The sequence below is a fragment of the Syngnathus typhle genome, linkage group LG9, assembly GCF_033458585.1.
Source record: "Syngnathus typhle isolate RoL2023-S1 ecotype Sweden linkage group LG9, RoL_Styp_1.0, whole genome shotgun sequence".
NCBI classification, from domain to species: domain Eukaryota; kingdom Metazoa; phylum Chordata; class Actinopteri; order Syngnathiformes; family Syngnathidae; genus Syngnathus; species Syngnathus typhle.
This window is the reverse complement of record NC_083746.1, coordinates 9,891,715-10,414,739: the sequence shown is the minus strand read 5'-3', so window position 1 is coordinate 10,414,739 and position 523,025 is coordinate 9,891,715. Positions and strand designations below refer to the sequence as shown.

Here is a 523,025-nt window from a genome sequence, read left to right as displayed (position 1 = left end):
CTTTTTAGACCGGAAATGACCCCTTATAAACCGGAAGTGACCTCAGACGAACCGGAAGTGACCCAAATAAACCGGAAGTGACCCAATCAAACCGGAAGTGACCCCAAATAGACCGGAAGTGACCTCTGGTAAACCGGAAGTGACCCCAAATCAAACCGGAAGTGACCCCAAATGAACCGGAAGTGACCTTTTTAGACCGGAAGTGACCCCAAATAAACCGGAAGTGACCTCAGCTAAACCGGAAGTGACCTGTATTAAACCGGAAGTGTCCCAAATAAACCGGAAGTGGCCCAAATTAGACCGGAAATGACCCGAATCAAGCCGGAAAGGACCTTATTTCAACACTAAGTGCCCCAAATAGCTACATTTGCTCTAATCTCTTCGTTTTTTGTCCGATTTAACCCGTTTCAACATTTTTACCCCAAAAGTGAACCTCCTGAGGCTGTTTTTTTTTGTTTTGTTCCAAATTTAGAAAGATTTTGGCGCAATTGCTTTTTTTTATTTTCCCATTCATTCTCTATGGGGATTCAACATTTGCTCTAACTTCTACATTTTTTAACTGATTCAACCCGTTCCAACTTTCAACTGTACATCTTTTGCCTACCTATTCCACAACTTCCCACTTACCAAAAATTCGAAATTCAACCAATTTCTCCAAAATTTCGTTTTTCTACTCTAATTTCTACATTTTTCAACCGATTCAACCCATTCCAACTTTCAACTGTTCATCTTTTGCCTACCTATTCCACAACTTCCCACTTACCAAATATTCCAAACTTTCAATTTTGAAATTCACTACAAATTCTCCAAATATTCTACATTTCTCAAGTAATTCAACACGTTTCAACATCGTTCGGCAGCATTCCCCGAAAAAGTTATTCATACATTTCGCCTTCACACGCAATTTCTCCAGAAATTGCAAAATTCTAGTTATTGTGTGAAGGCGAAGGCCTTCACACATTGATATTGTACTTTATTATTAAACAACTTATTCCTCCCACTTTTTTGACATCTAACTACTCCCACATGCTTCAACCGATTCACCTCGTTCAACCTTTCACACGTTCCAAAAATTCATGGCACGCTTGCCAGTATTTTTCACGTTCATAACATTTACCGTTTTTAAGTAATTAGCAAATTTGTGCCTTTTATTTCCCCATTCATTCTTAATGGCAATGTCAACCCGAGCCAGTTTCCTGTAGTGGGTTCGATTCCCACATTGGGCGTCATTAATTATTTTACTCTTTATTCTTCCCGCTTATCATTTTCAACGCTTATCATTTGTAACTAACATTCGCATTCAACATTCATTACATTAAGCAATTTCCACCACTTTGATTACGTATTCGCATTCAACAAACACATTCATTACATTAACCAATTGCAACCACGACATAGTAAGGGACTCAATTAGCTCGTGGGAAACACAAGTGATTCCAGTACATGAGCATCATTCCCGAGTGGTATCAAAACCCGCGGCAGTTCGATTCCCACATTGGGCGTCATTATTTATTTTACTCTTTATCCTTCCCGGTTATCATTTTCAACGGTTATCATTTGTAACTTTTGTCATTCGCATCCAACATTCATTACATTAAGCAATTTCCACCACTTTGATTACGCATTCGCATTCAACAAACACATTCATTACATTAACCAAATTCAACCAGCAAGAAGGAAGGATCCTCATTAGCTCAGTCGGAAACACAATGGAAATGTCAACCCGAGCCAGTTTCCTGTAGTGGGTTCGATTCCCACATTGGGAGTCATAAATTATTTTACTCTTTATTCTTCCCCCTTATCATTTTCAACGCTTATCATTTGTACCTTTTTTGTAACATTTGTAACGTTTCATTTTTAACGCTTATCATTTGTACCTTTTTGTAACATGTATTTGTAACATCTTCCCATTTATTTCACAATTATCTATTTTCCCTTTGTATTCTTCCCGCTCATCATTTTTAACGCTTAACGTTTGTAACTTAACATCTGCCTTCGCCTTCACACGCAATTTCTTCCGAAATTGCAATTCTAGTTATTATTCTCTTTTATTCTCCACACTTTTTTGACACGTTTCATCTTCCACATAATTCATCCGATTCACTCCATTCCACTTTTCACGTATTCCAAATATTCACGCGACGAGCGCTTGTATTTTTCTCGTTCCGAAAATTTTCCGATTCCGCAAAATTCCCAAAATTCCGACAAATTTTTCCCCATTCATTCTTAATGGCACATTCGACATTTCACATTTACGTCGTTCCAATTTGAAATTCACATCATTCAGCACATTCTAATCACATTCGGAAGGATTCTCGACATTCCCAAAATTCCCAAATTCGAAAATTTCACGTTTTCACGTTAAAAATTCCGACAAATTTTCACAAAATTTCGTTTTTCACCTCTAACTTCTACATTTTTCAACCGATTCAACTCGTTCCAACTTTCAACTGTTCATCTTTTGCCTACCTATTCCACAACGTCCCACTTACCAAAAGCTTCACATCTTTTATTTTGAAATTCAACCAAAATTCTCTAAAATTTCGTTTTTCTACTCTAATTTCTACATTTTTCAACCGATTCAACCCATTCCAACTTTCAACTGTTCATTATTTTTCTACTGATTCCACAACTTCCCACTTACCAAAAGCTTCACATCTTTTATTTTGAAATTCCCACCCAATTCCTTTTCCCTTCTCATTTCTACATTTTTCAACCGATTCAACCCATTCCAACTTTCAACTGTTCATCATTTTTCTACCTATTCCACAACTTCCCACTTACCAAAAACTTCACATCTTTTATTTTGAAATTCACACCCAATTTCCTTTTCCCTTCTCATTTCTACATTTTTCAACCGATTCAACCCATTCCAACTTTCAACTGTTCACTATTTTTCTACCGATTCCACAACTTCCCACTTACCAAAAGCTTCACGTCTTTTATTTTGAAATTCACACCCAATTCCTTTTCCCTTCTCATTTCTACATTTTTCAACCGATTCAACCCATTCCAACTTTCAACTGTTCATCATTTTTCTACCTATTCCACAACTTCCCACTTACCAAAAACTTCACATCTTTTATTTTGAAATTCACACCCAATTTCCTTTCCCCTTCTCATTTCTACATTTTTCAACCGATTCAACCCATTCCAACTTTCAACTGTTCATTATTTTTCTACCGATTCCACAACTTCCCACTTACCAAAAGCTTCACGTCTTTTATTTTGAAATTCACACCCAATTCCTTTTCCCTTCTCATTTCTACATTTTTCAACCGATTCAACCCATTCGAACTTTCAACTGTTCATCATTTTTCTACCTATTCCACAACTTCCCACTTACCAAAAACTTCACATCTTTTATTTTGAAATTCACACCCAATTTCCTTTTCCCTTCTCATTTCTACATTTTTCAACCGATTCAACCCATTCCAACTTTCAACTGTTCATCATTTTTCTACCTATTCCACAACTTCCCACTTACCAAAAACTTCACATCTTTTATTTTGAAATTCAACCAAAATTCTCTCAAATTCCGTTTTTGTACTCTAATTTCTACATTTTTCAACCGATTCAACCCATTCCAACTTTCAACTGTTCATCATTTTTCTACCTATTCCACAACTTCCCAAATACTTCACATCTTTTATTTTGAAATTCACACCCAATTCCCTTTTCCCTTCTCATTTCTACATTTTTCAACCGATTCAACCCATTCCAACTTTCAACTGTTCATCATTTTTCTACCTATTCCACAACTTCCCACTTACCAAAAACTTCACATCTTTTATTTTGAAATTCACACTCAATTCCCTTTTCCCTTCTCCTTTCTACATTTTTCAACCGATTCAACCCATTCCAACTTTCAACTGTTCATCATTTTTCTACCTATTCCACAACTTCCCACTTACCAAAAACTTCACATCTTTTATTTTGAAATTCACACCCAATTCCCTTTTCCCTTCTCATTTCTACATTTTTCAACCGATTCAACCCATTCCAACTTTCAACTGTTCATCATTTTTCTACCTATTCCACAACTTCCCACTTACCAAAAACTTCACATCTTTTATTTTGAAATTCACACCCAATTCCCTTTTCCCTTCTCATTTCTACATTTTTCAACCGATTCAACCCATTCCAACTTTCAACTGTTCATCATTTTTCGACCTATTCCACAACTTCCCAAAACCTTCACATCTTTTATTTTGAAATTCACACCCAATTCCTTTTTCCCTTCTCATTTCTACATTTTTCAACCGATTCAACCCAATTCCCTTTTCCCTTCTCATTTCTACATTTTTCAACCGATTCAACCCATTCCAACTTTCAACTGTTCATCATTTTTCTACCTATTCCACAACTTCCCACTTACCAAAAACTTCACATCTTTTATTTTGAAATTCACACCCAATTCCCTTTTCCCTTCTCATTTCTACATTTTTCAACCGATTCAACCCATTCCAACTTTCAACTGTTCATCATTTTTCGACCTATTCCACAACTTCCCAAAACCTTCACATCTTTTATTTTGAAATTCACACCCAATTCCTTTTTCCCTTCTCATTTCTACATTTTTCAACCGATTCAACCCATTCCAACTTTCAACTGTTCATCATTTTTCTACCTATTCCACAACTTCCCACTTACCAAAAACTTCACATCTTTTATTTTGAAATTCACCACAAATTCTCCAAATATTCTACATTTCTCAAGTAATTCAACACGTTTCAACATCGTTCGGCAGCATTCCCCGAAGAAGTTATTCATACATTTCGCCTTCACACGCAATTTCTCCAGAAATTGCAAAATTCTAGTTATTATTATTGTGTGAAGGCGAAGGCCTTCACACATATGTTATTCTACACCATTCTCTATTATTGTGTGAAGGCGAAGGCCTTCACACATATGTTATTCTACTCCATTTACTTTATTATTGTGTGAAGGCGAAGGCCTTCACACATATGTTATTCTACACCATTCTCTATTATTGTGTGAAGGCGAAGGCCTTCACACATATGTTATTCTACACCATTCTCTATTATTATTGTGTGAAGGCGAAGGCCTTCACACATATGTTATTCTACACCATTCTCTATTATTATTGTGTGAAGGCGAAGGCCTTCACACATATGTTATTCTACACCATTCTCTATTATTATTATTATTATTATTCTCTACGTTTCTCCACACTTTTTTGACACGTTTCATCTTCCACATAATTCATCCGATTCACTCCATTCCACTTTTCACGTATTCCAAATATTCACGCGACGAGCGCTTGTATTTTGCTCGTTCCGAAAATTTTCCGATTCCGCAAAATTCCCAAAATTCCGACAAATTTTTCCCCATTCATTCTTAATGGCACATTCGACATTTCACATTTACGTCGTTCCAATTTGAAATTCACATCATTCAGCACATTCTAATCACATTCGGAAGGATTCTCGACATTCCCAAAATTCCCAAATTCGAAAATTTCACGTTTTCACGTTAAAAATTCCGACAAATTTTCACAAAATTTCGTTTTTCACCTCTAACTTCTACATTTTTCAACCGATTCAACTCGTTCCAACTTTCAACTGTTCATCTTTTGCCTACCTATTCCACAACGTCCCACTTACCAAAAACTTCACATCTTTTATTTTGAAATTCAACCAAAATTCTCTAAAATTTCGTTTTTCTACTCTAATTTCTACATTTTTCAACCGATTCAACCCATTCCAACTTTCAACTGTTCATTATTTTTCTACTGATTCCACAACTTCCCACTTACCAAAAGCTTCACATCTTTTATTTTGAAATTCACACCCAATTCCTTTTCCCTTCTCATTTCTACATTTTTCAACCGATTCAACCCATTCCAACTTTCAACTGTTCATCATTTTTCTACCTATTCCACAACTTCCCACTTACCAAAAACTTCACATCTTTTATTTTGAAATTCACACCCAATTCTCCAATATTTCCGTTTCTCCTTCTCATTTCTACATTTTTCAACCGATTCAACCCATTCCAACTTTCAACTGTTCATCATTTTTCTACCTATTCCACAACTTCCCACTTACCAAAAACTTCACATCTTTTATTTTGAAATTCACACCCAATTCCTTTTTCCCTTCTCATTTCTACATTTTTCAACAGATTCAACCCATTCCAAATTTATTCACTTAATTCACCTTATTCTTCCCACATTCACTCCCATTCACCCCCACTTCCACTATGCTTACACAATTCAACCCTTGACCCCCAATTCCAGTGTGGCGGCCATCTTGGATGACCCTGAAGTGCCACCAATGAACCCAGAATGAACCGGAAGTGGCCCAAATCAAACCGAAAGTGACCCCAAATAGACCGGAAGTGACCTCAGGTAAACCGGAAGTGACCCCAAATCAAACCGGAAGTGACCCCAAATGTACCGGAAGTGACCTTTTTAGACCGGAAATGACCCCTTATAAACCGGAAGTGACCTCAGACGAACCGGAAGTGACCCAAATAAACCGGAAGTGACCCAATCAAACCGGAAGTGACCCCAAATAGACCGGAAGTGACCTCTGGTAAACCGGAAGTGACCCCAAATCAAACCGGAAGTGACCCCAAATGAACCGGAAGTGACCTTTTTAGACCGGAAGTGACCCCAAATAAACCGGAAGTGACCTCAGCTAAACCGGAAGTGACCTGTATTAAACCGGAAGTGTCCCAAATAAACCGGAAGTGGCCCAAATTAGACCGGAAATGACCCGAATCAAGCCGGAAAGGACCTTATTTCAACACTAAGTGCCCCAAATAGCTACATTTGCTCTAATCTCTTCGTTTTTTGTCCGATTTAACCCGTTTCAACATTTTTACCCCAAAAGTGAACCTCCTGAGGCTGTTTTTTTTTGTTTTGTTCCAAATTTAGAAAGATTTTGGCGCAATTGCTTTTTTTTATTTTCCCATTCATTCTCTATGGGGATTCAACATTTGCTCTAACTTCTACATTTTTTAACTGATTCAACCCGTTCCAACTTTCAACTGTACATCTTTTGCCTACCTATTCCACAACTTCCCACTTACCAAAAATTCGAAATTCAACCAATTTCTCCAAAATTTCGTTTTTCTACTCTAATTTCTACATTTTTCAACCGATTCAACCCATTCCAACTTTCAACTGTTCATCTTTTGCCTACCTATTCCACAACTTCCCACTTACCAAATATTCCAAACTTTCAATTTTGAAATTCACTACAAATTCTCCAAATATTCTACATTTCTCAAGTAATTCAACACGTTTCAACATCGTTCGGCAGCATTCCCCGAAAAAGTTATTCATACATTTCGCCTTCACACGCAATTTCTCCAGAAATTGCAAAATTCTAGTTATTGTGTGAAGGCGAAGGCCTTCACACATTGATATTGTACTTTATTATTAAACAACTTATTCCTCCCACTTTTTTGACATCTAACTACTCCCACATGCTTCAACCGATTCACCTCGTTCAACCTTTCACACGTTCCAAAAATTCATGGCACGCTTGCCAGTATTTTTCACGTTCATAACATTTACCGTTTTTAAGTAATTAGCAAATTTGTGCCTTTTATTTCCCCATTCATTCTTAATGGCAATGTCAACCCGAGCCAGTTTCCTGTAGTGGGTTCGATTCCCACATTGGGCGTCATTAATTATTTTACTCTTTATTCTTCCCGCTTATCATTTTCAACGCTTATCATTTGTAACTAACATTCGCATTCAACATTCATTACATTAAGCAATTTCCACCACTTTGATTACGTATTCGCATTCAACAAACACATTCATTACATTAACCAATTGCAACCACGACATAGTAAGGGACTCAATTAGCTCGTGGGAAACACAAGTGATTCCAGTACATGAGCATCATTCCCGAGTGGTATCAAAACCCGCGGCAGTTCGATTCCCACATTGGGCGTCATTATTTATTTTACTCTTTATCCTTCCCGGTTATCATTTTCAACGGTTATCATTTGTAACTTTTGTCATTCGCATCCAACATTCATTACATTAAGCAATTTCCACCACTTTGATTACGCATTCGCATTCAACAAACACATTCATTACATTAACCAAATTCAACCAGCAAGAAGGAAGGATCCTCATTAGCTCAGTCGGAAACACAATGGAAATGTCAACCCGAGCCAGTTTCCTGTAGTGGGTTCGATTCCCACATTGGGAGTCATAAATTATTTTACTCTTTATTCTTCCCCCTTATCATTTTCAACGCTTATCATTTGTACCTTTTTTGTAACATTTGTAACGTTTCATTTTTAACGCTTATCATTTGTACCTTTTTGTAACATGTATTTGTAACATCTTCCCATTTATTTCACAATTATCTATTTTCCCTTTGTATTCTTCCCGCTCATCATTTTTAACGCTTAACGTTTGTAACTTAACATCTGCCTTCGCCTTCACACGCAATTTCTTCCGAAATTGCAATTCTAGTTATTGTGTGAAGGCGAAGGCCTTCACACATATGTTATTCTACACCATTCTCTATTATTATTATTGTGTGAAGGCGAAGGCCTTCACACATATGTTATTCTACACCATTCTCTATTATTATTATTATTGTGTGAAGGCGGAGGCCTTCACACATATGTTATTCTACTCCATTTACTTTATTATTATTATTATTATTATTATTATTCTATTTTATTCCCGCCACTTTTTTGTCCCGTTTCATCTTCCACAAAATTCATCCGATTCACTCCATTCCACTTTTCACGTATTCCAAATATTCACGACATGAGCGCTTGTATTTTTCTCATTCCGAAAATTTTCAGATTCCGCAAAATTCCCCAAATTCCGACAAATTTTTCCCCATCCATTCTTAATGGCACATTCGACATTTCACAAAATTTCGTGTTTCACCTCTAACTTCTACATTTTTCAACCGATTCAACCCATTCCAACTTTCAACTGTTCATCTTTTGCCTACCTATTCCACAACTTCCCACTTACCAAAAATTCCAAATTTTCAAATTTGAAATTCAACCAAAATTCTCTCAAATTCCGTTATTCCACTCTAATTTCTACATTTTTCAACCGATTCAACCCATTCCAACTTTCAACTGTTCATCTTTTGCCTACCTATTCCACAACTTCCCACTTACCAAAAATTCCAAATTCTCAAATTTGAAATTCAACCAAAATTCTCTAAAATTTCGTTTTTCTACTCTAATTTCTACATTTTTCGACCGATTCAACCCATTCCAAATGCATTCACCTTATGCTTCCCACATTCACTCCCATTCACCCCCACTTCCACTACGCTTACACATTCAACCCTTGACCCCCAATTCCAGTGTGGCGGCCATCTTGGATTGACCCTCAAGTGCCCCCAATGAACCCAAAATGAACCGGAAGTGCCCCAAATCAAACCGAAAGTGACCCCAAATAGACCGGAAGGGACCTCAGGTAAACCGGAAGTGACCCCAAATCAAACCGGAAGTGACCCCAAATGTACCGGAAGTGACCTTTTTAGACCGGAAATGACCCCTAATAAACCGGAAGTGACCTCAGACGAACCGGAAGTGACCCGAATTAAACCGGAAGTGACCCAAATAAACCGGAAGTGACCCCAAATAGACCGGAAGTGACCCCAAATAGACCGGAAGTGACCTCTGGTAAACCGGAAGTGACCCCAAATCAAACCGGAAGTGACCCCAAATGTACCGGAAGTGACCTTTTTAGACCGGAAATGACCCCTAATAAACCGGAAGTGACCTCAGACGAACCGGAAGTGACCCAAATTAAACCGGAAGTGACCCAAATAAACCGGAAGTGACCCCAAATAGACCGGAAGTGACCCCAAATAGACCGGAAGTGACCTCTGGTAAACCGGAAGTGACCCCAAATCAAACCGGAAGTGACCCCAAATAAACCGGAAGTGACCTTTTTAGACCGGAAATGACCCCAAATAAACCGGAAGTGACCTCAGCTAAACCGGAAGTGACCTGTTTTAAACCGGAAGTGACCCAAATAAACCGGAAGTGACCCAAATTAGACCGGAAATGACCCGAATCAAGCCGGAAGTGACCTTATTTCAACACCAAGTGCCCCAAATAGCTACATTTGCGCTAACGTCTTCGTTTTTTGTCCGATTTAACCCGTTTCAACATTTTTACCCCAAAAGTGAACCTCCTGAGGCCGTTTTTTTTGGTTTTGTTCCAAATTTAGAAAGATTTTGGCGCAATTGCTTTTTTTTATTTTCCCATTCATTCTCTATGGGGATTCAACATTTGCTCTAACTTCTACATTTTTTAACTGATTCAACCCGTTCCAACTTTCAACTGTACATCTTTTGCCTACCTATTCCACAACTTCCCACTTACCAAAAATTCCAAATTCGAAATTCAACCATATTATCCAAAATTTCGTTTTTCTACTCTATATTCTACATTTCAACTGTTCATCTTTTGCCTACCTATTCCACAACTTCCCACTTACCAAATATTCCAAACTTTCAATTTTGAAATTCACCACAAATTCACCAAATATTCTACATTTCTCAAGTAATTCAACACGTTTCAACATCGTTCGGCAGCATTCCCCGAAGAAGTTATTCATACATTTCGCCTTCACACGCAATTTCTCCAGAAATTGCAAAATTCTAGTTATTATTCTATTTTATTCCCGCCACTTTTTTGTCCCGCTTCTTCTTCCACAAAATTCATCCGATTCACTCCATTCCACTTTTCACGTATTCCAAATATTCACGACATGAGCGCTTGTATTTTTCTCATTCCGAAAATTTTCCGATTCCGCAAGATTCCCAAAATTCCGACAAATTTTTCCCCATCCATTCTTAATGGCACATTCCACATTTCACAAAATTTCGTGTTTCACCTCTAACTTCTACATTTTTCAACCGATTCAACCCATTCCAACTTTCAACTGTTCATCTTTTGCCTACCTGTTCCACAACTTCCCACTTACCAAAAATTCCAAATTCTCAAATTTGAAATTCAACCAAAATTCTCTCAAATTCCGTTATTCCACTCTAATTTCTACATTTTTCAACCGATTCAACCCATTCCAAATGCATTCACCTTATGCTTCCCACATTCACTCCCATTCACCCCCACTTCCACTACGCCTACACATTCAACCCTTGACCCCCAATTCCAGTGTGGCGGCCATCTTGGATTGACCCTCAAGTGCCCCCAATGAACCCAAAATGAACCGGAAGTGCCCCAGATCAAACCGAAAGTGACCCCAAGTAGACCGGAAGTGACCTCAGGTAAACCGGAAGTGATCCCAAATCAAACCGGAAGTGACCCCAAATGTACCGGAAGTGACCTTTTTAGACCGGAAATGACCCCTAATAAACCGGAAGTGACCTCAGACGAACCGGAAGTGACCCAAATTAAACCGGAAGTGACCCAAATAAACCGGAAGTGACCCCAAATAGACCGGAAGTGACCCCAAATAGACCGGAAGTGACCTCTGGTAAACCGGAAGTGACCCCAAATCAAACCGGAAGTGACCCCAAATGAACCGGAAGTGACCTTTTTAGACCGGAAATGACCCCTAATAAACCGGAAGTGACCTCAGCTAAACCGGAAGTGACCTGTTTTAAACCGGAAGTGACCCAAATAAACCGGAAGTGACCCAAATTAGACCGGAAATGACCCGAGTCAAGCCGGAAGTGACCTTATTTCAACACTAAGTGCCCCAAATAGCTACATTTGCGCTAACGTCTTCGTTTTTTGTCCGATTTAACCCGTTTCAACATTTTTACCCCAAAAAGGAACCTCCTGAGGCCGTTTTTTTTGGTTTTGTTCCAAATTTAGAAAGATTTTGGCGCAATTGCTTTTTTTTATTTTCCCATTCATTCTCTATGGGGATTCAACATTTGCTCTAACTTCTACATTTTTTAACTGATTCAACCCGTTCCAACTTTCAACTGTTCATCTTTTGCCTACCTTTTCCACAACTTCCCACTTACCAACAATTCCAAATTTAAAATTCAACCAAATTCTCCAAAATTTCGTTTTTCTACTCTAACTTCTACATTTTTCTACCGATTCAACCCATTCCAACTTTCAACTGTTCATCTTTTGCCTACCTATTCCACAACTTCCCACTTACCAAATATTCCAAACTTTCAATTTTGAAATTCACCACAAATTCTCCAAATATTCTACATTTCTCAAGTAATTCAACACGTTTCAACATCGTTCGGCAGCATTCCCCGAAAAAGTTATTCATACATTTCGCCTTCACACGCAATTTCTCCAGAAATTGCAAAATTCTAGTTATTATTCTCTTTTATTCTCCACACTTTTTTGTCCACTTTCATCTTCCACATAATTCATCCGATTCACTCCATTCCACTTTCCACGTATTCCAAATATTCACGCGATGAGCGCTTCCATTTTTCTCGTTCCGAAAATTTTCCGATTCCGCAAAATTCCCAAAATTCCGACAAATTTTTCCCCATCCATTCTTAATGGCACATTCGACATTTCACAAAATTTCGTTTTTCACCTCTAACTTCTACATTTTTCAACCGATTCAACCCATTCCAACTTTCAACTGTTCATCTTTTGCCTACCTATTCCACAACTTCCTACTTACCAAAAATTCCAAATTTTCAAATTTGAAATTCAACCAAAATTCTCTCAAATTCCGTTATTCCACTCTAATTTCTACATTTTTCAACCGATTCAACCCATTCCAACTTTCAACTGTTCATCTTTTGCCTACCTATTCCACAACTTCCCACTTACCAAAAATTCCAAATTCTCAAATTTGAAATTCAACCAAAATTCTCTAAAATTTCGTTTTTCTACTCTAATTTCTACATTTTTCGACCGATTCAACCCATTCCAAATGCATTCACCTTATGCTTCCCACATTCACTCCCATTCACCCCCACTTCCACTACGCTTACACATTCAACCCTTGACCCCCAATTCCAGTGTGGCGGCCATCTTGGATTGACCCTCAAGTGCCCCCAATGAACCCAAAATGAACCGGAAGTGCCCCAAATCAAACCGAAAGTGACCCCAAATAGACCGGAAGTGACCTCAGGTAAACCGGAAGTGACCCCAAATCAAACCGGAAGTGACCCCAAATGTACAGGAAGTGACCTTTTTAGACCGGAAATGACCCCTTATAAACCGGAAGTGACCTTAGACGAACCGGAAGTGACCCAAATTAAACCGGAAGTGACCCAAATAAACCGGAAGTGACCCCAAGTAGACCGGAAGTGACCCCAAATAGACCGGAAGTGACCTCTGGTAAACCGGAAGTGACCCCAAATCAAACCGGAAGTGACCCAAAATGAACCGGAAGTGACCTTTTTAGACCGGAAATGACCCCAAATAAACCGGAAGTGACCTCAGCTAAACCGGAAGTGACCTGTTTTAAACCGGAAGTGACCCAAATAAACCGGAAGTGACCCAAATTAGACCGGAAATGACCCGAATCAAGCCAGAAGTGACCTTATTTCAACACTAAGTGCCCCAAATAGCTACATTTGCGCTAACGTCTTCGTTTTTTGTCCGATTTAACCCGTTTCAACATTTTTACCCCAAAAGTGAACCTCCTGAGGCCGTTTTTTTTGGTTTTGTTCCAAATTTAGAAAGATTTTGGCGCAATTGCTTTTTTTTATTTTCCCATTCATTCTCTATGGGGATTCAACATTTGCTCTAACTTCTACATTTTTTAACTGATTCAACCCGTTCCAACTTTCAACTGTTCATCTTTTGCCTACCTATTCCACAACTTCCCACTTACCAACAATTCCAAATTTAAAATTCAACCAAATTCTCCAAAATTTCGTTTTTCTACTCTAACTTCTACATTTTTCTACCGACTCAACCCATTCCAACTTTCAACTGTTCATCTTTTGCCTACCTATTCCACAACTTCCCACTTACCAAATATTCCAAACTTTCAATTTTGAAATTCACCACAAATTCTCCAAATATTCTACATTTCTCAAGTAATTCAACACGTTTCAACATCGTTCGGCAGCATTCCCCGAAAAAGTTATTCATACATTTCGCCTTCACACGCAATTTCTCCAGAAATTGCAAAATTCTAGTTATTATTATTATTCTCTTTTATTCTCCACACTTTTTTGTCCACTTTCATCTTCCACATAATTCATCCGATTCACTCCATTCCACTTTCCACGTATTCCAAATATTCACGCGATGAGCGCTTCCATTTTTCTCGTTCCGAAAATTTTCCGATTCCGCAAAATTCCCAAAATTCCGACAAATTTTTCCCCATCCATTCTTAATGGCACATTCGACATTTCACAAAATTTCGTTTTTCACCTCTAACTTCTACATTTTTCAACCGATTCAACCCATTCCAACTTTCAACTGTTCATCTTTTGCCTACCTATTCCACAACTTCCCACTTACCAAAAATTCCAAATTTTCAAATTTGAAATTCAACCAAAATTCTCTCAAATTCCGTTTTTCTAATCTAATTTCTACATTTTTCAACCGATTCAACCCATTCCAACTTTCAACTGTTCATCTTTTGCCTACCTATTCCACAACTTCCCACTTACCAAAAATTCCAAATTTTCAAATTTGAAATTCAACCAAAATTCTCTCAAATTCCGTTTTTCTAATCTAATTTCTACATTTTTCAACCGATTCAACCCATTCCAACTTTCAACTGTTCATCTTTTGCCTACCTATTCCACAACTTCCCACTTACCAAAAATTCCAAATTTTCAAATTTGAAATTCAACCAAAATTCTCCAAAATTCAGTTTTTCCACTCTAATTTCTACATTTTTCAACCGATTCAACCCATTCCAACTTTCAACTGTTCATCTTTTGCCTACCTATTCCACAACTTCCCACTTACCAAAAATTCCGAACTTTCACATTTGAAATTCAACCAAATTCTCCAAAATTTCGTTTTTCCACTCTAATTTCTACATTTTTCGACCGATTCAACCCATTCCACATTTATTCCCTTTATTCATCTTATGCTTACCACATTCACTCCCATTCACCCCCACTTCCACTACGCTTACACATTCAACCCTTGACCCCCAATTCCAGTGTGGCGGCCATCTTGGATTGACCCTCAAGTGCCCCCAATGAACCCAAAATGAACCGGAAGTGCCCCAAATCAAACCGAAAGTGACCCCAAATAGACCGGAAGTGACCTCAGGTAAACCGGAAGTGACCCCAAATCAAACCGGAAGTGACCCCAAACGTACCGGAAGTGACCTTTTTAGACCGGAAATGACCCCTAATAAACAGGAAGTGACCTCAGACGAACCGGAAGTGACCCAAATTAAACCGGAAGTGACCCAAATAAACCGGAAGTGACCCCAAATAGACCGGAAGTGACCTCTGGTAAACCGGAAGTGACCCTAAATCAAACCGGAAGTGACCCCAAATGAACCGGAAGTGCCCTTTTTAGACCGGAAGTGACCCCAAATAAACCGGAAGTGACCTCAGCTAAACCGGAAGTGACCTGTTTTAAACCGGAAGTGACCCAAATAAACCGGAAGTGACCCAAACTAGACCGGAAGTGACCCGAATCAAACCGGAAGTGACCTTATTTCAACACTGAGTGGCCCAAATAGCTACATTTGCGCTAACTTTTTCGTTTTTTGTCTGATTTAACCCCTTTCAACATTTTTACCCCAAAAGTGAATCTCCTGAGGCCGTTTTTTTTGTTTTGTTCCAAATTTAGAAAGATTTTGGCGCAATTGCTTTTTTTATTTTCCCATTCATTCTCTATGGGGATTCAACATTTGCTCTAACTTCTACATTTTTTAACTGATTCAACCCGTTCCAACTTTCAACTGTACATCTTTTGCCTACCTATTCCACAACTTCCCACTTACCAAAAATTCCAAATTCGAAATTCAACCAAATTCTCCAAAATTTCGTTTTTCTACTCTAAATTCTACATTTTTCAACCGATTCAACCCATTCCAACTTTCAACTGTTCATCTTTTGCCTACCTATTCCACAACTTCCCACTTACCAAATATTCCAAACTTTCAATTTTGAAATTCACCACAAATTCTCCAAATATTCTACATTTCTCAAGTAATTCAACACGTTTCAACATCGTTCGGCAGCATTCCCCGAAAAAGTTATTCATACATTTCGCCTTCACACGCAATTTCTCCAGAAATTGCAAAATTCTAGTTATTATTATTCTTCTATTTTATTCTCCACACTTTTTCGACACGTTTCATCTTCCACATAATTCATCCGATTCACTCCATTCCACTTTTCACGTATTCCAAATATTCACGCGACGAGCGCTTCCATTTTTCTCGTTCCGAAAATTTACCGATTCCGCAAAATTCCCAAAATTCCGACAAATTTTTCCCCATTCATTCTTAATGGCACATTCTACATTTCACATTTACGTCGTTCCAATTTCAAATTCACATCATTCAACACATTCTAATCACATTCGGAAGGATTCTCGACATTCCCAAAATTCCCAAATTCGAAAATTTCACGTTTTCACGTTAAAAATTCCGACAAATTTTCACAAAATTTCGTTTTTCACCTCTAACTTCTACATTTTTCAACCGATTCAACTCGTTCAAACTTTCAACTGTTCATCCTTTGCCTACCTATTCCACAACGTCCCACTTACCAAAAACTTCACATCTTTTATTTTGAAATTCAACCAAAATTCTCTAAAATTTCGTTTTTCTACTCTAATTTCTACATTTTTCAACCGATTCAACCCATTCCAACTTTCAACTGTTCATTATTTTTCTACCGATTCCACAACTTCCCACTTACCAAAAGCTTCACATCTTTTATTTTGAAATTCACACCCAATTCCTTTTCCCTTCTCATTTCTACATTTTTCAACCGATTCAACCCATTCCAACTTTCAACTGTTCATCATTTTTCTACCTATTCCACAACTTCCCACTTACCAAAAACTTCACATCTTTTATTTTGAAATTCACACCCAATTCTCCAATATTTCCGTTTCTCCTTCTCATTTCTACATTTTTCAACCGATTCAACCCATTCCAACTTTCAACTGTTCATCATTTTTCTACCTATTCCACAACTTCCCACTTACCAAAAATTTCACATCTTTTATTTTGAAATTCACACCCAATTCCTTTTTCCCTTCTCATTTCTACATTTTTCAACAGATTCAACCCATTCCAAATTTATTCACTTAATTCACCTTATTCTTCCCACATTCACTCCCATTCACCCCCACTTCCACTATGCTTACACAATTCAACCCTTGACCCCCAATTCCAGTGTGGCGGCCATCTTGGATGACCCTGAAGTGCCACCAATGAACCCAGAATGAACCGGAAGTGGCCCAAATCAAACCGAAAGTGACCCCAAATAGACCGGAAGTGACCTCAGGTAAACCGGAAGTGACCCCAAATCAAACCGGAAGTGACCCCAAATGTACCGGAAGTGACCTTTTTAGACCGGAAATGACCCCTAATAAACCGGAAGTGACCTCAGACGAACCGGAAGTGACCCAAATTAAACCGGAAGTGACCCCAAATAGACCGGAAGTGACCTCAGGTAAACCGGAAGTGACCCCAAATCAAACCGGAAGTGACCCCAAATGTACCGGAAGTGACCTATTTAGACCGGAAATGACCCCTAATAAACCGGAAGTGACCCAAATTAAACCGGAAGTGACCCAAATAAACCGGAAGTGACCCAAATAAACCAGAAGTGACCCCAAATAGACCGGAAGTGACCTCTGGTAAACCGGAAGTGACCCTAAATCAAACCGGAAGTGACCCCAAATGAACCGGAAGTGACCTTTTTAGACCGGAAGTGACCCCAAATAAACCGGAAGTGACCTCAGCTAAACCGGAAGTGACCTGTTTTAAACCGGAAGTGACCCAAATAAACCGGAAGTGACCCAAATTAGACCGGAAATGACCCGAATCAAGCCGGAAGTGACCTTATTTCAACACTAAGTTCCCCAAATAGCTACATTTGCGCTAACGTCTTCGTTTTTTGTCCGATTTAACCCGTTTCAACATTTTTACCCCAAAAGTGAACCTCCTGAGGCCATTTTTTTTTGTTTTGTTCCAAATTTAGAAAGATTTAGCGCAATTGCCTTTTTTATTTTCCCATTCATTCTCTATGGGGATTCAACATTTGCTCTAACTTCTACATTTTTTAACTGATTCAACCCGTTCCAACTTTCAACTGTTCATCTTTTGCCTACCTATTCCACAACTTCCCACTTACCAACAATTCCAAATTTAAAATTCAACCAAATTCTCCAAAATTTCGTTTTTCTACTCTAACTTCTACATTTTTCTACCGATTCAACCCATTCCAACTTTCAACTGTTCATCTTTTGCCTACCTATTCCGCAACTTCCCACTTACCAAATATTCCAAACTTTCAATTTTGAAATTCACCACAAATTCTCCAAATATTCTACATTTCTCAAGTAATTCAACACGTTTCAACATCGTTCGGCAGCATTCCCCGAAAAAGTTATTCATACATTTCGCCTTCACACGCAATTTCTCCAGAAATTGCAAAATTCTAGTTATTATTATTATTCTTCTATTTTATTCTCCACACTTTTTCGACACGTTTCATCTTCCACATAATTCATCCGATTCACTCCATTCCACTTTTCACGTATTCCAAATATTCACGCGACGAGCGCTTCCATTTTTCTCATTCCGAAAATTTACCGATTCCGCAAAATTCCCAAAATTCCGACAAATTTTTCCCCATTCATTCTTAATGGCACATTCTACATTTCACATTTACGTCGTTCCAATTTCAAATTCACATCATTCAACACATTCTAATCACATTCGGAAGGATTCTCGACATTCCCAAAATTCCCAAATTCGAAAATTTCACGTTTTCACGTTAAAAATTCCGACAAATTTTCACAAAATTTCGTTTTTCACCTCTAACTTCTACATTTTTCAACCGATTCAACTCGTTCAAACTTTCAACTGTTCATCCTTTGCCTACCTATTCCACAACGTCCCACTTACCAAAAACTTCACATCTTTTATTTTGAAATTCAACCAAAATTCTCTAAAATTTCGTTTTTCTACTCTAATTTCTACATTTTTCAACCGATTCAACCCATTCCAACTTTCAACTGTTCATTATTTTTCTACCGATTCCACAACTTCCCACTTACCAAAAGCTTCACATCTTTTATTTTGAAATTCACACCCAATTCCCTTTCCCTTCTCATTTCTACATTTTTCAACCGATTCAACCCATTCCAACTTTCAACTGTTCATCATTTTTCGACCTATTCCACAACTTCCCATTTACCAAAAACTTCACATCTTTTATTTTGAAATTCACACCCAATTCCCTTTTCCCTTCTCATTTCTACATTTTTCAACCGATTCAACCCATTCCAACTTTCAACTGTTCATCATTTTTCTACCTATTCCACAACTTCCCACTTACCAAAAACTTCACATCTTTTATTTTGAAATTCACACCCAATTTCCTTTTCCCTTCTCATTTCTACATTTTTCAACCGATTCAACCCATTCCAACTTTCAACTGTTCATCATTTTTCTACCTATTCCACAACTTCCCACTTACCAAAAACTTCACATCTTTTATTTTGAAATTCAACCAAAATTCTCTCAAATTCCGTTTTTGTACTCTAATTTCTACATTTTTCAACCGATTCAACCCATTCCAACTTTCAACTGTTCATCATTTTTCTACCTATTCCACAACTTCCCACTTACCAAAAACTTCACATCTTTTATTTTGAAATTCACACTCAATTTCCTTTTCCCTTCTCATTTCTACATTTTTCAACCGATTCAACCCATTCCAACTTTCAACTGTTCATCATTTTTCTACCTATTCCACAACTTCCCACTTACCAAAAACTTCACATCTTTTATTTTGAAATTCACACCCAATTCACTTTTCCCTTCTCATTTCTACATTTTTCAACCGATTCAACCCATTCCAACTTTCAACTGTTCATCATTTTTCTACCTATTCCACAACTTCCCACTTACCAAAAACTTCACATCTTTTATTTTGAAATTCACACCCAATTCCCTTTTCCCTTCTCATTTCTACATTTTTCAACCGATTCAACCCATTCCAACTTTCAACTGTTCATCATTTTTCGACCTATTCCACAACTTCCCAAAACCTTCACATCTTTTATTTTGAAATTCACACCCAATTCCTTTTTCCCTTCTCATTTCTACATTTTTCAACCGATTCAACCCATTCCAACTTTCAACTGTTCATCATTTTTCGACCTATTCCACAACTTCCCACTTACCAAAAACTTCACATCTTTTATTTTGAAATTCGCCACAAATTCTCCAAATATTCTACATTTCTCAAGTAATTCAACACGTTTCAACATCGTTCGGCAGCATTCCCCGAAGAAGTTATTCATACATTTCGCCTTCACACGCAATTTCTCCAGAAATTGCAAAATTCTAGTTGTGTGAAGGCGAAGGCCTTCACACATTGTTATTCTACTTTATTATTATTTTTATTAAACAACTTATTCCTCCCACTTTTTTGACATCCAACTACTCCCACATGCTTCAACCGATTCACCTCGTTCAAACTTTCACACGTTCCAAAAATTCATGGCAAGCTTGCCACTTTTTTTCTCGTTCATAACATTTACCGTTTTTAAGTAATTAGCAAATGTGTGCCTTTTATTTCCCCATTCATTCTTAATGGCAATGTCAACCCGAGCCAGTTTCCTGTAGTGGGTTCGATTCCCACATTGGGCGTCATTATTTATTTTACTCTTTATTCTTCCCGCTTATCATTTTCAACGCTTATCATTTGTAACTAACATTCGCATTCAACATTCATTACATTAAGCAATTTCCACCACTTTAATTACGTATTCGCATTCAACAAACACATTCATTACATTAACCAATTTCAACCACGGCATAGTAAGGGACTCAATTAGCTCGTGGGAAACACAAGTGATTCCAGTACACGAGCATCATTCCCGAGTGGTATCAAAACCCGCGTCAGTTCGATTCCCACGTTGGGCGTCATTATTTATTTTACTCTTTATCCTTTCCCTTATCATTTTCAACGCTTATCATTTGTACCTTTTTTGTAACATTTGTAACATTTCATTTTTAACGCTTATCATTTGTACCTTTTTGTAACATGTATTTGTAACATTTTCCCATTTATTTCACAATTATTTCTTTCCCTTTTCATTCTTCCCTCTCATCATTTTTAACGCTTAACGTTTCTAAATTAACATCTGCCTTCGCCTTCACACGCAATTTCTTCCGAAATTGCAATTCTAGTTATTATTATTCTTCTATTTTATTCTCCACACTTTTTCGACACGTTTCATCTTCCACATAATTCATCCGATTCACTCCATTCCACTTTTCACGTATTCCAAATATTCACGCGACGAGCGCTTCCATTTTTCTCGTTCCGAAAATTTACCGATTCCGCAAAATTCCCAAAATTCCGACAAATTTTTCCCCATTCATTCTTAATGGCACATTCGACATTTCACATTTACGTCGTTCCAATTTCAAATTCACATCATTCAACACATTCTAATCACATTCGGAAGGATTCTCGACATTCCCAAAATTCCCAAATTCGAAAATTTCACGTTTTCACGTTAAAAATTCCGACAAATTTTCACAAAATTTCGTTTTTCACCTCTAACTTCTACATTTTTCAACCGATTCAACTCGTTCAAACTTTCAACTGTTCATCCTTTGCCTACCTATTCCACAACGTCCCACTTACCAAAAACTTCACATCTTTTATTTTGAAATTCAACCAAAATTCTCTAAAATTTCGTTTTTCTACTCTAATTTCTACATTTTTCAACCGATTCAACCCATTCCAACTTTCAACTGTTCATTATTTTTCTACCGATTCCACAACTTCCCACTTACCAAAAGCTTCACATCTTTTATTTTGAAATTCACACCCAATTCCCTTTCCCTTCTCATTTCTACATTTTTCAACCGATTCAACCCATTCCAACTTTCAACTGTTCATCATTTTTCGACCTATTCCACAACTTCCCATTTACCAAAAACTTCACATCTTTTATTTTGAAATTCACACCCAATTCCCTTTTCCCTTCTCATTTCTACATTTTTCAACCGATTCAACCCATTCCAACTTTCAACTGTTCATCATTTTTCTACCTATTCCACAACTTCCCACTTACCAAAAATTTCACATCTTTTATTTTGAAATTCAACCAAGATTCTCTCAAATTCCGTTTTTGTACTCTAATTTCTACATTTTTCAACCGATTCAACCCATTCCAACTTTCAACTGTTCATCATGTTTCTACCTATTCCACAACTTCCCAAAAACTTCACATCTTTTATTTTGAAATTCACACCCAATTCCTTTTTCCCTTCTCATTTCTACATTTTTCAACCGATTCAACCCATTCCAACTTTCAACTGTTCATCATTTTTCTACCTATTCCACAACTTCCCACTTACCAAAAACTTCAATTCTTTTATTTTGAAATTCACACCTAATTCCCTTTTCCCTTCTCATTTCTACATTTTTCAACCGATTCAACCCATTCCAACTTTCAACTGTTCATCATTTTTCTACCTATTCCACAACTTCCCACTTACCAAAAACTTCACATCTTTTATTTTGAAATTCACACCCAATTCCCTTTTCCCTTCTCATTTCTACATTTTTCAACCGATTCAACCCATTCCAACTTTCAACTGTTCATCATTTTTCGACCTATTCCACAACTTCCCACTTACCAAAAACTTCACATCTTTTATTTTGAAATTCACACCCAATTCCCTTTTCCCTTCTCATTTCTACATTTTTCAACCGATTCAACCCATTCCAACTTTCAACTGTTCATCATTTTTCGACCTATTCCACAACTTCCCAAAACCTTCACATCTTTTATTTTGAAATTCACACCCAATTCCTTTTTCCCTTCTCATTTCTACATTTTTCAACCAATTCAACCCATTCCAACTTTCAACTGTTCATCATTTTTCGACCTATTCTACAACTTCCCACTTACCAAAAACTTCACATCTTTTATTTTGAAATTCGCCACAAATTCTCCAAATATTCTACATTTCTCAAGTAATTCAACACGTTTCAACATCGTTCGGCAGCATTCCCCGAAGAAGTTATTCATACATTTCGCCTTCACACGCAATTTCTCCAGAAATTGCAAAATTCTAGTTATTATTATTCTTCTATTTTATTCTCCACACTTTTTCGACACGTTTCATCTTCCACACAATTCATCCGATTCACTCCATTCCACTTTTCACGTATTCCAAATATTCACGCGATGAGCGCTTGTATTTTTCTCGTTCCGAAAATTTTCCGTTTCCGCAAAATTCCCCAAATTCCGACAAATTTTTCCCCATTCATTCTTAATGGCACATTCGACATTTCACATTTACGTCGTTCCAATTTGAAATTCACATCATTCAGCACATTCTAATCACATTCGGAAGGATTCTCGACATTCCCAAAATTCCCAAATTCGAAAATTTCACGTTTTCACGTTAAAAATTCCGACAAATTTTCACAAAATTTCGTTTTTCACCTCTAACTTCTACATTTTTCAACCGATTCAACTCGTTCCAACTTTCAACTGTTCATCTTTTGCCTACCTATTCCACAACGTCCCACTTACCAAAAACTTCACATCTTTTATTTTGAAATTCAACCAAAATTCTCTAAAATTTCCTTTTTCTACTCTAATTTCTACATTTTTCAACCGATTCAACCCATTCCAACTTTCAACTGTTCATTATTTTTCTACCGATTCCACAACTTCCCACTTACCAAAAGCTTCACATCTTTTATTTTGAAATTCACACCCAATTCCTTTTCCCTTCTCATTTCTACATTTTTCAACCGATTCAACCCATTCCAACTTTCAACTGTTCATTATTTTTCTACCTATTCCACAACTTCCCACTTACCAAAAACTTCACATCTTTTATTTTGAAATTCACAACCAATTTCCTTTTCCCTTCTCATTTCTACATTTTTCAACCGATTCAACCCATTCCAACTTTCAACTGTTCATCATTTTTCTACCTATTCCACAACTTCCCACTTACCAAAAACTTCACATCTTTTATTTTGAAATTCAACCAAAATTCTCTCAAATTCCGTTTTTGTACTCTAATTTCTACATTTTTCAACCGATTCAACCCATTCCAACTTTCAACTGTTCATCATTTTTCTACCTATTCCACAACTTCCCAAATACTTCACATCTTTTATTTTGAAATTCACACCCAATTCCTTTTTCCCTTCTCATTTCTACATTTTTCAACCGATTCAACCCATTCCAACTTTCAACTGTTCATTATTTTTCTACCTATTCCACAACTTCCCACTTACCAAAAACTTCACATCTTTTATTTTGAAATTCACACCCAATTCCCTTTTCCCTTCTCATTTCTACATTTTTCAACCGATTCAACCCATTCCAACTTTCAACTGTTCATCATTTTTCTACCTATTCCACAACTTCCCACTTACCAAAAACTTCACATCTTTTATTTTGAAATTCACACTCAATTCCCTTTTCCCTTCTCATTTCTACATTTTTCAACCGATTCAACCCATTCCAACTTTCAACTGTTCATCATTTTTCTACCTATTCCACAACTTCCCACTTACCAAAAACTTCACATCTTTTATTTTGAAATTCACACCCAATTCCCTTTTCCCTTCTCATTTCTACATTTTTCAACCGATTCAACCCATTCCAACTTTCAACTGTTCATCATTTTTCTACCTATTCCACAACTTCCCACTTACCAAAAACTTCACATCTTTTATTTTGAAATTCACACCCAATTCCTTTTTCCCTTCTCATTTCTACATTTTTCAACCGATTCAACACATTCCAACTTTCAACTGTTCGTCATTTTTCGACCTATTCCACAACTTCCCACTTACCAAAAACTTCACATCTTTTATTTTGAAATTCGCCACAAATTCTCCAAATATTCTACATTTCTCAAGTAATTCAACACGTTTCAACATCGTTCGGCAGCATTCCCCGAAGAAGTTATTCATACATTTCGCCTTCACACGCAATTTCTCCAGAAATTGCAAAATTCTAGTTATTGTGTGAAGGCGAAGGCCTTCACACATATGTTATTCTACACCATTCTCTATTATTATTATTATTATTATTATTATTCTCTTTTATTCTCCACACTTTTTTGACACGTTTCATCTTCCACATAATTCATCCGATTCACTCCATTCCACTTTTCACGTATTCCAAATATTCACGACATGAGCGCTTATATTTTTCTCGTTCCGAAAATTTTCCGATTCCGCAAAATTCCCAAAATTCCGACAAATTTTTCCCCATTCATTCTTAATGGCACATTCGACATTTCACATTTACGTCGTTCCAATTTGAAATTCACATCATTCAGCACATTCTAATCACATTCGGAAGGATTCTCGACATTCCCAAAATTCCCAAATTCGAAAATTTCTCGTTTTCACGTTAAAAATTCCGACAAATTTTCACAAAATTTCGTTTTTCACCTCTAACTTCTACATTTTTCAACCGATTCAACTCGTTCCAACTTTCAACTGTTCATCTTTTGCCTACCTATTCCACAACGTCCCACTTACCAAAAACTTCACATCTTTTATTTTGAAATTCAACCAAAATTCTCTAAAATTTCGTTTTTCTACTCTAATTTCTACATTTTTCAACCGATTCAACCCATTCCAACTTTCAACTGTTCATTATTTTTCTACTGATTCCACAACTTCCCACTTACCAAAAGCTTCACATCTTTTATTTTGAAATTCACACCCAATTCCTTTTCCCTTCTCATTTCTACATTTTTCAACCGATTCAACCCATTCCAACTTTCAACTGTTCATCATTTTTCTACCTATTCCACAACTTCCCACTTACCAAAAACTTCACATCTTTTATTTTGAAATTCACACCCAATTCTCCAATATTTCCTTTTCTCCTTGTCATTTCTACATTTTTCAACCGATTCAACCCATTCCAACTTTCAACTGTTCATCATTTTTCTACCTATTCCACAACTTCCCACGTCCCAAAAACTTCACATCTTTTATTTTGAAATTCCCACCCAATTCCTTTTTCCCTTCTCATTTCTACATTTTTCAACCGATTCAACCCATTCCAACTTTCAACTGTTCATCATTTTTCTACCTATTCCACAACTTCCCACTTACCAAAAACTTCACATCTTTTATTTTGAAATTCACACCCAATTCCTTTTTCCCTTCTCATTTCTACATTTTTCAACCGATTCTTCTCATTTCTACATTTTTCAACCGATTCAACCCATTCCAACTTTCAACTGTTCATCATTTTTCTACCTATTCCACAACTTCCCACGTCCCAAAAACTTCACATCTTTTATTTTGAAATTCCCACCCAATTCCTTTTTCCCTTCTCATTTCTACATTTTTCAACCGATTCAACCCATTCCAACTTTCAACTGTTCATCATTTTTCTACCTATTCCACAACTTCCCACTTACCAAAAACTTCACATCTTTTATTTTGAAATTCACACCCAATTCCTTTTTCCCTTCTCATTTCTACATTTTTCAACCGATTCAACCCATTCCAAATTTATTCACTTAATTCACCTTATTCTTCCCACATTCACTCCCATTCACCCCCACTTCCACTACGCTTACACAATTCAACCCTTGACCCCCAATTCCAGTGTGGCGGCCATCTTGGATGACCCTGAAGTGCCACCAATGAACCCAGAATGAACCGGAAGTGGCCCAAATCAAACCGAAAGTGACCCCAAATAGACCGGAAGTGACCTCAGGTAAACCGGAAGTGACCCCAAATCAAACCGGAAGTGACCCCAAATGTACCGGAAGTGACCTTTTTAGACCGGAAATGACCCCTTATAAACCGGAAGTGACCTCAGACGAACCGGAAGTGACCCAAATTAAACCGGAAGTGACCCAAATAAACCGGAAGTGACCCCAAATAGACCGTAAGTGACCTCTGGTAAACCGGAAGTGACCCCAAATCAAACCGGAAGTGACCCCAAATGAACCGGAAGTGACCTTTTTAGACCGGAAGTGACCCAAAATAAACCGGAAGTGACCTCCGCTAAACCGGAAGTGACCTGTATTAAACCGGAAGTGTCCCAAATAAACCGGAAGTGACCCAAATTAGACCGGAAATGACCCGAATCAAGCCGGAAGTGACCTTATTTCAACACTAAGTTCCCCAAATAGCTACATTTGCGCTAACGTCTTCGTTTTTTGTCCGATTTAACCCGTTTCAACATTTTTACCCCAAAAGTGAACCTCCTGAGGCCGTTTTTTTTGTTTTGTTCCAAATTTAGAAAGATTTTGGCGCAATTGCTTTTTTTTATTTTCCCATTCATTCTCTCTATGGTGATTCAACATTTGCTCTAACTTCTACATTTTTTAACTGATTCAACCCGTTCCAACTTTCAACTGTACATCTTTTGCCTACCTATTCCACAACTTCCCACTTACCAAAAATTCCAAATTCGAAATTCAACCAAATTCTCCAAAATTTCGTTTTTCTACTCTAATTTCTGCATTTTTCAACAGATTCAACCCATTTCAACTTTCAACTGTTCATATTTTGCCTACCTATTCCACAACTTCCCACTTACCAAATATTCCAAACTTCCAATTTTGAAATTCACCACAAATTCTCCAAATATTCTACATTTCTCAAGTAATTCAACACGTTTCAACATCGTTCGGCAGCATTCCCCGAAAAAGTTATTCATACATTTCGCCTTCACACGCAATTTCTCCAGAAATTGCAAAATTCTAGTTATTATTATTCTCTACGTTTCTCCACACTTTTTTGACACGTTTCATCTTCCACATAATTCATCCGATTCACTCCATTCCACTTTTCACGTATTCCAAATATTCACGCGACGAGCGCTTGTATTTTGCTCGTTCCGAAAATTTTCCGATTCCGCAAAATTCCCAAAATTCCGACAAATTTTTCCCCATTCATTCTTAATGGCACATTCGACATTTCACATTTACGTCGTTCCAATTTGAAATTCACATCATTCAGCACATTCTAATCACATTCGGAAGGATTCTCGACATTCCCAAAATTCCCAAATTCGAAAATTTCACGTTTTCACGTTAAAAATTCCGACAAATTTTCACAAAATTTCGTTTTTCACCTCTAACTTCTACATTTTTCAACCGATTCAACTCGTTCCAACTTTCAACTGTTCATCTTTTGCCTACCTATTCCACAACGTCCCACTTACCAAAAACTTCACATCTTTTATTTTGAAATTCAACCAAAATTCTCTAAAATTTCGTTTTTCTACTCTAATTTCTACATTTTTCAACCGATTCAACCCATTCCAACTTTCAACTGTTCATTATTTTTCTACTGATTCCACAACTTCCCACTTACCAAAAGCTTCACATCTTTTATTTTGAAATTCACACCCAATTCCTTTTCCCTTCTCATTTCTACATTTTTCAACCGATTCAACCCATTCCAACTTTCAACTGTTCATCATTTTTCTACCTATTCCACAACTTCCCACTTACCAAAAACTTCACATCTTTTATTTTGAAATTCACACCCAATTTCCTTTTCCCTTCTCATTTCTACATTTTTCAACCGATTCAACCCATTCCAACTTTCAACTGTTCACTATTTTTCTACCGATTCCACAACTTCCCACTTACCAAAAGCTTCACGTCTTTTATTTTGAAATTCACACCCAATTCCTTTTCCCTTCTCATTTCTACATTTTTCAACCGATTCAACCCATTCCAACTTTCAACTGTTCATCATTTTTCTACCTATTCCACAACTTCCCACTTACCAAAAACTTCCCATCTTTTATTTTGAAATTCACACCCAATTTCCTTTCCCCTTCTCATTTCTACATTTTTCAACCGATTCAACCCATTCCAACTTTCAACTGTTCATTATTTTTCTACCGATTCCACAACTTCCCACTTACCAAAAGCTTCACGTCTTTTATTTTGAAATTCACACCCAATTCCTTTTCCCTTCTCATTTCTACATTTTTCAACCGATTCAACCCATTCGAACTTTCAACTGTTCATCATTTTTCTACCTATTCCACAACTTCCCACTTACCAAAAACTTCACATCTTTTATTTTGAAATTCACACCCAATTTCCTTTTCCCTTCTCATTTCTACATTTTTCAACCGATTCAACCCATTCCAACTTTCAACTGTTCATCATTTTTCTACCTATTCCACAACTTCCCACTTACCAAAAACTTCATATCTTTTATTTTGAAATTCAACCAAAATTCTCTCAAATTCCGTTTTTGTACTCTACATTTTTCAACCGATTCAACCCATTCCAACTTTCAACTGTTCATCATTTTTCTACCTATTCCACAACTTCCCAAATACTTCACATCTTTTATTTTGAAATTCACACCCAATTCGAACTTTCAACTGTTCATCATTTTTCTACCTATTCCACAACTTCCCACTTACCAAAAACTTCACATCTTTTATTTTGAAATTCACACCCAATTTCCTTTTCCCTTCTCATTTCTACATTTTTCAACCGATTCAACCCATTCCAACTTTCAACTGTTCATCATTTTTCTACCTATTCCACAACTTCCCACTTACCAAAAACTTCACATCTTTTATTTTGAAATTCAACCAAAATTCTCTCAAATTCCGTTTTTGTACTTCTACATTTTTCAACCGATTCAACCCATTCCAACTTTCAACTGTTCATCATTTTTCTACCTATTCCACAACTTCCCAAATACTTCACATCTTTTATTTTGAAATTCACACCCAATTCCCTTTTCCCTTCTCATTTCTACATTTTTCAACCGATTCAACCCATTCCAACTTTCAACTGTTCATCATTTTTCTACCTATTCCACAACTTCCCACTTACCAAAAACTTCACATCTTTTATTTTGAAATTCACACTCAATTCCCTTTTCCCTTCTCCTTTCTACATTTTTCAACCGATTCAACCCATTCCAACTTTCAACTGTTCATCATTTTTCTACCTATTCCACAACTTCCCACTTACCAAAAACTTCACATCTTTTATTTTGAAATTCACACCCAATTCCCTTTTCCCTTCTCATTTCTACATTTTTCAACCGATTCAACCCATTCCAACTTTCAACTGTTCATCATTTTTCTACCTATTCCACAACTTCCCACTTACCAAAAACTTCACATCTTTTATTTTGAAATTCACACCCAATTCCCTTTTCCCTTCTCATTTCTACATTTTTCAACCGATTCAACCCATTCCAACTTTCAACTGTTCATCATTTTTCGACCTATTCCACAACTTCCCAAAACCTTCACATCTTTTATTTTGAAATTCACACCCAATTCCTTTTTCCCTTCTCATTTCTACATTTTTCAACCGATTCAACCCATTCCAACTTTCAACTGTTCATCATTTTTCTACCTATTCCACAACTTCCCACTTACCAAAAACTTCACATCTTTTATTTTGAAATTCACCACAAATTCTCCAAATATTCTACATTTCTCAAGTAATTCAACACGTTTCAACATCGTTCGGCAGCATTCCCCGAAGAAGTTATTCATACATTTCGCCTTCACACGCAATTTCTCCAGAAATTGCAAAATTCTAGTTATTATTGTGTGAAGGCGAAGGCCTTCACACTTATGTTATTCTACTCCATTCACTTTATTGTGTGAAGGCGAAGGCCTTCACACTTATGTTATTCTACTCCATTAACTTTATTATTATTATATTTTATTCTCCTCACTTTTTTGACACGTTTCATCTTCCACACAATTCATCCGATTCACTCCATTCCACTTTTCACGTATTCCAAATATTCACGCGACGAGCGCTTGTATTTTTCTCGTTCCGAAAATTTACCGATTCCGCAAAATTCCCAAAATTCCGACAAATTTTTCCCCATTCATTCTTAATGGCACATTCGACATTTCACATTTACGTCGTTCCAATTTGAAATTCACATCATTCAACACATTCTAATCGCATTCGGAAGGATTCTCGACATTCCCAAAATTCCCAAATTCAAAAATTTCACGTTTTCACGTTAAAAATTCCGACAAATTTTCGCAAAACTTCGTTTTTCACCTCTAACTTCTACATTTTTCAACCGATTCAACCCATTCCAACTTTCAACTGTTCATCTTTTGCCTACCTATTCCACAACTTCCCACTTACCACAAACTTCACATCTTTTATTTTGAAATTCAACCAAAATTCTCTAAAATTTCGTTTTTCTACTCTAATTTCCACATTTTTCAACCGATTCAACCCATTCCAACTTTCAAGTGTTCATCTTTTGCCTACCTATTCCACAACTTCCCACTTACCAAAAATTCCACATTTTCAAATTTGAAATTCAACCAAAATTCTCTAAAATTTTGTTTTTCTACTCTAATTTCTACATTTTTCGACCGATTCAACCCATTCCAAATGTATTCACCTTATGCTTCCCACATTCACTCCCATTCACCCCCACTTCCACTACGCTTACACATTCAACCCTTGACCCCCAATTCCAGTGTGGCGGCCATCTTGGATTGACCCTAAGGTGCCCCCAATGAACCCAAAATGAACCGGAAGTGCCCCAAATCAAACCGGAAGTGACCCCAAATACACTGGAATTGACCTCAGGTAAACCGGAAGTGACCCCAGATCAAACCGGAAGTGACCCCAAATGTACCAGAAGTGACCTTTTTAGACCGGAAATGACCCCTAATAAACCGGAAGGGACCTCAGACGAACCGGAAGTGACCCAAATTAAACCGGAAGTGACCCAAATAAACCGGAAGTGACCCAAATCAAACCGGAAGTGACCCCTAATAGACCGGAAGTGACCTCAGGTAAACCGGAAGTGACCCCAAATGAACCGGAAGTGACTTTTTTAACCGGAAGTGACCCCAAATAAACCGGAAGTGACCTCAGCTAAACCGGAAGTGACCTATATTAAACCGGAAGTGTCACAAATAAAATAGGAAGTGACCCAAATTAGACCGGAAATGACCCGAATCAAGCCGGAAGTGACCTTATTTCAACACTAAGTGCCCCAAATAGCTACATTTGCGCTAACGTCTTCGTTTTTTGTCCGATTTAACCCGTTTCAACATTTTTACCCCAAAAGTGAACCTCCTGAGGCCGTTTTTTTTGTTTTGTTCCAAATTTAGAAAGATTTTGGCGCAATTGCTTTTTTTATTTTCCCATTCATTCTCTATGGGGATTCAACATTTGTTCTAACTTCTACATTTTTTAACTGATTCAACCCGTTCCAACTTTCAACTGTACATCTACCTATTCTACAACTTCCCACTTACCAAAAATTCCAAATTCGGAATTCAACCAAATTCTCCAAAATTTCGTTTTTCTACTCTAATTTCTACATTTTTCAACCGATTCAACCCATTTCAACTTTCAGCTGTTCATCTTTTGCCTACCTATTCCACAACTTCCCACTTACCAAATATTCCAAACTTTCAATTTGAAATTCACCACAAATTCTCCAAATATTCTACATTTCTCAAGTAATTCAACACGTTTCAACATCGCTCGGCAGCATTCCCCGAAAAAGTTATTCATACATTTCGCCTTCACACGCAATTTCTCCAGAAATTGCAAAATTCTAGTTATTATTATTATTATATTTTATTCTCCTCACTTTTTTGTCCCGCTTCTTCTTTCACAAAATTCACCCGATTCACTCCATTCCACTTTTCACGTATTCCAAATATTCAGGAAAGGGTGGCTTGTATTTTTCTCATTCCGAACATTTTCCGATTCCGCAAAATTCCCCAAATTCCGACAAATTTTTCCCCATTCATTCTTAATGGCACATTCGACATTTCACGTTTACGTCGTTCCAATTTGAAATTCACATCATTCAGCACATTCTAATCACATTCGGAAGGATTCTCGACATTCCCAAAATTCCCAAATTCAGAAATTTCACGTTTTCACGTTAAAAATTCCGACAAATTTTCACAAAATTTCGTTTTTCAGCTCTAACTTCTACATTTTTCAACCGATTCAACTCGTTCCAACTTTCAACTGTTCATCTTTTGCCTACCTATTCCACAACGTCCCACTTCCCAAAAACTTCACATCTTTTATTTTGAAATTCAACCAAAATTCTCTAAAATTTCGTTTTTCCACTCTAATTTCTACATTTTTCAACCGATTCAACCCATTCGAACTTTCAACTGTTCATTATTTTTCTACCGATTCCACAACTTCCCACTTACCAAAAGCTTCACATCTTTTATTTTGAAATTCACACCCAATTCCTTTTCCCTTCTCATTTCTACATTTTTCAACCGATTCAACCCATTCCAACTTTCAACTGTTCATCATTTTTCTACCTATTCCACAACTTCCCACTTACCAAAAACTTCACATCTTTTATTTTGAAATTCACACCCAATTTCCTTTTCCCTTCTCATTTCTACATTTTTCAACCGATTCAACCCATTCCAACTTTCAACTGTTCATCATTTTTCTACCTATTCCACAACTTCCCACTTACCAAAAACTTCACATCTTTTATTTTGAAATTCAACCAAAATTCTCTCAAATTCCGTTTTTGTACTCTAATTTCTACATTTTTCAACCGATTCAACCCATTCCAACTTTCAACTGTTCATCATTTTTCTACCTATTCCACAACTTCCCAAATACTTCACATCTTTTATTTTGAAATTCACACCCAATTCCTTTTTCCCTTCTAATTTCTACATTTTTCAACCGATTCAACCCATTCCAACTTTCAACTGTTCATCATTTTTCTACCCATTCCACAACTTCCCACTAACCAAAAACTTCACATCTTTTATTTTGAAATTCACACCCAATTCCCTTTTCCCTTCTCATTTCTACATTTTTCAACCGATTCAACCCATTCCAACTTTCAACTGTTCATCATTTTTCTACCTATTCCACAACTTCCCACTTACCAAAAACTTCACATCTTTTATTTTGAAATTCACACTCAATTCCCTTTTCCCTTCTCATTTCTACATTTTTCAACCGATTCAACCCATTCCAACTTTCAACTGTTCATCATTTTTCTACCTATTCCACAACTTCCCACTTACCAAAAACTTCACATCTTTTATTTTGAAATTCACACCCAATTCCCTTTTCCCTTCTCATTTCTACATTTTTCAACCGATTCAACCCATTCCAACTTTCAACTGTTCATCATTTTTCTACCTATTCCACAACTTCCCACTTACCAAAAACTTCACATCTTTTATTTTGAAATTCACACCCAATTCCCTTTTCCCTTCTCATTTCTACATTTTTCAGCCGATTCAACCCATTCCAACTTTCAACTGTTCATCATTTTTCGACCTATTCCACAACTTCCCAAAACCTTCACATCTTTTATTTTGAAATTCACACCCAATTCCTTTTTCCCTTCTCATTTCTACATTTTTCAACCGATTCAACACATTCCAACTTTCAACTGTTCATCATTTTTCGACCTTTTCCACAACTTCCCACTTACCAAAAACTTCACATCTTTTATTTTGAAATTCACGCCAAATTCTCCAAATATTCTACATTTCTCAAGTAATTCAACACGTTTCAACATCGTTCGGCAGCATTCCCCGAAGAAGTTATTCATACATTTCGCCTTCACACGCAATTTCTCCAGAAATTGCAAAATTCTAGTTATTATTATTATTCTATTTTATTCCCGCCACTTTTTTGTCCCGCTTCTTCTTCCACAAAATTCATCCGATTCACTCCATTCCACTTTTCACGTATTCCAAATATTCACGACATGAGCGCTTGTATTTTTCTCATTCCGAAAATTTTCCGATTCCGCAAGATTCCCAAAATTCCGACAAATTTTTCCCTATCCATTCTTAATGGCACATTCCACATTTCACAAAATTTTGTGTTTCACCTCTAACTTCTACATTTTTCAACCGATTCAACCCATTCCAACTTTCAACTGTTCATCTTTTGCCTACCTATTCCACAACTTCCCACTTACCAAAAATTCCAAATTCTCAAATTTGAAATTCAACCAAAATTCTCTCAAATTCCGTTATTCCACTCTAATTTCTACATTTTTCAACCGATTCAACCCATTCCAAATGCATTCACCTTATGCTTCCCACATTCACTCCCATTCACCCCCACTTCCACTACGCCTACACATTCAACCCTTGACCCCCAATTCCAGTGTGGCGGCCATCTTGGATTGACCCTCAAGTGCCCCCAATGAACCCAAAATGAACCGGAAGTGCCCCAGATCAAACCGAAAGTGACCCCAAATAGACCGGAAGTGACCTCAGGTAAACCGGAAGTGACCCCAAATCAAACCGGAAGTGACCCCAAATGTACCGGAAGTGACCTTTTTAGACCGGAAATGACCCCTAATAAACCGGAAGTGACCTCAGACGAACCGGAAGTGACCCAAATTAAACCGGAAGTGACCCAAATAAACCGGAAGTGACCCCAAATAGACCGGAAGTGACCCCAAATAGACCGGAAGTGACCTCTGGTAAACCGGAAGTGACCCCAAATCAAACCGGAAGTGACCCAAAATGAACCGGAAGTTATCTTTTTAGACCGGAAATGACCCCTAATAAACCGGAAGTGACCTCAGACGAACCAGAAGTGACCCAAAAATAAACCGGAAGTGACCAAAATAAACCAGAAGTGACCCCAAATAGACCGGAAGTGACCCCAAATAGACCGGAAGTGACCTCTGGTAAACCGGAAGTGACCCTAAATCAAACCGGAAGTGACCCAAAATGAACCGGAAGTTACCTTTTTAGACCGGAAATGACCCCAAATAAACCGGAAGTGACCTCAGCTAAACCGGAAGTGACCCAAATAAACCGGAAGTGACCCCAAATAGACCGGAAGTGACCCCAAATAGACCGGAAGTGACCTCTGGTAAACCGGAAGTGACCCAAAATCAAACCGGAAGTGACCCCAAATGAACCGGAAGTGACCTTTTTAGACCGGAAATGACCCCACATAAACCGGAAGTGACCTCCGCTAAACCGGAAGTGACCTGTTTTAAACCGGAAGTGACCCAAATAAACCGGATGTGACCCAAATTAGACCGGAAATGACCCGAATCAAGCCGGAAGTTACCTTATTTCAACACTAAGTGCCCCAAATAGCTACATTTGCGCTAACGTCTTCGTTTTTTGTCCGATTCAACCCGTTTCAACATTTTTACCCCAAAAGTGAACCTCCTGAGGCCGTTTTTTTTTGTTTTGTTCCAAATTTAGAAAGATTTTAGCGCAATTGCTTTTTTTTATTTTCCCATTCATTCTCTATGGGGATTCAACATTTGCTCTAACTTCTACATTTTTTAACTGATTCAACCCGTTCCAACTTTCAACTGTTCATCTTTTGCCTACCTATTCCACAACTTCCCACTTACCAACAATTCCAAATTTAAAATACAACCAAATTCTCCAAAATTTCGTTTTTCTACTCTAACTTCTACATTTTTCTACCGACTCAACCCATTCCAACTTTCAACTGTTCATCTTTTGCCTACCTGTTCCACAACTTCCCACTTACCAAATATTCCAAACTTTCAATTTTGAAATTCACCACAAATTCTCCAAATATTCTACATTTCTCAAGTAATTCAACACGTTTCAACATCGTTCGGCAGCATTCCCCGAAAAAGTTATTCATACATTTCGCCTTCACACGCAATTTCTCCAGAAATTGCAAAATTCTAGTTATTATTATTATTCTATTTTATTCCCGCCACTTTTTTGTCCCGCTTCTTCTTCCACAAAATTCATCCGATTCACTCCATTCCACTTTTCACGTATTCCAAATATTCACGACATGAGCGCTTGTGTTAGAATAATTAGTTTTGCTGAAGCGCTGGTCGGCCTGAAACCGAAGGTCACATATCTTCGGTCAAGTCAACATATGTGCCTTATGAGCCTTGGGGGAGTCCTTATACTCCCTTCCTTGTCTTATCTGTGAAGAGGCCCTCACTAGTTAGAAACAGAACACCTTTGTTCTTTGTTTCTTGTTAGTTCAAGAGAAGTCCTCTCTCTGTTAATTGTTTTGTCCGAGACAGTGTTTAGTTATCCCATATTTACTCAATGTTTGTTTAAGTAGACTTCATACAAGTTATCTCACATCGTTGTTGGAGTGTATGCACGAGAGAAACACGGCATCCAGTTTTGGAGATTGCAGCCAGGAACGAGGATGCCAACCATCTAAGAACAGACTCTGCATTCCTGGGGTCACTGATCGGCCAAGGCCATGCGGCCTCGCACCACACAACATTATTAGCTAGCTGAAACAGCGTTGCTACAGACACACTCTCCCCTCCCTTTAGTGTAGCAACGCCACTTGTAACCAGGGCAACCCAATATAAAAAGAGGAGATAACGGTAGGGCAGGTCAGAATTGGTGGAGGACTGTGAACTGGGCCCTCTACCTAATTCTCCTCGCGAGCAAAAGAATACTGGTTGTCTTCTCCTCTTTGTTTCCAGCGTGTAAATAAATGTCTGATGGTATTTAGACCTGACATTTTATTGGTCCTTCGAGCCGGATGCCAATACACCCGAGGATTCCAGCGGGCGGCAGCGGAGATCCAGATAGACCGCGCGCGGCAGGACCTCCCTAGGTGAGGTCCTAGAATCCTTTTCAAGGGCTGGCTGTCTGCTCGTCAGCTGGGATCCAGAGGTTGAAGGCGATCCGAAGTGCAGAGGTGAAGAGAACCAGAGGGTGAGTTTGTTTTTGTTTAAAAGTGTGGTGCGGCCGAGGGCTTGTCATGCCCTGTAAAATCCTAGGTGTGTAAGTAGGACAACGGAAGTCCACAGACCCGGCATAACTGAAAATCCGTGTAGGACAGCGATGTCCAAGTAAGTAGGTTGCGGAGCCACAGAAAAGCTGAGAATGAAAATTCCGTTTAAGTAAAAGGACACAGTCGTCCGACGGAGAAATCCGTTCAAAAGGGTTAGCGTAGTCCGCGGGAAGTTAAACCGAAAGTCACGCAAAACTGTGTGAATGAGAGTGTGAATGGGAATACATATCACTAGATATAGTATTCCATATTAAAGCAGTGGGGAACACATAACGTGGTTCTGTGGACGCAGTAGGCAAGGTTTCTCCACCAGCCACCAGAACGCTGGTAGAAGTGAGAATCACCACAGGATCTTTTCGTTATCCCACTGGAAACACCCGACTTTAGAAACCCCTATGGTTTTACAGTTGGGACCAAATTGATTAAAATGGGGAACTTGCAGACCAAAAATAAGATCCGAGATGCACTTAAATGTAAGGATTGGAAAATAATTGAAAGGCAGGATCCTGACCGACTTAAAAATCTTGATAAATGGGTTAAAAAATATAAATTTGAGGGTCAACTTAAAACAACCAAATTGACCGAACTTAGAGGTGCCATAAAAGAAAAGACTAAAAGAAACCCCAAAAAGATGAAGGAGGAGGGGGATGAGGATGTAGTGTTTTGGTTGAAAGTAGCAGGAGAGAGGTTTAGAGAAAGTAGAGAAGCACGTAGAGAAAACACATGCTACAAATTCAAAACTAAAGATCATAGCGGGAGGAATACATAAATCACCCCCTCCATGCAGAAAGAGTAGTAATAGACAAACAAAAACGAAAAAAGATGAAAGCTTCAAAAAACACTTTTTTGGTAGACCAGGATAGTGACACTTTTTACCAAATGCAGGCAGAGGACAGAAAGGCCAGAGAGGGCGAGCAATACCCAACAGAGAAGGCCTTAGAGGCCGAGGAAGAGGAGTTGTGCAACCTCGAATAGAATGCTGGAGTTGCGGAGAAAACGGTCACATGACACGTGACTGCACAAATTAACAAAGACAGTTATGACTAGGCCAAAGTCAAATCAAGTCAGGTTTCCATGTAATGAAGTGGGAACCTAGCTGGCAAAATTAAAGAGAAATTAGCTTAAATATACAGGAGATATTTGTGTTAAAAGGATAAAGTAATATAAAGTAACACTGAAGTTAAAATTTGCAAAATAAATGGAAAGGAATTACAAATAGCTTCTAACAGTAAAATAGAGAATAAATCTGACAAGTAATACGAGCAAAAAATTGTTCTTAGTGCGTTCTATGTGTTCTTATATGTTGTGCGTCATCCTTTTGTGCTGGTGTGTGTGTGCGTGTGCGCGCAGAGGATCCTCATGAATGAGTGTGTGTATGAGTGTGAGTGAGATGTGTGTCCTATGGAAGAAATCAGTAATGGAGAATGTTCTGGAGGCTGTTGAGCAATAATAGGGAAATTGAGAAGTGGAAAATGGTGTGTTTAAGTTGGTTGGAGAAACTAAGATGAGCAGTGTGTGGCAGTAGAGAAAATAAGACATGCGTGGCAGACAGTGGCTTGATAGGACGAGAATAAGAGACAACAAATGTTGTGTAGAAGACTGAAAGATGTTGAAGGTGAACATGATGGGGGAGGGCAACAGCAAAGTTGGCCTGCCCTTTGAGAAGGTGAAACTGATAAGCGTGCCTGCGCTCGCGCGTTGTCGCGGGGCGGGGCTGTCCGCGTGGGCCTTTGCTATGCTCGTGTGGGCGGTGGGCCGGCATCATGGTTGTTGCAGGAAATGGCCAGCCTGTGACCAATCAACATTGATGCTGCGCCCTCCCCTAGCACGAGGGGTGCTATGGCTGCGGGCGGGGCAGGGACAGTGTGATTTTCTCAGAGAGTGATGCTTAAGGAAGATGTGACAATATTTGCATGAAGGATAAAAGGCACTGATGAGAAAACAAAAGTATAACCAAAACGTCAAAATAGAGGATGACGTTTGCGCAGCGTTGTTTGTTTGTTTGTATTGTTGTGAGCTGTGTCTCTGCTGTAAGTTATTGTGTTGTCTGTGTGCTGTCAGTGTTATGTGTTAAAATTGGCTAATGTAGGTGCACAAAAGAATTGATTTGCACCGCAAAACAAAAGCAATTTTGAAAAAAATAAGAAGAGAAGAAAGGCGAGCAATTTTTTGTGGGCAGAAACTGGTCCATACTGCATTAATGCCTATCCATGATGAAACAAAATTTGAGAGATGGAAAGAATTTGCTTTCTGGAATTGGATGAAGCAAAATTATTAAATAAATAAAGCTAAATTTAGAAGAAATAGTCGATTGGTTGTGTCAAGACTACACAAGTTTTTACATTTGAGGATAAGAGAATGATTGAGTTAGTTAAAGTTAAGAAACAACAAGAATTGTCTATTATATTAATTTACTGGTGTTATGTTGTTAGTTTTTATCTTTATCTTGATTGGTTTGACACTTGGAGGGAGGAAAGATTAGGATGTGGAACACGGGTTGAGACGGCCAGTTACACACGCAAAACATGTATGCACTGGGACACTGAGAAGCATTTTGAAAGGTGTGTCAAAATTAAATGAAGATGAAATCATATGTAGTAATACAACACTTTACTACATATGGATTTTCTAAATCGTACTATTGAGTAAAATAAAACATACATTTTGATTTTGATTTTTTTTACTGAGATTCTTGTGATAAACGATGAGAAACTGATTGAAAAGAAACTACAACTAAGCTAGTTGTGGAAGCAGTCCAATTGCCACAAAAAGTAGCTATATGCACGTGTGCAGGGCACACACACAAGAAGCTGATTAAATTCAAAAGGTAACAAGCTTGCAGACGGAACCGCATAGCTGTGGTGCAAGAGATGCTTCAACTTTTATACACACAAGAAGCAGATTAAACTCCTGAAACGTTTTTAAAGATGTGCAGCGACAATGTCCATAGACTGAAATTCAATCATGGACAAAAAGAGGGGCAAGAGTAGAGAATGGCATCTATAAATGACCAGAAGACAGACCTATCCTACCAAAGAACTTATACCAATTGGCAGCAATATTGAGCCATAGTGCGTGTCACATGGCTCAAGAGGAGGGATATTGGGGCAGGTCAGTCAGCTTTATACAACATACGGATTTGATTCATATTCAAAACATTTTCAAAACAAAATTTTTTTTGTAGAGCTTGTTTAACATGCAATCCACAGGGTTATACTGCCTGGTCATAAAAGATGCATTCTCAAAATGGTTTGAATTGGTTTCAACAAAAACACTGAATGCCTTAACAGTGGCAAACACGTTATGCAAAGAAATAATACAGAGATATGGGATTTCTGAGATAAATTCTCATGATAATGGGGGCACTTTGTAAATCAAGTAATGAGGAGAAGAAGCACAATGTTCAATAAAGATTTAAAAATCATTGTGCACACCATCGCTGAAGTGCATGGAAGAAACTGGAAGATAATGGACAAAATGTTTAGACCTGGTCAAACTGTACATAAATATTACAAGTACTGTGGGTTTAATCCCGTATGTTTGGGCGACAATATAGATTACCATGTTTTAAAACCAAGGGGGAAACTAAGGATGATTCAAATTTGGCATTTACATTTTATAATTAATATTTTAAAAGCAAAAAGAACAAAGCACGTTCTCATTAAGAGCATTGAAAAGGAAATACTGATGTTCTTCCAAAGGGGAAGGCCCACATTGAATATTGATAATTACGTCAACTGCCATTAAAATAGCACAAAGGTCAGTTGAGGTGGTCCTAGCAAATTACAAAAGGGTAATTTCTTTTGAGGTAACGTTCAATCGGAAAAAGTGACCCAAAGGGAGCCTTACCTCTTAGAGAAATGCTGGGAACAAGAAAATGGAGCAATGACGTTATTGCATGTAAGGTGGCCATCTTTGTTGCCACTTTGTTAACTTCAGCAATATGGTATTTGTGGGAACTAAGTCATAATGAGTAGGGGAGAGATGAGTGAACAACTTATATTGATCACTCCTAAAAAATGCTGCTGCATTGTAGCGATTTAAAAGATCAATTTGACCTTTGCAGGATGATCTGCTGTGTCAGATCTGGACTGCCATGAAAGTATGATGTTTATATGTGTACTTTGTTAACAATCGCTGTAGATGTTAATGAATATGTCTAAAGTGAATGTGGATAATTTGTTTCAGGTAACTAGTATAAGAGTAAACTGCTAAACGAAACAATTGATTACTAATGGCAAAACAAGCTGTAAAAACAAACAAAAATCATATGTATGGGTTTGTGACCATTGCTTTATGTTGTACAGTCACCATTGATCAAAGATTGTGTGAAATCTATCTATTGGATTGTGAAATGTGTGACAGAACATTCTATAGAGCATCCATTAAGAAAAAAAAAAAGAAGAAGAAGCCATTGCTTTCAGAGAATGTAGTCAAGTGAAATTGTATATGCATCAACATGCCAAGATCAGGAAAGAAAGCTAGTAAAAACCAAAATATTTTTAAATTTGAGAGGCGACGATGATCTGACCGAAATGGATGCAATTGGAGTCCCTAGAGGAGTCCCTGATTAATAAGAATTAATTGACCAAATTGCAGCGCGATGGGAGTCCTCCATTTGCTGTTGGTGAGCGGTGAACAAGAACGCAGACAGAATAAACTACATCCACTACAATGTGAAGAAATTGGGCAATTGGACACAAGCGGGGCTTGAGGCATGAACAGCTAGCCACAACTTCCCTAATGACATTCCAGAACCGTATTGCTCTTGATATGTTGTTGTCTGAGAAAGGAGGGATCTGCGCAATGTTCGGAGAACGATGCTGCACCTTCATCCCCAACAACACCGCCCCTGATGGGGGCCTGACGAGGGCGATTGCAGGCCTGCAATCCCTCAATGCGAAGATGAAAGAGCACTCTGGTGTGGACACATCAGTGTGGGACAAATGGATGGATGTTTTTGGGAAGTATGAAGCCTTGTGTCCTCAATTTTGATATCAGTTGCAGTATTTGCTGCTATACTCACCTTGTGTGGATGTTGTTGTGTTCCTTGCCTGCGTGCTCTGTTTAACCGTCTCATCACTACAGCAATATCGCCCATGGAGGACAAGATGGCTCGGATCTGTCTAATGTCTGAGCGACAAGATGATGATGATGATAATAATGATGTTGATGACGGGATTTGTACACATGACGGGATTTGTACACAGACGCTAGAGGACTTTTTCCCCAATCCATGCGATTCTGAGTGATGACGCCGCAACATTTACCTTTTGAGTGTAAACATATTTGTTTTCATAAATGGGATCCGACAACTGAAAATCGAGAGGTGGTTGTTTACAGTGATGTGAGGATTTGAGCAAATATGTGATAAACAGGAGGGAAATGTTAGAATAATTAGTTTTGCTGAAGCGCTGGTCGGCCTGAAACCGAAGGTCACATATCTTCGGTCAAGTCAACATATGTGCCTTATGAGCCTTGGGGGAGTCCTTATACTCCCTTCCTTGTCTTATCTGTGAAGAGGCCCTCACTAGTTAGAAACAGAACACCTTTGTTCTTTGTTTCTTGTTAGTTCAAGAGAAGTCCTCTCTCTGTTAATTGTTTTGTCCGAGACAGTGTTTAGTTATCCCATATTTACTCAATGTTTGTTTAAGTAGACTTCATACAAGTTATCTCACATCGTTGTTGGAGTGTATGCACGAGAGAAACACGGCATCCAGTTTTGGAGATTGCAGCCAGGAACGAGGATGCCAACCATCTAAGAACAGACTCTGCATTCCTGGGGTCACTGATCGGCCAAGGCCATGCGGCCTCGCACCACACAACATTATTAGCTAGCTGAAACAGCGTTGCTACAGACACACTCTCCCCTCCCTTTAGTGTAGCAACGCCACTTGTAACCAGGGCAACCCAATATAAAAAGAGGAGATAACGGTAGGGCAGGTCAGAATTGGTGGAGGACTGTGAACTGGGCCCTCTACCTAATTCTCCTCGCGAGCAAAAGAATACTGGTTGTCTTCTCCTCTTTGTTTCCAGCGTGTAAATAAATGTCTGATGGTATTTAGACCTGACAGCTTGTATTTTTCTCATTCCGAAAATTTTCCGATTCCGCAAAATTCCCAAAATTCCGACAAATTTTTCCCCATCCATTCTTAATGGCACATTCCACATTTCACAAAATTTCGTTTTTCACCTCTAACTTCTACATTTTTCAACCGATTCAACCCATTCCAACTTTCAACTGTTCATCTTTTGCCTACCTATTCCACAACTTCCCACTTACCAAAAATTCCAAATTTTCAAATTTGAAATTCAACCAAAATTCTCTCAAATTCTGTTTTTCTACTCTAATTTCTACATTTTTCAACCGATTCAACCCATTCCAACTTTCAACTGTTCATCTTTTGCCTACCTATTCCACAACTTCCCACTTACCAAAAATTCCAAATTTTCAAATTTGAAATTCAACCAAAATTCTCCAAAATTCAGTTTTTCCACTCTAATTTCTACATTTTTCAACCGATTCAACCCATTCCAACTTTCAACTGTTCATCTTTTGCCTACCTATTCCACAACTTCCCACTTACCAAAAATTCCGAACTTTCACATTTGAAATTCAACCAAATTCTCCAAAATTTCGTTTTTCCACTCTAATTTCTACATTTTTCGACCGATTCAACCCATTCCACATTTATTCCCTTTATTCATCTTATGCTTACCACATTCACTCCCATTCACCCCCACTTCCACTATGCTTACACAATTCAACCCTTGACCCCCAATTCCAGTGTGGCGGCCATCTTGGATGACCCTGAAGTGCCACCAATGAACCCAGAATGAACCGGAAGTGCCCCAAATCAAACCGAAAGTGACCCCAAATAGACCGGAAGTGACCTCAGGTAAACCGGAAGTGACCCCAAATCAAACCGGAAGTGACCCCAAATGTACCGGAAGTGACCTTTTTAGACCGGAAATGACCCCTAATAAACCGGAAGTGACCTCAGACGAACCGGAAGTGACCCAAATTAAACCGGAAGTGACCCAAATAAACCGGAAGTGACCCCAAATAGACCGGAAGTGACCCCAAATAGACCGGAAGTGACCTCTGGTAAACCGGAAGTGACCCCAAATCAAACCGGAAGTGACCACAAATGAACCGGAAGTGACCTTTTTAGACCGGAAGTGACCCCAAATAAACCAGAAGTGACCTCAGCTAAACCGGAAGTGACCTGTTTTAAACCGGAAGTGACCCAAATAAACCGGAAGTGACCCAAATTAGACCGGAAATGACCCGAATCAAACCGGAAGTGACCTTATTTCAACACTAAGTGCCCCAAATAGCTACAATTGCTAACTTTTTCGTTTTTTGTCCGATTTAACCCGTTTCAACATTTTTACCCCAAAAGTGAACCTCTTGAGGCCGTTTTTTGTTTTTTTTCCAAATTTAGAAAGATTTTGGCGCAATTGCTTTTTTTATTTTCCCATTCATTCTCTATGGGGATTCAACATTTGCTCTAACTTCTATATTTTTCAACTGATTCAACCCGTTCCAACTTTCAACTGTACATCTTTTGCCTGCCTATTCCACAACTTCCCACTTACCAAAAATTCCAAATTCGAAATTCAACCAAATTCTCCAAAATTTCGTTTTTCTACTCTAATTTCTACATTTTTCAACCGATTCAACCCATTCCAACTTTCAGCTGTTCATCTTCTGCCTACCTATTCCACAACTTCCCACTTACCAAATATTCCAAACTTTCAATTTTGAAATTCACCACAAATTCTCCAAATATTCTACATTTCTCAAGTAATTCAACACGTTTCAACATCGTTCGGCAGCATTCCCCGAAAAAGTTATTCATACATTTCGCCTTCACACGCAATTTCTCCAGAAATTGCAAAATTCTAGTTATTATTATATTTTATTCTCCTCACTTTTTTGACACGTTTCATCTTCCACATAATTCATCCGATTCACTCCATTCCACTTTTCACGTATTCCAAATATTCACGCGACGAGCGCTTCCATTTTTCTCGTTCCGAAAATTTACCGATTCCGCAAAATTCCCAAAATTCCGACAAATTTTTCCCCATTCATTCTTAATGGCACATTCGACATTTCACATTTACGTCGTTCCAATTTGAAATTCACATCATTCAGCACATTCTAATCACATTCGGAGGGATTCTCGACATTCCCAAAATTCCCAAATTCAAAAATTTCACGTTTTCACGTTAAAAATTCCGACAAATTTTCACAAAATTTCGTTTTTCAGCTCTAACTTCTACATTTTTCAACCGATTCAACTCGTTCCAACTTTCAACTGTTCATCTTTTGCCTACCTATTACACAACGTCCCACTTACCAAAAACTTCACATCTTTTATTTTGAAATTCAACCAAAATTCTCTAAGATTTCGTTTTTCTACTCTAATTTCTACATTTTTCAACCGATTCAACCCATTCCAACTTTCAACTGTTCATTATTTTTCTACCGATTCCACAACTTCCCACTTACCAAAAGCTTCACATCTTTTATTTTGAAATTCACACCCAATTCCTTTTCCCTTCTCATTTCTACATTTTTCAACCGATTCAACCCATTCCAACTTTCAACTGTTCATCATTTTTCTACCTATTCCACAACTTCCCACTTACCAAAAACTTCACATCTTTTATTTTGAAATTCACACCCAATTTCCTTTTCCCTTCTCATTTCTACATTTTTCAACCGATTCAACCCATTCCAACTTTCAACTGTTCATTATTTTTCTACCGATTCCACAACTTCCCACTTACCAAAAGCTTCACATCTTTTATTTTGAAATTCACACCCAATTCCTTTTCCCTTCTCATTTCTACATTTTTCAACCGATTCAACCCATTCCAACTTTCAACTGTTCATCATTTTTCTACCTATTCCACAACTTCCCACTTACCAAAAACTTCACATCTTTTATTTTGAAATTCACACCCAATTTCCTTTTCCCTTCTCATTTCTACATTTTTCAACCGATTCAACCCATTCCAACTTTCAACTGTTCATTATTTTTCTACCGATTCCACAACTTCCCACTTACCAAAAGCTTCACATCTTTTATTTTGAAATTCACACCCAATTCCTTTTCCCTTCTCATTTCTACATTTTTCAACCGATTCAACCCATTCCAACTTTTAACTGTTCATAATTTTTCTACCTATTCCACAACTTCCCACTTACCAAAAACTTCACGTCTTTTATTTTGAAATTCACACCCAATTTCCTTTTCCCTTCTCATTTCTACATTTTTCAACCGATTCAACCCATTCCAACTTTCAACTGTTCATCATTTTTCTACCTATTCCACAACTTCCCACTTACCAAAAACTTCACATCTTTTATTTTGAAATTCAACCAAAATTCTCTCAAATTCCGTTTTTGTACTCTAATTTCTACATTTTTCAACCGATTCAACCCATTCCAACTTTCAACTGTTCATCATTTTTCTACCTATTCCACAACTTCCCAAATACTTCACATATTTTATTTTGAAATTCACACCCAATTCCTTTTTCCCTTCTCATTTCTACTTTTTTCAACCGATTCAACCCATTCCAACTTTCAACTGTTCATCATTTTTCTACCTATTCCACAACTTCCCACTTACCAAAAACTTCACATCTTTTATTTTGAAATTCAACCAAAATTCTCTAAAATTTCGTTTTTCTACTCTAATTTCTACATTTTTCAACCGATTCAACCCATTCCAACTTTCAACTGTTCATCATTTTTCTACCTATTCCACAACTTCCCACTTACCAAAAACTTCACATCTTTTATTTTGAAATTCACACTCAATTCCCTTTTCCTTTCTCATTTCTACATTTTTCAACCGATTCAACCCATTCCAACTTTCAACTGTTCATCATTTTTCGACCTATTCCACAACTTCCCAAAAACTTCACATCTTTTATTTTGAAATTCACACCCAATTCCCTTTTCCCTTCTCATTTCTACAGTTTTCAACCGATTCAACCCATTCCAACTTTCAACTGTTCATCATTTTTCTACCTATTCCACAACTTCCCACTTACCAAAAACTTCACATCTTTTATTTTGAAATTCACACCCAATTCCCTTTTCCCTTCTCATTTCTACATTTTTCAACCGATTCAACCCATTCCAACTTTCAACTGTTCATCATTTTTCGACCTATTCCACAACTTCCCAAAACCTTCACATCTTTTATTTTGAAATTCACACCCAATTCCTTTTTCCCTTCTCATTTCTACATTTTTCAACCGATTCAACCCATTCCAACTTTCAACTGTTCATCATTTTTCTACCTATTCCACAACTTCCCACTTACCAAAAACTTCACATCTTTTATTTTGAAATTCACCACAAATTCTCCAAATATTCTACATTTCTCAAGTAATTCAACACGTTTCAACATCGTTCGGCAGCATTCCCCGAAGAAGTTATTCATACATTTCGCCTTCACACGCAATTTCTCCAGAAATTGCAAAATTCTAGTTAGATTTGCATTTGAAAAATTAGTGCATCTCCCCATTAGCATCCATTTGGTTTTTTTCCTAGCTGTCTGTCGTTGCTAAGGATTCTGTGGTACCTCAACTTATTACATAAGAGGCCTAAGTAGTCAGGTGACTTGTTAACAAACAAAGCAGAATGTGTAATATGGCTGCAATGTAAGGTAAATGGGTTCAAAAAAGGAATAGTGTTGACTTAATAGATGTTACACAATATAATGCGTAATAAAGTCTGCTTCTTATAAAGTCTTCATCAGGGCTAATGGTTATGGCTAATGATTAGCCCTGAGGAAGACTCTCCGAGTCAAAATGTGTCGGACAATAAACTCCTCTGTAACAGAGTCCCTCAGCTTCTACATGCATTTTTAATAACTTTGGGGATCATGGCCAAGAATCTTCCAAACGAGACGGTGTGCACACTTCTGCAATCACATTTATAGTTGATTTATTTACCCTCTTTTTTTTTTAATTGTACATGTTAGTTTGAATATCATCTATCTTGCTGTCACTTTTTCATATCACAGAATCCTGTTTCTTAAACAGGGGTGTGTAGACTTTTTATATCAACAACCTTTTAATCTCAGGAAAAATGAGCGCAATTTTGCAATAGAACAGCTTTTGTTTTGTTTTTCTAGGAGCATTGCAGCTCTAGCTGATGGAAGCTCCAGTTGTGACCAATTTGTGATAAGCGCCAGTCTTGGCCATGAGTTCATCATGAGTGCCTCGTTCGATGACGACGCCATTTGACATCACTGCGATGATGTCAGCGTTCTGGATGGTGGAGAGCCGGTGAGCAATGACGATGCTGGTTCGACCTTTCCTCGCATTATCCAGAGCTGACTGGACGATCTGTGGGGTTTATAAAAAAAAAAGCATATTGTCTCCACCATGTTAGGATTATATTGACGGAGCTTGTCTTTTGATTTGACTACCTTCTCGCTCTCGGTGTCCAGAGCAGAGGTGGCCTCATCTAGAAGCAGGATTTGGGGGTTCCTGACGATGGCCCGGGCAATGGCAATACGTTGTTTTTGCCCTCTTGATAGCTGGGAGCCTTGCGCGCCAACCTGGGTTTCGTATTTCTGGCAATTTTTCCAACGCATTCAAAGATTGAGGAAAAAAATAATAATTCATCACCACATTTGCTTTTTCTTTGGTCTTGTTATATCAAAGCAAAAAAAGGTGTCCTCTCACATCTGGTAGCGTCATCACAAAGTCATGAAGATAGGCTTGTTTGGCCGCCGCCACAATTTCCTCCATGCTGACGCTCCGCGTGTTGTCCCCATACTGAATATTCTCGGCTATGCTGCAGTCAAACAAGACGGGCTCCTGGGACACGATACCGATCCGAGATCTCAGGAAAGGCACGTTCACTGACTGAGACGGGCGGTTGTCGATCAGCTGGAATCAAAATCGAACGTCAGGAAGTCTTATTTCATTTTGGAGATGAAAATGTGCGCTTACCACTTTGCCTTGGTCCGGGTCGTAGAACCTTTCCAACAGTTGAACACTGGTGCTTTTGCCACAGCCGCTGCTGCCCACGAATGCCAACGTCTGACCGGGCTTCACCGACACCGTCAAGCCTTTCAACACGCGAACATCCGGACGGGACGGATAGGTGAACTCGCAATTCACAAATTCTATTTCGCCCTTGAAGTTTTCCTGGTGGAGAACAGCAAGACAGGATTTGGCAAACATTTCGACCACATTTCTTTCGTTTAATCTCCAAACCCATTTGTCTCCATCTGTGCTGCTAGTGCTGATTTTAGGCCTTTGATCCAAAAGTTTGAAGAGATGAGCAGCGGCCGTCTTGGCTTTGGCGTAATCTGGAGTGAAAGACGAAGCTTTGCCCAGTGCGGTCCCGCTGATGACGACTGTCGATATCACTCTGGAGTTGACATCGGAACGAAATTTTGGTTGGAAGTACGACTTGACAAAAAAAAGCAGACACGATTTGACAAACCGGAAAACGATGACGTATTGCAGCCCCTCAGCGTTGACAAGGTAGCCTCCATATCGAAAGGAGGCGGCGTAAGCCATGAAGATGACAGACTGGGACAAGCCGAAAAAGAGCCCGTAGATGTTGGCGCGCTTCTTGGCAGATTTATATGGACACTCGAGTTTTTCATCATAGGATTCCACAAATGAGCTCTCTTTGGTCAAGCCTGCGATCGTTCGAATGTTGGCAAGAGCTTCACCAGAAACCTAAAAACAATATATATACGTGTATATATATATTTTTTAATTTAATTAAAAAAAACATCACTTAAATAAATAAGATAATAATAGATAAATGTTTTTTTTCAAAATGTATTATTTTATTTAAATAAATAAATAATAAATAAAAAGATAATAAATAAATACAAATTAATTTATCATTATTTTATTTATTTGTTATTATTTTTTTTTATAAATGATTGTACAATTTAATACGTGTTGTACTGACCTGGCCAGCCTCCTCCATTGCCTTCTTATCTTCATTTGCAAAACCGGTCAACATTTTGGCTTGAAAGAGCCCAGAGAGCCCGATGAACGGCAAGAAGCACAAGATGACCAAGGCTAACTTCCAACTGAAGTAGAAGGCGATGATGAAAGAGGCTCCGATGTTGGTCAGGGCATTGACAATCATGCCGATTTGGGATCCTGTAGCCTGAGAAAAACAACGCAAAGCTACAGATTTCAGGAGCTCATTTATCTCGGTCACATTTTTTTTTTTCAATCATCCTTATAGTTTAAAACAAATCAACAAAAAGCTAGCAGGTTTAGAAATGAATCACTTACACCCTGAACCATAGAGGCATCGGTGGCCAGTCTGGTGGTCAGCGCTCCGGGGCTGTTTCGGAAATCGTCGTACCAGCCGATGTCTTGTCTCAGCATGGCCTGGAAGCCTAATTTCCTGAGACGACGTGTTAGTAGCTCACCAGACTTGGCAAAGGCATAACCCTGCGACATCAAATCACAATCAATGAGATTTCCATCTGTCAGCTTGTAATGTTTGTGCGGGCGGACCTGTAAATACTGCGAGAAGATACTGGTCACAGCCACAATGCAAAAGAGAATGCAGATACCATTGATCTGCCGCTTCTGCTCATTGACGTCCGTTAAAGCAAACGTCTAACCGCCGCAAAAAAAAAAAAGCAGGTTAAGATGTGAACAGATCGGCCCGAAATGACGCAAAAGGATTTTTACCCCCAGAATTTCGCTGAAGAGCAAAGCATAGATTGGGTTGACCGAGCCGTTGATGGCGGCCCCAAGCGAGCCCAGTAGCATGTAGGGCCACTCTGATTGGTTGTACTTCAAGATGCGGGAAATGGGGGCCGGTTCGAGATGTTCGTCTTCCTCATCCTCGTACTCCGGCTGTTGGCGATTGGACTTCTTCCGGTGACACATCACAGATAACGGCGAGATTTTGGCATCTTACAAGGTCTGGCGTGATGGTCTGGCTTGAAAGGATCCTCAGGCTGGTTGAGACGGTGTCGGGCCCAAAATCGCTGGACAAGTTGCTGTGAGATCGCAGTCGAAGCGAGCTCCTATCGGGATGATATCCGTTGTCTTTTTGGATCAGATGATCTCGTGTGTCGGATTTTACCTTTTACTTATCCTGCAGCTGCCTCGGCTAAAAGTCCTTGTTTTTGTTTCAAGGTTTTCCTCAGCAGCAACTTTGCCGGCAGCGACTGGCATGAGAAAGATCCGTTTAATAGATTTCAATGTATTCAATTTTCAGATCACGAGGATTCTGTGGACCCACCATTGGTTGCGTCTGATACGCCGTGGTTCTGCAGGGTGACCAAAGTGAAGTAGACGCCTTCCTTTTTCAGGAGCTCACCGTGGGTTCCTTTTTCCACAGCCCGCCCACGTTCAAATCCGACGATAACGTCCGCTTTCCTGATCGTGGAAAGACGGTGGGCGATAGAAATCGTGGTCCTGCCCACCCGTACCTGCCATAGGAGAGTCTCATTTCAACATGTTCAGTTAAATAGGAACAGCCGCACACCTTGTCCAAAGCCTTCTGGACAACAGCTTCGCTCTCGTTGTCCAGAGCCGACGTGGCCATATCCAAGAGCAGGATCTTGGGATTCCGAATCAGAGCTCGAGCGATGGCGATCCTCTGCTTCTGCCCTCCGCTCATCTGACCTCCACCCTCACCCACCAAAGTATCGAATTTCTAGAAAATCGGCAATTGCGTACAGTTTCTTAAAATGTGCCTGTGTAGGTCTAACTGGAGTACACTGGTGATACCTGTGGAAGATCCATGATGAAATTATAAGCATTGGCCTCTTTTGCCGCTCGGATGACTTCCTCCATAGGGACTCCCGGTTTCCCAAAGCGAATGTTGTCCGCGATGGTTGTGGCAAACAGCACCGGCTCCTGCTCCACAATGCCGATAAGCGAGCGGAGCCACTTGATGTTTAAACTTCGGATGTCGTGACCGTCCAAAGTCACCTAGAGGAAAATTCTTGTTTTCAAAATGTTCTTTTTCCGTCTATATTATATATTTGTTTTATTATTTATTATTTGGTATTATTATTATTATTAATTATATTATTTCTTATATTTTCCTCACCGTGCCTTCCTTTGGGTCATAAAACCTTTGGATGAGCTGAACGGCCGTGCTTTTTCCCGAGCCGCTGGGTCCAACGAAAGCGGTGGTTTCGTCCGCTTTCACTTGCACGCTGAGTTTGTTTAAAATCTACAAAAGTAAACTTTACAAGTGACTGCTGCGAGCATCAGTTTTATTAAAAACAACTTACCATGACTTCAGGTCTGGATGGGTAGTGGAAGGTCACGTTATGGAACTCAATGTCGCCTTTCACTCGGTCTAATTTATGACCCTCGTCGGACATGCAATTGATTTCCGATTCCTGTGATTACAAAATAATGAAAATGAATGCTGAGAAAACAAAAATATTAATATATTTTTTTTAACTAGCTAGTCGTACCCTGTCAATAGTTTCAAAGATGGTCTTTGCAGCTGCCCGACCTGAAGCAAAAGCCTCCAGACAAGGCGAGGCCTGACCCAAATTTATTGCTGCGATCAAGACTCCGAAAAACACCTACAAACAAGAAAGGCAGTAAGTCACATGGCGTGGTGCCGCTACAAACACGTCCCTCACCTGAATAAGAGTCCCGGGAGAGAGCTCCTTTGTGTCGATGACCAGCTGGGATCCATACCAAAAGGCCAAAGCGAAAGTCAGGAAAATGATGCACCATAGATATCCTTGGAAGATTCCGATTATCGTGCCCTTTTTAACGCCCCAGTTTTGGGCTTCCACAAGGTTTTGGTCATATCTGGATCAGTTCTAAATGTAAATCTCACATGCACTCTATGTGGAAGATAATTTAAAAAAAAAAAGAGAAAAGTACCTATTAGTTTCTTTGTCTTCACCACCGAACGCCGCCACCGTTCGAATGGACGACAGGACCTCATCAGCCACAGCTCCCGCTTTTGCGTACGCCTTTAGCTCTCGTCCCGTTAGACTAGCCACAGCCTACGAGGATTAAAAAAAAAAAAATTACACAAATTCCATATATATCTTAGCATCTGGATCTTTGCCAGAAGTGTACCATTGCCATGAGACCGGCAGCAACACCAATCAGAGGGCTCACAGCGATGACCACCAACGTCAGCTTCCAGCCGCCGATGAAGCCCACCATGAAGCCAAACACGAAGGTAGAGACCCTCTCGATAAAGAAAGACGCCTGGTCGGCGATGGCGTTATTGAGCTTGTTGATATCACTGAGAAGGAGGACAACAACGTTAAGCGGTCACGGGCTCGGGTCCGATCGGCAGGTTGAGGCCTCACTCAGATAATCTCGTGTTGAGTTCACCGACGGAGATGCAGTCAAACCACCCGATCTGCATTTGCATGACTTTCCGGAAATAAATCTTTCGGATTCTCAGAGTTTGTCTGGCGGCAGCCGACACCCAGAGACCAATCTGGAGGGAAAAAGAAAAATGTAACCACTTAAATTGACCACAATACAAATCATGGTGTCATTTAAAAAAAATATATATATATATTTCTTTTTTGACAATGACAGTGTACATCAATGAAAACTTACTTGAAAGTAACTAAGAAAGAGAACTCCAACTCCGATTCCAATATAGTAGTACGCAAACAGAGTCATCTGGGCTTCGATATCGACCCTGTTGTGTATGCAAGGGAATTTGAGTAAAGTGGATAATAATAATAAATAAATAAATAAATAAATATAATAATATATATAATAATATATAATAATAATAATATACAATATATATATATACTATGTATAATAATATATATATATATAAAATCATAAACCATCGCCACTGAATTTAGGGTGACTCACCCACAGGCAACAGTAACGTTTTCATCCGGCTCGTAAACGGAGCCGTTTATCCAGTGAATGATGTCATCCTGGCAGGTTTTATTTGGGTCTTTCATTTCTTCCACCTCCAACTCATAGAGCACAAACGTGTTGGTCATCATACCGTACACCAAAAGCATGAGAGGCGGGGCAGCGCCGTGGATGAGCGCGCACACGCTCCCCACCACCATCATGGCAATCTCCTTCCAGGTGGCAAATCGGAACTGGCGGGAAGAAAATTAGACATCATTGGATGCTTGAGTGAAATGATTACAGATGGAGATAAGAATCCCGTTTTACAAGTTACACCTCAAGATGGAATTCACGTGCAACAGAAATGAGGTAGGCTCTGTTAGATGCATGGATGAGTGGGAAAATTATAATCTAATTAAAAAAATAGGTCAAAATAATACATGTGTGTTTTTATTTTTTTACCAGTTGAAAGTATCCAACACTGAGCGTATTCTGTTCTTTCTTCTGTTTCTTCTCATCCCTGTAAACATTCAATTTCATTAACATTGTTGCCTAAAATATGATTTGAGTTGAAAATAAGTCTTACCCATTCTTTTGATTCGCTGCAAAAAAAGAAAATGAATTAAAAATATGAAAAATAAATTCTGGTGACCTTCATATTTATATTTAGCTTAGTTTTAAACGTGCTATAGCACATGAATAAAATAATGCATTAGCGCTTTCATTCTTCTGATACATTTTCCTGATGACTGATTCCACAACAAACGCACAGTTTCTGACACTTCTTTTTTTTTTTAAAGTGAGATTACTCACCTATGTCTGTCGGTAGCGTAAATTTCATAGTTTTCTTCATGTTGTCTGACCTGGAAAATTACAACCATCACAAGGGTTAATAGGTCAAAGTGAAATACGCAGCTTCGGAATATTGAGTTTTACAAAATTCAACCAAATAAAGGGCCCTTATTGAAAATGTTAAACTTTTAAGAACTTTTTTTTTTATAGAAATAATTCTTCCAGTCCGGTTTAATAATTGACAAAATCGACTTGATCCATTTTATGTAAAGTAGATGAGTTGTGAGCTTGTCTTCTCAGTGTTCTTTTTCTCTCCTTTCATCCATTACCTGTATGCTAGTCAGGGTCAGGGTGAACTGGAGCCCATCCCGACTGACTTTGAGCGAGAGGCGGCGTTCTCTCACTCTCAGGGTCCAAGCAGGCATTCAAACGCACATTCACACCAATGGGCAATTTAAAATCAACCAAACATCCATTTGGAAAAAAAAAAATCTCGTCGAGAAGCTGGCGCAGTGAGTACATCCGCGGTCCGAGTCGAGATTACAAGAAATTTGGCTGTAAGGGCAACTGACCATCTCAATCTGATTCAAATCAATCTATTATAATCATGTAAACACAAATACAAATGTCAAGAAAAATTTTTTTTAGTTGAAGGGGTGGTACTGTACCTGAACAGGACACCACTCGGTCAATGTGTGGTTTCGCCAGCAATAACACGGCTGGAGTTAATAAGGCAACCTATGCCCCTCCCCTACTACTATTATCTACAGCCCCATTACACTGATAAGGTTAGTGTCAGCAATATGGCCAGGAAAAGTCTGAAGTCTTCAGAAAAAAAAAAAAAGAAATCAATATTTAAATCATTCAAATATTGATTTCAAACTGGGGAGTCACAATGTTTTTATACAAAGAAGTAAAGGGAGATTTAAAATTGGAAGATTTGATGTGATGTTTAAGAAAAAGATATTTATGAATGTGTTCAAGATGTTATCAGAGGTGATTGTAAAGTGAGTTTAATGACCGTAAGGCCATTAGTTGTGATCAAGTGCTAGAAAACTTGAAGTGTACTCACTGGAATGCGGATCATCAACTGTGTGAAAGGACGTTTGGCTTTTAATGATTACAATGATTTCATTCTTTAGCCCATTTAATTGCACACTACTCAGTTTTCTAGGTTAAATGTATGTATGCCTTGAAAAAAAACACATCAAATATTTCTTCTTAAAAAAAAAAAAATTTACTAAAAGAAAGTTTTTTTGAAACATGTTGAAAATTGTTTTTATTATACTTTATTCTTCAGTTCTAATTTCCTAAACTCACATCTACACATGAAAATCATAAGAGCTTATTAATTATACTGTTTACCTTTTACATAATACAAAAAAAGATTAATAATATAATGTCTTAATAAAAGGTGAATGCCCGCACGGACATATTTGGATTTGGAATTTGCTCTCTCCTTACAGATGGTCTGATACTGGATTCCCAACACAAGTGATTGATAATGTCATAGGTAGGTGGTACTCCAGTCCAAGACAACAGCGCAATAAAAACAAACCCTCGAGAGAGCTACTAGTCACCAAGCATGGTAGTACAAACTCTCAAAGTGAATATTTTATTAATTTTTATTAATATATATTTATATCAATTTACATTACACTGTGGACAATTGTAAAATTGGAGACAATTATAAAAATGGACAAAAAATACGTATTTGATTCCCCATTTGCACCTAAAACTGCCTTCTACTTTGCATCCACGAGAGGGCAGGTATTTCCTTTATGCCAAATTCTACAATTATGAAAAGCAATACCTAATTGAGAGTCCGATATGCACAGAATATTTATATGTTCACAATTTCCATTTGAATCCTCAACCTTTCGATTGTATGAGCGTTTCCTTAGTGCATAGTTACAGTTGCAGACATATTCCAACAGAGGGCGCTGCTTCACTCTTTTTGGTAGACTTACCCGGAGAACGGGACAAAATTTAACAAAAGTGGGATGGGAACAATTAGAAGAAACTTTTCGTTTCCACCTCCACATAATGCGCTCGTTTAGTCTGCTTGTTCACTCAGTAGAGGTTCTACCTGACGGGAAAGTTGCACGTGAGTTCAAAATTCCTAACTTGGAAGCATTTTTTGTTGTACTATTGTGATTGGGGTACTCATTTGCCAACTTTTTGTTTGTTTGTTTACTTTTCTTTCTTAATCAGTGATTTATCGTCATTATAGTTGTATTACTTGTATTCACTATTATTACCGTTTTTTCCCGTGTATAATTTTTTGTATAAAAAAAATATTTAAAAAAAATTGTACCCATGTATAATGCGCACCCCAGATTTTAGGACAATAAATTAGTTAAATTTCACGCATTATACACGGAAAAAAACGGTAATTCACCTTAAATATTAGCAACCTAGTTATTATTGCTGGTATTACATCCTAAAATGGGAAAGCCAACACAGATTTAAATTGTTTACATGCTTGTTTACATCCATAACTTAGTGGAATTCATTTATGTGATGTGTTTATTTGTTTTTGTTTGAATTTAAAATGTCCTATTTTGTTCACGGTCCTTGGAGGTAGCTCGAGGCAGGAAAATTATTTTTTCTTTTTTCCTTAATGGTACAGCAACAATTATGAGGTGTGGTGGCAGAGGAAGAGAATGAAATGTTTCCTGCCAGTGCGTTGATGGATTAAAAAAGATAAATTATTAAGAAAAATAATTTTTGGACCAAAAATGTGGCAAACTTACCTCATGTGACATCTGTTGATATCTCATGATGCAGATAGAGATGTTGCTGTACATCGTGGGGTTGCTGGTCCTTTGGCTTGTCCAGCGGTGGTTGAAGGAGCCCAAACGTGTGGAAAACAAGCGAAAAAAATATGTCTACATCACCGGCTGCGATACTGGCTTTGGGCATCTACTGGCCAAGCATCTTGATAAGCTGGGCTTCCGTGTGATTGCCGGCTGTTACACCGAGAAGGGCGAAGATGACCTGAAGAAGACCTCGTCCGACAGACTGACCGCTCTTCGTTTGGATGTCAGCGACTCTGCCAGCGTCAGACGAGCCACTGCTCTAATTGACAAACTTGTCGGGCAGACAGGTAAGGCCACACCATTAGGTACACCTGAAGAGGATTGCAGAAGAGAAATAATATAATTGTGTGTCCTGTTATATTGAACGTGTTTATTTTGATGCTCTCTACGCTTTTTCAGGACTGTGGGCCGTTGTGAACAATGCGGGCATCTCTGTGCCAGTGGCCCCCGCAGACTGGTTAACTGTTGAGGATTATAAGAGGATGCTGGATGTCAATCTACTGGGCGTGATTGACGTGACCCTGAGCGTCCTCCCTCTCATCAAGAAGGCCCGAGGCAGGGTGGTGAACGTGGCCAGCGTGTTCGGGAGGATCACCCCGTTCGGCGGCCCGTATTGTGTGTCTAAATACGGCGTGGAAGCCTTCAACGATAGCCTGCGGTGAGAGAGAGAAACTAACGTGCAACTAACGTGTCTTATCTCATCGAATCTAAAATCATTGTCTCAACTTCATCTTTACGCCAGTTTGAATTTGGCACCTTTTGGAGTGAAAGTTTTGTGCATCGAGCCTGGTTTCTTCAAAACAAATGTCACTGACCCAGAGATCATTGAAAAAAATGGGAAAAGGCTCTGGGACCGGTTGCCGCAGGATGTGAAAGATGACTATGGAGAAAATTATGTGGAGCGTGGTGAGTGCTTTGTGTCTTGTCAGAGAATGAATACATCACTATAAACAAATGTCTTGGCTGGCAGCCAGATGCGCTAACCATTACCGCACATTACAAAAATGATTTTGTGTAAAGATGATTGAAGACACACGTCTTCCATTTGCATAGACAGTCATTCGTACAAGTCAGTTGTCGTTGCAATGAATTCAAGTTACATACCCATCTAATCACATCACAGCATCAGAAGAACAAGCTCTGCAAGTTTTTGTCACCCGGACAATCTTACTTATGAAGTCATTCCGCACACAGTTATGATGACATGATCTCCATGCTATTTCGAATAAACTCTGTGCATGCTCTCGATTGCAGCGCTCGAAACCATCGTGGCCAAATGTCAACTCCTAACGGACAGCAACCTGATGAAGGTCATTGGCTGCATGGAGCACGCCGTGGCCGCCGTCCACCCTCGCACCCGCTATTCGCCCGGATGGGACGCCAAGTTCATCTGGCTGCCTCTGTCCTACATGCCAGCCTTCATCACTGACACCTTGATCCTTAAACTCAGCCCCAAGATTAAAGTACCTGTGTTCTAAGCTTTAATACAGTGCTTCTCAATTATTTTCTGTTACGCCCCCCCCCTAGCAAGAAGAAAACTATTCGCGCCCCCCTCCCTCACCCCCCCCCCCCTCCCGACCGTGACTATCCTAACTTGTCTTGTAAGTCGTAAAATTTTGCACTGTCGCAAACGTGACAGAAGTAACAATGAGAGCCCCACTGCCCCCTGCTGTAGCAGATGCGCAATTACACTTTATTCTCGTACTGCCAAAAAAAAAGCCTGTTCCCCAGGGTCACACGCGCCCCCCCAGGTATAGCACCGCGCCCCCCCACTATTTGAGAAGCACTGCTTTAATAGGAGTCTTGTGGTGTTACCTTAAGCTAAATTAAATGGTGTTAAAAATCATATTTTAAAAAGTTTATTTTAACTGCAAAGTTGTTAAAGTGCAAGTGAAAAGGGAAGCAGGACAAGTTTATTCAGATCGAGCAGCAAATTCCTGAGAGTTGATTATTCATTGAAGCGAGGCCAAACTTTCAACGAATGTCATGGATGCATGACATGTATGACTTAAGTGGTTGGCTATGTTGTGAGTCATGTTTACAGTCACGATGACTTGTTTGAAGTCTGAATGAAACACGCTACTTAACCCCTTACCGTTCCTGTTTTGTGTGTTTTAAGTGCTCGCGGAGCTTGCAGATATGTATTGTAATGTTTGTTATTGTGCATTATGGGAAGTGTGAGGGCGTTTGGGCAGGAAATGATGCGAGTTCAATAAAAAGTGACTAAATTGCACCAGCCACTGGTTTCATCTTTGACCACGTCGAGGGCATTACAGTATCTTCAAATATTCGCCATTATTGAAATCTCCTGAAACTCTGATTTCGAAGCCACAAGATGGCGCAAATACACCGCGAACTCTGCAACTTTCCAGCGTCCCGCATAGTTATTAAACAATACAGCGAGTTCCAAACAGCTTTATGTAGCTACTAACCTTGCAAAAAAGTTGCTGGAATCGACTCCATTGCTGGCATGCGTCACACACGAACACAGAGGAACGTCAGCGTCAAGGGAGACCAAAGATGTACGATTAACCGCTTCTATATATCAGATAGGAACAAAGATTTTGTAGTCCGCGTTGCATTCCGGAAAATAGATAGCGTTACACACAGCCAAATCGTCAAACAAACGCAGTTAACAGACAACACTTTAAGTACAGTGGGACAGAGAGGCATCGGAAAGGTAATTCAGCCACAACCAAACTGATCGCTTAGTACTCCTTTGGGTTTATTAGTTTACCTTTTTTTCCCCCCTCAACTGCATAACATTTTTTGCATACTGGTAAGACAGTTTTGAAAGTAGTAATACAACTACTAGTAAGGCAAAACTCTGCACTTGTTGACATTATGCGTAACTTTTAAATTGAAGCGCTAGTAAGAAAAAATGGCTAAGTTCTGACTTATTTACTTTTATTTTGTAATACTCGTGTTTGACCGCATGGTGGTGCTGTTGCTTTCAGAATACAGTAATGCACAATGGAAACCCTATAGAAACTGAAGACAATGATGTGGTTTTAAGGCGAACTTCCACAAAACATGAAATATGTGGTGGCCTTTCCTTGCCTAATAGCAATCAGACTTTGGCAAAAATACACAGCCAAAGGACAAAGTGCTTGTTTCCATTTTGATCAAATATTTACCGACCAAAAATGAAAGGTGATGTCTGGTCACGTGGCTGCTTTGACAACACAGGTACTGGGACAAGTGTAGGTCTTTTATTCTCTTTCCCATTTGCCCCTCTAGTGAGATGTTCCTGTACATCGTGGGGCTACTGGTCCTGTGGTTTGTCTACAGATGGTTGAAGGAGTTCAAACGTGTGGAGAACAAGGGAGACAAACATGTCTACATCACCGGTTGCGATAGCGGCTTTGGGCATCTCCTGGCCAAGCACTTGGATAAGCTGGGCTTCAGCGTGATAGCCGGCTGTTACACCGAGAAGGGCGAAGATGAGCTGAAGAAGGCCTCCTCCGACAGACTGACCACTCTTCACTTGGACGTCACAGACTCTGCAGGCGTTAAAAAAGCCGCGGCTCTCATCGACACTCTTGTAGGACAGAAAGGTAAAATCTCTGTGGAAGTAATGTTTTTCAATGAATAATGGAGGGTATGATCCAGAACTACCAAAACTGCGGCCTCGTCTTTTCAGGACTATGGGCCGTGGTCAACAATGCAGGCGTCGCTGTGCCGGCGGGCCCCTCAGACTGGCTTACAATTGAAGACTACAAGAGCATGCTAGCTGTCAATCTGCTGGGCGTGATTGACGTGACCCTGAGCGTCCTCCCTCTCATCAAGAAGGCCCAAGGCAGGGTGGTGAACGTGGCCAGTGTGTTTGGGAGGATCAGCCCGTTCGGCGGTCCGTACTGCGTGTCCAAATACGGCGTGGAGGCCTTCAACGACAGCTTGCGGTGAGCACTAACTCAGCAGAAAGCCGTTTGTCGTCCCCCCACTGAGCACCACCTTCATCTCAGCTTAATCCAGTGCTTCTCAATTATTTTCTGTTACGCCCCCCCCTAGCAAGAAGAAATCTATTCGCGCCCCCCCTCCCCACCGTGACTATCCTAACTTGTCTTGTAAGTCGTAAAATGTTGCACTGTCGCAAACGTGACAGAAGTAACAATGAGAGCGCCACTGCCCCCTGCTGTAGTAAACCCGCAATTACACTTTATTCTAGTACTGCCAAAAAAAAAGCCTGTTCCCCAGGGTCACACGCGCCCCCCCAGGAATAGCACCGCGCCCCCCCTGGGGGGCGCGCCCCACTATTTGAGAAGCACTGGCTTAATCTCTGACTTCAGGTTGAACTTGGCGCCATTTGGTGTGAAGGTTTTGTGCATCGAGCCCGGCTTCTTCAAAACAAACGTCACTGACACAAAGGTGTTGGAAAATAACCTGAAGAAACTTTGGGACCGATTGCCGCAGGACATGAAAGACGACTACGGACCAGACTTTTTGGAAAGTGGTGAGTTTCTTTTATGCCTCATCAGAAACTGCAAAGTAGTACTTGGTGTAAGCAAAAACCTTCGTGCATGTTCTCCACTTCAGCATTCAAAATGATGTCACAGAAATTCCAAGTGTTGACTGACAGCGACCTGATGAAAGTGGTGGGCTGCATGGAGCACGCTGTGGCCGCCGTCCACCCTCGCACCCGCTACTCGCCCGGATGGGACGCCAAGTTCATCTGGCTGCCTCTGTCCTACATGCCCACCTTCATCACTGACAACTACTTTCTTAAATTCAGCCCCAAGATTAAAGCGTCTGTGTTATAAAATACCACGGGAGTCCTTCCATCTGGTGTTACTTGCCACTTTTTTAAATTCTTCATAATCCCGTAAGTCAATGCAGCTTTACTCATAACTCTGATGTAAGACCTCAGCGTAGACAGCTGACCTCTGACCCGAAGTCTGTGCTGCTTTTAAAGGGCTTAATATTCAACTTGCTTTCTTTCTTATTGGACTTGGGCTGGGGTTGACTTGGGACCCACAGAGGGAAGGCACATTTGAGACCACTCACTGTACTGTACTGTCAATCAATTTCATAATTGTATATCAAGCTTATATAAGCAGTGGAAAAATAGATCAATCTTTTTTGTATCATCGTGAACACGAACCTGTACATCATTGGTGAGGCCAAATATTTTGTTGCCTAGTGGAACAAGTTTTGAAAAGGTTTTACATTTTTATATGCATATCAAATAAAACCTGGCATGTAGACTTTTTATATCCATTTAATGTAGCATGCCCAAATATGTGTATCAACATTGATGTTTCAAAATGAATAATTGTTGTCACACTGTATGAGTTTTAAACTGTCGTGTGATGCGGTGTAGTTCATTTTGGGCCAAGATCTAATCATACGCCGGTCAAAGAATGCGTGTTACACAATCGCGCACTAGTGAAACATTGAAGGGATTGTCTCTGCCTTTAGTCAGTCTTCCTAATGACTTCCGTTGACATGGTAGGTTTATTTTATTTGTTTTTGACACGATAATCTTAAATATGAGGGATTAACAATCGTGTAATGAAATCATAAGCGGCTAAGGTGGCGTGAGGCAATTAGGAATGTTTTCAAGTTTGGACTTTTGTAACGCATTAGGTACATAATTGTTAAGTAAAACTTAACTAATCAATTTCCTGGTCATATTTTGATGGAAGCTGTGTTTAAGCTATGTTTAATTTTATTTTAGAGCACTATGAATATGATATCAAGATTAAAAAAAAACAAAAAACAATCCATAAACCCCTTCAATGTCTCCATTTTGACAAACTGTCCATGTCCTTATGTTGGCCACCTGCTCTTCTATGTGTGGCCTGTTGGTGGCCTCCCGGTGTGCGAGGTTACGAGAACATAACTGAAGTCTGGAGTGCATGGTGTCACTCGCATTGGCTGCAGCAACAGAAGGTTGTAAACAAACAACGGCAGCTGTTGGGCCACCTCACATTCGCCACAATGATTAATAGAGGCAATGGTTCAAAGCACCTGTCCTATGGCGTTACTAAACTTCGGACACCCTGCCTTGTTCTCGTGTAATTTACCTCAATGATGCAATCTTGTCCACTCAGGTGACTGAACAACTGACTTTAGGTATTTTGGAGGTACGTCGACGATACTCGTTCAATTTTAAAAGGGATGAGCATGTTCTCCTACAAATAAAATAAAATATATGTTTCAGGCACTGGTGTGCCATCCAACCTTGACCTCTTTGCTACTTCTGGCTGCCCTCGTCGCCACATGCTGGTATATCAGAGACTCCTACGAGGTGGCCGCGTTCGACCTCAAGCATGTGCTCATCACAGGCTGCGACAGCGGCTTCGGCAACCTGCTGGCTAGACAGCTGGATGCCAAAGGTTTCCGGGTCATAGCGGCGTGCCTCACTGAGACGGGATCGGCGGAGCTGGCTCGCTCGGCCTCCCCCGGACTGAGGACGCTACTCCTGGACGTAACAGACGGCGAGAGCATTAGGAGGGCACGGGAGTTTGTGAGCGGAGAGGTGGGAGAGCGAGGTGAGCTGGATGAGGAGGAGGGGAAGGGGGGCTGGGCTGATAGAGTGCCAGTCCGAGTGAGGCGCCGGGAGATAACCTGGACTGACATCCTGGCCCCCTGGTTACTCCTCATCATCAACTCTTCATCCTCCTACTGACATGTCTGATAGATCCTTTTAGTGCAATGCGGAGGGAGAAAATAACCATCCCTGACTTTTCACAGCTGCACACTAACACTTCCTTAATCTGCCACAAGAAATAACATTTGATTAAAAAAAGACATATTTAAACTCGAGAGGGTTTCAAATCAAACATACGCCAGCATAGTGACCTTTCTCTTGACCTGTCTTATCTGCCCCTAATGAGGCAGCTTTGTTCCTCGCCAGGCCTGTGGGGGTTGGTGAACAATGCGGGCCGATCCACACCCATCGGCCCGACAGAGTGGATGCACTTGGAGGATTTTTCAAAAGTTCTGGACGTGAACCTGATAGGCACTGTGGACATGACGCTTCGCTTCCTGCCGCTCCTGAAGAAGGCCCGAGGGCGCGTGGTCAACGTGGCCAGCGTCATGGGCCGACTGGCGCTCACTGGGGGAGGCTACTGTCTTTCCAAGTGGGGAGTGGAGGCCTTTTCGGATAGCCTCAGGTACGGCTGAGTTCTTCTTGTCATAAGGCCTGAAGTAATCATAAACCAAAAGACAACTTCATGTTGTATATTTCAAACAACCACATTGGCTTATGACAATCCGTTTAGCTTAATGCTAGCAAACAATGGAAAATGTCATAGAAAGGCTAATGACAGGCAATTCATGGGTTAAGTAGAATAGTTGTATTCAATTTGTAATTAGAGTGTTGATGTGTTGTGCGTTAATAGACGAGACATGCAGCATTTTGGTGTCAAAGTGAGCATCATCGAACCTGGTTTCTTCAAGACTGACGTGACCCGGCTGGATCTCATTGAAGCTGACCTCAGAAGACTCTGGACTCGCCTCCCTCAAGAAACAAAACGCTTCTATGGAGAAACATACTTTGATGATTGTGAGTAAAAAGTGGGTTGAAGAAAATCATGATATTTTGAAAGAAGTCCAACCGTCATGACCTTGCAGATTTGAAGGCGCAGGCCTTCTCCATGAACGTCCTGTGTAGTTCCCGCATCTCTATGGTGACCAGCTGCATGGAGCATGCCTTGACTGCTCGCTCCCCCCGCACGCGCTACACCGCCGGCTGGGACGCCAAACTTTTCTGGATCCCGCTCTCGTACCTGCCTTCATTTGTGTCCGATTTTGTTATCAGCGCGCTTCTACCTTCTCCTGCGGCAGCGAGGAGGTGATGAAGAGGAACTTCACTACGGTCGCCAAATTCAACTCAGCAGCAGCCATTTGAACTGTCAGTGATCAGAAAAAGCAGGTTTTATTTGTAATCATTTAAGATTGTGGATACAAAATGACTCATCTGCATTCTGAGGGCATGCGTGGCTCATCCACATAAATTAACATCCGTGCACAAGCATGTTCAAGTATTCGGTCTGTTATTCCCCATCATCAGTGCTGATATAAAAAGACATAATCACAGTGATTAAAAGTCACAAAGTCAGGGATCACATAAGAGTAAAAAAAAAAAAAAAAAGTTTTGATTAGGTAAATCGCATTATTTAGCTCACGTGTTTGGACTGCAATTCATTCCCTGAAGGGATTATACGGTATTGATTATATATTTATCTTATGGCAAAGGCAGAAAATCATCAAGCTTTGTTTCCTCTCCTGGACGCGTATAAATGCACAACTACCCACACGGGCTATTTCAAAATCTTCTCGTTGAAATTTACAAATATACAACAAAATTTCATCTACGTCTTTATCAGCAGCGTCAGTGCAAAGATATACGTATTGTACATCAGAATAAAGAAAAAAAAACGAGAATTGGCATACGTAATGTCACAATGTGGTGAATGGTCTTTGTTGTTTCGCTGGTCTCCAAAAAAACACTCAGTGGACGATGGCTGGTCCGGGTAAGGAAGCACTTCGGTGACCCACGGCTGATTGGGAAAAGATTTTATTCAACCGATGTCAAAGTGATGTCTCTCCAAAAGTTTGAGTGGCCCCAAGAGCAAAGATGTTTCAGCTCTTGACAGCACAGATGTTCGCCCCAAAAAGGCCCTCGCGCTTCTTGCTCTTGCCCCTTGCGCCCCTGCGCCTTGCGCGCTCCTCGCGCTCTCCTCTTCGCGTTCTTGACCCCCTTCTATCTGTTCGCCCCCATCATTTGTACCTCGTAAGACAACAGCTGCGGTCCGAGTCTCACTCTACTGGTTACTTCCGATGCCCTTAAAAGTGCATGGACAAAGGTCTTCCTGGTCACGGACGAATGGCCCTTCCATATTCTAAGCACCTACACATTGCTGAAACTAGATCTTCTCTGTACCGCAAAAATAGCTTAGGGTCTTCTCACTGCTGCAAGGTCGCCATTTAAGGTGACATACAGTGACGCATAGAATCCAAAATTTACCTCATTCCCCCCTCCGGGACTTTATAAATGTCCCGAAAACGGTCCAAAAAGAGATGACATCGGTAAACATCCAAAAATCTTCACCCAACCAAATTTTCTGATCACGTCTACAATTTGGCCTATACCTGCACAGCCTATATCACGCTCGAGGCATGCTACTTAAGGTTATTTTAACTAGGAAAGCTCAAACTACTTTGTTATCCAATTGCTCCCTGACAGCAATCTGAGGCCTCTCAGGAACCACGAATAAAGAAAATTGAAGTCCACATTATTCAAATGACGATAACCACCCCCCTTAGGTAATATCTCAACACCGTCGATAATTAATAAAGCAATGAATTTGGTGTGGTCCGTTAGAAACCTCAAAAAGTTGCCGGCCCTCCCTCGAGAAAAAACCATGCCAGTCTAATGACACGGAAAAAGAGGGAGGCCCTTTCTAACATCCTCAGTGATTCCTTCCACCTGGCGTCAGCCAGGTACAAGGAGTCTTGGCACATATCACAATCCACAAAACAGTATGAGCTCACAAAACAGAAGGAAAAGAAATGACAAGTTCACCGACCGCTAAACAGTCAAACTGCATTGTCAATGTTAACATGTGAAAAGTTAAATGAATAAGATAAAGTAATTACAGCATGTAGTCATCAGATAAAGTACTGATTGATAAAATATTGGCGCAATATCACATCACACTGAAACGTTGAAGCGCCCTCAGTGTTGCCCCCCTTGCATATGTAAGTGCCTGTCGATGCAAAGTCCAGTCCACTGAATGCTCAGTAGTGAATTTGCCCCGGGATCACTGCTCAGGGCCCGCCGTCCATCCAAAATCTTTATGTCCACTCCACCGTCCTCAGAGTCTCTTTCCAGGCCCTGGTCAGCGTCCACGGGGTCTGCAATAATCGGGAGCCACTGCCAGTATTTAACGATGACAACAGCACAAAACCTTGAGTTGCAATGAAAAAAGCAGCAATGCCCAGCGTAGGCCGGAAGTCCTCCCGGCCCCCTTCGGTCACCCCCAGTAGACGACATCTCCATAACCAGTCGTCTGTAAACTAAATCTTCTCTTTTGGGGTTGATTGGGGCACGGGGACGACTAGTGGTCGTCGTCTCATCGAAGTGCTCAGTAGAACCTCCGAGCGTTCTCGGCATCTACTCCTATGATCCAGAGGCCCACGTGATTCCTGAAACAAACAAACAAACAAACAAACAAACAAACAAACACTCCCCCTTGGAGTTATGAATAATCCCCCTTATTTCACGTCGTGTTGTCGGTCTCACAAGATCCGTCCTGTAGCAGAGTAACTTCTGCCTGTTCAAGTTAGTCTTTCCTGCTGCAGCTGTCCCTGTCTGAAGTCCTGTCAATCAGTCTTTGCAATTGCTTTTCCCAGTTCAAATCTTAATTTTTACTCCAAATTTTCCTCTTTGATTCCAATTTTTCTCAGTATTCTCAAATGGGCATCAGTCCTGTCAGTTTTGTTCACCTAATTTGTTTATGTACATTATCTTTGTCTCCCCTTCAAGTCATCTTACTGTTCAAATCAGTCGCCCTTTTGAATGGACCTGTAATCTTCCCCAAATGATTTAACTATTCAACTCTTTTCAACATTTGTTATGCAAATTAACCCTCTTAAAATGTGTTCTTAAATACTTTCCCTTCATTAGCAGCTTTAATGCATTCATATGTTAAGGAATTATCCCTATTGCTTGTTTCTGGTCCAGTTTCCTATTTTATTTAATTACCTTCCAAACATTTGTTGTCTATTGCGCTGCAGTCTAATCCCTATTAGCTGTATGATTTGTCATCATTCGTGCTTTTCCGTTGACACACTTTAACCGTTACTGTCGCTAGATTGTTACCACGCTTTGCATCCATTCCAGATTGTTGTCTCCCATTAACTCCTTTCCTTTCGAGATGCTTCTTCTGCTCCTTCCATCACTGCCTGTTGAATTCTGGCACGTCCTGTTAAAGCCTCAAAAATAATTGAATCCGAAAAAACATTGAATGTCACAAATAGCTTTTATATCTACTTACTCATTTAAATGTAACTCCCCCCTCTGACACATTCACTCAATGTGTCATCAGGCATTCAAAAAGGAACCGCCAAAACGTCCTACCGCATCATCATACGTCCTGCAGCCAGTTTGTCGAACCTTTCACTCATCCAGAACCGTCATCCCCAAGTTTCTGAAAATTGACTGTTCACCTCACACTCGGCAACACAAACAAAAATCATCGCACTCCTGCCGGTGAGCATACAGCCCTGCTGACAGCGGACCCTTTTGCTCACAAAAAGTACACAGGCATCGAGTATCAAAATAAAACATAGACACACAACGAATCATGGCGCCCGGGGATTCTGTCCTGAAAATCCTCAATCATCACAAAAATCAAAAGGGTTAGGGTTAACATTTTCACGTGAATTCAATATAAACTCTCCAAGACTGCAATCGCCAACCTGCAAAATTATTACAAGTTATAAAACAGCCAGCAATCTGCTCCTTGGCTGGTGGTTGATGCTGCAATAAGTCAAGTGACACACAGAAACAAAGCAAAGCTTGCACTTGCCACAAGCAAGCTTAAGTTTCAAATGTTTGGTTGTCATCCACATAGTCAGTCATCCCGTCGGGTGAGTCCAAGTCTGTCACGTCATATCGTCCATTGTCCTAGTGTTTGATATTAGTCCTGTCTTGTCCATTCGTGTTGCTGAAATGGGCCTTCTCCATGAACTATTTTGTTGTTCATGGTGCCTCTGATTAACCATCAGCTGTTGGTTAAGGTTACCACTCATCACTCATCAAACTTGGGTGTTCCAGTCTCATGTGAGAGGAATCCTACCCTCAACTGTGACCCTTTCACCCCAACTCCAAAATACTTTGGCCTTTCACCCTGTCCCAGACACACATACACATTCTTAACCACACAAGTGCCAATTCAGTCACCTTCATCGCTCAGCTCTCATTCCACACCAAACAAATTTAGTATGTGTAAGTGAGTAGGCAATCAGTGAATATTGAAGGTAACACTTCATTTCTGGATGTTCTTCTCGATTAAATATTTCATACAATCGTACCTCACTTTTACCGTAAAACTGTCAATTAAATGCCTAACAAATTAGTTATTTCTACTACTGAGCCTGTCCAAGGGTGAGCATGGGGAAAGAAGCAGCCTCAGATGGTCCTTAAATAATTTTATCCTAATCAATCATTCTGATCGAACCGCTGGGTAAAGATACTCAAAAGGGTCCCTCCGACAGTCTACTCCCCTATGGTGTTTTCACTTTGCCTTGTCAATGCATTTGTTATTTGAGTCCTATCACGTTTGTCATCTCGTTAACTGTCATTTTGTGTGACTCTTATGCCGCATTATTCTTAACCGTCAAAAGCTTCCATGGCTGTTATTCCTTGAACTTATCGGACTTTCCGACACCAGAATTCCCCGTGAGGTGTAATTAACTTCTAATTTTATTAATTAATAATAATCAGGTCCATTGTACAATCTAGCCACCTCTTGACTGCATCCTATTGGGTCCTAATGTCCTATTTTCATCTCCAATTTGTCAATGACTCTATGTCTAATTGTTAAGCTGGGTGGACTAAATATGATCCTACTCTTATTTCATACAATTTAGCCTATCTGTTTTATCCAAATTTATCCTCTGATTATGATGCTTTTACTTTTTCTGTAACACTACACCTTTTGTTCCTGATTTATTTATTTATCTTTTATCAAGACTCCTCAGTTGTGTCAAGTTCAGTGCCCAAGCAAGCTTCCATTCACTTTGACTCAAGCCCCACCAAGTATTGATTACGCCCCAGCAAGGAGTCCAGTTCGCTTGTTGCACGTTTCATGTCTCATGGTTCTTTCGCCGCACCTCATTGTCAAGTTGTTGTCTTTAGTTGTAGCCTCAGAGCCAACTCATTCCTCACTCTCGGATGAGTCCATTTTCAACTGAGTCCATTCACATCTTGTAAGTTTCTTCACTCTCGCCTCAGAGGATGTCGTTTTCCTCCTGAAGCGTTGTGCTCCCCCCAAGCACAAATATAGTCCTTCTTTGCTCTTGCAAAAGGTCAAAGGTGCCTCAGAGCCATGCACCGTTTTCTTGTTGTTCTCAGCTGTCGGTGGAGTCTCGGGATTGAGTTTCAGGGTCACTGCTGGATACTGGAAAAGACAGACTGGGAAACCAAACTTAAATATCGTCTTCCAATTAGCCATTAATTACCTAGTACCTTTTGTTAATCAAACTTCCAATTCTCCTATTAACAACAATTTAATATATTTGAGAAAAACGTTGCCTTTCCTTCATGAGCTCTCGGCTGTATTGTGATGGACCTTATTTGAACAATTTTAAAGTGGCAGATTACCCCAAACTTAAAATTGCAAGTCTTAACTGTGATTTCTCTCAATTATACTGTGATTTCCAGAAGCTCATCCTAATTTCAGGCTACATTCTATTGTTTGTTTTCCTGCCTTTGATTTTATGCAATCCTCTCTATCATCTTTTCACCTTTCCTGATTTGAGCCTTTAATTTCAGATAAAGTTTCCCAATTTTGCGTACAGAATGTACATTATTCATAATTAAGTCATGTTCCAAACATTGCATCCTCTCTGGTCTGACCTCAGTATTATTGGTGTTATGCTCACTTACCGATATTACTGGACTATCTTGAATTTTTAATTCTCCGCCACTACATCGAAGGCCATTTCTCAGCTGTTCACTTTTCCCATGCTCCAGTTAGGCTCTATTATTCGAATCTAGAATGTGATTTTCATTTGAGTTTCTTACTTTTGGACTTCTAAAATGGTCTTATCGCTAATTTATTTGTACCGAGCATATTTTTACAAGAATATTAAAAGAACCAACAGATTACTACCAAATCCAATCTCTCCTCGTTGGCATCTCCTCCTCTATTTTGAACTTGCTGCTTTTGACCTGTGCGTCTTGTTACAGTGGGCAATGGTCAGCCTTGTCGGGCCAACGCAATTTACGAGCAGGCTCTCCATGCATACAATTTAGTCCTATGTCTAAATCCAGAAAATTCCTTTAATTCCAGCTGCTGCTGTGCAAGTGAGGACCTGACACCGCTCTTGCTCTCATAAATTAGTGTTGACCGGTTGAGTTTTCTTTAGACACTCAATTCACCTATATTTGTGTTGTAGTGGTCAGCTCTCGCATGCTCCTACTCCACCTGTTAGACGGCTGTTAAACATTAATTCTAAGTTCATGCTGTGTCTCTATGTCCTCCTGGAGACAACGGATGTATCCGCCGTCTCAGGTTTTTTATGTAACGAGAAAATCTGAAGTATTGAGGAGAGCCCCAAAGAAACGAGTATCAATAATTTGTTTTCAATTTTGTCATCCTTTCAGCAATATAAATTAATAAGTTGAGCTTTTCGTCAGATCCAATTTCCTATTCCTCTCAGAATGCTAAAAGGAGCGTCAGCTGGCCTTAGTGGGGTCCCCCATTATTTACGAGGGGGCCACAGTCTTCTGCCACCGCTTGCTGTCGTCGCAGCATGTTTTTCTTTAGATACATCTATATTGGTGTCGTATTGGTTAACACACGCATGCTCCTATTTCTCCAGTTGGTCATGCATTCTTCTGCTCCTTCAGCATTCCGTCTTCCATCATTTTGTCTTAGTTCCTTTCGCTGCTGGCCACGCAGGCCCCTAAAATGGGCACAACTCCAGCCGTTCGCACCGCCCCGACGTCACCCGCGCGGGGAGGGGCCAGCCTGAAACACAGTGGGCAGGTACAGGTTGGCCACCCTGCCGCCCAGGGGGCCGGATCCCCCTCCCCGCGCGTGCAGCGCAGGCGGGCACGCGCCCAAAGCAACGAGAGCACACCATCCTTATCCGTTCCTTTTGCTGCTTCTACAAGCACGCGCTCACACCCATGCGCGCTCATGAGCATAACCACACACACGCACGCATGCACTCACGAGCACGCACGCATACACACCCATTTACGCACGCACGCACACACGCACGCACACACACGTATACACACACACACGCACACTTACGGGGCCCAACAAATACACACTTCAAGCGTCCATTCATTCAGAAGCTCAAACAGACAACATTAAGCTGACAGAGTTCACAAAAATTACACACGGACACAAAAGACATACAACGGGATTCGAATCCATTCCATATTTTGCTTCTTTCCAACTGCTGTTGAGCAGTTTGGTCATTTTAACTGTCATCAGAGCAGATGCACTGACAAATACGCACGTCTTACTTAACTTTTGTGTCGTTTCGTTTCGTTCCTAATAGCGCTGTATATCTCCCCTTTATTCTGCAGAATTTAACTTAAGTGTGCACACAAATTACTTTTTATATCACTACTAAACCCCCCAGAGGCCTCTTTTCCACGTTTTCCATTTTCACACAGCAGCCGCACAAAACCTTCGTCCAATAGCGGTTTTGTCGCCGGCTCAAATTTATCAAACTTTGACAGACGTGCATGCTATTACAGTGCGCCTCGACAAATCGGGATCGGACCGTTGCCGCGATAACGCACCAGCTACCTCGGTATTCAAAAATGACAGCCCACCGAGTTTACTCTGCCATTTTCTTGCACCAGCGTTTAAATCGAGGAGCCTTGTAACCCCCACACACTTCTAATTCGATCAGTGTCCAAACGACGTGGCTTACGCGCGCTTTATTTTCCTCGGTACCCTTAAAATCTGACCGGATCTCGGCACCCATAACTGGGTCTGACCGGACCACTTCGGCACCCTTAAAAAAGGGTCTGACCGGGTCACTTCCACATTCATGCTCACAGTTACGGATGCCAAGGCTGCGCACTTTTCCTATTTGCCAAACGCGGTCAGCGCAAGCCTCCCTTTTTCGTCGGACTTTTGACGGAGACTTCCACGTCCGCCGAACAGCTTGGCAACCGCACTTGGCCCGTACAGCCATTAGGTGCGACTGCAGTGTCCCGGCTTGTCCCAGGAATTTTAACCGTCTGGGGGCTAAGCGGGTGGCTATCTCTTGTCGCAACAGTGTTCAATCGTATCTGTGTTTTCGCCTCATTCACACAGCTAAAATTTCTATCCTCCATCGGATCTGTCGCCAAACTAAAGTCCACGTTTTATGGGACTTTCTACCATTCTTTTATTGTGACGGTCAACAGCGATGTCCCTGACAACCTGTCCCGTCACGAGCCACACTACTTCGGGCTTTTTTCTTTTTCATCATTCATCATTCTCACCAGACATGTCACTCACTCCACTGTGCACATTCCCCATTAAGTTCTAAGTTACTGTTCACTTTTTATTTCTTATTTTTTATTTATTTTCTATTTTTTATTTGATTTTTCCTTTGCTGCTTCTATTTGGGGCCACTCCCCCTTCGAAAGTCGAATTATGACGACTTTTTGACCGGGAGAGACAACTTACTCCCGAGACAGCTCATGGCCACATCAGATTCGGTTGTAACTGCCCCCCTCAAGGGGCCGACCCCCCACCTGTCCAAGAACCAAGCATATCGCGGCAACTGCGGGCGAAGCATCTCACCTTAATGACAGCCGCTGGTCGACCGCTGGATTCTCGCTCAGGAAGCGGGCGCGAATTCCCCAGGGGAACACGAATCCTGTTCGTGACGCCAAAAATGTGGTGAATGGTCTTTGTTGTTTCGCTGGTCTCCAAAAAAACACTCAGTGGACGATGGCTGGTCCGGGTAAGGAAGCACTTCGGTGACCCACGGCTGATTGGGAAAAGATTTTATTCAACCGATGTCAAAGTGATGTCTCTCCAAAAGTTTGAGTGGCCCCAAGAGCAAAGATGTTTCAGCTCTTGACAGCACAGATGTTCGCCCCAAAAAGGCCCTCGCGCTTCTTGCTCTTGCCCCTTGCGCCCCTGCGCCTTGCGCGCTCCTCGCGCTCTCCTCTTCGCGTTCTTGACCCCCTTCTATCTGTTCGCCCCCATCATTTGTACCTCGTAAGACAACAGCTGCGGTCCGAGTCTCACTCTACTGGTTACTTCCGATGCCCTTAAAAGTGCATGGACAAAGGTCTTCCTGGTCACGGACGAATGGCCCTTCCATATTCTAAGCACCTACACATTGCTGAAACTAGATCTTCTCTGTACCGCAAAAATAGCTTAGGGTCTTCTCACTGCTGCAAGGTCGCCATTTAAGGTGACATACAGTGACGCATAGAATCCAAAATTTACCTCAACAAGGCATAGACTTTCTTCTCCGAAATGTACAGCCGTGCCTCAAGATACAATCCGTTAATCCGTTACGTGACCACTCTTAAGAGAGAAAAAAAATCTGAAAAAGTGTATCTGGGTCACTCATTATATCTCAAGGCAGTACCATACTTAATATCTCTTAGAATATAACAATTTGAGTTATTTTTTTTCCCCCCACAGGCTGCATAAAAAAATAAATTCTGTGCAAAGTGTGATTTTCCCTCGTCAGTGAGGGTGCGGTTATACGTCAATGTCCTCTTTAACCAGAGTGGCCGTGTCTTTGAAACTGTCCTCGGTCGGTGAAAAGGCGCTCGGATGATGATGGTGATGATGATGATGGTCCCTCCTCTGAGGTTTGGGGGGTGGGGCGTCGTCTCCTCCTCTTCCTCTGCTTCCTTCAGACTTGTCGTCCTTCATCTGTTAAGAAATATTTAAAAATGGTGTGAATTGTTTTTGAAATTTCAAATTTAGCCTAACCCACCTTGGAGTAGGACTGGATTTCAAAAGCGCTGCTGGGCTTCAGTCGACGCTTCAATAGGCTCCATGTTGACTCCTTACAGAAAAGTCACATTATTCATTTATGCTTTCCTGCCATCTTGTGGCATCTATTGGCAATTCTAAACATTTTGGACGGGCCCTTAATTACTCTACTTGCCAATTTTCGGTAGAGAACAGCGAGGAACATTCTGTTCCTCATTTTGAGCTGGACTTATTCCTAATAATAATAACGCATGATTATACAATATCCTCTTGATAATTGAGAAACTGACCTCAACAGGTTTGGTCCCAACAGACGAGGTGTGAACAAGGCCTGCGCTCTGCTCAGCGTGATAGACCGGGTTCGCAAAGTTGTTCTGTAATTTCTCGCCACTCACGTTAACAGTCACCTGTTTAGGAGCCCCCCCCAAAAAAATTGGTAACATGAGGCATTAGCAAATGTGTGAGGTGTGCTGGTGTACCTGCGAGGCGTGAATGACAGCCGGGTCCGCCGCCATGGCGGCCGCGTTGGCATATAACGGATTCTCAAAGGTGACGGGATGCCTCGCCACTTCCACGGCAAAACGATCATCCTGTGGTAACATTGTGTTGTCGTTAATAATGTACAAAAAATGGAAATTAGAAGAACTCACCATCTGCATGGCGGTATCGATGAACGACACTCCGATGCGTGTGGGTCCGAGATCCACGTTGTCGCCCGAGCGGAAGGTCACTCCATTGCCTGTGTCGCTAGACTTCACCAGACTGCTGAGGCTAGCGAAAGCAGACTTGCATGACTTTGCAACTCGTTTGCAAAGTGTGCATTTGAACAGAACTGAAAAAAAAAGCTACCTGGGCAGTTTGGGCAGAGAGGGGAGGAAGGATCCGGTTCGTTTGTAGTTGAGGAAGACCCCGACTGCCAAGGCGCCGGTAATAATGATGATGATGGCTGCGAGAAGAACTGCCACAGCTTCAGAGAGAAAAGGTGGATTATTTTAACAGATGCTGTTTTTTTTTTTTTTTACTGAAAAATGTACTACTTGTACTCTTTTTGCCAGTGAACTATGTTGGATTGAAGCAAGGAGCTTCTATAATACAGGCAATGTCAAATTCTTTTCTTGATGCCGTTGTACCTGTTCCCGCTGGAGCGCTTCGTGACTTGCCCATTTCGCAGTAGCTGCCCAAATAACCGTAAGGACATCTTTGTAAAAGACAGGATTAGAAATTACCGGGTGATCTTTTTTGGACCGCTATGAGATCTCGAGTAACAACACTCACTTGCACTTGGGCAGACCCGCTTCGTCGGTGTAGCAAGTGCCACCATTCATGCATCTGCATGCAAGAGGCATCGCAACAGGCGCCTCAATGGCTGCGAGGGAAGAAGCCGGGCAAAAAAAATAAAATCACGCAACAAAATCAAAACCGCGAGGAGCAGCCGGACGCAAGGACAAGCGGGAGCGAGGCGGCGCATGCAGTCAGGCTGCAGCGTACCTGCATCGCATTCACCCGAGTCAAAATCCAGTGCTGAGGAACCTTGGGGGCAGGCACACGTGTAACCACCGGGCCGGAGGAGGCACAGGTGACTGCACACATTCTTGCAAGGGTTGGGCACTGATGACGGCAAAGCAGAGTCAAGTGATGTTGAGATGATAATAATAAAAAACTCACATTATACACTAAATAGTTCAGAATGCTTACTGTGTTTTTGTGATTACGGACTGACCTGAGTGGTTGTGCCGGTGCTCCTGGTAAATGCGAACCTGAGTCAGCCATGGGTTGATGGTTAACACTTTGACTTTGTTTCCTTTTCCAAATTTATTTGTCCTCCACACTTCCCCTTTCTCCTTTGTTGTCCAGTACACGTGGCCCTCAAAGAGGTCCAAACTGTATGGATTCCCAAGATCTAAAGCATGGACACAATTAAAGCGGGGTACCATCAATATGTATTGTTTTCATGTCACATTGTGAGCAAAAGTACGGGATCGTAAAAGATGGTTCTGACCTCCCGATATGATGATCTTTCTATCTGTGCCATCGGGTTTCATGGACCCAATGATGTTTTCTTTGGAGTCACACCAGTAGATCCTGTGTGCATTCAGATAGTCCAGAGCCAGCCCGGTAGGCCAGCCCAAATCTTCACTGACCAGCACCTGCCTACTTTGGCCATCCATCCACGCCGACTCGATTTTGGGTTTCCTACCCCAGTCGGTCCAGTACATTGTTCTGAGAAAGACCAAAAAAAACATAGGTTAAATTTTGTTTCCACAATATCATTCAAGTAAAGCATCGTTACCCGAGGGCTGGATTGACGACGATGGCAGCGGGCTGGTCGAGGTCAGTGTGGACCAACCACTTCCTGTAACGCCCGTCCAGTTTGGCCACTTCAATACGATTGGTGCCAGCGTCAGTCCAGTAAATGTGCCTGCAAACAGAGGTTGAAGTCTTAACCAACTGGGCTATAAGAAAATAAAAACCAGAACAAGACCGAGTGAATTACCCGCCAACCCAGTCGACAGCGATGCCGTCGGGATTAGCAACATATTTCAGATTGAGGTCCACGTCTCTGACTGGGTTGTTGCCGTGATCATTGAAGGTGGTCATATAAGCACGTTTGATGGAGCCGAACTCAGATCCTCGACCCACAACTGTCCAGTACACGATGCCTAAAACAAAATGGGCTAATTCATTGTGTTGCTCCAGACAAACAAAATGAAAAATTTAGTAGGTGATATCCTTACTTAGGCCTTGTTTTTCTGGATCCCACAAGTAGTCCAGAGCTTGGATGTGTTCAGCATTGTCCACATAGTCGGAATACTGCTCAGATGAAAGATTGAAGCGTCGGATACGGACGTTATCCGGCAGGAGAAGCACTGGTGGGTTTCCTTTTAGGACACAGATAAAGGATACATGCAGCTCAACGCAAAAAAAAAAAAAATTGTATGTTTGCGGAGATGTTTCTTACCTTGGGCGGCACACTGGGTCCCACGTGGTTCGCTAAAGGAGACAAAGCCCTCAGCGCAGAAACACTCATAGCTTCCCTTTGTGTTCTTGCACTCTTGGGGGCAAATCCCGTACACCTCACACTCGTCGATATCTTTTTCCCCCCAGTAAGAGAAATTGTTGATAATAAGTCGTTTGGACCAAACAATGTGAATTTTAGCTTTTGTGTTGAATCAAACAAAAATACCTTCACAGGTGTGTCGTTCGTCGCTTCTGGCTCGGTAACCTGCCATGCAGGAGCACAAGAAGCCTCCGTCCGTCAAGTCGGTGCAGTTGTGTTCACACATTTGGGCACTGCAAGAATGAGTGCTTTGCTGGTCTGATAGGAGAATAAGAATGTGTCAATAATAAGGACAATGTGATGAGCTGAGTCGTTAACGTACGGCAGCCGAGTTCATCCGACTGGTCCCCGCAGTCGTCATAATCATCGCAGGCGTACTGAAGAGGAATGCATTGTCGATTACTGCATTTGTACTCCTCGTCAGCGCAAGGGCCGTGAGTGGGGCTTTGGCCTGGAGGAGAAGAAATGATCGAGGATTAATAGAGAAGAGCGCAATCACGTGAGAGATGCTTCAAAGTCAGCTCACAGTTTTCTCGTCTCTCATCCGAGCCGTCGCCACAGTCGTCCGCAGAGTTGCACAGCTCGTGGCTGTAGATGCAACGGTTGTTGTCGCAACGGAAACGGAACGGCGTCTCACATTGGACTGTCACTATGGAAACCGAGTTGACAATGACACCCCGGACGTTTAGCAACAGATGGACTCTTTCTACGTACGGCAGAGGTGAAGCTCCTCGTCGGAATTGTCCCCGCAGTCGTCGTCTCCGTCGCACTTCCAGTGAGGCTGCACGCAGACGTGATTCTTGCACTCAAACAGGAAGTGGGGGCAGTAGGTGCCGTTTGGGAAGCGTGGTGCTACAAAGTCAGGAAAACAACTCAATAATACTTGTACTGGAAATGAATCAAATTGCGAGAGACATGTTTGTGATCCAAAGCGCTCACCGCATGACGACTCGTCCGTGTAATCCACGCAGTCTGCGTTGCCGTCACATTTGAAGCGGTCGGCGATGCAATGGCCGCTCCCGCACTGGAAGTAGCCAGGGTGGCATGTCCGAAGCTCTGAGACATACATTATTTCATGAATACAACTCTATTATGAAATATAGCTCGCAAAAACATGCAAAGTAGTGGCCAGTGAGTGTAAATCCATTCAATTGTTGTCAGCATTTGTTATTTTATGTACCTAGTCTTGATCAACAACAGTCCCCTATTCTCCCAGCACTGTACGCATGGAAGCGTTCATTCTGTCTGAATAAAAGACGACAGGTGGTCCCGTCTGTCTCCTCCGCTCAAAAATGCCCGTTTTATTAGGTCTTGGCACGGTGGTCCGCGGATACTCGCAAACACCCGGACCCCCAGCCAAAACAAAGAGCCTCCACCCACCACAGTCTCTTTCATCCGAGTTGTCTTCACAGTCGTTGTCATGGTCACAGACCCAACGGTCGGGAATGCAGTGCAGATTGTTGCAGCGAAACTCGCTCTCGGTGCACGCGCGTGGTGCTGAGGAGGAGGGTAAACAGATATTTCACAAGTGAAAATCTTTATTTTCACAAATTCCATCATCTGATACACTTATCAGGAGTGAAGGAACACATTAACACGCTTTCAAGCCCTCTGTATGATTTGACTCCTTATAATGACCTCAAGAAAAAACAACACAGCCTCTTTAAGTTCAGCGGCGAATCCCAGACAGGTTCCCTCCTTATTAAGTGGCACCTTCTCAGGCGTGATTTAATTCGGTGAGGGTTCAAAGGTGACAGACTCCCTCTCTCCTGAGGACAGATTGTTTCTCAAGCTGTCGATAAGCCCGCTTGACTCCTCTTACGGCAGCCAGCTGTCAGCACGAGTGTGAAGCCCTTTGCGAAAATATTTCCCCCGATAAAAAAAATAAATAAAAAAAAGAAAACTTGATGAAGGAGTACCTAATGAATTATTTAGTAAGCATACATATCATCTCTCGCTCTCTTTCACATCCGTTCAAAATGTGGCGAGGACTTACTACAGCTGCGCTCGTCGGAATTGTCCCCGCAGTCGTCATCGCCGTCACAGCGCCACCTTAGCGGGATGCAACGATGGTTGCCGCACTGAAAGTCTCCGCTGGCGTCGCAGGCCACCTCATCTGAAAAGAGAAAAAGGATTCAGAAAACTGTGTCAAATTTTTATTTTCACTTATTCAGGAACTTTCAATTGATTCTGGTGCTTCTGAGGGTTTTGATAAGATCAATTACACTTAGTTTTAGAGTAAAACTATTCTTAGGTTTACTACCCGTGTTATTTAATTTAAACGACAGATTGAGCAGTGAAACTCTACTCTCACTTTTGGAATACACACCGAGTTCTTAGCAATGCTTTCATAACGTCAACGTCGGGGGTCTGGAGTAATGCTGAAAGTTTGAAATGAAAGGCATCGCGTTTCTTAATTAAACCACACAGGAGGGAGTGGAGGAGCATGTCTGAGCCAGATGGGTGACCTGTATTCATGCCCAGTGCGTGTGCGTGTGCAGAGAAGTCAAGGAAGTGGAGGAGAGCCGGTGTGAGCCGTCTCCACCACACGGTGCTAGCTGCGGAAGATAGAGCGAGTGCTGCCCTCCTCAACCTCCACCTGGCCCATCTGCTGCATTCTTACGGCAAGATTAGCGCGGATCTCCCCTCCTGCTCGGGGATGGCACTAATGGAGCGAGGGCCTCTGATAAGAGGCGGGAGTGTGTGTGTGTGGACTACAAAGCTCGGCGTGTCAACTTGTGCCCCCCCCTCCTCCCCACGCAAGGACAGAGCAAAAGCACACACGTACACGCAGACCTAAGCTAGCCAACATCTCATAAATCTAATTTCTAGGGGTGTAACGATTCATCGATAAACATCGATTAATCGATATAATGCTCTACGATTTGTTGGCATCAATGCTAAACGTAAACATCGATCTATATCGCCCGTTTTTGACCTGGGACATTAGACGCGGCTTTATTTTGAAATCCAGTTCATTGTTGCTTGCTTCCTCTTTCCGGGAGCAGTGCGCGGCGTGTTGCGTTGTGAGCAGAGCAGGCACGTGAAAGGGGAGCCGACAGCTACGCGGCTACTGGGCTGGTGCTATGGCTAGTGTCCAAGAAGTCGAGGAAATTCGCTCCCCTTTGGGCTTCAAGTCATTCGTTTGGAAGCACTTTGTAATTTCCTAAATAAAGAGTTTGCAGTACCTTGTTGATTTTGCGTATGAATTGTTATAAATCAGGATATTGTTCTATATGGATCGTAGAGCACTATATCGTGATGTATCGTGAATGAATCACAGCAGGCTTTAAGATATCGGCAAATATCGCATCGTGATCTTTGTATCGATATGATATCGTATCGTGACAAAACCCGCGATTTACACCCCTACTAATTTCGAACAAGAGGAAGTGGTGATACTAATTGCGGCCCACTATCGGACTCACCGCAGCCCTGCTCATCGCTGTTGTCTCTGCAGTCGTCGTGGCCGTTGCAGACAGACCAGAGCGGCACACATCGGTAGTTGGTCTTGCAGTCAAACTCGGTGTGGTTGTCACAGCGGTACGCTGGCCCCACTTGCAGAGAAAATGCAAGTGTGTCATACTGGGCAGTGTAGAAAGAAAAAAGGTCAAACCTCACTCACTGCACTCCTCCAGAGGCTCGTCGGAGTTGTCCCCGCAGTCATCGTCGGTGTCACATTTCCATTTTGGGGGGATACAGCGTCCATTGCGGCATTTGAACTGCCCGGGACGGCACGTCCTGGTGGAACAATGGGAGGGGTCTTCGTCGGAGCGGTCGCCGCAGTCGTCCTCGCCGTCGCACTGCCACGACTCAGGGATACACTCCTTATTTGCGCACTGCCACTGGTGAGGTTCGCATTGGTGTGTCGCTGGAAGGTGACGTCGGTGAAGTTTGAGTGACATGTCGAAGATGGGAGCAAATTTGAAATGAAGCGCAACTAACCGCACAAAACGGCGTCTTCATCGGAGCCGTCGTGGCAGTCCCGCTTGCCGTTGCATAACGAGTGCGGAGTGGTGCAGTTGGCGTCGTTGCACTGAAAGTGGCCCAGCCTGCAGTGGCGCGAGGGGCATGTAGAGGGTTCGTCCGAGCCGTCCCTGCAGTCTTTCTGACCGTCACACTTCCACCAGATCGGAATACAACTGTCGATGACGCAACATTTCAAGGCCTTGTTGGAGGCATGATTTTGCGTAATGATGAAAGATAGGTGACAAACCGTTCATTGTTGGCGCATCTGTACTGCGTGCTGGTACACATGGGAAGGCATCTGGTCACTCCTCCGATTTGCATTGCCAGGAAGTGATCGGGACACTCGCAAGTGTGTTCCCGCCCCCCGTGACGGATGAGGCACAGGTGAGTGCAACCTCCATTGTTCACCGCACAAGGATTGTTTACTACCGGAGGAAGAAGCAAAGGGAGGTTCGATCAATCTCACTTGGACAAATACAAGTTGGTAATCTAAACCTGCACTTAGGTCTGGGTAAATAGCATCAGCTGAACTCACCAATGGGCTGTCTGTAAGGATGGCACACGTGAATATCAAACGGTCTGTGTGTGGTGTTGACCAGAACCTGGCGACCAGAGCCGTCATATTTGTTTCCCTTTTCCACCGTTCGTGTGTTCCAGTCCGTCCAATAGACGGTGTCCTCGAACACGGTCAGGGCAAAGGGATGAGGCAAAACTCCGTTGTACACCGTGTGTCTGTGGTGGCCATCCAAATCCGAATACCTGGGGGAAAAAAATGGAGACGGATTGAAATTGGGAGGTTTAAAGTTTTTATTGGAAGTGAGAAGAGAATATGGACTTACTCGATGTAGTTCAAATGTGCGTCGGACCAGTAGAGCTTGTCATTGGTGTAGTCTATGGTGAGCCCATTGGGCCACTCTATCTTTGTGGTGATGATCGCTACTTTGTTGGTTCCGTCCATTCCGACTCGGCCTATGAAGGCTTTGTCACCCCAGTCGCTCCAGTAAACATAACTAACCAGAGGAAAAATCGGAATCACAATCAACCCGTTATATTTCTTTGTTCCATTTCTTCTACTCACCCTTGTTTGGGATGCAACACGATGGCTCGGGGGTTCTCAAAGCAATAAGTGTTATTAGCATCGACGCAGTGCTCAGCCAGTTTTTTCACAAATCGTCCGTCCAGTTCTGACACTAAAAGGCAATCCATGAAACTGTCCACCCAGTAGAGCTTCCTGGCGATCCAGTCGATGGCAAGGCCCTCGCCGTGCATAATTCCGTTGACTACCACTTCTCTGTTGCTGCCATTGTAGGACATCCTTTCAATCACCCTGCGGCTCACGTCGATCCAATACAAGCGTTTGTCCACGCGGTCAAAGTCCATGGCCACAACACTGGTCAGGCCCTGCAGGATTAGCGAGTAAGCCTGCCCATCTGTGGACAGGTTCCTGAGGTAGTAGCGGTTGCTGAAGATGAGGTGAGGCGAGATGTTGCTGTTTTGGCGACACCTGCGCCCGTCCGGCTCTCGGAGAAAGCCCGGGGCGCACTTGCAGACGTACGAGCCCACCGTGTTCTCGCACACTTGGCTGCACACGCTGGGGGTCTCCACGCACTCGTTGACATCGTCGCACGTCGTCCCGTCGGACATGAGGCGGTAGCCCGGGCGACATGTGCAGATGAAGCTGGTGGCTGTGTTTGAACAATTGTGGTCGCAGTGATGGATCGATGGATCTGTGCACTCGTTGATACCTGGGATGACACGAACACCAAAAAATATTGAATATTTTTAGAGAGAAGTGAACTGAGGTGATATAGCGGGTAAATCTTCATCACACTTACCGCATCCTTTCTCGTCACTGTTGTCGGAGCAGTTGTCGTCCCGGTTACACACCTGGCTCAAGGGGATACAGTGTCCGTTGTCACATGTGAACTCTCCCGGGGGGCAAGTGAGCGGAGGGGCGTGGCACACGTGCTCCAGTTCGTCGGACTCGTCTCCGCAATCGTTGTCCCCGTCGCAGACAAAGTCATGCGACACGCATCGGCCGTTCTGGCAGGTGAATTGGTGTTGCTGGCACGGCTGGTAGGCGCAGCCCTGTTCGTCGCTGCTGTCACCACAATCGTTTCGCCTGTCGCACCTAATTTAGAATAGCGCAACATGAGGAAGTCATAACGCCAACGGGAAAAGAGGTGATTTGGTGTAACCTGTAGGAGCTACGTATGCAGAGGCCATTGCTGCAGGTGAACTCGTTGACTCCACAGGATCTCCGCGAACAATTCTGATGCTCGTCCAGCGCATCCGCGCAGTCGGCGTCTCCATCACATAGCCAGTCTTGAGGAATGCACTTGCGCTGAGGCGGTTGGTTGTTGGCGCAAGTGAACTCTGCGCTGGAACAGGCACGGTCGGCTGGATGCAATCACAGAGAGAGCTGATTCGAAAAAGCTTGAACAGCGATGACCCGATAATGGGGATAAATAGTATGGTGCGTACCACAATTGTGCCGCTGGTCTTCATCGCTCATGTCACCACAGTCGTTGTCGCCGTCACAAATCCAGGAGGTGGCGATGCATCTGCCATCATCGCACCGGAACTGATCTGCATTGCACGTCCTGGCTAATGTGGCTACAAAGACAAAATGTACACCCAATTGAAAATTGATATGCATGTCCAGATATGATCACTTTTTCAGAAATTCATACTCTTGGTCCATCCTCATGTCTGATATTTAGACACATTTATTTACCAATTTAAAGTGTTGAAAATATCTCGAGAAGAAATTCCAACACTACCAAAATAGCCCTGGTAAGTCCACATTCCCATGCATGGTGAGCTATCCAAACAAAAGCCAACGTGAAGCTGTGTAACCCCCACAGGACAAAAGGAGGTTTGGAGGGGGTGCGCCACAGTAGAATCCAACACACAATAGGAGGCCTGGCTGAGCACCTCGTCAACAAAGAGATACACCGCACACACCGCTGCATCACTCACCATTTCTTCGATGGGCGGACAGGCACAAACACACAAAAAACTGGGGGAGGGGGTGTGATGATGGTGAGTTCAGACACACAAAGCCAGCAAAGGCCATTAGAGGCTTTTGGGGTAAATGAGTTGTGTGACACTCACTGCAGGAGAGGGGTTCATCAGAGGCGTTGGCACAATCGGCCCCTCCGTCACAGTACCAGTGGGCGGGGATGCAACGACCGCTGGAGCAACGGAACTCGCTCTGGGTACATGTGGATGTAGCTGGGGGGAAAATGTAAAAGGCATCACTCGAACAGCGTCACGAATGAAATCGTCGCGTCGGTGTTAAACTCACCGCAATGCGTCGGACTCTCGTCGCTCATATCTCCGCAGTCGTCGTCTCCGTCGCACAGGTACGAGCGCGGGATGCAAATGTTGGTCGACTGACACTTGGTGTGTTCCGGCTGGCATGTTCTCTCAGCTAAATAATCAGTTCATTCATTCTGAATGAATGACACGAATACACAAATTGGCATTTGGATGAAAGTTCGAAATTGACTCACGGCAATCTTGCTCATCTGAGGTGCCGTTGTCGTAGCAGTTATTGATGCCGTTGCAAACGTGCTCCTTGGAAATACATCGGCCATTGTTGCAGGTGAACTCTGCGCTGGGGTCGCAGCGCCTGAACAGACAGCCCACTTCGTCGCTGTTGTCGCCGCAGTCGTCGTAGTGGTCGCAGCGGTAGTGGTAAGGCACGCATCGCCCGTTGCCGCACGTGAACACGGTGGAATCACATGTGTGGAAGGCTAACAAATGAAATGTGGGACCTCTCAGAGACCTTCAACAACTTTTACCGCACACAAATTCTCACGTTACCTGACAAGGCTATGAATGATGACAGGAACTGAGGGACTGCATGCAAAGATGTAAGTGCTTGTGATTAGTATCAATTTGTCGCTAGGAGCCTGTTAAATGAATTTGTAAGCATACACACCTACATAGTTGAAATCAGTCTTGATTCCTAAGAAGCAATTATTTTTAAAGCAAAGAGACACACAGGGCTTGTTAGTAAAAAGAGGTCTACCAGTGAGGTTAATCAGAAACTCCCCCAAATATGGAAGTTGACAAATGTAAAGAGTCCCTACCACAGACTCTCTCCAGCTCATCGCTGCCATCTCCGCAATCATTGTCATTGTCACACTTCCACTGGGCACGAATGCAGCGGCCATTCAGACAAGTAAACTGACCCGGCTGGCACCGAGTCCTGTTATCAGGGATGCAGTGCTTATTGTCAGCCAGGTACCAGTGCCCCTCTAATGGACAGTGACACTCAGCTCCATTGGGCCCTAAGAGGATCACATTTTATTGAATTTTTTTTTTCTGCATTTAACATCATGCTCGCAAAGACAATAATAACAATGTTCATACCTGGTGTGCAGATATGACTGCAGCCTCCGTTAAACTGCTCGCAAGGACTGACACACTGCTGCTGCTTCCCGCTGGCCAAAACATGGATGTCCATGGGCCGAGACGGAAGGTTCAGAATCATTACCGTCTGGTCGGAGCCGTCGTGTTTGTTGGCCCGGTAGATGCTCCGTGTGTTCCAGTCAGTCCAGTATATGAACTGGTCAAACATCGCCAAGGCGAACGGGTAGATGGCCGTGCTGACAATGACCTCCCGATTTGCTCCGGTCAGAGAAGATCGCTCAATTTTCTGTCTGATGGCGGCGCAAAAAGAACAACGGCAGTGAGGAAGACCAAGTTGGAATACATAAATTGATTTTGTCTGATCTTACAAGCTGGCGTCAGCCCAATACAGCCTTTCCTCTTCATAGTCTAAGCTCAGTCCATTGGGCCACACCAGACTGCTGTTGATGATCTCCTTTCGGAAATTCCCACCTAAGGTAGCACGCTCGATCTTCGCATGGGTTCCCCAGTCCGTCCAATACATGTATCTGTCCAACAAGACAGGATTCATATAAAAAAATTCAAAACTTCAAAATGCAAGAAAGCCTTACCCCCGGCAGGGGTCCAACATGATGGCTCTTGGCCTGGACACGTGTGCGATAATCGTCCTCTGAGATCCATTCACAGACATTGAGCTGATGCTTTGGTTAGCATAGTCACTGTAGTAAATCCGTCGATTTATCCAGTCGTACGCGATGCCGTCAGGAGCCCCAAGATCTGTCGCATCATATGTACCACAACTACATTAGACATTCCGTGTCTTGAAAAAAAAAGAAAAAGGAAGACTGTTGACTACCTGAAGCAACCGCCACTGGAGTTGAAGTGGGAGAAGACAAACTGATGTAGCTGATCTTGCTAGCTCCTGCGCCCGAACTCTGAGTGAAGTAGACCCTTTGGTCGGTGAAGTCAAAATCCAGCGCCACCGAAGTACGTGGCACATTGACCACTGGGAAGGGCACGGCGTGGTCTTCTGGATCGAGACGTAGGCTGCGCACCGTGCTCTCCGTGGTGTAGATGAGATAATCATCCTTTGACACCACACAGCTCTCATCATCACCCGCGAGATTCCCATAGGCACAAGCGCATTTCCTGGATGCGTTGCCAAAGTCGGCGGTTGGCAAGGCAAAGCAGAAGTGGGCGCAGCCTCCGTTGGCCTCCACACAGGGGTTATTGTGAAGCTCTTGGGCTGTGGACGGCTGCATGCGCCGGTCAAAAATAGTAACATCTCTCAACATGTTTATGTTGTCTCTTAAGACAGTAGGTTGCTCAGCGCTGCCGGGTTCCTTGCTTGCTTGGAAAACCTTCTTGAGGTTTCTGTCCACCCAAATGATAGTCCCTTGAAACACGGTGATTCCGTAAGGAGTTGGGTAGCGACTGCCGTAGCGCACGACTTCCGTCTCCCCTCCTTGGGGGCTGACTCGGGCAATCATATCCAGAGAGTCATCAACCCAGTAGACGTATCCAGTTTCTTGGTCCAGAGCGAGACCTCGTGGGGTGACGATTCCAGATGATACTAAAATCGTGCGGTTGCTTGCATCCAAAAGCGCTCGCTCGATTTTGGGGTTCTGGCCGTAGTCGGCCCAGAATAAGTATCTATTCCGAGGGTCTACCACGATGTGGCGCGGCATGTCCGTCTGGGTTTTTAACAGTACCCTTCGGAAAGTAGTATTCAGCCGAAGAACTTCAACGTATGTCTCCGTCAGGAAGGCGTTGGTGAAATAAAGGTTTCCTGGGTACAAGGTAGAAATCAGCCAAACGATTAAATTTGCATCAGGTCAAGCTTCCGGTGGGAGTGACGCAAAGAATAAAACAGCATACCTGCGGCCCAGTCCACCGCTATTCCTCGTATGCCATTGCGTCCTATGCCACTGCTCACGACGCTGTGTAATCCCGAGCCATCTGTCTTGATTCTTCTGACCCCGTTTTGTGCTGTAACCGTGCTGCTGAAGTCACACCAGTAGATATAACCAGATGCCATGTGCACGTCCACATGTAAAGCATTACGACCTGAAAGAACAAAATTAATTCATTACAAGCGAGGCCTACAATTGTTTTCCTTTTTGGAAATCATCAGTTTGAATTTTTTATAGACTTCCATTTGACCACAATGACTGACCTCGCCCTGCCACTGGCACCATAGCTTCAGCATGGTCCACCCCTTCGAGACTGAAGCCTTTGATAGCGGACAGCGTGGAGATGACAACGTAAGACCCGTAAGGGGCGCAGGTCACGTTGTCGGCGTTGAGTTTAAAGCCCGTGGCGCAGGCACACGTGAAGAGACCCTGCGGTCGAGGCAAGCATAAATGCTCGCACGCAATCGTGTTGTTGGTACAGCCATTGGTTGTGCCTGCAGAGGCTGAAAATGTCAAGAGCAACAATCAGTAATTTACTAGCAACATTAACATGTTGTCTACTCACAGTCTCGGAAATGAACTTTCAGAACTCTGAGTCCAGACACATTATCCCGTAGCACAACCCTGTTGGAGCCTGTTGTCTTGTCTACGCGCTCTATGACCTCAAAGTCACGGTCGGTGAAGTAAAGGAAGTTCTGATAGACGGCCACACCGCAGGGGTGAGCCAGACCTGACACCACGGTGACGCGATTGGTCCCATCTGGATCTCCACGTTCAATCTGCGGACAGTCACTGTTAGTGATTGAGATGAGCAAAACGTGTAGTTTGAGTTAAGACCGACCATGCCGCTGCTTGTGACAGCCCAGTACAGCTTGTTCTCTTGAATGTCCACAGTGAGGAACTCAATGTGGTCCAGGTTATTGGTGAACAGAATGACAGGGTTCAAACCATCCATGTCTGCAGATGCCACCTTGGCGGGGATGCCGCTCTCCGTCCCTTGATCGGTCCAGTACAGTTTGCTTAAAAAAATATATAAAGGATGAAGGTCATAGGCTTGGTGTACATGGGGACGGCTTGTTGTTAAAAAGCGCTTACCCACGTGCCGGGTCCACAGCAATGCCAACAGGACTACCGGCACCATTTGGTGAGCCGTTATTTGTGATGAGAGTTTTTCTGTACTGGAACTCCCCTCTCAGCTTCAAAACCTGCCCCAGCAATGGGTTTTATCATTTCTACTTTTTTGGGTCCCCAATTGCTCAAGATAATGAAACAAACTCAAGTTTGCGTTAATCGTCTCACCTCAATCGACTGTGTTGACGGATTGGTATAGTAGAGGTTTTCTGTGATCCAGTCCAGGGCCAGGCCCACAGGAGATCCTAAAAGAGCCGCGGGGGCAAACTCTGTCCTGTTGGTACCATCTGACTTGACTCTGTGGATTTCACCCTGAAAGTGATGTTGATGATGATGTCACTGTGCATGTTTAGCAAAAACAGAAGAACCAGTAAGTGACTGGGCGTGGAATTTATGGACCGGAACTCACGGGGTGCTCGACCCAGTAAAGAGTCTGTTCATGGTCATCAAAGTCTACGTCATAGCCATTCTGAAGCCCAGCCACGGGCACCATTGCTCCATTACTCATGTCGTTTGGATTCAAGGAAATGCCGTAAATGATGCTGTCTCTCACCACCACCAAGAAAGGATCCTCAACTACAAAAAACAAATGAAAAATAAGCACAATATAAATACATTCTTTCTATAACACGGTTTCCTGAGACTTATCATCTACTGATGAGGGAAAGTATGCTCCAAATTCATAGTTGCTTAGTCAGTACAGATTAGAATCAATCAGTTGTTAAGGAGCAATTTCATTCGTGGATAATCGTTGGCCTCTGGGGAGATCGTATTGGCTTTCATCTGCTGAAACCTGAGATGAGCGGAGCTGTCGACACAACGAAACTCCTTGGACTGAAAGCTCCTTGTCTCAAAATAGCCAAGTATGGAACCTCTTAATACAGTTAGGTATTGGCTGAAGACAGACACCATACATACTTTTGGTACACATGACTTGGTCGGCTGCCAGGGTCCACCCTGAGGGGCACGCACATGAGTAGAACCGTGGTCCAATGGCCGACAGCAAGCAAATATGAGTGCAGGTGTTCTGGGAGCAGTAATTGCTACCTATAAATGAATCACACAACAATAAATGAGTGTAAATGCAACAGTTTACTCCTCTCTAAGATGACATCATAAAGGAAAGTGCAGCGTCACTTCTTAAACCAAGTGAGTAAAATGGGTCGGTCATACCTGCCGGCTGTCGGGCCGGGTGCACTGCCACAAGACCCATGGGCTGAGGAAGGTTGAACAGCATCACTGTCTGGTTCTCCCCATGCCATTTATGGGCTCGCATCACGCGATTGATGTATCTGTCGGTCCAATACACAAAATCCTCAAAAATGGTAATTGCGTGGGGATGTTGAAGAACCTTTTTTTTTTTAAAATAGAGAGTTGCAAAGAAAGAAAAAGAAAACAGTGTTAAAAACATTCAACCCAAAATAATGTTTATGATTGATCTTCTGATTCATTTAAAAGAAAGTGATGACCCAATATTTTTGCCAATGAGGTGCATGGTCTGATACGTATGTCACCAAAGTCAAGGACTCACCAGGTCACTGGCCAGGACTTGTTTTCTATTCTTGCCATTATAATCGCAGTAGTCTATGAAATCCAAATAGGCGTCAGCAAAGTACAGCAAATTGTTGGGATAATCGATGGTAAGACCGTTGGGCCAGTACAGTTTGTTGCTTATGATAACGGTTCTCAGTTTGCCATCCATGCTGGCCCGCTCAATACGGGGGTTCCTCCCCCAGTCCGTCCAAAACATCAGGTGAGCACTGCAAAAGAACAATTTGAAGAAACGCAGCACAGAGAGAGCTTTGCTAGCGTTGGCTCTGGTTCTGACCTGTCTCTTGGGTCCAGCACCAGGCCTCTGGGGTTGGTGATGTTCTCGCTGACCAACACGGTCCGGTGACTACCATCTAATCTGGAAACCTCAATTGTCTCCAGAACGTAGTCGCTCCAGTAGAGGTTCCTGCCCACCCAATCCACAACAAGGCTCTCTGTCACAGTCACCCCACTGTCAAATATCTGTCGACACACATCTTTAATTTTAAGCCAACGTGTTTTAAGACAAGCCATCGACTCAAATCGATTAAAAACTCACCACGGTTCGATCGCTGCCATTTTTATGAGCGCTCCAGATCCTGTCCTGGCTTGTGTCGGACCAGTACACTCGCTCATTGACCGAGTCGAAGTCAAGGGCCACGATGTTGCGTCCGTCCCGGATCAGCGAGTGCACCACGTTGGGTCGAGCGGTGATGTCATCTTGCACGATATGATTTCGACTGGCTACCAACAAGAAGGCTTGACGGGAATCTGTTAACAGACGTCATATACTCATGCTAATAGAAGCGCTTGTTAGCTTGTGCGTGTCCACTCAACCCTGGTAAATAGACTCTTCTCAAATGTCTGCCCTTGGGGAATGCACTTTTGTCCAAATAATGAGAGCTATTATGTTACAATTCCTTTCAGCGGGTTATCTATGTGCAAGAGGCACGCTCCCCATAAACAGCCCTTTGTTGACGATAATGCGCTAATTACACTAGTGATGAACACTGACTGACATATACGTTATTTATCTTATCCAAAGGAATCCGAGCGGTAAGGGCAGACATGGAATTGAGCTCATTCCTTCAAACTTTTACTTGAGCTTTAAAATAGTGGAGAATAAACAGCAGGGTATACTCAAGGTTGTTACCCGAGGCCTTGCAGGTTCGCTGGTCCTCTTCGAGAGTGTAACCATCGTGGCAGTGGCAGCGGAAAGAGCCTCTTTCGTTAAAGCAGTGTTGGCTACATAGGCCGGGAGGATGACATTCGTCTATGTCCTCACAGGTTTTGGAGTCATTAGTGAGTTGATAGCCCACAGGACACGTGCACTGGGCCCCGAAGGGCCCTTGGATGCAGCCGTGGGTGCATCCGGCATTGTTGTCAGAGCAGCTCTCCTGATCTAAGTTGGGTGAATGAAATAAAAATCAAATCAGACAGAAATTCCGTTGCATATGTGAATCCCTGAAGAATATCATGCATGAAATTGATCATTATCTACAATTAGTGCAAGATATTGCCAAAACCAAATACATTAATAACTCCTAAAGTGTTTAAAAATAATTTTGTAGTGTGTGACTTTGTCTGGCCTGGGCAGAGCGCTACAAGCGCTATTAATGAATCAGTTCTGTTTCTACTAAATGATTGAGTTTTTGTTCCTACCTGGCAAAGGCTCGTCTGAAAGTTGTGAGAAAAGCGAGAAAGGAAAATCACAAATCATTTTCAGGTTAACGCAAGTCAAATCACACACATGCATGATTTGAACGCAACGCAAAGACAGACGTATTGCCAAATGATACCTGGGCTACGTTTCAAGAGACTTACTGCAGAGCGGAGACTCGTCTGCATCGTTAGGGCAGTCGGGAGAGTTGTCGCAAACCGCCGTGAGGTTGATGCACATACTGTAGCCGGGGCACTGCCACTGCCAGCTCGGGCAACGGAAAGGCGGGGCGGGGCAGTCGCGCTCGTCGCTCATGTCCCTGCAGTCGTTGTCGCCGTCGCACAGCCAGCTGCGCAGCACGCAGTTGCCGTTGTCACAGCGGAAGAGCAAGGACGGGCAGGTGCGAGGCGGGCAGGCGTGGTGTTCGTCGCTGCCGTCCTCGCAATCCGAGTGACCGTCGCACTCCCATGTGGACGGCACGCAGCTGCCATCTGACTGGCACTGGAACTCGCTTTCGTGATGGCACATCCCGGGAGGCCTTGTCGCTGTGAAACAAAATACATCACTGGTTTATTATTCTTTTGTTTTAAGATAGAATTTTTATTTAGCTCTTTACTGGCACTACAAGGATTGTACAACTTGTTTTTTTTTTCATTTACTTACGACAGCTTTGCTCATCTGAGCGATCGGTGCAGTCAAAGACTCCGTCACATCGGTAGAAGGAGTTGATGCACTGGTGACCGCTGGAGCACTTGAACTCGTTCACGGTACAGTTGTAGACTGCAAAATCCAGTTGAGCACGGTAAAGCTTGTATTTGGTAAAGCTCGGCTCGTATTTCTTCTATACGTTGTTGTGTAACGGCGGAAATGAGTTCAACAAACAAAGCGAGTGCTTGTTTGGTTTTACGGAGGCTCCAGGCGAGTGTGGAAAGTAACATATGGGTAGAAATGTCCAGTTTGGTGTTTTGATGAATGGCCGACAACTACTCACTGCATCCTTGCTCATCTGCTCCATCCACACAATCCCGATCGCCATCACAGACGTAACTGGGTGCTATGCAGCGATGGTCTGGACACTGAAATTGGTCTGAATGGCATGTGCTACTCTGATCTGTTAACAAATATTGCATTTAATCTGACAGCCACACTACAAATGGGCAAATCAAAGCGTGAACTTACGGCAGTCTGCTTCATCTGAACCATCACCGCAGTCGTTGTCAGTGTCACAGCGCCAGGTGAGCGGGACGCAACGGTGGTTGGCACAGGTGAACTGATTGGCCGCGCAGGTTCCGGCCACACGCGTCGGGCAATCGGACTCGTCGCTGCCATCCAGGCAGTCGTTGTGGCCATCGCAGCGCCACGCAGCCGCCACGCATCGCTGGTTGGCGCAGGTGAACGCAGAGGGGGAGCATGTGACGTCTAAAAAGAAAAAAAGATCATTGTACGGGAGCGGAAGGAGCAACTTGAAAAACTGTTTTGCCGTTGAAAGTTAAACATTACTGTTGACGCCACAGTGGGCCTCGTCGCTGTTGTCATGGCAGTCGTCAACGCCGTCGCATCGGTAGTTCTTTGGGACGCATTTGCTGTTGCCGCAGGAGAAGGAGTTGGCGCCGCACTGCAGCGTTGGGGGCTCGCTGGAAGGGTCCTCCACACACGTCTGCTGGTTGGGGGACAACTTCATGCCGTACGGACAGCCACACACCCTGTGGGAGTCCGGGGCCGGGAAGCAAAAGTGGCTACAGTCCCCATTTGGATTTGCCGGCCGGTTGCACGGGTTGGAACCTGCAATGGGCGAAGGCGAGAAACAGGATGAGAAGAGGCGGAGCCAATATGACTGAGCGGTCAAGAAACACACTGACCTATCTGAGAGTTGGAGTTGAAAGATTTGACATGCATGATGTGGCTGATCCCTCTTCGGATAACCACCATCTCTCCACCGTCGGTCTTGCGGACGCGGACAATTCTACCCAGGCGCCAGTCGGTGAAATACGCATAACCTAGAGAGGAGCGATAAACTCAAATAGAATTACCAATGCTGTCCAACTATTTCACGTGAAATGTTTAACAAGTACCTTCAAAGATGGTGAGGCCAAAGGGATGGGACATCTGACTGACACGGTCCAGAGCAAGCCTGTTATGTCCATCGAAATTGCTGTGCTCAATTTTGTCAAAGAAGGCATCGACCCAATACAAACGCATAGCGCTGTGTGGAGAGGAAAATATCAGGTATGAGAGCAAAATAAATTCAGCTTTCCGACAATTGGAATAGTCTTTTTACAGGACTCACCTCCAGTCAATAGCGAGACCGTTAGGCCAGCCAAGAGTGGTGTTTACAATAGACAGGGCATGTGAGCCATCGCCCCAAGCTCTCATAATCTTTGCTGGCCGGTACCAGTCGGTCCAAAAAATATATCTGCAAAAGCCACATAAACAAGTAGATGTAATAAGGTATTTAGCCTGGTTAGCAACAACAGTAAAATGAATATAATACACTGCAATTCCATTTTTATTTTTTTTAATAAAATGATGTGTAGTGTAAACCCAGTGCTTGGTATTACCACTACAATACCGCCCTTCATGCTACGCTAATCTCTTCATGTGGATGCAGAGGCCTTATGACTTTGAGGCTATTGGAAATAACAGCTTGTGCTGGATAAGAATTTCCCCATGGATTAATTTTAGGACATTGTGCAAATAGGTATAAGCGCTGCTCGGCGTGTGAAATGTCATGGATGTGTTTCAGATTGTATGTAACGTGATACTATTGCGTTACCCGACAAGAGGATGGACTACGATTGCCCTGGGGTTGTTCAGGTTCTGTATGATAGCCCGTCTGGACTTATCGGTGACCTTCATGACAGATATGCTCCTGTATCGCGGGTCAGTCCAGTAGAGATTTTTCGAAATCCAGTCGTAAGCCAGGTCCTCCACGCTGTCCACTCTGTTGGCAGCCAGAACCTCCCTGCCTGCACAGATCAAAGAAGTTCGATGACTCTTTAACACAGACATGAAAGCTGAGCTACATTTGAATAAATACGCTGTCAGTTTGCATTTTCTTCAAGTGGACCGGAAAGGAAAGACTAGGCCTGTTCCAAAAACAACATGTCTAATCAGGGGCAGTGGAGCACTTTCTTTTCTTCTGGATTTGCATATTTCTACAACAACAGTAGTTCGAACTTCAATTCAATCCTTGACCACATTTAAAACAGTCTCTGGACAATAAATTTGTTTAGGACCGATTCTGAACACGTGTGGCGGAAACATTGGCAAAGGCTCACCAGTCCCATCCACTTTCTGTTTGTAGATCATATCTTTAGCCGTATCTGAGAAGAAGATAGCGTCATCCTCGGCACTAAAGTCCACGCCGACAAAGTAGGATGGTAATCCGCTGATGGGAAGGATGATATCTTCCTGAGAGGAGAGATTGAACGGTATCCCTCGCACGGCCATCTGACTGCTGAAAAGCAGAAACTGCCTCACGGCTGGAGTCAGGAAATCAGAACGCACGCCATATTAGAGGATTAGCCAGGTCAATACGTTCCGCACATTATTAGACGGGACATGTTTCCTCTTACCCTGACATTTCTTGCCATCGGTGTGTAAGTCGAAGCCTATGCGACACTTGCATCGGTAGCCTAAGCCTCCGTTGTCGCTCCTGTGACTCAAAACGCAGATTTGATCACACCCGCCGTTGTTTGTCCTGCAAGGATTCGCCACTAAAGAAAAGAACAACAACAATTAGAACGTGAATGAGTGAAAATCCTTGAAAATGTACACTCACCGTTTGGCTGTTTGAGATGATGTATGACTGCCACTCCATGTGGCGTCTGGGATGTAGCGTAGACCACCTGAGGGCTTGTGTCTGAGAACTTGTTGGCTTTAATGACTGCCATTTTTGTCCAGTCGGTAAAATACACGTACTGCTCAAATAGGCTGATCCCAAACGGGTGCGGTACCACAGCACCTCCGTGGACGACAGTTTTTCTATTCAAAATATTGCAGATATTGATTGACACGAATACCAATATGAAGACCAACACAAGAAATGAAATGTCATCTTTACCGATGAAGACCATCGTAGGTTGCCGTTTCGATGTAGTCATAGCGACTGTCGACCCAGTAAATGCGCTTGGCCTCGATGTCTAGCGTGATGCCAGCTGGCCAGCCGAGTTTACTCTTGATGATCCCGTAACGGTTGCTTCCATCCATGTAGGCTCGTTCAAGACCAGGTTGTCCGTTGAGAGCTTCCCAATCAGAGAAGAACATATAGCTGTGGAGGAGGACATTGGAATTAGATCTCCTATAAAAATGAACAATGACGATGAACAGAATATGCACATTGTCTCACTTATTGCATTTAATCTACTAAACCTCAAAGGCTCATTTAAAATGAGCAATATATTAGTCGCCACCTGGTTCTGCCTCCCTTGAATTGGATTACAATTAGGGTCATCACTTACATTACGTCTCGCTAATCCACCAGAGGCAATCTGCTCATCTCACGCAGACGCAAGCGCACGTATTATTCTGTCCCAATGGAGCACAAAACAGGTAGTGTACTGACAGGTGTAAGGTGGGAAGATGTGCGTACCCGACAGTGGGGTCCACCGCCAGTCCTCTAGGGTTACCCAAGTTCTCGGTGATGAGCGTGACCCGGTTACTTCCATCCAGGTCCACCATGTCGATCCTGTTGACACTGGCCTCCACCACATATAGTTTATTGTTCACCCAATCCACAGCCAGGTTCTCGGGGTGGTCAACTGATACATTTAAAACCACCTGCAAATTGGACCCGTCCATGTTCACAGAAAACACCTGGACACAAAAGACGGCATTGTCAGTGGTCTAGGTGATCACTGTTTTCATGAATGACGATACTATATCATTATCTATGACAAAAAAGGGGACTAAAGTGAACTGTCGTAATATACAACGGTGCCTTAAAGTACGCCTTTAATTCACAGTGGTTACAATCAACCCCCTCAAATAATTGTAGCGTGTTTTTAATGAAAAAAAAAGTACTTCCTAAAAAACATACACCAGTAACCTAATTACCGTTTTTTTCCATGTATAATGCGCAAAATTTAACTAATTTATTGTCCTAAAATCTGGAGTGCGCATTATACATGGGTACAATTATTATTATTATTATTATTATTATTTTGAGCTATATAAAGAGCGAGAGTTCAGTTCTCTACCTAAATGCGTATTACAGGGAATATTTTATTTCACAACACTTTGCCTTATTCCTTTCTTCTCTGCTGTTCACTTCAAACACGCTCCATACCACACAATGCTCTCGTATCAGACGCTTGCTCGATCACCTGCTCGTTTGCTGTCACAATGTACCCTACACAAATCCGAAACATTTCTTCGCTATCGAGTTTGCTAGCGCATGCGCAGTGATACTGACCGGCAGAATAACAACCGGTTGTTCCCAAAGATGATCTTTTTTCTGAAATAATTTTACGTTTACGGACTTAAGTAGGAGTCAAAATTTGGGTGCGTATTATACATGGGCACAGGCTTTTTTCCAGCATCGACATGCCATTTTTAGGGTGCGTATTATACATGGGGGCGCATTATACATGGAAAAAAACGGTAAATATAATCTTTAAAAAAAAGTATTTGTCAAGTCAAGTCATTTTTATTTATATAGCCCTTCATTTATATATTCCTGAGTCACCAAACTGGCCTGTTAGAAAAAGAGAAACTGTAGATGTGGGTGTCTCGCCTCTCTGGTTGCATTCACATGCCCTGCTTGCACTCTGGCTACTTTAATCACGAAGCTACAAAGCCGTTTAATATACAAAGATCCCTTTTAAAAGATGTACCCTGGCCCATCAACCTGGCGGCTGCCCTCCTTATTTTTTTTAGCGGTGAAGAATGCGTTTGGAACGACGGGACGGCTGAAAACAAATACAGCGTAATTACTCAAGCGAGCTTGTATTACAAAATTGCACCCTGGTATGCGGCCATCATAGCTGCCCTTATCAGATAAGTCTAAAGATAATACACATGGGATTTTTTTTTCTCCACATCTTACAGAGCTTCCCGTTCATTATGACCCCGCTGCACAGGAGCCAGTGGCCATCATTTAATTACTGTATCAACCTCGCAGATATTTCAAGCGATAACTTGTATGCGGCATGACTATTTAATCCACAGTCGGTGACGCGTGACTCCGAAAGACTTTACATTAACGATAAGACTTTGCCAGACAGGTGCTACAGCGTGATTCTCTATCCTGACTCGACAAAGCTACAATGGAATCTACATGCTCATAGTGCAGAACTTAGCATACAATTACGGTGTCAAAATGGATTGTAAGTGAGAGTGAAACGCCGAAAGCAAGTTAAGTAGTGCTGAATCATTGACGCCGCTACCTTATTCTGAATGGTGTCAGTCCAGAAGATCGTACGGCGCTCAAAATGAAAGTCCACTCCCGCTGCGACTCCTCTGTTCTGCGATTGTACCAAAGTGCGAAGACTGTTGCCATGGATGTTACCTATTAGTAGGTCTCTGCCATTGGAAAACACCAAGGAAGGGACTCCGGCTGCAAAAACAGAACAACAGAACCATAATTGGGTCATTAAAGAAAAGGATCTGGTGTGCAAGGAGCGGAGACTTTACAGAATGCGACATGTTATTTTAGAAAGGTGAAGTGCTTTTCAACACAAAAGCAAAAGCCAAAGAGGTCAACCTCTGGAGTACACAAAGCAAAAGAGTCTTTACTGAAACAACAATGTACATGCAACAATGCACCAGGGAAGGAGTACATGCGCTCAGCAAAGCAGCCCGCGGGGGTCGTCGACAGGCAAAGGGGGGTATGCTAATGGACATTGTTTTGACGGTGCATTCAGAGATTTCAAGAGCTCACTGTGTGGAAGACGGAGAGGAAACTTACACGAGGTGTCGGCTCGACAGTGTCTGTGCTGTTCCAGGATGTAGCCCTCTCTGCAGCTGCAGCGATGAGAACCAACGCGGTCCTCGCAGAGCTGGTCGCACGCGCCCCACATTGAGCAGTCGTCAAAGTCTTAAATCGAAAGAAAGAAATATGATGCAAGGGCAGTTGCACTAATACATGAACGAAAGATGTACCTATACACGAGCGACTGTCATTGCTGCTGACGGTGTAGCCGGAAGGACAGGAACAAGTTCCTCCATCCGGAGAAGGATGACAGCGATGCTCACAACTCAGAGAAGAACATCTCCAGACACCTAGCAAATATGAGCAACCTTTACATTTTGAAAATATTTGGAGTGTAGCTTTTTCTTGTAAACTAGTCAGTGTGGAGAAGAAGTGAATCTTTCTGGTTGTGCACATTCTCACACACCATAGAGTGGTCCGGTCACCGAGTTAAAATGCCGACTCAGGTTTGTTTTGAAATGACAAGAGGGGCTGACATAGGCATGCTTGAACAAGGACACACATGACTGGGTGATAACAGACAGACAGACGGACAGATTGCATTGGTACTAACTGCAGTTGCGTCCAGCAGTGGTGTTGCTTTCGTCCTCTCCTTCAGAACAGTGAGGCGTCCCGTCACATAGCTGATTCATGGAGATGCACACACCAGTAGATGGACATGGCCACTCTCCTGGGTAACACTCGTGCACTGCATTTTCTATTAAATAAAAAAAAAATATTTGTTAATACAACCATGGTAAGAAAAACAAACGTCGTTGTGGTGGTGACATCATTGTCAGTTGTAAGGACTGTCACTTTAAATCACTGGAGGGAACTCTGAGAGGGTCCCGGGGGGCTTCTGCAGCCCATCCTCTAAAAACACACACTCTTCACAGCCATGTGGATAAATTCTAAAGGCCTCTGGTGGAATTGGGGGATGGTGGTGGTGGTGTGGTGGGGGGGCACAAAGAGCCATTTGAATGACACACTTGGAGGAGCACAGGAAAAGCAGCTTGGTAGTTGCCTCAAACTTTAGATGCAATCTTTCGCTTCACATGGGAAGACACCTTTTAGAAGATTCATTCATCAAACCGAGGCTACAGTTTTATTAGTTTAGTGAACTTTCGTTAGGACTTGCAGACACAGGAGAGTAAAAAAAGCAATGCCTGCATCAACTTAATATTTGCTTTCCTGGAGGCATCATTTGCATGTTTCTTAATACTTTTGTCTATATGGTGTATATGATAACTGGTGTACAGTCATACCGCAGCCTTTTTCATCTGCATTGTCTTCACAATCATCTTCTCCATCGCAAAGCCACACTTGATGAATACAGCGACCGCTGGGGCAGGTAAAGTAATTGCCCCTGCATGAAGGATATGCTGAAAATGAATAAATAGCGGTCAAAAACAGATCAAGAATTCTAACTGCTGTTGGTGATAAAGTTAGAAAATAGGGGCTTTATTTTTATGACCTGGTTTGGGAAAGTAGAAGGGGCGTCTTACTGCAATTGAGTTCGTCACTTCGATCCCCGCAGTCGTCGTCGTGGTCGCAGATGTAACGTTGAGGAATGCACATCCCGTTATGACATGGATACAGGCCTCCACTGCAGTGCTGTGCTGAAGAAAGAAAAAAAATGTAGTTTAGTGTAACTCGCCCGTCACACTTTTAAGGCTTTGCCATCAAGGTCCAAAACGGACTTACTGCAATTTGCCTCATCCGAGCCATCTCGACAGTCAAGTATGTGATCGCATCTTTGCGTCCGGTTGTAGCAGGCACCATTAGCACATCGAAGCTCTGTGCACTCTGGGTAATCTGCCAGATTAGATCATCATTTGAACAACATAATGCACACGTCAACCTGACAGCAAGTGAAAAGCTTGGCGCAACGGCATTTGCAGCCCACATTCTTGCAATTGTGAGATTCATAGTGATTCGAGTGCACCGTGCCAGCCGGGACAATAGCGGCATAGCGGTTCAACTTCAGCTTGACTAATCCACCGAGGAATCCGCAATCAAACTCTGACAAGAAGCATATTGTGGCTCGTTCTGTCCGTTAGCGAGCCTCTTAATCTGAACAAATTGATTAAAAATGCCATAGGAGGGTGGTGTTAAAATATGCTTACCGCAGTTTCTCTCATCAGAGCCGTCGGTGCAGTCAGATAGGTGGTCGCATCGGTACTCGGTCGGAACGCACGGCCCGTTGCTACAGCTGAACTGTCCACTGGAGCAGGTTCTCCCAGCTGAGGACAGATCGGAGACATTTAGTACATGCAAATAACAAAATATGAGATGCCTGACAATGACAGGGTGGACATCTTTGGCTAATGTTAGCATTTAGCAAGCACATTGTGGACTTTGTGCCTTTGGTGAAATCAAAACTAGTGAAACTTACGACAGTTTAGTCTCTCGTCCGACCCATCTTCACAGTCCTCTTCATCATCGCACATCCACACACCGGGGATACACTCGCCGTCACTCAAACACTGGAAGTGACTGTCATCGCAAGTTATCTGAGCTGTAAGACAGAGATGAACACATTTTGGATGGCTAATTACAAAACAAAAATAATATATACTCTGACATTAAGATATCAGTTTGCACTCAGCAAGGGAGTAATTAAAACAAAGCAGTTCAATTGTCAAGGTTGAGTCGGTTTATAAATGACTCACGACATTCTTGTTCATCAGAGTCATCCGTGCAGTCTGAAGTCCCATCGCAGTGCCAATCCCATGGAATGCATCGGCCCGTCCCGCAGCGGAACTGCCCCAGTTCACATCCTACATACACATTACACTTATAAAAACGATGTCAGAATATTTATCATTATCAATTATGTTTGAATAATCATGACGCATAAAACTAATTTCAATTAACATGATCCGTATGAGACGAAGTATTCTTCTTGGAATTTGTTTGCGATGTCACACTATTTGACACAAAGTGAAAATAACGCAGTAATAACGAGAAAGTGGCACAGTGATTAAACAGGTGAGTTGCTTAAGAGGATAATGTTGAGGGGAAAGAGGCTGTGAAGAGTGACATTTTGGGGGGAATTTTTTTTGGAATGATCTAGTTTATGTCGAAAAGGGAAGCGCAACGTCCAAATGCTAACTAATTAGTCTATAAGTAATGGAAAAAGGAGTGTGATGAAACGTGCTGTTAGCGGCGTTGATGAGTGGTGGAGACAAGCGTGCCATCCACCCCCCCACCCCCTTTCCCAGGATGTTACGCAATCCTCTTCAGCGCTCATACAAGCTCTCCTTTTGATGTTTCCGATGAGTGGCATCTGTGGAGATAAGGTACCACGACACTGCCTTCTCTGGCATCTGCCAGTGGGAGGGGATTGATTCAAGCAACATAGCTGAGTGTCAGAACACTCCATCACAACTATCTGAACAGGAATGCGCATTTCCATCGATGTTGACTTGATTTATGACACACATTGTCCTTGTATTTTGATTATTACTGAGGAGAATTGGTGAATGGTGTCAGAGGAAATTGATCTCAGACAATCAACAAAACAAAAAAGTCCATGAAGCAGCTTCGGATGAGTTTGGTGGGGAAGGAACGGACAGCCTTGACCTCAAGCCCATTAGGAATGAACTTGACCTTTTGTCCCGTGTCTTTCTTGACTGCATAATTTTGGGCTGGGTTGTCAGCTGTCATCAAGTGGTCAATAACGTAGCATATAATAAAAAAAAAGTTTTGGGTTCCCCTAACCTGTGTGTGTGTATATATTTCTCAAAATTAGTTACAAAAATGGTAGTCAAGTTTCCTGCAACTTATGTATAATTTTTTTAATGATTGATTATCATGTATTACTGTTTTGTTTTTTTCGCAATCTATAGCAGCCCGCCACTTTGACAAAATACTTTTATGGATTATACTATAATAAAAAATAAATCCACTCACTCAGGTTTTGTCTTCAAGATCCAACACTACACGTTTTAGAACTTAATGAGTGTTTTTTTTTTTGCGTGTAATTCAGTGTTTTCCTTTCCCTTTTGTCCGGCCTTGTCTTTTCTTATTGCAACTTAAACCCACAGCGGGAGACGACACTGCGGCAAAAATGCCCCACTATTCTAAGAGAAGAACATTAGAGGAATTTTCATTCCAATGAAGCCCCTCCCCAAACCCCTCTGTGGAATCACAATGGCACAAAAGAAGCGCCGCTAGGGATGTAAACTCATAAGTGGAAGTGTCACCCTGATGGAGAGAAGAGGCTAGTATGTGTGTGTGTTTGAATATATGGAAAAACCGCACCTGACCCCTGAAACATCTTTTACGGCGTGGTTAAGCTTTGGCCAACCGTGCTTGTTTTGGCGCAGGCCTCGGCACCCACTGAGTTGCAAAGAAAACGTCCGCTGGCTTGCATGAAACGCCGGAGCTGTCCACCCTGTCGGAGCAAAGTGCCGCGGCCCGTTTCATATGGAAATGCACGCAGCAGAATGCAGTCAATTGCCAAACAAGTGACTTTGGCGCTTAGTGCTCCAAACAAAACAGTGAAAGGCCTGACTGCTTTTGGCACCGGCGAGGGGATCCCTGAATGGAACGTGGACCGACAGCCTTCATTTAGTTGGAACTGAAAAATCCTCAACATTTTTTTAGAGGGGTTGGAGGGAGTGTATGCAAATTTTGATGAGAAATGAAGTGATCACAAGACAGCTGCATTGTCGGAAACTTATCAGGCATTAATAAAAAAAAACATTTGTGACAACGCCTGTTTTGTAAAGCAATGTTACGGCTGTACAGAGATTTAGGCTCCTTAGGTTTAACATGCACGCGCCGTCCAAGTTTGAACATAACAAAAGGTGTTTTTCATACAATACAATACAACCGCCTCCCACCATGACCTCATTACAACAAACTATTTACACTCATGTGAAATAGTAACTCTTCGGCCACCCAAATCACATGTGAATGATGTTGTATCAAATCAAAACTTGTCGTAATTATGTTTGCGCTTTTGAAACGGATATGTTGTAATAAGTGCAGGTGTAGCTAACACTAGTCAGACAAACATGCTGATAAAGTCACACGAATCATCATTTAAACCTCAAATGTCAGCAAAATCCAGGACATTATTCATTCTTTTACTGTCAACGCATCGTCATTTCGACCATTAAGCATTTATTTTTGTCTGTCACATAACCACTGAGGTGAAATCATGCGGTTTATTCCAGGGCGTATCCAAGCTGAGGCTCGGCAAGCTTTTACCAAGGTAGAAATGGTTCCATTCTACAGCAGCTGCAGTGTAATTAGTAGCCACATTCACACTAAGAAGCTTACATCCTAAGGGTTGAGCAAAAAGAAAGCAGATTACAATTTGAGAAGCAGGATCTAGCTGGGCTACAAACACAAGAGACAAACGCAAATCTATTAAGTGGAGCATTCCCGATGTCCCGGTCGGCCTTGTCGCAAAAATCACTTCGGTTCCTCGACTTAAAGTTCGCGGCGTGCGGCTCAAAGTCCGCCTCGCCGAAATGAACTTTTTTAACCGGTACCTCTTAGTACTTACAGATTGTAAGTCACATGCTCAGTTCTGTTACCTAGCAACAGTAAAGCTCAGGCAAAAGTTCCTTCAGGAGAACTTCCATTCTGACTGAGGGGGGCTTTGTGCTCAACCTTTTAAGTAATAACACACTGAGTGGTAAACTTCATTTTACTCTTTGCAGGTCAACATTTCCTCACTTGAGAATCGCCTTCCATCATTCTCAAGTTGTGTTTTTATCATTCTCATTCATCAAGAGACTGTCTGGAATTGGTTGCATCTTTGCAATCAGATAAGCCTCGTAGACTGAAACAACTTCAGCAACAAGTGATATCAATGCATTATAAATCAAGAAGCAACAAGACATACCTTGTGATTGGCAGAACCAGCAGAATAAGAGGAGAAAGAGTTGGAGTGGCACCGCTCTCCACATTCTGGCTGGTGCGTCCAGCTCCGCTCTGTAGATGGAGGAGCTGCAGGAACTGGAGGGGGGGGCGGTCTGGGATGCTCTTGGCTCTCCTCGAACCAGGCTCCTTGGCCCACGACTTGATCAAAAGGGGCGTGCACAAAGTGCAGGACAGCCGCTCCCCCAACCCTGTGGATAAATCCCTCAAGGCGGGCTGTGGAATCTGCATAATGATATGCAGCTCCCATGACTACTAACCTTACATCACTGCTTTTATGCACTTTAGTCCTGTGGAGAGATTAAAGACTTCACTCAATTGACTGCACAAGATATTAAACAGTGATTACATGAGGAGTAGTAAAAAGATGGACATTACTATGTTGTACAAAATATAAATCTGGATTAACCCTCACAGTAGTATATAATTATCATGGGCATTAATAAAGTTCTTCTAATGGAAGTTCTGTCGTCATCATGTGTTTTTCTTGCCAGACGGGCTATTGTTTGTAAATTGATAGTTGGAGGACGCCACGTAGCGGCCGTTATGTGATACTACATGCCACCTGTTGCCATGACGTGGTTTCCAATGGCAACCAAACAACACAAACTTGGACATAGGGGAAGGTTTATTAGCGTGTTTTTCTGTGTCCTTTTCTTTGGGACCTTGTTTAAGTTGTCCCACAATGCATTGCGTTGTGATTTTTTTTTTTTAATTCATAACATTTCCTAGCTTGACACTAACATCATAGTATGTGCTGAAATATACACACATATACACACAAATGACGACGTATGACTCTAGCTCTTATAGCGTAACAATGAAATGAAAAACTGCCAAAAGAAAAAAAAATAATTGCTTCTCTCAGGGAACTATCTGAAGGTTGTAATTATTGTAACATAATTCAGTTTGCCCGGATAAATGTTTCTGGTAGAATTGGTGATTCAAATTGATGACATGCCTTTAAAAAAAAAAAAGAATAAAAAAAAATTACGACACGCTCGCGAGCTGGTGACGTCATGAAGTCCGTAGCGGGTCCTCGTGCTCTCGGAAGTGTTGAGTACGCAAGTACACAAGCCTTTTTTTTTTTTTTAAGTCCATTGTCTAACGAGCATAAAAGAGGCAACTCGCAACTAGGATACTCATTTAAAAAAAACTAGAAAAACGAGTCTAATAAAAACAATATTAGTGAATATACTTCAAAAAGACATCAAGAAGTCGGAGGGCCTTTTCTCAATATGTCGTCTCATCGAAAAAAGTCTGAAAACCTGAGAAAGAAACTGACCAAGTCTGAGGATACCCTGCTACTTAACGGATTGTCACTCAACAATTCCGTAAGCAACAATACTAGAACTTTTAATTTATTACTTACCTTTGACTGGTTTATGTTCATATCAGTGTATGTAGGTTAGAATTAATTTAGGTCCTTCTGCTATTATTAGAAGCCTACGTCACTAAGTGACGTGTTGTCTCTGTTAAGTCAATAAAGTTGGAAAAATCAGTAATAACGTTAATTTGTTATTGCTGAATTTGTTATTAAAGAATGTTTAACTTATACATATAACGAGATTTCTTCTCCACCAACGTAGTGGCGCCCTCTTGTGAAAGTGTAAACTAGGTTTAAAAAAAAGATGTATTTTTTTTTAGCATTTTACAATCTGAAAATATTTGTATGATTTAGCAAGCACATATTATATTGTATATTCAATGTATGATTATATATAGCTTTATTTTTGGCACTTTCATCAGTACTTGTACATGACCAGAACCTTAATTAGGTCCACGTGTATAATGTAATACCAACCTTTTTTTAAATTATTACTATTATTATTTTTTAACATTACAAAGCTTTCATTGCACAACAAGCAAAAATGTCACAAAAACTATGTGAACCAAAGTAATAAATAAGTCTCCATATACTGAGTGTCAAATATGGTCAAGTTTAACAGTAATGAAAACGAAATATTTTCTTTGTAAAGATAATAAATGGCGCAAACAATGTGGTCGGCAAGTGTCATTAATGCTTACCTCTATAACATTCAGTTTTCCTGTTTGTTTGTTTTCTCACAGCACCTGGACATCAATCCAAAGACTTTAGAGAAATGCATGGACCTCTCCTGCTCCGATTTAGAGGAGACATTGCTGTTGCAATCAAGAATAAAAGAACAAGCCCATTTGATTTGTGTACTAAAAGAGAAGTCAGATGAGCTGTTCAAACAATGCAAAACCCTCCAGCAGGTCAAGGCCCAGCTGGAGAAACAACTTGACAGCTGTCAGAAAGACGTTATACAAAAGCACCAAAGAGCGGAGCTGGTGGAAAAAAGATTTCTGGATTTAGATGCCAACAGCCAAGCGATTATTGCGTTCATGGAGGAGTACAAACGGCAGAATGTGCAGCTGAAGCAGGAAAACAAGCAGCTGCAGGCGGAAAACGACAGGCTTTTCTCACAAAAGTTACACGATAAAGAGGTTATCATTCAAAATCTAACAAAGAAAATCAAAGCATTGACAGAGGAGTTCACCACTAAGGAGACTGCTTATCAGTAAGATGTTTTTTTTCTTTTATCGAGATTAACTCATTCACTGCCATTCGTGACTATAGACGTCAAATTTCCTTTGGGCTGGCACTGAATGAGTTAACAGCAAAAAATTAATACAGTGGTGTCTTGATGTACGAATTGAATTTGTTCCATGACCACACAAATGAAATTCCCTTTGTTTCATGTTGAGATTTTCTTTATTATCTACCACGATAGCTCATTTCAAGGCACCACTGTAGTTGTACGATTAACACATTTTGATCGAAAGGGAGAAAATATCCCAATGTGTCTCATCATATTTGAAACAATCAAGAGAGCGTCAAGAGATGGCGTCGTCCTACCTCGAACAACTGAGCAAAGCCCAGCAGCAGCAGGAGGTCACAGAAGAAATGTTGAAAGGTCAACAACTCAGTCCCATATATCTGCACATGACGTACCAAGGCACTCTGGAACTTTTGTCTTTTTCCCCATCAGCTGTAAAACTGAAACTTCAAACCATCGAGGAGGAGCACGCGTTGAAGGAAGCTACACTGAATAAAAGCATCTTAAGTCTCACCAAAGAGAAGGAAAAAGTGCTGCGTACTTCTGTGGAACAAGAGAACATCTTACAGGTATGTGAAAAATGGCGTTCGTCATCAAAATGTAACATTTATGTCATTACAGAAGAAGCTAAAAGAACTCCAGCTTCTTGAGCTGCACTCTAAAGAACTGAAGAAAGCCCAATTAAAAGCAGAGGAACGGTAAACTAAATAGTTGCTCATTTTGTCCGCTGTGTTGTGAAAACGTAGCGCTAAAATAACGCCGCCATGTCTCCTTGAATTCAGGTTTAAACAGCAAGCACATGCAGTTAACGCAGATAAAAGAGTCAGATCGCTCAAGTCGGCCCTAGAAGAAGCCAGGACCAAGTACGAGATGCTTCAAAAGGTTTGTTTTGAAGATAAAAAGACTCACATCCCATCATCAATGTTCATATTGGTATTTTACAGGATTTCGAGGCATTCAAAGAACACAGCAACAGTCTCCTCACTAAGGAAAGAGAGCTCAACAAGATACTGAGACACTTGAGGAGCTAAACCATTCGAAACAATCAGGGCACCCAAAACAAAGACCCAAAGAAAGAGTATTGCTGTATGACAACGTCACCTTTACTCTCATGCCAAGCTTTTCGGAACAATACAAACCACAAGATACTCAGCGTGACAGGTCAGAAGTTCCTCAAATAGAAATAAGACTGTACAAATCAGAGAGACTTCTAACCCACGCTCATTTAAGAGTGTTCCTCTGCCAGTTTCTCTGCCTTTTGGACCACTTCTTCGATGGGACCCACCATGTAGAACGCCTGTTCGGGCAAGGCGTCGTATTCCCCTGAACAACAGTTAGAAAAGGAAAGTTTTAATCGGTTTAGTCCATTGTGGGAACAAATTCCTGTGCGGCACTACCTGCTAGAATGCTCTGGAATCCTTTGATTGTCTCCTTGAGAGGCACCAGCTTTCCCATGTGGCCAGTGAAGACCTCAGCTACCTGGAAAGGCTGCGACAGGAAACGCTGGATCTTGCGAGCACGAGCGACGGTCAGCTTGTCTTCCTCGGACAGTTCGTCCATGCCCAGAATAGCGATGATGTCTTGTAGTGACTTGTAGTCCTGGAAAAAAGGAGACCTCATTAGACCTTGTTTTTGTTCATCATTAAAATAAAAAATGATGCAAGTCTTGCCTGGAGAATCTTTTGTACGCTTCGAGCGACGTCGTAATGCTCATAGCCTACGATGTTGGGGTCCATGATGCGGGAGGTGGAATCCAGGGGGTCCACGGCAGGGTAAATGCCCAGCTCGGCAATGGCGCGGGACAGCACGGTTGTGGCGTCCAAATGGGCGAATGTTGTGGCGGGGGCGGGGTCAGTCAAGTCGTCGGCAGGCACGTAAATGGCCTGCAATGCGAGCTATGTTTTAGTTCGAGTCTGGGAAACGGCCGCATCCATTCCCATTCGGCCGACTTACTTGAACCGAGGTGATGGAACCTTTCTTGGTGGTTGTGATTCGTTCCTGCATGGTACCCATATCGGTGGCCAAGGTTGGTTGGTATCCCACGGCAGAGGGGATACGACCCAACAAGGCAGACACCTGGAAAAATTATTTTCATCTTGAAAATCCATCCAGAAGTGGAACATCCGTGAATATTGGGTTTCGTACCTCTGATCCAGCCTGAGTAAACCTAAAGATGTTGTCGATAAAAAGAAGCACATCCTGTCCCTCTTGATCGCGGAAATATTCCGCCACTGTCAACCCGGTAAGAGCGACCCTGGCACGGGCGCCCGGAGGCTCGTTCATCTGACCGTACACCAGCGCAACCTGAAAACATAAACAATAGCCGGTAAAATAATAGACTCAAACAAGTTAAATGGGCGTCACCTTTGACGTGGTGTCCTTCAGGTTAATGACGCCAGACTCAATCATTTCGTTGTATAAATCGTTGCCTTCACGGGTGCGCTCTCCGACTCCGGCGAACACCGAGTAGCCACCGTGAGCCTTGGCCACGTTGTTAATCAACTCCATGATCAAGACAGTCTTACCTACGCCAGCGCCGCCAAACAGACCTGACACACAACAAGTATGATAGTTAGAAGACGTTTGCTTGCGTAAACACGGTCTTGGCTACTGACCAATTTTTCCACCCTTGGCGTAGGGTGCAAGGAGATCGACCACTTTGATGCCGGTGACTAAAATCTCTTGCTCCACACTCATGTCAGTGAACTCGGGGGCTTCAGCGTGGATAGGAGCGGTTCTGAAAGATAGTTGGGGTTATTTTTATACTCGCTGTTTTTGCTATTTTAAAAACTTCTATTCATAGAAGTCGAGTGGGAAGTCATATGACAAATGGCATTACGACACACAATGTACACGTGAGGTTATTCTCGTCCACTTGGGGACGCCATATCTCTGACTGTCTACAGCTTTAAAAGGCGGAGCTTAGTGACAGGTGAGTGACATGGGTGTCGAATGTGGGTGGAGTTAACTAGCTAAGCTTTTAGCCAGTCTGCAAATGGAGTGGTTCGGCGTGAGTTGCGGCCATCAGTATGGCAATGTGCTTTGTCGCAAAACAAATAGGTCAACTCGATTTTAAAAGCTATTTTGCTTGATGTAGAAAAAATTCAAAAACGTGGCAGGAGAAAACTTACTGTTTGGTGCTAATAGGACCACGTTCATCAATAGGTTCTCCAATGACATTCATGATCCTGCCCAAAGTCTCAGGCCCTACAGGGATTCTGATTGGGGCGCCGGTATCAAGAACCTTCTGCCCACGGATCAGACCCTCTGTGCCATCCATGGCGATTGTCCTGACTGTGTTTTCACCTGGAGAAAACCACAAAAGTAGACCGATTCAAAATACCATTTGCGGCTTCGCTGCTGCTCCTCAGGTATCAAATTCAAGTCACTGACCGAGATGCTGTGCAACCTCAAGCACCAGCCTGCTGTCACGGCCCATCACCTCCAGTGCATTGAGGATGGGGGGCAGGCCTTCGTCAAACTGGACATCCACGACAGCACCGATCACGGCCGTGATGCGTCCATTGCCGAGAGCTGCTTGAGCAGCGGGACTTGCATAGCCCCTGCCTGCAATAACACGTTAAAACAAAGTTGAACTCGATTAGCAAGTACACAAGTACACTTACTGGTCAGTCAAGGAAGTTCAAAGACTCGAAAGAAAGTTGTATTCAAAAATGATGATCTTGCATTATTTGATAACAAAAGGTCACAGAGGTGGACATGGCAACACAGTCAGAATAAAAAGAAATAAAACGCCCAACTTTTAACTGTCCCATATATCTCACCCAAATTGAGGCTCGCATTTCTACCGCCGAATGTCTTCAGTGAGTTGACACCGGGCTTGAAAGCCTGCAAAACCCCGTTGCAGCAACGTCCGACGGTACCCAGCATGGTTAATATGGCTGAAGGTGAAGCCGCTCAGAGGACAGCTTCAGACAGTAGTATCAGCTGCTGAGCGGACTGGACAGTCCTGCGCCTGCGCAGTGTGTTGTCTGCCGCTGGAGGGCGGTATAAGCACATCCTGAGACGTTTATCAATGACGTCACATTCGATAAGCGAAGAAATTAGCATTATTAGCTCAAACTACATACTAAACACAAAGCTACTCGTAATAAGAATAACACAGTCAGCAAAACTATACAAAAACACAATGGAAAAGTACGCAAATATCTTCCGAGCAGGTGTTGTGGGGGTACAGTATAGTAAAGGTACATTAAATAAGGTTGGCAAATTTTTAACATTATACTCATGATGTGCTCCTTTTCCAAAGTGACCTTTAGAGTTCAGACTCAAACCCCAAGTAACTTAAATGTCTAGGAAACACTGTAATAAATAGTGTAATAATTCAAATGCTCAAAACCATGGGGTTTTGTTATTTTTGCACTACCAAGAAATACTGTCCTAGGTCGTATAAATGATGAATGGCCAATTATCATAGACCAACAGGGTGGATTTTGCCAACCTATCATTCAGAGAAACATTCTTTTCTGTCACAAGGTCTCCTCTAATTACTTCTTGCCTGCAGCTTTGCAATACAAAGCCTTCTCACCTGGAAAAAGTGGACAGAAAACTCATCGAATCCATCGCCCAAAGTGTCCGACTACGAGGGACACCTGAAGCTCGGCTCTATCAGTGATGGTCATCGGTCGAGGTCGGAAGGTGAAAAGAAAGCCTGTGGCTACATGTTGTTTTCTTTGGGAAAACTAAACAACTTTTGTTTTTTAGTACACTACTGAATTCTATGAACTTTTTTCATGCAATACATTTAAGTGAGAAAACCTGCAAATTTCAAACATGTCTAGAATTCCAACTTGAAACCTCGTCATGGTTGGAAATGTATTCCTGCCTTTTTGAGCCCTGAGGCAAGAGAGTCTGCTTGAGCAAGAATCCATTCAATTGCTTGGGTGGTTCTTCCCTATAAAAGAGGTGTGCCTATACTCAGGTTCTCTGACTCTGCTTCCAAGAAGGACGACACCGCTGTCGCTGCTGATGGACGGTAAATGAGATAGCCGGTCCGTTTCATCCAACGTGGTCCGTTTCCTGGTCCTGCAGGTCCAAACAGCTTACGGAAATACTACAACCTCTCAAAGTAGGTTGACCAGTCAATGATGCTTGCTCTCTATTTACATGCATTTAGTTGTTCATTCTTTTATTTTTCGTTGAAACAAAGATGCTCCTCTCGTGGGAATCAATGCTGTTGACCACGGCACTGACTTGTGTCTGGGCTCAAGATCTACATGATAACAGAAGAACCAAATCACGCACAAAAACACTGGATGCAAATATTTATGATGGGCAAGGTAAAACAAAATATTTTCTCCTCAATGTACTTACTCAATTGAACTCAAAACTCTCCTTCTGTCTGGTTACTTTTTGTCATTTGTGGAATTCCATTTAACATAAACCTGAGTGGAAATGATTTGAAGAGACACCTTTTGCATTTCTTCCTGCAGCTATCCTAGATGAGGACTGTAGCTTGGAGCTCAGTTTTTTGTTGGACAGCTCCGAGAGCGCCAAAGACAACCACAATCAGGAGAAGCAGTTTGCGATGAATTTGGTGGATCGACTCCAAGGCCTGAAATTGCAGACGGGTCGAAGCTTGAGTCTGAGAGTGGCCCTGCTCCAGTACAGTAGTACAGTCATCACAGAGCAACGATTTAGCGACTGGAGGGGCACGGAGAACTTCAAGAACCGCATCGCTCCCATCGTTTACATCGGCCACGGCACCTACACCACGTACGCCATCACCAACATGACCAAGCTCTACCGTGAGGAGTCCAGCCTGGGCAGCATTAAAGTCGCCGTGCTCCTCACTGATGGCTCCTCCCACCCGAGGAACCCGGATATTTTCTCCGCTGTCGCTGAGGCCAAGAACCAGGGGGTCAAGTTCTTCACTCTGGGCATCACCAGAACCGCCAACGAGCCGTCCAATGTGGCACAGCTCCGCCTCCTCGCCAGTTCTCCCGCGTCCCACTTCCTCCACAATTTGCAAGACAGAGACGTAGTTGAAAAAGTGGCGACAAACATTGTGAGTAAAGGCACTTATTTATTATATAATTTATTTGATATCTATAATTAATATTTAATATTTTAATTTAATATTTTAATTTAATATTTTAAATTAATATTTAATAATAATAGTTTTATTATATACTATATTATATTCTTATTAAGTTTATTTAAGTTGACTGATGGAAAACTAATGACATTTTAAGGTTCTTTTTTTAAATAATCAATAATAATAATATATATATTTTTTAAAATAAACATAAATAAGAATGTAATTTAAATTGTTTGCTTTTATTTGCAGACTGACCTTGCTGATGAAGGAGTAAGCGTTGCTTCTTTTGTACACTTACAAATTGAAATTGAAATCAATATTAAACTGATTGAAAATAACACAATGTATCCCTTCTCTTTTTTTCAGTGCCCACTGGCTCCAAAATGTGCCTGTGAAAAAGGCGAGAGAGGCCCCAGCGGGCCTGCGGTGAGTAGAAACGACTTTTCAAGTGTCAGACATCAACATACCCTCAAGGCGATTTTTGCTTTCCACAAATTTTTGGCATGAGTAGCAATTGCTCAGGCGTAAACAATCATTTTAAATGTTTGATTTTTTTCTGGCTTGAAGGCATTTTACAAAAGCACCTTACACTTCATCAGACACATCTTTTTTTCCTTTGTGCATTTTCACGCCGGATTTTCTCAACTCTGCGCTCGCACGCCAACCTGGAGATGGTTATCCAAACTTCCATTCAAGCTAGCTAGCAAATAATGATGCTATGCTGACAGACATTTGCATGTCCATCAACCAGGTGCTTTCTCCATCAGAGATTCTTGACATTCTTCCGCTCAGACACGGCTGCTCTCATAATTGCTCTTATTGGCTTAATGGTCACAAAGCAGCAATGTCTGGAGGATAGCAACTGACACGCATCCAGGTGCGTTTCAACGCTATGACCTCTAACCCCGGAGGGCGAGACCACACTTGCCCTATTTATTGCTCCAGACGTCATCTAGAAGCAATGTGTCATGCTCAAGTGCTAAGCAAGCTGAGAAATCGGGAAAAAAAATTATTCTGTTTCCTTCTTTAGGGCAAGAAAGGTCGTCCAGGAGAAGAGGGAGCCCCCGGGCTGAAAGGCCAAAAGGTGTGCACCTGTTGGCCCGCATGGCTTGACCCTCTGTCAAACTTTAAAAAAAAAAAGATGTTTATACCTTTATCACATTCCAAAGGTTGCACACCTAAGATCTATTTTTCAGTGTCAAACGAGTTCACTTTCTCAAGAATGGGAATTTGGACAGACTATTATTTGTTTTGATGACTCAGCATGTTGGTGACATTACAGGGTGAAGCAGGAACAAGTGGCACACCGGGCCGGGATGGTACAGAGGTAACTTTGAATTCAATCCTGAACATTAAAACGCTATGTTATACGCTCTAATGGCTAATAATCAAATATATTTGCAGGGGAAATCAGGAGACAAAGGAGAGCAGGTAAGAATAGAGGGCAGATCATTTTGTAAAACAAAAATGGAGTCCACATGATGAGCATGAGTTTGGTCATCCATACACAGGGTGAACGGGGAGAGTGCGGCACTCCAGGAATCAAAGGAGACAGGGTTGGACAACATGTACAATTCATCATCATATTTATTATCATTTCCCATAATTTACTTTTTATTGTTATGTGATCTGCTGCAGGGTCCAGAGGGACCGGTTGGTGCAAGAGGACCTAGAGGACTGGAGGTCAATAAATAGAAGGAGTGAAATATTTACGCCAATAGAGAATAAAACTCATGACATGCAATTGTATTATTAGACTTATCTGATCAGCAAAGAAGAAGAATTCATTTAAAATGTAAACAAGGAAATGTAATCAATTACTGTAAAAGTAGGTCAAGATTGTATATTAAATTATATCTGCTGATTTTAAGCCTGCTCTTCAAAAATGTGGACTTTCCTATTTGTGTCCAGGGACAACCAGGACCACATGGAGACATTGGACCAGAGGGCCCACAGGGAAAGCAGGTTCGCATATATATACGTGTATTTTTTTTTTTAGACGTCATTTTTCTAATAGTGAAAGAACAAAAGGAAAGAAGGGCATTTTATCTTTTTATCCACTAACAGACCTTTTGATCTTCTGTGTCAAGGTTACATATGTGCTAAGACACCAACTTGACTGAAACTGACAGATTGAGTTCAAAACATGTCCTGACTTGTGAGGATAACCTACATTTTCCATGACAGGGGGAACGTGGACCACCTGGCCCTCCGGGTATTCAGGGAGAAACTGGCATTGGGATACCTGGACCAAAAGTATGTCGTGAACTCTTTTCTTCACCTATTTCTTTTCTGCGATTATATTTCCGAGTGTGTACTGTTTTTTGGTTGTTTTTTTTAGGGTGACATGGGATTCCAGGGGCGCCCAGGTCCTCCTGGTCTTACAGGCGTTGGTGCACATGGTTCACCAGTGAGTTTTGACTTTGTGTAAATCACTGTGACAACAAATTTTTAGACTCTGAGCAATACTTTTTTTTTGCAGGGACCTCAAGGGCCACAAGGTGTTCAAGGGGAAAAAGGACCCACGGGTGAGGGCCTTCCTGGACCCAAGGTACAATATTATTCACAACTGTGTATGAGTGTATGACTTTCACAAAATTTCCAGCCTTCGTCGCAAGACAGCACATGCATCATTTGAGAGGAGATTATTGTTGTGGAAATAAAGGATGACATTTATTTGTTAAAGGTAACACGAGTGAAATCACACTGGAAATGTCCTCAAGCGAGTACACATCTGTTTGAGCAAAGCCAGACTTCCCAAGTTGTGTGTTATTGCTTTAACTCAGTGCTTCTCAATTATTTTCTGTTACGCCCCCCCCTAGCAAGAAGAAAACTATTCGCGCCCCCCCTCCCCACCGTGACTATCCTAACTTGTCTTGTAAGTCGTAAAATGTTGCACTGTCGCAAACGTGACAGAAGTAACAATGAGAGCGCCACTGCCCCCTGCTGTAGTAAACGCGCAATTACACTTTATTCTAGTACTGCCAAAAAAAAAGCCTGTTCCCCAGGGTCACACGCGCCCCCCCAGGAATAGCACCGCGCCCCCCAAGGGGGGCGCGCCCCACTATTTGAGAAGCACTGCTTTAACTCTTTTGCTGAACTGGCAGTTCTCTAAAAATCCCCCCCCCCCCCCACACACACACACACACACACAAATGCATTTTATTACACAAGTTGAGGCTGCTTATTCGATACGTCGGCATCAGAAAAACCCCACTTTGTCATTTTGACACTGGTATGAAAGGAAAAATAAAGACTAACTTCCATTCCTTTCAGGTGGAATCATCTGAATGAAATGGGCAACAAGAGCCAACACGCTCCTCTTTTTAACAGTCTCAGTGGAGAACAATACAAACTTGGCTGAGATCCAATCAAAATCAAGCCGGTCTGATGTAACGTGGCTTGATTCTGCTCCGTAGGGAGATCGAGGGCTTCCGGGACCGAGGGGATCGAGAGGACAACAGGGCGTGGGGATGAAAGGAGAACGGGTAAATTAAGATTACGATTGTATCATAAAGCAAGAAATAGTATTTTGCATAGCTTGGATCTTGGGGCCACCATCTTGGAATTTTGAACGGTTCTTCCTCCATTTTATGAAGTTGATGGTTGTCTTCCAGGGTGAACTGGGGCCTGCAGGTCCTCCAGGGCTCACTGGGCTGACAGGAGTTGGCATACAGGGAGAAAAGGTCAGTTAACCAATTTATATTCGTGCACTTAGCAGTTACTGAAAGTAATCTTGATTACTATTCAGGGAGTTGAGGGTCCAAGAGGTCCACCAGGAGTTAGAGGACTTCCAGGAGAGGGTTTGCCTGGACCTAAGGTTTGCGGAAAATGTTCTCAAAATGCTTGAATATCTCATTCATCGAAAAATTTTAGCGTTTTTGAGGACCAATCTTCTGGTTTTTTCTTAAGGGGGATCAAGGTTTACCTGGAGAGCAGGGATCACCTGGAGAGAGAGGTATCGGTGAATCTGGTGCAAAGGTGAGATAACTCCATCTTTAAAATCTTTTTGCTAATGATTGAACGACAATCATCATCATCTTGGGATTGTCATAGGGAGAACCTGGATCTGCTGGTTTAGGTGGCTTACCGGGTCTTCCAGGAGAGGATGGGGCTCCAGGACAGAAGGTACAGAAAATTGCACTGACCCTGCTGAAAAAGGCTTTGTATCTAAATGACTTTTTCCCCTCTTAGGGGGAACCTGGGTTACCAGGTTCAAGAGGTTCTGACGGACCTCCAGGAATTGGCACTCCAGGAGAGAAGGTTTGTATTTTGGTTTTGGCGTTAAATCCCAGTCCCACTTTCTGTGTGGTTCTGGTTTAAAGGGGGACCAGGGTCTTAGGGGCATTCGGGGGTTACATGGACCTCCAGGGATCTCAGGACCCTCCGGTCCAAAGGTAGGACTCAAAGAATCATTGACCTACAATAAATGCTCACTATGGTGAAGTTTCCTTCGCAATAACGAGGTCACGTTCTTTACTACGTAACCATTTGCTAGGGTGAACGCGGGTTACCGGGACACCAGGGCATTCCGGGGCCGCCAGGACGATCCATAACAGGTCCAAAGGTGAATGACTCATTATTTATTGATCAGGACTTGTTCTTACTTAGACTAATGAACACTAAGGCTTCAATTATTTTGTCTCCAGGGAGATTTAGGTCCCACTGGTCCGCCTGGACCGATTGGGGAAACAGGCGTTGGACTTCCAGGTCCAAAGGTAAACAAAATGCGACTGCAAAAACTTGTTTGTTTGGCAAAAGGAACACATCAGCCTTATGGTACTGATCATCTCAACTGGGTTTTCTTCCATCAGGGTGATCGAGGGAATACCGGTCCACACGGTCCACATGGTCCAAAAGGCGAAGGCAGTCCAGGACCACTGGTTTGTGAAACCATCGACCAAGATGTTAACACTTGTAGCCTGCCTTTGACATTGCTTACAAGTAGACATGTTTCTTCTCAAGGGGCCACCAGGACTTCCAGGTTTACCAGGGGAACCGGGACCAGAAGGAATAGGCATTCCTGGACCTAAGGTTTCACTTGTTCCCCATTTGACATGGTTTCATGTATGTTTAAATGATTACTTTAAATCTGTTTGGTCATGTCATGCCTTTTTCAGGGAGACCTTGGCTTTAGAGGACTACCAGGCTTGCCCGGCCCTCCCGGAGAAGGAATACAAGGACCTCCAGTGAGATTAGCACAAAGATCGTTATACTCACAATTTCTTTGCCAACTGCTATTTCGGATCCGGATAAAAATAGGAAACTGAATGAGTGATTGTGATTTTTCAAAATGTGTTCCAAGGGTAATGTTGGAAGAGCGGGTCCTCCTGGTCCAAATGGACCACCAGGAGAGGGTATTCAAGGACCAAAGGTAAACATTAACAGTAGTTCATATCGTCATGATTGATTACTCACTGAAGGTTTATCTAATCATCTAACTTAAGGGGGATCCAGGATCCCAAGGTTTAACTGGACCAAGAGGGCCCAGAGGTGATGGTTTTCCTGGAGCCAAAGTAAGCGTTTTTATTTCTTTTGAGATGCTATCATCTACGCTATCGGACTAGCTGGTTTCTGATTCAATACCCTTTGTTGATACAGGGTGACCGTGGGTCTCAGGGTGAGAGAGGAATGAAAGGTGCAAAGGGAGGTTTGGGAGATCCAGGACTGCCCGGTGAAGCAGTATGTGAAGATATACTACACATTATAACCACAAAATGAATGTCAATAATTATTTGTAATATATTGAAGTTGTGACGTTTCATCGGATAACAGGGAAAACCGGGAACAAAAGGAGACGCAGGACTGACAGTATGTTCATTTTAATGCATTCCCAATTGTTTCAAGGTTTTGTTTTAATGCAGTTTTGTTTTTCAGAGAGAGGACATTATTAAGCTCATTAAAGAAATATGTGGTGAGTGTCAATCAAATTCCTATTGGAAATCAGCTGAAATTCCAGAGTGGCCAAATGTTGCATATTATAAATGTCTGGGCCCCGGAGACTAACAACAAGGACAACACAAAGTGATCGCTTGTATTTTGCCGTTATCAGGATGCGGCGTCAAGTGCAAAGAAAGGCCGATGGAACTCGTCTTTGTGATCGACAGCTCCGAGAGCGTCGGCCCTGACAACTTTGAAATCATCAAAGATTTCGTCACCAGGCTGGTGGACCGAACTACAGTGGGACGCAACGCCACGAGAATCGGCCTTGTCCTCTACAGCCTGGACGTCCATCTGGAGTTCAACTTGGTCCGCTACACGAACAAACAGGATGTGAAGCAGGCAATCCGAAGGATGCCTTACATGGGCGAGGGCACCTACACCGGCACCGCCATCCGAAAGGCCACTCAGGAGGCTTTCTACAGCGCCAGGCCCGGCGTCAGGAAGGTCGCCATCGTCATCACCGATGGTCAGACGGACAAGCGAGAGCCCGTTAAACTTGATATCGCCGTGCGAGAGGCCCATGCCGCAAATATCGAAATGTACGCTCTGGGTATCGTCAATTCTTCGGATCTGACGCAGACGGAGTTTCTGAGAGAACTCAACCTCATTGCCTCCGATCCTGATAGTGAACACATGTACCTTATTGATGACTTCAACACTCTGCCAGGTGATACACAGTGGTGGTGCCAAAGCGCTACATTTGTCCACTTGAAACTCCTCAGCTAACTTCAATGTCTTGGCATCAATAAAATGTTTTTTTCATCTATTATTTTCTGCTTCCAGCTCTGGAGTCCAAAGTCATCAGCCAGTTCTGTGAAGATGAAAACGGTGCCCTCATCTACAATCGCATCGCAAACGGGCACTGGAACGGCAACAACGGAGTCGGTATCAATGGAAATAATGGCTACGGACAGCTTACTGATGGATTCGGCAATGGCTATAGGAAAACTGAGAATAAAGTGATTGGGAATGGTCACCAGGAGGAGATCACAAATGTGAGGCGTCCCAACAACCGTGGCCGTGGAGATACTTTCACACTACCCATCAGTTCTGACCCACTTCCTATTCAGGTCATTCTCCAAAATTGTTTGGCTTTGTAAATTCTGAAGTAAATACAAGTTCTTTTTTTTCCATCACTCAGGTGGAGGAAGACGACGAAGATGGTGAAGATTTAGACTTGAGGGCTCATGTGAGAGCCAGCAGCAGCGTTGTTGTCGTGAACAAAACTGGATCTTTGTCACATGTGAAAGAAAGCACGGTCTCCAATGAAGCATCATCTTCATCATCCTCCACTGCAGGATCTGTATCCTCAAACTCTAATCAGTTGCATCGTGTGGTGAGTCCAGTCCTGCCTGAAGGTGAGTACTGCATGCAATTAATCTTGCTTGACTTATTATGCTTTTTTTTTTTTTTTTTTTACCACAAGAAGTGTTTTTTTTTCTTCATCTTTCAGAGGTTGCGCTTCGCGATCCCCGCTGTAGCCTCAACTTGGACCAAGGCACCTGCAGAGCGTACAAGATCCGCTGGTATTATGACAAACAGGCCAATTCATGCGCACAGTTCTGGTATGGAGGCTGTCCTGGAAATGACAATCGATTTGATACCAAAGAGGAATGCAGGAAGACTTGTGTTATATTGAAGACAGGTATTTAAGATTTTGACAATAATTATGTACATTGGCTTAATGTTTTGTGATCCTCAACTAATTGTCATATTATCAGCTTGACCTTATCCAAGATCTATTGGATGTCTTTTTTTTTTTAACATATCTGAGCCATGTGCTTTACTTTGAAATCTATGCTGCTGGACAAATTATTTCAATGTCTGGTGTCAGGTTGTAATTGGCAGCTGCCAAACAGGGACACTTATTTTTAAGTTACGTGTGCAGAAGTCTACTGAAGTTGTCATCGAGTGAGAAGTGTTGTCGCGGTTCTTATTATTGTCTTCATAATCCCTCCAAAAATGGTGTCACCGGTTGGGCTGTGTGTTACTGTTTCAATTAATGTCTTTATTTGTGTGTTTATTAATAAAATAATAAAACTGATGTTTGTTTGTTTGTTTGCTTGTTTGTTTGTATATCTGTTTGTTTGTTTGTTTGTTTGTTTGTTTGTTTGTTTGTTTGTTTGTTTGTTTGTTTGTTTTTGTCCATCGTAAGTCCCCCTTTATAAGGAAACATACTGTAGTCACTAGTTAGTAACTTAAAATGAAATAAATACCACAAACCTAAAAGTCAAAATATTATTATTTTTTAAACTGTACATACAAAACAGTAATACTTTCAGAGGAGTAACCCGACTTGAGTTCCTTGAGTGACTTAACTCACCCCACAACAAGCAGCAGAATCAATTAGTGAACAAATGTTTTTAAATAATATTTTATTATTGAGTTTATTTACTGTTATCATCTATAGGCGAAATCGCCTAAACTGTCCCTTCTAACTTGCTGTCTGTTTCCATAGAGACTGCAGCTCGGCAGACGCTTGTCAGATTAGCAAATCTGCTACTTAGCCAGTAACCACTCAGTTTTTATCATCGATTAAAATAATAAAAGCTCCGTCCAACAGCTTTTTAACCATGGCATCCATTTTAGATGCTCTTTGGGAGGACAGAGACGTTCGTTTTGACATAACCACACTGTAAGTTACATTTACTTATATTGCTCGTTAGCTTAGCAAGGTACATCGGTGGTCCTCCACATTGCTTAGTAAACATGATACACTTTAAATTTTCCCCACAGGCAGATGAAAACTCGGCCTGGCGAAGTGCTCATAGACTGCCTCGACTCTATCGAAGACACAAAAGGAAATAACGGAGATAGAGGTACTTTTAGATTTTAATTTGTATCGCCATGTCTCGATCTAAATATGTGGTTTCGTTTTTCGTAGGCCGACTCTTGGTGACAAACCTGAGAATTATTTGGCATTCTTTGGCTTTTCCAAGAGTGAATTTGTGTGAGTAATTAAATCTTATTATGTCGTGTTTAATTAATAGTTGTGTTGATAACTAATGGCTACATAATGTTAACAGAAGAAAAATAAAACAAAAGTTTGGTTGGTAATCACAGCTCTTTTATTTCGTTTTTCAGCTGTGGGATACAACTCCATCATTAACATCACAACAAGAACAGCAAACTCCGTAAGTTGTGTCGCTCCTATAATGTCTTCATTAATCAGATTTTTAAGAACCTTTTTAGACTTTTAAAAGCGAAAGCAATTACTTAAATTGTAATGACAAATGCCCCCAAGGGGCCGAAAATGTTTGATTCCTTACGTTCAGTTTAATTAAGTTATTTATTTACAATTTTTTTTCCTCCAGAAACTTCGAGGCCAAACCGAAGCCCTTTACATCCTGACCAAGTCCAACAACACAAGATTTGAGTTCATCTTCACCAATGTGGTCCCAGGAAGCCCCCGCCTCTTTACATCTGTTATTGCTGTGCACAGGTATTAAAGCATGCAAAACGTAAAATACAACTCTACAGTAAATAGTTGTTTCTTTGACGCAGAGCCTACGAAACATCTAAAATGTATCGAGACCTGAAACTGCGAGCAGCGCTTATTCAAAACAAGAACCTGCGACTTTTACCTCGGGAGCAAGTCTACGACAAAATCAATGGCGTCTGGAATTTATCCAGTGATCAGGTACAGGTTTTCATACTGTATCATTGTGTTACATTAAATGTTTGTTGATTATTTGTTTGTTTGTTGTCTTCTAGGGAAACCTAGGAACCTTATTTGTCACCAATGTGCGGATTGTATGGCATGCCAACATGAATGAAAGCTTCAACGTCAGCATTCCTTACCTCCAGATTGTACGTACTCTATATTTTATTAATTTACCCAGGAGGCACAAGATAATACATTTCATTCATGTCATGTGTTCCCTAGAATACCATGAGCTGTATTTTATTTATCTTTCTTTTCAAAGTGGTCCATCCGAATTAGAGATTCCAAATTTGGCTTGGCTTTGGTGATTGAAAGCTCCCGCCAGGTACGCTTATGATACTTTACATGTGTTTTTATGCTTGCATGTTCATGACAAATTTCTACTGGGTTTTTATAGAGTGGCGGTTATGTGCTGGGGTTCAAGATTGACCCTGTGGAGAAGCTTCAAGATGCTCTGAAAGAAATCAACTCGCTACATAAAGTATACTCCGTCAACCCCATCTTTGGAGTGGACTACGAAATGGAAGAAAAGGTACAAGACATTAAGAATTTAAATTAACAAACGTCAAATAAAAGCCAACTATGCTAAGAAAAAGTATTCCAACCCTAGCTTGTTGTCCTAACATTACTTCTAGCCACTGCCACTGGAAGAAGTGACGCAGGAGCAACCTCTCGATGACGTGGAAATCGAGCCGGATGAGCAGACGGATGCTTTCGCTGTGAGTGGCTCTGTTCTCCTTCGTCACTCTCAGCCCGCCTGCTGGGGGACTCTCTGGTTGAACTTTCCGGCGCCGAGAATAGCTGCTGACATGCGACATCATGAACACACATTTGGCCCGTTCTAAAATAATCAAATTAAAACTAAAATGAACTAACGTTAGATTCATAATGTGGCAAGCAGTAGCTTATCAACTATAAACTTATCAATTGTTATTTGCCCACAGGCGTACTTCGCTGACAGCAACAAGGTAATGTCCCTCGATGGATTTGATTAGAATCTTAAATCAATGATAACAACAATTTTAATCACATGCCTGCGTTTTCCTAAGCAACAAGACCGCGAGCCCGTTTTTTCCGAGGACCTCGGTCTCGCCATTGAGAAGCTGAGGGATGGATTTACGCTTCAAGGATTGTGGGAAGTCATGAGCTAAAATATACATTATTTATCCGTGTAGATATTGTGATTACAGAAAGTACATTTGTATAGTTTTTATAGTATATAAATATTTACTGTCCACATGACCTTATTATATATTTTTGTTGTAAAGCAGGGGTCACCAAACTACGGCCCGCGGGCCGGATACGGCCCGCGGGACCGATTAATCCGGCCCGCCAACCCTGAATAAATTGTATTATTAAACTTTTTTTTTTTTTTTTTTTTGCTCATTTTGCCTGCAATGACTGGGTTTCCCCAGTAGATGGGGAAGCTCGCCTGCGCATTTACTACCGGAAGCCGTGTCAGAAAGCTCGGTGCACACTCACAAGTGCGTGTACGGACATGGCGCACTCGCGCTCTATTTGTATCAGTCCCGAATTTAGAGCGTGGGCTGTGACGACAGCATTCTTGTAATTTGCGCGCTGAGCTTTCAGATGCAGTTTTGCGCAAAAGCCACCCACAAACCTTCCCCTGGAATCCTTCCGTTAAAATGTCGCCCAAGTAAAGCAGGGTGAACACAGTGCCGAGCGTTTAAAAGAGTTGCCAATTTGGCTCGACGTACGCGACGTGACGTTCAGCCACATGAACGTCAACATCTACCCGTCACAGATCGAGGTAAACGGACCAACACCTCGGATCTCGCCTAAGAATTGCCACAACAAATTTTACTCCAGACTATGACGCACTATCAAACTAAAAACTAAAAAGTGTCTACAAGCCTACTGGAACCTACAAAAGGATTATAAGGAAGGAACACAAGAACTTTAAGAGACTGCTCATATGTGTCAGAGAGGTTCTGCTCTGACAACTGAGCTGAACTTTTATCTGTTAAGATTGTGCATGGCACAACAGAAAGTTAATGTTCCATGGTTTTTTTTCTATGAAGAACCCAGAGAGAGTTATTTAGTTATTATTTATTTCCTGTTTTTTCTGTGAAGAACTCAGAGAGGGTTTAGTTATTATTTATTTCATTAATAGTGTTATTATTTGTTTCCTGACTTTTTTTCTGTAAAGAACCTGGTAAGGGTTATTAAATAACCGTTATTTGGTTATGTGTGGCTTTCTGGAAAACAATAATTTTTTAAGCTCCCCTACGATCGTCACACTTTTTCTGTTACAAACTGCCACCGGCCCGCCATCAGAGAAGGGAAAGGTTATGTGGCCCTCACAGGAAAAAGTTTGGGGACCCCTGTTGTAAAGCAAATAAATATCTTATATAATCCAGCATAGTTCCTATGTACCTTATTACTTGGTGTCTAAACACAGCTCTCAAGTATTGGAATAATGCTAAAAGAGGACAAAGTGTCATCGCCTATAGCAGCAGCTGTTCGTATACTATGGCTACATGCTAATACTGCTCTAGAATGCCAAACGTGAGCAATGAATTCTAAAACAAATCTGACCCAAGTCTTTTTCAGTTTCATCGACTGACTACATGTACCCCAAGCCGAGGTCAGAGGTGGTAAAAGTACTCCAAAGTACAGATATGAAGCTCATAGGTTATTTTGGTGAGGGCCGCTAACAATGCTGTTACGAATCACCAGGGTGACGAGGCTCCTCGGTTGTTTTTACTCCATGACAGCTGTTTGTGGGCTCTGATAGGGCCAAGCTGAATTCCTCCCAGATGGGGCGCCGGGCTAAATTTAGAGGAGCACGGTTATACTGACGGGAGCCTCGGATCTGACCGCTATAAAACTCCGCTCCTTCACCGCGGCCGGTTGTATTCGCTCTGCTGCTCTTCCGATACAATCGTGACCGCAATGGACCCTCGAGGGTTGAAGGAAGATCTACGGCTCTTTCAGAGCACTTTGCTTCAGGATGGACTCAAAGAGCTCCTGAATGAAAATAAATTGGTGGACTGCATGTTGAAGGTGGGCGACAGGAGCATCCCTTGCCATCGGCTCATCCTGGCAGCATGCAGCCCTTACTTCCGGGAGCTTTACTTCTCCGAAGATGGCAGGGAAGTGGACAAAAAAGAAGTGGTTTTGGAGGATCTGGATCCTGCCGTCATGGAGGCCATTGTGAAGTACATGTACTCGGCAGAGATCGACATCAACGATGACAACGTGCAGGACGTCCTGACCGTTGCCAGCCGCTTCCAGATCCCTTCGGTGTTCACAGTGTGCGTGAACTTCCTCCAGCAGAAGATAACCATGAAGAACTGCCTTGCTATTTACAGGATGGGGCTGATGATCAACTGCCCCAGACTGGCAATAGCAGCTCGAGATTACATCGCCGATCGGTTCTTGACCGTCGCTAAGGACTCTGACTTTTTGGAACTGTCGCCTCCTGAACTCTTTGCTCTTATTGGAGCAGATGCTCTGAATGTGGAGAAGGAAGAAGTGGTGTTTGAAACCCTCATGAAGTGGATCAGGAAAGACAAGGAGAATCGCATCAAGTCCTTAAAGGAGGCCTTCGATTGCATCCGTTTCCGATTACTCCCAGAGAAGTATTTCCAGGAAAAGGTCGAAAAGGACGACCTCATCCAAAGCAATCCGGATGTCGCTCCAAAAATCAAAGAGATCAAGGAAGCGTTTGCGGGGAAGCTGCCAGAGAAGAAAAAGGGCGATGCTGAAGGCGAGGAGGCCACCTTGCCCGGCTACCTGAATGATACTCGCAGATACGGCATGTTTGCTAAAGACTTTGTGCTGATGATCAACGACACAGCTGCGGTGGCCTACGACGGGCAGGAAAACGAATGTTTCTTAGCCGCTATGACTGAGCAAATCCCCCGAAACCACATCAGTCTGGTGTCCAAGAAGAACAACCTCTATGTCTTGGGAGGACTCTTTGTGGACGAAGACAACAAGGACAACCCGCTGCAGTGTTACTTCTATCAGGTAAAGATTTGCTTTTATCACACGGAAGAAGGTTGGTGAAGTAGTGGTCGGAATAAAGTTGATTTAAATGTCCTTCTAGATGGACAATCTTGCTGGAGGTTGGGTTGCGTTGCCCCCCATGCCCTCCCCTAGGTGCTTGTTTGGTATGGGGGAGTTTGAAAATCTCATCTTCGCTGTGGCGGGAAAAGACTTGGAGAGCAATCAGTCCCATGACACCGTTATGTGCTATGACACGGAGTAAGTCTCGCTGTTTTTGTCAAGAGTTTCGATTGAAATCCTTTAATTAATGCTTTTATTTCGGACGTTTTTTAGAAAGCTGAAGTGGACTGAAACAAAAAAGTTGCCCCTGAGGATCCATGGACACAGTGTGGTTTCTGAGAACGGACTGGTTTATTGTATTGGCGGGAAAACAGATGATAAGTAAGTTGAACAGTTTTTTTTTTTTTTTTCTGCATTGTATTGGTATTCATTTTTCGTTCAAACCCAGCAAACCGACCAATAAGATGTTAGCGTACAACCACAAGAGGTCCGAGTGGAAAGAGGTGGCCGCCATGAAGACACCACGGTCCATGTTCGGAGCCGTCGTCCACAAAGGGAAGCTCATTGTGGCCGGAGGAGTCAATGAAGAAGGCCTTACTGCCGCCTGTGAAGCTTACGACTTTTCAACCAACAAGTAAGTAAATCACACTGAACCGAGTCAGTCCGGTAATCTCCATTACGCTTTAATTTTCATCGTCCACCCATTTTCCAGGTGGTCACCATTCACAGAGTTTCCCCAGGAGAGAAGTTCCATCAACCTGGTCAGCTGCGGAGGACTCCTGTACGCCATCGGAGGCTTCGCCATAGTGCAGAACGACAACAAGGAGTGTGAGCCCGTTGAAGTTGTGGACATTTGGCAGTACGTGACTTTTTGTGCCGTACGTAGCGTTCTGCCGTGAGACTCGACCGCACTCTAAGAATGTGTTTGCTCCCTCCAGGTACGAAGACGACAAGAAGGAGTGGACGGGGATGATCCGAGAGATGCGCTATGCGGCCGGAGCCTCCTGCGCAGCCATGCGCCTCAATGCGGCCCGTATGGCCAAATTGTAACAGCTCAGGAACAGATTCGAATCGATACACTTGCAGACTTCAATTCCAACTGAAGAGAAACAACTCCACAGAGGAAAAAAAGAGAACAAAAGCTCCCATCTTGTAAAAAATATTTTTTACTCTATGAAAGCAAATATCCACGACATGATGAATATAAATAAGTAGCACTTGATGGTACTTCTGTAAAATGATGACTAGGCTCGAACAGTGTTGACTTTATAACTGTTATTTCAATAAATAATTCCTTTAAGGCAAAAGCTCTGTAAATATTTTCTTTTTGAGGTATTCCTTCCACGCATCCAGTGTTGAAAGCTCCATTGAGTTCCATTCAAAGTGAGGGATCTGGAAACACAACAAGGGTAAGAAAACTTAACTTGCGTATGTTTGACAGCCAAGATAATGTTGAGAATATTTTTGTAATATAAATAAGACACACCTGAACAACACAATATCCCAAAATTTCAAGATGCCGTTTCCTCATTAGGGCCTCCCCTTTTATATGCTGGGAATTTTTGCAGAAGGACTTGGAATCGATGAAGTTGATAGCAACACTGTGTGATAAGTCGAAACAAATAAGTACTCACTTTAAAAAAAAAAAATCTTTCTCGACCAGTAGTTTCCTACCGTTGTGCTCCCGGTGGAATTTCGTTCCTGATGTCGTCCAGTGAGTTCGAATCCCAGTGGATCTTCCCTCCGTCCGAGATCTGCAAAGCACTCGGCTGGCTGTAAGGCAACGGCTGCAGTCGCTTGTCCAGAAGGCATTCAAAGTCTGTGGGACAGAAAGGAAAATATTCACAGGTCATCTTTGGTCTTCTTAATATTGTATTTGGTTTTTGTTCATTGACTTTAATTTTTTTTTTTTTTTTTAATTATGTCGACCAGCATCCCAGAACAAATTGAATTCGACTCACCTACAGTGTAAAAATACGGCGTGACCTCTGCAACGCGGACAAAATTAATCCCACCCAGAACTTCGCCCAACATTTTGTGGATCTGCTTCTGTACAGGATTGATAGCCCCGTTCCCTGAAGAGAGATTTGACACATTACGTCCAACATCAGCTTCCAGCAGGTCCGTAGCCACAAGAACCTTCTCTTACCTTTCCTTTGCATCTGCTGGCAGTAGCGCTCGTGGAACCACGGCACCTGAAATTCGGGACACTCCAGGCACACGGCACGGTTGAGCTCCATGAGACGTAGCCGAGTACGCATGTTCAGGGCATCAGGTAGCACTGTGCAGTTAAAAGTATATAAGACGGATATGGAACAAAACTTAAACGGATTTCCGCACATACTTTCCAGCTGGGTGTCCAGTTTTCCAAGAAAATCTATGCTGAAGATTTCTTTGAGTAGTTCTTCGGGAAAACAGGCAGCTACCGACAAGTTATAGGCCAGCAGAACTAGTATATGAGGGTCAAAGGATCCTAGAAACACAAAATGTTGTCCCTGCTCAAAGATGGCCACATGGTTCATAAGAATCAAATAAACTTTCTTACTTACTGATATGAGGAGTGAAGCGCTGTACGCAAACATCGTATAACTTTTCCGCCTTTTCGGAATCATAATTGAGGATAGAAAATGGAAGGAGGGTGGCATACGTTGCAGAGTGGTGAATCTTAAAGAGAGAAACGAACGTTTGTATCTTTCAATGTGAGGCGGTTTTTTTTTTTTTTTTAAATCACCTTGTCGATGTCTTGAATAGCCACATCGGCGATACGCTCCATTAAGGGAGGACAGTGATAATTTATTCTAGTTAAAAAGATGGACAAATCTGGCACGTTGGTCCAGTTGATTTGGTCCATCATTCTCCGTAGCGTAGCCACGGTGTCGTCCAGCAACATTTCCTCAAACCACTCCCCCGAGATGTTCTTGAGTTCCTCGAGAAGCAGGTCCAGCCGCTCGGCCGTCTGCAGCCTCTGCTGGCCGCAGCGGTTGAGGCTCTGCAGCAGCCCCACGTACCTGCCGGGGGCGCCGTGGCGGGACGACGGGCCGTTGCGAAGCCACCTGGCCACGGCTGAGGAAATACTACTGAGGTCGTTGAGGTTGCACTGGGACACCACTGCGTCCACCCGCGAGATCACGGCTTCTTCCAGGCGCGGTGAAGGAAGCATGGACAGGATGCGGGTCAACATGGTCACTTCGTAGGGGAGGACGCTGCACTCTAAGAATCTCAAGAAGAAAAAGGGGCCATTCCGACTTTTGGCTTTACAAGTTGATGGATTTATAAACTGTATTTTAGATATCAACTTACTTGACTAAGATGCTTCTTAGTTTGGCAAAGAGTTGTGGATTTGGATAATGCAACTGGTAAAGGGCTTGGGTGATTCTACCGATCTCCATGGGCTTGTAGATGTCGAGGTTTCTTTGGATTACGGTTACAATCCTGGAAGAAAAACAAACAGTGGATTAGTGAGTGATGTCAACTGGAGCTGCTTAGCAGCTAACAAACCCGGCATGATATGGACTCACTTGTTTATCAAGCTGAGGTTCCTACTCTGAATCTCCTCCAGCGTTTCAACAATGGCCAACGCCTGCTGCGCGCTCAACTCATCAGCCAAGAGAAACGCCGTGCTCTCCAAACTGCAAGCCATAAAACAAGCACATTGATCAGAAATGGTACAAAAAATTACAATTGTGTGGTTTTCCACAACAAACCCGTCTCTGATCTCCTGACTGGCCATGGGTGCCAGAGCAGCAAACAATTTTGTAAAAGAGAGGGGCTCCGTGCTCGACTCGATGAGTTCCATCAGCCGTAGTTTCACAGCCAGCCTGAAGTCGCAGTTGTTGAACTGCAGCGACTGATACAGCCCCATAAAAATGCTGATGTTTTCCGCCTCCAGCCTGGGAATGTTGCGCAAGAAGATCTGGTTGCATTTCTCCAGGAGAGGCCTGTGGCTGTACTTGCTGTTGCGCAGGAATTGCACCACTCTGCGAGCGTTGTTGTAGTTTGACGGGTCCATCTTGTCTATGAGGTGGTCCGCTCGACTAATCAAGGCATCCCGTAGACGGGGAGACACCAGGGATGAAATGCTAATCAGTAACGTCGTTAGGATTCTGCAGAGGGGAAACACCACCATTGTATCACCTTTTGATGCTAACCGATTAATCATCTTTCTACCAACCTGGCATCATTGATGGACGACAACTTCTGATCCACAATGTTTGTGATGTGGCCCATGAGAGGACTTTGTTGAAGTTGCTGATCACTAAGGCAAATGGCAAACTTGGACAGGGAAGTCAATGGAAGTCTGCAAATATGCAAAAAAATGATTATTTTAAACTTATACCAGGAAATATGAAGACACTCAAATGAAAACAATGACTCACTTGTCTAATCTTAACCAAGCCTCTGAAACCAAATGCTGAACAAGCGAGTCATGAGGATCTACATTCAACCTGGAAAACAGTACAATAGCATGTTGCACTTATTTACATCTATTTCCATCTTCAGATTGATGCTTCACTTCACATACCTGAGGAAACTATACAGTAAGTCCACCAACATAAAGTCATCCATGAGAGAAATTTTGTTCTCAGCCAGAACCCGAAGTGTCAGGAACTGTGGATGATTCTTGATGAGATGAACTGTTCTTAGCAATTGCGGTTTCTCTTTCTGGAAATACCACAGCATCTTCACGGCCAAACCCACGTGGTTCACAGTGAGCTTGGCCTTGTTCTTACCCACCAAGTCAAACACATGGTCTTCGGCAGAACAGATGCGCAACTGATCCAGAACCTGATCGTGGTTTACAGGGACCTTGTGAAGTAACCTTCGAAAGCAGGTGCTCACACGCTGGAGTCGAAACATCATCTTGGGGCTCAGCTCACAATTTGCTTCATTGTTGGATGTGCATTATAGAACTGTCTACCATCATGTCATCGTGACAGGGGGTCACGCCCACAAACAATAGTCAGAAGATCAATTATGTTCCTTGATGAAGAAACATATAAACAAAAACATTTTTTTAGTAAAAATATGTGCTGTAACATAATCATCTCGAACACGTTAAAGACAACGCTTACCGTCACGTTAAAAATGTGAAAATTCCTTCATTCAACTGGATTGAGTAATCGGTTTTGTAACGTGGTATTCACGCTGTCGTAACAATTACAAACAACATCAAACAAACTTAACCGCCACAAATTGCGCGAATGTTCAGTAACAAATATACAGATTAGAAGAATTTGCATGGTTAAGTTAAGTGAAAAACGAGGGATAAGCATTTAAAGTCAAACTCACCTCGCACGCGGGCACTACTTCCGTATCAAGTGACGTTTTCAAATGCAATTGGTGCGGCTCCGAGTTCTAGTTTGCATGTGCCTTGAGCAAAATATAAACAAAAATACTCCAGCTGGGTGAAGAAAAAGAGATTTTGAATTAAAATGACGGCACACCGTTATAATGATAATTAATTCACGTTTTTTTCCTTCTTTCATACAACTAAAACATAATAGAATTTATCATCATCTTCTTTATAGAACATCTTTGGCGGAGTCATTGAGGTGCCGTAAAGTAGTGACTATCTGTCGAAAAATAAAAAATGGCGCACCATTCCTTCCCGAAATGCACTGACGTGACGTCCTCATCGCGCCATCTTCGGAAGCGGACGAGCAGTGGACATTGAATGAAGAGCCGTGCCTTTTGAAAGAAACGCCTGCTGCATGGAGTGATAATATCCATTTTTCAGGTAATGCGAGTTTGCATTCATTATGTCTCGACTATTAAGTCGTCCATGTTGCTCTTGAGCCTAGGTGCCCTGGAATACATCCATGTTGCCGTGCTAAATTATGCTAAATTATAGCAGCAAGGCCCGTACAGACATCCAGTAGGAATCTGGGATCAATGTCAAATTTAACATTAGAAATGAGCGTTTTATGAATGTGTGAACCAAGAAAATGCGTCAGTTATACATTTCAAACATTTTAAACGTGCTGTGTAGTTATCACGAGCCGCGTGGGATTTTAAATGGTAGCTAGGCTAATGTTAGCACATTTCAGTTGGAAGCAAGTAGATACGAGCTGGAACCATTTCTCCGTTTAAAAAATTCAACTCTTAAATTTAGAGCTCTATTGTTCACACAGCCTTTTCTGTATTTAAAGGGAGAAGGTAATGGATTGAAAACTTAAGTAATGTCTACTGGTGTCATTACAGCTTTGTAACACGTGTAATAATATTATCATGTGTCTGATATCTAAGGTTTTGCTCCTTCAGGTGGTTCAGCAACTCCTGTCATCATGGGGATCAAGGTTCAACGTTCTCGGTGCTTTCTTGACATTGGAATTGGAAGCGCAGCAGGTAAGATCGGATGTTTGGAAGACTTTGATTCTTGATTAAAAAAAAATTAGCTGATGGACAATTCTGTGTTCTGGCCCCATTTAACTTTCTATTTAGTTATACTATTACTACATGTTTTATATAATGCAGGTTTCCATTTTTTCAAATCCATTTCTTTTGCAGTGGGTCGAATCATTATCGAGTTGTTTACAGACGTTTGTCCCAAAACATGTGAAAACTTCAGATGCCTTTGCACAGGTGAGTTATTCACTACAATTTCACTCCTATTAAAATTTCACTGCAAAAAAGATATCTCTCATTCACTTTGTATTTTCTTTTAGGTGAGAAAGGTGTTGGTAAAGGAACCCAGAAACCTCTTCATTACAAAGGATGCCTGTTCCATCGCATTGTGAAAGACTTTATGATTCAAGGAGGAGACTTTAGCGAAGGTGGTTGCTTAATTTTATTGATTTATTATGAAGCATCACTAAATTAACACACCAAAGAAATTAACAGAAACATCTTCTGATCTACTTTCTTTTATTTCTGTAGGCAATGGAAGAGGGGGCGAGTCCATCTATGGAGGCTTTTTTGAAGGTAAAGATGTTGCGGGCTAGTTAAATGACCAATGGCTTGAAAATGGTTATCCAATTTTTGCAATCCATATACCCCCAGACGAAAGCTTTGCTGTGAAACATAACAAGGAGTACATGCTGTCTATGGCCAATAGAGGAAAAGATACAAATGGATCACAGTTTTTCATGTAGGCACCCAGAGGTTTTCTCAATATTACTGAATTGATGTCATTATTTGCTTGTGAATGTGTTTTTTTTCTCTGAATCCTCTCAGCACAACAAAACCAACTCCCCATTTGGACGGGTAAGAACTGTGCAGTTGCTATTCTTTGCATTGATATGATGCACGATGCACATTTTAATTCTTTTTTTTTTTTTGGCAGGGTCCATGTGGTTTTTGGTCACGTCATTTCTGGTCAAGAGGTCGTACAAACAATGGAGAATGAGAAAACGGATCCCAACAGCCGACCCTATGCCGAAATCAAGGTTTTAAACTGTGGGGAACTTGTCCCCAAATCAAAAGGTTTGCTCCCAAAAATGAGTCAAGCAAGTATTTTCTAACTCTGCAAGGTATGACCATCTTAACCACGTCTTGTGTTTTTGCAGCAAAGAAACATGACAAGAAGAAAGAGCGAGCCTCGTCAAGCTCCAGCAGCAGTTCAAGTGACTCCGACAGCTCCTCGGCATCGTCCTCTGACTCTGAGGAGTCTGACAAGGAGGCCAAGAAGCAGAAAAAGAAAGCCAAGAAGCAAAAGAAGAAACAGGAAAAGGAGAAAAAGATGTAATTGACCCTCAAATTCATTTTAGCACGTAACGTTTAAAAAGCGGTGCTGATTTATCACTTGTGTTTTCACAGTGCCGAGCCTGAGATTGTCGAAGAGAAAGAACAGGAAGAGATGGTCACATCCACCGTGCGCCCTGAAGAAATACCTCCCATTCCGGAGAATCGGTTCCTGATGAGACTCTCACCGGCCGAGAGAAAGAAGGAGGAGCCTGAGAAGGACAAAGACAGCAAAGATGAACGGCCTCGAGACAGGTAGGTCACTCAAAACATTTTCCCTTGTGTTGATTGAGGGAAAATTAAACATTAGTTGATAAACATTCATGTGTTGCTCCTGGCAGATCTGGCGCGCAACATAATTCTCAATATAACAGAAGATTGGTAATGACACGATCCGGCAGGAAGATCAAAGGCAGAGGCCCCAGGGTGAGCGTGTGCTCCGCAAACCGGCTGCACTTTTCCGTCTGTCCATCCGCAATCGATTCAGTACGTCTTTTCTCCCCTGCAGAGATACCGAACTCCTTCACGTTCAAGATCCAGAGATCGCTATCGCCGTAGCGAAACTCCGCCCCACTGGCGTCTGGAGTTGCAGCGTCAGAGGATGAGAGCAGTCACGGGGGAGCGTTGGATTAAAGGGGACAAGTAAGATGCCGCAAGAAAACCCTCGTCATTGTAGTGCTTAACACTATCGCACACGTAAAATTTTTATTTGGTTGATTGGACTTTTTTTATTTTATTTTCCCAGAGGTGACATGAGTGAGGACAAGGACGAGGCCGCTAACACTCAGAGGAGAGAACGGCGGACCTCGGCTTCAAAGGGTGAGCACACCGACGACGGGAAAAAGGACAAGAAGTCTCGATCGCAGAGATCCAGAAGCAAGGACAATTCAGGGGAGAAGCAAGGTAAGCAGAAGGACAAGAAAAGGCCCAAGTCAAAAAGCCGCAGTAAAAGCAGAGAAAAGAGCAGAAGGTCCAAAAGCAGAGAGAAGAGGAGACGGTCCAAAAGCAAAGAGAAGAGTCACAAACATAAGAGTAGTGAGAAGAAGGCTCACTCTAGGAGCAAAGAACGAAACGCGGACAAGAAAGACAAGGAGAAGGAAAGCGATCATCACGGCAAAAAGAAAAACAAAGACCAAGAGCCCGACGGCAAGAAGAGAGAGGATTCCAAAACGAGCAACGGCGAGACAAGGCGGACAAAGTCTCAAAGCAAAGAGAGAAGTTCCAAGGACCGCCACCGATCCAGCAGCAGGACCCGAGAAAAGAGCGGACGCGGTGCCTCCAAAGACAAAGACGAAAAACGGGACAGAGAGAGGGGAAGGGAGCGTAGCCGGAGCGAGCGTAGGCGACACGGCGACGAAAGACGGAGGACGCGTAGTCGGGAGCGCAGAAGCAAGGGTCGCGATACGCACAGAAGCAGGCGCTCAAGAAGCAAGAGCAGCAGGAGGGGGCGGAGCAAGGATCGCAAGGACAGCCAACGGAGAAGAAGACACAGCAGCAGCTCCAGCAGCAGCAGCAGCTCCTCAGACAGCGATCAAGACAGACGCAAGCGTCGCAAGAGCCCCGAGTCCAAACGCAGAAGATCCAAAAGCGCCTCCAAGGACCGGAAAAGAGCTGACGCGACAAAAGGCAAAAGCAACAACAAGAGGAGTCACTCGAGCTCCAGTTCGAGCTCTCGCAGCGACTGAGCTCGTCTTAAAGGGGAAGTCGTTTCCAAAATGTTCTTTAACATATGTTCTAGTCTGAACACGACATTCCTAAGTATAAAAAAAAAAACAACCTGATTTTAAAAACTCAATTTAAATCAGAATGTCGAGTTTCGACTAGCACATACAACATATTGGCAAGAAAAAATTGTTTGACTTGATTTTCTCTTGAGAATGGCTTGGCGCTTTTATCTTTTTCTTCTCTGAGACGTCCTCATATAATGAATGGTCAGCCTACTTTGTCTTTCAACAAAGAGCCGCACACATCGATATTCCTTACATGTCCACAGTGCCACTTTTGAATTCTCTGGCAGTCAAACGGGAGGCTGGAAAGAGAAGCGCTCGAGCGGAACCGATAAATTGCAGCAACAAACAACCGCTGCGCCTTGTGAGCCTCTGTCTTTTTTTTGTTTGTTTGTTTTAGCACTAAGCAGGAAGGCAGATTGATGGTGTGCTGAAGGTGGGGACAGAAAACCACACCTTGTTTGATTATTTGGTCCAGGTGGTTAAAGATACTGTAAGACATGTTTTTTTTTTCTACTGAAACTTTTATTTAACATTTCTGGGGGAGTAGCAAAAGAGATTTTTTTTGCATGCCTGTTCCACACCTTGAGGTTTTATCTTCACCCATTGACGTTTTAAATGACACCGCATAGTCTTTGTATTCTTGTCATTTTGTTTGTTTTTTCTTTTTAACGGAGTAAACTGTAATGTCAGCTTAAAAATCATCTTATGTGAAATGCTCTAAGTAGGAGCTCCTCTCTGTAGATTGGAATTAAAATACATCATTTTGATTTTAAAATATTGCTGCAAGGTTCCACTACAATTATTAGCACTCACAAAATACAGTTACATCGGTAAATAGCGAGCGAGTCTTCCTGTGAATGTAAAGTACTGGGTGCCACAAGAGGGCGCCAAAGCAGCACTTTTCCATTCGGAGAAAAATGTCAACTATGCAGGGTAACACTCTTCTTATACATTCCAGTGAAAATATCTTCAGAATTTGACACACCACAGTGAAGAACACGCCAGATAAATTAAGGTTTCAAATTCGTCTAATCAACATTGTCAAGTTCAGCCAGTAAACTATAACCACGTAAAGCCCAACCTCTTCTTTGCATCTTCAATATCTACAACCTCATGGATCTTCTTAATATCCTGCGTTTTGTCTGAGACATATTTGGGCATTTCGGCACCGCTGCTGTCGTGAACGAGGTAGCGAGGTCTTGCTCCGGTGAAGGTGGGGACCCCGGTTACCCCTTCCCTCACGGCTTTGTAGAGTGGAAGCACGCTGCGCTGAGCCGCGGCGGCTGCCTGGACTACAGCCCTTGAGTACTGTTGAAAGCCGAGCTCCTCCTCAGCGAGGAGCTCCATGTTCTTGGCTTCAAACTCGTGCTCAGCTTGCCTTACTTGATGCTGCCGGGCTTTTCTCTCCGCCTGCATTGGAGCAAAAACGGCCAAATGTCAAAACTGACTCCTGAGTCCACTCTTGCCTTCATCATCTACCATCTGGCTTGCGTTAAAGTCCTGAATCTTCTGGAGCTTCTGCCGGATGCTCTGGGCCTTCTTTTGCTGTTCTTCAACAAATATTCTGTCACCTTCTTTCTTCGCTTGAAGAGCTTCTTTTTCTTTCTCCTTTCTGATTAGTTCCTTTTGCTCTTTCTCTTGAATCTAGCCAGACAAGTTTGCCATGTTGAAATGCCACAAACTCTCCAGAAGAAACATTCTGTACAGTTTTTTTCCCGAGAAGTGGAAAATCCAGGTCCAGAATTTAAAACTCAGCCACAGTTTGGTTTTAACTCAGGGGATTTTGCCAGTTTTAAGAGCTTAAACTCCAACATGAGACTTTTACATTCTGGACCTGGCTTCGCCACAATACTTTTGTTACCACTTGTTCCCTGTGAGCTGCGATTGACTTCATCATTTTCAGTCTCTTCTGCTCCTCCTCCCATTCCTGCTGCATCCTCTGTGCATCCTGCTCCGCGACAGCCTTGGCAACGCTTTGCTGCTTCTGCCGCTTCTCCTCTTGCTGAACCAATGTCAGTTTTTCCATGATCTTCTCTTTGCGATTCTGGACCTCTCTGAGCAGAGGAAACAAAAACTCAATGATCTTGATTCTCCAGTCGCGATGTTACCACGTGAGTGCTAAATATTATATTCTCACTTTTGACCAATGAGGATGCGACAGAAAAAGGAATACCGTAATTTCCGGACTATAAGTCGCGGGTTTTTTTCATAGTTTGGGTGGGGGGGCGACTTATACTCAGGAGCGACTTGTATACATATATATGGGGTTTTTTTTCACTTTTTGGGGCATTTTATGGCTGGTGCGATTTATACTCCGGTGCGACTTATAGTCCGGAAATTACGGTACATTTCTCCTAGTTCTTACCTGAGCAACTCCTTCTCTTTATCCCGTCTTAACTTCATCATCTTCTCCTTTGCAGAAAGGAACAGTTTTCTTTGGGCTTCCTCCGCCTCCTGTTTTTCCGCATCGGCCGCCTTTGCAATGTCTCTTTGAGTGAGATGCTCCTATGGAAACGTGCTAGTATGTCAAGCAGTTAAACGTGGTTGCAAAAAAAAATCGTGAGCCCGCCCACCCGCTGAGCTTTCATGAAATCAATCTTCTGCCCGACTTTTGACTGCTCCTCCATTTCTTGCTCCCGTTGATGGAGCTCTTGAAGCCGTTGGATTTCCTCGCCGTCTTTCTTTGTCTCTTGCTTCTGTCGTTCTCGTTCTAGTTGTTTTCCCTTAATCCTACACGACAATTCAGTCTTGGAAAAACACGATGTGGCTATTAATCGTTTTGTTAAAGAATTGATCACCTACTGCTTGTCCAGTTCTTCAGCAAAAACTTTGCACTCCTCTTTTTTCTTTTGCGTTCGTTCCTGCTCTTTTTGGAGAGCTTCATCATCTCTGGTCTTCACCATCTGTATGTATTCTTTTTCGAGGTCCTCAGAAGTGTTCTTCCTGCTTTGCTTCAACTTTATCTGGGCTTCTCTTTCCTTCAGAACTTCTGTTAGCAAGAGTGCCCGCTGTGAGACAAAATAAACAACATCCGAATATTTATTGTAATTTTTATTTCACTACTTTTAGAGATATTGCTTTAATTATATATAGGAATCAAATTCTCAGCATTCTCATCTTACGTGTAGTCCTTTGACTCGCCCCGTTTCATAGTAGAGCTGCTCCTTTGCCTTCTCGATCGCCTCTTTCCGCTTTTCTTCCCGATATTTGGCTTCTTCCATATCGATCTGTTTCCTTTTCTCCTCTTCAATCTGCTCCCGGATCTTTTTTGCCTCCAGCTTCTTCTGTCTTTGACACTTGAAATAAGCAGAAGGGTTTAACATGCAAACTTTATAGACCACCGCCAATGCAGTCCACTTACTGCAAGTGTGTTAGGCCACAATTTGGCCATCTGTTTGGATTTCAGATGCAAGGCCTGCCTCTCCCTCATGGCCTCCATCATTGCTTCCTTCTCCTTGTCCACGTGATTAATTTCATCCTGGATCCTCAGCCAGTCAGCCTTGGATAAAACGGTAATCTGACGCAGATCTGGGAACTGGATTGTCTCGTTGGGGTCTTCAGCTGGAAAGGCTACGAGAAATGAGGTTGCCACAAAAATAGAATAGAATTTTGAAGGCTAATTCTTATATTTATTGAAAATTTAAAAAACAAAATTAAAATATTAAATGTGTATACCAGGTTTGACTTAATTTTCAGACTGCATTAAAATTTGCAATTTTCTGCACCTATAATGTTGCATAACTATATTGAAAATAGAACAAGAAAAAGAATACAATTAGCTCTCACCACTTTTACCAGCTCCTTTCCGTTGGTCATGTTGAACTGGTAATGACATTTTCCCCCTCTAACGCAGTAATGATATTTGGTAAAGTTATTAAGTAAAGTTCCTAACTAAAGCAACATGTTCCAACTTTGTCAACGCCACAATTGAATCATTTGTTGCCTTGTATCCAAGCAACCCATTTGAGGTACTCCCGCTTACTGCCGCAAGATGGTGCTGTTGGTCATAGTTCTAATTATTTATTTCAGAATAAAATACTTTAACGATTTAAAACAAATTTATTTGTACCCTTTTATTACTATTACTATGTGCGATGTTTTTGGTAGGCATGAAAGAAATGTGTCCAGTTTTTTAAAAAGGTTGTCCGTCATTGTGGTTAGGCAGAGACAGGACTAACTGGTTTGCAGTGAGGTTCATTTGCCAATCATCCCCAAACGAGACTTCCCCTATTGTCCAAAGTTTCCAACAGTTCTTCTGCTTTTTTAATTACTTTTCATTCTTTAAATGTAAATATCAGTTTTATTTTTTTTTTGTAATATATGGATTAGTGCAAAAATGAAAAATGCCAATGAGCAGAAATCGTCAGATCCGTCACGCCGATAGGGGGTGTGTTTTCTTCTTTAAAAAAAAGTGGGGGCCGTCCTCCACTCCCGCATGGCCATTCATAAGCTACGAGCAACTTCCCGTGGCCATCATCAGTCGTCGCCGGAGCCTTCTTTTCGCACTCCTCCTCCAGGACTAGTTGCTCAATCATCAGCAACCCTGCCTGCACGAGAGACTTTCTTCTTACACAACACACAAGCCCCCTAAAATGGCCCCCATCTCCATTAAGAGCGTTCTCATCAGCGAAAGCGTGGATCCTCGCTGCAAGAGCATCCTGGAAGAAAATGGCATCCGGGTAACGGAGAAGCACAATATGAAAAAGGAGGAATTGATCGCCGAAATCAAGGTAGGAATGTCATTGGAAGTCTGCATTGCGTAAAAGCCTCTTCCAACTACTATGTCTTTTCTTCCACTTTTCACGAATGCATTGGGGGTGAAATGTGATTTTAATGTTTTGTAACTTCCACACTGACGTTTTTTTTTAAAGCTGAATGTATTTCAGTCGCAGATGAGTTTTCAGTGAAGGTGTATGGCGTGAGTTTGGTTAGCACCGCCCTACTCTGACAAGATGATGCAATTCAGCCCACTACTTTCTCGAGGAGCTGCTGAGCCAGGCATAAATTGTGCACGTGACTCACTAACACAAAAATATTTCCTTTTTGTCCACGGCAGGAATCTTTACCACCACTAGTTGTTTTTTTTTTTTTTTTTTTTTTTTTTTTTTAAACCAGTGGTTGTAAAAGTGCTCCCAGTATATACTGGAATAGAAGTTTATATATTTGTGGACATGCTAAGACTGATGAAAATAAAAGTATAGCCTCAACTTCTTAAGTAAATATTTAAAAATGATATGCCGAAATGGTGCTGCACTATGTTGATAAATAATTAGCATTTTCACTTGGTATTTGTTTTTACTTCCATTTTGTGAGTTTTTTTTTTTTCTAGGTCCACACTTTTGTTGAAATAAAAGCAAGGGCAGTACTGTTTCAATTTATGTATTGTGATTGACTTTTTTTTTTTACTTCAATTTTGCAATTGCAAATTATTGTATGATTTTTTTAATAGATATTTCAGTCTTATATAGTTAACTAATTTCTAGTCCTTTTTTTAAATAAAGTCCAATCATGAATTTTGTTAACAACAGGTGACAGCATGGCGCTGTCAGCACAAGCAACCACTTCAGACTGAAAACTGTTCGGGTCAAGTGGCTTATACCGCTTCTTAGTGTTGGTGTGTTTGCATAGTTCATCATCCAGCCACACGTGTAAGAACCGTTTGCTTTCTCTCTCACCTCGTCAGAACTACGACGGTCTGGTGGTGAGATCCGCTACCAAGGTGACAGCCGACGTCATCAACGCCGCCGCCAATCTCAAAATCATCGGGAGAGCCGGAACCGGTGTGGACAACGTTGATGTTGACGCCGCCACCAAAATGGGCATCATTGTCATGAAGTAAGCGTGTGTGACTAGTCTGACTTTGTTGCTGGATTGTTCACATGGTGAGCTAATCAGATGTCAAACTTTTGGTGCAGCACGCCGAGCGGCAACACCATCAGTGCGGCTGAGCTGACCTGCGCGCTTCTGATGAGCCTCTCAAGGTAAGCAAATATTTGTCTGGCTGACCATTTCGATCGGCTATAAATGGTATTCGGGTCAGAATAAGTCAGGCCCACTAGAGGGCGACAAAGGACAGCAGTTTTCATAAAACCAAATTGCCATTTTCAATTACTCATCAAAAGTAGGTCATAGTAATTGGACATTGTGATTTTTCTAGCAAATATGTGACAATTTTAAACTATGTTTCATGCAGAAATGTGCCTCAAGCTGCAATGTCCATGCGAGCCGGCAACTGGGATCGCAAAAAGGTGAGCGGGGGGCTTCACAGCTGACGCTTTTCAATCTCTGTGATGAATTATAGTTGCATGGCCGACTCCATTGTCCAGCCAGTCGTCAGTAATGAGACGCGACATTCTGATTCTGCGGTGCTTTTGATTTAGTCAGCCGGATCATTGTCAAATTTTCTAACGTTGCAGTTCATGGGCTCGGAGCTGTACGGCAAAGTGCTTGGAATAGTTGGACTTGGAAGAATAGGAAAGGAGGTGGCCAACAGAATGCAGGCGTTTGGCATGAAGGTCGGTCACATCGTCACCTGACACTACTGAATTTTCCTTGTACTCTGTAATACTCACAAAAAGCATATATATATTTTTTGAAGACTATCGGCTACGACCCAATCACTCCAGTTGAGGTGTCGGCCACTTGGGGGGTGGAGCAAATGTCCCTGGAGCAACTTTGGCCTCTCTGTGATTACATCACAGTCCACACGCCATTAATGCCCTCCACTGTTGGTGAGTATCATAAACTTTTTTCACAAAACAGTGATTGACATTGGTCCCTAAATCATATTTGAGTTGATTACATTTGTCCTCGATATCCTCCCAAGGTCTACTCAGTGACGAAAGCTTTGCCAAATGCAAGAGAGGAGTCAAAGTGGTGAACTGCGCACGTGGTGGCATCATCGACGAAGCTGCCCTCCTCCGAGCTTTGGAGTCCGGACAGTGTGGAGGAGCCGGCCTTGATGTCTTTGTGGAGGCAAGATTATTTTCAAAGTCCTCGTAATACTCCAATTTGTGTGAATAATTAGATAGAATTGCAATAAGGTCCAGCTGGTTTGGTCCACAGGAGCCCCCGCAGGACCGTTTGCTGGTCAACCATCCTAATGTGATCTGCTGTCCGCATCTGGGCGCCAGCACCAAGGAAGCCCAGGCGCGGTGCGGCCAGGACATTGCTCTGCAGATCGTCGATATGGTGAAGGGCAACAAGCTGGTGGGAGCAGTAAGTTGATTTGACTTTATTAATTCATGCTTGCAGTTTCACAATATTGAGGCGGACAAAAATTCTAATTGGATTAATTTTCTTTCTCCAAAATTATATTAAAAAAAAAATATTTTTTTCTATCCCAGGTAAACGCACAAGTTTTGGCGAGCACTTTCTCTCCGGACTCTTCTCCATTGATCAAACTTGGCGAGGCCATCGGAGCTGTGCTTCAGTCGTGTAGCGTGTCAAAGAATCCGCTGAGCCATGTACAGATCACATCTCAAGGTGCGAGCTACGTTATTTTAATTTGATTTGCGTCTGTCAAGTGTTATGCGCTCATATGTAAAATTAGGATTGTGCACCCTCTAGTGGTGGAAAACGTGCATTGTATTTTATCGCTAATAATAACTCATGAAGCAATTCTGATATACCTTTTATTTTTTTTAATTTACCAGGAGATGGCATGAAGTCATCAGCCAGTTACATGACGGCCGCTGTGCTGGTCGGCCTGCTTAACGGCAAATCGGACTCTTGCCCAAATCTCATCAATGTATTGAGTCTAGCTGAGGAATCTGGAATCACGGTACGACTTTGAATTCATACAAAACATCCTGGTTACAATAAATGCTGTGGTGTAAAGTTCCACTTTTCCCGCCATCCTCAGGTGAACCAAAACCACAGCGCGTCGGACGAGGCTTCTCCCGGCACATGCTTGGTGGAGATCGTGACCGACGGCTTCCGTTACAAAGCGACCGGCACCGTTCAAGGTGGCCGACCGGTCCTACTGGAGCTGAGCGACAGTGTGTTCAGACAGCCGGTGTCGCTCGCTGGCAATTTGCTGTTCTTCAAGGCTTCGCCAAGTCCTCAGCTGCTTTCATCGTTGGTTGGTAAGGAATTGGTCCAGGACTCTAAAACAAGGTCAAAAAATGATGATGTCAATGCTAGGGCTTAATTCTAGTGTCTGAATAGAGTTTTTGCTCCTTTAATTACACACCAATGTTCTCTCTTTTCTTTCGTTTAGGCCTGCTAGCCGCAGAGGGAGTGCAAATTGAATCTTTCAGTGCTCCCGCAGAGTGCTCCGGTGCGAGTTGGTACTGCGTGGGGGTGTCTTCTCTCCTGCGAGATCTCTGTGCCTTGAAGTCGTTGGTTCAGGAGGCGGCACAGCTCAGTGCTTGAAACAAGACTTGTGTCTTATTGATCCATCTTTGCCTTAGCATTTACAACTAACATTTACAGAGCTATTTGCTAGTTACATTCCAGTGTTTTGTCAGTAAAACTGATGAAAAATGTGCTTGTTATGTACTTTTCTTATTTTGGGCTCGTTGATATAAGCCCCAAAAAACTGACATTATATCTGACACTTCATTCCTAAAGTGCTCAAAATAGTGTTTACATGTTTACTTAGAATTTGCAAAACATTAAATCGGGTTGAAATGTTATGAAAATGGGTATGCACTTGTGCAAAATGGTCATTTTAAAGTCTGCAGACAATATTGGGGTTCATCCGTCATTATAACGCCAAGCTTAGAAATGATGCAAATATTAAAAGCAGTCATCTTGTTTTTAATTTGGAACAATAAAAGTCATACGTATTACATCAGATATTTTAATAAAAAAACACTTCAAAGCGATCAATATGAATCGCAGCGATAAATACGCGCATTATAACGTCGGGATAACTATAAAAAAAAATAGCCACTGTATTTAAATGTGATGTTTAATAAATATTAATTGCCAATACATTCGTTCCCCATAGCGGCAACAGTCTCGTGTCACGTTAATCCCGTGAGATTAGGTCAAACCTTGGCCACTGTAGAATTAGATTCCAAACACCATGGCAACGACGAGAGTGAGAGAAAAACACGAGTGGGAATTTGTCGCTCATTTGTATACAATTTGTATTCCAAGAGTTGTCTATCTTTGTATGGGCACACCAATGCGCCGTCCACGTGCGCAACATGATCACGGGACCGTAGATGTTATATTTAGGAGGTGAGAGAGATTCCTTTGACTATCTTTTCTCAAGGGCTTGCTGTCGAGTGCAGCAGGGAGGAGGAGAAGAAGGAGAGCGGCGCGGCGCGGTGGGTCGTGGGGGGATGGCCGCTGTTGCATTGCACACAATCACCAAAATAGGACAGAAGCGACCGGCTGTGACGTCCCTGCTTGCACTAAATTGAGCCCTCCGTGTTTATGTGTGTATATGGAGAAGAGCAACCAAGAACAACAGTCATCGACGAGAATTCATGGACAAAAGAAAGGTGAGTGTGATCTTCTATTGTTGAATCCATGGGACAACGCTATGAATAATAAATGAAATTGGTATTTACGGTCAGAATATCTGCCTATAGGGTCAAAGTTCGAATTTTTGTTTTCCTGCAGATACAATGTCACAGAAGCAGAATGAGGTCTACACCTATGACTTCTGTGACCCGGATCATCCAGCTGAGATTCTGGATGCCCTCAGGCATTTCTACCTCAATGGACTTTTTACAGACATCACTCTGCAATGCGCCGATGACTCGGAGCGTGTGTTCCGCTGCCACAAGGCGCTATTGTCCGCCAGGAGCTCCTACTTCCAGATTATGTTCACAGCTGATATGAAGGAGAGGTCCAACAGTGTCATCAAGCTGGCCGGAGTAGATTGCGAGGTTCTAGCGGTTTTGGTGGATTACGTTTACACGGCTCAAGTGAGCATCACGGAGAAGAATGTGCAAAGCCTGCTGGAGGCCGCCGATCTGCTGCAGTTCATATCGGTCAAAAGTGCGTGTGAAAGTTTCCTAGTTCGCCTTCTAGATGTGGACAACTGCTTGGGCATGCATGCGTTCGCTCAACTCCACCTATGTTCGCGACTGGAACGTGAGTCCAGGAGGGTGATGCTGAGCAGGTTTGGAGAACTGATCCAGCAAGAGGAGTTCCTGGAACTGGACTCCAATAAGATCCGGACGTTACTGCAGAAACTCAAGGTGCCGAGGGATGAACTGCTGATTGACGCGGTGACCAAATGGGTGATCCACGACTTGGCGAACCGTATGGATCGCACTGTGGACCTGTTGCGATCAATCCATCTGGACCTGGATGAGACTACTTTCCAGCAGTGCCTAGCAACGAGTGACGAAAGATTCAAATCGACGCTCACTCAGGCTCTGACCCCCAAAAGTAAAGCGAGAACCGCGGATGGAAAAACCAACGTTTACATTATTGGAGGATACTACTGGCATCCTCTTTGTGAAGTTCACATATGGGAGCCTACAAGCGACACGTGGCAGCGAGGAAAAGACATGCCGGACCATGCGAGAGAGAGCTACAGCGTGGCTTTACTCGGGGCCGACATCTACGTGACGGGAGGCTACAGGACCAACACGGTCGAGGCCCTTGACGCGGTTTTTATTTACAGCTGTGACTATGACGAGTGGACGGAGGCGAGTCCCATGATCACAGCCAGATATTACCATTGTTCGGTTGCTTTGCACGGCTGTATTTATGCTATCGGAGGTTATAGAGGAGGAGCTCCAGAGCAGGAGACAGAATGGTACGATCCACTAAAGAAGAAATGGTTCCCTGGGGCAAGAATGATCCAAGGTGTGCAATGAAACTTGTCAAAATCCCCAACCCAAGCAAAGATTTGGGGTACTTAGTTTTTTTTTTGTGTAAATTTAGATTTTTGTTTTCATGCATTTTGTAAGTGACTGCTTCTTTTGTTCTTTTCAGGTGTAGGAAATGCCACTGCTGGTGTGATGGGAGATAAAATCTACGTGACCGGAGGCCACTATGGATTCAGGGGAAGCTGCACGTATGAGAAAATTCAGGTCTACATGCCAGATATCAACGAGTGGAGCATTATTACAATAAGCCCTCATCCAGGTATCAGTCCGAGAAGATCAAAGAGGAATATACCGTATATTTATCTGGCATTGCGTTTCAATTGCGATTCCCATCTTCTTTTTTCAGAGTATGGACTGTGTTCTGTGTCTCTTGAGAACAAACTTTATCTGGTCGGCGGACAGACGACGATCGCAGATTGCTATGACACACAGAGAGAGGAATGGAGCTCGATATCGGTGATGAAGGAGAGGAGAATGGAGTGCGGCGCTGCGGTCATCAATGGTTGCATCTATGTCACAGGGGGCTACTCCTATTCTAAAGGGACTTACCTGCAAAGCATTGAGAAGTACGACCCAAAATTAGACACGTGGGAGATTGTCGGGACGCTTCCGAGCCCGTCCAGGTCACATGGATGTGTCTGTGTGTACAGTGTTTAATGTTGAGATCTTTACATACTTCTTGGTTGCTGTATGCCAAGTACAAATACCGTTTTTTTCCATGTATAATGCCCCCCCATGTATAATACGCACCCTAAAAATGGCAAGTTGATGCTGGAAAAAAACCTGTACCCATGTATAATACGCACCCAAATTTTGACTCCTACTTAAGTCCGTAAACGTAAAATTATTTCAGAAAAAAGATAATCTTTGGGAACAACCGGATGTTATTCTGTCGGTCAGTATCACTGCGCATGCGCTAGCAAACTCAATAGCGAAGAAACGTTTCGGATTTTTGTAGGGTACATTGTGACAGCAAACGAGCAGGTGATTAGGCAAGCGTCTGATACGAGAGCATTGTGTTCGTATGGAGCGTGTTTGAAGTGAACAGCAGAGAAGAAAGCGCATCTGTAATGGCGGCCTCCGTATCATATCCGGATTAAAAAAAAAAAAAAATTGTACCCATGTATAATGCGCACTCCAGATTTTAGGACAATAAATTAGTTAAATTTTGCGCATTATACATGGAAAAAAACGGTACATTGAATGACCAGATGTGCCCATCGGGAAACTATGCAAGTATTAATGAATATTTTTTATTGACCTTACAAGATGAAGAGTTACGTCATATTTGTGTTGGATATTCATTTACTCAAAAGAAAAAGCATCAATCAGAACAACAACAATGACCTTAGTTGCTCTTCCTGGGGCTTTTAGATTGGCCTGTGGAAAACCAATTGCATTACACAAAAGAACTATTGATGATTCCATTACTTACACACATTTGTCCACACTAAAGCCCTGTAATATTTGTTGCAAACTGGTTACTTGAAATGTATTTACTCTATTAATTTATTTTAAATAAATTTATCTCTAGAAAAAATACATTAATTGATCAATTGCATGCTCTGCGATTGACTGGCGACCAGTCCAGGGTGCATGCTCCGCCAGATCCCAGATCTAACACATCTGTGATAGGCTCCACCTCATCATCATCATCGGTTTAAAGTCCGCTTTCCAGGCGCCGCTGGGTTGGACTGGATACATAGGGCTTGCTGTTAGAGAGGCTATGTACTGGCAGGGAGAGACTTCCGCACTAGGCTCTCCCGTTCGCATACTGCTAGCCAGCGGTGAGGGTTGACAGTGAGAAGTGACATGCACTGGGCACTCCACCAACACACGAGAGTCTAGTGTCTACCATAAAAAAACAAAATAGCAATGAAATACTACTTTTATATGTACTAAATAGTTAGTTGAAATATGATAAACAATCATTTACATCAGGGGTGTCCAAACTTTTTGCAAGGAGGGCCAGATTTAGTATCGTGAAGGGGCCCGGGTGCCGATAGTTTTTTCAGACATTTTTTAACTACAAACATTTCATGCAAATTGGGACGTCAAACGCTGCGTGTTCGCTTCTCTTCCTTAGGGGCAGCCATTTCTGGGGACTCGCGGTAAAAGTTTTTCTTCGCTTGATTTCATTTGTGTGGCGGGCTCCATCTAGTGTTGAAACTGAGAAGTGAGCTCAAGCTTCTTGTGCGGGCCATATTCAATTATGTTTTCAGAATTTGCTGCGGGCCAATAAAAACTGGACCGCGGGCCGCAGTTGGCCCGCGGGCCGTAGTTTGGACATCTTTGATTTACATCCAAATTTGTCAAATTGTGTGACGGCAGCAACACGTAGCGACAATTTGATGCAATTGCATCTTCCATACTATTGCGCATTATTGACTTTTGGTCCTGCCGACATTCCGTAACACGCAGTCAGTCCCACATGTACAAACTGGTGCCAAAGTAAAATCCCTCCGTTTGAAAGACTACATTTTCCACCGGCGCGTATCAAGTGCAACGTAAGTACAGTACAACTGGTCAATGGAAGATGAAATATCAGTAGCTTTTTGTTTAAATGCCCTCCCGAAAGATTATCCTCTTTAATTTACACACGACACCCCTGTTTAGCAGCACGCTGTCTATCGATAGAATGGAGTCACATGGTTAAACTCATTCAATGTGTGCTAAAATTGTATACCTACATGAATATTATCAAAAGTTCATACCGTGGTGTCAATATGAAATTATTTTTTCTTCTAAATGGAACCATTTGCCTATTTGATAGCACGCTGTTTGGCTGGTGTGCAACTGCGACATATTAGCTTGCTAGCATGCTAGCTTCAATAAAGAACGACATAAGAACGCCAAAAACCAAACAGGTTTTGATGGACAATTGTATGTAATAGATAATTGTTTTAGCACGTTTGTTTGATTGGTGTGCCTGTGACGGTTTTTTGATGATGGAAATTCGTCATGTAATGTAAGTTATTCATTGTGGACTTTCAGAACTAGTCGTTTGTATACCTCTCCTGAATTTAACAAAATACCAATGCTTAATAATCATTTGTGACCATTGTGTTTTGCTCACAGATCAGTCATGTCTGAACAAATGTCCTCAGTTGAAGTGAAAGTGGTTCGACAAGTCGAGGTAATTTATTTATATTCTGTTCAATTGGAAGCGTTTTATTCAGGTCTTAAAATATTCTTGATTTAAAAAAATATTTTTTTTTTTAAAAAAAAGGACAATTACTGTATTCCTCCTTGCAGTACTACTTTGGGGATCACAATCTTCTCAGGGACAAGTTTCTGAAAGAACAACTTCAACTTGATGATGGCTGGGTCACATTGGAGACGATGCTCAAATTTAACAGGTTTGTATCTTTGTTGCACACATTTGTTTTCTCAGAGTTTTTAGTGTTTTCTTTACATTCTCTTTCCAGACTAAAATCGCTCACCTCTGACGCCAACGTCATCATTTCCGCTCTCAAGAAATCACCAAGTGGCCTTTTGGAAGTCAGCGAAGATAAGACAAAAATCAGGAGGTGTCCTGAAAAACCTTTACCTGAACTGAACGACGAGTACAAAGATGCTATCAAGCACAAATCTGTCTACATGGTACTACATAGCTAGTTTTCCATTCTATAAAACTTCCAGATATCTGTAGTTTCACATTTTCATGCCATACATTTATTGTTTAAGTACTATAAGGTATTTTTTCATTTGTATCATCAGGATCCGATTTCCCTGGCTTTCACATTACACAATAATTTGTTCCATTTGTTCCTACAGAAAGGTTTTCCCTTGGGAACCTCCCTTGATGAGATCCAGGAGTGGTTGAATGGCAAAGGCAACATAGAAAACATTCAAATGAGGAGGGATATGGAGAGGCAGTTCAAGGTTGGGAAAAGTTCATTTAAAGTTGATGGATGAAATTTTGGGAAGTGTGGTATGAACTCCATTTCTGTTGGCAGGGTTCGGTGTTTATCTGTTTTGACACGGAAGAGTCATCCAAGGAGTTCCTTGAACGTCCCGACATCAAATCATTCAAAGACAATGAGATGCTTGTGTTATCAAGGTTTTTTTTTTTTTTTTTTTTTTAATTTGTTTTTTTTTATAAATGATGAACAATTAATAGCATGGCTTGTGCAGAGTCAAATCTTCTTTTGTGCTTTTAGGGAAGCCTATCATGCAAAGAAAGCAGAAGAGAGAAAACAACACAAAGCAGAGACAAAAGCAAAAGTGAAACAGTGAGTACATAACAGATTTATATTTTCGAAATAAAATTTAAAAAAAAGTTTGAAACTAACATGCCCTTTCCACAAATCTCCCTCAGGGATAAAGAACAGCAACAGAAACATGCGGAAGAGAAAACTATGGTGAGTGCCCTTAATCCTCTCAAGCTCAGTTGTTTTTTTGGGGGTAGGTTTGCTAATATGAGCAACATTTGCCGTTTTGCAGGATCAGCTCTTGGAAGAGTACTCAGGTTCTTTGTTAAATTTCTCTGGCGAGCTGCAAGATGTTTCCAGAGAGGATTTTCATGCCGTGTTCTCCGAACATAAACGAATCAAGTGGGTCGATTTTACAAGAGGGGCCAAAGAGGTAAGTCAAGAGTTCCTCCAATTAATATACATATAGTATCACAGATGTTTATTTTATTAGTGGAAGGTATTTTTAAAAATATTTGATAGTTGCATCGTCAAGCATTTGGTTAATCAGATCCGTTTTGATTCTTAACAAGGGCAACCTCCTCTTTGACGGAAATGCAAAGGAAGCATTTGAGAAGGCCAAAGAGGCGAATGACGGCGAGCTCAAAGTGAAGAACAATGTCGTTACTTGGAAGCTGCTTGAAGGGGAAGAGGAAAAAGAGGTCTTGAAGAAGATCATTAAAGCGCAACAAGAATCACTCAGCCGGAATAAAGACAGAGGTAATGACTCAGTCAAAACACAGACCATCGCTTGATTCTCCTGCTTTTAATAAAAATAATTTGTCTGTCTTAAAGGCAGGGGAAAATCCGGCGGTAGAGGAAGAGGAGGTCGCAAAGGGAAAGGGGGAAGAGATCAAAACAGAACTCAATACCAGGGCAAGAAGACGAAATTTGAAAGTGATGACGAGGAGGAGGCGGGTATGTAAACATTTATTCCAAGGCAGTATCACAGTATTTGTATGAAATAAGACTTTGCAATTTACTTTTTCCTCCAGCCCCTGCAGCCCCAAAGAGGGAACTCGAGGATGCCGATGGTCCCGCGGCTAAGGTGGCCAAAACTGAAAACGGATCCTAATGAGGCCACGCGCTGATCATTTCTTTTGGACAAAACATTTATTATATACAGAGGCAAACAAGTCCATTCCAGTCAAAAGCATCAAGCTTTGGAGAAGCGAAGGAAGTCCACCTGAATGTCAACCTGGAGAGCAAACCTTGGTGTCAGTAATCTGCTTTGGAAGTCCTTTATTGTTTCTCTTCAGACGATTTGATTTTTATTATGTATAACCTTCTGCTCTCTGAGACTCGGACTGTAATTTAATTTCAACTGAACATTTTAGTTGCTTTTTTAAGACTCCTGGTGTGACAAAAAACTTCCCTTCATTAGTAAAACAAAAAAAGCTTTGCCATTTTTACGTTTTCATTGTGAATTGCAAATAAACCATGCTTAACAATTGACCCGTTCAAATGTGCTTGGTCAGCTCTTGGAAAAGAGTGTGAAGGGCATTTAAACTCACCGATTTCTTTTTGTGAAACTTATAAGATGCCGGTAAGTCGTATCTCAGTTCTGGTTAGGGTTAAAGAAAAAAAAAATCAAGGAATCAACTAGTTTGTTTCAATAGTTCTAGTGTGCATGCATTACCTGCTATGACTTCCATCTTCACTCCCCAGTCATTTGCCTTCTTTTGTATGTGCTGCAATAGGAGAAATAACAAACTTGTCAGACACACTCACTGTTTTTGTTGTTAATTTACTGCCTGCAAAGTTAATTGCAAGAATGGGGGAATAGGGTTAACTTACCTCACGTGTTGATGTTTTATGAAGTGAATATACAGCTGTCTTTGCCATTGTTATAGCAGCTCTCAAAAACTTCATGTCCATACCTTGAGGAAAACAATTCAGAATATATTTTTTACTAAGGTAGAAGCTCATACATTATCAACATATTTGGCACTAAAGTCTCCAATCGAAAATGATTTATTGTGCATACATCTGATAATTACTTCCTCACCCTGATTATGTTTTGTTCCAAAAGGAGGATTCATGATGACTGTGTCAAAACTATTACGATAGTCTTCTGCCTTCAGCGAACACAAGTCACACTGGACCAGATCAACATTGGAAAGCTCGAATTCATCCACATTTCTTCTGAAAGTATCCAGCGCGTCGTTGTCGATGTCAAAGCCGACGCATAACCTTTAGAAGACATGCCAGAGAAGCTTACCCAGTGATATTTCAGTATTAATGTTGATAATTATTACAAAACGCCAGATAAGCGCACCCAGCTTCGAGCATCGCCGCACCGATGCTGAGAACTCCACAGCCACATCCGAGATCCGCCACCAGTTTTGCCTCGATGTCATCAAACGTGTTGTGTATAGTGTACAGCATGCACGCTGCAGAATCACAAAGTAATTTTTTGATTAATTTAAAGGAAAGTAAACAAACGCCCAGGTGAGCGCATGCTGTTTACTCACCAGCAATATGTGCACTGGTTGGATATTGTTCCAGAAGGATTTTGGGCTCTTCAAATGTATCTACTTGTTGTAGACAACTTTCCAACTCTTTAAGTTTCATCGTGGGCAATTATCAAAACTTAACTTGTCCATTGAATGACTGACAAGGCGATAGTTTTCAGTAAAATATGAAGTTTTACTGTCGACGAGACAACTTCCGTTTTGGTTGTATCAACCAAAGCATACCGACATGGAACAAAAACGCGCGAGAGTGCAGCCGGTCAAATTGTTGCCAATGTTAAATAAAACATTACCCTTTAAAACATGACATTGTAACGACCATAAAATACAAATGCACCACGTCAAATTTGAAACATGAAATTAAGTTGCACTTCTTCCTACTCTTTCTTTAGACGCTTTCTTTAGAAAGCATGACAGTTCACATTTTTTTATTTCTATTTTACAGATGGGTTGGATTAAATTTAGGCTATTGTTGCATAAAAGTAAAAAAAATAATTAATAAAATAAAATAAAACCGACAAGCACACGGAAATAGATGCGTCTAAACGAAGCTGGGAATCTAGCTTCCATAAAATAAACTACCTAAGCATATACGTAAATTAAGTGTTAAACTGCAACTTTTTTCTTTCGAACGTGTATACGTAGGCTGCAGTTCCCTTTTATATAAAAAATAAATAAAACGACGAACACTAACGGCGGAAAGTATCGCGAGAACGCGCGAGAACATGGACGCAAGACAACAAAAATAAATTTGTGGACAACAAGCCAGCGAATGATGGCGGCGTCGCTGTTACGCCGGGATAAGAAAGCTACTGCCGCTCACCTGAAGGCAGACTTAAAGCGGACTGACAACAGTGCTGCGCTCCGACAAATTCACGAGCTCCTGGATGACGTGCTAAACCCCGAAAAACCAGCCACGGACACCGAAGCGCTTGACTGGTGTAAATGTCTAATTGCAGGAGGCGAAGCATTCGAGGAGTTCTGCAAAACGGTCCGCTCTTATGACAACGCCACCCTGTGCGGCTTGGTCTGGACGGCCAATTTCGTGGCGTATCGATGCCGGACCTGTGGAATCTCCCCCTGCATGTCACTGTGCGCCGAGTGCTTCAACAACGGAGACCATACGAGTCATGACTTCAACATGTTCCGGAGCCAGGCTGGCGGGGCCTGTGATTGTGGAGACAGTAATGTCATGCGCGAGAGTGGGTAAGCCAAGTTTTCGACTAGCCATGCTAGGCTAAAAGATGCTAAGCTAAGCTAGCCAGTGACAGGTGCTCTTTGGAAGGGAGCTTCTTGTTCTTATTGAAATGTCGTCACCTACGAATATAACCTTTGTGTCATTTGGTGAGATACTTCATTTCTAATGACGACAAATCCACATTGATTATTACAGTTTAGCTTTCCCTTTTCCTGTCTGTAATGGGCGAGACAATGTTAGTTAGCATTGATTGGGCAATTTCAGAATCCATCCATGGTGAACATCACTTAGTAACTTGAACGTAATCATTCTAGCTTATAGTTAGTTATATGGTCATTTAGACATAGTTGGATAATTGGAGAACCGATAAACTAACAAACACAAAACGTCCAATTGTGGAGGCATGGTTTTCATTCATTGATTCATTGAAAGGTAGAAAGCAGAGGGAAGAGTCCCTTGTCAGCTCCTTCACTTCCCGGACGTTGAAGGGATGCTACCAAGCCGCGGTTAAAATGTCGGAAAAAAGTCGGTACCGATACCGCGGTCGGCAGTTTCACCATTCAGTCTGTAAACACTGCGTCAATACTTCTCTTGAAACTTTCCTCTGACTGGGCTGTGATACATGATTCGGGTAGGCGGTTCCAGCTATTAACTACACGGGTAGAGAGAGTAGCGTCGCCATGGATGCGTAACCTCCTCGGTTTGTATAGCTTCAAACTGTGACCACGTGTCGAAGTATCATTATTTAAGATGAAATACTCCCTCAGGTCTTCACCAAGTTCGCCTCGGAGAATGCGCCGGGTATATATCAAATCTCCTCGGTGACGACGGTAGGCCAGAGAGAAGAGATTCAACTGTTCCAGTCGATCTTCGTAGGAAAGCTGGTGAAGTTTTGCGACTGTTTTCGTACCGCGACGTTGAACACGCTCCAGCATATCGGTTTCGTACTTGGTCAATGGGAATACTGCAGGCAGTCCGTACTCAAGAATGGGACGCACGTGAGAAATAAACAGGGGTCTGAAAATCGCAGGAGTCATACGGGCAAACGACCGTCGGATGGATCCAAACATCCTGGTGGCAGCGGTGACCTTCTTCGTGGTGTCAAGACTAGTCTTTAGGTCTGACGACACTATGACACCAAGGTCCTTCTCACTTGTGGTGTTTTTAAGGAGATATCCTCCAATATGGTACGCCCTGAGTGGATTCTGAGTTCCCATGGAGAGCACTGAACATTTGGCATGGTTTACTGGAAGCAGCCATTTTTCTGTCCAACAATGGAGCCTATCTAACACGTCTTGGAAACGGTCAGCATCCTCGACGCTAGTAACTTCAGCCCAAAGTTTCAAATCATCCGCGTACAGTAAACACTGAATGTTCAGTTCTTGCGGGAGATCGTTGACGTAGAGTTTGAAGAGTTCGGGTCCAAGGACCGATCCTTGTGGCACTCCACTAGACATAAGCACAGGCGCTGAGTATGCGTCGTTGACTTTCACTCGCATATAACGTCCTTCCAGAAAGTCAGCAATCCAGGATAAGATCTTCCCAGTTACGCCAACCCTTTGGAGTTTAAGCAGGAGACGCATGTGAGGTACTCTGTCAAAGGCTTTGCTGAAGTCCACGAAAATGACATCAAGGCATTTACCAGCGTCGACGGCAGCTACCCACTTCTCTCTGGCTACTAGGAGATTCGATACACAGGAACGTCCTTCCTGGAAACCATGCTGAGCAGCAGTTAGCACGTCAAGCTTGTTCAGGTGATTTTGTAGAGCCCGCTTTAGTAGTTTTTCCATGACCTTACAAACAATCGAGGTCAGACATATGGGTCTGTAATTTGTCGGATCATGGCGAGCTCCTCCCTTGAAGATTGGTTTGACTGTGCCAATTTTCCAATCGACAGGTAGACGTCCGGTTTCCAATGAAAGCTGGAATATGTGTCGGACGGGTTCTGCAATATGCTCGACAATAGTTCTGAGGAAAGCTGGGTGCATCTCATCTGGTCCAGGAGAGGAGTTCTGCCGTAACTCCAGAAGTGCTTTTATAACAGATTCTCGCTCAAATACAAGGTGATGGAAGCCTGAGTCAGGAACTGGAGTTTGGGAATCCAGGATCTGCGGCTCGACGGTATACACAGAGGCGTATTGTGAGCCGAGTGATTCAGCTTTTTCGGCATCCTGGAGAAGGAGATCCTCAGAACCCGGGGAACGAAGGGGAGGTATGCCACTTCCTGCCTTGGTCCTTCTTTTCAAATAAGCGAACAGGAGCTTTGGGGAAGTCTTGGATGACTCCGCCAGATGCAGTTCATATTCGGTTCGTTTTTCCCGCTTCATTTGTGTGCACCGATTTCGAACTATTTTGTAGCGATCATAGTCCACGGGAGATTGAGACAGTTTGAATCGATCCCATAGTTTACGACGACTTTTCAGCAGGAGTCTTAGTTCACCATCAAACCAAGGAGGACCTTTGGTGAAGGCTCGTTTCCGAGAAATTGGCACATGCTCCTCCACAAGAAGTTCAAGTTTGGAACGAAACATGGTCCAGGCATCTTCGAGTTCGAGATGAGACGGGATACTCCAGTCTGTTTGAGCAGCAGCTTCCTGAAGAGTGGGTTGATTTATACGCCAATAATTTCGATGGGGTCTACCAGAATCGTTAATTGGTGCACACCCGCTCCAGTAAAAGGAAATTGTACAGTGATCACTTCTCCCGATTGGCAGCGAACATTGCAATTTGTCGATGTCAGTTGGGGACGCTGTTAAAACAAGATCAAGGATGTTTGAGGTTTGACCAGAAAACATACGGGTTGGAGACATGACATGCTGGGTCAAATTGCAGTCGAGGATTGTATCAAGCAGTTGGGCATCGAAAGTTCCTTGATCTAGGTTACAGTGGAGGCTGTTCCATTCAATAGCGGGCGCATTAAGGTCACCGACAATCAGACAGTCTCTGCCTCTCCCATGACATCGAAGTTGATCTAGCAGCTCAGTTCCTTGAGCAGACGGGCTTCTATAGATGACGCCAACCGTAACTGATTTGCGTCCATTGTTGACGCGGCACCATAGGGTTTCGATTCCGTTGTCAGCATCGCAGTTGGTTTCTATCGAGTGGACACGAAGTTCCGCTTTCCAGTAAAGGATGACACCGCCACCAGTTCGGTGTTCAGGACGATCGGACCGGGTTAGGAGGTAACCTGGCAGCTGGATCTCAGAATCAGCGATCTCTGGGGTTAACCACGTTTCCGTGAAAGCAAGCAGGTCAGGATGTTGTTCCTCTACAAGGAGTTCAATGTCATCTAGTTTGTTACGAATGCTTCTAACGTTGGCCGTGATCACCCTTAATCCCAAAGGCGATGTTAATGCTTCGGGATAAAGGTAATCGGTCTCCAGGTCTCTCTGGTCCTCTTCTGAACAACGCGAAAATCCACAATGCGTAGGTCAGTTTCACCGGCTGCACGGCGAGTACGAAGTTCAGTGACTGCATCTTTCATTTTGATCCGATCCTCCGGCGATAGGTCACGTAGCACATAGAACTTTTCACCTTTCAGGCGAAAGGTTCTTTTGAGAACGCGGTGGCATTCCGCTTCGTTGTTAAGTACGAGTTTCAGCGGGCGCGTTTTTGAGCAGTCCTCCGATTTGCGTCCAAGCCTGTAAGCTGAGATAACGTGTATCCCTTCTTCACCTTCGTCAAACATGAGTGACACCATACGTTGGAGAAATGTTTGATCGTCAACAATTCTCTCGGCCGAAGATTCTTTCGGGGATTCCGGGGCATTCACAATTATCAAACATCTTTCACGAGGTGGAATAGACGGGTTGGCTCTGCAGTTTTCGGCTGCCTGATGCTTGGAGTAATCAGTCACCTGCTTTTGTAGCGCTGAGAGTTTGTCTAAGACAGTTTGCATCTGAGCGCTGACATTCGGAGCTTTTGGTTTATGTTTCTTGTTCCGTACAAGAATAAAATCATCTTTGGGCGCGTCGGGATCTGGGCTTGCAGCAACAGCGGCGTAGGTTGCCTTTGGAGCAGGCTGTTTTAGGACTGTGGGTGCTGTCAGGGTGGAGATATCGGGCTCTGAGTTACACTTTGTCAATGGCGTTGTCGTAGAGCAGGATGAGATAGGAAAGGTGACCCGAACCGGGGAGCAGTCTGCAGAGCGCAAAACTTGAGTTACGGGAGCGTTTTGGGGAGTGAGTGGTGGAAGTCCTGACTTTACGCGCATATCGCTAAATACACACTGACAGTGGTCACAGAGGAAGTTCACAGCCGAGGAGGTTACCATCCGTAGGCATTCATATTCCGCCTTCTCAATACCGCAGCAGGCGATGTGAATCCATCCGTCGCACAGACTGCACTGGACGGCCTTCGACTTTGTGGTTACTCCACGAGCACAATTAGCACATTTGGTCTTCATGGTTATTGCACCGGTGGTCCGGAGCAGGTGAGCAGCTGGCTGGCCGGTCGGGTTACGTTCGTCGTCCTGTCTGGGCGTCGTCGAACTCGGCGTCGTCGTCGAACTCGGCGTCGTCGTCGAACTCGGCGCCGTCGTCGAACCCGGCGCCGTCGTCGAACTCGGCGTCGTCGTCGTCGAACTCGGCGTCGTCGAACGCGGCGTCGTCGACCGCGGCGGCGTCGTCGTCGACCGCGGCGGCGTCGTCGTCGAACGCGGCGGGGGCGTTGGAAAATCTTAGCAAGTCTCGCTTGTGGCTGGCTTGTTGGAGTGATAATAGTCCAGCGAGCTCAAGCAACTTGGATCGCATTTAGGAGAATGATGTTGCCTCATTGTAAAACAACGATTGCATAAAATCTGCACCTGCTCTTTCCGATGAGACAGTGCTACACTTTAAAACAAGTGTTGTTAGTTTTCAGATTTAAAAAAATATACTATCTAAATGTTATGTTGTACTGTTAGGGGCCTATCCGACATTATGGGAAAATCCAACATATTCTTCATTTGAATATTGCTTTTTAAAATGGAACTAAACATCTTGAATTTGACTTTTCAGTGAATGAATTGACAAAAAATGCCTGGAGACTTGTCTCTTTGAAGTGGCTTTAAAAGAGGCACATATTTTTGGCTGCTCTCAAAGGTAGCCATTTGCAACAGAATGTCTTTGTTTTAAAAAAAAACAAAAAAAAACAGGTTTTGCAGACGGCATCGGTTGAGAACAGGAGAAAACATCCCGTCGATTCCCAGAGATCTTCTGATGATGTCAGAGTTGGTCCTCCCTCGCTTTATCCTGTCTGTCATACAGTATTTGAGGGATGGTTATACAGAAGCAGGTAAGGACAAGCTATTAGTTATCACTAGTTAAATAAAACATTTTATATCACCCAGTCACGCAACAGAAGTGAAGTCTCCGAGTTCTGAACCAAGCTATGATTGCTGTGCTCTAGTATCTTATTACATATTAAATGCAGATATAGATATATTGCGCAAGATCTTGTTTACATCCGGTATCATGTTTACAAAGAGCTGAGCGTCTTAACTCTCGCTCTTTTTTTTAATTTTTTTTAATTTATTTTTTTATCTCCCCCGCACCAGACAGCTCAACTGAGAGAGATCTACAAAAGGTTCTTCAGCAGCTGGAGCCTCAAATCTCCTTCCTGGAAGAGCTCACCAAAATGGGCGGAGCAATGCGGACTGTACTAACCAAGATTTTGACCAATCAGCAAACATTCAAGGAGTTGAGCATGGGTAACTGCTCGATGCGGTTTTGCTATGACATTAAAGCAAGCACTTTACACAGCTGATGACTAAGTCCTCTTTTCTTTTGACACCGCTGCTTCAGGCCAAGCAGACAATTTGTTTGCTAAAAAGAACTACGAGAAGTATCTGGCAGCGTTGAGGAATTCTGGCTTGGTGTCTGTGGAGGACAAGGCCCAAAGTACAGGTGAAGCCGGGGCGGAAGGAGGAGCTGACGCCCTACTTGGTGAGATTTTCTTCTTCATCACATTGTTGCCTTTCCCTATCAGACTTTTAAATCAAATATTATTTCTTGAGTCGTTGACTTTACAGTCTTCATGAACTAGCTATGCTAAACTTTCACTTTTAGGATCCGCAGCACCGGGGAGCCCAGATGAGTCGAGCAAAGAGGTTTGTACAAAAATCCTGTTTTCAAATGTTACAATGGATCATCTAAATTGATCTTCATAAGGGTCAAATTGTCGCTATAATAAAATCTCAATTAACTGCGCAGGGATCTTTTGTGAACATTATTATCCATCAAACTTGCCTTTAATGGTTCCACTGTAAAGTTTATTTTTAGTTTTTATTATTTATTCCAAATTATCCAAATGATCAAATTGCACTGACTTTTATTCAGAGTGTATTTTCTTCCCCCGCATTCGCAGGAGGATCAAGACGCTGGACAATCTGTCGGCAAGAGAAAGAGGGTCAAGCTGAGTAGCAGTACAAAAGGTAATATGAAGAAAATACACATTTGTCAACTGCTCTTCTTATTATGCGTATTTTTGCCCTCAGACTTGTCTATCATTGAATGTTTGAAGCATAAATGTTTTTTGGAGGAGCTCCTGTTTTGGACAATCAAATATGAGTTTCCTCAGAAGAAGGTCACCTTCTTGCTGAACATGTTGCCGGATCAAGATTACAAGGTAAGTAACAGTTTATCATCTTGTTGTTTTGCAGCAATGTAACTCATGTTGTTTTTGTTTTGGGCAGATCACTTTTACCAAAACGTTTGTTCAGCATTACGCATTCATCATGAAAACCCTGATGAAAAGCCACGAGTCAGACACCATGTCCAACCGTATTGTACATATCAGCGTGCAATTGTTCAGCAACGAGGAACTGGCTCGTCATGTGACCGAGGAGTGTCAGCTGCTGGACATCATGGTCACTGTCCTCCTTTACATGATGGAGAGTTGCCTTATTAAAAGTGAACTTCAGGGTAACTACTCAATTTGAAAACTCACAATGTCCGGGCCTTCATTGGTTTGAATTATACTTCCTTTTTTTTTTTTTCCAGATGAAGAAAACAGTCGCCATGTTGTGGTGAACTGCAGCGAGGCTCTGTTGAAGAATAACACATACTGGCCCTTAGTTAGTGATTTTATCAACATCTTATCACACCAAAGTGTTGCCAAAAAGTTCCTTGAAGACCATTCCTTGTTGATGCTGTGGATGAGCTTTGTGTCTTTTTTCCAAGGTACGTCCTTAGTTGTACCCTCCAACACGTGTCATTTGTTTTGTTGCAACGATTGTTGGTGACCCCTGACGCATCTTGAGCCCGTGTCACCGAATTAGAATTGTGTTTTATGCCGCTCGCTTGCCATGTGCAGTCACGGCGCTATAAATAACTCTCGAGTGTCTTCTTGCTGGGGTTATGTCCTCGGTCGTGCTGCTAACGTCGTAGGCCCGTTTCCTGCAAACACGGTCAAGATGCAAAACAAATGTAATCAAGCAGGTGGCCTCTGTTTAAACTTTGTCATTTTCTGCCTTGACAGGAATGAACCTGAATAAGCGGGAGTTGAACGAGCATGTGGAATTCGAATCTCAGACATACTATGCGGCGTTCGCGGCCGAGCTGGAGGCCTGCGCGCAACCCATGTGGGGACTTTTGACGCACTGCAAAGTTAAAGTAAGTTCTGGCCGTGTTGTCACACTTGGACTCGACGCTCCAAGGTGAACTTACTGAACACGTGTGTCCTCAGGAGACTCAGGAGTATACTAAAACTGTGGTACGCTACTGTTTGGAGACACTTCAGATCTGGTTCGATGCCATCAGCTTCAACGACGAGGTGAAGTTTAAGAAGGCTCAGCTTTTGGAAGGCAGACGAGCGTTTCTCTCTCCAGGTTTCTCACGGCTTGTGTTTCTCTTGCAGCCTTTGCCAAATCAAGTGACATTTCACTTGCCGCTCCATCGCTACTACGCCATGTTCCTGAGTAAGGTATGTTCAACTGCAGCAGAATGCGTGACCGCTAAGCCCCACATTTTTATGCTTGGGTAATAAGTGGCTCATAATGTGGTTTATTTGAATAATTTCCAGGCTGTGAAGTGCCAAGGCCTGGACCTGGACAGCCTCCTCCCTGACCAAGAGATGCTGATGAAGATCATGGTGCATCCGTTGCAGATTCAGGTAGCGCATGTTTGGCGTCTTCTTCTTGCGGTTCTGCAAGGAGTCGATGACCTCGGATGAGTCCTAATAATATGACTTGCAACTTTTGCTTGTAGGCATGTCTGTCAGAGATCCACAGCAACATGTGGGTCAGAAACGGCTTGCAGATTAAAGGACAAGCTATGACCTACGTGCAGTCACACTTTTGTAACTCCATGATCGACCCCGACATCTATCTGCTACAGGTTGGGAGTAAACATCGGACATTTTTCTCCTATATGCGTGACGTCACATGTAGATTCTCATCCGCTTTTTTTGCAGGTTTGCGCGTCAAGACTCGATCCTGACTACTTTATCTCCAGTGTTTTTGAAAGGTGCGTTCCAATCATCGCATTTTTCTGCTTCTGTCATATTACAGAATGGTTAGAAGAATTATCGTTGCCATCCACAGGTTCAAAGTGGTCGATCTTTTAACTATGGCGTCTCAGCATCAGAACGCCGTGTTAGATTCCGAACAGGAAAGACCGATGCTGGAAGGCGCTTTGACCTTCTTAGTCATCCTGACGAGCCTTCGCATTCATTTAGGTAAGTGGCCCAACAAAGAATGTCACAATGCTGACAGCGCCACTCTCGTGGTAAATTATGACCTTCTGATGGCTGCTGAGAAAGAAAAGTCTGATGACGCAGTTGATTTCATGAATTCGAATGCCACGTCTCCTCACTCTCGCCATCAGGGATGACGGACGACGAGATCCTTCGGGCTGAGATGGTCTCGCAGCTGTGTATGAATGATCGCACCCACAGCTCACTGTTGGACCTTGTATCCTTTCAATCAATTTCAAGAGACGCCACGTGAAAGCTTACAAGATGTTCCTTAAGCGCGTTTTCTCAGATTCCCGAGAATCCCAATCCGAAGAGTGGCATCGTGCCAGGGAGCTGCAGTTTTGAGGAGATGCTCTCTGCCGTGGCCGATTTCAAAGCACCGGTGTTTGAGCCCGGAGGTTCCATGCAGCAGGGCATGTACACGCCCAAAGGTAGGCTGCGCTATTAAAGTAAAGTCATGATGATCAAATAATTAATCTGTGCAATGTTTCACAGTCGATTAAAATTCAGTTTACTATTGAAACAATGTGCAGTTTTATCATCCGACCACTTGGTGGCAGTCTTACTCCACTCGCATAAGCAGAACTAGTAATAATGGAAACACGGCACATTTTTTTTTTCCCCTCAAACAGCTGAAGTGTGGGAGAATGAGTTTGACCCCATCATGGTTGTTCTCAGAACTGTGTACCGACGCGACGTGCAATCCGCAATGGACCGGTATTCAGCATTGTAAGTTGAACTCGACATCTGCGCAAATAATTTGATAGTCTTCTCTTGCAAACCAAACACATGCTATCCTCTTCAGTGTTGTCGGGTCATCCATCTGTTAGTGTTCATGGAGGGACATGATAAGAAAGGTCATGTCCATTGGCTACTAGAATTGCTTCCAATTAAATAGCTGTCGGGGGAAAATCCATATTTCAGGCAAAATTGTAATAGAATTGAGGAAATCTCCCTTGTTTGGTTGCGGTCCTGAAACAAATGTGTCAGTTGCGGTGAAGACAAATCCTCTGCGTTCACCTTCTTCATGCTATTGGAACAAATGGCAATACCATTACGACCCAACGCAATTTGGATTGGGGAAAGATAACCTTTGTATAATGCTTCTCCTTTGGGTGGAGATGTAATTGAAAGTTCGGATGGATCGCCGATAGTTAATTGCATTTTGTCGCCACTTTTTTTGAGGGGGAGTTGCTGCTTGGCAACCCAATATTGGATGACTTTAAATATTACACTTTACAACATTTATCTATTATCAATGAATATTTGTCATGTTTATCACCATATTTTGATAGCTTACACATCGTTATGGCCATGTCAGTAACTCTCTCCTTCTCTGTGGGATTTACACCACCCAGTTTAAAGCAGTCAGGCATTCACACGGGCAACCCGTGGCCTCCTTACAAGGAGAGGACGCCCTTGCACCCGTGCTACAAAGGCCTGATCAAACTATTGCACTGCAAGACCCTGCACATTGTGATATTCACTCTGCTTTACAAGGTAAGATCATTACTCCTTTTGACGGTTAGTACTTCAATGTTGCGTAGCTATTATTTCTGACAAAACAGGTACTTTTGTATTTTTGTTTTAGATATGGATGGATCATCAGAATATGTCTGAACACGTGCTGTGCATGGTGCTTTACCTAATTGAGCTGGGCTTGGACAATCAGGTTCAAGATAACAAAGAAGATGAGGTAAGGGTTAGTAACAATGATGGCAATTCAATGTCAACAGACAGCAGACCAAATGTGTATTTTAATTTTTTTTCATGTTCTCAGGAGCCTTGCATTGAAGAGCACTGTCATGACAGTTGGTTCCCCGGCACCAACCTCATCTCCAACCTGCACCACGTCATCAACTTTGTGAGAGTTCGAGTTCCCGAGACGGCGCCCGAAGTGAAGCGCGAGGCTCCGCCCAGCACCAGCTCGGAAGCGACTTCCTACGGCCAGGTAAAGGACTGAACAGCTTCCGTCAGACAACTTGCGATCTCAGTCTCTTGGTTCACTGTGATGTCCTCACTTCGCAGAACTCCAGGCGTCTTTCAGCCAATTGGAGAGAGGTAGCGGTTTGCACCCCTTTGCTGATTTAAAAAAAAATATATATAAAAAATCTTTGCGAGTGTGTTTGGTCTTCCCGGGTGTGCTTTGGTGTTTGTATGGTGCCACGCTTCAGCAGTTCCCCTGCTGAAACTAATTATGTGTGTAATACAGGTTTGGGTAAACACTTTTTAACTGCATGTCAGTTTGATTGATGTTGCCGTGTCCGGGGGATATGATGTATGTTTATTTAACGGTGCGGCGCGGGTCCTTTTGTCAGGTCGGGTCGTGGCAATCCTTCAGATGGGTAGGGCACTTCACGATGACTCCCCGGGTAATGGCTCTGTCTGGAGCACTATCGGCAAGGCTGATAAAGAAATGTTGGCCGAGTTTTTATAATGGTTATTTAATTTGACATTTTATGTGCAATGCACTTATTTGACTAGAATCCTTCCAATCCATCTCAGTCCATTGGTCTATTATCGTTGTCAGGCTGAGGGATAGTGATTTAGCGGCGCACCCAAGTGCAGGTGGAATAGGAAGTAGTCTTTACTCTCTTTGTATAGTTTGTGTTGTGATGCGCACGTTGTATCTCAAAAATAGTCCCATAAAATCTTTTAGCAAAAATTTAATGTTATAGTTTCTCCAAATAAATTAATCAATAAAATATAAATACCAAATAGTAAGTAAATAAATAAATAGTAAATAAATCAATCAATATAGGATAAATAAAAATAACAAAATAACAATATCTACTCCTGTCATAACAGAACCTGCGGGAAGCTCAGGTGTTCAGCCTGGTAGCAGAGCGCCGAAGGAAGTTCCAGGAGATCATCAACCGCAGCAGTTCGGAGGCCAGCCTGGTCGTCAGGCCTAAAAGTTCGTCCACTCGCTGGGTGCCGCCAGGTACGCCCCCGCAGCTGGTGACTGAGATCCTGGAGATAAGGGAGAGCATGCTCTCCCTCCTGGTCAAGCTGCACCAGAAGCTGTCGTCCAAGCAGAACTCGCTGTCGGAATCCTGGTTAGATAATATGGACACCAGCCGTCACGCTCACGGCGATGGCATTACGGCCATCGAGCGGATCCTCACCAAGGCGGCCACGCGCAGCTGCCAAATCAAGCGGAGCATCCAAGACATTTGCGGAAAGGTGTGTCCTCCTGTGCCACCAAAAAAGAACAGTCCAACAGACAAGAAAGCCATGGACAAAGAAGAAAGGTAACACTGTTTTTCCTCCACCTCCTCAAATTGATATCCATTAATGTGATTTGCTATTTATTCAACACTGCACTTTATCGGCCTTCACTTGGCTCTCCCCAGAGGGAGAAGGGACTATTTTACACTATAATCAAGTGGCTTTGCAGAATAGTTATGTACTATAAAAAAAAAAAAAAAATCAGGTCCATTAAGACACTTGATATATTTATATTGTGAAATATGCACTGTATCCAACACTGATACAAATTCCATGAATTTAGTTTCCCCAATAATGATGAAGACTTGTAAAATAAAACCATCAGGTAGCAGCGCGTTAATCCCCAAGTGAAAATGAGGAGCCACTCATTAAGCCATCAGGAAAAGTGATTGAGCTGTCAGTGGTTTTTATGTCCCCAAATGAGAGATTTAATTTCAAGTAAGCTTGGGAGTTCACAGCCCGGATCTTAATCCATCTCAACTTTATTTCTAGAGCACTTTCAAAACAACCACATCTGCACGCAATCATTAGTTTGACAAAATGCGTGTCCTCAAAGTGTCAATTTGATACTTTGGAGACATACTGCTAATGTGCTTTTTGAACTTGAGGTAAATTCTTGCATTACTTTACACATAAGAGCAATGCATTAGTTCCTAATATTTTCTTCTCAGGCGTCAGAGGGCTCGAGAGAGGCAACAGAAGCTGCTTGCCGAATTTGCCTCCAGACAGAAGAGTTTCATGGAGACAGCTATGGATGTTGGTAAGAAAAATTTCTGCCAGGTCCCCACAAATGATGTATACAAGACCTTTCTAAACACATTATTACCTTAGAGTTGCAACACTGGGGCCTCTAGAGATGTTCTTAGGTGAGGGTGAGCTTGTGGCCTGTTAGCCCAAACGGAGAATTGAATTCTGTCACGGGAGGCTGGCGGTGGAGGGCACAGGGGATGTTTGTGCTAATAGTGGGCTGGACTCCCAGGACCCCTCTGACACAGTATGTTTAGTGAATGAAGAATGACTGCCGCGACTAGACGGCGGACTATTGTGACCTCTGTGTACACTTCCTGCTGAGCTGTGATTTTATTTGAAGCCCACTGTGCTGCGTCCTTGCAACAATGTGTCGCCCAGATGAATACAATACAAAATTTCAGTGGGCATTGTTTTTTGCATAGTATTAGTGATTCAGGTTTATTAAGCCTTTTTTTTTTTTGGGTTTGTCTCTAATGTTCGGTTATCTGAACACTTTGGTGCATTGCGGCCTTCAACTTTTGCAGCCTTCAAGTTGAAGGGGAGTCGGCCAACTACAGAACCGAATAGTAATTCCATTAACCACACAAGCACTTTGAACAAGCTCAATATAGAGACGTATTCAATCTATCGCACAAACAACACTTGTACACTCTGGAGGTTACGCAGCCTTGGTGCTGGGAAAAATACAATTTGTGTTGCCTTGTCATTTCACCTTCAGCGTATGAGCACAAGCACTGAGGCAGCCTGCGGCAAAAAGCTGCCACAGTGACCTTTTGCTAACTTCTATTCTCCCCAAGAGTCATAAATCAACACAAGGTGACATTTATGCTCAATATTTACCGGTAAACGCAGTTCTTAACATTTAAACCTCATTTAGAAAATCGAATGTCCAGTCAGGTAAAATGTGTTTATAATGGAGTAATTATTTGTTGCATCGGGGGACATCTAGTGAGTGCAGAAAGGTAAAGATGAGGATCATCATTGTGAGCTGAAGCACAAATATGCCTATTGTATGATATTTATTCTTTGAATAATTTGATTTGTGCCAGAATCACCAGAAACGGAGGCGGGCATGGACCTGGGAACGTCTGAGGTGTTGGAGTCCGAAGTTCTTTATGACTGCGTGATCTGTGGACAGAGTGGACCCTCCACCGAAGACAGACCCACTGGCCTCGTTGTTCTCCTGCAGGCCTCGTCGGGTACAGCTGCATATTTTTACAACAATTTCCTCCCAGTGTAAAGTTGAGTCAACATTTTGAATTGTCCAAAGCATAATTAATAAGCCTTCGGAAAATGTCTTTCAGTGCTTGGACATCGCTGCAAGAACGCAGAGGCAAAGAATCTCCCAACCAGTGACGAAGAGCGCATTTACTCCGCCGACACGTGTGCCGTGGCTCATGACGTCCGACTTTCCCTCTTACAGCGGTTCTTCAAGGATGTAGGTGACCCTGAAAATCAGCCAGACGAGGAGGGAATTGTCTAAAAAGCACTCGCAATGCTTTTAGAGTCTAACTCAATTTCGAGCATGCATTAGTTTTATTTTTGAAGTTATTAATATGACTGACGTTCATCAGGTTGATGGATGTGATCTTTTTTTTCTCCCCCTCTTTCGATGCTGCAGAGCTCCTGCCTGCAGTCGGTGTCCATCGGTTGGGACGGGGGCGTCTACGTGCAGACCTGCGGACACACTTTGCATATCGATTGCCACAAGTCATACATGGAATCTCTGAGGGTAAAGTCAATGTGCTCGTCCTTATAACGTGATGATGATATATGTCCATTTGTTTAGCTGATTGATGGGAACAGAATCGATTTGCATTTAGCATCATTAATCATGCCATCGATTAGATAGCGAAGCCATGACTTTTAATGAACGCTTGATTTGCCGCTAGGTCATTCATTTTTTTCCCTTTTTTAGAATGATCAGGTCCTACAAGGATTCTCTGTCGACAAGGGTGAGTTCACCTGCCCGCTCTGTCGTCAATTCGCCAACAGCGTCCTTCCGTGTCGACCGGGACGAAGCTCCGAGGCCGGCGCGTGGCACACTCCCACAAACAAAAAGACCATTGTTCTAATAAAGGAAGTGGAAGCTCTTCAAGACAAATTAGGCCTTTTCCCAGTAAGTAATATACACACGTGGTTGACCTTGAACCGCTCATGGTGGTGTTGTGCTAATTCGGATTCATCACTAGATGGAGTCCAACTTGAGTAAAGAGATGGAGTTGGTCATCAAAGATATTAAGAACACGACCCAGAAGAAGTACATGGACTATGGCAAGAACCCTGGATCCCCTGACAATGATTTCCTCTTCATGTACTCCTTGGCAAGGTAAGAGTCACATTGGACTCCTGTGACCTACACGACATAACACTTTTTGAATGGCCTTAGGTACCCTGTTGTATTCCAAAACCTCTTGCTCACCTACTGCTACGATTTCCCCTCAGCCCTTCACCCTGACTCTCTGAAGTTCAATGAACAGCGCAAATTGCCTGAAGAGGGGAAAATTCCTCTGTCACAAGGGTGCTCTTATCAGCAAAAGCCAGATGGAGCTCTGTTGTGGCTGCATTATCTAGCTGAAATTGCCCCCCCCCCCCACACACACACACACACACACTCTCTTAGCAAACTCAAGAATTGGCCCCCACTTTGCTGGCCCATAGAAATGGCTCGTGGGAGACGGATGACGTTTATTTTTGTAGCTCCCATCGATGTTAACTATGTATGGACTGTTAAAGGTTGAGTATATATGCGATTCTTTTAAATTGTGCCTCCGCAGGACCAACCTGGAATTAGAACTGGTGTACCGGGGAGGCAACTTGTGTTGCGGTGGTGCCAGTGCGGCCGCCAAGCGCTCTTGTCTCAGTAAGTATTTAGTCACACCTTCTTCCATTTTATTAGAATGACATGCAGGATGAAGTTTTACACGTTGGCTTCCCATTAAAATGAAAAAATAATGATCGTAGGAAATATATACAATCAAATCAATTTCTGTACATTCTTCTGACATGCTACCTACTTAATATTGATTAGTTATGATTGGTTGGGGGGTGGCCAGTAATTCCCGTTTGAATAATTCAGAGGAAGTCAGACCAGACTATTTTCCTGGGATAAAATTCTGAATTCTATGAGTGTACATTTTGTCCTCTATTACAAGTTGTCAGATTGCAAGCTCCAACTCATCCATCCGTGTCATTCCTGAGCCATAAAAAGAACCCAAACAACGATAGATGCTATCTTACTACTGATGGCCCAGGTGTCATGGTTGACAAAAAGCATCTAACATAGAAGGTAGAAGTGATCTTGGGCTGAATCTAAAAAGAAAAAAAAAGCTGGGCTATCACTACAACCATACATAGTCATGACTTAAATATGGAACTTCAATCAATTGTGAATGAACGCGTAGATAAATGTGTGGATGTTGAAAGTGATGCGGGCAGATGAAAGGCTGCGTCGCACACACACACTATTTTTAGTTTGGAAATGAACCTGTCAAAGTTGAGGCTCCCGCAGACAAATGGCCTGTCGTCCCCGAGTGGCTGCAAGGAGCTTCACCGTGGAGCCGTGTCTGAGGCTCTGAGCGACATTAACCAAGCAGATAAATTCCCTCACTCGCTATGCATTAGTGTTCACTTCCCTCTTCTTGACGGAACTGATTTGCAGGTGAACGGCTGGTACGCTCCAATGATGCCTTGTAGCCTATGTAGAAAGTGCATTCAAGTTAACAGCTTTATTGATGTGCGACGATGCTCTTGTATGCTTTTTGTTTGTTTGATTTAATCTGAAAATTGCAGTCTTCTTGATTTCATGCTCCACAAAACATTGCTTTTCCAATTTTGAGTATCAATTTAATTCTTGTCATGAGAAGGGGGAAAAAACGTGTAGTTTCTTTCGCTGTGCCTAAATGCTCCTTTAGGGGGCAGTGTTGCTCCAATTATTGGGCCTCTACAAAAGTCCGACTGTTGAATTTTCTGCAGTCTAGTCACATACTTTCCTGTGAAAGGCATAAAAAAGATAGGCCATGAGTTGTGCACCTGATAAATTACTTATAAAAGTCAGAGTAATGGACTTGTTTTCAAACCGACCTGTACTTTTTTATTATAACTGCTAGTTCAATTTACTAGCGTCCCATAATGACAAATTAGGCCCCCTGCTCTCTGCTACATGACAGTCATAAATTAGTTTTGTTATTCTGAGCCATGTGAACACAATTTAGGAAATATTTCTGACGAGGTAAAAATAACGCTGTTTCTATTTCTATTTCAGATCAGCTGTTTCATGTGTTAGCCATGCACATGCGTCTGTACAGCATTGATTCAGCTTACAACCCCTGGACGAAACTGACTCAATTTACACAAAGCAGAGAGACAGAGTGAGCAATGTTCTTTTGTAAAAAAGATTTTTCCGGGGGGGGGGGGGAAGCAAATCACTGCCTCTTCCATCCCTGCTACATTGCTCCCTGACATCATCAAGCAATCAAAGGACCTTTCTTAAACCACCAGCTCTCCTGCCCCCAACAGATTTTCCGTCGCACAAAAGAGAAGCTAAATACAGAAAGTGGACCATGTAGGGTTTCCATAGCTACCGCTATAATTGCTACATCTGGCAAATTACCGGGCACTCCACAGAGAGTGAAACGACCCCTGTCTAATTCAGTGCGCCGCTGCCGCCTGTTCTCCACCAGCACAGCACTTCAGTACAGACCCCAATTGTGCCCTCGTTCTGTAATGCACTAAGCAAAAAAAAAAAAACCACAAGACCCTGTCTTGCTATCTTTTCCGTCTTTAGTCACAGATGTGCGGCAGTGCATTATTATCATGTTCACAAAATATGTTGCAAAGCGAGAGCTGCTCCTCCCCTCATGCTGCTTTCACACTTGTTATGCTAAAATTGCTCGCAGGCACGCCGTATTCTCACAGGGGCCATTTGCCGCTTAAAAATACTTTGTCGAGGTTTTGGGGGCGAGCTGTGTCATTGACGCCCTGAGGGGGGCCTCGAGATGAACCAGGCTTGCTAAATAGGACAAAGAGAGAGATGCATTTTAGCCCTTTTTATTTGATCAGTGGGAGAGGAAAGAATTGAGGAAGAAAAAAAAACACATACTGTGCACCGTGCTCGAGAGCTGCATCCATAAAGGCTTTCCATCAATGCACTGTGGAAATAACCGCTGAGTGCTGTGGTAATGGAGGGTATTATACCTTAAGTGCAGTCCCTCTCATTCAAATCTCCAGAGGCCTCTCAAGAGTGCAGAGTTTAATTGTCAACAGGAAAAAAAAGGACGCTTGATTGGAAATGGCACACAACAAAACTGTACAAGGAATGCATTAGGCAAACACTTTTGTTTGATGACGTTGTTTTTTTTTTGTCAAGGGGAAAAAAAAACCCCCGTCATCTTTAATGCTGGGGTAAAAAAGAAACATGACAACATTTTGTTTTGCAGTGGTTTTGATGAGGAAAGACCCGAAGTACCCATGCTGTTTCGAGATGTTCCATCCCTGCTGATTATCTTTGTGCTCACGATGCCGCAGCCCCTGCGAAAAGGTACACTTTCTGATTTTGTCCTTTTTTTTTTTTTAAGGTTAATTGCAAACCAAAAAGACTCGCGATTGCCAATAGATGCCGGCAACAGTCGTTTGTTTACATTCAACCTGACCAAATGAAGCTCCTTCCCTCAAATCCTACATAGTCGCTTGGCGCAAAAATGCAAATAGAAGGTGATTGTGTTTTAGCTTGAGCACAAAAACAGCAGATAGGCGAGTTTTTTTAATATTTAGTGAAGGACAAAAGCAAACACACAAGTACAGAGGGAAAAAATTGCTTTTCAAGGGTGGTTTTGGGTCGGCGTGTCCTTCTTCTCAAGCTTGTCGCAGTATCTCCTTCATCGGCCACCTAAAGAGCTTGCTGTCAAGCTGCACTCATGTTTAATGACTCATTTTATTACTGCCTCAATTTGATTGACTGCTTTCAAGGACAAGGCAGACTCTCGCTACATAGAAATCGGGATTATTCAAACTGGAGTTCGTCTGTAAAATTACCTACACCTCGGGGGGGGGGGGAGTGTAATGATTTACAATTGAGTGACTAACAAACACAATAAATGATCCGATTACATGACAATGAGCTAATCAGGAAGCGAAAAACATAATGGCCTCGTAATCTGTACTTTTATTATACATCAGTGTTGTTATATCTTGTTGGTATTTCATAAACAAACCCCAATTTTGTATATGCGCCTTGTCACGTTTTATTTAACTCTCTCGCCCCCTGCAGAACATTTTACCTGTGTGGTGAAGATGCTCTACAACCTGCAGTTCATCCAGGCGCTGGCGGCGCTCTCAAGCAAGCTGAGGCCGGAAGAAAGGCAGGCCTGGTGTTCGACTGGCGCAGCCAAAAAGGTCAAAGGCCAGCCATAAATGATCTCTTTTTTTGTTTTTGTGCTCTGTATGCGCTCGCAAGCACCATGTCCGTAAATGAAGCCCTTTTCCGTTTCATTTATGCGCGTTCCACAGGCAACGATATCGATCTTCATTATCTTGAATAGCGTGACTGCTGGAGAGTGTTGCATTAATTGACTATTTGTCTTCACCCAATTAAATTGGAATTGGTGAACGGCTGGCTCGAATGTCAAAAGCGAACTTTGCATGTGTCTTTGATCTACGTTTGGAATCTCACTACTAAACAATCACGAAAATGACGTAGACAAGGCTCGGACTGGCTTGTATAAATCTTGAACAAAGGACATCCGATGCGATACCTTGCGCGTGATGAATGATTGCAGCGCTTCCTTTATACAAACCAACCTGCCCAGCAATGCAAATTTTATTTTGAAACACACATTCAGTACTGTTGTGGACAATCGTTGACATCTGACACTAAGCATGATGTAAATGCAGTTGAATTTTCACAGTGGACGTCAGGTTAGCCGCTAACCAAGTTTGAATTTTTCATTTTTTCTGGCTTTACGCCCCATTAGGTGTGAGAACACTTTAGGCCGCCATGCAAGCTTTGTCTGGATCCGTCACAGTATAATGACTCGCCTATTGAAGGAGTCATTTGAGAAATGAATCAAGTAGACACTGTCGTCGTTTCCATCACGTTTTAGTACTTGATCTACTTTCAAGTTAGTCCATTCCTATAGAAGAATTTTTTCTTTAGTCAATCCGCTATAAGTGAACGTTGTCAAAGAGGAACTTGTTTATTATTTTACTGGTTCTTTTATCACAAACAAATTATTTAGGTTTCATTACCTGACATGTTCATCAGAGTAGGCGGAAGTGATAGCCGAAACATGTCAAGTAATGAAACCTAAATAATTTGTTTGTGATAAAAGAACCAGTAAAATAATTGACAATTGAAAACAAGATGAACATAGTACAACTATTATGAGGAATTCGCTTATTTTGTAGATTAGATTCACATTATTGATTTATTTCTTCCAAGCAGTCAAAGCTGTGTGTTGATAAGATCAAGATTTCATTGATGTTTTTTTTTGTTTTTTTTAGGCCCGTGCAAATGCAGACACATCTTTTGAGGCGTTGCTCGGTCACGTTATCAGCGAGTTGTCCAAATGCGACAGTCTCTATGCAGCCAACACGGAAGACATCATGGTGAGTTCCTGCACGCATTTCCCGCCAAACAATACATTACAGTGATTTGACAAATATCTCACTCCGAGATATTTATCAAGATATATTATCATTAATCTGTCATCTGGTTATTGATCGACTGTCGCCGTCCGTCCCCTCTGCAGCTGAGCTCCAGCGTGTGGTCCCCGCAGTCTGTGGAGTTCAGCCTCCAGCAGTACTGCCTGCCCTTCCTTCGCCTCGCCTGCCTTCTGCAGCATCATCTTTACGGGGACAACCTCACTGGCTGCTTGGTGAGTAGTCCTTAGTGACGCCATTTTTTTTCCTAAATTAGTTGTAATCAACAGTGATGAGATTATTGTGTGGTCAAAACACCACAGAAATTTCATTGTCATACTTTTTTTCTGACTCTATTCTTTTGACATTGCCAGGAGCAGGAAGAGTTCTCGTCCCTGGCCATGTGCTTGGGGCTCACACCTGCAGCCTCCGTGGCTTCAAATCCTGTGAACAGTGCCTCGTGTCTGGAGTGGGCGGTCGGCGCTTTCGACTTGGTCACGCAGTGGTGTGGTGAGGTCAAAAGGCTCCCTCAGGTGCAGGCAGAGCAAGCGCTGGTAATCAACCTTGGACTTCTGTCTCAACCTAGAACGAAAACAAATGCTTGTGCAAAATGTGAGGCTAGCTAAATGTTTTCTCTCATTTGTCTCATGTGAAGACCTTGCTAGTTCAGGATCCTCAGTGGGCACCGCCCCGCCTCCTCCAGCTGCCTGACAACTACAATATCATCTTCCAGTACTACCACAGGAAATCCTGCACTGTTTGTAAAAAGGTGCCAAAGGACCCCGCGCTCTGTCTCGTCTGCGGCGCCTTTGTTTGTCTCAAAGGGGTTTGCTGCAAGCAGCAGGGTATCTGTGAATGTGTTTTGGTGAGTCACTCGAGCGTTACCCCTTTTGAAATGGCAGCTCCACGTCGTCGGTGTTGACGTAATGCTTCTCGTTGCGTAGCACTCCCAACACTGTGGCGCTGCTACGGGCATCTTTCTACTGATTAACGCCTCGGTCATCATCATCATCCGTGGACATCGCTTTTGTCTCTGGGGTTCCGTTTACCTCGATGCCCACGGAGAGGAGGATCGGGATTTACGGTACTGCGCGCGCACACTGCTGACAGTTAGCTTAGAATGGAGATTGAAATGAAGCCTTGCACCGCGTCCTTATTGAAATGAATGAAAATTCCAATTTGTTCCTACCCCGTAAGAAGAAAAACAACAAAGTTTGCAGATCATTATTTCATGCTTCAGTGCCCAGTGGCATGCCACAAGGGGGCAGTATAATACTAGCGTAATAATAATACTAGCGTAATAATACTAGCGTATTGCTAACAATGAAATGTTATCGTTTTTTTATCGGGAATGTGTAATACGTTAAAAAATAAGACAGGATATCAATTTACCGGATGACCTAAAGAAAATGCTGATGTCGGTGTTGTCCGAGCCCCAAATAAAAACATATTTGCATATTTTTAGGGGGGCTTAAACAAATTAGTGGCGTTTTCGTTCATCCCAATGGGTTAAATTTGATAGATTTTAATAGTTAAAAAAAAACAACATACTTCAGTCCCTGCAGAGCTCACCCTTGTCTTCCCTCCCTATTTTCTTTCTCTCTCTCAGCCGTGGAAAACCTCTCTTTTTGTGTGAAGAGCGATATCGAGTGTTGGAGCAGCAGTGGGTTTCACACACCTTTGATCACATCAATAAGCGTTGGGGGCCTCACTATAATGGACTCTAAACAAAACAACCCACCCCCACTTAAAAACTGCAGCCCGTCACAAAGAAGAAGTCTATTTGCAATTTGTGTCTTTTTTTTTTTTTTTTTGCCCGAGTGTCTGCCATGTTTGACTCCACTCAAAATCTTCCACTAGTGTCGGTGCCATGACCTCAATTTGCGTGAAGTTTGGCGTACAATCACGAGCCCGAAGGATTAACACGTGTGTGCGTTTTATTATTTTATCATGTCGCTATCAACAGAGGGGAAAAAAAGGATTCGGACACATGAAATTCAAAAAAAAAAAAAAAATGCACAACTTTTCCCAGAGATGTTTGGAGTAGGCTGTAGAAGGCTTTGGTATTTATTTGGATATACTATATAAACATATATATGATGATTATCCTTGCAATAATGCACCGTTTTTGATGATGATAATGAATATCCCTTTTTAATCCCAGTTCTGGTGTGGGTTTCAAGCTCCTGACGGGTGCAGACGCATTATTACTATATGACATCAACACACTATGGCGTTTTCTTGCAAAAGAGAAAAAAAAAAAACAACTCTTTTTGTGGGTCTAGTTGCAATCCATCCTCAGGAATTTTCTTTTTCTTTTTTTGGGGGGGCTGTTGGAAGTTTTAGATATTTAAATAAATGCTGCTGCTCATTGTTCAAGTAATTTTAACTTTTTTGTGAAGGTTGCGCATTGAGGTTTTACTTGGGTCGCTGGGAATGTTGGTTAAGACTCACACGCGGCCACGTTATTACACTCACTGAAGTCTTGCCTGAGCTCTGCTTTTTTTCTTTTTTTCTTTTTTTCTGGGTACGTGTGGAGAATAAGCTCAACAAAACCATATCATTGCGCTTTGTTGTTGTTTTTTTTGCCCCTCAATAGTGTTGCAGTTTAATATTTTTTTCATGGTCCCCTTCCCGTGTATTTTTTTAACAAAGAATAAACAATCAACAATATCAGATGTATTATACCAAAAAAACGTATGCTAAAATGAGGGCAAACTATGAATTGATATAAAAGACAGTTTAGCAACTTCAGTTCGAGTTGTTTACTTACTGAAAGCTGTGACTAAAAATTCTACCAAATAAGCCAGAACATTGTAAATCAAGTCAATCGGAAAAGTTGTGATTTGTCGTTTCATTCCAACATTATATTTTGGCTTTTTAAAAAAAAAAAATAATTGGGAGACTCATCACTTTACACTGTGCATGACATCTTTTGAGCCGCTATTCTTGAAGTGTCTTAGCTTCTTTTCAATCTTTTTTTTTGTGAGTAGAGTAAGTTCATCCAGTCGTGCCTGTGAGACGATTTGATCAGAGTGAGGATAAAGTAAGCGCCGGTATTACTGGCATCAAACGTGCTGCCGTTATTTTTTTTCTTTGGTTTAAGTTGACACTTGAATTAAAAAAAGTAAAACTTGCAGAAGTCACGCATGCTGCTTTTATGTTTACCACTTTGTCATCACGTTTGCAGTACCCACTTTGTAAATGGCCCCCAGCAAATAGTCAATGAGTGTAAATTGTGATGGAAAGCTCTCGTGTGTATGATTGAAGAGACAATACAGTACATTACTGTAGGTGCAGAATCAAACTTTCTGATTTTGGCCAGAAAGTACAACTTGGACATTAAATGCAACATGTAATATATGTGAATAAAATATAAGCACACGACTTTGTGTCCTTTGGTTTCACTTTCGGTGGTGTTAGGTTTTCTTCAAGCAGAATGACCGATTTGAATAATTAGTTACTCCATTCTGTTGTTAGTGTGCGTGTTTGTTTGTGTGCGTGGTTTTTGCCTCAAACAAATTCTTCTACCATGTGACTTGTGCATTTTCTGGATGATTGAATTGAGCTTTGGTAAACAACAGAGGCCTTGTGCGCAACAAACAAGAGCCGCACTTAATTTGTGATTTCAGCCAACTGGACTAAAGGAGAGGAAAGGAATGTTACCTGGGGAAAAGCAGCGCTGAGGTCAGAAATTCTGGGGCCATTCCTCGTATGTTTTTGCTTCCTGCTCAGGTGATTGGACTGATGTCTTCGCCCGTGCAGATTCAAGCTCGACTCAGGTGTCCATAAGCTCATTATTAATTATTAAACTGGCCGACTAGGTGAAGAGAAATTACTTTGGATATGTCGCGATGAATGGTAAGACTTTTTATTTTTGTAATCGCGCATTGTGTCTTTTTATTTATTTATTTTAATTTTTTACAGAGCCTAGAAATGGAAATGAGGCAGCAAACAACCAAGGGTAAGAATTTAAAGCTTCTTTTGTCTGCAGCATAATGAGAAAATCCCAAAGAATTTTTCAAGCGCTTGTGATCATGCTAGAACTTAAATTTCCATGCTGAGACATTTCTTGCATTGATTACTGACTGTTGAAATAATTTTCGATAAGATTGGAAGTAGACAGGATATAAATAGGTGGACTGTACAGTACAATGCTTCTTGAACTTTATATCAAGAACGCTACCACCAATTTCCAATATTACGACTAATTTTGAAATACAGCTATGTAGTAGCCCCTTAATGATAATCAAAACAAGATGGCTTTTATTCCTCAAAAGAATATCAGAAACAGCAAAAAATGATTCTACTTAAAAGTTAAACAAAAAAATGGCTAAATAATTGTCAAAAACACATTTGTAAAGATTAAATGCAAACGTTTTGAACTGAACTCTATTTAGGCAGTGATTATCTTGCGTACCACTAGGGGGAGCCCTTGTGCCCCACTGACAATATGCTGCAATAAATATGCTAGATTGACAGACAGTATTCCAAATGCATCCACTATATTTTTCCTAACAATTTTTGTCCTTTGTCTTACTCTACATCACTTCTATATTGCATGTTCCAGTCTAGACCTTAAACTATATTTAGCAAACAGTTTCCGTGTGCTCATGTGAGTCTTTAGGTTACTCGGGGTGACAAGGGCAAGTTACTGTAGCCCAACTCGTGGCTGCTAAGGTTTACCGCAAAGCCTCTTCATATCCCCTTAGAAAGGATTTACTAGTTCACGGGGAGGGGAGGGAGGGGGGTTTCGCCACGGACTTACCGACCAATTAACAACGTGCCATTCCAGCCGGGCTTCAAGCAGCGAGTGAGCTCGCGTGATTGTTGGAAGCAGAAAATTAGATTACTCAAACTGAACCAGGCAATCATGTGCACACACTGGCCACAACATTAAGTACAAGTGCTGTGCAAGGTTATTATGGTGGAAGAATTTTTTTTTTTCTTTTACAGTATTTGCTCACATAACCGTTTGTTATAACAATTTCTCTCCTCACAAATATTTATCCAAAACATGGCGGCTACTGTATTGTGCTGTTGCAGGGAGGTAAACAATGGTGAGTAACTTGAGCATGTGGTGTCACCGGTGTCCTGTTCTCAATCAGCCACATGTGACTTTTACCTCTCAACAAGTTTCTCTTGACTTCCGCTAAGATGTCACAGACAGCAGCTACGGAAAAACTCAGCAAAATATAGTTTAATAATATATATATTACTAAATTACTATATATAGTACTAAAAACAAATTAAAATTTTTCTTGTATTCTGCTGAAACAACTGCAAAACCTCTTCATGTCACCACAACATGTAAACCACCTAAATGGGGACTTTATTTACTCGAGGTTGCCAGAGCAGGAGGAGTCACGTCACCCCAGCCCCTGCCATCGACTTCCTAGTTACCCGCACGCAACCCGAGATGCATCATATCAGCGGCCATTATGAGAGCGTACACCTGCCACTTGAATATTTTAACTCAACTGCAGATCAGGTCCCAAATTGCCTCTGAATTATTTAACCTCATAGTTTAGTATGAATCGGCCTGCATCATTTCGGAGTGGGACACTTTCACAGACGCAGGTATTTACCACTTGGCTGTGTTTTTTAATTTCTCTTAAGCATTTTGTCATGAGTTCAACTTCAAATGAAAAATGGCTGCTATTGTTTATCATGCGTGATAATTGCTTCAAGTGGGGGAAAAAAAAAGACTTTCTTAGCTTGCTGCAGATTGATGATGTTGTGCTGGACCGGCTTGCGTTTGTTTGATTGATAAGCTAAATGCAGAACATCATTCAGGAAGCGGTTTAAGGTAGACGATTAACCCCTCCCCCCCCCAGCATTGATGGATAACTCAAGATGGAGGATTAGCGGGAAGTTATTTAAATGCGAGCTGCATCACTATGCGAGTTGTTCATTGAAGGACAAGCATGAAGGATATTTGTTGAATTGGCGTAGTTGTGAGACGAGCCTCACGGTGTACCTACATGTAATGTCTGCATTACTCACCTAGAGCGCCCCGACATTCATAAAAGCATCCTCGCGAATGGCCGATGAGTCCTCCCCCCTGAGACTTGATAACTGTTCACATCAAGCCGTCAGGGTCACAACGCCTCTGGCGGATTGTCCGCACAAACATTCCTCTCCATCATGATTCTTGGGACCATGGGGAATGTCACAACATGACCGAGGTGTTTCTCCATTCATCAAATTGTTTGAGGACATTCGGGACCTCGTTGACTCTTCAGACTTGGCATCATTGGTCACAACAGCGTGATTCATGCTGGTGTTTTTTTATATGCCTAATGGCCGTAAATCATTTGTTCCCTAATGTTTTTTTTCTTTTTTAGCTAGACCGACTTCACATAACCGAGCGGCATAGAAAAACTTTTGGAATTTGTAACCATCCAAGGTGATGTCACCGCGTTGTGCCAGCACGTGCAGTGAAAGTTAGCTACTCATTCACACCGCCGCATGTCAAGCTAATGCTAATCCAATTCGTCTTGAGGAGATTTGCACTCCTGCGGGGAAGGGGAGGAGGACGCGTCCCAGCGGACAGCGCTAAGCCGGCCTCCGTCAAACATCGCTTGTTGCTCTCGCTGTTTGTATCATGATGACAAAACATTTGATGTAACTGTTCCTGGCGCCAATGAGTCAGAAGAAAGTAACATCTGCCATGTAAGTACAGAGACACTCGGTTGTCATCCTTAGCGTCGCTGATGTCGTGCCGGGCGGAGAGAGTTGTTGTTTGGCAATGGAACCGATGCCTCGTGGGAATAAATGTACTGCTCTTTGGAACATTGGCATGTCCCACTGCAAATACTTTATTGCTTTCCTTGCCGGCTTCTCTTTAGTTTTATGTGGCGCTGAGACTGTAAAATCTCATCTGCAGTTCTTTCCGCAACAGCAGTTTTTCTATGAAATGTCAAATTTTGTTCATAGGAAAAAGTGAACTTTAGAGGAAACACAGACGATGTTTTAACAGTAGCTATCAAACATCAAATTGCTAAAAAGCTTTCACTGCACCGTTTCATCTTTTTCTGACAACAGGCGGTCATTGTATGGAGTATATCCCTACAAATCCAGCATGCTTGGCCTGGAGAACCTTGGAGATCCATCTGATAACTGGGACATTGTGGAGACCATCGGTAAAGGGACGTATGGAAAAGTCTACCGGGTGATCAGCAAGAAGGATGGAAGTCAGGCGGCAGTCAAAGTGTTGGATCCCATCAATGTAAGTTTCACTGTACATGAATCAATATTTTGAACATGATTTGAAAACTTTAGAGAAGGTCAAATGAAATACATGTCAGCTTCATCCTAAAATTATAATTGAGTAATTGAGTTTTTGACATCAAACTTTTAAAACGGCCTTTTCACAGCATACAAGGCACACCAACAGAGTAAGTTTGCCTTCACACTGCGTACTTGCGTCCCCATTTTTAATTCATGTCTTGTCTTGTTCTAATTTTGTGGTAGCTCCCGCTTTAGCCGTAGCCTGCTCATTTGTTTGTGTGATAAGGTCTATTTAGTGTCTCACTTCGACTTGTTCCACTGAGCGGATGACGCAAGCTAGCCACCATGATTCTGCTCTTGATGGCCGTTGGGATGCGGCAGTCTCCTGTCTCATCCCTCTGCCTGACATTATCACACAAGACATCTAGAGAGGAGTTCTTTTACCCTTCAATAGAAAAGTACCTGCAGGAGTAGTTTAGTTCACCATTTCTGTTTTTGTCCTTGTGTTTCAGTCATTGATTGATATAGTGATATAGCCTACAGAAATAGCTTGGGGGAAAAAACATTTTTAAAACGGCTGGGGGGGAGGCAATCTTAAAGAGGAAGTAAACCCAGAAGGTTCATTTTGTTCTTTTTGTTCTGTGCAGCCCAACTAGTGTTCTTAATAATGTTTCATCTGTGGATTATGAATTTAACATGCTGTTGACTAAAAAAGACATCACACTTGCCAGGCAGGTCACAGTTCCCAACCAATCACGGCTCAGCTTTAGAAAATGGGTGAGCCGTGATTGGTTGGGACCTGAAAGCAAAATGGCCGCCCTCTGAGATGTATAAAAACAGGTAAATGTTCCTTCTTAACTTCTATTCCACAAACGCAATTGTCATTAAACTGCCGTGTTTAGACTAGTTGGGACGCATATAACTTTAAAGAATAAAGCAAATTGTTTTTTTCTGTTGTTGCTAAAAGGATGTGGATGAAGAGATTGAGGCGGAATACAACATCCTGAGATCTCTGTCCAACCACCCCAATGTGGTCAAGTTTTACGGCATGTTTTACAAGTCGGAAAATGCGTCGGGTGGTCAGCTTTGGCTAGTTCTAGAGGTAATGTAAAAAAAAACACAAATTGTGGAGGAGTCCATCTTTTTTCTGAATGATAATAGACAGGATCGTGGTGATGTGACCAGATTGTCTCTCTCCTCCACAGCTCTGCAATGGCGGTTCCGTCACGGAGCTCATCAAAGGGTTGCTGATGCGAGGCCAGCGTCTACAGGAGCCCGTAATCGCGTACATCTTATACAGCGCCCTTCTGGTAAGCCGCTCATGCTAGCCCGGATCTGCCATTCAACATGCTAACAGACCACAGTCAATGTTATTTCGTCGATTGGCTTCATTTGTTTTGCACAACAATCACGCTTGCGTTCGTAAATGGTCTCTGTCTTGAAAGGGTCTCCAGCATCTGCACAACAACCGAATTATTCATCGTGACGTGAAGGGCAATAACATCCTTCTGACAACTGAGGGAGGAGTCAAGCTGGTTGACTTTGGTAATGTCTTTCTGCTCATTCCGTGCTAGAAATTAAAACATTTTAATAATCAAAAGCATTTTTGAGCTGGTGCACCCAAATGAAGTGACTTTGTAAATAAATCCCGAATCAAAAGATCTCTTCCTTTGTCACCGTGACGTCGTTTGATTTCATGGACTGCAGCCTTAACCCGAGGCTCGTTTAAATTGCATTATTTTGCATATTAAAAGAAAGCTGTTGTGGTAAATGACTCCGGATCCCTCAGGCGTGTTTATATCCTCTGTGTCGTGGAGATGAAGTGGACTCATGCTGATAAAAATCTGTCCTACATTAATTGAAATGAGCACAGCCCTTTTGTTGTTACCGCTTGGCAGGCTCCCTCAGCAAATCATTTTTATTTTTGAACGCAACTATTTGTCTCATCGCTTTGAAATAAACATTCCTCATTTTTCAGGAGTTTCAGCACAGCTGACCAGCGCACGATTGCGAAGGAACACCTCCGTCGGGACTCCATTTTGGATGGCACCTGAGGTCAGTTCGTTTTGCTTCCAAAATGTCCGACATGAATCGTTACAAAAGCGGAGGAGTGCGAGCTTGAGCTATTTCTGTACGCCTCTCCTCCGTGTCATTATGTATTCCCCTCCACGGGAGCACCCCTTGAGGTCATCCCAAGGTTAATAGCTGGGAGACCGCGGCCCGTCACTTTCTCCGTGGCAGAAATGAAGTGCCATGATGGGGGCTGTAAGAAAAGCACCTCGGGGGCCATTAGAATAAACTCCGCTGTGTCAATTATAATTATTGACTGGGAGATTCACTCAACTGCCCAGTAAATGCGCAGTTTGTCATTTCCGATCCCAGTGGGCTTTTCATCATAATAAAAAAAGACAGGTTTGATGATGGATTGTTGTGGGTTTTGTTTTGGTTGTTAATCAAGCACCGGTGTGTTGATGACATTCAATTGATCGCATTTAAAGCAGCTTTGTGTTATCGCTATGATGTCTCTTTTAAAGCTCACATGCTAATTTGCTAATCCACATGCATGATTGCAGTGCGCAAATTAATATTGTTACATGGTTGCGTAAATCCTTCCTCTGTCAGCTTTTTAAGCAATATGAGAAATGGGTGTCATAATGTTCTGCCAAGAATTTCACATCATTAGATCCTTGATTGATTACTCAATTTAATGCAGAAATAATTTTATGATTTAAGGTACATCTGCAGAATATAAGAGCTCATAATGTGCTGTGCATTGTCGTTGTTTGGATTACATAGAGAAAAAGGTTTAGTCACTATTTCTAGATACCACAAGATGGCAGCAAAGCCCCTCTTTGAAACTCAATCCAGAGTTTCTCTGCACAGTCTTCAAGACTTTGCCAAAACACAATTTAAGTGTTGGACAAGGAATTGCCTCATGAAATGTCTGACTTTAAAATAGACTTTGTGGTGAGCTCATGTCGCGTGTACATCTGTTACCAGGTGATAGCTTGTGAGCAGCAGTACGACTACACGTACGACGCCCGCTGTGACGTGTGGTCTCTGGGCATCACCGCCATCGAGCTTGCGGATGGAGATCCCCCGCTGGCTGACATGCACCCAGTCAAAGCTCTCTTCAAGATCCCACGGTGAGCCCACTAGAGGGAGCCCACGAGCTTACTGTAGATACACATAGTTAATCTTTTTTTTTTTTTTAAATGTTCACAATCACATAATCATCCGCGTATGATTGCAATTTGCATCGGTGATGATTTCCATTCCAGGGTGTGCGCCGCCTCTCACTCTCTTTCTCTCTCAAAGTCAGCTGGTCTAGGCTCCTTCTTTCCGAGTACCTGCCGGAATCAAAATAGATAGTTTGCCCTTTTGTAGGGAAACGGCGACCGTGCAGCGATGCTTGCCGTATGAATCACCGCAAACGTGTTGAAGCGTGAAATGATTCTGTTAACATGTCATTTATCTGAAATATATTTTTGCCGCCACTGCGTCACGGCAGACAAAATGGCCAAGAAATCTGATGTAAATGATGACTCGTGTATGAATGACTTTCCAAACACGGAAATGTGTTCCACCTTTGAGTTTGAAGTGCGGCTGCGCGGTGATTCATGAGCGGCTCGGATGAATTCATCTTTGTGGTGTTTAATGATTGTAAAAACTTGATCTTTTTTCTTATTCAATGCTTCACAAGGTACAGGTGAAGCTACATCCTTGACGTGACTTAACTGACATACTTCCTGTATGGAATATATGTTGTACAATTCTACTAAGAAAATACACAACAATCAGGTTCTCACTTTGAAAGAATATTGACCGTTACTCTCTGATTGCATTATCGATTGAATTATTTTAGTCCCCGCATCCATCTGCATCAGTCCGTTCGCTCCCGCCGGTGTGATTACAGTGTCTAATAACATTATTACGGCTGTGCGATGGGAATTTGTGCCCAGCTGGAAGTGACTTTAACCCCAGCAGGCTATAAAGATCCTGTGAGCGCCATGAACCGGGAGGGGTCACCTTCGCGCCCGGTCTCGTCTCGCTCGGAGAACATTCGCACGTCCGTGCAGCGTGTATAAATGGTAGCCCGCTACGGTCGCTCTATCTTTCCCCATCTTCCCGCCTCTGTTTGATGAATTGCTCCGATGTAATTGACAGATGTGAGCTCATAATATCCACGAGTGAAGGTAATGGAGCATGTCAGAGGGTAAAGTTGTAAAAATTAATTAATTACAAATACAAATATGGCCTTTGATATTTAAATATGCGCCAGGTTAATACCTCGAGTCGGTTTTCTCTCCGGTGCGCTGCCTCTTCATTGTCCATGCAACATCAAACCGTGCGTGTGTGGGGTGGGGGTGGGGGTCGGGGGCGTAATGGTTAGAAACGAAGATGGCCAATGTTGTTTGTTGGGTCCAATCATGGAAGAAATTTGTAACATGCATCTATCTAAAGTGGATGTCAACATGAGAGAGGGAGGGAGGGAGGGAGGAGATAAATTAAATAAGTGGAGTCGTGACAAGATAAAGGGGCACTGAGGAACATATTTATTTTTTTGTTGCTCCTTAAGAGCTCATTAAAAATGTCAAAACTCACAGTATAGTTGAAACCAGTCTTCCATCACCTTTTTTCCAATCGGAATATTTTGCTCATGCTCAAGGACAGAGCAAGCAAATTCAGTTTAAGTCTGTCCAAAAAAAACTCATAATGACCAATAGGGAGAGACAGAACATGAATTGACGACAAAAACAACAAAGACTCAAATATTTTTGAGCAAGTGGGAGGGGTGAGGGTATTAGGTGGGGCCAGACATCACAGCCCAGACACACTTAGCACACCTAGACATCAATTGGCTAAATAGGCGATGAATTCTTCGTCAACTTCTTCAACAAATTTCCTGTAATATATTCAAATATTTGCATTGTGTAGTGTGACACACTTTATGGTTTCGGACCCAAATTCCTAACCTGATTCAGCTATGGAATCTTACATAGTATATTAAATTAGCACACAGTACAATTAATCTCCCTCCCGGCGTGTCAATCAAAACTATTAAGTACAAACATTTATTATCTTTACCAAGGCAGAATTTCATCTCATTATAATTCAGGCTCACATATTGTTTTTGATGGTTTGCATTTATTATTCTTTTTTCTTTTTTTTAATGAAACTCAGGCAAGTACAAGAGATATATAACATCCTGTGGGATGTGGAGGATTATGAAAACTGCATACTGAGTACCGTGCTAAAATATTTCTTTGGTCTCATTTTTGTCTTTCTGCGAGGCTTAGCGCCAGCTGTCAAGTGGCGTTGACACCTCTCTCTGATTTCGCCTCAATCCACACCGAGGAAAGATTTGACAGCCCGGCCCGTGATTTGAATAAGCCATTCATGTTTACAATATGAGCCTCCACTCTCACCAGTACTCAAAAGGTACAAATAAAAGTGCCTGAATTTCCCGAGCACAATAAGCGCACTTTGAGAGCGTTATCGGCGGTGCGTGCACATTTCTCTCTCGACGCACTAACGTCTAAGCGAGTGTGTTACCGACATCAAGGCGACATCAAGGCGACAACACGTCTGCGGCGGGCTCACATTAGAGCATCCACTTTGATCTCCACTTTTGCAAAAGATCGTCTGTCTGAATTCTTTATTGTGCCGAGCTGTTTCGAATGACAGATTTTTCTCCCAAAAAAGGAACACTTGTACGTATGTCTTCCCGTGGGTTGTTTGGGGACAATTTCCTCAAGAGGCTTTCTTAGAAATACAGGAGGTGATGACTATGCTAAAAATGAACATACTGGCTGGCTTTGTCACCTAAAAAGAATCTACTGTACTATCCGGGTACCCAAATGATTAGCGGCCCCGCCGTTATTCGTCATCTAAACTCCCCCACTGTTCCTGTCATGGAGAGCATGTGAAGACTGCTGGCCTCATTACAGATGGCCTCCGTGAATGTTGCTGACAGAGGCGAGACTCGTTCCCATAACTTGGAGCTCCCGGTCACAGATGCCGACTGCCAAGAACACACTGAGTCACTTATGAAGCTGGACAGGCACCAAGTCTTCCCCCCCAAAAAATCCCTCTGAGCTTGTGCCAGCCATCATTTGTCAGCTGATTGAAAATACTCTGCCACTGTCATGTCATTGGAAATCCAGTCTGATGAGAGTTGATTTTATTTATTTATTTGATCTTTTCTGATTTACTTTCAGAAATCCATCACCTACATTGCAAAATCCAGAGCAATGGTGCAGAAGCTTCTGTCATTTCATCGGCCAGTAAGTATCAAGACTTGCCATTAAAATCTGTATTTCCATGGCGAAAACTAATTTATTTTTTTGTTTTTAATCCCCAATGAATAAACAACAACGCGCGTTTTAATGCGGAGAGATCCGAAATAGATATTTCCCAAAGCAGATTCTATCAACCTTTCGCAGCTTTGTGTTCGTTGACTTTTCATTTGTGTAAATCTGCCACGGGGGAACAAAGTCATTCACGTGAGTTATCACCTCCATCAGAGACCGATAAATAACTTTTTATTCCTTCCGTTAAAGCTTATAACATCATTGCTGCCTTGTACCTGCTGCTCCAAATATATAACTTTAATGTCTATTACAGGAGTGTGCTGGCCACAACTGGAATTAGGAAGTCCACTTGAGTGGAGAATTATTTGATGCTTTGTGAGGGAGTAAATGACAAATAAATACAGTGGGCTGGCTGTCTGCTTTAAGAGCATTGTATGATATTGATTAGGCAGGATTGAAATGCAAGAAATTTTAATACTTTTCAACCTATGGTGTGTCATTGCTACCATTTCCAAACAATGGATTGTGTGACGTGACCTCAGCATTCATCTCATCAAACAAACAAGCCCAACAGAGTTCAATGCGAGGCGGCTGGGCTGGACAATGTTATCAGGTTCTGCAGACCGTTTGTGAAGCCTATCTTGAGTGTGTGTAGGTCGACGTGTGTGTAGGCTGTTTTCCCGGCATAATAAATCCATCAGCCCTGTCTGCACTTGTGCAGCCAAGGAGCTGACTTCGCGTGACAAAGTGGCTAGCCGTTCACAATCCCGCCAGCGCCGCTCTGCTAATAGCAGCAAACCTCTGCTGCTTAATGTCCTGACACTAATGAATTCATGGAATTAACTTTAAAAGCACAAAAAAAAGAGGGGAAAAAACGAGATTAGGTGGTTTGAATTAGATGGTTGTTTACTTGCTATCTTGCGTCTGTTTAGTCTTGTTCGAGTCTTTAGCTGCATAGGTAAATGAAGAACATGGATTCGCCCTCTTAACATTAATCAGTAAAAAGAACGCTTTAATATATAGATGCAAAATAGTGTCCAGTCCACTTAAAAGCCTTTATTAATCAGTAAAAAGAACCCTTTAATATTCAAATGCAAAATCGTGTTCTGTCCGCTTAAAATTCCATTTTGAAGAGAAAAGAGCAGGCTAACAAAGATGTCGTGTGGTGGCCATGTTGGCTTTAGTTTAGCATCGCTGGAGGCACGCAGCTCGAAAGGAGTAAATCGTATCTACCAATTCATATGACTGTTGTTTAATGGAACAAGCGCCTGTCATGTGTGTACATGTTTCTTGAACATGATATTGTTGGAGATTTTTACTTTGTGTTTGGTTGTAGCAAGGTGAAAAAAGGAAGCGCGCTAATATAAAAACAACTACATAGCTTGCACGCTAGTTAGCTACTCCAGTTAGATATGGCTTTACAAACTTTAAAACTTTTCAGAACATTTAAAGCTTTTCATATCAATTTTCAGTCATTTAGTATTATACTTTGTATTTTTAGCCAATTAAATTTATTGTACTTTATTCCATGGTTAATTTGCTTACCACAGTAGAGAGCAAAATAAGATATTTTGGCAATTTTGTTTTTGCTTGAGCACCACTCTCCATTTGTAATCTAACATTGAGAGCAATGTGGCCTCAAAACCTTTCAGCTCTTTCTTTACTTTGCTAAATCCCATTTTCATGGCACTTCTCTGAAAATGTGCACATGTACAGTGTGAGCTATAAAACCCTGCTCAGGCAAACACTGCACATCCCAGATAGGAAGTTCTGCTGGGCCCTGGCAGGGCTTGTTTGGACTACGGGGCCATGGTGACAGCGCCCCTGTGGCGCTCTCTGACTAGATTAGCCACTCACACTTTTAAGGCGCTCACCCTCTGCTGTTTAAGTCTGTCCGACAACACCTCTGTTAGTTTGCTTCAATGTTCAGGTGATTGCTCGACATCGTCGGGGTTATTCTCCACTGTGACTCCTGTGAGGTAACCATGTCATTTTTTTTTGTCCGCTCTCGAGGTGTCTGATAAAGGATTTCGAGGCACGTCCATCGGTGACTCATCTCCTGGAGCATCCTTTCATCAAACAGGCCCACGGCAAAGATGTGGCCCTTCGACAGCAGCTGGCGGCTCTTATCAAAGAGCAGCAAGAAGTGGGATGTGCGGCCAGAACTAAGTAAGTCTATTTCCTTTTGCTCTCATAGAAGACATTTCAACAAACGCGACAAAGCTGCCGCTCCAGAAAAACTCACCGGTGAACATATTTTACTCCAGTAGGGGGCAGGCTTTCATCTTTTTTGCATTGAGACTATAAGGAGGATGTCACAGAATGTGATTAAAAAGAAGTTAGGGGAGTGTGACTAATTCAGTGCCAATGATTGTTGCTGACTAACCACACTTTGTGCTTATAGCTCTCAAGTCCACTTGCATGAGTGTATTTATTAAATCTGATTGTGTCATGTAATTGATTTTAGCTTAAATCTACATAGGTAATTAATTACCTACTAGTTTATGATGTGTACAGGTTTAAAAGTGATCACGGAAAATGATCATAACTCATCATGTCTTTTGGCACTACTTAATGGGGTAAATAGTGGGGACACAATGAAACGAGTCTTTAATGTCTCTTAAAAAGCTAGTGTTCACTTTAAGTCTAATTACTTCTTATCCACTTCAAATTACAACTGGAGTAATGGTAAACACTGTGATAAATTAGTACCACTTACGCATGTGTAAGGTGATTTTTTTTTTCTTTTTTTTAACATATACATCTTGTGCATTGCATGTCATTGAATTGTACACTCAAGACAGCTGTCTGACTTTCACTTAAAAAAAAAAAAAAGCCGATATTTGCACTGGTTTCCCCTCTCCAAGGAGTTCACCAAGCCTGTCCTTGACTGAGTGTTTTGATGTGGTGCCAACTCTGTTTACTCCCGAGAGCATTGCAGCCCGCTGCCTGAGCCTGATCCCGAATTCCTGTCCTCAGTGAAAGTGGATAATGGGATTAGCAGCTTGTAGGGCGAGAACTGGGCTCGCCCGCTTTAGTCTCTCGTGCCGCAGATCGGGCACACAATGAATCCAGATAAGAATAAAGACATGGCGAAGTTAAAAGTAGCTGCTGTAGGTGCAAAACTGGGATCTTCTTCAAAGGAACCAAACGGCAGAAGTCGCGTGGACTGATGAGCATTCACTCCATCCGCGGCTTTGTGTCAGCACTCCATTCAGAATATGAAATACAGGCAGAGGAGGAAGTGACTCATGACCTCAGGCAAATTTTCATAACATGCGGAAAAGATCAAAACAGACATCCACACCAGGTTATAATAGCATTTACACATAGACTCCATAATCAGCAGCCATATGGTGTTTTTCATAGAGGATAAAGAATACATGCCTGCATGTGTCAATTATTTAACGCAGCTCTCGTCAGATGGGCTTGGTGTTCCTAATATTGTGCTTGCGATGTCTAACTAGAATGCCTATTTGACACATTCTTGATCTCCCTTGAGCTTTTATACCCACTGGAGCTCTTTTGTGCTGTGAGGAGTCAAGATGGTTGAATGAAGTACAGCTGGAGTGTGTGTTCACTCGCCCTCCCCTGGGAGGACCGCAAAGGAGTGACCTATATGTCCCATTCAGCTTAAGAGAAGCTTCCGGCATGATCACATCCTCGCTTTCATACGTTTCAGGCACGGACGCATCAATACTCGTAAAACGCTCGTCATAGAGAGCAGTGCCAATGACGATCTGGTCAACCTGGAGTTCTTGGATGAGGTGAGATATAACGCAGTTACCTCAAAGCCCATCTATGTTCCTTAAGGGTAACGTGTTTTCTGCAGGAGATCATTATTGGCCATCTCCGCAAGAGGTATGCCGAGCTGCAGGTGTACACGTACGTGGGCGACATCCTCATTGCGCTCAATCCTTTCCAGAACCTTAGCATCTACTCTCCACAGGTTGGTGACTCAGGTTAAGTTTCCTAAATTTTATTAAGCCAAGGCACAAAACCCCGCAGCACACGACACGGAAGGAAATGTTGCAAAAAGTAATAAGCGGGTTATTCAATTATTGATTTAAGATAAAAATTGCGTGTACGTATGTATTTATTCATTTTTTATTTAATAAATTTATTCATTCATTACTTTATTACTTGATTTTATTATTTATTATTATGTTTACTCTGTTATAACTGGCATGTTTGTCATGCTCAAACTCGTGTTAAATGGAAGTCAGCACACAACTGCCACTATTTCAAGTGACAAATTGTTTTTTTTCCTCTTTTCTCATCTTGCATATATTTTTTTTACTGTCTCGCTTTAGTTTTCAAAGCTGTACCACGGGGTGAAGCGGGCCGACAACCCACCACACATCTTTGCAACTGCCGATGCAGCCTACCAAAGCATGGTGACATTCTGCAAAGATCAGGTACAGCACTTCATGAACACTGGTTCTCAAATGTGGTACCCTAAGGGCCCCCGAGCTTCAGGTTGAACACACCTGCCTTAAGGTAGAAATTGCATTCTCTGACCTCACAAATTGGCATAGGTGGACAAGAATGTGGTTGAAAGTATGTTTCCTGATATAGATAGTGTAATTTCTTTTTTTAAATTTATTTATGGGTCTCTTTCTTTTTAGTGCATCATCATCAGTGGAGAAAGTGGTGCTGGTAAAACCGAGAGCGCTCATTTGATTGTTCAACATCTCACCTTTTTAGGAAAGGTATGTTAGCCAATGACCAATTATTGTAAATCTACCTTTAGAAGTGATTGGGATTTTTTTTTTTTTGTCTTTAGGCAAACAATCGGACATTGCGTGAGAAAATCCTACAGGTGAATCCTCTCGTGGAGGCTTTCGGCAACGCCTGCACAGCAATCAATGACAACTCCAGCCGCTTCGGAAAGTACCTGGAGATGAAATTCACGCCCACCGGAGCCGTCATCGGTGCCAAAATATCGGAGTACCTGCTGGAGAAGTCCAGGGTCATCAAACAGGCCATGTCAGTGTCACCATGCACATTTTCACCGTTTTTACTAAAAGTATTGATTTAGACAAAAGGAGTGCTCTGGCTTTTGAACACAATCGTTTCACGGCTCCTTTTTTTTTTTTTTAACCTGTCACTTGTGTTTGTCACTCAGGGAGGAGAAGAACTTCCACATTTTTTATTACATCTACGCTGGCCTTTACCACCAAGATAAGCTGAAGACTTACAGGTTGCCAGACGGGACACCTCCCAGGTTGGTGCCGCCTTACCGCATGCCGCCAAGCTCCACTTCGCTCGCTAATATGAACAATTGCGCAGGTATATTGACAACCAACACCGTAAAGTCATGCAGGACATTATCTCCAGCAAACTGTACAAGGAGCAGTTTGAAGTCATCCAGGAATGCTTCCGGAACATCGGCTTTACCGAAGAGGTCTTTTGGTCTTTCAACATTAAATTCACAGATGTCGGTTGTTTCACCTCCTATTTTTGCTTTCTTTATTTTAGGAAGTCAACTCTGTTTACAGGATTCTCTCGGCCATATTGAACACCGGCAACATAGAATTTGCCGCCATCACATCCCAACACCAAACCGATAAGAGCGAGGTGCCTAACTCGGAAGCTTTGGAGAACGGTGAGATGTGACTGTTGCTCATTTTTCCTCATTTTTAATCGACACAGGCAGTCACAAAGACACTGAAAATAAAAAGGATAAAAAGTCCCACAAGGCACGTATCAAAGCCTTCCTCTTTTTTGCCTCTTCAGCTGCTTCCCTGCTCAACATCGGCTCCGAGGAGCTCCAGGAGGCTCTGACTTCCCAGTGTGTGGTCACCAGGGGCGAGACCATCATCCGCACCAACACGGTGGACAAAGCGGCCGACGTGCGAGACGCCATGTCCAAAGCGCTGTACGGCCGCCTGTTCAGCTGGATCGTCAACCGCATCAACACCTTGCTGCAGCCCGATATGAGCAATTGGTGAGCCGAGCGTGCGGGTGATGAACATCCGTGCGGACGTTCTCGCAAAGCGCCGGTGACCTTTGTAGAAGTCGTCAGGCACAAAAACGCAGAGGAGAATATAAATGCGAGAGAGAAAAAAAGTTTTAATAAATTTTTGATACCGATTGCGTGCTGTGAAAATAATCTTCAGATGATTAAAAATACTTCAGAGAGACTACAAAGAGGCTGTTCATTGATCCGAAAGAGTTCCTTCATAAATATGTGCGTCATACGTCAAAAACTAGATTCTACTCGTCTCTTTTTGGTATGCCTCATTGCCATTAATAACCCCATAGCGATAGCAGGGAGTGACCTCGCTGGAGGACACATTATGAAATCACGACTCAAAGTTTCAAATTGGCACAAGGTTAAGTCAATACGCAGAGAAGCAGAACCATTGATGATGCGCTGATTTGATTCCCCCCCTGGTGTTTATGACTTTCCAACAGCGGGCAAAACAGTATTTGGGTTGAACTTGGATTGTCATGAAAGTTTTATCAACCTAAATGGCTGCTGGGATTTGCAGGCTGTGTTCTAATAAGTTTGTTTGTCCCGCTTTTTTTTGTTGTTGTTGCTTTGAAGCACCGCGGAGAGCGGCATGAATGTGGGAATCCTGGACATCTTTGGCTTCGAAAATTTCAAGAAGAACTCCTTTGAGCAATTGTGTATCAACATTGCCAACGAGCAGATCCAGTTTTACTTCAACCAGCATATTTTTGATCTGGAGCAGGTGAGATGGACACCAGGCACAGTTTATATGTGACTTGAAAGAAATATAAATAAATATAAGTATAAATAAATATAAATAAATGTAAATATAATATGACACGAGACGGGATGAATTGTCTGTCCATACTGCACAATAAAAAAATAAATCTAAACTATCATTACATAATTATTTGGCTGCTCAGTGTTTCTCGTCTATAAATACTTGACTGATGTAGGCCTCCAGCTCAGCGCACGCGGGATTTTCATTTGCTGTGCTTGTCTCCAGTATTGTTGAGTTTATTCATGATTTATACATGAGCGTGGTTTAGTTCCATTGGTTCCACTTTATTAGTCTAAATATATATTTAAAGCAACTTTTTGATGTGAAATTAAATAGATGCAATCGTATGAAAGGACTCTGGCTTATTTGCAAATTGAAGTAAATTATGAATAAGTAAGTGGCACTATTTGTTAGTTCTGAGTCGTGTTATGCGTTCGGGAAAAAGAGCGTATTATGCCGTCGCTCCAGCAAACCGCGGCTGTGTGTTTTCCTCCATTAGAACCTTGCACAAATAATATTTGTTTAATTGGGTCATTTGGAGAACTCATTAACCAGATTACCCGGCTGTTAGATGGAGTACCAGAGTGAGGGAATAGATGCCAGCCTGGTGGAGTACGAAGACAACAGGCCCATCTTGGACATGTTCCTGCAGAAGCCCATGGGTCTGCTGTCCTTGCTGGACGAGGAGAGCCGCTTTCCGCAGGCCACTGACCACACCTTAGTGGGTGAGGATGCAGCAAAAAAACACCCAAAGAATGAGAAATTAAAATCACAGCCCAGTGTAACAGATTTGTCCGTCCTGTCATGTTTACAGACAAGTTTGAGGACAATCTGCGTTGCAAGTACTTTTGGATACCCAAACGTGTTGAGCTTTCCTTTGGGATTCTCCATTTTGCTGGAAAGGTATTTTTGTGACCCTTCAGTAATTGTCCTGTGATTTAAGTGTAATTGGATGATTATCTTCCATCTGATTTTACAGGTGATGTATAGTGTGAACGGATTCCTGGAGAAAAACCGAGACACTCTCCCCGCGGACATTGTTGTGGTTCTGAGAACATCGGAGAACAAACTTCTGCAGCAGCTCTTCTCCAGCCCCTTAACGAAAATAGGTATGATCCTTGTTTTAATGCCGACTACAGACACGGAAATCTTGCAAAGCACGATAATACAGTGGTGCCTTAACATACGAGCGACCCAAGATATGAGCTGTCTTTTTTTAAATCCAACCCCTATTCTTTATCCAAAATGATTTGATGGTTATTCTGTTCTTAATCAAGAGTTATAGGGTTAATAAAAATGTTTCACATATTTTCTGAGTATTGAGTAAAATTAATATAAAATCTGAAATCTCTCAATTATATGCAAATCATAAAATAGCTGAGTCCAAATTTTTAATTCTTTACATTCTGTTTATGATATTACTCTGCTATACAGTACAATATTATATAGTGCAATTTTTCTTTAAAAAAATCCCACCAAAGTGTTTTGGGTTGGGGTGCTAGAACAGATTAATGGCATTTCCATTCATTTCAATGGAAAAAGATCATTTGACATGCAAGTTACGAGAATGGCCACAAAACGATTTCAACTCTTATCTCAAGGCACCACTGTATCAGCAAAGTTCTGTCTGAGACAAAGAATCGCCGCACAATAGCAATGCAAATTGTGCTGTCGTTTGCACGTGCAGGTAAGTGGGTTTCTTAAAGACGCGCAACTCCGGTCCGCCCTTTTCATTTTGAGCCGCTGTGCGCCGTCCTCAGATAAAGCTTCACTCGCCATTATCTCCGGAGAGGCTCAGCTCGCGGCGCGGCGCTCTGTTTTTATTTTCACTAAGCTGTCCCTCTTGGATTCCCACCGCTCGATGCCGGGATATTTTCACGATAAGGGTTTCCCAATACCCGAGGGATGAAGAAAGCGTATTTAGCCAACACAAAAGCAACTCTTCCCACCTCTTTTTTTTCAGTTGGTTTTAATAACGGTAGTAATGTGCTCGTCATTAGGCCGAGCCGGTGCCTGGTGGTCACCCAAATGCTCGTGTTGTATTATCGGGTTCGCTCTCCCACCTTTTTTATTTCAGCTAAGCCACAATATGTGATTTAGTTTCTTTTTAAGGAACCTGTAAATGCCCATTTTGACTCCTGGTGGCATTTAAAGGAAAGCTTTAACTCACAAAAGACACCTTACCAGTCTGGCATAAATTTCCACAATGTGTGTAAACTTGAAGTGCAGGTTGTGCACAAGGGAGCCTTCAGCCCAGATGCTTTTTTTCTTTTTTTGGGGGGGCTCTTAACAGCTTCACAGAAGAACAGCCCATAAATGCACAAAGGAAGTGAATGCAGACTCAAATGTGCTGTAATGTTTATTGCTGACGTTGTGTCAATTAGGTCTAAAAGCCTGTTTATTTCATTTGGTGCCACTTTGCTTTTGGCTTGCCCTTTCTTTCTCAAGGAGCTGATCTTTCAGGAAAATTAAAAGCGGCCATTCTTATCTGAAAAACCAAAAAATATTTTCACAGCCAATGTTGTATTAATAATCTGTAATTTTGAAAAAAAAAAACACATTATACTCAGTCTGTAGGTTTTATTTTTTATTGTGTTTAAGACACAAGACAAAAATATAAAATATAAGAAAGCATAATCATGCTAAATCACAATATTGAAAAAAAAATCACCACCAGATTATTTTGTTAAGTGTTCATCCTTATAGCAAACCATTGCATTTAAAAAAAAACAAAAAAAAAAAACATGAAAGACTTGACTATTTTATCAGTCCTGAAAAAAGATCGTCTGCCATTTCGAGAGAGATATACCAAGAGAATGAAGTCTATTCTTCAGGGTATATTTTCCCTGGGTAGGGGAGGGGTGGATTAATTTACATTTTACTCCTTATTATACATTCACTGTTATCTGTGAAATTAACATTATCGGAGAGGGGGGCGATCCAATGAAATCTGTTTTTCAAACCAGGGAGGGCTGGCTCCTCAGTATCGCCACTAGGGGGCACACATCCTGCAATTTTACATCAGAAGAAACTAAACAAACTTGCAGATGTATGCGGTACACATACCAAACTGGAACCATTAATTCCCCTCATTGTATTTTACATTAAAACACAATCTGTAAGTGATTGTCATTTTCAAACCTGCTCATTTCGCATGCCAGACTCACGGTGATGCTGCGACTAATGACGCAGCGGGAGAGCACTGGAGGGGGGCGGGGGGGTTATCATGGCCCCGCAAAGTAAAACCTTCCCGGCACACAATGTGTTTCCTTCAAGTTCACACATGTGGTGCTGTTTTGTCAGAGGAAATGGGAAATCTTTGTACGGACAAATTCCTGACCGCTCAAGCCTCTACCAGATCAGGCGGATCACAGAGTTGAAATTGGCCAGAGATTGGTCAGACCTGCCAGGGCTTCGGGAACCTGTGGTCACAGCCTCATAAATGTCCCCCCCAGCCCCCGATCTGACCCACAGAGCAATAAGCTGCTTTCCCCCTCGTGGTGGATAAAACCTGGTTTCAACCAGGGTGGGCGTTAGCCACAAATGTTAGTTAGCAATATTGTTTCATATTCATTAACAAACTTCATCTTGCAATTTCCAACGTATACTTAGAAGAGAACTCCGGGGTTATAAGTTCAAATTCATCAAGTGCGATTCCATGTACAGAAGTGACAGTTCTCCCATGCCCTGCTTCTCATCTTGTCTCTGTCCGTGTTCGGAGAGCTCCTTTGTGAGCAAACGACAGGCTTCATGCTGCCATATGACACATTTGACTCTTTGTTCTCCCTCAGTAAAACTTTTCTATTCCGCTTGGCAGAAGGAGGAAGAGTAACACTCCCCAAGTGGGACTTTTGTTTAATTTCTTCTCCAATTTACGTTGTATTGCTAAAGAGTAGGATTGTGACGGCACCGGTTTTTCTAAGTCGCACGATGCTGCGACATCCTTTGATCAAGGCAACACCGTGTTGTCATTTAAAGCCAATTACTCCACGCATTTTATGATTGATCTGCTCTGACAGTGGTGGGTGCCATTTGAAATCCCCCCCCCCCCCCCCCATGCCCCCCAAGCAAACTCCAGGCAGACGGGGAGGGTGTCGGCGTCGTGGGTGATGGTGGGGGCGGTTTACGGCCGCTTTAATCTCATTTGCTTGGCTGCTGAGTTGAGTTTCCAGGTCACATGTTCAAAAAGAGAGCGGGAGATGGCCGACTTGAGCGTCTTGCTCACTCAGCGAAGCCTCACCGCTGTGATTGTCGCCCGCGTCGACAGCTCCGTGGCCGGCTTGTGAAGTACAAGGCTCGCACTGAGTCCAACAAAAGCGTGCTGGGGGGGATTGCTTTTTAATCCCGCGCTCATTGACTATTCTTGTCAATAGAAGCTCAATACAAGTGCCGGCTCGAGCTTTCTTTTGCACCCTTTGGGAGTCTTGCCAGGTTTCATTTTTAAAGTGAATGCGGAGATGCCAACGATGGCATTTTTGGAAATCTGCAAAACCAGACATCATCATACGTAATCATATCATATGTAAGGCTCAAAATGTTTATTTTTGCCTTGCAAAGCACTTTTGCGATTCAATGACTTCATTTGGAGCAACTTTCTAACATTGTGGTTCGCGCAATTAGCTTTGCCAGGTTTGGGTTAGCTTAGCATTTAGCATGGCTTCTTTGTCTTGTCATCGCTTTGTATGACGCCAGGCAGTCGATCATTTATGACTTAGGAGTGACTCCACACACAAGTATAGCTAGCCAAAGCAGTTGCTAGCTAGCTGCTACGTTACACTATAAAACCCAGATCAGGATTTGAAGATCCATGCCGGACGAGATACATCCATGTGGCCCGCCTTGACCTTTACTTTGCTTCACCCGCTTTCTTCTCAGCTTTTTAATCACCCCACACTTTTTTATCTACATAGATACTCGGAGGAAGCTCTTTCCCGACTGTCAAAGGACAATTCGTCCCTCTTTCAGGCTCGTCTGTGTTTGAATTCTAATAATCCACCTCATTAGAAAAGTTCCCGTCTGGATCTAAATGAGGAGGTCTTCATTCAAGCCGGACATCACAGGTGCTCCCTCGGTTTCATGTCTCGGGAGGCAGACGTCTTTGAGGATGCCGACTATTAACCCGCGCTCTAATCATCTCGTCAGGAGGGGATGGCGAAGCCGCTAGCGAGAATGAATTAATGCGACCCGCCGAGGAATACGGCGAGAAAGCGAGCGAGTGTCCATTTGTCAAGGCTTAGGTACCACTGTTGGAGTTAGCCAAGCCCCCCTTCATCTCGCCTTGATGGTGTCACGCAAGTGAGAGGCGTGAAAGCGCAGTGACACTTGGCGAGCCCGTTCTACCCGCAACCGCTAATTCATCATGACAAATGTGCTCAGATGATCCGGCCCAGCAGCGCTAATGGGGAGAGGGGAGAGCGGGCTTCATTTGCACAAGACCCACTCCAATTAATCCAAGCAGCTTTACTCTGGGCTAATTGGAGCGGGGCCCTCCCTGCCCCGTGCGTTGCCAACATATCCGACACAGTTAACCCGCTCGTCTTTTCCTTTTTCTTTCTTTTTTTTTTTTTTTATTGCACGTGTCTCTGATTATTTAATCCGATCTGAGCACACGACTAATTTCACCACTATTTACACTGCAAGGTTGAACTGTTCTGGGACACTGGATGACCTCTCATTCATAGCCCGATCAAAATTGGCAGGTTAAAAGTACTAACTTTGGGAAATAACTAACCCAGTACTGAGTCGATGCTACACTCTAATTGGGTCATAAACTAACACAACTATGGGTCATTATGACCACATTTTTGGGGGGCTCAAATGAAGAGTATAAATAACTGCCAAAAATTGGTTGTTTTGTGGTTTCTTAAGTTCTTTTAACAAATGACCCAAGTGGAATTCAATCACTTTTTGATCCATGATTGGGTTGATGGCCTTTTTTCCCCAGAAATTGTGACCACATTCTGATTGAGATTAGCATTTGTGCTATATTGGAGCGTTTGACTTGCTTTCATCTCCCAAATACTTAGTATTTTGGACCTATTATCAAGAGCACCATCAACACCATAAATGTAAAATGTCATCAGGAGCTCAGAAGGCATGAATTGATAAAGATGAATAAATACTCAGTTAGCCGATAATAAAGTCGCAGCGGCACTGTTTGCTAGCTTAAAAGACCGTTTGATTCCCTTTTGAAGGGCCTTTGCTTACCTTGTACAGCCTTGTTTGGGTGCGATTGTGTGCTGTGTGTTTGATATTCAAACAACCTGTTCTCAAGGGTTCCATTTGAATATAATTGTAATATCTGTGTTTGATTGACATTTGTCACCCAAACACAATCTCGGATTGGGGAGCAGCCAGTGACAACCTACACTTGAGATGCATCGCAAATACAAAGAAGCTCACCGGGTTGGCGCTTGGGCAATTGTTGCCCTGTCACTTAGGTTTTATCTTCCAAAACTTACAAAGGTTTTGCTCATCAGCATATGCGGATGCTTGTGGAATGTTTTTTTTTTGTATCCTCCAAAGGTGTGTGTGGCACATCTGTGCAGCTATTGTTTATTCATGGAGTAAAGCCTTTGAAATGTGTTAAGATACTTCCCACTCATTATAAAAATCCTGCCACCCATGGATTAGGACTTTGATGCCACAATCCTGCTTCAAAGGCTGCTTTCACTGCTATTAATCACAGTTTAGCCTGTGAAGATACAGCCAGGGAAAACATTTGGACATCTTGTGCAGAAACTTTGAAAGGTTGAGACTGTCGTGCATATGCTGTGTTGAGAAGATCCTCTCTGGTGTGCACGCAGCTGCGTTCTTAACTGCAGTCTGCTTCTTTGGAATTGTCTTTTTACAACACGCCCGGGGGATGTGAGTACTCATCCTCGAATGGACACTCACAGGCCACAGTATTAGGGACAGGTGAGGGGGGGGGGGGGGGACAAATGTTTGAACCCCCCCCCCCATCCAAGTTCATTAAATACTGTGGTGCTTTCAGATATGAATTTGTTCCGTGATCAAAACACTCTTCTTAAATTATTAAGAAAAATCAAAACTATTTGTTTTAAATGTTATTTAATTAAAGTTAAAGTCCCAATGATCGTCACTTACACATCTGGGTGTGGTGAAATTTGTCCTCTGCATTTAACCAATCCCCATGTGATTTTGATCCATCCTCTGGGGAAGCAGTGAGCAGCAGCGGTGCCACGCTCGGGAATCATCATATGGTGATCTAACCCCCCAATTCCAACCTTTAATGCTGAGTGCCAAGCAGGGAGGCAACGGGTCCCATTTTTATAGTCTTTGGTATGACCCGACCGAGGGTTGAACCCACAACCTTCCAGTCTCAGGGCGGACACTCTACCACTAGGCCACTGAGCTGGTAATAATGAGAATATTTTTGCAAATAGTCTATGGCAAAGAATATCTGATAAACTTAAAAATAATATTTCAATTTTTTATTTATTTATATATTTATTTAAGGAATATCTGATAAAAAAGAAAAAATATATTAAATATAATATTTTTAATTTTTTTTATATTTACTAAAAATATTGTTTGCTTACAATATTTTGATTTTATTTACTCTGTGGCTATTGAAAAAAATTCATAACACAGTGGAAACATTCATCACTGTGAAATTAAATCAAGCCTATTATGAATTTTTAACCATGATGCTTTTCAGTTTAGTCGAGATCATTCGTTAATGAACGACCTCAGGAGATATACGTATTTGTCGACGATATTCTTAAATTGAATAAGTGTTATAAACCAGCCAAAAGATATGAGATTTTCCTTTTGACAGGCAATCTGGCCACGGCCCGAGCCCGAGTGAACGCCGCCTCTCGATCTCTACCGCCGCAGCTCAGCTCGGGACGTACCAAGGTGAGACTCCCGACGCCCATCGTGTCGCATATGAGAGCGTTCCGCTTTTTACGAGTTGCTCACAGGCATTGCAGCCATACGCAGCACAATAAAAAAAGAAAAAGAAAAACGGTGCTGTGAAGCGTAGCCACATTAATAGACTACCCTGTTATGTTTGTTCTCTTGCTTGTGGTGAGGCAGCAATGCCATCTGGCAGTTAGTGCGAGTAGCCTAAAAGGACTTTTGCAACTTTTCTGATGTTTATGACTGCTTAAGGAAACGTTGGTTTCCCCAAATTAGAGAGTCGACATGCCTCAATCGGTGCTCCTAAGCATACTTTTAACAGTTATGATCTCATAAAACTAATGTACTTTTTTTTTTAGTTATGTTTCTTGTGAAACACACTTTCTCATCCAGGGCTGGACTGACCATCGGTGGGCCGACATTTTGGGTGTTTTTTCTGTGCTATTTAATACAGATAATCTGCCTTCATGATAGTTCCATAGAAAAGGTTAAGCGCTACATTCTCTCCATTGTTCATATTTTTCAACTCATTCACTGCCATTGACGTCAAGTATCCATCATTTCAATTGGGCTGATGTGTTTTTTTTCTATATTTTGGAGTTTCACCTTATTGTGGGTTGCCGTGGAATCTAACACCCAAGATAAACAATGCTTCACTGTATTATACTTTTAGATCAGACAATTATCCACAAGTCATGTCCTGAAACATACTGGGGCATATTATTAAGAGGAGGAAAAAATCCCTCTTAACATGTGTTTTTTTTTTCTAATTACAGAGTGCTGCCTCTCCTATGAAATCCTATTAAATTCTAGTGAGAAAAGCCTTTAGGGCTGGGGGTAGAAGCTAGTGTAGTTTGTTATTGTGGTTGACAATAAAACCCCCCGCTGCAGTCAATGTGACACTTGTGGCCGCAAACTTGTTTCAACCTTACTGTTTGCTTTTAAATTCGCTTTCTCTTTGTTTCCATGTTTCCTGTACTCAAAGTCTCCCAAATACCTCTTGAAGGTAAGGCTTTGGTGGAACATCTGTTTCTATATCTATACCAACTATTTATTTATTTTTATTCTGCATTGCTTGATGCCATTCACATTCCTAAACTTCACCATCATCTAAACTTGGATGTTTTTCAAAATTTGAAATCTGATCCTATTCCATACTTCAATCATCTTGTCTTCTGGCAATGAACCCTCTCAGATATTGCGGAAACAAGAGCGGACGTTTTAATAGTGAACGGGACTGATGTAATATGTACGCCGTCGTGTTCGCAATCAAAGTTTGGAAGCATAGTTGAGAGGAAGTAAAGGTTACAACAAGTCATCGGAACAAGCGGAATAAAGTCAAGCGAGGGTTGTTAACCGCAAGTCAGGCTTTTGTACTTGTGAATGATCAGAAATTCTCAAAGACATCCCGCGTAGAGAGCTTTTTTTTTTTTTCTTTCCACAGCGTACCTTTCTTTCTCTGTTGAACTAAAGTATTAAGATATGCACTTTGCCACGTAGTCTTACCATAAAATATCTATTGCTTCATTAAATTTGATGAAGCCATGAACTGCCAAAGCCATTAGAACACTTATATTGTATCCTCGTTAATCCGTCGTAGGGACGACTGTATGCTTCACGACGGCTAGTCTCATTATTCAGACTGCTCGGCAATTCTCTCGTGCCCCACAGCAGCGCCCGCTTATTCTCTAGATTGTTAGCTTTAATTGTTTATGGGCCCCGTGTTCTACAGACGCCACACTTAGTACAGCTGCGCATTCCCGACTGGGCCGTTTAGAGTTGCTGTAATGATACCTTTATGTCTCCAGAGCTCACCGTCGACATCCGCATTGCAAATAAACAGCAGCGGGTTTCAACTCGGGGCCCGGCTCTGGTCCATGCGCCGTGCTCACTGTGGATGTTTGCGCTCAGGTGGACACCATGGAGATGATGCGACACCCGGAGGAAACAACTAACATGAGGAGACAGACCGTGGCCTCCTATTTTCGTGTAGGTCCTTTTTCTCTAAGATACTACAAAGAGGTTTGGTACATAAATATGCATTCCTAATATTTGGTCCTTGCACACAGTTTCACAATTTTGACCTCCAGTTTAAGTTTTTTCCACTGAATCAAAAAAAATGAGACAAATCATTCAGATTTTTGGAATAATTTCCGTCACTGGTAAAGTACAATGATGGGCCAAAGCAATAAAAGTATTTTTTTTCTGCCATCTTGTGGCATCTTGGTGCCATGGAACTAAGTTGAAGTGTGTTGGGGAGTTTCATTTAGACAAAAGTAGTCCTTTGCCACCATTTTGTGGTATCTCGGTGCAAAGAGTGGCCCAAAAGGGTTAATTATTTTGTTGTTGACTGCTTTGTGTAATCTCAGACATTTTGTTAACATTTTTCACACACGTGTTAAGGCGATTTTAGGGGGAAGAAACACTCTCAGAAAAAAAGAATCCCCATCAAAACTTGACATTCTGTAACATCCCCACGTTGCATGATTTGCGTCATACTGCTCGCAGATGTTTGGATAAGCAGACAAGAGCCGGCAGATGTGTGTGTGACAAAGATAATCAGCCCATCAGCACCGAGTGTCAGGCACACAAAGTTTGTGGCCAGCCTGTCAACACGGTAGAACAAGAACATTTCCCGTAAGGTGTCGGAGAAACAGTACTGAAAAATTGGCAAGACGCAATATATAATAGAGCCCTACTGGTGACAAAATTAGCCACAATATTAGGAACACCTACACAATACTGAAGTGTCTGTCCTCTGTATTGACCAGTGTTGTGATATTATTTGCAGTATTCGCTGATGGATTTACTATCCAAAATGGTGGTGGGCCAGCCGCACTTTGTCCGCTGTATCAAGCCCAACGATGACAGGCGGGCACTGAGCTTCTGCAAGGAGCGAGTGATGGTGCAGTTGCGCTACACGGGCATCTTGGAGACGGTCAACATCCGCCGCCAAGGCTACTCGCACCGCATCCCCTTTGCAGAGTTTGTCACCAGGTTAAGACACACAAACGCACTAGATGAGCAGCGGTACTCTACTTAAGTTATTTTTTTAGGTCTCCATACTTTCCAATAGCCACCAGAATAATCTAAAGTTTAGTTTAAAGTCATTAAGGCAGAGTTTGTGCTAAATTATTTTATATTAAATTATTTGTAGGTGTTTGTTTCATCGTGCTGTACCTAACTTGGAAAAGTTTCAATATTTTAATCATTTTTCCTTTACAAAATGTTTCACCCACCTCCAATTTCCAAGTCTTTGAGGTGATATGAAATTTAATTAACTAGACTTGTAATGTGTTTTAGGAAAAAAAAGCAAGATGATTGCATAGTGTGTGCTTAGGGGGGGGGGGGATTTTAATTTGACCATGTGTGTTTTGTGTGCCCTACTTTTAGTCCTGAGCAACTCAACGGCGTCCCTATAAAAGATTTGGCCTCAACGTGCTACATTTTTTTCAAAGGAGGAAAACTGTAAAAATAATATTTCTTCTACCGGATAAAACTTTCAGTCAAGTGTTTTTGTTGATTTAAAAAAAATATCCCTCTAATCTACAATTGCATCACATCTAAGATTGTTGACATAGCTAAGGTCAAAGGACACCTTTTTCTCACCTGTAATTTCACGTGTGAATGAAACCAATGGATCCGCTTTATCCCATCGGAGTTATGCACAGTCCAAGCGGCTAACCTCCACTTTGAACCAAACCCGATTTAAAACGCGTCCTCTCATATCAAAGGCCCTTCTGAAGTTGTGAGCACTGCCTTGTATTTATCATCAAAGACATAACAGGTATCAACAAGAATAAGAAATTCGGATTGTCGTTCAAAGAATTTTGTTGTTTCCCAACAAACAAAAGAAATTTTCTATCAAGTGAGCAGGACATTCTGCAAATGTCTGTTAATGTGTTCAAATAAATAAATATAAATGAATGAAATATGCTCTCGTTTTGCAGATACTACTACCTTGCATTCCGAGCTCACCAGATGCCAGAAACCTGCAAAGAGAATGCGGCGGCCATATTGGAGCGAGCCAAACTGAAAAACTGGGTGCTTGGTAGGACAAAGGTACACTGATCATTTCAAACGAGCATTATTCTGGGCCAATGTTAAGACGGTGACATCATCGGCGTCCCGTCTTGTCAGGTGTTTTTGAGGTACTACCATGTAGAGCAGCTGAACCTGCTCCTGAGGGAGGTGATCGCTCGAGTGGTGCTGATTCAAGCTTACACCAAAGGCTGGCTGGGAGCACGGCGCTACAGGAAGGGAAAGGAGAAAAGGAACAACAGTGCCACCGTTATCCAGTCAGGTATGCTCAGGGATCCAACAAATAATTAAGCACGTGAGATCCAATTGAGTAGATCAAACCTACACATCAATTGTTTACGATACATCTGATAGCCATGGCTTGACCTTGGCGGCTACAGAAGAGACAATAAGACTTCAGTGAGTTCAGGGGGATCCATTCCTTGGCCACCTGCTTGATCCGTTGTTTTGAAGTGGGATCTTGTGTTTCGTGTGTGTGCACCTTCCATTGGTTTCACACACCCTTTTTTTTTTTTTCTCGCCAGCGTGGAAGGGCTTCGTCGCGCGGCAGAGCCTCAAACAAATGAGGAAAGAGCGGGAAGAGGCAGCGGTCCGTATCCAGTCAGGTAAAAGAACTTTGACAAGTTTTTTCTCCCCAGTTTGGAATTTCTCACGGTCTTATGGAAATGGACTTTTTCATACATTTTCAAGTAGGGTGCAAAAAATGGTTTGCCAAAAAAAAAGTCTTTGTCGACTGGGTTTTTGATCTCATGAGTGGCCGGGGAAAAAGTAATAATTAATTAAAAATGCATCGAGCAAAGTTTTTGGGCCAGCATTTGTTCCCCACGTTTCAGAAGAACAGTACATACTGAGATCACTTTTTCCTTTCATGTCTTTGCTAGTAAAGGCGAGAGAGGGGCTTATCCCTTCTGTTTCCTCGCCACTTCCTCTCTCGCATTCCTTGCCTATTACACGGGCCCTCGCATACCAGAAACAAGATGCCTTTTTATACTGTCAAGCTTTTCATCTGAAATGTAAATTAATTCTTACTCAGTGTGCCTAGACAGAGATCAAAGTGGGCACATTAACCTTCCTGCCCGCCTCCCTCCCTCCTTCCTCCTCTTTGGAGACCAATAACGGGTGCCAAAAAGGGGCAGGATAGAGGAGGGCAGGGGGGAGGAGATCCGGCTTTGTTTGGCCTCCTTCTCTAAGGGCTTCCCTCATCTGGTACACGAAGCGCCTGGCTAGTTTTCCTGCGTGCACCTTTTGTTGAGCATCGCCCATTAACACGCTTGTAAATAAGGCTGCAGAAAGGATAAACAGGATTGCCGTGTAAGGAAAAGCCTCTCTTGTCGCCGCCGTCTTACTCGCACTCGTGTGTGGCCGCTGGCGTCCGACTGGGAGGGGGGGGGGGGTATTTGGAGAACCTGAACCTGACTTAAGCGGAGCCTTAGGGCCCCCTTGGCACGACACTCCAACACATTCACATGGTGTGTTCTTTGCAGCTTAGAGCCTTTGAGGTGGGCTGCATTTGCATTTGGAAAATAAACAGATGCCTTTCAAATACATGAGCCTCGTGGCCTCTCAGATCTCGGTACCCCCCTCCCCCCTTAACCTCAGGGGACACACTCACCCATCGATTACATTAAACCATGTAAAATATAACAATGTGGTCCGGCTCTCATTTTTCTTTGCATATCATTTGACAAGACAAACATAAAGCTGTCGGGGTGCTTCTTTTAGCATCCCTATGAGCTCCAATTTGTCTCCATGTGGCCTTTGCTCCATTGCACTTCCTTAAATGATTCAGAATATCATTTAACCCTCACAGTTAGCTTCTGAATTGATACTTAATTGAGATGTTCGATACCACTTTTTCTTTTTTAGACTCAAACCAGTTCTCAATTATTCAGTAGTCACCGACAGATAAGTTTATCCATACAATTTTGTTCATATCCGAACTTCATCTCTTGCACAGCATACAGGGGCCATCGCGTACGTCAGGACTGTGGACCTCATGGACGCAGATGCAGCCCCAAAGCCGGAGGGAAGACCACCAAGGAAGACCATATTGGGTGAGCTTGCACATCCTCTCGTCAGGGCTTTTATTTCTTGCATGTTCACGCATTGTTGAAAATTACGACTCATTGTGTCGCGCCGGAGAGGGCATAAGAACTTTCGCTGCCTCCCTTTGCTTTCTAACACGCCGCTATTTCCAGCCCATCAGCGCTCTCCTCCCCACGCTCCTCCTCTTGCACTTTTACAAACGCCCCAAATGTCTTTCCGCCGGCCACAAATAGGATTATAAGTGCTGTGCTGTTCTCCAGATGTAGGACTGAATCTTTGTTTATCCAGCACTTGGGCCGGCCCATCATTCAGAAAGTAAGACTTGCAACTTCCAGTAAACTTGATCAAAACAAAGAAATGCCACCGTCCGTGGCTTTGTAAATCAGAAAGCAAACAACGTCTTCGCAATTCACACTAAAATCTTGTACGACTTTGGGCCAACTCTTAGCAACTCCTTAACACCCCAATTCTGGATTTACACATCTGAAAGTGTTATGCAGCTTGCATCCTTCAACCAGGCGGGGGCTCATCGGGGATTTTTCTCTCCGTGTTTACAATCATATTCCTTGGTGAGACGTAGCTACTTCAAACCTCCACTTAACAATTCTGTTTAATGAGCGCTGGAATCTCTCCATATAGATTTACTTTGACATGATCTGGCCTGTTTTCCCCTCCTGCAGGGATTATCACATTACGTGCTTTTCTTTTCCTTCTTTTGCATACACATTTGCTAGTCACAACTAGCTACATTTGTACAATAGCAACATATGAGCTACAAAAAGATAATGAATAATCTTCTATTAAGCAGCATCACACAAGAGGAAATTATGCTTAATATAGGTGTGTTAAGGCTTTTGTACAGCATTTCTTCAGTAGTTAGCAGTTAAATGCGACACAAATAGCAGCAAAGAGTGGTTAGCTACGTACAAAGCTGTTAGCCTAATATGCTAAAGTTCCAGTGTGCCAGCGTCAGCAGTGATTTAAACATTTAAATTTGTTTTACCGTTTCACTCTTATATAGAGTGAATCATTTAGTGGGTGCTTCAAAAAAAAAGTTCAGAAATGCAAAATGAAGTCTGTGAATGATGACTACGCGCTTGTTAGCTGCGTTAGCATGCTGGCTGAGTCTCCACTAATGTTATTAATGTCATTCATTGACCGTTCAGCCTCTCCCAAAATATTATAATTGCTGAGCTTTTAGCAGATTCACGTAATGTGCATGATCATCATTAGCTGCACTACGCATGGTTATTTGTTTCAAAACATTCTTGTTTCTATTCCTGTCAGGTCTCCGAGCCCGAAGAACCTACATAAAGCAAATGTGAGTAAGGAAATATCTATCAAATGAGAAATTGCTTGACTTTAGCCCTCTACTTTTAGCCGTCTATCTCAAATAGCGCTCTTCTTTTAAGCTGCAGATTATTCCTCTGGAAATGTTTTGAGTCCTCGAGACGAGGAAAAAAAAAAAAAAAAAGAGTTCTCGCGCTTCAGTCTCCATCTCAGCAGAGAAGACAGAGTGGTACGGGAGCGAGAGAATCAAAAAGCTGGAAATTCACGGCTGAGAATAAATGCTCGCTTTCCCCCCGAGGTGATTTGTCTTTGCGCTCCTCTTTCTACAGATGTTAGAGCCCTTTTTTAGTAAAGACCTGGGGTTCTTTGGTAGCACTTTGATATCCTGCTCGGATTCAATATGTGAAATAGAAGAGCCACTCCGTGACTTGGAGCACATCACACTCTTTGAAGTCTGATCCAATTTTTGCTGCTCACCATTTGATGTTGAAAGGATGAAATGAGGGAAATGTACAGTTTTTGCCAGTAACTCTGCAGAGCATATGTAAGATTAAAAAAGCAAAATCCTTTGGAGGATGTACTTAGAAATGTTAAGCAGATTAATACTTTCCTATACCCCCCCCCCCTTTTTAATTTTTTTTTTTATTCTGCGATAAAATTAAATATGAGAGGAAGTCGATTTTTCCCCCCGACAATTATGCCGGTGTGTGGCTGTTTGCTAAGAGGGAGTGCAATTGCATTAGCATTTGACGAAATAACACAAAGCGAAATAATAGGTAGCTCGCTAAATTGTAAATAAACGAACACGGCATATACATGAGTCGATTTCTAGGTTGCGAAGGCTTGTTTCGGCTCTCCCCCCCCCGCCCCCCGGGGTCCTCACTGACATGACTCCTTTGGGTGTGTTTACGCCTCTGCCTTCAAGGTCGGCCCCGACAGCCGAGACAGACACGTGAAAGACGCCAAGAGAGACAAAGACGGTGTGACGAAGCTTCGCAAGGAGACAGCCAGGCTTCGAGACGTGCGGTGTAAACAAGGTAAGCCCGCGCTCCATGCTGGCGGGTGCAGGTAATTACGCAGAAATCCCGCTTTAGTCGAGAACTAACTCTCATCCCTTCCCAATTCATGGTTGACAGCCAGAAATATTCCTGTGGCATTTTTTAATAACGCAGGTCAACTCATCTTAAACGTCTCCCGCTGACATGAAAATACACAAGCCCCGATTTGTTGAACACACGTTTGATTTGCTTGCCGCCCCCAGGCCATGAATGACATTAATTCCGATGCCCGCCAGGCTGAGTGGGTGGCTGCGCAGTGGGACCGCTATTTACAACCTCCACCACTAGGGGCAAAGGGGGGCCCGGCCCCTCATTAGTGTTATTAGAGGGCTACGAGCTAAGCGACAGAGGTGGAATAGCATTTAGCTGCGCGGCTGGGAAGATTACGGGGATTAGACATGATAATGTAACACAGACAGGGCTCTCGGAGCGGCCCCGGGATTAGTGTCAGCGCACCGCAGCAGGTCTGGGTTAGATAGCAGCTAATTCGCTAATGCTGCATACAGGTGACCCCCGCTCCCAGGCATCGCTGCTACTCAAGTGTCTGATTCGGAATGTCAAAGTGATTACGGAAGGAGACGTTTCAATAAATGGCGCATTGCTCAAACATGCGGGTTTGTCAGGAATCTCGCCGGCTTTGGTTTTGAAAGGATACAAAGCATCAACATCCCAGGAGAGTTATTGCTTGTTTATTTCTTGATGGTTTTACCTCCACCAAGGAAATGATTGGCTTGGTTTACTGCAGGAGATTTTTTTCTGAGAATCTTTCAACATCTTTTTTTGTTTTGTCCCTTAAAGGCCACTTTACTTCACATCATGGTTGCAAGTAGGATTATCTGGTTGACTTTGAGGTCATCAAACATTCCTTCATTAAATAGATATAAATGGAATTTTCCAAGTGTCCTCCAAAGTTGTACTCTTTTAACGAAACGTATCATCTTCACTATCCTCATTTATAACAAACCGATTTCGGCAGCATTCTCCTGCCTGGTTTTTGTTCTAAGGTCTGACTGCTTTCAGGAAAGTCCATTTGAATAAGAGACCAGGGTGGCTCCGGCACCAAGGGCACTCTTTGATCCGCGCACATCTGAGGCCCCCGCTTACCCCCTTCTTCTTCGACGTCTTTTTTCACGAGAGCCATGCCAGATGTCTCGAGAGCGAGCTCCTTCCTGTGTCTCATCCTGCTGTCGCCTCTGGTGATCGCATCAGTTCTCCTGGGCCGCAGCTCGACCCGAGTGTGTCAGGATTAGCCGTGAGAATCGAGTTAGTGCGCCCCTCCGGACTCTCTATGTACCCTGCTTCCATTATTACCACAACAGCTAGGCATGACCTGGAAACTGTTAATGTGTCTGACGGACATAGGGTTCGTGCAATAGCCTTTTGTGCTTGTTTTTTTACTTACCACTTTTGCTGTCAAGCAAGGCAAACAACCTTAATTTTCTCGTATTTTGTCACCGAGAAAATCTCTCACGTACGCCGTGTAGTCGTGTAAACGCGACGCTCTTAAAGACGGTGTCACCCCTCGTCACCTGTCTCCCGAGCATGAATATTAATAAATACAACATGTTTGGAAATGAGCCGGCGAGGTGCGTGCGAGAAAGGACGACTTTGCTCCAGCGAGCAGCCGATATGATCAGAGCGCTCCTCCGCCTGGTAAACAGGATGGTGCGGCGGATCCGTCAAAGCTGACTTTATGCTTTATGAAAGCTGAGCTACTTATGTTTAAAGGCTGTTTGAAGATTAGACTTGTGGTAAACATACATGTCAAGAGAGAGAGAGAGAGAGAGAGAGAGAGAGACGGCATTAAAGTGGAGCAACAACACAGAGACCAATTACCTCTGCACTTTTGGAAGACACTTTTAACCTGCTTGTTTAATAAAACAAGATGGGAAGGTAGAGAAAAAGGAATGTGAGGAAAACCTAATGTTGATTTATTGGTTGTACAATCAGAATTGCGCACCTATTTTTATGCCAATGCTAACACCAAAAGTTCTAATGTAATGATAAATAAATAAACAAATAAATGAATGAATGAATGAATAAATAAAATTGCACCATATCATCTAGAGCGGTTCACAATATACATTAGATAGCTTGAATTTTTTTTTTTTTTTAATTTTTTTTTTTAAAAACACGGCAGAGATAATCGAGTTTATTTTTTTGTGGCCTCTAACAACGTTTTTTAACCAACAAATCAGAGCATGGACAGATGCTGATGTCACCAAGGGCTTTGGCAATTTGATGAGCAATTTGAAATAGTCCCTTTGTTACTACAGGTTCAGTCACACAACAGATTCAAAAGCAAAAGGCAGATTACATCCACATGGTAACACAAAGAGACTGATATCTGATTGGAGGAAAAAAAATTGTAAGCACTCGAAGTAGAGTCGTAATACACTGATGTCAAAACCTCACCACTGGGTTTCACTCCACCCCCCCCACCCCCCCCCCGGGACTTGTAAACATCTTCCCACATGTCCCGCCCACTGCCACCAACTAGCAGGTATCTTCTGCATCTCAACATGCATCTGCCAGACAAACGATCCACCCTTTCCGTGTTCTCGAGACAAATACTCTCCCTCCCTCTCCATGTCTCAACCCGCTTGATCCGTCCGTCTGTCCCGACGTATCGGCGCGTCATGCCTTCAGTTTTAGGCAAATTGCAGGCTGAGCGTTGGTAAAGATTTGGAAGGGATCGCAAGTTGCAGGGAAGGAGTTGCCGCTGTCTGCCGCTACCTACGTAATCTCCTTAATGTCAGTGGGAGTCGTTAACAGGATGTACTTCCAAACTAGTCATCATCCATCACTATTCCAGCCCCGTAATCTCCGTAGACGTCGAAGGAAGGTGGAGAATAATACTTCAAGTTTTTGCTAAATTGACACTGGCGGATTCCGTCGTTTGATTTGGGGTGGCAAAGTTTTAACCGAGTCAAACAGATTTAGTCACGGATGATATGCAGTCCAAGCGATAGTAACCACGCTTGAAGTCTTTTTCATTTTTAATCACACCGTCGTATTTGGTACCAAAAAAAATCAGCACCGTAATACTTGACTTTGGCGACTTTTTTTTTTTTTTTTTTGCATTTGGTGATGACCTTTAACTTGACCTGAACTTTAACTTAACTTTGAACGGGATTTGTTCATTCTAAACACATCCGCTTCCCCGGTTACAACTGTGCTCACTCGTGCAAGCAAATATCTGTTATTTATTTTTCAACTCTGACTTTCAAAAATATTTCTCTGATCTTCAAATGAGTTGTTCAGATTATAGGCCACACAAATTGTGGAAAAGTCTTTGAAGCGATTTTTATCAGACTCCATTTTTATACATCACAGCGTATGTTGACTTTTAATAAAAAGCTCTTCTATGAATGAGTTGATTCCATTGATCCCGCCCTTCTGCTTACCTTGAGGCATCTCGCTCCAAACTTGCATATATTACGTCAAGCAACTAATGGACGACTTCCGAAAAGTCTTTCCCTCCTTTTAAAGCTTTCTTATGTTCCATATCTGTTGTCAGTGGAGATGATTGATTTCAGTGTGAAATGCTGCATGTAAGTAACAACATCCTCCTTCCGCGTTAGTGAAAACAGATGCGGGAACTCCCCCCTCCGTCCTCGTCCAGCACCCCCGACCGACATTATCTGCAGGAGGACTTGCTCATTTTGTCGTCTAATGCGAAGCACATGAGTTAGCGTTTATTGTCCCAAATGATAAAAGGATTAATCAATCTCAGGAGGTCGGCAACGTTCTGGAAAATCTCTTCAATTTTGGATTTTTGTTGTTGTTTGCAACTGATGAATAAGACCTGTCCCCCACCTCTCCCTTTTTTTTTTTTGAGAGAGACGAGGCGGTTGTAAAATGGAGGGGAGCCGTCTGGATTACACGTGCTTCATTTAGACATCAAACATCAAAAGCCCTACAAACAAACCCCAAGTGTGGATGTCAGGTGATCCCAGTGTATGATTTTAAGGAGCAAATCAATACGTCTTTAATTTATTCCAGTAAAAATCCCTTTTAGCGCCTCTTTCATGTTGCGTTGGGATTTTCAACAGATCTCCGAGTGGCATTTAGAGATGTAATGTGAGTCAACTGCGGTTCTTTAAAAAAAGAAAAGAATACCTACTGTATCTCCAGAGGAGTTTTTTTTTTTATAATCTCCCGCCTGGCAAACATTTGCAACTGGAGCTCGCGTTCTTCTGATAGAGCTGAATCAATATTCAATGAACCGTGCTGCCTCTTTATTCCCACTCCACCATTATCACTCCTCAAACGTTAACCCATCCCCCCTCCCTCCCCTGTGTCAGCCATCATCTGACCTCGCTCCACAGCGGCCTCCCGCATGCGTTTTAGCGAGGAGGCCACGCCGGAAGCCGGCTTGGCAGCATCCCCGACTGCTGTCTATCTGCACGAGCAGCATTCCTCTGGGGCTCGCCTGGATCAAATGGCAACCATTTCCCAGAGAGAGGTGCCTCGATGGGAAGCCTGACCCATCCTCTGATCTGCAGCACGCTCCAATCGCTGCGGGTCAGAGTGGATAAATGGCCATGCGGAGGAGCCAGCCAACAGATTAGCGCCGAGCACTTTGAGGGAAATATCTAACTGGGATTTAAATGGCAATTACTTGGCTTCAAACACAGGTCTAGTAGATGTTTTGCTCTTGATGGTCTCAAATGATCCTCAAACATCTACGATGTAAGGAAATCAATCGGAAAGATATTTGAAATGGTTTTTCCGGGGCCTTTAATGCAGCCGCTTTCAGTTCTTGTTTGTTTCTCCTTTCAGTTTTTGCTTCAGGAGATCAAATGCATGCTCTATTGGGTTGAGGTCCGGTGATTAATTTGGCCAGTCTTTTCTAGGTGTTGGAGAAAAAAAATAGTCATTATGTATTTTTGTGTAACTTTACAGAGCCTCCATTTTTGCTATTTTTATTATCGTAAAAGGGATTCAAGATTTCGAATTTTTATTAGTTGAAGTGGAGGATGGGTTGCACAAGAACTCCTATCATTTATATTCCTCAGCACAGTTTTGTGTGTCCACAAGCAAAACCCAGAAAAAAATACACACAAAAAGGGTCTGTGGAGTTTGTTACATTTCGATCAGCTTCTCAAGAGTCTTACAAGGACGCCTGTGTTCATTAATTGCGAGTGAACACTTTGATGCCGTTTCAGGGGAATAACTAATTTGCTTATCAAACCCATTTTGGAATTATTAGTACACAGTGTGATTCTTTTTTTTTATCCTTTTTTTTTTTTTTTTTTAAATCTGCTGGACTTTCTGTGTGGACTTTTTTTTTTTTTTTTTTAGAATTTCTGACCAAAAGGCTCTTGCAGATTCATTTTACCTTCCTGCTGACAAACCATGTCATTTCTTTTCTTTACAGTGTACATAAGCGTCCCGTGATAAATACTAAAAGGGGGCATGATTCGCGCCTCGGATGCTGGCAGAGAAAAGATTTGCTGTTAGCTGACATGAACTTTTTTGGCCATTTACAATGCGTGACTTGAGTAAACCTAGCGCCGTTCTGAATAACATTTTATAAAGCCGGTGGAAAGATATGGAAGAGAAGTCTTTGATGTATATGACTGAGATGTGATGAGGTGGCTTTGGAGAGAGCGCAAAGTAGCGTTGAGATGGAAAGAGCAAATTCAGCTTTAGTCAAGGTAGAGAGAGGCCAAGCTGCCATGAAAAAATACACTCACCTGGAATGTCAGCAAAGAAGATGAAACATTATCTGCTATTAAATAGGAACGCTATGTTTGTCAAAGTGTCTGGATGCACAAATGTGGTTTTAGGTGCAAATAGTTCTGGTTCTGCACAAAGATGTGCTCGGCAGGAAATGACACACAAAAAAAGATTTTTAGGGTGATTTTTCTTGGTACTCCTCAATTGGACCCCCACCGTGCTCGTCTTCTGTCGCAGGTCCAGTGATGAAGCTCCGTCAGAGGACCCCTCGGCGGCGGGGCCATCAACCCAAGCTTCTTAACAGCCCCGAAGACAGCCTGTACTACAACCAGCTCAACGTGAGTTCAAAGTATCCAACGAGGCCTTTTGTCTGACTTTGGCTGCGCACGCTAATACAATTAACGCTACCTGCGCCAGAGCCCGAAGCCCCGACGTCTTCTTGCCTCTTGTCTTGAACATGTGCTTATGCTCTTTATCTGTTGCTTTCATGTCAGGATGTCTGCCTTCACGGTGAATAATTGATGCGGTTTATCAAAGCTGAGCAAGATGCATGCTTCATCAGACTCGCTTGAGCCCTTTGATCAGGAAAAAAATTATGCTGTGACTTCTGATATTATCAGCATCTGCTCGCATTCAACACAAAATCACTTTGAATTAAAAATTAATGACTCTCGGCTCATCTTTTCACTGTGTGCTCTTGGCCCTTTCCTCAGAGAACTCTGGATTACCAGGGGAGCAAGAGGAAGCCCAGAAAACTTGGGTAAATAACTGCTTTCCTACCGGCTCCGAGCAGAGAGCGGGCCCTTTGTGGAATTGGGTGAACCCGCAAATGGAGTTGTTGTCTCGTCATGTAAATGGAGCGACCGAAATAACAAGCTCGGTTTGAGCTTCACCGCGTCATTAGAGAGATACGTCTCACGGCTTTGTCAGCACGCCGATTTTAATTGTTGAAGCCCTTGGCTTGATTTTGTTCTATAAAATGACATCTTGATTATTAAGAACTCCCCTGGGTGGAATTTTCCACGGGGATGACAGCTAACCTGTCGTCTTCCTTGCAGTCAAATCAAAGTGCTGGACGGAGAGGACGAGTATTACAAATTACTGTCAACGGTGGAGTCGATCCCCGAAGAAGAGTACGAGAGCCCGGCCCCCGCCCGCCCGCCCGTTCTAACTGGAGCTCAGCCTTGACATCGCGTCAGCCGGTAAGACAGACACCCCAAAGAACATCCTTCTTGTTGGACGTGTGGCCGACCGGCGCCTTGGCTTGTTAATCCTCTCTGATCGCAGAACGTCGACAGAGACGACTGTCTTGTAGATCACGTTGAGACTATGATGTCATTTTTCAGTGCAATGAATCACCGCCGGCTTCTCACTGAGAGAAAAATTACAAAACACTCAGTTTGCCATAATTAAAGAAAATATGAATAAATATAAATACTTATAAATAAATAAATATAATATAAATATAAATAATAGAAATGTAAATAAATGTAGTATAAATAAATATAATATAAATAAATACTGGCATAATTTAATTAAGCAAAACAAACCAATTCAAGAAAAAAAAAATCGTCTGTGAACGTTGCTACTCAAGGCCTCAAACACAGTAGTGTTAAAAGCACGACATTGACTGTCTTAACACAGATCCAAAGACAAATCCTTTTGAAGCTCGTAAATCTTAGCACACGTTCTTCTCACTGAGATCTTTCAGTCGTCAAGATCTTTCAGCCCCCGTACACCCCCCAACCCAACCTTACTGCAAATTCCTCCTTAAATACTGAAATTTGTGTCGGAAATTTAGGCCTGGCGAGTTGATTTGCTGAGCTTTTTTTCCCCCTCCTCCCTCTTTCAATTTGCATATCATTTACTGTATCTGTCTTTGTTGACACCCGAGGGCCTGAGAGGAGATTTTGATCTTAATAGGAAGAGTAGGGTGGTATGACTGAGGATCTGATCTTGCTTATATTCAGAGGGGAAAACATTAGCGCTCTGCCTAGATAGCGCAGCAGCTTGGCTTTAAAGTGGCCTGAGGTGATCACCCAACACCACTTTTTAGTACCATAGAGGTCAACGCAGACTCATTGCTTTTACAACCGTCTGCTTTTTCCACCTTTGGACTACAGCGCAGACATAAAAACACTTTCTTCAAAAGCTTTTTAACAAATAAGCAACAAAGAAATTGAGCACTTAAAAGCTGGTTATTACTTCTAAAGTTAAATGACACTGAACTTGTACCGGAAAAGTTGTATTTTTCAGTCATGCCGATGCACAAAAAATGGAAGCCACCTGATTTAATTCAAGGTAATCTCATGGTCGTACTTTGGATATTTCTGAGATTCATGGTCCTATCTGTAAAGAAGCAAAAATAAATAATAATAATAAAATCAAAGCATAATAGTCCACTGGTAGCGTTCTAATGTCATATAGTTAGTTGAGAAGCTTTTCACCTCCGAGGCTGCAATAATTACTCCCTTGCTGGGATAGTTGGTTCCTCTGAAGAGCATATTGAAATAGGTCACCCCGGCACCCTGTAGTGCATCTTAAAAGTACACTGAATCAATTAAGTGTGATCATGCTCCCCTGATTAATTTGAGCCCCGTTCTAGCACCGAGAGAATTTCAAATAGGCCCCACTGGTTGTGAATAACAAGGTTGGACCGTGATGACAAACAGAGCCAGTGTGGGAGTTTCTATGCTGGCAAATTAACACCCTGGCTGATTGCCTGCGTTAGCCTAAGCAAGGAAATGAGCGGAGGCGTCAGAGGACGCGCCACGTGAAAAGGAGGGATGTTATGAAATATGGTAGACATTTTTTCCCTGCCTGTTTCTGGCCAACTGACAGAGATGGCAAAAGTACTTACTCACACTCAGTACTTGAGTAGATAGTATGTGTTAAAAAAAAAAAAAAAACACTAGGTACAGTTGATGGGACTTTTATGCTAGTAAAACAATGCCTTAGCTTTGCTAGCATTATAAAATGGCTAACAGAAAACTGCTAAATTAGCCATTGATAACACAAACAATACACCTAACTTGTATGTACTGTACAAATAGACGATGAATCTGCTTAAGAGCCGATATTTTTTTTTGTGATGTCTCACCACTGCAAACTCCTGTGTTAGCAGCTTTTGGCAGGTGAACAGCTAAACGCAAGTTAGCATTCAACGCTAGGCACCTGTTTTATTTTATTGTTTTCTTTTTATGCAACATCATAAAATCGTGTTCCTTTCTTGCTTTAGCTCTTTAAATGTGCCAACATCTGGCACGTGAGAGAGCGTTACTGCCGGCTAACGTTACCGCCGGCGCTATCCTGTGTAATTTCGCGATTTGTCTCCCAGTGAGTTTTCATGAAAGCTCGCATTCAATACAACACAGATTCCTTTCCCCCCTAACATTTTTATCCAAAGTTTTCAACAACCTTTATGGAAATCGTTGGAGCTGCAGCCTTAACAAACGATGAAAAGCTTTTATTTTGTGAAGAAGCATACGTACCGTTTCACCTAACAGTGATGTCTTACTTCAAAGCGAGGACGCGATTAGGCCGACATTGTCCTCTCTTCTCTATCCGCTCAGTTCAAAGGGAGAGTTTGAATACCGCCGTTTCATGTGAAGCTTTTCAAATACTGTTTTAATGCAGTTTACTTGCTTTTGATATCCAGATGAGCCCGATTTTCATCACACTGGGTTGTGCTATACGTCATTGTTATTGCAAACCTCAGTGAAGAATGAATCGTTCCAAATCCAGACAGCGCACATTGGACTCGATGCGAACTTATCGAAAGCTGCTGTGAACTCAACGTTGGATCTATTTACATCAACAGGTCTACGTTTTCACTTCATCCCAAGAGCAATCTTTTCTGTTTCACCTTTATTTTGTTTGAACTGTGCGTGCATTTTATTTTTAGTAGAAATAATTTGTTCCAGAGGGATGGGTTGAATCTAAAATTTAAACAGGATTTAGGCAGACATTGCGATGCTCTTTGCTGCCTCGTGGTTGCAAGTGAATAAATGGACAAACACCAGCGTCAGCCGGGTGCCAGATGTGCGTCGAGGCCTCAGAGCAAAAGAATATTGCCCGCAGACAGCATTAATGAAGAAAGTGTCGGAGCGGGGCGACGAGAGGGAGCGCAAGGAGGTGTCGAGCAACAAGGGGATAAAAGAAGCATCAAAGGTTCGCTAATGACAAAAGATGCCATTAGGGTTACGCTAGCTTTTGTTTGGAGCTTCCTCACACCTGCAGTCAGTCGAGGGGTTTCCAAGTGTTGTTTTGTTCTTAACATTAGCACGGACATAAAAAAAAGAATAGGGGGGGTCACAGTTTGCTCTTTGCTAATCTGAGCGGTGACCAGTTGTTTCAACCTAAATTACAATTCTTCTTTTATTTGGAGATGAGGTCGCGTTTCACTAGAGCGTAACAGTGGTTCGCAATTTTTTTTTTTACACCAAACATCAGCTCATAAAAGACGCCAAATGCTACCATAACAGCTAACATTAAAATATTGTAATGTAGTACCTTCGTGTAATAGTCATTTAGTTTTTATGTACTGTCCTTTAAAAGTTAAAATTGTACTTTATATTAAAAAGGTATAAGAAGTTAGACTGGGCATAGTGTTAAGCGCCATTCTGATATGTGATATTCAGTGATTCTTTTTCATACCACTAGAGGGAGCCCACGTACCACTAGCGGTTCTCGGCCCACACTTTGAGAACCACTACTCTAGAACAATAGAAGCAGTATGTAAAAGCTGTTATCCTGTGCGCCATGAAATTCACTGACTTGAAAGTTTTCTCAGTGCCTCCGGTGCTGGAATGGGACTTGACAAATCAGAGCGTGAAATTGTGATTAGCTTTCTTCAGTTTGTAGAGCAAGGAGGGCACGAGCAGACTTGGCATGGCCAAAGGTGGAACCTGTTTTGTTTTTGCCTCATCGCTGCGTCCCCAGATGGCGCGACCAGCTGCCACTGAATAAACACTGGACGGGTAACAGTGTGAGAATCATCGTGGACTTGTTTTGGTCCGGGATGCATAACAGAAAAACTTGTTATAGCCGAAAGGGGGAGAGCAAAATTTGGATTGGACTCAAGATAAAATTCAATTTTCCACACTTTTTTTTTTTAAATTAATTTGCGTATCGGAACCTCTGACGTGGAACATCCCTGCAGTTGAACAATTTGAATATTTGTGAGTTCAAGCAAGACGGCAGCGTAATTCACAAGAGCTCAGTACAGAAGAACGCAATGAAATCATATCGTAAACATTTTAAAAATGCAGTTAAATGATATGAGGGAAATTTGGGATGGTGACACTTCAGAGAGATCGTTTTTCCATATTTTCCTGAGTCACAGTAGTGGTGAAACTCTTCTTTGTTGCCCACATTACTTAAATCATATTATACAGTCTCCCAGTGGCCATGTGATATTTTCCTTTTTTTGTTGTTTTCTGGTTAAGGCTGGAACAGATGAGAACCATTTCCACATAATTCAATATGGAAAAATGATTTACGATTTAAGCGCTTTGCCTTATTGTTCGCTTCCACTGCCAACCGCAAGTGTGCCCGTTGCGGGTGGAGCAGGAGAATTCCCCTTTTTAGTGTCGGATTATCACATCCAGGGTGGGCTGCTGGAAGGTACAATGACCCGTCCCGCCTTACGTGACCCCCGGGCCAAGCTGTGCATTGCCGGCCGGGGTCTTTTTGCTCTTTGCTGGTGAATTTGCACACATCTCCCACTTCATAGACTCACAAGAGGGCGAGGTGGGGGTGGACTTGTATCGCGTTGCAGGGAAAAATTAGGGGAGACCAAAGTCGGAGTTTCTGTGTGTCGGGGGGCCGCGAACAATGGCGGCTTTCTGTCAGACTGAGACTTCAAAGGTCTGCTGAGTGACTGCTCCGAGTTCCACTTTGTTGTCGATCACTGAGGAAATTCACAGATGTTTTCTCATACGAGACACCATTATAGCGGTTCAAGTACCGCGTAGCCTCCAGCGCCCCCCCACCCCCTCCCCCCTCCCGCCGTCACTCTCCTCTCTCTCCAACCCAGCCCTCTCCTCTCTCACACAGGATATGAACCACCCACCCTTCAACTCCCATATCTCTTGTCGAAGAACACAAAGTTCCACGGCTCTCTGTCTAATTGCAGATAATACAGAATGATAAGGTTGTTTTTTTTCCAACCCGTCAAAACTATCGCAACTGCTGAAAAGCACACTTTTAAGTCGTACGGTATACGTACGTATATATAGATAAGGGTTGTGCATCTCTCCAATAAAAAAAGAATTTTCACACGTATCTCGAAACAATCTTTGGGTCATAATCATACGTATGGAATATATTTAACGTTTTAAGTCAAAAATCCAAATTAGACAATTTAAAAATTTACAAGCTCACACTAAATATGACCTAAAGCAAATGCTAATTGTGAAAATTCATACAGGTGCTTTGGGGTAATGTGTTTCTTTCTTTCTTTTTTTCCTCTGCAGATTGCCTTCTTCGCCAGCAAAGTCAACCTGGAACCAAAAAGCGTCAACAAACTACATCTCATGCACATTTGTATTTATTTATGACAAAATGATGTTTTATATGACACAAATAAATGCGGTTTTATTGTGATTTGGTTGTTAATGTTTTTCTCAATTTTCGAGAAAAAAAAAAAAATGAAACGATACCTTCGGAAGTTGCCACCTGCTGTTTCTTAGATGAGTTTTGTGCAATTGAAGACTACACAACTAATCTGTCTTGAGGGCAACACAGTTTTGCCATTATTTGTGCCTTTTATGTTCAAGACTAGTGGCAAAGAGGTTCCACCTGTTGAATGTTATGGGAAAAAAAATAGCTGGAATACTTCAGACAGGGTTGAATCTACTCAGACTTAAATTGACTCCCTGGTATGCTTCTTATTATGCAGCAGGAAAACTTTGAGTCAAGCCAACAACTACTGATGTGACCCAGTGTCAAACTCCAAGCGTGGCCATAAGACGGTAAAGGTTTTCCGCAAGTCGATTACCTCGGGTACGGGACATTGTGTCGAGCACACGCTCTGGGAAATTCTCCCAAACTATTTCAAAGCGCCGCCTGGCCGTTGGGATGCCATTGAAATGCATGAAAATGGAAGAAGTTGACTTTAGCAGCTCAAAAGAAGAGATCGATTATTTGGCAAAGCTGCTGGTCTGCAGAGTCAACGCACTTAACTTACATGATCCAAATATCGTTTTCGTAGCAGAGGGGCCAACATATAGGGAAAATGAGCAATTTGATGTAACCAGTAACCGTGATGCTTGTAGTTCATAAAAAAGTCAGTAGTCACCCCATTTCTGAAGATTTGGCAAATTTTGCCTTGTCACTTTGCCTCCACTTCTTGTAACCAAGCTTAATCTAGTTTTCATATCACTCGGCCATACGCAACTATGCCGTTCATGTCGTTGTAGCTTACATGACTTGAGCCCAGCAGGGCCCCCCCCCCCCCCCAATCCCACTCCCCCTCATGACTGTGTGCGGAAAGCCGTGGGAGAGGACTAAGAACATTAATCCCATCAAAGGAACACATCTAATTCAAAAATCTGCCTCTCCAAACTGGGTTGAGAGTACAGTGATTGTTTCGGCTGGGGGAAGCCTGATAACCGTCACGCAGCTGCTATTCGGAACTATGCAAGTTTCAGAAAGAGTACTTTTCACTTCATAAAACTATGAGAGTGAAAAAGAATGCTTTAAAACCAATTGTAACGCTTTTGATGCTGCTTAATCACTTAACTAAACAGTGACAAGTTGAAAAATATCTTACAACAAGACTATTTGCATTTTTAGCCTTAATTACGAAATGAGTATGTTTGCCCTCTAGTGGACGAGTATTTAATTGTTCTACATGTCACTATACGGGGCTGGCATAGAAAGACATAATTTGAAAAGATTCTTTTTAGACCAATTAAGTGAAACTGAGATTTGTGCCAAAGGAATGAGCGAATGACTCTGATCTTAAAAATGATAAAAACATACGATTGAAACAAGTAAAGTGTAAAACAGCAAACTAGAACAGAGACGCCGATGCTGAAGAGATGAAAAATTCAAGTCACTTGATGTATCGTCCCCCATCGAGTTTTCTGAGATCTCCTGAGATAACAATGTCACATTGTGGCTCGGAGTTCTACTACAAATCCTTAATTACAAAAAGCGGATCAGATGACTTGGGCGGCCCAACGGTGGGCTCTCCGGGCGGCATGTGGGGGGGGGCTTTGATGGGGGGGGGAATCCAATTATTTGTCTATATACATTTCCCACATAGTGATTACTTCATTAATTGTCCCGCCTTTATCTCCTCCCTCCCCCGCCTCCCCTCGCTAATAATCAGCTCCTTTATCCCGCACCACAAACACACCATAGTAGCTTTGTGGATTCAAAGGATTTGCTTGCTTCTCTCAGAGAGCTGCCATTCTTTGATGATTGGACAGCAGCAAACTTCAAAGTCTGCCATCTTATTTGTGAGTGGCTGGCAGCCCACCAAAGTGCTTATCACGTTCTCTCAAGTGATCCACCGCCGCCGCGTCAGATAGTGCGAGGAGATCCGCCGGAGAGGAAGGCATCGCATCGGGTGCTCGCTCCAAACTGACTTTTTTGTCTCTTTCGACACCGATGCGCAGACCTTTTTGAATTTAAGACACTTTGGAGGCGCGTTTGAATTGCGCGTTTGTTGTCCAGGCGGAGGAGGACCATGGCAGCAGTGGCTGTTCTGCGGAACGAGACGCTTCAAGCTTTTCTGCAGGTTCGTTTTGGTCCAACTTTGGGCCACTTTTTATAGTACAAAATAAGTGATTCGTTTTTTATTTTTACTTTAATGGAAGCTGAGAATTGATCCGAAGTCAAGTCAAAACTTTCTGGAGAACAAACAAATAATCTGTTCTGGCAGGAGAGTTCATTCGGGTACACCTGTCCAGAGCGTCCTGTTAAAATTATGACCTGTTTAACAATATTTTTGTAACCTATATAAAGTGTTTTCAAACAACTCTTGGAGTTGTAAATAATCTAAAATGTTAGTTTTCTTTTGTAGTGGTGTACAATCTACGCTACATCTCCCAGAGGTATTTCTTATACTTTTACAGTAATATAAATGCTGCTTTATAAATTGCGTTCTAATCCATATTGCTGTTATTTATTTTTCAATGTACATCTCAAAGAAAATTGTTTTTACTACTTTAGATACAGTTTGATAGTTAAAGTTGCTATGATGACAATATGCGCAGTTTTAGTGATGTCGAATTAAACTACATTTCCAAGAGAATAGTTTCTGATACATTGGTTCCCTAATAAACCGAAACTAGTAAATCGTTTTAAAAGGCTTTGCTTATTTCGGAAACTTTTTCCGCTAATGAGATCGACAACCCAATATAAATTAATTTCACAAGTTTGCATTCAGTTGCACTATAGCTTGTTGCTAATATTTTTATGACCTCGTTCAGTCTATGAAGCAAACATATCACAACAGATAGTGGTGTACCTATTGAAGTGACCATGTCAAGTTTCCCCTCCCACTGAAAACTGTCTCTCTCTCCCCCCACATTCCAGGACCGCACCCCCAACTCTTCCCCAGAGAACTGCAAGCACTCCCCGCTGGCTCTCCTGGCTGCCACCTGTAACCGCATCGGACATCATCACCATCACCACCACCCGCCGGGCTCCAGCCCGCCCGATTTCCTCCAGGTCCCTTACGACCCCACCACGCTGGGCTCCCCCTCGCGCTTGTTCCACCCGTGGACTAACGAGACCAGCCCACCCGGCAACTCCACTTTTGGACTATCCTCTAAGCCCCAGCCGTTGGGCTCCTTTGGCTCCCCGCACGAGTTGCCCCTGACCCCGCCTGCGGATCCCGGTTACCCGTATGACTTCTCGCCGGTAAAGATGCTGCCGTGCTCCATGCAGTCCCCCTGCCCGCCCACCTACGTGCCGGCGGTGAGCTACGCGGCGCCCGCCCCCATCCCGCCCGCCATGCCCACCTTTGTCACGGGCCACGCGGGCCAGAGACAGCTGTCCCCTAACCCGACCGAGGACATCCCTTGGTGGAGCCTGCAGCAGGGCAACCACGTGGCCCACCCGCACCGCTTCCAACTGCAGCGCGGCCTGGTGCTGCACGGCCACACGGCCGACTTTGCCCAGTACCAAACGCAAATCGCCGCCCTCCTGCACACCAAGTCGCCCCTGACTACTGCACGCCGCTGCCGGAGGTGCCGCTGCCCCAACTGCCAGTCGGCGTCGGCTTCCGGCGGGGGCGACGAGCCGGGCAAGAAGAAGCAGCACGTGTGCCATATCCCGGGCTGCGGCAAGGTGTACGGCAAGACGTCGCACCTGAAGGCGCACCTGAGGTGGCACTCGGGCGAGCGGCCCTTCGTGTGCAACTGGCTCTTCTGCGGCAAGAGCTTCACGCGCTCGGACGAGCTGCAGAGACACTTGAGGACTCACACCGGAGAGAAGCGCTTTGTGTGCCCGGACTGCTGCAAAAGGTTTATGCGGAGCGACCACCTGGCCAAGCACGTCAAGACACACCAGAACAAGAGGAGCAAGTGCGTGGACAAGGCGGCGGTGGAGCACGTCAAGAGGGAGGACTCGAGGAATCATTTTCTGTGACCCTCATGTTCAAAACACAAAAGTCATTAGTGCAATACGTTTTGGGGGTGAGCTTTTTTTCTCCATCACGACAAAATTTCTGGCTGTGTTAATGACCACAAAGAGGTTTGAAATCGCTGCAGCATGTCTTTGAGAGTTTATGGTCTTTAATCGAAGACCTCCCCCCCATTTTGTAAATATTATTTAATAGCTTTTGTTGAATAAAAGTGTCATTTTTTTTGCTCCATGGGGAGGTGTTTTTAAGCATGCTCTTGAGAAAGTTTGCTATTGTTGAGATGACCCAAATACAATGTGAGAATAAAGAATATATAACATTTTGCCATATGTCTGTAGAATTCATTAACCTCACCGCTAGTTATATGTTAAATGGGGCTGATTACAACCCATTTTTGAGTACAAAACAACCCTAAAAAATGAGCTGTTTTTTTTTTTTGTGCCAAACAACCCTGGGTCTGTCCAATTTTTGCGTTTGGGCAGGTTTCTCTGTTTAACTCCACCATTGGACAACTTAGAGCACCGTTTAGAACAAAAAATAAGTTTTGTTTGTGTGCCTCAAAGTTCCTGCTGTTCAAATATCATACCACAGATTGACCGTAAAAATATTGTGCCTTGACAAAAATAATCAAATGTGTTGCTTGATCGTTGTATTACACTCGGAGGTGTTCCTAATATTTTGTTTGTCACAGTTAGGGGGAAAGACAGCATTCATCTTTAAAAGTCATCCCAGGTAAATGTGTGAATACTTGACATTTACAATTTTTTTTGTGTGTGATGTGATGCTAAAGACTTTCAGATTTCGGCACCCTTAGCCAAAACGTTAGCTCCGTAGATATGACGTCTTTTAAGCATGACAATGGTCCTTCTCATTTGATGTTTAAAAATCAGGTGCCCGAACATTGAATTTCAATCTCCATTGAGCAAATGCAATGTCATCCTTCTTCAGTGCATGCCAGGGTACCCTCTCTCTTGTTCTCCTTGTCTTGTATCCTATCAATGGAAAAAAAAAAGTTAACCTGAAAGAAAACCTTGTGCAAACTACTATCTATTTCCCTGCCTCAACAGCGCCCCCCTCTGCAAGTGGTCGCAATGACTCGGGGCAACGAGTTGGTTAAACTGTTGCTTGACTTTAATTTCTAAAGAATGGTTGTGCAAGTACAGTTCAGTTGTATTTAACTTTTAAGTATAATTCATTTAATATTTTAAGAAGACTTTATTTAATCGGGTATATAAAAAAATCTCGTGATTAAAAAATCTCTTGGGTTCTCTGCTACTGTAATTTAACGTTGCACAATGTATTTACATATTTACATTTCACCCACTGTCAGTAGTTGTCATTCCAAAGCATTTAATTTAATTTCTTCTATTGTCTTCTTGTGTTCAAGCATGTGGCCTCTTGAAAAGAAAGAGACAGCACGAAAGTTGATCCACAGAGAAAAGCACAGTGGCGTCTCTCATCTCTGCACTGGAAGGAAAATGGCAGGAAATGCCCCGAGGTCAACACATCAGTGGCTGACAGCCCTTGACTGGAGCCTCGAGCGGGAACCTCAAACAAAATTTCAAACCCCGAAAAAAAGCAGTCAAAGCAGAGTGGACTTTTATTTCATTTTGGTAAGGCTCACTTAGGTTGTGAAAATTCTCACTTCACTATGACAAGTAGCTGGGAAACAGAAGTCTGCACACCCCAGGTCAAATACTTTGACTTCAGTGTAGCAAATTGAAAACTTTTTTTTTAAATAATAAGTTGTTTTGTAGCTAATTTGGAGATGGTTAGACAAAACCACAAGTAAATATGCTAGCTATGTTTCTTTTACTTCACACAACGCTGTATTTAGTCATATCTTTGTGGAAAAAAAACACCCCACATCAATATTATCAGGCAGTACAGTGACACCTAAAAAAAAGAGGGGGTTGGGTGGCAGGGTCCACAAAGGAAAACCTCCCTTCCAACTGTAACATTTTTATCCAAATATTCTGATCCTATTATGAAGGGCGGCCTATGGATGGATATGTTGAACGGCTAAGAAGGGCTTTTGTTTGCCTCTGATTTTCATCTCATTGTCCAATCAAAGCGGCATTCTCCGTCACTGTGGGGGGGCATAATTCCTGACTCCTCCCATGGTGCGGCTTTGAGTGGATTTTGCCAAATTTAACGAAAGATCTTAAGAGCAGAGATTTCCTCCCATAAGTTCTGAGGAGCACCGTTTTCTTTTCTAATCAGTCATCACAAACTCCATTTGCATAAAATCATAGCAGATTAATTCCACTCTCCTCTTGGCTTTTTCTGTGGTCCTAGCAAGGTGACCCTTGGTCAGTTCAGAAATCAAATTATGTCCTTTATAGTTTTATAAGGGTGGATATAAAAAGTCTACACACCCGCAACCATTTGAAGTGCTTTTGAAAAACTCACCTGTTTGCTGTTTGCAAAGCAATTCTATATGAATGTGACGCTTGTGGCATCTTGTTACCAAGTCACTATGTTGAAGTGATTTGAATCGCGGAAGTCTACCGTAATGCATTCTTTGACTTATCAAGGTACAATGATCTGTTCGACTTCAGTTGGTTATTAAATTAATAAAATTCAATTCAATTCAATTCAATTAAATGCAAAGGGTCAATGTGAACAGCGCAACAGTGAAGTGACGTCACAGAGATTTATTGGTTAAATCCATTGCTCACTCTTCGAGAGGGCAACAAATGTGGTTTTTACTCTAAAAGATCCCAAAATGAAGTCTTTGTAAAAGAAATAACATAGTTAAAAAGAAATGCAATCTCAAATGATGATGCAATCCAAACAATGACGTCAATAATCAAAATGTTGCTGACAATGCTGCTGCTCAAAACGACGATGAAAAGGGTAAACAGTAAATATTTGTGGTCGAACTGTTCTTGATTCCATGACAAGAAGATATTTTCCCAGGGGACATTTTGTTAACATGTGCCAACCGTCAAGCAAGAGAAGCCACTTTAGATGAGGTTCAACTGCTTGCTTAAAAAAAAAAGACTGAGAAAGCTTGCCAAATTATTCCTCGAATTATAATCAGCCATTTTGAGGGATTTACAATGTTGGGAGAAAATTAAAGGATTTTGTTTCTGTATATTTTAATTGTCTTTTAAGGGAGGACTGAGTATTTCAACCGTGAAAATGGTCTAATTGGATTCTGACTTTGACGCGTCACACACACAACAGTGAATTTCATGCCGGCCGGCTCTGATTTAAAATGCTGAATGAAGGTTGGTGTAAAAAGAGGGTCAGCAGAGTCACTCTCACGCTGAGCGCCGTCTTTCATACATCAACACGCAATGATTAAAGTCGAATTAATACGTGAGACTTTCCTCACAACTGATTTACATCTGCATTGAATAAATGAATATGTTTAAACGGCGATGGGCGCTTGCCAGCTTTATCTTTGTCACCCTCCAGCCGAACCTTAAACCTCCTTAAGGTGCATCCACGAGTGTCACTGGTGCTTGATGACATGATCATATGAGGTAGGACAAATGACAGTCAAGTGGGCTCATGGTGTCTGCTGATTTTCTCCCTCATGCTCCATTTGGATTGTGCGCCCTCTTGCGGACATTTATATGCAGCTCCCGAAAGACAAAAATGGCCTCAACCTCGCTTTTGCTTTAACTTCAATTATATTTTATTTTACTATAGTATATACTATAGTTGTGTGTTTGTGGGTAGTTTTGTGAGAGGTGGGTGATATTGAACCTATCGCCCAATCCACGCTCTCACTCGTGTTTTATCGTCTTTGGGTCAAGGTTCTGTGCAAGTTGTTCCATACCAAACGCCTCCAACTTGCTTTTACAGACCTTGCTTGGTGCACCGGGGCACAATAAAAGGCCTTCCAGAAACTTTTGCCATAAATTTGGACGCATGCAATGGTCTGAGGCTGCACTGCGACTGAGCACGTCACAGTCCAGAGGTCCCAGATTAGAATCTTGGACCCTACTGGGTGGAGTTAAGGTGTTCTCTGGGGTACTCTGCCTTCCTCCCATATCCCTGAAACATTTTAAGACTATCAAAGACCGCAAATCTTCCCAGAGAAAACATGAACGTCACGGTGCCTTAAAGAGAATTATTGCCTGTTTCACCGTGTGGAGCTGTCCAGTGCTGAAAACACAACACGCGTCACTGGAGTGCTCGCAAGACTTTTCCGCTTCTCTTACACATGGCGATTCAGGGTGGTGGTGGATTGATGGATAAATAGATGAATGGGTGAAATGACCCCTTAAGTGCAGTTGATTAGTTATGCACATCAGTGCGTTGTGAGGGAGGATTATTCGATTATTCTTAATTGTTCCGAATGTTATTTCTTCACTATAAATAGGTAATAGGCAATCTGCTTTGCCATTGACGTATAGCAGAAATGTTCATTCACAAGAAGAAACGAGATCCAGAAATTAAGCATTGCACTGGTTGAGGATTTCTGGTTGCTTACTGCCATCTAGCGGTCAGTATAAGCGTGACACGCGACAGTATATGGAATAAGACTGAAGAACTACGTCCAAAAATGAGATAAGCAATGATGACGTCATAGAAAATGTTATAGTTTCTGGAAAATTACTGGCTGTTGACAGTATAGGAGGAGGTGGGAGGGGGACGAAATGGTAAACGATTGAAGGATTGATTGGCTATGGCATTTTTTTTTTTAATATATATAAATCCTCCTCCTCAATCACACCGACACACACTCTACTCTCTTCTCCCCTCCCACTTAATGTGTTTCTCCACTAGCATCAAACTTGAGGTCCGTGACGAGGACTCTGAGAAGAGCATCACTACCTCCCTAAAAAACAAAAAGTCAGACAGAGAGAGAAAGAGAGAGAGAGAGAGAGAGAGAGAGAGAGAGAGAGAGAGAGAGAGAGAGAGAGAGAGAGAGAGAGAGAGAGAGAGAGAGAGAGAGAGAGAGAGAGAGAGAGAGAGAGAGAGAGAGAGAGAGAGAGAGAGAGAGAGAGAGAGAGAGAGAGAGAGAGAGAGAGAGAGAGAGAGAGAGAGAGAGAGAGAGAGAGAGAGAGAGAGAGAGAGAGAGAGAGAGAGAGAGACGCGCGCGCGCGCGCAGAGCAAGGAAGCAGTGGAGACAAACGCAGGACAATGGTTGGGATGACTCCTCATTCGTGCGCTTAAATGTCAACTCCAGCTAGGACAAGGTAACCTTGCGTGGCATTGCATGAGTGGAGCAGTGGAGCAGCTCAAGTCGAGTTTGGACTACACCTGCTCGTCAAATCTACGGTAAGCGCACACGCAAAGTCAAGGAAATGCACTTTATTATTTGTGGAGGACGCTGTAACAGGTGGTGTCAACTAACTCCCTTTAAAATTGATTTGCAAACAATTTGAGCACAGTTTGTAATAATTGATACGGACCGCTTAAGTTTTTTTTTTTTATACAGGATGCACGTTAATCTTTTTTTGTACTATACAATATTGGCCCAATTGTGTTTTAATCAAGCACAAAACGATTCTATTCGTGTGTTTGTTGCATGCACGTAATCCAACCAACTTGAACGGGTGTGATTTGAAAAATCATTTCTTGAATCCACTGATTGTTTCATTAAAGCAGCTCATGGATTTTTTCTCTCCCGACCAGTGAGTCGTTCCTCGCTTCTTGGATAGCCACCCCCTTCCAAAAAAAGGAGTTTTTTTTAAGCGAGGAAGAAGACGAAGATATTCTATTTTGTTTTTTGGGAAGTGGGAGAGGCGGGGAAGCTGAGGACTTTGGATCGGAGTCTGCACTGGATTGATGGCGTCTGCACCGTCCTCCTCGTCAGATGGCGATCCGGATCCCAACGCGACAAATTTACGGCCACCGGGCTCAAGTAGGTGCACGGCAGACAAAATGCCATTTCACGCGTATTATTTAGGCCTATTTCTTGGGTCATTAATCATTTCCATTCTAGGGGGAGAGAAAAATGGGGAGGGTGTGTGTGTGTGGGGGGGGTCTATTTTTTTGCTGCATTAGGTCATTATTATTATTATTTGCTTTTGTTTTTGTTGTTGTTGCCAATGTGTATATACTGTTGTACAAGCGTCCATATGGATGCACACATTTAAAGAGACCCTAAAGTGTCAATTAATTGCGCCATATTAAATTGGCCTTAATGCAACACTTGAACATTTGCAGCCCGAGGAAATATTTCCAAGAACAAAACAAGACGATAGTGGCATGTTGCTGCTTAAAAAAAACAGCTGTGTGAGTTGTCGTTTGAATATGTTAAAATAAATGCATAAAATTGTGGTGTGCTTTGAATGTAGGATAAAATTGCTTGTAAAAATACTGGTGTCATATAAACAGCTAAGCACAGGCCAATGATTTGTCTAATGATCCAAAGCAGAGGGTTAAAATGCCCTGCCACCCCCACCACAGAATTGCTTTTTTTTTTCTTTTTTTTTGAAGCATTTGATTGTCTGATCCCCCTCTCACCAACCCAAAGTGCCCCCTCCTCCTCACGCTGGTGTCTGGGAACCCACGATAAGGCACGGCAGTTGTCTTGCATCTTTTTTTTTTTTTTACTTGGTGCCATTTTTCAAGCTGAGGGTAATTAATTTAAAGTTAAATTGGGTCATGAAAGGGTTAAGCACTCTTTATCTTTATTTTATGTATTTATTCCGCATATTTATAATAATTTTCTATTTATTTAGGCTATGACGCCTGGTGTGGAGTTGCTCATGGGTGTACAAGAAAACTGGGAATGAAGATTTGTGGTAAGCCTGCAAAAATATATTCTATTCTTTTTGGACTAAATATTAAAAAAAAAAAAACATTCGCACATTCAGGATTAATTTCTATTTCCCTCTTGCTGATGAAATAAAAGAAAGGAATTAGCGATGGGTTTTACAATGTGCTCCCCGAGACTCTGACGCAGGCTGACACATCCCATAATAGTGACTGTCACGCACCGGTGGGCTGCACACTTTTTGACCGACACGTTCCGCTGCTTTCATCAGGACCGTTTAATTAGCCGGCAGTCTTTATCTGCATCATAAAGGAGTCCAATGAAAAAAAAAAATCCCATCAATAGATCTGTAATAAACACATCTCCAAAGGAGCTGCGCGGTATTGAGATTGTAATTTTCTGATTTATGAACATCTTTTTGTGGCTAATCAGGGATCTGCTACGTGGTCACTCAAATGAAACACTTTAGTACGAATTTACAACAGCGGGTTGTTTTGCTGCTTACGTCATCATCTTGCCTCACTCCTCCCCCGTCCCCCGCCCCCCGTCCCCCGCCCATAACAGGGGGCCTCCTCTAAAGGGCCCTGAAAGAAGGAGACTAGTTGAAAACAAAAGTTGAAGTGATCTCAGTCTTTTAAGCATTCTGTGGATTGTGCCAGGTTTCTTGCAGAAGAATAACAACGTGGAGGACAGGAGCAGGTTCGTGGGCTCGTTCAAGGAGCGCGCGGCCAGGAGTCTCATGCTCACGTGCGACAACAGCGGCGGGGGCGCGCATTTCACACGCACGGAGATGGACTTCTCCAACCTGTTTGCTAGAGGTAGGTGGTGAAAGTCGTGCTCACAATAAAAGTCTGGAATAGAAAGCATTAACTGTGCAATGTATATCTAAATATAAAAACACGAATGAATTTTTGAAATACTGATTCAACGTTAATTAAAAGTGAAAAATGTGACTGAAATGTTTTAGAAAATTTATATACTGTCGATGATATACAATACACATTTTGATGACTTTGCATAATGAAAAAAAATGTTAAGTAAGGTTGTAGGCCTTTGTGATATTAAAACAATATGTTCCCAACTTCCCATAGCTTTACTAATCTTGTGCCGCAGTCCAATAAGGTGGGTGTACACGGTTATGCAACCACAATATTTGAGTTGTTTGTTTTAAATTTCATCACCCAAGGGTTAATGTTGCATCGTATTTAAATCCTATGTGTAAATAGCTGCAGGAATTAAACCAACATCAAATTTAACGGCGTATTTAGATGGCTTTTTTTTTTTTTTTTATTCTGCAAGACAAAGAGCTACCATGCTAAAACCACTGAATCTTTTTTGCAGAGCTGTTACCTGCCAAAAATGGAGAGGAGCCCACAATGCAGTTCTTGCTGGAGGTGGTGGAAATCCTCACCACCTACATCCGCAAAACCTTCGACAGATCCACCAAGGTCCTGGACTTCCACCACCCGCACCAGCTGTTGGAGGGGATGGAGGGCTTCAACTTGGAGCTCTCGGACCAGCCCGAGTCCCTGGAGCAGATCCTGGTGGACTGTCGGGACACTCTAAAGTATGGCGTGAGGACAGGTGAGGCCCCCGCGGAGCTCAATCGTTAGCGTAGCATTTACCTTAATAGTGTCTTTTGATTGGTCAATGTGCAGGTCATCCCAGATTCTTCAATCAACTCTCCACTGGGTTGGATATTATCGGCTTGGCAGGAGAGTGGCTCACTTCGACGGCCAACACCAACATGTAAGTGTTTTCTAACGGAAATCAATTTCTCCCAGTCAATTGAATGGTAATGCCATTAATCCGTTCCAACCTCTGCCCCAAAAATGGTAACACGTCTTCAACAATAGTGTTCTTTATATGGCATGGGTTTCATACTAGAGTTAGGGTTTCAAAGTAGGGTTTAAAGCTATGGTTAGGGTTTCAAAGTAGGGTTTAAAGCTTTGGAAATGACATCCAAAGTCTAATTCGACTTATTTGATATTTTTGTATTTTCTGCGTCACAGGTTCACCTATGAAATCGCGCCCGTCTTCGTACTGATGGAGCAGCTAACATTGAAAAAAATGCGAGAATTCATCGGCTGGCCCGAGGGGGAGGGGGATGGAATCTTTTCTCCAGGTAAGAGCGCAAGCAGCGCCAACACTGGCAAGTGAGCCGACGCTCTGGCGTCACACTTGATTGGACAGCCAGTTGTTAGCCACATGTGGCATGTACTACCGATGGCCATCTGCTTTCCTGCAGGAGGAGCCATCTCCAACATGTACGGCGTGATGATTGCACGCTATAAGTTCTTCCCTGAGGTGAAAAGTAAAGGCATGGCAGCTGCACCTCCACTGGTCCTCTTCACCTCTGAGCATGTTGGTTCCACACTATCCGGACATAATTTTTGCGTGTCTTGTGTGTACATGAAATTCTGAGCAAACCTCTCTTCTGGCAGAGCCATTACTCAATCAAAAAGGCCAGCGCGGCTTTGGGATTTGGAACGGACAACTTGATTCTGCTCAGGACAGATGAGAGGTTGTTATTTTTCATTGTATGGAGATTGGAAGTCTGTGACAGAGCAGCAGCGTTAAAAGTTTTGCATTTTTCATTCTTGCTAGTTTTAATTTAATTTGACTCCTGGTTTTAAAGTTCAGTTTTAATCTTTTTTTATTTTATTTTTTATTTTTGGAATTTTACTTTTTGGCTTGATTAGTCAGTTGTTTATTGTATTTTTAATATTCTTATTTCATTTATTTATTTTTTCCCCCCAGTTTTCATTATACTAATTTCTTTTTTTTTTTTTGTTAAGCGTGATAAACATGCTGAGAACTGAATTTTCTTTTCCAGAGGAAGAGTCATTCCGGCTGATTTGGAAGCCAAAGTAATTGAAACCAAGCAAAAGGTGAAAAAGAATTCTTGAATATTTTCTAACTAACACTGCAGCAATATTGTAGGAACAAATGTTTCCATTAGAAATAATGTGAAAAGTAAAAAAAGGACCTGGCGAATGGCAAAAAAAAGTTGTATGTTTTAATACTACTAGTCTGCTTAGCTTAATGCTAACTAACAATGTAAAACACCATAGACGGGCTAAGAAATAGCATTAGTGTTGCTGTGTTCTAACTTTATAAGCAAGAGCTATTCAAACAAATGGTGGTGCAACACATATAGACAGGCAATATATTCTTTATTTTCTCTACGTATTTATAATACTCATTAGCAAATAATTGAAACCCATTCCTGGAAAATTTTATCATCTATCTACGGTTGTAGCACCAAAACAAACAAAAAATGTAATTCTCTAGCTGGATGAGTGGTTTGACTTTATTAAGTTCTGTGCGACTTTTGAGATGTACTCGCAGTACCGTTTGATCAAATCCCAAATTGATCTGTCTGCTGTAGTTTTTCCTTGAGGCATTTCTATACAGTTTGCTGTTAAGTTTTCCGGGGCAAGCGAGGTTATATTAATAATACTGCTGCCCACTCACATATGAGGCTCCTGTGGAGTAAAGTGCTGCAAGTCATTCTTTAAGGCAAAGTGATGTGAAGGCCGGAGGGGGCGGGCAAGCAATTTTGCTCCGAGTATATCTGCAAGAAGCAGGAGTGCATGATTACGGAAACGCTCCATCCTGTCATTTTGATGTCAGGAAAAGAGCATCATTACCGCCATGTCATTTCCCTTCCCAGGGCTTTGTCCCCATGTACGTGAACGCCACGGCCGGCACCACGGTCTACGGAGCCTTCGATCCCATCGGTGAAATTGCTGACATCTGTGAAAAATACAACATGTGGCTTCATGTGGACGTAAGGATGGAAGTGTAAAATTCACATTTGTGGCCTTCTCACCAGTACTAAAATGTGCGCAGGGTGCATGGGGAGGAGGTTTGCTGATGTCGAGGAAACACAGACACAAGCTGAATGGAGTCCACAGGTACACTTTATGGAAGACGGAATCTTTTTTAAAAAGTCATACACATTCTATGATGTGTGCAGAGCCAACTCGGTAACCTGGAACCCTCACAAGATGATGGGCGTGCCTCTGCAGTGTTCCGCCATATTGGTCAGGGAAAAGGTGACAAGTTTGTTTTCCGCCTTGTACGTCCTTGCACCTTTGTTTATTTTTCATGGTCGTCCCTTTTTGTGCCCGCAGGGTTTATTACAAGGCTGCAACTCCATGTGCGCTGGCTACCTCTTCCAGCCAGACAAGCAGTACGACATAGCGTACGACACGGGAGACAAGGCCATTCAGTGCGGTCGCCATGTTGACATCTTCAAATTCTGGCTCATGTGGAAGGCAAAGGTAACTCAAATCAACACACAATTAACACAAATCAGTCACACAATAACAGTTTTTGGTTTTTCTTCCTTAAAAGGGCACGGTGGGATTCGAACAACATATCGACAGATGTCTGGATCTGTCATCATACCTTTACTACAAAATCAAAGACAGAGAAGGCTTTGAGATGGTTTTCAACACTGAGGTGAGATCAGCCCTTCAATGAAGTTACGTTAAATCTACACAAAAAATATCGGGTCCTAAATGACTTTCCTAAATCTAAATTCTGCTGGGTCAAATGAATGAAATGGTGTGGTCCCAATATTTTGCCGCTCTACTGTAGCAAAACGTTATTTCCTGCTCCAGCGTTTTCGTAGCTTTTATTACAAATGGTCTTTCTCTTATCAGCCGCAGCACACCAACGTATGCTTCTGGTACCTTCCGCTGAGTCTCCGCGGAATGCCTGCTGGGAAAGAGAGACAAGAGAGGTTGCACAAGGTAACGAATGACTCATTAATCTGCTTTAAAATTCATTTCCCAGATAAAGTCGAACGCCTCTCAAGGTCCTCCCAATTTGGAATCAAACCAACAAAACACTGACTGACCGAGAGAAATAATTTTCTGATTTACAGTTCCCGACAGGCATTGTAACTTTGTATCTATTTTTGATTTTCTCCAAAGGTGGCCCCAAAAATCAAGGCCATGATGATGGAGTCCGGCAGCACGATGGTGGGCTACCAGCCTCAAGGAGAGAAAGTCAACTTCTTCCGCATGGTCATCTCCAACGCCGCTGCTACGAGGTCAGATATTGACTTCCTGGTAGAGGAAATCGAAAGACTCGGGCAGGATTTGTAAGAGTCCCGCGTGCGTTGCGAAATGTCATACACACTGGAGGACACATCATTAGGTACGCCTGCACAATATAAGAGCTGTGTCCGCGCTCATGATTCGGTGTACCTAATGTTGTGGCCTTTGATAGACAAGTTTGGAGCATTTGCTCTTATCTACTGAAGAGTTACCATACACCAATAATGTCATGTACTCTATGCAGAATAGTTTAGAAGATGAACGTTAAAAATTATATATATATATATATATATATGGGAAAAAAAGAGCACAACCTTCTAGCATTAACATGTAAGTTATGCATATTACAGTCTATATGTATGTTGATGGACCATGTTTATGTCTTGCTCAAGTCAATCATTCCCTTGGACATCACATTGGTGGTCATTTGAAAGTGTAAACAGTAACATGTATTTATTATGGCTGTCTTTTTAGATATTTTCTGTGTAGATTGTGTATAGTATTGTTACAAAATATGTGTTTTATGGTGACCAAACCTGATGTGAAAATCAACTATACTCTGTAACTTTATTTTAACTATAAGAATATACAGTAATTGTGAATATTTAATCGACGATTATTTTCCATGTGTAAAATAGTTTTTTGTCATGTTTGTTGTTTTATAGTTCAATGTTTTTGGATGTCTTTTATGTGCGTTAGTGAACCAAAGATGGGTTGAGTTCTATTAACGAAAGTGTTCATCACCCTTATGGATAAAAACACATGTTTATAGAAGGAAACTTTAACTGTGCAATAGCGATACGTGTCGTGTTAACTGTGCAAAGTGGTTTTGTCGGAAGAAAAGCACAATGCTACAATGCTAACGACAACGATTGTTTCTACGTTCACGTGTTCGTCCGAGTGGCAACCACGATACGCAACATACTCTCGCCAAGGTCACTCTTTTTGTGTGGAAAACTTGACGAGTATTTATCATGATGAATTTAGCTTGCGCAGTTTGCTGTTGTACTAAGAAAAACTAAATAACATTCCGGAATCAGATGAAATGTCAATGTAGGCACTTTAACTTCTCATTTCTGTTGTAACTGCAGTTCTAATAAAGATTAAGAGCTGTTGAGTGTGTGGGAACATGTCATATTACTTAAAAACACAAAGCTGCTGTAGCAAAATGGAGGCCCGCTCGCAAGCTAGCATAATCGTCTTTTGCTAGCCTACTAAATTAGAGTTTGCTAGCCTCCTAAATTAAATAATAGCAAACATTCTATAGTCTTTTAAGCCTATAACATACCGTTTTTTTCCATGTATAATGCGCCCCCATGTATAATACGCACCCTAAAATGGCATGTCGATGCTGGAAAAAAGCCTGTACCCATGTGTAATACGCACCCAAATTTTGACTCCTACTTAAGTCCGTAAATGTGAAATTATTTTAGAAAAAATATCATCTTTGGGAACAACCGGATGTTATTCTGCCGGTCAGTATCACTGCGCATGCGCTAGCAAACTCGATAGCGAAGAAATGTTTCGGATTTGTGTAGGGTACATTGTGACAGCAAACGATCAGGTGATCAAGCGAGCGTCTGATACGAGAGCATTGTGTTCATATGGAGCGTGTTTGAAGTGAACAGCAGAGAAGAAAGCGCATCTGTAATGGCGGCCTCCGTATCATATCCGGATAAAAAAATAAAAAATAAAAATTGTACCTGTCGTTATGTGCGTCGAAGCAAGCACCATACGTTCAGAGGACAGCAGTTTAATAAACTCACACGAGGATTCAGAGAACCAAATCTATCACTTGGTTGCGTTACATCCGGGGAGCGAGAGCAGCTTCTTCGTCTCAGCTACGGTAGCCGTGCGGGACATTCTTTTAGCACAATACACAATCATGCAATTATCTACATCCTCTCCTTTTAGAACATTGCCTCTATAAAAAATATTGTTAACTAAAAAACTGTAATATACAAATGTGACGTGACAGTCTACAAATAAACAAGTCTGCGTAAAACTGGCAGCATAAAACTTACTGAATTAACAAATTATTCCTCTTGGAAATGCACGAAGGTACACTTGGTAATAATAACAAGTATGTAAACAACCTTAGAGCTTAACTTTGTTTTTTTCCAAAACGCAACTAACAAACATGCAGTTCAATCCTTGTACTTCGGATTCGGCTTAGAAATCCGACCTGAGCGAGTCACATAAGCAGAACAATTGTGTGACACTCGGGTGGGCACGTCAGCTGGAGATGTTGTCGATTGCTCATTGGTGGAGTAGTGAGCAGATGGTTGAGAGAAGTGAGACGGTCGGGCATGTGGACTGGATAGAAGAGGGTCCGGCGGACTCGGAACCGGTGGTTGAGAGTGATGGTCAGAGTCGGCGTGCAAAGGTGGGGTTGGTTCAGCAACAGGAAGGATGTGACGGCGATTCCTCCTGTAGATACCTCCGTTGGATTCAACGATGTAGGAGCGCGGCTCTTTGCAAGCCTGAACCACTTTCCCGAGGCGGTCATATCCCTCTGCAGTCTGTAACCGGACAATTTGTCCTCTCACAAGTGGCACCAGAGGGCAACTTGTTGCATCATAGTACTGCTTTTGAACAAGTCTTTTCCTTTGAAGCTGAGTAGCAACTTGTCCTGCATCCTTTATTGTAGGCACAAGCAGAGTGTTGTTGACAGGAAAGGTAGAACGTGTCTGGCGAGACATGAGACGCTGTGCAGGTGATCCAAGCGTGTTGTCTCGAGGAACGTTCCTGAGGTTGAGCAGGTTGAGAAAAACATCCGTTCCATCTCGGTGTGACTTTTCCATGAGCTGTTTGGCACTGCGGACGGCACGCTCGGCTAATCCATTTGACTGCGGGTATCCGGGACTGCTGGTAACGTGCGTAATGTCCCACTGTTTGGAAAAGTCGCGGAATCGTTGGCTAGTGTATTGTCTGCCATTATCAGAAATCAGTGTATGGGGTGCTCCATGAACAGAAAAATGTCTCTTTAGCTTTTTTATCACTGTAGCTGAAGACAAATCACGAAGCAGATCAATTTCGAACCATCCCGAGTAAGAGTCAACAAGGACTGAATACTGTTGACCATGCCATTCAAAAATGTCCGTTGCGACCGTAGACCATGGCAGGGTAGGGACAGGATGAGCTTTCAGCGGTTCCTTTTGCTGGTGTGGCCGTGTGCTATTGCATACAGCACAAGACAGTAGTACTTTTGTGATGTCCGTGTTCATGTTGGGCCAAAACACTGTACTTCTGGCTCTACATTTAGTTGATTCAAGGCCTGGGTGACCTCTATGCATAATTTGGATGTACTCTTGTTGCAGTGAGATTGGTATGACAGGTCTGTGTCCTTTAACAACAATACCTTCTTCCACTACCAACTCGTCTCTGTATGGAAAGTATGGGCGGACAGAGAGCGGTGCCTGACGTTCTTTGTTAGGCCATCCATTCTGGATCACATTGCTAAGAGTTTGAAGCACTTGGTCACTGGCAGTGTGTGTTCTCAGCTCTTCAAGCCTGGCTGTCGAGATAAAACTGACTGACATGACTTCAAACGAGCTGTGAGCACTAGATAATTCAGAAACTTTACCGTTTGGGGCTCTTGACAGGGTGTCGGAAAGGTACATTTGCTTGCCCTTTTTATAAACCAAGGTGATGTCAAAAGCTTGTAGACGAAGTAGCATCCTCTGCAGACGAGCTGGAGCTGTGAGGATCGGCTTCTTCAGTATAGTGACCAGAGGTTGGTGGTCTGTTTCAATGACAGTGTGCTTGCCATAGATGTAGTCCTTAAACTTAGTGCATGCAAAAACAACAGCAAGGAGTTCTTTTTCAATTTGCGCATAACGGGTTTCTGTATCTGACAATGTGCGAGATGCATACGCAATTGGCTTTCCATCTTGTAAACATGCTGCACCCAACCCATAACGGGATGCATCACATGTTAGCATCACAGGTTTCCCTACATCAAAATAAGAAAGGACAGGTGAGCTGGATAGACATGACTTCAATTCCTCAAATGCCTGTTGGTGTTGGGGGAGCCAGCACCATGCAGCGTCTTTGTGAGTGAGCTGCCTGAGTGGTGCTGCAATGTCGCTGAGATTTGGGATAAACTTCCCCAAGTAGTTCACCATGCCCAGGAATCGTTGCACAGCTAGGGCATCTTGCGGGACCGGCATCTCCGTGATGGCTTCTGTTTTCGTTGGATCGGCTTTCAGACCTTCTTTTGTGAATATGTGACCAACATAGCAGACTTGGTCGAGCCGAAACTTGCACTTTTGAGAGTTGAGTCTAAGTTTGATCTCTTGTGCACGATCCAATATTTTCTTCAGATTAGCATCATGTTCTGCAGCATCGCGACCTCCCACAATGATGTCATCGACTATGACAGCACATGGGTAACCGGCAAACAGTTGTTCCATTGAGCTTTGGAAAACTTCACTTGCTGAGTTGATGCCAAATGGCATGCGGAGAAATCGGTAGCGCCCAAAAGGTGTGCTGAATGTTGTCAACATGGATGACTTTTGATCTAGCTTTATTTGCCAAAAGGAGTTCTTGGCATCAAGCACCGAAAACAGGGTGGCACCTGACATTTTGCTGGCTACGTCTTCCACACTACGCATCGGATAGTGGGGTCTCTTTAAAGCATTGTTCAAGTCTTTTGGGTTGATGCACAGTCGTATCTCTTCTTTGTCTTTCTTGTGTGCTGCTACCATCGATGAAACCCAGTCCGTGGGCTCAGAGACGGGGCAGATGACTCCTTTGCTTGTCATGTTATCAAGTTCAGCTTTAACGCGGGCCTGCATCGCCAAGGGGACACGGTGCGCTGGACGCACGACTGGCCGTACAGCTGGATCTACTACCATGGAGTAGGTGATTGGCAGTTCTCCTAATTCATCGCTGAACACATCTTTGTATTTCTCTTTGATATTTTTGACAAAGTCTGTAATAGTCTCCGTGCCGACCTGGTGGACGTGAGGGCTGAATGTGACAAGTCCGAGACGCATACATGCACGAAATCCCAAAAGTGGAATAACATCACGCTCCACGAGGAAGAAGGGTAGCGTGTGTTGCTGTTCATCCAAGTAGCATGACAGTGAGACAAGACCTGCAGTTTCGATCTTGCTGCCGCCATAAGCCACTAGATTTGTAGACTTGCCACAGGGAATAATGTTCCCCTCAGAGAGTTGTACAAACATGTCCTTAGCCATTACATTACATTTCGCTCCGGTGTCGATCTTCATTTCGATGGGTTTCCCGTGCACATGCAGAGTGACAAAGCCTTCATCTCTATTTTTCATATGTGCATTGATAGTGTCCACAGAAATTCCATCTACATAGTATGTATCATCATCAGCGGTGTATTCTTTCTCTTGCTCGACCTTCACGTGATACACTGGTCTTCTAGCGGAGCTTTTCTTTGTGAAACTCTTTCTTTCTGTGTTGTGATACGCTGGCTTTGACTTGCAGCAATCCTTGAAATGATTCATCTTTCCACATTTGTGACATTTCAAGCCAAACGCTGGACATCTATCCCTTTGCGCTGGGTGGCTGCCTCCACAATGATCACAAGTAGTGATGTTCTTTGAATCATATTGATTTGCTTTCTTATTTCTTGACCTGTACAGTCCTCTATTGGAGCTTTGTTGTAGCGCATCCACAGGGTTTACTTGCAGAGTTAATGCTTTTGTGTTTTCCTCGGTCATTTCATAAATACGGCAGATAGAAATTGCCTTAGCGAGGGTCAAGTCACTATCGCGTAGCAGAGCCTTTCTTATACTGTCGTTGTTGATGCCACACACGATTCTATCACAAATCAATTCGTCCGTGAGCTCTGCAAAGTGGCAACTCTTTGCTTTTATCTTCAAATCACTGATGAAAGATTCAATAGTCTCACCTTGCTTCTGATTTCGAGTGTGAAACTTGTGCCTTTCCATCGTCTTGTTGTGTTGTGGATTGCACATTTCTCGAAATTTCCGCTTGAGACACGTGGGGTCTTCCCGAGACTCGGCCGGGACCATAACGGCTCCATTTTCTCCTGGCGCTCTAACTTCCGCAGCGTATACAAATGAACGCTCCCGTTCAATGGCTTCCGCTCCTGCAAGGTTGAGGAGGATGTACGCTTTTGTCTTGGCAGGTTTATCCGCGTGTGCAGCCTCGATAAAAATGTCATATTCACTTTCAAAAATACGCCAATTCTCGGCAACGTCTCCTTCAAAAACAAGAGGGTCTGGCCTGCGAAATCCTTCCGCCATAGTCAGCCTTTACTTAATTCCTTTCGCACTTCGGAGCACGGCGAAGAAAAAAAAACACCACTCAATACACAGAGGGCAGGTCCGAGACGTCTTCTGACACCATGTCGTTATGTGCGTCGAAGCAAGCACCATACGTTCAGAGGACAGCAGTTTAATAAACTCACACGAGGATTCAGAGAACCAAATCTATCACTTGGTTGCGTTACATCCGGGGAGCGAGAGCAGCTTCTTCGTCTCAGCTACGGTAGCCGTGCGGGACATTCTTTTAGCACAATACACAATCATGCAATTATCTACAGTACCCATGTATAATGCGCACCCCAGATTTTAGGACAATTAGTTAAATTTTGCGCATTATACATGGAAAAAAACGGTATTTTCTTATGTCAAAGTATGTTCTAAAGCATACGTAAATTTGAATTAGCACGAAATGCATTCATCAGTCACTAAAGGTAATAGAGTATCTCCAGAGGAGATATGCTCTTTTGCCCAAAGATAGCACCCCCTTGCTGATTTCTCAACAATTCCTTTCTTTCTTCCTACGTAGTGTTGGCTCGTGAGTGAACGAGTGATCGTTCTTTTTTCAGTTCATACGACTTCAACCAGTAGGTGTCGGTATGCACAATAAAGCTGGTGCCACCTCGCCGTAAAAGAAAACAAAGAAGAAAATGACGGTGTACCTAATGGGGTGTCTGAAGCACGTCACAGATCAAACAGCCAATCAGGAGGTGGGGGTGAGGGCGGGTGTGGCACTTTTAACTTTCACTTAAGCTTTTTCCCTAATGAAGTGGCCTGTGATTAGGTACACCTCATGGACACTCCAATAGGTACACTACACGAGGTGAAAATAAATGAATAAATAAATAAGAAAGTGTAGCGAACGATTCGGTGAACGATTCTTTTGAACAAATCTTTTGAGTGAACCGATTCTAAAGATTCCGTTCACTCAAAAGAACTGGAATGCACATCACTATTTTCTTCTACTTTTAGGAGAACTATCATAAAATGCATTAGACTGTGTTTTTTATTTTTTATTTTTTTTAGGGGAGCCTATTTGGTGGCTCTGCCTGGCTGCATTTTATTTTTGGACACTGGAGCGTTAGATGGAGCGGTTGCTTGCGCGGCTCCTCTGCCGTCGTCCTCTCCTCCAGACAACGCTTTGTTTCACGCTTGAGCGGCGCGATCGTTACGAGCCTGCTGTCCCCAAATGCTTTGTGTACTTACATGCTGCATAGTAAAACTCTTGCTATTGGTTTATGCATTAAAAATATGTAAAATAGTCACTAAACCGTTTAGTCTTTGGTTCGTCATTTTCGGGTTTTGTACTTAATGTGGAGGAGTCTATTAAATCTATTAAATTAATGATCTACAATCGTCAATTAATCGGTTTGCTCAAGCTGGTAAAATAAAAGGAAGATGCATTCTGCTTTGCCTTGTGTCTCAGGAGGGCCTTGCTGAACAGCAGACCGTGAAACATGTATCTGCTCCTGCACCAGTCTGCCTGATCTCTGTTTTATCAGCAGCAGCCCAGCAATCAAATCTCATTGAAGCAAAATTACTTGTTTATTTATATTTGGATTCCTGGTGTGTGTGGGTGTTTTTTTTTTGTTTGTTTTTACTTGCTGTCAACTTATCATTTGCATTTGAACCACCTCCAAAGATTAATAATGACAACTGCTTAATAGATGCTTTTTTTTTTTTTTTTTTTTTTTTTCAGAGCTCGGGGGCCAACCATCAAACAAGTGATGATTACATCGAGCAGGAACACCTCCCGGCCTACGACTTGTAAAGTAATTATGATGGCTTACATTTCTGCACATCACCTCCTCTTATTGATTCCTTTGGCCTGACAAATTCTGGCACGGAGGTAAATAGTTACATATTCGGTAACTTAAAACACAATTGAGTCTTAAGGCCACAATCTAAAAAAAATGAAAACAGGCCTTGGTGAAAGGTTAAAATGCAGCAAAAGTCCACGTCGATCAGGATCTCTGAGCCTTGACAAAGTATCGTGCACTTTTTGCCGAAGTTTCAACTCCACCGAGACTAGCCGATAAATCTGAGCGAGCTTTTTAGAGCACAATTACAAAGTTCTGAGGTGTCAGCAAGCTGCTGCTGGGAGTCAGGCTTTATTCATTGGCTCCTTGAAAGAGAAGGTGTCAGCAGGTGAAGTACACCTCTCACTTGCTGCTTGAATGATGTGCTACACAAAAGAAAGGAATGAAAGAGTCAGACTACAATATGAATTGAATCACACGATGAAAATGGCTGATTGAGACAATAGCACACGTGGCAATGTATAAATATGAAGACTGTAAATGTAATTAACCTTAGTTTGAAACCTGTTGCGTTTTGTTCAAGATGTCCGTCGTTGAGCCAAGAAAACAAAGACGGAGTTATAGTTGGTTCTTTATTTGCAAGATCTTGGGTTGCTTCACGGAAGTCAGTACAAGTGCACTTCAGCAGATAAAGAAAGGGGAGGGCAAAAGAAGGAAAAGCATATCCTCATAAGAATGTCTTATCTACTGAATGTTTTGTATCGATGTGTCATGACGTTAATGAGCTCTGCCTCATGTGTAATAGAAAAGTTACCAAGCTGTGTGCCGTGTCTGTGCGCCGATGGAGCAACTATGTGTGTATAAATTAATATAGAATAAATACAAAACATCTAGACATTGCTGTTGCTCCCTTTTCAAACCCTATTTCTAACCCCTAACCCTAGTTTTAAACCTTTCTTCAAAACCCTAACCCTAGTTTGAAACCCTACCCCCCAGGTTAAGGCTAAACCCCTCGGCATTTACACCAGAGCCTGTCGATCAACGATAGAGCCGCCTTGGAGGAGGTCACCCTCGCGGCGGAAGTGCCGAGTTCTAACCAACCAGGTAACACACACGTTGACGTGCAAATGAACGCAAGGCACACTCGTTCGAATCCACGCCAGTGACGCCACTGCGGGCTAAATCAGGAGCATGGGGGGCTTGACAAGCGTGCAGGTTCCAGGGGGAGGAAGCGAAGGCTACCACGTCCTCAAAGTAAGTCACGAATTCAACAAGTGGAGCACATTTATGTCAACGACACGTGTTGCAGTGTCTGGACATTCAGTATTATATTATGTTCATGAATGAGTCATTAGAGGAGAAATTATTTGAATTGCCTCCTGTTGTTTATCAAAGTTTTTATTCTTTCTGTTTGTAGCGTCGTACCGCGTTCATGTACCCTCAGATAGGCGAGGTTCACGTCTATTGATGGCCATTAATTGGCGTTAGATTAAACCCCACGCGAGTGACGCCACCCGTCGCTGTAACACCACCATCATCTTTTCTTAAGAGTTTGGATTTATTTTTTGGATTTTTTTTTTTCACTTACACGACGGCGTTTGAAGGCGGAGTCAGTGAAGGCCTCTTTGGGAGCGCCCTGATTTAAAGTCGTTGTTTGACAAAATGCTTCCAGAATAACCGGTGTGGTGAGTGACTGAACAGAATGGGCGTCAAAATATTTTCTGATTTACTCCGCTTGAATGTGCAGCACTAGTATTTATTGCACAAGTGACCTGCTTTCATCCCCTACATTTCAACTTTTCAAATGGGAAACTACTTATATACTGTATCATTTTTTTGAGTCTTTTAATACATATTAATATTAATTATGTTGCTAAAGTTTCACCTCCACAAATATACATATTCCTATGACATTTTTAATAAATAGGTTTCACTGATTTATATTTTTATTTTCTTGTCAATTTTACTTATTTGATATCTTTTACTGTCATATTTCAGTAATTTTGGGTTAAAGAAACCAATTTCTAAAATAGCTTAAATTACGTTGGTTACATCAATAGCAGTTCAGCCAAGAGAAAAGCTGAGAATAGACTACTGGGAAATGAACTTATTAAAATGTATGGAGCGATAATTAAAAATTAGGTTGCAAATGTCAATCAAACCACTGTCTTTTTTTTTTTTTTTGCAGGTTCAGAAAGATTCTCCCGGTTATTGTGCAGGACTGGAGCCGTTTTTTGATTTCATCATCGCAATTTGTGACACTAGACTGGTAAATTAAACCGGCGTGTGCGGCTCGAAATGGGTGTGGTGGCCATACCATACACGTATTGCATGTGCGCTATGCGACAGAGCAGAGACAACGACACCATCAAAGATATTCTGGAGAGGAACGTGGACAAACCTACCAAACTAGTGTTGTACAGTAGCAGGACGCTGGACGTGAGGGAGATGGATGTCATTCCCAGCAGCTTGTGGGGTGGCAGCGGGCTGCTGGGGATCAGCATCCGATTCTCCAACTTTGAAGGAGCTCGAGAAAATGTTTGGCATGTCTTGGTAGGTAGAAGTGAATTATTATTATTTTTTTGCTCTTGAGCATTTGTGATATTTGTGGATTTCCAGGAAGTGGAGCCAAACTCTCCTGCAGCCCTGGCTGGCCTGAGACCTTATACTGACTACATTATAGGAGCAGAATCCTTCTTGGACAAGGTAGCCATTTTGATCCTAGTCAGGACACGGTCGTGATGGTGATCGGCTGATCCTGCGTCTTCAATTCAAGCAGAATGACAATCTCTTCAAACTCATCCAAGCCTACGAAGGAACGCTGCTCAAGCTTTACGTCTACAACACGGACACAGTCGAGTGCCGAGACGTTTTTGTCAGACCAAATTGTAAATGGGGGGGAGCGGGCAGGTACGCCAGTCGCCATGGAAACCAACCTTTCCAATTTGGAGCGTGGCAGCTGATGTGAATGATGATCCAAAAGTGTTTTGTCTTCAGTCTAGGCTGCGGAATCGGCTACGGTTACCTGCACAGGGTGCCCACCACACCTTCCAGCCAGAGCAAGCGTCTTCCTCCACCTGGTGACACATCGTCAGAGGTAACACAACAGTATGAAACGAGTTCTTGTCAGGTTTCCAAATATGATTTACTGAGATGAAATCATTTTTGATCAGCAGGTTAGTCTCACTGCTGTTGTTGCAACCGTTCCTGACAATCCTGGTTCAGAAGAGAAAAACGTGTCTTTTGACCTCGTCGATATTCAAACAGGTACGACAGCCCTCCTACTAAATAAGGGCTTCAAGTGGTTTTCAAGATTCATAGAAAATAGGTTTCATAGTAGGGCTTTAAATTTAGATTGGGGTTCCAAATTAGGATTAAAAGTAGGGGTTCAAATTAGTGTCAGGGTTTCAAATTGAGGTGTTAGAATTTAAAAGTAGGGTTTCAAATAGTATTAGGATTTGAAAGTAGGGTTTTGAATTAGGGTTTCAAGGTAGGGTTTTAAATTAGGGTTTCAAATTAGGATTTGGAACAAAAAGAAGCAGAAAGGTGACTATAGTGAATTGAGCTTAACCTTCCATATTGTGCGTTTCCAGATCTTCTCCCTTCACCGCAGTCAGTCACAGTTCCCGCATTCACTCAGTCTTCATCGGAACATTTTCCCCCAACCTCCGCCGCAAATGCCACTGTCGGGCAGAATGAAGAATCTTCCTCTACTGTTGTCCAAATGATGAGTTCACCGAGCCAAACTCCATCATCGGTAATCAGCTTTGACTCAATAAGTAACACAGCGCCTGCACTCTCATCTTTGCACCTACAAGCTGTGTAAATGTCACATTGGTGCTTTCAGGTGTGAGTTGTGGATTTTCCCTTAAAACTACTGTACTCGTTTAGGATTTTGTGTAAAGAATTGGAAAATAAATTGTCAAGATTAAACGATATCAATTCTTTGTTGTTGTAGTTCCCCTCAATACCACTAGAGGTCAGACTTTCAATGTATTGATGAGGGGAAATGAAGATACTGCATGTACTCAACATTGTTCACTTTGGGGGAGAAACAATTCCTTTCATTTATTATTCACTCTGAGTGGAACTATATGTACCCGAAGTAAAATATACAGCCCTTGGAAAAATAAGAGCAACAAAAGCAGCAAAATTAATCCACCCAAAAAGCCCTTTGCAGTGGACATTTTAACGCTTTGTACATGTTACTGCTGCAATTGGAAATTCAAAGACAAACTGTACAGAATAGACTCTTCCAAGTTATCTGTACTATTATTCCTGCATAGGATTTTATGCCACAAGTCTACATTTGGTTACTTTGTGCATGAAGCGGAAGTACTGAAAGCTCCCCCGGCCTACATGAAACTAGATGTCCCTCGCATGCTACGCGTTACATTCTAATAGCTAACAAAGTCAAATTAAAGCCTAAACGAATGGGAACGGAACCTGAAACCAAATCAACGGTAAACCTACTTGGCGACTGTCCTCCATAAAGTATATTCATTTTGAGCAGCTCAAACATTTTATCCTGGCACCGGCGTGACCGTTAACGCTTAACAGCGGGGTGCCTGCTCTCCCGCTCTCTCCATTTGAGACATTTCATCACCGTCCACTCACATTTTCTTCAAGGTACGGAGTCTGTTTCAGTGCTTTTATCATCTCCTTAAAGCGGCTAATAAGCACGTGTCCTTTACTCTTAAAAAAAAAAAAAAAAGCAAACTTTCCTGTCCCGTCCTCCATCCATCCATCCATCCATCCTTTAATCAAGCCAGTGGAGGCCCAGCAGGTGAAGTGCGGTCACCCCGCTCCTCGCTCGCTGGCCTCGGGTAGGCTCGCCGTGCGCTTGGTCAGGCTGAGTCACAGTATCGGGCTGTCAGTATGAGATGATGCCGGAAGGGGCCAGTCCTGAGCCAGCTGCATTCATCTGAAGATTCCCGGAGGAGCTGGACCTCCGTATGTGCGGGAGCAGGTAGGGGTCACTCCCCATCTGGTGAACGCCGATCCGGTCCTCCTTCCTGTACGCCAGGCAGCGCCGTATAAAGGCCTGAAAAAGAGGCACATTTTAATTTTAAAAAAATATATTTTAAAAAATAATAAAAAAGCTTCGAATATTTCAACTTGAAGACAATTTGATGAGGCACAAAACAAACCTTAGCTTCATTACTGGAAACAGGCTTGACGGGGAACTGGACGTCGGTAGCTTTGAGTATGGTGTTCTCCTGAAGGATGTCCTGCTGTGACTGATTGTGTCCAAACGGCTGAAAACCGGGAACAATTTTTAGCCGTCGGGTGACATTACAAAAAGAGCAATCAACTATTTTGCTCCTCACCTTCCTTCCATACAGACACTGGAAAAAGATGACACCCACAGACCACACATCCACCTTGTTGGAGATCTTTGGAGGCTCTTTACCAACCACAAAACATTCAGGAGGCAAGTACCTAACACGAGAATCAACCACAACAGATTTAGTACCTGAAAATGCTTTCTAATATGTTCCTTGTCTTCTCACCAGTATGTCCCAGCACCCTGGGATGTCAGGTCCATCCCATCCACGTCGTAGTTGTCATCATCCATAATTTTGGACAAACCAAAATCTGTGATTTTAATTTCACCACAGGACGTCCCGTCCACTAACAAGATGTTACCTTCAGACACAAGAAGAGTGACAATATCAGCTATGATAATTTGAATGGCATCATCTGACAAACAGAATAGGTGCTCCCAGGTCAAAAGAGAACATTAACCTGGCTTAAGGTCGTAATGGATGATGGGTGGTTTGATGTCATTCAGATATTTCAGCGCGTTGACTATCTGCATGACAATGGAGCGAGCCTCCTTTTCCGACATGAGCTTGTGCTGCTTCAAGTAGAAATCCAAGTCGTTGCCGTCGCAGTATTCCATAACAGTGCAAAACCTGTCAGACGAGACGACGGCGGCGTAAAAGGTCAAGTCCGACCGCAAGCCTGAGCCCGCTTCGGAATTCACGAGGCGACTAACGTGTCTGTGTCCAGTGAGAAGTAGTCATAAAGTTTCACGATTCTGGGATGGTCCAGCTCCTTGTGTATTCTGTACTCTCGACACGCGTGCCTGCGGAGAGGAAACCGGCGCTTAAATATTTCAAAGTGACAGTGATGTGAATTTCAGTAAGAGCCTACATACTTGTGGTAGTTCTCCTTTTTCTCATCCCTCCAGTTTTTGTTGAGTTGGTGGATTTTTACAGCGGCGTATCGTTGTTCGATCAAGTCAAAAGCCTGCGTGACACAGGAGAAGCTGCAATTATATTTTTTGTTTTGCGTCAAACAGAATTTTCATCCATCAATTTGAATGACTTGCCTTGTAAACTTCACTGAATCCCCCTCTCCCGAGAAGGTGCAAGAGCAGGTATCGTTCATTCAACGTTGGGTGATCTTTAAATCTGCAGATGGAATAAAAGCAAACATGGAGTGACAAATTCGGAACCTTTGCGCCGTCAGTGTGAGATCAATGTGGCATCTACGATAGATTTTATTTCCACCCACACAGCCAGGTCATTTTCCGACACTGCGTTTACATTGGTTTTTATACTGCCAGCTCGATCTGGTCCATAAATTGTGCTGGTTTTATTGTTGGTTTCGCAAATCCGGGCCATGTATGAACGGCAAGTTCCGTGGTGGCAAAGCGAAGAGATTGATTGTCACTCACTGTGAGCTGTCCTCATTATTTAATCTCTTCAACTCCCGAATGTGAAGGTTGCGAACCCTCTCCAGACGCTCCAGCTCCGCCTGGATCTCGGCTTCCTCCTAGAAAAGATTCAAGTTGTCAAAAATATTAGAAACCTCTCCCATGGCGTGATCAACTATTATATCGTTCTTACAGACTGATTGACAAACCTTCTTAATGTGACCAAGTCGCAGCTTGAAGATCTCCTCCTGTTCATGGTACTCAGCCAGCGTTAGCCTTTTGAAATACAAACAAGGGAGAATTTTTTTTTTTTAAATACAATTTCACTCAGCTATGGTATAATTCCTTTTAAAGGTGGGGTTGAGGTCAACTTGTAGTCTTTCCTACAACTGAAATAGTCATAGAATTTTATTTATTTATTTTCTACTTCATCGTTTTGAAGAATAGTTCACAGATTTCAGCTACACATAAATAAAACTATTTTTCTATTGGGGACGTTTGATGCCATTTTTTTTCTCCAGATAACCAGGATCGATACTCAACTCAAATAGTTACCGAGATACCACTAGTGCTTATGTCACATAATTTTAAACAAAAAAACTTTATATCCTAGTACAGCATTGAAATTACAAATAAAATAATGTAACATTTCTATTTTGCAGTTGCTGATTGTGAAATGGCCACAAGAGACCCTAAGCAGTCCTACTTACAGCTGAGGTAGGCTAGGTTTGAGGAAAGGGTCACTTTCGGCTCCATTCACTGCCTTGGTTTTGCGTTGCTTTGGCTCAGAGTTAGTGGCGGGTGCTTGTGAGTTGTTGGACAAAGGCGGTTTCCTCTTGGCCAGTAGTTTCCTCTGCCTCTCAATGTCCTCCCTTTGTTGATTTATCGACTCTTGCTGTCTGAAAAGGCCAATGGGGTTTTGTTAAATGCCAAACATTTTTAAAACAAGCCAAGTGGTTTGAGCAAATACTTGCAGCAAACGAAAAATAAACGATGAAGGGGGGACGTGCAATGTGTGAATAGTCTCTCACTTGACGAGGTTCTGGAAGGCGTAGCCGTCCGTCCACTGCTCGGTGAACGATGCGCCGTGTCTCACCGTGGTGAAATGGCCCAAACGCAGCCGATCCTGCATGCTTTTCTCTCGACAGGCCTGCTTCTCTTGATTGCTCTGTTGAACCAGAACAAACAGAGGTTAGCAATAAGCCCTGCATAAAAAAAAATAAAAAAAACATGGACGTTGCGATGTACCTTTTCTATAAGTAGTTTCTTGCTCATGGTGATGCATTTATTCAAGCGTTCCTTGTATTTTTCAAGTAACTTTTGTTGTTCGTCTATCTGTCTCCTGAGATCACAGTTGGCCTATAAAAAGGAAATAATTCAGTCATTACCGAAACAAATCAGTTTTGCCATTCAGTTTCTTTTTAACAGAGCGTGTAGTTCTTTGGCCAAAATTGCAAAACATACCCGTAACAAATCATCTATTCTCCCCTCCTTCTTCTCAAGGTCGAGATTCTTCGTGCTTTCAAGGGCAGCCAGCTTCAACACTGTGAGATCAGTCTAGTTGGCAAAGGAACGAAAATGTGGTAAGGATTAGACAAAAGTGGCTTAAAAAGAACTCCGAAGTGGCGAGACGACCCAAAAAGAGTCCCTCACCTGAACAAATTTCGTCGCCAGTTGTTTTGGATGTGCCATGTGCTCACCAAAGAACAGACTGGGAGGTGAGGAGCTATTTTGTCTACCCTGGAACTAACGAGATAACGTTTGTGTTGAGAAAAAAAAACTCCCAATGAAGCAGAGTGTGGGTGGATATTTTGGACCAAACTCACAGCGGTGCCCTGAGCGGAGTGCGAGTGAGAATTCTGAGGCGAACGAATCACTGGCGGGAGGCCTCTCACTGGGCTGGAGCCATTCCCTGCCTGGAACTTCAAGGGAAAAAAAATAGGACAGACTTTTATCAAAAAAAAAAAAAAAGCCATTAACAGATCTTTTTGTTTCATCGATGTGATTTTTTTTCCTTTTGAAGCATCAAGAAATAAAATCGGGAGCAATTCCTTCAGGGGTTTGTTACAACAAAGATGGAAAACTTACATCAAAATAATCACTTATTTTGGGGCCCCGCGCACTTGTCTTTCCTGTGGAGCGAAGAAATAATTTAAAGTGATATTACCTGTATTTATTTTTACATATACAAGAGAGTAATAAAATGATCCTTGCCTTGGCTACTCTCTGACTGAACATCAGGTTTTCTTTTTCTGCCTCTGGGTGTTTCAGACTGCTTCTTCTCTGGAGTCTGAATAGATTTCATTTGGGGGGAAAAAAATATGACAAACTCACTCGGAAACGCGACACATGGGAGCAGCTGCGGCATGATTTGTCTTTATAAAAAATTGACATTCAGTTCAGCAATTAAGATTATATTTCAGTCGGCCCAAAACTCACCGAGTAAGCTGGTGAGCCGCCTCTTTTCACATCTGAGCTCTGAAAATAAACAGAAAAATATTAGACCAAAAAAAAAAAAAACCCAGAATCGAAAGGGTCACATGTCAATCATCTGGCCTGGCATCTTTTTGTCGTAACTGAGGTGGAATGATACCACCAGAATTCAGTAAATAAAACGCTTAAAATATACCTCTGATTCTTTGTCACTTGAAGATCCCAAGCTTCCAAAACTATGGTTTGAACATTCATTGGTGGTCAAACCCTAGAATGAAAAATGTCATCAGTCAGATCACACACCAGAACAAATGATGCCGATTGTCTGATTCCATAAATTTAGGGCTCACTTTGGTTCCTCCACTTGTGCTCCCAGTGCTGCCACCGGTGCTGCCGCTGACCCCGCCCATGAAACGAGCCTCCAGCAGCTCCTGTCTGCGGGGGTCCAGGCTGTGCAGCTCCTCCATGGCGCCTGCAAACATTAGCGACAATTCACAGCACATCTGGGTTACCACCAGAGAATATCGTTCAATTGGAGCCCTAGAGGACACTCAAGAGCAGACGACCGCAGGGTTGGAATAAAAGCCATAATCATGCTTGCGCATCATCAAGTATGCCTTTTGGTCATATTTGAACCAAATCACAAATGTCACGTGAGGACCAGGCCCACTATTTTGACAGTAAGTCAAGGATTGAATAATTAATTGTTATTGCACAAGCTCCCAGGGCACCAGCATCTCTGCAGCCTCAGTGAACCTGCGCGATAATGATGCGACCATTTTGTATCTGCGCATGAGGCTGGACAGTCAGTGGCTTTGCAAGCAGAATTTTTTCCTGCAGCAGTGTACCACAATGTCAACAAACTAAAACAATTAGAAGGGTGGGGAACCAACAAATTTGGGGAAGGGACAATGCGACCGAGGTTGATAAATGTTACAACCAATACAATTACGGTTTAGATAAAAACCAATTAAGGACCAAGCCACCCTATCTCTGTTGCTTTTTCAGTGACACAATGGAAAGAGTCGAAAATAATTTGTACAAAGGAGGGAGGGTGCATATTGACTTCTACGAAGAAGATTTCTAAACAACTTGCTGACTCATTACTTTTTGCTGGCTACTACAGCTGTTGCAATAATTTACAACTGATACCACCGGTGATTGCTGCTGCTAAAGTCAATGAAAGTGCTTGGCTTTTCTCATGAAGGTGATTATCTTAACAGTTTGCCATTTTTTAAACGTTCTCCAAAACATGGGTCTTCATTCTTCCATCCAGGTCAGCATCCTGCATCTTTGAAATGTCTCCCTGGTGCAACACACTGATTCAAAGCTAGATAATGATATAGACGTAAAATATGCAGCACACCAGACCCCGAGAACCTGGGTTGAAGACCCCTGCTCTAAAGGAAACATGTGACAGGAATGAAACCCCGTTGCCTTTTGACCCAGTAAGTTTCCGACACATTAATACAAATAGCGATGTGTTTTTATAAAGGTTTGCGCTGAAGGCTTTTGTGTACGAGAATTATCTATTTTAAAGCCCCTGCTGTAACAAGTGGTTGAACCCTTAGAGCCATGCCTGTGAATGTCATTTTAACGCCATGCTGCTCAGCAGATTGACCACCTGTTTATGGCAGAGACACTTGAGAAAGTCCTAAAAAGCTCTGGCATTCATTAACGGCCCACCTCCAGCAAGTTCATTGCATTGGACATGTAACTATGATACAACTTTGACTATTAGGTATTACTTTGTCTTTCAACACTGTAATCGCATTGAGAATCTCCCCCATTTGTGTCAACATTTACAGGAAAAGACAAGAAGGGTCCAAGAGAAGCAGGATGCAGAGGCCAAACGTGTTGACTTCAAACTTAAAATGGTGTCAATTAATGGCTTTGTAGCAGTGACATCCGATTTAGCAAGTTACTCTTGGCTGCCTTGATAAAAGTCATGTTAGGCCGAAGGCATTTTTCATCTCAAGCATTAGTAGCATATTGCAGCTTGGTGGAAATAAGACGTCACGTTGTGACACGACAATCGCCACACAATGGTGGATGTCCACCTACACGCAAGCATGCCAACTACTGATAGAGACATCGGTAACCATCAGCAGACATTTGCTTTGTCCCCACCGTTGTTTCCCCCTTTTACCTTCATCGTTTACTTGAACATCTCGTGCAAAAGGTGCACGCTTAACATGGCTGCGTGCATCCTAAACAATCGCGACCTTTCCTACTTATAAATACTGGTCCACCATATGCGTGCAATTTTTTGAAAGATAATGATAATCCGGAGCTGTGGAAAAGACGGTGCTTTGATGTTGCTAGCTAGTAGCCCAAAAAAGCCTCAATGGACTTTGGAGCCGACATTCTGCTAACATTCACGACTAAGAGTCCGTCGTCTCGCTTCAATTCTCTTCCCGTTCTGCCTCGCACAAAAAACAACACGCAGAGGGGTAACGCAGGTATTAATCTTCCCAATAATGTTCCAAAATACCTTCAAGGGCCTTCAGCAGCGCCGTGGTATGTTCCTGAAAACACGGTCAGTGTTGAGGACGTGGAGAGCTGGGACCAAAGATGGCGGCCCCTCCAAACTTCCACTACTTTGGACACTCATCAAGCTACTTTTCTCCCGTGGAGTTGATGCCCCGAGCCCGGTACATCGCCTCACCCGCCGGCGGTGGAATTTGCCACCGTAGAAAGGTGGTGATTAAAAAAAGTTAGTGGAGAACAAAACCTCTTGATGCCTCAGTACGTGTGGTGTGTTAAGTGGGTGTACTAGTGTGTCTTGTCGTGGGCTTCCTCCTCGGTCTTCGAGTGGAAGACGACGTCACGCAGCGTGTGCAAAAAAAAATAAAAAATCAAGTTCGTTTTTTGTTTCGTATCAACAACAAATAAATGAAACATTCACCACCTTGAAATATTGAAATAAATACAGTTTTTCATGGCAAAATACACGATTTGTGCAATTTAGTATAAACACATACAAAAAACAAAACAAATTTTTATCAGTGCTTCTCAATTTCTTTCTGTTACACCTCCCAAGAAGGATTTTTTTTTGTGTCCCTCCAACTCTACACCATAACTATCAATTATATCATTTGTCTATACAATTTTTATAAGTACCCCGATACCATAACTGTAAAGAAAACCAAAAAACAACTTCATACAAAACCATAGTGGAAGACAACGATTACCAGCTCAGTGGCCTTGGGGTAGAGTGTCCGCCCTGGGTTGTGGGTTTAAACCAAGGCCGGCTCATACCACATGCTATCAAAATGGGACCCATTTCTTCCCTGCTTGCCACTCAGTATAAGGGGTTGAAATGGGGTGTTAGATCACCAAATGATTCCCGAGCATAAAATACCTGTTTTTAATCCATCTCCCACGGGTGGCCATTTTGACACTTGACGGCGACTGAAAATGACATCCCAGTTGCTCAAGTCCAAAGTATAAAAGTAAAGAAGCGCTCTAAATGTCACTAAAAGAATGTGCATGATAGGGTGTTAACAGGGTGAACTTGGATGTAATTTCCTGTATTTGCTCTGCATCCACACCCGGTGCATTGAAACTTTTTTCCCTCTGTTAACTTGAATTCGTCGATCCTCCAGATTCTGAACTTCCTCCAATCCAGCGTTGGTAAATAAAGCATTAACTTCATCTGTGAACATTAAAGACAGTCAAACGGGGCTGTCGTTCATTAACGTGAACAACAAGGACCGATTAAGTAAGCATATCATTGTCGTTTCTTACCTTTTGTAAAAAAATAAACACAAGTACCATCTCCTCGCGCGTAGAAATTGTCTGACAAGCACCGACCTGATAGCAAAAAATACGACACCTATTAATAGACTACCTCCACGCAAGCCATTATATAAAGAACACGGTCGTATGTGTCCAACAAATCCATGACTCACCCTTCTTAAACCTGAGTTGTGACAAATCATATCGTCCATAATCCCGAAAAAGGAAAATCCCTCCAAATTTCAGGTAGGAGGATAACCTGTTAACGACTCCTTGCATCCTGTTGATGAGATCTCATTTACTGACCAGAAGTGGGCTTTTAAGTCTGCTATATTTATGCTAACACCATACTCCAATAGCTTCTACTGCATTTTTGCAGGAGACTTCACCCACCTGTCTGGGTGAATGGAGGAGAGCACAAAAACCGCAAGAATAACATCCAGACTCTGTGGAGGAAAGGGAAGAGAACCTTCATCCTTACAAATATCATGCACAAAAGCGTGGCACACAGAGTGGTCGTAGTCGGGATGACTCTATGAGAGGGGCACAAAAGAATTCGTTTTATTCAGTGTTCTCTTTCGCAAGTTTTTTTTTTTTTTTTACAAGAGCATGAAAATGCATCAGACTTGTTACCTTCAACAGCTGAATAGCACATGGGGAGAAATCACAACAGTATAAAAATGCACTGTTTTCCCTGTGAACAAAATTAAAACTTAATGTTAATAATATACTCAGAAGATATATAAAATGAATTACAAGACACTTACTTGACATGATTAAGAATTGGGAATACGCTGTTCCCAACCCCACATCCAACCTGTAAAGATATACAGTTTAGCTGCATAACTACACTTTTGATAAAAATGAACCTTTTTATTATTTATATTTATTATCATTCACAAAATAGTATTCTGCAAAAACCTCCAATATCCTGAAAGAGGCGTGTTGTCCAGGGTAAGTAAGTCCCATGGCTTCTTCATTTTTTTGATGATCTGAAGTACAGTCAAAGTGTGTACGGCTGTGGCATTGCTGGTGTTCAGACTCCATCTCTCCTTCAAAGCCCCTCTCTTGGCTTTTGGAATCAGATGGAAGAAGTTCTGGGAATTCCAAAAGCAGCCACTTGCGATCTTTGAAGAATTTACCCTCGTGGAGCTCGTAAAACTTATCCCAGTAGTGGTGAGCTTCTGTATCGAATTTGCCTGTGACATTTATGAATAAGGTCACTTTTTTTCTAATTTCAAGGCTGATAGCTTTGAAATTTGATATTAAACACAAATCTTGCCTTGTTCCCCTAATGGCATGTGCACCTTGGAGTTTTCAGCAGCTTTTAGTTGTGCATTATGTTTGTCCGCCTCTGTCCACTCCACATGATCCCTAAACAGTAAGAATTACACAACTACTGTAAACATATAAAGGAAACATTGCACACATTAGATTTACAAAAAAGTATTTAAAGGGTGGACTCCATTCATATTTCTGTCATTACTGACCACATATTGTGCTTAAAGATGTCATCAGGGTTGTTCAAAATTCTTGACCCCAGTGGAGCTGAGGGTCTTCCTATTGTGCTCTTCAAACGTGTAGACACTCTACTGATGACTCTCTCCAGTGTGGATAAATCGAGGCTCCGAAAGTGGTGCATTTATTCTGAAGGGAAAAAAAAACAAGAATATTTTAGTTAACAGATATTTGAGCAAGTTTGTACGATGATTTCGTTCTTTATTTATGCTGTTACACTTCCTACCAGGTGGTGTCAGCAGTGAGTCTTAACGTTGTTGAGTCGACGTATATCGTGGAAAGAAGCAGACCAGCTACCAAAACAAGACCAAGGAGGCACAAGTAAACTAAACATTCATCCAAGGATACTACGGTAAAACATTACGTCATTAAATGTACCTTTACCGTTTTCTTCTTGCCGATAAACTGGATCGAAAGCCTTTCAACCCGATTCAGTCTGCTATGATGCCTCATAACTTAAGCTAAGGTCGCTAATTTAATGTAGTCGTGTTTACGATACAAAAAGACTGTTCTCAGACCCAAGCTCTTCCGGACACAGTCGGTTCAAAGTTATTAAAGTGAGAAAAAAATGCCATAATCACCCGATTTGGCTGTAACGTGGAGTAGCAGGCACCTGCTTTTGCGCATGCGTACATGATCTCGTTTGTGTGTCGCTGGATTGTGACGTACCACGTCAGTGCCAATGAAAAGTGGGTTACATTTTTTGTTTACCTTTTAAAATGCCACATTCGTTATTTATAACACAGCAGGTATTTTTAATCATAAGTCATGTTATTTGTTATTATTTACTTATTCTTAACTCATTCAGTCATTCTGCATGTATAAGATGCTGAAAACACTTTTCTTGCAGATACTCTCTTGAAAGGTTGGAAGAAATGCTACTAGATGATGGCGCTTTACTGGAGAAAAAAACAAAAAGTAAATGCTGCTGAGGTGCTGAGCTGGAGAGAACGAGGTATCGGAGATGGTGGGAAACTAACAAGGCTCAATACAAAGGTCCTGAGAGCCATCCTTTTGGGGGTAATTTAAAACAAAATACAATAGCACTTAATTGCTGCTGTATTTTCTTTTCATGTTAATTTTTTTATCTGTTGCCATAATACAGGATAATAGGAATTTCTGTGTAGCGTGGGGCAATACCTCCAAATCCGCAATCTTGTATGAAAATGGTAAAATTTACCTGGAAAACTACCTCGAGTGTTTTAGCTGGTGAGTACAAATCTTTTCAATATTTAGTTTGCATTTAATCATTTTATTAGCATTAGCATTGCTGAGATTATTTATTGTCAACTGACAACAGTATTTTTCTAACAGTGTTCATTCCAAGCCTCACGCTCTCTACGAGTTGCCAAAGCGATCTAAAAGTGAAAAGTTTCAAGATACCTTGCTGTGCCAAAGCCCACTTGTAAGTCGATGCCCAAAACTAAACTTTATTGTCACTTCATTTATGTTGAATCTGTTTTGTTGGCAGGAAACCACATTAGCGTCTCCTTCCGATCAGAAGCCCAGCCTCTTGTGCTTGACAGCCAATAATTGGTTGTATCGCTTAGCAGACTCAACGGGACAGGAGCTGGAGAGAGTTTTCCTCTCTTCAAAACACAAATTCGGGTTAATTAGCTTTTTGTTTTAGGCTATTAAAAAAAAAGTATACGGGCTTCATGTTGCTATTCTTGTTTTTCTTTAGGTACATAAACTGGGATGTTTCTCAAGAGATATTTTATGTTAAATCAATTCTAAACAAAAGTACATCCCTACAGCAGCAGGTAAAAACTATTTTGTCATTTGGTTAGAATTCCATCAATAGATTGTATGTTTTCAAAATAAAAGTCAAGTCCTATGGGTGATTCGCTGCCATAATTCCTTCATTTTTGTTCTTTTTTGATCAGGCCGGTACCGCCCAGAATGCTGTGATGCATTTGGCCATATTCCAAGTTTTCCCCTTACAAATTGTGGCCATGATGGAAATCAACAAGCAGGTTTGCACCCTAGCACAGCATACTTGGTCTGTGAATATCGCAAGTGTGCAGTATTTAGTGCCCTGTTTCATTTTCTGCAGGTATTCGGGAACGGCATAACTGATGTCGATTTATCTCAGGGTGTCCTGGCTGTGTCCTACAGCAAAAAAGCATTGAAGTTGTTTAGCTTTGAGCACATTCTGAAAAAGGTCTATATGTTCTATTAATTCTTCAAATAATATGCCTGGTGATGATTGACCAGATTTTTAAAAAAAAATTGGAATAGCCATAATATACTGTATATTTTGGAGGAAACAATTTTGAGATTGTGTTTTTTTTTTTTATGTGTAGTACCTGGTGGAAAAAATAACGCTCGGAAAGCCAAGTTCACTCCTCAATGGCAAAACAGTGGGAGACGTTCCATTCGGCATTCCGACAAATATCCACATTACAGGTACGTTTAATCCCCTGTAATAAAGATTTGGCAAAGACTCTTGGCCAAGAAGTAGAACTTTTTTTTTTTTTTTTAAATGACACAGATTGCCCTCCGGTGCTCTTTGAGGTGTCTTGCTCCAGCAATGGTGTTCAATTTGGAGGCTTTCCTTGGCATTACATTCACACACCACCCAAAAAATGTCACCAAGGGACTCACCACTTCCGCTCACTCAAAGACAGCACTCTGGTATCAAAAACTCAACTTTTAACACCACATATGAATAAATATTGTTTCTTGGAACTCAAATGTACTCAAGCAATGCTCAGCACCTGAAGGGAAATGTCAGACAGATTAAGTAGGGGGCAGTGCCAGTTGTTTACATACCTTCTTGATAGCCTGCTCCCTGAGCTGCATTGTACGCATCATAATGTTCCCAACCTAAAAGACTCCCCCCCTCCCTTTTTAAAATCAATCAGGCCATTAACGGAATACAGAATATGGACTGTTGCGCTCTAGAGAGCGATATGATTTTCTTCCATCCTGATGAATCAGGAAGAATCATTCACATGGGGCCCAGCACCATAAAGTGAGTAGGACATAGAAATAATTCAATATAAAGTACGCATACATAAATGAATATGTTTTCATTTTTTCCCCTCCTGCCAGCGTTCTTAAAATCCTCGGTGAGCGCAACAGCGAATTGCCGTCAAAGGTAATAGAAGATTTCTCGATAGTGACGCAGCGGAAAGACATTGTAAGTGCTTTGCTTTGGTTGAAATGAAGTTTTTAAGAGTTATTTATGCTCCTATATAATTAAAAAAAACTATATCCTGCAGCCTTCTTCGCGAGTCACAGTCACCTCTTCAGGCCGCACAGTGAAGAGACGATTCCAGCAGCTTGATGATGACTGTTTTTACGAGGTACAAAAAGACTTTGAGCTCCAGACTCTCTTCAGAGAGAGACTTGCCATTATTATTTGATCGCAAATGTTTCTTTCAGACTTTCCGGACGGTAATATATGAGGACGAGCTGGACCTTTTGGCAGTGGTGGTCACCACCAGCAGCCAAGAGAGGGAGGGACACGTTCGGATCCAACTGCACGACAACCACAGCGGACAGTTACTGAAAACTGTCGAGCTGCTGGAACCTTGGGATGAGGTGAGTATCCATGCGCACGTGAGCATGCAACGACGTGAACTTTCATTTCTGCTTTCAGACTTTACGACATGATCTGATCTTCGACAAGGACACGATTGCTCATATCGTACATCGGAACAGCGACGTTGGCTGTTACCTTTACAAGCTCAAGACTGACACCAGATCTTTTCCAAAGTAGAATTTGGCCTGTTTTACATTGTTCCAATCTGTTACTTTGTACAGTAGACTGGGTTAATTTGTATGTTTTATTGAAATAAAACATTGTCATACTGTTACTAAAATATTTGAAGATGTTATTTTGATCAATTGTTCAAACTTATTTTACCGTCATTATTTTTTATGCTGGTTTTTAGTAGATAGATGGATCTATTGATTGAGCCAATGTGTACTTTGTTTTAAAAAAGGAATAATTTCGGGTTTTTTTATGCTTCAGGTTTTTTTTTTTTTGGGTGATAAAATTTGTGTCATAAGTGGCAAAGTAAATAATGGTGAGTTTTGTAAGCTGCAATTAGAAAACGCCCCTCCTCCGACCAGGATTTTTGTCAGCCACCCGCGACGTGACTCACACTCAAGTCTGTCCACAACAGCCTGCAACTCTTCATCATCGTCTTCGTCATCCCGATCTCAGGAGAGACCAAACGAGACCAACATGGAGAATTACAAACTATTTTTGGTCACCTTGTCGTCTGCCGGTTTGGTCGCCGTTCTCGCCATCATCTTCGTGTTACGTTGGGTTCTTCACTTTCAAAATGGTCTGGCCTGGGACGGAAGACAAGCAGAGTTTAACTGGCATCCGGTGTTAAACATCTGCGGGTTTATCATCTTGCAGGGTCTGGGTGAGTTGTGCTTTCCATTCTTAGTTCTCCGGCCAAAGAAATTCGGACGATTTGATAGTATTACACAATTGCAGAAGTGCGTGGAAGAAAGGAGGCGTGGCCGTTTCTAGCACGCCGTTCAAGAACACATTTGCAGCGGTGCAATGTTTCCAAACTCGTTTGTGGAGGAACCGCGCAATATACTAGAATTACTTTGACACGCACTTGAGTCTTTCAGAAGGATGTGAAACAATAGACATTGTGAGATTTGGTTTCTACTCAACCCAAACAAGATTTTCCAGTTTTTGTCTAACTTTGCTTTGCTTTAACTTACACAGAAATAAAAGATCTTGTGAAAATAAGTTCTTCCTTTTGTCAATATTTGTACGTCATGTACACATGAACTTTAGCAAATGAACATTTTGAGTATTTCACACATTTTTATATCATATGAGCCTCTATAAGTAAACAGAATAATTTGCAAGTCAAATGGACAATTCTTTTTTTTCTCTCACAACATGAAACACCTCAAATGACTTTCTCTCTTCCAGCCATCATTGTGTACAGACTACCATGGAGCTGGAAGTACAGCAAACTCACCATGAAGTTTATCCACGCAAGCTTGAACCTGGTGGCCTTCGTTTCTGCTGTAGTTGCAACAGTGGCGGTTTTCGACTTTCACAACACCTCCAAAATCCCCAACATGTACAGTCTGCACAGCTGGGTGGGCCTGGGAGCTGTCATACTCTACGGTCTACAGGTGAATGCATTCTTTTTTCCATGTTCTTTCTTTATATAATTAAAATGCGAATATATCTTTATGCAGCTCGTCTTAGGGGTCGGCCTGTATTTGATTCCATTTTCGCCCATATCCTGGAGAGCAGCCTTTATGCCCGTTCATGTCTACTGTGGCCTGTTCCTCTTCACCTCCGTCATTGCTGTGGCACTCATGGGCATCACTGAGAAACTCATATTTGGCCTGTAAGTACAGAAAACAGCTTCACTAAGCTTCACTAAACAGTAAATGTAACTTTATTTTACTTATCTCTTCCTAGGAGTAACCCCAAGTACAAAGATTCGCCCCCAGAGGCGGTTTTTGTGAACATTTTGGGGCTCTTTCTGGTGATTTTCGGAGCACTAATCCTTTGGATTGCCACTCGAAGTTCTTGGAAGCGGCCCAGTGAGCATAGTCTGCATTCCAACGAGGGCGGTGAGGATAGCATAAAAGTGGGTCCAACCCTGTCTCAACTCTCAGAAGAAGCAGAGGGTGAAGGCTTTGGGGAGATCCGAAGGAGAAATAATAAACTTGATGAACAGGTCAACTGAAATTCAATATAAACTGCAACTGTCTCCAGTCTACGATGAATGTACATTCCTTTTCCAATTGTCAATGATGCTATATTTTCGTTCATATGTGATATATGTCATATTTTTCTGGTATATTGTAGATGTTGAATTTGTTGCACAATGACCATGTTAAAAGGGCTCTCATAAATATGACAAAACTAGCCACAATGCTCAGATTCTCTTGTATTGTTCCATCTTTCAATTATTAAAATATCATTTGACTAATTCTACAATAAATATTTGCAGTTTCTAATGTGACTCTCTTTACTGTGTATTATAATAGTCGTCTGTTTTGTCCCTTCGCGGTTGCCGTACGTGGCATGAAATTGGATTGTTTTGCTTTTTGGTAAAGATCCACCGGCCCCGAACGGAGTAAAAGGTTCGTATGCTCCCAAATGTTTCTACTCGAGTTGTAGTAGAAAGTACTTGTTAAAGTTAGCTTAATTTGATAGTTTGAGTTGGCTCTGAGGCTTCATTTAGCCGCCGATCATTTGATCGGTTAGCGCATGACAGCCCTGCGGACCTAGATAGCTGTCAATGCTAATTGCTAATTCGATAATCGCTGGATTCTGCAAGATCTCGTTTTAATTAAACGACAAACTTTTAGTCTGACATGTGTATGTATGTTGTGCTACAGTACGCGTTCTATACGCAAAGTTATGACAGCAAATTAGCCGGTCTTAGCAGGGAATGCTAACAGTAGCTGTAGTGGACAGAGTTCAAGTTGAAGCTGAATCGAAGCGAAGCTGGGATCTCAATATTTGATCGAACTTATGATTTTAACAAGTAAAAATACGCGTATCTGCACAATCAAATGAAAACCAGTTGCCTTTTTGACAAAGAAGCTCGTAGGGGTCAAATTGTAGTTACCGATTTCACAGGGTGGGGCTTTAATAATAGCTGTCCTCCGGAATTGTCTGGTCTCGAGTTTTCTGTTAAATAAAAATAGTTTAAAGGCATGCATTTTTTTAGGAATCTGCACAATACAATGAGGAACAGAATAAGAAAAGCTGCGTTGATCAAAATCTCTGTTCTACAAGTGTACCACATTGGAAAAAAATATGATCTGAAATGTGTGCTGATACTATCCACTCAGCATTTATTTATTTATTTATTTATTTATTTATTTATTTATTTATTTATTTATTTATTTATTTATTTATTTATTTATTTATTTTCTCTCATGCTATGCAGCTGCAGCATCATGTCTGACAAAAGCGAACTAAAAGCGGAGCTTGAAAGAAAGAAGCAACGCTTGGCCCAAATCAGAGAGGAAAAGAAAAGAAAGGAAGAGGAACGCAAGAAAAAGGAGGTTAGTAACTTTGTCACAATATTCTCTTGAATTGGTGACATCTTTTTTTCCCACTATAAAATAGGCAGATCAACTGAAAGATACTGCCGTTCACCGTGAAGAGTCTGACTTGGAGAAGAAGCGCAATGAAGCCGATGCCCTGCTACAAAGTTTTGGCATCGCCTCAGATGTTTCTGTCGGTATGTGGCTTATCTAGTTAATACTTCCAATTTCATTCTTGTATTGCAAAATCAGTCTCACTTTCAGTCAGTTCAACTAATGTCTTTTCCCCAGTTAATGCTAACAGATCCTTGTCCCTTTGCGAACAGCAGGGGGCAGTAGAGCTCTATTAAACAAAACGTCCCTTAGCCTATAGTTTATAAAACACAAATTATAATCTTGTTTTATTTTTCATTCTGATATCACGGCATTTATTTAAAAAATATTTGACTTCAATTAGCACGTCCAAGTTCCTGGCCGTATTTTGAAACCAAGTTTGTGTTAGCAGTACAACTGCATCAACACAATACTATTGTGGCCACCATTATGTTATAGAAATATCTTTTTGTGTTTATTTCTTTCTGTAGCCGCTCCTCCCACGTCTCCAACTGCCAAATCGGCAGACACCTTAAGCGAGACGGGGAGCCAGGACTCGGATGGAGCTCCGGGACCAAGGTACAGTACAAGAAATTTATTCCAGCCGTTTGCTCATTTATTAGATTTACATGCGGTTGATTTAGGAATTAATAATAAAACAGGCTGTTGTGATGCCTGGGGGACTTCTTAACCTCTAATTAGAGCTCCTTCCCTAGGATGAAATTCAAGATCGTCCCATCAGACCCAAGGAGCCCCCCTCCCCTCCGACCCCCTTTAACGCGTTGACTCATTTCCCTCACCCGGCACGGCCATTTCCTACACACATGGAGGTCATGTTTTCTCCCCGAGGCTCAGCTTGGATGCACGTTAACACTTTGTGTCACACACTCGGAAGTTCTCCTTTTTTTTTTTTCTTTATTCAGAACCCCCCCCCGCCCCCCTTACCATGTGTGGGAGCGTTCACACCTCAAAGTCAATCAATGAGGAAGTGTAATTGAATTTTCAAGCAAGATGAAAAAGATCAAATTACAACCCCTCCGTTACTAAGAAAAAACTAAAATTGTATCCAGAACCAGTTCAGAAACGACAAATATTTACAGACTTGTTCCCTATATGAATGTACTTTTGTGTCTCCCCAATCCTTCCTTTGTAAATGTGCATGTTTTGCTAACTTTGTTTCCTCTCCTGGTTTGTGCTGGGTCGTGCGTCTCACTAATGCCGCCTTGTTGCTGTGACACTAACCAGGACTCTACACTGGGACTCTGACCCGTCTACTCTTCAACTTCATTCTGATTCTGAGCTGGGGTACTGGACACTCTCTTCTCTCCTTTCCTGGTCATTTTCCCTTCTCTCAATCTACGGCATGATTACTTGTCACGACTCACATTTTGCATGTGCAAGATATGTTAACATTGGTTTTGTAAAACTAATCTGAGCCACTTGCCATTCCATCCGAGATTTTTCTGGTAAGGAGTTGAAATTGTCGACTGTTGCTTGTGTAGTGGTTTGAGTGGTTTTCTGCTTCTAGGCGGGGCGCTTCCAAACTTGGAATGGCCAAGGTCACTCAGGTGGACTTCCCTCCACGGGAGACTGTGTCTTATACAAAAGAGACCCAGACACCTGTCATGACACAGCAAAAAGAAGGTAAGGCAATTTTTAAACAACCTTTAGATTTCTTTTGAAGAGATCAGAAATAAATTGAGAAACATTAAAAAACGATTGATGCACAAATGCTCCGATACTATGACACCGATACCGCTTTGCTAGCATAACATACCTTTCCCAGCAGGTAAAGTTGGAGCCGTGTTAGCAAAATTAGACATAGTATATTACTCCATCAGAAAAAAAAAATGAAAATAATGATTTCAGAATATTTTTAGACCAACCCATAAGACCCGAGTCAACGAATATTCCGGAAGTGATTGTGAGCTAGCCCTAAAATGAAAGTACAGGAAAAAAAAAAAAATCCCCCACTCTCTCGTCCATTTCGAGATGTCCCAACTATCTCCAAGCTCTTACAAATTCACCGTCTGGCGCAAGTCTGTCATTATGCTTGTCTACTTGATTCACTTGCATCATTGAACGCATCCATTTCGCTGTCCTTGAAAGCCTGCTTAGGATTTTAAACATCATGGAAGGGCTGTTGGGTCAAGAGTTATGTAGAAAACTCTGCGCTGACCCAGCAAGAGAAAAAGATCCAAAATAATAAAATAAAATAAAAATCCCTCAGCAGAAGAATAATCCACATCACTCTTTATGGCTATTGTAAAACTGTTAAACAAAGATGGATTCGAGCAGCTTTGAATCCCGCTTCGCCTCGCAGGCGCTGTGTAATCATTTCATCAACTCCCTCGCTTCCCTGTCTTCTTTCTCCACCGCACGTAACAAAACACACTTGGTGACACCGTGTGTGCGTTTTTTTTTTTGTTTTTTATCGTGGGGCGTGGCTAAAACGAAGCCTGCACGTGTTGCCCCGCCCCTCAACAATTATCGATTAGCTAGCTAGCTAGTGCTCTGCTTAATTTACAAACTTTCCAGGGGTCATAATCTTCTCAATGAAGGCTGCTTCATCTCTATCTGATTTTAAAATAATTCCCTAATTTTAACACCTCCAGTTTCCTAAACGCATATTTGTTTGCCTGTCGATGGCCGGAGTGGTTCACAATAAGCAGAATCGGGGATCCGCTCCTTAACGAGAGGCTGTAATTACCGATGACGATGTCATGCTGGAGTGTGAGGTGCTAATGGGGTGGCGGCGCAGGGTGGGCGCTCCGGCGCAGAGCTACAAAAGACTTGTCGCGCTTAGAAGTACTTGCAGCGGTTTAGTCAATCCAGCGTTTAATGGAATGGGATTGTTTTAATCACTCTAGATTCCGAGCAAGGTCACAACTTCAGTTCACAAAAGCCCTTTGTGGCCTTCTCAGCTCAAGTGCCACTTTTGAATTTAGTTGCCTTTTATGCACTTAGTGGTTAAATACCTATTGTGTGAAGAGATGTGGGTAGGTTCTCGCTTTGGAGGGTTGTTATGATTTACCTATTGGTGGTTGTGCACATAATTGCTACTTTTTTTATCAATGAACATGCTCCATGTTGAGCAGAAGTTTTGGGACAGGGGTTTTTAGATACCGTATTTTCCGGCCTATAAGGCGCACCGGACTATAAGGCGCACCTTCAATGAATGGCCCATTTTAAAACTTTATCCTTATATAAGGCGCACCGGACTATAAGGCGCACCATTAATGCATCATGTCAGATTTTTAATCCAAATCAAATCATTCTCCTTTTTATCTTTTTTATTTCAACTTTAGACGGAACAAATTACTTTATAATCATAAAATAATGATCCATAGTCTTTTTGAGTCATGATTCATAGTCTTCAGCAGGCCACTTATGATTGATTTCATGACACAATGCTTTGGGCCAGTTTAAATTTAGGAATTTGGTCCATATATAAGGCGCACCGGACTATAAGGCGCACTGTTGGTTTTTGAGAAAATTTTAGGTTTTTAGGTGCGCCTTATAGGGCGGAAAATACGGTACATAAAAGTCTCTACCTGACCCTAAGTTTTTTTTTTCCTGATTAGTTCTGATTAGTTTCAAGCCACAATAAATATTTTTATTTTTTAATGCCAGTATTATCCAACCAATTGACCTTTTTCTGTTGTGTAATTTGCACTGGCTTTTTTTTTCCTGATCTGTAAATGTTGCAATGTCTTTTGAAAGGATTAATCACCATCTTTTGTCTAAAGGGAGAAAAGGGCTGTTTAAAGCTTCTTATTTGTGGAGACAAGAAATTATCTTCCCCACTGCGTCTTTGGCTGATTAGCCCGGATGGCAAAAGGTTGCAACGTAACAAGCCCGCTGTCTTTGCAAAGCGGCTCGCGCGCGCCGTCGCTTTCAGACTTTTGTGCCGAGGAAGAGGAAGACACCTGCGGGTCCTCGGGGCAAAGGTCGTTTTGTTGTATTCGTGAACATCACTGGCCGTGTTTGCCTTCACACAAAACCATCTTTGCACTCACTCCTCGAAAAGCTTTTTTTTTTTAAATTTCTTAAATGGTGCAAAAGGCGTAATAGGCTCCTTTTTATAAAGGAGGTGTTGCTATATAGGACGTCGAAGACCCGGGTGAATTTTGTTAAATGTAACCCCCCTCCCGCTTTCCTTCACTAGGCACTCCCCCCCTCCCCAGCGGGGTCACCGGGATCACTAGCTTTTCTCCAAATGGCCATCTTGGCTGGCAGGTGCATTATACCCTTTATTTTCAGATTGTCTATCCGCTCCTAATGCCTGGCAGGTTGATTGCCGCGGCCGGCTCGCCTCGTCAGGGCTGACGAGTGCGGCCGGGTGATTACTGTTTTCCCCCCCAAACCTGATTGAGGCCCTTGAAAGAAAACATTTGAACCTTTTCCCGTTGCTCGCAAAAGCATATGGCCCGTCCGTACCCTGAAACGACACAGCGTCTTCAAAGCGATAAACTCATCAGCGTGCTCAATAACGTTTTTCCCGAAAGTGTTTCTTAAATCTCTTCATAGGCAAAGTGACGGATGACATTATCATTTAGATGATCTCGACGGGAAGGAATTCCTGCTGTGCCGTGCCGTTGTCTTATATTAGACGTAAGCCCAAGATAAATCCTTACAAGAACCGTCTATTATTTTTTCAAAACTCAGGCGGTATAGCGTCTTTAGGAGATGTGCTTTGAAAGAAGCTAGCGAGCAGTTTCCCAGCTGCTCCGGCCTGTAGTTTGTTGTACATTATCTGAGCTTGAATAGAAGTTGCAGGACCTCCTGCTAGGTCGGTAATTACACAGGGCGGGTGGGGGGTCTTGTCTCGAAGCAGCAGAGCGGAAAACCTCTGTGCCCATCATCACCGTGCCACCTCTGAAGAACCTCAGACAATCCAGACGTGGCCATCTGCCTTTGCACCGTGCCGTCATCTGCTCCAACCAATGGGATGGAGCTCGGGCACCTGCTAGAAGGGGCCAACTAGTTTCCGGGACACAGAAGCGAGCGGCTACACTGACAACTCGGATCGCCTTTGAATGAGTCTCATTAACAGCTTCGGGGAAACGGGCCGCCTGCGACAACAAGACACCCGCTGCGCCGTGTCCGTCGAGCACAAATGACAACCTCGCCGCTTTTGAGACGCAGCATCCCTTTGAAAAGCGACGTCGAGCTTGACAGACCTAACAAATGCAAGGCAGAGATACCAAAAGTCTTTTGCGTTGGCCATAATCACCGGGAGAAGCTTTTTATTGAAAGAAGAGAATAGGGGATGTGAAAGACAGGTGAAAATTGGTGTCAGACTTTGTTCTCCCTTTTGAGTGTTTGTGTATAATCAGGGCCTACATTATTATAAAACATGCTGCATTCATGAAAGGAATGTGATTATACTATTTTATGAATCAGGCTGCAGAAATCTGCTTTTAAAATGGACTTACTGTTTGGCAGATGAGGAGGAGGAGGAAGAAGTCGCTCCGCCGCAGACTGTCGTCGAGACACCGATCGAGAAGCCCGACCTCAACGAGGAAGAAGAAGGTAATCAAGCAACGGTGACGTCACACAATAATCAATCAAAACATTTTAACCAAACCCCCCCCCCCCTCCCCCAGTGACCCTCCATGAACTGACCGAGGAGGAGAAACTGCAGATTTTGCACTCGGAGGAGTTTGTGAATTTCTTCGACCATAGCACTCGCATCATCGAGCGAGCTCTGTCGGAGCACGTGGACCTCTTGTTCGACTATAGCGGCCGCGACCTGGAAGAGAAGGAGGGGTAATCATCGCATCCTAACAATTGACTCACGTTGAGCTTCCCAGTCGAAATTTCATGGACATGCTGTATTGTCATCTTATTTTTTTTTCCACAGTGAAATTCAGGGCGCAACAAAACTTTCGCTCAACAGACAATTCACAGATGAACGCTGGTCCAAGCATCGCGTTGTCACCTGTCTGGATTGGTCGCTTCAGGTCTCTCCTTATTTTTTTTTTTGTTCACATAGTATCCAACATCACTTTGTCTACCCAAACAGAAGTTCATCGTGTACAAAGCCGCGGCTAATTGGCTGTTAACTTTTCCCAGCCGTCATGTTTTATGATTACATAGCTGGAGTTTGACAGCGTTTACTTTGCAAGTCCCTCAGGAATGAAAGTTTAAGGTCCCACCCAAATTGTCACTTAGTCGAAGAGCGTAATGATTTGTTTCCTTTGGTGTCCAGAGTTATTTCATGCATGATTCGGCAATGACTTGCGACACTGATTGAATGCCAGCTTTTTTTTTTTTCTTCACGCTATTTACCTGCCCAGTGGGAAAATCCATGCCCTTCCAATTTGTAATTGTGGAGACAAACTCTGCATTCCGCGTTGATTACTCAAGGCGACAAAAGATTAATGGGTTACCTCACCCCCCACCAGTCTTCAGCCACTGTGTCATTCTGACTGATTTTTTTTTTTTTCTAGTACCCCGAACTTCTAGTTGCCTCCTACAACAACAACATGGACGCTCCTCACGAGCCAGACGGCGTGGCTTTAGTGTGGAACATGAAGTACAAGAAGACGACACCGGAGTACGTCTTCCACTGTCAGGTACTGAATGCACTTGGACCGTCTGAACAGGATTGTGGATTTGTGTAATCTCTAATCTTTTTGCTCCTCTTTCTGACAGTCTGCCGTTATGTCCGCCTCCTTCGCCAAGTTCCACCCCAACGTGGTTGTCGGGGGCACATACTCGGGCCAAATTGTTCTGTGGGACAACAGGAGCAACAAAAGGACTCCGGTGCAGAGGACGCCCCTATCTGCTGCCGCGCATACGGTAGCTAGCTTTTTAAGCTAACCTTGCTGTCTTACCTTCCTTCTATAAGTGATTTTCCTAACATCGCTGTTTGTCCAGCACCCGGTCTACTGCGTCAATGTGGTCGGCACCCAGAACGCCAACAACTTGATTAGCATCTCCACCGATGGCAAGATGTGTTCCTGGAGCCTGGACATGCTCTCTCAGCCACAGGTTTCAACTGCAATGAGTGGAATTTATACATTTGTGTTTGGCTGAGTGTGTTTTGACAAAGCCCCACCCTCCCCACACAGGACAGCATGGAGCTGGTGTTCAAGCAATCCAAAGCCGTAGCCGTCACCTCCATGTCCTTCCCGTTGGGAGACGTCAACAATTTCGTGGTGGGCAGCGAGGACGGCTCCGTCTACATGTCGTGTCGTCACGGAAGGTGAGTCCACCGGCCTCCAAAAAAGAAACACTCAGACATCACAGCAACGCAAAACTCCCCGAGCTGTTTTTTTACTGGCCATGTTTTTCTTCTCCGCCTGTCAGTTGACCACATAAAGCTCGTTCAACATTAACAAGGAGATGAATCAGTTTTTCCCTTTTAAACGCAGAGTCTTTTTAACAGCCTGGCGTCCCAGGGAGGATTTAACATGCAGCTCATCCAGAGCCGTTGTCGTTAAACAGCTGCGCTCATGCCGGATGATCCCCCCCCACCCCTGCAAATGCGGCTCAACCCCCCGCTGAGATGCGAATTAGCCCGAGACCAAATAATTGAAATGTCCTGCAGTAGCCCGGCAGATGATCGCTACTCGGCTCACGGATTCACCTCTGTAATAGGCCCGATCATTTTCCACCTCATTTGCAAAAGTATGATACCGTCATTGCAGTTTAATAATGCATAAGCATCACTCACGCTGAGTATTTACCACTCTGTGTTAATTATCTGAGCTTCATTGGATAACAGTGCGTGGTGGAAGGGAGTCATTCGAAGGTGTTGAATACAGTCGTACCTCTGGAATGATGCTTAGGCGTCACAGTCTTGTGTCTCAATCCAAAATAAACTCAAGGTCACCGTCTTTTTGCGTGCTCCACAGCAAAGCAGGCATCAGCGAGATGTTTGAGGGCCACCACGGACCAATCACGGGAATCGACTGTCACACGGCCGCTGGGCCGCTGGACTTCTCCCATCTCTTTGTGACCTCCTCTTTCGACTGGACCGTCAAATTGTGGAGCACTAAGGTAAAACGTGGCCGTTGATGCAATGCAATATGGCAACAGGTAAATGTCGTACGAATCTATCGACACGTTATCGGATTCGCAGAACAACAAGCCGCTCTACTCGTTCGAGGACAACTCTGACTACGTCTATGACGTCATGTGGTCTCCGACTCACCCGGCTCTGTTCGCTTGCGTGGATGGCGTCGGCCATTTGGACCTGTGGAACCTCAACAATGACACTGAGGTGCAACAGTATCACACATTGCAGTGAATGCAACACACTTGACGATAAGCAGAAGTTTGGCAAACTGTGAACTTTTTTTTTTTCTTACACACTTCTTGTCAGGTCCCAACAGCTAGCGTGACTGTGGATGGGAACCCGGCTCTCAACAGGATCCGATGGGCTCCATCTGGAAGAGAAATCGCTGTGGGAGACTCGGACGGACGAGTTCTAGTGTATGACATTGGAGAGGTGAGTAAGCTTGATTTTTACTAGAGTCAAATGTGAGGATGGCGACCTAAAGTTGACAAAACTCGCTTCACCCCTCCCTCCCCAGCAAATCGCTGTTCCGCGGAATGACGAATGGAGTCGCTTCGTCCGCACGCTGGCAGAGATCAACGAGAACCGAGACGATGCAGAGGAGCTGGCGGCACAGCGTCTGGCTGCGTGATGTCACAGCGCGGCTGTGTTTAGGGACCACCGGAGGGTTCGTGAATACGAACCTTGCTCTGATGACGGCTTGAGCGTTCCTTATTGAAGGATGAGTCAGCTGATCATTTCCCACTCTGCTTTTTGGGACAGGTCAAAACCTCAGAGCTATAGTAGCAAAACACCAAACTTTTTTTTTTTTCTTTCAACCAGATGCCTTAAATATGAAATCCTGTCTTTATCTCTGGCATGTCAACATCTGCCACACAGGCTGTACAAGCCAAATGTTTTCTTTCTCTGCACTGTTTCTTTAATTTCATGTTACCGAAGCAATCGCATCTTTAGAATGTAAGCATCATTGTCTTCATCTCATATTTGCATGATTGACATGTTCAAAATCTATATTTTCCAACATCCTTGCAGCTCTTTAGACTGGAATGTCCCCCATACATAAGATGACCATCTATGCTGTAAACACTCAGTGATTCAAAGATCTATAAAAAAAATTGTTGCTATCTCAGCAGTGTTTGTATGTCTTTAACAACCAATATAGTGAATATAGTGCTTCACGGCGCCTGTAGTGACAATACAATTGTTTCATTTTATTAATTTAATCTCCAAATGACCTGGCTCTGGTCTCTTTAGCAATGAAGCTCCTCAACTTACATCAGCAGTTCCTTGATGAGAAGATACCACCAGGTGGCGCCAACTCAACTGCAGCAAAACGTGAATAGCTGAGTTCTTCGGCTAATGACGTTTCTTTTTCCTTAAATGATAATGGCACTGTATTTACTTTATGTGCTTTGAAAAACAGTTTGTAACCATTTATTCCAATAAAATAAATACATTTAAAATGATTGCCCCAGATGAAAATTCACAATTTGATAACTGTACATAGCAGACACATGCACAGACATCACCCAAGCGCTTTGGCATCCGATAAAAATTCAGTAACAATCCTTTGCAATGTCATAATGTTCCTCTAAAAAGAAGTACAGTATGTACAAGTTGTGCAAGCCTTGCAAAAATAAACACCAAAAAAAGCTATGACCCATGCAGCATTTTCACGGTATCTCTTGGAGGCACGTACCAGCTCACAGTGCTTACGCTTTGGCGACCACCTCGCCGGAAGCTTGAAACTTGGGCAAATGAAGGCCGAACTTTCGCTCCACGCCGGTAAACGTGGCGGCCGCCAGACGATATCCGCCCACGTGGTCGGCACTGACCGGAGGAAGGTCCTCCAATTTAGGGACGAGGGTGGCCTCCGATCCCTGCGGCTGGCTACAGGAGGGAGTTTTATTCGGGTTGAGTTGCTTTGCGAATGGCTGAACAATTTGCCATTATTTTTCCAATTAATTGTTCAGCCCTAAAAAGGTGAGAATACTTACTGGCCACCAAAGTCAACTTTAAACCATCTTTGCAGGAGTTCGTAGGTCACCAGGGTGACTCCGAACTGCGGTGATGATCGGAAGACTCGAGCTGAAAGACACAAAATTCTTCAAGAAAAAAGAAAAAAACTCAAGTGAATGTTCTATGTTGTGTAACTAAAATCCATTCGGCTGACCTCCGGCACCCTTCCACAAGGCCGTGAAGCCTTCCTCTTTGAGGATCTTCCTGAAGCAGTCGATGACTCCGTTGTATGTGGTCTGGCCCGCTCGGGCCGCCACCTGCAGCCTGGTCTTGATGACATCAGCGGGGGTCACCAGCGATGCTGCCGGTACACCTTATTGGGAGCAACGGGAATCGAGTGGTGACGCATTCAAGGACCCCGTACAATGCAACAGTGGGCTGACTGTACATTTACTGCTCAGTATTAATGGTGTTGCTGTTTTGTTAAAGCTAGACAGCCTTGACTCTTCATAATAGCGTGCCATCATGAGCAGCCATGTTTGGAAATTGCGCTCAGGCTAACGGGCATATATAAAAACACGGTTGCCTCAAATGGTGCTTCGTTATACCTGCAATGGCTCCAGCGGTGAGCAGCTGGAGGGCTCCCACTTTTCCCGTGTCGTCTGCAAGCATCTGTTTGGTGTGTGCGTAGGCAGGGAAGTAGATGGCCGAAAAGGGGATGTCCCTCAGGAAGCACGCTTTAGCACCCTAAAAAACACATTTGGAATATGTGCGGGCAGGCAGGCAGGATTGCTTGGTGGGCAAAATGAGGGCTGTTGTTTTGGCGAGGTCTAGTGGTCTGGGTGCTGTCTCATTTCACCTAAGGGCAACTTTCATGATGATGGAGGCCAAAGCTCCTCAAGGCAGAGACATCAATCACACTCTGCTGGCTATGTGCACCTCCTGCCAAGAGGAAGTCAGCATTTTTCCCCAACTATTTATGTGTGTGTGTGTGTTTTCTTACGGAGCCACACACTGTCTGCTCGACGTCAACGTACGACTGCGTGACTTGGCCTGCTGTGAAAGCCGCAAGAATGTGGGAACGCAGCAGCAGCGAGTGGCGAGGAATAGGCCCTCACTCGTTTGCTGCCTTGTCTCGTTTTCAACACCGTTTGAGGAAAATTGCAAACAGCACAAGTTACGTTTCATGTTGGCATTTGAAATTCTGATGCTTCACAACAAAAGTGAAACTGTGTAGTATTAACAACATCTGTGGTGTGTCAAATTTAGAGGATGTGCATTTTCACTTTATCGTGACTATCTAAAATGGGGGGGGGGGGGATAATCAGCATCCTATCTCAGTACACTGCTTGATGTTTTTGTGTCTTGTGTGTCCTCCTCCGCCCTTGCGTGACAGACAGCCCGACCCAGGTTTGCCGACCCACCTTGTAGAGGCCAAAGAAGCCCAGTTCTCGTAAGACATTGAGGGCGCTGACCCTGGGGCCCGTGGTGATCTCGCCGGCCACCTGCAGGCGGATTTTGACAATCTCTAGAGGGTTGGTGAAAATCACCTGGGAGCCTCCGGCCTGTGGGAAACAACAAAGGGTGAATAAGGTGATCAAATGTTTACAACTCTTTCAACTTTTGCAGTTAAGTGAGTTTGTGAAGATGCTAATGATTTGTAAGCGTTTGCCCTTAATGGGATTTCTGAAATGACGACAAGACAAAAGCCACTTTTCATGGACGTCGGCAAACAGGAAGTAAAGCAGGCATTAATAGAGAAGCGACAGGGGTCAGGTCAGAGCAGACGCCGGGTGAGGGGGCTCGGGAGGCTGTGACCCTGGCACAGGCCCTCTGCCCTCTCGCCTCCCCCCCTCGGGGCACCTCCTGTGGCGGGGGCGAGCCGGCCTTGCCCCGCACACTTCCCGATTTTACCCTCTTTTCCGAGGTCGGGGGGGGGGGGAGCGTTGACTCACCCCTGGACGGCTCAGCCTGAGGCGTAGCACCCTGTGACTCAGGCACATTTATCACCCCCTCCCAAAAAGCTAATCAGGCCTCAGGACGGCCGCTGGTGACATTCAGGGCAGGGGTCTTATCTGTAAACATCCGAGCTTGGATCTAAAAAAAGCCCGGGTGTGTTTAGTCATTTTTAAAGTGGAAGGGGGGAGGGCATCCGCTGCTCTGAAGATGGACCCCGTCGCTTTTATCTTCTTCACTTCTCTGATGCCAGCCATCATTTGGCAGCCTTTCACAGAGAGTAAAAAAAAGAAATCATACGAAGCCTTGTAAAATGAATGACAGAAGTCCCCAGCTGGGATGTATCCTGTACACGGTTTGTACAAGAAACATCCTGTGGTGTTGCCGCCCGTGTTGGCGGGCTTCAGCTATGCATGCTGCTGTCAAACTCAATCACAAATGAGCAAGAACCGGCTTCGGTCGGGACCCTCAGGGCCTCTCCTTCAATTACACCCTGACAGGGGTTGTGACCCCGAGGACCCCGCTAGCAACCTGCGGGGATCTTCTCCGCAGCCAATCCCGGTTCCCTACCAGAATCTACAACCAGCAAGTGGATGGCAGGAAACACTGCTTGCGTCTCCAATGTGCCATCAGACACAATTTTGCAAATTAATCTAATGAAACAGGCAATAAAATCTAATATAACATACAATTTTTGATTTATTATTAGTATTGAGAGCAGAGTCAATCTAAATATTAAAGTTGTGCTTACGCATCCACCAGCTAGGATTTCAGCAGCCAGAGAGATGGAACCATCCTGTTGGGTGAACTTGTCTCTGACTAAATCATTCATCTGGGAGAAGGAAAAACAAACAAAAAAAAAAGGAAATGAGACCCAATATCGACCTTGAGAGCAGCGCATTAACATGAATTTGTGCTTGGAGCTGTGTCTTGATTGCAAAGTGCGCCCGCTAGCATGAGTGTTTTCAAAGCCAGTTCTTTGGGGGCACTCCAAAGCAGCGCTGAAGGAATGACTTGCCGTGAGTTTGATGGCTTTCTCCGGGGCCACGCCGATGAGCTGCGGGAGGAGACCTGCAAAATATTCATAGCTGTCATTAGGAGAGTTGGTGGTCAAATGAATGCGTATTCTTTGCTGAGCAACAGGCGAAATCATTCTTGCTCACATATGACCCCGCCCCCCCCCTCAAAATTTAGGTTGCAAGTTTTTAAGATTTTGAAAAATGTTTTTTTGTAAGGTTAAAAAGTCCGTTTTCCAAGCTTAAATGTACATTTTTTTATGTTTTGGAATAGCATCTGTGTGAAAGCTTGACTGCTTCTCAGTATTCACACAAAAGCGCAGCCTGGGTGGTTTTCATCGTGCGTCCATCATGCAAGCTCGATTTGAACAGGAGCTGCTGAGTGACCGCTACAGGAAAAAAAAAAAAAAACAGGCCAGCGTCTCCTTCATCAAGTGAGGAGGAGGAGGAGGGGCGCAATAAAGAGCTGCGTCGTTGGGGGCAGTAGGTGGCAGCCTTGACTTCTTGGAAGTGAAGCGCCCCGAGCCGAGAGTGTTGTGTGTCACCAGCCCTCAGCGCCATTACTGCCATCCGGTTTGAACGAGATCTCGCCTCGGACAAAATGAAAACGCGACCCCTGGCTGTTGCTTTATTCCCCGGTGAAGCAGGAGGCCACAACGGTATCAATTAGCAAAGCGCGCCGCCAACATTAGCACCTTTGCGATGTGCTGCCTGCGCGGCACATGATTTTAGCCATAATGGGCTATTGATTACCTCGGTAGAATCCGAAGACGCCCTCGTAGCGCAGTACTTTCTTGGCACAGTCGAAGCTGTTCTTGTACATGAGCTCGCCCACCAAGGAGCCCGTGGAGCGCTGGTTCTGCATGCGAGTCTTGACCAGGTCGATGGGATACACAGCTGTGGCACCGGTGGCTAGAAAACAAACAAATTAGGCTGAATGTTGGATGATGTATTGACATGTTTGTTGTATACAATTACGTGGTACCTGGGCCTTCGTTGGGGAACTAATTGACTTTCAGAGTTTGGAAGAGGCTGATTATTAAATGTATGAATCCGTGCAGATCACTCCAGATGCGTTGAGCTACTCAAACTTGAGCGGCTCTGCCCAACCAATCAGAGGCCAGAAGAAAAGCTGACATAAATCAATAATTAGAGTTCTGTATATTTGAGTGTGTATGAACTTTCATCCAATTCATGACGGTGGCACTTTCCCCACTGCTGAATTCAAAATGAATAAATCAACCAAGAAGGGGGAGGAGGTAACACTGGAATAAATCCTGCTTGCAAACAGCTCTATCAGCAGTGAAGCCGAGAAGTGGCTCATTAACATCCAAAACACGTGGTGCTTTCCTCCAGTCCTGTGATTAATGATGTCTGCTGCGCTGATTTAAATTGTTTTAAACAGACACGCACACACACACGCACAAAATCAGTTTCTATCTTGGGGCCAGTTATGTCAGAGATTCCGCGTATCAATTCCTCCCAGTGTAATTAGACAGGATTCCAGGGAGCTCGGTTCCGGAAGATTTGTGATATTCCGAAGCTCCGGCTCCGACGACAGCCTGGAGCCACCAGCGGTACGGCCGCACAAAGCGGGAGCCTCAGATCACAGCTCCTCGCTCCACAGCAGCACAATGGCCGGCCCCGGAATCTCGGGCTCGTCTCGTCTGGCTGGCTAAAGTTACCCCCGTGGGCGGCAGCCGTGTCACTCACCTCCAGCAATTGAGCCCAGAGTAAACCTGTAGGCAGACTCCGCAACCTGGAGCCAGATGGGCCGGGACGAATCAGGGGTATGCTGAGGAAGAGGAAAAAAGACAGCAGAGGTCAAATATGCAGTGAACAAAACAAAAACTATACAGAAGCAGCTCGCGTGTGGATTGAAAGTAGGTCAAGTGAAGGTAGGACAGTCCCATTCGGGATTTAGCAATTGACCACATGACCTTGCGATTTCCCTCAGAAGCTGCATGTGGAGGAGTTGAAGAGCTTTTATTTTCACAAAGCATAATTTCTTTCTTATCTGCTCGCCCGGCTACGTTCATGTTTGATGTTGAAAGCAGGGGCCTCTTTGTTTTCGCAGCGGCGCAGGGGAACAGATTAGCCCTACAAGCCTTTTCCATGTTCAGATAAATATCTACAAGTGTGTGTGCGTATGTGTGTGTGTGTGTGTGTAACTTCTGCCAGACATGAGCACAACACATTGCTCCCCCCTCCCCTCGCTGCCAGATGCGGAGTTGCATGCTATCAAGATTCAGGACTTGATCAAAGGTTTCAAACAATTAGTGTATTTCCGCTAAGGGCAGGCCTTGGGATGGTAGCATCACCCCGGAGGAATCAAATTCCAGACCTCTGAGACATCCCAAGAAGCACCGCCGGCCCGCTAGTTCTGACCGCAGCTCGAGAGAAGCACGTTATCCGGTGAAGGCAGCGTGCTTTCCGCCCCCCAACTCCTTCATGCCATTAGCAGACCTCGCTAAAGGCCTCTAAAATCCTTGCCTTTTATCAGCCTGCAGTGGATATGTTCGAGGGGAGCCTTTCATGGAGAGGTGCAACAATCCATTCCTCTTCTATAAATGTAATTGCTCTACTTTCATCTGGGAGTTTAAGTAATGCACTTCACAAGGAGCGAGGGAAAAGAAATGTGGGCACTCTGCTAATTCACTTATGGAACATCCTCTTTAGGCTTTTTTTTTCTGCTACTGTGCAACAAGGAGGTTGAGGTCTTGGAAGAGAAGCTCAGATAAAAGACATGGGAATGCGACGTGAGGTGTCGGTCGGGCTACCTGTCTCTGGGCCTCGGCGAGGCGGTAAGGCATGCCTCCTTCTTCCAGCGGGGCTATCCTTTCGATGTCACTGTGATTGAGACGCCTTTACACACAACGGCAGAAGAGGAAAGGGAATTAAAAAAGCAAAAACAAACAAAAAAATACTTTTGTCTTGTGATGTAACATTTTCCAGAATATTTTCCTGACAAACCATAAAAAGGCTAGACTCTTCATTAAAATGTTTGCTGTATGTTTTCCTTGTAAAGCAACATGCAGAGTAACTGATTGGGCAATAACTTTTGACTTTCCCAACCTGTAAACACAACTATAGCGCTATAAAATGCCGGAATTATTTGTTAAGGGGTTGTTTATTGTGTGATCACCACAACGCAACTCATCTTTATTTCCACAACACACAATGTCGTGTTGTGAACCAAGGACCTACCCCCGCGCCACATTTCTACCATTTATTTACTGTACTCCACAAAACTGTGCTCCCAAAAAACATGCGATATTGACAATGTCGGAGGTTGTGGTATATTAATTTTTGTCGCAAAATTGTCATGATTTAAAGTTAAAGTCCCAATGATCGTCACACACACAGCTGGGTGTGGTGAAATTTGTCCTCTGCATTTAACCCATCCCCATGTGATTTTGATCCATCCCCTGGGGGAGAGGGGAGCAGTGAGCAGCAGCAGTGCCGCGTTCGGGAATCATTTGGTGATCTAACCCCCCAATTCCAACCCTTAATGCTGAGTGCCAAGCAGGGAGGCAATGGGTCCCATTTTTATAGTCTTTGGTATGACCCGGCCAGGGTTTGAACCCACAACCTTCCAGTCTCAGGGCGGACACTCTACCACTAGGGCACTGAGCTGGTATAAGAGCAAAGTGATGACTTAAGAAAAACTGCAACAGATGCAGTACTGAATATTAATGTTGTTTGTATTTTTCAAATGCATTCCAAAAGTGATTTAAAGCTCAACTGGTGAATTGTAACGCTACCCAGTGGGAAAATTGTTAGGCAAAAACGTGTCAAAATGGAAGAAAGTAAGATACCCTCTGATCCCGTGCCGAGATCTCGGGAACTGATACAAACGACACAAAGTGGACACGTCTCAAATGAATTCACGGCACACCAAATTGCCGTGGCACAACAACAATAACATAACCTACCCCGAGTGAGTGTGGAGACCGGCGAGTTGGAAGAGGATGTCGATTTCCATTGGAGTGATCTGACCAAACTTATTGGCAGCGTGGGCAAACTCCTCTAAAATTAGAAAAAGAGAAAAGGGGTCTCATTGACAATCCTTTAAGGCATCAAACCATTTCTCTTTATGTACTGGATAGTATTTGCAAATACGATAAATGAAAAGTACAGTATATATTAATTAAACATGCCTTTTTAGGAACCCATAGCTCTAAATCGATTTGTTGATCTAAGTTTTTTTTCACGCAGTCCCAACAAAAAGCATCTCATTACTTTTTAAAGGTATGTGAGATGTCATTCCATGAGTGACATTTTTTCCTGTGACTGAAAAGCGCAAGTTACAGAAAGCTCAACCGATTCCAACTCAATTATTTGCAAATACTACAAGGGGTGGTAGGGAACAGAACTGGAGTATCTTAACAGGAAACACTAAGGCAGGGGTGTCCAGACTTTTTGCAAGGAGGGCCAGATTTGATAAAGTGAAGGGGCCCGGGGGCCAATAGTTTTTTCAGACATTTTTTAACTACAAAAATGTCATGCAAATACGCACTGTTATAAAACAAATTTCACTGTCACAATTGTCTTTATTTTTCAAATGACAAAATAACCAAATATGAGTCACTCAGGCAGATGTGAACAACTCTAAAAACATAAATTCTGCCTTTCATTCATATCAGAAGAGTCAGATAACATTGAACAAACTGTATGAAATACCTTAAATTTACATGAGTTTAAAGTTACTTTTGCCTCATGAACATTTTAAACGGGAGTTATAAGTAATGCAAGTCTGTTATCATTAAAACTTAAAACAAGTGAATTTTGCTCTCGTCATTCACAATATCTTTCAGAAAATAATAGTTTGTGTCAGGTCTACAGGTCCATAACATCAACAGTCTTAACATGGCCACTTCGTAGCTTTCTTTAGTAATATTTATTTTTGACTCAGAGTCCCGTGTGAAGAATCGCTGTTGTGATGCCAGTTCAGCTTGGAGCTGCTTCACTTTATCAGCGCGGTCACTCCCTGTTAGCTGGTCGTTTGTGTTCGCATGTTTAGTCTGATAGTGTCTCTTTAAGTTGAAATCCTTAAACAAGGCTCTTTACAAACTAACCTTTAGGACAATGTAGTATTGCTCCAAATGTTCGTTTAATTTCCTTTAGAGGTCCGTTTGCGCGTGTTAGCACGAGCGCAAATTCGCATCTTTCCGCTAACTCGTTAGCCTGCCCAGTACTTCTTCTTTGCAGCGGGCCGCAGTTGGCCCGCGGGCCGTAGTTTGGACACCCCTGCACTAAGGAGTAAATGGTGGCTGACAGCACGCCTATCAGTTACACAGAGCTACATGTAGGGGAAGTGCTCTGATTACCACGTTCAACGATTTCATTTACCTTAGTAATTTAGTGCTACAGAAAATGTTCCCTGTGTGGTCACTTACACCATTCTGTCAAGACAGTTAAACATGATCAAACAGCTACACAACAAAAATCCATGCTGATTACTATTATTCAGTCGCGACGATGCCGTCTGTTGGTGGTGAGGTGGCGAGTGGGATGGGGACTACCTTTGGTTACCAGCTTGTCTTTGTGTGTGTTGACGAGGGTGCTGTAAATCTTGCGGATCAGCTCCATGTTGTTGAGCAGGGCGTTAAAGGCGTTGAAGTAGGAGAAGCTCACCATGTGGGAGGTGCTGCCTCCAGCCGCCTGGAGGAACAGCAAAAGAGGTCAGAGGCAAGAGAAAGTTTTTTTTTTTTTGAACTGGCAATTCACTATCATAACCTTCTTCAACGACTGTGCGGACCTGGTGGTTCAGGACCTCTCTACACAAGATTTTCCCTAACTCACAGAAACCAGATTCTCCTCCACAAATGGAGTCAGCATGTGATGCCTGATGGTGGCCATGATGTCGCTGAAGTCCAAAGCCGTGATGGTGCCACTTTTCCCTTTGTCTTTCTGGGCGAACGCCTGGCGGGCGTGCTCCAGCTGCAGCTCCTACAGCAATGGAGAGAAAACAGCGAGTTGGGTCACGTTGACAAAAAGGCGACCGGAGAGCAGGTTCTTGTGATGAAGAACAACGTGCAATAAGTGAGCTGTGAAATGAAACCTTGAAGAAGAAAAGCGTGATAATGTCAGACGTAAAAGTCATCTGATGTGACAGTGAGAGACACTGGCTTTGGTAATCACCACATCTCGTTATTGACTAATGGAAACCATGTCCAGGCAAGCCTGATCCCGGAAGAGAGAGGAACGCTTACTGAGACGACTGGCGGTGTGCGCGCGCGGGGGAAATGATTCAATATGACAAGCATGCAATCAGAAAGGGATGCAGAGGAAGGCCGAGCCCGGGCCAATGTCCGCTGTCAAAGCTCATGTAACCCGAGCATCGCACAATATCCAGCCAGCTGTTACTTCCTTTTTTTGCACCGCTTCTCATTACCTAATCAGTGCTTTGTGGTTCAATAATTCTTCCATCAATGTTTGATGATTATTGAGACAGGATGCCTCACAAATTGGTTATTTTGTGCAAAATTGCCACGGCCACAAGGCAACGGTAGAGAGGCAAGATTGATATCAGAAGCTAAGTTGGAAAACGAATAAAGGGGCGGATCAAGTGTGATTAACCGCAAAGTTCTGGCCAGTCACGTTCTGATGTGGTTCCTCCCTGCCTTGGCCTGGCCCCAAAGTCGGCATCAGTGCGGGAGGGCCCACGGAAGCGCCATTGCCGCTCAATAAATATTTGATAACCTGAATTTTCTGTCGACACATAATTGACTTTTCCAGAATTATGGCTATCCATTTCTGTTGTAGAAATAAAATAAATCATATCGAGAATGATGATATGAACTTTAAAAACATCCTGAAAAGTAGTGCAATAGGGCATGGCATTTAAGCGCTTGCGTCACAGTCTAGCGACAACAAAAACAACTGAATGTCAGTTTACATTAAATCCTCGCTATTACACAAACAGCAAAAAAATAAAAATAAATCGGAATAATTCAGTTCCTTGCGCCCCGACAGAAAAAATATGGTTTTTGATACACGGCTGGATAGAGAGAGAGAGAGAGAGAAAGAGAAAAATTTGACCTGTAGAAACTGGGTGAATTCTGTGTAGCTGAGCTTCTTGCTTCTGTCATGGCCAAAGTGTAGCCTGATGAACTCGCAGTCCCAGTTGAAGGGAATGTGATGATGGACTGCCGTCTGGCTGAAGATGTCACGTACATTTGCTGAAAGTGTGAAACGCCAGTATCAGAGGAATCGTTTGTGCCCAGGTGCTAACCTGGGGAGGCAAATACAGTCATGTACCATTTTTAAAATGTAACCGTTTGACTGTGGAATAGATAAATAAAATAGATAAGAATAAAAATTATTTATGTAACAATATTTCCCAAGGGCATGACCGTTTTTGAAATTCTCCCACCCAATGTAGCATTGCCTTCTGCGCACTGAAAATTCTCAATGGCCTGAGGAAAAATAGCTGACAAGTTAAGCTCAACCATTCCCTAATTATTCTTTTATATCCTTGTGAGTCTCGTGTAAGAAAAGTAATACAACTAATTAGTATATTACTGGAAAGAGACATGGGCGATGCCTCTACACAAACCTGTCAGACTTTATGTACATACCAAAAGAAATGTCCCCAGTGCCAGTTTTATCAAAGAGCTGGAAGGCAACAATGAACAGGGCGTCTGGGGCGCATAGAACCGATTCAAAGGCCAAAAACTCCTGGAATGAGATCAACCTGTCGCGACAAAGTTCACGCACTTCACACACTGAGCAAGCAGCTCGGCCGTCACATGACTTCCATCCAAACGCGAACTGTCTTTCTATAAAATATGATGGGAGGATGCCACTTACCCATCTTTGGTGGTATCAGCCACTCCGGCGATCAGGTCGACGGTTTTGGGATTATGTTGGGGCTGTGTTTGGAGAGCGAGGTAACGCTGCACAAAGTCGTTGGGGGTCATGTAATGCTCGCCATCCTCCACAGCGCTAGCATACTGCAAAACAAAGCACCAGAGCATTTAAAGTAGCTATCCCAAAAATACTGAATCATCTTTTCTAGCACAGCTTGGATGAGAACGCAAGATAAAGCGGTTTCTTTTCATTCTTTTTTTTAAAAAGGGTGAGTGATTTGTGCTAATTTGTCCTTACCAGAGTGTAACCGAGTTAGTCAAGCCACAAAACATATAAAGGTCAAGGGATCAGCTGTTTGATTTCTAAAAATACAATCGACTGTATGTCTACGGTGCCGATGGTTCATGTTTGGGTCAGGCTACAAATGACGTTTTCCAGCGTATTGATTGTTTGGCGTTTTTGCATGCGGAAAGTTTGAGGATGTGGAATTGAGATGTCAGTTGACAAAATAAACTTGTATGTTTAGCAGCACTGCGCAGGATTAGAAAGCTTTACTGAAGGAATTCGGAGGAGGTTCTGGAGTGCATTCCTACGTGGACTTTGCTAAATTTGACAGCACAGGTTGGCCTTCCTTCTATCCTAGAGGATAAGTAAGGATAAATAATAAAGAAAATTATTGGATCCATATCAGATGTTGCAAGTTCTTGTAGAATCCCATAGCATGTCTTGGTGCTCTAGGTCAGTCAGGTTGGAACAAAAAAGGGCCGGGCATCCATTTGCCCAATGTTTCTTTAGAAAACCAAAATGAAAGACTGAGAGGAACTAAGCGAGCAGGACTTGATTAGCAGATGAAAATGTTTATTGAATAAAACCCTCAACATGGGGCATAAACGTTACAGCCATGTTGTCCTTCAACACTCTGAAGCAAAAATACGCCAGCACTGCACTGTTCTAAACTTAAGACCACGAACACCCTCTTAAGACTTCCAGCCCATTTTAGACGTGGAGTTGGGTTTCAATTTGGAGCAGAGATAGCGGAGGGAACACAAGCACCGCATGAACTGGCACGGCAAAAAGACTCCCGGATTGCAAAGCGGAGCCAAGAACGACAGAAAGGGCTGGAAGATAAACAGAAACAGCCAGGGTGGAGCGCTTCACGCCAAGTGTTTTCATTGCTCCCATCGATTTCAGTGCGGCGAATTAACGCATCAAGTGAAAATATTCATTCCCGGCAATTTATTGCGGCGCTGCCTTTTTTTTTTTTTTTATTCATCGCTTTATGATTGTGTTTCTATTCAGCTTCACAGTAGGCCTCGAGTATTTCTTAATCAAATTATACAGGCAGTCAGAAAGAGCTGGCGGTAATTAACTCTTCCACCTGAATGTGCATCACAAATTACACAGGCAGCCCTCTTATAGCAGAGTGAAGACCTTGTTGAGACTTTTAGGAAGTTCACACTCCAAAACTGCTGTGTATGTGTTTGCGTATCAAGCAGACATACTAACAAACGTGTTAAAAATCAAGGCCCGCTGTATCGATTTATGTGGCCCACTAAAGCAAATGAAATGTGTCTACTTCCTTTCTATCGACAAAGGTTTGTTCTTTCAAATTTATGACAGAGATTTGCCATTTTTATTCACTTTTAACAGATATGTTTTGCCATCAAATCCCTTTGTTGACCTAAATTTTTGCATGCCAGTTTTATATGACTTCTGATTTCAAATTAAGCAATAATTTTAGGAAAAACTTTCAATCCACCTTCAGATCACCTCAATTCACCTTCAGCTTTACAGTCAGAGCTCAAATCATCTTTCCAGCAAAAAGAATGGAAATGACATTAATATGGTTTAATGGCATTTCCATTTGACCCGCTAGCACTCCCCAAAAATAGTCAATGTAATCCAATACAGCCAATCAGATTAGGGGAGAATTCTATTTACTTGGCCACACCTCTTAAAGGTAATCACAGTGTATTAAACCCTTTTATTGTCTTTGTCCTCTCTAGTTATGTTCATACAATGTAACTATTCTTCCTTCGGTTGATTGCTGCTTGAATAGATTAAAGCATTTTCACAATTTCTGACACGGTATAAATTAATTATAAAGTCAACTCAAATGACATCATCAGTGATGTTAGACTTGAAACTGGTTTGACAGCAAACCACAATGCTTTTCAATTGAACATGTATTTAAACAGTTGAAAGAGTTTCAAAATTAGTCAAAGCATGTGGCTGACATTTAAGCAAACTATGTGCCCCATATCACAGAAGATAGTATACAGCTTCAGCAAACTACAAAAAAATGGTCTTACCTTGAGAAAAACTGCCTTTAACTCATGGGGGTCGGCTCTTTTTGTCATTTGCACCTGTAACACACAAGCCCATTTTCAGCCATTATCGTGCTGCATCTTCAAGTGGTTTAACCGGTTGGCTGGCTCATTCATGAACTTTTTGCCCCAATGATTAGCTGGGATTTTAGCGAAGCCAATACGGCATAACTGATTCAAAACATCCCCGCAGTGCCAACGCAACCCTTCAGGCGAGAGCTAGCCGGACTGAGCGACGAAATTTCGACTTGGGAGTAAAAATGACAGCCGCGTCAAGACGTCTGCTGGAGGCGGCGGCGGCAGCGGCCGCGATGCTTCACGCCGGAGCAAAGTCGCATTTAAAGGGGGTCCGCCACATTTCTGACACACGCCCTGAACGCTCCACAGCCCCCGTGGACGACAGCGGAATACACACGCTCGCTCAAGCATCTTTTAAAGTTAATATGTGATAAGAAGTAGTGACGGAGTCACCTTGACCGCCATGCTGGGGTGTGACGTCGGCTTTAAGGAAGTAGCGCAGGCGCCGAATGGATAGAGTACAGTACTCACAATATGCTAATCATGTTATGGTTCAGATCGGGACAATGAGGGTGGAATATTGGGGCTTGGTGTTCTCACATTTCCTGTTTGTTGGGCTCAAACGAGGATAGGCGTGTGCCTGAACGAATGCTTATAAAACGCAAGAAGCTCGGAAAACACAAGTCGTCGCAAATCGAACGTACAGCACGTGACAAGTCCCAAGTCAGAGCTACAATGTTGAAGAAAATGTACAGAAGGTGACGTCACCCTTGTTTTGATTACTAACCTCTTCCTAGTAGGTTTTGGTTGGACAGCAGGGATGATGCTTCTCGAGTGGGGCTACGTATGCAACATTGTGTTGCATACAATACTTGTCATTTTAAGGCAAGTTGTACCTATTTGAATAAACATTTTATACACGAGGCAACTCAATGTGTGCTTCACACATAATCAAAGGCACACCTGCAAGCATTGCAAGCAAAACAGTTGACCAATCAAAAGCAAAGAAAAAATGTAGAGTTATAGAATTACTGCTTAATCAAAGTTGTGGGGTGGGAGCATTTTTTTTTTTAATCTAGATTTAAAAACATTTACACTCTGACTGACTTCACATCTACTTGCAGTTTATTCCATTTACATGCAACAAAACAGCGAAATACAACTTGCCCATCATCGCATTGAACTATGGGCTGCACTGATTGGCCCAAATTTGTAAATCTGGATTTACCTGCAAATCATTTGATATTTTGTTGAATTTGCTTGATTTGAACATACACACGCACGTTCAGATCTCACATTTATAACCTGAATATTTTTGAAGAAAGAAAGCAAGAATTCGGCCACGTTCTAATCATGTATGAATATTAGTGGTTACACTTACAATAATTAAACAAACTACGTTTTAATTCTAATGAATTGACAAGGTTATTTATTTTTCAAACCGGGAAAATATTGACGAATATGTAGAAGGAAGGAATGTATTATTTAAAAATGCCAACACAAAATACGCTAGGGAAAAATAAAGCAACAAAATGACATCCGCTTTCCCCGGAAATACGTAACGACGGAAGTCCTTATGATTGCGCGGTCTTTTAGGACAACACACTTCCCAAAACATTGAGCAGAAATGGCGGGTATGTGTCTGACAGCTTCGTTGTATTGCCTCCGGTTCTAATCAGCTTACCTTTATAACCACCCGGACGTAGATAGACGTGTGTTCTCCGTAACGCTTGAACGGGACGACATTTTTGATGTGCACAATTTGCTTCGGGGGCCTGCCTGCTATGTTAGCAACGTGCTATCGGGCTGTCATTGGATCTGTTGTATGTTTAGCAGCGCTGCACGGTGAAGCTTTTAACCGCGTTGCGGAATGCAACAGAGTTCTTTACCTGCAGCTGTTGTTGTCGTTGTTTTGCATAACTATAATACAAGACGTCAATGAGCCTCTTATAGTTAACCGAATCTTGTGATGTTGTTCAACTAATGTCATTAGGGAGGCTGTTGCCCCGGTAACTTACAGGTCGAATACTTGTCAGGCTCCATCAATACTTAGTTCCACAATCGAAACCTCAGCTCTGCCTTGTTGCCTTAGATTTTGATTTCCGTGCCTGCTATTCATTTGATGTTATTGTCATATTGTGAAAAGCAGTAATAACAGCTAATGCAATGTGTACCCTCAGGAGCAAACAACATGGAAAAGAAACTGGCGGAATTTAAGTGTGACACCAATGAAGCTGTCTGCTTAAAGCTAAGTATGTCCTTTTTATTGCTGTATTATATTCGAAATGAATTCATCAAAAGTATAAACACATTCTACTTCACTCAGTTCGCTTTCCAGAGGATGTTGATGATGATGGCATTATGTTCCACCCAGAATACAGTCACCAGATTTTTGGAGATGAGTAAGTACTTTTTAGTCATATGTAGAGCACCACACCTGCTGATGAAGATTCTCCACCTCCATATAAAAGCAATTTTTGTAAATTTGAATTTTATTCCATTCTTTGCAGTGAGGTGGCATTTGGATACAAAGGACTTCGGATACAGCTCTTTTACACAGCCGGAAGTCTGACCACTCTTTATAATGTCAAATATTCCTCCAAAGTCACGGAAACATTTGACTGTGTGGAGGTAAGATTCGCCTTTCTTTTCTTTCTATTTTTTTCACTTTTATTAGGGGATCTCGGATTTTTAAATTGTTTTGTCATGTGGTGTTCGCAAAATGAGCTATGATTGGTCGTTACTTGAGCCCCAAGCAACCCTGATGTCATTTTTAGTTGACAGCAAGTAGCAAAATGGTGACCCTGAGATGGATTAAAAAAAAAAAAAAAAAAAAAAGCTAGACTTTGCTGATTAATTCTTATTCCACAAATAAAATATTGATCGAAATGCTGTGTTTAGACGAGTGGGGGTGTATAGAATTTAGTGTAATAAAATGGTCTAGTCTTCCACAAAGTTTGAGTGACTGCCATTTCTTGCTTTAAATGGTATTTAATCGTTTATGATTGAGAGTTTGTGATGGACTCATGTAAAAGAAAGAGGGGGGATCAGTTTCAAATCAATTGGTAATATTTAAATTTGATAATGACTGTAACCATCAAGATTTTTATTGGGATTTTCATTTTTTATTGAGCGAACGTTGAAGCCACAGATGATGTTCAAGATGGCCGCCTGCCGATGTGTGCTCAGCGTTGACCCCGATGTCACTTTAAGCGTTAAGGGTTTGAGTGCAGCTGGTGTCAGGGTGGAGAGCGAGGGGAGTAGTTCAGGCTGTGTCTGAAGAGTGTTTGTCTCCCAAATCTGAGTGCATGCGGACAGTCGGGCCGGGCCGCCCTGCAGCTGGTGAGAAAAAGGACTTCCAAGCAGCTGCAACATAGTCCCTAATCAAATACCTATAAATATTTTTTTCAGAATTTCTCTTGTCTTATCTCCATGGGTGTGTGTTTGTTTTGACTCTATAAATGAAAGTTTTACTACCAAGAAAAAAAAGTAAGCTTCAGCTTTTCGATATAGGAAACCCTCCACACCACAAATGAGATTATACATACCCTCTTTGTGCTTATTGTTTTCCAATCAAATACATGAACAATGTTCTGAAGGTACATTAAGCCACAACAACAAAGCCACCTATTCTGAAAGGCTGCGCAATTTGGTGTCTAGTATGTGGAAGAGTGGCTAGAACAAAAAACCTTGTTTGTCCAATGCCTTCCAAGCACGCTCCTTGTTTCTTCGAAACGCCGCCGAACAATTGCAACGCTGGAGAGGCATTCAGCCGCAGGTGCATTACCTCCAGTTTGATATTAGCTGATGTCTGAAAGGGGGGTGGGGGGGGGAATCATCAGTATTTTCTATTAGCCTTTTGTAGTGCATTTTGCTGCGACCTTCTTCATTTCCCTGTTTTCAATGCTGAGCAGCGAGGGTCTCCGCGGCGACATAATGCCCATCACACATGTAAATGGTGTGAAAGGGCTGCTTAGCAAAGTGTTCTCATGTCAATCCTTGTGGAAATGGATACAATGCAAACATCACAGCTGAACTAACTGCGCGTTGCGCTGAGCCAAATGTCCGAGGCTAGCGCCCTCCTTTGTCTCCTTTGAAAACGCGGGGCCCAATTCATTTGATTGGGTTCACTTGGCAGGATTAGAGGAGAGGCCTCTATTATGTATGGCCAAAGGTTTATTAAGTTGAGATCAATTCATCAGGTTGAATTTCCCAGTGAGTGGCAGAAACAGCTTATTGTGGCAACTTCATCACATATTCATGGTTTAACTTGAAGAATAAAATGTACAGATTTAAGTGGTCTTTTCACCGGGCCCTCTACTCAGCTGACAGTTTTAATCGCCTAATGGTTTTCTTTTCATTGGCACGCACACGTAGGATTTGTTTTTTAGTTGCTAGACCGATTTGATACATTTCTTGCTGCCTTGCCAAGAGAAATGCTCCAAAGATATTCTCAGTCATGGAATTAAAAGTGTATGTATTCTTTTCATAGTCCTTCACTGCAATGATCTGAATTCGCGTTACAGCCCGATGATATTGACAGCAAGATCCGTGAAATTGTTCCCGCTGGGTTCACCTGCAACACGGATGACTTCATCACGCTATTAGAGAAGGAAGCTAATTTCAGACCCTTCGGTACTTTGCTGCACACCTACACAGTCCACAACGATGAAGCCGGAGAGCTCACGTATCAGATTCACAAGGTATGCAAGCTCTTATTTTGCTATCTTCAATTATTGTCGAAATAATACATTTTATCTTGTAATATTCCCTTTCCTATCTTCTCCACTGCAGGCGGACTTGAGCTGCTCAGGATTCCGAGAGTACCACGAGCGCCTGCAGACTTTCCTCATGTGGTTCATAGAGACGGCCAGCTTCATTGACCCAGATGACGATCGTTGGGACTTCTTTCTTGTGTGCGTGATCTCTTTAATTGACCCCCCCCCCCCCCCACCGCCAACTTGTGCAACCCCCCCTTAAACTATCCTAAAGCTTTTATTGTGTCAATGAAAAACAAAGCCCCCTTTTGAGACGCTTGTGACCAATTACCCGGTCGGTTTGATTATATTCCCCCTGTAGGAGAATTGGTGATCAGACAAGAGCTTCTTTTGTGCCAAAAAGCTCTTTTGAATTTTTTTTTTTTTTTTTTTTTAGGGGCACGGGCAGAATTGAATGCTGTTGTCTTTTGAAACAGTGTCTTAACAGTAAAAAGAGCCTCTGCCAGTGTTTCCTTTACCTTGGCACCTATTAATGCCGACAATGGGCAAAATGAACTGAAGTGATTTTTGAGGAGCTCAGTCCCTCTTTCAGGCTTTTCTCTTCCCCTAAGTTGCAGTACTCCAATTAAGTGCATAATGTATTCAGATTGCAGCAGGTGTACCGATCCGGCCTGGCTGCTCTAACTTGCCGCTGTGTGTATGTGTGCGTGTGTGTCGGGGGGAGCAGAACATGGAAGCTAAAATGGACACTGCATGAAAGTGTGCTTGTAAATGACCTGTTTGCCTTTGTGTGTTATCTGCAGATTTGAAAAGTACAATAAAGATGGCGAGACCCTCTACGCAAGCATTGGCTACATGACAGTTTATAATTACTACGCGTATCCAGACAAAACCCGGCCACGTGTAAGGTAATTGCCGGGCCCGCATAAGCCGGCCCATTCTTTTGTATGATAAAGGGAAGAGGAAAATTGCACATTTCTTTATCCCCCCCCCCCCCCCTTCCCTAAGAAAGAACCAAATTACTGGCTTAGATCACCAATCGTTGGTTTTGTAATGAAACCAGGGTGATTTGTGTCTGAAAACAACTTTAGAAATAAGCATTTGATGTGACTGAATTAATTGTGCTGATGGATCAAAGAGAACTTTGTAACTGCCCGGCTACAAAAAAAAATTGAAAAAGTTTTATTGAAGTATTTTATAATTATTATGTTTGGTTTTCCATTTCCACAAACCAGCCAAATGCTGATACTGCCTCCGTTCCAAGGAGAAGGCCACGGAGCGCAACTGTTGGAGGCAGTGCACAGATTTTATTCCAACGTTCCAAAAGTGCTCGACATCACAGGTGAGGAATCGCAAGATACACAAATTGTGGGTGCAATACTTTTCTGACGTCATTTTAAAAAAAAAAAAAAAAAAAAAAAGACCCTGCAAAAGCGCTTTTGCATTATACATCGAAAATTTGATTTTATTGGGAATGAAACGTTGTGCGTCACTCACAAAAAGCTTGAATTGATTTGTCAGTGCTGTGACCGAATCCTGTGGGGAAAGATAATTTGGTGAGCTGGCATGAAAACTGGCCTGCTGAGGCTTTATTGAAATTTATTCGATCTAAGTTGTCGACATGGCCGCGCAGCAGACGACGGGGATGAATACTAAAGAGGCGTTGGAAGAGTACTTTGGAATGCAGCCCGACGCCACCAAATGCAGCAGATGATTCCTGTTCACCATCTTAGAAACCAATTCGGAGATTTTCCCTTTTTGTGTTTTCAGCTGAAGATCCTTCCGAGAGCTACGTGAAGCTGAGGGATTACGTGCTGGTCAAGCTTTCTCAGGGCCTGCCATCCTTTGCCGAGGATAAACTGCACCAAGGCCTGTCAGACGAAATGGTGGAAGAGGCACGAATGAAACTGAAAATCAACAAGGTGCTCTGTCAATAATTTCTTGGTCATTTCCTCACCGTGATGAATGTCGGGAAATGTCAACAGCAAAATATCGAACCAACGATTAGCAGATGCTTCTGACGTCTTGTCATATTTGTGCAGTCAGTTATTTTCTCAAGACGGAGGCTGCAATTATTTCTTGAAGCGCTGTTTTTTATAACAGCCTTTGTAATTTTTCTTTCAATATATTTTAATGTCCTATATTGTAAATTTCCAGTATTCTTGAGAATTGAAAGGATGAACAAAGAAGTTCAAAATGTGTGTTTGTTGTTACACAAAACAAAAAATCAGTCTTTGGCTAACTCGTTCAATCCATAAGTAAGCGTTGCCTTCAACTTCTTAAATCAACATTACCTCCACAGAAACACGCGAGAAGAGTGTACGAGATCTTGCGTCTGAGAGTGACTGACATGAGTGATGAAGAGAAATCCAGAGCGTACCGCCTGGCGGTGAAGAAGAGACTGTTTGGACCTTACAGGGTGAGTTTTGTTGCCAGTCATCATCAGGGCAACTGCAATTAGAATTTTTTTTTTTTTTGTCACGTTTTACTTGGCAAGCTGTCAGCACAACTGAATAATCATCAACAAGCGCCCTAACATCACCCCCAGCATCCTGTTTTCGTGTGACGTTTCCTTGTAGCAGTTGCTTTGCATAACAACCATCAAACATTTTGTTCAGCGGAGTAACCCCGCCTCCAAAGAGCCCGAGTAGAACGTGGAAAAGGTCCCACGGGGTAATTTGGCAAGTAGGGATCTGGTGGCCAGATGCTGCCAGGGTTTTTTTTCCTCGAGGAGAGAGTTTGCATGTACTTAGCCAAATGTTAGATGCCGCCGCTTTGTCAGAGATTTATAGCTCTGCTCTACGAGAGCTTGTTTTAACACGACTTTCTCTTCGTGCCAGTGGAATTTCATTGTCGTCACAGTTTTTAATGTCATTCATCAAAAGGTAATTTGGATTTTGTGTTGCCAAGTTAGTGTGCATTTCATCATCTGGGTTGAACAATCAGTATTTTGTTTTTATTTATTTATGTATATTTTTAATGGAAACTGGGCTCTAAATTGACTGTTACCATTCGACCCAGAAATCAAGGTCCAGGTCCATCATGTAGAAACCCGTGTAAACTTGAAAATGGAAAAAGAAAAGAGAAATGTATTACTTTTTCGACCGAGTACACAAAGTGCATATATGACGCGTCAACATGTCTAACAAGAAGAATTTGAAGGAGAATGGCAGATAATTCCCTCTAACCCGGTACACTTTTTTTTTTTTAATCTTACAAATTTAAAATAATGCCACTGGAGGTCACAAATCATTCCCTAACTCCATTTTCGTTTTCACCGACACGGCCGCTTATGTTTATTTCTGTCGAGCAGAAGAATCAAAGGGAGCTAACGAAGATGACAAAGTGCCTGCGGCTCGAGGAGGTGGTCTCTCATTTGGGTCAGATGGACACTCAGATGCAACACAAGGAGCTGGAGAAGAGCTACCAGCTGGTTTTGGAAGACTACCGGAGAATCATCGAGAGGCTGGCGTCACAGGCCTGATTAGGAGAGACCAGGAGTCCACCCTCTCGACGGCGTGTACAGAAACCCCCTCATGAACTCTCACCGCAAGCAAGAGGAGACGCTCGCCGAGACGTTCAATCCAATCACCGTTCTAATTGCAGAGTGTTTTTACAGTAGCCGAGTTGTGGCTCGCGGTGGAGAGCAGCCATTTTGTCTGCCAGCTTGTGTTGGTACACTGGAGGATTCGTGCGGCTCGGTGGCGGCGTCTTTGTCCCACATTTGCAAGACCAGTCATATTTGTAGATCTTGAACACTTGCCATTTGTCCCGCTGTTTTGCAGCACTTCAATAAAAATGGGATTTGTAGTTGCTTTGCATTGCGCATTTCTTCACTGATACTAGTTTACCTTCATTTAGGACTGAGCTAGCTTAAACATTTTTCAATACCAATTTCCGCAGCTAAAAGCTAGAGACTGTTTTCTTATTGTAACAACCAAATGAGCAAAAAAAAATTTTCAAATGTACCTATATCATTTTCAGTTTTCAAAATATTCTGTTACTGTCCATGTTCTTACTATGCATTTCCCAGCTTGCTAATGTAGCTGCTAAAAATGTCACTTTGTTCCGCGACCCTCTTATGGCTAATGCAACTTCTAATCGCCACTATTGTGGAGTGCCTCCATGCGCTAACGATTATTATGGTGTTCAATTGAAAACCTTTGCGTCCCTTTAACAATCCACCTTGTGTTGATCACCGGGAAATACCCGTCATACTTTATTAGCACATTGTCGCTAAATAAGGACTGCTAGGTCAATTTTACCCCCCCCCCCTTTTCCACTTGTACTAAGACAAAACCTTGGAACTCTTCACATCTGTAACGCAGCTTGATTGAACCCACTCATGAACACAAGTGGCCTCATCTCACGAGTTCCCCATTTACCAAGCATTGCGGGTAGTTTTTCCAATTTTGCCCAATTGTACCTATGACTGCCTCACCTATATGATTTATTGACTGAGTTTTTCCATTTTCTTTTAAGAATGCAGATATTTTTTGATCATCACAAACTGTTTATAATAGTGCATCAGTGTGAAAATATGGGAGGTGGATTTGTGTGTGAAGTTCCCAGGCAGATTCACGCTTTCATATTTATTTCATCCCCCCTCCTCCAATCATGTTTAATCATGCGAGGGATGACTACGATTCCATCGGCAAGACTTAATAATGTGTGAATGGAAGCAACGATATTGAGCTAGACTACAATATTTGGTTTCACCTGCGGTATTTTGCCTTCTAGGCGCCTCCGGCATTTCTGTAGACAGTAGTCAGGACTTTGGACTGGAGCCCAGTCGTACCAACGGACCCGCTAAATACGATACCTGTGTGGAGCAGCGGCATTTTAGCATCTTCCCAGGAGAGAATTTGCCTGCTTCTCTTATCATGTTCCCTCTTCTTTTGTGTTCCTTAGATAGCCGCATTCCCCGTGGCTAGCGGGGCACCGACCCGGTCCCCTTTCACCACTAAACGGACCCTTTTTAAGATAATCTTTGAAGCTCTGACAAGCAAATCCAAAACACTGTAAAGGAAACCAAGTTTGACATCTTTGAATTATGTGTTGAGAGACGAAATTGAGCTGCCCGCTGTGGATGGAACATAAAGAAACCACAAAGTCAAGTCAGTCCATCACATAGTCGCCTTGTGATTTTTTGCTTACTGACTTTCAGTGTACTGTTTGGCCCGCCTGTGTATTAATCTCTTAAATGAGCCGTGGATGACCATGTGAGTCACTCGATGTACTTTCCAATTAAACCCGCCCCATTAGGATGTAATTGGTGCTATCTGAGGCTGCGAGCGAGCCGAATTGGAGCGGAGCGAGAAGCCAGTCCGATGCTATCAGCTCGAAGGAGACAGGAAACCGCTGTGTAATCTCGTCAGGTTGGAGATGGCGACTGCGATCGCGCGCGAATCGGCTTGCTGACGTTTTCGGCACCGTCCTTTTGATCCGAAAGCGACTCTGGGCTGGCTTTCTCTCAAGACCCCCGGGGAGAGGGAGGGGTGGCCTACAGCAGAAATGGGAACTTGTGATGACAGGTTTCTCCTTTAACTGAGGACTTGTCGCTCTTGTGTAATAATCTTAGTTTCTCCTGAATTACAAGAAGTGATAAAAATGTGAGGCCAGAGGGCAAACAAGCAGGAAACTTTTTTTTTTTAATACAAGGTCCTTAAGTAAATGAAGTGGAAGAGTGATTTATTTTTACTCTCCTTGACAACATCCCTAAATAGTCTGTAATTTCTTTTTCTAAACTGCACCAGAACGCTTAGTGTGTTTGTATGTCTCATTTGCTGGAAGAGAAGAACTGCTCAGTAAACATTAAGCACACACCAAAATCTAGATTGGAAACACGTACGCACTGTTACAATACGTGTCACTCACAATCCGACAGCAACACGTGTGTGAAGCTCTCCCGCAGTTACTACGCTCCAGTTTACTAAATAAATACGCACACAGACACGCCATGACGTTGGCCAGATGCTCTTCGCTAATTAAGGCCAAGTATTCCCCGTTGTCCAGGTCGTTGAGAAACCTTAAGTGCACTGCTGGCAAAGCTACGGAGGCTGATTAGGGCGGAGTCATAACATAATATACATTATTATGCAGCAATAATATTTTTAATTAGAGCAGTAGAACTTCCCAAGACAATAAAAAGTTAAACTGCGACTTGGTGGGTGAATTAAGTCAGTTTTTTGGGGGGGGGGGGGATAAAAATTGGTCTTGAGGATTTAATAGGAAATTGCAGCTCTCCCAGGGTGCAGCAGGTCTTGGAGTCCTGGCTCCTGTCCAGAGTCTGGTACTGTGATGGGGTGGGTCACGCTTGTGTCTGACCCTGAGGCCTTCATGCTTGATGTTGTTATTATTAGAGCACATTGGCCCCCGGGCAGCCGGTCCCCTAAACAGGGAAGACTCTGGAGAGGCTCTGGACCTGGAAAACAGCTGTGTGGGTTAGAGGCTGCGGGGGCCCCTTTGCACCCTGTGCCCCCCCCCACCCCCCTTTTCAGTGATCCCCCGAGAACCCCTCTGTACTGGCCAACCAGGAGGTGCCTCTGTTTGATTTTACATACACACCACACTCACCTGGACCGAGGCATGGGTCATTTAAAAAATATATATATATATATATATGGCTACTTCTTACATTTTCTGCATTTATGATTGTATTTTAGGAGGTTAAAAGTCTTCATCTGTCTCTACCATCTTGACTACCTATCCTTGGCAATTCTGCGAGGGTGGGGGAGGGGTTAGTGGGTGGCTTCTAACTGTGTAAATAGCGCTGAAAATTGCATGTGGCCTTTGACTGTCTCTATAATTGCAAGTCTCTTGCAGTATTTTGCTTGGCAGCTTGAGAGGTTAACCCCTGAGGGTTAGAGGCCTGGAGCTCTCCGTCTAACTGGCAGAGGGGCTTCTCAAAGACTCGCTTGTTCACCTCCCAGTCTGGGCAAGGCGAAGCCTTCACTGATTATCTCGTGGATGACAACGAGAGAGCCCAGGCACCTACCGCTTTTTTTTGTCACCTCTGACGGAAAATTTCGCCCATATTGTAATCCCATCTAAAAATCAGGAACAAGTACACCTGCAGAATCTCATTAGCTGACTTAATTTAACAAGTAGTCATTGCAGTACTTTCCATAAGTGGACTTAAGGGAGGAAGTCGCTTAGGTCCAGACGCTCTGCGGCGCTCTACTGTTGTCGACGTGGATAACGGCCTCTCCAGCTCGGGTCGGTGGCGAGGCTCCCTGCAGCTGCTGTCTGCGAGGCTGATTAGTGCGTGGTGATGAGAGCTTGATGGCAGGGGAGCCCCCAACACACACACACACACACTGAAGGGGTTAAGCAGTTGGTTAGGGAGAGACCTGCTCTGTGTCCAAGATGTTGAGTGCCGTGGCACGTTGGTGTGTTGTTACACTGCATGAGGCCTCGTCTCCACTTGATTGGGCCTGTAAGATCACAGCCACCCCCCCCCCCCCCCCTTCATCCGTTCTCTTTCTCTGCCAACCCTCCTCCCCGAGGGTTTCTTTCGCCACATCCTCCCTGCTGATTATCACCACTACCAGAGCTGACTCTTGCACTCCAGCTGCTGTCCACACTTTGGCTCTGGGGCTAATTCAACAATGCTTGCATGGTGGGAGCAAAGTTTTTCAGAGGGGGCCATTTGTACGAACATTCAGTGCTAATACCATGGTGTTTCTTTCTTTTTTTTATCTGCCCGCCAGCAACACTCACTGCATGCCTTTAAGTCACACTCTCCCTAGTGTCACATGTAAACAATAACCAGAGCTACAAGTGTTAAAAACTGAGAACAAGGTCGCAGTCTTGCAAAGACGGTGGGGCGGACCAACATGTGTTGCTCTCCGCAGGTGTTTCCTCTGAGCAAGAACAGGACAGGGGTACAGCTTTCACTGGCCCAGATGTATTTAAAATATCTTAAATTATAATAATATTAAGATATTCTAGCCCGAGCGTACCCTTATCAAAGTTTCATCGGGATGCTGGCATACGAGATGTTCTTTCAGTCTTAGCTTCAAGATTGAACTAGGGGCATAATTTTCTATTAAATTGCTTTATAATTTAAGTCTTTATCTGATAAAAGCAAGCAGGGATGATTCGTGACGTTGCTACAGAACCATTCATTTGTCCTTGTGAAGCTGGAAGAGAAAAATAATAATTGATTGTCGTCGGAGATATGGAGCACATAGAGTCAGAAGTGTCTCATGCACTCGAGTTTTTAGTGAATCATACTCAGTTATATGACATTATAACTGGAAAAAGAATTGGGTCAAATTCAGAAAATTGTTTATGGGGCATCTTAATTGTTTTATGGCGATACTCCGACAAAACTTGATTCTAATTTCCATTTGGAGGTTGACGGGCGTCCCGAGACATTGCACTTGGTGAGTTGCTTTTAATCACACGATTCTCTGGTTCGGTCAAACTTTGTCCGACTCATTTTTGTCTCGCTGCAGATATCAAACATGCTGCTTGGCCACTTGCCTGCAAGCTCTGGAGTGGAACGTTTTCTCAGTCGGTGTGCGAGGTGAGTGTTGATGGGCAGGAATTCTGTGTCAGCCTGGGGAAGGGGGTAGGCGAGGGGGGGGGGGTCTAGTGTCTCTCTGTCACACAAGTGAGACAAGAGGTGCGCCCACCACCCCCATCTGTGTTAAAAGGCCGTATTGTTGAGCACATCTTCATGTAGACTTTTTTTCTCCCCCCCTGCAGTCTTGCTGAGCTCACACTGTGATGACAGCGGCTGTGTCCGTGGAGTTTAAAGTTTCAAATTGAGCACAAACTTGCATTGTGTCTGTTATGCATGTGTGGGTTCATCCGTTAACAATTTTTAATCCCTACCGGTGGCACACACGGAGTCAGATGGTAACAATTGATTTGATCACATTTCGGCCTCCTGCAGAGAATTCAATTATGGCGTTAGGAGCAGTCGTGGAATGTGAAGCTTCCGTCATGCCAGGTGTTGTGTATTGCTATTATGAATACCTGTGACCTAAATCCAGCGGAGTTAAACTCATTCTTTTGTTATTGGAGATTAACCGAGATAGGTTTTATTTCACAGGATTAGTATAATCTGATATGATCTTTGAAAAATGATACATTTCTAGCCGTCTATTTTCTGAAGGTCTTGAGAAAAATCATTCTTTGTTTTTGGAGTGTTTATTATAACGAAATTACAGCACTACTGTGCAAATGTGTCTTTTTTTAGCAAAGTGTAAACCAATTGTCACTCAGAAGAGCACTGACCTCTACCAAGGCCAATTAACAAAATTGCAACAAGCAATTATGACGCACCATATTAGTATGTTAGTCAACCGGTTGTTGATTTACTGAGACAGAAAGTGGCATTGATGCCAGCGTGTCTCAAACAATGCAAGTACTGAAGTATTCCAGATCCTGGACAAGCTTCTAAATTCTCTCTTGGCCCAAGTTCTTGAGTTTTGCATTTGAATTTAAACGTGATTTTATTCAGGCAGGGTTTGTTTGAAATTCCCAATCGGGCCACGTGTTTATTTTTGACTCAGGCTTCCTGTTGCTCAGATGCTATCAGCAGAGATTTAAACTTGAAGTCACAGTCAGGAATAATTGCTTGTTTGTTGATGTTAGTGTGAAAACAACTTAAAGAATCTGAGGTTTTTGATCTGGTATAGCAGCTAAATGCTATTGAAGATGTTATTTTGAAGATGCAGAAATGTATCTTTGATTGCGTTCCAGCACCAGTAGAAATGGCGTCACTGAGAAATGGCGTATAACATCACTCTGAGGAAACAAAAAAGAAGACACTCACTAAAACGGCCTTACTTAAATCATTTATTTGTTGCTCCCAGTTGAAGCTAACTGTCAATTTGGCTTAAAACAAAAGCCAATCGCAAATTCAAACAGCAAAAGTAAACCACATCAGTTCATCGAATAAAAATCAGCTAGCTAAATGCTAAGATACGGTATCATGGGAATGTTGTGATCTTTATAAACCTTAAAACAACTGCTACTTAAAACACATGGAGCATTATTTCTAGGACAGTGTTTTGCAGTTAGGCCCCACACAAAATATAGCAGTCCATCCAATAAATGAATTCTACGACATCCCCAACATGACCATTGGACAAGTGCGTACACAAGGGAGACAGTTCAAGTGCACACATGAATAATTCACCCAGGTCAGACTTTCATCCTCTTATTCTACCTCTCAGACCGCCAGCCGTGTCAGCAAAGGCAGAAGATTGAAAAGGAGGGACGCATGACGGGCTGTTTACCCCGGCAGCTGGTTAGCCGCCGCTTAACCGCCCCCCCCCTCGGTCGCTTTTCAATTCCAGCCGGACCTCGGGCCCGACTCCTGACTGGGAGGCTGGAATATTGTGCGTGGTGGGGATCAATGCGTCCTGAGTGAAATGTCAACTGTGCCGCGGTGATGCGTCAGGCTGTGAGGGACTTGTAATTGCTATTGATCCGCCCGTGTGCTTAACGCAGGGCTGGCCCCGCCACCATGCGAGGCAGCTGCAGAGGAAGACGTATGCATCAGATGAGATAAAACGGAGAAAATAGAAAAGAAAGAGCTCGCCGTTTTTGTTCCCCTCCTTGCATCCCTCCCTCTCTGGCAGCAGATTGATCTTCCTCTTCCTGCTGATTTTAGCCGGGGCCTGTCATTATCGTACTCTGTCATTAGGGGCTCCATTGACAGCCCTGCTCTGTCTGTATCACTCTATTGAGACAGCCACACTTTTCCCGGGCAGTGTTCTCTACTTTTATTAAAATCTCTGACAGCCTGGGTTTAGCTTTCTCTATAGCGCCGCTACTGCTGCTATGTAATTGAAAGTGGCGTCCACCAGTGTCCCTGGCTGGTCATATCAGCTAAGTCTTGCTGGTTTGACTGGTTTATACCATACCATTTGGTCAATTTTTGGGGAATCTTCGTGTTTGTCATGAAAGCAAGTCTTACAAGAGTGCGGTGGCCATTGGGAATTTGGGGAAGATTCCCGAATGGCCTCCGCAGAGATGGTCAATAGGTGGAAGTGATGTCACTGACTTATCTTTGGGTATTTACAATTTCTTTCTTAGCCCAACCATTTTGTTGTCTATTTCTCTAGTTTCTTTCTTATCATTTTTTTTTTATGCCCAATGTTTGTGCAATAACGCTGATTAATTTTCCCTCCTCCCTGCTTATTCTAATTCATTATTTCAAGCAGATAACTTTGGTCTGTCAAGCTGCCCTTGTCATGTCTGATGGAAATTTTTGTTTTCAGCCAAATTGGAATTTTAATTCATATCATAGTTTTTTTTTAAAGGACTGAGAAGGCTGATAATTGCAAAAATGTCGCATTTAAACGTATACCGACTCTCGCCGTTTTAATGCACTCTGCGATATAGAAAAAAACACACGTTTCGACATAAAGAAAAAAGGTTTCAAATGATTCTTCAAGCTGTCTGCCGGGCGTGGAAAGGACATGTCAGTCCTCTTGCCAGGGAGAGAGGGTAATTATCCTTTTCCTGTCAGAGAACAACAAATGATAGCCAAGGATGAAGATGGAGGGTGCATTTTCAGAGGCTGAAATTTTTCAAAAGGAATTTAATTTTCAGGCAGCTGCATATGTATGTTTCTGCTCTTACCCCATTTGTTTTTTTCTCCCATTGAACCATTTTTTTTTTTATCCATTCACACGAGCTATTTGTTTGTGTCTGTGAGCTTCTGAGGGTGCATTTAACTGCCCCCCATCCCTATTTATAGGCCCTACTTTCTTGCAGTCATCTTCCACCCCCTCTTCTTTTCTGTTGTGACCATTTCACGCGATTATGCATTGTCTGAGTAATTTCCCTTTCAGCATCTGTTTTTTTTTTTTTTTACCTTGCACATAAAGAAGTGAATGGAGGGAAAATTATCACAATTACTCATATAATTGAGCCGCCTTTGTAGCAAGTGCAGCTTCGGCAGACCTCCTTTTTTTTTTTTTTCCATCAGCCAAAATGGTTTCATTATATGGGTTTTTCATATTCCCTGACACAGGGCTCCGCTGAGGGTCTGCCGCGTGGATGAGATGCAGAATGAACAGAGCGCATCATTAAGGTCACAGTATGAATAATTATACCCGGCTATGGAAAGAGCATGGACGGCCTCTTTTTCTCTTCCCCTCCCTGCCCCGCCTGAGTACAAATGCAACATCCATGCCTTTTAGTCACAAAGAACTTTGTTTCAAATGGAGCTTCCACCGTCTACTTATACAAAGACGAGAGGGGGAGAGCAAGACTTGTATCAACATGACAATTTTCCGTCATTAGGCCTAATGATAGGCACAGACTGTGGGGATCAAGGGGAGCAGCCAAAGGAGAGGCGCATTCAGGTGTTGGCTGAGTGCTGACCTCCTTCCTGTCTTTGTTGCAGACTTAACTCGGAACAAAAAGTAAAATGAGGGACTTGCGGACTAAAGGCGCTGCAGCCGCAGCTGAATGTCAAGCAGGCCGGCCCTCCGCAGACAAATGGCTTAATTGGCAAATTTGCATGTCGGTTCATTTGCGGGCAGCTAATTCAATAAGAGGTTCTTTTTTTTTTTTTTTTCTCGTTTGTATCCTAACCTAAAACGTCCAAAAAAATGCCCTAGCTGTTAACTTGAAGACAAAGTGGGCTCGATGTCTTGTTTCATTTTACAGTTAAGTTGAATTAAGTCAAAAGCTATATTTTTCAAATTCCTTCCTCGCCCGGACTTGGCTGGGGTAATTGGTCATTTTGCAGCCCATTTCAAGCAGCTGGGATGCTGGCCTGACCCCTGCTGCTGCTGTAATAGGGGGGAAGGGGGGGTGGTCATTTCTCCCGGCTCGCTGAAGGCCTTTGCACACTCTGACCTGTGAATACAGTTGCTTGGAATACGACAAAAATAAATGGAATATGGATTTTATATCTAGTTGCATTTTAATACTAAGGTGAGAAACTCCAGGTTAACAAACATCCATTCAGCTTTTTGTCTGTGCTGAATAATACAAAGCCGTATCGTAATGGATAATAAAATGGTATCACGTAATGTGAGTCTAATGGACTTGAGTTTCCTGGGATCTCAATTATGAGTCATATTTTTTTTTTTATCTGTTCCAGATAGAAAATGTTATGAAATACCAAAATTGTGCAATCTCACCTACACTTTGTTGAAAAAAATAAGACATCAAGTGAAATGAAAATACTGTCCAACTTTATATGCTGTTTTGTAGCACTTCTGTATAACTCCCAATCAGTATTGATCATTTGTTACACCTTTGAGTCAAAATAAAAAAATTCAATTAACTACACAAGAAAATGTTGTTTTTTTGATAAGAAAAAAAAATCTATCATGTGAATTTTATTTGGTCCTCATAACAATCATTCAGCAATCCAATTCCTCTTTTTTTTTTCTGTCTGTTGTAGGCACAAAGCAAATCAATTTCACATTTTGCCGCCACATTGAACATGAAAATAGACACTGAATCCAGTTAATTATGTCGCATCTACTTTGGCTCACTGGCGCCTGAAATTACAGGATGGGAGCAAAACGACTGGAATAACAAAAAGCAAAAAATAAAAAAGCTATTATTCCATTTGTTTAACCCACTTGGAGAATGAAATAAAAAGAAAAGCCATCATGTGGAATAATCATGGGAAAAAATGTGCTTCAATCCAAATAATACAGTTCAATTCAATTACAAAGTAAGCAGTGAATAAACGAGCCTGTTTGAACGAGGGGAGGAAAAGCTTGCAGTAATTAATCACACGCTTGGCAGGGAGCTGCGTGGCCTGTTGGTCAGAATACTATTTAGTGGCTGTTCAAATGTGGCTTTGGAGGGAAGGTGGTTAAGGGCAAAAGGGAGGCGGGGTAAGTGGGGTTGGGGTGGGGGGGCTCCATCATTGCATTCAAATGAAGTCTGTGACATCTTGGCCTCTCCTCTCTCTCTCTCTCCTTCCAGCACCTCCACCTCTCATGCCTCTCTCTCCTCAGGTGAAGAGCAGCAGGTGTTAAAGCCCCTTCAGCCACCGAGCTACTTCATTTATAATGAATCCTGCCGCTAGCCACGTGTAGAGGATTTTTTTTTTTTGTTAATCACACTGGTGGTCATGTCTTAAAATATTTTAAAATAAAAGCAGAAAGCTTTTGAACTAAGCTTTAGGATTTGCCTAAATCATCTGTAAATTCTATATTTTTAAGCTAAAATATCCTTTTGAGATCCAGAATTTAAACATTTGCTGTTGTACAAAAATTACACCGATAATGTGTTTTTTTTTTATTAAAATGCCACTTTGTATGATAATGTTATCTTTATTGATTCCACAGTAGTAAAATCTGACCATTTACATTTCTGAAGAGGTAAAAAAAAATGTTTCGAAGGTTTTAATAATATTGTTGATTGATTTTTTTAGGCTAATTAGTCAAACGTAACTGAAATCGAAAGTCTGTAAAAAGGCGCTTCTAATGATCATTTCTGTGACATCACCCATTATTGGCCAGGCGTACGATATTGCAAGATTTTCAGTCTTTAAATGTAACAAAAAATATATATTTTCATAAAACGGGTTGTTTGTAGGGATTGAAAGTCCACTGACAACTAAATGCCCTCTCTTGTGAAAAAAAAAACCCTCTTCTCGTGGGGAAAAAAAAAGTCTTCATTACCCTTCTTATCATTAGTGTCACTACTTGATTATTTCACATTTGCTCGCACTCTGTTGTGCGAGCAGCTCCAGTTCGTGGATACTGTAATCGTGGGAAAAATAATGACAGTTATCAGTCGCACCCACCAAGTGCCCATAAAAATCTGTCCTCTGTTCTGGAAGATGATAATTATCGGCTGTACTGTCATTATCATTGTTGATAGAGCAAGTCTTAAAGCATTTTCCCCCCCTAAAGTAATAATCCCAGAGAAATCACTTCAAATTGGCCTATTTTAGGGAGAGGGGGTGGGCAGCAAGGGGACCAGTTTTGGTTATATTTGAGAGAATCTTCAAGTTCAGGCAGCACACTGGCATCTGTGCACATCAGGCTCGCCACTCGCATTTGCGATTTGCCGCTGCTTTATTTCAATCCAATTAGTTAATTGGGCTGCTAATGACAGCGAGGGAATTTAACTGGCTTTGATGAGTTGTTCAGGTGGAGATGGAAGCAGTCGGCTGCCGCTGCATCAGCTCCGTGCAGCCTGCACGACAAGTCCGGAATGAAGAACCGAACTCCTGGCGGATATTATTTGCTCCTTCGCATGCAAACAAACGCAGACTACACGTGTGGCTTCATCTGCAGCTTCTTCTGAGCTCCCCGGTAAATTCTGAATATTAATAACCTGTGTGCGTTTTTTTTTTTTTACGTGTAATCCTGTATTTTGTGTTTTAGCCAATAGTCAATTCAATTAAATCAGATTATCAGGGATAATTGCTTATGTTGTGGAAGGCTGGCCGCAACCCCTCCCACACACACACGCAAAAAAAAGAACGACTGATGAAAGAAGCGTTTAAATATGAAGCAGGATTAACACGCGAATTCATGACAGGATGTTGTGTTAAAATATAACAAAAATAATAATAAATGAAACGCATTAATAGATTAAATTCATACTGTTTCATCTTTATGCTTGTGCAACAGACCCCGAGCCATTGCAAGTGACTAATTACCGGCCTATTTATGAAAATTGAACTCTGTGTTATGCTAATACGGCACATTGGGAGCTTTAATTACAATGACATTCATTAAAGCGGTCAGCAGTTTTAACAAGCTTGAACGTTATTTTTTTTCTCTTTCCTGTTATGATTCGTAGTATAGCACATTTTTTTCTGTATTTTACGAGCTCACATCAGTTATTGCTATTATTAATATTGTGAAATCGTTTGAAAAAATTAAGAATAATTATGTTTGACATTTTTCCTCACAATAAGAATACGTGCGTGTTATGAATCGGGTTACGATAACAGCGTTACGTCATCCGCTGCTCTGACCTTAATCCAATTTGTATACAAATATCATTAATCCCAATTCTCATGTGAAAGTGATAATTGTCATTTGTGCTGCCGATGACGGAGATTTGAAGCCCTGAGGTTGTGTGCTCGTCTTCTTCGCTCAGGTCGCTCGAAGGCAGCCGGGCCAATGGGCTCGCCTCTCGCAGCCAATGAACCAATCAGCGGCCGCCTCGGATGAATATTCATGAGTACCAGATTCAAACCTTTGGGGGAGTTTATCTCGATCCGCAGCATCATACCTGGGACTTTTCACGGGAACAAACTGCATTTTCTTATGAATGGAAGGAGAAAAAAGCGGTTCGACTTAAATTGGGAGCCCTCCCGGTTTGGACTCAAACAACAAAAGCAGGAGGAGGACGAGAGCCGCCGGAAGAGATGACAATGACAGCGATCCCAGAAAGTCTTAACAGTCCCGCCTCAGGAAAAAGCGTTTTCATGGAGTTCGGGCCCGCCGGTCAGCAAATGTCTCCGTCCTCCATGTCCCACGGACACTACCCCGTGCACTGTTTACATTCTGCAGGCCACGGACAGCACGACAGCTACAGCCCGGCCCCGAACTTCCCCCGAACCTTAGCCTATCCTTATATCAACTCTGTGGGAAGCCATTCCAACAGCCCGTACCTCAGCTCGGTTCAAACGTACCAGAACAGCTCGGCCCTGCCTCAGACCCGCTTAGAAGAGCCAGGTAAGTGCGTCGAAAAACTGATCCTATTGCGTAACCGATGTTTGCAATTGCGAGGTTAATTATAGTCCGCTTTCCCACCCACGTACATTCATTAATTTTTCATTTCAGCACCAGAAAGTGCCAAGAACGCTGTGGTGGAGGGAGGAGAGGTCCGATTCAACGGCAAAGGGAAAAAGATCCGCAAACCAAGGACCATCTACTCCAGTTTACAACTTCAAGCCCTCAACAGGAGATTCCAGCAAACGCAATATTTGGCCTTACCGGAGAGAGCCGAGCTCGCCGCGTCTCTGGGCCTCACTCAGACACAGGCAAGTATTTTATTCTATTTTTATTTGTTTTACGCATTTTATTTTCACCATATTTTAGTCTTGTCGCTATTATCCGCGTGCTTTTGCTTGCATATTTCTTGACCGATTCTTAATTGCGATGCATGTTACAAATATTTACGCAGTGCAATTAAACCATTATTGTTCTAATGACCACAATTAAGTTTAATTGCATATTTTTTTATTCCACTATTCAGACACGTTTTCTCCAGAAATTATTGTTTTATTTTATTTTATTTTCACTTACCTTTGTATAGTTCCCGTTTTCTGCTGATGACAGTTGTTTTAATTTCCCGTCTCACTTTGTTTATTTATTTTTTGCGGGTGTGTGACGTTCTCCGCGCGTCTAAGTTGCAACGCCCATTTTCTCACGCTGCTGCTTTTTTTTCGGAACCCTCGCGCAGGTGAAGATTTGGTTCCAAAATAAAAGGTCCAAGTTCAAGAAACTGATGAAGCAAGGCGGTGGCACTATTGACACTAACGCCTTGGCCACAGGCCGCGGACTCTCTAGCGGGTCTCCCACGCTGGCGCCCGCCTGGAGCTCGCCGATCGGTGGGAAGACGTCAGTGGGCGCCACCACGGGGTCCTATATCCCGGCCTACACGTCGTGGTACGCCGGTACACACCAGGAGTCTATGCAACAATCCTCCCAGCTCATGTGAACTCACGTCAGCCATGCACGCCACGCCACGGCGCGGGGACCCGGAAAGTTTGAGCTCGGAGCGTGGGCGTTTGCTCCCCCCTCACGAGTGGTGGGCGCCTCATTCCGGAACCAGATGAAGATGACGCTAAGAAACTTGAAAGAGATGACCTCCACGTATGAAATCTTTCACAAGCGCTTTTTTGGGGGCTGCTTTTTATTTTTAAAAATCACATTTGAGAGAAATGTCATGGTTTATTTATGATGACATCACTTTTCATTCATCACAAGGCCAATCATGAGTATTTGTTGAACCAAATTATATCGATAAATATAGCTGTTATCATTCAGAGCATATCGTATGAACCTGTTTATTATTTAAGTTAAATTATTGGGATTTTTTTACTTCTTCAATTGAGGCCAGTCTTGTGTTCTATTTGTGTGTTTAAATTGAGAAAACAACATTCTGTTGTTTATGCTGCACTATACGCGAGCAAAAGCTTTTCAAGTTATGTGAAGAGGTGAAAAAGAAATACTACCCACAGGACGAGCAGCTCATTTCTCACTGTGTTTTATAGATGAACCCAAATTGTTTTGTGCTCTACTGGCTGTGAAAGGTTTTTAGGCTTGCTGTAATTCGTCCACATGTGTTTTAGTCCACAGGAAAAAAAATAGTTTTGTATTGATCTCTTTAATTTATTGGCTCTTTATGTACATACTGTGCACATTTTCACAAAGCAGTAAAATGATTTAACTTATGTGAAGAACCGTGTGTGGAGCTGCGCTGTTTTCGACACAAAGCATCGTGCACATGCATGACAACACTGCAAATGGCTAAAAGATGATTTATGATATTTTTTGGCTTGCAGCCTATTGTGTCGCTGCTGCTGTTGCTGCTGCAGATGTTGTCAGCACACTAAAAAAAAGGGGGGGGGGGTTGCCACGAAAATCTGGATTAATTCAACAACTCGTATTCTTTTAATTTTTACCTCAAGACAATCGTGGGGTGGGGTGGGGTGGGGGGTTGTTGCGGGCTTTATTGAATAATTACTCCTGCATGCGCAAGCAGGTGCTGCAAAAAGATGGGGACAAGAGGCCCAAAACTATAAGGAACCCCCCCCCCCCCCACGTTGAGCCTTTTTGGAATCCATATATAGATTATGAAAATATAATTTTGTTATCTTTATGTATACTCCAATATTTGCGGAGCCACACTTGGCAGGCGATAAACAGAAAAGTAAAATCCTCCTTACTAAATACGCAAGCCATTTCCATCCATTGCCATTTGATAAAATACTCAGCCTAATCATTTAGGGTTTAAAATGCATTTTGTTTTTCAAGCAAAAAATATCCATTGATATTAACACCTTACATATGTCTGAAATAAAATAAACTGGAGCACATGAAAATTTAAATAAAAGAAATTTTTAAAAATAGTGTTATATAAAAATCTATTTTTATTGAGAATTGTATTTAATTTATACATGCATATATTTTTATATATTTTTGTCAGCCTGTTGCAATTACAACACGATTTCATCTTTCATGATATTATTCAGATTTATATGGTATAATTTTACGTATACTATCACAATCTTAATAATTATGAACTTTACAAATCATTTATACTATATTATCAAAATCCGAATTGCACTTATACGTCTAAATGAAAAAACTAAAAATAAAATAAAATAACTAATGCATTAAAATAAAACCATATTGCAAAGATACACCGAGTTATATTCTTCCTGTGCGCTTCCTATTTCTTTGTTTCTTTTTCATACATCAAACTGGCGGGACCAAGCACCGTGCCCACGCCCACCTCGCCAATCCTCGCTCGCGTGTTTCTCTCTCCATGCACGAAGCAAGCCCGTGTATTGTTGTGCTGCGCGAAACGTCAATTTGGCTGCTCTTCTTGTGCACCAAGAAAGGCGCAGCTGCACATCCAAGAGGGTCAGCGTTATTTCGCTGCTTTCTCTTCTTGATTATACCGAGCCGAGGCCATCAAACCCGCCATAATTACAGTCATTTCGCCCTTATTTATTCTAATACAGTTTCCCATCTCTGGGCTAATTATGAGCAATTTTTCTTTTCTCTCCCTCCTTTGCACTCTCTCTCCTTCTCTCTCCCCTTCTCTCTTTCTCCTTCTCTCTCTCCTTCTCTCTCTCTCCTTCTCTCTCTCTCTCTCTCTCTCTCTCTCTCTCTCTCTCTCTCTCTCTCTCTCTCTCTCTCTCTCTCTCTCTCTCTCTCTCTCTCTCTCTCTCTCTCTCCTGCTTTGTGGGGTCCCTCGAAGAATCTTTTAAGCGCTGATCGACAGCGATAGAGCCTTGAAATAAATTCTGGTGTAAAATAGAGGAGGGGGAAATGTAGGTGAGCTGCCATATATGCAAGCGGGGTCTTGGCTGGCTGTTTTGGACGTGCAGTGCAAATTGCTTGCAGGTGCAGACTCCATGCAAGCTTGTCAGTGCAAGGAGAAGCTTCAATTTGGTACGATATGCACGCAAAATACATAATATACATGGCAACTTATCGTAAGTAAAAACACGTTAAGATCTCAAAATGCATGATAGGAAAATGTACAACCCACCTTTAAGCTTTTAAGGATGAATAAGCATCCAAGAGTTCCCCATAGCGCTTAAATTCCAATTTCAGCTTAAAAATAGAAATAAGGGGGAAAAAATCCGTCCCCCGTGCATGTTGTGCTCCAGAGATCCGAATATGACTGGGAAATCTCCCACTTTATTTCCCCTTTATATAGCAGATGGGGAGAAAAATGCCGATTATTAGCATAAATGTTTACTCCTCATTACGCTGATGACATTGTGCACTCGAGGTCTCTGTAATCTTTGGGTGGGGAGGGGGGGAAATTATGAGTAATTTTTGCCGCTGCAAATTTAAAGCAGCAGTTATCCCGCAATTCAGGCTAATTCGGATCTAATTATACATGAGTCAAGTTACTCTTTGGGCTGAAAACTATATGCATTGATAGTTGCCATTTATTGTGTACATGCAAGTTGGACAATGTTGATGCTCGAGACTGTCTTGGGTAAAAATGACACCCGGTATTAGGAGGCCTGAAATGGTGCCGAATTATGGGAGTAATTGCAGGTTTTCATAATGAGTGGAATTACAGCACAGTGCGAGGACAAATAAGGAAACCGGGAGAGCATGTGGCATTTACAAGTTGCACTTTCAAAAAGGGATGCTCGCTGCATGCAAGCCACAAAATCGGGCATCAAAAATAATGAGGCTCAGTTGTTATTATTTTTTAGGGGCTGTTAGAGTGGGAATAATTTAGGTCAATATCACAACAAAATGTCTGTAGTGGTTAAATGATGCACGTTCACATTTTGTAAAGTGATTTGATGAAACAAGTGATATTCTATTTTCATAATCATATTGACATCATATTAAAATTTCTATCTATCCAGCCATCCATGTCTGTATCTAAACTAAATATCTTATCTAAATGCTTAAATATGACTTAAAAGTAATATTGGGTTATTGATTTATGGTTTTCTTTGTTATTTTTGTCAATAACATATTGGCACTAACCCTAACCCTAACAACTGTGTGTGTGTGTGTGTGTGTGCGCGCGTGGGTGTGTGCACGTGTGTGCGTGCGTGTGTGTGTGTGTGTACAAGACCTTTACTATTTATGTCAGTATAAATAGCAGCAGAACTTTACATGGAAAAGGAGAATAAAGCGTTCACGGGGAACATGTTTATTTAAATAACCATATGAAGCACTGTAAAAAAAACAACAAATAAATAAGACAAAAACACAATTAAGTGTGATCCAAGTCAATCAGATGAAGGACAATCAGTAGCTTGCGGTGGAAAACGGATGTTTGTACCAATCGCCTTTAAAAATCAAAGTCATGAGCGATCAAAAAGTAATATTTACACAAACGTGGAGATATACAGCTCTACAAGATTATTATTGTGTTTTGTGTTTCCAAATACATATCAGATCTTTTTTTTTTTTGCAGACAATGAAAACCGGTCCAAAAAGATTCTTATTTTTTTGGCTCTTTTTCCCCACAACTAAATATCACACAAGATGAGGTCAAGTCGAAAAAGGCACGATACAGTTGACCTTTGCTACATCACTGACGGGCAAGGTAGGAATTTGGCAACATGATAATCAACAAACGGCATGTCAAAAAATAACAAGTCGAGCATAAAAGCGGTCCATTCATTCATTCATTTACCCCTGGACATAAACAGAATAAATAAATAGAAAAATAACCGCCAAAATGTGGGTCAATGTGGCGAACGTCCACAGTTTTCCTTCCGCGCGTAAAAGTAGGACCCACTCAGACGTCCAGAAATGAATGCGCGCGTATATTTTTCAACACCAGCGTCACCAGTTGTTTTTTTTGCTTCAGAATATTGTCCCGGCAGTGATGGCCGGGTTGTGGTGAAGCAGAGCGGGCTGCAGGTGGCTCATCGAGTTCGTGTTGGAATACCACGAGTAATTGGCCAAAAAAGAGGACGACGAAGAAGAGGAAGAGGAGGGGGCACTGCTGCTGCCGTTGTTGGGCGGACTGCTGCCTTTCGGAGGTAACGTGGAGTTACTCATGCCTTGAGTCTGTGGAAAGTCCCATGCGCTGGGCGGGGAGGCGCACGGAGGCGACTCGCTGGCGGGGACGTGCTGCTCGGGTGCGATTTCGCCGTTTTTCCACAGCTTCTTGAACTTGGAACGGCGGTTTTGGAACCAAATTTTCACCTATGGAGTAGATGACACGTTATTGCAGCACTGGTTCCGCTCTCCATGGGGATGTGGCGTGTTTTCTTTTTAATGGTCAGGCACCCACCTGTGTCTGCGTGAGCCCCAGGGAGGCAGCCAGCTCGGCCCGCTCGGGCAGCGCCAAGTACTGCGTTTTTTGGAAGCGCCTTTGGAGCGCGGCCAGTTGGAAGCTGGAATAAATGGTTCGAGGTTTCCTGACCTTCTTTGGTTTTCCATTCACCATTCTGATTTCTGGCTCGCTCTCTTCTTTTTCTGCGGGAGGACATTGGAATGTTGTTTGAGGTTTTGGCACTGGGTCCGTAATTTGGATTCGGGGGAGTATCACTTTTGGTTTTATATGGCCGTGTGCGTGCAAGTTATAATTTGACATTGAACATTGTCTTTTAACACAAACCTATTTTTGTTACTTTATTACAATGGGCGTGTGCATGCAAGACTTTCCACAGAATCTTCTTGTGGCTATATATTTTTTTTCTTTATGGGTGTGCGTGCAAGTATTTTCCACTGAATATTTTGCGTGGACTGAATCAAGCCCCCCACCCCCCACCCCCCCACCCCGTTATATTACTACATCTAAGCATGCATGAGATAAAATAAAGCAAAAATTTACACCGTTTCAGCAACTTGTGGACAAGAAATAAAGGTAGCATGTAGAAGAAAACAAAAATGTGACCATGCAATGCATCCATGTTATTTTTTTAATTCTAATTAAATTTTAATTATTTATTTATTTTTACAGTTCTATAAATTTACGATTAATAAAGCTATTTATTTTATTGTTTTATATATCTGTTGGCGCATACACGTTCTAATTTACGAGTGAACAATGTTTTTAAAGCGAAATATCACATTTGTACATGCAAGTTCAAAATGTGCGTTCCATACCCGTTTCGGCAGGAGTGGGTGAGGAGCTGGGTCCAAAACTGCCGTAGGCGCCGTAAGACGAGTTGAAGGCCGCCATGTCGTAAGACTTCGAGTTGTACGGGACCGCACCGGCTCCGCTGCCTTGGTACTGGAAAGAACCGAGGGGTCCAAAGGGCGATCCGCCGCATGAGTGTCCGTGCTGCGGGCTGTTGTAATAGCTGCTGTCCGTAGCCGTGGACACCGGCAAGGTGGGCGACTCCTGCGACTTGTGCAACCTGTGGTAGTTGGTGGAGGTCATCTGGTTGGAGTGCATATCAGTGCTGAGGTTCTCAAAAACTCCTGTCATTTCGAAATGTGCGCAAAGATGCAAACGCGTCCGGAATCTGGTTGTGCTCTTTGTCGAGTGGGGGGAAAAAGCATCCCAGGGTGGGCAAAAAGAGTCTCCCTCCCACGGTGGCCTGTGATTATCTGCCACGGTCCGTGGAAGGAGCGCACTTATGAGAGGGTGGGAGCGCGTCACGCCAACCAATGACGAAAGAGGAACCATACTGACTGCTTCGCGATGCATGACCCCCCCCCCCCTCTCTTTTTTATGCCCACTCCTGTATTCAGTGATTCACAAACAAATACGCTACAATATTTCAGTCCTCTTTCCGTGTTTTATAAGAAGGAACCGACGAATCTGTGTCTCAATAAACAATATCACCTTTTGCTCATATAATCTTGGAAATTAATAATCAATCTATTTCTTTATTCCTAACAGTATTTTGTAAGCTACTGTTATGCTCTATTTTAAATTGATACAGTGTTTAATTATAGCGGGATGATTTTTTAACACATCTATTGTCACACTCATACCGACAGTCTTAACAAAAAATGAAAATAGTAATTGTTCTGAAAATTGCAAACTCACACTTCAACATAGCAGTTCAAATTAAAAGGAAGATTAAAAAATGATTAAAATAAAGCTTCCTGTCGTAAATAGTGGACTTCCAGTACCATAGACACATAGAGAATAACTTTATTCAAATCCCCAGGCAGTTTTAAGTCATCAAAATGTGGTTGATTGTCCATAAATGTCAACGTATATTTTGTAGGATGAGATTTGGGTTCGTAATATTTTCTTTAAATAAAAAAACAAACACAAACGCTGTTCCATCGCGCTGAACACAGTCGTGCCGATACAGCAGCTCTATCATGCGGTAGAAAACGGCATTACACGTATTTGTCGTTTCAATGTTGACAAATACAAAAAATGAGAGACGTTATTAAAATGCCTGACTGTTTTATTATTTTTTAATAAACAGTTTAATAATAATAATAATAATGATAGTCATTATATGCCAGCCCCAGTCGTTTCAGTTGTGTACCCACAAATTTTAATTTAGAATCTTCTAATGTTCAGAACAAAGCCGCAGACCGTTTATGCCCACAAGATGGCAGCAAAGCACATACCGGCACAAATGTTGGACTGACTGGGCTAATTGCCCTCTTGTTTCACAGCCTTTATTGAGTCAAGGCATATATTACATTGGAAAAAAAAATCCTACTGCACAGCACCAAAATGTACGGAAGAGGATTAGGGCCAGTGAAGAAAAAAAAAACGAGGGGTGACAGGATTCTGACTTTTTTCTCAGAATTCTGACTTTAAAGTGGGAATTCTGACTTTATTCTCAGAATTCTGACTTTATTCTCAGAATTCTGAGAATAAAGTCAGAATTCCGACTTTAAAGTCAGAATTCTGAGTTTAAAGTCAGAAATTGGGAATTCTGACTTTAAAGTCAAAATTCTCACTTTAAAGTCAGAATTCCGACTTTAAAGTCAGAATTCTGAGAATAAAGTCAGAATTCTGAGTTTAAAGTCAGAAATTGGGAATTCTGACTTTTTTCTCAGAATTCTGACTTTAAAGTCGGAATTCTGACTTTATTCTCAGAATTCTGAGAATAAAGTCAGAATTCCCACTTTAAAGTCAGAATTCTGAGAATAAAGTCAGAATTCTGAGTTTAAAGTCAGAATTAAACTCAGAATTCTGACTTTATTCTCAGAATTCTGGTTAAAGTCGGAATTCTGAGAATAAAGTCAGAATTCCCACTTTAAAGTCAGAATTCTGAGAATAAAGTCAGAATTCTGAGAATAAAGTCAGAATTCCCACTTAAAAGTCAGAATTCTGAGAAAAAAGTCAGAATCCTGTCACCCCTCGTTTTTTTTTTCTTCACTGGCCCTAATCCTCTTCCGTATTTTGTCACAAAAAGTGGATACATAGTTTAATAATGTCTACCTTCAACTGTCCTTTCATTGCTGACAGAGACAAACAGAACAAGAGGAAGTTAACTCTGCTGGTTAGCAAACTTAAACACAGAGAATGCTGTACTGACTTTTCCTCATTTTAGCGGTCCATTGTGCAGTTGTGCGTCTATTAAAATGTTGCAGTAGTTACAGTCCGGGGAACTCTGCATGTGTCTGCAGCATTGTTTCCTTGAAAAGCTCCAGCTCATTTGGACTGCTCATTAGTGGAGCATGTCTGCTCATTCATCTTTTATTCACTCGGGCTGGCATGAACAACAATTGCCCAGTTCAGTATTTTCCATTGTAGGATGGCTTTAAAAAATATAGCTTTGTGAGCTAGCATGGTTTAAAAAAAAAATCCACCATGTCCCTGAAAGAATCCCAAGCATGCAAATGCTTCCTAAAGACAACAAAGTGAGGAGATGAAAATTCTGCTTCATAAGGTGCACCTGCACAATATACTTCTTCCCCCAATCCTCGAGATTCACGGTCATTGTTTCTGGTTTTCCAGTATTTGTTTATTGATTGATTAAAATAAACATTGAGCTACAGCAGGTCTTATTATGTTAAAACAAGAGCGGAAGAGTTCCCACTCAGTAAAGCGATTTGATGCTGGTTTCTCTCGGTGAGCTCCTGCTGTGACATTTGGAGCATTCATCTCCATGGCAACACACCCAAATCCTGTCACCACATCATTTCAGCTTTGAAATACTTTTATAATACGGGCTAAAGGTAAAAGTCAACAGCTTAGTGATTCTTCTATTGTTCTTCATTAGACAGTCAGCAAAATTGCTCCAGTTCATCTGCTCCTTGTAAACATGGAAATGATCCTCCGAGTGTCCCTTGACCTCTTTGTTGGAGAGCTTGCATATGTTCAGCAGTGCTCCGGACGTGGGTTTTTTTTGTCAGGGAGCTTCCACCAGGGTATTCACCATTGAGGATGTGTTTCCTAACAATCAGTCATGGGGCATTATGCAGTGGGCAGAAGTTATTTTTAGCAACAAAAGCCTGTGAGACAACAACAATTGGAAGGAAGTTGAAGTTAGCTGGACAAGTAGCAAAAGCTTGATTCCATTTTGAGTAGATTACTTTTACCCAAGGTTGGGTTTATTATTTTAACCCAGCAGATTGGGTCAGGTCCTCCCTGACTGACCCACTTTTGGGTTAGCTATTTCACCCAATTTGGGTTACTTTTAAGCAGCCATTTTAAGAGTGAAAATTTGATTTTTAATGAGATGGTGATCTGGGAATGTACTTTTCGCTCTAACAAAGTGTCACTTCACTTTACAGGAACAATAAAAGGATCCCCCAGCCCCCCAAATCCCCGTGTCATCTGCCCGGCCTGAGAAAGAATTTCATGAGGTCTGCGAGGTCCTGTTCCCTCCATTGTTGAGTTGGCGGGATGGCACGACCCCCTCCGCTCCATAAAATGGCAGGCAAGCCTTTGTGAGTGTGTGTGTGTTCTGATTTAGTGCGGATGGTCTCCCCACAAAGGAGAGCAGCGCTGTCACAACAGGAGCGGGATCAGCTGCTAGCAAAGCGTCATTTAACGCTACACTTCACACGCTCGCTCAGCCACGTACAACCGACATCTCAAGCTGATGATGAGCTCAGCATTCACATGCTGGGACAGGTCTATTTGCTGGATAGATCTGGGTGTGTCAATTCTAGCTTTGTTTGCCTTTTTGTTTTATTTAAATGAGAAAATGATGACTTAGCCCCACATTAGCCATCCATCCTTGAAAGCCTTATATGAAAATGTGTTTCACAGACACAGCACAGGCCACACAGAGACTTCAGAAGGGTTCGCTTGATTCCAACAAACGAGGAGCTAATTGAAGAAGAAAGCTCTCGCCACCTGCAAACGGGTCACCTGATCGACCATCGATCATCCCCTCACCCCCCTGACCCGCACAATAGAACCCTCCCAAGCCGGCTCCTGTTACGCCGACCGCCTTGGGACAGAAAGCGCATGAAAGTGTTCTTTTGTGCACCGGCTTGATCTCAGGTAAAGGCACTTACACGCCTCTTTGGTCACAAACACACAAAGGCACTGGGGGGGGGAAACATAAACAACTCAGTGGGTTTCAGTGCAAATGGACATTTTTCATAATGTTTTTTTTTTTTTTACTTTTTAAAGAAAATAAGCACTTGTGGTTGCTATTTCCCTTTTTCTAAACTGTGTCAAGTAACTTCAACTGTAAATTCATCTGAACTACTTAAGTGAGCTTAACACCACAACAAAGACTTATTTTGGTTTTTTACATCCACTAACTAGTCCGAACACTAAAACAGGAAACAGTTATGTACTGAGCTACAACAGAATGCTCCCACCGAATCCTCATTTTATATTTTTTACATTTCTGAGCAGCCATGTCTGACCCCCTCTTTTAAATTTTTTTCTCCGTCTTTGAAAATTCCTAAACAGATTTTTATCTCCAGCGACTCACTCATGCACAAAGTAGTCCCACAATGAGATCATGGCATGGTTGAAGCCTGTGATGTGTTTAAGTGTGATGCATCGATGAGGAAATGCGACTCAACAAGAGATGCCATTCACACATTTCACACAAGAGTCATTTGCCGCAATTAGGGATGTGGTTCGACTCCTACTGACACACACACATTCACACGCATAGTGACAATAGCCACTTTGTGCAATGTCATGGCTTAAACTTCTCGTTGCCATCCGATTTGAGCCGACAAAACTAAAAACCTCTGCAGGCCGCGTAAGAGTTAAGATCAATGCTACCAAAATCTGTTTGGTTAAACGATATAAGACTACAGGCGCCTTGGTGACTATTAATGAATTTTTAATCAGGATGGCAGGTGCAAGCATGTTCATAATTGATGCCTTTTCCCTCCGTCTGATGATTATGGCATCAATAATGCAGCAGTTCAAATCAGTTCCGCTAACCTGCGTTTACAGTGCGCCACTTCAATCACAAGCACTTTCAAATGTTTGCTTTACTCAATGCAACTGCTTCTCTCACCGTTTGGTGTCAAAAGGAGATGTTTATTTGTACAGCTGAGTTGACCTCTCCCTGTTTTACCCTTAAAATGTAATTATGGGACTTTTCAGATTCATTTGCATTTTCCACTAAGGTTTTTCATTGTGTTTTTCATTTGAACCATCTTTTTGTTGGCTTTATGCAGTCCGCAAAAGACAGATATGCAATGTAACAGCTGAACAAAATGATCAAATAAATCGAGCCTTGCTGTCACACCTCCCTAGCACCTCAAACGTAACACTGAAGAAAACAAAGCATAGTGTGAAAACAAACAAGCAAATAAAATAAAACATAGAAAGTGATCTTAACATGCAATGTTACATTAATCTATACTGGTGTAAATAAATGAAGTGCCAGGCTGTTTAAAATAATTTGTAAAATAATCTTTTTATGTAAATAACATAAATGTAAAATTATAACTGAGTTTTTGAGCATTTAAAAAAAACGTACGTGTACTTTTGAAAGAAAAATTCTGAAAATGACTGCTAGCTCACAGGGACTCAATATGATTTTATTTTGTTATTTATTTATGACAAAAAATAATTACATCTGCTGTGTATCTTTTTTTGTTGTCATACCACTGTTTGACCAAAGAGAGCGCTGTGGCTCAGTCCCTCCACCCCGAGTCCAATCAACCGGCTGCGGCTTCCAGTGTCTCAGTGGCGTCTGAGCAGAGCGCACTGGAGCGATTGTGCTTCTGCAACTTTGCACCCAAAACTTGCACCGGGATGCTGCCGCGAGGGGAATTTTGCCTGACACTTTTCTACCTTTTGAACGCACCTCTTCTGCAGGCCTTCAACCTGGACACCAACTATGTGATCAGGAAAGACGGCGAGCCTGGGAGTCTGTTCGGATTCTCTCTCGCCATGCACCGGCAGCTCAACCCAGACAAACGAATGTGAGTCTGCGCAATTTTACATTTCCCTTATGCAACATTGTAACAGCATGAATATGCATATTTTCCCCTATAAAACTATAATTGAAGTTTTTGTTGTATCCTAAAAAGTACTTTCCATTTTGTGAGTTTTATTGTGATGTATGCATGAGGCGCATTGCAGGGCAAAGACAAGTGAATAAACAATGGTGACAAGTGTCATGCAAATGTGCTGTAAGGTCAAGCCGGGTGGCCTCTGGAAGAAGAGCTCCACGTGTGGCTTGATTGTTTAATTGAAATGTTGGAGAATAAGTTGATTAATCTTGTAAAATGCTTCCTTGTTGCAGTTATGTTCAGAACTAGTCTGTCTAAGCTAGTGGCAAGTTGGTACCTCTTTTTATTTTTTCAAATTGACATCTCAAGACAATGTGATCAATCTAGTCATTGATAGTGGAATTACACCTGATATAAACAATCAGACTGAAATAGGGTTGTTCATGGAAGAAAAAAAATATATACTGCAACTCCCTTCTCACTGGAATCACTGCTCACTCACTCCATAGACTTCAACTAGTCCAAAACTCTGCTGCCTGCCTCCTTACCCACACCCGGTCCTGTGAACACATCACTCCTGTTCTCCACTCTTTTCACTGGCTCCCCATTAAAGAGCGTATCATCTTCAAGATTCTTCTCCTCACCTTCAAAGTCCTTCACCACCTGGCTCCCACTTACCTATCCGACCTCCTTGTCCCCTACCGCCCCAACCGTCTCCTCCGATCCTCCAATACTTCACGTCTGACAGTCCCAAAATCTATAAACTCAAATCCTTCGGCGACAGAGCCTTCTCCTGCACATCACTCTGGAACTCTCTCCCTCAGTCTGTCTGTGACTCACCCACACTCCCCATATTTAAGTCCCGTCTAAAAACTTACCTCTTCTCTCAAGCCTATGACCTCCCCTACCCATAACTGGGTTTCCTCTTCTTAATTTTATCCCATTGTCTCTTCCCCGTCCCCCTCCCCTCCTGTATGTCTTTGCCTTGTTCCCTGTAAGCCTCTTTGGGTTTTTGAAAAGCGCTATACAAATTTAATGAATAATTTAAATTTAATGAATTATTACTAACAGATCATACAGTATTTGGGGCGTATTCAAGCCACCCATTTTCATTTGTATTCTCAAGTGTCTGGAAGACAATGAGGAGTTGTAAATTGTTCTCTTGTTGCTGAAACCTCTAAGCCAAGCCTGAGGTAGCAGTTTAGATTCTGCCAAACCTGATTTGAGGGACTATTATCATGACTTCAGCTTTCTCTTGCAGAACCTTGAGGGTTCGAGAAGGCGGCGAGCATGTCAGCGTGTCGAAGCTTGCGTCCGGCTTGAGGCTGCACGCCTGCTGACCCCGCAGCAGCGTGAGTGGCTAGAACGACAAGCCCTGATAACGACAGGCACTGAGATTTCAGAGATTACTACAACCTGTGGAATTTTATCTCCGCTGATGTTGTGACTGCGGGTGGGCAACAGCATCTCACGCTGGGTGCAAACATTGGGATTCTTTTATTTTTTATAATCCTTCATTGACCCATAGCACCCGTTGATTTCGAAAAACCTCACAGCACATACTAAACAAAAATAGGAATGAATTGAACATGAGTGTCAATGATTATTTATTCTTTTGTCTATATGTGCGATAGACTAGTTCACCCACAAACAGATGACTTCAGATGACTAAAAATGAAGTGTTGAACTCTTCACTGTTGCTTCCGTGATGTCAGCGTGGTGCTTCACAGCTGGGAGTGGTTGCTTGTTCCCTTAGCTGGCTCAATGAGCTTTCACTTGACTTGTCAGGCTAATTTGCCGCCGAGTCACATGAGCTCATGAATGCGGGCCGGAATCCAATCGAAAGATTTTGTAAATAGAGAAAGGAGGCAAAATTGATCAAATTTGTCTGTTTTGCTTGTCATTTCAAAAGGAGGCCTAAACACTCGATATTGTTTTATTGTGAAGAGTGTTGTTTCAAAGCTGTGTTCTTTAATGAACATATGTCCGGTCAAGTTTGTTATGAGTAAGAGCAGCTTCACTTCCGTGCACAAAAGTAGTGCAATCATTGTTTGCAGCGACTGGCACCTCGACCGCAATGACAGACCAAACATAGCTCAGCCTCGCATGTTTTTGATAACAAAATGAAGCTTGTAGAAAAGAAAAAAAAAAACACTGCCTCTGCTGTTTCTTTTTTTTTCTTTGCAAAGGCAGGTTTGAGGTCACCCAAAAAAGATGCATGCATTCATTTGGTGGAGCAAAGCACTGCTTCACTGACAAACCAGAAGGCAGTGTTGCGTGCTAATGTCAATATTAACCCTCAGTCACTTGCTAAATTCTACAACTTTTCCCAGCAGCTCTGCTTTACAATTCTAACACTGATGTGCTTTTCCTCATCTTGTATCGCTGTTGAGTAAGCTTGCGTGGACACCCCAAGATCTTTTCAATATTATGCAAATGTCTAATAGAATTCTCCTTATATGACATCACATGCTGCTGAAATGTCAAGTTAGTAAAAAAGCTCCTGTTTATATTTACGCAGCGTCACTGGCCTTTTGTTTGCAATTTGCTCTTACATCTCAGCGTCAGACCTCCCCCAGGCCCTGTTGGGCAACTGGTCTAGAAGATCTGTAGAACCTCAAAAAATCATCCAAAGAGAAGAGTCCAAAAGCTAGACAGGATTTCCTTTCTGTCCCGTAAGGAAATTCCAGGCAGTGCCCAAGAAACTTTCACATACTTCTTGACTTTTTATCGTCACAGATATCAAGGAGCTGCTCTTGTCAAAAATCCTCCTGCATGTTACTTTTCTGTATTGCTTATACAGCACAGCTGTGTTTCTGTTTTGCTGTACTGTGACATTGTTTGGCCAATTCTCAAGGTCATGAAAGATAAGGTTTGCCCTCAAAACTATCCAGTCAAATTCATTCTGTGTTGTTTTGGTATGATGGCTGGAATTCGAACTGACTTAAAGTGACCCAAATTTTTTTTCTCAGGTTGTTGATCGGTGCCCCCCGAGCTAGAGCTTTGGGGAAACAGAACGCCAACATCACTGGAGGACTCTACAAATGTGATATTAACTACTCTCACGATTGTGAACGAATTTTATTTGACAGTGAAGGTAAGAATATTTCCACATCCCGCCCAATCTTATCTGGAGGAAACCCAGCGATGGCCTCTTTATTGTGTCGATTGGAGTTTCTATTGTGCATTTGCGTTCATGCCGTGGCGTCGTCTTTGTCTAAATTTTGAAAGAGGATATCCGAGTTGAGAACAAGGAGAACCAGTGGATGGGGGTCACGGTACAGAGTCAAGGGCCTGGCGGGAAAATTGTGGTAAGTGTTTAAATAAAAAAGCCTCACAAAAGACCTTCTGGAATGAATTAAACAAAAGCAAAAATCTTGTCATCGCTTCAGACGTGCGCTCATCGCTACCAGAAGCGTTTGTTTGTGAACACGGCCCAGGAGGCCCGTGACATCACAGGCCGCTGCTACGTCCTGAGCCAAGACCTGACAATCGACGAGTCGTCGGACGAGGACGGCGGCAGCTGGAATTTCTGCGAGGGCAGGGCCAGGGGACACGAGATGTTCGGGTCGTGTCAGCAGGGTCTGGCCGCCACTTTCACCAAAGACTACCATTATCTGGTTTTTGGAGCACCTGGAGCATACAACTGGAAAGGTCTCGACACCTTTAGTGGTCCATTGGGTGCCTGTGATTAAGTCTTTTTTTTTTTTTTTTGTCAGGCATTGTACGTGTAGAGCAAAAAAACAACACCCTTTTAGAGATGGGCGTGTACGACGACGGCCCTTATGAAGTGGGCGACGAGCACGCCTTGAACCCAGAGCTCGTCCCCGTTCCAGCCAATAGCTACCTCGGTGAGATGCGAAAAAAATACATCGAATTTTCTACGATCATCTGATTGATCGAGATCGCCGTTAATTCTCTGATTCGTTTCACGTTTAGGATTCTCTCTGGACTCTGGTCACAGCATCACCAGGGGGCGTGGCCTAACTGTGGTGGCTGGGGCGCCCAGAGCCAATCACAGTGGTGCCGTGCTGCTGCTGAGGAAAGAGAACCACGGCTCCGCCCGACTTACTGTGGACCACACACTGTACGGGCCCGGGCTGGCGTCCTCTTTTGGTTACGACGTGGCCGTAGCGGACTTGAACGGAGACGGGTGTGTTGCATGTCCACATTAATCTGCCGGTATGAAAGTAGGCACCAGGCTACTTTCTGTTTGGTTGCTTAGCAACCAACTATGCCACCGCCGTCGTCACGTCCAAAATGACTAATATGGTATCACTTTGACCCAGTTGGCAGGACATAATCGTTGGAGCGCCCCAGTTCTACATGAAGGACAAAGACGTTGGAGGCGCCGCTTATGTTTACATCAACCAGGCGGGACGATGGCGAGGCGTCGCTCCTGTCCGTCTTAACGGGACCAGAGACTCCATGTTTGGTCTGGCGGTGGAGAACATCGGTGACGTCAACCAAGATGCTTATCAAGGTTATTTAGTGGTGCTGTTGCTTTTTTGTTGCTTTTTAACTCGATTATTGTTTCAATAAATGTTTTCCCGCCTTCAACCAGACATCGCCATCGGGGCACCGTATGATGATGGCGGTACGGGAAAGGTCTACATTTATCACGGATCAGTGCAGGGGATAAACACACGCCCGGCTCAGGTTGGTTTGGTTTATAGATTACACATTACAATAAATTGATCTCACTTTTTCACTCACTTTGTCACGGACTTCAACTTTTGTTTTTAATGATGAGGTTTTGACATCGGAATTACTTCCAGTTGTTTTTGTATTTGATTCCAGATTATTTCCGGCAAAGATTACAACATCCGACTGTTTGGCTATTCTCTGGCAGGCAACATGGACCTGGACAGCAACTCTTATCCAGACCTCGCTGTGGGCTCTCTCTCAGACTCGGCACTCATTTACAGGTTTTTAAACATTACACTGAATTGTCTCGATTTCTTATTTTCCAATAATTTAGCGATTTTTTAAAAAATATTTTTTAAAATAACGCTAATCAAGAGAGAAATAATTTAGGTGAAGCCAGGCGTTAATTCGTTCAAGTATCAGGTCATTAATGCACGGCGTCCATGAGTGCGCAATCTACTATTTGATGAAGTATCTTGAAAGCGCTCAATACGTACTGATTGCTACAATTACATTTCATTCTTTTTCAGAGCAAGACCAGTCATTAGTATCCACCGAGATGTCAAAATCTCCCCACGGGAAATTGACCTAACAATAAAGAACTGTGGAAGCAACATCTGGTAAATATTCAGTCATAATGGAACCTCTCTTGAGTGTCATTTCGCAAAAAGCTTTTTTCTGTCTTTAGCTTCACTGTGGATGCTTGCTTCAGCTACAAAGCAAATCCGGCATCGTACAGCCCGAGAATAAGTACGTAAATCATTTTTGATTTTATTATCCGCATAGAAGCTTTATTTGGTCTTATCTTGAGTCGCCTTCTTCCGCCACAGTTATCGGCTACTCTGTGGAGGTGGACGGAATTCGCAGGAAACAAGGCTTGCTCTCAAGAGTCGCGTTCTTTAATAAATCCAACTCGGAAACGGAACACTACTTTAACAGCACCTTGGACCTCCGAGGACAAAAGCAGGAAACCTGCATTAAGATAAAAGCCAAGTTAAAGGTAAAAAAAAAAAAAAAAAAGATCATAAAGCATCAACATGTACACAATCTTGAACGCATGTTAGGTACATAAAAAAAAAAACATTAAAAATTTGTTTTTTTGCACAGGAGAACATTAAAGATAAGATGCGAAGCATTCCCGTCGAGGTGTCGGCACAAATAGTTGGCACGAAGCGACAAAAGGCAAAGAGCGGCCTCCCGCAACTGATGCCAATTTCGGACTCTACTCAGTCAAACAACGAAACCATCCAGGTAAAATGACGATTAATTTTTATATTAAAGTATGGGAATTATTAGTGTCATCATCGTATTTTTCTTTTGTAGGTCAATTTTGTCAAGGAAGGATGCGGAAGTGATCACGTTTGTCGCAGTAACCTGATGATGGACTACAAATTGCTGTACAAGCAAAGCAATCAAGACATTTACTCGCCTTTGCCCATGTGAGTCACAGAAAGAACCTTTTTCAAGTAAAATAAAATAATCTCCCAATGAGGACGCACATTATAGGAAAGCTACCCAGCAGTCGTTCCGATTAAGTGCTTTATCTGCGCCTCAGCAGGAGGGACAACGTGTCCGTGTTTCATCTGACTTACGAGAGGAAGGACTTGGCTCTGCGGCTGACCGTCAGCAACCTGCACGGGGACGACGCCTACGAAGCCAAGCTGACTGGGTCCTTCCCCGACACGCTGTCTTATTCGGGCGTCCGCTCGCATCGCAAAACGGTGAAACGATCACCGTAATAATAATAATGAGAATAGTAATAATGAAAATAGTGATAATAAAAATAATAATACAAAATAAAATAATAATGAGAATAATAAAAAATAATAATATTACCACTCCAATCTGCTGAAGTGTTTGTAACTTTGCCGTAGATGGACAAGCAGATCATTTGCGTGGCCAATCAAAATGGCTCCCAAGCCGACTGTGAGCTTGGCAACCCGTTTAAGCAAGGCACCGAGGTACAAACTCACACATTACATTCCCTATGCGGCATTCTTGAAAATAAATGGCCCTTTTTCCCAATAAGGTTACATTTTACATCATCCTGAGCACCGTGGCGATGACTCTGGAGACGACAGAGATCGATATCGACCTGCAGCTCCAAACGTAAGAGCTCACCTGAAGCTCTGCCGTGTTCTGTACATTAATCCCTGGAGTTACATTTTTCATCTTTTTCCCCCGACTCAGAACGAGCGTACAAGATTTGGCTAATGTGAGAATCAAAGCCAAAGTGATGGTTGAGCTGCCGTTGTCAATTACTGGGTACGTTTGCGTCCAACAGTAAGAACGTGAACACATCAAGAGGAGATTTGAATTATTTTGCTCGTCTCCATCAGGGATGTCAACCCTCATCGGGTTTCATTCGGAGGAGTCGTGAGAGGAGAGAGCGCCATGAAGAGCGAAGAGGAGATCGGCAGTTTAGTCAATTACACCTTCAGAGTACGTTGATATGACTCAAGTCAAACTAAAATTGTCGTGACTGTTATCAAGTGTTTTTTTTGTTTTGTTTTTTGCCCAGATCAACAACTTGTGGGACGCTTCCGTCAAATCTTCCCTGCACATCCAGTGGCCCAAATCCAATCAAAATGGCAAATGGCTTTTGTACCTGGTGAAAATGAATGCTAAAGAAGGAGAGCGTGACATCGTTTGTACACCAGAGTCCGAGATCAACCCTTTGAAGCACATCCAGGTAAAATTGAACACAAAGGATTTTAAAGTAATCGCTTCCTTGCTAATGTGGAAAATGGACGTGCTTTCAGGAGAACTCTGCATTCAGGACAAAGCGGGAAATTGCACCGAAAAAAACAAAAAGCAAGACTTGGCCACTGTCAGGAAAAAATAAGATTTTGGTGAGCATTTTTTGCAGGGTGAAATTGATGCACATAGAGCACAAAAAAAGCTTGGTTAGCTTTAAAGTGGAACTCAAGTCATAAATGTTGAAACGTACTCTTTTCTTTTAAGGCGTGTGGGAAAGATTTGCAGTGTGTGGTGCTCAAGTGTCCCTTGCATGGACTCGACGGGTCCACTGTGGAACTCCGAGCTCGTCTGTGGAACTCAACCTTTCTGGAGGTGACATTAACTTTGTGGCGGAGATCGAGGGAGTGACACCGATGCACAAAATAGTTTCCCTTAATTTGCTTAATGCTCGCTTGGTTACTTTCCAGCCCTGATGAAATCACCCTCATCTGGTTTTGTCTTCACTCAGGATTACACTTCTCTGTCATCCTTGGATATTATTGTGAAGGCTTCGCTGGTGCTCCACAACCGGGCCACAAACATGATTCTGAAAACTCCTGACACCCAAGTAAGGCGCAGAAATTGACGTTGATGACGTTGTGGCGGACTCCAATCGTACATTTCACGTTATGGCAGGTGAAGCTCATGGTGTTCCCAGAGAGCGCAGTGGCCCAGTACGGTGGCGTCCCCTGGTGGATTATCGTGGTAGCTGTTCTGGCAGGAGTATTGATTTTGGCTTTATTGGTCTGTCTGCTTTGGAAGGTGAGTGGGAGGCGTGACAATTAACATTCAGTCCAAATATGATTGGTTAATAGGGATGCACTGGTCAATGAAAAACTGTATTGTTCATTTTTGATCAAATGAAATGTTGAGATAGTGTGATTGCTGATTGATCACCCCCCTTCCCTTCAGTGTGGTTTCTTCAAGAGAGCAACCAAAGAGCAGTACGATGCGGCCTATCACAAGGCCGAGATCCATGTTCAGCCTTCTGACAAAGACAAGCTCTCAGCTGAGGCCTGATTTTATGCTCTAAAAAGGTTCTAAAATACCGTTTTCTTCCATGTATAACGCGCAAAATTTAACTAATTTATTGTCCTAAAATCTGGAGTGCGCATTATACATGGGTACAATTTTATTTATTATTTTTAATCCGGATATCATACAGAGGCCGCCATTACAGATGCGCTTTCTTCTCTGCTGTTCACTTCAAACACGCTCCATACGAACACAATGCTCTCGTATCAGACGCTTGCTCGTTTGCTGTCACAATGTACCCTACACAAATCCGAAACATTTCTTCGCTATTGAGTGTGCTAGCGCATGCGCAGTGATACTGACCGGCAGAATAACATCCGGTTGTTCCCAAAGATGATCTTTTTTCTGAAATAATTTTACGTTTACGGACTTAAGTAGGAGTCAAAATTTGGGTGCGTATTATACATGGGTACAGGCTTATTTGATTGATTGATTGATTGTATATTTATTGATCCCCAGGGGTGGGGAAATTCAGGCCCCAGCAGTATTCATACCACAGAGTGGGTATACAAAAGACGCACAAATGGCATGAGCGCAACTCAATAGGCTCTCATAAGGCTGCCACACAACGGCGCCACAAAGAAAGCCAGAAAGTGCTCAAGATAAAAGCCATCAAAGCAAAACAAAGCTAAAAGACAAAGGAAAAAAAGTAACTGTGGCCAACCAGCACCCCTCAATACAAGAGAACATCCCAAAACACACTAAATAGCCTCCACGGGGTCCATAGACAGGTGTAGGGGCAGTCCAGTTCAACGGCGCCCAATGGACCGTGGTCGTGAATCGGTGAAAAACATCACAAAGCAGGCAAACGTGTGAGCAGCGTCCTGGGCACCCAGTCGGGTGCACGTGCAGATGGTCACCACGGGGCTAGCATGGCGAAAGTCGTTGGTTCTGACGAGCACGAGGGAGCGGACTCCCCACAGGGGTTGCGGCTGCAAGGCCAAGGCGAGGGACCCGGTCATCACTGCCCGGATAAGCAGGAAGCCGCCGTAGAGTTACGCCGGTCTCGACCGATGATCCCGGTCCCAGGAAGAAAAAAAAATAATACAAAATATCCGATCCGAAGAGATACCGAGGTGCGGTAGAAGGCACCAGCATTGCCGAATGGACAAAAAGACAGAAAGAAAAGGGAGAAAAGAAAGAAATAAAGAGGAAAAGAGAGAACACTGCTGGGAGGCAGCCACTTACGGCGCCATACCGAAAAAAAAAAAAAAGAAAAAAAATAATTTTCCAGCATCAACATGCCATTTTTAGGGTGCGTATTATACATGGGGGCGTATTATACATGGAAAAAAACAGTAAGCAAAAACAAACAAACAAAAAAGCTCGGGCATGCGTGGCGACTAATGAATAGGGGTGTAAAGCGCGGGTTTTGTCACGATACAATATCATATCGATACAAAGAACCACGATACGATATTTGCCGATATCTTAAAGCCTGCTGTGATTCATTCACGATACGATCATGATATAGTGCTCTACGATCAATATAGAACAATATCCTGATTGATAACAATTCATACGCAAAATCAACAAGGTACTGCAAACTCTTTATTTAGGAAATTACAAAGTGCTTCCAAACGAATGACTTGAAGCCCAAAGGGGAGCGAATTTCCTCGTCTTCTTGGACACTAGCCATAGCACCAGCCCAGGAGCCGCGTAGTTGTCGGCTCCCCTTTCACGTGCCTGCTCTGCTCACAACGCAACACGCCGCGCACTGCTCCCGGAAAGAGGAAGCAAGCAACAATGAACTGGATTTCAAAATAAAGCCGCGTCTAATGTCCCAGGTCAAAAACGGGCGATATAGATCGATGTTTACGTTTAGCATCGATGCCAACAAATCGTAGAGCATTATATCGATTAATCGATGTGTATCGATGAATCGTTACACCCCTACTAATGAACTCACCTCGGCAGCTTTAGGCTTGAAAGCGTTTGTCATCTGCGAAGAAACAACCTTTTCTAAATTGAACTGATATAAAGCTTGGGTCACCTCTGCACAGATTTAACCTGACACACATTGCACACAACTAAAACAAATTGCTCTTGTTGGCGACTTGAGTCACAAGATTGTCGTTGTTGTGGAATTGTGTCCTCTGCAGGTGCTTTAGCTGACATCGCCTTGGCTTTTGGAAACGTGCAATGAACCGCAAAAAGCATGCTTAACATTCTTCTGCCCAGCCAGTGCAACTCTTACACATGTTTGTTGTCTACTTTTTTTTTTTTTTTTAAATCATGTTTCTGTCCATCCAGTGTGGCTTCTTCAGACGCCCCAAGCAGGAGGACACCGTCCCCCAATATCACGCCGTGCGCATCCGGAAGGATTCTCCTCACTATGAAGACGGCAAAGTCAAACTGAATCTATTTGAGAAGAAGCCTTGGATGACAACGTGGGTCGATAATGAAAGTTACTCTTGAGCCTTCAGGCTACCAGTTAGAGACAACCTCTTGAATTGCACAATCCAATGAAGATCCAATACAAGAGCGGTAAAAACAATTATGCTCAACTATCTTTGCAAAGGCAGAATTTTTAGTACAGCTTTTTATATTGCCAGTGAAAGACAATCATTTGTGATGTCAGCCGATTTTCTTCATGTGCTCACCATGTGCTTGAGTCTTTCTACACTGTATAGAAGATTTTTCTATATGTATCTTTTGTATATATTTTCTGCACAATGTATATTTATTTGTTTTGATAAATCATGTATGATAGAGCCAAAGATGTCCAGTTTTAAATGTGAACTAGACTTAAGTGCATTTAAAAATGAATTACTGATGTGATGTAGTGGTACTCTCATTGAAGCCTTGCTGAATTTAAATAATTATGCACAAATGGCACAGTTGACTGTGTTGTATTTGAGGACTTTTGTAGATTTTTTTTGTTTTTTTAAGAACAGCAATCATACCCACAGTTGACTCGCTGTGAATAAATGTGATTTTATATTTTTAAGGTAGTATGGTCACTGAAAAAATATTTTTTTGTGTGTGAATCTAACAGGGCATAGCTAAAAGTCCTGAATTAGATTATTCAGGAATGTTAAATTGTGAACTGGAATAAATATTCTTAAAAATTGGAGCGACAAAGTTGCAGTTCTCTTGTGATTGAATCTTTTGGTATTTTATTTAATTCATCCAAAAATATCTAAAACATGTATTCAATATTTTGGACATTAACTTGGAACAAATTTTCTGTTGTATAAAAAAATGTTGAAAATATTGCATCCTGGTTGACAGCTGACAAAAACGTAAAGAGCAATAATGATGACTGCCTACAAAGACAAAAATATTTTGTCAAACACTAAAAAGTGTGTGTGTGCTCAGTAAAAGGTTAACCGGAAGGGCTTCTCCTGCTCTTTGCGTTGGTTGTCACACAGTTTGGACACCTCCTCCACTCGTCTCTGCAGGAGAATGGAATTTTGGTCGATCCACTGCAGGGAATCCATGTGGGCGTTGAGGATTTTGCAAATCTGTTGAAGCTGAAGAAATAAAAGTCAGCCATTAAGTGTAAGCTTGCAAAATGTTAATCTAATTTATGAGACTTTGATATTTTGTCTTTTAAAGAGTATAAATGCAGAATTCAACAGTTCATATTTGTAAAGTGTAAACGAAATGATCGTGAGCTTTTTGCTGTGCCTGCCTTGGCCATCAGGCGGCAGTAATCCACCAGTATACCAGACATTTTCCATCTCTTTTCAACCCTAGTTAGGAGGACCGAGGCGTACACCTGGCAGCATCTTACCGGGTCGCTGGTGTCGGCAGGACCGCTGGACGTATTGAGATGCTCGATGATCTCCTTCAGGTCTTGTGACATCCTCTTGAGCTGCGCATCCACGTTCTCCGCGAACTTGTACGTCCTCTCACGCTCCTCGTCTGCATTTTGCATGTAGATGGTGCCGCTCGGCTCTTTGACAGATTCCTCCAACGGGCACAGCAGATCCTCCAGCTCCTTCTGCTGGGACAGGATGAAGTCCACCTCCTGGTTGAGCCTTTTCTGGTCCAGCTTCACCTTCTCCATTTCCTTGTGCAGGGACGTGATCTTCTCAGCATTCGCCACCAGCATGCGGTCCCATGCGTTGACTTGAGTGGCCTGCTGGATGAAGTGTCTCTCTTGATCTTCCAGCTCCAGGCTCCACTTATTCAAGAGGCCCTCCAGTTGGTCATAGGTCATCACAGCAGGGGCAGTGGTCGTCGGGAGGGTGGTGGCCACTGTAGCTGCGGTCGTGGTGATGACAGGTCCTAGCGAGAAGCTTGATGTGGTGGTTGCAGCCAGGGCGGTGGGGGCCGACACGGCGGCAGTGGTCGTTGCAGTCGGTGCCGCCGCAGGAGTCGGAGTGGTGCCGAAACTAGAACCAGACCCGATTGCGGGGGCTGCAGCTGTTGATGCTGGGGTCGAGAACAGAAATGGAGCCACTGGGGTCGCTGCAGGGGGAGCCGGGGTTGGTGAGGGTTTAATCCCCAGGGTGAAACCTCCAGCCTGTGGAGCTGAGGCTATAGTGGTGGAGATGGTTTGGGGACCCAGTGTGAGGTTAGGAGCAGCACTTGACCCAAAAGCGAAGCTACTCCCTGGTGCGCTTGTTGTGGCTGTCACTGTGGTGACTTGGACCTTGCTTCCACCAAAGCTGAACGCTCCGGATGGGTGACCTGCAGATACATTTGTCGTGGGTGCCACTGCTGCTGCGGGTTGGGTTGGCACTGGGGTCCCAAAGGAGAAGACTCCCCCTGCAGGCGCAGCCGCCGCTGCTGCTCCCGGTTGGGTTGGCACTGGGGTCCCAAAGGAGAAGACTCCCCCTGCAGGCGCAGCCGCCGCTGCTGCTCCCGGTTGGGTTGGCACTGGGGTCCCAAAGGAGAAGACTCCCCCTGCAGGCGCAGCCGCCGCTGCTGCTCCCGGTTGGGTTGGCACTGGGGTCCCAAAGGAGAAGACTCCCCCTGCAGGCGCAGCCGCCGCTGCTGCTCCCGGTTGGGTTGGCACTGGGGTCCCAAAGGAGAAGACTCCCCCTGCAGGCGCACCCGAGGTCAGACCGAAGCCAGACGACGACACCGCCGGTGAGAAGATACCTGCAGCCGGGGTTGATTGATTGGTAGTGGCGGTGGGGGTTCCAAATGCGAGGCCGCCGCCGCTCGGTGCACTACTAGCGGCGGGTTGAGTGGACGAGCCGAAGGAGAAGCCGCCGCCACCGCCACTGGTTCCGGCGACTGCGGGAGTGGACGTTGTGGTCGGGCCGACTCCCGTGGCGGGTGCTGCTGGAGCTGTGGTCTTGGCGGTGGAAGGCTGTCCGAAGTTGAAGCCGCCACTCATTGTCGCTCACCGGACGATAGCGGCTGACAAAATGGTTCACGCACCTCGCTGCCTTTTTTGGCGGGTCACGGCTGCAACTTACTGGAAAGTTGAGGTTTGCGCTCCCTACACAGCGAAGCTTGTAATAAATAGATCACAGGTCAGTTGTCATTACAATAATGAGCGGCGATCGCAGACTAATTGCACTTCACAGTCAAAAACGTGGCTCCAACATTCGTTCCATCGTCACACAGTAGGAGCTGTATGCTATTGCTATCGGAAGTGACGACATACACGACCGCTTCCGTTTTCTCTTTCTTCTTTGAATGTTCTGTCATTTCTAAAAGTCGTTTGGTCATTTTTTATTTGGAACTGCCACGATTCCACCAATTCACCTATTCATGATTTCCCTCTTAATATTTTTCATTGTAAAGGCTACAACTCACGCCCAATCACTCCACACATTGACCAGCCGATTTGAATCAGCGTTCAAATAAAAGTCTTGAAAAGTGTCATATAAATCAAAAAATTATTTGAAGAATATCATAACAATACTCATAAGAACGATTAAAACAAACGCAAATGAAAAAAGCAAGGTTTGGCAAAACAAGCTGGGAAGTGTACTATCTTTACGCCACTTGGTATCTTTGGGACGTTAGCTGCGTACATACGCACTATTAACGTGTAGATTTCCATGTCTCCCTCAAGTAATTACTTATTAAATGCGAAACTCGAGTCATAAACAGGGACTATGAGGCGTGCTCACATTTCACCAAACGACACGACAGCCATTTTAAGATGTTGCTTTCCACAGTATTTTTGTGACAGTATCTCGCTAGCAATGTAGTGAATGCAGGTAGATTAGCACACTGTTAGCCGACTCTACTGCGAGGCCCCGGACGGACGACACTGAAGGACAACAATGAGACTTTTAAGGTTTTTGCGGAGCAGTGTGTCCATAGGGAAGGACATTGACTATTATTCCAAATTCTCACCCTCCCCTTTGTCTATGAAGCAGTTTCTGGATTTTGGTAAGAAATGAAAACGTCACGTAAACTGTCTGACAATATTTACAATGCATCTTCGTGGAGGTTCTCGATTTACGACGGGCGACTTGCGCAAGACGTGTATGTTTATGAAGCGGCCAGTGTGTGTAATATGTATCCCTCAACCCAGGTTCCGAAAATGCTTGTGAGAAAACGTCCTTCACCTTCCTCAGGCATGAGTTACCTGTGAGGCTGGCAAATATCATGAAGGAGATCAACTTGTTGCCAGATAACTTGCTAAGAACACCATCTGTGCGTCTGGTTCAGAGCTGGTATACACTTTTGGATTTGAGATGGCCCTAAATAAATGACATTAAATTTATTGTGCCTAAATAATTCACTAATTGTTTTTTTCTACCTGCAGGTATGTTCAAAGTCTCCAGGAGATCCTCGAGTTTAAAGAGAAAAATGCAGAAGATGACAAAGTCACATATGAGTATGTTATTCTGTGGATTTTATTTTTCCTCGCAACTGGCCATGTCTCATGCAACACACGTCTTCCATCAGTTTCACAGATGCGGTGATTAAGATCCGGAATCGTCACAACGACGTCATCCCGACCATGGCTCAGGGTCTCGTGGAGTACAAAGACACGTACGGTACCGACCCAGTGGTTAGCCAGAACGTGCAGTATTTTCTGGACCGGTTCTACATGAGCAGGATTTCAATTCGCATGCTGCTCAACCAGCATAGTAGGCATTTATTTTGATTATTTCTTTAGCCTATGTATCTTGTAAGTGGAACATTTTGAGTATATGTGTGTTCCCAGCGCTCCTTTTTGGTGGCAAAGTGAAGGTCAATCCAGCACACCCCAAACAAATTGGCAGCATTGATCCACACTGTCGAGTGAGTGAGGTTATAAAAGGTATGCGCAATTTAATGAAAAAAAAAAAAGCGCCTAATGTTTAGTAATGCTGTCACTTAAGTCGTGAATTTTATTTTCTCTTTTAGATGCCTATGAAAATGCAAGAAACCTATGTGACAGATATTACATGAACTCTCCTGAGCTCACACTAGAGGAATACAATGGTGACTATATTTAAAAAAAAAAAAATTGTGTTTTTTGTTAATCTTTGGTATTGATAATCAGTGGCTTGTCCTGACAGTCAAAGATCAGGGGAAACCCATCTCGATGGTCTACGTTCCATCCCACTTGTACCACATGGTGTTTGAACTGTTCAAGGTAGGATCTGCGTTTTGAAAGGCACTCATTGGCAAATTTGAGCCAAACGCATCTCTCCTGTTTCCACGTCTCCGTAACGTGTTCTGCGTGTAGAATGCCATGCGTGCCACCATGGAGCTGTATGGAGACTCCATGGATCATCCTCCGGTTCGCGTTCAGGTTGGTCTGGGAACTGAAGATCTGACAGTCAAGGTGAGCGATCGCGGAGGAGGCGTTCCCCTGCGTAAGATCGACAGGCTCTTCACGTACACGTACTCCACGGCTCCGCCACCGAGCATCGACGGGTCCCGTGCTGCTCCTCTGGTGCGTCATCTTTGGGTCCAATCAAAAGTGCCAGAAAGTTTCACAGAGTAATTTAACTGAAGTGTTTCCACGTAGGCCGGTTATGGATACGGCTTACCCATCACTCGACTTTATGCCCGCTACTTCCAAGGAGACCTCAAGCTGTACTCTCTCGAGGGCTATGGGACTGACGCGGTCGTTTACATCCGGGTAAAGTCCTCCTTCCATCTGGCTTCACGTCTCGCGAGTCGCAATTGTGACCCGGCTGCTCGTGTTTCCTCTCAGGCGCTGTCCACAGAGTCCATCGAGAGGCTGCCGGTGTACAACAAGTCGGCGTGGAAACACTACAAAACGATACACGAGGCCGATGACTGGTGCATTCCCAGTCGGGAGCCTAAGGACATGACTACCTTTCGGCGGTTCTAGAAGAGAGCTGAGTGCTATCCTTAGCCAAGTGTCTTGATATAAAGTGCGCCCCCCCCCCCCCGTAATAATCAAGGTTATCAAAATAATTCCCAAATGGTTTTAAAGCTGTTTAAGTATTTATTTGATATCAAGGATACGTATCCCTGATAACAGAATGAGCGCACAAACCTAAATCTGGAGATCAAGGATATCGAACATATGCTCGAACTGGTTTTCCTAAGTTTGTGTCTTATGTGCAATTTCAGATTTTATTTTTACAGTCAGAATCATGTCATTTCAGAGAACCTTTTTTTTTACGTTTTTGATTATTTTAATTTGTTCATTTTAATTGACTATAACCTTTTTTTTTTATTTCATTGTTACATTTTAGGTAACAGATCTCTGACATGTTACGGTGGTTGGTTATGTTAAAAACTAGAATCTATGCAGGGTTCAAAGATTTTCTGTTATGTTCAACACTAAATGTGTCATTGAGTTACCAATGTCTCCCCCTTTCCATGTTTTCGCTGTTACAAAAAGTTGGTACGACATGTTTTTAATCAACATTGTGGTTTTAGACGTCCACTTGGTTTTGCTGCTTTTGCTTTATACTTTTTTTTCAAAGCAATGTGTTTCAACTCCAGAGTTTCCATGTGTCCTCTCTTTGAAGCTGGCAACAAAACCTTAAAAGCTGGTGTAAACAAATAGGATACATGCATTTACTTTTAAATGTTACAAGTAATAAAGTGCAGTTTTTTCCCCCATTGAGTATGAATTTTATTTTTGGAAAGAAGTGCCAAAAGACAATTTTGAAGATGGTTTTATTTGATCAGAAATGATCAATTATTGATGACAGGAAAATGTGCACTCGCGGTAGAATGTAGTCAAATACAAGCAGCAGCGTTTTCACTACATGGGCCATTGGTAATTTACAATTGTTGCTCTTGTTCAGTTGAGCCAAAACACTTAACAATAATGTTTAAAAACATCTTTACTGATTATTATGGATGCATACCGTGGACCGGTACTTTTTGGTACCGTAGCACCCTAAAGATTCGATACAAACGATACCACTCACGGTAGTTTCTTTATCGAGCTTCCGGCATCTGTTGATAAAATCCTAACGATATGCATCCCTACTGATTAAACACACTGATGCCTTATTTTGATTGTAAAAAATACAGCAAAGGCTTTCTTGCTGTTTTGTGTAGAAATGAATTAAGAAGAGTGCCTGGGCTTGGCTGTGAACAGTCATTATTCCTAAAGTCCTTATCAGAGGCACATATTTACCGTCCAGCGGACCCTGATCGCACTTATTTTTCCTATTTTTTTTCCATGGACCATCATGAGTCCGACTCAACATTTACACATCGAGGGACAGAACAAGCAGAGATCGCATGATTCTTGCTTGATTTGTTTTTCTGGCCTAACTGTTCTACTTAGTAGAAAAGAGATACTGTGAAACTATATTTCAATGAAAAAGTAATGCAGATATTGGCACATGTATAAAAGGTATTTTGTTTCTATACATTGAAACCTTTGTAATTCATGGAAGCTTAAAAGACAAAATAGTGCTTTTGACTTCACTGTACAATACAAAAGTGTTGTACATAAAACATCAATGTTATACATACTAGCAAAAATATCATGTTTTCATAATGGTGCACATTCTCCATAAAAAAACGTGAATATCATATCTGAAAACATACTTTGTAATTATCACTCGTAACTTTATAGTGGTAAAAAAAAATGTAGGCCTTCAGACCACACACACAATAAGGTTTCCAAAACAAACAAAAAACAAATGATTTTGAGTGTTTCTGCAGGAAGATCAGCCACTGAAATATGAAAAAAAAAAAAACAAATCACAAGTGGCGCCTTTGTCTGCTCAGCGTGGGCACTTAACGGTGTGAGACGACAACATGAAACATTGCCAATGTCTTTTTGGGAGCTACCTGGATCAGTTCAGCAGACAGAGTCGGTATTGATCGGCAGCCGTCCGCTACGGCGGTTCTCCTTCTCTCGTTTCTCCCGTTGCTTCTCCAGCTTCTCCTGGGCCTTGCGCATTTCCTTCAGCTTTTTCTTGATGGTGGATCGGTCGCTCTGACTGGACACACCCAGCACCTGAAGGACATTTTGAAGGAATAGTGGTCAGTTTCTTTTGGGGTGCAGGGACCACAAACGGCCACAAGAGGGCAGTCTCGACTTATATCCACAAACAGCCGCTTATCCACTACAAAATTTGAGTTGAGGAATTTCTACCTTTAACTTGTCACTGTCCAGCTGCAGAAGCTGCTGCCCGTCGACTCCCTTGGCAGTGAAATCCACCGTGTACTGGTCCATGTTCATGCCCATTAACCAGTGACACACCTGTTGATTGGTCCAGTCACAGATGGGACGGTTCTGCCACTGGTATTCTTTTCCCGTGGCCACTGGCTCATCATCTAGACTCTACATAAACACATCGAGCTATTTGGTAAAATTAAAATACAAACTCTTGGCTTTCTTATGGATTGAGTTTCAAACACTTTTGTAGTGGAAGTCCTTGAGGAGTGCAAGTGTCATGCATGATGTGCAAAAACATTGTTGTTGAGATGGTAAAAGAGTGCAACAAACAAAAACAACCACACATGCTACTAAGATGTCTACATGCTATGTACAACGCTCCATGCTAGACGACCTACTCCAGGGAGATCATCCTAAAATGCCGCGTTGGGGGGGGGGGGGGGGACATCAGAACAAAGAGATGCTTCAACACCACTAAGCAGTCATATTATTCTGCGGTCCATCCAATGTTGTAAAGAACAGAACGTGCTGTGCTAGTTTATGGCACGCTACAAAAGCTAAGTTGCTGCTTGCATTAACCAAACCAAACGACTTTAAGACACACGCACGCACACACGCAGCTCTCTTCTATTTCCTCTCTATTCAGGGTTTAATCACAGCTGTGTGGGGGAGGGGCCTAAAAGAGCATGCTTGAGAGTGTCCCCTTTCAGGCTCGCCAAGGCGTCCCACACAGCTTTTGTGACTGCGCAACAAGGAGAGCACTCACCTCGCTGGAAGAGAAGATTAAAGTGTGTGAGCGCCCAGACAGATTGGGTTCAGCGACTAACCCAGAGAGGTCTGAACTGGGACTGGCGGGGTTACAATCATCTATGACTGACAAACTCTGGTGGGACAAGCGGAAACAAGGAACGCATTTACAACACAACACATCAACAGTTCTTACAACGGCTCAAAGCTACAGGCGGAAAAGGACAGTGAATCGAAAGCATTTTTCAGCTACGGGAACTGACCGTTAAGTTCGAGACACCGAACCGCCAGCAACGCTACGTTGACGTCTAAACTATGACTATCAACTATTTCGTCCTCAAACTGTCTCTACTACAAACATGTTGAAATTTAAAGTTTGCTATAACACTACCACACATAACTAGCAAGGAAATGCTACATTTGTGGAGGTAAAGGAAAGCCAGCGCCAAAATGTTAGTAGCGCTCTAATTAGAGAGGACAAAAAAAGGGGGCTTACTGTACCAAATCTAACGAGCGACTGAACAAAGACGACCAGGAGAGATTTGTCTGTTTGAAGAAAAACAGGCTCGGTTGAGTGAGACATGGACTGGCACGCTCGGCTACCAAAGTTGTAGCAGCCATGTCTCGCTTTAACAGATCTTGGCTTTCATGAAGACGTGGCCCAAAACACTTGTCAAAGCATGGTGTGTGTGTGTGTGTGTGTGTGTGTAGGAGTCAGCGCAAAAGAGAGACACAGAGAGAAAAAAAAGCCAGTAACTTGACTCGAACGCGTTTGATGTGTTACCGTTTGCACATGAGTGAAAAGTCACCAAATTCTTTGCTGCTTAGCTCTCCGTGGTAGCCAACATGTGGATCCACTTTTTGTGGCTTTTGCATAATGTCGTGTATTTGGATACAAGGTCGCTCAGAGCAGATGTTTGGAAGTGCGTACTCGTCTTGCCCTTTCGGCGACGACGGTGCGGTGAAATCAAGTGGATCAAGTTCTGGGCTTTGCTGATGTTTTTGTTAAGTAGAAATTCATTATGTGAGAAAATAGTCCTGCATTGACCGCTTCACGGGAAAATCCTTAATACCTTGTTCTTGCGATCCTGGCTTGGCTCACTGTTGCTCTCGGCGTAGGGCAGGCTGCTGCTTGAGGAAGACGGCTCCCTGTCTCGCTCCTTCTCTTTGTCTCCAAACCAAGAGAAGGGCATACAGGTTGGGATGGAGGTCATGGATTCAGCTGGGGACAGGTTACCGCCAGAGTCTTCCAGTAATTCTGCGGACCCCCTAAACAAAAGGCGGGAAAAAAAAGAAAATGTAAAAATAGTCGCAGTGGCCACTTCCTGTTTGTGATATGACAAACTGATGGATAAAAACATGGTTCTGCGTGTTAGTGCTTGTGTCCACAAGATGGCGCTCACTTCTGTGACTTATAGGATTACTTGAATGTGTTGACCTCTGAGCTAAATATTTACATTCTGTACTGCGTGAAGAGTAAAATGGACCCCAAAGATAGGACCAGTTGTCACAGAATTACTATTTACACTTGGCATTCCAAGAAGTAATTTGGCCTGGGTGAAGCACAACAAAATGTCACTTGTGTTAAACGTGATAAAGTGTAAGAAAGGGGTACCTGCTGTCCAAAGACATTCTCATGGCCTCCTTGTCGTGTTTTCTTCCTTTGCCGCCCGACTTGCGCAGGCCCCTGGTGTGGTATTGAGCGATTCAACGTTGGATTAGGAAGTGCAACAATGGTGTAACATAAATTATGAGAGTTGTTTAAACATACCCAAAGTCGGGAAAGCGTCTTTTAGGTTTTGTAGCTGATGTGGGTTCAATTATTTCATCTGGGGAAAAAAAAATAAAAAATAATCTATTCCCTGGAGAAAAATGCTGTTATACTAGAGAGGTCATACCTTTGATCACTTTTTCCTTGACTTTGGATTCCTTCTTTTTGACATTGTGCGTCAATCCCGAAGGGGATGCTGCGATTGAGGAGTCATTGAGAGCTAGCAAAGACTGGCCTCCGCCGCTTTCAATACTGCCACCCTGTGACGGCGATAAAGACGGGCTTTTGGAGAGCTCCGTCTTGCCCGCCGGCTCCTCTATTGTTTCGGCCGCATGGTCTTTTTGTTCGTTCTCGGGATAGAAGACTGGTACTGGGAGGGACAGGCTCTCCTGGAAGGAGCTCCTTCTCTGAGGTTCCCGTTCCTCCCGCTCATCCTCCTCCTCAGTTTCCTGTCGGGACAATGTTGATTATGTATTAGGACAATGCAAGGAAGACGCAATTAAAGTTTCTGTATCGACTGACTGACAAAACACAAGTCGCGCTGTATGAAAAACGTTACCGGTGATCTACCAATTTGAACTGCTTCTAAGATGTACTTTGATCTGTGCTAAGCTTGTAGTGACCGCATTGTATTCATGAGAGTTTTCCCGGCTGACCTGTGAGTGGGTCGGGGACAGCGCGAGAGTCTCCTTCAGTTTGTTGCGAGAGGGACGCTGCCGTTTGGCCTTCTGGCCCAACAGGCCTTTTGCTTTGTGTGCACTGGTGTCCAACAGCTCCGTCTCAGGCACAAGCTCCTTCCAGTCTTCCTCTACAGAATAATAAATGTAATACCTTTCTTCCTCTAAATTACTCGATTCTAAATATAATGGTTAGTGTTTGTACCTGCAAGTGAGTCCACTGACTTTTGGGAGCAAAGGTGATTTTCTGCCATGTTCTGTAGATCCACACCAGATTCCAGGACAGCTATCTGGAGACACACACCACAGAGTAAAAATCTCACTTTTGTTTGTCATACCGTATAAATACGTTGTAAAAAAAAATTTTTTTTACCCTATTCCGCAAGCTCTCCAGCTGTTCTTTGTACATCCTTTCGTTTTCATCTATAGTCTTCTTCAGCTCTTCCTCTTTCTTCACAAAGTCAATCTCTCTGAAGAACATGCAATGAAGAGAGTTTAACAATATAATTCCACATTCCAATTGATTGTGATTTCACTCTTCATCTGAACTCACTTTTGCTGGTAGTCTTTTAGAAGCTTCTTTGCCTTGTTGTATTTCTTGTCCAAGGTCTCATACTGGGCTTGGGTTTCTGCTAACTGTTCATTTATTGTCTTGCACAGAGCCTGGGTTTCCAGCCAATAACTCTCCAATTTGAGGATTTTTTCATTGCTATCTTCAAACTTTTGCTCCAGTGCAGATTTTCTGGCTTCCCACAGTGATCTGTCCTCCTCGGATTCCCGAAGCTGTGTAGACAAAAGTAATGCGTTATGTACAAGTTTTAGCTTACAGCACTATGAAGAAAATAAAAGCACTTTTTTACTCTTTTATAACCTTGACCCGAGTTGACTGCGGTCATACCTTTTCCTTCAGTTGATTAATTTCTGCTGATGCAACGCTGTGTTTGAGTTGCAGCTATGGGAACAGAGAATGACATTTTGCAAGATAATTAAAACGGGAACTTTGATTTCCATTTGGGACAATAATAACAGCAGCGCTGCGTGGGGGCGTTTGTACCTCTTTAAATTTGAAGGCCATCTGAGAGCTGTCCATATTAGTTGGCATAAACAGAGCCTCCGAGTCGGGCAACTCAAACACCTCGACTTTCCGCCCCGGAGAAAAATTGGAGCCAAGAATCCTCTCATTCACTGCATCGTCGTCATCCTCAAAGCGCTCCTCCTGAAAAAATGAGATCACGCATGGCATCACACACACGGCAAACAATAACACGCCCTACAGGCCCCGGGAACATGCTCCGCATGTGTCAACAACCCTCCCGGCGGCACAGTCCGGAAGTAAATTCTGGAAAGATATCCAAACATCGGCAGGCAGGCACACAGAAGGCTTAGCGTGACGGTCTGCAACATCAAACACGTCATCTCTGCGACCACACATTAGCGTGACGGTCGAGTCTGCAACATCAAACACGTCATCTCTGCGACCACACATTCATACTATACACACATATTTTCCTTGCTACAAGTCAAGCCTGAATCCTATTTAACATTCTGCCGTATTCAGTACAAATAACCAAAATGGTGGATTCCTGTGGTCGCCTGATCTACAGAAAGCAAACATTCCACAACTCTGGTCGGAGAACACCTTGAAAAGTAGCCCCGGTGGGCTTACTGGCACGGGGCTGCTCTTTTCCTCAGTGGGCTTTAAAGTGACTCGATTGGGCTCGCTCTGGACTCTGACCTCCTCTGTGGAGTGTTCATAGGGATCATCCAGGTGGTGGTGATGCTGCCTCTGCTCTTGGTGATGCTGGTTCCTCTCCTGTTCCAGCGTCTCGCTGATGAGGCGGGCTACCTCGCTCTGTGTCCCCGGCTTTTCCCGACCAATCAGAAAACTATTTGAGGGAACATAGCAAAGATGACGTTTTCTAAAAATCATCAGATTTGAAATATTAGTCTTGAAGGCCTTCGGGCTAACCTCACGGTGCCTTTGGTGTTCTTGAGAACAGTTGCTGCAAAGAGTTGGGTGACACCCACCAAACTGACGCCATCCACCTCCACTATCTGGTCATTTACCTCAATGCTACACAGAGAGAAGACAGCCATGTTTGCACAGCACAAGCGAGGTGAGCCATCTTAAAACAATTAACAACATGCACGGTATGAAAAGGCCCAGGAAAGACAGGAAGTGAGATTATTTTTGTTAGCTTCCTTAGGAGGTTAAAAATAGAAGTGGTTATGGGTCTCGAGGCCTCGTCTTGAAGTAATGGGAAGGAGCTGTGAGGTCACTTAAGCGTGAGGCTGGGGAGACAATGTGAACATTTGGACCCACCGGCCATCTTTTTCAGCTGCTCCGTGCTCTGTTATGGTTTTGACAAAAATGCCAAGTTTCTCCAGTCCCTGGTCAGCTCCCACTCCCATTCCAATGATGCTGATGCCGAGGCCATTGTCCCCTAGACGCACACAAATCACCCCCCCAAAAAATATATATCAAAAGTTGGAAAGTTGCATGCAAATCGGCTTCATTTTAAATGGCTCAACGCGATGGGAAACATTCATACTCTGCTATGTTTGGAATATGGAATTTGATGAATCGGGCAACAGACATTCCATCTGAAATGTCAAACTGGAGACGCCCATAAAACTTTTTTTTTTAAAAAGTTTCCACTTTCCACACAGCTTGGAGTTAAAAACAACTTCTGAAATGGCTTCATTGCTTATGACTCAACTTGGGGAATCCGCTCGAGTGTCATCAAGATCACCTTTCTCAATTTCCACCGGGAATACGTCCATCTTCTCCACTCTTTTCTCCAGCTCATATTCAGCAGATGCAGAAACGGGGTCCACGTCATCATTACGTCGATCATACTCCTCGTTAGAGAAGGTACTGAAGACCTGCGAAGACATCCATTAGCTACAGATGACACAAATTTTAATGAGATGGCAACATTTCAAGCTGTTTTATGGTTTGAACTATAAGTCTACACACCCAAACATTGCGCAGTATAGCGGCACATAAGCAGGGAGAAGAAAGTAGGCCACAGCTGGGGCTGGCTAAAAAAGCGGATATAGTTGGTGGGATCAATTCTCCAAGACAAGTGTTAGCACTGTTTCAAAGAAAATGTGAGTAGTCCAGAAGAGAGAGAGAAAAAAAAATATTCCACAGTCTCCATCCAAATGGGCAAGTACTCAACGCCAGCTTCAGTATTACAGCAATCAGATGTGTTGATGGAGGATTTCTGAAAGTCGACTCACTGATGAGCAGATGATGGCAAAGTTGTTTTTGCTAGCTTTTCGACCTAATTTTACCTACCTAGTTTAACAAAATAAGGGTGACTAATTGCTAATTTGGAAAATGAGTAGCATTGCAACCTGACATAATCACGTAAAAATGTCTGGCTAAAGGTTGACATCCTCCGTCTATGGTGGCTTGCCAAGACTTGAATAATCGGCCTCAACCAGTTTTCGTCTTATAGCTCAAAGCAATGTAGTCGTACGGTCTTTTGCACCTTTAAGCATGAAACCGAATCTCCTATTTTGGCCAAATGAAAGAACCCCTAAACTAGATATTTTATAAAATTGTGACTTGCAGCATTGGAAATAGTGTTATTAGGTCAAACAAACTGCTCAGGCAGAAATTGTGGATTCAGCTTCCACTATCTCCCCCTGACATTCCCCCCCTGACTCAATGCCTTGACTGTTGCTATGGACTCCCAGGCTTTTTATTTCAACAATGTTCTGCCGTTGCTGTAACCTAATCAACCGCGATCCTCCTTTACAAGAGGAAAAGACAAGCAGCAGGTTAGCAGAAAAACATCTTTTTTTTTCACGCATTTCTTTGACACCCCAAATAAAGTTCACACAGGGGTCATCAGACTTTTGTTAACTCTGCATTTCTTCTAAAACTACACACTGAGAAACAACCGTGGTAATTTATCCCCAGCTCAAATGCAGATGTACCCTGAAATTATAAGCGTTACCATCTTTGCCTCGGCGCCCTCCCCACAACAGAATACCGCTGTGGGAAATGAGTTAGCAGGAAAGCCAATGAGGGAAATAGGCGGGCTGACCACAGGGTGGAGAATCTGGTAACATAAGCAGACCTACAAAACGCAGCTTATCAAAGTACAAAGTACAGTATGCTGTAAGAGCTCACGCTATAAGACAGGCGTGGCAGCAGATCACAGCATAATTGAAGCTATATACTCTTGGCTAACAGACTGACAAAACTATTTACGCAGGACCTCGAGCAAGAAAAAGTTGGCGCCGAAAAAGACCAGCCAAAGCGCCGTAATAGATTGTCATTTTCAAAAGACATGTAAACTTGAGCAGGCTCAACTGGTTTGCTTATAAATGGCCCACACATGCTGCTTTTGTCTCATTGGCTGAAAATGTGAAATGTAAATATGCTCTGAATAGTCTGATCACAACAGCAACACTAAAGATGCAACCAATACCTAAGACACTTTTAGAAATAACCGCTTCCTTATTCCCAACAATACTCTACATGGGCAACGTAACACATAAAATCCGGGTCAACCTCGTCGTCAGTCTTTGTTCCCAAGATAACACGCCTGGCTGTGTTAATCATTCAGTAACTTAAGTTTGTCAAAGCTGCACACAAACAAACATGTTCTTCTCTGGAAACCACCAATCCAATTTCATTTCCTAATAACATTTTAATGTGTGCATTGTACAGAAGATAGGGACAGTCTTAAAAAGAGCCAAGTGACAAATAACACTAGCAACTGCTGGTTCACACAATAATCCTTTCTTTCACCGGACTTGGGTTACGCCGGGATCTAATCCTGCTTTGTGACACGACCATAACGCAATTTCTTTCTGCCAGTCAGTGTGACTGCTTGCACAAGCTTTGGCTTATTTACTCACTTTTTCCTTTGCCAACTTGCCAACTGAGCCTGAGGTAACGGCCAGGTAAACAATGTCATGTTGAATGTGACTAGCTCAACAACAGGATTCAAATTTGAGCTCAAATGGTTGTCATCTAAAAACAAAAAAAAAACATTCTCTGTCGCCGCTTGAAAAACCTTTGTTTGTGTGCCCTGGTCCCCTCTCCCAGAACCCCCTGCCAGGATGACTGAGAAAGTAGAGGATCCGCACCCGGAGATAACAGAACATTTTAGAGCCTGAGTAAACAAAATATTCACAGCCGTGTTGGATTGCACTACAATTATTATTTTTTCCCTTGTTTTATCAAAATTGCTGATAAGATTAGGATGGGAAGACTAACAGTACCAAAATAGATTACAGCCGATGGAAAATGACTTTTGACACATTAAAACAGAAATGTACTTAAAATGCTTCGGACTCTGACATGCACAAATATAGAAGTCGGAAAAAATAGCTTTTGTCCACTTTGTTTCGGCATCCTCAAGTTCTACTGTTGTGTTCGAGACTTTTGAGTGTTAAAAGGCGGGGCTTGGTTGGCATGGTAAGTGACGTGGGTGTCATTAAATGATCAATGTTGTAAGCGAGTTTGCATGTTGCGTGACTCGGTGTGGCATGTGGCCATCAGCAACTAGTGCATCAATATGTTTTCTTACCAGAATGGGATCGGCGGAAAACTGGATTTTCCTCTTAGGTGGAGGTGTCTCTTCGTCTGACAATCCCGGGGCCTCATAATAGTCATCATACTCTGTGTACATCTCCTCCTCCTGGTCTTCTTCTTCCTGCTCCTCATCGTCCAGTAGGACCTGGTCTACATCCTTGTCATCCACAAAGGCCGCATTCTCGATACCATAAACCGGGGCTCCATTTACGACGGTCTTGTCACCCTGTTCCTCGAGTTCTCTCTCATCATGTTCATCTTTAAACCCTTGGATGTTACCATCCAAGACAGAGTCTTTAGTCTTCAGTTTTCCCGGTTGACATTTATTAGTCTCATCTTCTGATGGCCTTTTGTTTTTTTGCGAAACAAACACGTCGTCTTCAACATCCTCATCTTCATTGTCCTCGCTGCCAGACGATTCATTCTGAACCACGACAAGCTCTGCCCGGACCACGGCGACCCCTTTGGAGGCAATTGTCGAGGTCTTTTCCTTGGTTGGACTTTTCACCACACTGTTGTTACTTTTGGCCTTTTCAATAGATTTGGTTGCGTAGGTGTTTTCAAAGGCAGACGTTTGCTGCCTCACGTCACTTGGGGGTTTGCTTTTATCCCCGACAACAGATGTCTGACCCAATCCATCCCCGGAGTGTCGCTTGTAGCTATGACCAAGCGGGCTTGTCGGTTCTGGTTTGGGAATTCCGTCAGTTGTGGTGGAAATTGATTTGTAAGCCGTGTTACTAACTGGGAGTGTGGATTTACTTGACGTTTTGTTTGTGACACATGTTGCTTTTGATTTTTTAGCAGCATCAACATTCACGGCTTCCTGAACAGAAGTGGCTTTGTGTAAGATGCCCCTTGTTGGAGAAGTCTGGATTGAGTGTTCAGTCATACTGTCTAATTTAGCAGTCATCGTCCCTCCTTTGGGAGCAGCTTTGTTGTTATCCTCTGAGTCATTTCCAGCCATAAAATTCTCCAACCGTTTTGACACTCTGGGCATGTTCTTTTTTTCATTCTCAACATCCGGTCGACATTTAACGCCCGTTGGAGATGTTTGCTCCAATTTGAAAGTCTCTGAAGATCCCGATGCCCTCCGTGCAGTTTTGCCCTCATCAGATGCACTTCCGAGAGATAGACGGTTGACTAATCTGTTTGGCGAATGCTTGTCCACAGCGGGCTGCTCGGCGATGCCCCTCTCGAATATCTTCCTGGTCACGGAAAACTTTTCTGCCAAAGCCACTTTGTCAATCTCCACATCATCCCCTTTGGGAGTTTTATCTAAATTGAGGGATTCTGGGCTTGTCAAGTTGTTGAAGCTAACTCTGTGTGAGCTGGGTGGAATTTGTGGCTTTGGTGGAGTCACCTGGGCAGCATCAGACTTTAAAGTTGCTTTCACGTCTTGCGGCGGCTGCTCCTCTTGCTGCTGGCCGTCCATCTGTAGGAAAATGTTCTTGATCTTGTTAACCCTGGTACCGAAAGGCCGTCCCCGGGAGTCCTCGCGGGCGTCGCTGGACCCATTTGCATACGACTTTGCAGCACCTTCTGATTTGGAGCCATCAAAGGAGCATTTGATAGCGTGGAAGTCAGACTTGTATGCATTTCTGTGGGGGGAGGCGCTCCTCAGGGTCCTCTCACTTCCTTTACTTTCTGCTTGAATCATGTTGGCGTGTTTTTCTTTACTGCTGACTTTAAATTCAAAAGATTCTTGGCGATGAATTAATCCCTCTTCACCTCAGCACAGGCAGTGCCATGGGTCCGCTTTTTACGACTAAACGCACACAGCGAGGGCATCTGAGAGGCAAAATATAAAGTTAGCTTCTTTAATACTATGTATTTGGAATTTACCTTTTCACACAATTACACACAAATTACTTCATTGTTCATTTGCAATGTGACTTTTTTTGTCCTTTTGTTTTTATGTTATGACATTTTTTGCTTACTATTTTGTTCTGATCATGTTTATGACTATAACCATTTTAATTGGAGATATTAAATATTGTAAGATTTGAGATTTTTTATTGTTGCAAGAGCACATCGATGCACACTTATCATCCCGTGAGTGAATCATTAAAAAAGAGCAGAAATAACATCTGATCGGACCGGCCGACGAGGCGCAAAATGCTTCAATACAATTTGCGAGACGTGCTTTTACGAGTTCGAAAGGGTTTTGTAGCAATTGGGTAACATTGTTCAAACGTTAACTTTCGGTGCATTTTTGGGCTAGCGGGTACAAAGCCTTTCGTCACTTTGGTTAGCTTAGTGTAAATCAATTTTTATTCACTAGTCATAACAATGAAAACTACCCGAAAGCAATCACTTTATTACTCAACCTCGAGTAGATTGTGATAGAAAATGTAAGCTCGAGAAACGTATAAAAGTTTCCGGGCACATAAAAGCAGCGTCTATGTATCCATTCAACAATTCACTTGGTCGTATGTGTAGTTTCGATCAGGAAAATTCACCAAAAAATACAAACGCGATCGCGCAGAAAGACAAACAAACCGAAACAAATCTCACCTCCGACTCGGATCATGGCGTGAGGCGCCGAAAGATCGCCCACGATTTCGCCGTTTAACCGAGTCAAAGTTGCGACTTCTTCGCCCAGCTCAGCGCCATCATTCCCCGGCCGAAATTGTCCTGCCTCCTCGAACTCCCAGTAGACCTGCCGGCGGGCGGGCGGACGCGCGTGCATGGCGGTGGCGATGGTGACGGAGGCGGGGTGGGGAGTGGAGTGCCTCGGGAGCGCGCGCGCATTCCAGGACAGAAGCCGCTATACTACTCTACTATGCCCACCTTCCAGCTCTCCTTTCTCCACGGAAACACGACGACTTGCAACACAAAGCGTGGGAAATGGCTTTTCTGTACAACAAGGACATTTTGGCTCTTTTAAGTAATGGCCATATTCCAGAGAAGGGAAAAGTACTGATTGATTGATTTCGAGAACTTGCGCCCAAAATAGTTTCCCTGCAAACCTTTGGTTGAGGTTATTGGTGCAAAAGATGCGAGGCCATCTTGCATTATGAAATGCAAAGAAACACTCTCACCAAAGAATGTTAACCTCTTTTGAAATACAAAAACATTAAAGCATTTAATTTCTTGTGTGATTTTGAACACTGTTTTTTTGTGATTTCAGATGATCAGATTGCAATTTATGAAATGTAAGTAATTTCAAGAATACATTTTGTTTCCTCAAATGTAGATCTTCTTTCCGAGTGAGTGTACTCAAGAGTCCCTCGCAGCTTGAGAACTAAAAAAAGATCATGTTGTACATTGGATTAAATATTTATTTTTATGTGAACTGTTAGCCAATGCTAGCAAATTGTCAGAGACTTATGTAACATCATGCATAATGGACTTTTGTGCTAAAAGTGGCATAAGCAGATGGTGATCTATTTCGCAGACTTTTTTTTGTGGGGCATATCCACTTTTTCACTCCCCCAAGCTCTAATCCAATTGGCATATTTAATTGCAAAGTGCATGAATTGTGGTCCCCTCATCACGTTATGTTGAGTTTGCTCGGAAAGATAAGCACGACTTGCTTTTTACACTCTTCCATCACACCAATGTTGTGTTGACTAGTCAGCCAGTTGTCTCTGGAAAAGGCGCAATTTTGAGGCATTTCCGTTGGTTTTATCACACCTCATTCCATTTGAGACAAGCAGAGCTGATAGGCTGAGATTTATTGAACACCGCTCATGTGTCCAATATTTGTGTGTTGTCATTTTGGACTACTGTGACTTCTGTGCCATTTGAATGTAGATTCAAACATTTCGTAACCACGAGGAGTCAAGCTCTCTGGAATGAGAGGAAAATATCTGAGCAGGGTCAATTATCACTGCTCTAAACAACATTTCCTTTGGAATTTAGATAAGCTTTTCTCAAATCGGACATATGTAAATAAATGTTTTGTATAAGTTCCAATGAAAAGGTTGCAATTAAATGATGCCTTGAGATGAACATGCATAAGTCCTTTATGTCAGGGGTGTCCAAACTTTTTGCAAGGAGGGCCAGATTTAATAAAGTGAGGGGCCCGGGGCCCAATAGTTATACCAGACATTTTTTAACTACAAAAATTTCATGCAAATACACACAGTTATAAAACAAATTTCATTGTCACAATTATCTTTATTTTTCAAATGACAAAATAACCAAATATAAGCCACTCAGGCAAATGTGAACAACTCTAAAAACACAAATTCTGCCTTTCATTCATATCTGAAGAGTCAGATAACATTGAACAAACTGTTTGAAATACCTTACATTTACATGACTTTACCATTATTTTTGCCTCATGAACATTTTAAACAGGAGTTATAAGTAATGCAAATTTGTCTTTATTTATTAAAATTTAAAACAAGTGAGTTTTGCTCTTATCATTTACAATATCTTTCAGAAAGTAATAGTTTGTGTCATGTCTACAGGTTTATAACATCAACAGTATTAACATGGCCACTTCGTAATATTGATTATTAAGTAATATCTAATTTTCATTTAATTTTGACAAACAGCCCCGCGTGAAGAATCGCTGTTGTGATGCCATTTCAGCTTGGAGCTGCTTCACTTGATCAGCGCAGTTACTCCATGTTAGCTTGTCGTATGTGTCAGCATGTTTAGTGTACTAGTGTCTCTTTAGGTTGAAATCCTTAAACAAGGCAACCGTCTCTTTAGAAATTAGACAAATTGCCTTGATTTTCAGCGAAGAAGTATTGTAATTCCCATTTCTCTTGAAAGCGACGGCCCTCAATGTCAACTGTCGTCGTTTTCTTTGCAGTCGCCATGGCAGAAATGAGCGGCGAGTGGTGGTGCTGCCACCCTTTGGTAATAGGAGGAATTGCAGTTTCAAGTTTCTTTTTTTATATATATATTCAGTTTGACAGTGCACGCGGTCCATAAATAATACATCATAAGATCGAAGCTGCGGGCCATATGAAATGACCGGGGGCCGGATTTGGCCCGCCGCCCGGACATTGGACGTAGTACGTCATGCGGTCACGATGGCCGAGAGGTTAAGGCGTTGGACTCGAAATCCAATGGGGTTTCCCCGCACAGGTTCGAATCCTGTTCGTGACGACTGGTGGTGCTGCTACCCTTTGGTAATAGGAGGAATTGCAGCTTCAAGTTTCTTTTTTTTATATATATATTCAGTTTGACAGTGCAGGCAGTCCATAAATAATACAGTATAAGACTGAAGCTGCGGGCCATACGAAATGAGATCGGGGGCTGGATTTGGCCCGCGGACCGGAATTTGGACGTAGCACCCCATGCGGTCACGATGGCCGAGAGGTTAAGGCGTTGGACTCGAAATCCAATGGGGTTTCCCCGCACAGGTTCGAATCCTGTTCGTGACGAGTGGTGCTCCTGCTACCCTTTGGTAATTGGAGGAATTGCAGTTTCAAGCGCTTTTTTTTAATATATATATATATTAAGTTTGACAGTGCAGGCATTCCAGAAATAATACATTATAAGACCGAAGCTGCGGGCCATGAAATCTGATCGGGGGCCGCATTGGGCCCGCGGGCCGGACTTTGGACATTGCACCTCATGTGGTCACGATGGCCGAGAGGTTAAGGCGTTGGACTCGAAATCCAATGGGGTTTCCCCGCACAGGTTCGAATCCTGTTCGTGACGAGTGGTGCTCCTGCTACCCTTTGGTAATTGGAGGAATTGCAGTTTCAAGCGCTTTTTTTTAATATATATATATATTAAGTTTGACAGTGCAGGCATTCCAGAAATAATACATTATAAGACCGAAGCTGCGGGCCATACAAAATCTGATCGGGGGCCGGATTTGGCCCGCGGACCGGAATTTGGACGTAGCACCTCATGCGGTCACGATGGCCGAGAAGTTAAGGCGTTGGACTCGAAATCCAATGGGGTTTCCCCGCACAGGTCCGAATCCTGTTCGTGACGACTGGTGGTGCTGCTACCCTTTGGTAATAGGAGGAATTGCAGCTTCAAGTTTCTTTTTTTTATATATATATATTCAGTTTGACAGTGCAGGCAGTCCATAAATAATACATTATAAGACCGAAGCTGCGGGCCATACGAAATCTGATCGGGGGCCGGATTTGGCCCTCTGGCCGGATGTTGGACATAGTACGGCATGTGGTCACGATGGCCGAGAGGTTAAGGCGTTGGACTCGAAATCCAATGGGGTTTTCCCGCACAGGTTCGAATCCTGTTCGTGACGTTTTCATCTTCGATTGAATTGTCTTCTGTGGAGTCTCGTACTTTCCATTGAGCTCTCATATTGCTTTAATTCTTTGGTCTTGTTTTGATTTTGTGCAGCCCATCAACAAATCATCCCCATCATTAATTTGGATATAAATGCATGTGTTTACTATTTAAAGCTTTCTGGATCATCTCCTAGCAACAGTGGGTGTTATAGTCACAGTCAGTTTCTTTTTTTTTTTAAATATATATTCAGTTTGACAGTGCAGGCAGTCCATAAATAATACATTATAAGACCGAAGCCGCGGGCCATGAAATCTGATCGGGGGCCGCATTGGGCCCGCGGGCCGGACTTTGGACGTTTCACCGCATGTGGTCACGATGGCCGAGAGGTTAAGGCGTTGGACTCGAAATCCAATGGGGTTTCCCCGCACAGGTTCGAACCCTGTTCGTGACGTCTTCATCTTTGATTGAATTGTCTTCTGTGGAGTCTCGTGTTTTCCATTGAGCTCTCATATTGCTTCAATTCTTTGGTCTTGTTTTGATTTTGTGCAGCCCATCACCAAATCATCCCCATCATTAATTTGGATATAAATGCATGTGTTTACTATTTAAAGCTTTCTGGATCATCTCCTAGCAACAGTGGGTGTTATAGACACAGTCAGTTTCTTTTTTTTTTTTTAAATATATATTCAGTTTGACAATGCAGGCAGTCCATAAATAATACATTATAAGACCGAAGCTGCGGGCCATGAAATCTGATCGGGGGCCGCATTGGGCCCGGGGCCCGGACTTTGGACAATGTACCGCATGTGGTCACGATGGCCGAGAGGTTAAGGCGTTGGACTCGAAATCCAATGGGGTTTCCCCGCACAGGTTCGAACCCTGTTCGTGACGTCTTCGTCTTTGATTGAATTGTCTTCTTTGGAGTCTCGTGCTTTCCATTGAGCTCTCATATTGCTTCAATTCTTTGGTCTTGTTTTGATTTTGTGCAGCCCATCAACAAATCATCCCCATCATTAATTTGGATAAAAATGCATGTCTTTAGTATTTAAAGCTTTCTGGATCATCTCCTAGCAACAGTGGGTGTTATAGACACAGTCAGTTTCATTTTAAAAAATATATATATTCAGTTTGACAGTGCAGGCAGTCCATAAATAATACATTATAAGACCGAAGCTGCGGGCCATATGAAATCCGATCGGGGGCCGCATTTGGCCCGCGGGCCGGACTCTGGACATAGTACGGCATGTGGTCACGATGGCCGAGAGGTTAAGGCGTTGGACTCGAAATCCAATGGGGTTTCCCCGCACAGGTTCGAATCCTGTTCGTGACGTCTTCAACTTTGATTGAATTCTGTGGAGTCTCGTACTTTCCATTGAGCGCTCATATTGCTTGAATTCTTTGGTCTTGTTTTGATTTTGTGCAGCCCATCAACAAATCATCCCCATCATTAATTTGGATAAAATTGCATGTCTTTACTATTTAAAGCTTTCTGGATCATCTCCTAGCAACAGTGGGTGTTATAGACACAGTCAGTTTCTTTTTTTTAAAAATATATATTCAGTTTGACAGTGCAGGCAGTCCATAAATAATACATTCTAAGACCGAAGCTGCGGGCCATATGAAATGATCGGGGGCCGCATTTGGCCCGCGGGCCGGACTTTGGACATAGCACAGCATGTGGTCACGATGGCCGAGTGGTTAAGGCGTTGGACTCGAAATCCAATGGGGTTACCCCGCACAGGTTCGAATCCTGTTCGTGACGTCTTCATCTTTGATTGAATTGTCTTCTGTGGAGTCTCGTACTTTCCATTGAGCTCTCACTTTGCTTTAATTCTTTGGTCTTGTTTTTATTTTGTGCAGCCCATCAACAAATCATCCCCATCATTCATTTGGATAAAAATGCATGTCTTTACTATTTAAAGCTTTCTGGATCATCTCCTAGCAACAGCGGGTGTTATAGACACAGTCAGTTTCTTTTTTAAACAAAATATATATTCAGTTTGAGAGTGCAGGCAGTCCATAAATAATACATTATAAGACCGAAGCTGCGGGCCATATGAAATGTGATCGGGGGCCGTATTTGGCCCGCTGGCCGGACCTTGGACATCTTACCTCAAGCGGTCACGATGGCCGAGAGTTTAAGGCGTTGGACTCGAAATCCAATGGGGTTTCCCCGCACAGGTTCGAATCCTGTTCGTGACGTCTTCATCTTCGATTGAATTGTCTTCTGTGGAGTCTCGTACTTTCCATTGAGCTCTCATATTGCTTTAATTCTTTGGTCTTGTTTGGATTTTGTGCAGCCCATCAACAAATCATCCCCATCATTAATTTGGATCAAATGCATGTCTTTACTATTTAAAGCTTTCTGGATCATCTCCTAGCAACAGTGGGTGTTATAGACAAAGTCAGTGGGCTTTCTCCTTGGGGTAACATGGCATGCTGCAGCCAAGGGAATGGTTCCTATGGCAACCTCACACATTGTTGAAAAAAAAAAAGCAAGATTTTGAAAACCAAGCTGCAGGTGTCGGTTATCTGATCAGATGCAAATCAAACGCTGATAATAACTCTTGGACGTCCAACGTTGGAAGCACACCCCTATTGTATGTATGATTTCTCCAAATTCCAGTGAGGGTTACAAACTGTCGACACTGCAGACTTTCCTGGAGGTATGCAGCGTGAGAGGAATGTGAGTGTTATTCAGAATGTGGTCCAAGCTTAGCCTTCCATGATTAAGTAGTTTTTGTTTCTCAATGGCCAACGCAACGAACCAAAATCTTCCACAATAAATTTAAGTTCAAACCTTTTCTGTGAGATATCCCTTAACAGCGTGAATGCTGCGCTCTTATGGCTGACATGTGTAGTGCATTTTATTTTATGGGTGCCAGAATTAAAAACAGATGGCCATACAATAAAGTAACAATAGAGAACACCTGTAAAGTGTCAAACTAGTCACATAAATATATCTCATGAAGTCAAATCATAATAAAAACATCCATTCATCACTCTTTAGTAATTTCATCAACAATCATTCTCAGTTCAAGGGAAATAATTTTAAAACCAAAACCTTGGATAGAATTTCCACATCGAGTAATTAAATGAATTTTATTTAAGCATTGAGCAATTTTATTGATTGTTGGGTCAACATAATTTGTTTTGGTTAATTTACCTCTTGTTTCAGTTTGAGACTACGACCACTAGAGGGAGGTAGCGAGCATTTAGAGAAACTGTCAGATTTGTGTGCGTTATTATCAACAACAAAAATAGATTTAAAGTTCATTCTTTTCCAACAATAGAAATGACATGCAATAGTTGATATTTTATAGGTGAGGCATCCGTTGATTATCTTTGCTACTGTTATCAATGAGTTTCCTGAGTGAGACGGCTCATTTCCTCTGGGACGAAGGACGTCGGAGCTGTTAATTTCCAGGCTGGGTGTGCAAATCAGTGCACTAGTAACCTGTCACCCTACATGAATCCAGCTGTCGTGCGTGGAAGTAACCGGCTTCGCATCACTTCTGCCACCACCTAAACAAGGTTTGTTTCATGCGAGATCAATGTTCATCAATGTTGTGACACGCTGCGTGTGAACTGAGCATGCTAAAATGAAGCTTGGCACTTATTGAATAGCTGTTTTATTTTGAAATAGTTGCCATGTTTACAATTTTGGCAAGCTGTATGTGAATTTTTGACATTTCATGCAGATTTGTATTTGAAACAAAAGTCATTTGTTCCAGCAATGTCTTTTTTCTTATCTTTGAGCCCTTTCGTTCCACAAATTCTGCATCCAAAACCCGTTTACAGCTTTGCTTTGATTTTCTGTTGTTAGATTTCTTGCAATTGAAGCGTTACCAAAGGGAAATCTGCATAATTCATTTGTTTACTGATCATCATTTGGCTTTCAGCAGGGGGTAAGTTTTCCTGAATAATTCTCTGGCCCACGTTCTTATTAACTCCTGCCAGTTTTGCAAAAAAACACAAAAAAAAGAGTCTTTTTGTGTGTGATGCTATCAAACTTGAGCGGATGCCTGTTGGTTCTGATGACAAAATCCCAACCCACTCCCCAGGGTGACATACTGGCAGCCGTTTAATTTACTTTAATTATTTTCATGAACAGTGCTAAGAGCATTAAGTACATACGCACAATAGTTTATCTTTCATTGGCAGTTTGCTCTCTGATCCAAATAATTTGACAGCAATGTTTTTGTGAAGGCAGATTTTGTGCCGCTCTTGTATTGGATCTTAGTAAATTGTCAGTAATGCTGGCATGTACTTGACTTCCTTTGCCAGAGAAACCACAACATTGCACTCAAACTAGGTTATCTCTTTTTTTGTGTTGCTTTCCAAGCTATTATCATAAATCCAGCTTATCAAACAACTCGACTCATGTTGTTTTCATGACTTGTACATATGGTTTGCATGCTAAATGCTACGCCAAATTTGAGCAGTTCATCATTTAACCATGCAGTTTTAATATAGTGAATTGGGGTAGCGACTAAGGTTTTTATGCACCTCGGCTTGTGACACAAGCTAGGACTCTGTCCACTGCACGCGAGTGATCACATGACCTTTAAACCAACAGAAGTGAGAAGCTGAGCAGTGCCTGCATCACTTTTCCTCTCACTTCCCTGCTAATGGCTAAAGTGAATAAAACAAGAATTGTATGTAATTGTAAGGAAGTGCATGGCTGGGTGGAGGAAGCGTTGTTATTTTTCTTTTAAATGTCATGAAATGCTCGCCATTGTACGTGATTTAAGTGTGTCAACAGTGCTTATGGCTGTGCATGTTGCTCATGTGTTTATGCTTCGGGCGTAACTGAGAGTGGGTGGGGGAATTGTGTTATGTGTCACTGTTGTTGGTCCATATAGAAGCAGCCTGCAGGAAAAGCTGATGAAGGGGAAATGGCAGGGACACAGTGTGGGGGGCGGGTGTGTGTAGGGGGGGGGGATCTAAGAAGTCGGTCACATCCCAGGCCGCAGTCCCTTCGAGTGTATGGCAAGAGGAGGACGATTCTATCTCTATTATTTGCTTATCCGCCACGCTCTGAGTTGTTACATCATCAAACGACCCCAACTCTAAATGATAAGATAAGCAAATGACCATCATTACCTTCAAATCATACAAATAGATTGCAACAAAAGATTAATTGCGCCACACCCACAATAAGGCAAATACTCTCTTCAAAGTTGTCTGAAAATTTGCCACGTTTAGAAAGAAAAAAAATCAGAGTGGCTTTCATTTTCGGAGGTTTGGGTGTAAAGCAGTTTCGGAGCCTCTGCAATTGAAGCCTTGATCAATTACAATCAGGATCTAATTCATAAAATGTATCGTGAATAAAAAGTAACTAATGCCCCCCAAAAAGGTTTAATTTTTACTCATAGATCCCACAAGTTGTCAGCAAAACACTACATGAAGCTCTTCAACTCATATCAACATAGTTGCTGAATTGCCACAAGATGGCGCCAAAGGGCTACAAGAAACTCCTAAACTCACTTTAATATAGTTATTTAGCACCAAGCTACACAAACCATGACAACTTGAAATGCCAAATCTCAAGCAATCCTCAAAGATAATCGAGACCGAAGGAAGGAAGTGAGGGAAGGAGAGAGAGAGAGAGAAAGAGGGAGAGAGAATGCGTTAAGTAATCACCTAGCAACCACTGTTCCGGCTGCAGAATGACACAGCCAGCTTTGCTCTCTGAGGGACAGAGCGACCACGTTGGATGTCATTTTTAATCCATGTCTATTCTGTGTCTGGGATTAAGAAGGTGTGTCAGACTTTCCGGTCAATAACATCGCAAATAACATCGGAGCTAGCAGGTGAGCAAAATTTTGTAATTGTTTTCCAGTGTCTATGTGGAGTGTTTTAGCTGAGCAGGAAACTTTGTGTTCACTTTCACAGAATTCAATTATTGTGTTTAAAATAGGTCTGAACAACTAATCAAATTAAAATTGATTTATGCAGTGTTTACATAATTTCAGCACTTATGTACAGTCCACTTTCTTACATGGAGTATCATTGTCCCATGAAAAATAAAAACCTGGAAAAAACAATTGCTTAATAAATCACAATTGCAATATTGAAGAGAAACAAAAACATAAGATTTATTCAGACTTAGTTGGGATGTGAATTATGGGTCCACTGAGGTAGCGTTTTCAAAATTAAATTGTGCATTCATGCACAGTGATGCTCACAATGCAACAATGTGTTCAAGCATGAAGGAAGCCCAAATTCAAGAGAACAATACATTGAGTCTCTCCTTTTCCAAATATGTGCATCACTTGGAGATTCCAAGTGAGTTTGGGTAAACTTGTTAGGATGTGAATTGGCTAGCATAATACTAGCCTTCAATGTAAAACCCCATTTGGCTGGCTAGCAAAAATTAGCATTCACGGGAGTGATTAACCATAAAAAAAACAATGATCACACTAAAATACTGCAGTAACACACACAGACGTGTAATATAACAATACCCCCAAATTTTCTCCCTAATAAGTAAAACCTTTGCGACCTATTCGGAAATGTCACGGTTCTGTTGAGCGGGACAATCTCAAAGTAACTCTTAATGGATGATGCAAATGTCATTCTTAAAAATAAGAGATGAGTGCTTTTCGCACAAGTGATGAATGTTTGTAATCCGCCTTGAAACTGACAAAGCCCCCCAAGACCAGGTTGAAAGGTTGGAACCCTCAGGGAGGGCGGCTTTATTGGTTCAGTGGGCTGAGTTCATTTGCTCAAGTGTTGTTTGGTTTTACTGCACCTCGCTAATGCTAAATCCCTTAATTGTCAACAAACTGGCTCGCCCAAACGACCGTGATGGTTTCGTTTCCATTTGAAGTGCAAGTATTGATTGATGTTGAAAAATACAATCTATAGAAGCCGTAGAAACAGAATTTTAGTTGTTCTAATGTTGCGCAGTTGAATGAAATGCTTTTAAAATGTGTTCATTTATATTTTAGACATGAATATTTTTTAATAATACTGACTGTCACTTTAAGAACCGTAAAACCCGTGAGTTATTGTCCATTCAATGACAACTATTCATCCATCCATCCATTTTCTGTACCGCTTAGTCCCCACGGGGGTCGCGGGCGTGCTGGAGCCTATCCCAGCCGTCATCGGGCAGTAGGCGGGGGACACCCTGAACTGGTTGCCAGCCAATCGCAGGGCACACAGAGACAAACAACCATTTGCACTCGCACTTAGGGACAATTTGGAGTGTTCAACCGGCCGACCAAGCATGTTTTTGGGACGTGGGAGGAAACCGGAGTGCCCGGAGAAAACCCACGCGGGCCCGGGGAGAACATGCAAACTCCACACAAGGAGGGCCGGAGGTGGAATCGAACCCGCACCCTCCTAACTGTGATGCGGACGTGCTACCCAAGTGCCCCACCGAGCCGCTGACAACTATTCAATCATTTTAAATGACGGAAAATCTTCCATGCCTAACTCTTAATACGGTTTAATCACGAACCCAAGCTTGACAAATATTTAATGATTCACTTCTGGTTTATTTTAAATTGGATTAAATTTGTTGATTGGACAAACAGGATATTTTTATTTTTTTTTTCATTATTTTAGATTTTATTATTTTTTTTAAACAAATGCCCTTAATTCACTGAGCTATTTTTATTTTTCTCCCATGTCAGAGTTCAACTCTCAGCTCATGGTAACTTGAATATTTGAATGGCTCATTAGCCTCACTGTGTTCCTTTCCTAAGCGTGCATGGGTTCAGCACGCTGCTCATTACATAACATCAACGATGACTGCAGGGAATAATGATGTATAAGACTCAGTGCGCTCGCACCGTCATGCTCTGATGACTCGGTGTCTCTCCGCATGGCCAATGCCATTAAAAAGGGTCTACGCGCTCACTGAGAGATGTCTAATCTGACGCTTGTGTAACAAGATGAAAGGAGGACTTGAAAGAGAGTTTCCATATTATCTGCAGAGATTGCTTGACATCAAGCATGAACATGAAAGTGCAATATGGGATTGCAAATGTCATTTAATGTTTTCAAATATAGTCAATTTGATTTTATTATAGAAGTTATCATCGGTGCTTGGCTGGAGTCCCCGCCCCCGATCCCCTGTGGTGTGATGGAGGCTGACGCTGACAGTGAGTAACAGCGTTGTTGTTATCTGTTGGGACGCTTTATTCATCATTTTATCACGGTAGCTATGTGTTGAACCTCACACTTAGGCTTTGTTCAGGCCAACTCCTTCCAGCGTTGAAATTTGATTTGTAATATCATGAAAGATCTGCAAGACGGGAATTAACGTTGACATGAGACAACATTGTGATATTTTGCACACACAATAACTTAATAAAAGTAATCTTAAGCAGACCTCCTGTCTGCCAGACCTACTCTGTTTACAATAGTTGCATTGTTCTAAAGGCTGATACTTTTGTTCAAGCTTTCCTGGTGCAAGTGAACTTAATATTGACCGAGCTTTGCTCAAACAAAGTTCGCAGTGTTGCTTTGCGGTTGTGTGCAATGAAAGCGGTAAAAATATTTTCCCCCCCTACAAAGTTGAATCTCTTTAGGGTTTTGCACAGGATGTTATATTTTTATATTCCTCACATTATATAACAATTGTGTACATATTGTGTTCATTAGTTTGATTCATTTTGTAAATATTAGCAATTTTGACATTAGATATTTTAATTTAAAAAAAAAGCAATAGAAAGATAAAAGCAATGTTAGGAGTGTCCCTGTTCTCTTTCTACACTGTACAATGGAGTACTTCGCATTTTGCACTATGCATGACTACATTAAAAAATCATACAAGAATCCTGCAATTAGAGGCGGCTACTCGCTCCTGCACTTATGTGCGTGTAAATTAAACATGTTTTCATGTAGAAACACAGAGCCTGCACTTTTGCACAACCTTGATGATGTCATCGTTGGTCAACTGACGGTCACACATTCGGTAATATGCGAGTTTTCATGTTCAATCCAAGGATGTGATATGAATTTGTTTGGCTCAAGTGCCACATTCAAAAACCTAATGCGAAGGACGCATTTAAAAATTTACTTCAATTTTGTTTTCCTATAGTTAATTGTCTATAATGCCGGTCCTTGCAGGTTAACTAGAGCGGCTAACTTTTAACCAATCACTGCGCACTTAACGACAAACAAACATTCAGACGTTGAACCTCAGAATGAGGTGAAAGTCAAAAAGTCAAAGTCAAATTCTGCTTTATTGTCAATTTCTTCACATGCCAAGACACACAAAGAAATCGAAATTACGTTCCCACTATCCCACGGTGACAAGACATAGTACACAATATACATACAAGTAAACAACACAAACAAATAAAAACAAGAAGGCACAAACAGTGAATAAATAAGAGTGATGAATAAATAATAAATAAACAAATAACATAATAAATAAGAGGAGCAAAAATGGAGCAAGTGTGCATACGGCATACAGTCAGAATCACATAAAGGTCATTATGCAAACCGCTAGTCCACCGTGCTGACAAAATGGACGCAACAAAATGTTTTTTATTGTTTTAACTTAAAAACTATTAAGTTAAGTCAAACAGCAAACTGTGATAATATTTCCTCTAATATTTTCCTCAATCTCCTGCTCTTCCAAACAGGAATGCCGGACAAAGAGAACATAAGTGGCAACTTGTTAGCTTCTACCTCCAAATATCAAAATAAGGTACGTTCTTCTTTCTGTGGAGCGCAGTCAGAAGCTTATCTGTAACAACATCCTTTTCAGTTACGGCATAAATAGAAATCAGCCACGAAGGTGGTCTTTGTTTAAAGTTGGTTTAAATATAAACATGATGGCTGTCCAGTCTTCCATCCTGTCCCACCTTGCTGTTGTTGTCCTTTCCTGCCTGCCTTATATAACGTGACGCTCCAGCTGATTGATAGTCTTGCACAGGAAATAGTACAAGACCACTATGGCGACATGATTACCGCTTAAGGGAAACAGAAATCTGGAGCTGTCATATTTTGTCTCAGATTTACTACATTTTCAGTTTTTAAATGAATAACTGAAGAACTTCTCCGGTTACGGTATGGCATATGAATAAGCAATGGCACTCATTGCACATGACTGCAAAGGTGTCAGTGTGCAGCAAAGCATGTAAAATACATCTGAAATGTCAAAACGCCCAAAAAAGCAAATGAGTGAAATGTACTATACTGGATGTGTGATGTTTTTTTTTTTTTTAATATAAATTTTTTGAGTTCAGGTTGCCTCTGAAAAGATCCTGCGTGCAGGGAAGGTTCTCCGTAACGCCATCCTCTCCAGTGCGCCTCACATGATCCGAGACAGAAAGTTCCATTCGAAAACATACAGGTAAATTGAACATCTTTTTTGGAAGGAGGGACTTTTACTGAACAGGAAAAACCGTCACACTGTACCTCTGTAGGTGTAAAAAGGAGACTCGAACAGGATTTGACATTCGATGATCTTAAAGCAAAACTAAGCGGAAATAAACTACTTTAGGTTCCGGCTCTCATTATCATTTCAAATTGACACTGTCTCAAACTAAATAAGCATACCACCATCTAGTGGTCAGCAGTCAAATTACATCCAATAAAATTTAGCGTTATTAACAGTCGATGGAAGGTCTCACATAGCCTTGATGTGTTTTACCAGGCAGTGTTGCGTAGGAACAGAGATGGTGGACTGGCAGATGCAGCACAGCTCCTACGTGCTCTCTCGCCTTCAAGCTGTGGCCATGTTGCAGGTGCTTCTGGAGGAAGGCGTTCTCCACCATGGTGAGACTCGGTGTGACGCCCCGATCGATTGAGCGCAATATGTTAAGCGTGCCATTTTTCTGTGCTCATTAACCTAGTGGACCAGGAGCCAAGCTTCCAGGACAAGTATCTTTTCTATCGCTTCCTGGACGATGAAGAGGAGGAGAGCTCTTTACCCAGCGAGGAGGAGAGGAGGGAGAGCCAAGAGGAGCTGCAGGATACTTTGCTACTCCTCTCCCAGATGGGGCCTGACGCTTACATGAGGATGATTCTCAGGAAGCGGCAAGAATCCCAGACAATTCATTTCACGTCATCTGTGTAATGTTATGATAACCTCACGTGACATTCTCTATTTCCAGGCCGTCGGAGAGAACGGAAGATGATTTGGAGATCATTTACGAAGAACTGCTCCACCTCAAGGCCTTAGCGCACCTTTCCACCACTGTGAATGCTTTTCACTCAATTCTTTCTGTGCAATATAAAGAGTGACTCTTCTTATCATTTGCCCCTCGTGTAACGATATTGCCCCTCTCCACGCAGGTCAAGCGAGAACTGATGGGGGTGCTCATTTTCGAGTCCCATGCCAAAGCCGGAACAGTGCGTAAGTAATACGAAAGAATCAATGGTGCTATTCACTTCTAGTTCCAAACAGCTCGCAGCTCCTTAAATTGCTTCCCTATTTTTCCCATCAGTGTTCAGCCAAGGCGAAGAGGGAACATCGTGGTACATCATCTTAAAAGGCTCCGTCAATGTGGTCATTCATGGAAAAGTCCGTTTTGGGGAAAATCATCAGTGCTGTTGTGTTGTTTCTTTTGGCTAACTGATGGCGCTAATGTGACCTCGCTACAGGGTGTTGTCTGTACACTTCACGAGGGAGATGATTTTGGCAAGCTTGCTCTTGTCAATGATGCCCCCCGTGCCGCCTCCATTGTTCTAAGAGAGGACAACTGTCACTTCCTGAGAGTGGACAAGGAGGACTTCAACAGGATTTTGAGGGTTTGTTTCTTTTGGACACACGCCGCTTGCCACTCCCACACACTCTTGCTAAGCTTTGGCCGCCCTCTGTTGGTGAAAAATACTCTTACGCTGATTTTTTTTTTCATCACAGTCGCTAAAGATTAAAAGCACCCAACTTTTTTTTGAACAGTACCATCATTCACCCCATTATTAGCAAGCAGCAGTGTATACGTTTGATTCACAAGGTAGCAACATTTTGTGTAATTTAAGTGTTCATGTTTAAAGTACATTTCATTTGTTCAAATATGGATCTCACACCTTTTCTCTGCAGGACGTGGAGGCCAACACAGTGCGCCTCAAAGAGCACGGCCAGGATGTCCTTGTGTTAGAGAAGAGTCTCAGTAGTAATCGGACCTCGGACCATGGAGCCTCAACTTCCCATTACAAGTGAATAGCAACTTCTATTGTGCGTTAGAGGGTGCTGTTTCGTTATTTCCCATTTTATATGTTGCTCCAGGTACAAAGTAATGTCCGGGACACCAGAGAAAATTTTGGAACACCTACTTGAGATGATGCGAATGGATTCTCAGTTTTCAGAGTCAGGTAAAGTCTGTTGCCCAAAACAAAAATAATGCCACATGTATTTCTTTTTTCCTATTTCTCTTTGCCAGATTCCGCCTTAGATGATTTTGTGCTCATGCACTGTGTCTTCATGCCAAATGTTCAACTCTGTGCAGTGTTGATGGCTCAATATCCTTTGCCCACTGTTGAAGTCATCTTCAAGATCTTCAACTCTTCATTCTTAGCTAGTCCTTAACCGGTGCCCACCTACCACGCTCAGGCCTCGCAGGGCTCCGAACAGGAGAAGCTGGACTACACGCTCAACAACAAGCGTCGTGTGATCCGCTTGGTCATGCAGTGGGCCGCCTTGCATGGAGATCATCTGCAAGAGGAAGACACATCTGTGGTCTTCCTGGAGGTCAGTTGCACCTCATCAGAGAATACAGTTGATTTCAAAAGTCTACACACCCTTGTTTGTTTAGTTTTTTTGTCCAAGTATTGTCTTTGGATGCATTGACGTTTATGTTTTGCAGGACTTTCTTGTGGCTGTAGCTAATGACGTGAAATCACTTCCACTACTCAGTGAGCCACTACCAGAGCTGGAAAGAATTGTAAAGTACAAGTATGTTTTATGATTATAAAACCTTTTTCAAAGCTGCCTAATAAAAGCAAATTGTGATTGATTTGTTTTGTTTTTCTCTATTCTACATTTCAGCACTGACGATGCCAAGACAGCCCACAGAAAGGTTCATCTAAAAATTTTTTATTCTGATCATAAGTTATGCTTGAAATTAATTTATTCAACTCATTCACAGCACAAAGTCTTACTGGAGCAGTTTAATCGGGGAGATGACGAGTTGCAGAAGTGTCTGCCCATTAAGAGCAACGACGAAAGTGAGTCAAGTCCAAGCGGGTGAATCAATGATCAGATGCTTCAGTTGGATTTTATTCCTCCCTTGACTATCCTCAGTTCTATTCAAAGTGTTTTGCTGCGACCACACGTACATCACAATGCGCGCCCTCGTTTCGTCCTCGGTCGGAGAGGTCCTGCATGCTGTGGCCGACAAGATGGGCTCAGTGGAGGACCTCCTACTGGTCAGTCTTAGCTCAGCTGGAGGTGAGAGCGTTTAGCAGCTCCAAAGGCGCTACTGTAATTGAAGGGCGTTTATCGGCCATCTGTTGTGTCGATGACAAATAATTATTCTCTTGTGTGAGCAGATAAAGTCGTGTTCAAACCAAGTGATGTATCCGTGTTCTCCACTCTCACCGTTAATGGACGTATCTTTGCTTGCTACAAGGATCAGCTGGATTCTTTGGTGTGCTGATAAATTGTCTTATTTGGCTTATATTGTGATATCGTATTTAAAAGATTTTTTTTTGTGTGTGTGTGTGTAGACCCCCCTGCCGGAGCAGGAGGGTCCTTCTGCAGGCTCCTTGTCGAGTTTTGAGTGGATGAGCACCAAGGATGTTGCTTACCATTTGACACTATATGACTGGGAGCTTTTCAACTGCGTTCATGAGGTTAGTTGAGCGAGAGAAAATTATGTAACAGCTCTCAGCTAAAAAACTGTTTAATTTATAATATTTCATTTATTATAGAGTGCTATATTAAAAATAACAACCCCTTTCTTGCCAGCTTGAACTGATCTACCACATCTTTGGGAGGCAAAATATGAAGAAAAGCACTGTGAACCTGGACCTGTTCCTAAAGAGGTTCAATGAAATTCAATTTTGGGTGATCACGGAGGTCTGCCTGTGCCCTCAGCTCAGCAAGAGGGTGCAGCTTCTCAAAAAGTTCATCAAGATCGCATCCCAGTAAGAATATTCATTTCACGTCGTCTCACAAATTGAACTGCATTTCATGATTACTTTGCGCGATGTGCCAAAAGTTGCAAGGAGCACAGGAACTTAAACGCCTTCTTCGCTATCGTCATGGGTCTGAGTAACCCAGCGGTGAGCAGGCTGAATCAGACCTGGGAGGTTGGTACATGTCTCATCTTTTTTTTTTTTCCAGTTCTCAATTCCCGAACGTGCATGAACACGATCTCCCTTTTTGTCTTTTCCAGAAACTTCCCAGCAAATTCAAGAAGTTCTATGGAGAATTTGAAAACTTGATGGTAAAGAAAAGAGTTTGCAATGCATTGTTGATTTTTAGATTTGGATGATGGATTACAACACAGCAACTCTTTGGGCAGGATCCATCCAGGAACCACCGAGTGTACCGACTGATGGTCGCCAAACTCGAACCTCCCATCATCCCTTTCATGCCGCTGTTGATTAAAGGTCAGCAGATGTTTGTTTTGTCACAACAATTCAACATGTTTGAACCCTTGCTTCCTATTTCTCTTCCGTCCAGATATGACATTCACTCACGAGGGCAACAAGACTTTTATAGAAAATTTGGTCAATTTTGAGAAAATGGTAAGGTTTGAGCTGATTATTTCCCCAAGTACTGTAAATGCTTTTTAATCATATTTGGTTTGTCTCTTGTCACCTAGCGAATGATTGCAAATACAGTGAAGATTGTGAGATATTGTAGAAGCCAGCCATTCAGTAAGTCACCGCTTCTAACTAGCATTTGTACAATAATGAAATCTTATACTAGAGCGTTATAAAAATATTCCTATAATCTATTACAATTTGTTATTAAACAGGTCCTGAGTCACCAGTGGTGAACAAAAGCCACCCTGACGTGTGGCGCTTTGTGCGTCACTTCAGTGTGATTGACAACCAAAGAACGCTGACCCAACTCTCCCATGAACTCGAACCTCGCAGATCTTGATCCCCATCAGGGAAGGCTGTCTTACTCGCAGCTTCCTTACTGCTGTTGCTGCTGTAACGTCAACACAGACAATCACAGACTTGGAGGAAGTCATCAGAGATAATGAGGTGCTGTTTCCAAATGTGGAGGTTTTTCCTATGCTGTATTTCCACCACAGTCACTCTTAGCAAGCAAATTATTGCTCATAGAGAATATCAATTCAGGAAAGCAGGTAAACATTTCTCTGGGACTTTATGTTCTTGTTTATTTCAGGTATAAACTGTATGTGTTGTGTTAAATGTCTCAATATTTCTCATATCAATTTATCTTTTTGTATGAAATATTATTTATAAATATTTGTGAACTTATGTGCTGTAAATTATACATAAATATTTATTTTGTCATTTGCATGCAGAGTAATTTGTTTGACTACAAATATTTGGGAGTAATGGAAAATGTCAGTCGAAATATACTCTGTATTTTTATATAACACATTTAACACCAGTGTCTTGTCCAAGGACACTTGGACGTTCTGAGCCCAGATTTTAACAAATCTATCACGATTCCTGTAACTGTTTTTCCAATTGATTGTTTTATTATTATGGCCCAGCAGTTTTTGTTTTTCCGATCGTTGCCGATACTCCACAACACCGTCGTAAACCGAGAACTACATTAACTCAATTGAAATACCCGGAACACGTCATTCTTATTTATGGCCAGCAGAGAGCGCTGTTGGCATTAGAATTGTGTCTCTCAAGGGGCCGGTCCTCTTCGTCCTTCAAGGCAAGTCGAAAAGTTGTGTAACCAGTAAATCCACCGTGGGCAGAACACGTGAAAAGTAAAAAGAGGCGAGTATCACCCGATTTCCGGGAAGATTATTCATTCTTCACTTCCAATTTTTGCTCCTGCAACGACGAGCCGCTTGACGCCCTTCCAAAAAGTTGATGTATGCGGTACGTATGAGGGGTGAACATTTGTTTACGCATTAGCTTTGTTTTTGCGTGGCTCGGCATCCTCAGGTACGTTAGTTTGACAACTTTCAACTCTCAAATCAAAGCCCGCTTTTTACGTTTTATTATAGAGTTGTACATCAGTCACCTTTGCTGTTGTGACCGTACATACTACTACTACTACTACACTCCTCTACTCAAGCTATTAACATTGCGATGCATATTTACATTAGTGTGTTCTATTTGTCTTGTCACTTCTCTCCAAATCATTACCGAAATGACAGCGCATGGGGCTTAAGAAGACAATAAAAACAAGTCTATTTTATTTACCAAAAGTCTATTTCGTAATATTTTATGACAGTGTAACGTTACGTCGTTGAAACTTTCACCGTGCTTCAAGTGCAAATCAAATATTCTACAATTAGAATGAGTCAGCAGAAATCGAAAGTAGTCATTAACTACTACTTCCAGTTCTTCTGCATCTGCATAGATGATAGTTTCGTTTTGGTATATAATTAATGATCTAAATATGGTCACCCAATTAAAATGCCTCTCATTATGACTCAGTTGTTTTGCTCTTGCATTGGATGAGCCAAAATTGTGCAGGTGCCTAATAAAATGACCTGTGGGGGTCATTCATTCATGTGACTTTATCAATGCTGTCACGCTTCCGGCTTTGTTTGCTGTTAAGGAAGAAGCATCGCGAATGAGTGGTGTAATGTCACTGTTCCCCGTGACCCCGCTTGAGTGGCCACACAATACATTGGGCCGGCCCCCGTGGCAGATTCCTGCCAGGGCTGAGTGTAGCATGAATACGCGTTAATGGTCGCAAAGCAATGGCTCCCCTCTGTGACAATTGAGGAAAATCTATCCATGGACAGCAATTCCAATGAAGAACAAGGTAACATGCTTTTAAAAGCCCAAATGGCTCAGCTGCAAATTGAGAAAGCGACGAATAACTGAGCTATACTTTGCTTTAATGATAGAATGATTTCCTTTTTTTTTTTTAAACTCGATGCTTTTATCGACAAACAAAAGAATATAATTATCAATCTACGAAGTACATTGTGCTTCACCAGCATAGTGGAGCACTGATTAGCACGTCTGTCTCACAGGGTTCTATTTGTGGAGTTAGCATGTTTTTCCCTGTGCCTGCATTGGTTTCCTCTTACATGACCCTCATTAGGGTAAGTTCGGTAGATGAATGAATGAATAGTTGGATGGATGAATAGATGAGAGGAGCTGCTTTGATTGGCCAAGAATCAAGTCAACTGTGTTCACGCCCACAACGGCGCGACTGAAATTTAAAAAAAAAAATACAACAAAAAGTTCAGCAAATTATAGAAGTTCCCCCAAAACCTAGTGTGCATTGTAAAGGGTATTTCTTTTCTGTACTTGAGCAATTACTGCATTTAAATGACAAAACAATGCAAAATGGATGAGCAGACACAACTTTGCATGTGAACTGTAATTCCACCTTTCATCCTTGTGATTCTCCAGAAGCGGTGTCAGCACCAAGTGTCAGGATGAGATGTCGTCTCATAGCGGCTCCTTTGTGCAAATCACGTTCGATGACATCCACTTCTTCGAGAACTGTGGCGGCGGCAGCTTCGGAAGTGTCTACCGGGCTAGATGGATCTCCCAGGACAAAGAGGTGGCTGTGAAAAAGCTGCTCAAGATTGAGAATGAGGTGGGAGTCGTAATTGCCCAGTGCTTTTCATGTACACTTTGTACTTTTTAATTGTCACTATAGTAATCATTTTAATTGCCAGCCCATTTAGTGGGATGTGGCGACTTGCGCTCCCATCATTCATGGTCATTATACTCCCCCACTAGCAGAACCGTGTCGCAAAAGAAACATTATTAGCAAATCCTGTTTAGCACAGTTTCAACCCGAGGTGCCTCCGATTCAAGCAAATGCTCATTGTCTTATTGACAAAAAAAAGTCATCTTTGAAAAAGCTTCATTTGTCAGGCTCTGAATATCTTTTTTTGAAACGCTTGTACAATATTACAGACTGAACTTCAGTCAGCGCTGCAGGGATTAATGCTGTTAAAATTAAAAAAAAAAAATAAATCAACTTAAGTGGGGAAGCAATTGTTTGCTTAATTACAGTGTTTTGCTACTGTTAGTCTTAAGTGCTTTTGTCGAGTTTCTGTTCACTATACAACTATAATAAAGAATGTATTGCGTAATATCTGACACCACCAAAAATGCTTTCAAACTAAGCATTAATATTGATCATATAGTTTTTAAAATTGGGGTTTATTTAATTAAATGATCTGAACTGTCACTGGCAGCATGCTTGTTTGTAATGTGTACATAGATTTTTTCTTTTTGTTTAACAAAAACAAAATGTCCTTTTTGTGTCCACCACCCAGGCTGAAATCCTCAGTGTGCTCAGCCATCGTAACATCATCCAATTTTATGGCGCCATCGTTGAGGCACCCAACTATGGAATCGTCACTGGTATGCGATGTAAAAAATGTTGTACTCCTAATGTAATACTTTGTTCCATAAAAAAAAGTTGGGCAATAGTTAGACTCCATAATGCATTTCCGACTGCTGCTGCTGTGTCCATCGTTTGGCACAGAAATGGATTTGTTGGAAAGTAGCTAGCTAGCGGGTGTCTGTTTATTCAAAGGTGAGTCATCACAGAAAGTGTTTATTGATTGTCATTTGTAATTTCCTGGTTTGACGCAGCCCTCCTTTATGACTGCAACCCCAGCTGCCACCCACAGCAAAATAATATTGGCTAGAAGTTCAAAGTGTGATGCTGATATGGAGGAAAAAAAAAAAATCAGTGAAGAAGGGATTGAAAACTATTGAAACGCAGAAACGTTTCCTGTGTGTCATATAATCTGCGGAATGTGAAGGCAACGTATTAAGGTGCAAAGTGCAGTCGCAGACAGGAGTTGACTTGTTGTCACACGTTATTAATGTTTTGCTTCTCTATTGTCTGTTAATTCAACATGCTGTACGACGTGTTCACAAAATAAAAAACAGCTATCGGTCCCTGGTTGCATATCATCTCAATAGCGGCGGAATATAAATTTGAGGAAGTAGGCTTGCTGTCCAATGTAGTTTTCACTTCCAAATGGTTTGCTAAACAACCATGCTATGAGCGCAGAGGTATTCTGAAAACAGATTAATCCTAATGTTAATCTACTATTAATCCTTTTAATACTACAATTAAAAGGTCACTCAACTGGTCACAATTATCAAGCAAAGCCAAGTTTGACAGGTTAAAAAATAAACGCGTAATCTGCCATCAAAACAAGAATTTTGACGGTAATCAAATCAGATCAATATGTTTTTCCCGTCAGTACTCTGCCAAGCACATTTTCAAATGCCCTGTTTATAGTAAGGAAAACAACAAAGGTCCTGTCACATTTACTCGGCCTTCAGAGAATCTCACAATGCTGTTCATTGGTTTGTTTATTTCTGCGCTTTCCTGTTTCCTGCATAGAATATGCCAGTGGCGGCTCACTGTACGACTACCTTTCCTGTGAGGAAAGTGAAGAAATGGACATGGGGCACATCATGACGTGGGCTACAGAGATCGCCAGAGGTGAGATAAGTTATCCATTAGTCGTCATACACGGCCATAAGGTTACTTTTTGTTGACAAGCTTTACGTGTACATAAGCAACCCTTGCATACAGTGTTCATCAAAATAACAAAGCAGATGTTTTATTCCTACCTTTGTATCTTTAGTGTCAGTACAGTAAAAAAGTAATTGGGCTAATAATTCACTGTTCATTTTTACTTTAGGAATCCATTATCTACACTCCGAGGCCCCTGTAAAGGTGATCCACCGAGACCTGAAGTCAAGGAATGGTACTGATACCATTTTTCGTGGCTCAAGTATACGTAGCAGCCAAAACATTAGGCACACCTGCTCAATTCAATCCAATACAAGATTTCCGACATACTTAATGATAATTTGTGATTTTTGCCATGGAGTTATTTTGGCAGGTGTACCTAATGTGAGTGGATATTGTTACGTCTGAATTTTCATGCAAACGTTGTCATTTTTGTAAGAGAGAACATGATTTGTCTTTCAGTTGTTATAACAGCAGAAAAAGTCCTCAAGGTAAGTGTTGTTTTCGAGCCGAGAAAAAAAAAAAAAATCCAAGCCAAAATACAGCATGTTGCCATGTCTGCTATATATTCTAAAGCAGGGGTGGCCAATCCGTCGATCGCGATCGACCGGTCGATCGCCAAGCCACTATCGGTCCAATTGTCAGAACCCTGTTTTCTCTCTTAAATTTAAGAAAGGGTATAAAAATGAGTGGGGCAGCTGGCCATAGTAAGAAGTATCACTTTCATATGGAATGGGAGTAGGACTTTTTTTTCACGATGACATATATATATATATATATATATATATATATATATATATATATATATATATATATATATATTCAAAAGTAGCTCGCGAGCTGAAAAAGTTTGAGCACCCCTGTTCTAAAGCGATTTTAGTTTTGAAGTTTCTTTTTTTTTTTCTCCCCAGATTTGTGACTTTGGGGCCTCCAAGTTTCTGACCCATACGACGCACATGTCGCTAGTGGGCACCTTTCCGTGGATGGCTCCTGAGGTCATCCAGAGCCTACGAGTGTCTGAGACCTGTGATACCTTCTCCTATGCTGTGGTGAGTGGCAACAACCAGAAGCCGAGCAAACGGAAGAGAAAGTTGGGCAACTCTCGTGATCATGAGTCAACTCGTAGTGAGGATTGTAACGACGTACGGAGCAGTTGGTTGCTTAAGAATAACTACAGTTTGTTAGGTTGGATTTGCAAGTAGTTCCTTCAATTCTAAAAATGCATGTTAATCTAAAACTGATGTCAAAAAGGCTAGTTCAACTGAAGAATCTTTGTAAACATTGTTTTTGGAGTGTTTTTAAATGTCCATTGTCATAATGTTTGAGTATATTATGTGATAGGTGCTTTGGGAGATGCTGACACGCGAGGTTCCATTCAAAGGTCTAGAAGGCTTACAAGTGGCTTGGCTTGTCGTGGAGAAGGAGGAGGTATTTTCTCACCCATTCCCAAATTCTATTTACCGTAATTTTCGGACTATAAGTCGCTCCGGAGTATAAATCGCACCAGCCATAAAATGCCCACAAATGTGAAAAAAAACATATATAAGTCGCTCCGGAGTATAAGTCGCATTTTGGGGGGCAATTTATTCGACAAAATCCAACACCAAGAACAGACATGAACGAGCAACAACAGGCTAAACGATACGGTATGCTAACGTGACAAACACAAACGAGGAGCTGAGAAGGGGCCTGACGTAACATTCAGTTATTTAAAAAAAAAAGGATATTACATAAATAACACGTTTATAAAACCATCTGTGTCACTCCAATTCATTAAATCCATCGATCGTCCTTTGTCAACAATGCCGTGTGCCGCGCCGCAGTTCAAATTATTCCACAGGCCCATACAACGATATATAAACTATATTTTAAATAACTATCACATAAACAACAATATTATCAAACCATTTGTGTCACTCCAAATCATTAAATCCATTGATCAAATTTCTCGTCCTTTATGTCATCCTGGTGACAGGGGACATGTCCAGAGGATATGGCGCTTTAAAGTGTTAATTACTTTATTTGATTTTTTCTCTCTATTTTTCATGTTTTGAATATGTTCAAGATAAAGATATCAAAGCATGTGAAGTGATCAACTATACTAAAAATAATATGTGAAGTGGTCAACTATACTTGTAAGTAAGTGGTGTGTTAATGATCAAGTAAAAATTTGTGAAAAAAAACATATATAAGTCGCTCCTGAGTATAAGTCGCCCCCCCACCCAAACTATGAAAAAAAACGCGACTTATAGTCCGAAAATTACGGTATAAAATAATTTTGACATATATTTGCGTTTCAGAGGTTGACCATCCCCAGCGGCTGTCCTGCCAGCTTTGCAGAGCTGATGAGGGACTGCTGGATGACGGATCCAAAAGTGAGTCCCACAAGCACTGGCTTTGAGAGCCGCAACATGGCACGCCGCTAAAACGGCTCCTCTCGATTCAGGATAGGCCAACGTTCAAGCAGATCCTGTCTACTTTAGAGACCATGGCGAACGACAGCCAACTTCCCCAACAGTGCAACTCTTTCCTCCACAACAAGTCTGAATGGAGGTAACGTAATGAGCCATTCGGGCAGGCCAACCCAATGTATTGACGACTCAATGTGCACTCAGCCTAAAGGAAATTGCAAAGAATGACATGGAAATGTGGCTGACGGGGGTCGGGAAATACAAAAAAAGAAGTGGAGATGGTTCATATAGATCTTTAATGACTCGAATGATGGCGGCAGAAAGGCATGAAAACCTCCGACGACTCCTCCATCTGGATATATTTCCTCTCTTTACCCATAAGGCCCTAAAAATAATCACCATCTTTTTCAAGTCGAAGTGTTTAATTGGGCTGTGCGAGCAGCTGGAGGTTCAGTTGATGTTCAGCACAGCCTGAGTCTCAGCTGCGACTTTATTCTGCCTCAGCTCCTCGCCGTGCGCCGGCTTCTTCAGAAAGTCGCGCTGGCGCCGACGCGGACGCGCAGGTGAGGCGGGCTCCAAATAGCCCGCGGGTCACGCGCGCTGAGTTCAGTCCACTGATTCGGTCCCAGGGTTGTTTATGTGTGTTTGAAGTTTTTGGAATATATACGGAGTAGTGTTTGCGTGCTCTGTCAGGGAAAGTACGTAAAAAGTAAATATTGGAGTTTGGATTTTTGCTTGACCTTTAACAAGGGGTCACGACCTTTAAGAAATCAGAACAACTGACCTGTGAGAGTAAGCCCATGCGGTTCTGAATGATGTTGTAATCGCAATTACTAAACACTATTCACTGAATTGCAAAATCAGTTTTTATTCAACTACCAAAACTCAACTGAAATATAAATTGAAAAATAACCAGAAAATAAACAACTGTGTAAAATAATAAAATATTATAAGAACCATTAAATCTAAAATAAATAAATTATTTTCCATGTATAATGCGCAAAATTTAACTAATTTATTGTCCTAAAATCTGGGGTGCGCATTATACATGGGTACAACAATTTTTGAAGAAAACCTCCCTCGAAATAAAACTTGAAATCACCTTTCTTCTTGTTTGTTGTCAATCACGCATCGCATTCAGCCATCCTGCCCAACACACTCAGTCAGTAAAATTCATAATTGACGACACATCGTTTGATGCGATGATGCAATCCTTGATGGTGTGTTATTGTCAAATATTGTTTGTTTTTTAATCTCCATCGCTGACCGGATATCATACGGAGGCCGCCATGACAGTATGCGCAGAACGGCTGCGCAAGACACGTCAGTTATATAAAGAGCGAGAGTTCAGTTCTCTACCTATTAGTTTCAATCAGCAAATAACAAAATGCGTATTACAGGTAATATTTTATTTCACAACACTTTGCCTTGTTCCTTTCTTTTCTGCTGTTCACTTCAAACACGCTCCATACGAACACAATGCTCTCGTATCAGATGCTTGCTCGATCACCTGCTCGTTTGCTGTCACAATGTACCCTACACAAATCCGAAACATTTGTTGCGGCTCCGAGTCACGACGAGGGGCAGGTTTTGGTTTCCAGGGCTGTGGACTCGGTCGGATTTTTGCACCAAGTCCGAGTCCGGCCTCGATCACGAGTCCGGCTGTCCATTTTTTCTGTTAATTTATGTGACTGCTTAGTCTTTATTCAAGGCTAATTTAGATCAAAATCTAAATAATTACAACAGTTTTGTGATGGCTTTGTCTTTATTAAACATATAAACGAATACAATAAACAGATACTTTCAAGTTTTAATCATTAATTACACCATTATAGCTCAGACGTTTATCTAAACACAAATAATTAGTGACGACCCCACAACTATCGAAACACATCAATGATATAAGCTGGGTGACATAATCGTCCTTGACATTGGTACATAATGTAAACATTAGCCTAAGTGCAACTCAACGTGGACGCATTGATCGTAACTTACGCTCCGTTTCCCCCCCCAAATCTAGAGGCAAAACATTGTTCTCTCGCTGCTCCCGGTTCTTCCATCTTGGCTGCGCGCGGGGCATTGTGAGTCTTGTACGTGCACGCACGCACGCAGGCAGGCAGGCACGGGCGCGCACGCCACAACTAAATTTGTCTTCATAACAAGCAAGCAGGGCTGTGGACAGTATTCCTACGCGCATTCTCAGCAGCATGATGAAAATAAAATTGAACATATTTTTTTTATTGGTGGACTCGGTCAAAATCAGCACCGAGTCCGAGTCCGGCAAAAATGACCGAGTCCGACCGAGTCCCTCCTTTTTTCTGAAATAATTTTACGTTTACGGACTTAAGTAAGAGTCAAAATTTGGGTGCATATTATACATGGGTACAGGCTTTTTTCCAGCATCGACATGCCATTTTTAGGGTGCGTATTATACATGGGGGCGTATTATACATGGAAAATTACGGTATATATATATTTTTTTTCTGTACCACATCAGCCAACCAGAAATGTCAATGTCAATGATTGTTGTTGGGACTTTTTTTGTGGCCTTTCAGATGCGAAATTGAAGCCACCCTCGAAAGGCTGAAGAAGCTGGAGAGTAACCTGAGTAGCAAAGAGCAGGAACTGAAGGAGAGGGAGCGCCGTCTGAAGATGTGGGAGCACAAACTCATCGAACAATCCAATAGTCCGGTGAGTTGCCCCCTCAGCACTTCACCTTGTCACAACCTTGCTTCAAAGTGGCCTCAGCAGCGCCTCCTGTCGGCCAGCCAACAAAATCACCCTCCTCCAGTAGATGGACCATATGAGGCAACGTTGGAAGTAAAATGCGTTGAAATGAAATCAGTACAATGCAGCCATGAAGTGAAATTTGCATCATATTTAAGTATCAATTCAATTTCAAAATGCATTTTATGGCTGGACATTTTCCAACATCCATGTTCCATATGTCGCCTGCTGTATGGCCCCGGAGTGAAAAGCTAAATTGAATTTTCTGCACAGTGCTGCCTTATCAATCAATCAAGTGGAATTGCCACTAATGCAGGATTGGTGTTGTAGAAGAGCTTGTTTCTAGATTAATTACCTGTAAACCATTAGCTATAATACAGCCTGTAAAAGCACTATTTTGTGTGCTTCTTGTGCGTTTTATGCATTTAGTACGTCATTCAGAAAATAGAGCCATTTGACAGAGAAATAAATTCTCCATTGAGTCGTCACCCTATGGACATTATGGAAGTCATTTGGTGTATGCCTGATGTGGCATGCTGTGAAGAAAGAAGCCACAAGCGCAGGGGAAGGACAATCTTTTATGATGAAGTGACATTTTGCTGACATTTAAGATTGGCCAATTTGTTCTGAATGTGGCGGAGTGCAGTTGTTGCGGCAGTCTCTCACTTACTGCGATGTCCTCGGGCCCTTGTGTGAAGTACTTAATAATAAGGCCAAAAATAATTGGCTCTTTTAATAATTATGATGTTTCGGCAGATTTGGAAATATTGCCGCTCCTATATACACATAATTCTACTATACGCTGTTCAGTTCGTGGCATTGTCCACACTGGCAGATTGAATTTACATACCATTTGTGATAGCTAAAGGATTTCAAATGAAAAAAAAAGATCTAAACAATTAATTGATTGTCAAAAGTAATCAATTAGTTTGATCATTGATTAATTGTTACCCCCCTCTAAAGTATATATTTGATTTTTTTTAACAATTTCAAAATGATTTCATGCAAAAATAAAACTGACAGGATTTTAAATTCCTTTAAAATGTTCTTTCTTTCATGTATCATTTTGATTTCCAAATTGCTTCTTTCCATGCACGGTGATGAAGATCATACACAAAACTTGCTTCAGGTTGGACAGAGAGGATACAGGAATAGGACGTGCATACATCTAGAAGCCTTCATGGGTCTGATTACCCAGCATGCCTTTCATTCGGTGTGAATTTTTAAATAAAAAAAAATAAAAAGCAGATTGTGCAGATTTCCACACAACGGCCCATCACATGTTTGAAGAAAGCACACAAGCAGTCCATGTGTTGAAAAGTGTGAGTAGAAAAGAGTCTGAATGCACTTGGTTGCAAAGCGCAGCATGGAGGAGGCGGGAAGTGCTGGCGGGCGGGGTCGAGCGTCTTTATGCCATGTACTGTATGGCGCCAGCCACTGTTTATGGAGGCCCGCATTCAGCTCTTAATCTGAAGGAGATGCTGAAAGGAGATGACTCTCTCACTTAGTCATCTTTCCTCCAATTTTCCACGCCACCATTTCTGTCATTACGCGCCATTCTACCCATCACAATGACGGAGTCTTTATTTTGCCTGTCGAGTTTCTGCGCGATTACATTTATTGAGCAATAAATGATTTGTCATTCAAATAGACGGCGGCGGCGCAGGCAGATGGACATTCCAAGTCTGATAAAAGACCATTAAGAGGCCCGACGGGGGGGGGGGGGACTTACTTGTTTGGAAATGTGTCTCTTTTCCATTTACCCTCATTTCTTAACTTGTGTTTTGTCTTTTTGCAGCTGCTGCCTACGCTCGACATCTACACGTGGACGGAGGAGCATGTGGTCAGTGTCGGAACTACACAATGCGTTATTGTTATTCACAGCTAACGTGTGCCCGTTATGCTATGCAGTATTTCTGGATGCAGCAAATATTCGGTGAAGGTTTGTATGATTTTATTTATTTATTTATTTATTTATTTATTTATTTATTTATTTATTTATTTATTTATTTATTTATTTATTTATTTATTTATTTATTTATTTATTTATTTATTTATTTATTTATTTATTTATTTATTTATTTATTTATTTTTGGGGACGATTGAAACATTTGAGTCACTTTGTCCCGTAGACGCTAGCGGCTACGGCATGCACCTGTATGCCGACCTATTGCGAGACAATCACATCACCGGCAAAAGGCTCCTTTTGCTGTCGGAGAGCGACATGCGCGACATGGGCATCAAGTCCAAAGGTCACGTCATGCACCTGAAGGCAAGGCCGAGCCAAATGTCGCCGCATTCCCACCATGCTCCGCTTGTCGTGATTTATGTCTCCTTTGCTCTTTGGCAGAGTGAAATTGAAAAGCTGACCAATGATTACCTCGGGCTGGTCCACTTCCCACCTCTGCTCAAGGTAGAATGTGAATGAAAGTTTTCTCTTGCTTGTATCCAATTTGTGTCCAAGTACAACTTTTTTTCTCCCTAGGAAGAGCTCGAAAACGAGGTGGAAAACAGTAAACGTGTTAATCTGGAACTCGTCTTTGGGTACCATTGGAAGCCGGGCACTGGAAAAAACGTAAGTTTTTGACCTGACCTGCAAAGTGAAATCAGAGTCTATTTTTTTTCTTTTCCTTTTCCAAATACACCTGAAAATGTGCAAAAACTGAGAACCACATTTGCTCCTCCCCTTGCATATACAAACACAATCAGCGGTGGTCTGGCGCAATTAGCTAGGTAGCAAGCGAACAAGCTAGCTAGCTATGCCTACACTCCACAAATGGCATCTTCCCTTCATATAAGGCAAAAAGAAGGGAATGTCATCCATTGCCCATTAACAAAGTTAGCAATCATGCTTGAGCACAGTTATATTTGAAAAGGTATAATTACATGTACCTAATATGGTGGCTAGTGAGCGTAAGCGTGCACACGTTTAAACTGTTTTGTGAGAGTTGAAGCATTGATATGCCGAAGCATATCAATACCCCCCCCCCCCCCCCCCCCCCCCGAGGATCCCTAATGACAGCTGTTACACTGACCATTACAGGCATCACTATGCAGGTATAAAAGCAGACAAATAAACATGTCATTCTCCTCCATGTACCACATCCAGCGCCACTCACTTGGAGCCCTTTGTGAGCCCACCCCACCCCATCCCAAAAAAAAGGCCGGCTCTTCACTTGCCGTTCGAATTTAATCAAAAATAGCCCATTTAGCCAGAAGTCGTTTTCTTTTTAAAAGGAAAACGTTATTTAATCTTTCAGCTGTTCATTGTCCCATCATAAATAGTCCTCTTTCAGTGTGTTCGGCAGGGCTGAAACGAGCCTGCTAATTGCCTCCCATTTCTTCTGACATGTGGTGGTTTAGTGGGTCGAAAACACAGCGGGGAGAAGGAAACAGGAGGCTGAGAAAATGAGAGCTAATTATTTTCCCCTGCCTGGTGTCAGGTTCCGTGTCAGCCTTGTTTTTACAAACTGGAATTTCTTTTTTTTTTTTTGGGTCTATGTGCGTGCGTTTGTGTGTGTGCACAAAATAAAACAAACCCACACTGCATTTTCCCCTCCTCTTCGCCCCTCTTTGCTGGCGATGTCATGGAAGCAGCTGCACTTCTCAAAGACAAAATGAGGGCCTTGCGATTGAGCGGCCACCATCTGACAGCCACTGAGGGTTCCCTGCTAATGAGGATATCACCGTGCAGCCAAGTGAAAGGTGCTGAATTATGTATGAGTTGTCATTATATGCACTCGGGTCCAAGGCATCATTACGCGACATTGTTTCTGCCGGAGTGATTAGACGAGCACTGACGCCGGAGCCCCGGCGCGACCGTCCCGGGGCCAACGCCGAGGCCGCCGCCGGCTTTTCGAGCCAGCCGGTTTCCCTTTTGAGACCCCCCCCCCCCTCTCCTTTCTCACAATCCGACCCCCCCGCACGGCCCCAGCAGGAGAGGGCGAAGGCTCCTCAGACGAGTGTGTCAGCAGCACTCCTCTGATGTCCTTCCCTGTGATCAGCGCACAATGGATCGGCTGGCGCCCTGAACCCCGTGCGCTTGAGCGCTGACCTGTGGCTCGGTGGCGGCCGTTTGGGGATGGGCGGAATCATTACTGCTTCGTGTGCGGGGGGGGGGCAAAAGGAGGCATTGTTCACATTTGGACCACCTACCCCACCCACCGCGACGATGTGATGTGATGTGAGGAGGGAAACAACGGCAACTGGTTTGCTAGGCAACACTTTCAGATACAATTGTGCACTTTTCCGCCGCTGTCGAGACACTAAAGGTGCCTTTGGGGTCCGGATTGGAATCATTCCCAAAGCAAGTTATTTCATTAAATTGAGTCAATTCAACATTTCGTATGAGTTACTGTAAAAGCTGTCCGCTTTGTCACCAATGCGTAATTGTGGATTCGTTGACACTATTGTAGCTCAAACAGAATATATTCACACTTACAGTCCAGTCCAAAAGTATTGGAACGGCAAGGACAAATTTACAAAACCATTCTCTCTTCTTTATGAGAAAGTACGAGTGGGAAAGTACTCCCATTCATTTCCGAGGCACTGCCACAGAACTCCCTCTAGGTTGTGCTGTAGCTTCACATAAAAAAGTTTTCCCACATGGAAAAGTGGCATGCTCAATTATTTTATTTCAGACTCGCAATCAGGCAACATTTGCTGAGTGCACTAGACTGCCTGCTGTGTCTTACAATAGACCATTTCCTTGTTTAGGACTGCAAGTGGAAAATGTTCCTGGAACTCGACGGAGACGACGTGGCTTTAACTTACATCAAGGATGTCATTTTCAGCCCCAATCGACAGGATGTGGAGCCCTTGCGGATGAATAAGGTTTGATGTTTTTCTCTTCTCGTTCCATTTATTCTCCATCCTTGCTTGTTTGAACCACACTGACAAATAAACTTCCCTTTTAATGCAGCCGCCATTTGTGATGGACAAATGGATAGTCGGGTTACAGCCGAACCAGAAAGCGGACTACACAGTCAGCTATAAGGTGAATGTTGATGACACCTGTCAATAACTCATTTCCACAGGACTTCATGCGTCAATGGAATGTATTAGTTTTTGACGCCATGTTGAAGCGAGGGGAGGAGCTCACTTAGCTCCTCAATTCACTTCAACATAGTTCCTTGATACCATGATGCCACAAGAGGGCACCAAAGCTCTCAAAAACAGTGTTTGGTGGAAATAGAGCTTAGGTGTCCTTTCCAACATGTCAATACAGAGTACTGTCAAGTTACCAAAGTCAACGAAATACAGCTGCCCCATGACGTGGTCTCAGCTTGGAGGACAGGATGCCATCAAAACCGTGGAGCTTGTCATCGAACCAACAGCCTTTCACTTTGACTTGAGTCCTAGGGGCAGGACTAACCCTGGTAAGATGTTGAACGAGAATTGACTCCATGTTTAGCGCTGTGTAACAATACAATTGCTGTTATTTGTTTTAGACATTGATCAATCCTGGATGCGAAGTGTGAGGCTACGGCAGATCGTCAGGCAGAAGACTCAGCAGCCCAGCGCCGCCTTCACCAGCTCAGGAGCCTGCACTCTTCCTCAGTTCCTGTCGGTACACGAAAGCCAAGCCACTTCTTACGCGGCGGCGGCGCGACGCTCGCCCGTCCGCTCCCCCGCCAGCGCCTGGAACGACTCGCGCAGCTCCTCGCCCACATCCGGTCTCTCAGCCAAACTGTTGCCGCTCTACTTAGGGTCAAAGGGCAGCAGCCCGTGCAGCACCACCTCAGAAAGCATGTCAGAAAAAGAGCGGCCCGTCAGCGCGGGCATATTGCTCGAGTATAGAAGAGAGGGCTTTTTTGGCAGCGGTCAAGGGAGGGGCAGCACAAGAGGAGGCCAAAGCGCAAATAAAAACAAAAGCCCTCGACACCCAGCGAGGCCGCGGTCCAACAGTTACAGCGCCGCAGCGCAGATCCACCCACGCGTAATACCCGGTATCATGTCAGTGACGGAAAACGCCAACGAAGAAAGTGAAGAGGCCAAAGCAAGCAGCGATGGCGGCTGGATCAAAGTGGAGCGCCACAAAAGGATACCGCGACAGGATAATAAAGCGGTCAGAGGTCGGCCGAGGAGAGGTGGGCGCGGAGGACGTGGTGCTGGAGGCAGGACTTAATATGGCAGGCACCATGTGTTTACTATACAGAATACTATTTTAATACAGTACATGCTCTTACTGTGACTGTTTCTATTAAGGAGTTGCACAACTTTGTATATAAATGAATTAGAATGTTTTTTGGCTGCTGTATTAATGCTCTGAATATATTTAAAGTTACATGCCAAAGAGTTATTGCTCTTTGTGTTCCAAATAATGGGTTCCTAATTGTGCTTTTTTTGCTGTAGAGAATATAGCATAAAAAGCATGCATATATTTTTAATTCAGATAAAAAAAATCTATTTTTAAAAGAATGTATTTTAAATAAATATCATTGCTAAATAGTTTGTGCTTTTTTCCCCCTTTCTTAATTAACATGAAACATTGGAAGTTGAACGTTAACACTGGGGCAAAATCTTTAATCCAGATTGAAAAATTGATAGTGGAATGTGGAGGGTTTTTTTTTCTTCAGTGGCCCTCCCTAATCCTCTCCCGTACAGAGGATTTGGAGGGAAATTGGTCTTTTTACCCGCCTTGTATGCAAATTCATAAGAAAAAAAATCGCGCCACGCCAAAACACATGCAAGGCACATATACATTTGTGTTACAAAAGAAAGCTTCTTTTCATTTGTTTTGGTCAAATACAAACTCGTGTTATTCTTACTTATGTTAACATGGAAGTTCCACTGTTATACACTTCGAAGTGTTAACTATTCCCTTTAAACACATCATTTGTTTTACTCAGCTTCCAGGACGTTTCAGTGGCGCGGGAAACGAACGAGAATTGCGCGCGCTCCCGAAAGCGGATACGCATTGTTCCTTGCTGAGCTCAAGAGCCAAGCAACAGTGCAGATCGCCTTTATCGCTCTTCTGGCAACAACTTTGAAGAAGAAAATGCCTTGCACACGCTCCAAGGTAACACTAACTACAATATTTGCTGTTTTGTTTATTGCTTGATTGTTTACGCCATACTAAGTTCGTACTTTAAGTTCGAGTTCGTTTTAAACAAGACAAATTTGAACGTGTCCGTCTTGTATTTTAATGACTTATCTCGAGCACGGAGATCGATACTAGTTTATAATTTAATATAACTATAATTTTTGATAAAACACCAATATTGTCTTAATTTCATGTCTTCAGGCTTATGAATAAAATGAATAATGTATACAATCATTAAAAAGTTTAGGTCCAGCCCAGAACTTGTCAGTTTTGTCATGATAACGTATAACCAGTATGGCTTTAATGTTTGAGGTGCACTTAGATATGGCCTTATTTTTTATATAATGACATTTTTACGTGACACCAAAACTAGGCAGAATTGATGAAGTATTGGCTGGCAATATGTTCTATCCTTTCAAAATTAAAGACACTGCTGGGTGCTTATTTGTGAGGTTAAGACGCTTGTGATTCTTGGTTACTTTGCCACAGAGTGCAGCAGCCCAGCTTCCCTCCACTAGGATGAATTTGAGGAGCTTCCGCAACGTCCCCCCGGTTACCATGGAGACGTCCTCTTCTTCCGACGACAGCTGTGACAGTTTTGGCTCTGATGGGGGCTTTGCAAACACGGTAATAACACGTGTGTTGTTACCGGGCGGTGACTAATGTGATGCCCGCGAGCACTGGTGCTAACAACGTTTTGTATTTTAGAGGAGGGGCTCCCGGATGCCGAGGAGGTCGCCTGTCAAACTGAACACTCTGAAGGCCCCTGCAGAGGAAGATGCATGCACTGGGTTTGAGGATAATCTCATCAACACTCAGATGGAAGCAATGGTGACTATAAAAGAAGGCACTGGTGAAAATGTTTCATTATTATGGGTTAAAAAAATGTTTGCTTCCAGAAAGTAGATTCTCCACCTGCGAGACGTGGAAGCAAGCCTAACCTTTTGAAAGTGGCTTTTGGTTTCCCCACCAAGAAGGCGGGCTCCAAGAGGCCGGCGTCTCAACCCCTCCTCCCTACTCAAGAACTGAACTCTGATGAGGAAGAGAATTTTATGAGCAAGAGAGCTCTAAATATCAAGGAGAACAAAGAAATGGTAGCCAAGATTTGTTTTTTCCAAAGTGAACTGATCAGAATGTCACTCATCCATCTTTTTGGGGTTTCAGCTCGCTCAGTTGATGGCAGAGCTCAACAAAGTACCTGGATTTTTCCCCAAGTCGATGACATCTGCATCACCAACGGTAAAGAACCTGTTCAAATAAGGTTCTAGGCATTCTGATTCTCTATCAGATCAGGATATTTCTGATACAGATCATCCTCATCACTTTTCAGGCTCGACATGCTCCTCGGCGCTCCATGCCGGAAAGTTTGAGGAGGAGCTCGCAGCGGGTGTCTCGGCCCCACACTCGTTCTCGCACGCTAGTGGAAGGGCCGCCTAGCCCGACACCAGAAGAGGAAGAACCAGAGGACAAGTTCAGCCTGGTGCGACGAAGCCGCTACTACGAAGAAGTGGACGAGTCGGTAAGATGCGTTTTGGTCTAAGTTCGGTTTGTCTGTTGTTGTTGACACCGCTAACGGCTGATCATGTTTGGTGTGCAGGTTCGCCGCCGTTCATGCAACGCCAAGAAGGCCATACCTCACGTGGTGCGACCCGTGGATGAGGTCACCGAGGATGAGCTTGCTCGCATTTGCGACAACGTGAGGGAGAAAGTGTACAACACCGTCTCTGTGAGTTCAGCAAGAATATTTGAATATAAATGCAGCCGCTCAACCCACTTCAGCATAATCCTGGTTTGAAACCCTAGCCTCAGTTTGAAAACCTAACCTTCCTTTTCTTTGTGTCTCTTTTCCAGGGAACCACTTGTCACCAGTGCCGCCAGAAAACAGTGGACACCAAAACCAACTGCCGCAATCCAAACTGCGTCGGCGTCCGGGGTCAGTTCTGCGGCCCGTGCCTTCGGAACCGCTACGGTGAAGAAGTGCGAGACGCATTGCTGGACACGGTGAGTTCCGTATGAGCTGTCTATGCCCACAAACCTTGTTCAAATCTCACGTGTGCCTTGTCGTCCCAACAGGAATGGCGCTGCCCGCCGTGCCGGGGCATCTGCAACTGCAGCTTCTGCCGCGCCCGTGAAGGTCGCTGTGCCACCGGAGTCCTGGTCTATCTGGCCAAATATCACGGCTTTGACAATGTTCACGCCTACCTGAGAAGGTGAGGGATGCACTTCTGTCATTTTCTTTTTTAAAAACAGCTATTGTTTGTCGATATTTATTGGCGTCGTTGTCTCTGCAGCTTGAAGAAGGAGCTGGAAGGGATTAGTGAGTGATGAGCAGCCAAAGGAGACGCTGGACAACCAACTTTGACACTTTTTTTGCCGCCAGATTCTCTTTTAATTGTTGGACTTGCATTTGAAATGATCATCTGAGCACATTTCTATTAATTGCCGTCTTATTGATCACTGTGAATTTCCTTTCTGGCAATGTTAGATTAAACCCACACTTGTTTTTACAGTTCAAGAAACAGAAACATTTACTGTACAGCCGAGCCTCGGTTTTCGAATGTCTGGAACAGATTGTGTTCAGCAAGCGAGGCTCCACTGTAATTTCAAATTCCATAGCAGCTTGTTACTTATTAGGTGCGCATTGACAGCTTTATTGCATTTTTTTATCATTGCATTCTTTTATCTCTGCAGCTTTGGTTCTGTCTGCCACAATATTTCATGTGGTCAAAGAAGCTTATTTTTAGTTTGTATATTTTCACACCAGTGATATAGCCTGATGGGGTATCACTTCTTGAAGTTGTTCATAGATGTGATGATAATCATGAGCAGATATAAATGTTGTACAAATTGAACTACAATTTCTTTCTTACATTGTTTTAAATGTGGAGTTCACACAGTGGTTGACGTGAGCTTTCCGTGCGTGTTGGGGTCCACTGCTTGCCATGCGGCGATGGTGAGGAGCTTGCTGTGATGTACTGTACCGCTTATATCTCCTTCATTAGATAACCGGCGCTAATGGCGTGGAAACAATTAGCGCGCTCTAATGGGAGTCTTGTACCTGTAAATCATTTTCATTTGGCTCATTTTGTGCTCACCCTTGTGATTCTGGACACATGATGTCTAGAACTTAACCCTCTGTGAGGACTACTTCATTCAGCTTGGAACATGTTTATACATCAGTGCATTGTTTATCTTCCAAACAACTCCAAGCTTTAAGCCTCCAAGTCGATGGTATTTAAACTAAATTACAAACAATTTAAGAAAACATCAACAATCATGATGTGTGCCATGATCCAGGAATCAAGATTCCGACAAGTCCGACACGTGCTTAGCAATAAAGATGATAATAAACTGTTTTTATTTACAGCAGTCCGCCACGCTAGCCTCTGAGAGACCAAAATAATTGAATGAAAAAAAAATACCATCAACATGGGACATTTCCAAATCTATGATTGGTATATTAACGATGCACTTGAGAATGCGGGTTCTTTTTGGGTTTTAAATGATCTTCCACTTTGGGGTGATGAATATTTGGCCAAGTAATTGTTTACAACGCTTCGGCATTGAGCTGATCTGCTAATCACGCTATGAAATACAATATTTATTCATTAGAGCAGATTTAATGAGGCCTCGCGGTGCTAATTATGAAAACCAGCGTAGCAGTAAATGAGCAGCGTGTGGCGGCGGGCTGGGGGGTACCGCTAACCGAGGGCGGGTCATGACGCACAAGCAGCCGTGACATCACATGACGGACTCAGGTGCTTCTCTGCACGCTCGCTCAAAACAACCTCAATGTTGAGGTGCTTCAAGTGGCATTTTATATTTTGGGGTTACTCAAGGTAAAGTTATCAACTTTCAAAGTGAAATGAGAACGACTTTACGAATCCAGCCGAAGTTACATGTCAAGTTGCTCCCATGTTATCTTGCTCCCCGTCTCGAGTTACGACTGTTACAATAAAGCGAGTTGCGCAGTCTTGTGTTTCGCGACTGCAGATTCGTCACAAGTGACTCGGAACTTTTTGCAAAACGGTTTCAATTCTCAATAAAAACGCTGAACTAAACGTCTCGTTTGCATTTCCGACTGGCTGCAAGCAATAGCACACACACACACAAAGAAAAGGTCATAAGCGGTATTTGAAACCGTGACGCAAAGAACTCATAGTACTACTGTTTTGACCACTGCGACCACTGCGCAATCGAAACACACAGTGAACGTAACCGATAAAGATCAATATAGCCAAAACTAAATTACCCGCCGCGGGTAAGAAATATTTATTGTTCTGTTAAGTTTGACATCTGAGCACTCTTTGCACAATATTGACATTCAAAAGTCGAGGTATTTGAATACACGCGCGCCTCGCGCGAGTCTAATTTATGTTGTATTGTGTTATTACGTTATGTTTGTGTTACACAAGTAAACTTCACCTTTATTGACTTTACAGTTGCTTGTCTTTATTCATCAAATTTTAACGGTTCTTAGCTATTTAAAAAACAATGCATTGACATCATCCCTGACATGGTGGTGCAAAAAAACATGACTTTTGAAATTGTGTTCTCTCCACACTCCATAGCCGATCAATATAACACTGCTACTTTAGTACTTGGACCCATTCCTTATGTGTCTAGAAAGTTGATGATGTCATAAATGCATGATGCCCTGCTGCGAGGTTGGCGTGAAGTCTTGGAACGCAACCATGTCAAGTTGGTTCAGTTAACATGGGCGTCAGATATAGTGATGTGCATTATTGTTCTTTTAAGTGAACTGAATCTTTAGAATCAGTTCTCTCAAAAGATTCGTTCAAACGAATCGTTCACCGAATCGGCTGGTTGATCTGTGACGTCACACGGACACTCCATTAGGTACACAGCCATTTTCAGGTGTACCTAATAACAGGCCACTTCATTAGGGAAAAATCATGGCCAAAGCTTAACTGAAAGTGAAAAGTGCCACACCCGCCCTCACCCCCACTTTCTGATTGGCTGTTTGATCTGTGACGTCACTTGGGCACTCCATGAGGTACGCCGCCATTTTCAGGTGTACCTAATACAGTGCTTCTCAATTATTTTCTGTTACGCCCCCCCCCTAGCGAGAAGAAAACTATTCGCGCCCCCCCCTCCCCGCCGTGACTATCCTAACTTGTCTTGTAAGTCGTAAAATGTTGCACTGTCGCAAACGTCACAGAAGTAACAATGAGCGCCACTGCCCCCTGCTGGGAAGATGCGCAATTACACTTTATTCTAGTACTGCAAAAAAAAAGCCTGTTCCCCAGGGTCACATGCGCCCCCCCAGGTATAGCACGGCGCCCCCCAAGGGGGGCGCGCCCCACTATTTGAGAAGCACTGACCTAATAAGAGGCCACTTTATTAGGGAAATATCATGGTCAAAGGTCACAGGTGTCAAGCTCTAGTCCTGGGGTCGCATACCAGCATGTTTTCTAAGATTCCCTCGTTAAGTGCACCGCGAACCCGCGATTTACACCCCTAATATCTACCTCTAAGCTGAATTTGACCCACCGACCCTCTTGTTCCCGGGCAATGTGTTCTACTGCCTAAGCCACAGCCGCCGTGGCCTCACGAACAGCGGAGCTTCTATTTGTATGCGCATGTGGAGATAAGCAATTGCTTCGCAGTGTAATAAAGATTTTGATTGACTGATATTTTCATTATGGCTGCAGGGAAACGTGGGGGACTGCTGCGCTGATTTTAGCCGAGACGGCACAATCACAAGGATCGGTTCAGAATATGCGGATTAATTAGAATCCAGTTTATTTGCTATATGTCAAGACACAGGAGGATGAAAGTCTATATGCAACAACAAAAAAAAAAAGGTGTCCTCCGTAAAGCAAAGCTCCAGCGGGGTATGCGCTTCCTGGGAGGAGGTCCATGCATAGCGAGTATCTAAGAGTGGCAGGAGGCTTCCAACACGCCGCGATGGAAACAGCGCTCGGGCTGTGCTGTCTCGGTTACATTATCGAAAGGAAAGAGCTGTCTGCGGTTGGTCCATCTCGCTGGAAATTGCCAAGTCACCCTAACAAAGGAAAAGCACAAGTGCACTTAGTGGCGCTTTTAAAAGGAAAGCGTGATCACACTGAAATTTGGCTCTTGTGCATGGCAGGTTGACTTTTTCATGTGCTTGACTTCTTATTACATGATCGATCAATTAGTAATTAATGACATTAAAGTATATTTGAATAAAATGATAGCAGACCAAACATGGCTTCGTTGCATGGCCAACACAAGATGGTCAGATTTTTATCATTACCAACAAAGTCATTTAGAAATACGAATGTTCAATCAATCAATAAATACTTTTCACAATGATACTAAATAAAGTTGTCAAGCAGAGCAATACAATTCTTACAATCGTCAAGCACATGCAGTTTCTACCTCCACAGCAAATAAATCTATTTCCCATACCCTAATTCTAATTAGAACTGTTGTTCACGTTGCGATCTAACGGGGGCGCTCTAATACAGGCAACTCAATCGCTCAAACTTTTCATTGGCTTTGTCAATACATTTGCCTTCATTTAAAGAGTCGGGGGAAGACAATCCATACATGTGGAGTTGTGAAGGCTGAACATTGCTGTGAACGTTGAGATTAATTTGGAGGAAATGACCAGGGGCCGTAATCTGTAAATCTATTCCTACCTTGAGTGAGACCTGGCACATTAGATTGATTTTATTGAGATCATACATTATAAATGGAGCATGGAGGTGCTCACGTGCTTCATTAATTTTTACTTCATTAAGTCCTTCAGACCCTTTGTCACACTTGTTGTGCTCGTGAATCCAAGACACAGTGAGGACTTTTACAAGACTGCATACATATTGTCCAAACAAATATGTCAAAGCACTTCCACGCGCAAGGTCAAAAAATGACCAGTGGGCCAGACACATGATTGTAATAAGTTCAATTTACTTCTTATAAATGAAAATAAAGAGAGAGCTCAGACATTATTAGCACCAGACACTACTTTATAATCGGGGATTTTTTTCACCACTTAAAAGCAACACGAATTGTTTGCAGCATGGCATGAATAACAGTTGAGTGCAATTTATTTATTTAGTCGCTCCTTCGTTTATTTATTTATTCATTCATTCTGTAACCCCAAAGTCTCTGTTTAACTCCAGCTGGAAAATATTGTCTACCATGTTCCCAGTATTGAAATCTTTGAGAAGATCTGAGAAAATCAAACTGCAATTTTATTGTCAACTGCTATCAGGCCATTTTAGTTTCATGGCTAAGCAAAAACATATCAATGTTATCTTAGGAAGTCATCATCAATCCAATGGCATGACCTCGTTTAAGGGTTTCTAAACTCCTTACATCCAACAGTGGTTGTGAATTAGTTTAGCTATCAATCATCTGTAGTGGAAATCATAACTACGACGACAACAATGAGTGTGAGACCTCGGTGATAAAGAGACATGCCCTCAAAACAATTTATTCTTCTGGTACCAAATTATGAGTTCCAACAGAGTGAAATTAATCTACAAATTCATTTTTGTGGAGATCCCCCCTCAGGCACTCGGAAGGGCTCCCCAGTTTCACTTTTGGGGTGAGGGGGGGGGGGATCTAGTTAAAAAAATCATCCCAAAGCTATTTTCATTTAAATAACACTTTTGTATTTTGTGGAAAATCTTTGCGGAATAATAATTGGCAAAATGTAAAAATATGACCCCGGGGGCTGGTTGCTTGGGCCACGCTGCTTGGGCTGAGTCACCGAGGACATGTCTGGCACACAGATTGAAATTTCTTCTCTCTCATGGCAGTGGCAGGAAAACAATTAACGTGCGTACCACTTGACACACTTTTGCACCTCACCGGAACGATTGTCTACCGAGAGAACGTCATTAGAGCCGGGTTTCACAAAGACGCCATTGTTATTTTTTGGAAACATTTCAATTAGGCGGCGGATGACTAATAACAATGAAAAACTCGTCGTGCAGTCTTTTCCTGGACGCCGAGTCTGTTGAAAACAGGAAAAGCTGTGCAAAGTTTGTCGTCAGAGATGATCAAAGAGTCCCGGCGGTAATGGCGGGCGAGTGACATGGCCACTGAATACAGATCAGCTTTAATTGAGGTGCCTCTCGCCGCCACTGTCTGTCAATGGGGGTCTTTCAATCGGCGACAATTTGTTCTGTTCCGTCTCTTAAATGGTGTTTCCAATTAAACGCTTTACAATTCATGATCTTCACTCAAGGTTAAATGAAAGCAGTTATTCCTGTCAGGGAGGTGATTAAAGGCTGCCCACACCGGGCACTTTCTGTGTGGGGGAAGAACAAAAAAAAAAAGAATTTAACTTGGGATCTTTATTCATTGACATAAAGGCCTTGCAGCTCTTAATCACCTTGTTCACTTTAAATCTTACATTAGGCCTGAAACAGGAGTCACGGTCGATGACAATGTTTTACTTATTCAAATTAGATTGTTGAAGCTAAAACTGGGTGAAACTGAAACGATAGAAAAAGTAGATTTTTTTCATTTAACGTCATGTTCATTGAAATAAGTCAATGCTAAGCTGCGTTCTTTTGCGGTAATGCTAGGCTAATGTTAGCATTTAATGAATACAAAGTGCATCGAACCTCAGCAAGCTATTTTTTAAATCCATTTGGATTTATCAAAACAACTCCTGAGTTGAATTTTGTAACAGAAAGATGAATTAATGAGCGAATAATGCGCTTGTAAAAGTGTCTTTCGGGGCGTCACGGTGATGAATGCGACAATAGCGGCGAAGAGCATGTTGACGAATGACTATTGTCCGGGGATTTCACCCCAGTGCCCTCTGAGGGAGACAACCACCATCTGCATTTCACACTTCACATAATATCCATAATTCACCACAACTGACAGTCTTGCTGCTTGTTTTAGAAATATTGTGGCCATTTTTATATACGTTTTGATTTTATGCTAAATGTGTTGTGGTTAAAAATAAAAATTTTACTACCAGTATTTCCGAAGAAGAAACAACCTCTCACTGTTAGAGGTCAACTTTAATACACAACAAAACCGTTCAAAATGGCGACTTCAAACCAACCTACTTGGTCAAACTATGCAAATCAAAATTTTTTTTGTGGGCAGAAGGTGTTTCTTATCTTAATGGAGGATTTGGTAAAATCTTATTTCCTGTGCTTTGACACTGTAACTACAAACTGGCACATTTGACACTTGAAGCTCAGGGGTCCTTAGAAAAAAGTCTCTGGGTTACACAAAATCCTCTCTCAAAGCACAAATCCTGCACAAGACTCCCAGCATGGAGACCGTCTCAAATCTAGAAGGGGGCCAAACAACAGCAGTTGGTCTCCTTTAAACAAGTCTGAGCAACGGAGAAAAATAAATAAAGCCTCCGGCACTTGGTTTTAATGTATTCAATTAACTGAGGGGTCCCTCAGGAGAACATTTGGATAAAGAGACAGCATACCGCCTGGAGATAAATTCGCTCATTGTGAAGAGCGCCATTGGAAGCGTTCCTCAACAGGTTCTTACTTAATTAAACTTCCCGTTGTCTGACTTTTGCAAGCTTCGGCAGGAAAATCGCGAGAAGTACATTGAAAGTTTTTTTTGTTGTTTACCGTTGGATTGGCAAGTCTCATGAGACTTCCGCCATGCCTACGGAAAGTCACCTCGCCCTCAAAGTACATAGAATTATCTCTGATTCAATCACAGACAATTATGTTTTGAAATGAGAGAAATCCAGCAGTCGAGTCGGAGTGGGAGGGCTAATTATCTGCTAGTCATTACTGTTCCTATAATAGATCTGGCAGACATTAATGTTCTGTATGAACACACTGCTTTTGTTGGAAAAATGTATGTTGCAAATAGCCATGTTTGAACTCAAGCTGAGAATCATCTTCATCACATCCTCAGGCGAAAGATGTGCGTTGGTGTCAGCTAATTATCGTCGCCGAATATGTCTCGGGAAAACGCGCTCGGCATCGCTTTGTAGCTGAGCTAGGCGGCGTTGCCAAGCCACACCGGAATTGACCGTCGATTCAAACGAAGCTTTCGTGATATCAAAATATTTGAGGGATTTTACTCTGTCAAAGATCAGAAGTGGCATCGGGCTAGAAAAGAAAAATCCTGATTGGTTAGGCCCTATGCTGAGGCAACAATGGCGATTCCAGAAGGGGTTCTTCACGCCTCTTGACACCCAACAACTTTGACTGTGTCGCAAAAGAGCGTGAGAGGAGGCGCCCCAAATCCTCCTTTTGTGTTTTAGCTCGGCCTGAAAACGCAGCGTGGCGAATGATTTTACGGCACCCGACGACTGCAAGTTGGTCCTTGTGTTGGAGTTATTTGGTTTGTGGACATACTTGGTCGCGCAGGAGCACTTGGCCCCGCCTCCATTCCAGATGCTAATCGGTTCAGGGCTGACTGATGACACAGCTTCCTGCCCCTCATAGAAACAACCCTCGGCTTTATCAAAGGACCCAAACTGCTTGCTAATTAGACTCATTTGCTCCCGCATGCATTATTTATTCCAACTGGAAATGATGAGGCGATTGGAGCATATCAGGCCAAAACATTGGGTACACTTGCACGTCGAGACGTGTCGGACTATCAATGTTGATACGCTTTTTATGGCAGCTGTGACATTTAACCTACTTTAAATTTTTTTTGTTTATTGTGTTTTAAGTTACTGAATTTTTTTAAAATGTATTTATTTTCATTTATATATTATTGTACATTTCCTCACATATATTCTCATATACTACATTCTCTACATATACATAAAAATACATTTACATAAAAATCTGTCTCTCTCCCTAATTACATCAACTTAAATTATTTTGTAGAGCGAGAGAGAGAGAAATAAATAACAACACTGTCTTTAATTGCATTCCTATCTGTCAGGCAGAAATATGCAGAGCAAAAAAAAACCCACCACAACGTGATGGAATTGCTAATTAGCGTGATATTCATTTTTTTGCAAAACCAATCAGTATGTTACGCTTTGCAAAGATAGATAGAAGGCGAAGAAGAAGGGGAGGGGGGGGAGAAAAACAGAAGGTGGATAAAAGACTGGAGGCAAAGTTTGGCGTAATTGTGTGCTGCTTGTTACTAGGTGAGGCATTTTGTTGCACGCTCACCTGAGGTGCATGGCGGCTGCGTGACGCCAAGCTCTCAGAGTACAATACACACTGATGAGGTCAATAAAAACAGCCCGATGATTACACCGAGACGAGACGTGTCACAAATTTCACCAAGGCTGAGTGGACAATGAGGCTGTGTTTCATTCGAGCTTTGAAAGTTGATGCAGACTTTTAAGCAGTCATTATATAAAAAAAAAAAATCTCTTTGTTCAATGACACGCTTTTGCTTGCCATTTTTTTTCTTTGCACGAACAATAGCAAATTACGCCGGTGTAAGAACAAGAAAATCTTTTTATAATGAATAATACATTTAGTGATTGCAAATAATTGCCTCTAGGAGCTTATTTGCCTTGGGGTCGAGCACGGCGATTCGTTTGGAACTAATACGAGGACGTGAACCTTTTGCCCTCGCTGATGAGGCCTATTCACAGCCACGTGCTCCCCTAACGCTCCTCGTGCCACGCTGATGAGGAGTCTGCTGTTTGAGTTTTACAACATTGACGCGTTTACATTTCCGTGTTAGCCGAGCAGGCAAGAAACTGAGCAGCATTGCTTCAACATTCAAAACAGCGGACATTATTAATATTAAAAACATAATGAACAAAATATTGTACAATTTTGAGTAGGTTGGGTTCAGGTATGAAATAGGCTTCATGGAATATTAACGGAATGTAAAAAAAAAAAAGGTGAATATAGAAATATTTGTGTGCATTGTCTTCCATTTGAAAAGAGACACCCGGGGAAATCATCATGAAAACAAAAATAATTCACTCCAGGAAGCTTAAATAATTACGTGAGGGTATCTGGAGCTCTCTCATGGAAGATATCAGTGTCCTCCATGTCTGGGCTTTGACTATTCCTCAAGCACGCAAGGCAACTGAGGAAACTCCCATTTAGGTAGGCAAGAAGGTCCGCTTGGACCAAAGCCATGTTGACGTGTCAACAATCTTTTCTTAGGAATATAAAATACGGGAAAACATATCCAGGTACGTTATATTCCAGAGACACAATCTGACTAAAATACTTGCAGAGTAATTCGGAACATCATCATAAGTATCGAGTCGGGGTCAAAGCTGGCAAAGGAGTCGTTTCATCTGTAAATTGACACAAATCTATTAGAAAGTGACTTGTGTGATGATGACTGCAGTAATGAGCAGCGGGGGAGCAGCGAGGTGGAAAAGTTCTGCGGCTAGCACCTTCACTTGACGGAGTCGCCGTAGGAGTTGGCACTTAGCCTAATAAGACGAGTAGCCCGGCAACACGCAATTAAACGGCTCCGTGTAAAATGAGCTCTCAGGTCATGTTTAATGGGCAGAGAGCTCATCAAGATTGGGCTGAGCAGGAGAGGAACACCGGGAAGGAATATGCCTGAGAGGAAAAAAAAAAAAAGAAAAAAAGTCACGCCATATTATACTATACCAACCATGAAAGGTTAACTTGAACATGTGATTGACTTCTTTTACTGCAACGCTCCAAAAGAACAAGGTGTGTTAAAAACAGGGTTCCATTTTTTTGTCCAGACTAGCAAAGAGACCAAGTTTGTACCTTTCTGTTTCCAAGTCAAGGTACAAACAGGTGCAGTTTAAAAAAATAAGTAGCAGTAATCGACATCAGTGGTCAGCAACTAAAACTTTGGATTTTCTAATATGATTTTTAAAACGAAGTTGGTTTTACTGAGATGACCAAAACCAAGTGTGGTGTAGTACCAGAACCGACCAGAGAGGGTGCAGCCAAGCTATTTGTTGGCATTGCCCCTCTTATAATACGATGTTTGCAGTAACGTCCAAAAAGCTATCTCTATTATATCGTCAGCAAATGACACATGACATGACCCTTTGAGTCAATATTTTGTCTTCCAAGGATGGAGATGAAAATATGAATCTTTTCTTGCTTATATACATTGATTTTAGTGGGAAGGAAATCAATAGGAAGGTCGAGGCCACAAGTGATTTTGCGGCCATTTGTGTAGCTAATCTGTCGAGACAATAAGAATAGAAGCGCAGCAGCCAGGAGCGATGAATATTAAAGCTAAATCGGACACAACACTCGAGCTGTCTGCCACATCATGAGGTGAACTGGAATAAATGTTCCTCGTAAATGTTATTCCAAACAATACGCTCCCGAGAGCGCAGGGCGATCGTTCAGCCGAGCTTTTATCAGCTTCAAATGCTATTTCATGCATTCATACTCCGCAAACGGAACAGGCCGACGACAAAGCCTTGCGATTTATGATTACCAGTCAACGAAGCAGCGGTGGCTTCGACCCCCCCTCCCTCCTCCCATTCGGTCCCCGCTAGAAGACGGACGCGGGCCAAGAGGAGCTAAATGGTGGCTACAGGGGCTGACACTCTTTGATTTTTAACCATTACGGAGTTTTCATAGAGCTGCAGTCAATTTATTTTATTTATTCTAATGAAGAGCATTAGGAGGGCCACGGCGTACTGCACTGCACATTGATCGCCTCGTTAATCACACTTTGCAGACACTCGCAAATCAAGTTCTAACAGCAAGCACTGAATCAAGAGCAATGAAGCGTGAGCTCCTTCACAATTTATGATCTTTCAAATTGCATCTTTTCAACCATTAAATTGCAAGATACCATAAATTTTTATCCCTCTTCTTCAGTCCCACTATTGATTGTGTCGTGTGAAAAATAGAGGAGTTGTAAATTCTGCCAGTTAGACTGATCTTAAGCTTCGTCAAGGTGCCTGCATGGTGGAAGGAAGGAAGGTTGTTAACTTACTGATGAGAACAAATATCAGCAGAGATCAACTTTTAAAAGTCAAGCGGGGGCCTCAAGGGATGACGTGGAGTAGTTTCAACTATGTACTTTATTTATTTATTATTATTTATTCCTTTATCAGTTAAAATCGACATGACGTAGTTGAATAGAATTTTCAAATTGCAAACGATTTATTTTTGGAAAAATATTTTTATTGATATGGCCTATTTTATTGATATGGCCTATTTTTCACTTTTGTTTTTTAAAGACATTGCTAAAGATAACCGCATATTAAAATGCCAGTGGCAATTATGAGAAATTAAATCCATTTTTCAAAATCATTCAGGGTCTTTCATTTGCCCTTTTTGGATTAGAGACAAAGAAAGGGAATTGAAAAAAAAAACTAGATGTGTTAGCAAAGTCAAACTTTTGTGCAAGAAAAGTAAAAAAAAGAAATAAATCAAGGCAGTAAAACAAATCAAGAGGCCCAAGGTAAAAAGTTTCCATCGACACTTAAGTCAGAACAATTCCAATCACGTTGGAGAGTCATAGACCTGAAAAATGTACCTTTCACTAGCCCCGTGCTGTTTCTGCAAAATGCCATAATTGTTCTTGGATTGCAATGTACCTTGGCCAAACTGTGAGGAACACTTGTCCAACAATACAGGCAAATGAGTTCCTTATGATTGGGTTTGTTAAGCATCCACATAGCACTTTCTATATCTGAGGGGGGGGCGATTCAAAAGTGACTCATTTGCTGTGAGTAGACATTTAGGAGATGATAGAAAAGCTTCAAGAATGGTTTACCAACTCTTCAGCCATGATTGGAAAGTGAACCTGGATGAAAAAAAAACACATTAGACCAGTGGTTCTTAACCTTTTTCCTTGTTCGCACCCCATTCAATTCACCAACCAGTTCTTGCACCCCTAATCTTAATATTCATCATAATTGGTTTACTTTACAGCTATAAGGCTTAATTAGCATTATCCCTAATGCCAGTTAACACAATGACTTCTTGATTTCCAGAATTTTTCACTTTTTTCGGTTACCCGACCATTATCCCCGAAAAATTGTAAATTTCCCCCAGGGTATCCTCGCACCCCTGAGGAAGAATTCTCGCACCCTCACCCCCGGTTAAGAACCACTGCATTAGAGTCTTTTTTCATATGTTGCGACACAGTACAAGAACGTTTTCATATAGCGCTGGGTTGTAACTGGTGACGCAGACCATCCCTGGGGAAGAAGAATCAGTAGAGGAAAAAGCAGGAAAGAAAAACAAGCCATAATAAAGGGCATTAGCGCCGACAAACATTGGATTGATCAGACAATTACAATCAATCTGGCGTGTTAAACCCAATCTGGTAGCATGTGCAAGTTGGCAGCCCACCTTTCTGCAGCTGGAATGTTTCCAGATGCTCTTTTACTGGCACCACAAATCTGCTCTCCTTTTTATTCTCGCGCTTCTTCTCTGCTCTTGCATGTGACCATTTCCAAGGATGGTTTGAGTACGACTTGGATTAAAAACATTTTTTTTTTTTTAGGTCAACCACAATGGCCACTTTGTTTTTCTTGAGTGTATTAGGCTTTAACTAATAATTATTTTAATAATCAATTTAAAACTAAGGTATGAATTTAAATTGAAATGATCATATTTTATGATTTAATGTTTGGACGGTAAAAATCAGCAAAAACGTTACATCTTAATTTTGAAGAAAAAAAAACAAAAGAGAAAAAAGAAAAAAAAAATTTCATTTAGAGACTCGCCAGTCCAACAAAGAAAGATGCTCTGGGCTATGCCAACTTTTTTTTTTGTTGAGAATGACGAAAACGCTGCCTGACAAGCATTCAAGGGATGGTTGAGCACCGGGCAGATTACACAGATCTTTATCTTTTCATAAAACAGAGTGCAGCAGCGTTTAAGTGCCGCTGACTGCGACTACAATCTGAATTATAAAGAGTGTCACGGCCATTACATGGAGATGTTGGGCCTGTAATGGTGGGGGTAATTGTGTGATGACAGTTTCACTGCGCACTGACATTCTCTGGGGCATTTGCACCATCCCCGCCAGGTAATACGGGTCCACTACGAACAGGACCGTAAAGTCCCTCGTGGACATCTTTACTTAGTTTTCCGTCAAATCTACCAAGTCAGAGTATAGTGAGGTAATTAGATGTTAATGGCATCATGGCGGATTGTTACGTAGGGAAGGAGAACCGTGAGGCGAACAATTGGTTGAAAATCAAAACATGCTGTCAGAGGTTCACCTAAGCAGCAGCAAATGCCCCGACTTTGAAATACATTACGGTGGTAATTGCTCCGGCAAAATTACCTTGTCTAAGATGAGCTCAGCCAGACATGCCAAATGTGCACGTCGATCGGCTCAATTTCCTCGCAAGGCTAAAATCACCACTTTTATGCCCAAGCGGAGAAAAAAAATCTAATCAAACAGGGACCTGACGCAAACATAGTGTTGAAATTAATTCATTTATATGGCATACTTTTATTTGAGGAGATAAACGATTTCAAAGTGTCAAATCAAATAGAGAATATATGGGATGGAAGAAATATTTCCACACAAACAGAATAATTAAACAGGAAACAAAAGACATTTGAACATAACTTAAAACCAAAAAGAACGCTAAAACCAGGGCAGTCTCACGCTGTGTTGAAAACCAAGGAATAATTTATTCATCACTTAAAAAAGAAGTCAAGTTAAGAAAAAAAAAGTTTGGATGCTGGAATAAATATTTTAATATATTAAATAATAATAAAATAATGTAATAAATGTGTCAACTTTTTGCCATTTCTTTCCCGCGGAACTATTAAATCACTGCCAATCGGGTTATAAATGTTAAAAAAAGAATCACTAAGAGTACAGTCGCAATGTTCTAAATGTTAAAAAGTTGCCTTTGTCCAGTGCTGTTAGTCAAACAGGCGACGCTACAGTCTAACGTGGAAGAGGACAAAAAGGGGCGGAACAACTGCCAAGACACAACGAAACTGCCTTAAACAAAAGCATCTTATCATGTACGGATTTCAGCTTTGATTACCAGTTGTGTTTCTACGCAGTGGGCGTTCACATTAGCCAAGGGAGCGTTTACAATCCCCATTGTGTCTACGATCCGATGAGGATCACCTTCATCCCTTTGAAAGGTGACTGCTGAACAAAAATTGTTTCTCCTAACACATTCTGCCCGAGGCGAGAGCAGATTTTTCCAGCATGTTAACAAACATGTAATTTCCATAAACATGTCTGGTAATTGACAGCTTGATTTGGGTCGTGCCAGCGAGCTGACAGGCTGCTCTGGGCTGGGCTTTAATGCGAGCCGAGTAGGTTTAAGGCCTCACCGGGCTCTAATGAGCCTCTCAGGGCTTTGTCTGGATTAAGCCTCCGACAAGAGGAGTCTCAAACAAATCCCATCCAACATTTCTTATCTTGTTAGACGACATCATTGAATGTCATTAATGATATTAATAAACAAGAACTTTGAATATTCAATGTTATTGTCAGGAGTGAATGATGCTGCTGTTTCCCGCAGCTCGTAAAACGCCAGTCACGTGACGACGCGACAAAGCTCGGCCATCAAGATTCGGCGGCCCGAACACCGGCGGTACATTCTGGTCTATTCTGGTCGATCAAAGACGGCCAGCGTGTGGGGGAAAAATAGACCCGAGCAAATCTGTATTGAGCTGAGCGTGAGGGCTGTTAATACATATTAATGGTGACAGGAGTATTTGCAAGTGAATACACGGGCAAAGGGGATTAAACATAAATCACTATAGAAGGGGAGGTATCATCACTCCCATTCTGGCGTGGGAGCGGCCTCTATCAGATTCATCCACATGCACATTGGCAGCCAACATGCAGCCCTTATCTTCTCGCTGGGCCTCTCCGGAGAGTTTACAATTTCTCGCTTCGCTGGAGCCTGAGCTGGGCTTGTTACGGGGCACAAAGGCTGCGAGGTGGCCTTGCTCCACAGCACAAAGCTCAGCCCTCACTTCTGGACACACGCATTTCCACCCCAGATAACGACGGTCATGTCGGGCGGCCGCGCCACGGCGACCCTTCGCGTTAGTGGAAACAGCACGCTAAGTCGTCCTCCGAGTCGGACTGAGTAAATTTGCGATTGGTGATTGGATGGCTGACTATTAATGAGCCAACGAACAGATGCAGGCCAAGGGGAGGTCAAAACTAAATTATTTCTTTTTCTGTCTATTTGATGATATTTAAACGATGGCCCAAGAGGTTTTTTTATATTTTGGTCCAATCGCTGTTATGTGCTTTGTGTCAACATGCTATTAGCAAAAAGGCTATGTTGCTACAATTCGCATATTTGCTAATTGATGCTTAAAAGAAATCCTGTAATTTTCAGTCCTGGTACTCAGATGAGATGTTTTAGTACAATAAACCATCTTCTGGATCGAGGTTGTGGTGGAGCCTAACCCAGTTGACTTTGGGCTGTAAGGAAGTATAAGAATGGTTGGACTATGTGAAAATCAATGCGCTTCCAAGCCAGATTGCGGCTTGTCTTACCTCCCAGTCGTTACAACATCAGCAGACGTGTTGCCGAGACAGCTTCGCCATTGTTTCCACGGGACACAATGAAATTCCATTTTGGGTTTTTACTCGGTGCCGTAATTATCTGCATTGTTGCTGGAGAATAAAGAAAATAAAGTGCATGAATATGTGCCGGTCAATTGGATTCTGTCACTTCAAGCAGAATCGAGTACACGCAGGCGAGCCTTGCCGGCTCGTAATAACGACGGCGTTTGCGTGGAACAATTTTCCCTCGAAAAAAGCTCTTCAACACAAGAGAGTCTGTCACGGCGGGGACGGATTGACAAGTCGTGCGCATCTGTCTGTTATTAGCGTGTCTCTGGCGACAAGCTCAATTATCCGACACTGCCCGTAATTTCCATTTCCTTTTTCTGGCACAATGTAAACTTTTTTGCTCTGCTTCGTTTTTCAAAAGGCGCTCGTTTGGGATGCTGATGTAAGAAGAAATGTGTGGGAGGAGGAAGCGGCAAACATCTGCTTGTCAGGGGGGAGGCTGCCACGCTCTACCCCAGCGTGTGCTCAGATGAGTCCGTCAAGAGCGACAACGCGGCAGAAACGCGTTGAAGTCCAATCGTGAGTGGCGCTGCAATTATTTAAAGGAGGATTAAATGACTATTATGACGTCTTGCGGATGATGTCAAACAAGTCGTCTTGGGCAGAGGTTGTTGAAAAGCAACAAGACGCAACACGAGTCTTGCCAAAGTCTCAGAGCAGTAAATAGTAAATTGGATGGGAAATGTTATGTCAAAGGAACTTAGCAATTGGGAATGAAAAAAAAAAGACTTTATTTTGGTGGCTCCGTAGGAATTTTTGGTAGTGGTGTCAAAAACTCCCATGTTACAAATTAGTCAATTTATTTTTTCCTCACACGCCTATATTATTGGTCAGTGCACACGTGGGGTTATTTTTTTCTTTTAACACAATTTTACCAATCTAATTAGTTTACAATTAAACACAATACGCAATATTGAGGAAAAAAAACAAAACATTTTTATTTCCCCAAATCGTTCAGCCCTAGTAGCAATGGAACCTGACTGTTTACCCGATTGTTCACCTTCCTCTATGAACCAAGAAGTAGACAATAACTAACAAAGCGCTTAGCAAACAGGCCAAACTCCATTCATCGCCATAGATTATACCGCAAACATTCACTGACTCGAGTTTTGACTGATGCGGACGCACAACAAGAGGTTAAAATGTCCGCCGGCGGTGTAAGTGAGGGCGAATGTTGGAGGAAGTGCTAATGATGACAGCTCCAACTCAGTACAGGTGCACTAAAGCATAGCAGGCTGTTCAATTGCCCAGAACCCATTACCGCTCCCCCGAGAGCAAGCTTGTAATGTGCGAGGTACCTTCTGTAGAGCGCTGACCTATTGTCAACAGCGAAATCGCTCCCATTTTTCCATGAAGACGCATCACAAAGGTTCATTCCGCTTACTGAGATTTCTTTTCCGAGTGGGCTGAAAGTGGATCAATGTACGCAAACATGGCATTTGATCCTTAATAAAAACAGATAATGGTGGCCTGAGACATAACAATTTGATAGAATCCGTTTGTTTTGATTCATGGAAAATAGTTTTTTTCCCCCCCGCATAAAGATTTTACCGTAAAGTAGCAATAAGGACTAAACTTGGAGCTTCCACCTATAGAGCGCCCTCTACAGTTGAAAGTCAAATTTTCTCTAAAGCAAGATATGTGTAAAGGATGACATTGGGTTGACCTTGTGTGCCGCTCACATCTCTGTTCCAGTATCATCATGAAGATAGCCGCTGTTTGACCAGCGTCTGCCAGATGCGTTCCATCTGACCAAAATATAAATGGGACTAAAATTGAGCTCGCCTTCGAGGCGGACTCGAGTCCACTTGAAGGCTGAAAAGCCTGGGATGAGCCCATTGCTAGCAGTCCTCTCTCAGGCATGTGTATTCAGAGGCAAAGTCCAGCACAGATTACAGTCTTCAATCAGTCGGGGAGGAAAATGATATGTACATTATTGTCTCTGCGGCACATCAGCTCCACTGACATCCCGCTCGCATACCTTTGTCAAAGCTGCCACAGAGCCGTCATGCGCCCGTGTAGATTCTTGTCAGCTCGTAGTCGATGCGGGGGGTGGGGGGGGACTCTGCAGCGGCCTCTGCGGATGTTGTTGACACCGTTTAATGCACATTTTCAGACACAAAAATGTCTCCTGGCTGTCATATCCAAAATTGTCTTCCAATAGGCTGAGTATTGCTAACGGCTTTTGCTCTCGTCATAGAAAAGAAAAACATACTGCTCGGCTCCGCTTCTATTCGAGAGAGTTGAAACGTGGCTGTCGGGTATGACCTTGAAGTGAGCGATGAAGGAAAGTTATTCTGCATAGCGGTGGAAACTACAAGGTAGCGTCTCTACATAATCTTGCGCAATTGTCTCGTCAGTAAAAGTAGACAGACACAATGGACATCATCATGTGGGATATTGTTGTCGATTCAATTTTCACAGCTGGATGCGGCTGACAGTAAATGCAAAACAGCAGGGCGGAAATTCTACAATGAAGATTGATCCGATTTGAATTTCATCCTTGAAAAAGGAGGAGTGGGGGCCGTAATCCCCCCCCGGCTAAAACGAGTGTTTAATTCGAAGCCGGTCGGCACCTTGCCACGCGACATGATGATGGGAAACGATTTGTAACCACAGCAATTCAAACGGGACTGTATGACAGTGACTGAAAATACATGAAAAATGTAATCTGCAAGCATGCTGGATATCGAGTTTGCATAATAGCACCCCCCCGGCCCCTCCTCGTCCCACACCAGGTATCACCTTGAGAAATCGAGACTCGAACGCACGGTCACATCGTTTTTGCTAGCGCTACAATTGTGTTTGTTTCCTTTTGCACCTGTCAGTGTTTCAAGGGGGTAGGTCACCAAATTGTCTGGGAGATTTAAAAAGAGAGAGAAAGGTGCTGACCTGGCGCTTAATTGTCCACATTGAGTCAAAGGAGGATATCGGATTATTGAGTTGATCCATGCTGGGTTTCCTTGCTAGGGGAAAATGATCAGTGCTACTGTCTGCCTTGTGCGATTGATCAAGGGCAAGAATGGGCACCAAAAAAGGACACCCTTCAATCCTGATGATTAAAAACAAACAAACAGTTAAGCTTCACTTGGATGGAAACACTCAGTATACATGCAAAGATTCTCTAAATCTCGAGAGGTGCTTTATACACAAAACATATGCAGTGCATGACTGCAGCTGTGTAACACCAATCCATTGTGCTGTACTTGTTCCTTGAGAAAGGAAAATAATAGTCATTTGGCCAAATTGCAGGCCTATCTTGCTACCACTGGGCGAAAACTGGACTCAAATGGAGACAAAGCCACTTTCATCTCTCAAGTTTCTATATAAGGGACAGTAGAACGAACATTTGCACCAACGGTGCAGACAAGGTTGGATAGCGTTACGCTGAATTCTATATTGCTGCTAAATGTCCTTCCGATTTAGGGGTGGGGGGGGGAAGTAAATCACACTAAGAATATGCAACAAAAAAGCTTTTTCATGTCGATTGCAAATGACCTGAAAATTGCATGCTACGTATGATGTGAGTCACCCCGCTCACTCTTTGTTTGAGCTTCTGCCCTCTGGGAAGAGGTACAGGAGCCTGCGCTCCCGCACCACCAGACTCTCAAACAGCGTCATACTCCAGGCTGTTAGGATCCTGAACTCGCCCCCCCTTTCTGCGTAGCGTCCTGTACTTTGCGCTATGCTTACTGTCTGCTGTACGCAGACTGGCTCAGTTTTGCTCCTCTTATTTATTGGGTTATTTGTTTAATATTTATTCATCCCTTATTTAATTTATTTATTAGTTATTGTTTGTGCCTTCTTGTTTTTATTTTGTGTCGTCTACTTGTATGTTTATCGTGTACTGTGTCTCGTCATATGAGGGGATTGACAATAAAGTGACTTTGAACTGAACTTGCTAGCTGCTCGAGCACTGAGCTAGCTCCCACAAACCTATGACTTCACTTTACAAGGTATTTTATTTTCAGGAAACCACATACCAAAATGTATTTACTGTATCCGCTGTAAATTCTAGGTGTGAAATGGTCTCAAGTTCTTCAACACTTATGGCAGCAAGATCGTCGGTTTATTTGTCAACGGCTAGGCGGTGGAAAAAAAAAACATTAGGACGTCGTGAAGTATACAAATGACGTCAAGCGGCTCTCCGTCTTTCGCTGTGATTTCTGCCAAGCGCAACAAACACAATGCAAAGACTAATAATATTATAAGTAATGATAATTGATCAAAGGAGCTCACATGTCAAGTTGGCGTCCAGGTGAAGTGGGTAAGGCACGATGTTTGGTGCAGATTGTCCCAGAGGTGTGTGCATGGTGGATTTCATTCCTTCAGGGGAGCAAAGATTATTACAATATTCAGATTACAGAGCAAGGGAAATTAATTGGACTAATTAACATACAAGTAAATGATGATACCGTTAACACATTTCATTAACTCAAACTGTCATTCTATGTTCTTGCTGCACTTCGCATTGCATTACAATGACTTGGATTCATTAAATTATGCAAATGATACGAGATGGGGGGGGGGGGGACGAGGCCTCTTTAACAGGCGACACCATTTCACTTGCTTTTTATTTTCTGACACGAACACAAAAAAAGCATGCTGATTTACCCCATAAAGTTTTTCATCAACTATTTTTTAATTATAGTCATACACAGTAAAATCCAGTGACAGTCATATATATATATATTTTTTTAAATCACTTGTGCTCATTTTAGTACACACTATTTAAAAGCAAGTGATTGCAATAAGGTTTAATTGGTAGTGTTTGACTACAAGCTGACTTTGCAAAGAATTAGCAAAACTTAAGTGGTCAATAAAACAAAATGGTTCCTACTTGAAATTTCAAACAGTGATGAATGGGTGAATTCACAGGTGTACTCACTTACCCCTGCCGGTTGTGTTCAAAGTTATGAGACTTTCTCCATCCATTATACTTCTGATGTTTTCAACCTCCATCTCGCCTCAGTCGACTTCTGACTAGGTCTTTGCAACCCAGCGGAGGGAAGGTCAAAGGGTCAAGCAGGCCTTGGTTGCTCCCTTGGCTGCAGTGACATCTGCTGGAACACACAGTCGGAAAGGAGGCTGCAAAGTTACTAATGAAAACTCCAAGAAAGGAAAATAATGTACGGTTGCAATTCAAGTTCATATTTGGAAACACACACACACACACACACACACACACACACACACACACACACACACACACACACACACACACACACACACACACAAAAAGCTTTCCGTTGAGATTTGAGTGTAACAGAAATGTTTATAATGACATACAGTTTTTTGTACAGTTCTAAACAAGTAAAAACTGCAAATCTTAGTACACAACGAGCTGTGTGTCAGCTGAAGAGGACAATGTATATTTATATATATATATATATAAAAAGTTATATAACTAATTTCACCTATTTCTTTCGAGTCGGGGGCAGAAATATGAACGTCGACTATGGGAATGCAACATATTTCTTATAAAAATCTATACAAATAGAGATTTGCTGACACGGATGCTGACAATAGTTCATGATGAAGACAGTGCTGTTCAAAATTCAAAGTACCACCTTCAAAACGACATTTACACTTAAATTGGACTGATTGTGAATTGCACAGCTGAGATGATTCAATAAAAGAAGCAAGCATCATCAAATGGGGGAAAAATAAAGACGTGACCTGGCTAATTACGCAATGAGCGCAGTGCTGTCATTCTTCTGAGCTTTTGGTCCATCTGAAAGGATTTGTCTCCAAAATCGAGACGTTACAGGGGATATTTTCAATCTACACTTGTGTTACGATGCAGTTAAAACTCACCCTGAGGCAAATTTGGCAACTCTCACCAAAGATGGCTTACAAAAGATCTTGTTCTTTACAAAACGCATTTATGCTGCCAACATAACGATGTGCTCCAAAATATCTAATGATCCATTGAAATGTTGGTCCTTTTGAAATTAAATTAGAAAAATTGTTTCCACCCAAGAAACTGCAGTGAGAATTGCTTAACTGGAAGCTGTGAGGAAAATGCATCTTCACAAAAGACGGGGAAGAGAGAGGAAAAAAAAAAGAGCAATTTAAATACATTTGCATCAAAGACAGTAATTTGGGGTGCATTTGACTTGGGGGTGAGGCAAAGAAGGACATAAGGTGACGATAGGAAAAGGTGGAAAAACATGATTGACATGGTTGATTGAGGGCACCCTATACCTGCACTACACTACGTCGTACAAAATAAGGCATTTCCTTGTGTAATTACTGCAATGTCTTCTATTCTTACCTCCACTTCACAGCAGAGCGGACTTTCTCTTTTAAAATGGTAAAATATATATCAATATTTTATTTATTTAGTTTTTTTTTCTTCTAGCTGGAATAAGAAAAAACGGGAAGGAGTATACGAGAATTGCGCCCGCCGCGCGAGTTTGTGCAAGCGTTGCGTCAAATCACTCCATGACTTCGCTGGCCGCTAAGGTGGTGACGAGTTGGAGGGGGATCTCGGCGTTGGCCAGGATATCCTGGGCGTTGTTGGAGCCCTGCTGGATGTTGGTGAGGATGAGCGTGGTCCCGCCCGGCGTGGTGATGAGGCTGTCCGAGGAGCCCGCCGACTCCAGCGACGTCACCATGGCGCTGCCGGAGTTCACGCCTTTTTTGTTCTGGTGGGTTTTGATGTGCTTGGCCAGGTGGTCGCTTCTCATGAAGCGCTTGGAACATTCGGGGCACACGAACTTCTTCTCGCCTGCCCAACAATAAATGAAGTTTGACATTCAGTGGTGATAAAAAGTCTACACACCCCTGTTTTAATTCTTTTTTTGCGAGTGGGTGTGGCACCTGTGTGTGTTCTCCGATGTCTCTGCAGCTCGTCGCTGCGCGTGAACCTTTTCCCGCAGTACATCCAAGTGCAGACAAAAGGTCGCTCTCCGGAATGCCAACGCAAGTGTGCTCGCAGGTGCGACGTCTTTCCATAGACTTTGCCGCAGCCTGTGATGTGGCAGATGTGCTGCTTCTTCTTCCCCATGCCGGATCCCCTGAGGAAAGCAGACCAGCACAATGAGCATCCCGGGACGTTTGTTTACAAAAAGCCCGCGCCGGGTTTTGGATGTCAAATCCTCACCTCCCACCAGATTCTTTACAGTTAGGGCAAGTGCAGGCCACCCGACGTAGCCTTTTGCCTCCCAGGCCAATATACTCGTCGTCCTCCACTAGCCTGACCTGAAGGTGGGACAGATCGCTGGTGTTTAGGGTGGAATCGGAGCTTAGCTGCCACTCCGCTGAGTCTGGCTCCTCCTTTATCCGGATGTCTGGGGAGTGCAGAAAAGCCACAGTTGCATTCAGGCTGTGTGCTATGTGAATGTAAGAATGATGACATCACAAAAATGTTTGAATATTTTGAGATAAAAAAAAAAAACCTCTCAGAATGTTGACTTATGATTTGTTTTTTGCAAGTAAAAGGGAAAAAAAATAAAAAAACAACAACATACAAACTCCAACTAATAACTTATAAATATCTTTAAACATATTATTCCAGACTATTGACATTAGTGTTTAAAATCTCTAACAAAGTTCAGGAAGCTCCAGAGGTCAAAACAGTAAGTTTCATCATATTCATCAAAATTCCTTGACGTCGATAATCGGCCCAGTCAATACTCCCTCAATCCCGAATAAATTTGTGTTTATTGTGCATGTAATTAATTAGCTACGCAATGAGCAGACATTGACATTGTTGTTCAAAATTGAGCCTTATCCTCTGCATAGAAACAGACTTGCTTGGCATTGGAGCTCTTATCACATGTACAATATCGTATGCGGTGAAAAGTGTACCTCTTGGCATGTCTGCATTTCCTTGCTGTTGCGCCACTGAGTTGACTGTCACTGTTTGTATGTTGGGCATCTGTCCAGTGTTGACGCCGACCGGATTGGACCCCAGTGAGAGGGTCTGGACGGGAGCCAGAGTGATCTGCTGAGAGCCAGTGGTGGGAAGCTGAATGTTTTGCAGGTTCTGCACACCTTGCACCTGGAAGGTCTGCCACTGGATCTGGCCTGACGGGGTCACCGTCTGGGCTTGGATGATGAAGGTCCCGGGGTTGATAAGCTGAAGGTTTTGCACACCCTGGCTGGCCGCAGCCACCGATTGGACCACCTGCCCGTTGGCGGTCTGCAGGGGCACCTGCTGCAGCTGGACGACGGGCGGAGCGGACGTCGCCTGGATGTCCGGCTCTGGAGTTTGTTGGATGAAGCCCTGCTGGAGGCCGGCGTTGGAGTCGGACCGCTGCGTTGCCACAGACGACAACGAGGCGTCCTGGGTCAGGAGGCTGGATTCGCCGGTGGAATTGTGCAGCTGGGAGGAAGACGCGGGCACAAAAAGCTCAGCATTGACCTCATTCGCTGATAATGTCTGCGAGAGGCCGTCGCCGGTCTTCTCCTGACTCTCAGAGCCGCTACCCGGTTGATCCGCCATGATTAGCTGTCCGTCTGCAGTGACGCCCGTGGCGATAGTCTGGGCCCCGGATAGGCCTAGCGCCTCCAAGTCTATGCTGTTGATCGGAACAAAAGTGATGTTCCCCGGCAAACCCACAGGCACATTGGTAACAACCTGAGCCTGGTTGTTGAACGCGGAGCTGCCGATAGAAATCCCCTGGATCTGATGCATAGTCCCAGTCTGTGATACGAGGCTCTGGTTGTTGGTAAGGATGCTCGCAGCAGAGGTCACACACAGACCTTGACTACCGTCATGTAAGATCTGAATCTGTCCCGCCGCATCCTGACTCAGATTTGCTCCCTCCAACCCCGTGGTGGCGAAGCTCAGTTGTCCGTCTGTAGTCTGAATCTGAGGGATTACTTGGTACTGAATGTTAGGCACTGGATTGGCAGAGGCAGTGTCGCTTCCCGACGACACGAAAATCGGCGGACTCTGCAAACTCTGGAGAGGAAGAACGTACTGTCCATTTGACGTTAATATTCCTTGGCCTTGGATCTGGAGTATCCCGGAGTCATCCTTTGCAGCCGTGGTGGGGGCTAACATCTCCCATTTATCAGACACTGTAAACTGTGCAGAAGTCTGATCTGTAGCCTAAGAGGAAATAAAGATGGGTATTACACACATTGCAAATCCATGCAAAATCTCACAGGCACCTAAATGATTTGCACGTCGTTTTCGAATGATGGCCTTTAATGGACGATTTTTCAAATGAGCAAATTTTGGTTGTCTTGTCCATTGAGCTGGTTCCTGTGGTGGAAAACTGCCTTATGATGGAATTGTCATGATCTGATGCTTCTCAATCTAACATCTTAACCAGAGGTGGCCGACTTACCACACCAGCGGCAGCACCTCTGTCCACCTCTGATGCCGGTGAGCCAACCTTAGTGCAGGTGGTCGCGAGCAGGTCGAGGGACGACGACTCAATGTCCTAACCCACCATGTGCAAGTTTAAGGGGGAGAAATTGAGTGGCCATTAGTGTGGGCCAAATAGACAAAAGTGACGTGTGACAAGTGAATTTATGGGGGGTAGCTCGGAAATAAAATGCTTCTGTTGAGCCCCTCAGACACCATTCGCGTAACGTTTGCATCTGGTGGAGAGTTTCAGGCGGAGGCAAGAAAGAAGGCGGGATTTTAGCACCGCCTGAGAGGATGCGTTGTCTGAGGGGTTCAAAACCCCTCCAACTTTCCAACCCAAAGCCGCAAGCTATACACATGTCGTGCGAAAATACCGCAAGGATCTCTCACCTGATTGCCCGTGCCGTCTTCATGTTGCAAAAAGTTGCTCTGGTTGCTGTTGACGTCCAAAGCAGCCATTTCGTCTGCTTTCATGGGTTGTTCTGGCGCTGTGAAGGACAACATACTAGTTCGAATACAGCTAACGGGAGCTAAACAAAGCTCGTCGCTCAAACGAAGAGCGTAGCAGTTTACAATATACAGCCTGGACGCGGTTACTAAAGTCCTCAAATGGTGCAGAGGAAATCCGTTTGCGTCTAAAATACGCTAACCCAGTTAGTTACAAGCACAGCGTTAGCGGCTAACTTAGTCGCTGATTAGCCGTATCCATGCTAGCCTACTAGCAAGCTAATTTAGCCAGAGGATGCCTGCTAGCATTACGTGGGTGAGGAATTGGATGAGAAATTACATACCAGTCATGGAGTGACTTGCCGTTAAACGGAGAGTTTTTGCAGCTACAACCAACCCGACATGGCCGGTAGACAGTTATTGACGGCGGGCGCGTAGAAATAGGTGATAACTGTCAAGATTTGTTTCTATTTTGATTGACTGGCGGTAAGCAACACAAAGGGTGGGGCCTGCACAGTTGACTGGAGCGTTGGCGTCATACGCATCAAGTTCCGCCTTGCTTTACGTCTACTGCATTTGATTGGTTGATACTTTCAAGCGTCGCACGCTGATTCGCTAGCGACCATATCAATCATTCTGTGGCAGATTATTTTCCTCTTCTGCATTTTGTCACTTTAACAGTACGATTATGGTTATTAGTATTTCATTTGTGAGTGAGTCCACGCTATCAAAAAACAAAAGAGAGACATTCAGAAGGTATATTTAAACCCGAGGAAATAAATGGGGAAAGCAGCATCTAATGTTTGCCAACTCTCAGGAAAGTTTAAACAAGCACATTCCAACACAAATATTTATTGAGCAAAGATACATATGGTACAATACGGCAATATCATTAAAAAAAAATCTCACGGAAAATCAACAATTAAAAATCACACATAAGTGGATACTAAAGTACCGCTACCTAGTGGGAGAGAATTGTGTTATTTCGCTTGTCACAGTATGTCGTCAGCATAGATAGTTAAATAAGGACAGGTTGTTTGTATTAAATAATCTTTTGGATCATCAACTGCAATGCACCTGATGGTCTCACACTCATTGGGAATCATGGCTGTAAAATATCCAAACAATGATTGGCATTGTGACTTCCAAGGAATATTGTAGCAGTGATTGTTGATCTTTTCAAAAAAAATTGCAGAGAGTTATGGCATTTATGTTATCTGAAACCCATTTATTTAAAAAGAAAAAGATGATCACTGCAAAGTGTAAGTAAAGTATAAACAGCTATAGCATTTGTGCAGCCATTTTGACATTCACCATTTAATGTCGAGTGCATGCATAGACAAACATAGTCATGAAAAAATAAACTTGATGTTGAATAACTTCCATCCCCATATCCCTTGTGCACATAAGATTGTGAGAATCCAATGGAATGAGCGTGTGCATGTTATTGTTGCCTGCCTGTGATGCTATCAGGAGCCCACTTCCGAGTTTTCTGTGTGTGTGTGCGTGTGTCAGTTCCTCCAAGTGCACTGCCGCAGTGAGGCTATTTCTCTCAACCTTCAATTCAAACTTGGCCCATTACAGCCAGAGTACAAAAGCACTTTCTGTGCACTCAGGATCTCACAGCAGTGAATGGTGGATATTTCCAATCACTTCACTGTCAATCCAAGTGTCAGGTAAACACAGACCATTGGCAACAGCATTAGAAAAAGAAAAAAAACCCTTTTCAGCTATATCTGTCTTACTCCAGGAGACTTTGGAAAGGTATAAACAATTTGCAAGTACCGTACTTCAAAGTTAAAGACACCAATCTGATACCCTAAAAGCTATCCGAATGCAAAATCACTATGCCAAAGATTAGACTGACATATTTCCTTGTTTTTTTTTCTTCTAATTGAAGACATTTTGTTGTTGTTGTTGGGATATACAAGGGCGCTACAGCACCTGAGCCCATAGCGTTCCACATCAACATATCAACAATTGTTGTCACAGGTCACGAGTGACCCCACAGAGAGAGAGTGTCCTGCTGGAGGCACCATGAGGGAGACTGTAAATGGAACTTGAGCGAGACAGATGAAATTGGTGCAGCGTGGAGACATGTGGATGGAATAGCCAATGAGCGAGAGGAGCCATTGGGAAAACATACTGAAACAAAGATTTTCAGCCACAAGATGAAAATCTGTATGTAGCCTTAGCACAATGTGCTAAATAGGAAAAAAAATGGAACTGTAATTGGACAAAAAAATTGTTGTCCTCAAACCGAGTTGAGTAAATATCTTTATAACTGACAACAGTCGACGTCAAGTACTAAAAACAAATAAAATGTTTGTTCGAGAACAATGGCAATAATGACAACATGGCATCCATTTCACTGCCACCCCCAATAAATAACATTAAAAAAGTACACTGCTATTGAATTACACAAACATTAATATTTATTTGTCATAATGGCTCTTTGTTTAAAGATCTTCAGTGTGTTATTTACCAAAGCACTCTGTGGTCAATTTTCTCCCTTTTATGTGTTTTTTCTTAAAAGGGAGCGTTCCACTCTGTGGTCTTTTGGGTTTGATGGCACGGCGGTTTGTCGGGCCAGAGTGGCACCGCTTGATTGATGGTGCTGACAGTTCATATCTACGGGGGGAGAACTTGTCACAGTTTTGCTTTTATGTTTTATAAGCGTTTACCCCTTTAGGCGGCGTCTATCTTCACTGTTCATAAAAGTAAATCATACCATTATGTTGGTACTCTGAAACTGATTCATTTAAATGATTTGATCAGATTTGATGAAAATGGGGTCAAACTGTTGGCATTTAATTTTATAATCTCGATTTTCAAGAAAAGTGACGACACGGAAAAGGGCACTTTGCCGTTTTAAAACTTTTCTAAAAATGCATGACTTCACTAACACTATTGATAGGTTCTGAATCAGTCCAAATCTGGATCCATGCAAATTTTTTCAAACATCTGTTGCTAACCGGATATGGACATTCCGCCATAGTTTCAGCAAACTTCCTAAAGCCCAACGTAAAAACAAAACAAAACGTCATCGCAAGGCCTCAGGGACAAACAATAAAGCCCAACTAAAAAAAATAAAAATAAAAAAGGGGCTTCTTCTATTGCCATAATTTGAAAACATAAACTTAACATCTAAACGTCAAAACATTTGCAGAAGGATGTTCATTCGGAATAAGACATTACTTTAGGTCACACTAAATACCATCATTACGTCTCCTGAAAGAATTATGTCATTGGATGAATAACAAAACAAACTACACCACATATGAACAACTTGCACATCATCAAGACAACAACGCAGGAATCCCCATTCCATGTGGTCCACGCCATCATCAATTCACTTTTGTCTCCATTGTGGGTTTTTTAGGGGGGTTGCATGGTTTCAATTATAAAAGCAACACGTTGATGTATGGAATCTCGTGTACGTTCTTGGCGACACTTTTCTTACAAAAACTTCCTGAGGTTCTGAAATGCTTGAAATAATAAAGCTGCCAAACAAAGCTGAGTCTAATGCTATTGGTAAGTCGTCTTTCACAGCATCTCACCGCAGTAAACGGCAACCTATATTTTAGCACTGATCTCGAACCACGATGACTATAATCCCGCTTATTTTCATGACAAATACGACGCTTGGTAGTGTTCCAAAGATGCACTGCAACATCTAAAGCATCCTCGCCTGAAATCTCGCTATGCAATAGTATTTTTTGAAAAATTACCATTTGATTCAATCTTTTTTTCTTGCCATTCCAAAAGGGCATTTTGTTCTCCACAGCTTTAATGGTTTACAAGAGATCCGGCAAAGCGCTGCTGATCTAGTGCTCTTTGTGCGGACTCCCGCCGAGAATGCAATCTTATTTTGGATGTGGCCGTCCAATTCCATCAACATAAACGCTTCACAAACACTTACACACAAAGTACTGGGGAAGGAAAAAGAAAAATAGTACTTCAACATGAATCATTTTCTGGTTGTACTTCTGGCTGGTCTGAATGATTTGTATCTATTCAGAATATTATAAAATATAGACTTATTATACAGGGTATGAAAGTGGATTCAGAAAAATCTTTTTCCTTATGGAGGACTCTGAATGTGCATTTATGTTGTTGTTTTTTCCATTTTTGACATTTGAAATGCAAATGCACTTTTTGAAAAGAATGTCTGAATTAAGTATGAATATGTTTACAGGTCTGTGGAATCCTTCTTTGTACAAGTTGAGAGTCTCTATTAACTTGTTCTTTTCGAACGGATATAAACATGTGGGAGTGCCATCTAGTGGTGAGGAGTTTTATTACAACTTAAAGCTAGTTTGGAAGAGAAAGCTTTGTGAACAAAGATGTTACAAAAGACGCTCTTCTCTCCGACTGTAATTAATCAATCAGAGCTGAGCGACTGAACAAGACAATTCCAAAAGGTCACCTCCATCACTTAACCACTGACAGTTAAAAATGACCACTTTCTTGGCTGAAACAAACCATATTCTGGTTTCACCCACCACCCCGCCCCTCCCTTGCCTAAAATCATCCTCCCTTGCCTAAAATCATCCTCCCTTAACAAATTTAATGACAATAGTCCCCTCTGTGCTGCAGTCAGTGTCAGCTGTGTCTTTTTAATTCTCTAATCAGAGGTGGGCAGAGGCGCTATCACGGCGACCATGCCGCTTCCCCACTCGATACAGACATCCCAAAACACACACAGGTTGGTTTTGTCAAATGTTTTATTGAGTGTAGACATCTGGCCTACTGTAAAAACATGCATTATCTGCACAAGTGGGGAGAGAAGCAGGTGGTATTGTCGCCACTGTCAGCTGTGACAGCGGCAGCAGCCGTGATGGAGATTAATGAAGTATCTGGAGAGTAATATGCTCCTTACAATTTGGAGTAGGGGGCTGATCCCCATCTTAAATAGCAAAGCTGTCAGAGTTTAGCGAACCCGCGTCTCGGCACAGAGAGGGAATTGATTTTACCGGACGGAAAGGAGAAAGCCAGTGAGTGGCGTTTGTCAGCCAGGCCTCTGCAAAGTGAATTTGAAAAAGGATGATGTCATCATCTTCAACAGTTGTCTGCCTGGAATAAGATGACAAAAAAATACAATATAGACTGATATGTACAGCTTTTTATTCATCGTCACATTAAATCCTCCGCTTGTTGCAATAATTGAAAGTAATCGTCCAAGACTAGCTTCTGGTGGCTTTTATTTCCTCTAATCACTTTTTATGTCTTCTTCTCTAGTCTCCTCAACTGCGCACACACTTGCCTCCATGTTTAGTTGGAGAGGCGCCTGAATTCCCACTGAGAGAATAATCCTCATTCAACTCTGATGTGCACGAGCACAAAATGTTAATAAGACTTTGATTGTGGCGCCACCAAACTTCTGAAGGAACCAGAACAAGTTCTAACATTTTCTTTTGTATACAGTAAGTATTTGTTCCCCTTCCCTGCAAACTCAAAATAATTGACTTGAAGTGCTAATATTCTAGTTAGCTTTATGCATTCGGCTCGTGAACAGCGTGCAATTAATTAGAAGAATCAATGTCCCTTTAAAGGCTCAGGGGACCATTTAATCCAAGCTCAATACCACCAGAAACACCGGTTGGAGAGGGAGACAGGGGAAAAAAGAAAAAAAAAATCAATCAATGGCTATTTGTGATTCCTGAGTATGGATTAAAGCAGACACGTCTAACTGGTTCATTTGCACTTGAAAGCAGCCATCTGGAGCAGCAAGCTTGGCTTAAGCAGATATGATTACTAATAATGTGATACCCCCGTACACTGGCCCCATTCAGGCGGCCTATTCCCACAACTGGCATTAAATAGACCAGCATTAGAAATGTTCTTATGAGGCCCAGAGAGGGATCAGTAAGAGAGCACGCCGTGAGGACCCGACACTCAGATCGCCACCTTGGACAACAATGGTGGCACTCCCCCCTGGGACGGACACGTTTCACTCTTTGTTTGCGGCTTACCAAGGGTGTGGACAATACACTGCCGCTGCATTAAATATCAAGGAGTTTTTTTTTTTTTTTTTAAGTCTTGAACGATAAGGAGATTTAAATGATTTTATGGTATCCCCCCCTCCCCTGTGCGTCATCATAAATACATTAGCTGTGGCACTACGCTACTCTCATTTTGTTTTGTTATTGTTTTGCGGTTTACTCCTGTTCCTGAATGGAATTTTCTTTAATTATAAAATTATATTTTTTATATGACTTGAGTGTATACTTATCATATGATGATAAAATTATTATTTTATTTTATAACATTATTATTATTATTATTATTATTATTATTATTATTATTATTATTATTATTATTATTATTATTATTATTATTATTATTATTATTATTATTATTATTATTATCATTATTATTATCATTATTATTATTATTATATTAACAGCCACAACTGAAAAAGGGTTAATATTACAGTTTCACGACATCAGGTTCATTGTAGCACTCAATTGCAAAAATTCAATTCAATCAACTCTGGCATATACCGCTTGAAAAAAATGACAAGAGCCTCGTGAAAACAAGACATGCAAGCGACATTAGCTGCGACTTATCCTTGAAACAGAGCTTATTTGTGGAATTTCACACCTGATTTAACTTGCCGCTTTCCAAGATTGTCACATTACCTAGCACTGTTGTGACTTTGGGATTTAGAGCCAGACGGCAGGTGGTTGTGGATCCGAGAAAAAAAAAAAAGCCTGTGCTGAACCTCTGTCAGCGCGCGAAGAGACATATAGTGATAAAGATATGCACAGCTGGAGCACAATGGCGCTGTTTAGAGCCAGGAGCGCTCGGCTTGATGGAACAACGCTGTGGAGTGCGCACTAATTTCTTCCCCCGAGTAAAGGTGAAGAGCAGTTTGCAGTCGCCGACTGTCAGCTCGACAGATCACACGAGACTTACCCCTCATCTCTGGCTGCTCACCTTGACAGCGCTCTGGCTGCCTTCCTCTTTAAAATCCTGGAATTTCATTACTAGCGCCACAATGAAGCCCTTCACCGAGTCGCTGTGGATCTTCTCTTGCAGCCTGTGGAGCCTTAGTTCCTTTCTGTCACAAAGCCAAGCGAGGGAAAAAAAAAAAAGACAGATGCATTGTTTTAGGGAAGATGGATTACAGTGTGTGAACAAGATAGTGTTTGATGAACTGATGGTGTTTTTATGTTTCTTTTTGATTTGTGGATAGACTTCTACTCGGCTGCCCAATGCCAGGGCAGCGTGGAGGCCGATAAGAAGTCAGCCTTGTTATCAACGCCTTGTGGTTCCCATTCCTTGCCGCTATTGATTTCTGCCCCAGTAAACGTGTCTCGTCGCGGCTCTCCGCTTGGCTCTCTGGTCATGACGGCAAGAAGAGTCGGCGTTGCGAAGAGAGGCCTGGACAGTTTAGTAGAGCTGCAGGCCTCGATAGTGTTTGGTAATTCACATCAAATTCAATAACATCTCACTGTGTTCAAATGCAAGAAGGCAGACTGGATTAAGTTCAAGAGTAAAGTAGAAATGAGAGAGTTCTGCTCCGCATTTACTGAGCATGACAGAAGTTTTCAGAGCCGGTTTTGCATTAGGGGAAAGTGGAAGTTTCACCAGAAACAGTTGATGGGACAAAACTTAGTAGAATCACTGGTTAACACATTTTTTTATTTTTTTTTATCAGAGATGCATGTAAACTTGTCTAAATGAATTATTTTTCTCTAGCACCACGTTTTCATAATAATAATAATAATAATGATAATGATAATAATCACAAAACAACTGTTTATATTCGGTGTAATTACATTATCGACCACAAGACGGCAGCACACACATTTTGAGGCAGTCCATTTCGAAGAAGAATAAAAAAACAAGTATTTCAGCATAGCCTAGTTTTTGTTGAAAACAAACCTGCTTTTTACAGCTAATGAAAGTGACAGGTGCATCCAACTAAAATTTCATTCAGTTCAAAACTTTGACAATAAGGACTATATGCTGTCTCTGTGTACTATCTTGCCAGGGGGGAAAAAAAAGTTAAAATCCGCAAGAGCAAGAACCGTAAAACCCTCCCAAGTGGTCGGTGCCCCACGAATAATTCACAAACAAAAACAACACTGGTAGTTTTCAAAATGGTTTGCGCCCCCGAGTCCTCTTTAAGAGCTCCCGGATGACTGATGTTCAATTTATATGCATGGAAAATCAAGTCGGACAGCGATGACAAACGAGCCAAACAAGTGACGTGGCGGCAGTGTATCACTACGACTCGTCAAGCCTTCCTGCTCTTCCTGCCAGTGTGCTCAGGAACTGTCGAACGCTTTTAATTAAGCATCTAATCAGGCCGGGGTCAACATACGTATTTCATGCCGCATTTAATGCCGCTAATACATTCTCTTTGCGGTCTCACTGACAGAGTGCTTGTGAGCTTAACTACTATTAATCAGCATCAAGGTTTGTCGGTGTGAAGGGAAATGGATTAACAGGGGGCTTTTTTTTTTTTTAAATACGCTACATTTCAAGAGATGCAGATTTCCCTCATTAAAAGCAACTCTGAAAGATAATGGTCACCTCCAGCTTGCCTAATAATGCATGTTAAAGGACTTGGGAACATGATGTTAGCGAGTGTAGTTTTTACAGCGCAAGATAGATTGGCTTAATATTGTTACTCACTGATGCCTACCTGACTAAATGCTCCAAGAAGCGACTTTGGCTTGTGGTAATCTATCGTCGCCAACAACAACCTTTGAAGTGTTTCATGGCTTTTTTTCTTTTTTTTTATATATAAATAACGGCGCCATCGGTCATGTTGTGGAAAGAGTGAGCATGCTGATGTTATCACAGAGAAATGTTAGGTGTCTTCCCCTCCGGCCCCAGCACAGTCTGAGGAATAATAAAAGTTGGGTAGAGTCTTCACAGCCACACCAACACAGCAGTGATACTTGCCGACATATACTCATCTTTAAAAATCAAGTATTACGTATATTTCCACCAAGCGCAAACAAGTAAATGCTGAACAGTATTGGTCCCAGTATTGATCCCTGCGGGACACCACATGTGATATTACTAAACTCAGAAGCTGCGCTGCGATTGACCTTTCGTTGGGACGAAGAAAAAAAAAAAGTATGTATTCAAAGCACTGAGATAGATTGTTAATTTTTCTTAAACCCCCCAAATCAACATCTGTATTGACGCGAACGCTGCGATGCCATAACACAAAGCTCTCAGCTGGCCGGGCTGTGTACACTGAGACACAGAGGGAGGAGGTGCCCCCGGCCGGGCCCCCAAACAGAGGAATGAAAAGCGACATCAATTTTGGCACAGACATCCTCCGTCACACAGATTAGGCAGGCACAATGCGCGGGCTCCTTATCTCCAGCGGCAGGAGGAGGGCAGGCAGATCCGCGCGGGATGGAAACATTCTCATGGACGTAATGGGCAAAATCAATTGTTGCCCTCCTCAATCAATGCGGGCCCCCACTTTCACTGTTCAGCAGCTCACCAGTAATTGAAGTTATCCTGGGCCTGTAATGACCGCCTAAAGCACAACCATGACAAAGTTGAGAGCGTGTGATATCAGTGAGGTTGCCAGCAGGGTGGAACGTGCTGCACTGGTTTGGGCGCTCCCTTACAATCTGTTCTGGGGGTCGGGAAGGGGTGTGGGGGGGCATTTAGGCATACAGCCCATGCACGGACCTCATCAGGTTCAGCAGTGAAGAAGTACTCGAGGTGCCTTGATGGTCTTGCCCACCGTGCCGGCGGGGACACACTTCAGTCACAATCAGCGGTTTGTGTGTTTCTTTCTCGCTTCTGATGGCGACACACTGCGGCGGCAAGACCCCATTCATTCTACTATAAACCCATTAAATGAATATGATGGGTCACTTTGTTTCACATTCAACCCTCCAGTGGGTTCTTTGATTAATTAGCAGCTCGTAGACTCATTTAGCTTTTTTTTTTTTTTTAAAGAATCCAAGCCCGTGCCCAGAGAGGGGGGAGTAAAAAAAAAAAAGAAGACTTTACTGTCATAATTTTTCTCTCCATGGAGGTTTTTCGCACAAGAACAATAAACTGAAAATGCCCAAGTTATAATTATACCTACGGATGACAGATGACAGTTAAAAACTTAATTTAGAGGAAAACCCTTTGACTGAGTTGTTGGGTAAGAAGAGGAATCCTTTGCTTTATAATGGTAATTACTCTGCCATTTATTATTCTATCAGCACATGCAATTAAAGGCGTGCATGGAGGAAGCGCTTGATAGTAAAACGTGCCGGGACGGAATACTAATGAACCTCTTGTGCTGCCAGACGTACTTGTGCATCTCCTCTTGACTCCGCTTGCCATTGAAAAGGATGACCAACACTTCCAACTACTCCTTCATCAGCCTGATAAAAAACAAAACAGGGAAAGAGTTGATGGGGATTAGATTGGAATTGCGTTTGATATCGGTGCCTTAACATGCCCAATGTGTTCCATTGGTGCGCCATTAAATTAAGTCGGGGCAACTTCATGAGATCATCGGCATTGTCCTTCACATCCATTCATTCGTCACCTGCCCTTACCGCCCTTTGTGCTTCTCGTCTTTGTCTTTCAGTGCAGCGGTACACCTGACATAGCCTAGCAAAGATGGCGTTAATGGTAATTCTAAGTGCGAACAATATAAGGGCAGTGGGGCGTGCGGGTGGGGGAGGGGGCAATTATGAGATTAGCACTACTAGCACTGGAGGCCGAGATTGTACGGGTCTGAAAGAACAGCGGCTCGCAAATCCATTTTCACACGGCGGCCTGACGCAAGTCTGAGGCAGGATTGATTGGAAAAGTGTCCCTGTCATTATGTGTAATCCAAGTTTCCTGGTTAGAGCCGAAGAATCAAAGACAGGGTAGGAGGCCGAGCACCAACAGGCCAATAACAGTAATGGCAGCTCCAATAATAATTAGCAATCAAAATGACATGACAGGAAACGTTGCCTTTGACTGAAAGTCTTCCCAAACACACTGAGTCAAGAGCGTGGATGGAATTTTGATGTGGCTCTTTTGAAAGCTATCCACCAATGTTTCGGTATTAAAAGCGGGTCAAAAGTAAAACCTAAGATGTCCGCCGAGCCAATTGAAAATAACAGCGGATGTATTTTGTCCCTTTTGACAGCACGCACCTGTTTGGCACGTGATTTGCATTCCGTTCTCTACGGGCGGCTTGAATAATGATTCACAAATCACTCTCACTACACTAGTCAAGGGCTGCGATCCTTTGAATGGACCCGTTGTAGCTGCGACTGTAATTGGTGAAGACCTGACAGAGCCGAGCCGAGCCAAGTTAGCCGTGCAACGAAGAGGATCTTGCTAGCGGGTTGAGGGAGCGTTTTAATAATGCAAAGCCCAGATGGAGAACGCCGGCTGCAAATGAGCGCGGGGGGTTTTCTGGGTCCTTGCGTTGAGTGACACAGGCGCAGGCACACACCTTGCAGGAACATGAAACTCCCCCTTTCCTCAAGTGCGCAGACAAAGCACTGTCAATTAAATGCCGCCACGCTCGGCATCAACGACGCTCCCAAAAGTGCTTCTGTCGACTCGGCCGACGTCTGACGTACGCCACTCGGCCATTTGTATTGATGTCCTTTCCAATTATTTGCGCGATTGTACCTGTGGAGTGCATAAATTGTGGACGTGCTTATGTATAACAAGCGTTTCTTTAGCCGTAATTGCTTGATGTGTTATTATAACACAAATATTGGGCATCTGTTTCTTTGCGAATGCTGAAGTCTTGATTTGGGAGCTTAAGATCAGGGGATGCTTTGAGAATAATTGTCAATTTTTGTCTATGTGAAGCCCTTTGAGACTGCTTGTGATTTAGGGCTATACAAATAAACTTGACTTGACTTGATGGAGCCAAATTAGGGGTTTTATTTCGAGGAAAATATTTCTCACAAAATAGTCTGTCTTGTCGTTATATCTCAGAGATGATATGGTTAATAGAAGGACTCAGCACTTTCTGGCTATACCCCCAACCCGAACAAATGAAGCCTGAAATTTTTATTCTTTTCATAATGGAATTCCAATGGCCTTTGCCGCAAATCAAGTGGAAATTCTTGCATATCAAGTGGGGGGGAAAAAAATTAAATGTTAACCACGTTTTAATGTGATTAAGGGTGACAGGGACATTATTTCTGCTAATCATTCACCAGCATGTGGGCTCAGACAATACTAGGCCGACAAGCTGTTTGTGATCTTTCCGACGAAGTTTTGTTAGTTTAGAAATCCTTCTACAAATTCTGATATGTATTCAATAAATGCTACCGTATGGCAAATTGCTATTGTGGAACTTTCAAATCACGCCAAATTGGGAAATGACACTAAAAAGAAATGGGGCACATGGACTGGTTGTGAATAGAGATGTCCCACAGGGAGACACCCCCCGGGGCTGCTCGATTTGTCTTTAACCCGGAGGGGGTCGAATAATTGCCGTGTTTCCGCATGCCTCGGGCTTCCCCGTGGCTTTGTCTACGCTTTGATCTGCTTAAATGGTTCAGGAGGAGAAAACAATAGGAGGTTCTAGAATACAAGGGCAGCTCGCTGAGACAATGACCCGGGCCGGACGAGACGCTGGATTTAATAGAGCCGCTTACGCCACTAAGCCGGGCTAAAGGTGGGCTGTCACCTACGGCGTGAGAGCGGCGAAATAATGGCGGACTCAAAGTGTCGTTCTCAGAATAACGAGATTAGGTGTGTTAGACAAAAAACGCCTTGTGACAGTCACGTTTAAAGTTGCTTTATCTCTGCAGGACACAAAAATCTAAATGGTGGTGTAGTTTTACGATATTTGAACACAAATGATGCATCAGGACATGTACGCAGACAAAATAATTTCATAAAGAATATATTCTTTATCCTCTGCAAAAAGCAATTACTGCATCTTACTTAGTCAGAGTCAGAGAGTCAGAGTCAGCTTTATTGTCAATTCCTTCATGCCAAGACACACAAAGAAATCGAAATGTCCACTTACTATTTGCTTTTATGAATTGCAATATTATGAAATGTTTTTTCCCAAACATATTGCAAGAGATATTGGCTATATTTTGAACACCATAGACACATACTGTGTATCTAAAAGTAGACATATTGCAGTGGAAACAAGCCAGGTGAGGTTTTACTGACGAGAAACTCTGCTGGATTAAGTCCAGAGAAAGCCTTGGCACCCGAGCCCAAAACCTGCTACAGATGACGGTTGGAGGCCGAGCATCTTTTACAGCAGTATAATGTTGCTCCAACAACACCCCCCCCCCCTTCCTCCCCCTTTCCTCTTAGCTCTCTCTGCTCAGGGAAACTAAAAGATGAGGTGCGAGCTCATGGCGGGCTTTTGAGGCCAGGAAGTCACAGAGGAAGGGGGCCCCGTGGGAAGTGTTTCATCCTCCCAGCGGTGAGCTCCTGAGCGACGAGCGTGCAGACACTCGGCGCTCCCTGCGGCCAAAACTCGATGGAAATGCTTCATACATCGTTTTCTCTCGAGGAGATCTTACACGCTCGGGCACATTAGCGGTAATATTGTCAACCGCTTTCAGCCTACAAAGCGATGGAGGAAACACGACTCAATGAACACGCACAATGGGGGCAGCTTTAATTAAGACTGTCGTCTCACATTGCACTAAAAAGAAAAACCTTGAAAAGATGCTTTTTCTCCAAATAACTCTGAGATCTTTTATCCAAAGCCATGGGAATTTGGAGGGGATATTTTGTGACTTTAAATATTTGTAAAAAAAAAATGAAGTCTGACACTAAAAGGTGCTAATAAAGTAAATAGCCCTCCACTGTGGATTTCAGGTTCGTGGTTCCGCAATTTTTCAGATTTTTTTGGTCTGCTGTATAGCCCTCCATTGCGAATTTCATGTTTGTGGTTCCGCTATTTGTCAGGTCTAAGTACCATAAGACATTATTTTATACACTGAAACAAGAGGAGAAGACAACCAGTATTCCTTTTGCTCGCGAGGAGAATTACGTAGAAGGCCCAGTTACAGTCCTCCACCAATTCTGGACTCCTCTTCCGCTATCTCCTCTTTTTATTATGGGTTGCCCTGGTTACAAGAGGCGTTGCTACACTAAAGGGAGGGGAGATTGTGACTGTAGCAACGCTGTTTAGCTAGCTAATAATGTTGTGTGGTGCGAGGCCGATCCGTGACCCCAGAAATCCAGAGTCTGTTCTTAGGTGGTTGGCAGCCTCGTTCTCGGCTGCCATCTCCAAACCTGGATGCCGTGTCCCTGTAAAACAATGCTCTAGACTTTCTTTCTACGTTTCACACAATAATAAGAATGAGTAAATAATCAGATACCTCTCGTGGATACACGCCAACAAACGTTAAGTAGATGTGAGATAACTTGCATGAAGTCTACTTAAACAAACATTGAGTAATAACTTAAAAACTGTCCCGGTCAACAACAATTCATGAATAGAAAGGTATAAAAGAGAACGAACTTCTCTTGAACTAGAAGGTGTTCTGTTCATAACTAGTGAGGGCCTCTCACAGATAAGAAAAGGAAGGAAGTATAAGAACTCCCTAAAGCTAGACAGATATGTTGGCTTGAGCGAAGATATGAGACCTCCGGTTCAGGCCGACCAGCGCTTCTGCAAAACTAATTATTCCAACACTATTTTAAAGATTTTTTTTGAACAGTTAACTATTTCGGCCAAACTCTCCTGTACACTTGAAGGCAGTTTAATTCTGCTTTTGACCACAAGATGGCGGAATACTTGAGTTTGAGCCGGTGAAAATTTGAAAGAAGAAGAAGAATGAACCCAATAGTACCGTGTTTCAGCACAGAATACTGTTGTGTTGAAAATGACTGAATATTATCTGCAGTACGAGTACAAAAAATGTATTTATTTATTATACCATAAACACATAGCACAATTGTCAAAGAACAAGTGGACGGCCACAAAGAGCGGCATACGCAGTTGAGATATTTTGAGAAGGTCCTTTGTAAAGCAATTGAGGGGCTCTGGGTACAAAAGAAAAAAATTAAAATGAATCTGAAATTCAAACTGTATCCCAGAGGACTGTTCTACCTCACCCAAAATCCTTCTTCTTATCCGTGCTGTCATTCACAGCAGTTGACTGGGCGAGAGAAAATAAAGGGCCCAGCCTCGAGCGGGGGGAGTCGTCAGCATGTGACAATTGTGACAAGAGCGAGCAAAGTGTGTAGCGCCGAGGAACACCACACAGATTTCTCCATCTCGTCTTTTTTTCCCTCCACTCCCAAGATGACAGCTTAATGTCTACCACATGCAATATTTATTCTCATCGTGTGTCAGACTGTCGAGCTGTCCCAGGGAGTACAAAGGATGCCACTTATTAGAATAAAAGCCAGGGGAAAGTAATCAAGGACATACGTAACATCAGCCAATCATGCTCTCAACTGAGCGTGCGTCTTTTTTTGCCCCCTCCGTTCACAACAGCCAAACAATAATCCTGATAATGAGGTCTTTGGATTTTTATGTGGCAACTCTAAATTTATTTCTTTTAATTTTTTGGGTTCACAAACCCATGTTTATCGTGACAGATGTGTTCCAGAAAATCTGTGACATAGACTGTAAAAAAAAAATACCTTGGCTTATGGTTTGACTCATCCCACACATTTAAAGGTGTGTCGACATGCTTGTCACTTTCAGTTGTGATTAACGGTAAAACAGAATAAAAACAGAATGAAATATAGTGATATATAAATATAGTTAATTTTGACAACTGTACAAAACCCTTAACAACTCAAGTTTGCAGGGGTAATTGCAATATAATGGGGAATTTCTATTTTTTTTTTATGTTAACATTCAACAAAGTTGTCTTCCCACATTGCAAAGTGCACTCTGAGTCAAAAAGCGAGATTGGACCACTTTTAGCGGTACGCAAACAAACTCCATACACGATCATCACAGGCCAAACTGTTAGTCTGCCATCTCATTAGCCGCACAGACAGCAAGGCTTGACCGGCACAGCACCAAAAGAAGACAACATGAGACACGTCGACTGTGTCCTTTCATTAACGAGGGACAGTCAAGAAGCGGCCCGACTGGCCTGCCGGGACTTTATGATGGCCATCTGTTTCTGTTTCAGTGCACAGCCTCTTGTGTTGTTATTGAAACTAAGTTGAAGCTGAAGGGATCCATTAAGACTGACTCAGGCCTGTGGCGTGTACATCTTAGCTTGGGAACGAACGTTTTATTTTATTTTATCAGGCTATCGCTCTGCACAAAGAGCTTACACGACAGCGAGACAAAGAAACAAGTCAAGACAATTTTTTTTTTTTTTTTAAATCGTGCCATCAGTCATGTTGAAGAAAGAAGAAATAATCTAAGATGAGCTGATATGAGGCAACTGCTGCTAGGCTGGGGCCTCTCCTTCACTTTAATTATCAAAGCTCCTCCTACAGGCCAAACGGAGTAATTTCTCTTTTGGTTCACATTACCCTCATAACAAAATATTTTAACCAAGAAGGACACAGCCACTTAACACGTGACTACTCGGTTATTGTTTCACTTGTATGATTTTGTACATTGCTTGCGTGTTAACTTTGACATTCTGGAAGGAATAAAATAGTCTTCAAATGGGAATAACAAGAGTCTTCTCAGATGTGTTTACAAATTTGGTTTGCCAGTGGCCACAGAATGTTGTGTTCGTTGTGTGTGAAACATTCAGATCTTGTGCTCCATTTACTCCCATTTGTACCCTTCTCGTCTTAACGGCTTTCGATTTCGTCCAAACAACTGTGACGGAGGGTAACGTGATGAAAGTCGATAATGCTAAACAAGCTGTGGCCGTTAACGTAGATAGGAGCTAACATACCGTGTGCATATTTATTGACACCGTAGCCTGCAGGAGGAGCAAAAGACCATATCGTTTTCCTCTGTATGTCTTTGCGATCATAAAATATGGAAAATAAAATTACAGACTGCAACTCGTGCATGTTTTGCTTTTTTACTTGACGTCTCCTTTAAAGGTAGTAATTCCCATTAGCTTGTCTATTAGCATTAAGCACTTTTGTGAAACCACTATTATCCGATTTGTGTGTGAAAATGCACAAGGCTTGATTCTTGTTTTCTGTGTCAGTTTTCCCAACAAACTGTGACTCACAACTAAACAGCTTGAAGCAAGCAGACTTTGAATCTTTTTTTTTTCTCTTCTAGAACAGTGGGAGCCAAAGCGCGGCATTCAGGTATTGTGTTTCGAGTTAAATTATGTTTCGGTAAGTGTGGGAAAGCTAAAACAAACGATAAACAATCATAACCATGTGGCATATTCTGAAACGGGAGGGCTTCCCCGAACTGATAAAGCTGTCGATGCCTTGTAAAATAAACAATATTTTAACCGATGGAGTGAAAACATGCCAAGACTGGCAAGGCTGCGGCCGCAGCCACCGCATCGTCACCAACGCTTTAACGTGTCTCTCTCAAAAAAAATGGGGCTATAGGAAACGTCTGTAAAGAGAAGAAAGCCTCTCGATAGACTCTTGGAGATGCCATTCCCTATCACGCAATCCCTCTAAGTCATAAACACATGACAAATGGTGCCTTAATCATTTTTTACGAGCAGGGATGTGCAGGGGCAGCGCAGGGCCGGAGGGGAGGGGGGAGGAGCGGGGGGGGGGGGGCGTCGAGCAGCGGGCGGGCCCCTGTTTCACAGAGTAGAGGGCTGTGTGCTAAAGTCTCCTCTGGAACATCACTGGGCCAGTACGTCTTTGATCTCGGCATCGCAATTACGCCTGTACCCAAATGAGCACGGAGTCGCCTCGGAGACAGACTTCAAACATGCACATGGATGCCTTCTTGTACACATGCACTGTATAGGATTGGAGCCATGTGCTCCTCTCTACGCTAAATGATGTACCGTCTCCAGCAGAGAACCTGCGGATAAAAGTCGGCCTTGCTCCTCGTCTGATCCTTCCATTAATGATGCTTTTCTAAAGCTAATACCGCGCATTCTTCTCTAAACAAGGGCGGCGTGCTATGTGGCTTCTGATCTCCATGCAGGATGATGTCGTTTGAAAACGGGTCGTTTTCGGAGCTTCGGGGGCTCTTATCTTTCATGTGTGTGAATTGAGGAGAAACCCACCAAAAAAAAAATGGAGATAGATTTTGACTTTGGCAAATGCCCTTGCTCAAATAGCACTTAGACAAAATGGCTGCGAGAAGCCACAAGCACTTTAGAAGTAGACTGGGGAAGGTTTGGTATCTTCATAATAGAGCCTGACAGATGTGAACATTTTTGAGGCCGATGCTGATTTTGGGCGGACAAAAAATCCTAATTACTGATTAATCGGACTATTAATTAAACCGTTTATAATGTAGAGAATAAGAATTTTTGGGGTGGCGTACCTCTGAATTCCATTGCAGCATCCAAGAGCAACGCATACACTTAGAAAAACTTCCAAATTTAAGTTGTCCAATGCTGGCGGCCTCTCGTCTGTCTGAATACCTGAAAGAAAAATAGAAATGACACTTGTATGAAAATAGAGATATGTTGCCCCCACCTGCAAAGCACCAAAAAGGGAAATTACCCTCATGGAATAAAACCAATTTCTGTATTTGTCCAGCAATTGTCTGGCAACCAATCCAGTGTGTAACCAGTTAACTTTTCTTTTTGACCTTGTATTAAATTCCATTTCCCTCTCCAATGCATTCACAAACTTTCCAACACATGAAACGTTAAGTTCAAACGAATGCATGAATGATGAATGAATTAAACAAAACACGTTAAAATTCAAACATCTCCTGAGAAATCCAATGAATAAAACCGTCCTGAAAGACGGCAGGGATAAAATTGCCTTATTTGTCTCATTCTGTGAATCACTTCTTTTCCGTCAGACATTAAATCTGAGATTGCAATTTGTCTAGCTGTTTGCTTTGAATAGTCTGTAACCGTATCATCATCTCAACGGTGCTTGTGAAGGAAGAAGAAAAAAAAAAATCACACACAGGAGCTTGGCGACAGGCAAATGGCAGTCTGGCGTCTCGGCTGCCATTAGGGCTCGGAGCGAGCGTTTATTGTACAATTAGGGCCAGCCAGATCTACCTGTAATCATCTCCATACAGGTGTGAGCTTCTCTCTGGACATGGGAAGTGACTCATCACTTGTCAAACATCAACACTTTGATGGCAACATTGTTCATCGTGGCGCCCTGGAGACCCTGCAGCGGTATTCGCTTTGCCTGTTTAAAACATTCTGATTTATTGCATCGCTTGCAGTTGCACACACACACATGACACGCACACAAAAGTCTTCCGACTCAGGGTAGCTATTGGGCAAGTCATGAATCATTTGATTAACGACTCCTTCTGTCTGACAGTAGCACGGGATTTCGTGTCAGGAACATTTGAACAATATGCAGGTGAATGACTGCGTGTGTGATACAAGGAATGAACAAAAGTGAAACTTCAGTGAGCTAATTTGAGGTTAGCACTTTGAAGTAATAGGACAGGGATGAGCAATTTGAATGATGGAGGTGGCTATCATTTTTCATCAGTGATAAAGACCTTGAATTTCAAGTGGATGAAAAAAAAATTATGAACAAAACATGTGCTCTTAATATATGTTATTTATTATATATTTCTCAATGTATGCGTCATCGCGACAAGATGCAAGCTAGCTTGCGGGCAAACAGGCTCCCGGATGAATATCTTTTAACACTTGAGTGAAATTTGACAATTTATGAAATATTTTCATGATCATTATGGTCAAACTACAAATTGTGTGACCACAGGAGTGTTTGACGAACTCCAAAATAGAAAGGAGAGGCGTAACAGAATCAGTGCTAACCAGTGCTAATGCCATGAGCCGAGTGAACCGCTCACTTTCATGGCTAAAAAACAAAAAAGGTTTTCCGCAGTACGAAATGAGTTTATGGTATTGGTGCAATTGAAAAAGGCAAAGGTTTCTTTATTCATTGTATTTGGACAGTCTTTGTGCTCTGCGGGGATTTCCGGGCTACAAAGTGCCACTTGTAAAGCATGCCACTAATGCTACAATTGTGAGAAACATGTGGCAACAAAGCAAAATATGTGCAGTGAAACCATCTTCAATATAATAGGCCCTAGAAGAGTTTTTTTTTCCCCTCCCATGTGATTTACTGAGCATCGCCAGATGGTATTAATGACTTTTCGCTTTGAACATACTTATATTTGCTGTTTTGATATTTAGGGCCTTCATTCTCTTTGATATTGTATGGAATTGAGAAAATGTTGTTGGAAAATGGGGACCATATGCTAGATGAAGTGCTTAATGAAGTTTTGCGGGCTGGTTAAGCTTTGCGAGGCAGGATGTTGTGTCGGGGTAGACTAAGTGACAGTGGCGGTACTTCGGCAAACGCTCAGCCGGGTGCTAACAAATTGTTGTGTTAGCGTGTATGTAACGTTTGCTAATTGAGACTAAACCTTTACTTGTACTAAGCACAGTCTTGACTTCCAGCCTTTCCGGCTGGAGGACAATTGAATCAAGACATACAGGAATGACATCATCCACGCTTACACAACGGTGGTGACACATTTGAGGAAATGTCATTTTATCATCATCAAAAATAAAGTGATGGATGCATCATAAAAGTTCAGTTAAAGCAATAAAAAAAAAAAAAGGACGAGTGAAGAGACGCTACTTAAATCACGGTTGTATGTCATGATAATGTGTCTTAAGAGTGTGCAGATGAAACTGAATGGCCGCTTCCAGCTCATCATTGTTCAAATCGTGGGTGGCGTGCGACTGGCGGCATGATAGCGCCATGTGTCATGGCGTTTCCATGAAATTGCGTCATCTTTTTTATCTTGTACCGACTTGTCCGAGGACGGGACTGGCAAGTCGAAAGGCTGTACTCCAACTCTGAAGTCTCAACGATTAAATAATAACTTTTTGATAATCGAGCGGCCATTGGTCCATTTCAGCAGCTCATACGTGAGCATTTCAGTGGAGTGTTGAAAAGAATTTCTTTGGCATTCCCGGTCAGAATACTGTACGGCGAACGGGATGGCGTGGCCGAGACCCGAGACTGCTTTTTGACAGTCGTTGTCGGCGGAAAAGGGTGGAGAATGGGAGGGCGCCAGATAGAAAAGTTATAATAAAGAAATGGAGCCTATTATCGTTGATTTGGCCCCACGGAAATTAGCGGAACGCATTCCTATTGTTGCTGTCAACTTGACCTGCCTCTTCAAATAAAAACTTGCCCACCCCCTGAAACACTCCCCTTGCCTCCGTTTCCCTCCCCAAACCCTTAGCGCACTTCACAATCACACCGCCTTTAGAAAGAAGCGAGAAAAAAAAAAAAAACCTTGCCAGAGCCTCAATTACACAATGGCGGCAAAAAGCTCCACACGCTGACCCCCAGCCAGCTGCATTCACTCTGGCCACATCTCTCTCCGCAGGAATTCTAAAGGCCTTTTTAGTCAGGCAGCCAGAGAGCGCAGCCAGCGGGAAAGGCGCATGGGGAAGAGGTGCGCACACACACTTCGCCCGCCCGGCCCAAGTCTTCACAGAGAGATTAATCATGTGTGAAATGGAAACAGCAAACGGCCACTGACACGGCCTGAACCCGCTCCAGGTTTTCCCCTCATCAGCTTGCTCCCCTAACAGGCAGGTGTTAATAAAAAGGTCCGTCGTGACTGGACGCCTGCCACCGCCGAGCGCCGCTGGTGGGCTGCCTTGCCATTATTGTTGTTTGTGAGACCAATCGTATGGACAAAAGGCAGGGAAAATTGCACCGGAAAAAAAACATCACTGCGGCGTTGTTAGCGAATCTTGATAACAATGGAGAAATATACCAGAGTTTGTCTGTATGTCTTGGTGTAAAGTCATTGTGTGTTTGTTATGAGGGATTTTTTTCCATTTAGGAAAATGATTATTATTGATGTTACATTATTATGATTCTTGACATTGGCTTGACATCTCAACCTAGCAACTGGGAGGACATAAAATACAACGGAAAGTATTGCATTGCAACATATATTACTTGTACTCGTATTCACAGCTATATATATGATATCATATATATATGTATATATATGACATGTATATTTGTTGTTCAGAGGTACAATAACCAATTGGTAACAAACCAATTATCCAATTAATCAAAAGTATTTTCATAATTGACACTTTCATTTAAAATTGTCCAAATCTCACAATTGCAGTCATTCAACAGTTAATATTCTTAGATTTCTGTAGTCATCCATGAAAGCAAATCAAACATGTGCTTGTAATTTTGACAACAATGATCAATATTTTTGGCCTGTATTAAGAATCAATCCAGTAGCTGAATCATAATAAATTTGTTTGTGCATTTTCTGCACTGTCAATGGAAATATTTTTCTAATCGGATTAATCGACAAAAATTCGACTTATCAATTGGTTAATAAAATAATAGTTTGTTGAAGCCCTAATATATGTTGTGTATCTGACAGTTACACGTCATAATAAATTGCAATCTTTTTTTTTAACCCTTAAACCGAACTTGAAGGTATTCATCTCAAATGCAGGCAGAAGTCTAAAACATGTCTTCTTTCTTGTGCCTTTAAAGACGTGTGCATTTAAATGGTGTCGAATAACGATGCAAATATGCGAGTGGCGGCAGCTGAGCGAGGCCCACACAGCCGGCCGGCCCAACGGCAAGACAATCACGTCGCGTCCCTCACGTCTTAAAAGCCCGGCGCAGCCTTTGATAAGCGCCATTCTTTCTTGCCATCTAAAGAAAGTCTTCCATAGATTTGACTTGCCTGGCGCAACCTTTGGCGATTAATGTAGTTCATTTTTATTCATTGCCAAAAATTGTCAGCAATTATGTGCGCAAAGCGGCCACCTGCCTTGGCTGAATGGCTGCGGTTAGTGGGGCTGCACGGCTTGTGGGGAGGCGCAGCCAAGTGGGGGAGTAAGGGGCGGCCGCGGTGGGGTGGGCCGTGCGGCAGGTGAAATAGCCCCTCTCGTTAGTGTAATGAGTGGTCCGAGCCTCGCAGTGGCGGGGGCACGTCGCTCCCACTGAAATGCCACATCCCCCTCCTTAAGTGCATCGTGGGACATTTACAGGCAAATCACAGAACCATTTTGACGGATTTTAGACGTTCTCTGCTCAAGCTCCAACAAATATATGAAATCTATCCATCCATTTTCTATAGTTTCAGAGCATTCAATGGAGAGCATTGAGAGCGGGGACAACAGCTTGAATTTCCAGAGCACATCTTTTAAGTCTCATTTTATTTCCATTTTTTAGCATCATCAGTGTTGTTATTCTTATTTGATTTTTGTCAAATTTAGAAAGAAATTTTCACTTTGCAGGGACTTTAAGGGTTTTCTGTCTCCTCGACAGTTTTAATGTGATGGAGACAGACGCATCACCTGCTGTCCCCGCTTACGCGGCCACATGTTCGGTGATGCAAGTATTACTTTAGATGAACAAGAAGTGTGTGGAAACACTTTCATTAGACCACGGCGCTGACCCCAGGTCGGCCACTGAATAAGTAACTCTCTATTAATGATTTCTGCAGCGGCACACTCCTGACCCCTGATCGCTTTCAATCTCAGAGAGGGAGAAAAAGGCGAACGGGTGAGAAGGAGGGGGGAGACCCATTGCGTGGAGATTAAGAAAAACACACTTTTTTTCTCGCCCTGCTTTTGCTGTGTGTGTGGGAGGGTGATTATTTGTGCCACGCTGCTGGGAGGGTGGGGTGGGGGCTGAGGAGGGGGGTGCAAACATCCTGCTGAGACTGACTCACGTATTCTGGTTTGAGTTTCTTGTCGCCGTTCCTAATTGCCGTCTTCTCCAGCTTGTCAATAATAGGGAAGATCATCATCCTTGTACTTCAGCCTAAGCTTCTTGTGGATGATCTCCATGTCCCTCATGGGGTCCCCGCTCGCCTCATCATAGATGATATCCTCATCGTCAAATGCACCTGCAGCGCAAAGACACACAAACAACATACAAGGTTCGATTTTGTTTTCCTTTTTATTTCTTCTACCAGGGAACAGCAGGAGGGTGACAAATCGGTAAAAAAGCAATCAATGAGTCTTGTGATTCCCCCACCAATTTTTCCAAATTGTAAAGGCTGCAACTTGGGATGGAGGGGAAGCTTCATTTGGGTTGGTCACTGGGCCTTTTACCCTCAAATATATATATATATATATATATATATATATATATATATATATATATATATATATATATATATATATATATATATATATATATATATATATATATATATATATATATATATATATATATATATATATATATATATATATATATATATATATATATATATATGCTGTATATGACATTTATTTATTTATTTATTTATTTATTTATTTATTTATTTATTTATTTATTTATTTATTTATTTATTTATTTATTTATTTATTTATTTATTTATTTATTTATTCATTTATTTATTTATTTATTTATTTATTTATTCATTTATTTATTTATTTATTTATTTATTTATTTATTTATTACCACAGATTATTTATGTATTAATAATTATTTTAATTTTTTTGTTTATTCATTAATTAATTTATTTATTTATTTATTTATTGCATCTCCAGAGCTGTAGAAGTGAAGTTCGCATCGTGTTTCATAAAACATGAAAAACTGCAGGTTTTTTTTGTTTTGTTTTTTAAATACATTTTTTATGACTCAGTCAACACCAACCAACCAACCAACCAACCAACCAACCAACCAACCAACCAACCAACCAACCAACCAACCAACCACTGTCAGAAAGGGAACGGCAGCTCATTCAACAAGGAAGTACAAGTCAGGTGAAGAATTCCATGAAACAAGTCTGGTATGCTCGGAGTGTCTTCAGTGGCGTCGGTTAATGTTCCGTATAAAAATACCGTTGACAGACAGGTGAGGTCCTGACAGAAAGTTACGTCGTCTCTATGATTGGCTCATTAAAAAGCCGTCACACCAGTGACAAACATGCCAGACCATTCATGCACGCTTGGAATATTGATGACTCACAGTTGTGTCACAAACAATGCCTGTTAAAGACTGAGGCAGCTATAATGCCAAGCCATTGCTGACAATGTAAAAACATCTGCATCACTTTCCACAAAAAACTTCCAATTGTAGTGTCATGCATGATCATTTTATGATTGGTTACTTCCTGAATGGTGACTTTTTGCACAGTATTATCGCCAGTGTTGGAAAGTTAAAATAGTATTTTTAGCAATCTTCTACAGTGTGAATACCACCTTTGCGTGGGTGGTAATAGTTAGCAACACAAGCATGTTAGCATGCCAACGTGAGCAATTAACGTCAACACTGAATTTAAGGTGTTCTTGCATGTCATCAATGGTAAAAGAGATAATCGTTCCCTTGAGCGCACGCGACCTTGTTCTTCTGCTTGATTATTATTATTATTATTTTTTTAAAGGGAAGTTGTTATAAACCAGCATGGCTGATCCACGCACAATTCAATAGTGGAGCTTGTCAGCAAAAAGCTGCGGACTTGCGCGCGAGCTGTCATCCTGTGCGTTGTTGTCCTCGTGCCGAAATGAACTTACTCAATTAGTTTGTCTAATCAGCCTGTTTTGGTTCGTCTCCTCTTGCCGAGGTACTCCACAGCATAAACAGTTCACTTAGGCTCCACAGAAAGGGGCTAATCAGTGGAATTATTGTTTTGCTGCTCCAATTTACCAGCTCTCTGTTTAGCAATGATTGCGATGGAAATTGTCCATTGTGTTTGTACGAACTTAGAAAATATACTGCAACGTAATCACTTTGTTTGCTGCGAGAATACACATACACCAGCAGCGTTCATAATGTACAATTTGGATATCCTGCCGGGCAAATCCTTACGAAAAATTCTGGCACATCAGATTTCAAAAGTGCTCGAATTAGTCATAAATCTGTCATGAATGATTTCAATTTAATCAAGTCGTAGAAATAGAAATAGCACTCATTTTTGACTGGTCTACAATGTGCTATCTTATATTTGTGACATGAAAAGTAGATAGAAAGGCTTTGGAAGGGCAGGCGCAGCTGATGGCCTGACATTCTCCTTTTGGCCACCATATATGCCACCGTAATTCCCTTCAATTAATTCTGCCTAATTTAACATTCACTTCAATTTTACAGCCGCCCAATTCATGGCTGAGAGCCGGAGAACAAATGTATGGGGAAAAAAAAGATGGGGGGAAAATGTGAGGGGGCACTTGTTACAATTGACTCTTGTGAGGCCGTCGCCATGCAAGGATGCTAGCAAGAAAAACAACAAAAAAAGCTAATGCTAACATTAGCCAAAATATCCACGCTGACAGTAAAGGGGAAATCAAGTCAAAAAGATTTCTGACAACAAAATGTTCTTTGCACCTTTCTGAGAATCTAAAAAGAGTTATATGATTAAAAATGCATTTGTGGAATATGACCAAACTGATTAGCAGGGAGTGGCTTTGGATGGCCTCATTAGGGGAGCTCCAATTTTTGGATTTACACTGGCACTCCAAGATGGGGGTGCCCGACAAGAACTACAGCATAATGTGACTCTTAAATGGTTTTAGGAGAGACCCCACCAGTTTGGAGCATTACACCGAGCGTCAAAAAGAAGCTCGAGCTATCATCACTTGTGAATGACGTCGACAGACAAGACTGCAATCTGTGTCAACTCAAAGATCAATACTGATACTGATTGAGCTTGTGCCGTGTGATGTCGCTACCTGGGAGGGTACGTGGTCAACATAATTCTGCAAAATTACAGTATTCATTCGCCTTCAACTTCCTGCGCGTGTTTTCACATGCAAGGCGGCTTGGGTAAGAGCACATCTGAAGAAGTCGCATTCCTCACGCCGCCTTAAAAATGTTCACGCCAAGTCAGCGTCGCAATTCTGCTGGCATTCAGAGCGGTAAAAGCAATTTTATGGGTGTGTTGAGGGGGAAGCGTATTATGGTGTCTCACCGGTTTTGAAACACTACAGATGAACATGAGGAGTATTCAGAAATTTTTATAGGTGATTGGTGAGAGCGACGGCTATACGATGACAGCTTCAGGAGTTTTTCCTTGGCGTACCGACTTAGCAATTATTGTAAATACGTTGGCAACTTAAAGGCGGCTTGATGAAATGATGCATTCAAAGCACTCTTTGTACAAAAAGAAACATGAAAATTTGCCTTGTTTTACAGATGTTTATATTTTATCTAGTAGCATTTGTGAAGATTTTCAGCCAATCTTTTGCCGATTTGTTTTTATAAGAAAATATTTTTCACTAAACTATTTTTGCCCAGTGTTAGGATATTTTTGTCATAAGATTAAGATAAGATTTTTTGTCCCTAAATAATTTGTTTTCATTATAAATATATATTTTTTAAATTTAATTTTAATTGTCATTTAATTCTTTTTCTAATAATTAAAAAAAATATATATGTATATATATATTTTTTTTATTTAATTTTAATTGTCATTTAATTATTTTTCTAATAATTAAAAAAGAAATTCTGGAATATTTTTGCCTGCTACTTTTTCGAGAAGGTGCAATATTGTGTTCTTAAATTTTAAAAAAAAATAACATTTATGTGTTTTTATGAATAATAATAATATTCTTAGAGAATGAGGGATATACATACTTTAGACAAAAATTGGGAATGTGTAGAATCCTAAATCGGATGATCCAGATGGGACCAGGTTACATTTGTTGACATGACCCCCAAAAAAACAAAAGTGACTCATCTCATCTTTAGCTTCCTTGCCATTTCCATTTGTTGGGAACACATGAGCAAGTTTCACATGCACACAAGTGTTGTCCGCATCAGAGAAGCAACCTTTTCAGGTCCTTCAGTGCCACTGATTGCACAGGCACCAGCAATTTCCTAACCAACCGCCACCTGAACAATGATGTGTTCGGCTTTTCAGACCCTGCGCTCTTTCAAAGCAGAATCATTTTGCAGTTTGGAACGAGATCTCCATAGCAACTCCTCTTTGAGGGGTTTAGAATCACCATCCAATAATTCTATGATCATCGGGCCTTGCCATTCCCGGTGGTTCTTTTCACAGTGGACAGGAGGGGTGGGGGGGACAAGGAAAAGGGGGGGCTGAGTAGGAGGAGGACGCAGGAAGAGTCGCTAGTCTATTTCAGGCAATTCATCTTGTGGGCCCATTAGAATTCAAAATATTGCGACCTTCAATCAGGGCAGATTTTATTTGGAGCCGTGGCGATCTCCACTCAAGATGGGAAGGCATTTGGCTCTAATCATCCGCCACGAGTGGAGACTGACAAAGACTCTTCATTCTCGCTCGGGCAAAAACGCTCATATTTAAATGAGCTGTGACAGCACCTCAAAACACAAAGCGCATAAAAGGAGGACGAGCCCTGCTACTGTTAAATGATCCACACGCGTCTTTGCCCGGATTGCTTAAAACAACGAAATAAAACCATGCATGCCACGGGGGGAAATTATTTTGCCGACAGAGGTGTACAAAATTTAAGAACCGGCGTCTTGAATACACCAAACTTGAATGTGCGGGCGTAAAGAATTTTGTGCAACTTTTTGGAAACATTTCTCTCACGTAGTGTCGAAGAGTAGACGCTGATAAATAACTGGGTGGCGTCAACTACAAATACTACAGATGCTTGTGGCTATGTTGACTCTGTGAGCAGGTGATTCCATAACTGACAGTTAAATCTCAGCTTGGAATGCAATGGCTCACGTTTTGGTAACACCCTTGGAGGTTTTCCCCGTATTATACAAAGATTATTATAGGAGGGAATGTCGAACTGCTGGGAATTATTTAGCGGAAATAGAAAGGAGTACTAGTAAGTCAGGTTGAACTGCCCCAAGGCCTCACAATGCGTGACACAAAACCCCAAAGTCGTCTTCAAACTCATTGCCCTTTTGTCAAGGTGACGCACTCAAATGAATAATTGGTAGGACACAAAGAAACAAATTGGAATTTGAACACACTGAAGTAGAAAACAGGTGCGCTGTCTCAGAAATCGCTGATTCATCAGGGATTGAGTCGACGCTAAGGCAATACACTCGAAAATGCTCAACATAAGCACCGGAATTAAAGCGCGTATTCTAGCGAGCTTCAAACCGTTGTGGGTTTTTCTCATCAGTGTTCAAGGTCGCCGTTTGAACGATTGCAAAATTTTTTTTTGTTGAGTATGTTCAGTTACATTCCAAAGGTGTTGGATGGAGTCGCTTTGCTTTGCGCACTTTAGCACACTCGAGCTAAAAAGGTCTTTTCCCCTACTTTAGATCATTTCTGAAACTTTTGTCTGAATTCCCAGGTTACACTAAAAGGCCACACATTAGAGAGTTTAGTGTCATAAAGGCATTTTCCAACGATATCCAAGTAGCATATATTACAAATGAAGTCAACGTTCATAAAACCAGCAGCTTGGTGACTTACTCAGACGAGCACAAACGTGGTTTTGCTTTATTAAATTTAAAAGACTGCAGAACAATAGCCAGCTCATTCTCACATGGAAAACAGCTGTGTGGATGGATGAACGCCAGCTCCTCCAAAATATTAGCATGGAAGCCACCATCACATCACTCACCCATAGTGGCCACTTAACACAGAGACACTGTTCCTTTTCATCTCCTTTACTGCAGCGCGACTAAAGACATCACTTGTGAATCAATGCATGTCCGATGTTCATTGAGGATGTAAATCCAAATTTTCTCTAGTGCTCTAAAACATATTTGTCTCGAGTTGTTGGAGCCTCTGCAGTGCTACGGTAAAAGTAAACAAGAGGCTAGCATCACAAAAATAAACATTTTGAATGTTCTAGATTTTTGTCACGGTATCCTCTCAGTTAAAATGTTGATATGTGATCAACAAAAATGTAAAAAACAAAAGTAGAGATGGGCAAGTACCGATATGGTATCGGACCGATATAGGCCTCATTTTAATATATCGGGTACTCGTGGAGGCCGCCGATACCAGCCACCATTACTTAAAGATAAAAATAAATAAATAAATCGACATCAAGTCAATCCTGCTAGTGCGCTAATACTGACGGACAACAAATATCCAAATCAATCTGAGTGACAGACAATCAATAATGAATAGAGTGATAATCCAATAAGTGTCAATAAAAAGAAGGAGCAATTGTACAGGACAGAAAAAAGTACAGTTAAACCAGTTTGTCACATGATACGACTATCTCAAATGTGATCAGCACTGGCAACATGGAAAGACATCATCATCTGTCCGTCCAGCCGTACATTTACTGCCCAGGATATGCTGATTGGGGTCATGGGCAAAATGTCTCTGAGCGGGAGGCGGACTGGAAAGGTGGCCAAGCAGTCCTGGCAACCTGTTGCCAGTTGTGTTCCATGACACACGGGTGTGGCAACAGCGATGTGACGTTTCCAATTCCCATCATTACCGTAACTGAGCAGCTGGCGACACATTCCGCTCGACAAGTTGTCACAAGGTTTTAAGTTCAATTTGGAAAGTCACCCACTTAAGTCTCTATGACAACATTCCGTCGTGCCGTACAAACATAATTCCGTGTTATATACAAATACGTATATGATTGAAAATTTTAACACTCTACTGAAATGACATTTTGCCTCAATGACAATTTTGAACAAGAGTCAAAAGTCTCTTGATAACTTTTCCAGCATCCAAAAGCACACATGTATGTTGATGGCCCGCATTTACAGCACAAGATCAAACGGGCTAGCGTAATTCAAACCATGCTGCACAGCTTCTGAAAGTTGACACAGACAAGAACCCTCTGTACTTGTGTCACTCTCTTTGAGCGAGCCTTTTCAGAGGGAATGTGCGTTTTGCCGCGAATGGTGACTTTAATGTTGATCTCTGCACCTAACGCCCCGAACGGCCTGCGAACAAGACAACTGAGGCGGCTGCTTTGAAAAGCCCACGAGTTCTTTCACAAGCCTTTGAGCTGTGTCATGATGTTCGCCGAGCAGCGTTACACCATGCCGAGTCGCTCGTGTGGCAAAGGTGAACGCGAGCTCAGCCTTTTGACTCGCTCAGGTGTTATGAGGAAGATGCAAACCATTCATCGACAAAGGGAATCTGAAAACCAGATCGGATTTTGCAAAGTAGTCCAGAGAAGAGCCACAAAATTTGACACCAAGATTGACCAGATGTCAAAAGTTCAATTTTTAACTGGGATGGCAGTAACTATAATTGAAATTAATTTAAAAATGTCTGTTACATTCCTTCAAAAAATGAAAATGTGAACTTCTTGTTTGATCTGAAACCCAAATGTCTTCAAACTCATACAAGGAACTGACCTTGATGTTCCAATATTTTTGATGGCCCTACTGAAGGAGCCTCTATAAATATGACTAAAGGTTTTGTTTCTTAAATCTAAAAAAAAAAAGACTTGAGTGGAGCAGCAATCACACATCACTAGAGGAAGGAGATAGACAACTTTGCTCTTGGCGAGAGAGCAAGACGAGCGTGAGCAGATGTCAAATGCGAGAGAATGGGTGAATGGAGAGATATCCTACCTGGCTGGTTTGTGGACTTGACAGAGGAAATCATAGTGCTGGTCCGGAATGGGCACTTTGCTTTCATTTGGGTCAGTGGTGCAGAAGGGGAAATTTCCCGCAGCCAGCCTGACTCTTTGTCAGCACGCTGCAAAAGGTTGATGTCTTGAAAATGCAAACAGTGGAGTAAAGTTGATGCTAGGTTGACAGAATCACATCAGTGCCCAACGCAAGTTGACGAAATCATAGAGAATCCATCATAGCATATCCAAATCAAACAAAAGCAGCATTTTATAATCACAAATAAGACACAGTATAGGAAAACTCAAGTAGTCTTGAAAATGGACAGACAACAACAAGCCTTTATAATGGCGCTTTATTATGAAGTGTAATCCAGGACAATCCCTTCACTCAGTACTTCGCAGTGTAATGACAGTTTACCAAGTCCTATAAATGTGAAATTGCTCAAGATTGCTAAAGTGCATGTGGTCATTCTTCAGATGAAGGAAATTGGCGCTACTCTCGGGTCACCTTGGGGTGAGGAAAAACAAGGAACCATCCACAGCAACACGATGTAGAATAAGTACTTATTTACTTCACCCAATACATCCTCAAGGGGATTTCATGTAGACATTTTCTAACAGGTGGGATAGAGTAATACATTTAGCTAAGGCTGTAGCTATCGAACATTTTCAAATTAATTAGCCCATCGATGGCTCAGATTAATATTGATGTGTGTGTCCCTTTAAAAGGCAGGGCTTCGCCTGGTGAGTGACGTGGGAGTCAGTAATGAGTGTTGAGTTGGCTACAGTGTGCACATGTTAGCGTCTGCCTACAAACTAGCTGAATTAGCCAGTTGAAGGCTTCTGGGCAAATGTCAGCTATGTCATTAGCATCTTGTAAATTATTGTTGGGTTGGGGGGTATTAAACTAGCAGTGCTAGGCTATACTGTGTTAATATTAGCTAATTAGCCAACCTAGCTCTGGCAATCATAGATGTGTTGTTGTGCTGTATTGGGAAAACTGCATTGCAGTAGACTTTTTTGTCTTACTCCAGTTGTTTGGTTAAAGGAAAACAGTGGAAGGCATCAAACTAAGGCTGGATTTAACTTTCAGTGACATTACAGAAGTCTGCAGTATTGTCATCAACATAAACAATTAATCTTCCACTTACCACAGTTTGAGCAGGCCCATTTTCAGATGAGCCAGAGCTTCCAATCAGAGGTGGCCTTTTGGTTGCATCTTCTCCTTTCCTCTGTGGAGACATTGTAGATTTCAGCATGAGTCACTCCTACGTTGATTTCCTGCTCTTTCCTGATACCACACACCTTCTCTGGAGCCGTTTGTCACTTTTTCAAAATCTCAAGATGCTCATTGAGAGAGAAGCCAAGCAGCAGAGTGGACTGCATTGTAAATGGTTCACTTCATGGTATTTGTTCACACTCACTGGCCGCATCATTAGGTACACCTGCACCAGAATAATACATTTAACTGACACTGTCTGGGATTATTCATCATTGTGATGTTTCTAATATTTTGCCTCTCTTTTAGCTGAATGAGATCAGAAAACTATTCTACGCAGTTTGATGTGATGTAATTCTACACTTCCACAACCCTTAATAAAAACAAAAGTGTCATTAATAATGACCTTTTGGGGGGGGGGGGGTGCTCTGCACTTAATATTGTGGCAGGTTCACGCAAAGTCTCCTGCAATACAAATATTCCACTTTGCACATTCTTCTTATACTTGTTGCAAACATAGCAGAGCAATACAATTAACATAAAGGCTCGGTTTAATTATTCTAAATGTAAAAGACCTCTCGACAAATTGCTCATAAAATTGAGGCAATAATTTGCTTCAAATGTAACCAACAGTCTACACGTCACATTTGTGCTGTTTGAGAGGGGCATGATTTAGATTGCATGTCAACAACTTGCCCACTGCAGAGACACAAATTAAACCACACAGGGGCACAATTGCACATAAAAAAAAATACTGGCCAATTGCCCTGCAGCCTGTCTTGGAGTTGAACACGCAGAAAGTGAGGCAGTCATAATGCAAATTTGAATGAGGCAAGTGCAGGCTGCAGGGGGAGGTCGCAATTTTTTTTAAGGGGGGGGGGGGGGGGGGTGAAGGCACGCACCCCGAGACACAGCACAATGGACGCAGAGTATTTTGTTCGCTTAAATAAATCATGCCTTTGTTTAAGGTACTTTGATCAATCTAATCGCGTGTAATGGGCTCCTAATTGGCTCACAAATAGGGAGCACACAGAGCAGCGTCCAACACTGCATGCGCTAAGACACAACCTGAGGGGCCCGCTCTTTTATACTGAATCTTAGATTTTTTTTCGAATTTGCAAATTGATTTAGCAAACCTAATATACAGATTCTATTTTTTATTAAATTTCTTAAATTGGTGTTAATGTATTTATTTTATAAAGACCCTTGAGGGGTTCACATTAAAACAAGCGATCACATTCCAATTAATATATAGAATTAGAAATAAAATGCATTGCCCTGCCCATTATTACAAAAATACGCTAGTCCTATCTTTCCATTTTACACAACATAATTTATTTTTCATATACTGAGATTTAATAACATTAACAGCTGTTAGATTGGCATTGCCGTTTTTTTTTTAATCCTACTCAGTCGTCCAATGTGCGTCTGCATATATGGATTTTTAGAAGGTTTATTTCAAGAATTACGTTTGTTGACTGGTACTATTCATGCTCCATAATGAGGCTCGTTTTGAATACTGTTATGCATATGCTTCAAATGGGCTTTCTCTAAAATTGCTTAGGTATTTAAGGAAGGTCGGGGGTTCACACGCTGGGTGGTTACATTATGACATTATTCTTGTAAGAAATTAAGATCTATTAAGTCTCCTGTTAAATCTAATGTAGTTAAGTGTGTGAACATCTTCCGTTGCGTCACTTGCATGTTCATTTTTTTTTAAATAATGCACGCGTAAGCACGTGGCAGTGTTGCACAAAAGCATGAGGATGAGGTGGCTTATCATAAATGACGCGCAACTGCCTGTCAACAAATTAATCATCGTTTCGACTCATCGCCTCCACTTGGATATATTTACTATTCTCGCTATTGTCAATTACTATTTAGTTAACTGTTTGCTTGGCGTCTTCCTGATTCTTGTGCTCGTTTCTGTTCAAACAATTCATACATTAAAACAAAAAATTTAAATCCAAATTTAACCCAAGTCATCCGCTGTCAGTATTTCTCCATCGTGTGAGGAAGATGCCAAAAAGAAAAGAACAAGCCGCCAATTAAAAACAAAACAAAAAACTTACCCTGTGAACGAGTCGCCTCAAACGAAGAAAACAAGACCTTGGATAATCGAGCAGGAATTCTAAAAAAATTAATAAATGGAGGGCATTAAAAAAAAAAAACGTCAAATCCAGTGTGGTACAGGATTCTGTGAGCCTAGAAAGAGGCTGCGGTGCAGACGCTATGTGGGCGTGGCCTACGACGTCTCAGCGCACGCACGCTTCTCCAATTGGTCAATGGTTTCCGCGTTCCCGCAAGTCGCTTTCGGATTGGCTGCGAGCACTCGGTGAGCCCCACTTCAAAACAAGACGCTTGCTCCAACTCAAAGTAGTGCCGGGAGACTGGAGTCACAACAGAACCCGTGTTGCGCCAAGCTACAACACGGAGGCTCTGGATCGTTCCGGTTCCGAGCAGGTTTGACATCTCCGACCGTTTTGCTACTGGGACACAACTTGGACTCACAACAGAACCCGTGTTGCGCCAAACCACAACACGGAGGCTCTGGATCACTCCGGTTCCGAGCAGGTTCGCCATCGCAACTCGTTTTGCCACCGGGACACCACTTGGATATGGCTACCTCCATTCTTGGGGTGAGTTTTTTTTTACAAGGTGAAACTTGAATAACCTTTGCCAGTACAACTTGAAAGAAGTTATCTTACCTCCGGTCCGGTTGGAAGAGCGGGTGTTACGATACACGTCCACGCAGGGTGTTTAAGTGGAACTTTGTTTGGGTTTTTCCCCCTCCAGGAAGAGCCTCGTTTTGGAACGACACCTTTAGCGATGCTGGCCGCGACCTGCAACAAAATCGGAAACACAAGCCCCCTCACCACTTTGCCTGACTCCAGCGCATTCTCCAAGGGTGGATTTCACCCGTGGAAAAGATCCACGTCCAGCTGCAACTTTGGCTCGGCCCTGCCAGGGTTCGCGGTGGCGACCAGCCGCGCCCCCACGGGACTACCGCCGACGAGTGGCGCCAGTAACAGCGCCTTCTGCCTGGCCTCCACCTCGCCGACGTCGGCCGCCTTCTCCAGCGAGTACGGCGGCTTGTTTACCAACGGCGGCGGCGTCTCGAGCCAAGAGTCCGGCCAGTCGGCCTTCATCTCCAAGGTGCACACCTCCGCGGAGAGCCTGTACCCGCGGGTGGGCATGGCGCATCCGTACGAGTCGTGGTACAAGTCCGGCTTCCACTCCACCATCTCCGGTGAGGTGGCCAACGGCGCGTCGTCCTGGTGGGACGTGCACACCAACCCGGGCTCGTGGCTTGACGTGCCGAACCCCGCGGCCCCCCTCCAGGGCTCTCTGCACTCGGGCACCCCGCAGGCCATCCACTCGCAGCTGAGCAGCTACAACGCGGATTTCTCCTCGCTCACGCACTCGGCCTTCAGCTCGACGGGGATCAGCCCCAGCGCGTCGCACCTGCTGACCACCGGCCAGCACCTGTTGGCCCAGGACGGCTTCAAAACGGTGCTACCCGCCTATACGGACACCTCCGCTGCGGCTGCGGCCAGCGCCATGATCTCCGGGGGCGGCTCGGGAATAAGCGGCTCGTCACGCTCGTCGCGGAGGTACTCCGGGCGGGCGACGTGCGATTGCCCGAACTGCCAGGAGGCCGAGCGGCTCGGTCCGGCCGGGGCCAGCCTGCGTCGGAAGGGACTGCACAGCTGCCACATCCCGGGCTGCGGCAAGGTGTACGGCAAGACGTCGCACCTCAAGGCGCACTTGCGGTGGCACACTGGCGAGAGGCCGTTCGTGTGCAACTGGCTCTTCTGCGGCAAGCGCTTCACGCGCTCCGACGAGCTACAAAGACACTTGAGGACCCACACCGGCGAGAAGCGCTTCGCCTGCCCGGTGTGCAACAAGCGCTTCATGCGCAGCGACCACCTGAGCAAGCACATCAAGACGCACACGGCCGGGGGTGGAGGCAAGAAGGGTAGCGATAGCGACACCGACACCAGCAACTTGGAGACCCCCAGGTCCGAGTCCCCGGACCTTATTTTGGATGGGGTCAACCCGAGGATCACGGTTAAGGACCAGCCCCCCCACGATGAGCCCTGATGGGGGGGAAAAGGGACCCCCGCGTCCGAACTCAACTACACGGGTCTTAATTTAATAAGTGAATATTTCATGGGAAGAAAAACAAAAAGAGCTCACCTCCAGACGCTTCGGCAGTATTTAATTGTGAGGAGAAACCTGTTGAACGTGGGACAATGTGAGTTGCATCTTGTATATGACCACGTGTTCACTTCATGTTCGTATTGTTTTTCTTAATATTGTTTTCCGTCTTGCTTCTAACCTGAACGTCAGGGAGTTTACTTTAAGATGCACTTTGTGGATATTCTATGTACGTGCACAGCTTTCTTCAAATTTTCCGTTTTATTTTGTTGTTGTTGTTGTTGCTCTAAAAAAAATCTATATATAAATGTTTACCTGTATAAATTCACACGTATAAGACTTTCATTTTAAAAGTCATTAAAACACATGCAAAAAAAGCTTTTACTGTGTGATGCAACATTTCACATGTATTTATTTGGGCCTATTTTAATTGTCAAAATCACAAAGGCTATTTTCCCCTTGTAGAATAAATCATTGCTTAATGTGGCGTAAAAAAGGGCATTTCGTGGCCAAATGCAAATGCGATTAATTATGACTTGGAACACATGCACGGCCCCATGTGTTTTGTATTTGAGGTTAGGGACTCGGGCATGATCACATATGTAATTAATATCAAAAAGATCTTTTGTTCACTTCACGTTAACGAGGGCTAAATGAAACTGTTCAAATGCAAACCTTACATTTTGGCCGTTTTGATAAAGACTGATATTTTTCACAATAAATAAAATAACAATAAATTAACCATAATAATGACACGTTAAGAGCAATGTCCGATGCTAAAATGCTTCTTGCTGGGCTCGGTGAAATGTGAAATTAAAAGGTTCAAAGATGCTCAACGACTTCTTTGTGTTTGGGCAGCAGAGCTTCCAAAGTCTTTCAAAAGGAGTCTGGCTGCTCAAAACGCTGCATCCATGTCTATTTTTTTTTTTAAGAGATGTTGCATTAAAACCGGCAATGAGAAGACATGGGACGATTGTCATGATGAAAAGCCATACCATAAAAAAACTTATCTGAAGAAAATCTTTAGAGCAGTTTACCACAATATATAATTAGGATCAAATATTTTATCTGGCGTCAATTAAATTGGATGTGTAAAGCTTGCAAAACATATGTTCCGCCGCGATGTGACGGTTCATACGAAAGCAAAAATAAAATAAAACCCGTCATTTTCATGTACGTACATAAAACGCATCAATCTAATGTGTCAAAGACGGCCTTGCGTTTGTGTTTTTCCCTCTTGGTTTCAAAATTTAATTTCATTTCTTTACATTTCTCAACTGTCGCGCAGAATAGTGTTCGACAAAAACTTTGGGAAAATGGGAATACATTTCGCTAGTAAATTCAAAAAATTATTTCACATTACGAATAATATACTCCGTCTATTCACAATAAACACGTACATTTTGGGGGGGGGGGGGGGGTTGAATTTCTTTTATTATAGGTCTGAAAACCTGTATATACACACACAATTAATTATTGTTTAACAGGCTAAAAAAAAAAAAAAACTTGTCTAGAATATTGTGTGAATCAAATTGTTCCAACGCGCAGAAGTGACAATATTTGGTCCAGCGTCGCCCTCAAGTGGTGGGAAAGAGAGCTGCATGCCTCTTCAGCACTAAAAACCCAAATCTAAATAAAGGCGCCCTCGGTGCTTTCTACTGCTCCTGTCACGACTTCTGCTTCGGTCTCTGCTTCTATTCCTCTCATCTGCTGCCCTTTCCTTCCTCTTCCTCTCAGCGTCTCGCTCGTCTGTGATGGCGCTCGCTGCTGCGGCTCCGCTCTCGCTTGCGTTCTCGACCTCCCTCCGGCATCTCCTTTTTCTTCCTGCTCTCCTCGTCGTAATCGCTTCCTCTCTGCGCTCGCGTGTGTCGACGTTCTCCGGTGCGCGAGCTGGCCGAAGCCTTTTGTCGGCTCTGATCTGGCCTGTCGGCGCTGCGCTCGCGGCAGGATGCCTTCTTCTTCTTGCTCCTCTTTTGGCTCTTGAAGTTGCCGTCGGAGTTGCTGGAGCTACTGGATGAGTCGCTGTCGCTGCTGCTTGAGCTGCTTGAGCTGCTCTCCTGCTTTTTCTTGTGCTTCCTTTTGCTGGTTTTCTTTTCTTTTTTACTCTTGTTTTTCTTGGAATTTTTCTTCTCCAGACGGTCGAGTTTCCTGTTGATGAGTCACGAGTGTTGACGCCGCACACGACCACAAAATTAGGGCTACTTTCGCAACAGAAATTGCCGTTTAGATCGGGGCGATGAGAAAGACATTCATTTAAATATTCTAAAGGTTTGTATTTGCCGATGCCGTAATGTAGAACTGCACAAATACTAGATTTGTGTTTTAGATCTGGCAATGCTTTAACAAATTGTTTTGTAAATTAAGCCAAAATGGCAGTACTTTTAGAAAACAAAAATACACACGTTGCACAAGATATGGAGTTTCTTTTTACCTGAGGAGCTTCTGTTTCTGCTTGGTTGTTAAAGATTTCAAAAATTCCATCTCTGGATCCTCCTCTTGGTCACTTGCGACATATTCCTTCAAAAAAAGAAAATGAAAATTAGGTTTATTAATAACAAGTCAATAACAATTACAAATGCAGCTCTGGGGAAAAAAACAATTAGACCACTATCAGGTTTGCTCCTCAATATAAGTTATCCATTCTATTTATAGTTGGTATATATTACAGTGCAATGTTTTTTTTTGTCACTTAATTTTTTTTAGTTGGATATTCACATTGCCCTAAATTGATAATTTTAGGACCAATTTGACAAGAAGTTAGTCTTGAATCACGGAATCTTAACATTACACACACATGCGTTCTTTTAGCATAGACTAACAAACATTAGCTTGCCCTTTTCCAAGGGTACAATAGACTCGTGTGTGTGTGTTTGTGAGAGAGAGAGAGAAAGAGAGTGTGTGAGACAATTACCTGCGCCGCATCACAAACGGTAGCGCTTCGATCAAGGACACATTTCTTGAGGGCAAACCCGCTGTTACGCATCTCGGCCATTAGCTCCGAGGGGTGCATGGATGGACCTGTTAGTGCAAATCATAGCATCACAGCGCCATTGACGGCGGACCCTGGCCCACCGCCGTCTCCGGCGGTGTGAATTTCGAGGGCGGCTTTGTTAACGGAACCTCACATCAAAACAAGTCACTCCACTTCCGGCAGACCAAAACACACAATATCAAGCCTGAGCAAAGCATCGGTTAGGGGGAAATCACAATACACAATAATTCTTTTTTTTTTCCTTCCGTGGGGTGACAGCCATTAGAGTGCCGTAAAATGGAGCCGTTGACCGGATTCTCCCGGGGTGGAAGATTATTACTCGCTGATTGCGCTACAAATGTGCTCAAGGCGGAAAACCTGACAGCTTCAGCTTCTGAAACCTTTGAGTGTGACCTGAACTCCACTCACTGATTGCAAATATTGTCTGACACTGTCATTCTGTAACTTGAAGGAAAAATAAAAAAATAGAGAAGTAAAATAAAAAAATAAAAAGTGTACCTGCAGACTCCTCGGTAGGCACCGCGCTGGCGTTGATGCCCGACAGTCCAAACAGAGGGCATTCTCTGTCCGTGTTTACGTGGCCCCACTTGTGACATTTGATACAGCGCACATTGCGCACCTGGAATGTCAACGCAGTTTTGCCATGTCAACAATTCATTTGACTTCCAAAACACCAAACATCATACAATTTAGCAACTTGAGACCATAAGATACAACTCAATGCACGTTCTCTTCTTGTTGACATTTCTTCAGTGTGGATTGAAATTGTCAATATTTTTCAATAGGAAATGTAACGTGAAATTTAACAAACATTAGTTGGTAAGCAGGCAAACCACTACAAGTCACCTGGATTCCAAAAGGCTGATCTCTGATATTCATGTCGTCTTTAGCATATCTGCAAAAAGAATTGAAATTTTGGTTCATTAAAAAAATAAGCATCATGTAAATTAGCAGTGAGTAAATTATTATTATTTTTTGTTACTTTTCTCTGGGGGCTCCCTTCTGCCATTCAAATTTGCACTCTTCTTCTCCCTCCTTAGAGAAGAAAATGGATCCAAATGAGTAATATAGGCATGATAAATGATAACATTTTCTTAAAGCTCATCAGGAGACAGTAAAGGTCTGAGTTTTACCTCTGCTTTCTCCTCTTCAGAATGGACAGGAATTGTAGGAGAAAGGAAAACAAGCATTAGGACTGAATGTAAATATAAACAAGCCACATTTGTGAGGTGAATAAATATCTTGGTTAAGAAGAAATGCTCAAAAACACAGATTTGTGAACAATCCTTTAACTTAGCTCATCAAAAAGAATGTAAAATAACACATTTTTCTTCAGTACACACACACACACACAGACAGACACAGAAAGACACGCACAGACACTCACACACACACACAGACATACACACAGACACACACACACACACACACAGACACACACACGTTGGATTTAAAGAATCGGGTTGACAAGTACACACACAAATCGGATTTAAAGAGTCTGGTTGACAAGATTACTTACCTTTTGAGGCTCCCGGTGGAGCTTCATACATGAAATTGAGTCCATTTTTAACACGGTCATCCCCCATCAACACTCTAAAGGTAAGGAAAACAAAATGAATGTTCAAACAGTCATCAGATCATTATTTCACATTGTCAGAAAATTATCATTTAAGAATCAACATCTCGAAATGTCTTTCTCCAGTTCCTGCAAGTATGTCAGGTTGGTGTTCAACAGGCCCAACTGTCACATTGCGTATTAATAAACATGTTTTAAGTTACCTGTTGTTGTAGGTGTCCTGCTCCTTCAGATAAGCCGACATCAGGTCTTCCTGCTTTCTCTTCTCGAAAGTTAGTTTCTGCTCTGCTATCCATACCTGAACAGGGAAAAGGAGGAACACACCTTGGAGCGTCCCTTGAAAATGTTTGACACTGCAATGAACACATCGTAAGCGAAGTAGTCAATTTGTGAGGGAATTGAGAAGATAAAAAACAAAACAAAAAAAACCATCATTGTTTCATGCATGGTGGCTCAAGAAATGCTGGAAACAATTGACTAATTTCCCTACAATACAAATTAGTTGACTATCATACTCGTGTTAAACCCGAGTGTAGGCGAAGGAAGCCAGTGTTTACTAGCAAAATGGACGCTTTACCGCAAACGTTCATTCCGAAACTTGTACTCACCTTCTTGATATTAGACTTCGACGCAGGGTGGAAATCCTTTTTACACATGAAGTTGGCAAAAGATTTCCCCATGGCTGATTACGAAAATCGACCGAGTGTTAAAGTGAATTTTTAGCTAACGCTTGATAGCTTTGCTGTCTCCGGAAGTAAACTAAAAGCAGGCGGAAGTTGTCGATGCTTTCACTTTTATCGGGAAAATAAATGACAGTTTTTTGTGAGTGGGAAATAACGCTCATGAGAATAGTACTTAACTTTTAAACGGAACATTAAATATACTGCGGTTTTTACCTGTATTTTTTAAGCGTTATCGAATAGCCCACATTATGTGTGTGGTGTGACGTACTGATAATTGCTCATGACAGAACTTGCCTGTCATGATAGCAAATCGTTTACTCTTTGACATTATTGCGCATTTCGTTAGCCGCACAACTGACTCGTCAGCAGTTCACAGCGTAATTGGCAAGCAATGAAATAAAATGACAAATACATTTGCAGTAGTTCTCATAGCTTCTTTTATCTTGAACAGTGAAAAGTAAATCGCACACCATCACCAAATAAATCCGAGGTGTCCTTAACGCACCATGATAGGTTACATTAAACCGCAGAAAGTGTCGTAAATCTTAGAATGTTTTGGGATACTTTGGTAAAACTAAATAATATATCATATGTCTCAATAGTATATGACATAAACGAGTAGTGTATTTCTACATGAAAATACAAAGTAATTAAACTGGTATCAATTTTTATATTGTGTCGTTTACTTGTATGTCTATCGTGTAATATGTCTTGTCACTGTGGGATAGAGAAATTTAATTTCGATCTCTTTGTGTGTCTCGGCGTTTGAAGACGTTGACAATAAAGCAGACTTTGACTTTGACTTTGAACTGCCTGCGTCACAATTACGTGGGAGGTAATAGCTGTATTGTCACGTGACTGCCGTAAACAATCGAGCCACCGAGCTTTGTCAACACCGACAGACTGTAAGAGGTAACAATGATATTATTGTATGGCGTGTAATTTACCTTATGTTTGCACTTGAACACTGTCGTCTATTTTCAGGTTATACGCGACGTCTTCATCGCAATCAAGTCTTCGCCTCTTGTGAACCAGCATGTATCCGTGTTCAAGTGACACTTTTGTGGCTCTTCCCCCCTCCACTGAAGGACAGCGCATCATTTTTGGAAAGAATTCCGACAGGCCATTTGATGAAGTCCAAGAAGTGCTCTATTTCCCAGCTGAAGACTATGAGCCAGGGTCAAAGGTCGAGGTGGGTGTACTTGCCACAGTCTCCTACTTTTGTCACCCAGTTGTGATCACACTATTTTACCTGTGTCTTCTTCTGGTCAAAAGTGTACTTACATGAAGATCGAGCAAGTTGCCCACACATACGCAATTGTTCTGAGCAGACCAGCGTGGCTGTGGGGTGCAGAAATGGGTGCAAATGAGCACCAAGTTTGTATTGGGAATGAGGCTGTGTGGGGAAGAGAGAGTGCTGATGGTGAGAAGGCTCTGCTTGGCATGGATCTTGTCAGGTAAGGCCACACTATACAATATTGCTCACCATCATGCCAGCCTTGAGAAAAACACTGCTTTTCAGGCTCGCACTTGAGAGAGCCGACACTGCTGAGAAAAGTGTGGACGTCATAGCCGAGCTTTTGGAAAAATATGGCCAAGGAGGGTGTTGCATAGAAGAACAATGTGATTTCACTTACCACAACAGCTTCCTGATCTCGGACCGGAAGGAGGCTTGGCTGCTGGAGACCTCCGGCAGGTATTGGGCTGCAGAAAGAGCGGAAGGTAATATTAACAAGTTATTAGGCCAATTCACTTTGTCACAGAAAAAATGTGAAGCTTTTAATAAACAAAAGAGATGGGACGAGGCAGTGTATTGTACTTTTCGTCCACTAGAGGGTGGTCTTAGCTAAGGAAAGAAACTCTAGACTAATCTCATTTGTACTTTTGGATTGACTATAAAAAAAAATAATTCTTTTATTATGCCCCCTTAGGTGGATATCACAATATCTCAAATGAGTACAACATCACAACCAAAATTGACAGAGAACATCCTGACCTGCGCAAGTATGCACAAAGCAAAGGCTGGTGGGACGGAGAGGCTTTGTTCAACTTTGCTGCCATCTACTCCAACATGAACGCGGCCAGGATTGAAGCACTTGGCAGTCAATCCTGTGAAGGAAAGAATCTGCTGCGAAAGAGCAACGGTTAGCTCATGTACAGCAGGTTGTTTAAAAACTAGTGAAATAATCCACAAATTGGACTTTCAAAAGGTCAAATTTGGTTCAGCTGTAAAAATTATAGTGCATTTTAGATTCATCAAGACATTTCACCTGAAAGTCTCCAGCTTTTTGTGAGTTGTAATAAAAAATAAATCCCTTAAAGGGCACATCACCGCTCAGACGATGATGGACATCCTGAGGGACAAAGACAGCGGCATCAATACGAAGGGCGTGTTCATGACAACAGCCAGTATGGTGTCGGTGGTACCTGTGGATCCCACTCTGCCGGGGGTTCACTATTTCACTGCCACTCCGGACCCTGAAAGGTGCAGCACCTATTTTCTGTTTAACTTGTCCTCATTAGGCTGAGCTGGAGGGTGAGGAGGCAAGAGTTGATTAGAATGACTAAAACCTACAGTAGTGCTCTCCTTCTTACAACAGGTCGGTGTTCAAACCCTTCGTCTTTGTGGAAAACATGCGAGTGGAGCTAAAGGAGACCACTTCTCCCAGTTACGGCCCGGAAGACCCAGTGGAGAAGGAACCTCTCTTCCAATGCAAGCCTGACAGAAAGCACAGCTTGTTCACCAAACACGAGGTGGCGGTGGCCATCATTGAAACGCACAAGGAGCGGGGAGAGCGGATCACATTTGCTATGAGGAAGTTGGAAGGTGAGAGAATGAAACAGATGGAGGAGATTCTTTATCGCGGCGTCCAGCAGCCCGAAACTTTGCTGGATTTGTTCCCTAGCGTTGTGAGGGACGAGATGGAGCTCTACGGCAAAATCTCCAAAGTCCAGTGATCAATAGAAAGCACATCAAAGTGATATACTCCACACAGTAATTGTCAGTAGCATTATCTGCAGATTTATTCAAAACAATCCATAAATAAGCAGCACTGTACAAAACAGGGCTGTGGACTCGGTCAGATTTTTGCACCGAGTCCGGCTGTCCATTTTTTCTGTTAATTCATGTGACTGCTTAGTCTTTATTCAAAGCTAATTTAGATCAAAACTAATTACAACAGTTTTGTGATGGCTTTGTCTTTATTAAACATATAAACGAATACAATAAACAGATACTTTCAAGTTTTAATCATTAATTACACCATTATAGCTCAAACATTTATCTAAACACAAATAATTAGTGACGACCCCTTATTTGGAAAGCGAAAAACCCATGTCGTACGGCGTCAGCACTATGTTGTTTTCAATAAAAACATGAACTCACGTTTGCGTCAGTCAATTTTAATTTTTATAAAGGATTATTCTCATTTGATGCCCTCCGTGTTCTGCCATTGAAGCGGGGTGCATTCAAAGACCAGTCGTACAGACGGAACACTCATTCACTTCACCAAAACGCAACAATATAATTACGTGAGCTCTTTGCATAAACCTTGATGCAAAGAAACTCCTCTTTTTGGGTACAGGCTACAAAGAATATATATTACAAAGGAGACTTTGTACTTAATTGTGATCATCATTCATCCATCCATCCATTTTATTACTCGGGTATTTTCAAAGCAAGTTAATATTGTTGCATTTATTAATTTGCTTTAACATGACAGCGCAATATAATTAAAAGCTGACACGATAGCAATGTCAAACGTGTTCATTTAAGAAAAAGCCACACACGTTTTGTGATCAAATCTTTCATAACGAGAATGATTTGAGTGAATTGATTTTACAATTTTTATCCCCCCATCCCCACCATCTGGCACTTTGCTTGGGACAAAAGGAGCTTTCAGAACTGAAATTTCGTCTCAATTATTCATTCAAATCAATTCACTCAAATCATTCTCGTTATGAAAGATTTGATCACAAAACCTTTCCGTCTGTACGACTGGTTTTTGAATGCACCCCGCTTCAATGGCAGAACGCGGATGAATTTAAAGACATCAAATGAGAATAATCCTTTATAAAAATTAAAATTGACCGACGCAAACGTGAGTTCATGTTTTTATTGAAAACAACACAGTGCTGACGCCGTACGACATCGGTTTTTCGCTATAATTCGGTATAATTCGACGTAGTCCACACTCATCCAAAGTTAAGGTTTCATGGGAATATTATTGTCATAATTGTCTGGACCATATATGATAATTGTTTAATGGTAGTTATTGACAGATCTTGAAGATGTCAAGTTATAGGTGCATATAGCACGTTCATTGTTACAGGGGAAGAGATGTTGTGTATTTTGGGCTAACAAATTCAGTAGTAGAAAAAAACCCGAAGTGGGATGGGCGCATTCTGTGTTGTTGTGGTACGCCCTGTGAACGCACTGACAGTAAGGAATAAAGCAGTTATCATTCACCTCGTTGTCCGACCTATTCTTGCTATCTAAGAACCTGGAAAATAGTAAGGATATAACATATATCACAGGTCATTACGGCGAGTTTGGTGGAGTTTTTACTGCTTCTTACAACTCCTACCGCGCTGACTGTAACGTGACACTCTCTGGCTGAGTCTTGCCTCTTTTTTTTTTTTTTTATTGTCGGACTCGGTGGACACGGTCAAAATCAGCACTGAGTCCGAGTCCGGCAAAAATGACCGAGTCCGACCGAGTCCGAGTCCCCGAGTCCGAACCGAGTCCACAGCCCTGGTACAAAATGTGTCATAATTGCATATAGTTTATAAATATTTACTTAATGTGAATACAGTTCTTAGCTTGCAATAAGATTTCACCTGAGCAAAAATACAATTTCTTTTCCTCCCGTATAACCAGTATTGTTATTATCAATAAATAGCCTTGATGGTAATGGACCTTTATTTATTTTTTTAAATGTGCAAACAATCATGTGCTACAGATAAGACAAATGCTCAAAAAATGACAAAGTTCAAAGTCCCTTTGGTGGTGAGGTAACCAGAAATAACCTTATTTCTTTGTGCATATACACTCACATACTGGCACAAATGTTGACAGTACTATCACTGCTCAAAAAAAATACATTTTAGGTTCTGTATTGACCATTTGGTTCATTTTGATTTTTCAAGCAATAATACAATCGTAGTTGTGAGGAATTAAATATGCTATTAATTAGTCCTCCCCATACGAACACGTCATCACTTCTGAAAGATGCATCTCCATGCAAACCATGCATGTTTGTTTGCCTGCAGGCTGAAAATGCCATGGCTACATTCACACCTGAGAGCAAGCAACAACTTGCAGCTTTGGTGCCCCCGAATAGCTACTGCCTTTTTCTTAAGCGCTTTTTGAAGCGTAGCCACCTTCATAAGTTCAAGTACTCACTGGGTGACGGCTTAGGTCACAAAGGAGTAAAATATGGCAGCGTCTTGAAAGGCACGTTCCTCCTCGATGTGCTGAAGAACGCCGCCCTGCAGCAAGTGGGTGCCGTAGAGTACGGCCATGTCTCCATCCTGAGCCAAGCCTGCCTGCTGCAGCCACTCCACAAATTCACAGCCCAGGAAACAGTCCACCATTGTCCTCACCCCACACCTGGAAAAAAAAAAGTCTCAGTTTTGTTTTTGAGCAATGTAGAATTTTTAGAAAGGGTAAAAAATTTTTTTTAAAAAATGAATGGAACAAGAGACAATAGAACAGAAGTGTAATGTCAGGAAAAATATTTACTCATTTCCTTGAACAGGACATGCTCTCACCTTTTTTTCCTGACAATGTCGTGAAAACACTGCTCTTTATGGTTTTTGATGAAGTCAGTGCACGTCATCCTGATCTCCTCGCTCACGTTACTTTGTGGTTGCTCTTCTTGTCTTTTTCCATACCAAAGTGTGCGCAACCTAAGCCGCAGACAACAACAAACATCAACCTTTAATAAACAATTTGTGACGCTAGCTATTTATAGGTGTTGTATTCATAACAGTGCGACTCGAGTATTTTTACAATAGTATTGGTTTCTCACCTCCTCCAAAATGGCAGTATGATGAAATGTTTGTCCAGGCCAAACAGAGCAAAGGAGACAAAGCCCTGCAATCACAATGTGCTGTGTGACTTACTGCACTCTCAGCAATATTAGAACACCAACCTGCCCGTAGTTGGCCACCACACAAAAAAACTGCAGCTCCACGTAAAGTCGACCTGGGTCTTGGTACAAGAGCAACCACACACAGCTGGACAAGTTCTACCACAACGGGAGGAAAATGCAGCTGAAGGACCAGTCAGTACATTAAATAAGACATGATTGTTTTGTTGTTGTACTCACAACTAGCGAGCTGACAGCCAGAAGCAAACACAGGAGCACATGACGGGCCACTTGTCTATCTTCATCCCAATGGTGCTCTTCCACTCGGAACACGAGGCACACGTTTGAATCATTGCAATTCCCACTTTGACCTGAGGGGGGCAGAGTACACATTTGGAATAAACATTTCCTCCTCCTGTGCAGGCAGTAAATTCAAATTCAGATTATTGCTTGATACCTGCGAGTGTGTTTGTCGTGGGGTTCAAACTTGTGATGAGCATGTCGGGCATGGGCTGGGATGGCGGACATTCGCACACTGACAAAGTGACAACAATTTATAATCAGAAAAAAAATTAATGCGTTTTTAAAAGGGGGGGGGGAATACCACTTGTTATACTGCATAACAGTAATGAACAAAATAAAATTCTAAATAATCAATTTCTGTCACACTACAGCAATTGAATGCAGCTCCTGTTATGCCTATGTTGGCCACCTGGAGGCGGTATAACGATGTTATAAGGACTTTTTTGATGCGTTCAATAACAGTACCTGTGTTGGGATCTGCTGACTGGCCTTCTGGTTCAAACAGAGCGTGATTATCTTGTTCAGTCACGAGGTCTTCGTCGGACGTATTCTCCTCCCGATTTTGGTCTTTTTGTGCCCAGCTTTCTCGACTGAGAAACACCAAGCACCCTCCCAATAGTAGGATACTGACAGATAGCACAAAAGTGCTGCAGATGATCTGTCAAAGCAAACACGCATAAGGAAGCAGCACAAACTGCAAAAATGGAATTTCACCACATACTTGCGGTTTGCTGTAAAAGAGCGACGAATCCAAGGTGTTGGGGAGTTTTTCCCCGCAGATGAGCAACACGGCAGTTATGAATGCAGGGATCCTGTTCATCAGAAAAAAATTCATTAAATTTAAAAAAATGTAAATTAAAGGAATATATATATATATATATATATATACACATACACACACACACACACACACACACACACACACACACATACATACATATATATATATATATTACAGTGCAAAATAGTAACAACCAACTAGTTTTTAGACAAATTTTTAAATACGTATTTTATGGATTTATTTGCTACTAAGCTCATCAAATAGCCATTTTAAAAAATAAAGTGTCTTAATTTAGCCGTACTCACCCCCAGCCCGCAATAAGAAACCAGCCAGACGAAACCTTGCGATGCTCAAACCTTCTCAGGAGTACAATAGAGAGTGCAATGATGCCTAAGATGAGAAACACGGGCGTTAAAACCAATCAGCGCCTCTTTATGATGTCCTTGTGTATTTTAAACATACCTGGCCAAATATAAGTGCAATAGAGCGAGGTGCACAGAAGCGTGAAAGACAATATCTGGCCGACAAAGTCGTGTCTTCTCACCACAAATTTCCACACGATCATTCCCAAACAAGTGAGTAACTAAAACAAATAATGCCAGTTAATGCTCAGAGATGATTTTGAACCTTGAAGTGTTTTTGCGCACTCACCTGTGCCACAAAAAGGTTGGTTGTGAACAAGTGAGGCGGCCTCTTGTATTTCTTCCTCAAAAACATGACAGCGATGGTCCACAGCTGTCGGGGAAATACACAAAAGCAAGTTTATGTGGAGTTTTCTTTTCTAATGAAGTTCCTTTGAACTGGGCTAAAAGTGACAATGAATGAGGAAGTGAACCTTTGACTCCGAAAATGATCTATTTCCTAAAAATAGGGCAAAGTTGTGCTTTTTTTTTTTGTTGCTTTTTTTCCTTAAATATGACTCACCAGTATCACTAAACAGACGATGCTTATATCAAAGCTGACATCTTGCAACGTGCTCATCAGAAGCCGAGGATCCATCTGGCGGAGGGTAAGCAGCCAAGCGGAGGTAAACATTATTGGAGCTGAGAGCAAAGTGCTAATCACCATCCCAGAAATAACCTAGTAGGAAAAGACATGTACCGATCAGTCGGGACCATATCAAACATGATAAACCCGTTTGAGGTGAGTTCATAATAAACTGTTTGTCAAATCTAGCAAGTTTAAACATTCATGGCTCACCACTTCCAGCTGGGCGTTGTAATACCCAGCGTAGATGGCGACGCTGGGCGCCGTGGGAAATACTCCGTAGAGAAAAGCGTAATTGGAGAGGCTAGATTGGTTGGAGGGGTTGGTGTTGTCGAGAAGATCCACCATGTCTTTACAAATCAGAGGCAACAGCAACCTGGGCAATGCATTATTGGAGAGAAAAGTCTGACTCAGCAAAAGAAAAAAAAAATACAAGGCTGCTATCAACATTTTTTTTACTTACAACTTTGCAGTCAAGAGTAATATCAGCGTCACAACAGTGGACCTGGTTAATTTCTTCAGATGCCCCGCCATGGACAGACCCAAGTAGAACAAAGCCGCGCCTCCAAAGGAGGTAGCCAAACCATCCACAAAGTCCTCCATGAAAGCCGGAATCTTTTGGTGCAGGATAAAATGGGCCCCGATGCCAATGATGACCATGAAGACAATCGGGTTGCGGAGAACGTGGAGCACTACTTGGCCCGCGATGAGAAGTTTGCCCTGCTGGTGCTCTCGCCGTTCCTTCCATCTGTGGACCTCACAAAAGGCAAAGCCGATGGGATTGAGCAGCATTAGCGACACCGGCGCCACCAAGTAGATGTACTGAACGTATTCTGGATGCGTGCTCTCGTATAGAGCTTTAACTGTGGACACACATGGAGTCAAAACATTAGAAACAGTGGCTGTATTCTCTATGACTAAAAAAAACGAAATTGGAGGTAATTAAAAAAAATATATATAATTGTTTTAATGGTTCAGCCCTACAGACATCATCTTACATACCAATCGGGTAGCCCAGAGCAAAGTCGTTGCTTTGGGTGGCAAATATAGAGTAGAGCCCGGCTTTGCTGTAGCGACTCTCCGGACTGGAAACAACCAGCGTCAGGACGCATACGATGGCAAACACAGATGCTTTGGCGATGAGGATGCTCCAGATGAAGGGCCAGATGACGTTCCCAAAGTCCAGCAGCACCATGTTCTTAAAAAGAAGTGCGGGCAGAGCAAATTTGGAGACAAAATTGCCTAAACCTTTGGCTTGGGAGGATGTTATGATTCGGGCCCTCCCGGCTATGTAGCCACAAAGGATGATGCCAAAGCACTGAAAGAGAGCCGGGAGGAGCTTTTCGATGGATATTCTGGATGATGGGACAGAGGGGTCCGTTGGGTCTCCATCCCCATGTGGAAAGATGGTAGCAGTGGTCGTAATGAGAGCCATTTTTTTTCCACCAATGTCAGCAGTCACGCATGGGTTGAGGTCATAATGACGTCATGACTGTCAGTCAAGACAGAGAATACAAGACATGTAACAAAAGAAGGAACATTTCTCAAGAGATCCTGACAAAAGTTTGACCCACTCTTATTTATTTATTAATGTTGCATATATATTGTTTGTTTAAAAAAGCCCAACATTTATCTTGGCTGTGGTACAAAGGTAAGCAAATGACTGATAACTTCCAGCAACACCCAAAACAAACATGCTGAAACATGATAACAGACTCAAGTATTCTTTTAAAGCAGTTTTTCTCAAACAGCGCGCCACAGATGCAAACTATATACTTGCTGCACAGTATAATGCACATTTATTCAACTATTTAGGTCAGTGACAGGTAAGTTTGATGGTGCACTGTGAGACTGTGATTTAGCTCAGTAAGGTCACGAAATACAGTTTTGAAGCACATGTGTGATTGAGCAAAATTAGCCAAGCAGATTTTAAAAAGCTCGCAAGAATAAAATGAAACTCACCGTTACCTCAGATTGCTATGTTCTGTCTCCTCATGTGTCAGTGAAAGCCCGGTGGGAGTAGCCATGCTTGTTAGCCCACGAGCTAAAGTGGGCCAGTGAAAAACAAATGACACTGACACAAACGCCGAACGGTGAGGAACGTAATCAGGCTAAGATAACGACGCTAATGAGCAAAGGCGCTTTCTTACATGACTTCCCTGCCAGTTGACTTTCGTAATACGAGAAGCGTCGACATCAAGTCGACCAATCACAAGCCAAAAAGGAAGGAAAGGGCGGGGCTTATCATGGCCTGCCAGCCGCAGGCAATGTGAACAATCATCGGCCACACCATTAGGTACACTTACGTATTGTAAAATCATTTAGAAAAAAATGCATATGGATTCAATCACCAATGCATGTTTTCTTCCAACCACAATTCATATGATAACCACATTTGGAACACCTTATACGTATCTGAAAACGTGCAAAGCTGGAACATTACAATCCTCAGGATTTATTTTAGATATGTTAAAATGTATTATATCACATGTTTCATACAAAGCACAAACTATCATGATACAGGTATCCACAATATCATAATTACAGTTATTTTAAAGCACCTTTTCAAGCACCAAAAGAGTAAACGGGTGCCGCAAAATGGGGCGCGTGGGCTCTCTCTAGTGGTATACACAAGAATCACTGGTAAAGAACAGTCCAGTTGTTTTTATCTTTCAAATATGTTGTTGTATTTGGTTTTTGTTGTATTTAGATTTCTATTCAGCTCTAATTTCCATTTTTATTTAATGTGCAATTCATTATGATTTTGAAAACCTCCGATTTAGAGCATGCTGAGCTCAATGAGACGTCCAGCAAACACGCCCAATGTGCCAATGAGACATACAGCCATGAAGACACACAGCAGGATGTGATCCAGCACCATGGCCACGAACTTCCACTCCTCAGCAGCCTGGACAAAGTCAACAATGGGACACTTGTCACAAAATAGGCCAAAGCCATGGAATGATGTCATCAAAACCACTGTTCACATTACATTGTTGGATTCTTCGTCCGACTTCATCGTCTCTGCGATGTACTTGACTCCTTCGATGGCAGAGCGGACGTCAGGGTTTTTGGCTATGGGTGACTGGTAAGGCACGGCGGAGGCTTGGTTGCCAGAGATGTCAGAGATGTCAAAGTCGCCCCCGTAGATGTTCTTCACCGGCTTTTCCTTTCCGGGACGCTTCATCGTTGAGAAGAACATAACGTTTGGGATGGTTTCGATGAAAAGCTGCTCCGCCCCAAAGAAAATAGACAAACTTTTGTCAGGGATCATGACTTTCATGCGCTTATTTAAGTCATCAATAATTATTTAATTAGTTACCTAACAATAGTACTACACAAACAAGTAAACTCTTTTTTTTTCGTTAAATACGGCAAGAGACATACTGTACTGTATTCATTATAATGTTTGATAAGTCTATCTATAGCCACTATTGTGCTAGTCTTTGTCCACTAGATGGCAGTATAACAAAAGGACAGAAGGTCTGCACATCACTGTAAATAGATAGAAATACACAAAGTGTTTGCACATGCAGTCATCCGCTGACCTTTCTGACCCATTGCGGCATAGTGTGGGTGCTCGGGGAACGGTGGTGAGTGTTGATGACGATGACGGTGATGATGATAGAGGCGATGACGAACACCATGGTGAAGAGCATGTACTTCCCGATGAGAGGGACGGCGCTGGAGGTGGACGGGATCAGCTCCACAATGACCAGCAGGAAAACGGTCAGTGAGAGCAGAACGGAGATACTCAGGGTCATCTTCTCTCCTGGGTGATACGACAAAGTATGAAAATACCAGAATATTTAATTTAACGACAGAATTGTTTTAGGCTTCATTACATGGAACATGCTAAAAATTGTGTTCTATTAAATCAAATGCAAGACTGCAAAGCAGTTGGCCATGGCAGTTGTGACGGAGTGTATTTCGGCAGCGGCCCACTTTTGAAACAGGACTCAAGTGATGTATTATACATTACAGCCAAGGATTGCTTTCAGACATGACAGCACAGAGGGACGTTGGATAATGAAGCCGATGTACACAGCGGGGGCGGGGCCTGATGCGTGCAGCAGCAGAGCTGTTTGTGGAGTAGAGACCTCAGGCTGGCACATGTTGTAGCTGCACTTAGGGGGTCATCTTGGATGCTGATTTGACCAACAAGGCTTCACAAGCAACACGTTCCTTACAACACAACACCAAGAGGCTTACCAGAGTCGGTCGGCAGATAGAAGACAAGTCCGGTTAGGAAAGAGAAGAGCATGCAGGGGATGATGACGTTGACGATGAAGTAGAGCGGGAGGCGTAGCATGAGGAAGTGGTAGGTGATGTCCAGGTAGGGGGTTTCTGGACAGCAGGCGTAGTAGACCCAGTGCTTCCAGCTGCGGAAGTCTTTCATCACCCACTCGCCACTCTCCATGAAGTTACTCATGTCGGGGCGATCGCTATCCTGCAGAGACAAAGCAGCATCACCAAAATATCTAAGATAAAACCCCAGAAAGATTTTTCAACAATGTTTTTGAAGCTATTCCACCCAATCTGGGTTACTTATAGCCCAGCAGTTTTGACAACAAGGCAGAAATAAAGAGATCATTTACAGGATTGACGACGACCAAGTTCCCGTCATAGGTCCAGGTGCCCAGTTTCATGCTGCAGTTCTGCAGGTCAAAGGGGAAGTGCAGCACGATGATCTCGCAGTAGCTCTTGAAAATGGCGGGGGGATTCCATGTGATCATTCCCGTGTGCTCCAGCAGCACTTTGGTCTCGTGCACGATCGCAAAGTCGCCGTCGGCGCTGTGAGCACGACAAAAAAAGGAGTCGACATTGTGATTTGAACGATAACGAAAGGCGACAGTGCTGTCAGACGTAACATATGGAGTATGTGAAAGGTCTACTCCACCGGCTATATTTAGCATGATGAAACCTCACCCGAGCTTCCACAAGCGCACTGGAGAGAGTGAAAACACGACTGACAGGTGTTTAGCTTGTGCTCAGGAGATCACTCAGCTCTCGATACAAATCACGGAGAGCAGACATGAACACAATCAAACGCCTACTTGTTGTAGAGCACCAGATCAGGCCGCCAAATATCAGTGGAGGGAATTCTGATCTTTCTGATGCCGCCATAATCCTCCGGGTTCCACTTTAAGTTGACATCGTTCCATTGCTGGAGAAGAAACAGACAATGGAAAGTTAAGCAAATATAAATAGAGACGAGTTTCACAACCACACGGACAATGGTTGTCTTTTGAACAACAGTGCCATCTGGAGGAATGAAAACAAATACAACTGGTTCATGAAGCAAACTTGAAGCTTCGTTTTCCCAACACTAGGCTAGATGACTTGTAAAATATAAAACAAAGTGAAGTTCTCAAACCTGCTTAAGTCGCACATTGCTGTTGACAATCTGGTTGACTTCATCCTGTTGATTCAATAAATGTATTCAGACAACCGATAAGTTGAAATGGGCTTTTTTGGTGTGTGTCCTGACATCTTACCACACTGATAAGCTGGATAAGCTGCAGGCCCACGGTGACAACCACCGGGTCCTTGAAGTGACTGACGGGCCGGACCACCTTATTGTAACCGGTAAAGAGGGTTTTGACCAGGCGGGTTTCATCTTCAGTAGCGCTGGTGGCAGCTCCAGAAGAAAGAAAGCACACGGGACACTCTCACGGACTTGTTTACAAAGAGATTAGCAGCGGTCGTATTTAACAGCATGACGACTCCTGTGTGCGGCTCGTAATTGTGTTGGCAAGCGATTATGTCCCCCTTATGAATGTGACGGGAATAAACGTGATAAGTATCAGCCGGACACTCGTGCGATATGTGAGTAGCCTTTGTGTTCACCAGAGTAAAATAAATATTTATGAAGCACAAATATTGACGGTATAAATCAGTGGAAATGAGCTAAATAACAAAAGAATAACAATATTACAGATTCAAAATTGCTTAAGTATTCTTAAGGGATATTTATTGCCTTCATTTTTCTCCACAGCAATGTGAGAAAGACCTATTTGTATTTCCCAGTTCACCTTGACGCCAAGGTCATTTTGACAAAGACGTGAACGCTTGGATGGTTCAATTGGAAAAACTATTACGGAATCGCCCGCCACTGGTAATCATGCCTGGACCGAGACGTGCTGACAGATGAGAAAAAAAGATGGAAAAGCCAAATGAGGAAGCATGCACGTGCCCTTGTCACTCAAATATCGACTCATTAGTTTTGATTTGGGGTTAGGTTGCAGTCTCTTGGCAGCTTCTTGAATTTACAATATGAAATTGTTTTTGAAACGAGACGCTAAACATACCAAAAAAAAGAAATCCATTCACTTTTCAACCAGTTCTTACCTGCCAAGATGATGAGGTGAAAAACGAGAGAGATCATATTCATTGTTGTCAATCACTCCAGAAGTCCACTCCAACTTCAGCACGACGCCTGTTGGCCACGAGAGAATTGCGAAGGTCTGACCGACCTAAAACATTCTTTGACAACTGGCAAACGACTCGATGCACTTCAGAAAGCTGGCGCTTTTGGCAGCGACCGTGTTGTTATTGTCCCACAGCTGATAGCTGAGTGAATGGCTGACAACGCTTGTTACTTGAGAGGCGCACGTTAAAGCGCAACATGCCACAGTAATCCGTCACTAAAATAAACCACGGTGAACTTGTCAGCCAGCACACAACTTTGAGGCAACATGATCAATGACCACAATGTAAACTCTTGCTTAACAAAATACAAAAAATACACTGTGATGAATTTGAAATTTGGTTAATTGGCAAAACAGTTCCATTGTTAAAACAGTTTAAGATGTATTTTCAGTTTCTGAAGGACCTGGGCAGATTAGATTGACATGGCAACAACACTTTTAGAGTGAAATCGGATTGGACAAAGGACAAGGCGAGCTGGATGGCTAACTAGCTAGCTTGCTAGCAAGCGTCTAAGGCGGCCATCTTGATTCTGTTAGGTTGGGCTTGGGTATTTATTTGTAATATTTTCTGAGAAGTCATAAATGCACCCCCCATGTCTCCGTTGCTTGCTTGCCATCTTGGTGCCCCCGTTCCGGGTCACTCAACTCAATATCCGTACACCTGCCATGTGTTCAATCAACTGCGCGCTCAACCAAGGGCCTCATTCATCTCACTTAGGGTCAGATCACCGTTTTGGCAATGTCTGAATTAAGAGAGATTCGCCCAAACCCTCCCCTTGACTCTCTTGGCATCATTTCTGTGTCTTACTGACATTGACAAGTCAGTAATGAATTTGCGGAATTTTTATGTTTTGATTGGTCAAAAGCGGCCAGGATAGAAAAGTGACAATCGGATGTAAACGATGATGGAAGTTTCATTAAATTTTCCATTAATGTAGCTTGAACTCAAAAAAGAATCCCGTTTACATAACCCGAAATAAACTTGAGGCTTTTTTGTTTAAAACATCTTCAATGAGCCATTGAATCTGAATAAAAATAATATCTGTAGGGCGAGCACAATAAAAGAGGACAACATAAGACTACTAAATACAAACGCCTGACTGAACAATAACTGGAGGATGCGGATACGCCCTGCAAACGAGCGACGTACAAACCGCTTTTGCGAATCTATTCAGCACAGCCAACAAAGGTCACTTATCTCATGGATCACGGCTCTTGAAATGAACTCTCATTAACGACAATGGTGCCTATCCAGCGTAGACAAAGCAGCGGCCAACCAGGAGCTTATCCCAGCATCAGTGATGGAGGATGACGCAATGATAAATTTGCCCGATGCTAAACGCTTGAATGAAAATCCAATTTTTTTTCACCGCACAATCACCAGGAGACAAGTGAGGGTTTGCTTCAAATTAAGCTAAGGTGACGCCGGGGCCTGACGTCCAACTGATTGGATGTCAAGCGCTGATTGCGTCTTGGTTGTTTTGTGGGATGGGGGGGAGAATAAAAAAAAAATTGTGATGTTGTGCCATCACTTCTCGTGTGAATCTGCATGCGTGCGTTCAGAGATGACGGCTGGTTTGAGTTTCACAGCGAATTACTTTGAGTGATGGAGGAGCTCAGGCAGTCACATGGTGTGATGCTTTAAGGGACAACCTGTCACTGCTGCTAATTATGCATAACTAAGGACAAACATCGCCTTTCTCAAGGTTACCCAGCAGCTGGCCGCTACACACATAAACCAAAATGTTTCATTTCCATTCAAATGTGATGAAATAAGCTATTTTCAGCGGGACACTATTGTATAACAAATTGATGGGCAACTTTCATATTGAAATGTTTAAATCAAGTGACCTCACTAGCCTCACAATTGTTTTATCAGTTTAATAAACTAAACTGACCATGCACAAGTTGTGTACAAATGACAGTACAAAATTAATTCACAAAAAATGCCATTTACAGTACAATAAAAGTCAGGCAAATGCACCTCTTTGTACACATTGACAGGGAAAATTCCAGTTCATTCAAGAAAGAGGTAATAAAAAAAAAAAAAGAACGTTGAAAAAAGTACCCCACCTCTAAGGCTATCACAGCACAGAAAAAACATAATCACAGTGAAACAATCCTTCCACATGCTGAGATACGACTACAAAGTACGGCTGCATGCTGCTATGTCAGCTTGATGCATAAATCCCCCGACAGAAATGGGGAGGCAGAAAGTACAAAGGGCTTTAAAAAAAAAAAAAAAATCTTTTTCTGAACAAAAAGCAGGTTTGAGGGCCTGCCCGCAACATTTTGTCCTTGCACTCAGAAGAGAGCGTTGACATTTTTAATGAGCGCCTCCACCACCTGCCTCTGGTAACGGATGTCATTGAGAGCGCTCATGGCGTCGAGATCCGGAGTGCGCATCAATGTGGGTCCGAAAACGATGGCCAGGTTCTCGACGCTCATAAGGTTGCTTTTCTCATGTTGGGCTACCCTGAAACATCAAATTTAGAAAGATTTTTTTTACAAGGTGACGCTTGGTAACCTCACTGGCCATTATATTAGGTACACTTGCATACTAAGCAACAAAAATTGATATTCTCTTCGTTCCTCACCTTTTTAAATGCGCCATGAGATACTTGAGGGTTTCATGGTGCGATGCGGGCAGCATAGCCAGCGCCTCTCGGAACGCTTCGAGCTTCTTGTCCGGGTCCGTGAGCTCTAATGGATGAACATGGTTAAAGTGGGCGCAACTCACGAGACTGCATTGAGAAAAATCAATGAAGTCCTTTCCGGCCATTAGCATCTCTCTACGGGTGCGTGCTAATGGTTATCAAAGTACTGGAGACTCACTTGCGGCCTCGATGAACCTTGGGTAGGCGTTGTACGAGATGACGGGGACGGGCAAATCGCGCAGGTAGAGCTTCAGAGCGCCCGTGATGATGTTTATGTCTTCGTATGTTTTCACAGAGATGTCTGTTTTCTCGCCGGCTGTGAGGACGTGTGATGGGACAAGGAATAGATGGAACGAGGCAAAAAGAGGGAAGCCAAATGAGTAGCGGGCTTGAGTGGCACTTTTTGCTCGCTCTGGTCTCGAAGGGTCTGCTTTGGTTTGATTGCCACTCTCCCTTGGGTGGTGTGTGTGCTTTGGCGAGCGTAGCCGTGGCCGTGGCCTACTTGCGCTGGCAGGCTGAACATCACAGTGTTGTGAGCTGGAATGACACTCTGTCATGGATGATCTCCCACATGCCCATCCGGGAAAGTCCACTGCTCCAGTTAAAATTCACACGGCACACACTGCTGATTTTTAAAGATCAATTTGGAGTGTGACTATTTTTTTCCCCCTACATGGCTGTACACCATAATTATGTTTTTAATACTCATATGCACAATAATTATTTTTTTCAGCATGATATTTGAGATAATTTTAATATACAAGATTATTGTAGTTAATGAAAAAAAAAAATTTGAGAAATATTTTCATTGATAAAGTGCTTTAAAAATAAGTATAACTAATTCTAACTACATTAGACATTTATTGGTATTTTGTTTGAAATGTATTTTTTAACACAATACTTTTTGTGACCTGTTTTTTTTTAATCTTGCACTCCACATAGACTACTTGCATTACAAAAATTGGAGTTGCTCCCCCTTCAGGGGCTTCGTGTCAACACAGCACATGACGAACACTTGCTTGTCACCCCCGGAGGGACCCTCACTAATCTTTTCAAATGTGTCACTTTGTAATTAAGCTCAAGTGAAGGTCGCCGTCATCTGAAGATGCGCTAGCGTGCCGAGTCAAGTCAGTCTCTGCGGCGTGAGCGGACAAAAAGAACGCTAACCTTTATCAAACGCCATCTTGACTTCTTCCACGGAGTCGCTGAATCCCGATATCCTGTAGAGACCTTCCGACTTCAATCCTGAACGACAAGGGAGACGCTTCAGAGAAATGAACTCCAGCCATAAATAATGCCCATGTCAGACAAAAAATAATGGGCGAATGCAAACTGTTTTCTGCATCACTAAGCACCCTAATAAAGGCATAAATCAAAATGGCGTCAGTCAGGAGCAGACGACGAAGCGATGAGCTAATCCGACATGGTTTGAGTTTTCACAATCATCTCAGGAATTCCTCGTGACTCTCATGAATGTTCCTCACCTCTTGACTCGATTTCCCGTATGCACATGTCCACCACCATGGGCCGTGCCGTGTTGTGAGCGTTCACCAAGGTGGTGAGGTCGCAGCTGTACACTTTCCGGATGTGTCTCAGACTTGGCTTGCAGTTGTCGGGAACCAGAGGTGAACATTGTTTGTGGACTTTCACGCCGCAGTCTACAGAAAAAAACATGGACCAGGTTGGAGAAGCACGGGAACATTCAATTACCTCTCATTGTTCTTTGTCTTGGGAAATAAAAGATCCTGTTGATGGATTCTTTCGGTTCAGCGATCTAATTGAGCTTTTGTATTGAGTCAAATTCCAACATGAAATAATTGCCGCTTTTATTGTGTTTAGGCCGGCAGGGAAAATAACAAAGGACTTAGTCTTCTCAATCAATGTGTACACCCAAAATGTCAGAAAGCCCCGCCTCCTTGTCATGCGCTACCATTATATCGACAAGTTGGTGGTCCTTGATGGAGCTTAATTTCTGGCCAAGGTAGAACAGATTCTCACTTGCAATGCCAACCTGGCTGCAGACAGCCGAGTAAAACAAAGCACAGGCTGGATTAAAGGTTCACTGTAGGCTAAGATGAATTTTATTTTTGTTGCCATGTTGAATTCAGAGAGTTGACTTGTTTTCCCAAGACGAGCAGACTCACGCTGTGAATTTGAGGAACGCTAAGAGGAGGCGGGCTGCTGTTTTCTTTCTTTCTCCTTCTTCTAAATCCGAGCTCACGCAGCAACAATGGCAGCGGAAGCGGCAATTCAGTCGCTGCAGGCTACACTAGACCTACTTTTGCAGTCTAAAATGGAGCAGCTCCTCCAGCTCTTAGATCTTTTGAGTCCTCTTTAATTTCAGGGAGGTTTTCATTTGCATTTTTCTTTTCTCCAAATTCCACCCACATTTTTGAAATCGCATGCTACCTTCTCCAAACTGAACCTGGACACATTATTTCAGGTCCCAAGAGAGAAGAATGCAGCGTTTATATGCATTGGTGCAGAAATGTAATTACTTTAAGAGATTATTCTCTTAAGGGAATCTGACAAGCAGTATAATGGAGGAGGCCCACGCTGCCTGTGTCCATGTGTTCGCATTGAAGGCCCGCGAGGGTCCCAGGTGGGGGCGAAGGAAGGAAGGAACACCAGCAGAGAGGGAGAGACAATTTTACTGCACTGTCAGCGCTTTTGACTGGTTGCTATGGCGAGGAGGCTGCGGCAATGCTTAATGGTGATGTCTCCCACCAACTGGCTTGCTTATGAGTGGGATAAATAATTCATATTTTAGAAAATTACGTGTAACCGAGCCGATTGGTGGAAGTGGATCCGTTTGAACGTGTGTGGAAACAGAGTCGCTTGCCCTCGCTCGGAGCTCGGCACGTCATTAAAGAGACATGTCAGCTTTGTTTTTCGTCACGGGCATGATGAGATGAAGTTGGGGGTGGGGGTGGTGGTGGTGGGGGGGGGTGATGAGCAAACGTGGCAAAACAAGCAGCAAGCAAAGGCTGGCTCCCTGGAGCTCGGCCAAAACAGTTGAGCTCATACAAAAAGGGAGAAAGGGGACGGTGGAGCAGGTTTTTTTTGGTATGCAAATCTGAGCACCATGAGAGACTTTGGTGCCCTAGATTCTGGTGCTGGTGCGGGAGAGTGAAGGAATGGCAGCGGCAGACTCTCCGAAGCCAGACTGCAAACATACGCGTCTTTCGTTTGGTTGCTGTCAGATTTCAAAACGGAAGCATTAACAATTAACGCTCCCGCTGACAGCAAATGTGCGGGTGACACACTTTTGTTTCATCAATAAAACACCAACACCCACATATAAAAAGTTACAAATAACGATGGATCAAAAAGGGACGGAACACCAATGACTTGTGTTGTTATGCGCAAAAAAATAATAATAAAGTGGAAAAAAATGTTACATCATCGTTCCACTCATCTGTTATCCAACCCCCTAATCCAATGTTTTCACGATTGGGATTGGAGATTAAAAGAGAAATAATCCAGGTCCAGATGTACTAAAAACCAAGTAACCCATATACAGCAATGCTCACTTAGTCATCAGACACGCGAGCCATTTGAAAAGATACCTGCACACTTGACCCCCTGAGCCATCAGCCCCCACATGAAGCTGGCGCAATGCTCGCACCAGTGAGGTCCACGGAAAGTATGCACCTGCAGCACACAAGACAACAATACATTAATAATTGTGATTACGATACATTGAAAAGGACTGCTCTGGAATCTGGATAGCTATTTATTTCATGTCTTCCCTTTGTCAGAAGGTGGGGGTTCCATGAAACATACAAGCCCACCAGGTAACAGCAGCCAGCCAATCAGGGAGACCCCCGGGAACCAGAAGCGGCAGTTTGAGCCTTCATGGCAACAGACAGCCGCTTCGTCAGATAAATGAACATCTAATGAAAGACGACGGGCAATTCTGATCTTCACAAAAGAGATGCTGATAAACATTCAGTATTGATTTAAAAAAACAAAGAGAGCAAATTTAAGTTGTAATGCCACCAATCACCACTAGATGGCAGATGTGTGTTAGTTGCCCTATACTACCACACGAGTAGGCCTAATTTTTTTTGTGTCTTTGAAATGATATGATGGCCAAACATAGTTCACTTATGTTCCAGTTTTGTGCTGTCCTTGAATGGCGATTTTTAGGCAAGACAAAATAAACAATGTGGTTATTTCCTTCAAACCCTTAGTGTTGTATCTAAAGGAAATATATTAGGAGCATGTATTTTGTCCATATTTTAAAAAGCATTGTGAGGGGGCCCCCCAAGTAGCACAGCTAATGCTTACAGAATCTATTTTGAAATGCACAGACTTTTGGGAAAACAAGTATTTGTACTGCCATTTGTTATTAATCTCTTAAATGTATCATTGAGAGTATTATCTAATGAGGGGAAGTGTGTGCTTCTTTTTCAATCAAAGAACATGGACTCGAGGTTTTACAAGGCTCCATCTGGGTTTTAGATATTGTGGTTTTCTTGCTCATGGGTTTTGAAATACAGGAACTGTTCTCAAAGGAACATTTATTACTAAGAAATGGGAACAAAGACAGAGACAAGAGGGCGGCAGCGGTTCAAAGCCTCGCTGGTAACGTTTCTCTTCCTGCTCTCAATTCCAAGCAGCGCAAAACATGAGCGTTGGAAGTACCGAGCGCTGTTTTCTCTCCTCCGTTGGCCTAATCTCTCCATCTGCCACTCAAATTAACAGCAGTGGTACACAAGGCACCCCACGGATTTTCTTTTCATCATACGGACCAAAACAGTTGTGTTTTTAAATCGCATCTTCCATTCGGCAACTCCCCCCTCCCCTTCCGTTTCCCTCAGCGTGAGAAGCTGAGGTAAGTTTGCTTTCAAATTCCAGCCTCACCTTGAAGTTGTGGACTTTCTCCGATATGGCCACCCGCTCCGTTTCCTTCAGCGAGGCTCTCCGGACCAGCGAGGTGAGCTGCGAATAGGCGAAGAGTTTCAGCGGTTGCCAGAAGGTAGCCGTGGGCTTCTCGGGCCCCATCCTCATCCCAAGAGCGGCTGCCAAAATCTCCTCTTGATTGGCCTCTCGTTTGGCTCTTTGCACCACAGATTTGTCCTCCTTGAGAGCCTCATAGGGCTCTTTGGATGGCATCCTAGGTTCTCCCAGCTCAGCTGAAGAGACTGCCCTGAGGTCCAAACATGAAGTCCCAGAGGTGAGCTTGAAATCACTTCAACGAGTCCAAACAATCCAGGTTCAGCAGTCAGACTTGCTCGGAAGAGACAAAAGAGCAAACAAGCTTCTCACGAGGTTCCCTCGGAACATAAATGCAGATGAGATGATAATCCTCTCCTCCCTGCGCTGAGCTGATATTCTCCCTGGAACCGAGGAAGAGCACTGTTTGGATGCTGTCAGAGCGAGGGGGAGGAGTATGGGGGTGGATCCCGTAGTAGCCGCCGCTGATTAAATAAATCCCACCAGCCAATGGCGGAGCGCATTCATGAGCCACCGTGGCTGCCCCCCACAAGCTAGTGCCCGTCAGATAACCGAGCTGGAGCGGGAGTGGGCTGCCTGGTAATGAGCAGTCAATGAGTCACGCTTCAGCACGGAGGAGAGTGCTTGAGACAGCGGCGGGCTGTTAAGGAGAAGATTGAGTTTGAAAATTGTCTTATCGCAAAAACGGCACTTAGAATGACAACACATTTTGTGATTTTCTTTTCTTTTGTATGAACGGCCATCTTGCTATAGAAATGCAGAAGCTCTACCTTTTTGTAGCATTCATATTTTATAAGTGTAACAGCCCTATTTTTAGTGCACCGAGTATAAAACAATGATGAGCTCACATCCAAATCTGATATCAGCAAAATGTAGAGTTCTGTTCAAACAAGACGCAGAAATGTTTTTTTATTGTTGAGGCAACGATGCAAATGAGGCATCCAAATACCCGCAGCCTGCTTCTGTAATTCGCACCGCAAGTCAAACGTAATTATGCCCCCGTGTCGCCGAGTCTATTTCAGACAGTGAAGGTGCCATAATTCACACTTACACTTTGACTAGAGAGCACTACAGTATGTCGACTCCTCAATTCCAAATAGATAAAAGACAACAAAAGCTTTTCAAAGCGCCACTTCCTCCTCTCGGTCCACTTTTGAGGTCTTTCCTAAGTGCAGAAGGCGGGATGTGGTTCACTTTGATTACAGCTCTAATTGAGGCTGATTGATTTACTCGGCTCGCGTGATTGTCCAGAAACGAGACTCGAGGGGGGGTGGTCATTATCTTTCACTTTCATATCCGGCTGAGGAGCAATTCTTTAACTGTGACGCCTCCATTCCAGAATACACAAGCAAAAAATGACCCGCAATTTAGAATGAGCCCCGTTTCAATTGGAATGTTTTGACAGCACCTAATGTGGTCGCGTTTTGTAGGTTTAAAAAGTAGGATTTTCCATCTTGTTTGTTTTGTGGTGAATGGTCTTTGTTGTTTCGCTGGTCTCCAAAAAAACACTCAGTGGACGATGGCTGGTCCGGGTAAGGAAGCACTTCGGTGACACACGGCTGATTGGGAAAAGATTTATTCAACCGATGTCAAAGTGATGTCTCTCCAAAAGTTTGAGTGGCCCCAAAAGCAAAGATGGTTCAGCTCTTGACAGCACAGATGTTCGCCCCAAAAAGGCCCTCGCGCTTCTTGCTCTTGCCCCTTGCGCCCCTGCGCCTTGCGCGCCCCTTGCTCTTCGCGCTCTCCTCTTCGCGTTCTTGACCCCCCTCTATCTGTTCTCCCCCATCATTTGTACCTCGTAAGACAACAGCTGTGGTCCGAGTCTCACTCTATTGGTTACTTCCGATGCCCTTAAAAGTGCATGGACAAAGGTATTCCTGGTCACGGACGAATGGCCCTTCCATATTCTAAGCACCTACACATTGCTGAAACTAGATCTTCTCTGTACCGCAAAAATAGCTTAGGGTCTTCTCACTGCTGCAAGGTCGCCATTTAAGGTGACATACAGTGACGCATAGAATCCAAAATTTACCTCATTCCCCCCTCCGGGACTTTATAAATGTCCCGAAAACGGTCCAAAAAGAGATGACATCGGTAAACATCCAAAAATCTTCACCCAACCAAATTTTCTGATCACGTCTACAATTTGGCCTATACCTGCACAGCCTATATCACGCTCGAGGCATGCTACTTAAGGTTATTTTAACTAGGAAAGCTCAAACTACTTTGTTATCCAATTGCTCCCTGAAAGCAATCTGAGGCCTCTCAGGAACCACAAATAAAGAAAATTGAAGTCCACATTATTCAAATGACGATAACCACCCCCCTTAGGTAATATCTCAATACCGTCGATAATTAATGAAGCAATGAATTTGGTGTGGTCCGTTAGAAACCTCAAAAAGTTGCCGGCCCTCCCTCGAGAAAAAACCCTGCCAGTCTAATGACACGGAAAAAGAGGGAGGCCCTTTCTAACATCCTCAGTGATTCCTTCCACCTGGCGTCAGCCAGGTACAAGGAGTCGGCACATATCACAATCCACAAAACAGTATGAGCTCACAAAACAGAAGGAAAAGAAATGACAAGTTCACCGACCGCTAAACAGTCAAACTGCATTGTCAATGTAAACATGTGAAAAGTTAAATGAATAAGATAAAGTAATTGCAGCACGTAGTCATCAGATAAAGTACTGATTGATAAAATATTGACGCAATATCACAGCATACTGAAACGTTGAAGCGCCCTCAGTGTTGCCCCCCTTGCATATGTAAGTGCCTGTCGATGCAAAGTCCAGTCCACTGAATGCTCAGTAGTGAATTTGCCCCGGGATCACTGCTCAGGGCCTGCCGTCCATCCAAAATCTTTGTCCACTTCACCGTCCTCAGAGTCTCTTTCCAGGCCCCGGTCAGCGTCCACGGGGTCTGCAATAATCGGGAGCCACTGCCAGTATTTAACGATGACAACAGCACAAAACCTTGAGTTGCAATGAAAAAAGCAGCTATGCCCAGCGTAGGCCGGAAGTCCGCCCGGCCCCCTTCGGTCAGCCCCAGTAGACGACATCTCCATAACCAGTCGTCTGCAAACTAAATCTTCTCTTTTGGGGTTGATTGGGGCACGGGGACGACTGGTGGTCGTCGTCTCATCGAAGTGCTCAGTAGAACCTCCGAGGCGTTCTCGGCATCTACTCCTATGATCCAGAGGTCCACGTGATCCCTGAAACAAACAAACAAACAAACAAACACTCCCCCTAGGAGTTATGAATAATCCCCCTTATTTCTCGTCGTGTTGTCGGTCTCGCAAGATCCGTCCTGTAGCAGAGTAACTTCTGCCTGTTCAAGTTAGTCTTTCCTGCTGCAGCTGTCCCTGTCTGAAGTCCTGTCAATCAGTCTTTGCAATTGCTTTTCCCAGTTCAAATCTTAATTTTTACTCCAAATTTTCCTCTTTGAATCCAATTTTTCTCAGTATTCTCAAATGGGCATCAGTCCTGTCAGTTTTGTTCACCTAATTAGTTTATGTACCTTATCTTTGTCTCCCCTTCAAGTCATCTTACTGTTCAAATCAGTCGCCCTTTTGAATGAACCTGTAATCTTCCCAAAATGATTTAACTATCCAACTCTTTTCAACATTTGTTATGCAAATTAACCCTCTTAAAATGTGTTCTTAAATACTTTCCCTTCATTAGCAGCTTTAATGCATTCATATGTTAAGGATTTATCCCTATTGCTTGTTTCTGGTCCAGTTTCCTATTTTATTTAATTACCTTCCAAACATTTGTTGTCTATTGCGCTGCAGTCTAATCCCTATTAGCTGTATGATTTGTCATCATTCGTGCTTTTCCGTTGACACTTTAACCGTTACTGTCGCTAGATTGTTGCCACGCTTTGCATCCATTCCAGGCTGTTGTCTCCCATTAACTCCTTTCCTTTCGAGATGCTTCTTCTGCTCCTTCCATCACTGCCTGTTGAATTCTGGCACGTCCTGTTAAAGCCTCAAAAATAATTGAATCCGAAAAAACATTGAATGTCACAAATAGCTTTTATATCTACTTACTCATTTAAATGTAACTCCCCCCTCTGACACATTCACTCAATGTGTCATCAGGCATTCAAAAAGGAACCGGCAAAACGTCCTACCGCATCATCATATGTCCTGCAGCCAGTTTGTCGAACCTTTCACTCATTCAGAACTGTCATCCCCAACTTCCTGAAAATTGACTGTTCACCCCACACTCGGCAACAAAACAACAATCATCGCACTCCTGCCAGTGAGCATACAGCCCTGCTGACAGCGGACCCTTGTGCTCACAAAAAGTACACAGGCATAGAGTATCAAAATAAAACATAGACACACAACGAATCATGGCGCCCGGGGATTCTGTCCTGAAAATCCTCAATCATCACAAAAATCAAAAGGGTTAGGGTTAACATTTTCACGTGCATTCAATATAAACTCTCCAAGACTGCAATCGCCAACCTGCAAAATTATTACAAGTTATACAACAGCCAGCAATCTGCTCCTTGGCTGGTGGTTGATGCTGCAATAAGTCAAGTGACGCACAGAAACAAAGCAAAGCTTGCACTTGCCACAAGCAAGCTTAAGTTTCAAATGTTTGGTTGTCATCCACCTAGTCAGTCATCCCGTCGGGTGAGTCCAAGTCTGTCACGTCATATCGTCCATTGTCCTAGTGTTTGATATTAGTCCTGTCTTGTCCATTCGTGTTGCTGAAATGGGCCTTCTCCATGAACTATTTTGTTGGTCATGGTGCCTCTGAGTAACCATCAGCTGTTGGTTAAGGTTACAACTCATCACTCATCAAACTTGGGTGTTCCAGTCTCATGTGAGAGGAATCTTACCCTCAACTGTGACCCTTTCACCCCAACTCCAAAATACTTTGGCCTTTCACCCTGTCCCAGACACACATACACATTCTTAACCACACAAGTGCCAATTCGGTCACCTTCATCGCTCAGCTCTCATTCCACACCAACCAAATTTAGTATGTGTAAGTGAGTAGGCAATCAGTGAATATTGAAGGTAACACTTCATTTCTGGATGTTCTTCTCGATTAAATATTTCATACAATCGTACCTCACTTTTACCGTAAAACTGTCAATTAAATGCCTAAAAAATTCAGTTATTTCTACTGCTGAGCCTGTCCAAGGGTGAGCATGGGGAAAGAAGCAGCCTCAGATGGTCCTTAAATAATTTTATCCTAATCAATCATTCTGATCGAACCGCTGGGTAAAGATACTCAAAAGGGTCCCTCCGACAGTCTACTCCCCTATGGTGTTTTCACTTTGCCTTGTCAATGCATTTGTTATTTGAGTCCTATCACGTTTGTCATCTCGTTAACTGTCATTTTGTGTGACTCTTATGCCGCATTATTCTTAACTGTCAAAAGTTTCCATGGCTGTTATTCCTTGAACTTATCGGACTTTCTGAATTCCCCGTGAGTTGTAATTAACTTCTAATTTTATTAATTAATAATAATCAGGTCCATTGTACAATTTAGCCACCTCTTGACTGCATCCTATTGGGTCCTAATGTCCTATTTTCATCTCCAATTTGTCAATGACTCTATGTCTAATTGTTAAGCTGGGTGGACTAAATGTGATCCTACTCTTACTTCATACAATTTGGCCTGTTTTATCCAAATTTATCCTCTGATTATGATCCTTTCCCTTTTTCTGTAACACTACACATTTTGTTCCTGATTTATTTATTTATCTTTTATCAAGACTCCTCAGTTGTGTCAAGTTCAGTGCCCAAGCAAGCTTCCATTCACTTTGAGCCAAGCCCACCAAGTATTGATTACGCCCCAGCAAGGAGTCCAGTTCGCTTGTTGCACATTTCAGGTCTCATGGTTCTTTCGCCGCACCTCATTTTCAAGTTGTTGTCTTTAGTTGTAGCCTCAGAGCCAACTCATTCCTCACTCTCGGATGAGTCCATTTTCAACTGAGTCCATTCACATCTTGTAAGTTTCTTCACTCTCGCCTCAGAGGATGTCGTTTTCCTCCGGAGCGTTGTGCTCCCCCCAAGCACAAATATAGTCCTTCTTTGCTCTTGCAAAAGGTCAAAGGTGCCTCAGAGCCATGCACCGTTTTCTTGTTGTTCTCAGCTGTCGGTGGAGTCTCGGGATCGAGTTTCAGGGTCACTGCTGGATACTGGAAAAGACAGACTGGGAAACCAAACTTAAATATCGTCTTCCAATTAGCCATTAATTACCTAGTACCTTTTGTTAATCAAACTTCCAATTCTCCTATTAACAAGAATTTAATATATTTGAGAAAAACGTTGCCTTTCCTTCATGAGCTCTCGGCTGTATTGTGATGGACCTTATTTGAACAATTTTAAAGTGGCAGATTACCCCAAACTTAAAATTGCAAGTCTTAACTGTGGTTTCTCTCAATTATACTGTGATTTCCAGAAGATCATCCTAATTTCAGGCTACATTCTATTGTTTGTTTTCCTGCCTTTGATTTTATGCAATCCTCTCTATCATCTTTTCACCTTTGCTGATTTGAGCCTTCAATTTCAGATAAAGTTTCCCAATTTTGCGTACAGAATGTACATTATTCATAATTAAGTCATGTTCCAAACATTGCATCCTCTCTGGTTTGCCCTCAGTATTATTGGTGTTATGCTCACTTACCGATATTACTGGACTATCTTGAATTTTTAATTCTCCGCCACTACATCGAAGGCCATTTCTCAGCTGTTCACTTTTCCCATGCTCCAGTTAGGCTCCATTACTCGAATCTAGAATGTGATTTTCATTTGAGTTTCTTGCTTTTGGACTTCTAAAATGCTCCTATCGCTAATTTATTTGTACCGAGCATACTTTTACAAGAGTATTAAAAGAACCAACAAATTACTACCAAATCCAATCTCTCCTCGTTGGCATCTCCTCCTCTATTTTGAACTTGCTGCTTTTGACCTGTACGTCTTGTTACAGTGGGCACTGGTCAGCCTTGTCGGGCCAACGCAATTTACGAGCAGGCTCTCCATGCATACAATTCAGTCCTATGTCTAAATCCAGAGAATTCCTTTAATTCCAGCTGCTGCTGTGGCCCTCACTTGATACCTCTCTTGCTCTCATAAATTAGTGTTGACCGGTTGAGTTTTCTTTAGACACTCAAATCACCTATATTTGGGTTGTAGTGGTTAGCCCTCGCATGCTCCTACTCCACGTGTTAGACGGCTGTTAAACATTAATTCTAAGTTCATGCTGTGTCTCTATGTCCTCCATGAGACAACGGATGTATCCGCCGTCTCAGGTTTTTTATGTAACGAGAAAATCAGAAGTATTGAGGAGAGCCCCAAAGAAACGAGTATCAATAATTTGTTTTCAATTTTGTCATCCTTTCAGCAATTTAAATTAATAAGTTGAGCTTTTCGTCAGATCCAATTTCCTATTCCTCTCAGAATGCTAAAAGGAGCGTCAGCTGGCCTTAGAGGGGTCCCCCATTATTTACGAGGGGGCCACACTCTTCTGCCACCGCTTGCTGTCGTCCCAGCATGTTTTTCTTTGGATACATCTATATTGGTGTCGTATTGGTTAACACACGCATGCTCCTATTTCTCCAGTTGGTCATGCATTCTTTTGCTCCTTCAGCATTCCGTCTTTCACCATTCTATCATAGTTTCTCTCGTTGCTGGCAGGGCAGGCCCCCTTAATTGGGCATAACTTCGGCCCTGCGCCCCGCCTCGGCATCACCGCGCGGGGAGGGGCCAGCCTTAAACACAGTGGGCAGATACAGGTTGGCCACTCCCTGCCCTACCCACCGCCAGATCTCCCCCCGCGCGCGGGCACCGCAGGCGTGCACGCGCCCCAGAGCAACGAGAGCGCACTCTACTATCCGTTATTTTTGGTGGTTTTCCAAACACTCAAACTCACCCCCATGCGCGCTCATGAGCACATTCACGCACACACACACGTACTTACGGACACGCGCGCACCCACACAAACACGCACGCACACACCCCTACACACACACTTACGGGGCCCAACAAGTACACACATCAAGCGTCCATTCATTCGGAAGCTCAAACAGACAACATAAAGATGACAAAGTTCACAAAGATTACACACGGACACAAAAGACATACAACGGGATTCGAATCCATTCCACATTTTGCTTCTTTCCAACTGCTGTTGAGCAGTTTGGTCATTTTAACTGTCATCAGAGCAGATGCACTGACAAATACGCACGTCTTACTTAACTTTTGTGTCGTTTCGTTTCGTTCCTAATAGCGCTGTATATCTCCCCTTTATTCTGCAGAATTTAACTTAAGTGTGCACACAAATTACTTTTTATATCACTACTAAACCCCCCAGAGGCCTCTTTTCCACGTTTTCCATTTTCACACAGCAGCCGCACAAAACCTTCGTCCAATATCGGTTTTGTCGCCGGCTCAAATTTATCAAACTTTGACAGACGTGCATGCTATTACAGTGCGCCTCGACAAATCGGGATCGGACCGTTGCCGCGATAACGCACCAGCTACCTCGGTATTCGAAAATGACAGCCCACCGGGTTTACCTATTCATTTCCTTGCACCAGCGTTTAAATCGAGGAGCCTTGTAACCCCCACACACTTCTAATTCGATCAGTGTCCAAACGACGTGGCTTACGCGCGCTTTATTTTCCTCGGTACCCTTAAAATCTGACCGGATCTCGGCACCCATAACTGGGTCTGACCGGACCACTTCGGCACCCTTAAAAAAGGGTCTGACCGGGTCACTTCCACATTCATGCTCACAGTTACGGATGCCAAGGCTGCGCACTTTTCCTATTTGCCAAACGCGGTCAGCGCAAGCCTCCCTTTTTGGTCGGACTTTTGACGGAGACTAACCCAGCCATCGAAACTCTCCACAGGTGCGCACTTGGCCCGTACGGCCACTGAGTGCGACTGCAGTGTCTCGGCTTTTCCAGGAACTGCATCTGGGGCGGGTAGTTTCCTGTCGCAACAGTGTTCAATCGTATCTGTGTTTTCGCCTCATTCACCCAGCTAAAATTTCTATCCTCCATCGGATCTGTCGCCAAACTAAAGTCCACGTTTTATGGGACTTTCTACCATTCTTTTATTGTGACGGTCAACAGCGATGTCCCTGACAACCTGTCCCGTCACGAGCCACACTACTTCGGGCTTTTTCTTTTTCATCATTCATCATTCTCACCAGACATGTCACTCACTCCACTGTGCACATTCCCCATTAAGTTCTAAGTTACTGTTCACTTTTTATTTCTTATTTTTTATTTATTTTCTATTTTTTTTTATTTTATTTTCCTTTGCTGCTTCTATTTGGGGCCACTCCCCCTTCGAAAGTCGAATTATGACGACTTTTTGACTGGGAGAGACAACTTACTCCCGAGACAGCTCATGGCCACATCAGATTCGGTTGTAACTGCCCCCCTCAAGGGGCCGACCCCCCACCTGTCCAAGAACCGAGCATATCGCGGCAACTGCGGGCGAAGCATCTCACCTTAATGACAGCCGCTGGTCGACCGCTGGATTCTCGCTCAGGAAGCGGGCGCGAATTCCCCGGGGGAACACGAATCCTGTTCGTGACGCCAAAAATGTGGTGAATGGTCTTTGTTGTTTCGCTGGTCTCCAAAAAAACACTCAGTGGACGATGGCTGGTCCGGGTAAGGAAGCACTTCGGTGACACACGGCTGATTGGGAAAAGATTTATTCAACCGATGTCAAAGTGATGTCTCTCCAAAAGTTTGAGTGGCCCCAAAAGCAAAGATGGTTCAGCTCTTGACAGCACAGATGTTCGCCCCAAAAAGGCCCTCGCGCTTCTTGCTCTTGCCCCTTGCGCCCCTGCGCCTTGCGCGCCCCTTGCTCTTCGCGCTCTCCTCTTCGCGTTCTTGACCCCCCTCTATCTGTTCTCCCCCATCATTTGTACCTCGTAAGACAACAGCTGTGGTCCGAGTCTCACTCTATTGGTTACTTCCGATGCCCTTAAAAGTGCATGGACAAAGGTATTCCTGGTCACGGACGAATGGCCCTTCCATATTCTAAGCACCTACACATTGCTGAAACTAGATCTTCTCTGTACCGCAAAAATAGCTTAGGGTCTTCTCACTGCTGCAAGGTCGCCATTTAAGGTGACATACAGTGACGCATAGAATCCAAAATTTACCTCAGTTTTTTTTCCCCCACTGTGTATAAAAGTTATTACATAAAGAAATGTTCCTCTAATGCAGTACTGACCCGTGACCCATTAAAAGGGCAGCGCATACTCTTTAACCCTGATTTTGATGTGCACGGCAAACACACGTATATGAAATCACTGTTTTGGGCATTTACATCTCTAAAAATCCTAATCTGTTGCATCAATAAATTCAACATGTACTTTTCGTGGCTACCTGTTAGCATGGCTAGCATCAAGCACATCAAAACAATTTTCAACAAGATGATAAATTCCAACTCAACGTCACTTATGATTTATCACATAGAAGCGCATCATGGAAATCCTAGACATAGAAGCAACCTAACGAGACTCGGAGATACCGCATAATCTCAAAAGCCGTTTCTTGCTGAGCTAGCTAGAAAGCGTCGACCAATTAAACTCAATTTCACCAGGAAAGATAAATTAACAGCACGAGGCTGGAACAGCCGGTGGCGTGACAGTGACGTATGGTGTGCGCCGCTATCATGATTTGATGCGATTCATGAGCAAGGTCAAAACAAGCCAACACACACACACACACACACACACACACACACACACACACACACGTGAATGAAATATTATGTGTTGATATAACCATGAGCGACCGTTTAACTATAAGACGAGGCTATTATCTGAACAAACACGTATGGGGTGGTTGAATTAGTGTCTCGTGTTTGTTTAGGACGACGACAATCTCAGAAGGAATTGTATAATTGTGCCGTCATTCAGCCTGATCCCTTACGGATGTTCTTGTTTTCATCACAAATTCAACAAAGGAAACAAAATCCACTATCACGTTTGAGTCCAGTTCTATCTGGAGGAAAAATTCCGGTCTGCTCACAGATATCGGGAGACATGGGACTCGGCTAGGAGAAACGGGGGCAATATGTGGCTGGCAAATAGTAATTAAAATGTTTCATCTTAGTGTGGCAGCACAAAGAGCATTTTGCTCCAGTGATAATCACAAGAAAAGCGCTGAGACGGTGACGAATGGCTCTTTGTGTGTTGGGCAACAAGTCAGGATCCCAATCGCCGTTTTGTTTCGGTGTGGCCTGAATCATTTCGGGATTCAGTGTCGAGTGGTTAAGTAAAATTTTAAGAAGGAAATACTTTGAAACCAGTATTTAAAAAAAAAAAAGTAATATTTGTAGCTGTTTTCCAAGCTTGGCAACTGTAGCGCTGTTTTTTGTTACCCCCGCCCCCCAAAGCATAATTCTGGACCACATTCCTTATCTTCAAACACTATTAAGCATTTAAATAGAACTTGAAAATCACATGCTCAAACAGATGATGAATGCAGCTAGTCATTTCTTTTTTCCCCCATTATTGCATAATTGGACAGTCCAACATGGCCAAAATGCCAATGGGTATTTCATTATCTCAGCAATGTAGTTGGCTGATTGAAATCAATGATCTCGGCGCCTTATGACGCTTTATTGAATTTATTGAATTGAATCAGAAAGACAGCTATTCTTCTGAAAATGAAGGCCGAATATACAGCGGAAGGTCGGACAGCTGGTCGCGACTCGCGTTTGTTTGGCAGCGGGGCTCCATAATGTGCTCAGTAATCTGCTCGTTGTCGCAAACCTGCGTACTGAGCATCTTTTGTTTCACTAGTTGCAGACAAGCAGCATCTGCTACGGCTTCCGAGGACGATTTGGGAGCAATTGGAAATTCTTTTACAGGCTGCTGGTTGTCTTATTTATTTGGTTATCGTAGCGGTCGATGGTAATTGACATTTTAGAGGTATTGATGTCAAGGTCACAAGGGTTTCTTCAGAAGATTCTTTGCAGGTGGCTCTTGGAAGAGGTCATATTTGAAAGTCTTGATGTCTTTAAGTAATAATAACATATAATAATAGCCTTACATAATATACAGAAGACCAGAGGTTGCGCAATCCCGCTATGACCCAACTTTGGTTTATGTGACTTCACTCATCTTACCTGCTGGTTGCGTAGAAGCCAAAGCGTGGAAGGGTTTTTATTTTCTGGACCAGGATTTCCCATCTTTGCTTGCCTCTGGCTCAACGTCCACTTACGCACATCTGTAAGTTCTTCTAATGGCCTGTTGAAAATAAATATACAAGTCAACCTCGTAATGGATCAGCAGTTATCTAACATCAGAAGTGGACCCTTGGCTATCTGGCAGATGGGACACAAAGAAAAGCAGAACGGCATCTGCACGGCATCGTTCAAACCTCAACGAGAAGATTATTTGATGGGGTGACATGGGAGCAGCGCTGCACAATAAACAAGCAACAGGCAGCATCTGTCACGGCAGCTTTATGACTTGCTTTTGAATGAACAGAGATAAACCCTCCCTAATCCCATAATATTGCTTTCTTGTCCAGGGAATGGTGAAGTTGCCATGTTACATGTGACCCGCTATAGGAAGCTAATATAATTGTTTTTGTTTTTAGAGACATGTCATAAAAAGGGTGAACAGAGCAGAGATCAATATTGATCATCTCCCGACATCTTCCAGACAAGATCGAAGACAAGACGGATCACGTAATCCAGGCAGAAAAGTCTTTATAAAAATATTTTGTGTAACGTGAGGTTTATGCAATTTTGGAAAGCATTATGAGCTTGTCAATCTGTGGAAAACAATTAGTATGTATAAACAAATCATTGGATTAATTAATCCGAAAAACGAGATTAATTAACCCCAAAAAAACAACCAATTAAAAAAATGAAAATATGTGAACGATCAAATCGCTGGAATGTAAATCTGATACCAATGACTGAAAAAAGATTACAGACCAATAATAGTATTTAATTATTGTCAATGGAACATTTATGTAATGTAAAAGCACAACAATACAAAAAAACAAAATCGGTATCACTCACAGCTGTTGTGTGAAATTCTAAAAGGTAAGCAGAGCTGCATCGAATCTTTCCATGCCATCATCACTTTGTGACTCGACTCTCCGAGCCCTTGACTTCATCCTAAGAAAAAGAAAAACAAAATGGTATTTTGTTCCATTTTTTAAATTAAATTACCCAAAACAGCTGGCGTTTTTTTGGCTAATCAAACACGTTACGCTAGTTCTCCCGGCTCGGGGCGTCCTTTTGGGTTTATCACCCGAGAGTTGACTCTGTGCGATCAGTCAAAAACTTTATGAGCTAACGAGTGTAGCGCTGTCTCTTAAAGCAGTGACCCGGCAGACCCCGACTGTTTTGTCTCTGGGTCAAGCTCATAATCGACGTCCCTCGGTAGCTTCACTGGCACATTTTATGGGAAAATCCCAGTTTAGCGAGGCTCGTAATCCCGTTAAATTAACTGGGCTTGCAGGAGAAAACGAACACGGTAGGCTCAAGCAGACTGAACTAATTGCGGCAAACTGTGTGGATCCGCTGACATGTTGTTAAGCACCAACGTGAACATTTATTTGGACCGGGCCAGTTGATTTATGTTGATAATATTCCAGTGAAGGACGTCTGACCTGGAAATAAAAATAAGCAATTTATTTGTATGTATTGTACGTATATGCTAATTGGCCTCGAATTCACTCTAGGAATTTGAATAGCATAACATTTCTTAAGAACTGCATATTAAACATTGTGCCAAAACTGAGAGAGTAGCAGTCCAAACAAACACGTCAAAGTAGCCACCCAAAAATGTTTTATGTTTGAACGTTAGCGTTATGAGGATGAGCGGTTCAATAAAAGCCCGGCCTACCATATGATGAACGGTGTAATGAAGGAGCTAATGAGGGCGATCAAGACCGTCTTAGAGACAATCAATCAACACAACCGTGCAAACAGATATGGGCGCAATCAGTGGTCAATGCATTGGGCAGGGAGGGGGGGGGGGGGGGTTACAAAATACAAGGGGGGGGGCACTGAGAGGGAGGCAGGTGTGCCATTGGTTGACATTGTAAATGCGCTCAATGTCAGTGAGCGTGCAGGGAATGTTTTACGGCTTCTGAAAGAGCATCGTAACGTTTTATATGCGGAATATGAAAGCCGCGAAGAAGCTACGGGATGAGAGGTGTTTTAATTAAAAAGCTTAAAAGGAATATGGTCATCATTGCAAGTCGTAGATCAAGCGACAAAACCGTCCTGAGGTCCTCACGCTCTTGTTTAACAATCGGCTACACACTTTTTTGTCGTAATATTCTCAATCCATTCATTTGCTATCAAGGCATCTATAAACTATAACTGTAAGGCGGTGCTAGCTGCTAGCGTTCAAATTCAGTACAGAAAAAAAAAATCAAAATTTGATAGCAAGAAGAAAACTTTTTGGGACAAGCTCAATTAAAACAAAAGTGAATGAAAAATTCTAACGCATATACCTGTTTTGATTTTCAAAGCTTCAAAACTTTCTAAACGTAAACACAGGCTTCACTTTACGGACATAAAACAGCATGCTATCATCAGCATGCAGCATTTATAGCCCAGTACTGACAAGAGCGGAGGTAAATTTCATGCAGGATTACAATGTGCACATGCAGCACTAGAGCGACGAGACGAGACCAGACCAGACCAGCCCAGCCTGGGCATGAATACTAATGTCAGACGCTAATGGAGGAGACCTCCTAGTGCCTCTTTGAAAGGCCAATGCTCAGGGGAGGGATTGGCGGAGTGGAGCGTGTGGTACTTGCCCGCTGGGGCTTTGCTGGGGAACCACATGGGGTTGAAAAATTCTGGGAATTTTCAGAAAAGAAGCAAAAGACATTTCTTGTATTATACTTTATAAAAACATACAGGGTGAAGTAGATAATGTGCATTATAATAATACAATGGGCATTGTGCTGCTATTTCTAGGTGCTCCACCAGGGGGCAGAACACAAATGTACATTTGTAGTAAATACACAAAGAAAACATACATTATAAATACACAAAAAGACGCTCAAATTGGCTCAGTAAGGATAAACTTGGATACATTTTTCAAAAAAGATTTCTTCAAATTTATTTAAAATTATTTTGTTCTGTAGTGAGCATTTTTAGCCTACAAAAAAAGTACAGAACAATGTTGTACTGTATTGGATGGTCCATTCTTAATCCAACCAGTTTATTGAAAAATGTCCCACCTCTTTGCAACCTTGGTCCCATCCAGAGGTAAAAAGAGTTAAAGTAGATGGCCAGTCTCACTCAGTAATATGGTTTGACCCTTTATCATCTGCACTCCATAACGGAATAAATGAACGTCCACATTATGTGTGAACTAAATCTCCTCCACAACATTTGCATGATAATAGCGGCCATCTTGAGTGGCTGCTGCAGGCAGCTTGTTCCTGTTTGGTTCAAGACACAAGCAGGATATTTACATAATCTGAATTAAATGTAAATCAAGTTGTTTCATCTCAGTCTCCTCGGATTTGTGGGGTTAAAACCCGTTTTTAAAAAAAATGCGGCACTCAGCAGCTCTTCATTGTTAGCCTGCGGCATCTTTTATTCAGCAGCCTGTGCGTTTTTTTTTTTTTAATTTACCCCGACGCCCCGAAGAAAAACAAGCGGGGTGTCGCTCCGTTTGTATTTATGACACATTCGCCTGTCAATGAGGCCGTTTGGCCTTAATCCTCGCTTAATTAAAAGTGCTGCTCCACACAGGCACACCGCGATGGGTCAAACGCTTGCCACATTATGGAATCAATCTGCTTGTAAGTACATCATCTGGCCGTTTTTACCAAGACATCATGTTCTTTATCACAGATATAAAGTGTGTGGATGACGTTTGGTCTGCCAGTTGAAATAAAGATGCAACCAAACTGAACTGATGAGAAAGATAAGGAGCCAAAACAACAAGATAAATTTTCCACAGAATTAAACCCGACAGAGCATGCATTTTATCCACTAAACTGAATAGTTAAAGTGCATTCAGAAAATATTTACAGCTTTATATAAATTGTCAACTTCCGAGACAGGATTATTTCAAGATACAAATCTGGGGAAGGGTACGGATAATTTCTGCAAGGCCCAAATTTCAATCCGATCAAAAACAAACAAAAAAACACAGTACATAAAACCGTCTTTATGAAAACTAAAGGAATTAGCCTCATGTGCTCATCATCCCTGTGAAGATGCATGTTGCTACACAGCGGCACTATTAGCTTGTGGCTTTGTTTACAATATATTACGCCCCCAGTTCCCAAAACAAACATGTTATTTATGATGGCCGTGACCTACATAGAAATATTTGCAACTCTCCCTTGTGTGATCAGCAGCTAATCAAGCATGGCCTACTTATGTGCTGTCAAGCGCCTTGTTGCTAGGCTGAATTCAGGGAAATTAGTAAATTAAGTTCACAACACATTTAGATGATTTCATAATCAATAGCATTTTTTTCAGAGGTGAAAAGATGTTCTATATACACAGTAAGAGATGTTAAAATAAACCCAATATTTCTATTGAAGTATTTTAGGAGGGCTGGGGGACTCATTAATTGCATCTCACGTGTGAAGGTGCCACAAAGTGTCATTTCACGCTAGCTAACGGTGTTATCAAGTCTTTGTGTTTAATTCCCCTGCCCCCATCATTCCAACCGTTTTGCCAGGAACTGTACACTTCGGTCATAGTATGTACGCTCATATATTGTAATGCAGCGCCACCTATCGGAAATATAGAAGTAGTGCATTCAATTTCGATTATTATTTTATTTAAGTTTTATTTAAATGATCGACTTTATACCGCCGCTAGATGGCAGTAGAGACCACAAAAGATATTTGAGGGCTCTACATGAATTTGTGGAGTTTGGGGAAAAATATAAAGCAACTTAATGACAGGTATCAAAAACCAGCATTGATATGACTATTTCTGAACAATTAAAAAAAGAGCAGAGATATGACTATTTCTGAACAATTAAAAAAAGAGCAGAGATGATTTTAAATAGCTATTAAAAGGTTTATTACAACTTATCAATTAAAATTTCATTAAGAACGTTCACAAGTCACAAGTACACACTGAACACACGATCACACCCTGGTTTAGCAGTTCAACTAAAACGACGCTGCTTGTTGAGTAATCGGACTGAAACATTGTTGAATTCTCGCAGAGAATCATTATGTCATGCAGAGAGCACAAAAGATTTCTTTAAAAAAAAGTTGAATTAAATCTTCTTGAGGACTACACAGTAGTAAGCCAGTACAGAATAAAATTGAACATCACGGTGGGACTTATTTTCTTACTGCTCATCTTAATGAAAATTCCTAAAAGCAATCTGAGCAGTTCAAACCAGCTCAGCTATAGAAAAACTGAACAACTAGGAAGTACAACACACCAAAACATTTAATGATACAAATGTACCAATGATGTTGTTGTCCTCTTGATTCCATTAAAAAGGAGCAATCAGTCACGTGAGCTGCATGAAGTTATTTACATTCATTTCAATAGCAAAAGCAAGCATTTCTCCTTTAATGTCAGCGAACCATTTTCTACAAAAAACATGAATGGCGCTCATCGCCATGACAACCCAACCGCCAATCACAGAAAACAATCAACTACAGGAGGAATGTTGCTGAAACAACGAACAGGCTTACTCCGGGTAATGGAGCGGCCAGAGGCTACGCGGAAACATTCAAACGGCACAATACGACTGATGACAGCGGATCCCACCAACACAGAATTTAAAAAGTAGTCCAATGGGAACATCGGATTCAGCCATTTACAAGTGTGTGCGTGTGTGTGTGACAAAAGCTGCCACTGCCTGAAAAATTTTGTTTCTCTAAATGTGCAAAATACTGAAAGCAAATGATCAAAAAATTAATAAAAACGTCAAATAGTGCTTTGTCAATAAAATAAATATAATAAATAAATGTGCCAAGACCATGTGCTGCATAATAATTAATGGATGAAGCCCATCCCTTACTTCTGGCATTAACTGTTAAAGAAACCTTAAATTGAATAAATTAAGTCATAAAAGCATTAAAATACAACTAAAGTGCCTTTTGTCTCCATTGCGTCACTATTGCCTAAAAAGAATGAATCAAATAAATTAATCGATAAATAAATAAGACTACGGTCCAGAGGCATCGGATGGGGCCGATCAGCTCCCCGAAGGCCGAGACTGGGTGGTGCCGCTCATTGGCTGGCTCTCGTCTGTGCTCTGGTTGGATGTGGCAGGCGCCGAGGAGGAAGAGGAGCTGACCCCGTTGGAGGTGCTGACGGAGCTGTGCTGGATGGCTTCGCTCTGAGGGCTGCTGGGGACCGACATCTCCTCGCAGCTCTCGTCTTTGTCGGCGACTGCAGTCAGGACGACAAACGGTCTTGGAGGAACTGCCCGAAAACGCGGATCAGGGGGTGCCAAAGCGCTCAAGGCTTTCCGTTAATCTCGATTTAACGCCGCGTTTCTGCCCCCCGCTTATAGTTCAAGCGCCCAGTGTCAATTTAAATGGACATCATGAGGGCGCCCCCCCACCTCCATCGCATTTGTTTTTGGTTACCTTGCCAACGACTGCAGCGACAGATGATTACAGCGCCTGATTTTAATGATGCTCACACTAGAGAGTAGGTAAGACTTGGAGTCAAAATGCCACCAGCTGTTCAGCAAGCGCTTGCCTTTCAATTAGTTGGATCCTGATTGGGAGGAGGGAGAAACAAGGATCTGCTCTCCGATATAAAGCTGCTTTCACAAGTAGCAATTTCTCTTTTTACATCTAACATTTTGCTTTTTCGCTCAAAAAGACGTGTGACGTCACAGCTCTCAAATAAGCTTCTACCTGCTCTCGATGTTTTGCAGCGAACAGATGGCCAGCACACTGTGCCAGACTCCAGTTGGCTAACTGGAAGGACAGTCGGCGGCACCGTGAAGGAGGCGGCTTGTTCGGATCTTGTGGGTAAGACCGAGGCAGCCAGAATGAAATGATCCACTTTACTGAATCGGTCACGTCAGAGTCTGACTGGAGTCCAAATGACATTTTGAGCCACTCTGTTCGATAATGAAACGTGAGTGGACCTCATCTCGTCAGAGTTCTTATGAAGAAATGCATCAATCCTTTATTGGATATTAGTAATTTAAGTAGACGCTGGAAATTATTTTATGATGAAATTCTATTCATATGATATTGATGAGAAACTATGCAAATTGAACAAGTCAAAATAAGTCACATCAATCTATTCACTAATACAAGGGAGGAAAATAATAAAGTTGTAATGTTAGAAGTCATTATATTTTGAGAATAAAAATGTATTATTAAGAGAATTAACTTTAGAGAATGAAGTCATTTTTCTCGAAGTCAATCTCACGATGCAATAAAATATTTCAATTTGTTTGTGAAAGTTGGACCAAATTCTAACTTGGAGAAGTCACATTTGTGCTTAAATCAGTAAACTTCAACGTTGTGGCATCAGCAAAGGACAAAATATAGCTGATAAGATTCTTACTATGATCATGTGACATACAAACAAACACTTTCGGTTCGTACACAATTCTGCTCGGCGTGTTTGTCACAAAAGTTTCTACCGCTAAAAAATTTGGTTGGACCGAGCCAAAATTTATTTGGGTGTCATATAAGAAGCTTAACAATTGCTTGCTTATTGTGACCACCTGTGGTCCTTCAGATGGATTCATCTAGCCAAGCAAAAATTTATCTCTCAGTACACCTGTCTATTAATATGTCGACTATTTTTTTACAAAATTGGGATGTGCGCGCATATGTTGCAGGTCAACGGAGCTCATTTTCAAAGAAGTTGGCCCGGAACTGAGAATAATAGCGCATTACTCACTGTGATAGCCGGACTTTTTCTGCATGGCCGTCACAGGACAATCTTTATGAGCCAGGAGGAGCTGCTTCAGCTGAGCCACTTCGCTTCTCAGCAGGGTGACTTCACTCTTATTTGGGAGACAGAAAACACATGGCGACATTGTGAAATGGCGCCAGACACTGACGATATGTCAAAATGCGGAGAAAACTAGCACACAGTATATTGACAATTTAATCTTTTAAGTATATAACTATACATTCAAAAACCCAAATCTGAAATTGTTTAAGGTGAACCGCGTAATTGTCGGTGCAACTTCATAGATGCTGCCGACATTTACATTTGGGTGTCGTTAAGAGCTCCCGGTGGAGCGAAGGATTTCTGCATGTTAAAAAAAAAAAAAGGAGGCGACACACACAAAAAGACACACATTAATTCTGAAGGTGACTTTAAGTGGATTTAGAGCAACCGGGCTCCATGGAACAACCGGTGGCAGATTTAAGCTTCTTTTTTTTTCCCTTTAAGAAGCGGCAAGTGGCTCAATCTATTAGTCAAAAGGACCACAATGTATTTTCTAACTAAGCTGGGGTTGGCGGGATCAAAGTATTGTAAGAGAGAGTTAAACACAGTTGGAGGGACAACGTGGAGCTTTGCCGCCTTGAGTAATAGCACACACTCACCGGGCTCGACATCCAACACGAAGGTCCAATTGAAAATGGCCAATATATGACTTCATCGATGTGTTAACTGCTGTTGTAATTTGGAAGGTAGACAAAATATTACAAGTGTGACGTGGTGAAAACTTGTTTTGGACCCCAAGTTTGGGTAAATGTTTTTTGCACGAAGCTGGGAGTCCGGAGAGCTGCCGGGTTTGACCCCTCGTTAAGAAGCCAGTTAAGGCTGATGTTAGAATAATTGTGTCTCATTAGAGGCAGTTTTGCAGATCAGCTTAGCCGTTGGCTGTGCTGATTAATGCCTTGCCGCAAAATGCGTCATTTCTTTCTTTGTATTCTTTTCACACATCTTAAACATGCCTCCTCTTCTCGTCTTGGTTTCAAATCACATTTGACTTGCTATACACCTGAATCTCAAATCTACAAAAAAAAACCAAAAAACACGGCATCTTAATTGTCTGGAACCCTGATGTGCCGCCCCCCCGACACAAACATATCAACGGAGACGATACGTGAACTGCTTCGAACTTGTCAGCGTTGCATTCTTAATTGCCGGCGACGAAACAAAGGTTCAAGCAAGACACCTTTCCCTCGGAGAGTTTGGAGGCCGTTCGGTAAACTGCCGAGACAGAAGCGAGGACACGCTTGCGTGCGGCCGACATCTGGAGGATACATCTTTATTGACAGCCGTGTTATCGACGTAAAGGCCCCGCGCATACGCGCCGCCGCCGCTGCTGTCAGACGGCGTCTCTTATTAATGGGCTTTAATGACTTCATCACGACAGAAGAAAAAATCTACGCGTGTTGAAGGAGGAGTGCATGCACACGATTATCACCTGAAGTTGCCCGTTGATTGAGTTGAGGTCGTCGGCTTTCTTCTCCAAGGACTGCACCCACACTTTCCTCTTTTGTCTGCAGCGTGAGGCAGCAGCCCTGTTGCGCTCCAGGAACTTGCGCCGCTTCTCATCGGGGTCGTCACTGGTGGCTCTGCGCCGCCGACCTCCGGCGCTCGGAGGGTTTGGCGCGGGGGTCGCCGGGGAAGCCTGTGAATAAGATCTATCGGTGTTAACAAATGTTAACAATTCTTTTTGTGGATGTACTTACGGGTGTCTCTGTAGTGGAGGTGGCTGGCTGCTGAAGGGAATGTGCGGAGGGTTCCTCACTGGCGGGTGAAAGGTTAGAGGTCAGTCCGAGGGACGTGGACGGAGTTGGGATCGAGGCTGGAGAAACGGGAGCAGCGGTGTGAGTTATGGCGCTGCTCTGGACTTCCCCGCCGTCACCGTTGGTTAGCGGAAGGAGCTGCTGGCTCAGCGAGCCTTTTGGTTTCTGAAAAATGAAGAATGAAAAATACTGTGGACCGTTCAAAGCTTCCAATTGGTGTGGGAAAAAAATTAAAACAGGCCCTGACCTGATCTGACAAAACAAAAACACCAAGTTGACAAAAGTAAATTTGCATAAATAACATTGCTAGTAAGACAAACAAATGGGATAATCAATAGAATACACAATTCTCAAAATATTTGTTAGCTGTATTCAATACACTCACGAGGATTAAGACACACGGCGGGCAACAAGGTTAAAAAAGAGACTGAGCCCTTTGAAAGACTAACAAAGTGAGAGGCAATACATTTACATGAGAAAACAGAGGAGCGCATTATTCTAACAAGCACCTTTGCCAGCCCAATCTATCTAGCAAATGAGTTTATGGTGCAATACCCTTCCAGAAGCTCTTCTGGCAGAAACAAGATATTATTCTCTTGGAATGGCCCCGAGAAAGACGGGGGGGGGGGGGGAGCCAGTCAGATTCATATTTCATCTCTGCCATGGAAAGCTCATCAGTGTAATAACCCTTCCTCTCATGGGTCTTATTCAACCATCTGCTTCTATATTACTTATCTTTATTTTGCAACTAATTAACAGTATAATCTTCTAAATTCAGCAAGTTAATTATCATTATTGTGGTCTTTGCAGCATCATCAGTCCTTGTAAAGAGCAGTCGCTGCGCCGCCATCCCCCTCAAGCATTCCCCCCTCCCCTCCCCCCTCAGGTTGAGCAGGGGTCTGTTTCCTTGACGTGGGCTCATTAGGTGTTTGCTGATGAGCTGAGTGCAATGGGAGGCACCCGGAGAGAAAAGGGGGAGGGAGGCGGTGCAGGTCAGGCAGGATTCTGCTGAACAAAAAGGTTCCATGCAGGGTGAGGCCGACTTAATGTGTCTCGCTGAGATGTGCCAGGATGCCCTCAGCTGGCTTTCGCCCTCCGCTCCCCCACCACCGGTGTACGCCATCTCCGTGTTTGTCATTCCCCACACCCCTGTGATTCCAAACAACCTCCCCCCTCCTCCTTTTCCCTGGGATCAATCTCTCCGTGCCAACAAAAACGCCTCCTGTCCACAGTTTATATCTGTTAATTTCGAGCAGCGAGGCATGCTGAGAACGCTTACGGGTTTTGTGATATGTGCTTCATCACATTGCCACACATCTTGATCACAACACACTACAGCATATATATATTTGTTCCGATTCATTTTTTCAAATTGGGGAAAAAAAATAGTAATCTCACTCATTAGCAACTTCTCTTGATATATTTTTTTTTTTTCAAAGTAAGGAGCACATTAACATTGGAGGTAAAAATATAATGATGATTAAATACCAGTTTTGCCTCTGACTGGGCGGGCTGTGGTTGTGGCGAGGGGGGTCCGGGGATGCCGGGGACGTTAGGCACGACGGTGATGGGTCTGACAAGCTGACAGCAGACACACACAGAGCACAAAATTAGTCATCCCCAATAGAAGGCGGCCTGGCGCTCCCCCCACGACACACACAAACGCAGCAGAGCTCCCTCATATCTCAGCCTCATTATGTCGGGTAGCCCGTTATTTTGTAGAGGTGGTGCCACATTCAGATGTGTGTGTGTGTTCGCTAATGAACCTCTGCCTGGCTGTGTGAGAGCATATGGGCAGGAAGCTGAAGAGGCGATAAGAGAGCCAAGTTGGAGGTCCAAAAGCAGGACTTGTCTCAGAACCGCTGATGAGATGCTGCTAGGTTAGCGGTAGCACTCAAATATTTTTTTCTCTCTCCTTCTACTCAATGTTGTGATTGCGATTAAGGTGATCAGCAATTATTTTTTCTAGGTCCTATTACCAAGTATTTTTTTTTTTACATAAACACATGCAAAAATATGGAATTTATTGCACATAAATGCTGTTTTTCTTAATTCAAGATGGAACAAAATATGATCTGGAATGGCATTTTAATTACTTCAATTGCGAAAGCTAGTTAAATAGATCAGTAAATTGATCTTAATTCGTAAGTCAAAGTACCTTTTCATTCATACGCAGCTTGTCGCACAGGATTCATAACCCTCGCACGAACCGCACATACAACAGGATTGCAAAACACATTAGTGCTAATCCACACTCTCTGCCAGAAATCAAAAACGTTGATTCGACTTGAACAAGGACAAATGACAAAGTATGCTGGACGAGTTCCTGTTTGCGCTTCAGCCAATTCCCACAAATTCCTCGCCGCCATACAAAGTCCATTACTTTGCTCGCTCGCTCCCCAGATGCAAAGTGACTGCCAAATCTACCGATGCCAATGTCGTAAATAGTCCCCGCTGTCCAAGAGAACGAGAGACGAGCAAGGACAAAATGTGGCATTAATCAATCACTAAGTGTTGTCTAAACATCACTTGAGGAGCGATTGCTGCCATGCGGAATCCAAACGTGACCCTCATATCCCTCGCTGACCAATCACGATTAAGAACACGGTCTCATGTTTTTGCCATCATGCATATTCACTAATCTATAAAGAAAATAGAACAGTCAAATATTTGTGGCAGGGGAAATAATGAAATTATTTAGCAGACGATCATTTCCAGTTTTTGTGATACTCACTGGGATGGTAGTGGGAATATGTACACTGGAACTGGTAATGGCAGCTGGAATGGCGACTGGCATTGTCTGGCCGTTAGGCAGCTGTAAGAGCACTGGAAAGGTGCCAGACACTGGCCTGCAGTAAAAAACAAAAGACATTGTGGTTAGCCCCGCCCACCCCAAATTAACATACATTCTAGTGACAGTGATAGCTAGATAAAAACATCCTGTCACATTCAAGCAACAATGGATGAGAATGAAGAAATACCCATCGAGCTCAAGCAATTTGATTTTGGGTTGCGCGTCGAGTCGGTTGAAACTAAACAGTTTCACCTTTGCGGTGCTATCTGACGAACAAATGGACACGGCACGCCGCTGATGTGCTATTTTTCACTACAAACTGTAGAATGCAGACAATTTTCCAATAGTGGACAGAAATACGGTCATTTTCTCCACACACGATTTTAAAATTGAATTGCAATAACACACACGGCAAATTGGAAAGAAACAACGACTACAGCCAAAATGAGGAGTCAGCAAACTACACTTAAATTAAAGACAAAACAAGCGCATGCCTCACTAAGACAAAAAGGCACCCAAAAAAAAAAAGTTGAAATGAAGATTTGAAGAAATCAACTATGATTCTGTTCTTTCTTAAAGGGACATTCTGAGTTACTTACACTAGAGGCCTACTAGTGGACGGGACCTGGGTAATAACAGAGCTAGATGTTGGCGATGGGAGCGCTTGCTGTATAACGACATTAGCCTCTGAGCTTGCTAGGAGTACATTGGGAACTTGGAGGGATGCCGGATGGACTATAGCGGATGTTGGCACTGAGGCTGGCTGCAAACATAAGTCCTGGAAACAACCACACAACAGCTCAGCTGCATCAGCAGACAAACTCTTTTTTTTCTCTCTCAGTGTTTACGAGGAAAGAGATGAAGAAAAGAGAACATGTGATTAGATTCCTAAGAACAATTTCCTACTGGTAGCAGAAAAAATTGTTTTTTTAACCTTAAGTAGTGATGACAATACAGTGGAAGCTCCAAAGTTTAACATGTGATGCTGCTTTACTTCCAACATTTTCCAATGTGTGTTTCCTGCAACTCAGATTTTATTTTTTAACCCTAAAAGGCAATTTCCAAAGGAGAGTTTCACCTTGTCGTCATCAGTTGTCGATTCCGGGTGAGGCAGAGGGCTGCCTCGATGGGCCTCCAGGGCGGCGGGCTCTTCACTCTTGTTGCGTATGACCGGGGTGGTGAGCGGGGACAAATCCAGCGGTAACTACAGAAAAGTCACGGAAATGAGCGACAGGGATAAAAACGAGATGAGCTGCTGGCTTTGCAAACCTTTTTAATGTCATCTTCAGAGCCTTTTTTGAAGTCGTGATCGAAAGGACTTGTGAGTTCATTGAAGAGTCCCACCTCCTCGCAATTCTTCAAAAAGCGTGTAGGTGTGGGTGTTTGGTCTGCAATGGATTGAAAGGTTTAAGAAGACAAATTAGATGAGTAAGTAAGCGTAGTTTTGATTTTTTGTTTGTTTTACCAGCAATGATGACGCTGTCGGTCCTGGCTGGACCAAATTTGAGGGTCATCTCATGTTTGTGCTTGTGGACAGCCAAGTGGTCTTCATTTGTAAATCTCTGGGAGGACAAGACAAGCAGGATGATGTGAAGTAAAGAGAACTGTAAATTAATTTCTTGGACATTTTTTCTACTCAACAAAGACGGTCCCATTAGAAGCAGGAGTTACCTGTCCACATCCAGGAGCAGTGCATTGAAAAGGCTTATCATCACTCATATTAAGGTTTTCCTGTGATGTCAGCCTGAAATAGGAGAAAACAATAAATGGCTCTGTTGTGGGTTTTTCAACGCGACTGAATGCTTCCGTAGTAGCTAGAATTGAAATTGCAATGGACACTGGGGCGAACAAAAGTGCAAAGACCTGGACAAAGCAAGTCATAGAAGGGCGGTTACTCTAGTTGTTGTCTCATCACACTACCGCCACATTTTTTTCATCCGTGGAGCGACTGTCACCTCTCGTTTCGGTCTACGTTCTGAACGTAAACACTCAAGCGGTCATTGTACGAAAGGATACAACCACAGCTTCTTGTAACGGCCGAGATTGAGCGAGCATCATTTCCATGAAATAGCCTTAGCCCTGCGTGTACACAACCGTCGCCATATTTATAGTTGAATACTGTTTTCATAAAAGGTGTGCTTTATATTAATAGAATAGCACCGATTACACGTGCGTTTGCCATTACGTCATTCACTATAGCGTCGTAAACATTCCTCCATAGATGTGTGCGCTACTTACCCCTTTCAACCAGCCACTACCCTCCGAGATTTTTCCAAGAGTCCACGTCTGTAGTCAAATATCGCGAGAGGTGTCAGGAAGCTTCCGCATTAGTCATAACAATGACATCATCCACAACGCTCAGAATTAAAAAATATATGTTTTAGTTTCGTCTTATCTTTTTTGGGAAAACGGAAGTTGTGGTATTACTCGCAGTAAAATTTGCCATTATTAGGAAATAATTACTGGTTTTGACTGCCACATTTAAATATTTCTCAAGAACGTTCATGTTCCAGTGATACTGCAAGTCTGCAACCCTAAAGACACTCCAAGATGGTTAGACTACCTTTAATTTGACTTTTGAAAAACACATTTTCTAATCTAGAAAACATGTTTTTTGTTTGTGTATCCTTTGTGAAATTCTACACAATTAAAATACACTAAAAGTGAAACATATCCTGAGTGATTTTGAATTTCTAATTTATTCAATGCCATTTACAAAAGCCACTCACCTGATGCCCAAAAGCAGAACTATTCAACTGAAATTTAACCAACGACTTATAGAGGTGAACCCCCAAAAAAGCTTCCATATGATCTCAGAAAGGAAACCAAGTCTTTGGCAGCTAATCTCATAAGAGATGACATTCGGAGAAACTGCTTTTGGTCGTTTCAAATCTATCCCAGAGATTACATTGTTAAATAGGCAAAACATGTATTTTAATCTCGTAATTTCATACATTTGTACAATACATGTTTTAGCTTATTCTGACAGTGCCCGAACGACTTTGAAAATGTACATTTTCTCGACACGGAACAAATTTAGGAAGCCACGAAGTGTAGTCACATCTGTAATGAAAGTTGGACAGCAGTGTTTTACATAGCAAACAGGATCAGGAAAGCAACCATCAAACAGAACAGTCCCATGGCTTCAGACAGAGCAAATCCCAGGATGGCATAGGAGAACAGCTGCTGCTTCAGGGATGGGTTCCTGCAAAGGAGGCAAAAACTTCCCCATTACACAATATGATCCACTCAGTTATACTGCATAAAATAAAACATAGTCGCACCTAGCGTAGCCAATAATCAGACTGCCGAACACGGTCCCAATTCCAGCTCCAGATCCTGCTACACCAACAGTGGCGGCTCCGGCGCCGATAAACTTGGCTGCGGTGTCAATGTCCCGGCTCACCGCGCTCGTCTGGAAGCCCCTCAGTGTGACCTGAGTCAGGGGGCTCTGTGGCATCAGAGCTACAGTGCTCTGCAATTAAAACAGTGGATTATTACAAATATGAATTTTAACTCTTTGTGCATTAAAGAGTAAAGACTTAAAAATAATTTGTACTGTTGATGGTGTCTAGATCAAGAGCCACTAATACATGTACATGCTTACCTCTGTTTTGACCTCAGGCCTGGACAGCACAGAGGCAGACAGGGGTCTATAAAGAGCCCGGGAACCAGCACGGACCTGCAACCCGGGTTAACAAAGATAATATTTACCACAGGGACTCTGTAAAAATAACAGTACAGTATCACTCTGTATGACCAACAGCATTGCATAATTCTTAAAAGAAATTGATATCAATTCAGTATAAGTTGGTATGAGATGCTCACTTAATACTTAACTAAATTCTCCCTTAGCAATGTTTATTATAGTGAACTAGAAAAAGTGTAAAAAGTTGTTTGATAGTATCTTGGAATTGTAAGGTAGCTTCGGCTAAATGACCTTAGCCAGTAGCCTCCACTATTCATGATAGAAGCAGACTTGGGGCAAATACAAACTATAGATGCAATTGAGGTAAAATTGCAATGTAGAAATAAAAAACAACACTACGGAATAAATGTATGAAAATGATTGTCAAAGTCCGTGTTAGCATTAGCCACTTAGCAAGGCTGCAGATACCCTTGCCATTCAGGCTGCAGTCAAGTTCATTCATAGGCCCACTGTGGTTGGACGGTGATATTCAAGGCGCAGAACTTTATTTAAATCGTAAATATGCAAAGACGGCGATATCCTCACCAGAGCCGGCGAGGAAAGAAACTTTGCACAGGCGTACATTTTCTACTTCAAGTAGTTTTTTATCCGGATCAGTCAAGTCTGGTTGAAGCCCGGGTCTCTCTGAGGAGGGAAGAGCGGACAGAGCTAAGGTCAAACGGGTGTTAAAATGCTCCACAGAGAAAATAAAGCGATTTGTATGTACATCGGCATCAATTCTAGAGCCTATCGCACTTTGCATGCAGCAATTGTACGTTTGACAAGAGGATGAGGAGGGATATCGGATACGTTTCTCACACTGACTGCCATTTCAGACTTACCGACTGCAGAGGTCGAACCACAGTGACAGAGCGCGCATGCGTAAAGGGATATTTTTGAAGACCCGGATGATGACGAAAAAGGTCATTTGAATATAACTTTATTTAAATGAAAAATTCAAAGTTCTTCCGTTACCACGCTTTGCAGTCTGTTTTGTTTACTGTACACGTGTACTTATTTTAACAACTTATACGTGATAAAAATGTTGTGTTTTAATGAGAAGTCTATCACTTTATTACTATTACTATCTATTTTGTTGTATCAGGACCTATTCAATACTTTTTGCTGTTGTGTTAATAAAATGAATGTGGTCTAAAATACATTTCATACCAAGGTTATGTAAAAAAAAAAAAGGTTTTACATTTTAAATGCTCGGAAAGTAATAAATAAAAGGGCGAAAAAGTCAATGTTAAGCCTTCTTCGGAACCCCTTTTAAGCATACTATATAGTGCAATGAAGTAGTAATAGGAGTTGGATTGCAGTATTAGTATTAATCAGAAATTAACAAATGTGGGTTAGGTTTTTTTGGGGGGGGTTAGGGTTGTGTAGTATACGAGATCATAGAGAGTATGTAGCTGGTCAGTAAGAACAGTGGCACTGGAGTAGAGCCCAAAATATTAGATCCTGTTCAACTTCTTGTCCGAGTCCATACTTCCATACAGGCTGTTGGTGGAGCTGCAGGTTACCAACATCACCATGTGGAATTGTAATCATGACAAATGACTTGGCAGCAGCTGCTCTGTAATCGAAAGGCAATAAGCGCGGGTAGTTGCTCTTTGCCGCATGCTGACTTTTAAGGAAAGCAGCGCTGCGGGTATGATGGCTACACTTTCACTGAAAACATGACATTACGCACTACACTGCACCTCACCGTCTTGTCACCGTGGAATAGTGACTTTGACTCATGTATGGATAGATTGATGCATCATAATCAAGTGCCAATGAGTTCACATAACCTAGTGCAGTAAAGTCACTGACTTGTTCCTAAAAATAGATTTTGAGATTCTATTTAAAAAGGGCTCTCATCAAAAGTAACTTCGCCTCTCTACCGGTACATACAAATCACAACAGTATTTTTGTACCTATCCCCAGGCACACTGGCAAAATAAGGTCATTCTATCAAATGCCCAGTAGAGGCCGCAAGGGAGTCTAATGAGCAACGTTCCTATGTTGTAATGGCAATTGGACAAAAGCCATCAAAAGACAGCGCAAGGCAAAGCAGACAAGCCCCCATTATAACAGCAAATTATGTTTAAAAAAAAAAAAAAAAGAAATACATCAAAGAAATAAAGCCCCTTCAAATCCAAAACAACAGATTATTTTTCAAAGTGTGCTGTTGTTCTATTATTATGCCTGTGAATACAAATCTCCTCTAGGTCGGCGGCAGTAGGTCCGGGTCAAAAGCAGCTCCTTACAGGTCAGCGCTAACCATATGATAAAACATGAACTTTACAATGAATTAATTGCAGGCCGGCGCATATCAAAGCGGCCGTTAACTACGCCGGGTCAATGTCACACTGTCTAATTAACCGGGCCCTGGCTGTGTGGTCCTACACGGCTGTGGAAGGAAGGTGGAGAGAGGCGGCCATCTCACTAACCGCCCCCACCCCCGTTCCCATTCGACACCTTGCACTTCCTCCCATTCAGAAGCGAGCACGCACCCGCTGTCTTGGCTTCTTGCATGGAACGCTCGGAGACATTCCATTTGCATGCCCGCCCCATCAAGCTGGATGCACTCAGACTGGTAATAAAAGGCATTGACCCCCTTAACCTTTATGAATTACAATTTGTGCCTGCAGCGCGTCCTGTCAAGAGGCCTCAAAAAAGCAGGCACCTCGCTCGGGCGGGGTGCGCGCGTGTTGTTTTGCAGTTGTTAAGGAGAAGGGGAAAAGGTTTTTACAGCTCCTCGTCGGAGCTCCTGACAAGCGGGGGAGGCGGTGGCCTGACAGCGGCGGGGTGGGGTGGTGGAGGGGGTACTGCAGCCTCGCTGATGGCTCAATGCTAATCTCCATTCCTGGATGCTGGATGGAAATACACACGCGGGCTCTTTTCTTTTGTGTATGGCGATACGGTTGATCTGTGTTCCAGCTCGCCTTTCTGCCTCACATACCAAAGCAGCCTGGTGTACTTTCCAAGAGTTCAAACCAGATAGACTGATGAAAGCATCTGGCTCCCTTTTTACACAGCAGCTTGTCTGCAGCAAGCTACATCTGTTTTCAATCTCCAAAAGAAATGTAAAAAAAAAATACTTGACTCACAAATCTTTAAATATAGCATTGTTCACCCCTAAAGAGACCTATTTTATATAGCTGCTATTTTACTTTACTTTTAATATGATTAATAACTTAATTGGATGTCACAGTTGTATTCCATTTTATGTTAATTTAGTAATTGGCAGATTTTTGGAGTGATCTTGTTGCTTGCCTTGTGTTAAAAACTCACCTAGTTGCTGCTTTAGTGCTTAGGCCAGTATTACTTTGGCGCCATCTGGTGGCATCTTAATGTCAAGGAAAAAAATTGGACTTTTATTTAGACAAATTGTGCTTTGCTGTCATCTGATGGTATATATAAGCAATTACAAACCTTTTAATGGCGCATTTAATATGATCCAAACCTGATAATTCTATTAAAATAAATAATTTGTATGTGTTTGAATGAGTGATACTATGAATCTAACATTTCATTAAAATGATTTCTAATGACGAGCAGGCAATGTAGTGTAGCCTTCCTCCTTCCTTCCTCTGCTCAACATCAGGAAATGCAGACAGTGACTGTGTGAACACAAGCGTGGCTGACAGGGGCAGCTGTGCGATGATTGGTTTACGGAGCAGCGCTTTCTCCCGTGTCTTCAAGGTCACCGAGATTTACAATCAAACGCCTTATGACACTTCAGTAAAAGCTGATGACAGAATAAGAAAACAACACAGCCCTTCAGAGGAATCTTCTTGACCTCGTAGCGTGCGCCATTACCGGGATGTAGTGTTGTCTGTTTTTACGACGTACCGGGTAAAGATATACACGTCGGTCGGTTTTAGCGCACAGACGGTTGTTAAGGCGACATATGGGGAACGGATTTGACTGGCGTATATACAATGACGCACGCTGGCTAGTCGATTAGGGGAATGTTGTGTTTCAATCTCCAGTCAAAATGCACTTCGAATTTCCTTACAAAAAAATAAAGAGCAATTAAATATTAAGATCCGCGTGCAATACTTGGGTGCTGCCCCCTATTGAAACATTATTGCCATAGTTGGTGATTTACTCTTCTATTGTGAACACTTATTAGTATGCGTACGAGTCTCCATTTTGATTTTGATGCGATCACACTGCAGCGTTTTTTAATTGAAAATTGCATTCTAGTCATTTGCAATATCGATTCAAATTCGATTAATCATCCAGCCCTAATATAGATTCAAAAAACAAGCACATGATGCAGGATATAAGCTAATATGCAAGGTGTATTTACTTAGCACTCATATGGAAACTGTTTTTTTTTTTTTTATGGGAGGCATATGGCTGCAGTTTATTGTGTTCAATTAAATCACTTCCAGCGAGGATCAACCCCCCCCCCCCCCCCCCCCCCCCAATCTCATATTGTTGGCTGCAAACGTCTCAAATATGAGGCTATCCCAACAAAACTAAGTGGGCGAGCCCTTCCTGCTTTTAATGGATTGACCTACATCCCAGTTCAGAGAGCTAATAAAGGCAGTCTGGTGGAGGTCCTGGACCTGCACAATGTCACTCACAGTTGCCCGAGTCAGCAAGATCTGGAATGTTCAATGAGTCGATTTTATAGGGCCCATTAATGTACATTAGTTCTCTTTTACAAAGGAACAGCTAGCTGCTAGCAACAGGTAACACTTCAAAACCATTTTGGGCAATCGGAAAAAACACTCAGGAATTGAACAAGGAAAGAATGAACGAATAATTTTGTAGGAAGCAAAATAGTTGTTCTTTGGATAAAGGATAAAGAAGATATGCTTATAATCTGAATCACACACTGAACAGCAACTACACTTTAACCACTCGCACATTGCAGCTGTATTAAGTATTTTGGTTGGCTCAATCAAATACACAAGTCAAAATATTAGGAACAGCTACAACCACGATAATAAACCAATGGTCTCAATCAAAAGTGACCATTCTTGTAGTGCTCTTATCTCACCGCTGGAACAAGACAACAGAAGCCCACACATAATCAGATAGCACTCCTTGCGCACAATAAAGCCCCCCCCCCCCCCTTCGGCCCCCCCGGCAAGCCGAATCAATCACGGCACTTTATTATCCTGTCACTGCTCTGCTTGCTGCAAGTGTGTTTACCCCGTCCATGGCCCGGCCCGGCGTGGCTGTTCAGTGTACATTAAGACAGACATAATTGAGATTGTGGGCGTCTCAAAGTGCAGGGCTCAACCCGTTGTCGTTAATCCGTCATATTGTGGTGGGTCGCGACAGCGGTCGCCCATAGGAGGCTCCGCCTTGAAGGCGCCGATGATGCTTTGCTGTTCAAGGCACGGGTCTCACCTATTTTAACTTTATTGCTTTGCCACCAAAGGAGAAGCCAAAGAAAATGCCATCAATCACCCGAGCCAGACCCTCGACTTCAATTCCTCTGCTGTGCTTCTAATCCGTGTTAGGTGCTTTATGATTGGAAGTGATTCTCTTGTATAACTCATGGGCTCTTTGCTGGTGGGAAGACGGTTCATCATGGAAAAACAAGCCGAGCCAGCGTCATTTCTTCATTCGTCTTTGTAATGTGCTAAATCATACCAGCAATCAATGCCGGATAATTCATCGCAGCAACATTTCTTTTTGTAAATGAGTCAAAAATAACCGTTTTCACCTTACAGAAAATTACATCTCCGGAAAATAATTGGCAGAATAACCAGGGTCTAGCTTGGGTTGTGTTGGAAAGCATCACCCAAGTCATTTGGAATAATAGCTCAGTCTTGTCTGGGTGGTCTGCTATTAATTACCTGCTAAATGAGACCTGTCTCTTCTCAAAGTGGAGGTGAGGGATCGCCAAAGAAAAAGCCAGTAGAAGCTCAAACTACATTTCCATCATCATAATTCTAACAGTCAGCATCACCTTTTCCAAGATTAGAATTCCGGGTTTTTATTAAGTGGCTCAATTTGCTACCGTTTCACATTCCTCTCGTATTATGACAGCGTCATTCATGCGTGCTTGTTAATCCTCCCGTGCGAGGTGATTTATTCAACATGGAAGCTGGAGGAGGAGGCTGCCGGGAAATGGTATTTAATTGATAGCTATAGAAAACCTCTAAAAAGGTAATCTGGTGTCTTTATACCCAACAAATAGCGGCAATAACCACAGTTGGGGTTTTTATCTCATCATGCCAACCTTTTATCCAGCCGTGATTTCATTCACACTGAAAAAAAAAAACGATGTAAGGATCTGGCTCCGTGTCTTCAGAATCGGCCTTCTTTTATAGCGTGCTGTTATATCAGCCCGGAGAGCCATAAGTTATGAAATGTCAGGATCCTATGCATTCTAATTGAGTGCGGAACAGTTAATGGCTGTGGAAATTCAGCCGCTTGATGTCTTATTCCCCCGTGTGCCGTTACACAGCCGAGCCCATGAGCCTCAATTAAATGACAAAATGGGCCCATTCTTGAAAATAACAATAAAAACAGCAGCCTGTACACCGGGTCTCACCTTGAGTCAACAATAACTGCATGCTGCAAAATGAAAAAAAAAAAACTTTTACAGAAACAGAATGGTATTGTAAAGTGTCAGAGTTGCTTTCAAAGAGCTTTAGCGAAATGATAATGGATAGCATCAGTATTGCAGTGTAGATATTTGGACACAAATGGTGAAACAACACACGTAGACAAATAAAATAATATTCACAGGTATATATTCTTTAGCCACAGCAAACGGCAAGTTCTATTACTGCAGAGGAGCTATGACTATTTTCTGGAAAGAAAAAAAAAACAGTACAAATACATTTTGTATTTATGGGGGAGTGGAACAGATTAATTGCAATTCTCTTTAGATCAATAAGGAACTTTGTGAATTCAACTTGTATCTCAAGGCTCTTCAAACTGTGACACACATAAAGCAGGTAGCAAAGTACGTGCCCATAGGACACTATTTTTCTTCTTTCAGAATCAGGCCTACTTTTTCTGCCAAACTAGAACATGTCCCTGAATAATAAACACGGTCCGCCCCCCAATGTTATGTAACTGAAACTTTTTTTTTCAAAAAAACCCAAGCTATGAATACACATTAAACTGCATCAACTATAAAATTCCATCACCTGTTTTTCGAAACCAAATATTGAACCAATCGTAACAGGAGTGGATTTCTTTTTTTCCAACACCCTTGCTCATTGCTTTTACAACTCTCGGACTTGACCCGCTTTTACTACATCACTGATGCCATGCAAAAAAAAAAAACCTTGATTACTTTTCAATACTTCAATTTATAGCAAATTGAATTCAAACTACAATGCAGTTGGAAATGAACAAAGCTTTTGGCTTCAGTGTGTTTGTGGTGGCCAGAAGAAGAGAATATTCATTTTACGGTTGGCTCACGATTCCATTAAAAGGCAGAAGCTACGTTTCTACGCATACGGTATAAATGTAATCTACAAGAGCGGGAAGGAGACAGATGGTGTTGTGAAACTCTCACGTGGGCAACGCTGTGCAGTGTGCAGCCAATGAAGAAGCCCACCAAACACCAGTTGGGGGTCAGATTAGCTCCATTAATACAAGTTCACGTGCTCCGACTTAACGTCTGATTGTACCGCATCTCATTTGTCATTTACTGTCATAGCTGTGGAAAAAAACAAAACAATGTGGGATGAATCCAGCGCAGCGACAAATTACCATCCTATTTATTTATCCAGGCTTTTCTGTCACTCACAGCAATAATCAGTATAAGTGATTCAAATTTGGAGAAAATGAAGGATGCTTTCCCTCCAATTTTCAATTTGGAAGTGGCAAGTATGGCCATGATGAATGTCTGAATAGTCCATCTTCTTCCTCTCATTTCTGCTAACCTTTCCTGACAGCTTAGATATTGCCTACCTGGTAATTTGCTGGGCAATAATTGGCATTGTGAGATTCAGCCCGCTTTTTTTTTTTTAACAAGGATTCTTAACACCCTCTGTAGGTAAAAAAATGCAATTACAAACACAAGTGGCCTAGCTTGACTGGTCATCAGCAGCTGCCGCTTCAGTCCGCCAGTCCAAACTGGCTCGGGTAATGAAAAACCAAAAGGACACGCGTATAGATTTGGCCAACATTTGCAGCAGCTAAAACTTTAATTAAAATATATGAAGCCGTTTTATTGATTAACAGCGTCGGTGATTAAAGTGAACGTCTGATACTTTTTTTTGGGGTCCCTCTCAGTAGATCATTTATTGTCGCACGGGCGTGTTTATTGATAAGCACTTGGGCTGAGTACAGATGCAACGCTCGCTGATGGAGAGATCATATTGTGCCAAACACAGGGCCGAAAGAAGAACAGCTGTTGCGGATCTTTG

At 42.7% G+C, this 523,025-nt stretch overlaps 48 protein-coding genes, 4 long non-coding RNA genes and 10 other non-coding genes across 108 annotated transcripts; 41 read left to right on the top strand and 21 right to left on the bottom strand.

Annotated features, from left to right (window-relative positions):
• Window positions 1-48,834: 48,834 nt before the first annotated feature.
• Window positions 48,835-58,413, bottom strand: abcb11a (ATP-binding cassette, sub-family B (MDR/TAP), member 11a). Its single transcript, XM_061286458.1, has 28 exons — window positions 58,276-58,413; window positions 55,541-55,590; window positions 55,314-55,329; window positions 55,190-55,247; window positions 54,737-54,978; window positions 54,467-54,551; window positions 54,208-54,341; window positions 53,969-54,140; window positions 53,768-53,892; window positions 53,518-53,692; window positions 53,344-53,457; window positions 53,155-53,265; window positions 52,968-53,093; window positions 52,643-52,846; window positions 52,398-52,568; window positions 52,152-52,341; window positions 51,993-52,077; window positions 51,825-51,933; window positions 51,593-51,760; window positions 51,413-51,517; window positions 51,185-51,346; window positions 50,850-51,053; window positions 50,367-50,608; window positions 50,135-50,291; window positions 49,868-50,065; window positions 49,598-49,804; window positions 49,339-49,485; window positions 48,835-49,255 (listed from the first exon to the last, which is right to left on the bottom strand). The coding sequence occupies exons 1-28, from the start codon at window positions 58,278-58,280 to the stop codon at window positions 49,055-49,057; spliced, it is 3,963 nt and encodes a 1,320-aa protein (XP_061142442.1). The 5' UTR covers window positions 58,281-58,413; the 3' UTR covers window positions 48,835-49,054.
• On the top strand, window positions 57,495-59,860 carry LOC133159457 (retinol dehydrogenase 7-like). Its single transcript, XM_061286461.1, has 5 exons — window positions 57,495-57,626; window positions 58,310-58,628; window positions 58,741-58,999; window positions 59,084-59,247; window positions 59,596-59,860. The coding sequence occupies exons 2-5, from the start codon at window positions 58,316-58,318 to the stop codon at window positions 59,817-59,819; spliced, it is 960 nt and encodes a 319-aa protein (XP_061142445.1). The 5' UTR covers window positions 57,495-57,626; window positions 58,310-58,315; the 3' UTR covers window positions 59,820-59,860.
• A 1,008-nt stretch (window positions 59,861-60,868) lies between these two features.
• On the top strand, window positions 60,869-63,545 carry LOC133159456 (retinol dehydrogenase 7-like). Of its 2 annotated transcripts, none has more exons than XM_061286459.1 (5): window positions 60,869-61,021; window positions 61,582-61,898; window positions 61,985-62,243; window positions 62,631-62,794; window positions 62,878-63,545. In XM_061286459.1, exons 2-5 carry the CDS (start codon window positions 61,586-61,588, stop codon window positions 63,099-63,101), a joined length of 960 nt encoding a protein of 319 aa, XP_061142443.1. In that variant the 5' UTR covers window positions 60,869-61,021; window positions 61,582-61,585; the 3' UTR covers window positions 63,102-63,545. The 2 variants fall into 2 exon arrangements, with proteins under 2 accessions (XP_061142443.1, XP_061142444.1); XM_061286460.1 differs by having other exon boundaries at window positions 62,898-63,105.
• Window positions 63,546-64,331: 786 nt separating this feature from the next.
• Window positions 64,332-66,532, top strand: rdh1 (retinol dehydrogenase 1; the record flags this gene model as incomplete). The annotated part of the gene is made up of 5 exons (XM_061286360.1): window positions 64,332-64,427; window positions 64,505-64,835; window positions 65,201-65,459; window positions 65,688-65,851; window positions 65,920-66,532. Coding segments are annotated over 5 exons (1,074 nt in total), but the record flags the coding sequence as incomplete, so codon positions are not given.
• A 9,150-nt stretch (window positions 66,533-75,682) lies between these two features.
• Window positions 75,683-106,509, bottom strand: lrp2a (low density lipoprotein receptor-related protein 2a). Its single transcript, XM_061286463.1, has 79 exons — window positions 106,392-106,509; window positions 103,201-103,308; window positions 102,924-103,046; window positions 102,655-102,771; window positions 102,233-102,343; window positions 102,034-102,147; window positions 101,794-101,910; window positions 101,103-101,246; window positions 100,720-100,839; window positions 100,526-100,654; window positions 100,005-100,174; window positions 98,210-98,433; window positions 97,682-97,888; window positions 97,400-97,602; window positions 97,194-97,334; window positions 96,897-97,100; window positions 96,392-96,584; window positions 95,906-96,031; window positions 95,691-95,821; window positions 95,478-95,615; window positions 95,119-95,400; window positions 94,798-95,037; window positions 94,610-94,729; window positions 94,282-94,398; window positions 93,783-94,163; window positions 93,621-93,635; window positions 93,112-93,360; window positions 92,518-92,729; window positions 92,257-92,441; window positions 91,960-92,188; window positions 91,602-91,779; window positions 91,347-91,475; window positions 90,838-91,004; window positions 90,597-90,740; window positions 90,393-90,502; window positions 90,139-90,316; window positions 89,863-90,076; window positions 89,561-89,800; window positions 89,263-89,451; window positions 88,241-89,173; window positions 87,996-88,161; window positions 87,774-87,932; window positions 87,406-87,695; window positions 87,123-87,323; window positions 86,541-86,783; window positions 86,333-86,458; window positions 86,140-86,259; window positions 85,507-85,638; window positions 85,221-85,422; window positions 84,858-85,153; window positions 84,101-84,767; window positions 83,862-84,032; window positions 83,558-83,781; window positions 83,270-83,447; window positions 82,999-83,195; window positions 82,679-82,924; window positions 82,482-82,610; window positions 81,050-81,169; window positions 80,434-80,550; window positions 79,993-80,109; window positions 79,768-79,905; window positions 79,580-79,702; window positions 79,376-79,504; window positions 79,180-79,311; window positions 78,955-79,086; window positions 78,731-78,874; window positions 78,490-78,655; window positions 78,286-78,414; window positions 77,995-78,215; window positions 77,716-77,895; window positions 77,484-77,603; window positions 77,271-77,361; window positions 77,126-77,193; window positions 76,845-76,962; window positions 76,646-76,766; window positions 76,475-76,585; window positions 76,286-76,402; window positions 75,997-76,068; window positions 75,683-75,932 (listed from the first exon to the last, which is right to left on the bottom strand). The coding sequence occupies exons 1-79, from the start codon at window positions 106,453-106,455 to the stop codon at window positions 75,756-75,758; spliced, it is 13,986 nt and encodes a 4,661-aa protein (XP_061142447.1). The 5' UTR covers window positions 106,456-106,509; the 3' UTR covers window positions 75,683-75,755.
• Window positions 106,510-107,511: 1,002 nt separating this feature from the next.
• Window positions 107,512-110,675, top strand: zgc:172182 (coiled-coil domain-containing protein 89). Of its 3 annotated transcripts, none has more exons than XM_061287732.1 (6): window positions 107,512-107,760; window positions 108,497-108,969; window positions 109,280-109,365; window positions 109,441-109,577; window positions 109,630-109,706; window positions 109,791-110,675. In XM_061287732.1, exons 1-6 carry the CDS (start codon window positions 107,665-107,667, stop codon window positions 110,020-110,022), a joined length of 1,101 nt encoding a protein of 366 aa, XP_061143716.1. In that variant the 5' UTR covers window positions 107,512-107,664; the 3' UTR covers window positions 110,023-110,675. The 3 variants fall into 3 exon arrangements, with proteins under 3 accessions (XP_061143716.1, XP_061143715.1, XP_061143714.1); XM_061287731.1 differs by having other exon boundaries at window positions 109,280-109,577; window positions 109,791-109,890; window positions 109,953-110,675; XM_061287730.1 differs by having other exon boundaries at window positions 109,280-109,577.
• LOC133160136 (ATP synthase subunit beta, mitochondrial-like) lies at window positions 110,090-112,975 on the bottom strand. Its single transcript, XM_061287729.1, has 10 exons — window positions 112,794-112,975; window positions 112,402-112,575; window positions 112,140-112,314; window positions 111,624-111,745; window positions 111,373-111,557; window positions 111,154-111,312; window positions 110,962-111,084; window positions 110,679-110,891; window positions 110,406-110,607; window positions 110,090-110,331 (listed from the first exon to the last, which is right to left on the bottom strand). The coding sequence occupies exons 1-10, from the start codon at window positions 112,897-112,899 to the stop codon at window positions 110,234-110,236; spliced, it is 1,557 nt and encodes a 518-aa protein (XP_061143713.1). The 5' UTR covers window positions 112,900-112,975; the 3' UTR covers window positions 110,090-110,233.
• Window positions 112,976-113,936: 961 nt separating this feature from the next.
• col28a2a (collagen, type XXVIII, alpha 2a) lies at window positions 113,937-123,056 on the top strand. The gene is made up of 35 exons (XM_061287582.1): window positions 113,937-114,097; window positions 114,179-114,308; window positions 114,462-115,036; window positions 115,319-115,339; window positions 115,436-115,495; window positions 116,100-116,153; window positions 116,352-116,396; window positions 116,474-116,500; window positions 116,581-116,625; window positions 116,708-116,752; window positions 116,981-117,034; window positions 117,257-117,325; window positions 117,411-117,479; window positions 117,552-117,620; window positions 118,489-118,557; window positions 118,687-118,755; window positions 118,821-118,889; window positions 118,982-119,050; window positions 119,126-119,197; window positions 119,264-119,332; window positions 119,395-119,466; window positions 119,568-119,636; window positions 119,719-119,787; window positions 119,884-119,952; window positions 120,035-120,103; window positions 120,190-120,258; window positions 120,375-120,443; window positions 120,517-120,585; window positions 120,671-120,751; window positions 120,845-120,880; window positions 120,947-120,983; window positions 121,122-121,679; window positions 121,796-122,082; window positions 122,154-122,370; window positions 122,466-123,056. The coding sequence occupies exons 2-35, from the start codon at window positions 114,179-114,181 to the stop codon at window positions 122,663-122,665; spliced, it is 3,651 nt and encodes a 1,216-aa protein (XP_061143566.1). The 5' UTR covers window positions 113,937-114,097; the 3' UTR covers window positions 122,666-123,056.
• A 410-nt stretch (window positions 123,057-123,466) lies between these two features.
• On the top strand, window positions 123,467-125,918 carry bbs5 (Bardet-Biedl syndrome 5). The gene is made up of 12 exons (XM_061286622.1): window positions 123,467-123,647; window positions 123,749-123,831; window positions 123,897-123,962; window positions 124,097-124,146; window positions 124,327-124,454; window positions 124,517-124,652; window positions 124,727-124,822; window positions 124,939-125,001; window positions 125,074-125,208; window positions 125,312-125,395; window positions 125,621-125,644; window positions 125,726-125,918. Exons 1-12 carry the CDS (start codon window positions 123,586-123,588, stop codon window positions 125,825-125,827), a joined length of 1,029 nt encoding a protein of 342 aa, XP_061142606.1. The 5' UTR covers window positions 123,467-123,585; the 3' UTR covers window positions 125,828-125,918.
• A 1,583-nt stretch (window positions 125,919-127,501) lies between these two features.
• On the top strand, window positions 127,502-130,018 carry klhl41a (kelch-like family member 41a). Its single transcript, XM_061286620.1, has 6 exons — window positions 127,502-128,672; window positions 128,752-128,909; window positions 128,985-129,092; window positions 129,160-129,345; window positions 129,424-129,570; window positions 129,650-130,018. The coding sequence occupies exons 1-6, from the start codon at window positions 127,593-127,595 to the stop codon at window positions 129,759-129,761; spliced, it is 1,791 nt and encodes a 596-aa protein (XP_061142604.1). The 5' UTR covers window positions 127,502-127,592; the 3' UTR covers window positions 129,762-130,018.
• fastkd1 (FAST kinase domains 1) lies at window positions 129,860-134,256 on the bottom strand. Of its 5 annotated transcripts, none has more exons than XM_061286616.1 (15): window positions 134,001-134,256; window positions 133,446-133,691; window positions 133,234-133,373; window positions 133,088-133,156; window positions 132,883-133,008; window positions 132,230-132,814; window positions 132,012-132,143; window positions 131,443-131,929; window positions 131,261-131,375; window positions 131,056-131,184; window positions 130,861-130,992; window positions 130,673-130,786; window positions 130,386-130,530; window positions 130,198-130,312; window positions 129,860-130,103 (listed from the first exon to the last, which is right to left on the bottom strand). In XM_061286616.1, the coding sequence occupies exons 2-15, from the start codon at window positions 133,569-133,571 to the stop codon at window positions 130,008-130,010; spliced, it is 2,511 nt and encodes an 836-aa protein (XP_061142600.1). In that variant the 5' UTR covers window positions 133,572-133,691; window positions 134,001-134,256; the 3' UTR covers window positions 129,860-130,007. The 5 variants fall into 5 exon arrangements, with proteins under 5 accessions (XP_061142600.1, XP_061142599.1, XP_061142601.1 ...); XM_061286615.1 differs by adding an exon at window positions 133,784-133,856 and having other exon boundaries at window positions 133,234-133,691; window positions 134,001-134,255; XM_061286617.1 differs by having other exon boundaries at window positions 132,230-132,340; window positions 132,416-132,814; window positions 133,234-133,691; window positions 134,001-134,254.
• Window positions 134,257-134,288: 32 nt separating this feature from the next.
• On the top strand, window positions 134,289-138,898 carry ppig (peptidylprolyl isomerase G (cyclophilin G)). 2 transcript variants are annotated; one of them, XM_061286618.1, is made up of 13 exons: window positions 134,289-134,448; window positions 134,973-135,056; window positions 135,219-135,293; window positions 135,377-135,484; window positions 135,588-135,632; window positions 135,711-135,798; window positions 135,885-135,914; window positions 135,994-136,133; window positions 136,217-136,391; window positions 136,467-136,646; window positions 136,733-136,817; window positions 136,900-137,033; window positions 137,137-138,898. In XM_061286618.1, exons 2-13 carry the CDS (start codon window positions 134,996-134,998, stop codon window positions 138,074-138,076), a joined length of 2,061 nt encoding a protein of 686 aa, XP_061142602.1. In that variant the 5' UTR covers window positions 134,289-134,448; window positions 134,973-134,995; the 3' UTR covers window positions 138,077-138,898. The 2 variants fall into 2 exon arrangements, with proteins under 2 accessions (XP_061142602.1, XP_061142603.1); XM_061286619.1 differs by having other exon boundaries at window positions 134,294-134,448; window positions 134,958-135,056.
• Window positions 138,622-142,119, bottom strand: cfap210 (cilia and flagella associated protein 210). The gene is made up of 9 exons (XM_061286621.1): window positions 141,908-142,119; window positions 141,483-141,691; window positions 141,244-141,417; window positions 140,924-141,129; window positions 140,695-140,851; window positions 140,487-140,626; window positions 139,983-140,175; window positions 139,601-139,765; window positions 138,622-139,531 (listed from the first exon to the last, which is right to left on the bottom strand). Exons 1-9 carry the CDS (start codon window positions 141,954-141,956, stop codon window positions 139,181-139,183), a joined length of 1,644 nt encoding a protein of 547 aa, XP_061142605.1. The 5' UTR covers window positions 141,957-142,119; the 3' UTR covers window positions 138,622-139,180.
• Window positions 142,120-142,550: 431 nt separating this feature from the next.
• On the top strand, window positions 142,551-146,612 carry phgdh (phosphoglycerate dehydrogenase). Its single transcript, XM_061287312.1, has 12 exons — window positions 142,551-142,851; window positions 143,805-143,956; window positions 144,037-144,102; window positions 144,315-144,369; window positions 144,538-144,636; window positions 144,720-144,852; window positions 144,948-145,096; window positions 145,187-145,339; window positions 145,468-145,606; window positions 145,777-145,904; window positions 145,986-146,208; window positions 146,343-146,612. Exons 1-12 carry the CDS (start codon window positions 142,714-142,716, stop codon window positions 146,495-146,497), a joined length of 1,590 nt encoding a protein of 529 aa, XP_061143296.1. The 5' UTR covers window positions 142,551-142,713; the 3' UTR covers window positions 146,498-146,612.
• A 739-nt stretch (window positions 146,613-147,351) lies between these two features.
• klhl23 (kelch-like family member 23) lies at window positions 147,352-150,442 on the top strand. Of its 2 annotated transcripts, XM_061287311.1 has the most exons (4): window positions 147,352-147,579; window positions 147,701-148,900; window positions 149,030-149,182; window positions 149,270-150,442. In XM_061287311.1, exons 1-4 carry the CDS (start codon window positions 147,522-147,524, stop codon window positions 149,578-149,580), a joined length of 1,722 nt encoding a protein of 573 aa, XP_061143295.1. In that variant the 5' UTR covers window positions 147,352-147,521; the 3' UTR covers window positions 149,581-150,442. The 2 variants fall into 2 exon arrangements, with proteins under 2 accessions (XP_061143295.1, XP_061143294.1); XM_061287310.1 differs by having other exon boundaries at window positions 149,030-150,442.
• Window positions 150,443-151,272: 830 nt separating this feature from the next.
• ssb (small RNA binding exonuclease protection factor La) lies at window positions 151,273-154,569 on the top strand. Its single transcript, XM_061287954.1, has 12 exons — window positions 151,273-151,430; window positions 152,002-152,059; window positions 152,179-152,282; window positions 152,352-152,526; window positions 152,701-152,808; window positions 152,883-152,986; window positions 153,087-153,158; window positions 153,245-153,287; window positions 153,370-153,510; window positions 153,650-153,836; window positions 153,912-154,034; window positions 154,112-154,569. The coding sequence occupies exons 2-12, from the start codon at window positions 152,009-152,011 to the stop codon at window positions 154,189-154,191; spliced, it is 1,188 nt and encodes a 395-aa protein (XP_061143938.1). The 5' UTR covers window positions 151,273-151,430; window positions 152,002-152,008; the 3' UTR covers window positions 154,192-154,569.
• Window positions 154,211-156,223, bottom strand: mettl5 (methyltransferase 5, N6-adenosine). The gene is made up of 7 exons (XM_061287955.1): window positions 155,591-156,223; window positions 155,395-155,509; window positions 155,125-155,309; window positions 154,914-154,996; window positions 154,756-154,807; window positions 154,631-154,680; window positions 154,211-154,314 (listed from the first exon to the last, which is right to left on the bottom strand). The coding sequence occupies exons 1-7, from the start codon at window positions 155,688-155,690 to the stop codon at window positions 154,273-154,275; spliced, it is 627 nt and encodes a 208-aa protein (XP_061143939.1). The 5' UTR covers window positions 155,691-156,223; the 3' UTR covers window positions 154,211-154,272.
• Window positions 156,224-156,292: 69 nt separating this feature from the next.
• On the top strand, window positions 156,293-180,467 carry ubr3 (ubiquitin protein ligase E3 component n-recognin 3). Of its 2 annotated transcripts, XM_061287949.1 has the most exons (40): window positions 156,293-156,796; window positions 161,923-162,062; window positions 162,325-162,477; window positions 162,572-162,712; window positions 162,836-162,876; window positions 163,134-163,200; window positions 163,264-163,394; window positions 163,462-163,690; window positions 163,769-163,948; window positions 164,247-164,380; window positions 164,454-164,540; window positions 164,625-164,690; window positions 164,790-164,879; window positions 164,975-165,103; window positions 165,180-165,232; window positions 165,310-165,443; window positions 165,593-165,678; window positions 165,751-165,892; window positions 166,094-166,190; window positions 166,820-166,961; window positions 167,053-167,157; window positions 167,242-167,412; window positions 167,490-167,522; window positions 168,270-168,715; window positions 169,364-169,452; window positions 170,492-170,641; window positions 170,747-170,880; window positions 171,064-171,174; window positions 171,361-171,561; window positions 171,635-171,771; window positions 172,220-172,305; window positions 173,707-173,812; window positions 174,881-174,981; window positions 175,711-175,835; window positions 176,943-177,047; window positions 177,191-177,316; window positions 177,455-177,634; window positions 177,736-177,945; window positions 178,025-178,164; window positions 178,690-180,467. In XM_061287949.1, the coding sequence occupies exons 1-40, from the start codon at window positions 156,363-156,365 to the stop codon at window positions 178,805-178,807; spliced, it is 5,550 nt and encodes a 1,849-aa protein (XP_061143933.1). In that variant the 5' UTR covers window positions 156,293-156,362; the 3' UTR covers window positions 178,808-180,467. The 2 variants fall into 2 exon arrangements, with proteins under 2 accessions (XP_061143933.1, XP_061143934.1); XM_061287950.1 differs by lacking the exon at window positions 167,490-167,522.
• On the top strand, window positions 158,403-159,159 carry LOC133160262 (uncharacterized). The gene is made up of 2 exons (XR_009715850.1): window positions 158,403-158,542; window positions 158,686-159,159. It is a non-coding gene; the product is annotated as an uncharacterized LOC133160262 (long non-coding RNA).
• Window positions 180,468-180,680: 213 nt separating the features above from the next.
• On the top strand, window positions 180,681-225,961 carry myo3b (myosin IIIB). Of its 3 annotated transcripts, XM_061287951.1 has the most exons (37): window positions 180,681-180,941; window positions 181,008-181,044; window positions 184,128-184,311; window positions 185,281-185,415; window positions 185,519-185,623; window positions 185,759-185,858; window positions 186,292-186,368; window positions 187,314-187,459; window positions 190,535-190,600; window positions 192,641-192,796; window positions 194,310-194,394; window positions 194,460-194,576; window positions 194,941-195,045; window positions 195,256-195,339; window positions 195,414-195,616; window positions 195,756-195,854; window positions 195,920-196,034; window positions 196,109-196,235; window positions 196,367-196,577; window positions 197,181-197,328; window positions 197,939-198,092; window positions 198,182-198,270; window positions 198,347-198,476; window positions 205,169-205,248; window positions 206,237-206,257; window positions 207,163-207,240; window positions 208,043-208,248; window positions 209,202-209,313; window positions 209,392-209,554; window positions 209,817-209,897; window positions 211,250-211,346; window positions 212,626-212,659; window positions 213,554-213,665; window positions 219,609-219,709; window positions 220,085-220,131; window positions 220,430-220,573; window positions 225,848-225,961. In XM_061287951.1, the coding sequence occupies exons 1-36, from the start codon at window positions 180,935-180,937 to the stop codon at window positions 220,557-220,559; spliced, it is 3,942 nt and encodes a 1,313-aa protein (XP_061143935.1). In that variant the 5' UTR covers window positions 180,681-180,934; the 3' UTR covers window positions 220,560-220,573; window positions 225,848-225,961. The 3 variants fall into 3 exon arrangements, with proteins under 3 accessions (XP_061143935.1, XP_061143937.1, XP_061143936.1); XM_061287953.1 differs by lacking the exons at window positions 180,681-180,941; window positions 181,008-181,044 and adding an exon at window positions 182,479-182,660; XM_061287952.1 differs by lacking the exons at window positions 180,681-180,941; window positions 181,008-181,044 and adding an exon at window positions 183,616-183,755.
• Window positions 225,962-227,729: 1,768 nt separating this feature from the next.
• Window positions 227,730-230,295, top strand: sp5a (Sp5 transcription factor a). Its single transcript, XM_061287179.1, has 2 exons — window positions 227,730-228,120; window positions 228,921-230,295. Exons 1-2 carry the CDS (start codon window positions 228,070-228,072, stop codon window positions 229,974-229,976), a joined length of 1,107 nt encoding a protein of 368 aa, XP_061143163.1. The 5' UTR covers window positions 227,730-228,069; the 3' UTR covers window positions 229,977-230,295.
• A 4,737-nt stretch (window positions 230,296-235,032) lies between these two features.
• LOC133159676 (glutamate decarboxylase 1-like) lies at window positions 235,033-250,892 on the top strand. Of its 5 annotated transcripts, none has more exons than XM_061286915.1 (19): window positions 235,035-235,211; window positions 235,672-235,798; window positions 236,622-236,684; window positions 237,316-237,474; window positions 237,998-238,240; window positions 238,315-238,405; window positions 238,669-238,781; window positions 238,905-239,020; window positions 239,101-239,180; window positions 239,493-239,547; window positions 240,333-240,449; window positions 240,512-240,576; window positions 240,639-240,717; window positions 240,796-240,945; window positions 241,019-241,126; window positions 241,330-241,419; window positions 241,603-241,721; window positions 249,694-249,766; window positions 250,751-250,892. In XM_061286915.1, the coding sequence occupies exons 2-19, from the start codon at window positions 235,723-235,725 to the stop codon at window positions 250,883-250,885; spliced, it is 1,932 nt and encodes a 643-aa protein (XP_061142899.1). In that variant the 5' UTR covers window positions 235,035-235,211; window positions 235,672-235,722; the 3' UTR covers window positions 250,886-250,892. The 5 variants fall into 5 exon arrangements, with proteins under 5 accessions (XP_061142900.1, XP_061142903.1, XP_061142899.1 ...); XM_061286914.1 differs by having other exon boundaries at window positions 235,035-235,212; window positions 235,570-235,798; XM_061286916.1 differs by lacking the exon at window positions 250,751-250,892 and having other exon boundaries at window positions 235,033-235,212; window positions 235,570-235,798; window positions 249,694-249,841.
• On the top strand, window positions 250,869-253,701 carry LOC133159682 (Golgi reassembly-stacking protein 2-like). 2 transcript variants are annotated; one of them, XM_061286938.1, is made up of 8 exons: window positions 250,869-251,008; window positions 251,943-252,023; window positions 252,104-252,307; window positions 252,374-252,460; window positions 252,534-252,664; window positions 252,752-252,851; window positions 252,928-253,021; window positions 253,348-253,701. In XM_061286938.1, exons 1-8 carry the CDS (start codon window positions 250,946-250,948, stop codon window positions 253,578-253,580), a joined length of 993 nt encoding a protein of 330 aa, XP_061142922.1. In that variant the 5' UTR covers window positions 250,869-250,945; the 3' UTR covers window positions 253,581-253,701. The 2 variants fall into 2 exon arrangements, with proteins under 2 accessions (XP_061142922.1, XP_061142921.1); XM_061286937.1 differs by having other exon boundaries at window positions 252,531-252,664.
• Window positions 253,702-253,788: 87 nt separating this feature from the next.
• tlk1a (tousled-like kinase 1a) lies at window positions 253,789-261,646 on the bottom strand. Its single transcript, XM_061286910.1, is given in 24 exon segments — window positions 253,789-254,798; window positions 254,905-255,012; window positions 255,085-255,196; window positions 255,268-255,403; window positions 255,503-255,672; window positions 255,756-255,845; window positions 255,918-256,009; window positions 256,092-256,173; window positions 256,440-256,537; window positions 256,628-256,694; window positions 257,129-257,317; window positions 257,450-257,586; window positions 257,667-257,777; window positions 257,883-257,975; window positions 258,072-258,164; window positions 258,245-258,340; window positions 258,507-258,550; window positions 258,633-258,708; window positions 258,858-258,896; window positions 259,048-259,119; window positions 259,202-259,323; window positions 261,346-261,383; window positions 261,385-261,422; window positions 261,424-261,646. Coding segments are annotated over 24 exon segments (2,316 nt in total). The 5' UTR covers window positions 261,466-261,646; the 3' UTR covers window positions 253,789-254,627.
• Window positions 261,647-262,207: 561 nt separating this feature from the next.
• Window positions 262,208-268,480, bottom strand: mettl8 (methyltransferase 8, methylcytidine). Of its 6 annotated transcripts, none has more exons than XM_061286931.1 (11): window positions 268,338-268,480; window positions 264,337-264,403; window positions 264,083-264,239; window positions 263,875-263,966; window positions 263,514-263,791; window positions 263,360-263,409; window positions 263,226-263,286; window positions 262,986-263,125; window positions 262,766-262,872; window positions 262,602-262,667; window positions 262,208-262,509 (listed from the first exon to the last, which is right to left on the bottom strand). In XM_061286931.1, the coding sequence occupies exons 3-11, from the start codon at window positions 264,232-264,234 to the stop codon at window positions 262,355-262,357; spliced, it is 1,101 nt and encodes a 366-aa protein (XP_061142915.1). In that variant the 5' UTR covers window positions 264,235-264,239; window positions 264,337-264,403; window positions 268,338-268,480; the 3' UTR covers window positions 262,208-262,354. The 6 variants fall into 6 exon arrangements, with proteins under 6 accessions (XP_061142915.1, XP_061142916.1, XP_061142913.1 ...); XM_061286932.1 differs by lacking the exon at window positions 268,338-268,480 and adding an exon at window positions 264,692-264,756; XM_061286929.1 differs by lacking the exon at window positions 268,338-268,480 and adding an exon at window positions 264,489-264,747.
• On the top strand, window positions 264,775-267,940 carry dcaf17 (ddb1 and cul4 associated factor 17). Of its 2 annotated transcripts, none has more exons than XM_061286923.1 (15): window positions 264,775-264,859; window positions 264,961-265,130; window positions 265,216-265,319; window positions 265,425-265,515; window positions 265,582-265,718; window positions 265,795-265,873; window positions 265,997-266,086; window positions 266,167-266,274; window positions 266,417-266,519; window positions 266,605-266,747; window positions 266,978-267,087; window positions 267,168-267,255; window positions 267,338-267,421; window positions 267,501-267,659; window positions 267,718-267,940. In XM_061286923.1, exons 2-15 carry the CDS (start codon window positions 264,996-264,998, stop codon window positions 267,835-267,837), a joined length of 1,551 nt encoding a protein of 516 aa, XP_061142907.1. In that variant the 5' UTR covers window positions 264,775-264,859; window positions 264,961-264,995; the 3' UTR covers window positions 267,838-267,940. The 2 variants fall into 2 exon arrangements, with proteins under 2 accessions (XP_061142907.1, XP_061142908.1); XM_061286924.1 differs by having other exon boundaries at window positions 264,841-264,859; window positions 264,976-265,130.
• Window positions 268,185-270,074, top strand: LOC133159681 (plasma membrane ascorbate-dependent reductase CYBRD1). The gene is made up of 4 exons (XM_061286935.1): window positions 268,185-268,495; window positions 269,026-269,234; window positions 269,301-269,455; window positions 269,530-270,074. Exons 1-4 carry the CDS (start codon window positions 268,309-268,311, stop codon window positions 269,798-269,800), a joined length of 822 nt encoding a protein of 273 aa, XP_061142919.1. The 5' UTR covers window positions 268,185-268,308; the 3' UTR covers window positions 269,801-270,074.
• Window positions 270,075-270,118: 44 nt separating this feature from the next.
• On the top strand, window positions 270,119-280,361 carry dync1i2a (dynein, cytoplasmic 1, intermediate chain 2a). 3 transcript variants are annotated; one of them, XM_061286920.1, is made up of 17 exons: window positions 270,119-270,200; window positions 271,016-271,133; window positions 271,198-271,312; window positions 271,700-271,787; window positions 272,454-272,513; window positions 272,737-272,852; window positions 276,657-276,743; window positions 276,818-276,980; window positions 277,075-277,174; window positions 277,664-277,789; window positions 277,869-278,015; window positions 278,094-278,207; window positions 278,288-278,421; window positions 279,074-279,218; window positions 279,301-279,441; window positions 279,544-279,669; window positions 279,755-280,361. In XM_061286920.1, the coding sequence occupies exons 2-17, from the start codon at window positions 271,026-271,028 to the stop codon at window positions 279,866-279,868; spliced, it is 1,884 nt and encodes a 627-aa protein (XP_061142904.1). In that variant the 5' UTR covers window positions 270,119-270,200; window positions 271,016-271,025; the 3' UTR covers window positions 279,869-280,361. The 3 variants fall into 3 exon arrangements, with proteins under 3 accessions (XP_061142904.1, XP_061142905.1, XP_061142906.1); XM_061286921.1 differs by lacking the exon at window positions 272,454-272,513; XM_061286922.1 differs by lacking the exons at window positions 270,119-270,200; window positions 271,016-271,133; window positions 271,198-271,312; window positions 271,700-271,787 and having other exon boundaries at window positions 272,454-272,674.
• Window positions 280,059-295,252, bottom strand: LOC133159674 (electrogenic aspartate/glutamate antiporter SLC25A12, mitochondrial-like). Of its 3 annotated transcripts, XM_061286912.1 has the most exons (19): window positions 294,782-294,929; window positions 294,296-294,349; window positions 291,984-292,126; window positions 291,752-291,867; window positions 291,213-291,352; window positions 289,974-290,120; window positions 289,694-289,832; window positions 288,104-288,197; window positions 286,949-287,033; window positions 285,882-285,963; window positions 284,922-285,080; window positions 284,171-284,223; window positions 283,904-283,984; window positions 282,621-282,761; window positions 281,805-281,943; window positions 281,411-281,569; window positions 281,235-281,325; window positions 280,937-281,127; window positions 280,059-280,612 (listed from the first exon to the last, which is right to left on the bottom strand). In XM_061286912.1, the coding sequence occupies exons 1-18, from the start codon at window positions 294,791-294,793 to the stop codon at window positions 280,950-280,952; spliced, it is 2,013 nt and encodes a 670-aa protein (XP_061142896.1). In that variant the 5' UTR covers window positions 294,794-294,929; the 3' UTR covers window positions 280,059-280,612; window positions 280,937-280,949. The 3 variants fall into 3 exon arrangements, with proteins under 3 accessions (XP_061142896.1, XP_061142897.1, XP_061142895.1); XM_061286913.1 differs by lacking the exons at window positions 280,059-280,612; window positions 294,782-294,929 and adding an exon at window positions 295,116-295,252 and having other exon boundaries at window positions 280,656-281,127; XM_061286911.1 differs by lacking the exon at window positions 280,059-280,612 and having other exon boundaries at window positions 280,656-281,127.
• Window positions 294,933-302,856, top strand: hat1 (histone acetyltransferase 1). 3 transcript variants are annotated; one of them, XM_061286927.1, is made up of 11 exons: window positions 294,933-295,086; window positions 296,509-296,580; window positions 296,655-296,730; window positions 296,839-296,959; window positions 298,855-299,031; window positions 299,123-299,244; window positions 299,850-299,954; window positions 300,282-300,388; window positions 300,817-300,968; window positions 301,349-301,465; window positions 302,360-302,856. In XM_061286927.1, exons 2-11 carry the CDS (start codon window positions 296,520-296,522, stop codon window positions 302,528-302,530), a joined length of 1,209 nt encoding a protein of 402 aa, XP_061142911.1. In that variant the 5' UTR covers window positions 294,933-295,086; window positions 296,509-296,519; the 3' UTR covers window positions 302,531-302,856. The 3 variants fall into 3 exon arrangements, with proteins under 3 accessions (XP_061142911.1, XP_061142912.1, XP_061142909.1); XM_061286928.1 differs by lacking the exon at window positions 294,933-295,086 and adding an exon at window positions 295,192-295,213; XM_061286925.1 differs by lacking the exon at window positions 294,933-295,086 and adding an exon at window positions 295,875-295,962.
• A 2,890-nt stretch (window positions 302,857-305,746) lies between these two features.
• On the top strand, window positions 305,747-312,872 carry LOC133159684 (uncharacterized). The gene is made up of 3 exons (XR_009715728.1): window positions 305,747-307,436; window positions 307,509-307,579; window positions 311,048-312,872. It is a non-coding gene; the product is annotated as an uncharacterized LOC133159684 (long non-coding RNA).
• Window positions 312,873-313,769: 897 nt separating this feature from the next.
• Window positions 313,770-317,419, top strand: dlx1a (distal-less homeobox 1a). The gene is made up of 4 exons (XM_061286939.1): window positions 313,770-314,309; window positions 315,106-315,686; window positions 315,795-315,994; window positions 316,417-317,419. The coding sequence occupies exons 2-4, from the start codon at window positions 315,176-315,178 to the stop codon at window positions 316,672-316,674; spliced, it is 969 nt and encodes a 322-aa protein (XP_061142923.1). The 5' UTR covers window positions 313,770-314,309; window positions 315,106-315,175; the 3' UTR covers window positions 316,675-317,419.
• A 2,941-nt stretch (window positions 317,420-320,360) lies between these two features.
• Window positions 320,361-322,757, bottom strand: dlx2a (distal-less homeobox 2a). Its single transcript, XM_061287711.1, has 3 exons — window positions 322,290-322,757; window positions 321,472-321,656; window positions 320,361-321,383 (listed from the first exon to the last, which is right to left on the bottom strand). Exons 1-3 carry the CDS (start codon window positions 322,612-322,614, stop codon window positions 321,039-321,041), a joined length of 855 nt encoding a protein of 284 aa, XP_061143695.1. The 5' UTR covers window positions 322,615-322,757; the 3' UTR covers window positions 320,361-321,038.
• A 2,822-nt stretch (window positions 322,758-325,579) lies between these two features.
• On the top strand, window positions 325,580-327,143 carry LOC133160112 (uncharacterized). The gene is made up of 2 exons (XR_009715815.1): window positions 325,580-326,000; window positions 326,326-327,143. It is a non-coding gene; the product is annotated as an uncharacterized LOC133160112 (long non-coding RNA).
• A 1,063-nt stretch (window positions 327,144-328,206) lies between these two features.
• On the top strand, window positions 328,207-339,998 carry itga6a (integrin, alpha 6a). Of its 3 annotated transcripts, XM_061287694.1 has the most exons (26): window positions 328,207-328,463; window positions 331,466-331,590; window positions 331,725-331,804; window positions 331,886-332,147; window positions 332,213-332,344; window positions 332,433-332,646; window positions 332,783-332,976; window positions 333,058-333,152; window positions 333,294-333,421; window positions 333,671-333,760; window positions 333,829-333,890; window positions 333,971-334,140; window positions 334,248-334,391; window positions 334,464-334,579; window positions 334,699-334,861; window positions 335,015-335,101; window positions 335,170-335,249; window positions 335,331-335,405; window positions 335,480-335,582; window positions 335,662-335,832; window positions 335,903-335,992; window positions 336,105-336,212; window positions 336,349-336,447; window positions 336,516-336,641; window positions 336,792-336,916; window positions 339,168-339,307. In XM_061287694.1, the coding sequence occupies exons 1-25, from the start codon at window positions 328,294-328,296 to the stop codon at window positions 336,897-336,899; spliced, it is 3,192 nt and encodes a 1,063-aa protein (XP_061143678.1). In that variant the 5' UTR covers window positions 328,207-328,293; the 3' UTR covers window positions 336,900-336,916; window positions 339,168-339,307. The 3 variants fall into 3 exon arrangements, with proteins under 3 accessions (XP_061143678.1, XP_061143677.1, XP_061143676.1); XM_061287693.1 differs by lacking the exon at window positions 336,792-336,916 and having other exon boundaries at window positions 339,168-339,998; XM_061287692.1 differs by lacking the exon at window positions 336,792-336,916 and having other exon boundaries at window positions 334,696-334,861; window positions 339,168-339,998.
• Window positions 339,999-340,005: 7 nt separating this feature from the next.
• On the bottom strand, window positions 340,006-342,575 carry nup62l (nucleoporin 62 like). 2 transcript variants are annotated; one of them, XM_061287697.1, is made up of 3 exons: window positions 341,970-342,574; window positions 340,654-341,909; window positions 340,006-340,390 (listed from the first exon to the last, which is right to left on the bottom strand). In XM_061287697.1, exons 1-3 carry the CDS (start codon window positions 342,208-342,210, stop codon window positions 340,232-340,234), a joined length of 1,656 nt encoding a protein of 551 aa, XP_061143681.1. In that variant the 5' UTR covers window positions 342,211-342,574; the 3' UTR covers window positions 340,006-340,231. The 2 variants fall into 2 exon arrangements, with proteins under 2 accessions (XP_061143681.1, XP_061143679.1); XM_061287695.1 differs by having other exon boundaries at window positions 340,654-342,575.
• Window positions 342,576-342,821: 246 nt separating this feature from the next.
• On the top strand, window positions 342,822-345,869 carry pdk1 (pyruvate dehydrogenase kinase, isozyme 1). The gene is made up of 10 exons (XM_061287698.1): window positions 342,822-343,220; window positions 343,366-343,507; window positions 343,600-343,671; window positions 343,743-343,927; window positions 344,005-344,100; window positions 344,187-344,264; window positions 344,342-344,418; window positions 344,512-344,721; window positions 344,797-344,910; window positions 344,986-345,869. The coding sequence occupies exons 1-10, from the start codon at window positions 343,112-343,114 to the stop codon at window positions 345,124-345,126; spliced, it is 1,224 nt and encodes a 407-aa protein (XP_061143682.1). The 5' UTR covers window positions 342,822-343,111; the 3' UTR covers window positions 345,127-345,869.
• A 40-nt stretch (window positions 345,870-345,909) lies between these two features.
• ppp1r9ala (protein phosphatase 1 regulatory subunit 9A-like A) lies at window positions 345,910-358,822 on the bottom strand. 3 transcript variants are annotated; one of them, XM_061287690.1, is made up of 20 exons: window positions 358,661-358,822; window positions 356,142-357,934; window positions 353,340-353,472; window positions 352,910-353,030; window positions 352,556-352,660; window positions 352,322-352,472; window positions 351,641-351,802; window positions 351,485-351,538; window positions 351,140-351,369; window positions 350,960-351,056; window positions 350,792-350,876; window positions 350,566-350,717; window positions 350,037-350,358; window positions 349,910-349,967; window positions 349,754-349,825; window positions 349,212-349,407; window positions 348,158-348,274; window positions 347,368-347,556; window positions 347,061-347,229; window positions 345,910-346,943 (listed from the first exon to the last, which is right to left on the bottom strand). In XM_061287690.1, the coding sequence occupies exons 2-19, from the start codon at window positions 357,801-357,803 to the stop codon at window positions 347,071-347,073; spliced, it is 4,065 nt and encodes a 1,354-aa protein (XP_061143674.1). In that variant the 5' UTR covers window positions 357,804-357,934; window positions 358,661-358,822; the 3' UTR covers window positions 345,910-346,943; window positions 347,061-347,070. The 3 variants fall into 3 exon arrangements, with proteins under 3 accessions (XP_061143674.1, XP_061143673.1, XP_061143675.1); XM_061287689.1 differs by having other exon boundaries at window positions 345,910-347,229; XM_061287691.1 differs by lacking the exon at window positions 348,158-348,274 and having other exon boundaries at window positions 345,910-347,229.
• Window positions 358,823-361,131: 2,309 nt separating this feature from the next.
• On the top strand, window positions 361,132-361,213 carry trnas-cga (transfer RNA serine (anticodon CGA)). The gene has a single exon. It is a non-coding gene; the product is annotated as a tRNA-Ser (tRNA).
• Window positions 361,214-361,409: 196 nt separating this feature from the next.
• On the top strand, window positions 361,410-361,491 carry trnas-cga (transfer RNA serine (anticodon CGA)). Its single transcript has one exon. It is a non-coding gene; the product is annotated as a tRNA-Ser (tRNA).
• Window positions 361,492-361,689: 198 nt separating this feature from the next.
• trnas-cga (transfer RNA serine (anticodon CGA)) lies at window positions 361,690-361,771 on the top strand. Its single transcript has one exon. It is a non-coding gene; the product is annotated as a tRNA-Ser (tRNA).
• Window positions 361,772-361,971: 200 nt separating this feature from the next.
• On the top strand, window positions 361,972-362,053 carry trnas-cga (transfer RNA serine (anticodon CGA)). The gene has a single exon. It is a non-coding gene; the product is annotated as a tRNA-Ser (tRNA).
• A 198-nt stretch (window positions 362,054-362,251) lies between these two features.
• Window positions 362,252-362,333, top strand: trnas-cga (transfer RNA serine (anticodon CGA)). The gene has a single exon. It is a non-coding gene; the product is annotated as a tRNA-Ser (tRNA).
• Window positions 362,334-362,689: 356 nt separating this feature from the next.
• On the top strand, window positions 362,690-362,771 carry trnas-cga (transfer RNA serine (anticodon CGA)). Its single transcript has one exon. It is a non-coding gene; the product is annotated as a tRNA-Ser (tRNA).
• A 358-nt stretch (window positions 362,772-363,129) lies between these two features.
• On the top strand, window positions 363,130-363,211 carry trnas-cga (transfer RNA serine (anticodon CGA)). The gene has a single exon. It is a non-coding gene; the product is annotated as a tRNA-Ser (tRNA).
• Window positions 363,212-363,568: 357 nt separating this feature from the next.
• trnas-cga (transfer RNA serine (anticodon CGA)) lies at window positions 363,569-363,650 on the top strand. Its single transcript has one exon. It is a non-coding gene; the product is annotated as a tRNA-Ser (tRNA).
• Window positions 363,651-364,000: 350 nt separating this feature from the next.
• trnas-cga (transfer RNA serine (anticodon CGA)) lies at window positions 364,001-364,082 on the top strand. The gene has a single exon. It is a non-coding gene; the product is annotated as a tRNA-Ser (tRNA).
• Window positions 364,083-364,440: 358 nt separating this feature from the next.
• trnas-cga (transfer RNA serine (anticodon CGA)) lies at window positions 364,441-364,522 on the top strand. Its single transcript has one exon. It is a non-coding gene; the product is annotated as a tRNA-Ser (tRNA).
• Window positions 364,523-371,928: 7,406 nt separating this feature from the next.
• On the top strand, window positions 371,929-377,732 carry rapgef4a (Rap guanine nucleotide exchange factor 4a). Its single transcript, XM_061286909.1, has 25 exons — window positions 371,929-371,993; window positions 372,535-372,641; window positions 372,945-373,066; window positions 373,144-373,327; window positions 373,405-373,489; window positions 373,586-373,646; window positions 373,738-373,814; window positions 373,895-374,041; window positions 374,334-374,449; window positions 374,520-374,605; window positions 374,674-374,752; window positions 374,831-374,981; window positions 375,097-375,185; window positions 375,279-375,309; window positions 375,379-375,457; window positions 375,534-375,680; window positions 375,782-375,879; window positions 375,959-376,084; window positions 376,200-376,378; window positions 376,453-376,543; window positions 376,630-376,680; window positions 376,759-376,846; window positions 376,920-376,984; window positions 377,062-377,116; window positions 377,218-377,732. The coding sequence occupies exons 1-25, from the start codon at window positions 371,931-371,933 to the stop codon at window positions 377,343-377,345; spliced, it is 2,505 nt and encodes an 834-aa protein (XP_061142893.1). The 5' UTR covers window positions 371,929-371,930; the 3' UTR covers window positions 377,346-377,732.
• Window positions 377,733-378,102: 370 nt separating this feature from the next.
• map3k20a (mitogen-activated protein kinase kinase kinase 20a) lies at window positions 378,103-393,466 on the top strand. 4 transcript variants are annotated; one of them, XM_061286907.1, is made up of 20 exons: window positions 378,104-378,277; window positions 379,775-379,964; window positions 380,656-380,743; window positions 381,744-381,845; window positions 382,048-382,113; window positions 382,341-382,369; window positions 382,790-382,927; window positions 383,220-383,306; window positions 384,179-384,253; window positions 384,325-384,431; window positions 386,845-386,980; window positions 388,815-388,859; window positions 388,928-388,958; window positions 389,149-389,288; window positions 389,367-389,429; window positions 389,502-389,591; window positions 391,733-391,849; window positions 391,938-392,012; window positions 392,244-392,394; window positions 392,467-393,466. In XM_061286907.1, the coding sequence occupies exons 1-20, from the start codon at window positions 378,273-378,275 to the stop codon at window positions 393,141-393,143; spliced, it is 2,412 nt and encodes an 803-aa protein (XP_061142891.1). In that variant the 5' UTR covers window positions 378,104-378,272; the 3' UTR covers window positions 393,144-393,466. The 4 variants fall into 4 exon arrangements, 2 of the variants coding, with proteins under 2 accessions (XP_061142892.1, XP_061142891.1); XM_061286908.1 differs by lacking the exons at window positions 391,938-392,012; window positions 392,244-392,394; window positions 392,467-393,466 and adding an exon at window positions 390,614-390,721 and having other exon boundaries at window positions 378,103-378,277; window positions 389,506-389,591; XR_009715726.1 differs by lacking the exons at window positions 392,244-392,394; window positions 392,467-393,466 and having other exon boundaries at window positions 378,105-378,277; window positions 389,506-389,591.
• A 427-nt stretch (window positions 393,467-393,893) lies between these two features.
• cdca7a (cell division cycle associated 7a) lies at window positions 393,894-396,913 on the top strand. Its single transcript, XM_061287735.1, has 10 exons — window positions 393,894-394,037; window positions 394,551-394,688; window positions 394,770-394,892; window positions 394,961-395,155; window positions 395,226-395,300; window positions 395,392-395,580; window positions 395,659-395,787; window positions 395,913-396,062; window positions 396,135-396,271; window positions 396,353-396,913. Exons 1-10 carry the CDS (start codon window positions 394,017-394,019, stop codon window positions 396,384-396,386), a joined length of 1,191 nt encoding a protein of 396 aa, XP_061143719.1. The 5' UTR covers window positions 393,894-394,016; the 3' UTR covers window positions 396,387-396,913.
• Window positions 396,914-409,697: 12,784 nt separating this feature from the next.
• On the bottom strand, window positions 409,698-416,461 carry LOC133159893 (uncharacterized). Its single transcript, XR_009715767.1, has 4 exons — window positions 415,386-416,461; window positions 414,475-414,570; window positions 412,416-412,535; window positions 409,698-412,340 (listed from the first exon to the last, which is right to left on the bottom strand). It is a non-coding gene; the product is annotated as an uncharacterized LOC133159893 (long non-coding RNA).
• A 1,287-nt stretch (window positions 416,462-417,748) lies between these two features.
• sp3a (sp3a transcription factor) lies at window positions 417,749-422,800 on the bottom strand. Of its 2 annotated transcripts, XM_061287289.1 has the most exons (7): window positions 422,613-422,800; window positions 422,212-422,309; window positions 421,799-421,894; window positions 420,309-421,557; window positions 419,602-419,788; window positions 419,319-419,515; window positions 417,749-419,226 (listed from the first exon to the last, which is right to left on the bottom strand). In XM_061287289.1, exons 1-7 carry the CDS (start codon window positions 422,617-422,619, stop codon window positions 418,934-418,936), a joined length of 2,127 nt encoding a protein of 708 aa, XP_061143273.1. In that variant the 5' UTR covers window positions 422,620-422,800; the 3' UTR covers window positions 417,749-418,933. The 2 variants fall into 2 exon arrangements, with proteins under 2 accessions (XP_061143273.1, XP_061143274.1); XM_061287290.1 differs by lacking the exon at window positions 421,799-421,894 and having other exon boundaries at window positions 422,613-422,799.
• A 5,847-nt stretch (window positions 422,801-428,647) lies between these two features.
• LOC133159828 (obg-like ATPase 1) lies at window positions 428,648-441,542 on the bottom strand. 4 transcript variants are annotated; one of them, XM_061287204.1, is made up of 4 exons: window positions 441,300-441,540; window positions 440,603-440,702; window positions 432,540-432,632; window positions 428,648-429,334 (listed from the first exon to the last, which is right to left on the bottom strand). In XM_061287204.1, the coding sequence occupies exons 1-4, from the start codon at window positions 441,353-441,355 to the stop codon at window positions 429,239-429,241; spliced, it is 345 nt and encodes a 114-aa protein (XP_061143188.1). In that variant the 5' UTR covers window positions 441,356-441,540; the 3' UTR covers window positions 428,648-429,238. The 4 variants fall into 4 exon arrangements, 3 of the variants coding, with proteins under 3 accessions (XP_061143188.1, XP_061143189.1, XP_061143190.1); XM_061287205.1 differs by having other exon boundaries at window positions 432,561-432,632; window positions 441,300-441,529; XM_061287206.1 differs by lacking the exon at window positions 432,540-432,632 and having other exon boundaries at window positions 441,300-441,539.
• A 15,725-nt stretch (window positions 441,543-457,267) lies between these two features.
• On the top strand, window positions 457,268-459,403 carry sp9 (sp9 transcription factor). The gene is made up of 2 exons (XM_061287202.1): window positions 457,268-457,553; window positions 457,711-459,403. Exons 1-2 carry the CDS (start codon window positions 457,533-457,535, stop codon window positions 459,016-459,018), a joined length of 1,329 nt encoding a protein of 442 aa, XP_061143186.1. The 5' UTR covers window positions 457,268-457,532; the 3' UTR covers window positions 459,019-459,403.
• A 1,081-nt stretch (window positions 459,404-460,484) lies between these two features.
• On the bottom strand, window positions 460,485-464,418 carry cir1 (corepressor interacting with RBPJ, CIR1). Its single transcript, XM_061287203.1, has 10 exons — window positions 464,252-464,418; window positions 463,847-463,941; window positions 463,587-463,660; window positions 463,201-463,214; window positions 463,050-463,102; window positions 462,914-462,962; window positions 462,566-462,686; window positions 461,987-462,093; window positions 461,507-461,592; window positions 460,485-461,223 (listed from the first exon to the last, which is right to left on the bottom strand). Exons 1-10 carry the CDS (start codon window positions 464,321-464,323, stop codon window positions 460,809-460,811), a joined length of 1,086 nt encoding a protein of 361 aa, XP_061143187.1. The 5' UTR covers window positions 464,324-464,418; the 3' UTR covers window positions 460,485-460,808.
• A 681-nt stretch (window positions 464,419-465,099) lies between these two features.
• On the top strand, window positions 465,100-468,793 carry scrn3 (secernin 3). 2 transcript variants are annotated; one of them, XM_061286640.1, is made up of 7 exons: window positions 465,100-465,238; window positions 465,311-465,518; window positions 465,602-465,783; window positions 465,849-466,048; window positions 466,258-466,470; window positions 466,649-466,811; window positions 466,927-468,793. In XM_061286640.1, the coding sequence occupies exons 2-7, from the start codon at window positions 465,363-465,365 to the stop codon at window positions 467,282-467,284; spliced, it is 1,272 nt and encodes a 423-aa protein (XP_061142624.1). In that variant the 5' UTR covers window positions 465,100-465,238; window positions 465,311-465,362; the 3' UTR covers window positions 467,285-468,793. The 2 variants fall into 2 exon arrangements, with proteins under 2 accessions (XP_061142624.1, XP_061142625.1); XM_061286641.1 differs by having other exon boundaries at window positions 465,116-465,231.
• Window positions 468,794-469,229: 436 nt separating this feature from the next.
• Window positions 469,230-474,789, bottom strand: gpr155a (G protein-coupled receptor 155a). Of its 2 annotated transcripts, none has more exons than XM_061286637.1 (16): window positions 474,452-474,789; window positions 473,492-473,981; window positions 472,953-473,352; window positions 472,703-472,865; window positions 472,427-472,582; window positions 472,154-472,237; window positions 471,965-472,085; window positions 471,808-471,892; window positions 471,443-471,533; window positions 471,187-471,379; window positions 470,876-470,953; window positions 470,659-470,789; window positions 470,482-470,577; window positions 470,359-470,423; window positions 470,099-470,236; window positions 469,230-469,937 (listed from the first exon to the last, which is right to left on the bottom strand). In XM_061286637.1, exons 2-16 carry the CDS (start codon window positions 473,922-473,924, stop codon window positions 469,742-469,744), a joined length of 2,430 nt encoding a protein of 809 aa, XP_061142621.1. In that variant the 5' UTR covers window positions 473,925-473,981; window positions 474,452-474,789; the 3' UTR covers window positions 469,230-469,741. The 2 variants fall into 2 exon arrangements, with proteins under 2 accessions (XP_061142621.1, XP_061142620.1); XM_061286636.1 differs by having other exon boundaries at window positions 474,458-474,789.
• A 135-nt stretch (window positions 474,790-474,924) lies between these two features.
• Window positions 474,925-479,089, bottom strand: LOC133159555 (acetylcholine receptor subunit alpha). Its single transcript, XM_061286639.1, has 9 exons — window positions 478,841-479,089; window positions 477,988-478,130; window positions 477,867-477,911; window positions 477,547-477,656; window positions 477,088-477,283; window positions 476,702-476,939; window positions 476,038-476,261; window positions 475,482-475,718; window positions 474,925-475,397 (listed from the first exon to the last, which is right to left on the bottom strand). The coding sequence occupies exons 1-9, from the start codon at window positions 478,881-478,883 to the stop codon at window positions 475,269-475,271; spliced, it is 1,365 nt and encodes a 454-aa protein (XP_061142623.1). The 5' UTR covers window positions 478,884-479,089; the 3' UTR covers window positions 474,925-475,268.
• A 1,697-nt stretch (window positions 479,090-480,786) lies between these two features.
• Window positions 480,787-498,777, bottom strand: chn1 (chimerin 1). Of its 2 annotated transcripts, XM_061286534.1 has the most exons (8): window positions 498,663-498,777; window positions 486,447-486,732; window positions 485,147-485,231; window positions 483,062-483,235; window positions 482,745-482,822; window positions 481,756-481,893; window positions 481,518-481,623; window positions 480,787-481,396 (listed from the first exon to the last, which is right to left on the bottom strand). In XM_061286534.1, exons 2-8 carry the CDS (start codon window positions 486,696-486,698, stop codon window positions 481,225-481,227), a joined length of 1,005 nt encoding a protein of 334 aa, XP_061142518.1. In that variant the 5' UTR covers window positions 486,699-486,732; window positions 498,663-498,777; the 3' UTR covers window positions 480,787-481,224. The 2 variants fall into 2 exon arrangements, with proteins under 2 accessions (XP_061142518.1, XP_061142519.1); XM_061286535.1 differs by lacking the exon at window positions 486,447-486,732 and having other exon boundaries at window positions 498,663-498,773.
• Window positions 498,748-513,310, bottom strand: atf2 (activating transcription factor 2). Of its 3 annotated transcripts, XR_009715701.1 has the most exons (13): window positions 513,228-513,310; window positions 512,661-512,733; window positions 512,455-512,551; window positions 512,259-512,377; window positions 512,068-512,193; window positions 511,589-511,767; window positions 510,930-511,044; window positions 509,684-509,776; window positions 508,139-508,360; window positions 507,871-508,077; window positions 506,385-506,490; window positions 499,569-499,667; window positions 498,748-498,783 (listed from the first exon to the last, which is right to left on the bottom strand). XR_009715701.1 is itself a non-coding variant. In XM_061286532.1 (12 exons), the coding sequence occupies exons 2-12, from the start codon at window positions 512,706-512,708 to the stop codon at window positions 504,706-504,708; spliced, it is 1,542 nt and encodes a 513-aa protein (XP_061142516.1). In that variant the 5' UTR covers window positions 512,709-512,733; window positions 513,228-513,310; the 3' UTR covers window positions 503,544-504,705. The 3 variants fall into 3 exon arrangements, 2 of the variants coding, with proteins under 2 accessions (XP_061142516.1, XP_061142517.1); XM_061286532.1 differs by lacking the exons at window positions 498,748-498,783; window positions 499,569-499,667 and adding an exon at window positions 503,544-504,935; XM_061286533.1 differs by lacking the exons at window positions 498,748-498,783; window positions 499,569-499,667 and adding an exon at window positions 503,544-504,902.
• A 596-nt stretch (window positions 513,311-513,906) lies between these two features.
• Window positions 513,907-515,579, bottom strand: atp5mc3a (ATP synthase membrane subunit c locus 3a). Its single transcript, XM_061286536.1, has 5 exons — window positions 515,520-515,579; window positions 515,224-515,322; window positions 514,597-514,671; window positions 514,274-514,464; window positions 513,907-514,194 (listed from the first exon to the last, which is right to left on the bottom strand). The coding sequence occupies exons 2-5, from the start codon at window positions 515,260-515,262 to the stop codon at window positions 514,080-514,082; spliced, it is 420 nt and encodes a 139-aa protein (XP_061142520.1). The 5' UTR covers window positions 515,263-515,322; window positions 515,520-515,579; the 3' UTR covers window positions 513,907-514,079.
• Between the last annotated feature and the right edge of the window lie 7,446 nt (window positions 515,580-523,025).

Excerpts from the sequence above, each read along its gene's own strand:
- abcb11a (XM_061286458.1), bottom strand. Across the intron at positions 53,266-53,343 it reads TCTTTGAAACTATTGACAGG|GAATCGGAAATCAATTGCAT; the intron begins GTACGACTAGCT and ends TTGTAATCACAG. Across the intron at positions 51,761-51,824 it reads AGACCATCACGCCAGACCTT|CCGGAGTACGAGGATGAGGA; the intron begins GTAAGATGCCAA and ends AATCGCCAACAG.
- LOC133159457 (XM_061286461.1), top strand. The coding sequence starts at position 58,316 with ATGTTGCTGTACATCGTGGGGTTGCTGGTCCTTTGGCTTGTCCAGCGG. Across the intron at positions 59,000-59,083 it reads GCCTTCAACGATAGCCTGCG|TTTGAATTTGGCACCTTTTG; the intron begins GTGAGAGAGAGA and ends TCTTTACGCCAG. Across the intron at positions 59,248-59,595 it reads AGAAAATTATGTGGAGCGTG|CGCTCGAAACCATCGTGGCC; the intron begins GTGAGTGCTTTG and ends TCTCGATTGCAG.
- LOC133159456 (XM_061286459.1), top strand. The coding sequence starts at position 61,586 with ATGTTCCTGTACATCGTGGGGCTACTGGTCCTGTGGTTTGTCTACAGA. Across the intron at positions 62,244-62,630 it reads GCCTTCAACGACAGCTTGCG|GTTGAACTTGGCGCCATTTG; the intron begins GTGAGCACTAAC and ends CTCTGACTTCAG. Across the intron at positions 62,795-62,877 it reads ACCAGACTTTTTGGAAAGTG|CATTCAAAATGATGTCACAG; the intron begins GTGAGTTTCTTT and ends TCTCCACTTCAG.
- lrp2a (XM_061286463.1), bottom strand. The coding sequence starts at position 106,455 with ATGTGGAGAGCGGTGCCACTCCAACTCTTTCTCCTCTTATTCTGCTGG. Across the intron at positions 95,038-95,118 it reads GGCCCACTGTGGCGTCAACA|ACGTCACATGCTCCCCCTCT; the intron begins GTAATGTTTAAC and ends TTTTCTTTTTAG. Across the intron at positions 84,768-84,857 it reads CAGTGACGAGAAAGGATGCG|GTATCAACGAGTGCACAGAT; the intron begins GTAAGTGTGATG and ends GTGTCATCCCAG.
- zgc:172182 (XM_061287730.1), top strand. The coding sequence starts at position 107,665 with ATGTCGTCTCATCGAAAAAAGTCTGAAAACCTGAGAAAGAAACTGACC. Across the intron at positions 107,761-108,496 it reads GATTGTCACTCAACAATTCC|CACCTGGACATCAATCCAAA; the intron begins GTAAGCAACAAT and ends GTTTTCTCACAG. Across the intron at positions 108,970-109,279 it reads ACTAAGGAGACTGCTTATCA|AGAGCGTCAAGAGATGGCGT; the intron begins GTAAGATGTTTT and ends GAAACAATCAAG.
- LOC133160136 (XM_061287729.1), bottom strand. The coding sequence starts at position 112,899 with ATGCTGGGTACCGTCGGACGTTGCTGCAACGGGGTTTTGCAGGCTTTC. Across the intron at positions 111,313-111,372 it reads TGAAGGACACCACGTCAAAG|GTTGCGCTGGTGTACGGTCA; the intron begins GTGACGCCCATT and ends TTATGTTTTCAG. Across the intron at positions 111,085-111,153 it reads TTACTCAGGCTGGATCAGAG|GTGTCTGCCTTGTTGGGTCG; the intron begins GTACGAAACCCA and ends TAATTTTTCCAG.
- col28a2a (XM_061287582.1), top strand. The coding sequence starts at position 114,179 with ATGCTCCTCTCGTGGGAATCAATGCTGTTGACCACGGCACTGACTTGT. Across the intron at positions 117,480-117,551 it reads TTGGTGCACATGGTTCACCA|GGACCTCAAGGGCCACAAGG; the intron begins GTGAGTTTTGAC and ends TTTTTTTTGCAG. Across the intron at positions 119,467-119,567 it reads CAGGACCCTCCGGTCCAAAG|GGTGAACGCGGGTTACCGGG; the intron begins GTAGGACTCAAA and ends ACCATTTGCTAG.
- bbs5 (XM_061286622.1), top strand. The coding sequence starts at position 123,586 with ATGGCATCCATTTTAGATGCTCTTTGGGAGGACAGAGACGTTCGTTTT. Across the intron at positions 123,648-123,748 it reads CGTTTTGACATAACCACACT|GCAGATGAAAACTCGGCCTG; the intron begins GTAAGTTACATT and ends TTTTCCCCACAG. Across the intron at positions 125,396-125,620 it reads AGCAGACGGATGCTTTCGCT|GCGTACTTCGCTGACAGCAA; the intron begins GTGAGTGGCTCT and ends ATTTGCCCACAG.
- klhl41a (XM_061286620.1), top strand. The coding sequence starts at position 127,593 with ATGGACCCTCGAGGGTTGAAGGAAGATCTACGGCTCTTTCAGAGCACT. Across the intron at positions 129,346-129,423 it reads TACGACTTTTCAACCAACAA|GTGGTCACCATTCACAGAGT; the intron begins GTAAGTAAATCA and ends CCCATTTTCCAG. Across the intron at positions 129,571-129,649 it reads GAAGTTGTGGACATTTGGCA|GTACGAAGACGACAAGAAGG; the intron begins GTACGTGACTTT and ends TGCTCCCTCCAG.
- fastkd1 (XM_061286615.1), bottom strand. The coding sequence starts at position 133,571 with ATGATGTTTCGACTCCAGCGTGTGAGCACCTGCTTTCGAAGGTTACTT. Across the intron at positions 130,993-131,055 it reads ACTGGACACCCAGCTGGAAA|TGCTACCTGATGCCCTGAAC; the intron begins GTATGTGCGGAA and ends TTAACTGCACAG. Across the intron at positions 130,313-130,385 it reads ATTCCACCGGGAGCACAACG|TGTTGCTATCAACTTCATCG; the intron begins GTAGGAAACTAC and ends CTTATCACACAG.
- ppig (XM_061286618.1), top strand. The coding sequence starts at position 134,996 with ATGGGGATCAAGGTTCAACGTTCTCGGTGCTTTCTTGACATTGGAATT. Across the intron at positions 135,057-135,218 it reads TGGAATTGGAAGCGCAGCAG|TGGGTCGAATCATTATCGAG; the intron begins GTAAGATCGGAT and ends TTTCTTTTGCAG. Across the intron at positions 135,294-135,376 it reads CTTCAGATGCCTTTGCACAG|GTGAGAAAGGTGTTGGTAAA; the intron begins GTGAGTTATTCA and ends ATTTTCTTTTAG.
- cfap210 (XM_061286621.1), bottom strand. The coding sequence starts at position 141,956 with ATGTCATTACCAGTTCAACATGACCAACGGAAAGGAGCTGGTAAAAGT. Across the intron at positions 141,692-141,907 it reads GAAAGGAGCTGGTAAAAGTG|CCTTTCCAGCTGAAGACCCC; the intron begins GTGAGAGCTAAT and ends CATTTCTCGTAG. Across the intron at positions 139,532-139,600 it reads ACTTTAACGCAAGCCAGATG|GCGGAGAGAAAAGCCCGGCA; the intron begins GTAGATGATGAA and ends GCTCCAATGCAG.
- phgdh (XM_061287312.1), top strand. The coding sequence starts at position 142,714 with ATGGCCCCCATCTCCATTAAGAGCGTTCTCATCAGCGAAAGCGTGGAT. Across the intron at positions 142,852-143,804 it reads AATTGATCGCCGAAATCAAG|AACTACGACGGTCTGGTGGT; the intron begins GTAGGAATGTCA and ends TCACCTCGTCAG. Across the intron at positions 144,370-144,537 it reads GCAACTGGGATCGCAAAAAG|TTCATGGGCTCGGAGCTGTA; the intron begins GTGAGCGGGGGG and ends CTAACGTTGCAG.
- klhl23 (XM_061287310.1), top strand. The coding sequence starts at position 147,522 with ATGGAGAAGAGCAACCAAGAACAACAGTCATCGACGAGAATTCATGGA. Across the intron at positions 147,580-147,700 it reads AATTCATGGACAAAAGAAAG|ATACAATGTCACAGAAGCAG; the intron begins GTGAGTGTGATC and ends GTTTTCCTGCAG. Across the intron at positions 148,901-149,029 it reads TGGGGCAAGAATGATCCAAG|GTGTAGGAAATGCCACTGCT; the intron begins GTGTGCAATGAA and ends TGTTCTTTTCAG.
- ssb (XM_061287954.1), top strand. The coding sequence starts at position 152,009 with ATGTCTGAACAAATGTCCTCAGTTGAAGTGAAAGTGGTTCGACAAGTC. Across the intron at positions 152,987-153,086 it reads GAGATGCTTGTGTTATCAAG|GGAAGCCTATCATGCAAAGA; the intron begins GTTTTTTTTTTT and ends TTGTGCTTTTAG. Across the intron at positions 153,159-153,244 it reads ACAAAAGCAAAAGTGAAACA|GGATAAAGAACAGCAACAGA; the intron begins GTGAGTACATAA and ends AATCTCCCTCAG.
- mettl5 (XM_061287955.1), bottom strand. The coding sequence starts at position 155,690 with ATGAAACTTAAAGAGTTGGAAAGTTGTCTACAACAAGTAGATACATTT. Across the intron at positions 154,997-155,124 it reads TGGAACAAAACATAATCAGG|GTATGGACATGAAGTTTTTG; the intron begins GTGAGGAAGTAA and ends GTTTTCCTCAAG. Across the intron at positions 154,315-154,630 it reads AGTTTCACAAAAAGAAATCG|GTTGACATTCAGGTGGACTT; the intron begins GTGAGTTTAAAT and ends TTTGCTCTCCAG.
- ubr3 (XM_061287949.1), top strand. The coding sequence starts at position 156,363 with ATGATGGCGGCGTCGCTGTTACGCCGGGATAAGAAAGCTACTGCCGCT. Across the intron at positions 164,880-164,974 it reads TGCATCCGTTGCAGATTCAG|GCATGTCTGTCAGAGATCCA; the intron begins GTAGCGCATGTT and ends TTTTGCTTGTAG. Across the intron at positions 167,523-168,269 it reads TTTCAGCCAATTGGAGAGAG|AACCTGCGGGAAGCTCAGGT; the intron begins GTAGCGGTTTGC and ends CTGTCATAACAG.
- myo3b (XM_061287951.1), top strand. Across the intron at positions 198,271-198,346 it reads TTCTCCATTTTGCTGGAAAG|GTGATGTATAGTGTGAACGG; the intron begins GTATTTTTGTGA and ends CTGATTTTACAG. Across the intron at positions 213,666-219,608 it reads AGACGTGCGGTGTAAACAAG|GTCCAGTGATGAAGCTCCGT; the intron begins GTAAGCCCGCGC and ends CTTCTGTCGCAG.
- sp5a (XM_061287179.1), top strand. The coding sequence starts at position 228,070 with ATGGCAGCAGTGGCTGTTCTGCGGAACGAGACGCTTCAAGCTTTTCTG. Across the intron at positions 228,121-228,920 it reads CGCTTCAAGCTTTTCTGCAG|GACCGCACCCCCAACTCTTC; the intron begins GTTCGTTTTGGT and ends CCCACATTCCAG.
- LOC133159676 (XM_061286915.1), top strand. The coding sequence starts at position 235,723 with ATGGCGTCTGCACCGTCCTCCTCGTCAGATGGCGATCCGGATCCCAAC. Across the intron at positions 239,181-239,492 it reads CTGCTCAGGACAGATGAGAG|AGGAAGAGTCATTCCGGCTG; the intron begins GTTGTTATTTTT and ends TTTCTTTTCCAG. Across the intron at positions 240,450-240,511 it reads ACATGTGGCTTCATGTGGAC|GGTGCATGGGGAGGAGGTTT; the intron begins GTAAGGATGGAA and ends AAATGTGCGCAG.
- LOC133159682 (XM_061286937.1), top strand. The coding sequence starts at position 250,946 with ATGGGGGGCTTGACAAGCGTGCAGGTTCCAGGGGGAGGAAGCGAAGGC. Across the intron at positions 252,024-252,103 it reads CAATTTGTGACACTAGACTG|AGCAGAGACAACGACACCAT; the intron begins GTAAATTAAACC and ends GCTATGCGACAG. Across the intron at positions 252,308-252,373 it reads AAAATGTTTGGCATGTCTTG|GAAGTGGAGCCAAACTCTCC; the intron begins GTAGGTAGAAGT and ends GTGGATTTCCAG.
- mettl8 (XM_061286931.1), bottom strand. The coding sequence starts at position 264,234 with ATGCACCACTTTCGGAGCCTCGATTTATCCACACTGGAGAGAGTCATC. Across the intron at positions 263,287-263,359 it reads CCAATTCTTAATCATGTCAA|GGAAAACAGTGCATTTTTAT; the intron begins GTAAGTGTCTTG and ends TTTTGTTCACAG. Across the intron at positions 263,126-263,225 it reads GTGCTATTCAGCTGTTGAAG|AGTCATCCCGACTACGACCA; the intron begins GTAACAAGTCTG and ends CCCCTCTCATAG.
- dcaf17 (XM_061286923.1), top strand. The coding sequence starts at position 264,996 with ATGATGGCGCTTTACTGGAGAAAAAAACAAAAAGTAAATGCTGCTGAG. Across the intron at positions 266,748-266,977 it reads CACTCAAAGACAGCACTCTG|GCCATTAACGGAATACAGAA; the intron begins GTATCAAAAACT and ends AAAATCAATCAG. Across the intron at positions 267,088-267,167 it reads ATGGGGCCCAGCACCATAAA|CGTTCTTAAAATCCTCGGTG; the intron begins GTGAGTAGGACA and ends CCCTCCTGCCAG.
- LOC133159681 (XM_061286935.1), top strand. The coding sequence starts at position 268,309 with ATGGAGAATTACAAACTATTTTTGGTCACCTTGTCGTCTGCCGGTTTG. Across the intron at positions 269,235-269,300 it reads TCATACTCTACGGTCTACAG|CTCGTCTTAGGGGTCGGCCT; the intron begins GTGAATGCATTC and ends ATCTTTATGCAG. Across the intron at positions 269,456-269,529 it reads GAGAAACTCATATTTGGCCT|GAGTAACCCCAAGTACAAAG; the intron begins GTAAGTACAGAA and ends ATCTCTTCCTAG.
- dync1i2a (XM_061286920.1), top strand. The coding sequence starts at position 271,026 with ATGTCTGACAAAAGCGAACTAAAAGCGGAGCTTGAAAGAAAGAAGCAA. Across the intron at positions 272,853-276,656 it reads CATGACACAGCAAAAAGAAG|ATGAGGAGGAGGAGGAAGAA; the intron begins GTAAGGCAATTT and ends ACTGTTTGGCAG. Across the intron at positions 278,016-278,093 it reads TATCTGCTGCCGCGCATACG|CACCCGGTCTACTGCGTCAA; the intron begins GTAGCTAGCTTT and ends CTGTTTGTCCAG.
- LOC133159674 (XM_061286912.1), bottom strand. Across the intron at positions 285,081-285,881 it reads TCTGGGCTCAATTGCTGGAG|CCACCGGTGCCACAGCTGTG; the intron begins GTGAGTGACACG and ends TTTGTTTTCTAG. Across the intron at positions 282,762-283,903 it reads AAATCCTAGCTGGTGGATGC|GCCGGAGGCTCCCAGGTGAT; the intron begins GTAAGCACAACT and ends TGTTTCCCACAG.
- hat1 (XM_061286925.1), top strand. Across the intron at positions 299,955-300,281 it reads AAAACCCGGCCACGTGTAAG|CCAAATGCTGATACTGCCTC; the intron begins GTAATTGCCGGG and ends TCCACAAACCAG. Across the intron at positions 300,389-300,816 it reads AAAAGTGCTCGACATCACAG|CTGAAGATCCTTCCGAGAGC; the intron begins GTGAGGAATCGC and ends TTGTGTTTTCAG.
- dlx1a (XM_061286939.1), top strand. The coding sequence starts at position 315,176 with ATGAATATTCATGAGTACCAGATTCAAACCTTTGGGGGAGTTTATCTC. Across the intron at positions 315,687-315,794 it reads GACCCGCTTAGAAGAGCCAG|CACCAGAAAGTGCCAAGAAC; the intron begins GTAAGTGCGTCG and ends TTTTCATTTCAG. Across the intron at positions 315,995-316,416 it reads TGGGCCTCACTCAGACACAG|GTGAAGATTTGGTTCCAAAA; the intron begins GCAAGTATTTTA and ends ACCCTCGCGCAG.
- dlx2a (XM_061287711.1), bottom strand. The coding sequence starts at position 322,614 with ATGACAGGAGTTTTTGAGAACCTCAGCACTGATATGCACTCCAACCAG. Across the intron at positions 321,657-322,289 it reads ACCCACTCCTGCCGAAACGG|AAAAAGAAGAGAGCGAGCCA; the intron begins GTATGGAACGCA and ends GTCCTCCCGCAG. Across the intron at positions 321,384-321,471 it reads TGGGGCTCACGCAGACACAG|GTGAAAATTTGGTTCCAAAA; the intron begins GTGGGTGCCTGA and ends TCTACTCCATAG.
- itga6a (XM_061287692.1), top strand. The coding sequence starts at position 328,294 with ATGCTGCCGCGAGGGGAATTTTGCCTGACACTTTTCTACCTTTTGAAC. Across the intron at positions 332,345-332,432 it reads TCCAGCCAATAGCTACCTCG|GATTCTCTCTGGACTCTGGT; the intron begins GTGAGATGCGAA and ends TTTCACGTTTAG. Across the intron at positions 334,862-335,014 it reads TCCGCTCGCATCGCAAAACG|ATGGACAAGCAGATCATTTG; the intron begins GTGAAACGATCA and ends ACTTTGCCGTAG.
- nup62l (XM_061287695.1), bottom strand. The coding sequence starts at position 342,210 with ATGAGTGGCGGCTTCAACTTCGGACAGCCTTCCACCGCCAAGACCACA. Across the intron at positions 340,391-340,653 it reads CTGCCGACACCAGCGACCCG|CTTCAACAGATTTGCAAAAT; the intron begins GTAAGATGCTGC and ends TTATTTCTTCAG.
- pdk1 (XM_061287698.1), top strand. The coding sequence starts at position 343,112 with ATGAGACTTTTAAGGTTTTTGCGGAGCAGTGTGTCCATAGGGAAGGAC. Across the intron at positions 343,672-343,742 it reads GATGACAAAGTCACATATGA|TTTCACAGATGCGGTGATTA; the intron begins GTATGTTATTCT and ends GTCTTCCATCAG. Across the intron at positions 344,722-344,796 it reads GGTCCCGTGCTGCTCCTCTG|GCCGGTTATGGATACGGCTT; the intron begins GTGCGTCATCTT and ends GTTTCCACGTAG.
- ppp1r9ala (XM_061287689.1), bottom strand. The coding sequence starts at position 357,803 with ATGATTCAAGCAGAAAGTAAAGGAAGTGAGAGGACCCTGAGGAGCGCC. Across the intron at positions 351,057-351,139 it reads CTAAAAGACTACCAGCAAAA|AGAGATTGACTTTGTGAAGA; the intron begins GTGAGTTCAGAT and ends CATGTTCTTCAG. Across the intron at positions 347,230-347,367 it reads TGGACAGTGACAAGTTAAAG|GTGCTGGGTGTGTCCAGTCA; the intron begins GTAGAAATTCCT and ends AATGTCCTTCAG.
- rapgef4a (XM_061286909.1), top strand. The coding sequence starts at position 371,931 with ATGCCGGACAAAGAGAACATAAGTGGCAACTTGTTAGCTTCTACCTCC. Across the intron at positions 374,042-374,333 it reads ACTTCAACAGGATTTTGAGG|GACGTGGAGGCCAACACAGT; the intron begins GTTTGTTTCTTT and ends TTTTCTCTGCAG. Across the intron at positions 375,310-375,378 it reads CCAAGACAGCCCACAGAAAG|CACAAAGTCTTACTGGAGCA; the intron begins GTTCATCTAAAA and ends ACTCATTCACAG.
- map3k20a (XM_061286907.1), top strand. Across the intron at positions 382,928-383,219 it reads ATACCTTCTCCTATGCTGTG|GTGCTTTGGGAGATGCTGAC; the intron begins GTGAGTGGCAAC and ends ATTATGTGATAG. Across the intron at positions 388,959-389,148 it reads GCAGCAAATATTCGGTGAAG|ACGCTAGCGGCTACGGCATG; the intron begins GTTTGTATGATT and ends TTTGTCCCGTAG.
- cdca7a (XM_061287735.1), top strand. The coding sequence starts at position 394,017 with ATGCCTTGCACACGCTCCAAG. Across the intron at positions 395,788-395,912 it reads AAGTGTACAACACCGTCTCT|GGAACCACTTGTCACCAGTG; the intron begins GTGAGTTCAGCA and ends TCTCTTTTCCAG. Across the intron at positions 396,063-396,134 it reads GAGACGCATTGCTGGACACG|GAATGGCGCTGCCCGCCGTG; the intron begins GTGAGTTCCGTA and ends TCGTCCCAACAG.
- sp3a (XM_061287289.1), bottom strand. Across the intron at positions 421,558-421,798 it reads GAGGTGCTGCCGCTGGTGTG|GCTACAGATCAGACTTCTGC; the intron begins GTAAGTCGGCCA and ends ATTTCCTCTTAG. Across the intron at positions 419,227-419,318 it reads ACATCGGAGAACACACACAG|GCGAGAAGAAGTTCGTGTGC; the intron begins GTGCCACACCCA and ends ATTGTTGGGCAG.
- LOC133159828 (XM_061287204.1), bottom strand. The coding sequence starts at position 441,355 with ATGAGTCACTTCCCATGTCCAGAGAGAAGCTCACACCTGTATGGAGAT. Across the intron at positions 440,703-441,299 it reads CTGTATGGAGATGATTACAG|GTATTCAGACAGACGAGAGG; the intron begins GTAGATCTGGCT and ends TTTTTCTTTCAG. Across the intron at positions 429,335-432,539 it reads TACGTCTGGCAGCACAAGAG|AAAGGAACTAAGGCTCCACA; the intron begins GTTCATTAGTAT and ends GCTTTGTGACAG.
- sp9 (XM_061287202.1), top strand. The coding sequence starts at position 457,533 with ATGGCTACCTCCATTCTTGGG. Across the intron at positions 457,554-457,710 it reads TGGCTACCTCCATTCTTGGG|GAAGAGCCTCGTTTTGGAAC; the intron begins GTGAGTTTTTTT and ends TTCCCCCTCCAG.
- cir1 (XM_061287203.1), bottom strand. The coding sequence starts at position 464,323 with ATGGGGAAATCTTTTGCCAACTTCATGTGTAAAAAGGATTTCCACCCT. Across the intron at positions 462,687-462,913 it reads ATCAGCCTTTTGGAATCCAG|GTGCGCAATGTGCGCTGTAT; the intron begins GTGACTTGTAGT and ends TTGACATTCCAG. Across the intron at positions 462,094-462,565 it reads GCCTACCGAGGAGTCTGCAG|GTCCATCCATGCACCCCTCG; the intron begins GTACACTTTTTA and ends TTGCACTAACAG.
- scrn3 (XM_061286640.1), top strand. The coding sequence starts at position 465,363 with ATGTATCCGTGTTCAAGTGACACTTTTGTGGCTCTTCCCCCCTCCACT. Across the intron at positions 465,519-465,601 it reads AGCCAGGGTCAAAGGTCGAG|TGTACTTACATGAAGATCGA; the intron begins GTGGGTGTACTT and ends TCTGGTCAAAAG. Across the intron at positions 466,812-466,926 it reads GCCACTCCGGACCCTGAAAG|GTCGGTGTTCAAACCCTTCG; the intron begins GTGCAGCACCTA and ends TTCTTACAACAG.
- gpr155a (XM_061286637.1), bottom strand. The coding sequence starts at position 473,924 with ATGGCTCTCATTACGACCACTGCTACCATCTTTCCACATGGGGATGGA. Across the intron at positions 471,534-471,807 it reads TTTCTTATTGCGGGCTGGGG|GATCCCTGCATTCATAACTG; the intron begins GTGAGTACGGCT and ends TCTGATGAACAG. Across the intron at positions 470,237-470,358 it reads ATACTGCCATTTTGGAGGAG|GTTGCGCACACTTTGGTATG; the intron begins GTGAGAAACCAA and ends TCTGCGGCTTAG.
- LOC133159555 (XM_061286639.1), bottom strand. The coding sequence starts at position 478,883 with ATGAATATGATCTCTCTCGTTTTTCACCTCATCATCTTGGCAG. Across the intron at positions 476,940-477,087 it reads ACTTGGTCGTCGTCAATCCT|GATAGCGATCGCCCCGACAT; the intron begins GTAAATGATCTC and ends TTGTCTCTGCAG. Across the intron at positions 475,719-476,037 it reads TGCCGCAATGGGTCAGAAAG|CTTTTCATCGAAACCATCCC; the intron begins GTCAGCGGATGA and ends GGGGCGGAGCAG.
- chn1 (XM_061286534.1), bottom strand. The coding sequence starts at position 486,698 with ATGCCATCCAAAGAGCCCTATGAGGCTCTCAAGGAGGACAAATCTGTG. Across the intron at positions 483,236-485,146 it reads TCAGGGGGTCAAGTGTGCAG|ACTGCGGCGTGAAAGTCCAC; the intron begins GTATCTTTTCAA and ends TTTTTTCTGTAG. Across the intron at positions 481,624-481,755 it reads AAGGTTCATCGAGGCCGCAA|AGCTCACGGACCCGGACAAG; the intron begins GTGAGTCTCCAG and ends TTCATCCATTAG.
- atf2 (XM_061286532.1), bottom strand. The coding sequence starts at position 512,708 with ATGAGTGATGATAAGCCTTTTCAATGCACTGCTCCTGGATGTGGACAG. Across the intron at positions 512,378-512,454 it reads CGACAGCGTCATCATTGCTG|ACCAAACACCCACACCTACA; the intron begins GTAAAACAAACA and ends AATCCATTGCAG. Across the intron at positions 509,777-510,929 it reads ATATTCCCACTACCATCCCA|CTTGTCAGACCCATCACCGT; the intron begins GTGAGTATCACA and ends GTCTGCTGTCAG.
- atp5mc3a (XM_061286536.1), bottom strand. The coding sequence starts at position 515,262 with ATGTACGCCTGTGCAAAGTTTCTTTCCTCGCCGGCTCTG. Across the intron at positions 514,465-514,596 it reads GGCCTGAGGTCAAAACAGAG|AGCACTGTAGCTCTGATGCC; the intron begins GTAAGCATGTAC and ends TTTTAATTGCAG. Across the intron at positions 514,195-514,273 it reads CTGATTATTGGCTACGCTAG|GAACCCATCCCTGAAGCAGC; the intron begins GTGCGACTATGT and ends CCTCCTTTGCAG.